At 43.6% G+C, this 574,971-nt stretch overlaps 4 protein-coding genes across 5 annotated transcripts; 3 read left to right on the plus strand and 1 right to left on the minus strand.

Annotated features, from left to right (window-relative positions):
* The first annotated feature begins 121,923 nt into the window (after positions 1 to 121,923).
* Positions 121,924 to 145,988, plus strand: GHITM (growth hormone inducible transmembrane protein). Its single transcript, XM_040320724.1, has 9 exons — positions 121,924 to 122,033; positions 127,586 to 127,714; positions 129,709 to 129,808; positions 134,673 to 134,784; positions 139,214 to 139,355; positions 139,602 to 139,710; positions 142,821 to 143,009; positions 143,343 to 143,514; positions 145,090 to 145,988. Exons 2-9 carry the CDS (start codon positions 127,607 to 127,609, stop codon positions 145,172 to 145,174), a joined length of 1,017 nt encoding a protein of 338 aa, XP_040176658.1. The 5' UTR covers positions 121,924 to 122,033; positions 127,586 to 127,606; the 3' UTR covers positions 145,175 to 145,988.
* Positions 145,989 to 215,850: 69,862 nt separating this feature from the next.
* On the plus strand, positions 215,851 to 442,777 carry CDHR1 (cadherin related family member 1). 2 transcript variants are annotated; one of them, XM_040320726.1, is made up of 17 exons: positions 215,851 to 216,425; positions 222,995 to 223,090; positions 253,764 to 253,909; positions 265,521 to 265,571; positions 268,879 to 268,968; positions 269,237 to 269,323; positions 305,227 to 305,343; positions 314,433 to 314,576; positions 316,275 to 316,353; positions 329,061 to 329,161; positions 347,695 to 347,898; positions 348,039 to 348,191; positions 351,624 to 351,788; positions 383,241 to 383,308; positions 397,312 to 397,540; positions 428,680 to 428,934; positions 440,000 to 440,570. In XM_040320726.1, exons 1-17 carry the CDS (start codon positions 216,374 to 216,376, stop codon positions 440,210 to 440,212), a joined length of 2,250 nt encoding a protein of 749 aa, XP_040176660.1. In that variant the 5' UTR covers positions 215,851 to 216,373; the 3' UTR covers positions 440,213 to 440,570. The 2 variants fall into 2 exon arrangements, with proteins under 2 accessions (XP_040176660.1, XP_040176659.1); XM_040320725.1 differs by lacking the exon at positions 440,000 to 440,570 and adding an exon at positions 441,972 to 442,777 and having other exon boundaries at positions 215,860 to 216,425.
* A 64,570-nt stretch (positions 442,778 to 507,347) lies between these two features.
* LRIT2 (leucine rich repeat, Ig-like and transmembrane domains 2) lies at positions 507,348 to 520,831 on the minus strand. Its single transcript, XM_040320727.1, has 3 exons — positions 520,693 to 520,831; positions 511,928 to 512,709; positions 507,348 to 508,409 (listed from the first exon to the last, which is right to left on the minus strand). The coding sequence occupies exons 1-3, from the start codon at positions 520,800 to 520,802 to the stop codon at positions 507,589 to 507,591; spliced, it is 1,713 nt and encodes a 570-aa protein (XP_040176661.1). The 5' UTR covers positions 520,803 to 520,831; the 3' UTR covers positions 507,348 to 507,588.
* LOC120909085 (meteorin-like protein) lies at positions 520,689 to 556,081 on the plus strand. Its single transcript, XM_040320728.1, has 5 exons — positions 520,689 to 520,814; positions 542,859 to 543,102; positions 552,244 to 552,644; positions 555,358 to 555,417; positions 555,516 to 556,081. The coding sequence occupies exons 2-5, from the start codon at positions 543,002 to 543,004 to the stop codon at positions 555,827 to 555,829; spliced, it is 876 nt and encodes a 291-aa protein (XP_040176662.1). The 5' UTR covers positions 520,689 to 520,814; positions 542,859 to 543,001; the 3' UTR covers positions 555,830 to 556,081.
* Positions 556,082 to 574,971: the final 18,890 nt, after the last annotated feature.

The raw sequence follows: 574,971 nt of genomic DNA on the forward strand, positions 1-574,971 counted from the left end.
GTATTTTGCTCTCCAGCGGAGGGACTCGCCAAAGATGGAGGCCTTATGGGAAAAATGGAGGGAGGATTTGCCCAATTTGGATAGAGAAACCTGGGAGGAGTGTTTTGAGGCCAGTTCTAGTGTAGTTATTTCCTCTAGGGACAAGCTGATACAAACGAAATTTCTGCACAGAGTGTATTTTACGCCTCAGAGGTTGCACAGAATCTATCTGCTCCACTCACCGAACTGCCCCCATTGTCAATCTCCTGATAGCACCTTCTTACACATGTTCTGGACCTGCCCAAGGCTGGCGAGGTTCTGGGTGGCGGTGGGTAAAACTATCAATTTCCGTCTTCAACTGGATTTGCCCTTGTCGGTGGAATTGGCCCTGTTGGGTGTTCAGGATGAGGAGCAGCGGCCTAGGTATACCAAGAAGCTGATCTCCTTGTTGTTCTTTTATGCAAAAAAGGAGATCCTGTTGAAATGGATCTCGCCCCTCCCCCCACTGTCGGCTCCTGGGAGAGTGCGGTTAATGCAGTGCTTCCAATGTACAAATTGACTTACATAAGTAGAGGGTGTCCTCTAAAGTACGAGAGGGTTTGGCGGCCCTGGACGGATCCCACATATGTTGCTAACACCTGAGTTGTTTTATGCGGAAGTGTTATCCTTGGCACACTGGACGGCCCCCCCCTCTTTCCCCCCCCCCTTCCTCCCCCTCCCCTTCCCTCCTTAACCTCCATGTAGGTTAAGGAGATATTGCAAGCACCTACAGGTAAGCCTTAATGTAGAATCAAGTCGAATCAAAGGGTATACAACCGCTTTAAATAATTTTCCTGTACTACTGGCCAGCACTGTACCCCCAATGTTGTACTCTGTCAAAGGACTCTTTTTCCCTAGGTGCGATATTTTACCTTTATGAATGAATACCTGGGGGAAAAATAGCATAGAATTTTTTTTTTCAAAATTGTATATAAGCAAATAAGACAAAACTGTTTCATAAGGTACAGAATACTGATAACAGAAACATAATGTCATAAAAAAAGACTCTACGAAAGAGAAAAACAGAAACAAATGACAGGTACACAGTATCCAGAAACACAGAGCACAGGGGTGATCTGCATAGCTTTTCAGAATAATACAAAGAAAACAACTCATAGGTAAATAGTAGAATTCTAAATCAGAGAGCAATAAAAAATAAAAAAAGGAACAACGTTAATACAATACAATTTAAGGTGAGGCTGTTGGCACAGGGGTCCCATATTCCGATCGATCCCAAGGTTCCCAAACTTTATCAAATTGTGGGATGGATTTGTGAACAGAGGCCGTTAAATATTCCATCCTCCGAATCTCAGCAACCAGGTGAAGGAATCTGGACCACGGAGGAGGAGTGTTAGACAACCAGCACAACGGAATGAGCCTTTTGGCAGCTAGCAAAATATAGGCGGTTAATCGATTGACATTTTTGGTTTGGCCTGGAAATGGAAGGCCCAATAGAAAATTCAAGGGATCAAACGGAAGGGACACATCCATCACCTTCTGGATTAGTAGCCTCACCAATTGACAAAAGGACTGAATCAAAGAAAATTGCCAGAAAATATGAAATAAAGAACCAGTATCGTTTCCGCAACGCCAGTAGTGCGGTGAGACTGAGGAATCATATTTGTGAATGACATCAGGGGTTTTATACCAAAACATGAGAATTTTTATGGACGTTTCCCATTGGGTTACACATTTGGAGGACCTAAAGGAACACTAAAGGTTCGTTTTTTATTAGATCAATTGATTGCTGTAAGCTAGAGCATTTAAATATCACTTACCTCGTTTTTCCTTTTGACCTCCAAAATACAGTAATCCAGGTTTGAAAATGCCATTTCCTGTCTCTCCTCTTCTTGCTTTCCACCAGCATCTGAGCCGTTTTGCATGGTGGAAAGCAGAATGTGCTCACCCCCTCCCTATGACTATAGCCCTGCGTGAAGATGCTCTCTTATCCCTCACAGGCATGGAGGCTAAGCCTAATGGGAACTGTAGTTCCCATTTAGGCCGTGATGTAGCAAGAATGAATGCGCACCGCAAACCAGGAAGTCAGTGAGAATACTGATTCAGATCCCCAATCACATTATTGGAATTACAACAGGCAGTCAAAGGACTCTCCAATCAAAAGTCCCCAGGGCCAGATGGCCTGCCAGCGGAGATTTACAAACAATATGGTGAGGTACTGCTCCCGGAATTACTAAAAACGCTGAACTGGGCGATAGAAGGAGGAAGGCTACCCCCCTCAATGATGGAAGCAATTATTATAGTGCTCCAGAAGGAAGGGAAGGATCAACTAGATACATCATCTTATAGACCTATATCTTTGCTTTGCTCAGATGTAAAAATATTGTCTAAGGTATTGGTGACGAGAATAAACAAATATATTCAGAAATTAATACACCCAGATCAATCTGGATTTATTCCAAATCGGTCCACGAGTATAAACATAAGAAGGCTGTATCTAAACTTACAGACTCCAACGGAGAATATGGGAGATAGATCTATTCTATCATTGGACGCCACCAAGGCCTTTGATAGCTTGGAGTGGGACTATCTCTGGCATGCTCTGGAGAAGTTTGGGTTTGGTCCATCTCTTATTAAATGGATAAAGCTATTGTATAATTCCCCAAGGGCCAAAATAAAAATAAACAACGAAGTTTCACAGTCATTTGAATTGGAAAGGGGAACGAGACAGGGATGTCCATTGTCCCCCCTCCTCTTCGCCCTGGCAATTGAGCCCTTGGCGATTGCTATTAGAGCAAGACAGGAAATACAGGGGTTTCAGAGAGGAGTACAGGAGGAAAAAGTCGCACTTTATGCGGACGATATCCTTCTTTTTTTGGGCAACTCTACAACCTCCCTTAAAACGGCAGTCCAAACAGTAGAAGCGTTCGGACGATTTTCGGGCCTAGTAATAAATTGGGAAAAGTCAACACTCTTATTAGTGGACCCGGTAAGCAATATGGATGGAATGGGAATCCCTCAATTAAAAATTGGGGAGAAGATGGAGTATCTAGGCATTGTGGTAACATGTAACCCAGAACAATTTATAAACAACAACCTAGTGCCACTTCTGGGTAAATTTAAACGCAAAGCGGAGATATGGGGACATTTGCCACTATCGGTGGCCGGCCGCAGCAATTTAATCAAAATGATATGGATGCCACAATTGCTCTATATACTCCACAACTCCCCAGTATGGATTGATAACAGATGGTTTAAAAAGATAGAGACCCTCTTTAGGACCCTAATCTGGAAAAAGGGTAAAGCAAGGATCAGTCTCCGAACGTTGCAATTACCAACAAATAGAGGAGGATTAGCGGTCCCACACCCTTATAGTTATTTTTTGGCGGCACAGTTGCAGCACTTGGGGGGGTGTAGTATAGAGGGGGGTGGAAACGCAAGCGGGAAAATGAAATTAAGAGGATCTCCTCATAGATCTGTAATAGAGACCTTGGAGGCTAACTCCTTCTCGGTGAAAAATCCTACAGTAAAGATGGTGGTAAGAATATGGCAAGCAGCAAAATTAGCTTTGGGCTATAAAGGATTAACAGAATATTCCCCACTATGGGACAATAATAATTTAAAAGAAATTCTTGCCATGGGGAAACTAAAAGAATGGGATAAAAGGGGGATAACCAGAGTGGTACAATTGTACACAGGTTGCACATTAAAACCTTTCTCAGAGCTAAGTAGTAAATATAGCATCCCAAACTCCATGTTTTTTACTTATTTACAGGTGAGACACGCACTAAAAGCCCAATTTAAATTACAGCCGATAAGATGGCAAAAGCTCACGCATCTCCAAAGACTAATCAAGACGGGGGTTCTGAAAGGTCTTATCTCAGAATTATATGAACAGATCAGTGATCAGTTAATAGGAAAAGAGAAGTTGAGCAGGAACAAACAGAGATGGGAGGAGGATATTGGACCTTTAACGAACAACCAATGGGACAGGATATTGGAACTAGGGACAAGGGTCTCATTAGCCCCGTCACAACGGGTCTCCCATTTATTCCTCATACACAGGGTCTATTATACCCCAAAGAAACTATATGGATTTGGATGGAAGCTGGATGATAAATCTCCCAGATGTCAAAATACAGGGGACCTCATCCACATGATGTGGAAATGTCCAAAATTGCATAGATATTGGGTAAAAATGTTGGATATTATAAATGCAACCTTCAGTGTTACATTGGAACTTGAAGCCAGGGTCTGCCTTTTAGGATGCATTGAGGAGAAAATGGGGCAGAGGGATACATTAGAAGCAGTTATAAGATGCCTGTTTCAGGCGAGGAAATTAATAGCACTAAAATGGCAAGCACAAAATCCACCCACAGTAGAGGAATGGGTCAATGTAATGAATAGCACAATTGGGAAGGAAAGGGGAACATGGATTAGAAGGGGTAACCTCAAAAAATTTAAGGCAATATGGGAGCACTGGTTACGTAAAATTGTCCGCTCACTTTAAATCAGGGAAAATGGGCAAAGAAAAATCTAAGGAAAAGAATGGAATTAAAAACGTGTATGCACTTTAAAAGCAAGATAGGAGGGAGGGAGGGAGGCGAGGGGAGGGGTGGGAATGGGATGTATGGTCATTTTTAATTTTTGCAATAATTTTTTTTTGTATGCACATAAAATGCACTAAGTATATAAAAAGAATGGATCTGTAAATTTTTACTTGCATTTGTATGGAAACAATAAAAAAAAGTATTGAAGTTAAAAAAAAGAGAATACTGATTCAGGAGTGACGGAGGTGAATAAAACAGCTCGATTTCAACAGGTATCAAACTAGTTATAATGCAAAACATTACTTTTTACTTTATCAGCTACTGTCAGAGTTTAATTTAAGAGGAAAATATTTTTGTCTTTACAACCCCTTTAAAGATGGAAGACCAAATCTTATCCCAAACTTGAACTGAGATAGGTCTACCTAATAAGTGAGACCACTTTCTCATGTAAAGGTGTGTGGTTTCAGAAAGAGGGGTCGAATCATGGAGGATACGGTGGACAGAGGATATTATGTGTAATTGGTGAGGGCCCTGGGCACACAAAAGTTCAAAAGCTGTTGGTTTATCGAGAGTCAGGCCCCATACACACGAGAGGATTTATCCGCAGATACGGTCCAGCGGACCGTATCCGCGGATAAATCCTCTCGAGGATTTCAGAGGATTTCTATGCGATGGCGTGTACACACCATCGCATTGAAATCCGCGCTGAAATCCTCTGCCGATGACGTGTCGCGCCGTCGCCGCTATTATGACGCGGCGACGGGCGCGACGCTGTCATATAAGGAATTCCACGCATGCGTCAAATCATTACGACGCGTGCGGGGAATCCCTTTAGACGGATGGATCCGGTAAGTCTGTACAGACGAGCGGATCCATCCGTTGGAATGGATTCCAGCAGATGGATTTGTTGAGCATGTCAGCAAATATCCATCTGCTGGAAATCCATCCCAGGGGAGATTTATCCGCGGATAAATATCCGTTGGCGTGTACACACCATAGGATCTATCCGCAGAAACCCATTTGATGGGATTTATCTGCGGATAGATTCTATGGTGTGTATGGGGCCTCAGGGTAGGAGATTTGGAGTGAACGGACTCCCGTGAATTTTAATTCAGTACCCCTGGTGTTGAGTATGGACTTCTTGCACTGTATATTAATGAGGGCAGATATGGGAAAGGATCACTCTAACATTGTTACCATAGTAAACATTGCTAACATTGTAAAAAAATAAAAATATTGCAGTCAGCCATAGAAACATCTAAAAGGTAATACATATTTAAATAAAATGTCTAGGCATGATGTGTGAATGGAAACACATAACAAACAGAGTGGGGGTTTCTCAAATTTGACTGCAAAAGTAGAAATACACTTTAAGCAATGGAAAGGCTCACTTTAATTACTTCACTAATTCAGTAGAAAATATAATAACATGGCTTTGAAGTTTTGATGGTGGGTGCCCAAATGACAATCCAGAGTCAACTCTATCTATTTTAGTTCAATCTAATTTTATTAGATTATACAAGAGGTGTGTACAAAGAGTATACATACAAAGGGGCAGATTCACATACAGTTGGACAGGCGCAGCGTATCAGAGATACGCTACGCCGCCGTATCTTACCTGGCGTAAATTTGAATCCAGGAAGAATTTGCACCGTAAGTTACGGTGGCGTAGTGTTTTTCTGGCGGCGTATTTGAAATTGGGCGGGTTGGGGCGGGTTTCATTTAAATGAAGCGCGTCCCCGCGCCGAATGAAATGCACATGCGTCATTCCTAAATTTCCCGCCTTGCATTGCACTAAATGACGTCGCAACAACGTCATTTTTTTTACTTAGACGTGACTTACGTCCATCCCTATTCACGGACGACTTACGCAAAAAAAAAAAATCTAATTTCGACGCGGGGACGACGGCCATACTTTAACATGGCAAGTCTATCTATACGCCACAAAATAGCAGCTTTAACTATACGCCGGAAAAAGCCGACTACAGACGACGTAAGAGAATGCGACGACCGCGCGTACGTTCGTGGATCGTCGGAAAAAGCTCATTTGCATACCCGACGCTGAAAATGACGCAAACTCCACCCAGCGGACGCCGAAGTATTGCATCTGCGATCCGAAGGCGTACGAAGCCGTACGCCTGTCGGATCTTACCCAGATGCCGTCTTATCTTGGTTTGAGGATTCAAACTAAAGACCCGACACGGGAAATTTGAAGGTACGCCGGCGTATCAGTAGATACGCCGGCGTACTTGGTCTGTGAATCTGCCCCAAAGTGTGGTAAATAGGCACAATATGAGATTAGTGTACACCGGTACATATAATGTGACAAAGAGCCATAGCAATGCATAACAACAAAAATGAATTAATGAATTCAGCTATAATGTAATAGATATTTAAATGGGATCCAAAAAATTTCCATATTTAACTTTGTAATAGACACCCCATTTAAACTGTGTCCAATGCCTACCCCTTTTTCAGGTTGAGATGTGTATTTTGTGGGGGTAGTTCAGAGGAATTGTTCAAGAACAAAGTTAGTTCTATGTATTTTAATCTTGCAAAATGGATTGTTAGAACTTTTTTAGATAAATGTCAGGGAATCTCATCTCTGATGCATAAATATAACCGCATACAATTATTAATTTAATATATCGAAAGCCTTAAATGTATTTTTCTACAGATAGAGTGGGGAATGGTAAAAACCCTGTCCAGGAAATTTACCACACACACCTATCTGATTCTGTGTTCAAAGGTAGAAATGGAAAGGACTCATTTATACCTAATGCCCCGTACACACCATCACTTTATGTGATGAAAAAAAATGACGTTTTTAAAAACGTCACTTTAAATGACCGTGTGTGGGGGAAAACGTCGTTTTATGTCTTGTAAAAAAACGACAAAAAAAATTGAAGCATGCTTCAATTTTATGTGTCGTTTTTCAAAACGTCATTTTTTACTTCACAGAAATTGACCGTGTGTAGCAAAAAACGTCGTTTAAAATGACGTTTTTTCACCCGCGCATGCCCAGAAGCTACTAATGAAGCAAGCTTCAATGGAAAAACGTGGTGAACGTAACCTCGCTTTGCTAGAACATTGTGAGAAAAACGATGGTGTGTAGGCAACTTCAACTTTGAAAATTTAAGTTTCAAAAACGGAATTTTTTACTTCACAGAAAATGTCGGGTTTTTTTCATCACATAGTGATGGTGTGTACGGGGCATTAGTGTTAAGTTGCATTGAGTTACCTGCACATATTCCATTTAATTTTGAATGGGCTACCAATGCCTCCAAAAAAGACTTGAGCCATTTTTATAAACACAGCGCACCACAAGGCCAAGTTACATGGTGTCGATTTTCATGAACTGCAGTGTGGGTGCTTTGCTTGCTTTGTCTTAGTGTGTTGGAGTGTTAGGCCTCGTACACACGATAGGTTAAACAGAGGACAACGGTCTGATGGACCGTTTTCATTGGTCAAAACCGATCGTGTGTGGGCCCCATAGGTTATTTAACCAACGGTTAAAAAAAAGCCAACTTGCTTTAAATTTAACCGATGGATTCCTAACCGATAGGTCAAAACCGATCGTTAGTAGGCACAACCATCGGTTAAAAATCCACGCATGCTCAGAATCAAGTCGACGCATGCTTGGAAGCATTGAACTTCATTTTTTTCAGCATGTCGTTGTGTTTTACGTCACCGCGTTCTGACACGATCATTTTTTTAACCGATGGTGTGTAGGCGCGACGGACCATCAGTCAGCTTCATCGGTTAACCGATGAAATTGGTCCATCAGACCGTTCTCATCGGATGGACTGATCGCATGCAACATATATGCTTTTCATATTGTTCTTGGTTATTGTTTGCTGGCCTTGGCCTGCAATATACAGTAATAATTCGAAAAAAAAAGTTCCAGAATAATGTGTAGAAATTAGATTTTTGATGGTTAAATCATAGTCTTAATACATAAATTCACATGATTTTGTTAGGATATTGTCTGTGGTATAGCTCATTGTGGGAGAAGCTGTAGGATTTGCATATGCATATGTATGTAAATACAATTATCAATAAAGAAAAGCTGTGATTAGAGAAATATATAGGTTTTCTCTTCTCCTTTTGCAAATTCTAGTTGTCTGACTGTTATACATATCCAGTGGCTTCCATACTTTTTTTTTTCTCAAAAAGAATGTTTATTGACACATATGGCAACAATCACAGGTACAGGGTACTTGTACAAAACTAGATCAGTCATTCCAGAAAATATTAGTATAGTATATAACAAACCAAAAAGGTCCCTCCCGCATTCAATACAGTTGGCATCATTATACACATCTCCCACCAGGCCCTAGCTGAGCTCCATCCACCACCCCGGTACTGTGCTTCCGCCGCCCACGTCTGTGTCTAAACTAATAGTTTTTCCAGAACCAGTTCAAGAGGAGCCAACCCAGGGGTATCCAACCATGGAGCCCACAGGAGATCAAACTTCCCCCGCCGGCCCCTGTGCTGATAAATATATTTCTCCATGCGCAGCGTAACTCCCATCTGTGTTATCCATTCGTTGATCTTGGGAGGCTCAGACGCCTTCCAATGATGAAGAATGAGTTTACGGGCCTGAAAGAGGGCCCTGTTTAGGATTGTCCTCAAGCGGTATATCGTCCAAGACGCCCAGGACACAGACCTTTGGGTCCCGAGGGACCGTGGCCGAAAACACAGTGGACAGAGTGTTAAGAACCCCACTCCAGTACAGGTGTAACTTGGGGCACCTCCACATCAAATGAATGAGGTCCCCACGGTCTCGTGCACACCTGGGACAGATATCATCTTCCCCCAAGCCCATTCTAAACAATCTTGCAGGCGTGTAATGTACCCTCATCAGAATAAACAATTGTGATAGACGTTGTGCAGTGTTAAGTGAGCACCCCTGTACTGCCTGTAAAGCTCCCTCCCACTGATCGTCCTCAAAGGTCCCCACGTCCCTCTCCCAGGAAGACAGTACTTTTGCAGGAAACCCCGGCTGGAACGAGGAGAGCAACATGGAGTACGAATCTGAAATGAAGCCCCTAAAACATTTCACTCCCAACATGTATTGGAAGATCGGGGCGGAGGAGAGAATCCATGGGTTGTCTCCCACTTGGGCCCTGACAGCATGCCTCAGCTGCAAATAATAGAAGTACATGGACTGAGGGAGTCCAAATCTCTCTTGTAGTTCTGTGAAGGGGTGCAGCTTGCCGCCCGAAAAAATGTGAACCAAATGTGTCACCCCAAACCTTCTCCATCTCTCCTCACACGTCAACTGAGCCAATTCCCCATAATACTGATTTTTCCATATTGGGCTATGTCTTGTAAAACCCTCAACATCCAGGAGCTGCCGCACCTTGTTCCAAATTTCCAAATCCCATAGGTGGGAAAGCGTTTGTTGGATTTGGCAAATTGTAACGCTTCGAGGCCCATAATTACTGTGTCTGCGCCTGAGGTGTGTCTTAACAAAGCATTCATAGGATCCCCTCTAAGTCCTCCCGACACCCACCGGGCAATATGTTGTAATTGGGCTGCTAGATAGTAAAGCCACGGATTAGGAAGGGCAAGCCCCCCCAGCTCCTTGGGCTTTTGTAACTGTTCTAATTTGATTCTAGGGGACTTGTTAAGCCAAATAAAGGCCCTGAATAGGGAATTCATTATCCTAAAGTACTTCAATGGGATTACCATCGGGGTATTATGAAGGATATACAGGAGCTGCGGCATAAATATCATTTTTATAAGGTTTGTGGCTTCCATACTAAATTAGTTAAGAATTCCAAGCTAATAGGCAGATCCAAATTTCTGACTTCACTATGGTTTCTCTTGCTACATATTTGGCATGGGTTATTGGCTCCAAAATAGCCAGGAAAATTCTGTTTTCACAAGGAGGTCATCAAACACAATCTACGGTACTTATTTCTCTCAGTATAGGTCTTCTATAAGAAGCTAACTTATAAAGAATGTGGCGCTTTTCTATGTTGCATATTATTTATTGTAATTTACTTGCAATTTGTAACTTACTTAACAATAAAAACATTTTTATTTGGTAATGCTTTTTCATTCGTGAATTAAATCTCTTAGAAACTGTGTGAGCGCCTAGAGCTTTCAAACACTTTCCATGCCCCAGGTCATTTACTTGCTACAAAGAATTAGTTGTATGGCCTGAAGACAGGTACTCCTCTCGATGATCATAATGGCTCGCTAATTCTAATAACGTTCTTTCAGCCTTAAGCGTTTCAGTAGTATGACACCCCAGAGGTTAACAAGGCCACTTAGCAGAAATTTTTAGTCATTTAAAATAATGTAACCTATTTTGTTTTACATGCCAACTGTCTATTCCTGGGAAAAGGACATTTGCAGCTGCAAAAAAAAAAAAAAGAACCGTGTTACGACTCTGTAAAATATCTTCTGCTTCTCTTTTACTGTGCTCTATGTTTACCATAATGCATCACAGCTGTATACACACCAAAGTTTAAAGCTTAAACAAACAGCACAATAGACAGATGAAATGCATATAATGCCTCGTACACACGACCATTTTTCTCGGCAGGAAAAAAAAATGTTTTTCCCAACGGGATTCTTCTCAAGCCTGCCTTGCATACACATGTTCAGGCCAAATACCGCCTGTCCAAAGCATGGTGACGTACACCACGTACGACAGGACTATAAAGGGGAAGTTTCATTCAAACGTCGCCACCCTTTGGGCTGCTTTTGTTGATCCTTGTGTTAGTAAAAGTTTGGTGAGAGACGATTCGCGCTTTTCAGTCTTCGTGCTTTTCAGTCCGTTACAGCGTGACGAATGTGCTATCTCCATTACGAACGCTAGTTTTACCAGAAAGAGCGCTCCCATCTCATACTTGATTCTGAGCATGCGCAGTTTTTTTTCCCCTCGGGAAAGCATACACACAACCATTTTTCCCGACGGGGAAGAAGTGCGCCGGGAATCCCGATGGGAAAAAAGAAAACATGTTCTCTTTTTTTTCCCCTGCAGTTTTCCTGTTGGGAAAACTACGATGGAGCATACACACGGCCGGGATTCATGGCCAAAAGCTGTCATGGCAGTTTTCCTGCCGGGAAAACCGGTCGTGTGTACGAGGCATAAGAGAGCTATTTTACCTGCCTAAGAATTTTTTATGTTTCTCTATCCACTCCTTCTATACCCCCAGCCTTTCTCGCTGGACAGTGAAGGAGAATCCGCATACTGATTACATCATCTGTCTACTCACTTTGCTCTCTCCTCTTTGTCAACATTCCTTGCTGTTTAATTACTGGGCTCCCCTACGCTGCAGCACAAAGCAACTGTGAATAAAACATTGTTTAAGAAGGGATCTTGGTAACAGAAAACAGAACTGTGTAGTTCACCTTCCCTTGTCTTATCAAATATTCTGACAGTCCCACTGCTCTGAATACCCAGACAGGTTGCAACAAAAAAAAAGAAGCATTGCTAAATATTAGGGGATTGAAAGTGAAATATAAGACTGTAGATCAGACATCAGGTGAACACTGCTTATAAACTAAAAAAACCTCAATGGGAATGGGATTTTTAAGGCAACAAATATAGGTCATAAAAGTCCCGCCCTCCTCCTAGATCTGTCTATTAGTGTTGCTCACGAATATTCGTATTGCGAATATTCGTTACGAATATTGCATATTCGATTATTCGCGAATAACTCGAATATCGCGGCCAAAATTCGCTATTACGAATATTCACATTTTTTCAAATTTATTTTTAAAACAGATCACATCCTAGTGATCTCCATCGACGTCTAAATGCATTGCTGGTATGATTAGAGACCCTGGGCCGAGTAGCTAAGCTGAGGCGATCCTTTTATGTTGACGAATATTCGTGAATACTTTCTCCGCCCTTCTTTTGCATCAGAGCCAATCAGAGTTCTCCTACCACAGTTGTCAGAGGTTAGCAACCTCCATAGCAACCAATAGGAACCTGCCTGCACGACCAGTATATAAGATCACTCCCAGCAGTATTTCAGTGCAGATTCACAAGGTGGCTAGAGAGAGTGGAGTGTTTCTGTGCGTTTTTCCAGTGTATCACATCTTCAAAGAATTTTCCATCTTTTGTCCCGTGTCATCATTTGCATTTCACCTCTTTAATGAGAATAATAACTGTTTAACATAAAGACATTTAAGAGATGTCAACGTAAACGGTTTACTTGGCTTTTTTTTAACTCAACAGAATCAGGGGCCCCAGTGTGCGGTTGATCTTTACCTAACTCAATACAGGTCAGTCTAGAGGAGAGATCTGTATTTTCCAAATCTATGGTTATTCAATATTTATTAAACTAATCAATATACAAATTGGTCAAAGTAAACCCTCAAATCTATATAATAATGTATTTATTTTATTAATACCTTGTTGTTAGTTGCAGGGTCCATTACGTAAAACCACACTTTTTCCAAAGGGCAGGTGAAATTGAATGTTTCAGAATTTCGCGATCAATTTCGCATTCGCATTAGCGAAATTTCGCAAAAATGTTTTTTTGATAAAATATCACGAATATTCGATTTTAGCGAATATTTCACGAATATTCGTCTATATATTCGTGATATATCGCGAAATCGAATATGGCGTATTCCGCTCAACACTACTGTCTATCACACAAGCTGGTCTAGGAGGAGGGTGGGACTTTTATCACAGCTCGCCCAAACTTTTCACAGTGAGCTCCGTGACGCAGCAGGAGCAGGAGATGTGCATAATGCAAACACTGACTGGTGAGGCTACATTGTTTGGCACAGTAAGGCTGCAATGATGGTGAGGGGGGCTGCAATGATGGTGAGGGGGGCTGCAATTATGGTGAGGGGGGCTGTAATGATGGTAAGGGGGGCTGCCATGAGTGCACAGTAAGGCAGCAATGATGGCGAGGGAGGCTGCAATGAGGGCACAGTAAGGCAGCAGTGATGGTGAGGCTGCAATGATGGTGAGGTGGCAATGATGGGCACGGTGAGGCGGTAATGATGGGCATGGGTTAGGGGACTTTCATGTTTTTTTTGCCGGGGGGCGGCATTGAAGGACCCAGCCTTAGGGCGGCAAAGGGAGTAAATCTGGGCCTGAACAGGGGCCACTGATATTAATGGGATTTGACTTGCTTAGGTGTGAATGAGGCCTTAAGGTTGAATAATGACATCAGTCCAATCAGTTCAAGCTGTGTGTGTGTGTGTGTGTGTGTGTGTGTGTTTCTGTCACTATCATATTCACTATCCTTGTACATTGTGTTTGCTAAGAAACACATATAAAGCCCTGTACACACAATCGGATATCTGATAGAATCTAATCCGATGAATTTTTTCGTCGGATATCTGATGAAGCTGACATTCATTAGTCTTGCATACACACTATCAGATTTTTCTATTGTTTTTTTATCCATAGGAAAAATGTAAAACATGTTCTATTTTTTAACGCCGATGGAAAAAAGACCGATGGGGCCCACCCATGATCGGTTTGTCCGATGAAAATAGTCTGTTTTCATTGGACAAACCGATCATGTGTACACGGCTTAAATGATTTTTTTTTCAATGTATCCATACTCCTCACCAACTGTGGAAGAGATTTCCAAATACTCTCTAATAGTAAAAAAAAAACACTTACGCAGTTTAAGATTGAACTTATTGGTTGAACTAGATGGACTTTCCCAAGAAGAATTTGTTTAACCACTACAATACAGGCCATTTTTACCCCCAGGCCAATTTTCAGCTTTCAGCTTTCATCACTGTCATGCTCCCAAACAAAATTGACGTCCTTTTTTCCCACAAAAAGAGCTTTATTTTGGTGGTATTTGATCATCTCTGTGGTTTTTATTTGTTTGCGCTATAGACAAAAAAAGACTAACAATTTTGAAAAAAAAAACACAATGGGCCAGATCCTCAAACAAATTACGCCAGCGTATCTATGAATACGCCGCGTAATTTCAAAGTTCCCCCGTTGTATCTCTGTTTTGTAACTACAAAACAAGATACAACGGAATCTGGGCTCGATCCGACAGGTGTACGTCTTAGTACGCCGTCAGATCGTAGGTGCATATATACGCTGGCCGATAGGTGGCGTTTCCATCGAATTCCGCGTTGAGTATGCAAATTAGCTAGATACGGCGATCCACAAACCTACGTCCGGCCGGCGCATTTTTTTTACGTTGTTTGCGTTCGGCTTTTTCCGGCGTATAGTCACCCCTGCTATATGAGGCGTATCCTATGTTAAGTATGGCCGTCGTTCCCGCGTTAAATTTCGAATTTTTTTATGTCGTTTGCGTAAGTCGTTCGCGAATAGGGCTTTGCGTAGAATGACGTCACCGTCGTAAGCATTGGCTTGTTCCGGTTTAATTTCGAGCATGCGCACTGGGACACCCCCACGGACGGCGCATGCGCCGTTAAAAAAAACACCATTTACGTCGGGTCACGACGTATTAACATAAAACACGCCCCCATCACATACATTTGAATTGCGCACCCTTACGCCGCCTAAATTACACTACGGCGCCGTAACTTACAGCGGGAAATCTTTGAGGATACAAAAAAAAGTTACGGCAGCGTAGTGTATCTGAGATACACTACGCCGGACGGAGAGAAGTGCCGCGCTTCGTGGATCTGGCCCAATATTTTTTTTCTCAGTTTAGGCCGATATGCATTCTTCTACATATACATATATTTTTCGTAAAAAATATCGCAATAAGCGTATAGTGATTGGTTTGCGCAAAAGCTATCGCCTACAAAATAGGGGATATATTTATTAATTTTTTTTATTTATTTTTTTACTAGTAATGGCGGTTATCTGCATTTTTTGTCAGGACTGTGATATTGGGGCGGACAGATCGTACACTTTTGACACTATTTTGGGGCCATTCACATTTATACAGCGAACAGTGCTTTAAATATGCTCTGATTATGGTATAAATGTGACTGGCAGGGAAGGGGTTCACACTAGGGGGCAATCACAGGGTTAAATGTGTTCCCTAGGGAGTGATTCTAACCATGGGGGGAGGGAACTGACTGGGGGAGGTGACTGATCTGTGTCCCTATGTACAAGGGACACACCATCGGTCCCTGGCTCTGCAACTGCCAATCGAGGGTACCTGGCAGACATCACGGCCGCCAGGCACGTGCATCGGCAACCGAGTGACGTGGCGGCCACGCGCCCCTTAGCGGCAGAGCCACCTTGTGGACGTCATATGATAATAGGCGGGATGGGAAGTGGTTAATTTTTGTGCAACTTAGACATTCTTCATACAGTAACTGAGGTCCTCCAGCCCCTTATTAGGTTTGTTGCCCTTCTCTGGACTCTCTCAAGTTCCAGCACATCCTTCCTGAGGTTTGGTGACCAGAACTGGATAGCAATCTCAAGTACATTACATTTTTCACTATTAACCACTTGACCTCTGGAAGATTTACCTCCCTTCATGACTAGGCCAATTTTTTGGGATACAGCACTGCGTTGCTTTAACTGATAATTGCACGGTCATGCAACACTGTATCCAAATAAAATTGATATCATGCTTTTCCCACAATTAATGATCACAACTGCATCTTTTATTTTATTTTGTGCGCTGGAAAAATAAATGCTGATGATTTTGAAATAAAAGCAATATTATTTACTTTCTGCTTTTACAACATGTTTAATAAAAAAAAAATCAAATGTCTTCATAGATTTAGGCCAATATGTATTCTGCTACAAATCCCGATAAGCGTATATTGATTGGTTTGCACAAAAGTTATAGCGTCTACAAATTATGATATATAAACTGGATATACTGGAATATTTATTTATTTATTTATTATACTAGTAATGACGATGATCAGTGACTTATAGCCTGCTGGGAAGAGGTTAAACATCTAGGGCGATCAAAGGGTTAACTCTGTGCCTAGCCAGTGTTTTACTGTACTATGTGTATTGCTTTTACTCAGGGAAGTGATGGATTTTATTCCCTGCTTTTGGAAACAAAATCCACCCCCCTCCCCCTTGTCAGAAAGGAGATCTGCCATGTTTTCCTCCACTTGCAAGATGAGTCAGTTCCTGTTCCTGTGATGCCTCCCGATCGTATTCTGGCCACTGTTCAAACTAGTTTCACTTCACCTGGTGACAGAATTCTTACCACTTAGATCCATCCGCCTCCTCAGAAGCCTGGTGACCGCTGCTTTGTCCCTGACAATCTCTGCCCTGCTTTGCTCCAGACTTACCATGCGCCCAAGGCAGCTGGCCACCCAGGGTACAATCTACTCATTTGGGCTATTTCTCAACAATTTTGGTGACCTAGTCTCCACCCTGATGTGACCGCCTTCATAGATGCTTTTTCCATGTGTGCTCAGTGTAAGACACCACAAAACCTTCCAGTGGGCCTCCTACAACCCATACCCAATGGAGAGAGGCCTTGCACCCACCATGAATTTTATTGTGAAGTTTCCCAACCCCCAGGGCACCACAGTTATTCTTATGGTAGTTGACCGGTTGTCAAAAATGTCTCATTGTATTCCACTGAAGAAGTTGCCCACATCCAAAGAACTGGCTTCCTTTTTTGCTCGGGCGATCTTTCGGTTCAATGGGCTAATCAAGGTTATCATCTCAGACAGGGGAAGTCAGTTTCTTTCCAGGTATAAGCAAGCCTTTTGTGCACAGTTAGGAATTCAGCTTTCCCTCTCCTCTGCGTATCACCCACAGTCTAATCGGGGTGCAAAACAAGCCAACCAAGCAGTTTTTAGGTTGCTATAGTGATGACCACCATAACAACTGGTCAGACCTCTTACCTTGGGCGGACTTTGCTCACAATAGTGCCATCAATACCGATTCCCGATTGTCTCAGTTTATGGCAAATTATGGTTTCCAGCCATCTATGTTGCCTGACTCTTTTATTCCTTAAAGAATTCCTGCGTTAGAGGAGCATCTCTGTGATCTTCGTTCCACTTGGGTAAAGGGCCAAGAGTCCTTGTGACATGCCAGTGAGAGTAGACTCCATGCTGACCGCAGACACCTATCTGCACCTTCCTACCTACCCCACTATTTTATAGAGGTCTTCTTGTAAAGTTGCTATATATAGTTACAAGTGTTAGAATATTTAAGTAAATTCCATTTTGAATGTAAGTTAGTAGTCGGCTGGCCTGACTTGCTGCAGCTTGGCATTGCATATTACAGAGTCTTTCATCTACCCAGACTCCCAGATCTCCCAGATCTTTTTCTATCTTCGATTCCCCCAGAGGTTCACCCCCTAGTGCAGTGATGGCAAAAAGAATAGGCATGCAGAGCAGTCTCAGTGGGCATGTGAGCTATACTCGAAATAACTTGACAAAGAGGCGCACACTGATCGTCCAGTGCACTTGCTTGGAAACAAATCACGGCTCATCCAGTAATGTCATCGTGCCTGACGCCGCGCTCCAAGAGAATTCCATCCCTCTCCCTCATGCACGCCAGTAGCCACTATCCGAGGCCCCTTGTAAGGGGCATACCAGTTGGACAGTTCCTTAGGATTCATAGGAACTGCTCCATTGATGGTGATTATAGGGATGAAGTGGGTGAGCTCTATGAAAGATTCAGGGAGAGAGGATATCCTGCCACACCCTTAGGGGGACCAGGAAAAAGGCAACCAGTAAGGTGGGAACTGACCTTCTTAAACCTAAATGTACCCAAGCTAACGATACCAATGGCCCAATGAAGATTATAACACAATAGGAGGAGGTGGGTTAAATCCTGAAATGATTTTAGTGCCTTATGTGCCTCCCTAGCCCTGTATAGGGCAGGTCAGATGTGATCCACCTTTATGGGTGTATGTAGTATTGTTTTGTAACCATCTTTGGCTATGTTGTATGTGTTTGACAGTGGAACTTAAGTGTATGGTGCCTGGGTCCTTTTTAGGGTGACAACATTGTCTATCCTTTTTATATGGTGTTTGGAGGATTTATGGCCTTTGGGAGGTCAATCTGTGACTTCCTGATGTCTATAGTGCTGCTTGGCTAGTTGAGATGCCCCACCTCATAATGAGTCGGTGACTGGACCATTATAAGTAGAGTTGAGCAGACACCTGGATGTTCGGGTTCGACGGGTTCGGCCGAACTTTGGAAAAAAGTCTGGGTTTGGGACCCGAACTTGACCCGAACCCAAACCCCATTGAAGTCAATGGGGACCCAGACTTTTGACTACTAAAATGGCTCTAAAAAACGAATGGAAAAGGGCTAGAGGGCTGCAAATGGCAGCAAAATGTTTGTAAGAGCATGGCAAGTACTCTGCAAATAAATTTGCATAGGGAAATAACTTAAAATAACATAAAAAATAAAAAATAAAATGATCTTGACCTAGGAGGACGAGGTTAGGGTTAGGGTTTATCTCACACGTACAGATATGGAGGAAACACTGCAAAATATATTTTTTTGCCCTAAATGGGTGTTTTTTTTTTAATAGAACAATAGAAAAACAGTAGCTAACGTGTTTATCTCACACGTACAGATATGGAGGAAACACTGAGAAACACTGGAGGAAACACTTCAAAATATATATTTTTGCCCTAAATGGGTGTTTTTTTAATAGAACAGGGTATATAGGTATAAGGGTATATCTCACAGTAACATATGCAGTGCTGGTGTAATATGCAGAGTATCTCACAGGAACATATGCAATGCTGGTGTAATATGCATAGTATCTCACAGGAACATATGCAATGCTGCTGCAATTTGATTTGTGAAGCAGGACTGACTCCTATATATTTCTCTCACTATAAGAACAATCAGGAACCTTTCCCTAAAGTATCTAATGCAGAGTATCTCACAGGAACATATGAAATGCTGCTGCAATTTGATTTGTGAAGCAGGACTGACTCCTATATATTTCTCTCCCTATAAGAACAATCAGGAACCTTTCCCTAAAGTATCTAATGCAGAGTATCTCACAGGAACATATGCAGTGCTGCTGCAATATGCAGAGTATCTCACAGGAACATATGCAGTGCTGGTGCAATATGCAGAGTATCTCACAGGAACAAATGCAGTGCTGGTGTAATATGCAGAGTTTCTCACAGGAACATATGCAGTGCTGGTGTAATATGCAGAGTATCTCACAGGAACATATGCAATGCTGGTGTAATATGCAGTGTATCTCACAGGAACATATGCAGTGCTGGTGTAATATGCAGAGTATCTCACAGGAACATATGCAATGCTGGTGTAATATGCAGAGTATCTCACAGGAACATATGCAGAGTATCTCACAGGAACATATGCAGTGCTGGTGTAATATGCAGAGTATCTCACAGGAACATATGCAGTGCTGCTGCAATTTGATTTGTGAAGCAGGACTGACTCCTATATATTTCTCTCCCTTTAAGAACAATCTGGAACCTTTCCCTAAAGTATCTAATGCAGAGTATCTCACATATGCAGCGCTGGTGTAATATGATTTCTGTAGCAGGACAGTCTGACTCCTATCTAATTCTCTCCCTCAGATCAGATCAGCAGCAGCCTTTCCCTACCCTATCTAAAGTGACGAGCTGTGCTATGTCCCTCTAGCTTATATAGAGGCTGGGTCACATGCTGGGTCACATGCTGCACTGGCTAATCACAGCCATGCCATTAGTAGGCATGGCTGTGATGGCTTCTTAGTCACAGGAGTAAAACAAATGGTGATTGGCTGCCCTGCAGCCCGCCATTACATTGCCGAACACCGGACCCGAACCCGAACTTACAGCAAATTGTCCGGGTTCGGGTCCGGGTACAAAAAAAAAAAAAAGTCTATACCAACCCTAGTCATAAGCTGCATTATTGTTTTTTGTTGCTTTATTGCAGTGTTGGCACTTTGGAATAAATAAGTTGGTTTTGTGTTGCAGTTTGGGCACTCTGGCTCAAAGTTTTGCCATCACTGCCCTAGTGTGTAACTTGCATTCCGATTTCTAGCTCCCACATGCATTTAATTTTTTCCACAAAATATGCCATTATTCATGACCCTCTGGATATGCTCCTGCAACCAGTTTTCTACCCAGGTGCATACACTATCATCAGTGCCATAAGACTTTTTGTAAATTAAGCGTTTATGGGGTACTGTATCTAATGCCTTATCAAAATCCAAATATGATACATCCACAGGCCTTCTTATATCCAAATTACATCTTTTCTCCTCTGGGAATGTTAAAAGGTTGGTCTGTCAAGAACAGTCTCTCAAAAATCTGTGTTAGTTACTACTAATTATACTATTTTAATTAGCAAATTCTGGCATATGGAATCTTATGATTACTTCTAACAGTTTGCATAATATTGATGTTAGGCTGACTGGTCTGTAATTTCCAGGTATATATCTCACCCGTTTGCTTCACTAACCAGCCAGTACCCTTGCAGTAAGTAAGCTGTCATTAAAAATGAAAAATAATGGTCTGGCTATAACCTGTCTAAGTTTTTTGAAAACTTTTGGGCGTAAGCCATCTAGTCCTGTTGATTTGTTCACAAGTTTTTTTAGTCTTTTGTTAGAAAATGATTGCCCTGCTTATCATCGTATCATCAGCAAACACTGAGATTTAACTTTTTATGCCCGCCTCTATATCATGTTAAACAGAATTGGTCCAAAAACAGAGCCCTGGGACACAACGCTTACAACTCCAGACCATTCAGAAAACATGCCATTAGATGCATGGCATTAAAGATGCACTAGAATCCAAGAAACACATTTTAAGATTCTCACCAGATGGTATAAAACACCGGAAAAGTTAAATAACATTTCCCCAGACGTCCCAGATATATGCTGGAGATGTCAGAAAGACAAAGGTACAATGCTGCATATCTTCTGGGACTGTCCCGAGCTGTAAAACTTCTGGAGAGAGATCATGCGAATCATACAACGGCTTGCAGATTTAGATTTAAAAGAAGACCCAGCACTGTGCCTCTTACACATAAATGACATACCAGAGAAAAGACACAAAGAATCTCTCGCCTGCCATTTACTAGACGCGGCAAAGACCTGCATACCATTGAAATGGAAATCGACAGTAGCTCCTACAATACAAATGTGGGCTCGTAAAGTGAAGGAGATAAGTAGGCTGGAAGACATAGTTTTCTCATCACGCCAACAACAAGAGAATTACTTAGAGACCTGGGCGCCCTGGAACTCTTTTTTGGCTTCAGAGGAGGGAGGACCCCTCCTCGAAGTGGTAAATTAATCCACAAGAGATATGAATAGGGCACAGGAATATGGAAATGGGGTCGACATGCCGACGGGTTGGTCTGGGGGAAGGAGAGGTGAAGGAGGGGACTTTGGGGGGGGGGCTTCCCTTTTTTTTTTTTGGGGTAGGGGGAATTAAGGGGGAATTAGGAGGGATAAGATAGTTTGTAGTCGATACATGTTGAGGGGTAGCTAATGTAAGGAACCCGGATTAATCACTATTCTCTGCATGTATCCAGTTTTCTACTTGGATACACACAATATCCTAAATGCCAAAAGACCTTAATTTTCAAATTAAGTATTTATGGGGTACTGTATCGAAAGCCTTGGAAAAAATCTAGATACACTACACCTACTACTTTAAAAAGCCTTCTTATATTCAAATTATAGCTCACCTGTTCATAAAATGTTAAAAGGTTTGGCTGGCAAGAATGGCCCTTCATGAATCCATGTTGGTTACTATTAATGATACTATTCTCACAGAAAATGAAAATATGTTTCTGCTTTTAAGGGTTAAAATAATCTCATGATAAATGCAAGTGATATAATATACTCAAGCATCACTTGAGCATCGCTTGATGATGGACAGTGCATGGATCTAATTAAACACTAATAATAAACCCTTCACAAACATGATGGAATACTTGGGTGGACAATGTATATGAAAAATTAATGTTATCAAGATTATATAGCAGTGGAATTTAGATTAGATTTTTTTCTACAAAACATAGAGAATTTCTCTCATCCTCAGCATATATAAAACTACAGTAAGCTTACGGAAAATCCTAATCCATATGGTTAGAAACACAGATAATGAAATTGTTAGGTCATGTTCTGGTGGGGACCACAGCTAAACTTCACTAATCCATCCTTAAAATCTATCCTCCACCCCTTTTCCCCCCTTCCTCTCATCCCTCTGCCTTTTTTTTTCTTGCTACCGTTCCACCATTCACTATAATATCCCTTCTATCTTACATGTTATTCTTTCTATCAGAATTCCCACTTTATCCTCAGAAATTCTCCCCCTAAACCTCTACTATAAAAAAATTACAATCAGGTAAGATAAACAAAAGAAAAGCTTCAAACATAAAATTAACAATGCTTTTTTTTCAGTCTCAACTGGAATATTGTCATTTTTATTATTAAATATTGAAATTATACACTCACCAACATTTAAAGTCTTTCTTTTCTTATTAAACATATTGATGAAACACAACACAGGAAGCTTCCTTGGTGCATTAATATTTTCTTGTAGTTATCACAAAAAGAATGCCAAGCAAAAAATTTACCTAAGCCTTCTGTACCCTTGACATTTACATTTTTTATTAAGAATGTATTATAAAAATAAAGGGCCAGATTCAGGTACATATGCGGCGGCGTAACGTATCGCATTTACGTTACACCGCCGCGAGTTTTACAGGCAAGTGCTTGATTCACAAAGCACTTGCCTGTAAAGTTGCGGCGGCGTAGCGTAAATCCCTCCGGCGCAAGTCCACCTAATTCAAATGATCCGGGTAGGGGGCGTGGATCATTTAAATTAGGCGCGTTCCCGCGCCGAACGTACTGCGCATGCTCCGTTTTGAAATTTCCCGCCGTGCTTTGCGCGAAATGACGTCGCACCGACGTCATTTTTTGAACGTCGACGTGAGTTACGTCCTTTCCTATTCACGGACGACTTACGCAAAAAAAAATTAAAAATTTGATGCAGGAACGACGGCCATACTTTAACATGGAAGGTCTATCTATACGCCACGAAATAGCAGCTTTAACTATACGGAAAAGCCGACTAGCGATGACGTAAGAGAATGCGACGGCCGCACGTACCTTCGTGAATCGCCGGAAAAAGCTAATTAGCATACCCGACGCGGAAAACTACGCGAACTCCACCCAGCGGCAAATTTGAAAGTACGCAGGCGTATCAGTAGATACTCCGGCGTACTTGTACTGTGAATCTGGCCCAAAGTTTTTAATCATCAGTTTAGTAATCCACTGCAACCAACCATTAATGTTGATCTGGTCTGACTTAAATGAGTGATTGTTGACTATTTGCAAATGGCTTCTGATCTTAAAGGAGTTGTAAAGTCAGAAGGTTTTGCCTCATTCTATGCATTAAGATAGAAAGCCTTCTGTGTGCAGAACCCCCCCTCAGAGCCCCATTCTCTGTCCAGCTATGTCCACCACAGTGGAAGCTCATCCATAGGGGGTGCACAGGTGCCGCACCCCCCCCCCCAAGGTGTCCCACGATCGTGTCACAGAGCTGCAGAACGGGGAGATGCCTCTGTAAACAAGGCATTTCCCTGTTCTGCCTTGTAATAGGACAGTGATCTACTGCTCCCTGTCATCGGGAGCAGTGATCAATGTTGTGTTACTGGTAGCCCAGCCCCACACAGTTAGAATCACTCCCTAGGACACACTTAACCTCTTCCGCGCCCCCAAGCGGTTAACCCCTTCCCTGCCAGTGTCATTTACATAGTAATTATACAATGACGATGATGGGTGTATTATACAATGATGAGGATGATGATGACAGGTGTATTATGCAATGATGAGGATGATGATGATGGGTGTATTATATTAGATGAGGATAGTGATGATAGGTGTATTATACAATGATGATGATGGGTGTATTATACAATGATGAGGATGACGATGACGAGTGTATTGTACAATGATGAGGAGGATGGGTGTATTATACAATGATGATAATGGGTGTATTAAACAAAGATTATGATAATGGGTGTATTATACAATGATGAGGATTAGGATGACGGGTGTATTATGCAATGTTGAGGATGATGATGACGGGTGTATTATGCAATGATGAGGATGATGATGACAGGTATATTATGCAATGATGAGGATGATGATGACAAGTGTATTATGCAATGATGAGGATCATGATGATGACAGGTGTATTATGCAATGATGAGGATGATGATGACGGGTGTATTATACAATGATGAGGATAGCTATGACAGGTTTATTATAGAATTATGAGGGTGGGTGTATTATACAAGGATGAGGATGACGGGTGTATTATACAAGGATGATGGGTGTATTATACAAGGATGATGATGATGGGTGTATTATACAAGGATGATGGGTGTATTATACAAGGATGATGATGATGGGTGTATTATACAAGGATGAGGATAATGGGTGTATTATACAAGGATGAGGATGATGAGGATGGGTGTATTATACAATGATGAGGATAGCAATGACGGGTGTATTATACAATGATGACAGGTTTATATTATGGGGATAAGGATAGTGATGATGGGTGTATAAAATGGGGATGACTGGAGCATCAGGGAGCCAGACAGTGTCAGTGAGGCCTCGTACACACGGCCGAGGAACTCGACGTGCCAAACACGTCGAGTTCCTCTGCGAGTTCAGCCCTGAAGCCGCCGAGGAGCTCGGCGGGCCGAGAGCTCCCATAGAACAACGAGAAAATAGAGAACATGTTCTCTATTTTCTCGACGAGTTTCTCGGCGGCTCCATCGGGCCGAAAGTGTACACACGACAGAGTTTCTCGGCAGAATCAGGCTCTGACCGAGTTTCTCGCCGAATTCTGCCGAGAAACTCTGTCGTGTGTACGAGGCCTCAGTGTGCCACATCATGTCTTGCTGGCTGCTTTGCAATACATGATTTTGGGGATTTCTCGCATGCTTTGTACTGACTATGTTATACTACATAATACTCACAAATTGTGAGTACATCTGTCCTGTAATGTATACAGCAATATACACCCACCTTCTTCTTTCCTGTATATAGAGACCAATATAAATGTAAATAGTATCTCAATATATAAATACAGTTACATGTAAACTGTAGCTAAATTGAGCAGATTTTCAAAAAAGTATGTTAGGGGAGCTCAATGGAAGTTGGCTGATACTGAGGATAAGGGACCCCGTCACAATTTTAATACTAAGTCCCATGATTGAAGCCACTGATTAAATAAAAGAGAAATCCTCTAGAATACAATTAATTTTCTACATAATTTTGTCACTGTGAGAAAAAATAAAAAAGCTTTTTTTTAGGGCTGCAGTACAATGGCTTTCAAGTATTCAATTGTACTAATATTGGCTTAATAAAGATGTGTCTTCTGAGGCAGCAGAGTGGTAGTGTTAAAGCTGTCAAGATGCACAATTTAATGAAAAGGATTTAATTAAAAAAAAAAAAACATTTTACTTTATCCCAGTAATTTTCCTATTAGCACTCATCAGTATTACAAGTGGCTGAAAAATAAATTGTGGATGTTAGAAATTAGTGACATTGTCAGAGAGAGTGCAAATCTTACCATCTCAATTCTTTGAGAGAAAAAAAACTTTTTACCTCTCTGGTGAACATACAGGGCCGAATTCAGAAAGAGATATGACGGTGTATCTCCTGATACGCCGTTGTATCTCTGAGTGCGCTCGGTGGTATCTATGCGACTGATTCATAGAATCAGTTACGCATAGATATTCCTAAGATCCGACAGGTGTAAGTGTCTTACACCGTCGGATCTTAGGCTGCAATTTCAGGCTGGCCGCTAGGTGGCGCTTCCGTATGTTTTACGCAAGGAATATGCAAATTTAGGATTTACGCCGATTCAGAAACGAACGACCGCCCGGCGCTTTTTTTTTACGTCATTTGCGTTTGGCTTTTTTCGTCGTAAAGTTACACCTGCTATATGAGGGGTATGTGCGGCGTATCCTATGTTAAGTATGGCCGTCGTTCCCGCGTCAAATTTTGAAAATTTAACGTCGTTTGCGTAAGTCGTTCGCGAATACGGCTGGACTTAATTTACGTTCACGTCGAAACCAATTACGTCCTTGCGACGTCATTTAGAGCAATGCACACTGGGATATTTTACGGACGGCGCATGTGCCGATCAATAAAAACTTAAAAAAATACTACACGCCCCCAACATCCCCATTTGAATTACGCGGCCTTACGCCGCAACACATACGTTACGCCAGCTGTAAATATGGGCGCAAGTTCTTTCTGAATACAGAACTAAGCGCCCAATGTTACAGCGGCGTAACGTATCAGAGATACGTTACGCCGGCCAGACAGATACGCTCAGGTATCTATATCTGGCCCACAGTGATTTCCAGTGTGAGAATGTAATTTTGTTTTAATATATATTTCATTTAACACACACATCATAGCTTGAAAAAATATACAGTGGAACCTCAGATTACAAGCATAATCAGTTCCAGGAGAATGCTCGTAATTCAAAGTACTTGCATATCAAAGCGAGTTCCCCATTGAAGTCAATGGAAATTTGTTTTTTTTTCCGCATTGACTTTAATGGCACGCAATACCACATGCGGCCAGAGGTGGGGGGCGCCAGAGAGCCTCGGAAATGGACGGAAAGGCCAGAGGACACATCGGCTGACCTTGGCTGACCTCGGCAAGCCTCGCAAAGTTTCAAAAATGTAGTATTTTTTTGTGTCTTTCCGTGTCTTTCCGAGCATTTCTGAACGGCGCTGATCGGCGCCGTTCGGCTCCACTAGGCTCTAGTGGCCCCCCTCAGGCCAAACGCGGTACTGCACACCGCTTTGGCCTGAATCCTGCTCATTTTGCCAGACAACACTCGCAAACCGAGTTAGGATTTTTTCAAATACAGTGCTCATATTGTGAAACGCTCATTAACCGCCTTACTCGCAATCCGAGGTTCCACTGTATTTAAAATGTATTCTCTCAGAATCAAACACTGCAAAGTTTCTTCACAACATTGATTGATTGACCTTACCAAAGGTCTATTGTCTTTACTAAAGGTAAATAGACTGTTCACTTTGCAAAGAAACTTCCCACAGAGCTTAGTGAATTAGGCAAAGCTCTGTTGACTTCCATCATCCAATGAAGTTTAGCGCCTGGTTACTTCCAAGTACTGGTGCTATTGAAATTTAGAGGGTGATCAGAGTACTAATGACTCTGATCCAAATTACAATGTTTAAATAGGGTCTCTGGGCATGCTGGGAGAGGGTACTTATGAGACAGATGCCAGTGAGTCTGGGTCTTCTTCTTCGATTGTGGCACCCACCTTTAGGGTGGCCACATCACGGTGCCCTGGCGTTATGGCCTACCTGGCCGGGGTGTGCGTGTCACGCAGTGTTCCTGGTTCCAGGACCATGTTGGTGGCGGGGACCCAGTGATCGACTGGGTTCCCACTTTAGAAGATCCAAAGCGGTATAACTGTTCGGTGGGGAGTATGCCTGAGGAGCGCCAATGAGAGGCTGGCGGTCCAAAAGGATTTCAACAAACCACCGGGGATCAAGGTAGCCGGACACTGAAGGATTGATCACCTGTCAGTCGGGACCTGGGCGACGTTAAAGCGGTTCTCCACCCTAAAGTGGAGTCCCGCTGATCGGAACCCTCCCCCCCTCCGGTGTCACATTTGACACCTTTCAGGGGGGAGGGGGGTGCAGATACCTGTCTAAAGACAGGTATTTGCACCCACTTCGGGCCACACGATACGGGCAAAAGACGGGCATTCCGTCACATCCCGTCTGTCGCCCGTTGTGTGCTGGGAACACTCGGCTCCCAGCACACAGCGGGAGCCAATCGGCTGGCGCGGCGCGACTCGCGCATGCGCCGTAGGGAACCGGGCAGTGAAGCCGCAGCGCTTCACTTCCTGGTTCCCTGAGCGTGGATGGCGGGGGGAGCAGCAGAGAGACGAGCGATCGGTCGTGCTCTGCTGCGATCGGCGCTGGACTCCAGGACAGGTAAGTGTCCTAATATTAAAAGTCAGGAGCTGCAGTATTTGTAGCTGCTGGCTTTTAATATTATTTTCCCGTGGCACATCCGCTTTAAGAAGGAGATCCAGGCATAATTCTTCAAGGAGGATTGCCTCCGTATTTGCAAATCAGAGAGGGCCTGTGGCAGTGGTGTCTCCCTAAAGTTCATTCCAAGGAGGGTCTGTGGCAGAGACTTTGTCCTAAAAAGGTTTGAGCGATACTCCGGCTGCCAGGTTACTGAGAGAGGCCTGTCCGGGTACGCTAAGCCCACTCGGGCAGGAGTGGTACGGAAAGTGTTACGTATGGGAGCAGGACTGTTCCAATTGCTACGCCTGAATCTGTTGTTCTCCTTCTTCTTACAAACTCTATCCTTTCATCACCAGTTCATTGTTTTTACCCGGCTGGGTAATAAAGAGCACAGAAAAGACACTTGTTGCGGACATTCCTTTACTACTGCGATATGCACCATTCACCCCTAGGAATTCGGAAGAGCCACGAGGTAAATGTGCCACCCAAAACAAGCCACCAGCTTCTCCGGGGGTAGTGCTACAGAAGCATAAGCAAAAATGCTGTTTTTTTTATTTTCCTTGCATTTCATTGCTATTCCTTGAAATTTCACCACGTCTACCAAGCTCTGGGGAAAATTCCATTGCAAAGTGAATAGCCTATTTATTTTTAGTAAATCAACCCCAACATATTGTAGGCTACTACAGCAACATTTAAATGATTAGTAATGCATATGCATCTACTGTAGTAAAGCTAAGTTTACACTTAATAAAATCTTGAACAAGCCAAAGATACTGGTGAAATGTCAGCAGGGAATGGAATAATTGTAGTTTTAAAATTGTAAGGATAACTTTTACTACCTTTATGATACTCTTTTCCCAGTCTTTTGTCTCCAACAAGGGTTTGGGAAATGCAAAAGAGAGATTTGTCCACAATAATATTTAAAACATGATTGTTCATAAACAGGGTGTTTGTTGGATCTTTGCAAAGGGTATTTTCAGAGCATGATAACCCCAAAAGAAATGAAGTTACCATTTGAAAGAAGTGCTATAAAAACAGATACAAATGTAAAATAAATAAATAACAGAGGTAACATGATTGTGAATGAAATGTGCCACAGAAAGAACACACATGTTATGTCTAAAGGTTAAGTTCACCTTTTTTTTCTTTGCAGAAAAACACAAGCTTTTGTTTATTTTTAGAACAAGGCCTTACCTTAGCCCTTGCTATATTTCTTAGAAGTTGTATTTTACCGTCCATGCCAGAAGTGACATGTAAGAAATTCAAGCTTGGCGCGTTTCGTCATCTGAGTGCAACATTATCAAAAGCAGGTGTTTTTGATATTGTCGCACTCAGATAATGAATGCATCAAAATTGAATCCCTTACACATCACTTCTGGCTCGGATGGTGGAATACACGCTGATCTGCAGACAGGAGTAGCCTACATTAGCCATCAGAGGCAAGGGGGACGTTCAGTCGGGTTACCTTTCTTAAAGTAATTTTAACCACTTGAGACGTCCACAGCGCAGCTCTCAACTACTGGGTGGACGTCCCTGGACGTTCTTTTATTTGCATTCCCCGCGCGCACCACTGGGGGCGCGCAGACGGGAAAAACTGTGCCCATCGCATTGCTGAGATGCCGATGCGCGTGCCTGGTGGCCGCGATGTCCGCCAGGTCCTCGGGATCGGCAGTGACAGAGCAGGGACGTGGAGCTCTGTGTGTAAACACAGAGCTCCACGTCCTGTCAGGGAGAGAGGAGACCGATGCTGTGTCCCTTGTACATAGGGACACAGATCGGTCACCTCCCCCAGTCAGTCCCCTCCCCCCACAGTAAGAATCACTCCCAGGGAATACATTTAACCCCTTCCTCACCCCCTAGTGTTAGCCCCTTCCCTGCCAGTCACATTTATACAGAAATCAGTACATTTCTATAGCACTGTTCGCTGTGTAAATGTGAATGGTTTCAAAATAGTGTCAAAAGTGTCCGATGTGTCCGCCGCAATATCGCAGGCCTGACAAAAATCGCAGGTCGCCGCCATTACTAGTAAAAAAAAAATCATAAATCTATCCCCTATTTTGTAGGCGCTATAACTTTTGCGCAAACCAATCAATAAACGCTTATTGCGAAATTCTTTTAACCAAAAATATGTAGAAGAATAAGTATCGGCCTAAACTGAGGAAAAATTATTATTTTTTTTTTTAAATTGGGATATTTTTATAACAAAAAGTAAAAAATATTGTGTTTTTTGTTTATAGCGCAAAAAATAAAAACCGCAGAGGTGATCAAATACCACCAAAATAAATCTCTATTTGTAGGAGAAAAAATAATAAAAAGATCATTTGGGTACAGTGTTGTATGACCGCGCAATTGTCATTAAAAATGCGTCAGCACTGAAAGCTGAAAATTGGTCTGGGCAGGAAAGGGGTTTAGTGACCAATAATGAAGTGGTTAAGACGGACATTTTATTTGTAAGACGTTCATGTCTAAACGTCTAAACATTTTTTAAGAATCTTACACTATGAGGAGTTTTCTATTTTCATATTATAAGCCTGCACACCAGGGCTCAAGTCCTACGGGAACGCGTGGGAACGGAGTTCCTGCACTTTTTTTACAGCAGGAACTCTACCTAAGTGCCCGATCCACAAAGCACTTACCTAGAAATTTTGAGCGGTGTAACTTAAATCCGGCCGGCGCAAGGCGTTTCTCTTCTCCAGGGGGCGATTCCCATTTAAATGAGGCGCGCTCCCGCGCCGGCCGTACTGCGCATGCTCGTGACGTCATTTTCCCGACGTGCATAGCGTGAAAATTACGTTACGCCGGGCTTTGTGGATCGCGACGGGACAATAAAGTTGCGTCGGGTAAAAAAAAAGATACGGCGCCAAAAAAAAATTTTAAATTAAAAAAAAATCGCGTCGCTAGCAAGAAAGGTCTGTTTTTACAAGGTGTAAACAGTTTACACCTTGCAAAAGCAGCCCTAATTTTGCGTTTGCAAAATAAAACTTACGGAGAAAAAACGAAGCTGAAAAGCTTTGTGGATCTCCGTAAGTCCTAATTTGCATACCCGAGGCGGCATTTCGACGCAAAATGCCCCCAGCGGCGGATGCGGTACTGCATCCTAAGATCCGACAGTGTAATTCAATTACACATGTCGGCTCTTCGTCCTAACTATGGAAAACTGATTCTGTGGATCAGTTCCATAGTTAGGACCAGGGATACGACGGAGTAACAGTAGTTACTCCGTCGTATCTCTTTTGAGGATTTGGCCCTCAGTTCCCTTTGCAGGACTAGAGCAGCCGAGAGCAGCCGACCCGCCCGAGCCAATCCTTCACTAAGCGGCGATGCCCAGCTCGAGTCACTGTTAGGGCCAGGCGAACCTTAGTAATCCTTTATGTTACTGGCCGCTTCCTGTATATGGATTCATCAGGTAGTGTGCGGGTATTCCGTCACTTCCTCGATGCCGCAATGTCTCCTGGGAGCTTTTGTCATTGTTCACAGGAGACATTGCGGAGGTCTGCCGCGAGTTATCGCGGGATTTAGAAAGAACTTGCTTCTTTCTAAATCCTGTGATAACTCACGGCAGACCTCCGCAATGTCTCCTGGGAACAATGACAAAAGCTCCTAGGAGACATTGCGGTATCAAGGAAGTGATGGAAAATCTGCACACTACCCGATGAATCCATATACAGGAAGCGGCCAGTAACATAAAGGATTACTAAGGTACAGTGGATCAAAAAAAAAAAACATGCGGTTTAGTAATTATGCATATGAGCGTATCATTTTTATTTATTTTTTGGTGGGGGGGTGGATCTTGGGTGGGAGTTCCCAAACTTTTTTTCCCAGGACTTGACCCCTGCTGCACACCCTGGTACAGGAGCGCTAATATAGCGAGGCGAGTTAACACAGTGGGAGCACCCAGTGGGTACCGTGGTGGGATAAGAGACCTAAAAGCACATTTGACTCCTTTAACCATAAGGTAAAGGAATCCAACTTATCTGGTGAGTGGGGAACCATATAGCCTCGGAAGAGGCTGTTGGAAATTCACCGTTGGAGCACAGAGCACAAGAGCACTTTAACAGACTGGTTGTACATGTATTGGCCCATGTCACTTTATTATATTTTCAAGTCACAAACTTATTCATAATTCACTTGTTTTCACCAATGAAAAGATCTATTTATTTAATTATTATATAATTCATTTGTTTATTATAATTTATATTAGGACTGCATGAGAAAAATAAATAAAGGTCTGGTGTCACCAGAGACACACCTCCATCCCTGCATATAGCGTCAAAAAAGAAAAATCCGCCCTTGGGACTTTGAGTGAGGTGAGCACTATGGAGCCAATAAAATAACAGGAGTAATTACAGTATATGTTTAATTCAAGTAAAAAACGGTACATACATTAATGTCATGAACATGAGCCAATTCATACAGAATACAGAAAATAGGTAAAATTATATTACAAGTAACTGTCCATATTAAAAAACACACAAGCATCAAGTGTATACCGACGCATTTCGCGAGGCTAAGCTCGCTGTGACGTGAAAGCATGCGCCTGCTCACAAACACGTCGGAACAACTGCCTAAGATACGCCGGATCACTGCGTACGCCGTGAACGTAACCTACGCCCAGCCAGACACGCGTCCGACGTACAATACGCCGGCTTGTGTTCCCTGGTGCAGACCTTTGCATGTCTGGTGCTGGGTTGCACCTCCTTTATGGGGCATAACTTTACGCCGGACGTACAACTTACACGCATCTCATGTAGCATGCGCCGGGCAAACGCAGGCGTAAGTCTCTTAGTCGCATAGATAGAAACAGAGATACGACGGTGTATCAGGAGATACGCCGTCGTATCTCTTTGGTGAATCTGGCCCTATGCTCTCACCACTTTTGGCTCAGGTCCCTAATGTACATATAGATATACATGCGTTTTTGTACGCTTACCTACCTTATTACTAACTATCCAACATACATATTTATGTTTAGAGCCAATATTCCTTATGGATCCATTGAGACTCTCTTGGGGATACACAAATTTCATCCATGCTGTGCCCTCCTTCCGTTTGGCCCCGGTTGGGACTTTGTTTGGCCCCGCCTCCTCTGCTCCATGGCGAGACACTCGCTGCCGCCATATTGGGAGCCTCACATGCGCTGCCCCCCCCCCAACCCCCTTCCCCAGAAGCACTATGAAACAAAATATAAAAAATATGCATATGAGCTGCTGGGCTGGGCTGTCCTGCATCCAGCATGCTTTCAGAACAGGCATTTCGGTGCTGCTGGAGGTTTTGTGACAGATAAAAGATCATGTCTGTCCACAGACTCCATGGACCGGTTGACATTTTTCAAAATGAATCCTGGATTAGCAGAAACTATGAAGCCCCTGATGCCAATGTCGCTGATTAGGGGTTTCTGGATCTGGAATCTCTGCAAGACTGTCTAGCTTTGTGGGTGTTGATTTAATCTGGAAGAAGTTTATTTGTGTAGGCTTCATGGACATAATTAACACCCAAGGACCAATTTTTCCATCCAACAGGTGCATATCATTGCAATCATTGCATGAGTACCTCTTTAGGGTTACAGTGTGAAGGCACCACTGACACCCAAAGATCAATTATTCCTCACCTGTTACTTTGCTGCCCCAGTGTTTTAAGCGCTCAGACACCTCTTTGTTTGTACACAATGTTGAGGGCGGAGCATTTGACCCCTCCCCACCTCAGGGGTATAATTGGAGCCTGACATGGCAGTCTTTTTCACTTCACATCATGAGTCTATACACACCAGCTGCACCTCCAGGAGGAGAAGGTTTCACATTACACTCATGTCATTTATGTTGCTTTTTAGCTTAGTTGACATTTTAGAACAATTGCTTGCCTTTTCCTTTAACCCCCACTCTTCTAACCAAATTCTGCGAAAGAGACACCAGAATTTATCCATAAAAATCTCTAATCTTGTTCCGAGTGCACAAAATTGTGGCCTCATCATACATCATTACCCCAAAATTCATATGCCACCTCTTGCATATGCCACCATGCAGAGAGTAGGCTATACAGTGTTGGGATACAGAAGGTTGGAAGTACAGCATCAGAGCACAGGTTCATTTTCTCAATCTATTCATGCTGCCTTGTGACACCAGCAAGGCTTTTGGTTAAGGTCCTCAGCAGAAAATGTAATAAAATGTACAATAACCGCTTTATATAATACTATGAATGTGTTCTTTCTATATTATTTCACTACCTGATATCTCATGCAATACCATGCAAACCAAAGTCAGTTGCCAGCTATTTCCCTTTGAAACACATTTATTCAAATATCTCAATATGTCTATATGCCTTGGCTTCATATATTTGAAAAACAAACCAACATCAACCAGTCCATGTGAATGTGCAATCCCAGTTCCAGTGTTTTTTTTTGTTTTGTTTTTTGCACACAGTCCAATTATATCTTTTTATCTGAGACACAGATTGACTTATGCATTGACTCTGTACATAGCGAACTCCTAAACGTTGCACTCTGTACATAGCGGACTCCTGAATGCTGCACTCTGTACATTGCATACTCTTGAATGCTGCACTCTGTACATGGCGCAAAAAGTAGGCACTTGGTTTCCACTTTTAATGTGGAGAGAGAAAGAGATGGAGCACCAAGAGGAAAAAGTGGAGGCTAAAGAGGAAGGGGTGTGGTTTACAGGTGACAGGGTGAGTCTTAATCAGGAATGGGTGTGGCCTTAACAGGAATAGGTGGGTCATATTTAAATTAGGGGGTGCGCAAGCTTAGTCAGGCCTAGGGCAGCAGAAAACCTAAATACACCACTGGTTTACCCATTCCCTATTATGTCAAAACATTTGGATTTAAAGGGATACCAAAGGTTCCCATTTTTAAAAAAAAATAACATACTTACCTCCACTGTGCAGCTCGTTTTGCATAGCGTGGCCCCAATCCTGGTCTTCTGGAGTCCCTTGTCTCGGCTCCTCCCTGCATCAGCTAACCCCCTTTATGAGAAGCTCTCTCCCAAGGGGGTTAGCTTGCGGACGCGTTCCCATGATACAGCTGACTGTATTACTATGCCCAGCCCTCCAGCGCACCGCATCATTGATTTGATTGAGAGCAGCGGGAGCCAAAGGCTGCGCTGCTATCAATCAACTAATGAATGAGCCGAGAAGCCAGCGCATTCATGGCGGGGGACTTTTGAGGGGTCAGGTAAGTAAACGGGGGGGGGGGGCTGGGGGGCTGCTAATCCTCGGGGCTGGGGGGCTGCTAATGTTTTTTCACCTTGATGCATAGCACTTTGTTTAATTTGCAACGCACACAAGTGGGGAAGAGGTGTGATTATTGAACACAGATTGCATTTGGAGTATAATCCTTTGATGAACTTGTTATAGTTGCCACCTTAAAGTTGCACTTTATGTACTATTTGCACTTTACCTATGAGTTGGAAACTGTATTGAAATCTGATATTGAATGGGGCTATTATATAATTTAGCACAAAAAAAATTCTTATATATTTACAAGATAAAAGACACAGAGGGCCATATTCTCGTAGATCGGCGCATATTTACTCAGGTGTAGCGCATCATAGATGCGCTACGCTGGCTTAACTTGGAGAGAGCTCTCCCATATTCCCGTACCACATGCGTCCTACGTTGCGCTCGCGGAGCTGAAATGTGTTGGCGTAAGTAGGCGCAAGTGACGGTAGGAGGGATGTGGGCGTGAAGAATGCTAATGAACCGTGACCCCATGCAAATGATGTCCAGACCGAACGGAGCATGCGCCGGACGTGCCCCGCCCTCTGCGCATGCGCAAAACAACAGTAGGCGTAAATCCCTGCTGAGTTGGGCCGGCCCAGTGCATAAAAACGTCACCACATGCGCCCAACAAGTGCAAAGTGACTCCATTTTCATTCTGTTGGTGGTGTGATATATTGGAGTGTGAACTTTGCAATGCCTGGACCCAGGAAGGAAAGGAGGAAGAACATTTTCTCCCAAGATGAGAGGGCCATCATAGTCTCTGCCATGGAGAAATATGATTCTAGACTCCTGACAGTGGCAGCACAAGTAAAACAAAAAAGGAGGAGATCCTTAAGAAAGTGACTGCCCAGGTCAATGCCTTAGGCCATGAGGCCAGGACCCCCCAGGACATTGTTAAAAAAATGAATGACCTGCGTGGTGTGGTCAGGAACAAGATGGCCATCATTGCGAAGCATGCCAGGGGCACAGGAGGGGGGCCACCCTGTTCTACCGGCTCACTGAAGAGGAGGAAGTGATTGCCCGCTGCCTTCGGAGGGAGCAGGTGGAGGGCCTGGAGGGCCATGACTCAAGTGAGCCACCCATGAGGACAGGTAAGTGTGTTTTATCTTCTATCTGGTGTGTTGCATGTGTGGTGGGGGTGGTGGGTTATGTGACAAGTGTGTGGATCCACCAACATGTGAATGTTTTGTGTCATCCACAGGTGAGCAGGATGAAGCAGGGCCATCCAATGCTGCCAGTGGCCGTCACATACCATCATCCACTGAGCAGTCTGCTTCTGTGACTGACCTCCTGGGAAGCCAACAGGCCTTGGTGGAGGGGAGTGGTCAGTCCTCCGCGCAGGAGGTTGTTGAGGAGGAGGTCCATGAAGAGGTGGTCCAAGAAGAGGTGGTCCAGGAAGAGGTGGTCCAGGAAGAGGTGGTCTACAGCGAGCAGGAGGTCTTCCTTTTTTTGGAGGAGTCGCATGTGGTGGCAGGACCATCACAAAGCCACCGCATCTCTAGCCCCTCAGGGTCCTCCAACACCCTCTCCAGTCCCTCCCGTCCCATCCCCCTTATCTCCAGCCCCTCAAGGTCCTCACCCTATGCAAGGGGCCCAGCCACTCCTGTCCCCAGGAGGGCAACCCACAGGACAAGGGGTGCGGCAGAAATGCTGCATGAGAATCTGGCCAGGCAGCAGGACCAGCAAAGCCGCCATATGGGGGAAATGGTGGTGGAGTTGAGGCGCCTGTCCGACAGCCTGGCCTCCTCGGGAGCAGTACCAGATGCTCTCCAAGATGTGGCTGGAAACAGCGCAGCCACAATCACCAGCCTGGGTGAGCTGCAGACTACAACTGCAGAACTTGTGGGGGAGGTCAGGTGCCTGCGAATGGCTGTTCAGGCCCAGACAGCTACCCAGGAGTCATTGCTCACCCGCATAGCACTGGCTTTGGAGGGCAGACAGGCAGGCAGGGAGGCACCTGTGGATGTTCCTCCACCTGGAGATGCTCCTCCACCTGATGCCCCAGCTCCCCCCAGGCAAGTGAGGGCCAGGAACCTGGGCATCAGGCGTAGCCCGCGCCGGGGCAAGTGATTGTTTATTCTTTATTTGCTCTGGTTAAGAGCTTTTTTTATTATTTGCTCTGGTTAAGAGCTTTTTGTATTATTTGCTCTGGTTAAGAGCTTTTTGTATTATTTGCTCTGGTTAAGAGCTTTTTTTATTATTTGCTCTGGTTAAGAGCTTTTTGTATTATTTGCTCTGGTTAAGAGCTTTTTGTATTATTTGCTCTGGTTAAGAGCTTTTTTTATTATTTTCTCTGGTTAAGAGCTTTTTGTATTATTTGCTCTGGTTAAGAGCTTTTTGTATTATTTGCTCTGGTTAAGAGCTTTTTGTATTATTTGCTCTGGTTAAGAGCTTTTTGTATTATTTGCTATGGTTAAGAGCTTTTTTTTATTTTTGGGTGCTGCACACAGGCAGTGTTGCAGAGTACAGTGTGAATGGTGTGTGAATGTGGGGTGGTGACATTCCTGCCAGTAAGGGGTGTCACCCTCGGGCGCTGGTGATAAGTTCTCCCCAGGTCCGTATGAATGACGTATGAATGGACAGCAACATCATTGGGGCCTTGACGCTGCGTTGCTGCTCCTTAGTACCGTGCGGTGTACTTTGGTCTAATCCAATGTTCTGTGCATGTGGGGTGTGTGTTAGGGACCACAGTGGTGTGCATGCGTGCATTTTCTGTGTGCCATGTTTAATGTGTGTGTTTAACGTTCAAAGATTCGCTCCACGAGACATCTCCTGACTGCTGTACCATCAGCAGACGGGGTAGCCACGGTTAGGGGGGGACATGGTGGTTGGGGGGTCAGGTCCTCACGTAGGTCAATCTGCAGGCCCTTTCTCACTGCAAAGTTGTGCAGCACGCAACATGCAGCGATGATTTGGCACACGAAGTTGGGGGAATACAGCAGGGTACCCCCAGTCTTATCCAGGCATCGAAAGCGTGACTTAAGGATGCCAAATGTTCGCTCAACCACTGCACGGGTGCGTGCGTGTGCTTCGTTATATCTTCTCTCTCCTGGTGTTTGCGGATTGCAGAATGGAGTCATCATGTGAGGTCCCAGGGCATATGCAGAGTCACCTGGAAGGGAAAAGACAGGAGGATGTTAGTCATGCATGTGCCCCTCGTGATGTCTGCATCATGGGGGGGGACAGTCATACCTGACACCCATGTCACTTACCAACCAGCCAACTGTCCCCATACACATTCTGCTCAAATTGTCTTGGGATGTCACTTTGCCGGAATATAAAGCTGTCATGGCTGGCTCCGGGGTGTTTTGCACGGACGTGCCATATGAGGCCATGTGCATCCACGATCACTTGGACATTGATGGAATGCCAATGTTTTCTGTTGCGGTATATGTGCTCGGTCTCGTGGGGGGGCTGTATTGCCACATGGGTACAATCAATTGCACCCACAGTGCGTGGGAAACCATCAATTAGGCAGAAATCTCTCATTGCCTTCAGCCGCATGTCCTCCTGGGTGGGTCTGATTATGTGGTGCGACATGCGTCGGAGTATTGCGGGGACAACTTGGTGCACGCATCTACTCATGCTGGTTTGGGATATCCCAGCCACGTCTCCACTGGTTCTTTGAAAAGAGCCTGTGGCAAGAAAATGCAATGTTGACAGGACCTTCACCAGTGGCTGCACTGCATGGGATCGTTGTGTTGGGCTGCTGATGTCATTCTGCAGGGCTCTGGTAATTTCAAGGATGGCATCAGGGTTGAATCTATAACGGTGATACACATCCAAATCAGCCATGCCAAAGAGGCTAATGCGCTGTGGGTAGATCCTCTCATGTGCCCTCCTACGTGCCCTCCTCCTTCTACGTGCCTCTTCCTCTTCACACACTAGCAGTGCTAAGACCACGCCTGCCCCTGGCATGTTGGCATACGAATGTGTTGTCCGATAAATTTGGTTGCTCAGCTCGTCCGGGATGGTGCTGCTGTATTTGCTTTTTTCAAGCTAACTTACTCAGGTCTGGAGCAAAGTTAACCAAGCTTTTATAAGGGGTAACTTTCAGCCGGACAATCGCCTAAGCCGATCGCGCGTAGGTTCGGGAATCAGCGCATCTACATCATTTGCATATTTGAATACTAATTCTATGGCAGCCTAGGATGCCATCAGCTGAAATATACGCCTACGCTGCGTAAACTTAAACTAGTTAAGACGGACGGGAGTAGCCTGATTTCTGGCGGATCTGGTTCTGTGACTACGGCGCATAGATAGGACGGCGCATCTTTACACTTACGCCGCGCATCTCCATATACGCCGGTGTAACTTGTTTGAGAATATGGCCCAGACTGTTTGTTTTATCACGTGTTTATTTGGTTAGTAATACTTAATTTAATGTATGGTTATATTGAAAAACAAGCTGCCTTCCTTTAAATTATCCTAAGTGGCGCAACCACAGCAGTTGGTAGATGGATATGTTACTCGGTCCCAATCTGGACTGTGGTCCGTTATTTAGTGATGCCTCCCTATAAGGTAATGTCAGCTCATGTCACTGACAACTGTTCCTATACATTTGAGATAGCACTTAGTAGCCATCCTTTGCATTTTCCCACACTTCTCTCAGCATGGACACTAATATGAAACATGCCAATTCTGTATCTGCAATGTTTCTTTCCATGTTAAATGCAGCACCCAGAGAACGCCACCTGAGACAAATGTCTGCAAACACTTTGTCAGAACCATTGACGTATCTCGGCATAGAGCCTACATATACCGTCAAAATGTTTATTCTGAACTATAAAATATTATTGTATTTATGAAAATATGTAAATCTGTGCTTTGGGAGATATACAATTTTCCTACCATACAAGATATCAAAATTCTTTTATCCGTGCTATTTTGAGGACAAGCAATACAAATGAATATTTAAAATATATATATTTATTAACCAAAGATATAGTGCAAAAACTAAAACCAGGTACAATTCGTATTACAATAAATAATTGATATGCTTCTATAATCAGAAATAAGCGATGGTTGAATGTTTAGATAATATTTACATTATATGACAAGGTATATTCATAGCTCTTATTTAAATCATCTTGGCATATTTAATTTTTTTTTAGCTTTTAGTGACTTAACCTTGACCTTGTATTATCTCTTCTCAATGACAAACAGATCTCTTGCTACTACTTATTATATATGTGTACAGAACAAATGTCATATTTGTACACAAGCTCTGCAATGCAAACAAGCTTAATTTTAAATTTAGGAAGAATTTATTTTCACATACCTCACTCCAAAACCTGTCTACCATCGTTGGCACTTACCTTTTCAAAGACAAACGTAATATGTATGTCTTTAATATTTGGAATACAATTACGTCATACTGCAGTTAGACATAACCAACTCCCAAATTATATTTGCCAAGTATATTTAAACGGTCTTGGTTGTGTGTATGTGGAAACCTTCAAATTACCAAAAGGTAAATAATCAAGATTATACATTACCAGTATGTAAGAGATCTTGCTGTTTGAGAAGTGAGAAAGTCCTACTGAACGACTTCTGTGAGCCCCCTACATGTTTGCGGTCAATCTCTGCCTTCCAGCTTCCTTCAGAGATCAGAGATCAGATCAGGCTCCAGCCATCAGGCCTCCAGCGATCAGCTCCCATCAGCCTTGCCATCTCTCTCTTACCGAGCTTTTTCAGATATCCCCTTCCTGTCTTGTGTAATCACTTTTATCTCTCCAAGAAGTGGGTGTGCATTTCCCTATTACATGACTGGTGATGTCACATGACAATATGTTTTGGTGGGTGACTATCTTGAACCATGCCGATATTAACTTGTAGGGGGCAGTAGCGTATAAGGAATTATTCCTAATGATAAGGTCATTCAGAGTTAATCAGGATTTATGACCCCTCTGACTTGGGCCTATAAAAACCGCCATAAGTTGGCCTGTATGTCAAACAATTGTCAGACATCCTGGCAACTTCTAGTGAATTGTGTGGACTCGGAATGTTTACATATCATTAGCTCATACATCCATTTAATTCTTAAGACTAGTGAAAACCTTTGAAGTACCTTTATAGGAGAACCCTTGCTCTCCAAATATAGGTTTTCAATGCCAAGTGATCTCACATTTGAAGGGAAAATAATATGTATGTGCTTAACGAGTTATACTATATGAACTACTAATAAACATATATTGTTAAGGCATTACAAACACACAATACTATTTTAGATGTATAATATATAAACCCATGCTGTGCAGGGCCTTTCATCTCACAAGTGAAACCAGAATTCCTCATCGTTCTCTTATCTTATAAGTGTCAAACCCCCAAGATATATGATCTGGGAGATGGCACACAAAAGGTTTCTACACTCCCCTGTAAGACATAAAGTCCTTCTGGTAACACAGCCTTATTTACAGGTTTTGAGCTGTGACTCAACTTAAGACACAAAATGGTGTCGCCTCTGCTAAACATATATGAGAATATGGAACACTATGAAACATAAAATGTGTGATCTTATATGTATTCTTTTAACCCCAAATGTTCTGACAACTTCATAGCAGATTTTTGTCAATGAGTAAATTAAGGCAAATGAAAAAATATCCACTGTACTTACCTTGACGGAAAATTTTAAAACTGGCCAACAATGTATTTCCAGGTCTAGTAGCTTACTACCATAAGTACCTTACTACCATATTAGTACCATATTAGTTTAATAGTTGTTTAAATAGTGATGCACCATTGTCTAAAGACATTTACAGCTGCAGGAACACAATGTTCAGCTGCAGGAACACAATGTTAAGCCTATCGTGTCTTTGAGATGGCTAGAAAAAAGTGGTCTCAAAATTATCTCTCAGAATTGTCTTGGCTTGTTGATTATAATTGTTTCTACATTTAGCACATTCTGTGTTTATCTGTTTTTCCACTTACCAAATAGCTTTAAATTCAGTTATTAGGACCTTCAAGCACCAAAGGGAAGTTATATGATTATTGAATTCAGTCCAACCTGCAATTTTACAAATAATTTGATTAAATATATTGGAACCCAGAAGGCTTCATTTGAGCCTCTTTAACAATATTAAACAAAAACCTACTCGTACACATATGTAGAAATAAGACACTTTTCTTGCTAGTTAAAATGTAATTTCCATATGAAGCAATTCTTTTAATGAGAGCATACTGTTCAAGACAATAATAGTGAACAATCACATTACTGAAATCATGTGCAATGTAATTTAAAACTGGCCACCACAATGTATTGTAGAATTAGTGGAAGTAAAGAAACTTTTATTGATTTACATTTACACATTTTCTCTGTTTTAATGGGTACCTTAATAAACAATTTACATATGTTTACTGGTTTAGAGCTTCACTTATTGTAAATAAACATTTGGGTTACCCAATAGGTAAGATTCCAAGGCCTGTATTTGAACACCTAAACAAATTTGCCAAGTTGATTGAAGACTGGGGTGGCAAACTCAGGTGATGTTACTGCTCCCCCTAACAGTTTGGAGTGCAGCCCCTCTAGTAGAAGAGTAAAGGTAATGCAGGTAGGCATAGATATTTGTGGCAATAGGGGATTCTATCATAAGGAGGACTGGTAGAATGATTTGTTGCCTGGATTGTCTCAATCCAGTGGCAGCTGGTGAAGTTTTACGATGGGGGGGCCAGACCCGCCCTTCCTTTTTGACCCATCCCACTTTTCATAAGCCACAGGAGTATACAGCCCCAGAATCACAGGACAGAGTATATAGCTGGGCCTGGGCGGGGAGCAGTCGTCTCAGCGACTCAGGGCAGCTGGCGGATCCTGACTTGGAAGCTGTGATGATGCGCTGCCCCGACTGACTGCAGTGATGCCAGAGAAGAGTGGACTTCAGACTGCTCTCCGCTGAAAACAGGTCACAGGATTGAAAAACAAATTGCACTCCTGTGACCCGTAGGAAAAGCCCAGCCTAAAAGGTTCAGGCAGGACTTCTCCTTTAAAATTGTGTGTGACCAGGAAATGGCAGCAAACTTCAGTACTCTATATTTTTCATAGGTAACATGTTTAAAGCCCACTATAGTTTTAGCGCTTTTAAAGGAGGTCTGGTGCTAGAAATATTGCACTGACTCCAGCATGCGTGACGATATGCAACATGTATCGCAATTGGTGTTTTAATGCGTAGGCACCCCCAATGTGTGTTTTTTTTTGTGTATGTGCATATATGTGGGGGTGGGGGGCCTAAAACATTTGAGGGGGGATTTTATGTGCTTGGGTGTAACTTTAAGTTTTTTCAATTGAAAACTTTTTTTTTTACTTAATTTTTTTCAGCATATGTGATGATTAAGGATATTTTGTTAATAAGGTCTGGACACAGTTAACGCTTCCAAATTAGATACTTTTAAGTGGTTGTAAACCTCCCCTCCAAAAAATTGAAGTCAGCAGCTACAAATCATGTACTTGCTGACTTTCAATATTAGGACACTTACCTGTCCAGAGATCCCGCGATGTCGGCACCCCAGCAGATTTTTCAATCGGCTCTCGGGTGCTGCTGCCACCATTCCTTCTAAGGGAAACTGGCAGAACTTCTGTGGAACCTAGCCGCGATGAGGTCTCCTGGAAATGGGGAAGGATACCTGTCAAAAAAAGGTACCCACACCCCCTCCAAGTGGAGGGGGAGCTACTCCTTTTTCCACTAAAATAAAAAAGATGTTATATTTACCTGCTTGGGCAATGGTGTCCCCTTAACTTTCTGGGGTCCCCCACAGGTTCTATCTAACCTCCTCTTCTCTGAGCACCTCCATAGTAAGATGCTTGCTATGGGGTCACTCGCGCAGAAGCGCTCCTGAGCCGGGGCTATTACAACCATAGACATACAATGGCTCTTGCTGCCGTCACAAGCCAAAATTAAAACTGGCATGCTTTGTCTCTTCTGCATTAATGTTACTTTCCTGCCTGTCCGCCCATGTACAGCGAACAGCGTACGCGCAGCTCACTGTAAATACTGGGCAATGCTGAATATTACTGAACTCCTGCACATGCATGGGAGTGACGTCATACCTGCCCAGCCAATGCAAGTGGGCAACGATCGAGACAATGTCAGAAACGGAGCAGGGCAGGCAGGGAGCTTGGGGATGCTGCATCGTTGGAGCTGAGGTAAGTATAGCTCCATTTTAAGATAATAAACTTTGGCATTTAGAATCACTTTAAGACAAATCCGATTTGTTTTCTAGTTTCAGTAACCCACGGGTCACTAAAACTGAAAGCTTACCAATAGTATGCATGTGCCTGTAGAGCTTGGGTGGGGGGAGATGAAAACACATTACAATGATTAGATCAGCAGAAATATGCAAGTGTGATAAAATCACAATAATTTTAATTAAATGGACTCAATATGCAAATTAAGGTGGTTACACCACTTTTACCTACAGGTAAGCCTATAATAAGGCTTACCTGTAGGTACCATAAATATCTCCTAAACGTGTACAGTTTAGGAGATATTCACTGTATCTGTATCTGCTGATGTCATCGGCACATGTGCACCGAAGAATGGGCCCGCTCGTGCCATTTCGTCAGTAGCATTCCATGACCAACGGCTCCACCAATCGCATCGGAGAAAACTCTGGTAAACATGTCACTGGTCACATCGGTGAGCAGAGCCCGTTGCAATAACTTTGATCTAAGGTAAAAATTTCATAATGAGCTAGTATGCGATGCATAATATCTCCCTATGTCTTAATCGTGCAGGTATTTTTTTTATGAGTTTGCAACCACTTTTACCTCTTCTCGACTAGCCGCCATAACTGCGGCAGGTTGGCTCCCCTGGGTGAACCGAAGTAGCTGTATGTTGGTTCACCTTTTGACCACTAGGGGGCGCGACACCGGAGACAATGCGAATGCCCGGCGGTTGAGATGACCACCGGGCATCCATGATCACTCGTCAAAGAGCGAGAACCAGGATGTGTGTGTGTAAACACAGAGATCATGTGTTCTTTTAGGGGAGAGGAGACAGATTGTGTGTTCATACTAAGTATGAACACCAATCCCTCTCCTCCCCTAGTCAGTCCCATCCCCCCACAGTTAGAACACACCTAGGGAACACAGGTAACCCCTTGATCGCCCCCTAGTGTTAACCCCTTCCCTGCCAGTGACATTTATACAGTAATTAGTGCATTTTTATAGCACTGATCGCTGTATAGTTGTCATTGGTCCCAAAAATTTGTCAAAAGTGTCCAATTTGTCTGTCGCAATATCGCAGTTCTGATAAAAATTGCAGATCACCGCCATAGTAAGTGCAGCACTACTCCCGGAGGAGCTGCTGGTTGTTTTGGGTCTATGCTCTGTGATTAACCCCTTAAAGTGTCTCAAAACCCTCCCTTGACACACCTGGTACTATGGGGGTAGTGGACCCGGGTAGCTTGTGGAGAAGCACAATGTCCTGTTACACTTCAACAAATTATACAAATAAAAGGGGTTACCTTAGATGAAGGGGATCTTGCAATATGAAAGATAGTGACACTCTGTTACTAATACTGCAGGAATCTACAAATAATGTTTAAGTGTGAGCTAAACTGCAATGTCAAGTAGATCTGTGTGAGCACACAGCAAGGGGGTCCCCCTTAAACAAAACATGTACATTGAAACGCCCTCCTGCCAAACCTCACCCAGCTCTCTTCCTCTCTACAATAACATATAAAGTAATAGAGCTGATTACTCGGTCAACGAGCAATGCAATGAATATAGTGAATATACAACTCTAAATAGATAACCCTTATGTACTATAACCCTTATGTACTATAACTAATCAGGATGGCCTGGCGTCCCAGACCAAACTTCAATACAGTCTCCTGCTAAAAGTTTGTGCACTTGTACGTTGGCATGCGTTGGTGCGTAAAGAGCAATTTATAATCCAAAAGGGTAATAGTAAACTGTTTAAAGTTTCCTGAATAGGCAAACCGCAAAGATGGATATAAACGATCCGCCCTCCCGTAAGACTATCAGTACTTTAAGGCAAGTGCCCGTCTCACCCAACTCGTTCAGGCCTTGTCCCTCTACGGCACACCGTTCAGTCGGTCAGCAGTCTCCGGTCCTCAGACAGGTCGCAGGGTTACTGGGATGTCGTCCGATGACTCCGGCAGAAGCTCTGTCCCTCCGTCTCAAAGCCGATCCGCCTGGGCGTATGTAGGCATCAACTGTGGCCTACTTCCTGTGGAGACACTCCTGACAGTGTCCTCCTGGGTTGAAGAGGCGGTCCCCAAGAAAGTGCGCCAAACATGTCCTCTCCCTTAAATTACCTCCCTCAACAGGCGGTGCGGAAGGCAAAGCACCTTGGGGTTGTACAGCTGCTCTCTGGGTAATGTAGTGGGCAAATGGAGTCTCTTCTCCTTCTGAACTCAATCCCCCAACATTCACTGCGGTACCAGAATAAAGTGTAAACAAGTGGCTATAATCCAACTTGGCCACCAAAGGGAGCTGAGATACTTCAGGATCAGCAATGGTAGTCTTTTATATCACATCAGAAGGGCGATACACCGCTACACTAGTAAAAACATAATAATAATAATAATAATAATATTAATGCCGTAAATCTATCCCCTATTTTGTAGATGCTATAACTTTTGCATAAAACAATCAATATACGTTTATTGTGATTTTTTTTACCAAAAATATGTAGAAGAATACATATCGGTCTAAACTGAGAAAAACAATTGTGTTTTTTTTTTTTTTTTTTTAAATGGGATATTTATTATAGCAAACTAGTAAAAGATATTGGGGGTTATTTATGAAAGGCAAATCCACTTTGCACTACAAATGCAAAATAGCATTTTAGCTTGCACATGATTGGACAATAAAATCAGCAGAGCTTCCCCTCATTTCAGATCTACCACTCAGATTTACAGCGACTGCACTTCTGAGGCCCTGTACACACGAGAGGATCGATCCGCTGAAATTGATCCGCGGATCGGTTTCAGCGGATAGATCCGCTGATGTGTACGATCCAGCGGATATTTATCCGCGGATATATTTCGGGCCGACCGATTTCCAGCGGATAAAAATTTCTTAGCATGCTAAGAAATCTATCCGCTGGAATCGGCTCCAGCGGATCGATCCGGTGGTCTGTACAGACTCACCGGATCGATCCGTCCGAACCCATCCCTCGCATGCGTCGTAATGATTCGACGCATGCGTGGAATTCCTTATATGACAGCGTCGCGCACGTCGCCGCGTCATCATCGCGGCGACGGTGCGACACGTCATCGCGATGGGAATTCGGCGCGGATTTCGATCCGATGGTGTGTACACTCCATCGGATCAAAATCCTCAGAGGATTTATCCGCGGAAACGGTCCGGAGGACCGTATCCGCGGATAAATCCTATCGTGTGTACTAGGCATAAGTGTACTTTCAGTGCAATTTCAAGTGTACTTTGCTTTTGTAGCACAAAGTCAATTTGCCTTTCAGAAATAACCCCCATTGTGTTTTTTTTTTTTTTTTTAATTGTCGCTCTTTTGTTTGAGGCACAAAAAATAAAAACCACAGAGGTGATCAAATACCACCAAAATAAAGCTCTATTTGTGGGGGGGCAAAGGACGTGTCTGGGTACAGCGTCGCACGACTGCGCAATTGTCAGTTAAAGCGACGCAGTGCCGTATCGTAAAAAATCACCTTGTCATTGAGCAGCCAAATCTTCCGGGGCTGAAGTGGTTAATTACTTGCACCAAGGTTACCCAGCAGAAATGCCCAGCAAAATGCCAATTATCAGCAATACACCATTATTAACAGATTTCTTAAATAATGCTTACTATAGTCTCCACCACTAATAGCTGTATTTGGGAAGATGCACATCATTGGCGGTAACACCAATTTGTATTAGCACATCAACAATAATGTCAGTTAAGAGGCCAATTCGGCAGAAAATCCAATGCAGTATAGCAATGATGATGCTTAATATTGTGCACATCATTAGCAGTAATGGTCAATAAGATGTAATAAAATAGCCTTGTTACATCTGTGGCAATGCCAAGTAAGATGCCTGCTGCCAAGTAAAATTAACATAGGGTGCCGCCTCAGTCCTGTGGTTATGTAAAGGATTTTTGGCAGTCAGAGCTTGGTCTATAATATCAGATTTCAGAAGTAGGTTATAATGATGAAACCTGCAATTATACATTTTAACCCAATTAGAAAAGGATCTGGGGACATACAGTATACTGACGGGTCATTACATGAATGGGGTCTGAACAACAGTAGACTTTTCAGCCGTCCTAAAAATTTCCTCAAGCTATTTTAGGTTATACTTGCAGTACTGAGGAATCCTATTAAGTATTACTGTACATCCAATATGGGTTTAGTGCCTGTCAGGATGATGTGTGACGTCCTACAAATGACATTATCTTAATAAAGTGAGACTCAGACATGGTAACAATGTACAAGGAAAAGGCACATTAGTACATAAAGGTCACAACACACCCATGTTTCTTTCATTTTATATTGTGCATCTGTTAACCACTTCAGCCCCGGACCATTTCGCTGGTCAGAGACTGGGCCACTTTTTGCGATTCTGCACTGCGTCGCTTTAACTGACAATTGCGTGGTCATACAACGTTGTTCCTCGAACAAAATTGGCATTCTTTTTTTCCCACATATAGAGCTTACTTTTGGTGGTATTTGATCACCTCTGTGTTTTTAATTTTTTGCGCTATAAACAAAAATAGAGCGACAATTTTGAAAACAATTCAATATTTTTTACTTTTTGCTATAATAAATATCCCCAAAAAATATATATTAAAAAAAACGTTTTTTTTCCTCAGTTTAGGCCGATACATATTCTTCTACATATTTTTGGTAAAAAAAAAATGCAATAAGCGTTTATTGATTGGTTTGCACAAAAGTTAGAGCGTCTACAAAATAGGGGATAGTCTTATGGCATTTTTATTAATATTTTTTTTACTAGTAATGGGGGCGATCAGCGTTTTTTTTATCGTGACTGCGACATTATGGCGGACACATTGGACACTTTTGACACCATTTTGGGACCATTCATATTTATACAGCGAGCAGTGCTATAAAAATGCACTGATTACTGTAAAAATGACACAGGCAGAGAAAGGGGTTAACCACTAGGTGGCGCTGTAGGGGTTAAGTGTGACCTAGTGAGCGATTCTTACTGTAGGGGGGGTGGGCTGTGTGTGACATGACACTGATCTCCGCTCTGCGCAATTGGAGTAGAGAGAAGTGTCATGGTCACTAGTTTTTACATTAGCATCTCCCCGCTCTATCTCTCCGTGAGACCATCACGGGTATTCCCGCTCCGATCGAGTCCGAGGGACCCACAGTCGGGCTCGCGGCAGGGTCACGAGCGCGCCGGCAGCGGCATCTTAAAGGGGACGTACCTGTACGCCCATATACCTGTCTGTGCCATTCTGCCGACGTAAATAGGCGTGCTGCGGTCCTTAAAGCGGGGGTTCACCCTAAAAAAAAATTCTAACATTACATTCAGCTCACTACCGACATTGACAGTATGCAGATCGTTTTTTTTTTTTTTTTTGCTGTACATACCTTGTATAGCTATTTTCTTAGCCAGCTTCCGGGTAGTAAATCCCGGGGGAGTGGGCGTTCCTATGCAGCAGTTAGTAATTGACGTGATGATAAAAACTACCCCCCCCCCCCGTCGCATAAGGAGCGTCACGAGTTGCCGAAAGAAGCCGAACGTCGAGGCGGCGCTATACGGCGCCTGCGCACCGATGTTCGGCTTCTTTTGGAAACTTTTTCGGTAGTGAGCTGAATGTTAGAATTTTTTTTAAGGGTGATCCCCCGCTTTAAGCAGTTAAGCAGGAAGAAATGTAGATGCTCAAATGCAATATAAATCCTGAAATATTTTTTATCAGAGACAGGTATTCCTTCATGAGTTACGAGTAACACAGAACAATTTAACATACAATAAATTGGCATTTTCTGTGTGTCTGTTACTTTCACATAAGCCAGATAACTAGAGCTGTGAGCTATTTCAGACAGGCAATAGATGCTTGTCATACATAAACGCATTGCTCTTCTGTGATTTTTTCCAGGAAACTTAAAAGGCTCACATTGCCTTCTAGTGGTCTTTGTCTGTATATGCACTTGCTTCTTTTCTCACTGGGAAATTCTAATGTTTCTTTGATTCTATAGAGAGCAGCATGTTTAAATGGCATAAGACTATCACTTAAACTAACCCGATCTAATAACTGGTATTTGTACATTACTGTACACTAAAACATATTTAATTTTATCTTTTTTCAGATTTGGGGTTTTTAACCATATCCATGCAAGCCACTTTGCATCCTGCTGCCCTAGAAGCACACAACGATTATGGTAAATGTGTCCTTATGTATGTGCACAATGCATACTGCTCTATATTGTTCTGCCATGTTCTGTAATACATGCTTTTCATATAATAAAGTCATGATTTGGTGGTGATTTTTTTTTCAATATAGAAATGAATGAATTACCTACCAGCAGCCAGGAGGACTCAGAGATCATCTTGCTAACCAGTGAAAGCATTGCATGAAACAAATATACAGTAAACCAAATCTACTTGTCAAAACCTGGGGAACAAAAACAACAGAACTTTAACTATGGAGCAAACTGGAGCTAATTGCTATACTAGACATGTTTCCCCTTTTTTGGGATGTTTTGCTGAAGATATATGCACTATATCAGGGGTCCTGAAACTACGGCCCGCCAGTGTGATTTACCCGACCAACGAACTGCCTCTTTAACATTGTAGCAATCCCCCTCCCCTCTACTACATTCATCACGCAAGACGAAAAACATGACAGGTCCGGACAAAGGGGAGGACCTTTTGAGTTAAGAAGCGGGTGATTGGTTACTAGGCAGTGGGACATTCCCAGCAATCAATCACTTGCCTTCACTTTGTCTGGACCTGCCCTGCTTCACGTCTTGTGTGATTAAGGTAGCAGTGGGGAGGGGGGGTGCTGTGATATTATAGAAGTGTAATATCGATGAAGGGGATCTGTGATTGGGTGGGTCTGTTATGGGGGGGTCATGTTATGGGGGAGTCTGTGATGGGGGGTCTGTTATGGGGGGAGTCTGTGATGGGGGAGTCTGTGATGGGGGGCTTGGGGGTGATGGGGTTTCAGGGGGGCTTTGTGATTGAGAGATTTGTGATGGGAGTTTGTGATGGGGGGGTCTTTAATGGGGGCTTTGTGATGGATGACCTGATATGGGGGCTTTTTGATGGGGGGAATCTGTGATGGGGGATCTGTGATGGAGAGGTTCTGTGATGAGGGGGTTCTGTGATGCAGAGGGGGTTCTGTGATGGGGGTGAGGGGTGTCTGTGATGGGGAGGGGATCTGTGATGAGGGGAGTCTGTGAAATACTAATAAGTTTATCTTGATTAAAATTGATTTTTTTATTTGAAATATTAAATAGTTTTTTCCATTTTTTTGCACTACAAATAAGATGTGTGCATAGTCATTTGTTCATATTTTTTAAAACTATAGTCTAGCCCCCCAACAGTCTGAGGGACCGTGAACTGGCCCCCTGTTTAAAAAGTTTGAGGGCCCTTGCACTATATTGTCAAAAGTATTGGGATGTCTGCCTTTACACACACATGAAATTTATTGGCATCCCAGCCTCAGTCCATAGGGTTCAATATTGAGCTGGCCCACCCTTTGCAGCTATAACAGTCTCTTCTGAGAAAGCTTTCCACAAGGTTTAGGAGTGTGTCTACTGATCATTCTTCTAGAAGCACATTTGTGAGGTCAGGCACTGAACAAGAAGGCTCTAATTCTAGTTCTATCGGGTTGAGGTCAGGACTCTGTGCAGGCCAGTCAAGTTCTGTCACCCCAAACTTGCTTATCCATGTCTTTATGGACCTTGCTTTGTTCCACTGGTCCAAACCATTTGGTGGAGGGGGGGGGGGGTTATTGTGTGGGGTTGCCTTTCAGGGGTTGGCCTTGGCCCCTTAGTTCCAGTAAAGGTAACTCCTAAGGTGTCGGCATACCAAGACATTTTGGACAATTTCATGCTACCAATTTTGTGGAAACAGTTTGGGGATGGCCCCTTCCTGTTCAAATATTAAATGTGCACCAGTGCAAAAAGTAAGGTCCATAAAGACATGGATGAGTGAGTTTGGGGTGGAGGAACTTGACCTCAACCTGATAGAACATCTTTGGAATGAATTAGAGCGGAGCCTGCAAGCCAAACCTTCTCGTCCAACATCAGTGCCTGACCTTACAAATGTACTTCTGAAAGAATGGTCAAACATTCCCATAGACACACTCCTAAACCTTGAAAGCCTTCCCAGAAGAGTTGAAGCTGCAAAGGGCTAACTCAATATTGAATCCTACAGACTAAGACTGGGATGCCATTAAAGTTCATGTGCATGTAAAGGCAGGTGTCCCAATACTTTTGATAATAACGTGTGTATATTGTACATTCACATCAGTCCCTGCCCTCAAGGAACTTACAATCTAAGGTCCCTAATTCACATACTAGGGCCAATTTAGACAGGAGCCAATTGACCTACCAGCATGTCTTTGGAGTGTAGGAGGGAACCCACACAAGCACAGGTAGAACATGCAAACTCCAAGCAGGTCATTCCAGGCAGAAGTGCTAGCCACTTAGCCACTGTACTGCCTGGTGGCCTTTTGTCAGCCCAAACAGCTCTAACCATTTGAGGCATGGAAGCCACTAAACTTCTAAAGGTATGCTGTGGTATCTGGCACCAAACAGATCCTTTAGGTCCTGTAAGTTGCGAGGTGGGGCCTCCATTTATTGGACTTGTTTTCCCAGCACATCGCACAGATGGTTAATTGGACTAAGATCTGAAGAATTTGAAGGCCATGTCAACATCTCAAACTCAGTGTTGTGTTCCTCAAACAATTCTTGAACCATTTTTGCAGTGTAGCGGAGCACTATATCCTGTTAAAGAGGTCACTGCCATCAGGGATTACCATTTCTAAGAAGGAGTGTACTTGGTCAGCAACAATGTTTAGGTAGGTTGTGTAGCGCCGGGTTACTTCCAAGTACCGGTGCTTGTCAAAATGTAAGGGATAATCAGATTGTAAGTGACTCTGATTTCAATTTCAATTCTAGAAAGGGTCTCTGTTTCAGCTTGGCTGTACTGTGGGCTCATTCTGTTGCTTGGGTGTTATCCCACCCCGGGGCGACAGGTGGCACCAGTGGAGTCGAGGCTTGGGTGCCTCTTACCAGCAGCCAATCAGGAGGGAGTTTCTCTCACGGGCATGCTGGGAGAGGGTACTTCTGGAACAGACACCATTGAGGCGGGGTATTCTTCCAGTGTGGCACCCACCATCAGGGTGACCACATTTCACGGCCCCCGGCAAAATGGCCTACCAGGCCAGGGTGCACGTGCTACGCGGTGCTCCTGGTTCTGGGACCACGTTGGTTCGGAACGTCTAAGTTGTGTCAGGGCCCCAGTAATCGACTGGGTCCCCAATCCTGAGAAGATCCCAAGCGTTGTTCCTTTGAGAGGAAGCTGTTCGGTGAGGAGTTCGCCTGAGGAGAGCCAAGAGAGGCTGGCAATCTAATAGGGCCTCAACAATCCATCAGGGATCAAGGTAACCGGACACTAAAAGGCTGGATGTTAGTCACCTGTCAGTCGGTACCTAACTGCACACTACCTGAAGGAGATCCAGGCACAAAGTCTATTGAGGAGAATTGTCTCCGTGATCTAAATTCTAGGGAGGGGCTGTGGCAGAGACTTTCTTCCCTTAACCACTTGACCACTGGGCACTTAAACCCCCTTCCTGACCAGACCAATTTTCAGCTTTCGGTGCTCTCACAATTTGAATGACAATTACTCAGTCATACAACATTGTACCCATTTGAAATTTTTGTCCTTTTTTTCACACAAATAGAGCTTTCATTTGGTGGTAGTTGATCACCTCTGGGTTTTTTATTTTTTGCGCTATAAAAGAAAAACGACAGAAAATTAATATAATATAATGAGATAATTAATATTATTCACTCTAAGCGGAGTTCCACCCGAAAATGGAACTTCCGCTTTTCGGAACCTTCCCCCCCTCCGGTGTCACATTTGGCACCTTTCAGGGGGGAGGGGGTGCAGATACCTGTCTAAGACAGGTATCTGCACCCACTTCCGGAAATACTCTTGTGCGGCAGCCACGCCCCTACCCGCAACCCCGGCTGTCTTCTAGGAAACACACTGTTCCCCGGAGAGAGCGGGGATCAGTGACGGCACGCCGCGCTACTCGCGCATGCGCAGTAGGGAACCGGGCAGTGAAGCCGCAACGCTTCACTTCCCGATTCCCTCATCGAGGATGGCGGCGACCTCGGCTGCCGACATCTCGGGCGCGCTGGACAGGTAAGTGTCCATATTTTAAAAGTCAGCAGTTGCAGTATTTGTAGCTGCTGACTTTCAAAAAACTAATTTCGGCGGAACCTCTGCTTTAACCTGTTATGCCGCGTACACACAATCGGGCTTTTGCCTGGCCAAATCACATCAGAATTCCGACGGCATTCCATCAGAGAAAAATAGAACATGTTCTATATCTAAACTCCGATGGAAATCATCGGAATTTCCGATGAAAAAACTCTGATAGGGCTACACACGATCGGAATATCTGATGGAAAAAGTCCATCTGACTTTTTCCATCGGAAATTCTGATCGTGTGTATGGGGCATAAGTGATTATAAAGTTTTGGCTGATCGGTGTATATTTCGTTTATTTTTATTTTTTTGTGTGTTTTTTTTTTTATCTAAACACATACGGCACTGTGGGTACAAAATGTGCCATGGTGCAAAAAAAAAAAAGGCTTTACAGAAGAATCGGACAGATTTAGTATTCACAATATGGTCCTGCGTTTGAGAGTTTTGATAGTTAAGCTCAAGCATAGTTAGCATTGATTGAGGTGAGATGATATTTTTTACTAGTAATGTCACTATTTTGCATTTTATTATAGGTGTTAAGCTGTTGTTATGTGCAAAAAAGTCCCCCCCCCCCTTCCCATCCAAACTCAACTGCTTTGGAAATGCTAAAAGGTGTTTGGTTCTGCCTTTAAAGCTTATTTGAATTGATTTGGAGTGAATTGAATTGAATTGTATGGTGACTGTTGAATTGTAAAAAAAAAAATCTGCAGTATGCTTGCTCAGAATCTAGGCTTGCATGTAATGGCTTGTTCTGTACGGTAAACTAAACAGGTTGTTGCAGTTTATATTATATAATAAGCGTTTCTTGCTCTGTTGGTTGCTCTATTGGCACCTTGTCCTTTAATTTTATTTGGATATAAAGTGCAGCGCCTTAAACTAAAAAGTGTGACGCACTCCCCTTTGGTAAGAATGCTGACACCAGTGAAAACAAATAATGTCAAATCATTGAAATGCACAACAAATGTAATGGCAAAAACAATTAGTGACGTGTATTACACACTAGTGACTGTGATAATGAATCAACGTGTATCTCCATAATGGTCACCAGTCCTAGTAAACACATACTGGAGCTAAATAAATTATAATGTCCATTTAGATACAGCAAACACAACAAGATCTATGCTGGAGATGGAGCTTATTCTTTCCAAAGACACCGCGTCCAGAATCCCCTTGAGGTGAAACCAACATCAGAATATAGGAAGAAGGTTTAAATACCCTTACCAGCTGTGGTGGACCCGAAACACCATACAGTGGTGGGTCAAATGCGCATGGTCAACCCAAACAGCTGGGGTGCAGATCCTCCTGATGGTGCTGGGGCACCGTTCTCCACGTGCTGGATCCAATTCGACTCAAATCCCTTGTCGTGGTGCAATACGATCAATTGCTGTGTTGTCTGTATTCTATGGTGGACTCACCATGTGAAAAAGAAAAAAGCAAGAAAAAAGAAAGAGGACGCCTCCTCACAGTGTTAAAAATGCCAAAAAATGTATTCACAAAAATTCCATCCATCAAACTTTAAAAATTCCATCAAACTTTAAAAATTCCATCAAACTTTAAAAATTCTATAAATGTCCATATCAAAGTACAAAAAAATATTCATAAAAAGAGAGATAGCACAGTATGGGAATGGCTGGGGCCAGTGTTTGTACCCGACCGGTTTCGTCTGCTAAGACTTCAACTACAGTCACCCCCCAGTCCCCTATGCTTATATAACAATGGTTATCAATAACAATTAGCTATCAATTTGAAAAACCAGATATTAGGAAGCTTACGTGAGACCCTGTTCCATGTGGGGATGGTGTGCGCTCCAAGCGAAACAAGGTGCACGCCAATGACGTCATCTGATGCGTTCCAACTGGCCGGAAATGCGTTCCACCAACCCGGAAATGGTGACGTATAGACGGTCATCATAAGCCCCAAAATGATGAAGGAAAGCCATCATTGTTAAAGTAACAAACGATGGATCCATCATCGATCAACATCTCCAGGTGCTCATCACTGCGGCCACTGAATCCCGCACTCCGTACACTCGGAAGGTACGTCAGGTGACCCTGACTCATGCCGGAGTCATGTGACCTCACGGGGAGCCGGAAGCCGAAACCAATCCAATGAGACCCAAACGCCCATAGGTTGCTGAGATCATGTGGCCACTCAAATGTCCATGATTGTTGCCTAGCAACTCAATGGATTGTGAACCTATGGGTTGAGGCTCCATATATGCCCAACATATGGAGGTATAAAGGCCCAATAGGAAAAAATTGGACCCATCTGTCCCCACAAAGAAAACATAGATTGCGGTCTACATATGAAAGTGGGTGTAAGTCCATGACCTCCAAATATGGGGGAGGGGGATAGGAAGGAATGGAAGTATCAGGGTCTCACGGCCACTCCTAAATAGCAATACATCAATATTGTTCATATAAACATCACCCTGGAAGGGTGAAAAGAAAAAAAACAAGAAAAAAATTAAAAAGAAAAACTACTGAATCTAAAACATAAAAGGGGGGGGGAGAAATATGTACCACAACCCCACAATGCTCTGATTCACAGGAGGTACAATAAGGACTTATGATTGGTTAATAAAGGCATTTATGTCCCATGAGCTGGTATATCCAGAATGTTTCCAACCTGGACACAGACTAGGCTCCCCCCTCCAATGGGGGACAAACCTATCAATGATTTGGAAACTCGTACCTAGAGGATTCTTATTATGTTGTTTTAGGTAATGCCTGGGTACTGTGTGTTTGGTACGTCCTTTTATAATACTTGTGATGTTTTCACCTACCCTTGTGGAAAAGGATCGTATGGTACGACCCACATATTGTTTCCCACCAGGGCAGGTGATAAGATACAGAATGTACGTGGTGGTACATGTGGAAAATTGTTTCATGGGGTGCTCCAAAGAGGTTGTAGTAGACCTAAAAACAGTGGACTTCTTTCTTGCACTCACATTATGGGCACAAACCCTGCATCTCCAGCATGGGTGGTAACCTTTAGAAAGTGGAAAAAAACTAGTAGGTACCGGAGGGTCTGTTATGTTGGGCGCAATTTGCCCTTTCAAGGACATGGTGCCCCTGTAAATTACTCCTGCATTGGGAGGGAGTAAGGGGCCTAACACCTGGTCGCTTTTTAGAACTTTCCAGTGTTTCCGTATGATGTCCTTGATCTGTTTATGTTGGATAGAGAAGGTGGTGACAAAAGAATGTCTAAACTTGGATTCTGATGAAACTTTGGGCTGTTCAACTGTTAACGTGTTTCTATCTAGTAGGGCAATTTTCCCAACCTCCAAATCAATGGCCTGGCCTAGGTATCCCTTATCAAGGAATCTGTTTTTTAATACCTCTGCTTGGATATGAAAGTCCGAAAGGTTAGAACAGTTCCGCCTAATCCTCAGTAGTTGGCTGCGGGGCACTGATTTCAACCATGAGGAATGGTGACAGCTATCGACCGGAATGTAACCATTCCGGTCAGTAGCCTTGAAGAAAGTTTTAGTTCTCAACTGACCCTCCTGCACCATGATTTCCAAATCTAAAAAATGGATACTGGAATAACTAGCCTCATATGTGAGGTAGATACCCACTTGATTGTCATTGAGGGAGGTCATAAAATTATCGAGGGATGGACGATCACCCCTCCAGAGGAGGAGGATGTCGTCTATATATCTAGCCCAGAGAACAATCTCGGGCTGATTTAAGGCATAGACGACATCCTCCTCCCATTTGGCCATAAAGATATTGGCCAAACTGGGGGCAAGCTTAGTCCCCATGGCCACCCCTTTTAATTGGAGATGAAACTCCTTGTTATACCAAAAGTAATTATGAGGCGTGGTGAACTCCAGCAAATCCATGATAAACTCCTGTTGGGTATTGGAGATTTCGGATGATCTAGACAAAAAAGTCCTGACCACCAAAAAGCCCAATTCATGTAATATGCAAGTATATAGAGAGGCCACGTCTGCCGTGACCATCAGTATATCGCTATCATACTCCACTCCCTGTAACAAGGAGATAGTATGTCGCGTGTCTTTTAGGTATGATGGTATCGATCTCACTATGGGTTGTAAGTGAAAATCAATGTCCACTGTTTTTAGGTCTACTACAACCTCTTTGGAGTACACCATGAAACAATTTTTCACATGTGCCACCACGTACATTGTGTACCTTATCACCTGCCCTTGTGGGAAACAATATGTGGGTTGTACCATACGATCCTTTTCCACAAGGGTAGGTGAACACATCACGAGTATTATAAAAGGACGTACCAAACACACGGTACCCAGGCATTACCTGGAACAACATAATAAGAATCCTCTAGGTACGAGTTTCCAAATCATTGATAGGTTTTATTTAACCATTATAACCTAAAATTTAGGGAAAAAAACATTTTTACTAATTCTGTTACCCATAAAAAAAGTAATGTTCTCATTTATTTTTCACTCTGTATTTAAAGTATAAATAATTGCAGGTCTAATTTTTCTGCATGCAATGGAATGAACATAATAATGTTAGAACAGGGTATGCAGATTGCTAAGGAAGGAGGAATATCAGTGCTCCTGCTATAAGTAATTGTAAATGTAAAATTACCTTACATTGCTTTTGAAATACTGTGGGTTTCCAAATATTAATCTTAGTTACATAGTCATAGGTTTTTTTTTTTAACAGAAAAGTTTTTATTAAGAAAATAAAGAAAATAAAACAAAAGGTAAATCAACAAACTGTGGTACAGCAATGTTCGATATCTTAAGGGGTATTACATACAGACATATAGCATGGTAGGTACAGAGTAACACACTGGAGGTAGATCTGAGCGGGTCTGGGTTGGGTCGTCGGACAGGGTGAGGGTCAGCTAGTTAGGCTGCAGGGCGATAAGCATTGTCCCTAACCACCAAGGGGGGGAAGTGCACCCCCACCACATGACTAAAGGAGAAGTACCCTGGATCCCTGGGGCACACAAGAACAGGTATTAGACAGAGAGTGCCCTAGCCGTTACCCACGATCCCCAGACTTTGTCAAATTTCTGAGGGCACTTGCGGCCCATATATGTCAACTTGTAGAGAGGTAGAACGGAGTCCACCAGTGTGAGCCACTGAGCCACTGTGGGAGGGGTCGCCAGCTTCCATTGCCGTAACAGTGTTTTCCTGGCATAGACACAAAGAAAGAATAGTAGCAAACCGGTGTGAGTAGACTGTGTCACACCCTCCGTGATACCGAGAAGGAGGATCTTAGGATCTAGTGGCACCTGGAGTCCAGTAGCAGCATTAATTTTTTCCACCACCCCCTCCCAGTATCTTCGGATGACCAGGCAATCCCATACAACATGGTAAAACGTTCCTGTCTCTCTCTGACATTTAGGGCACTGGTCTGACTGGGTACTGAATATCCTGGCAAGGCGCTGGGGGGTGTAATAGGCCCTGTGTAAGAACTTCAATTGAATAAACCTGTCTCTAGCAGATATGACCGTCGGTATGTAATGGGCCAGCGCAGTCTCCCAGTCCTCTTCCGAGAGGTCAGGGATGTCCATTTTCCAGATTCGATGGAGGGGAGAGTCCCCCCTCGAGTCGTCGCACGTGAGTCGGAGGTAGGTGGAGGATACTAGTCTATCGATTCCGCGGGATATAAGGAACCTCTCTATTCTATGCGGTTCGACTACCGATGTCCTCGAGAACTGTGCCTGCGCCGCATGTTTCAGCTGTAAGTACCTGAAGAGCATCCAAGAGGGGAGCCCAAACGTTGCGCGTAGCGCCGGGAAGGGGAGCAGCACCCTGGCAGGCATAATGTGCTGGATTTTCACTATTCCATATCTGGCCCAGACACTAGGATCCGGGATGGACCTGAAATGTGAAAGTCGTGGGTTGCCCCATAGCGGGGCGTGAGGTGAGATGGAGTCAGGGCTCGCGACCGCTGCGGTGACCTTCTCCCAAACCTGAACCGTGGTGCGCATCGGGAGAGTAACCTGCGGGGCGGCTCTGGGTCCCCTGTAAACCAGGTTGGTGAGGGCCGAGTAGGAGCCCATAACCGCGGCCTCCAGGTTCACTGCTGGGTTGGTCCTAGTCTGCTTGAACCACCATCGGACCGTTACTAGTACTGCTGCCCAATAGTATTTTTTGAAGGAGGGTAGAGCCAGTCCCCCTGAGGACAGAGGATGCTGAAGTTTGTGTTGTGCTATTCTGGGGGCCCCCCCACCCCAAATAAATGAGGAGACTACGCCATCTAATTTAGCAAAGAAAGAGGCAGGGATAGGGACCGGGGTGTTACGGAACACATAGAGTAGCTTGGGGAGAAACACCATTTTTAACAAGTTCACCCGCCCCACCGGAGTAAGGGGTAGTGTCTTCCAGGCCTGGCATTTTGCAATTAGTGTTTGTAGGACCGGGTACAGGTTGTCTTGTAAGTAATGACCTAGGTCGTTATCAATGTCTATTCCCAGATAGCGGAATTTTGAAACCCTGCTTAGCGGCGTCAGGTCCGCCGTGGGGGGTGCCAGGTCGGACAGGCGAAATAAACTAGATTTGCCCCAATTAACACGTATCCCGGAGAACCCGCCGAACCTATCGACAATCTTGAGGGCTGCCACTAGGGACTGAGAGTCATCACCGAGGTACAATAGGGTGTCATCCGCGTACAGCGACACCCTTTAGGTCAGCGGTCCCACCTCCAGGCCCCTCACCTCATGCGTCGAGCGAAGCATGATAGCCATGGGCTCGATGGCCAAGGCAAAGAGCCCTGGAGACAGTGGACAGCCCTGCCGCGTTCCCCTGCATAGTTGGAATGGGGCTGAGATACTACCCCCCGTGCGCACCCTGGCTATGGGCGACCCATACAGCAATTTGATCCAGTCTATGAACTTAGGGCCAAACCCAAATTTAGTCAACACTTGCCACAGGAAGGCCCACCCAACTGAGTCAAAGGCCTTGTCTGCGTCGAGCGAGGCCACCGCCCCAGTAGTATTCTGTTCGCGGAAGATTGCAATATTGGTGTGGAGCCTGCGGATATTTATATCCGTGCCCTTTCCTGGCATGAATCCCGTCTGGTCACCATGTACCAGCGTGAGAATCACTGTGTTCAGCCTATTGGCCAGGATCTTGGTCAGGATTTTGGCATCCACATTGAGCAGAGATATAGGCCGATAGGATTAACACAGCTCCGGGTCTTTCCCAGGTTTAGGTATTACAACGATCACTGCCTCCATCATGGAGGTCGGGAGGCTATGGCGCTCTAGCGCTGCATTAAGCGTGGAGTGGAAATCGGGGCCTATTACCTCAAGGTTAGACATGTAGAACTCTGTGGGGAGTCCGTCGGGACCAGGGGTCTTGCCTGCCTGCAGAGACTTAATAGCTCCCTGAACCTCCTTCAATGTGATGGGGGCCTCAAGCGCCTGGCTAGCCGCCGAGGTCAGGGAAGGGAAGTCCAGGGAGAGCAAGAAAGTGTCCAGCTCGTCTGGGGTATACGACGCCCTGGATGCGTAGAGTTCTTGGTAATATCTTTCAAATCTGGCATTAATCAATAGTGGGTCCGAAATTAAGACACCGTCCTCATCTCTAATATTGGCTATGCATGAACTACCCAACCTCTCGGTTGCCAGCCATGCCAGCAGTTTACCTGCTCGTTCCCCCTGTTCAAAAATTTGCTGTGTCTGAGCGAGGAGGAAGCGGCGGCATGAGGCAGCACGGATGAGTGCCAACTCCCTATAGGCAGTAAGCATGTCAGCGTGCAAGCTTTGGTCGGGTGAGTTTGTGTATCTATTTTCCAATCGTGCAGCCCGCCTCTCAGCCTTTGAAAGTTCCAATTTAGACTCTTTCCGTATGCTAGCTATATTAAATTGATACCTGCCCCTGGCGTACGCTTTAAAAGCATCCCATGTCACCTCAGGGGGGGCCGAGTTGTCATTGTGGACCCAATATTCCCCAAGCTCCGCGAGCATTAAAGGTTCCAGTCTGTCGTCAGTGATCCAGTATCTGGATAGTCTCCACAGGCCCTGCGTGGCAGCAGAATCGGTGGAGAGGTCCAACATAACCGGTGCATGGTCCGATATTCCTCGTGGCAAATGGGACACCGCCACCACCCTGGACAAGACAGGGTCGGTAGCATAGATCAGGTCTATCCGAGACATGGTCGCATGGGTCGCAGAGTGACACGTATAGTATTTGTCATACGGGTATTTCCATCTCCACACATCTCTCAAGCCATATATCTCTGCCCAACGAGAGAGCGCCGAGTCGGTCATCTGGTCGGGGTTCAGCCTGTCAATGCTAGGATTGGGGGCCATGTTAAAGTCACCAGCCCAGAGCACAGTTGCCGAGGGGAAGTCGGCAACTACAGCTTGTGCCTTGCGTAGTACTGACATACCTGTCGAGGGGGGTAGATATAAGCCTACAATCACCATTTCTAGTCTGTCGCACAGAGCATGAATAATAACATTAGCAAATTTAAAACTTACATGGATGTTCATAAGTTTGTACGCAAACTTAACATCCAACGTTATGTCTCTTCCAATCCCTTTAATCCCTCAAAAACTTTGGCCGCCAATTACGTCCATTCTGATCTCAGAAATGCCTCTACTTATAACCCTCCTGGTCATATGCCCGCCTCATTGAGGGTATTTAAAGACCTGGTTCTCAGTGATTTAGAGAATCTAAGGGTTAAAAAAGTTAGATGCAAACAGCAATTGGAGGAAGGCATCAAGTCATTAAGTGAAAATAAGAGCCTTGTTATACGCCCCGCTGACAAAGGGGGGGGGGGGTATCGTTGTTCTGAATAAGACTGATTATTTGGCAGAAATGCAACGTATCCTTAGTGACAGTAATACTTATACTCGCCTCCCTTTAGATCCAGGAGACAAGTATAGGAAATCTTTAGTCAAATTGATCAACAGGGGCTTCAGTTTGAATGTTCTCAATAAGAAAGAGAAGGCCTTTTTAGTCCCAAAAGCACCTCGAGTTCCCATCATGTATTATTTGCCCAAGGTGCATAAGGACCCTATTTGCCCCCCGGGACGACCTATTGTTAGCGGTATTGATTCCGTCACATCCCGGGTGGGCAAATACATTGATTTTTTCTTGCAGCCCTTGGTCAGAAATATGCCTTCTTTTTTGAAGGACACCAGACAGGTTATTAATATTTTGACTGACCTTCAACCTCCTCCAGGCCTATGGCTTGTGACAGCGGATGTCACCTCTTTATATACGGTGATTCCACATGATCTGGGCCTGGAGGCAGTAGGTTATTTTTTGGAGAGGGATTCTGGTCTCCCTGAAGTCCAGATTTCATTTATTATGGAACTGCTCCAGTTTGCAGCTTCTCATAATTTTTTTTGGCATAATGGGCAATTCTATCGCCAGGATAGGGGAGTTGCCATGGGGGCCAAATATGCCCCCAGCTTGGCAAATTTGTTTATGGCCAAGTGGGAGGAGGATGTCGTCGATGTTGTCTCTAGGCCCCAGATTTTGCTGTGGGCCAGATATATCGACGACATCCTCCTCCTCTGGAGGGGTTCAGAGGAGGAGCTGACAGGCTTCATGTCTTTCCTGAATCATAACGAGAGGGGTATAGTTCTCAAGTATGAGGCCAGTAGAGAAGCTATCAACTTCCTAGATTTGACCATCTCAGTTAAGGATGAGAGGTTTGCCACCTCTACCTTTTTCAAGTCCTCCGATAGGAATTCTTACATTCCTAATGATAGCTGCCATCATGCCACATGGCTTCGAGCGGTACCCAAAGGCCAGTTCCTTCGCCTTAAACGGAATTGTAGTGAAAAAGAAATTTTCACACAGCAGGCTAGTGTTCTAATGGAACGCTTTGTGGATAAGGGTTACCATCACAATACCCTAGTTCAAACGTTGGATTTGGTCAATAACACCAGGCGTCAAGATCTACTTAGGGAAAAATCTGATGTTGATCAGCTGGCCAGCTATAAAGCGTCTTTCCTTACAGATTACTCATGCCAACATGCCAGTGTCAAACACATCATTTCTAGACACTGGCATGTTTTGAAAAGTGACAAAACCCTGAATGCCATTCTCCCTGACAAGCCGAGAGTGATATTCAGGGATACCACTTCCCTTAAAGATAAGCTGGCCCCCAATGTTCTGGATCCTCCCAAGATTCCGTCCATGTTTTTATCAGGGTTAGTGGGTTTTTTCAAGTGTGGGAGGTGTAAAGTCTGTGTTGTGAATACCAGAATTCCCAAAAGGACCACGAGTTTTTGTTCCAGACATCTGCCCAAACAATTCCCTATAGAGTCCTTCATCACTTGTTCAAGTATAGGAGTCATCTACTTGTTGCAATGCCCTTGCGGGCTTCAATACATAGGTAGGACTAAGCGCCCCCTCCATATTCGTCTGAACGAACACTTAACGAATATCATGAGTGGTTATTTTGACCACTCAGTGTCAAAACATTTTTTGCTATGTCACAACAAGGACCCTAAGGGCATTATATGTGTTGGCATAGACAAATACCAGGCACATTGGAGGGGAAGTGACCTGGTAAGGAGCATCTCAAGGACCGAGATGTTGTGGGTACACACTTTAAAATGCTATGAGCCTCACGGTTTAAACATCGAGGTTGATGTCAATTGTTTTATAGACAACTCCTAGCTTTTATTTTTGTGTACCTCTGCTGTAGGCCTTATTCAATTTTCGGGGTGTTTTAGTATCCGTTATGATATTTTTAATAATGGTTTAATCACTGCAATTTATTTACATGTGCAACTGTTTGCCAATTTTTTATTTATTTTTTATTTGAGCAGTGTATAGGTTTGTAATGGTGAACCATGTATATCTTGATGGACATGTGTCTCCAATGTTTGCTTTTTACTTGAGAAAGTGTTTGCTGTACTGTTTTGTACATGCTTGCAATATATTTCTCATCTATGGTGGCATAATTTTATTTTTCTGTATTTTTCTTTGTTTTTAATAATTAATATTTTTTAATATTTTTTAATTTTGTGGCCAATATGATATTTAAGTAACTCTTTATGACTAATTTTTGGCACATATTGGGCTGCATCATTTATACCACCATCTATGGTGGTTATGAAATCACCATCATGATGGTTTTTAATAGATTTTGTACACCATGCAAAATAATTGACTGTCCGTGACAGAGGATATTTCCCTAGTCTGGCAGACGATATTTTATTAATTAACCTAGGTTCCTGTAGCTCTTGCGGCTTCTGTTCCGACGGATGCTAATGATATGCCAAATCATTGGTGTCCGCAGCGCTTAGGGGACTTCCTTTCTGTTTTGATCGTTTCCCTTAAGTTTTCCCTTAATTAAGATGGCGGACGGTTTGTCATTTGGGACATGTGTCCATCATTTGCTCCGCCCGCTGTTGTGTATATAACGCGGTGACGCGGGACGCCTCCTCATACCCCGTGAACAAGTCTGATTGGACGAAACGTTGGGAGGAGGCGTGCTGACGTCACCGCGAGAGAGGAATTCGTTCCATTACCGGCCGGAATTGTTTTATGCTGTTTTATCTCAACTATGCTGTAAGTGCATTACCTTTTTACCTAATAAATCCTTAAATGATGTCACACTATTGTGAGTTCTCTTCCACATGTGTATACACCATCTGAACATTCGTTTGAGGATCGATCTGACCATTCCCTATCCTGCTGCACACATCTCTTGTACTGTTTGCGCTAGCCATCCCTAGGGCTCTGCTGGAGAACCTATTGTGAGGATCCTAAAGATTCCGATCCCCTGTGCAGTCCAGGTGTGTGGCTGCTTGCTTGGCCTGATCCTTAAGGATCAATCTATCTGGTAAGGGTCATCAATACCAGATATTTGGGATCCATGTTCACCGTCTGATTTCTTTCCAGATTTTTCCACCATCTTTGAACAAATCACCTATGTTCTTGTTTACTTACACGAATGACTTATGATTTTTTGATCACAGTTATCACATTTTTTGTTAAGACTTTCACAATTGAGAAAAATAATTTTTTCTTTTTTATCATTGGATATTTTTTTGATTTATTCCCTTGAATACGGGATACACACCACTATTTTATTTGTTAGCGCAACTCCACCTTTTTTCTATTCAATAATAACATATTGCCCATCCGGGTCCAGGCGGAGGTCCAGGAGAACAAACGGGAGCGCCTTGTGGATTAAAACACTAACCCCACGAGAGTGGGAAGAGTGGGTGGAGTGGAAATAGGATCCCACCCAGGGTTTCTTGAGCGCGAGGACTCTGGACCCAGTGAGGTGGGTCTCCTGGAGTATACAAATGTGCGGGTGGTATCTCTTCAAGTAAGAGAACACCAGGGATCTTTTAAATTTAGAGTTCAACCCGCGCACATTCCAAGATAACACTCTCAAGGGGGCCATGATAACAAGGTGAAAATAGGCATTGCTCCATCGCCATCCGGACCCCCGCCCAGCCCCGCAGTCAGGGAGCACAGGGTCACCCCCCCCAGCAGCCCCCCCACACCCACCGGCAATAGTAGGAAAGGGTAGTGCATGTGTCCGTACCTAACACTGAGTAGTCCATAGCCGTACCAAAAACAGAAAAAAAAATCAACATAAAAATTAACATTCCCTCCCCCCACCCCACGCAACCCCCAAAACTTAGGTGCGTTTTGTTACCCAAACAGTGCATGACTATTAGTCTCTGGGAAGCAGTGCACCAACAGGGCGCCTAGGAGGCCAAGCAGAGGATGCTCGCCAGACGAACCAGCATCCTTGCCACCCGCTTTAGTAACCAAATGTAAGAAGAAAGAACGGAGAAACAGTTATTATTATCGTATTCCCTGCGGAGGAAGTCAATCACCCAGATAACACTGGGGGCGCATTCTTATAACAGTAAGCCGCGTGGCAGTTCAGTAACGGTACAAAATAATGCCACAACAAAGTTAGGTCCCCAAATAGATGAAGGAAACTGTCCCTGATCCTCGGCACAGGGGATAGTTGGTGCCGGAGCTTCCACCCCCCCGGGTTCCCCCATACTCACAGGAGAGTCCTCGGTCAGTAGTCCTAGCGTCGGTAGGCCACTCCACACGAAGGGGAACATCCAGGCATAATCATGAGGAGTGTCATGGGGAGTGCCCCATCCGCAGCCAACAACAGGAACAGAGGCTGCAGCTTTCGTCCTTCGAGAAGGGAGGGAGGGGGGTCACCCAAACATGGCACCAGGCGTGCACGAGGCAGGCAAAGGGGACAGCCAGTGAAGGGGGCCCGAGTTGGCACAGAAACAAGAGGAACCAAAAGAAAAACCAGCGGTTTCAGCTGAAGGGGTTCAGTGGCGCGGGAGAGTTTCCAGCCACGCGGCCGCCTCGTCCGGTACCGTGAAAAACCGATGGGTCTCTCCATCCTGGACCCGTAAGCGGGCGGGAAATAGCATGCTGTATTTCATACCTCGCTGGCGCAGGGCTTGCTTCACGTGGTCAAATGATTTTCGTTGCCTCTGCGTCTCCACGGAGAAGTCGGGGAAAATCATCAGACGGGCCCCCTCGAAGCGCAGTATCTCGGTCTTCCTGCTCTCCCGCAGTATCGCGTCTCTGTCCCTGAAGTTCAGGAGGCGAAGGATGAATGTGCGTGGGGGGGCTCCGGGGGGACCGCGAGCCGCCGGCATCCTGTGGGCCCGTTCCACGGCGAAGTATGGGGAGAAGGCAGCCTGGGGGAGCAGCTGGCGGAGAAGGCATTCAGTGAAAGCGGTGGGGTCAGGATCTTCCGCTCGCTCGGGGAGGCCGATAACCCGGAGATTATTTCTCCTATTGCGGTTCTCCGCGTCCTCTGCACGATGTTCCAGGGCTCTGACCTTGGTGGTGAGGGTGCGGAGAGAGGAAGCATGGTCTCCTAATACCTCGTCAACGTCCCCCACCCGGCGCTCAGCCTCCGTCAGCCGGGTCCTAACCTTGTCCATGTCCTTCCGAATAAAGCCCATCTCCAGCTGCATGGTGTCAATTTTTTCGGTCAGCGTGGACTGGCAGGTCGAGATGGCTTGCATCAGGGCATCAAAGTGGTCCTGGCCCTGAATCGCCGGATCAGCATCCTCGGTCTGCGACGCCATGTTAGATAGCACAAGGAGTGCGGCCCTCCCGCCGCCGGAACTATCACGGGGTGTAGACGGCTTTTGGTAAGCGTTTTTTTCCGCTTATAGGGCATACCAGTCTAGGGGGTAACCAGCTTGCAATTCAGGGCATCGGAGACAGGATAATCCGCAGGGAATCAGGATTTTTAGCAGGTATGGCAGCGGAGCTCCTTCACTAAGCGTCCAGTCCTGTCGCCATCTTGGACACGCCCCCTACATAGTCATAGTTACATAGTCAGTCAGGTTGAAATAAGACACAAGTCCTTCACCCGCAGTTGGTCCAGGGGAAAGCAAAAAACCCCAGCAAAACATGCTCAAATTTGCTGCAACAGGGGAAAAAACTCCTTCCTGATCCCCCGAGAGGCAATCCGATTTTCTCTGGATCAACTTTACCTATAAATGTCAGTAACCAGTTATATTATGTGCATTTAGGAAAGAATCCAGGTGTTTTTTAAAGCAATCTACTGAGCTGGCCGGAACCTCCTCTGGAGGGAGTCTGTTCCACATTTTCACAGTTCTTACTATGAAGAAGCCTTTCCGCATTTGGAGATGAATTCTTTTTTCCCTCTAGATGTAAAGAGTGCCCCCTTGACCTTTGTGATGACCTTAACCACTTGCCCACTGCCGCACACACTTTTACATCAGCAGAATGGCATGGGCAGGCAAATGGGCGGGACCCGCAGTCTTGATGTTTACCATGGTCCCACAATCGTGTCACAGAGCTGCAGAACAGGGGGATGCCTGTGTAAACAAGGCATCTCTCTGTTCTGCCTTGTGACAGGACACTGATTTTCTCCCTGTCATAGGGAGAAGTGATCAGTGTTATGTCACAGGTAGCCCAGGCCCCACACAGTTAGAATCACTCCCTATGACACACTTTCTTGCCCCTAGTGGTTAACCCCTTCCCTGCCAGTGTCATTTACACAGTTATCCGTGCATTTTTATAGCACTGATCGCTGTATAAATGACAATGGTCCCAAAATAGCATCAAAAGAGTCCGATGTGTCCGCCATAATGTCACAGTCACGATAAAAATCGCTGATTGCCGCCATTACTAGTAAACAATTTATTTTTTATAAAAATGCCATAAAACTATCCCCTGTTTTGTAGACTCTATAACTTTTGTGCAAAACAATCAATAAGCGCTCATTGCGATTTTATTTTTTACCAAAAATATGTCGAAGAATAAGTATCGGCCTAAACTGAGGAAAACTTTTTTTATATATATTTTTTGGGGATATTTGTGTAGCGCCCACCCCAATTCTGGGGGATGCTATTTCAAATTTAGGCCCAGATCTGTTTGATTAACCCAAATTTGCCTCTGTTCTGGCTGTGGTACTACTTGGTAGTTTCCCTTGTTGCCTGCAGGTGGTGCTGCCACCCTGGCCTTATGTTGGAACGCAGGTGTACCATGGTGTACAGCGGTGCAGTGGGAGTGGTGACCCCGCTGTGCATGCTGGGGAGGGGTACTTAAGGGACAGACGCCCTTGATCGAGGTTCTTCCTCGCCTTGCGGCCCTCCTGGCGCGAGGGGTGTGTGTGAGTCCGACTTCGGGGCCACGTTGGACCGGAGTGATGCTACTGTGGAGTGGGCCTGGCTATGCTGACTGGGGCCTACAATCCTAAGGGGATCCCAAGCTGTCTGTCTACAAGGGAGGAAGCTATCTTGATGAAGGAAACTGGGGGAGGACCTGCCCTGGAGGAGACCGGAAAAGTGCTAGCATCTCGGGTGAGGCCTGGTGACCCAATCAAGGAGGGATCCACTACATTGAAAGCCCTGCAGTCTTCCGGTTCCGGCTTAAAGGCTCTCTTACTGCTCGGCTGGAGGTTCAGGACTTTGAAATCCTATGGCAGAGGATTCCTGGACACATCCAAATGTATTCTGTGGCAGAGACCAAGCTCATCTAAAGGACTATCTGGGTGAGCAATACCCACTCGATAGCTAAGTGTGAAGACTGATTTATTCTGTACCGTGTGCCTGAACCTTCCCCTGCTCTTCTCCTCCCTCCTGCTTTCTCTGTTTCAAGTTACCCTGCAGTAAAAATAAATAAAACCTAACTTTTGGAGGTTTTACATTGGTCTGGACATTGCATTTGTTGTGGACTTTCCCACCCTGACAACGAAGCTACAAAGGTGACGTGCAAACCCAAAATTTAACTAGCAGCTCCTCCGGGGGTAGTGCTACATTTATTATAGCAAAAAGTAAAAAATATTTTTTTATTTTTTTCAAAATTGTCGCTCTATTTTTGTTTATAGTGCAAAAAATACACACCGCAGATGTTGTCAAATACCACCAAAGGAAAAACGCTATTTGTGGGAAAAAAAGGATGTCAATTTTGTTTGGGAACTACGTCGCACAATTGTCAGTTAACCCCCTTGGCGGTATTCCTGACTCAGGGCCACCTCGCAGCATCCACAGGCACAAGTTACTTACCTTGTCCCTGGATCCTGCGATGCATCCCCGCTGTGTGAGCGATCGGCATCCTCGCTCAATTCACACAGTGCCTGTGTGCCGCCGATCTCCGTTGCCTGCGACGTTACGACGCACGGGGCGGAGAATGGCGCCAAATTAAAAAAAGTAAATAAACACAAAACATACAGTATACTGTAATCTTACAGCATACAGTACTGTATGTAAAAAATACACACCCCCTTTGTCCCTAGTAGGGATAAGCTTTGTATTCGAGTCGAACTCATGTTCGACTCGAACATCGTATGTTCGATCGTTCGTCGAAATATGAACAAAATGCGGCATCGCTGGCTAATGATTGGCCAAGCATGCACTATGACCAGCATGCTTGGCCAATCACAGCTTGCAAAAAACGGAGGGCCATAATTGGCCAAAGCCAGGGTGGCTTTGGCCAATTATGGCTCAGGGGGTTTAGTACACACCCCACACTATAAAAGGCCACCTGCAGGTCGGCCTTGTGTAGTGTGTTGCGGTGGTTAAGAGAGGACAGAGAGAGAGTCATTTTTTGCAGGTAGATAGAGCAGGCAGGCAGGCAGGCTAGTCAGTTAATGTTACAGTGTGTAGAGGATATATATACATCCCAGGTGTTGTACATATATTTATACACTGTATAGTTTAGCTACATCAGTTCTTCCTAATTTACTGGCAGGCAGGTGATTGTGCTAGCTGCAGTATTCTTACGTGGTTTATTGCCTGTGTTCTCTGTAGTTTGCACCTAAAGCTACTTGGTGTGTACTGGCCGTGTGCTCTGTAGTTTGCACCTAAAGATTCAGGAGCAGTGGTTTTAATGATGCTTAAATAAAAAAATAAAAAAAATGAAAAATTCCTTTAAATATTGTACCTGCTGGGTGTCTATAGTATGCCTGTAAAAACGTCTTTGAGAACCCGGGTCTTGCCTGAGGGAACATGTATCAATGGAAAAAAAGTTTTAAAAAGGTCCTGAAAAAAAAGACCTTTTTTAAAACTTTTTTTCCATTGATACATGTTAGACTTAATTAATCTGTGAAAATGTAGCCAAAATCACATAACATATGAAAAGTGTAATTTAAACAAGGGACTATGAGAATTATGGAAAGAAATAATTCGCTCAGCATGGAAGCAATGCTGTTTAGAGTCCATACATATGTTTCCAAACAGGTGGGTGGGAGCACTAATCAAGTGCAGTGAACAATGTGAATAGTTCATAGGTATGCTTCCCAATGAATAAATGAAAACACTTCACGGATGGTGTCAGTTCAGATAAATGAAGACAACAATCATAGCTTGTCTGTAGCAATCTTCAAAAAATCATATCAAGAGAATGGGTACTCTTACCAGCTGTGGTGGACTTGTATGTTAATCTAACACCAAGTCAGATAAGGAATAGTGGTCACAGCGGACCCTGGGCTCTGTGTGGATGGCTCTGTAAGGATGGTCACTCCGGCTTGGATGGTGGAACAAATCTGGTCAGATACCTCACTTCAGGAACAGGAACCCGGATGGAAAAGGCCAATGGTGGAATGGCCAGGCTCGCGAATCAACACAGCATGTGTGGTGTATAGAAACAAAAAAAGAAAGAAATGCTCCCAATGGTGCAGATCAAAAGTAAAACCGTGAAGGCTTTATTTAAAATATTCGATAAAATCATGTGAAAAAAATTATAAAAAGCAGTATGGGGTACTAGGCATGTTACCCGACGCGTTTCGGCTCAAAGCCATCAACAGGGGCATGTATACATGCCCCTGTTGATGGCTTTGAGCCTAAATGCGTCGGGTATACATGCCCCTGTTGACAGACAAGCTATGATTGTTGTCTTCATTTATCTGAACTGGCACCATCTGTGAAGTGTTTTCATTTATTCATTGTGAAGCATACCTATGAACAATTCACATTGTTCACTGCACTTGATCAGTGCTCCCACCCACCTGTTTAGAAACATATGTATGGACTCTAAACAGCATTGCTTCCATGCTGAGCGAATTATTTCTTTCCATAATTCTCACAGTCCCTTGTTTGATTACACTTTTCGTATGTTAAGTGATTTTGGCTACATTTTCACAGATTAATTAAGTCTAGCGCTGCAGTTTTTGTTCCTTGTTCACATTTGACTTTGTTTGTGTGCTGGCTGCTACATTGTTTTTTTGTTTGTTAGCGCAGTTGTATCCCCACATTTCTTTCCATTGATACATGTTCCCTGGGGCAAGACCCAGGTTCTCAAAGACGTTTTCACAGGCATACTATAGACACCCAGCAGGTACAATATTTAAAGGAATTTTTCATTTTTATTTTTATTTTTTTATTTAAGCATCATTAAAATCACTGCTCCTGAATCTTTAGGTGCAAACTACAGAGCACACGGCCAGTACACACCAAGTAGCTTTAGGTGCAAACTACAGAGCACATGGCCAGTACACACCAAGTAGCTTTAGGTGCAAACTACAGAGCACACGGCCAGTACACACCAAGTAGCTTTAGGTGCAAACTACAGAGCACACGGCCAGTACACACCAAGTAGCTTTAGGTGCAAACTACAGAGGACACAGGCAATAAACCACGTAAGAATACTGCAGCTAGCACAATCACCTGCCTGACAGTAAATTTTACGACAATAACATGCATATTAGGCTTTTAGCACTTTTGAATTTGAACGTTCGAGTCCCATAGACGTCAATGGGTCCTAAATGTTTGCGCGAACATTCGGTCCGTTCGAATGTTCTGGTGCGAACCGAGGGGGGGTGTTTGGCTCATCCCTAGTCCCAGTGTTCTGCATGTACTTTTATAAAAATAAAAACTGTTCTTTCTGCCTGCAAACTGTAGATTGTCCATAGCAACCAATAGTGTCCCAAAAGTGTCCCTTTATGTCAAAAGTGATTTTAGAGCAGCTAGAAAACAGCGATAATAAATTATAATCACTTGCAGAATTGAGCGATAGCGATTTGTGGGGAAATTCGTCATAAAAAAATAAGAGTAATGACAGCGAAAATTCTGCAAATTAGCAAATTTTCTATGTTTTTGATTTGATTACATTATTGAATAATTTTTATTATAATTACATTATTATTTTTTATAATTATTTATAGTTATTTATTATATTATAATTTATGATTTTGTGTTTCAAACATTATCATACTCGGGATGTCTACTAGACTCTTGTTTGGATAGATTTAAGTGAGTTATTCCTAAGAATTGCAGGCCTACAGTATAAAACACCAAATTTCCATGCAAAATAATTGTACCGCTTTTGGTACAAAATTCCAGACATAATCATACCGCCAGGGAGGTTAAAGCAACGCAGTGCCGAATTCGCAAAAAGTGCTCCGGTCATTTGGCAGCCAAATCCTCCGGGTCGAAGTGGTTAACCACTTAAGCCCCCGGACCAATATGCAGCTAAAGGACCAAAGGTGATTTTACAATTTGGCACTGCGCTGCTTTAACTGGTAATTGCGCGGTCATGCAATGTTGTACCGAAACAAAATTTGCGCCCTTTTCTTCCCACATATAGATCTTTCTTTTGATGATATTTGATTGCCTCTGCGATTTTTAATTTTTTGTGATATAAACGGAAAAAGACCATAAATTTTGAAAAAAAAATATATTTTTCTTATAACAAAAGGTAAAAAATATCGAATAAACTAAATTTTAGTCAAACATTTAGGGCAAAATGTATTCAGCCACATGTCTTTAGTAAAAAAAAATCGCAATAAGCGTATATTTATTGGTTTTCGCAAAAGTTATAGCGTCTACAAACTAGGGTACATTTTCTGGAATTTACACAGCTTTTATTTTATGACTGCCTATCTCATTTCTTGAGGTGCTAAAATGGCAGGGCAGTACAAAACCCCCCCAAATGACCCCATTTTGGAAAGTAGACACCCCAAGGAAACTGCTGAGAGGCATGTTGAGTCCATTGAATATTTTTTTTTTGTCCCAAGTGATTGAGTAATGACAAAAAAATTTTTTGCACAAAAAGTTGTCACTAAATGATATATTGCTCACACATGCCATGGTTATATGTGGAATTGCACCCCAAAATACATTCTACTGCTTCTCCCGAGTACGGGGATACCACATGTTTGAGACTTTTTTGGGAGCCTAGCCGCATATGGGGCCTCAAAAACCAAGCACCGCCTTCAGCATTTCTAAGGGCGCAAATTTTTGATTTCACTCCTCACTACCTATCACAGTTTCGAAGGCCATAAAATGCCAAAATAGCACAAACCCCCCCCCCCCCCACCCAAATGACCCCATTTTGGAAAGTAGACACCCCAAGCTATTTTCTAAGAGGCATTTCGAGTCCATGGAATATTTTTTTATTTTGACACAAGTTGCGGGAATATGACAAACTGATTTTTTTTTTGCACAAAGTTGTCACTAAATGATATATTGCTCACACATGCCATGGTTATATGTGGAATTGCACCCCAAAATACATTCTGCTGCTTCTCCTGAGTACGGGGATACCACATGTGTGGGATTTTTTGGGAGCCTAGCCGCGTACGGGACCCCGAAAACCAAGCACCGCCTTCAAGATTTCTAAGGGCATACATTTTTGATTTCACTCCTCACTACCTATCACTACCTATCACAGTTTTGAAGGCCATAAAATGCCAAGATGGCACACAACCCCCCCAAATGACCCCATTTTGGAAAGAAGACACCCCAAGCTATTTGCTGAGAGGCATGTTGAGTCCATGGAATATTTAATTTTTTTGCCCCAAGTGATTGAATAATGACCAAAAAAAAATACAAAATGTTGCCACTAAATGATATATTTCTCACACATGTCATGGGCATATGTGGAAGCAGCAGAATGTATTTTGGGGTGCAATTCCACATATAACCATGGCATGTGTGAGCAATATATCATTTAGTGACAACTTTGTGCAAAAAAAATCAGTTTGTCATATTCCCGCAACTTGTGTCAAAATATAAAATATTCCATTGACTCCACATGCCTCTCAGCAAATAGCTTGGGGTGTCTTCTTTACAAAATTTGGTCATTTGGGGGGTTTTTGTGCTATTTTGGCATTTTATGGCCTTCGAAACTGTGATAGGTAGTGAGGAGTGAAATCAAAAATGTACAACCTTAGAAAGCCTGAAGGTGGTGATTGGTTTTTAGGGTCCCGTACGCGGCTAGGCTCCCAAAAAATCTCACACATGTGGTATCCCCATACTCAGGATAAGCAGCAGAATGTATTTTGGGGTGTAATTCTACATATGCCAATGGCATGTTTGAGCAATATATCATTTGGTGACAACTATATTTTTCCCGCAACTTGGGTCAAAATATAAAATATTCCATGGACTTGAGATGCCTCAAACGCTTTTTTTAGGGAATAAAATACACTTTTTTTATTTTAAAGCACTAAAACACACTATATTGCCCAAATTATTAATGAAATAAAAAAGATGATCTTAGGCCGAGTACATGGATACCAAACACGGCATACTTTAAAATTGCACACAAATGCGCAGTGGCGACAAACTAAATACATTTTTAAAAGCCTTTAAAAGCCTTTACAGGTTACCACATTAGATTTACAGAGGAGGTCTACTGCTAAAATGACTGCCCTCGATCTGCCCTTCACGGTGATACCTCACAAGCATGGTGCAATTGCTGTTTACATATGACTCCAGACCGACGCTTGTGTTCGCCTTTGCGCAAGAGCAGGGGTGGACAGGGATGCTTTTTTTTTTATATTTATTTAGCTTTTTTTTATTTTATTTGTAAACTGTTCCTTTCATTTAATTTATTTTTTACCATTTTTATTGTTATCTCAGGGAATGTAAATATCCCTTATGATAACAATAGTTAGTGACAGGTACTCTTTTTTAAAAAAATGGGGTCTATTAGACCCTAGATCTTTCCTCTGCCCTCAAAGCATCTGATCACACCAAGATCGGTGTGATAAAATGCTTTCCCAATTTCCCAATGGCGCTGTTTATATCCGGGGGGGGGGGGCATTCCCTCCCACTGAATGTAAAAGCAGTCTAGAGGCTAATTAGCCGCTAGGACTGCTTTTACATGAAAGTTGACCGCTGGCTGAAAAGAATGATACCAAGATGATAGCTAAACCCGCAGGCATCATTCTGGTATAACTATTCAAAGTCAAGCAACATACCAGTACGTTGATGGTTCTTGTTGGACATGTATTGTAATCTTTTTTTTTTCATGCAGCCTGTTGGCTGAACGAAAAAAAGATTGATCAGTGGGTATGCCCCACATTAGAATACCTCCGTTCATCCATACACTTCTAATGATGGGCATACATGCACCATTTATATATGCCGAAGCATGGGGGCATCCTCCCGCAAAAAAGTCATGCCTCGTACATACGGTCAGACTTTTCTATGCTGTGTACACATGGTCAGACTTTTCCACAGGAAAGCCTCCGTAGGAATGTCAACCGTATGTACGCGGCATTAGGAGCAAAATCGCTCCTCCGCCCTTAAGGCCCCCATGCTTCGGCATATATGCTCTTTTTTTAACTGTGGTGGTGAAATCACCTCCTACAGCGTTGGAGTCGCAGCTTTATATATCGTGGGAGCAAACACTGTTGCTGTCACGCTAAATAAATCCGCGCTGCAACTGAATGGCGTACCTGCTAAGCAAATGATGGTTAACATTAAAACAAAGTAACATTACAGTATAACAGTAAGATCATACCATACCTGCAAAGCAAATACCAAAAAAAACCATAGTAAAAAATAAAACATTTTTTTAACGCAAACTGTGCCTAAAATATGTATATGACGAAGCATGGGGGAATCCTACCGCAAAAAAGTTATGCCGCGTACAAACGGTCGGACTTTTCCACGGGCAAGCCTCGGTAGGAATGTCGACCGTATATACGCGGCATTAGGGGCAAAATCGCTCCTCCGCCCCTAATGCCCCCATGCTTCGACATATATGCTCTTTTTTTAACTGTGGTGGTGAAATCGCCTCCTACAGCACTGGAGTCACAGCTTTATATATCGTGGGAGCAAACGTTGTTGCTGTCAAGATAAATAAGTCCGCGCAACAGCTGAATGGCGTACCTGAAAACAGTAAAGTAAATTTACATACCTGAAAAGCAAGCATGAAAAAACATAACAATAAAACTTTACAGAATAGAATGCAGTAAAAAAGAGCAGAACAATAGAGAATAGAGAGGGAGAGAACAATAAAACGACAACTATTTTTTTTTTTTTTATATATATATATATATATTTTTGTAACTGTAACTGTTCAACTTTTCGGTTCCAGGTTTGGGTCTCTCAAAATGCGATGGCATCTAGGGAGACCCTGTGTAAGTGTGCCTAGCCTGTGAAATGTTTTACCCTACGCTAATACTTCACTCGTGTGTGGAAGCGTTCAAAACATTCACCAATACAAAGACCAGGATCGGCAGGACATTGGGGACAAAAATAATGGGTGTCACGCCTAAATCCGCGCTTGCTACAGACACGACATTTTCTTTGGGGGGTTCGTTGGGTAGGGGTACTCTCAAGGGCATATGATAAATGCCTCTCATGCAGTCGGCTTACTGCATTTGGTAGGGGATGGTGAGGTGCAGAACCGCCTGGATACAGGAGTTCTGTGATGATCTCCTCCTGGAAGTCAAGGAAGGATCCATTCCGTCCTGAAGCTTTGTATAAGACAAAAGCATTCAGTAAAGTCAATTGAAATAAATATAGAGAGACTTTTTTGTACCAGCGTCTCGCCTTACGGGCAATATGATACAACGCCATCAACTGGTCGTTGAGGTCCGTACGAATTTGTACCGTCGTGTCTGCGTGAAGGGTGGTAAGAACGAAAACATTCTTATTGTCCCGCCACTTCACAGCGAGCAAATTATTACACCTGCAGCAGGCTCTCGCCCCCAGCCTAAGAGGGAAATCTACAAGCCGCTGGGGAAAGCCCCGGCGATAAGGTTGCGCGGTGCCACATGCTCCAATCTGACGATCAAACAAGTGACTAAAAAGTGGCACGCTGCTGTAATAATTGTCCACATACAAGTGGTACCCCTTTCCGAATAAGGGTGACACCAAGTCCCACACGATCTTGCCAGCACTCCCTATGTAATCTGGGCAGTCCTCCGGCTCTATCTGACTATCTTTGCCCTCATAAACCCTAAAGCTTTATGTGTAGCCTGTTGCCCTGTCATAAAGCATATAGAGCTTGACCCCGTATCTGGCACGCTTGCTGGGAACGTACTGCTTAAAAGACAAGCGGCCAGAAAATGTAACCAGGGACTCATCAACGCATACAACTTGCTGGGGAATAAACAAGGCTGCATAACGTTCATTGAAATGGTTTATGAGGGGCCGAATTTTATAGAGCCGGTCAAATTCAGGGTCTCCACGTGGACGACAAAGTGCATTGTCACTGAAATGCAAGAACCGCAGGATCGCCTCGTATCGATTCCTGCCCATGTGAGCAGAGAATATGGGCATATGGTGAAGTGGATGTGTGGACCAATACATCCGCAACTTCGTAAATTGGTGTATGCCCATGTTGAGGGTAAGGCCCAGAAAGGTCTTAAATTCGGAAACCGTAAGTGGTTTCCATTCTCTGGCAAGGAGAGACTGGGGATTAGCGGCGATGTAGGTACCAGCATATAAATTACTCTGGTCCACAATAGATCTATAGAGATCTTCTGTTAAATACAGCGAATAAAAATCAAGTGACATAAAATTAGCTGTATCCACCTGAATACCGGGTTGGCCAGTGAATGGGGGAAGTACGGGTGCTGCAGAAGTGGTGGGGACCCAATCAGGATAGGCGAATTCTGCAGGAAGGGCACTATGGGCATGACTGGCCTGTCTTTGTCTTCTTTTTCTTGGTGGCAGCGGGACACTACTTGTGCTTGCCCCCTCGCCAGCTTGAACTGCACTTATGGGACTCGCCACGTCACCACGTGATACTGCAGTGCTGGATGAACGACCAGGGTGTACTAGGCCGCTGGTGCTTGCCAGTTCACCAGAAGGAATAGCGGCGCTAGTACTTCTCTGATCCATACAAGGGTCCTGCGGTTCTTGCTGCTCAACAACATCAGAATGGGGTCGGGTACGCCTGGCCTTAGCAGGGACCACAACTTCGTCGTCAGAGCTATCTGGCATGGAGCCGCTGTCGTAAATAGGATCGAATTCTGAGCCAGAATCTGACAGATGCGTGACCTCCTCTTCACTATCTGTCATGCTCATAAACTCGTAGGCCTGCTTACTAGTGTACATTCGCTTTGCCATTTTGGGCTCTAAATTTAGTGGTACACTTGTAAGGATTCACAGGTAAAAAAGCACCTGATCTGTCAGCAAATAAAGAAAACGATACAAAAAAAACTGTTAGTGATCGCAGGGATCAGGCCTGTCTCTGCGAATGCTGCAGTTATGTGTGTTGTGTTTTGTAAGTGACAGTGATCGATCGATACTGCACTTGGGTGGGCTGGGCTGGGCTGGGCGGAGGGGCAAAACGCAGGTGCTAGCGGGTATCTGGGCTGATCCCGCTAACAATGCGTTTTTGGGAACCCTAAACTGCTGGGTACGCTAGTATAGATCTGATCAGATCAGATATTGATCTGTTCAGATACTATACCACCAAGGGGGGTGTATTCTTTGCGAGTGGGTGTAAGCGTTACTGGCACTAACCTAACGCTGCCTGGGGCGACGCAGACCCTGACTGACGCTAAAATTTAATTGATATCACCCGCTGAGCGATCAGGGGGTTAAACCTTTATTGGGTTATATACGGCGGGTGCCCTGATGCTATAAATAGCAAACTAACTAACCAGCATCAACCGTAACACTTATACGATGATCACTGGTGAAAGGGTTAACTAGGGGGCAATCAGGGGGTTAAAACCTTTATTAGGTAATATATGGGGGTACCTGACACTTTCTAAAAACCTGGCGGCGAACCTAAAAAAACTAAATAACTAACTGGCTAACCTGCGTCACCAGTGACACTTATACGGTGATCACTGGTGAAAGGGTTAACTCTAGGGGCAATCAGGGGTTAAAACCTTTATTTATAGGGGTACCTAACGCTATAGAAACCTGGCGGCGAACCTCAAAAAAAACTAGCTACCTAGCGGCAACAGTGACACTAATACATCAGAAAACTTAGTGACACTGGGGGTGAAAGAGTTAACTAGGGCGGTGATCAAGGGGTTAAACCTTTATTAGGGGGGGTAGGGGGCTACCCTGGACCTAAAGGGGCCTAAAGCTAACTGCCCTAACACTTTTTTCTGTCACAAATGACACTAAATGCAGTGATCAGAAAACAAATGATCACTGCAATCAGTGACACTGTGACAGGGGGCTGGGGGGGGGGTGATCGGGGGGTGACTGGGGGAGGTTTTGTGCCTATGTGTGACTGTGTCAGTGTACTGTTAAGTGCAACTCACAGTTCTGATGTCTTCTCTCCTCAAGTGTCGGTCGAAAAGACCGCCACGAGGAGAGATGACATCACTTCCCCCTGCCTGTGTTTACACTTACACTGGCAGGGCGGGCAGAGGCGGCAGATGATTTGCTGGGAGCGATCGCAAGGGAGTGGCTAGAAACGAATAGCCGCCCCCTCATCCCGGATTGCTTCCAGACAATTACCGACTGCCGCATGTACCGGGGGGGTCCCGATCGGACCCCCGACCCACGTCTAGACAGGGACGTACCGGCACGTCCATCTGCCTGTACGTGCCATTCTGCCGACGTATATTTACATGCGGCGGTCGTTAAGTGGTTAAAGTGAATAACTCAACACCACATGGACCACTTATGTATTTTCACATGTTGATCATATCCCCTCTTAATCTCCTATTCTCAAGTTCACTTGCTCTAATCTTTCCTCATAGCTGAGCTCCTCCATGCCTCTTATCAGTTTGGTTGTCCTTCTTTGCACTTTCTCCAGTATCCCGATATTCTTTTTGAGAACTGGTGCCCCAAATTGAACTTCATATGGGGTCTTACTAATGATTTGTACGAGGGCATAATGATATCTCCCTCTCTGAAGTCCATACCTCTTTTAATACAAGAATATGTAAAAATTGCTTCTGCCAACTTTATTGTACTGTAGATTATGTAACAGCTGCCGCCAGATTAAATTTGTGTAACATGAACAAGAGTATAGCAAAACGTGGGTACCACTCAGGTAAGAGGAAAAGTCCAGGCCAAACCATTATAAATGCTGGCTGTAAAGGATGCTCATTCAGGCTCCAAGCTGCAATAATGTCAAGAAGTAAGATTGGGATCCATAAGCCACACATCAGATAGCAGACCTGTGTGGAGAGGTAAATGGCAGCCTCAGCCTAGGCTCAGGCCAGGCCACGCTCACAAAACATTTTTCTCTGCTTCTCAGATGTTAATCATGGGGTTGGGAGTTCTGAGAAATGGGGGTGGGGGGGTTGAAAGCATCATTGGCTGTTAGGTGATTAAAAGATAGATGACACAAATGAATATGTGACAAGACAAATGAATATGTGGGTGGATCAGTCAGAATGTCCAAAGTTGAAAAGCCTCTACTTATGGTGAACATAGAGAATGAATAAACTTGAAGCTGTAAAAAAAATCAATGTGACCAATCAAAATGTCCATATAGTGGAAATTTACCTATGTGTGTCAATCTAGTGAAGCAAATTAAAACCATTTTAATTCGTAGAGACCCTACTTCTCTCTACAAGGAACAACTAAATTTAGTTGTTAGTGAGGCTGTATCCATAGGGATTTCAACAGTTTCTGAGGCCAATAAAATGCTACCCCTCCACCCAGTAGTTCCTACCTTCCATCATTTTCCAAGGACACATAAAACTGATGTTTCACCCTTAAGTAGAGTTTTGGTTCTTTGGGTGAACCACTTGGAAACCTGATAAATGCACTGACCTGCCTGACCTACATACACTGACCAGTGACCTGCCTGACCTACATACACTGACCACTGACCTGCCTGACCTACATACACTGACCAGTGACCTGCCTGACCTACATACACTGACCAGTGACCTGCCTGACCTACATACACTGACCACTGACCTGCCTGACCTACATACACTGACCAGTGACCTGTCTGACCTACACACACTGTGACCTACATACAATGACATACATACACACACTGGGGGTTATTTACGAAAGGCAAATCCACTTTGCCCTACAAGTGCAAAGCGCACTTGAAATTGCACTGAAAGTGCACTTGGAAGTGGAGTAACTGTAAATCCGAGGGGGACATGCAAGGAAAATAAAAAACTGCATTTTAGCTTGCACGTGATTTGATGATAAAATCAGCAGAGCTTCCCATCATTTCAGCCCTTCCCCTCAAATTTACAGCGACTGCACTTCCAAGTGTACTTTCAGTGCAATTTCAAGTGTGCTTTCACCTTGTAGTTTGCACTTGTAGTGCAAAGCGGATTTGCCTTTCGTTAATAACCCCCACTGTGTGTCTGACCTACCTCAGCTGTGGTGTGCGGTCAAAGCAGGCAGTCAGTCACTGTCAGAGAGGAGAGGAGCCGAGCCGAGGAGGAGAGCCGCCCGCCTGAGCGGGGATGTAGCGTTCCCGCCTTCTGGAGTCTGCAGGCTAAGATGGACGTCAAGTTACATGTCCCGCGGTCCTGGCATTGGTGATGCAGGCTCCAAAAGGCGGGACCTGTGGCACTCAGCCGCACTCGGAACACTTTCGGGTGCACTCGGCCACTTTCGACCCCTATGGCACTCGGACACTTTCGGCCACTATGGCATCCGGACACTTTCGGCCACTATGGCACTCGGCCACTTTCAACCGCACTCGGCCACTTTTGGCCGCTACAGCACTAGGCCATTTTCGGCCACACTCGGACACTTTTGGCCACACTCGTGTCCAGATCGGTCCAGGCAGCCGGCGCTCGGGGCTAACAATGGAATGCAGCATTCCAGAGACTCTGGGCTTTTTGGGGTCACATTCTGAGCTTAAACCTCCCCCCCCCCCAACCACCCCCTCCCGATGCCCCTGGTACAGTATTTGAAGGCTTACACTGGAACTAGAACATGAAATGTTTAATTTGTGATGTTCAATCCCTATACTCTAGCATACCTCATGATTTGAGTCTCTGTTCACTCAAACACAATTTGGATCTTTACACCAAATATTCTCCCAAATAAAATGGTTTATTTTACCATGTTTCCTTTCCTTTTACATCATAATTATTTTATTTCTGAGTAGTCAGCCTCTTTTCTTAGCTCTTCCTTTTTTCCCCTATGATGTTTTAGATTGTTTCCTTATAATTCACTCCTCTTTCATTACTGTATCTTTCCATTTATATATATATACTAGTGATAACTATCATAGTATATGATTGAGTACTTTATCCATCAGTACATAATGACAGATGTATACATTATCCATAATAGATTAAACTGAGTGATTTTCTTATCTTTTGTTCTATTGAGCTATTGGGTTATTTACAAAAAGGCAAATCAACTTTGCACGACAAGTGCACTAAAAGTGCTTAATTTTGTATACATAAATTGGCCAATATATCTCCTAACAGCTGAGTTCTGGTAAATTAGGATTTAATAGTTATCAATGGTAAAGGCTCAAGGTTTTTTCTTTTTCTTTTTTTTTTCTTTGCTGAGTATTGCTAACTTTTCTGTTATTCCAAAGTTGTTAAAATAGCCTCTGTATCCAAAAGCAATAACTGGGGGGGTCAAGATTAATTTGTTCTTTCTGCTGTTATAGTCTCTGTATAGTTCTATTGTCCCACAATTCTTCATAATGTCCTTGTACACTGTAAATAATTGATATTAGTAGCCATTTATAAATTATGTAAAAAGTACAAAAGAAACAGAACAAATGTAGTCAGCATTTTAGGGTTTTCACATCTGCCATATTTTTAGATAGGAACAAAAATGTAATTCTAATATAGAAATCTAGTTAAATCAGTATTGCTTAGATTTTAGCACTGAAGTTCATTGGTCCTTGGGGAACCTCCGGTATGCAGTGAAGAATAAAATAGTGTCTGTTAGAAGCGTCTGGCTTTGGTTCACAAAAGACAGACATTTTGTAAAAACTGTGACTTTATCGTTATGCTTGACTTGGCGGCTCAACCAACTGCTTCATCTATCCAGTACTTTTATTTTACCCGATTTCTCTGTAAAGGTTCTCAGCCATTAGTACAAGTTTTTCTTTTATCTGATTTGTTTTCATGTTAAACTGAAAGTATTGCAATCTGTCTTATTTGAGTCTTAAAGGAAAACTATATAGAAGAAAAACAAGGTATGGTGCTGATTAGCCGATCCTTCATTCATCTGTCCTCCGAGCTCCAACCTGAAATTTCATTGAAAATCTGTAAAAAAGATTTTGTGTAAATACATTGGGGCCAATGTGTTAGATGTTTTTCAAGTTTCCTGGACCTGTTTTTGTGCAATAATGGTGCCCCGTTGGCCTCACAGTTTTCTTATTTTCATAGTTAAACAGACAGCGCAAAAATAAAAAAAAGCCTGTACTTTTACTACAGATCAATAGAAATAATGATACAAAGAACCCTTAATAAAAAAATAACCAAACTACACTAAAATAGACACGCTTAAATACACCCTCAAACAATAAGAGAAAAAAAGGAAATAGGAGGTTTTTTTGGAACCATATTACACCTAAGCAGCTTAAGTAGCAAAATTCAGTTTTTATGATTTGGTTAAAATTTCCTAGTTGGTGAAATTCATAATTTTGCATCTAAATCAACCTCAAAAATCACGCAACTTATCCTTATCCTCCATAAATACCTATTACTTCCTGGTATGGGGCACACGTGTACAGCCTCCCACAAGGAAGTGCCTGAGCAGCTAATTACCAGGTCTGAATGCTGTCATGTGGAGGAGGTGGAGGTGGAGAAGGCTATATGTAAGTTTTGATCTTTAGTTAGCAATGTCAGCTTCCATATTTGTATCCCTACATGTTCACTCTAAAGTTATGGGAATGGAAGCTATTTGTCCCATGCTAACACTGAAGCCTCGTACACACGGTCAGTTTTCCTGATGGAAAAACTGTGAGGAGAGCTTTTGGCCATGAATGCCAGCCGTGTGTATGCTCCTCGCAGTTTTTCCGATTGGAAAACTGCCCAAAATCTGCCGAACCAGTTCTCTTTTTTCCTGCCAGGAAACCCGTCGGACCTTTGTCCGGTGGTTTTTGGCAGTTTTCCTATGGGAAAAACTGCGATGGAATATACACATGGCTGGGATTCCCGACCAAAGCTTCATTGAAGTTTTTCTGTCGGGAAAACTGTCCGTTTGTAGGGGAAAGACTGAACCGAGCAGGTTCTCGGCTTTCCCCTCGGGTTTCCCGGCGGTAGAAACCCTGATCGCGTGTACGAGGCTTCACTCATTCTAATTATAATGCTTAAGACAACCCAACTACCTCAAATACATTTCAATAATGTTCATAATGTTAGATGGCGTGGTGGGAGAAGAACTAGGCTGGGTTTGGAAGATTTCAGTTAGTTGTGCCCCAATTGCGAATGGGGAGTCTTTGTGGAGTAAATTGGCCTGCTAATCCTGCCCATGGTGGCTGGATAGATGAGGAAAAGTCGACAGATTTCTCTCACAGCCACGGAGCTTCAGGTTCAGGCAGCCATTTCCATGCAGTGCCACGCCTCCAAACTTGTGAATTTAATGTCTATAAGGTAAATGGTTACTCTGCAAAGAGGAACTCTAAGCGCCCATTCACATTGGTGTCAATTGACAGGCCAAATCGCATGTCAAATCTGAGCCTATTACCGGCAAAAGGAGGATCCCAATCAGTGCAACTCCGACTTTGCGGCACCGCACCAATTTCCAAAAGTAGTTCCTACACTACTTTTGGCGACTTCGGGGGCGATTTCCATAGACATCTGTGCATGACCCACACAGATGTCTTTGAAGTTCAAATGAACACGCACGATTTCAAAGCTGTGTTCAGTGTGAATGAGGGCTTAAGGTGCCCATTGATTTGAGAGGTAAGTTAGATTTGCAATTCAAATATGACAATCCTAAGATACTGTTTCTGATCACTGGATGGAAAAATATGGCTAAATTATTTAGCAGAATATTATTGTTTACTGCTTTGGACAAAATAGAATGTTTCTGGTAACAAATGGGATCTGCTTACACAAGGGGTTATTGTGACAGGTATAGGCTACTGTTCAATCTGAAAAACTCTAATAACTAATCTAATAACAGCTTTAGATTAGCGAGATATAAAATACAGCTGTTTAATATTTATATTATTGCAGTTTAAAGGCTAAATTCACATTTTCAGGCAGAATTTCACTATTCATAATAAATAGAAGCCATTTCTAAAGTCCTTTCTGCCCAAGTCATCCCAATGTGCTTATCTCTCACTTATCTTGCCCATGGCACCCTTGAGTCTGCACCTCTCTGTTCAAAATCTTAAAAAATGCATTCTGAGCCCTGACTTCCTGTTTGGTCATGTGATCATTAGTGTTGGGTGAATGGTTCAGCCTGAGCATGAGTTTGGGCCGAACATTGACTGTTCACCCCGTTCGGGGAACACCCGAATTTGCAAGGTGTTCGGCAGTTATTCGCCCCACCGAGCGCCTTGCAATGCACAGTAAAAGCTGGTTGTCAATGGGTAACTCCACTTTTGTGGGGAAAAAATAGCAACATATACATGTACTGACCACCCCCAGAAACATAATTTCCTGCTTGTGTGATTGGCTCACCAATTTTCCCAGAAGTCTGTCTAAGATACAAATCAGATTTCAGGCATCCCCTTCAGAAAAAAACATTTTTTTGGTGAGAAACTCCCAGTAGGAACACATCTAAAGGCAAGCAGACCCAGCAGCTTTCCTCACCGGAGCTCTGCAGGTGCACAGCTGACTGATAATTATGAAACCACTGCCATTAGACCAACTCGGAACAGAGGCACAGAGGAACAAACATTTCTTCAGAATAACAAAAGGTAGGAATCTGCAAAAAAGTTGTTATAATCCCTGTAATGTACAAAGAGCACCCAGAGGGGAATGCTTTTTTTCTCAACAAAAGTGGAGTTACGCTTTAAGGAGCGGGGCCTGGAAGCTGGCTGCAGTGTCCTTACCAACCGATGAGTCATCAGCTGTCAATTGGCTTCCCCACTGACAGCTGAATACAAAAAAAACATTTGTCGGTAAAAAAAATGAAAAAAAATAACTGGTGTGGGCCCCCCCCCCCCAAATCCATACCATACCCTTATCTGAGCATGCAGTCTGGCTGGTCAGGAAAGGGGGGAACAAGCGAGCATCCCCCTCCTGAATACCAGGCCACATTCCCTTAACATGGGGGGGTACCTTGATGCATTGGGGGGCTTTAACAAGGGGGCCCCAGATCCCGCCCCCATATGTGAATTAGTATGGGGTAATATGTACCCCTACCCATTCACCAAAAAGTAATAAAAACACAGAGACTGTCTTTGACAATTCCTTTATTAAAAAAATAGAGTTACGCTTACCGGTAACGTCTTTTCCAGTAGTCTTTCAGGACAGCCCACAATTGAGAGATAGACTCCTCCTCTTCCTTTAGGAAACACTGCGCCAGCCCATAAATTTCTTACTTCCCCTGCCAGACCTCAGTTTTTATACGAGCACCTCCGGTCAGCTGGGGAGACACAAGAACATGTTAATAACATACTATTACATATCAATATCATGTCCTGGTCTTAAAATGAGACTTCCTCTATTCGGGTGGGTACCCAGGGCTGTCCTGAAAGACTACTGGAAAAGACGTTCCCGGTAAGCGTAACTTTATTTTTCCCCTTACGTCTTTCAGGACAGCCCACAATTGAGAGAATAATCGAGAACTTACCAACTAGGGTGGGACTATAGCTTGCAAAACATTTCGCCCAAAGGCTTGCTCACCTGCCGACACTAGGTCCACCCTATAGTGTTTAACAAAGGTGGTGTAGCTGGACCATGTTGCTGCCTTGCAAATCTGTTCCGGCGTTGCTCCAGCCCTTTCTGCCTGAGAAGCTGCCAACGCTCGAGTAGAGTGTGCCTTTATTCCTGTAGGGATCTCCCTACCAGCCAAAGTGTATGCTTGCCCAATGCTTAGCCTTAGCCACCTGGCAATAGTGCGCCGAGACGCTTTGCATCCCTTCCTGGTTCCAGAAAATAAAATAAATAGTGAGTCTGACCTTCTGAACGACTTTGTCAACTCTAAGTAATGTAGGATACTTCTCCTAACATCTAACGTACTGAAACGACGTTCCCTTTCCCCAGAGGGACTGGAACAAAAAGAGGGCAATACTATTTCTTGACTTCTGTGAAACCTCAAAGTCACTTTAGGAAGAAAGGCTGTATCGGTCTTAAAGACGACCCGATCCGGAAAAATAACACAAAAAGGGGGTCTGATCGATAGGGCTTCTAACTCGCTGACCCTCCTAGCAGTGGTCACTGCAACCAAAAATACTGTTTTTGGGGTTAAATCCCTTAGGCCTTGTACTCACGGCAGGACATGTCCGATGAAAACGGTCTGCAGACCGTTTCCATCGGACATGTCTGGCCGGGGACTGCCCGGGGACTTCTGTTCGATGGCTATACACACCATCGAACAGAAGCCCGCGCGTAAACATTACGCGGGGCGTGTCCGCGGTGTCGCCGCGTCGATGACGCGGTGTCGCCGCGACAATGACGCGGCGACGTGGGCGGGCCGCCTTAAAAATGCTTCCACGCATGCGTCAAAGTCATTCGACGCATGCGAGGGATGCGGGCGGCAGGACATGTACGGTAGGTCTGTACAGACGACCGTACATGTCCGGGCGGACAGGTTTCCAGCGGACTGTTTTAAAACAAGTCCGGGAAACAGTTGTCCGCTGGAAACCTGTCCGATCCGTCCAAAAATGGTCCGCTCGGGCCAACACACGGCCAAACATGTCTGCTGAAACTGGTCTGCGGACCAGTTTCAGCAGACATGTTTGGTCGTGAGTACGGGGCCTTAGAGAACAATTGTCTAAGGGCTCAAAGGGAGTACCCGTCAGGGTTTGTAATACCAGGGAGAGGTCCCAACTGGGGAAGGGTGGACCTTGAGCCGGTCTCTGTCTGGTTAGCGCTCTAAAGAACCTGACTACCCAGGGATTGGTGGCCAGAGGTTTTTCTAAATATGCACTAAGTGCCGAAACCTGCCCTTTGAGGGTGCTAACTGAAAGTCCCTTATCTGCCCCACACTGAAGAAATTCTAGGACAGCCATGGGGCTCAGTACAGAACAGGGGCAATTTACACACCATTTGTTGAAACAAAGCCAAACCTTCTTGTAGATTTTGCGGGTCTCCTTTCTACTATTAAGGAGGGTGGCAATTAAACCTTCGGAAAACCCCTTGGATTTCAGTATGGCTTCTTCAGTAGCCACGCCGCTAACCTCCACCTGTGAACTTGTAGGCAGAGGACTGGGCCCTGTGATAGGAGATCCTCTCGTTGAGGTAGAAATAAGGGTTGTTCTGCAGCTAACTGTTTGAGGACTGAGAACCATGCCCTCTTGGGCCAGTAAGGTGCTACAAGGACTAGAGAGGTGTGTTCTGATTGGCATTTTCTCAGAACTGCTAGCAACAGTACCGGCGGTGGGATTGCATAGCATCTTCCGAACTTCCAGCTTTGTGACAGGGCATCCACCCCCCAAGCTCCTTCTCCCCTGTTTAGAGAGAAAAAACAGGGGGTTTTCACGTTTTCTCTTGACGCGATGAGGTCTACCTCCAGAGTTACCCATCTCTTGTTCAAGAGATGGAAGACCTCCTGGTTGAGGGCCCACTCGCCCTCCCTCAGTTGCCTTCGACTGAGGAAGTCTGCCGTTATGTTTCATTCCCCCCTCAGAAATACTGCTGAAAGGGAAAGGGTGTGGATCTTGGCCCAGCCCAGAATCTCTGCTGCCAGGGCCGACAAACTTTCGCTTCTCGTGCCGCCCTGCTTGTTTAAGTAGGCCATAGCCGATGATTTGTCCGACCTCACCTGAGTGTGGTGCCCCTGGAGTTCTTCCTGAAAGAACCTGAGGGCTAGGCCCACTGCTCTCAGCTCCTTCCAATTGGAAGATCTTTTCAGATCCTGGTGACCCCAGGTACCCTGTGCTGGAAGGGATCCCAGGTGTGCCCCCCAGCCTTTGCCGCTTGCGTCTGTGGTTACCACCCGAGACACCGGGATAATCCACAAACGTCCCTGCGTTATGTTGGTGGCCTTCCTCCACCACCAGAGGGATCTTTTTACCTGAACTGGTACCTGGACTAAGAAGCCTAGGGCTTCTAGGCTGTGATCCCAGACCCTTAGCAGGAAGGCCTGAAGGGGGCGAAAGTGAAGACCTGCCCACTGCACAGCTGGGAGGGCAGATGTCAACAGACCTAGAGTTGACATCAGAACCCTTAGTGAGACTTGCTGATTGTCTTGGAGGGAAGCCACTGCTCTGTCCAATTTCCTGACTTTCTCTACCGGGAGGAACACTCTTGAGAGAGTGGAGTCCAGCAGGTACCCCAGGTAAGTGATACGTTGTGATGGATTTAAGCTGGACTTTTCCAAGTTCAGCAACCACCCTAGGTCTGTTAGGACCTTCTTGGTCACTTCCAGGTCCCTGGATAGCTGCTCTGGGGAGGCTGCAAAAAGAAGCAGGTCGTCCAGGTAAGCTATGATGGACACCCCCTGAAGCCGCAGAAATGCTATGGGTTCTGCCAAGATCTTGGTAAAAATCTGGGGCGAAGAGGATAGCCAGAATGGCAGAGCCTGGAACTGTAGATGTACAACTGTTCCCTCTAGGTCCACGGCCAATCGCAGAAATTTTTGAGAACTCTCTGCGATCGAAACGTGCAAGTATGCATCTCTGAGGTCCAGAGATACCATGAAACAGTTGTGGGGAAGGAGGGCTCTGACTGTGTAAATCGATTCCATGCGAAACTTCTTGTATGAAATGGATTTGTTCAGAGGCTTTAGGTTTAGGATTAACCTGTATTTCCCTGAGGGCTTTTTTACCACAAAGATATGTGAATAAAATCCCCTTCCTTCCTCTGCCCTTGGAACTCTGAGGATTACATTCTGATCCTCTAGCTCCCTTAGAGCCCCCAACAAGGCTTCGGACTTCTCCTTGTCTCTGGGTAGTTGGGTGATTAGGTATCTCTGGGGGGGAGGAGACGAAAATTCCAGTCGGTATCCCCCTCTTATGACCGCCAGGACAAACTGGTATGGGGAGATTGATTCCCATTGCGGGAGAAAGGTCCCCAGTCTTCCTCCCACCCTGACTAGAGAGTCATGGGTTCTTAGGGGGCTGGACAGGAGGGTGAAAAATCGCTCCACCTCTGCCTTTGCCCTTGGGGGTGCAAACCCTCTTTTGGCCTGCCGGTTTGGACGCCCCCTTACGTTATTGCGGACAAAATCCCTTTCCTGTCTGTACCGAGGCTTTCCGTTTAGGAGGAAAGGCCTTCTTTTTGTCCGCCATGCGGTCTAGAACTGCTTCAAGGTCTGGGCCAAAAAGCAGGTCACCTGTGAAAGGAATACCACACAACTTGGATTTAGAGGCGCTATCGCCAGACCAAGTCTTGAGCCAGAGGGCCCTTCTGGCCGAGTTAGCTAGAGCAGCCGATCTGGCTGACATGCGGACTGATTCCCCCGAAGCATCCGCTCTATAAGCGACTCCTTGCAGGATAGTAGGGAAGGAAGATAGAATAGTTTCCTTCGCTGTTCCTGCTTCAATATGCTCTTGAATCTTAGAGAGCCAATGTTCCAGGTTGCGGGCTATTACCGTAACGGCTAGTTCTGGTTTTAGATTCCCGATAGTAGAGTCCCAAGTTTTCTTCAATAGGGAATCCATTCTCCTGTCCATGATATCAGACAGAACCCCCATGTCCTCAAATGCCAGATCTGTGTTTCTGGACACCTGGGAGAAGGCTGCGTCTAATTTGTGGTTTTTGTTCCAGATAGACGAAGGATCCTCTGAGAAGGGGAATCTCCTCTTTAGGGATCTGGAAAAAAAGGGTTTCCTTTCAGGATCCTGCCACTCCTTCTTAATGATCTCAACCAGTATATCATGTACTGGAAAGACCCTTTTCTCTTGTTCCTCCAGACCCCTGTACATGTGATCATGGAGGGTAAGAGTTTTTTTGTCGGTTTGAATACCAAGGGTTGTGTAAACTGCCCCTAAGAGGTCCTCTACCTCATCCAGTGACAACTTATACCTGGAGGGCTTCCTGGACTCCCCGTCCCGGTCCTCTCCATCTGAACCCTCTTGGGAATCAGAGGTGGCACTATCGGGAAGAACCGGTTCCACCTGGGAAGGGCCTGCAGAAACATCTGCCATAGCTGCTGCGGGTATGACAGGTGCAGGGCCCTGAGCCTGTGGCTGGGTTGTAACCTGGGTGGGAACAACCGGAGGCTGTAATCTTTCAAACAGGGATTTAAATGAGGAGAAGGTGGACGACAGCTCTTTTACTGAGGCTGCGAGCCCTGATTCCTGCTCTAACTCACTCTCCCTGACTAAGGATTGTATACAATCCTTACACAGGACCTTAGTCCATGATTCTGGGAGGACATCCCTACATGAGGCACATTTCTTCCTTGAGCTATGCCTTCCACCACCCGTTTTTTCAATGGCCATCTGAAATACAGGAAAGGGCAGAAAACAACATTCTTAGAAAAACATAAAATTGGTTACAACCCTGGGAGTGCACCTAGCCCCCTATAATCACTGGGACTAAGGACTCCCCCTCCCCTGGCCACCCAGATGGCTTGCCTCCCCATGCATTGAACCCTACATGGAGAGGCAAACCTAAGCTAGAGAGTGCCCCTCCCCAGGGTACTCTTACCTTAGGCTCGCTGGAGGTAGCGTCAGTTGTCAGGGCTGGCTCCGGAGATGCTGCTGACATGACTGCAGGTGGCTGCTTGCTGAAGAGCCTCACTTCGCTTGTGCGAGATCCGACTCACTCCAGTGTCTGCCCGGACCTCCTATCAGCACCGTGACCCGGAACCAGAAGTCGCGGTTCAAAGGGGAGACATCCGCTCCACGCCGGAAATGACGTCACCCGCTGTCCGGCCCACCACGGTTCAAAAAATTTGCGGCCTGTATTAACAGGGCAAGCCTCGATGCCTCCCTCGCTGCGCCCCAGTGGACGCGATAGGGGTCCCCCGCAACCAACCGCCGCGCTTGGCGAGGATGGGGTGGCTAATGGTGGGCATTCACTGCACCTAAGATTCACCTGAAAGCCTCTGCTTTCTTTAAGGTAAGACAAACGGCCTCAGTCCCCTGACTGATTCGGCCTAGGTTCCTAAGCACAGTGTCTCCCCACAGGAGGAAACACTAATACGAGGTCTGGCAGGGGAAGTAAGAAATTTATGGGCTGGCGCAGTGTTTCCTAAAGGAAGAGGAGGAGTCTATCTCTCAATTGTGGGCTGTCCTGAAAGACGTAAGGGGAAAATTGTGTCCCCCAATGTAAATCCATTGTCAGTCACGCCACCCACAGCACCTGAAAAAGAACAAAATGCACCAGTCTGTGACATCACAAGGGGGCGTGCCACCAGGTGATGTCGCCAGATGGCCCCGCCCTTATCTATATAAGAACTGTCAAACAGCGCAGGAGGCATTCAGCAGTTGGCCATCAATGGGCAACCATGTGGCAATGAGGTTTAATGTTGATGAATGTAAAGTTATGCACTTGGGGGCTAAGAATATGTATGCATCATACATACTAGGAGGAGAACAGCTGGGGGAGTCAATGGAGGATCTGGGTGTTCTGATATATCATAAGCTTAATAATGACATGCAATGCCAACTTGCGGTTTCCAAAGCAAGCAAAATCCTTTATATTAATCTCCCTGGCGGTATTTTTATTTCAGATTTTAGGTGCTGAAAGCGGTACCATTATTTTGCAAGGAATTTTGGCATTTTACATTGTAGGCCTATAATTCTTAGGATTAACTCACTTAAATCTGTCCAAACAAGAGTCTAGTAGACATCTCCGGTATGATAAAGTTTGAAAAATCATAAATTATAATACAATAAATAACTATAAATAATTATAACAAATAATAATATAATTATAATAAAAATTATTCAATAATGTAATCAAATCAAAAACACTGAAATTTGCAGTTGCAGAATTGACGCTGTCATTAATTTTTTTTTATTTTATGACAAATTTCCCCACAAATCACTATTGCTCAATTTTGCAAGTAATTATAGATTATTATCGCTGTTTTCTAGCTGATCTAAAACCACTTTTGACATAAAGGGACAGTTTTTGGTTGCTATGGACAATCTACAGTTTGCAGGCAGAAAGAACAGTTTTTATTATATAAAAGTACATGCAGAACACTGGGCAGACCACTAGAGACAAAGGGGGTGTGTATTTTTTACATACATTACTGTAATCTATAAGATATTGTATTGTGTTTATTTACTTTTTGGAATTGGGCGCCGTTCTCCGTCCCCGTGCGTCGTAACGTCGCAGGGAACAGAGCTCGGCGGCACACAGGCACTGTGTGAATCGAGCGAGGAGACAGCTCGATCACACAGCGGAGAGGCATCGCAGGATCCAGGGACAAGGTAAGTAAACCATGCCTGTGGATGCTGCGAGGGGATCCTGAGTCTGGCTCAGGGTTACCGCTCTTGGTTCTGAAATTCCACCCCAGCTTGGGAGCAAGCTTGCATGTGTGCCTCCATAGCAAGCTGGGCTGTGGGTGTCCAAAGACACACACACAGCATTGCTCAGCTCAGCCCACGCCCCCTGCTCTCTGCTTACAGGATTAGATTGACAGCAGTAGGCGTCAATGGCTCTGTCCTGTGAATGCAGGGAGAGAGGCAAAATCCACTAGATATGGGCACTGGATTGTGGACTCAAGTAAGTATTTAGGGGGGTGAGAGGGCAATACATTAATGTAAAAAGTGCATTGGCTTTAGAACCAATTTGTAAATCACAGAATGACAGGTGAGAAGCTGCCCTCCAGAGGCACAGAAAAAGGCACATACAAAATGTAACCACAACATTAAATGAGAAGTATGGCCAAAGGTTTTTTTAGTTCTGTCCCCCCGACCCAATAATGTTGGGATCTGCCCAGATGTCTGATTGGCAGCTCCGTGCGCAACTGAGGGCCTGAACCAGCAGTTCCCATCTCCTCCACAGCCTGGCACTCCAGTGAGCCCTGGAGAGGCTTTACACAGAGCGGTGTCTGACAGTCACCACCCTGTGCTCAGAGAGGACTTGATAACCAAGTGATCAGCAGTCTTTGACTGCTCAGTTCCTGGTGTGAAGTTGGCGGAGGTCAGCTGCAGCATCGGATTGATGCTGTAACCATAGATGAATGTTTTTTTTTTTGGGGGGGGGGGATTCCTGTACTTGTTTTATAATGCATACTTAAAACCAAAAGCAAAAATGTAATAAATTGCAGCTTATCAATCCATAAAGTAGAACTAAATGCAACACTTTTTTTTTACATTTTGAATAGAAAGTGTATATCCTCTTTGAACATAAAAATTCATTTAAAGTACAATTGGTCGTACCATCATCCAGAAGTTTTAGTATAGAGGGATCGGAAGATTTGTCCCCAGATCAAATGCTCCGAAAAGCAAGGGAAAAAGCGGGCAATTTGGACTATCGCGGTACAGGTATATAAATAAGATATAGTATAAGACACAAATATAAAAAAGTAATTAAATTTTATTAATAAAAAATCAATAACAAACAATGACATTCATGCATAATTAAAATCATTTGATGGCAGATCACATGGATCACCATAAGAAAAGTCCCCACATGGGGGGAAGTATCCCAATGGGGAGGGCATCTCTACTAGTTTTGCGGTTAAACCGCTTCATCAGGAGAATATCTAGGGCCCCCTGCCAGACCGGGGACATCAAAGTGCCACAAGGGGAGGCCCCACCACTGCGGACATAGTGGAGGGAGCATGCCATGGATGGGCTAACTGCTGTGTGACAATGCAGTGTAGTGAGTTGGGACCCAGGGAGATATACCAAAGATAGGACGATAACCTGATAAAAACGGACACTAGAGTCAGCACCATGTAGCAGCGCATAGATGGTGCACTGCATGAGCCCAGCAAGGTATACTGGGTAGCTGGCTAGGTAGATTGCTCCCTGGGTCCACAATCCATGTCAGAGTAAAGGACGGATTTTTTTTGCCATCTATGTCCCATTAGGGAGATTTCCCTTCACGTACTCAGCTGTTGGAGAGCACAAGAACACTATATGAAAATTAAAATATAATAAACTTCGGAAGTGGAATAATATTGGCATGCTGAATGTTTTCGCCACCAGCTAGGAGTTTTTCTATAAATGAATTCCACCATATAAAAATCATACCACTCCATCAATTATAAAAGTACAATCACGTCCTGTGTACCATAGCACTTAACCTTGCTACACTTTTTAATAAGACGGCGAAGCTGCTCTAATTGTTGACAAGTGAGTAGGATCTAAGACATTTGTATTGCTTAAACACAGGGAAGGAGTGCACAGCCAGGTATCTGTACTTGTACATTAATATTTTATTTGTGTAATTGCTCCCAGGAGAATGCACCAAAAGGGGATGAGAATATATTTGCATGAGTAAACATGGTAATAAACCTCAGAACATTTCCCTTTTAACCAGGTGGAAACCAATCACTCTAAGTGAAAGTGAAATGAATATCAAAGTGCTCATTAAAATAAAGCACCATGTTCAGAACATTGCAGTTTAAAAGTGAGGAAATGATCAGTTACAATAACGCCACTGACACCAGCCAAGTAAATCAATGGTATGAAATAGAGCTGATCGGCCCTGACAAAGAGCTCCAACTTTATTGTGCTTATTAGACACTGACCCATGCATTCCACCACTGCTCTCCCATTAATACTATATGATGTTGATAGAACAAATATTGCTGTGATGAACACCCAGACAAACATTGCCCCTCCCTGATGTTTCAGCCTTACAGGAACTAATGTTCTCTGCAATGAAGCCTTTTGTCGCTAAACACACTGAGAAGATACAGGTCACAATTACAGGTCTACCAGCCTAGCGTTTTTAAGAAGCGAATGTCATGGGTCAGCTCCTCAAACACTTTTGGCTTCATAACAGAAACATTCATAACAAAGAAAGCACAGAAATCATCTCCCTGCAGTTATTTTTTTTTTTTTTTATTGTACATTATTTCTACTGAGAATTTCATTTAGAGTACAATCTGTCATAGGTCACCTCAGGCTACAAAAATAATACTTGCATCTTTAAGGAAACCAAGAACCAAGTAGGATATTCATTTTCCAAACATTTTCAGTCATTCTTTTGCACAGAGGTTATCTGTGATTTCATGTGGCTAAGCTGTGTCTACATTGTAATTCGTTAGGACATTCAACAAAGGATTGTTGTGAAAGAAATTACTGGCTACAACCTACCTGTGCCAGCAATCCTTCAGTTAGCATCTACTTCCTGACCAAATATACAATTTTCTGGAACAAAAAGAGCATTATACAAGGCAGTGGTGGCTCGTCTATTAGGGGCGCACGGGCGCCGCCAAGCCCCCCCCCCATCCATGCGTCTGACTCCCTAATCTACATGCATGGCACCAGAGGCATGGATTCCAATGAGGTTTTCCTTTCTTTTTTTTTTACGCACATGATTAGAGCCAGAGGCTTCAAAAAAGGATGAGCTTGGGGTGCAGAGCACTGCGCCCTGAGCCCACCCAGTTGTGTGACAATAGCGAATTAATATTTGCTATTGTCTCACTGATCCTCTTCCCGGCCAATCAGGAAGCAGGTCCTTAGACCCGTCACTTAATTAACTGAAAGGACAGGTGATCCTATTGGATGCCTAGTAGGTGGAGAGGAGAAAAAACGATGAAAGCTGCCGCCTATAGGATCGTTGCTCTCCCTCGTCCCAGTCCGGGGCTGAATGACGACAGCCGGCCTGCCCGCCCGTGGTGCTGCCGGCCGACATGGTTGTTTGCTGTCCCCCCCCCCCCCCAGCCGCCACTGATTCAAGGGTTTTAAACTCTGTTGTGACCATTACTGGCACCAAAATGTTTAAACGTGTCTGATCAATAAGGCTTTGGTTATTGTTCAGTCATTTGGTGCTGCAGTTGATAAATTGGTTATGTCCCTTGTTTGTTCCAGTCATAATCGTCCCTACACAAGTCGAATTTAAAAATACATTTTAAGAATGTCTGTTTGATTTGTTTAATGGTTAGTGGGGTCAAATTGATGTTTGCTTTCGACTACAATGATGAGAAAAAGGAGCGGGATGGAAAAACAATTCTTGAACTAACACATTTCTAACAGTGTTATGCCGCATACACACCATCACTTTATGTGATGAAAAAAAACGACCCTTTCTGTGAAGTAAAAAATGACGTTTTTGAAACTTCAATTTTCAAAGACGAAGTTGCCTACACACCATCGTTTTTCTCACAATGTTCTTGCAAAGTGAGGTTACGTTCCACCACGTTTTACCATTGAAGCTTGCTTCATAAGTAGCTTCTGGGCATGCGTGGATGAAAAAACGTCTTAGAAAACGACGTTTTTTGCTACACACGGTCAATTTCTGTGAAGTAAAAAGTGCACTTTTGAAAAACGACACATAAAATTGAAGCATGCTTCAATTTTTTTTGGTCGTTTTTTACAAGACATAAAACAACGTTTTCCCCCACACACAGTCAATTAAAGTGACGTTTTTAAAAACGTCATATTTTTTCATCACATAAAGTGATGGTGTGTACGCGGCATTATTGTATTTCTTTCAGGAAAGTCCATTCACAGCAAAATTTAATGTTAAAGCCTAAGTGCAGTCACAAACAGAAAAATCAGCACAAGGGACATAATTTACAGTCAGATGGATGTGCCCATTGCGCTCATTCCTCTCCTGTGAAAATCTTCCTTTGTCCAGACTCATCACCACCCACATAATCTTCTGGTGCAGCAGGGGTTAATACAACACCTTGTGCCAACACACTTTCCACCTAGCTGCTCCATTCATAGAAGGGATACTACAGTTTTTATGAATGGAAAACAATCCTTAAATGTAGGACAGCCAAATGATTGATAGCTCAGCTATTCATAGATCCTATTTGGCGGGCATTGTCAGGTTCTCTTGATGGGAGTCTGTAACAGTCCATTAGTTGTATTAACCACCTCAAGACCAGAAAATGATGGTAGGGGTCGTGGGGGGTTGGCAGACAAATTTCACCAACAGAAGAGGAATCAGCACAAAGGATACATCCTACCGACTACCGATAAGTTTTGTCCTTTGTCTTTTGTGTTTGTGATTCTGTCTGCTAAAAGCCTAATGCCACGTATACACAACCGTTTTTAATGTCATGGAAAAAACTGTTTTTCTCGATGTGATACTTGTCAAGCCGGCCTTGCATACACACGATCGTGAAAAAGAAATGCTCGAGCAAAGCAACAGCACTATAAAGGGGAAGTTCCATTCAAATGGCGCCACCTTTTGGGCTTGATTATGCAAATGTTCCTTCTCATAACTTGCTTCTGAGCATGCGTGTTTTTTCCCCCATCGTTAAAGCCTACACACAACGTGAAAAACGTTGAGAAAAAAAAGAGTATGTTCTAAATTTTTAATGCCCATTTTTCACGTAGAGAAAAATGCTCTGTAGCCTACACACTACCGTTTTTAATGACCATTTAAAAAAAAAAATATTTCACGTCATGAAAAATGGTCGTGTGTACGCGGCATAAGAAAAAGGTTTGTATATTAGACACTACTACAAAGTTGTACTTTCTGTAATGGCTAACAGGGGAAGATACAGAAGATTCGAAACGTAGAAGTCACACATTGCCCCATTGCAGTTATATGTGGATGAATGCAGACAAAACAAAGTCAAAGGTGTTAAGGAAAAATAACACAAGTGGCCTTTATGCCTTGTGCACACGGTCGGACTTTTGACCGTGCAAAAGTCTGCCGTGAGTCCGTCGGAAGTCCAACGGAAAGAAAGAGAACAAGTTCTCTATCTAAGGTCCGTCGGACTTCTGACCAAAAAAGTCAGATGGAGGCTACTCACGGCCAGACTTTCTGAGAAAAAAAGCCCGTCTGACTTTTTTTCTCGGAAAGTCTGTCCGTGTGTACGGGGCATTAGGATCCCTTTGGTTTTTAACTATTCTTGTAGCTGACTGACAAGCCTAATGTTTAATGTCAAGTCACAAATATCGACTTCATGTATACTAATTGCCATGATTAAAGCAGGGGTAGGCAACCTCAGCCCTCCACCTGTGGTGAAACGACAAGTCCCATGAGACATTGCAAGACCCTGGTACGTTAATATTAAAAAAAAAATTCTATACTTTTAGTTGGTACCTTTGTGGGTTTTTTTTGTTACTATTCTGGACTTTTTGTGAGAACTTTTAAAATGTGATTGTTTTAATGTAGCATGTGAAGGAAAAGTAATGGCATATAAAAGTTTAAAAAAGTGCTCTTTGGAAGTTACTTATTTATATGCTATATTGGTAGTCGCCCAGCTACTAAATTTGCTATTTTATGTCTACATGCATGCACCATGAAGAGTATTAACAGCACAGCGAGGAACTGTACTATGAAAGTAAAATAATGTCTGATATTACTACACTAAGGCACACGATCAGTCCAAACCGATGAAAACAGACTGAAATTCTGTTTCATCGGTCCAAACCGACCGTGTGTACGCCCCATCGGTCTGTAGTCCTTCAGTCCAGAAACAGAGAACTTGCTTTAAAATTGGACCGATGGATGCCTGACCGATAGGTCAAAACCGATGGTTAGTACGCAAAAGCATCGGTTCCAAACCCGGGCATGCTCAGAATCAAGTCGACACATGCTTGGAAGCATTGAACTTAATTTTTTTCAGCACGTCGTTGTGTTTTATGTCACCGCGTTGGACTAGATCGGTTTTTGAACTGATGGTGTGTAGGCACATCAGACCATTAGTCTGCTTCATCGCTGAACCGATGAAACTGAACTTCAGTCTGTTTTCATCAGTTTGGACTGATCGTGTGTACAGGGCCTAAAACTGTGATGAACATTTTCAGTGCTTGATAGAGGTAATGACACTTAGAATATTATCAGGTATTTTTAATTAGGCTCAAAAGTATATCTGAAACCATTTTTTATATAGACTAGGGAGTGTACCATTGAGAAAATTTCATGTCACTTCCTGTCCTCTAGACACAACAGGAAATGAGAGTAAATATCTCCAAAAGTGAGGAGAACCCTCAAAAAGAAAAACTAAAAGATTCTTTAATCCACACAAATGAGGTGGACGAAGAAATTTCCACCACTGGGGCACTGTATTCTGACAGCAGCACCCCAGGAGAATCGAGGAAAAGTTTCCAACATGTCCGTACCGATGAGGGTGGATTACTACACACTTTAAAAATTCAGGGGCAGATCCACATACATCTGCGTGGGCGCAGCGTATGTGAGATACACTATGCCGTTGTAACTTACTTTTCTTTTCTTTGAATCCTGAAAGAATTTGCGCCGTAAGTTACAGCGGCGTAGTGTATCTCTCGCGGCGTAAGGGCGGGGAATTCAAATTGGGCGGGTAGGGGGCGTGTTTCATTTAAATGAAGCGCGTCCCCGCGCCGAACGAACTGCGCATGCCCCGTCCGTCAAAACTCCCAGGGTGCATTGCTCCAAATGACGTCACTGGGACGTCATTGTTTTCGACGTGTACGTAAATGGCGTCCAGCCCCATTCACGGACGACTTACACAAACGACGTAAAATTTTCAAAATTATACGCTGGAACAACGGCCATACTTAACATTGAGTACGCCACCAGATAGCAGCTTTAACTATACGCCGGAAAAAGCCGAACGGAAACGACGCAAAAAATGCGACGGCCAGTCGTACGTTCGTGGATCGTCGGAAATAGCTAATTTGCATACTTGACACGGATTACGACGGGAACGCCACCTAGCGGACGCCCAAAAATTGCATCTAAGATCCGAAGGCGTACGAAGACGCACGCCTGTCGGATCTAAAACAAAGATACGACGCGGGAATTTTGAAATTACGCCGGCGTATCAATAGATACGCCGGCGTACTTTCTTTGTGGATCTACCCCACAGTATATGGACAGCTTTAAACAGTTGTTCTCTTACTTTCTGTCCTGGTGAAATGGTCATTAGGACCAACAGAAAGGGTGAGTGTGCCCAAAGGGGATACAGACAGTGAATAAAAAAAAAAAAATATATATATATATATAGAAAAATATGTAAGTGTATCTGGATACAATATGTACAGATAGTTAATAAAGGGATTTTGTATTAACTATCTAACTTAACAATTACCTTGAAATTATTATTATAATATTTCAGCTCATCATCATCTTGAATTTAAACTGTTTTTCTAAGTAAATGACACAGCTCAGGGGTAACAACAACAGGAGAATCATAGCACGGCATCATTACAGGAGAAAATATGAGATTTATCTTTAGGGAAAGAGTTGTGATTATACAAAAAAAACACCCTGAAGCAGCAATAGATATTTTGCAAAATGTTACATCTAAATGTAATTAGTAATCTGCAAATGAATACCTCATGTAAAGAATGAATTCTTCATTTTATTTGGCAATGTAGCTATTTATGTGTTTTTTTTTAAGGCTTGTTTAGACAATTGTCAGTGAGTGTCTAATTTTCAAAAAGTTGAAATTCAAACAGTGGGCTTTGCAAAGACCTTCAAGACATACATAATTTTAGATATTGAACATTTTCTGTATATTGACTTAGTAAAATTTGAATACTCTTGGTATAATATATTTCAGATCATGTTATACGTTGAGTTTCATACTACAGAAATGTGTACAACGAAATGATCTTGATACTAAGTTGTAGCAAATTTCAAAAACAATATTTTATTTATATATTAAACTTTATCTATCTTTGCACTTTTGCACTGTATATGAATGAATACATTCTTTCAATGATTTAGTTGAATAAGTGTAAAAAATCTTTATAACTGAATTTGTAACATTCAAGCTCCATCCAATTTAAGACTAAAGCAATCTGTCCTAATATGGCATAAAATAAATTATTCATATGAGGCTTAAATAAAATCAGCTGCTGTTGAAGGATTTCCCTGAAGGATTTTAGTTTTACAGTGCAGATGTGGCCATGGTTTGCAGAGAGTGATTAAAAAAAAAAAAATGTTGTGACCTCATATTGAAAGTTACATATCGGAAAATGGAATATAAAGGAATCTTCAAAATATTCTATGTATCACAGGACATCGTAAAGACCACTATTAAGTGAAAAACAGTACAAATAAGATGCAAAAATAAATTCAAATTGTGAATGAGAGTATGTGTATGTGTCTTTTACATAGTTACCTCCAACAATTAGCATAAACTGAGGTTGCTCATATTAACACTTGGTAAATAGGACAGAGAGGCAGATTATGAATCACACATGTGAATTATACCTCAGACAGGAGGCTCATATCTTACGCATTATCTTTCTTTAATAATGCCCATAGCAGAAATACAGTAAACATTTATTGTAACTTAAAAGAAAAAATTCAAAGAACTACCCTTCCCAGCAGTCCCTGGGCCAGCGTAGCCCCTCCCAGACCGTAATCTATATAAGGGACTGTCTGAGGTAACCTATTCCTCTTTCTTTCTGCTCATGGCAGAGCACACAAGATAAGTATTTCATGTACCTTTATTATTTACAAGATAGGTATTTCATGTACCTTTATTATTTACAGGATAGGTACTTCTTGTATCTTTATTATTTACAAGATAGGTGTTTCATGTACCTTTATTGTTTGATTGTGTATATGGTCTCTGATACCGAGTGCCCCGGTGTCGGGTGATTTTGTTCAGTCTTGACTGATATGTTTGAGGTATTGTGGAACATGGGGAGTTTCCCTGGAATTCCTCCCTGATACCGAATGCCCCGGTGTCAGGTATTTTGTCGGAATTGATTGTTCTGTAGTTTTTGGAAGATGTGGAATACTGGGGGTTCTCCCTGCTATCCCCCGTTTCTGCGCTTTATTTCTGTCTGCCTGACACCGGAGCGGTGTCAGGCAGATATGTTTGAGAGGCCACGTTTGTTTGTTTCCAATTCTTTGATTCTTTGCTCGGGTTTTTTCCCTTTCTTTGACGCCGGAGCACTGCGGCGTCCGTGCGGGATCCGCGCTGTTTTTCATTCGCTCCCTCGGCGGGCGCCATGCCTGGGCAACTGTCCCCCCCCCTCCCTCCCCACGCTCCCCTTCGCGCGCTCAGGTGGGGGGCGGGGTCTCCGCCGCTGCCGCTCCTCTCTTTCGGTGCCTCTCTCGGTATCGAGAGCGAGACGGGGAGAACGGTTCTCATCGACCGTTCCGTCCCTCACAACCTCGGGCCAATAAGAACTCCAGAGGCCGTAGTCTCGCGAGACTTCGCCTCTGGAGTTAGAATCTCGTCAGGCTCCCCTCACACCGCAGGATGTCCTTCCCAGCGGTGTCGTAGCCAGGAACCTGCTGCTGTTTCATCCGGGGATGCGTGGACACTACGGGTCCGACTGGACACCGCAGCTCGAATCTTAACGTGGCTTGTTCCCCAGCTGTCTCACCTAGCCGAATCAGACCCCGGTCCGACCACCGAGGGCAGGCTAGTCGGGATCACGCTGATTAAGATATTCCAAGACGGTAGGGCTCTATTCCATCCCGGATGAGCCCAAACGTCATCAAAGTCTAAAACGGTACAGTGCCGGTCTATCAGGAATATAGGACCGGAGATGGACCTAGTCCCTCTTTCCTCGGTCTTCAGACCTGAACACCGCCCTAATAGACAACGAATTGCAGGGCCTCTGGTTCACCCAAATGATAGTGGAGACGGACCCGCTCTCCCCGGTTTTCCCCAACAACGTCTTCCTGGTCAGGAAAGGAGGGCGGTTATCGCCCGGTAGTAACTTGAGATACCGTATAGTGACGACATTCTGCGACACAAAGGGTGAGGTTGATTATCTACTTGAACGACCTACTCTTAATGGCTCGTACCCCTCGCCTGGCGAACGAACACGCCTCCGGGACAGTCCCCCATAGATCACGGGGAATCTATCCTCTCCCCATCTCAGGAGGTAGAGTTTTAGGGTTCTTGGTGGACACCAACCTAGTGCTCCTTCGGCTACCCATGACCACTTGGCCGCCGTCTGCACGAGGTCAGTATCGTGCTGGGCTAACGACGGGTATCCTTACACGGACTGGCTCGCCTGGTCGGCCTGTTTCCAGCGTTAATCCAGGCCATTTGTCCAGCTTCTTTTCACTATCGAGACCTTCAGAGTCTCAGTTCCTACGTCTTTGCCAGGGGCTTCACTGTGCAGACGTCGTCACTCTGGACACGGAAGCCATAATTGAACTACGGTGGTGGCTACGTCAGGTCGACAGACGGCACGGCAGGCCCACCTGCAACTCCACGACGGATTCATCTTGGAATAGGTTGCCAACCACCTCAGTTGGGGTACTCGATGCGGTCCCTCGTCCACAGGAGGGGCGTGGCCCACAGCGGAGTCTCTGCTGCACATTCACACGTGGAAATCCTGACGACCGTCTTGCCATCAGGACTCTAATGCCACACACGTCCACCTACGGTGTGTTCTTGCGTATGGACACCGTATCCGCGGTCCAGTACGACCTTCGCTTGGGGGGTCCTTGACCCAAAATCCTAACGGATCTAGCAAGATCTCTGACATTTCTGCCTGGAACGCGACATCGTTCCAGCTGCGAAATGTACCCCAGGCACTTCCGCTATGGTGTTAGATTGGAATTCTCGTTACCCGCCCAATTCCATCGACTGACGACTGCAACGGTCAGTGTTCCTGGCCCTTGCTCCCTTATGGGATCCTTTCTCTCCCCAGTCTGTACGGGGATCTGCACCCTCTATTCACGACGCACGTCCTACTTCTGTTCGCATGGTTGGGTTTTCGGGGTGTCGGTCACGGACAGCGACCTTTTCTTTTATAACGGGGGTTCCACTTGCCTTGATCTAGGCCTTGGGACTAGATATACATTTCGATCATCCGGAGGACTCTGGGTTAGTTGGTGATCAACGACAAGTTAACCTCATGAAGGCGTTCGTCTGAGATGACCAACTACCTGGTGGACTCATTTGAGTCCGGGAGGTCCTATAGCTCCCCTGCGCCTTCCGCGCTGCGAACTCGGACTACCACTCCCTTGTAGACTTACTACCGGTGGGATAACACCCATGGTTTGCCGACTTAGTAAGCGCTAAGTTTCAACGCCCATCACACCCAGGGTATCAACGCTCTTGGGAGGTGATCAGTGGTCCTGACCACGCGCCAGGACTGGGGGGACAATCTCACTCTGTCGGAGGTTATTGTCGTTTGAGCTACTGCCCCCTCGTGTCTGATTCCGTCAGACGCATATCGGGTGTCACGACGTTGGCCATTCCAGGCGTCAGATCCCGCCTCGGTGAGTCAGGGTTTTTCCGTCGTGCGTAGGACAGTGGCGGGACTTCATCGGTTTTTTCTACCCGTTCTTCCCCGCACATCGTACTCCGTTGTCTACGGATTTCTTAGTCCTTCACGGTCCCACTGCGATCTTCGCATCTCTTCCTACTCCTCATTCCTACGCTAAACCTCAGTTTCCGGTTTCCTCAGCTACGCTAGCCAGAGGGGTAGATCAATCATGGAAATGGCAGGGTCTTACGTAACCCCGTTGGGCGCCCACCCCTCCAGAGGAGCGGTGGCTCCTAGGTCATCACCCCGGGCGGCTCCCTATAGGATTTACGGCTAGCGGCGGACTGGTAACCACGATTGCTTTCCGCCAATTCTCCTTGGATCAGAGGAACACATATCTATATCAATTTTGTAGTTGTTTCATTTGTTATCATCTATATATGCAATGTTATAGCTTTGAACTTGCGTAAGATATGAGCCTCCTGTCTGAGGTATAATTCGAGATTTTCCTAGCTTGTGACGGAAAATATTGATTATATGAAGACAGGAGGCGAGTATCTTCCCTCCCGACCCAACCCTGTCACGAGGTTGTCTCTCTCTCGTTCTAGACTGTTGAACCACACACCCTGCAAGTCGGAGGCTGGTATGCCCCGGCAGTTCGTTTTCACTAACCCCGTCGGGATTGCTGTTCCGTTTCGATCCATGGGTTTAGTTCACCGCAGATGGAGGCTCCTACTACGTTCCAGATCCGGAGTCGGGATGCCGTTGACTGAATCCGTTGGTCCATGTTCCTGAAGACGACTGACCGGTCGGCTCCAAATGGTTTTGGTTTTCCTATAGTCCCCGTTGGGATGAAGTTGGTCTGGATGAAGTTGGTCCGTGTTGGCCTTGTCCTTTCGTTTCCTCCAGATTCAGATGTTGTGTTCCGGTCGGAAGGTTCCCGGCAGCCGCGGAGATGTCTAATTGGACTTTCGGTTCCTGTTTACACTAATTCGCATGAAGAAAGAGGAATAGGTTACCTCAGACAGTCCCTTATATAGATTACGGTCTGGGAGGGGCTACGCTGGCCCAGGGACTGCTGGGAAGGGTAGTTCTTTGAATTTTTTCTTTTAAGTTACAATAAATGTTTACTGTATTTCTGCTATGGGCATTATTAAAGAAAGATAATGCGTAAGATACTCGCCTCCTGTCTTCATATAATCAATATTTTCCGTCACAAGCTAGGAAAATCTCGAATTATGTGTGCTTGTTCTCTAATGTCTGCAGTATATTAAAGTGGTTGTATACCCAACAATAAATAAAAAAAACTGCAAAGGCATAATGAGCTAGTATGACTAGCATACTAGCTCATTATCAATTACTTACCTTAGAACAAAGAACACGCACCGATCCTCGTTCCTCTCCTCCGCCGCCGCCATGATACCCGGAGTGAAATCCGAGTATCGCTGCTCCGGTGCTGTGACTGGCCGGAGCGGTGATGACGTCACTCCCGTGCATGCGCGGGGAACCGGCACAATCCCCGCATGCATGCCTTTCTGGCACTTTCTGACAGGCTCCCATTCAAGACCCGGCACGCTCAGTGAGCCTGCGCCGTTGTCTACGGCGCACATGTGCCGTAGCCATCGGTGCCCGATTTTCTGCAAATATCTCCTTAACCAAGTAGGTTAAAGGGGTTGTAAAGGTAACATCCCCCCCCCCCCCCAAATAGCTTCCTTTACCTTAGTGCAGCTTTTTATTGAAATCACTTGTAACAAAGTACATTTCTAGACTTAATATATGCATCTGGCACTTTACTTACATAGTTACATAGTAGGTTGGATTAAATAAAGACAATAGTCCATCCAGTTCAACCTGTGTTGGTGTACCAATCACCAAACACAGTCTACATAATGACCCCCAAACAATACTCTGTGGAGAGCTGTCTTAGGAAAATAACCCTCTTTTCTGATTCTTACAAATGCTAAAAAAAGATTCAGTGCCCCATGCCTTCTACCTCCTGAAATTTGTATCCCTGCCTGACATTTTTGGGGAAACTCCCCTCATTTCCTAACCTTAAAGGGGTTTCACCTTAATGCATCCTATGTGTAGCGCCCATGTACTTTGCAGCACTGCTACTAGTCAAATTTAAATGTAGATCAGAGTATAGTTAGACTCTCATCCTGATTGTTAGTGGCAAATTGCGGTCTCTGTCTCAGCTTGGCTGTGCTGTGAGCCCATTCTGCTGTGATGGGGTGTTCTTCCAACCCCAGTGCTGCAGGTGGCAGCAGTGGAGTCGAGGTTCCCCTTTGAAGATCCCAAGCTGTGTGCTGTTCGGTGGGGAGTCTGTCTGAGGAGTGCCATTGAGAGACTGGCGGTCCAATAGGGCTTGGACGAAACCACCGGGGATCACAGGTAGCCTAACACTGCAGGACTAATCACCTGTCAGTCGGTACCTGGGCGACAAGTTAAAGGAGATCCAGACATAACTCATCCAAGGAGGCATATCTTCAAGAATTCTACCCAGAGGGGACCTGTGGCAGAGATATCTTCTGAGGCTCTTTGAGAGGGGTCTATGGCAGAGACTTTCTCCCAAGTTCAAGTTCACCAAGGAGGGTCTGTGGCAGAGACTTATTCCTATAATTGTCCCTACCGACACTCCGGCTACCAGGTCAGTGAGAGAGGCCTGTCCGGGTACACTAAACCCACTCCGGCGGGAGTGGTGAAGAAAAGTGTTCCGTTTGGGAGCAGGACTGTTTCCTATCATTACGCCTGAATCTGCTAATATTCCTCCTTTCAACTTTCCTTTCCTCACCGCAAGTTTATTGTTTTTACCCGGCGGGGTAATAAAGAGCACAGCAAAGAGCACCTGTCGTGGACATTCCTTTACTTCTGTTTATGCACATACGCATCACTCAACCCTAGAAAATTCGGAGGAGCCACGAGGTAACATGCCGCCCAAAAATCCAGCAGCTCCAATGGGGGTAATGCTACATATGCATTAAGGTAAAAAAAACTTCTGACACTGGCCGAACCCCCCCCAGCCCCCCCGTTTTACTCACCTGACCTCGTTCGTTCCCTCTGCAGAGACCTGCTCTTCCTCTCTGTCCAGGGTTCTAGGCTCTTGATTGGATAGATTGATAGAAGTGCAGTCACTGGCTCCCGCTGCTGTCAATCAAATCCAATGACACAGGCGCCGGGGGCGGGGCCGAGTCCGGCATTTTGTGTCTATGCACGAAATTGCTGGACTTGGGAGCACGCCCGCAAGGTAGCCCCCAGGGAGAGCGCTTTTCCTAGGGGGTTTACCGATGCAAGGAGGAGCCATGAGTGCCGCCGGGGGACCCCAGAAAACGAGGTTTGGGGCCACACTGTGCAAAACGAACTGCACAGTGGAGGTACTGTAAGTATGATATGTTTGTAATTTAAAAAATACATTAAAAAACAATGGTTTACAATTACTTTAACTTTTAACCTGTCCCCACGCTACAAAAAGAAAAAAGAAAACAGCTGGCTGTGTCTCCCCTGATGATATTTAACTGGTACCAGTAATCACTCTGGGACTGAGGGAAAAGCTTCCTAATGAAGACTCACATTCAGTAAATAGGTTAAAAAAATGTACTGGAATTTCTCAAAGGATAAGTAAACACTCAGGAGATTGCCCCATTGAATCCTATGGAAAACTTCTGCACAGGTATGGACAGTGCACAGAAGACCTTTCCGGTGCAGGATGTAAACAAAAGAGTGTAGATTGCAGGAATAAATTGTGAGCTGAATATGCACCTATGGAGGGAGTAGCCAGATTAATTCATGAGTAAGGGGGTGCCAAAAAGGATAAAAGCTAAAAGCATATCCAGAGGTACATGTAAGGACCTTGCTTCTAATGCTGCGTACACATGATAGGTTAGTCTGATGAAAACGGTCTGATGGACCGTTTTCATCAGACCAAACCGATCGTGTGTGGGCCCCATCGGTTATTTATCCATAGGTTAAAAAAACTAGGAACTTGTTTTAAAATTATCTGATGGATAAAAAACCTATAGAAAAAAACGATCGTCTGTGGGTATGTCCATCGGTTAAAAATCCACGTATGCTCAGAATCAAGTCGACGCATGCTTGGAAGCATTGAACGTTTTTTTCAGCACGTCGTTGTGTTTTACGTCACCGCGTTCTGACACGATCGGTTTTTTAACTGATGGTGTGTGGGCACGACTGATCATCAGTCAGCTTCATCGGATAACTGATGGAAAAATCCATCAGAACGTTTTCATCAGACTAACCTATCGTGTGTACAGGGCATAAGTGTGGTGGTCAAACGGGGTCCAAAGGAAACGGTCCTAACTAAAGAGCTGGCCAAAGACCTCTGGTATGGCTTAGAGTGTTAACTGGCAAATAAAAGATTAAAATGGCTGTACAATCACTTTTACCTACAGATAAGCCTATTGTAAGGCTTACCTGTAGGTGCTGGAAATATCTCCTAAACCTCCACGGTTTAAGAGATATTTACAATAAAGTTGCGTGCCAATGTGTACGGTGCAGGCGCACTTTCGAAAAGGGCAGACCGTGCTGTTTCTCAACCTGGGGGTCGGGACCCCCTCAGGGGTCAAATGATAATTTGCCAGGGGTCACTGAATCCTGGGCTATTCCTGAAGCCCGCATCACTCTCCCAGCCTTTTTACGGCTACCCAGCAGGGCTATCTCTGGAGCCTGTGGCTGCCCAGCTGGGCTGTTCCTGGAACCCACTCAGCCTTTTTGCAGGCGCCCATTCAGTTCACAGCATGGCTGGGGGCAGAGACTAGAGGTCAGCTGACTGGTGAGGAATGTGAAGTGGGATGGGCTGGAGGAGACCCCATCTCCTGATTTCGGGCATAGGTGTCACTGCTGCGAGACACCACAAAGTCAGAAACACAGTGAAGCCGGAGACACAGTGAGTGTGATTATAGTTGCCATTAACCACTTAAGGAACGCCTCCTGCACATATACGTCGGCAGAATGGCACGACTGGGCACATGTATGTACAGGTACGTCCTGTACTAGTACCCAGCCTTGCATTTTAAATGCATTTTTTACTGTGAAAATGACAATGGTCCAAAAAATGTGCCGGCGTGGTCATGGTAGGAAGAGGATTACTTTCACCTCTTCCACTGTTAGATTCCCGTTGTGCTGTGACATCACCCGTGTATGCTGTGTAAAGCATACTTTTTAATTTATTTTGGAACTGCTGCATCCTTTCCGACTTCCGGTAATTTGGTAACATTTCAGGCACTTTCTGCTTATACCGGGGGTCTAGTAGCGTGGCCACCCAGTACAGGTCGTTCTCCTTCAGCCTTTTTATACGAGGGTCCTTCAAAAGGCACGACAGCATGAAAGACCCCATTTGCACAAGGTTGGATGCCGAGCTACTCATGTCCCGTTCCTCGTCCTCACTGATCTCACTGAAGGTCTGTTCTTCCTCCCAGCCACGTACAACACCACGGGTACCAGATAGGTGACAACGAGCTCCCTGGGATGCCTGCTGTGGTTGGTCTTCCTCCTCCTCAAAGCCACATTCCTCCTCTGACTCCTCTTCCTCACACTCCTCTTCCAGCGTTTCTGCAGGTCCAGCAAGTGATGCTGATAAGGCTGTTTCTGGTGGTGATGGTGACCACAGCTCTTCCTCTTCCTCTCGCTCATCTACGGCCTGATCCAGCACTCTTCGCAGGGCACGTTCCAGGAAGAAAACAAATGGGATGATGTCGCTGATGCTGCCTTCAGTGCGACTGACTAGGTTTGTCACCTCCTCAAAAGAACGCATGAGCCTACAGGCATTGCGCATGAGCGTCCAGTAACGTGGCAAAAAAATTCCCAGCTGCGCAGAGGCTGTCCTAGCACCCCGGTCATACAAATACTCGTTGGCGGCTTTTTCTTGTTGGAGCAGGCGGTCGAACTTTAGGAGTGTTGAATTTCAACGTGTCGGGCTGTCGCAAATCAAGCGCCTCACTGGCATGTTGTTTCGCCGCTGGATATCTGAAAAGTGCGCCATGGCCGTGTAGGAATGCCTGAAATGGCCACACACCTTCCTGGCCTGCTTGAGGACGTCCTGTAAGTTTGGGTACTTATGCACAAAGCGTTGTACAATCAGATTCATCACATGTGCCATGCACGGGACATGTGTCAACTTGCCCAAATTCAATGCCGCCAACAAATTGCTTCCGTTGTCACACACCACTTTGCCGATCTCCAGTTGGTGCGGAGTCAGCCACTGATCCACCTGTGTGTTCAGGGCGGACAGGAGTGCTGGTCCAGTGTGATTCTCTGCTTTCAGGCAAGTCAACCCCAAGAAGGCGTGACACTGTCGTATCCGGGATGTGGAATAGCCCCTGGGGAGCTGCAGTTGATGTGGAGCAAGACGCAGCAGCAGAAGAGGACTCAGCCGAGGAGGTTATCGAAGAGGATGGAGTAGGAGGAGTAGAGGAGGTGGCAGCAGACCTGCCTGCAAGTCGTGGCGGTGTCACCAACTCCTCTGCAGAGCCACACATTACATGCTTGGCAGCCGTCAGCAGGTTTACCCAATGAGCAGTGTAGGTGATATACCTGCCCTGACCGTGCTTTGCAGACCAGGTATCAATGGTCAGATGGACCCTTGCCCAAACACTGTGTGCCAGGGATGCCATGACTTCCTTTTGCACAATAGAGTACAGGTTGGGGATTGCCTTTTGTGAAAAGAAATTTCGGCCGGGTACCTTCCACTGCGGAATAGCTACAAATTTTTTGAAGGCCTCAGACTCCACCAGCTTGTATGGTAAAAGCTTGCGGGCTAAGAGTTCCAGCAAGCCAGCTGTCAGACGCCGGGCAAGGGGGTGACTCTGTGACATTGGCTTCTTATGCTCAAACAGGTCCTTGACAGACACCTGACTGTGGGCAGATGAGCAGGAACTGCTCAAGGTGAGAGATGGAGTGGCGGATGGTTGAGAGGGGGCAAGGAGGACAACAGTGGTTGACGTGACTGAAGATGTTGCACCAGGAGGAGGATGGTAGCTTTGAGCTTGTGTGCTGCTTGTACTCGTCATCATGTGTTGATCCCATAGGCGTTTGTGATGTGCGATCATGTGCCTTCGCAAAGCAGTTGTACCTAGGTGGGTGTTGGATTTGCCACGACTCAGTTTCTTTTGGCACAGGTTGCAAATGGCATCACTGTTATCAGAGGCAGACACACAAAAAAATGCCACACTGCTGAGCTTTGCAATGACGGCATTCTGGTGGTGGCAATAGCATGCGTTGATTGGCGTTCTGTCTGGCTGACCCCGGGTGCCGATACATGCTGTCTGACTGTGCCACTAGCTCATTGTGACGACCTCCCCCTGCTTCCAACTCGTCTCCTCCTCCTCTCTGTCTCCCCATCTGAACCCTGTTCTTCTTCTCTTCGAGCGGGCACCCACGTGACATCCCCGGACACTTTATCATCATCAACCGCTTCACTTGTATCTGACAACTCAGAAAAGGAAGCAGCAGCGGATACATCATCATCACACCATACATCCATGTGTGTAATGCTGCCTGACTGAGTCATATCCCTTTTATCTACAACCTCTGACAATAATGGTTGCGCATCACTCATTTCTTCCAACTCATGTGTAAATAACTCCTCGGACAGATCAAGTGAAGCAGCTGTGATGCTAGTGTTGGTGGTGGCGGCGGCATGCAGGTGAGTGGTAACTTGAGAGGTGCCCGAAGCTGAGCTGGAGGAGGATGGTGCATCAAGGTTCCGAGCGGAAGCTGTAGAAGATTGGGTGTCCTGTGTTAGCCAGTCAACTATGTCCTCAGAACTTTTCGAGTTCAGGGTACGTGGCCTCTGAACACTGGGCATTATTCTAGGGCCAAAGGGAATCACAGCACCACGACCACGATGGCCCCTGCGGGGTGGCCTGCCTCTGCCAGTCATTTTTTTTTTATTTGTTTAGTTGTACTATGCGTGCAAGCTACTGTGACAATAGATATGAGTGGCACTGTGCACTGGCAGAAGTTGGCAGAGTAGACGCTGTAGGCCTGAGACACGCCTGCAGACAACTAACTGCTATTCTATTGCAGTCAAAATTGTTTTTTTTTTTTTTATTTAATCTACTATGCCACCAGTTATATGAGTGGTGGCACTGGGCAAGTGGGCACAGTATACACTATGAGCCTGACACACGCTGGCAGCCAGGCAACTGACTATTCTATTGCAGTCAATTTTGTGTTTGTTTTTAAATGTTATCTACTGTGCCACCAAGATAGATGAGTGGTGGGTGGCACTGGGCACAGTGTACGCTGTACCCCTGACACACGCTGGTAGCCAGGCAACTGACTACTATTCTATTGCAGTCAAATATATATATTTTTTTAAATGTTATGTACTGTGCCACCAAGATAGATGAGTGTTGGGTAGCACTGGGCATAGTGTATGCTGTGATCCTGACACACACACACACTGCCTAGCAGGCAACTGCAATTAGATTACAGAGAAAAAAAAAAAGCAGACTGATATACTAGCCCTAAAAATGGCTTTTTGGGGTGCTGTCCTTACAGCAGAGATCAGATGAGTCTTTCAGGACTGGAGTGGACACTGAAAACACTAGCCTAGCTATGGATTTCCCTATAAATTTAGCAGCAGCAACACTCTTCCTCCTCTCACTAAGAATGCAGGTTTAGAATGAATCTAAAATGGATGCTGCCCGAGAGGTGGGAGGGTCAGGGAGGGAGGGTATGCTGCTGATTGGCTGGAATGTGTCTGCTGACTGTGAGGTAGAGGGTCAAAGTTTGCTCAATGTTAATTAATAGGAGGTGGATCGAACATCGCATATGTTCGCCCGCGGCAGCGAACGCGCAAAAATCGCCGCAAATTATTCGCCGGTGAACAGTTCTGTACATCTCTATATATAGTATTATTATATATTATGTTGCTGAAACTTCCCAGCAATACTAAGCAGAAGAGGGCAGGACTGGTTGGTGAAACACACATCATAATAGTGCCGTGCCCTTCACAGAGCAGGTGGGTGTCTGTGTCTAGGGATGAGCCGAACACCCCCCTGTTCGGTTCGCATCAGAACCTTCGAACGGACCGACCGTTTGCGTGAACATTTAGAACCCTATTGATGTCTATGGGACTCGAATGTTCAAATTCAAAAGTGCTCATTTTAAAGCCTAATATGCAAGTTATTGTCGGAAAACGGGTTTGAGAACCCGGGTCTTGCCCCAGGGAACATGTATCAGTGGAAAAAAAGTTTTAAAAACGGTAGTTTTTTCTGGAGCAGTAATTTTAATGATGCTTAAAGAAATGAAAAATTCCTTTAAATATCGTACCTGCTGGGTGTCTATAGTATGCCTGTGAAGTGGGACGTGTTTAGAACTGTCCCTGCACAAAATGAGATTACTATAAGAAAAAAGTAATTTAAAACTGCTTGCGGCTTTAATGTAATGTCTGGTCCCTGCAATATGGATGAAAATCATTGAGAAAAATAGCACAGACACAGACAGTACACACACCACGTAGCTTTATGTGCACAATGTGCAGAGGAAACAGAAAGTACACACACCATGTAGCTTTAGGTGCACACTGCAGAGGACACAGGCAGTACACACACCATGTAGCTTTAGGTGCACACTGCAGAGGACACAGACAGTACACCATGTGAAAGTACTTGCAGCAATATGCTCTGCCTGTAGTATTAATATGAGCAGATCCCTGACTCTAGGAATAAATATGAGAAACACCAGCTTTACGTTAGGTGCACAATGTGCAGAGGACACGGACAGTACACACACCACGTAGCTTTAGGTGCACACTGCAGAGGACACAGGCAGTACACACCATGTAGCTTTAGGTGCACACTACAGAGGACACAGACAGTACACACACCACGTAACTTTAGGTGCACACTGCAGAGGACACAGGCAGTACACACCATGTAGCTTTAGGTGCACACTACAGAGGACACAGACAGTACACACACCACGTAACTTTAGGTGCACACTGCAGAGGACACAGGCAGTACACACACCATGTAGCTTTAGGTGCACACTGCAGAGGACACAGGCAGTACACCACGTGAGAATACTGCAGCTAGCACAATCACCTGCCTGCCAGTAAATTAGGAAGAGCGGATCTAGCTAAACTATACAGTGTAAAAATATATATACAACACATGGGATGCATATATATCCTGTACACACTGTAACTTTAACTGACTAGCCTGCCTGCCTGCTCTATCTACCTACAAAAAATTATTCTCTCTCTCTGTGTCTTCCACCGCAACACACTACACAAGGCCGACCTGCAGGGGGCCTTTTATAGTGTGGGACGTGTACTAAACCCCCTGAGCCTCTGGCCAATTATGGCTCTCCGTTTTTGGCAAACTGTGATTGGCCAAGCATGCAGGTCATAGTGCATGCTTGGCCAATCATCAGCCAGCAATGCACTGCAATGCCGCAGTGAATTATGGGCCATGAAACGCCACTCGATTAGGTGCGAACGGCCTAAAACGTTCGTAATTCGACGAACGATCGAACATACGATGTTCGAGTTGAACGTGAGTTCGACTCGAATACGAAGCTCATCCCTATCTGTGTCCCCATTTGAGAGATTCACCCTCTCTATTTGACCTGTTTACTGTTATCATCAAGAGTGAAAGTAAGCAAAAATCCCAAATTATGAGGTGACCACGGTGACCCGGATTGCCCGGGACATTTTGCAGGTCTGTCCTGGGCACATAAATTCCAGGACAATACAGTGTCCCGGAATAAAACTGACACAGCCACCCCCCCCCCCCCCACCCTGGGCCAATCTGATGCCCCTAAAAAAAGCCACCACATCACCGCTTTTCTCACTGACAGTACTTGTCCTGGCCGGGAATGCCTGGGAGAGCACAATCCCACCCCCTGCTTGTGATTGGAGAAATCATAAATCCCGCCTCTTGTGTCCAATCACTGTGATGTGATTTTTTACAGCACAAGCTAATTTTTGGGAAGGGAGGCTGTCCTGGAAAGGTAGTTTGGAAATGTGGTCACCCTAGGCGTCACCAGAAAAGGAATAGAGGGGAAATCTTCCAAAAAGGAAAGCTCGTTCTGATGACAACAAACGATTCCCTCACTTTGGAGGAATTTTCTCTCACTTCCTGTTTTTGGTTTATGGGACAGTAAGTGAAGGGAAAAATCCCTAATGGGACACAGATGGTAAAGGAAAAAAACAAAACTGACAGGGGCTATAACCATCCCTTATGGTATCCAAAATGGACAAATTATATATACCGTATTTTCCGGCGCATAAGATGACTTTTCAACCCCTGAAATTCTTCTTAAAAATCAGGGGTCGTCTTATACACGGGTAACCTAACATGCAGACCACGACCGTCCATTTTTTTAAAAGCCGCGCCTCCTCCTTCTGCTGTTCCGTGATAGGCGGAACACTCAGCTTCCCAGCAGAGCCTCTGTTCAGTGTTCCACCTATCACGGATGCCCTCTTGTCCTCGGTCTCGGACTGAACACAGTGTCTCCTGGGAAGCTGAGTGTTCCGCCTATCACGGAACAGCACGAGGAGGAGGCACGGCTTTTGAAAAATGGACGGCCGCGGTCTGACAGATTCTGCATGTCAGGGATAAGGTAAGGGATCATCGAGACATGCAATGGCACAGTGGGGTATGCAATGGCACAGTGGGGTATGCAGTGACACAGTGAGGCATGTAATGGTGCAAAGTGAGGCATGTAATGGAGGCACAGTGAGGCATGTAATGGTGACACAGTCTGGCATTTAATGGTGGCACAGTCTGGCATGTAATGGTGGCACAGTCTGGCATGTAATTGCACAGTGAGGCATGTAATGGTGGCACAGTCTGGCATGTAATGGTGGCACCGTCTGGCATGTAATGTTGGCACAGTCTGGCATGTAATTGCACAGTGGGGCATGTAATGGCACAGTGAGGTGAGGCGAGGCATGACTAGTAGGAAGGGGGTCGTCTTATAAGGTGAGTATATCCCAAAACCAACATTTTAGCTGAAAAATTAGGGGGTCGTCTTATACGCTGGCAAATACGGTATATATATATATATATGTGTGTATGTATATATACAGTATATATACAGTATATACATATATAATATATGTGTAGCACTACCCCCGAAGGAGCTGCTGGTTTGTTTTGGGTGGCATGTTACCTCGTGGCTCCTCCGCCGTCTAGGGGTGTATGGTGAAAGTAGTAGTAACGGAATGTCTTTTTCTGTGCACTTCATTACCCAGCCGGGTAAAAACAGTAAAACTTGAGGTGAAGAGTAGAGATTTAGCAGAAGGAGAAATAGCAGATTCAGGCGTAATAATAAGGAAACAGTCCTGCTTCCACATGTAACGTTTCTTTCACCACTCCGGCCTGAGTGGACTTAGTGTACCTGGACAGGCCTCTCTCACTGACCTGGCAGCCAAAGTATCACTCGGAACTTAAGGGAAAAGTCTCTGCCACAGACCCTCCTAAGCATTGAGATAGCGGAGATAATCCTCCTCAATATACTTGCATCTGGATCTCCTTCAGGTAGTTTGCAGTTAGGTTACCGACTGATAGGTGACCAATGTCCAGCCTCTCAGTACCCGGTTACCTTGATCCCCGGTGGATGGTCAAGACCCTATTGGATTGCCAGCCCCTCTTGGCTCTCCTCAAGCTTGACTCCCCGCCGAACAGCTTCCTCTCAAAGGAACAACGCTTGGGATCTTCTCAAGATTGGGGACCCAGTCGATCACTGGGGCCCGGCCACAGCTCTAACGTTCCGGATCAACGTGGTCCCGGAACCAGGAACACCGCGTGGCACGCGCACCCTGGCCTGGAAGGCCGTTTCGCCAGGGTGCCGTCACTGGTGTGGTCACCCTAAAGGTGGGCGCCACACTGGAAGAAGACCCAGACCAATGGCGTCTGTCTCATAAATACCCTCCCCCAGCATGCACAGCGAGGAAAACTCCTCCTGATTGGCTGCTGGGGAAAAGCACCCAAACCTCGACTCCACTGCTGCCACCTGTCGTCCTGGGGTGCGATTAGCACCCCAGAAGCGACAGAATGAGCCCACAGCACAGCCAAGCTGAGACAGAGACCCACATTTGAACAAATTAGCCTGGTCAGAGCTAACTAATTCTCTGACCCCCTCTAAATTTAAACTAGCACTGTTCTTAGAAGTAACCAGGCGCTACATATGTGTTAGGGTGACCACGTGTCCCGGATTGCCCGGAACAGGTCTGTCCCGACACCTTCATTCCAGTACAATACAGTGTCCCGGAATGAAACTGACACAGCCACCCTCCCTGTGCCAATCTGATACTCTCCAAAAAGGCCGCCACATCACCGCTGTACTCACTGACAGTACTTGTCCTGGCCAGGAATGCCTGGAGGAGCACAATCCCGCCCCCTGCTTGTGATTGGAGAAATCATAAATCCCGCCTCTTGTGTCCAATCACTGTGCTGTGATTCGTTACAGCACACACTGATTTTTGGGAAGGGAGGGGTGTCCCTGAATGGTAGTATGGAAATGTGGTCACCCTAATATGTTTGTTTGTGTGTGTGTGTGTATATATATATATATATATATATATATATATATATATATACACACACACACACACACACACACACACACACACACACACACACATATATATATATATATATATGTATATATATATATTTGCCTATTTTGGATAGCGTGAGGGATGGTTATAGCCCCTGTCAGTTTTTTTTTTATATAGATATATATCTAGATAGATATAGCTATATATAGATATATAATATATATGTGTGTATTCATATATTTATCATTTTTATTATTGTAAATGTTATGTTTTTTTTATATAGATATAGAGATGTATATCTCTATATCTATATATAGTATTACAGTATTACATATTATGTTGCTGAAACGTCCCAGCAATACTAAGCAGAAGAGGGCGGGACTGGTTGTGTAACACACATCATAACACAGCGCAGTGACCTTCACAAAGCAGGCGGGTGTTAGTGCCGCAAGGCATCGCGGGAGTTGTAGTTTGTAGTTTGTCCCTTCTCTCTCACTCCAGGCCGCTGGTTAGTAAATTAAAACTACGTTTCCCGTCATGCCCTGTGCGGCGGAACTTGTGCTTTGGGAAAGTTCGGGAAGGTTGCAGGGTAGTTACGTCAGGGCAGTGCGGCGAAGTGGCGTGCGTTTGTGTATTCCTGTAGATCGGGTCCCGTGTAGAATAAGAGGTAATTGTATAGATTGCGGGCTGTGTTTGATAGTCCCATGTTATACTGCTGTGTGTCCATTATATACCTTGTAGTGTGATTACAGTGTGGGGGCTTTATCACAGCTAACATTCAGGAGGATTCTAATAGCACTTCCCTGAAAGTGTAACTAAAGACAAGTGTTCTCCTGGTATTGGACAGAGGGGAGAGGGATTAGATCCCCGGTCATTGCTGTCTGTGTCTTTTATATTTGTCCTGTTTACTATTATCACCAGAAGTGACAGAAAACCCCAAATGATGGCTTGTCACCAGAACAGGAATTGAGCTGAAGTCCTTTAAAGCGGGGGTTCACCCTTAGAGAGCACTTTTCCCCCTTAGATTCCTGCTCGTTTTCTCTAGGGGAATCGGCTATTTGTATTAAAATATGTGCAGTACTTACCCGTTTACGAGATGCATCCTCTCCGTCGCTTCGGGAATGGGCGTTCCTTCTTGATTGACAGTCTTCCGAGAGGCTTCCGACGGTCGCATCCATCGCGTCACGATTTTCCGAAAGAAGCCGAACGTCGGTGCGCAGGCGCAGTATAGAGCCGCACCGACGTCCGGCTTCTTTCGGCTACGAGTGACGCGATGGATGCGACCGTCGGAAGCCTCTCGGAAGACTGTCAATCAAGAAGGAACGCCCGCTCCCGAAGACCCATACCCGGAAGCGACGGAAGAAGATGCATCTCGAAAACGGGTAAGTACTGCTCATATTTTAATACAAATAGCCGATTCCCCTAGAGAAAACGAGCAGGAAGCTAAGGGGAGAAAAAAAAAAAAATAATAAATGGGTGAACTCCCGCTTTTAACCACTTACGCACCTTCCCGCCCAAGCCAATTTTCAGCTTTCAGCACTGTCGCACTTTGAATGGCAATTGCACGGTCATGCTACACTGTACCCAAACAAAATTGGCGTCCTTTTTTCCCCACAAATAGAGCTTTCTTTTGGTGGTATTTGATCACCTCTGCGATTTATTTTTTTTATTTTTTTTGCGCAACAACTAAAAAAAGACATTTTGAACAAAAATTAAGTTTTTATTTTTTTCTGTTAATTTTTTTGTAAATAAGTAAGTTTTCTCTTTCAATTATGGGCACTGATATGGTGGCACTGATGGGCACCGATGAGGTAGTACTGACGGGCACAGATGAGGTGGCACTGATTGACGGCGCTGGTATGCGGCACTGATGGGCACTGATGGGCACTCATGGGCGGCACTGATGGGCACTCATGGGCGGCACTGATGGATACTTATGGGTGGCACAGATGGGCACTGGGCATGGATGGACACTGTGGGGTGGCACTGATGGACACTGTGGGGCGGCACTGATTTACCCATGTGTGCCAATCAGTGCCCATTTGTGGGCACTGATTGGCATCATTTTTTTTATGCTTTTATTTTTTGCCCCCTTTTTTTTTCCCCTTCCCTGTGCTTCCCTGGTGGTCCAGTCTGGCGATCTGAGGGGGGGCTGCGCTGATAAACAATCAGCGTGAACCCCCCCTGTCAGGAGAGCCGCAGATCGGCTCTCCTCTACTCGCGTCTGTCAGACGCGAGTGAGGAAGAGCCATCAACGGCTCTTCCTGTTTACATCGTGATCAGCCGTGATTGGACACGGCTGATCACGTGGTAAAAAGCCTCCGCCGAAGGCTCTTTACCGAGATCGGAGATGCAGGGTGTCAGACTGACACCCCGTATCACCGATCGCTGCGCGCCCCGAAATCCTGCAGGACGTCCATGGACGTCCAGTCAGGATTTCAAAACCACTTCCCGGACGTAAATCGGCCATAGGCTGGACGGGAAGAGGTTAAACAAGAAACTCATTCAGGGGACTCTGGTGACATTGAGGGTTTCCCTCACTTTTGAGAGATTTCCTCTCACTTCCTGTTTCAGCTGTGGGAAAGGAAGTGAAGGGAAATCTCCCCAATAAGACACAGATGGCAAATAACGGGTTATAACCCTCTACTATAGTTCTACTTTAACCACTTAAAGACGGCCCACCACATATATACCTGTATGTCACTTCGTCCAATAGATACTGTGGACGCTAATTGGCCAGAGGGGGAGCCAATCGGCAGGTCCGGCGGATGCAATTGCTCCCCAGAGAGATAGAACTGCGGTCTGCCGATGTAAACAAGGCAGATTGTTGTTTTGTCAGAGATGAACAGAGTGATTTTGCGTTCCAGCTAATATGTTTGTTTTTTTTTGCCTTTCTCTGGATCAAATGTGGGTGAAGGATTGCGTATATGGGATTGTATGAGTTTTTTATTTTATTTAAAGCGGGGGGCCAGCTTTAAAAAAATGTATTTAAAAGTCAGCAGCTACAAACACTGTAGCTGCTGACTTTTAAGAAGCACACTTACCTGTCCAGGTTGCCTGCAATGCCAGCCGCCCGAGGTCGATCGTGGCTGGTCCCGGCGCCACCATCCTCACTAAGGATGAGCTCCAGTGTGTTCGCACAGTCCACGTGCAGAGCCTGCCAGGAGGTGGGCACCGCGCTGTGCTAATCACGGGCAGGGAGACATTGTCCCGATGCTCGGCTGCAGAGATCGTCTCACTGCCTGTGATTAGCGCAGCGCTGACTTCCTGGCAGGCTCTGCACATGGACTTTGCCTTGCGACTTCACTGCCCATTTCCTACTGCGCATGAGTGAGTCGCGCGTCGCTTTGTGAATGGCGGCAGACTTCTGGGAGACGCACAGTTCCTACAAGTCAGCGCGCCCCATTCCCCAGAAGACAACGCGAGGAGGACAAGACCGAGGAGTAAGGATGAGCTCCGGCGTGTTCGCATAGAACACATGCAGAGCCCGCCAGGAAGTTGGCACCCGGCGCTGCGCTAATCACAGTTCCCGATCTCTGCAGCCGAGCAATGGACAATGTCTGCCTGGCTTTGATTAGAGCAGCGCGGGTGCCAACTTCCTGGCGAGCTCTGCACGTGTTCTATGCAAACACGCAGGAGTTCATCCTTACCGAGGAGCACCCCAGACAAGGAAGGGGCAGATTAGGAAGATCTGCCTAGTAACAGCCATTTCTGGTAAGTATAGTGTTTTTTTTTTTTTTTTTGTTTTTTTTTATAGCCTTTTTGGCTGTTTATTATTTTTTATGGTGGACCTCCACTTAAACCACTTTAGCCCAGAAAGATTTGGCTGCTCAATGACCAGGCCATTTTTTTGCGATACAGCACTGCGTCGCTTTAACTGACAATTGCGCGATCATGCGACGCTGTACCCAAACAAAATTGATGCCCTTTTTTTCCCCACAAGTAGAGCTTTCTTTTGGTGGTATTTGATTATCTCTGCGGTTTTAATTTTTACTATATAAACAAAAAAATTGCGACAATTATGAAAAAAAACAAAACAATAATACATTTAAATATAAATCTATCCCCTATTTTGTAGCCGCTATAACTTTTGTGCAAACCAATCAATATACGGTTATTGGAATTTGTTTTACCAAAAATATGTAGCAGAATACATATTGGCCTAAACTGAGGAAAAAATATGATATTTTTTTTTTTTTTTTTTTATTATTGGTTATGTTTTATAGCAGTAAGTAAAAATTATTTTTTATTTTTTTAATTGTCAGCTTTTTTTTTGTTTCTAGTGCAAAAAATAAAAACCGCAGAGGGGGAAAAAATACCAATTGTAATTGTATTTGGGTACAGTGTTGCACCACTGCGCAATTGTCAGTTAAAGTAACACCTGCCTGCCGTATTGCAAAAAAGGCCTGGTCATTAGGGGGGTAAAACCTTCTGGGGTTGAAGTGGGTAAAGGAGAATTGTGGCCAAAGCTCTTTTGGCCATGTTTATGCTATCGATTACAGGAGTGCAGTTCGTTCTGCACTCCTGTGACCCGTATTCAGCAGGCATAAATTAACCATTCTATGCATGAAGATGAGAAAACCTGTGTGCAGGATTCCTCCTGTATTGTAATTGTTCTGTCTTCCCCAATCTTGTAAAGCGCTGCGCAAACTGTTGGCGCTATATAAATCCTGTATAATAATATAGCAATAAAGACTTAACAGGCTGTCTAATCCTCCTCCACTCTATCCCAAATGAAATAACACTGGGCCAGATTCTCGTAGATATCCGGCGGCGTAACGTATCTCCTTTAGGTTACTCCGCCGCAAGTTTAACGGGCAAGTGCCTGATTCCCAAACCACTTACCTGTAAACTTGTGGCGGCGTAGCGTAAAGTCCACCCGCGCAAGCACTCCTAATTCAAATGATCCTGGTAGGGGGCGTGGATCATTTCAATTTGGCGCGCTCCCGCGCCGATCGTACTGCCCATGCTCCGTCGGGGAAATTACCCGACGTGCATTGCGCTAAATGATGTCGCACGGACGTCATTTGTTTTGACGGTAACGTAAATGGCGTCCAGCGTCATTCACGGACGACTTATGCAAACGACGTTAAATTTTCAAATTGCGACGCGGGAACGACGGCCATACTTAACATTGAGTACGCCACCTAGGGGGCATGTTTATCTTTACGCCGCGTATCGCTTACGGAAACTACGTAAAAACACTACGACGGGCAAGCGTACGTTTGTGAATCGGCGTGACTAGTAATTTGCATATTCTACGCTGACCGCAAAGGAAACGCCACCTAGCGGTCAGCGTAGATATTGCAGCCTAAGATACAACGGCGCTGGCCGTCGTATCTTAGGCATGTTTAAGTGTATCTCAGTTTGAGAATACACTTAAACATACGACGGCCTTAGATTCGGACTTACGTCGGCGTATCTGCTGATACGCCGGCGTAATTCTTTGAGAATATGGCCCACTTTGCCTAAAGTTACACCTTTAAAGGGTCACTAAAGGAAAAAATTTTTTTAGCTGAAATGACTGTTTACAGGGCATAGAGACATAATAGTTAACTGATTCCTTTTAAAAATGATTAAAAATAGATAAAAAAAACAATCATATAATGTGCCTGCAGTGTAGTTTCGTTTTTGCTGTTGTTTGCTGGTTCTCTGATGTACAGAGAGCCACTAGAGGGCAGTCAGCCAATAGAGAGCAGTGATACTTTGTCTAAAACTCCTCAGCACCAATCCAGTTTCATTTTACACACAGCTCCTTGATTAGTGACCACCGTGAGAAATCTCCCAGTACTGTGGTTATCAGGAAACAGGCAACCAGGAAGTGTCCAAAACAGAGAGGATTTACAGCAACATGAAAGCAAAAACGAACAATGAGAACATGAAACCAGGACTGCAGCAAGGTAAAGGAAGCTATTTAGCTGAAAAAAAAAATTCCTTTAGTGACCCTTTAATCTCCTGTCCCAGAGATGCAGTAAGAAGTGAGGGGAGCATCCCATTTACACTTTCCATTGGACGCAGTCTGGTATTGTTCTTCTGGTGACAGTGACAAACATTTTGAATTTCCCATCACTTTCTGACCCAGTAACAATGGTCACTGGGACAGACTGGGCAAATCTCTCTGTGGGCTCATGTAAACAAATATCAATAAAACATTCTACCAGACATCCATACAAACCTACTCTATCCAAAAACAAACACGTTTATCTTTTCTTGCTTTAGATCTTCATTGACTGATACAAGATGCTTGCTGCAAGGCTGGCATGCCTTAGGGGCCTTCCTACCCTTGTCCGCCCAGCTCTTAGGAGTTCTCCTTTGAAAACAAGCCAATGGCTCATACAACCTAACCAGGTAAGAGTGTGTCTTATCGTGTATAATTTGTTCTTTACATCTAAGAAGTTCACTTTATCATTCATTGGCTGGTAATCTGCCATATTAAAGTTCAACCACTTTTTTTAGTACAGCTGTTGTGAGAAGAGTATGTGTACCGCCATCACTGGCTTTTGTCTGAAAATACTGGATGCCTGGCTGTGTCTGGCTTTAATAGTAAATGCAGGTTCTAGGTTTAGTAACACTTTAAAGCAGTTGTAAAGTCAGGAAGTTTATCTTCATGCAATAAGATAAAAAGCCTTCTGTGTGCAGCAGCCACCCTCCGCCTCCCTAATACCTGGCTGAGGTTTTTCTAGCTCCAGCAGTATTGTAGGAATGTCTCCCCCATCCAGGACTCCCCTCCTTATTGGCTGATACAGCAGCGTGGCGCCATTGGCTTCCGCTGCTGTCAAAGTCAGTCAGCCAATGAGAAATGAAAGGGGGTGTGGCTGGGCCACAGCTCCCTGTTTGAATGGATGCACGGAGCTGTGACTCGGCTTGGGTGCCCGACAGGAGGAAGTAGCCTGGAGAGCTGAAGGGACCCGAGAAGAGAAGGATCCGGGCTGCTCTGTGCAAATCCACTGCACAGAGGAGGTACGTTTAACATGTTTTTTTTTTTAATAATAGGGAGGTGTGCAGCGGATAGCATAGTCTAATCCGCGTCGGAAACAATATTCTGCGGTATTGTGTGTCGTCAAATGTGGAAGTGTGCATTGGTGTGGTGCTGGTCAAAACAATCTCATAAGAACACTGCAAAACTGTCAGTACTTCCCTTGGCAAGGGGATGGAGGTGTAAGACCCTAGCTGCAGATTTATAGTGGGGAGATGGATCCAGTACCAGGGGCTTTTCAGGAATACTGTGTGTATAATTAGCATATAGACAAAAAAACAAATGTTTTGTTTCCTTAAAAGATTGTGAACTCATAGAGCCGGTTCACACTGCGGCGACCTGGTATACGACTTAAAGGCCCAAGGTGCCCCAAGTCACGCGGTCGAGAAAATGAATGGAAGCCGTCTTAATGTACACTACTGAAGTCGCTTCCACTTCAGAAAAGGTTCCTGTACTACTTCAATCCGACTTCTAGGCAACTTGTACCCATTGATTTCAATGGAAGTCGCCTCAGAAGTCTGGTCACTGTCTTAACTGAAGCAACAATACAGGAAGAGAACATACATTTCTCAGGCAAACCCCTCCCTCCCACAGAGCTGATTGTTGTTTGATTGGCCACTGGAAAGCCTCCTGTCCTGGAGGCGACTTGAAGTTGCCTTGTACTGTCCTGGAGGCGACTTGAAGTTGCCTTGTGCTGTCCTGGAGGCGACTTGAAGTTGCCTTGTACTGTCCTGGAGGCGACTTGAAGTTGCCTTGTACTGTCCTGGAGGCGACTTGAAGTTGCCTGATGATTCATACTGAAGTCGTGTCCAAGTTTCCTCCCAAAGTCGTGCTGGAAGTCGTGTTGCCCCTTTGTGAATGGGCTCTTACCCTGTAAAACAACCAATTCAGTTTAAAATAGAGATGGAAGTCAAAACATTTGTGTATACATACAAAAAAAAAAAAAAGTGTATTTATTTTTAATAAGTGATCACATTCCCTCTGTTTTCAGCTTCACAAGGAGCTCGGAGAGGTGGGGGAAGATATACAGCAGCAAACAGTTTTTCCAGTAAATGTCTGGGAGGGAGGGGGGGGGGGGGTCGTGTCTGCTGAAATCTAATCATTGGGGAAGAGCAAGCTTAATTCCCAGAACAACAAGAAAACTGACCACACTAAACATGAGAGCACAATGTGGTCAGTTTTCATGAGGAAAGCAGAGTGACTTGCAGGAACACCAGGTATTTCACACAAAGGAAGTATTACTCAGAGAACATGATACATTTTCATTTAAGAACATGGTACAGCAAGCACATATCAGGAATATGAAATGTTGAGGTAACACATTCCTTAATGATTACGCATTAATGACTTGCTTCTGTTTCTTTAGGGTTATGCAACTAAAGCTAGATTTGGAATACGTGGTAAATCTGCACGTCAAGAGATCAAGGAGGCTGCTTTTGAGCCATCGATGAAAACAGCAGCTCGTAGTGAGTAATGTCTGCAAAGTCGCATCGTGTCAAAGAGAACCTGTCACTAGACCCCCCATTTTATCTTTAAACGCTTGCAGCAGTAGAGAATAACAATTAGTTGCTGGTTCACAAATGGTTTGTTTTACAGTGTTCTGAGGCATGCAAGGTCTTCCAGGATCCAACTGTTTCAGCAGTATTGTCTGATTTTCTGCTCTCTGCCCTTCACTCTGTCACTTGTGTCTCTGTACATAATTCTGGCACTTATCATAGCTATTCAGTGTTCTGTGTGGCCTCTCTTGCTGTCAGCCTCAGCTCTTTCATGCAAGAAACTGCGAGGGTGAGCTGGAAAACGCACACAGAGAAAGCCAGCATCTACAGTAAGAGCCAGAATTCTGTACACAGACACAGGTGACAGAGGTACAACCTGGGCAGAGAGAAGCTGGTATAGACAGGTATCCAACACTCATGAAAATGTTGGGGCAAAATGTTCATCCGTCAGAACAATTAAAGTTTTTAAGGAACCATTGAAAAACTTTTAAGTAGTTAGTCTCTTACTTGCAAGTGTCTAAAAAGTGTCGGCTGGTGCTTTGTTTAACTAGTTGAAGACCAAGCCTTTTCCGGCACTTTTTGTTTACAAGTAAATTTTGTATTTCTTACTTATAACCCCCAAGTGTGTGTGTGTGTATGTATGCGCTGGGGTTTTTCAAACGCAATTTAAAAAAAATACACTTTTACTTAAGGACCGGAAGGATTTACCCCTTAATGACAGGCCATTTTTTGCGATGCAGCACTGCGTTAAAAGCAGTCCTGCTGCTCCCGGCGAACTGGCTGTAGTGGTGTCTGAAATCAAGCACACCCATGCAATGAAAATCAAGAGTTTTTTATTGGCAAAAACAGGCAATAAGCATATTGGCGGGGGGGAAAAAAGGTTGACTCGTTTCACACGTTAATGCGTGCTTTGTCAAACCATACTGGGCATAACCACCATACACGCATACATTCAACATTTTCACCTGATTAAACAGGTGTAAATGATGAGGCGGACAAGTCCAGGGACATCAATCGGCTGTTTCCATTTGAAAGTAAACGGCAAACCATTTCTGGTAAACCCAATCCTCCACAAAATAAACAAACACAAACAAAAAAATCTGGAAAAATGAGAATATGCAACATATGCTACAAAAAAAACTTAATAAAAAAACGCAAGGGTCTGTAAGCTCTGCACAAAGTGAAAAAAAGCTCACCCTGCAAAAATATATATAATTATACCTATAAAGATTTAAAACTAAATAAAGGTAAGAAATACAATTGTGTCTCACCTCCTGGGAACCTGCACACAACTAAAGCAAATGATGATAGACAATGCCCCCTACATGTTCAATACAGCGAAAAATGTATGCAAGTGTATATATAATAAAAATCCCTATATTCAGGATATATACAAGGATCTTGAGGATCTGCAGGGGGAATCTGACAGCAGTCAGGAGGGGGTGATATACTCTACCAGTGGGGGCCTCTTTTTAGGGTGCAGTCAGATTTCTACCCTGTGAACTCAAGGGGAAAATCCTTGGTTTTATTTCCGAAGTGTTGAAAAGGAGCTTGCTAGATTAGCATCTCGTGTTAATAAGGGATTCATTTATAATGACAATCTTGCTATTGATGTATGCAATGCACTAAAGGCTCTGAGTCAGGACTTTTCCATTGTCATTACAAAGGGTTAACCCCCCCCCCCCCTCACTGGTCGACCTATATTGGTAGAAATAGGCTTTTTAAATGGAAATCTTGGTCTTTGGGTTGATTGCCAACTACAGCCGTTAGTTAAGAGATTGCCTAGTCATTTGAAGGACACTAAACACCTCTTGAATTTATGCGATCAGCTGAGGTGGGAGGAGAGGGATTTATGGATTACCTGTGATGTGTCCAGTCTGTACTCCTCCATACCACATGCCTTGGGCGGGTGGTAAAAAACTATCTGGACCATGACAGTGGATACTCCCCCTTACACAGAGAATATATTCTTGAGTATTTTTTTTTTTTTTTTTTCATTTTATCTCCAGAGATGTGGGGCAGCCATGGGTGCCTGGTTTTCACCCTCTTGCCAACTTGTACATGGGTTGATGGGAGAGGGTGCACATTTTTGGAGATAACAATCCTTTTCGGTCTAGAATCAGGTTTTTCCATTGAAGATCTGTTCATCTGCTTCAAATCCGTAGGTACATTTTAGATGATTTATTTTTAAATAATTTAAACCTCTAATTTATGGGAAATTTGAGTGACACATCGTTCTCTTTTTGGATGTAGTTTTGTCTAGCAGGGAGGGACGCATTGTATCAAGTTTAGAAAGCAAACCCCTCACCTCTCCCTAAAAAATTGTTCAACTGGTATGACCTGGGTGCTCAGAGTCCACATGTTTGGAGGGTTCCTACGTGTGGACTCCCAGGTCATGGGACACGAGGTATACCATTTGAACAATGTTTTTAAGGTGCACGGAATCTGCAGTGAGGAGACTGATTTCCAACAAGAGATAGTATGTGTTCTAGGTTTCTTGCCAGGGGTAACCAGCCCAATACTATAAATGGGGCAATTGAGATAGCAGAATCTACCCCTAAGGAGAAGTTGCTATGAGACGAGATGTGAGCTTACATAAATTAGAACCCCAATCTTTTTAACCTCATACAGTTTGGAATACAATATAATCAGAAAATTGTGGAATATTATGTGCCAATTCTGCATGAGGATGTATGTTATGCTAAAATGTCTGGGGGGGGGGGGGGATAAATTCTGTGTCACAGCGAGCATCGGCAAATTCCTTGTCCCCAAGTGAATTTAGTTCCAGCAAACAAAGCAGAACAAGGCTTGTTTGTTGGCACGCATAAGTGTGGTGCCAATCGTTGTCCATGCTGCTGGTAGTTTTTTTTTTTCTCCAGAGCATAAATTGCAATACTAGGAAAGTGATCTATTTGATCACATGTAAAATGTGTGCAATACAGTATGTGGTTCGCACAACTAGAAGGCTATGGGATCGCCTACACAATCATGTCTATGACATAAAGAAAGAATATGGTACTAGTGTTGCTAGACATTTCAATGAGTTTCATGGGGGTGACACCACCCTAGTACAAATAGAGGGAATTGAAAAAGGTTGTGACCCCTAGAAGAGGCTGAGATGACTTTAGAAGGGAAGTCTTTTGGATATTTTTGCTCCAAACAAGGACTCCAGGAGATACTTGACTCGCTTTTTTTGAATAGGATATTAAATTATAATTTTTTTTTTTGTCTCGACTGTATATGAACGTGCGGTGACTTTTGCCTTTCCTCCTTTTTTTTTCTCGTGTGTTTTTAGACCGCAAAGGTAAAATGGCAATGTAGAGGTTGTCTATATAATTAATATAGGGATTTTTATTTTTTATACTTGGCAGAAATGAGATGCATAGCAGAAAAAAAATATCTCAGTGTAATTTCGTCAGAACGGAGATCTGCCTTGTTGCAAATCCCCGGGGAAAAGGTGCCGGGCTGCCAGCAGACATTGGATCCGCCAGGCACGCCGATTAGCTCCCACACTGATCGGCACGCGCATGCCCACAAAAGCTAGTGCACAAATTCACGCAGCCAAGCCAGCTTGCCGCAGTATAACTGCAGCGGCTGGTCGGCCAACGGTTAATTAATTTTATATAAAAAAACACTATATATAACACAATTTTTGGTAAAAGATGATGTTACGCCGAGTAAATAGATACCTAACATGTCGCACTTAAAAATTGCGCACGCTTGTGGAATGGCAACAAACTAAGATACTTAAAAATTTCCATAGGCAACGCATACATTTTTTTTTTTTTTTACTGTTTAGAATTACATAGGAAGTCGAGCACTATAATTATTGCTCTCCCTCTAACATTTGTTGCAATACCTCACAGGTTTGGTGCGAACACAATTTACATATGCTTGGGCAACCTGCATATGCTTTTGTTTCTGCGCGTGAGCATGGAGGGATACCACTAATCTACAAGGTAGAGCTGTCATATAGACCGCTCCGTCCTGCAAAGTGCAGAACATGCAGAGATAGGAGAGAGGGTCTGCACAGCTGTGCCTCTAACAGCCCCAACAATGCAAGCCCCCTACTGACTAAACACGATAGAAGGCAGAGTGGTTGTGGTTCTGGTGTGTTGAACATAGAGCAGAAGGGATGGTTTTTGTGCACATCTGTCCTGGATGCCCATTGGTGACAGAAATGTTAAAGTGGAGGTTCACCCAAAAAAATCAATTTTTAACATTAGATTGAGGCTAATTGTGGGAAGCACAATCGGGTGTTTTTTTTTTTTTTTTTTTAAATCAAATCAATGCAGTACTTACCGTTTTAGAGATAGATGTTCTCCGTGGCATCCGGGTATGGGCTGCGGGACTGGGCGTTCCTATTTGATTGACAGCCTTCCGACCGTCGCATACAGCGCGTCACGAGTTTCCGAAAGTAGCCGAACGTCGGTGCGCAGGCGCCGTATAGAGCCGCACCGACGTTCGGCAACTCGTGACGCGCTGTATGCGACCGTCGGAAGGCTGTCAATCAAATAGGAACACCCAGTCCCAAAGATCATACCCGGAAGCCACTGAGAACATCCATCTCTAAAACGGTAAGTACTGCATTGTTTTAAAAAAAACACCCGATTGTGCTTCCCACAATTGGCCTCAATCTGTTAAAAAAATAAAAATTGGGTGAACCCCCGCTTTAAGTGAGCTTACTATATGCTCAGTTCTAGAATTGCTAGGGAAAATCCATCCTGTTAAAATCTGCCTTTTTTTATTTTTTTTTATTCCCTTTGTCTGCATTTATAACTTGGGAGACATCTTTTAACACTGAGTTCAGATATATTTCTTTCTTGTCTTTCAGTTGACGCAACAGGTAAACTAATTGTCGCTGGAGGTGCTGCTGTTGGTCTTGGAGCATTGTGTTACTATGGGCTTGGGATGTCCAATGAAGTTGGTGCAATTGAGAGAGCAGTGTAAGTCTTTTTTAGCAAAGTTGACCTGATATTTCACAATAATGTTTTATCAAGCTGATAGAGAAACGATAGATTGGATGCAAAGAGTTAGGTGCACTAATCCCATGCAGTCTGATTACTTTTTCCCTTTGGCTACTAAAGATGTGTACCACATGTCATTGCAGTGGGAATATAGCCATTACAAATTTGATCTCCTGGCTCTTTAATGTAGAAGTTGTCTGATCACTTTTACATACCAGAGGGTGTGTAACAATAACATGGATTGTATTGTGTTTGCCTGAATGAACTGTAATACAAATATTGGTTAGATAAAGAGTTGTGCAGTACAAATTATAATTTTTAGGCCAGAAATGCTAATACTAATTTAACACGTACAAATTTTGGTGGTGACAGGGATAAAATCTAGCTGAACACAAACGCGTTCTCTTTAGAAGACAAACCTCTGCAGGGATCTTTCTCCCATTTTATTTCTAGTTCTAGTGACCAAACACAAATGAAAAGTGTGCAAAGCCACCCTAGTGTAACTCTGCTTTAATATGGTAAAGTTAAAAATGCTACAATGGTCAAACTCGCATTGTGTGAAGATAGATGCAGTATAAGGATTGCACTGTGGCCACACTCCTATAACCACTTCAGGATCCCGATGGAAGGGAGAGCCGTGGATGTTCAACCTAGCTGCCAGGATGCTGGCAGCACATCCGAGGCTATCCACCACCACGCTCGATGTGGAGATCCTAATGCGCTTGAGTCCGGTCCAGCCGGCGCTGCTCTTCGAAGACACACGAGCAGGGATTTGGGGGGGGGGGGGTGAGGACGTCACACAATACGTTTTGGAGGCATGGCCTCCTTCCTCAGGTCATGTCCACTAACTCGCTAGTAACTTGCCAATTTATTGTGGGAAGAGAGACGTGATCATGGTGATGCCTTCCCTGTCTCTTGAGGGAACATGGGTAGGGAAGGCAAAAGGTACTTGTAGGCATTGGTTACAGCGATGGGACTATAGCAACTTAATAGATAAAACATCATAATAGATTCCTTAACAGATTGTAATAAAAACCGTTTTATAAAGATGTATCTGCTTCCAGCGAACACTAATATGTTAAAAAGAAGTTAATAATTTTGAATATGCTTAATTATGCTAATTAAGGGATCGACCATGAGACAGAGAGCATAATACTCCCAATAAGAAAGGGAATTATTATTTTGGTTTAATATAATATATACAATATGCGCACATTTACTTTCCTCTCCCATAAATTACAGTTGTATAATTGCATTATAGTTGCATAAAGATTTGCTTTACATATGTGTTTCATATGGAGATATTTAGACAAATATAAACTTTAAATATAACAGGAGGAGGGAGGGGAAAATAATTTTGATTGGGAACTACCTCTTGTATAATGAACTACTTGCATCTCTATCTCTCTGTGTAACCATCTTCCCTCCTCTAATGGAGGCATAATGGATGACAAAAAGATTTTGTGAGAACATATATACACAAGATTAGTATTCATACACATACATAAACATATATATTTATATACATACACCTATACATTTCCCAAGAACTTAAGCTGAACCCCGGAAGAGCAGTATTCATATAAGGGTGTTTAATTCCAATTCCACATTTAGCCCATTGGGTGACATGGAGTTTAAAGTAAAAATCCAGGTGGTTTCCCGTAAGCATAATCTGGAAAACCTTTCACTTTCTGGAATGATCATAGGTATAGCTTCTCAATTTTTTGTGATATACCAAAAAACAATACTAACCAATTTGGGATCCTCAACCGTTTTCCCACTCTGCAGTTAAAAAAATAGTTTATTATGGCCTGTCACTCTGTTGGATAGCTTTTGTTCACTCTATCCGTGACCCCACATGAAGTGAAGGAGGATCTCTGCAATGGATGAAAATGGATCTACACCCTCAAACAGGGCTGTGGAGTCGGAGGAAATTTTGGGTACCTGGAGTCGGCAAACAATGCACCGACTCCTACTAAATTTAGATTGGAATAAAAATAAAAAAAAGCAAGTTTAAATGTCCCAATTCACAAAAAGTTATAATTAATGACTTCTCTACTGTAAGAATAAAGACCAATGCATGAAGTGCCTCACGTAACCGCAAAACGAACACGTTAAGTGACCGTGAAGAAGCATGCTTTTCATGTGCTTCACTATATGGCACGCAACGCACAATTAGGAGCTGCAATACTTATACTTTCCATAGTGTTGTGTTCTGCTGTTACAGGGAACGCAGCGCCCATGTGTAACCTAGCCTCTCACTGATAAGGGATTAAATAAATATGTTTTTTGCAGGACTAGAGAGTGAGACACTTGTATAAGTGAAGGGAATGGAGGGCCAATAGTTCAAGACTGAAGCTGTAAACCATTGGAAAAACGACAAGTTTTTATAGCCTTAGCTAAATGACAGCAAACTCTGATTGTTAGCTTAAACTTTAAACATGACTATGGGATTCTCCTAGGAAAATCATGTTTTAGAATAAAAAACGTTGTTTTCATTGTGTTTGTCTTTTGCTTAAACTGTGCAATACAGTAGACTGTTGGCTTCCCAGCCAGTAGTCCTGTGGTAGGTTGCGTTTCTTTCCCTCAAGGAATGTATAAAATACATTCTCATATTAATACAGAGGAGTCGGAAGTACAAAAAACTGAGGAGTCGGAACATTTATCTACCGACTCCACTGCCCTGCCCTCAAATACAAGTTGCCTCCTCTCCATCACTTCATACACACTTTTTTTTATTAGCTTTTTTTTGTTAAAATAACTCCCAAGGCAGTCTAAAGAGCATGGAAAAGATTCCAGGAGACAGGCAGTCACTCCTAGGAGAGATGGACAGGGCTGTAGAAGGTGCTTAACCCATCGGCAGGACTGGTATCTGCTCATTTGTGCAAGGAGGAAAAGGATGAGCACTGCCAGAGCCCTACAAAATGTTCTCCAACAGGCCACTGGTGTGAATGTCTGACTAAATAATCAGAAAACGACTTCAGTGTGGCATGACCGCCTGCCGTCCTCTAGTGGGTCAGTAATGATCTGGGGAGACAAATGGTCTGGGGACGCACAGACCCCTTACAGGGTAGACAATGGCACCCTGACTGCCATTAGGTATCTGGATGAAATCTCCGGAGATATCAGATACCTGCTGACCCTTGATACCAGGACCTGTGTTATTGCATACCACACTTTGTGACCTCCTGGAGGTCGAAGTAAGGAGGTGAGAGGCCATCCTTATATTCTGGTGGAGGATCTTTACTCTGGTCACTTTTCTGGATTCGCACTTGTATATGAAATGATTGGATTTCTCTCTCACTTATTCACTTATGGACTTTATTTACTTATTTCATATTATTATTATTATTAATTTTTTGTGCTGCACTTTTTATATCACGTTTCTTTGGGATGTTTTATTTGAATTTATTCTAAGTGCTGGCAAGCATTCTTATTGTATATTTTGTATTTCACTTTGTTTCAGCGCTGAATACTTTCTTTATTTTATCCTTTCATTCCTAACACATTACCCAGTTCATATCAGTATAGATATCCAGCATATCTTTCTCCATTGAGATCTGATGTGTTTTCAAAGTATTCTTTTAAGCAGTGTATGTTTAAACTGTAAGTTAATAATCGTAAAGTGCTCAGTGAATACGTCAAACAAAAAATCGTTTTCATATAGTCCATCAAAATTGCTTCATTGAAGACGTGAAACAACCATTGTGTCCACTGATAAACTTGATCCAATCTGTGTTTTAGATCGCACAGACAATTCCAGAAAGCATATGTAGAAAATGGTGCAGCGCTTATATGGGTACTAAATCACTCATAACATTAAATGTAATTGAACAATAATAAAGTCCATATAAAAATGTGTGTGGAGATGACTGGTTCGGACACCGCCACCAACACCCAAACACACTGCTTCTTGCCAAAAGAAAGATAAAAACTTGCAAGACAAATATATCAATAGCGGCTCTTCAACAGAAAAGGGTGTAGAGAAAAGCTGGATGCCTTCCAAGATAGGATCCTCAGCAGCATGAGCATAATCAGGCCCTTAATCGACCTTGTTAGTGGGGAACCACTCCTTTCCAGAATGGAGTTGAAGCAATCGTATTTGTATAGTAATCACTATGGTAATCGGCTCGCCTTTTCATAATATGGACCCCTTGATTGACTAAAAGTCAAAAATGCATAAATCATTCAATCTTCCCCCATATGAATCCTGTGACCTCTATACTGCGTCTAAATCAAGTCATCCCAGGCCTCATGAAAGAAGGGAACAAGATATGCAAACAACTGTTGCACCACAGGCTTAATTACAAAGCCCTAAATACATAAATGCACAACTACATATTTGTATGTAACAACCTGGTTGACAAAGCATAAACTCATTGTTTCTGTACCAATATGTGTTTTTCAGAATTTGGCCTCAGTATGTGAAAGATAGAATCCGGTCTACTTACATGTACTTTGCTGGCAGCATCGGTCTCACAGCTTTGTCTGCTGTTGCTGTTAGTAGGACCCCAGCTTTGATGAATCTCATGATGAGAGGATCCTGGATGGTAAGTGCACAGAAAAAGATATGGAAATTACTTTGTATTTCTTACTTAAATAATGTGTAGTCCTTTTAACCAGAATTTATTTGGCAAACTTACAAATACAATTGTCCAAAAATTATTCTAGTGTTGAATGTACTTGTAGTTGGTCACTCTCCACCAGGCACAAACATTTTAGGAAATGTCTTGGCTTGCTTTTATTACTTTGTTCTTGAATAGCTGAATTTATGTTGGCATGTCCTTGCCTTACAGGCCATTGGGGCAACATTTGCAGCGATGATTGGAGCTGGTATGCTGGTTAGATCAATATCTTATGACCAAAGTCCTGGTTCCAAGCATCTAGCCTGGATGTTATATGCAGGTATGTTGTCATTTGATGAAATCAAAGCTTTGTATGCAGCTTGTTGAATATGTACATACAATAACAAAAATGCTTTTCCCTGGCGATGGGAATTTTTTTTTTTTCTGTGCAAAATAAATTGAAAAATAAACCATTTGAAAAGATTTGAGATCTGGTAGAGCTTTCAGATTAGGAGCATTTTATACCTGTTGCCACAACACTTTTAGGCGACAGGGGGGCGACGGGGGTCCAGAGGTAGAGATAGTCAGCGCGGAACATATTCCAGACGGTAGTATTGGGGGCATTAGTGGTAGGGTGACCAAAGCACATAAACCCAAGGTAAGTATGGTAGTAAGTCCTAGTTGCAATCTCGGAACACCCAATAAGAGGATAGTATGCAAGCGTAGTCTAAACTACGTAGCATGTTCACCAATGCCAGGAGCCTGGTGGACAAGATGGGTGAACTAGAGATACTGTTGTAGGAGGAGGATTTGGATTTTGTGGGATTGTTAGAGACCTGGTTCAACAGCTTTCATGATTGGCTTGCAACCTTTTAGGGGTATACCCTTTATCGCAAGGATAGAGATGGTTAAAAAGGGGGAGGGGTATGCCTATATATCAACAATGATGTACAAGTGAATGTGAGATGACATCACTAAGGGAGCTAGGGAGGAGGTGGAATGGGTAAAGCTCCAAAGGGATGAAGCTAAGGGGAAAATAATACTGGGAGTATGCTATAGGCCCCCTAACCTGAGGGAGGAGGGGGAGACAGATCTCCTATTACAATTTGGATTAGCAACAAAGATGGGAAGTGTTCTAATGGGGGATTTTAATTATCCAGACATAGACTGGGTGGAGGGAACCACGCATTTATGTAAGGCTCGCCAGTTCCTAAATGTCTTGCAGGACAATTTTATGGGTCAGATGGTAGATGCACCAACTAGAAATAAAGCGTTACTGGATCTACTGATTACAAACAATACAGACCTGATCATGAATGTGGAAATACAGGGCAACTTGGGTAACAGCGATCACAGGTCAATTGGCTTCAGTATAAATCGCACAAATATGAAACATAATAGGAATACAAAGGCACTGAATTTCAAAAGAGCCAACTTCCCTAAACTACGATCCTTGCTAGAAGGCATAAATTGGGATAAAATCTTAAGAACAAAACACGGAGGAGAGCTGGGTTTGCATTAAGAGCATATTACATAAGGGCATTAGCCAGTGCATCCCATTGGGTAATACATTTAAAAGAGCGAACAAAAGTCCTGTATGGCTTAACTGCAATATAAAAATGCATATAAAAGCAAAGGAAAAGGCCTTCAAAAAATACAAGAATCCTCATCAGAATTCAGACTTTATAAAGAATGCAACAAGAAATGTAAGGGTGCTGTTAGGGCGACTAAGATAGAACATGAAAGACACATAGCGGAGGAGAGAAAAAAAAATCAAAACATTTTTTAAGTATGTAAACGGTAAAAAAGGGAGGACAGACCATATTGGCCCCATAAAAAAATGAGAAAGAACATCTGGTTGCAAAGGATGGGGAGATAGCGAAGGTATTGAATTTATTCTCCTCAGTCTTCAAAAATGAATCGGGATGCTTCAGTAACCACAACTGCAGTATCTATCCTCATGACACATCACAGGAAGTGCCTCCATGGTTGACAGAGGACAGAATTAAAATTAAACCTCGGAAACTTAACATTAATAAATCACCGGACCAGATGGCTTGCACCAGAGGGTACTTTAGGAACTCAGTCAAGTAATTGCTAGACCATTGTTCCTAATTTTTACTGACAGTCTACTGACTGGAATGGTACCAGCTGATTGGAGAAAAGCCAATGTAGCACCAATATTTAAAAAGGGCCCAAAATACATCCCTGGGAATTAGATCTAGTTAGCCTAACATTTAATAGTATGTAAACTCTTGGAGGGGATGATAAGGGACCATATACAAGATTTAAGTAATGAGCATGGTATCATTAGCAGTAATCAAGGAAAGCCTGTAAACGTGGTGTATCTGGATTTTGCAAAAGCATTTGACACAGTTCCCCATAAACGTTTACTGTAAAAAATAAGGTCTGTTGGCATGGAACATAGGGTGAGTACATGGATTGAAAACTGGCTACAAGGGCGAGTTCAGAGGGTGGTGATAAATGGGGAGTACTCGGAATAGTCAGGGGTGGGTAGTGGAGTCCCCCAGGGTTCTGTGCTGGGACCAATCCTGTTTAATTCATTAATACACGACCTGGAGGATGGGGTTAGCAGTGCAATCCCTGTATTTGCAGATGATACTAATCTAAGCAGGGCAATAACTTCTTCACAGGTGAAAAGATCTGAACACGTTAATGGGGTGGGCAACTACATGGCAAATAAGGTTCTAAGTAGAAACATTTAAAATAATGCATTTGGGAGGCAAAAATGCATATTTAATCTATACACTGGGGGGGGGGGAGAACCTCTGGGCAATCTAGGATGGCAAAGGACCTGAGGGTCCTTGTAGTAGATGGGCTCAGCAATGGCAGAATATTGGCATGCATTAAAAACGGGATTAACTCCAAAGATGAAACGATAATTCTCCCACTCTACAAGACTCTGGTCCGGCCACACTTAGAGTATGCTGTCCAGTTCTGGGCACCAGTCCTCAGGAAGGATGTACTGGAAATGGAGCGAGTACAAAGAAGGGCAACAAAGCCAATAAAGGGTCTGGAGGATATTAGTTATGAGGAAAGTTTGCGAGCACTGAACTTATTCTCTCTGGAGAAAAGATGCTTGAGAGGGGATATGATTTCAATTTACACATACCATACTGGTGACCCCACAATAGGGATAAAACTTTTTCGCAGAGACACATGGCCACTTGCTAAAATTAGAAGAAAAGAGGTTTAACCCTAAACTACGTAGAGGGTTCTTTACTATAAGAGCGGCAAGGATGTGGAATTCTCTTCCACAGGCGGTGGGTTTCAGACACTATTAGATAAGCATCTGAACGACCACAACATACAGGGATATACAAGGTGATACTGACATATAATCACACATAAGTTGGACGTGTGTCTTTTTTCAACCTTGCTTACTATGTACAGTAACTATATGTAACAATATGGTGTGTCTTTCTGCAGGTGTAATGGGAGCTGTGGTTGCGCCATTAACATTACTTGGTGGCCCTCTACTTATCAGAGCTGCATGGTATACAGCTGGTATTGTAGGTGGATTGTCAACAGTAGCCATGTGTGCACCAAGTGAAAAATTCCTAAACATGGGTGGACCGCTTGGCATCGGTTTGGGTTTTGTTTTGGCATCCTCTATTGGTACGTACATAATTTATTTTGCATTTTGCTGCATTCTTATTTTACAATAGGAATATGTTCAGTAATATAAAGAATAATGGTATGTTATAGGTTCATCAGCTAGTTGCCTTCTGTGTGCAATACCTATAATGCTTTTTTTTTTAAGAAATATCTTGTACAGATATCTGAACGCTATGGTTATCAAGTTAATGTAAAACAACTGTATAGTTTTAAAGCAGAAAAAACTATTTGTGTAATTTGTTTTCCCCGAACACTTATTTGCTCGTACCAAAAGCTTTCAACTTCCTTTTTTAATAAACCACATCTTGATTTTGTCATTTGTTTTTATGCTAGGAAGTGCATTCCTTCCACCAACATCTCTATTTGGTGCTGGACTGTACTCTGTTGCTGTTTATGGAGGCCTTGTTCTCTTTGGCATGTTTCTATTGTATGACACACAGAAAGTTGTCAAGCGAGCTGAAGCTACACCCATGTATGGAATGGTGAAATATGACCCGATCAATTCGTAAGTATCCAGAAAACTGTGTTTTCCACTTCGAATCTAGTATTGACATTGAGTGACTGGTGTAGAAATGTGCTGGGTAGTAAATGGGGTCTGCTGACTTATGATAATGTGAAATACTGATCTACAATGTTTTCTTGTTCAGTGAGATATCATTTTAGAACACTAAATACTTTAGACCAGGGGTGTCCAACCTTTTTTTTTAAAGAGGGCCAGATTTGATGAAGTGAACATGCGTGAGGGCCGACCATTTTGCCTGACATTCTTTTAACCATTAAAATTCGGTCTAAGTGTGTGTGTTCGAGCACTAATACACTGCCCAACAAGAATTCTCTTGCCTTTGTCGCACTTGTTCCCGACACACAGATAAATTCTCCCAGAGAGCCCTCCCTTACATCAGGGTCCCCAGAGAGGCTCCCCCTATACATCAGGGTCCCCAAAGAGCCCCCCCCCCCATACAGCAAGGTCCCCAGAGGCCCCCCATGATTGCAGGTAATAAATTCCCACCATGTATGGACAGCCCTAGACTTTGCCAAGTTAATGTTCTGTTTTCTTTTTTTGTAATTATTCATGTGATCTCATCTGTGTGGTTGAGCATTTTGGTTGTATGTTCATAGCAACAGCAAAGAGGTCTGACGTCTGCTATTGCTGACTTTTATTTTGAAGTTGGCTTGGGTATTCACTTGAAATAAATGTGTTTGGATAAATGAAATACACGTTTGTCCTATGATATTGAATCACAGAATAGTCGATCAGGATGGCAGACCCAGAGCATACACCCATATCCTTCTGCAGTCTGTTTTTTAACCACTTCCAGACCAGGCCTTTTCTGGCACCTTTTGTTTACATGTAACAATCAGTATTTCTTGCTAGAAAACCGATTAGAACCCCCCAAAAACGATATATTTATTTTTAAAGCACAGGCCCTAGAGAATAAATTGGTGGGTTTTGCAAATTTTTACACAGTATTTGCACAGCTGTTTTTCAGATACCATTTTTGGGGAAAACATTGAATTTTAATGCAAATAAAAAAAAAAAAAATACAAGACAAGCTAATTTATTTGGTAAAATATAAAAGATGTTACGCCGAGTACATAGATACCAAACATGTTACACTTTAAGTTTGCGCATCCCCATGCTACAGTGACAGATGACGCTTTAAAAGCCTTTGTTACCAATTTAGATTTACAGAAGAGGTCAAGTACTATAATTACTGCCCTTGATCTAACGTATGCATTGATACCTCACATATGTGAGATGATTACGTGCATTCGCAAACAGCAATCACTGGTGGGGACAATTTATTTTTACACTGTTGCTTACGTTTTTTTTTATTTAATACTTTAATTTCTGTCGCAACGATAAATATCCTTACAAAGGCAATGTGACAGGTACTTCTTTATAGAGGGCGCCTCCAGGTTAAGTGATATAAAGCTTTAATAGCATACAGATTACAGTGTGAACTTATTTAAAATAATAGAATCCAGCATGTAGATTCAATGTGTTTTATAACCATATATTTTTGCACTTTAAAATCTCATAACGTAACTCATCCTGTCATTGGATTTTCATTTGCAGATGCATGGGAATTTATATGGACACCTTGAACATCTTCATTCGTGTAGCCATGATACTGTCTGGAGGTGGGAGCAGGAGGAAATGAATCACCACAACAGTCATAATCGCCTATTGATTGCCTGTAGCACTTTATGCAACTCCTGGACCATAAACACGTTAATAATAAACATCATCAACAAGTTTGTTTATATTGTTCTGTATAACCAGTCTTGTTGATTGAAGCTTTCTGAGATGCCTTTACTTTGAAAAAACGCACAATTCGTGTTTATAATTTAGGCAAGCACTAAGAAATATTCATCTCCTCCACTCTAAAAAGCACCCGAGAATAAAAGGTGCAGTGGAAAATGATTTTACATCCTGAAATGAAATTGCACGGGTAAACAGTGTATCTTCAGAAAAATGCCTTTTACTCTGTGTGGGATGTTGAGCTTCAGATGATTTGTTTGCAATTTTCTGTTAGCAATAAAAAGTAATTTATAGCCACGCAATACATTTAAAGCATATTTGCAGAGGCAGTAGCTGAGCATTCATGCCAATCTTACAATAAATTGTATCCCTTTCAATCTTATGAAACTGCTTTGAAAGTAAAAAAATGCAGATAGAGATCTCACTGCAGTGGTGGAGCGGTCTTTCATGCAGATACAGTGTAAAATTTAGGATACCAGGAGACTCATTCCTTGGTGTTCACTAAAGCTGTTAAAAATATTCCAAACATCTGCTTTGGTGCAGACTTTTTAAATCCTTCACTGGGTGTCTGTAAAAAAAAAATGACTATACTTTATGAAAGAAAAGTAGGCATATTACCATGATTCAGCTTACCAAATTGCGTGTTGAAAATGTTCTGTTTATTATTTAAATTTATTATACTTGGGAAAAACAAATAAAGGTTTGTTTCTTCAGAATGGTATATTTTTTAAGTAGCATTGATACTGAAAATGTTTAAAAATATGGGACTTGTTTTTAATGGCAAGAAACTCCTTCTTAACTATGCACACTGTGACCCATCCATTGATGAAATTTGCACCCATGATTAGCAGATCATGGGTGCAATGCCTAGACCCTGCACACTCTTAGTACAGCTGTCTGCCCCTACCTCTGACATGGGGTGGACAGTTTCTGAATAGCAGGAGGATTCGCTGGAATATGAGATCGCTCACCAGCACCTTCGCAGTTCATTGAGAACTACAAGCCTTCAGCCGCAAAGGCCGACGGTACTTGTAGTTCATTCATTCACAGAACTTTTGTGAATGAATGTTGTGACCACGTGGGCGGAACCCTGCACGGTCGCGTTTTTCAATTCTGACAGCAGGTGTGACAGAGCTGGAACATCTTTCAACCTAAAATACAGGTGGAATGTGTAACCTGTTCCAAAGATGAACTTGCCTTTTAAAGCTTATATTTTCATAAGGCTGGTCATGGTGAGAAGCAATAGAAACCTAGGATTACACTGGTATGACTTTAAAGTAGACGGTATGCTATAAAATCTTTTGCTTGTTGGTGTCCTATTTTTGCCCATCCTATTCATCAAGTTATTTTACAGGCAGTCTAGAATCCACTAGATGTAGTCTTGTGATAATATTCAAGACAAATATATCTTATTTATATTGTGTGTGTGGTTGATCTCATTTAATTGATGCTATCTCACAATAAAAGTAGCACTTCACACAGATAATATATGGGATTGCTTCAAAAGAAGGTATTTTGAATAACTCCAAATGTAATAATTTGGCTTTATCTACGGATTTCTTTCTGTTGGATGTTATCTTCAAATGATAGATGTTGCAGTAATGTTGTGAATAGGTGTCACCAGTTGTTGTTGCTATATAGCACCATAAACCTTTACTATATTCTTGCTTAAAGAATACATTTATTCTTATTGTTCCTAATATTTTATTAGTGCTTTCTTTATTGTACATCCCAGAGTATGGGGTGTTAAACCATTCCAGGTCAGTGATCATCAGCTGGGGAGTCAAGTCCTTGAAGGCTTTTAGTGGTTTGGACCTACAACATGAATTTGTGAGTGCCCTGGGGTAGTCTATGTTGGTACCCTATACCAGTGGTCATCAACCCTGTCCTCGGAGCCCAATAACAGGCCAGGTTTGCAAGATAACTGAAATACATCACAGGTGATATCATTTGCTGCTCAGTGATTTTCCAAAGTAATACATAAAACCTAGCCTGTTGGTGGGCCCTGAGGCCAGGGTTGATGACCACTGCCCTATACTATTGGCCCCCTACTCCCCCTGGATGCAATTGGTACACTCAAAGCCACATGTGCAGTACAGCTGTGATGTCACATCACGACAGGGAGGACAGCTTTACTGCACAGATTGACAATACAGAAAGGGGAAAAGCTGTGTGGCTGCTTATTGGAGGACTGCATGTGACTGCTATTCACATGCTGATAGCTTCTCAATGGATACATGTAATCCTTTCACTGCCACTACTGTAAGGCTTATGGGGGTGGCAGCAGCAGGTTTTACACACACACACACACACCCCTCCACAAGGCGACTCACAAGCTGACAAATGAAAGCGATCCAGTGATTGTACTACTGCTGGATCACTTTTTTCCCCTGTGATATAAATACAATTTTAGTGAAATTGAAAAAAATAGTCACACCCAAGCACCTACACTTACTAGCCCCCCCCCCCCCATGTTCACGTGAACATAAACGTGTCCGTTGGGTGTGCCTACATAAAAAAAGCGGAGGTCCACACAAAGTGAACCTCCACTTTTCAACACACACCCCATGGTGTCACATTTGGCACCTTTCAGGGGGAGGGGCTGCAGATACCTGTATAATACAGGTATTTGCACCCACTTCCGGGAATAGACTTCCGTGGGAGTCGGGCCCCTTCGTGTCACCCCCCGCTGTCTTCTGGGAAACACACTGGTCCCAGGAGACAGTGGGGACCAGTGACGGCACGGCTGGCACATGCACAGTAGGGAAAGGGGCAGTGAAGCTGCAACGCTTCACTTCCTGAATTGCCCTCCAAGAAACATTTAGCTTTTCAAGGAGAATGTTTATTTGGTCCTGCTTTAGATGATTACATCCAGAAGGTGACTATTGGTAAGAGTACCCTGTTTCCACTTAAAAGGAAAGCAAGGCCTACAGTTCAAAAATCTGATGCTCCTACTTACAAAAAGCATTCCTTTAGCCAATCTCAGGCCTCTGGTTTTAAGCCCAAAACTCAGTCCCAGTTCCACAAAAAAACATAGACTCCAAACCTGTCTAAGCCAGGGGACAAGTCCTCTTGGCAATGAATGGATACCCCCACTCATTTGGATGGAGGGATGTTTGCAGGCCTTCACAGAGGTTTAGCAGGGGGAGATTGTGGAATTCCAGAGCCTTACCCCTCTGTGCTTAATGTTTTCAATTGTTCCTTTAAATCCACAAAACAGTTTTGTGCTTTTGTAAGCTCATGATCAGCTATCTCAATAAGTGACCATTCCATTTCCAAAGGGCGAAAAGTTTTTTGCAGTTTCTACTCAAACCTCTTAACTCTTCTAAAATTGAATGGTGATGTTCATTCCAACTACGACGGACTCAACAAGTTTCTGCGGGTGTAGAAATTTGATGGAATCTGTAGTGGCATCTGTCTGTCTTTATCGTACATCACGGGACACAGAGCAGCATAGTAATCACTATGTGGGTTATACAGCTTACCTTCAGGTGATGGACACTGGCACTCCCAAGACAGGAATTCCCCTCCCATATTGGGAGTACCTCAGTTTTGTAGCAAGCAATACAAATCCCAATGTCCCCAAACAAGAGGGGCGGGAGCTCTGTGTCCCGTGATGTACTCCAAGAAAAGGATTTTACAGGTAAGCTGTTACAAAAATCCTATTTTCTTTATCGTACATCACGGGACACAGAGCAGCATAGTAATCACTATGTGGGATATCCTAAATCAATGTCAAATGAGGGGAAAGAGACATCAAGAAAAAAAAACTGGTGCCACCTGACGTGAGGACCTATACTGTAGCCTGCAGTACACCGCGCCCAAAGGCCATATCCTCATGCCTCTTAATATTCAATAGGTAAAATTTTGTAAATGTGAACTGACGACCAAGTCGCCGCCTTACAGACTTGAGCCATGGAGAGCTGATGATGCGCCGCCCAAGAAGCGCCAACCGCTCTAGTGGAGTGCGCCTTAACCTAAATTGGAGGAACCTTCCCTTTCAAGTCATAGGCTTGAGAAATTTCCTGCCAAATCCACCTATAAATTGTAGATTTCTCAAATCGTCTTCCAGGACGACACACTGAGAGATGACTGGCTCCACCTGACAGGAAACACAATCAAAAAGGTTAAAAACCCTGCCCCCTCCCTGTGCTCCTCAGTTCTTGATTGTGTTTCCCCACAGCGAAACAATTTCTTATTTTTCCTGGCCTGGGGCTGGTGGCCCCCCCCCTGGGAGCTGGACCGCAGGCACTGGGTAGCCTCTGGATCTAGGTGGTTATCCCTTGTAGGGGGTCCCTTCCTACTCAGGGGGCCTCACTGGATGCTGGAAGAACCCCTCTGAGCGCTTGTGTCTCCTAGGATAGTGGCTATCCCGGAGCTCCAGGGGCTAGATTCCTCTCTCCCCGGGCCTCCCCCCCCACCTTGGAGGTTGTGGTTTAGGCTTTCTCCGGTGTTTTTTCTTGGCGTCCTGTGCGTTCTGAAGGTGGTTCGCAAATTCCCTGTTTGAATTTGGCGTCTATACAGGAGCCGGCCGGCGCACGGCGATGACGTCACGCGCGTGTCACTTCCGGATCCGGCCCAGGCAAGATGGCGACCGCCAGCAGCTCAGCACGCCAGGAACGACTCAGATCAGAGTCAGATCACTGGAGACACACAAGCACACGCAGCAGCCGAGAGAGAGAGTCGTCCTCCCTCAACATGGAGCGGGAGGACCGACCATCCATGGCTGCAGAGGAGGCCACTGGGGGTGAGTCTACCTAAGTGTGCAGGGGATATGGTGGGCTGGGACCTGCTTTTCTTACCCTGTTATTTATGTGCCTTTTATGTGTATCCCTTCTTTTATCAGGGGAGGACATCATTGGCCAGGGGGGTGCTTGTCGCAAAGACACTAGCCGTTTTGAAAGATGTGGCTATTGCAATAGTAAACTGCCCTCAGATCATTCTAAGCCTTTGTACTAAGTGCATTCAGAAATTGACTGGGAAGGAGACCTCTCAGATCATGAAAGAATTTATTGAGGTCCAGTCTCAGATGCTCTCTATGCTTAAGGAATTTCAAACATCCTGTAAAAGTAAAGCGCCTGAACCACCCACTGTACGGCCCTCCTCTCAGGAAAGTTCCTTGTCTCCCCTTTTTTATAGGGTCTGCCAGGAGTCCCTATGGCCTCTGGTGTCTGACTCCAAGGAATCTGAGTTCCCCCCTCAGGAGGAGGGTTTGGCAGACAGTCATGCGGAGGTAGAAGATGAGGATGCCAGAACAGGCAGATATATTTTTTCAGCCGACGAGATGGAGGGCCTCCTTGGGGCAATTTATGCCTCCGAGGAGATTCTGCAGCCAGCAGAGCAGGTGTCCACACAGGACAGATTATACCAGGGCTTAGTGAATTCTCAGTCTAAACCCATTCCGGTACACCAGTGCCTCAAGGACATCATCCTCAGGGAGTGGGCCGAACCAGAGAAGAAGCTTCTAAGGTACAAAACTTGGAAGCGTTGGTGCCCCTTTAAAGAAGAGGAGCACAATAAGTTCTTCAAGGTTCCTAGGTTAGACGCTTCCCTTTGTGCAGGTTTCCAAGCAGTCGGACCTCTCCTTTGAGGATACGGGCAACTTGAAAGACTCTATAGATAGGCGGGCTGAGACCTCCTTGCGTAGGGCTTGGGAGGCTAATGCAGCAGCTTTGAGCCCCGCATTGGCTTCAGCCTGCGTTGCGAGGAATGCAGATTCATGGATCTCCAAGTTAATGGAATATGTTTCCCAGGTTCCAGATCCCAAGGAGATTCTGGACTCCCTACAGGTCATAGGTAGTGCAGTGGCTTACCTAGCGGACGCTGCGGTAGAGACTGTGCGTTCTACTGCAAAGACAGGAGCCCTCATTAACTCTGCTAGGAGAGCAGTATGGGTCAAGACATGGAGTGGTGATCTTGCGTCCAAGAACCGCTTTTGTGGTCTTCCCTTCGAGGGCTCCCTCCTTTTCGGTACCGGCCTAGATCAAGCTCTGAAGGTCGGTCTTTGTTTAGACCAAGTCTAAACAAAACAGGAAAATAACTTTTCGGGCCTTTCAGAGTGGAATTGGGGGTAAAAACCGCCCTTCAGAAAGGAGACCCTAAAACAATAAGCATTGGGAAGGACAAACAGAAAGGGAGCATCCTTTTTTCCAACACTAAGCCCAACGATAAAGATTTCAAATGACGGGAAAGTCTGGGGGAGACTCTCCCATTTCCTTCCCAGGTGGGAGAGTATTACTCAGAGTCCCCATATTCTCCAGATTATAATAGGGTTACAGGCTAGAGTTCCGCCACTTTCCCCCTCCGAAATTTATTCTGACTCATTTGCCAAGGATCCCCTCAAGTCAGCAGGCCTTCTGCAGAACGTTGCAGAGCAGCGGGTCATAGTCCCAGTTCCTCTGGACCAAAGGGATTTGGGGGTTTACTCCCATATATTTGAGGTCCCAAAGCCGTCAGGGAAGTTTCGGCTGATAATCAATCTGAGACCCCTGAATGCCTCTCTTTCACAAGAAGTTTCATATAGAGAGTGTTTACAGCCTCAGGAGGCTTCTGCCGAGGGAGGCTTTCATGGTGACCATCGATTTAAGGGACGCTTATCTCCACGTCCCTATTTTCTCTAGTCGTCTTCCAGGACAGCCTCTTGAGACCTTGGGCTCCTCCCTCCGGGACAGGAAACACGTACACCCTTTTCTTTAAAGGGCGGTCCTCCAGGTCTCCTCAGTTATTGTGTTTCCTGCCAGAAGGGAAGGAGCACATTTTGGGACTTAAAAAATGCTGGACTCCCTCTCTGCCTTGGTACCCCTCAGTTCCTACAGCGGAAGAGGTGGTCACCGATTCCCACTGCTGTCCGACGCTCGGGGAGAGCGGGAACCCTTGACTGGCGGCACCCCCCCCCCCTAATTCCCTGGTACCTGAGAGCGTTAGCCTTCCCAAGTCCTTGTGGAAGCTGGCGGAGGGTACAGCAGTGATGGTGGCGAGAGACGCTAGCTTTGCTATGCCGCTCTGCACTGCAGACTTCCTCCTTCCGGAGCGGAGCTGAGGGGCGGGGCGGATGCGTTCCACAGGGCGGAAGTGCGTCATCGGAACGGCGTCATCAAGGGGCGCCATCGAATGTGGTCCCGTTCGAGTTAAGCGAGGCAGGGGAAGGAAGGCACACGGAGCGGTGTGTTACAACGCAGCCGGGCTGCACAAGGACACCAGGACTAATGGAGGAAGCGAGGGCGGCCACAGACTCCGGGTCCACTGGCTCCGGCGTCTCCCAGGTAAGGTGGTGAGGCTGTCTTTCCTTACTTCTGGGGGACCAGGTCTGAAGATCTCAGGACCATTTTATTTTCCCTCCCTGGGTGGGGGAACCTGTGGTGGAGGGATCCCCCACACTTTTTTCTGACATAAGCACAGTGGTGTATGGTCAGGGGGTATTTCTTTCTAACGGACTGTTTTCTTGGTGTTTTTTCTGTTTACTTTCAGATCAAAGCTCAGGACAAAACACCAGTCCAGGCCCCTAAGAGAAAGTGTGCTGTATGTGGGGAAAAATTAAGTTCCAACTGGAAAAAGCCTTTGTGCAGAGTGCATCGCCAGTTTGGTTAAGGATGACTCCGCGGCGGAATGCCACAAAGTCTTGGCATCCGTTAAGTATGAACTAGCATCCACATTTAGGTCCTTCAGAGGTATGATGGACAGGGTGCAGATGCCGTCCCCTGTCTACAGGGCCTCTAGTGCTCCATCCTTGGCGGCTCCTGCAGGAGGGGATGAGCTAGAGGAGGAGGAAGCAGGCGGGTCTACGCGATCCCAAGCTTCCTCCCAGGTAGATTCTGAGTCTGGCTCAGAGGTAGAGGAAGACTCCTCCAGGGGGGCTAAGTACAAGCTGTCTCTGGAAGATGTGGGAGACTTGCTTAAAGCCATTTATGAAACCCTAGAGATCAGAGAGGAACCGGTCCAGTTGTCTAAGCATGACCAGCTATATTAGGGGTGCGGTGCTCAAAAGACCAGGATTTTTCCTGTTCACAAGTCGCTGGTGGAAGCGATCTTGCTGGAGTGGAAGCAACCAGAAAAGAGGCCTTTTTTTGCTGGAAATTTGAAACGAAGATTTCCTTTTGACGATGACGCATCGCAGCCCTGGAATAAGGCTCCAAAACTGGACGCGCCCTTAGCCAGAGTTTTTTTAAAAGAACCGATCTGGCCTTTGATGACTTGGGGTCCCTTAAGGACCCTATGGATAAAAGGGGTGATATCCTACTCAAAAGGGCATGGGATGCTTCCACTATAGCGCTGAAACCAGCACTAGCGGCTACATGCGTAGCCAGAAACTTGGAATGTTGGCTCAACCAGCTTCAAGCCCATATCACAGCCGGTACTTCCAGGCAACAGATTTTAAAATAATTTCCGTTGCTCATGAAGGCGGTAGGCTTCCTAGCAGATGCTTCTTCGAAGTCAGTAAAGCTGGCAGCTAGATCAGCGGCGTTAGTTAACGCAGCCAGAAGGTCGGTCTGGTTGAAGACCTGGACCGGGGACGCTGCATCTAAATTAAAGCTCTGTGGCTTGCCCTTTTCAGGAGACCATTTGTTTGGTCCTGGCCTCCAAGAAGCGTTGGAAAGAACGCAGGACAAGAAAAAAGCCTTTCCCGAAAGAAAGAAAAAAGATGGGAACAAGAGGTTTTTTCGAGGGTTTAAGCAAAACCAGAAAGATAAGGAGACCCGTCCTAAAAAACACTGGTCCAACCAGAAAGGATATGGAAGAGGAGGTATCTTGTTTAACCCTCCTCAGGCTACCCCCAAATCCCAGTGACGCTCAGGTCCCGGTGGGAGGAAGGTTGGGGGAGTTCCTCTTACAATGGACAGAATCAACTGTCAGTCCGTTTGTGCAAGATCTCATAAAAAACGGCTACAGGCTGGAGTTCTCTCCCCCCCTCCGATATTTTTGGTCACCCAACTCCCAAATGATCGGGAAAAAGCGGAGGCCTTAGGCCTCCTTCTGGGAGACCTTTTAGACCAGAGGGTCTTAACGGAAGTTCCCCAGACCGAAGAAGGTCAGGGGGTGTATTCCCACGTCTTAGTGGTGAAAAGCCCTCCGGGAAGTACAGGCTGATCTTAAACCTTCGTCCCCTCAACAGATGGGTCAGGTACAAATGCTTCAGAATGGAGTCGATATTTTCAGTGACCAATCTGATTGTTTTATGGCCACGGTGGACCTCAGAGATGCATATTTACACATCCCGATTCGCCCGGAATGCCAAAAATTCCTGAGGCTAGCGGTGAGGCTGGGTTCAGCCATCAAGCATCTTCAGTTCAGGGCCCTTCCCTTTGGTAAATATCCTTGGTGAGGATGAAAGCCCAAAGTCCTAGCAGAGGCCTTGGCGCCCTTGAGACTCCAGGGCATCACGATAATTCCATACCTAAGATGACCTCTTGTTCGTAGCCCCGTCAGGTCCTCAACTAGAGAGCGACCTGAAGGTAGCCCTGTCCTTCCTGCGCTCCCTAGGTTGGCTGGTCAACAAAGACAAGTCACAGCTGTTACCAGCCCAAGAGGTCACGTATCTGGGATACAGGATTTCCTCGGTGGAGAAAAAGATTTTCCTTCCCCAGGAAAAAATTCTCAAGCTAGAACAAGCTATTGCACAGCTTCAGACAAATCAGGGGACCAGCATAAGGGAAGTGATGAGAGTTTTGGGCCTGATGTCGGCCTGTTTCCTGGCAGTGCCCAGGTTTCATATACGCCCCTTACAGGGACTTATGCTCAAACATTGGAATGGCAGGAAGGAGGGGTTGGACCTTCCAATGCCTATTCCAAACAGTATCAAGAGAGATCTGTGGTGGTGGCGGTCCCGAAGGAACCTAGAGAGCGGTCTTTCATGGGATCCTCCAGCAGCCTTGGTGCTGACCACCGACGCCAGCAGGGAGGGGTGGGGAGTCCACCTAGAAGAAGTTTGGACCCAAGGGCTATGGTCATCCTCAGAGGCCCTTCGGTCGTCAAATCAGAAGGAGCTGTTGGCTGTTCTAAGGGCCATTCAGGTCTTCGAGTCCCGTTTAGTGGGGCAGCACCTACAAGTAAGAACAGACAATGCTGCCACAGTAGCATATATAAACAAACAAGGGGGCACAAGGAGTCCCGTCCTTCAGGCCACAGCTACACAAATTCTGAATTGGGCAGAGAAGAATCTAGTGTGCCTTTCGGCAGTCCACTTGAAGGGTTCTCTAAATACCCTGGCCGATTTTCTCAGCAGACAAACCATAAGTCAAGACGAATGGTCTCTAGACAAGGAAGTATTCTATCAGATAGTGTCTCTCTGGGGATTACCAGAGGTGGACCTGTTTGCAGCAGAAGGGAACAGGAAGACTACAGTGTACTTCTCCATTCACCCACAGGACAGAGCGAAGGGAATAGATGCCTTCGCCCATCCCTGGCATTTCAGCCTGGCATATGCATTCCCCCCTGTGAGGTTAATTCCCAGGGTGATTCAGAAATTCCTAGAAGAACCGACAGACCTGATTTTGGTCACACCTTTTTGGCCCAAGCGGCCATGGTTTGCCAGCCTGAAGAGGCTGGCCCTGTATCCACCATGGAGGCTTCCGGAAAGAGAGGACCTGTTATTCATAGGTCCAGTCCTTCATCCTCAGATAAAGAGTCTGAGACAGACCGCCTGGTTTCTGAAGAGCAACAATTAAAGGCCCATGGTTTTCCAGATAGGGTGGTTAAAACCCTCCTGGAAGGTCGCAAACCGATAACAAGTGCAAACTACTCCAAAATTTGTAAGAAGTTTAATTCCTGGAAGATGCAGCAGGGGTTGGACCAACCTGACATTCCAGTAGTGCTAGATTTTCTGCAGGCGGGGGTGGAGTTAGGGTTGTCTGTCAGCACCCTTAAGGTACAGGCGGCTGCATTAAGTATTTTTTTGGAAACTCCTCTTCAGCAAGATCGCTTCGTTAGAATTTTTTTTCAAAGGCTTGACAAGGTCCAAGCCGGCAAGGGGAAGAGCCTGCCCCTCTTGGGATCTGTCACTGGTACTGAAGGCCCTCACCAATAAACCATTTGAACCACTGGAGGAGTCTTCACTGAAGCATGTTATGTTAAAAACAGCCTTTCTAGTGGCCATAACCTCAGCCAGGAGAGTTAGCGACCTACAGGCCCTGTCTATTAGAGAGCCTTTCCTAACAGTTTTTTGAGGACAGGATCATACTTAGGACGGATCCTATTTTTTTGCCGAAAGTGGCACCTGCCTTTCATAGAACTCAGGATATCATCCTGACAACCTTTTTTTCCTCTTCAGACGATGATGAGGGGGATTTACCGTCCTTATTGGATGTGAAAAGAAACCTTTTATTTTATTTAGAAATCACAATGGAATTCAGGCTTTGTGATTCTCTTTTTGTTAATTTTTCGGGTGCCCGCAAAGGCCACAGAACCTCAAAGTCTTCCATTGCCAGGTGGCTTAGGATGTTGATTAGTGAGGCATATCAGATAGGGGGTAGAGAACCACCTACAGTTAAGGCCCATTCTACCCGAGCAGTTTCTTGGGCAAGAGCCGGAGCTTCCCCGGAAGAGATCTGTAAGGCGGCAGCCTGGACATCTTACTCAACCTTTGCAAGACATTACCGGTTGGACCTGCTGTCAAACAAGGATCAGGCCTTCGGACGGAGGGTCCTCCAGACAGTGGTCCCACCCTAAAACGAGTAAGTTTCTTGTATGTCATCTTAAGAGGCTGTCCTCCGGAGTTAGGCTTACCGGTAACTCTGTTTCTAGGAGTCTTCCAGGACAGCCGGAGTTTTTCCCACCCGGTGTCTATTTAGGAACTGGTATTTGTGGTAATGATCTAACGATGTGTTAGTAGATTGTGTCTTTCAGGATCTTCTGGTATTTCTCGGGCTAACTGAGGAGGAGACCTGGAGAACCGCCCTTTAAAGAAAAGGGTGTACGTGTTTCCTGTCCCGGAGGGAGGAGCCCAAGGTCTCAAGAGGCTGTCCTGGAAGACTCCTAGAAACAGAGTTACCGGTAAGCCTAACTCCGTTTTTTTCCGGGTCATCAAAGGTTCCTCAGGTTTGCGATCGCCTCCGCCCAGGGAGTGCAGCATTGGCAATTTGCTGCCCTCCCTTTCGGACTGGCCTCCAGTCCAAGTGTCTTTACAAAGGTCCTGTCGGAGGCAGTCGCTTTCCTGCACTTGCAAGGGATAGCACTAGTCCCCTATCTCGACTACCTGTTACTGTACAACCAGAGTCGGGATCTCCTTCTTGCGGATCTGACCACTGTCATGACTACCTTGGAATCCCTGGGTTGGATTATCAACAAGGAAAAATCCTCGCTTCTTCCGGAGCAGAGGAAGCTCTATCTAGGGTTTCTGATAGACTCCCTGGAAAGAAAGCTCTTTTTGTCCGAGGACAAGATCCAGGGTCTCATGGCAGCAGTCGGGTCAGCAGTGGGAAGAGCGGAATCCTCTTTCAGGGACATCATGAGGCTGCTAGGCCTAATGACCTCTTGTATCCCTGTGGTCCCGTGGGCGCAGCTCCACTCCAGACCCCTCCAATTCTTTCTCCTTTCCTCCTGGGATGGAAAAAGAGAATCCCTAGATGTCAGGGTCAGTGTCCCAGATCCAGTGAAGCTCACACTAAGCTGGTGGCTTCTTCCGCAGAACCTTCAGATAGGTCTTCTGTGGAGTCAGACCGAACCCGTCAGGATCACCACAGATGCCAGCGCCTGGGGGTGGGGGGCTCACTTGGACGAGCTCCGTGCCCAGGGTTCCTGGAGCCAACATCAGAAGGAAGCCTCTTCAAATTACCGTGAGCTATTAGCAGTCAGAGAAGCTCTAAAGGCATTCGAGGAAAGAATTCGGGACCGAGAGGTTCAGATTCTTTCCGACAATGCGACAGCGGTGGCCTTCCTCAACCATCAGGGAGGCACCAGATCCTGTACCCTTCTGGAATTCTCTCTATAGATCCTGGGCTGGGCAGAACTGAGGATTCCCTCTCTTTAAGCAGTCCACCTAAAAAGGGCCCTCAATTTGGAGGCAGACTATTTGAGTCGCCATCCCATTCTCCAGGGAGAATGGGAACTGAATCCAGAGGTCTTTTCCCTGATCTGTCAGCACTTTGGCAGCCCAGAGGTGGATCTCTTCGCCCGTAGGGCGAACAGGAAGGTGAAGAGATTCTTCTCCCTCTCCCGAGAACACGGGTCGGAGGGGGTGGACGCATTGGCTCAGGTATGGAAGTTTCACCTGGCCTATGCTTTTCCTCCTCTGAACCTGATTCCGAGAATCCTGCAGAGGTTAAGTCTAGCAGTAGGCAGACTAATTCTGGTCGCACCCTGGTGGCCCAAGAGGACCTGGTTTCCTGCTCTAGAGCTCAGGTCGGAGGCTCCTCCCCTCCTTCTCCCTGTCCGGGTGGACCTTCTTCGGCGGGGTCCGGTCTATCACCCAGACCCCGGCTTCTTCAAGCTGACGGCCTGGTGCTTCGAGAGGTGGAGCCTGAGGGAGAAGGGCTGCTCCGAGAAGGTTATTGACACCCTTCTGACCAGTAGGAAGGAAGTCACTAGGCATATTTATGCCAAGATCTGGGGTGTCTTTTCTCGCTGGTGCTTAGCGAGACGAGTATCCCAGCAGGAGACTTCGGTCATCCTAGATTTTTTCCAAGATGGGGTGGACCAGGGGCTTGCCACTAGGACTCTGAGATTTCAGGTGGCAGCCTTGTCTTATTTTTTAGATAGGCGCCTATCCCTGGATCCCCTAATTAAAAGGTTCCTAACAGCCAGAGATAGGATGTCCCAGTACGTATTTCTAGGGTTTCACCCTGGGATCTTGCGATTGTTTTGGATCAATTGACCAAGGCTCCGTTTGAGCCAATTGACGGTATCCCTATTAGGTTACTTACCTACTTACCTTTAAGTTTTCCTTCCTTTTGGCGGTGACGACTGCCAAGAGGATAAGTGATATGCAGGCGCTCTCTATTAAAGAGCCATTTTTTCATTTATTTGAGGACAGGGTTGTCCTAAGTCAGGACCCCCTGTACCTTCCTAAAGTAGTGACCAAGTTTCACAGGTCACAGGAGATAGTTCTCTCTTCTTTTTGTTCAAATCCCCAGAATGAGAAGGAAGCTTCCTTTCATTGGCTGGATGTGAGATGGTGTTTATTAGTTTATTTAGAGAGGGTTAGTGAGTTTAGACACTCTACCCATCCATTAGTTAATTTTTCGGGCCAGAGAAGAGGCCATCTGGCTTCCAAGGCCTTCATTTCTAGGTGGATAAGGCAGACGATCTCCCTAGCCTATATCCAAGCCGGTAAAGCAGTTCCAAAAATTAAGGCACACTCCACACGGTCACTGGCAACCTCCTGGGCAGAAAGGGCCGGAGCTTCCATGGAGCAGATCTGCAGAGCGGTGACGTGGTCAAGCCAGAACACATTCCTAAGACATTATAGAGTTGAACTACTGTCACCTCAGGACTTGGTATTTGGTAGAAAGGTCCTGCAAGCAGTGGTCCCGCCCTAAGGTAGGCCTGAAGCTACTTGCTTCTCTCTCAGGGTGCCATCCTGGAAGACGATTTGAGAAAGTACCAGTTATACTTACCGGTAGCTGGATTTCTAGGAGTCTTACAGGACGGCAGGCCTACTTCCCATCCTTGTGATACATGATTGGTTTGTATTTTTTGTGTTTTTTTTCCTGTGCACTGGTGGGTTCATACTTTATCTAAAACTGAGGAGCACGGGGAGGGGCGGGGTTTTTAACCTCTTTTTGATTGTGTTTCCTGTCAGGTGGAGCCAGTCATCTCTCAGGGTGCCGTCCTGTAAGACTCCTAGAAATCCTGCTACCGGTAAGTGTAACTGGTACTTTCGTCGCCACCTGAACCTTCTTGGGTCCATCTGGCAGAATGAACAAGACATCAGTCTTCCGAATCTTGGCAGTAGCCCTAAGATAGACCTTAACTGCCCTTACTACATCAAATGGAAAAAGAAAATATGGACACTGGCACTCCCAAGACAGGAAGTCCCCTCCCTATATAACGCCCTCCCATACCGGTAGCACCTCAGTTTTTTCACCAGTGTCTTAGGTGTTGGTCACGTTTAAGGAAAGCTTCGCTCATGGTTCATTTGCGGCCTAAGTAAGCTGAAAGAAAACCGGATCCGTCCAAGGTGCTTCAGAGCCAAAGTGGACGGTACCCAGGCCTCGGTGGTGAAGAACGAGGTTTTGCCTGTAATGCCTCTTTAGAGGGCTGGATCCTGGGTTCCAGTACTTTTGGTAAGCTTCAAGTACCAAATGTTTTTCTGGCAGGGTGCTATACAGGTCCAGGGGAGTGGTGATCCCAGTCCCTGAAGGCCTTAGACAATACCCACGGTGAAGGGTGAAGATTGGGTCTTTTGCTTTTTAGCAGGACCCTGCGGTGTGGAAGGTAAGGGGAAGTACCTGTGGAACTTGGTTCGACAGGAGGTCTTCCATAGGGGCTACTGTGTCTTGCCTGCGTGTGATGTGATGGATGTGTGCCTGTGTAAAACCACTATGTCTGTATTTAGACAGGATGGCTGCTGTACCCATGTGTTTTCCTATGTTTCCATTACTAAAGGAATGATGCCTCTATTGTGCTGAAGTTTGTTTGCTTACCATCTTGTGTATGGTGCATCTTCAAGGCTGGAGTCTGTGCGGCATTACCCAGCAGCGATCCAAGCGCTTCATCCCCCTTTGGCTGTAGAGCAGCCCTCCTTCTCCCGCCGACGACGTGTACGCCTCAGAAATACATTCTTGGAAGGGGGTGGGCAGCGTGCCGACGTTCCCTGCCTTGTCTGCGCAGCTGCAGAACAGCCTTGGCTATAAAAATTATCAGTGTGATCACACAGGCTGCCGGTGGGACACAGGAGCGCTATGGGAATAGTAGAGCATACAAAGTTTTTTTTTTTTTCTAAACTAATCTGCTTGAGGTGACAGTAGTGTTATACAGGCACCCTTTTGGACACATTAGCCCAGCATTAACAGCTCAGCGTTAGCTCAGCATTTTGCCTGGCTTGGTTGTAGCAGCATCCTGCTGATATATAATCTCAGTAGTGGAGTACCTCTGCATTGTATTATGCCTTCCAAGGGAGCTGGTTTTTAAAAAAATTTAAAAAACCAAAGGGTTCCCCATCGGGCTCTGAGGATCTTGGCCAGGCTTCTGCGGTCCCGTCCTCCCCTGATAAGTCAGAGTTTGTCGCCCGGGACGAGCCATCGGGGTTGCTGGGTGCTGCGGTTGCCCCTAGCCCGCCTGCTCCTGTCTGTAACAGAGGAGGTATTTGCCTCTGCCCTAGGAGGGTTGAAGCAGAGATTGGCAGCATTAATTGCTTCTTCCTTACCAGAAAGAAAGCTGGCCAGGTCTCCCTCTCCTATGCTGGAGTCCCTGACAGCGGAGAATTTTTGCCCGGAGGAAATTGAGTTACCATCGGGAGACCAAGCGGAGGGTAACTGAGGTTTTGGATTCCGAGGAGTCGACCCTGGAGGAGCCTTTTTCAGCCTCCTATTAATCCAGTCCCTAGCGGATATGGTGCGTTTGGCTTTTAAATTGCCTCTGCCAGAGTCGGCAGCTAGCGCAGTGTCCTCTTTGGGTTCCTTAAAAGCCCCGCAGACTAGCTACTCCTTCCCGGTCCACCCTCTATTAGAGAGTCTTATTTATCAGGATTGGGAGCGTCCAAATAGAATCTTTGTTCCTCCTAAAAGATTTTCAATTCTCTATCCGATGGAAGAAAAGTTCAGTAAAACGTGGACTATTCCTGCAGTAGATGCGGCCATCTCATGTGTTAATAAAACTCTGACTTGTCCGGTAGACAATATACAGATGTTTAAGGATCCTACGGATAAGAGATTGGAAACGTTACTAAAAACTTCCTTTGCTACGGCTGGGGCGGTGGTGCAGCCTGCAATAGCATCTATAGGTATCTGCAAAGCTTTGAAGGACGAAACAAAGCAGGTCTTGAAGGATATCCCTGCTCAACAGGCTCCAGAGTTAGCCGACCTGCCTAGAGCTTTATGCTTCGCGGTAGATGCCATCAAGGTTTATATCCATCAGGCCTCCCGACTTTCGCTCCTTTTGGTGCATATGTGGAGACTCTTGTGGTTAAAGAACTGGTCAGCTGAGACACCTTGTAAAAGGCTCCTGGCTGGCTTCCCCTTTCATGGAGAAAGACTGTTTGGAAAGGATCAAGATGGATATATCCAAAAAATCTCCAGTGGGAAAAGTACTCTTTTGCCAGTTAAAAAAGGGGTCCCTCTTTTAAACGGCCAGCCTCTCCGGTCCCGGGAACCTCGGCCTCTAGGCAGTATCGACAGCCTCCCGGACGGTCAGGTATGGGGGGGAAAGGCACAGGGTCAGCCCCAGAGTAACAAGAGACCCTGGAACCGTAAGCCTGTCAAACCAGCCCCTAAGTCAGCTTTATGAATGGACGCCCCCACTCACTCGGGTGGGGGGGAGACTTCAGTTTTTCTCAGGGACTTGGGAGGAGAGGGTCCTCGACAGGTGGGTCCTCTCCACGTTCTCTCTGGGTTACAAGCTGGAGTTACGAGAGTTCCCTCCTCCTCGCTTTCTCACATCAAATCTGCCAAAGGATCCGCAAAAAAGAGGATCTCTCCTGTCGGCCTTAGATCGCCTCTTGTTCCAGGGGGTATTCGTGGAGGTGCCAGTACAGGAGCAAAGTCTGGGGTTCTATTCGAATCTCTTCATAATCCCAAAGCCGAACGGAGACGTCAGGCCGATTACTAGATATAAAGGGTCTAAATCAGTATCTAAATTTCCGATCCTTTCGAATGGAGTTGATTCGTTCAGGAGCCGCCGCCTTACAAGGGGAGGACTTTTTGGCGTCAATCAACATCATGGACGCGTATCTCCACATCCCTATTTTTCCCGGGCATCAGAAACTCCTACGCTTCTGGTTGGCCACAGTGCCTCGAGTTTTCACAAAGGTCTTGGCGCCTTTGTTGGCCAATTTAAGAGCCCAGGGAATCTCGATAATGGCCTATTTGGACGATCTCTTGTTAATAGATCATTCAGCCACCAGCCTGAGTCGGGCAGTACACACCACGGTAAAGTATCTAGGATCTCTGGGTTGGATCATAAACCTGGACAAGTCAGCCTTACAACCAGTAAGGAGGCTGGAATATCTGGGGATGCTCCTGGATACAGAGCAGAGGAAGATTTTCTTGCCTCAGGCAAAGATCGCTTCCATAAGAGAATTGATTCAGTCGGTAAAGAGGAAAAAATAACCATCCATTCGCCTCTGCATGCGGTTGTTGGGAAAATTTGTGGCCTTGTTCGAGGCCATACCGAATGCCCAATTCTACTCAAGGAAGTTGCAAAGTGCCATTCTGTATGCCTGGAACAAGGAGGTTCAAGCGTTAGACTTCCCCATGGCTCTGTCTCCGGCAGTTCGACAGAGTCTCTGGTGGTTAACACCCCAAAATATGCTAAAAAGTAAGTCCTTCAGTCCAATCTCTTGGAGGGTAGTAACAACGGATACCAGCCTTGTGGGCTGGGGAGCAGTCCTGGGCGGATTATCCCTGCAAGGAAGGTGGTCAGCTCCGGAGAAATCTACCGGAGATTCAAGCAGCACGTTTAGCCCTGAGAGCTTGGACAGCCGAGTTACAGGGTTCCCCAGTCAGGATACAGTCCGACAATGCCACGGCGGTGGCATACATAAATCACCAGGGCAGGACCAGAAGCCAGGCAGCCCAAAGGGAAGTGGATCAGATCCTGACTTGGGAGGAAAATAATGTCCCGTGCATATCAGCGATATTTATCCTGGGGATAGAAAATTGGCAGGCAGACTTCCTCAGTCGTCAGCAGCTATCTCCAGGGGAATGGTCTCTTCACCCCGATATCTTACTGGCTATATGCCAAAAGTGGGGATCACCAGATGTGGACCTCATGGCATCCAGGTTCAACACAAAGCTAAACAATTTTGTGTCCCGGACAAGGGACCCGTTGGCTTGCGGAACGGATGCGCTTGTGTGCCTGTGGGATCGGTTCTTTCTAATTTTTGCCTTTCCTCCGTTACAACTGTTACCCCGGCTCCTTCACAGAATCAGGGTAGAGGGGAAGCCAGTGATTCTTGTGGCCCTGAAGGTTCTGGTACACACTAATTGTGAGGATGTTGGTAGGGGATCCATGGACCCTTCCGCTCTGTCCAGACTTGCTCTCACAAGGGCCGATATTCCAACCTTTCTTACGGTCGCTAAGTTTAACGGTCTGGCTCCCACATCCTAAAAAAGAGAGGGCTTTCAAGCTCTGTGGTGTCCACCCTAATTAATGCTAGAAAGCCAGTATCCAGGCTGATATATTACAGGGTGTGGAAAGCATACGTGGCCTGGTGTGAGGCCAAAGGATGGCATCCTCGTAAATATGCCATAGGAAAGATTCTTGAGTTTCTACAACGGGGTGTAGACATCAATTTAGCCTTGAGCACCATCAAAGGGCATGTCTCGGCTTTGTCGATCCTTTTTCAGAGGCCATTAGCTACTCATTCTCTGGTCAAATCCTTTTTACAGAGAGTGATACGTGTCAATCCACCTATCAAGGCTCCCTTGTGTCCCTGGGACCTGAATCTGGTTCTGTCGGCTCTGCAAAAGCAGCCCTTTGAACCCTTGTCCCAGATTCCTTTAGTCTTGCTGACTAGAAAGCTGGTATTCTTGGTTGCCATCTCCTCTGCCAGGAGGGTATCAGAAATGGCAGCCCTTTCCTGTAAGGAGCCATATTTGGTCCTTCATAAAGATAGTCGTTTTACGGCCTCACCCAGATTTCCTTTCTAAGGTTGTGTCAAGCTTTCATTTGAACCAGGATCTGGTTCTCCCTTCTTTTTTCCCAGATCCTAGTTCTGCGAAAGAAAAATTATTACATTCTTTGGATGTAGTAAGGGCTATGATCAGGGCTTTTTTTCAGGGGGAACTTGGGGGAACTCAGTTCCACCACCTTTGGCTCAGACCCTTTGGTGCCTGTTCACCACAATCACTTGTAACCACAGAAGTCTGGTTTCTGTGTTTACAAGTGACAGCTTTGTAACCCCATGAACTCTGCACTCTGTATGTAATGCAATTCTGGTATTTAATGCCTCTTTAAGACCCTTCTACTGTTTGTGAAATCTGAACAGGTCGTGGTTGAGTTCCTGCACCTTTTTTCTGAGAAAAAAAGCTCTGGCTATGATTAAGCACTAATTTATAGTGCGAAACGCGTTAGCTGTTTTACTCCCGTGTAGTGTGATGTGACTTGTAGTGCATTTTCCTTTTTTTAAATAAAGACAACCATCAAGGTTTTTTTTAGAGTGCGGCTGTCCATATTTTATTTTTCCATTTGATGTAGTAAGGGCAGTTAAAGGGTCACTAAAGGAATTTTTTTTTTTAGCTAAATAGCTTCCTTTACCTTACTGCAGTACTGGTTTCATGTCCTCATTGTTCGTTTTTGCTTTGAAGTAGTTGTAATTCTGCTGTGATCTTCACACTTCCTGGTTGCCTGTTTCCTTATAACCATCGTACTGGGAGATTTTCACGGTGGTCTAAGCTGTCATTACTGTTTTGCAATAAAGTACCACTACTTTCAGTTTGTGGCACTGCTGTGCAGCCTGTCCACTGCCCCCAAAATATTCACAAAGGGTTTTGGTTTTGGGGCTTTTGCACACCCAGGGTAAGGGTCTCTCTTCTATAGGGTACTTGGACAACTTAATTCTAAGCGAGCAATCCACTTTTCTTCTGGAGACCAATGTGTCCCACGGTGCACACTCAGAAAAGGTTTGCATGGGTTCAGGATTTACAGAAGTCTTTCTTAAAGGGGTTGTAAAGGTAAAAGTTTTTTCACCTTTATGCATTAAGGTGAAAAAACATCTGTGTATTAGTGACCCCCCTTTACTTACCTGACCCTTCGAAAGTCCCGTTCCGTGAACGTGTAGGCTTCTGAGCCGTCTTCCCAGCTCATTCATTAGTTCGTTGAAAGCAGTGCAGCCATTGGCTTGCGCAGCTGTCAATCACATCCAATGACGTGAGGGATGGGGCTGAGTGATACAGTGAGCGGCTATGGCTGCCAGATGTATCAAGGGAGCGCGCCCGCAAACAGTCAACACCATGCAGGCTCGCTCGCATTAGGTGTTGAGTCCTTGTGGGGGGAGCCGAGACAGCCGCCGAGAGACCCCTAGAAGACGTGGATCGGGGCCACTTTGTGCAAAATGAGCTGCACAGTGTAGGTTAGTATAACATGTTTGTTATTTAAAAAAAATACCTTTAGTGACTGTTTAATTCCAGGCAAGGGTGATTCTCTGCCTTTGTATGAGAGTTCTGGGAAAGATAGTTGCATTCTTTGAAGCAGTTCCTTTTGCCCAGTTTCATTCAAGGCCCCTCCAACAGGGTAAACAGACCCCAACAGTGCCAATGTCTTGGTTAGTATGGAACAGTAGGACATAGTCATTGGATTCAGTGACGGCCTGTCCATAGGGGGCGCCCAGGCGACGCCCCCCCCCTCCCCCAGTCAGTAAAAAATAAAATTATAAAAAAAAATAAAAAATTATTTAAACATGTCCCTTTAATAAAAAAATCCAAAAAAGGTCCTTATGTGCACTATGTCCGGGCGCCGGGCGTAGTGCAGTATGGGTAGCGCCACGTCTGTGCAATCACAAGATTGCAGACGAGGCGCTACATTGGCAGCCAAAAAATACCTTTGTGGCGCTGTCCATCGCGCCACAGCTTCCGGCGCGATGGACTGGTGCACACACTGTAGTGTTCCGACGTCACTCGAAGTACAGGAAGTGACGTCGGGGACTCTGCAGCTCAGTGGAACCAGCGCCTGTGCGGATCATGAAGCAGCCAGGTAAGCGAAGCCCTCCTTGCATTGCTGCTGATCATCAACTTCTTCATGTCAGCAGCAGCAGTGTCCATCCACCCCCCCTTAAACACTTAAAGTTCGGTGAAATTAGCGGCCGGTGCACCCCCGGTTATTAAAACTTTTTTTGTGCCGCGAAAATAGCGGCCATTAGGTTGGTTGGCGGCCGCTATTTTCGCGGCACATTAGGTATAAAAAAATGTTTTAATAACCAGGGGGAGGGGGGTTCGACGACCGCTATTTCCACCGAACGTTAAACTTTGAATAAGCGGGGGGGGGGGGTGTTGCGCCGGCCGCTAATTATTTCACCAAACTTTAAGGGTTTAAGAGGGGGATGGATGCTGCTGCCATGAAAAAGTTCATGATCAGCAGCAGTGTCCATCCACCCCCCTCTTTTAAACTATGGCAGCATTACTGACAGGTCCTGTCATTTTTTGGTATATTAATGTCAGTGTTAGCTGTCATTAGAAAGTAATGCATGCTTCCTAGGCTAGCGGAAGAGTGCTGCCAATCACCAGAAGAGATGGATTAGTGATTAAAGCTTGAACCTTTAGCAACACATGCTTCAGAATTTCTGTTGACCTTGATTTGAAGCATTCATTAGTTTGTTTATTAATGTATTACTAATTGCTTTAACAAAGGCTGCAAGTAGTGCAGTATGCAGTATCTTGTGCAGTATGTCCGCAGTATCTGGTAATCTAATGCAGTATGTCCGCAGTATCAGGTAATCTTGTGCAGTATGTCTTTAGTCTCTGGTAATCTTGTGCAGTATGTTCCGCAGTCTCTGGTAATCTTGTGCAGTATGTCCGCAGTATCTGGTAATCTAATGCAGTATGTCCGCAGTATCTGGTAATCTCGTGCAGTATGTCCGCAGTCTCTGGTAATCTAATGCAGTATGTCCGCAGTCTCTGGTAATCTTGTCCAGTATGTCCGCAGTCTCTGGTAATCTTGTGCAGTATGTCCGCAGTCTCTGGTAATCTTGTGCAGTATGTCCGCAGTCTCTGGTAATCTCCTGCCCATTTAGAGTCCTTCATTACTAACAGTGTAATTTTTTAGTTTGTTTGCGCCGATCTGTAAGGCTGCGCTATACACCATAATTTGTGATGCTGGGGATATATACTCTGTCCTGTGATGCTGAGCTGTATACTCCTGACACTATGAGTGGAAGAAAGTGGAATACAGGGGATGGAGTGGGTGGATTCTATAAGGGGTGTGTCTCATGAGAAGAATTCATGAATCCGAAGGTGCCCCGTGTCCGATAATGTAATTAGCATTTTTGGTTTACCTTTAAAATCCTTACTACAACACTGATGCTTAGCTAAGCTGGGAAAAAAATCTGCCTGATTCAGGGAAACCTGTTTTATATTTGGCCAGTATTCACTCACCTAAAGGTGATTATGAAGGAGTCCTGTAATGTACTCAAAGAAATTATGTTTATGGCATGATGAGTGTAGCCAAGTAACCATGGGCCAAAAAAACCTAAGGTACATAAACTTGCTGAATCCTTCCTGTAAAGAATTTTGACTGTATTGGTTATTCTTAAGGAACTACTGTGGACATGTTATGGCGAGGAGGGCTTAAAGGAACAAAAATCATTCCAATTAAAGCAAGGTCTAAGGTTAAAAGGTCCTCCAAGTTTAAAATCCATTTTATTTTATTTTTACTAAATACAGTACTTACCTGCTCTGTGCAAGGGTATTGTACATAGCAGCTCTAAACCTCCTCTTCTGGCTCCTTCTCTTCTCTGTGTGCCACCAAAGGAAGCTGCATCCTATGGTGGAATGCTTGCGGGCCAATCCCAAGCCAGGCTGTGTGCACCCATTGCGCTCTGCTCACTGGATTTGACTAACAACAGCACGAGCCGATGCCTTCCGCTGCTCTTAGCCAAGTCTGTGAGAGAGGGGAGAGAAGACCTGCAGACGAGCACATTGTTGGATCGATACAGGACTTGGGTAACTATTTAGGTATGGGGGAGCTGAGAACTAGTTTATAACCACTTTAATTTGTGAGAAACATAGAGACTTTTTTTTAAAGAAAAGGAAATATTCGCAAGTCCCACTCCTCCCACAGATCCAAAAAAGTAAAGATTCTTTAATTATTTAATTTAGAATATTGGGCAGAGCTATGCAAGTTATGTCTTTATGGTATTCATACCATTTGAAATGTTCCACATTTTGACATGTTACAACCAAAAACATAAATGTATTTTATTGGGATTTTATGTGATAGACCAACACAAAGTGGCACATAGTTGTGAAGTGGAAGGAAAATTATAAATGTTTTTCTCAATTTTTTTACAAATATGTGAAAAGTGTGGTGTGCATTTGTATTCAGCCCCCCTGAGTCAATACTTTGATGAACCACCTTTTTGCTGCAGTTATAGCTGCAAGTCTTTTTTGGTTTGTCCCTACCAGCTTTGCACATCAAGAGAGTGATATTTTTGCCCATTCTTCTTTGGAAAATAGCTCAAGATCTGACCAGTTTCCCTGTCCCTGCTGACATAAAGCATCCCCACCACATGATGCTACCACCACCATGTTTCACGGTGAGGATTGTGTGTTTAGGATGATGTGCAGTGTTAGTTTTCCGTCACACATAGCGTTTTGCTTTTAAGCCAAAAAGTTCAATTTTGGTCTCATCTGACAGAGCACCTTCTTACACAATACTAAAAAAAAAAAAAAAAACTGTCATTGCCCCTACCTATGACTGGTCTTCACATCAAGGAGCATTGGAAGGACGGACGCATGTCAACACAATACTGCTGTGTCCCCCATATGGCTTCTCACAAACTGCAAACGGAACTTCTTATGGCTTTCTTTCAACAATGGCTTTTTCCTTGCCACTCTTCCATAAAGGCCAGATTTGTAGAGTGTACGACTGATAGTTGTCCTGTGGACAGATTCTCCCACCTAAGCTGTGGGTTCTGCAACTCCTCCAGAGTTACACAAAAGTTACCCAACACTTCCAGCGCTAAGATGCCCTCTGTGGTGCAATGCAGCAAGGCAACAGCAATTCCAAAAAACTAGGTAGCCCTCCTCAGATGGGGTAATCCAAAGTAATACTAAAAAGACAAACAAACAAAAAGGCGCTACCGATAGAAATTTATTCAAGAAAAAATGAATACTTACAAAATAGCAACTAAAAATTAGCAATAGGAAATACTTATGCTGTTAACATCAAGGGGTGTTACTGACGCGTTTTGGGGGCGCACCCCCATCCTCAGAGCTAGGCTGCCTCCAGAGTTACCATGGGCCTCTTGGCTGCTTCTCTGATTAATGCTCTTCTTGCCCAGTTTGTCAGTTTAGGTAGACAGCCATGTCTTGGTAGGTTTGCAGTTGTGCCCTTTCCAATATCGGATGGTGGATTGAACAGTGCTCTGTGAGATGTTTAAAGCTTGGGGTATTTTTTTTATTACTTAACCCTGTTTTAAACTTCTCTACTACTTTATCCCTGACCTGTCTGGTGTGTTCCTCGGCCTTCGTGATGCTGTTTGTTCACTAAGGTTCTCTAACAAACCTCTAACAAACTAATATTAAATTACACACAGGTGGACTCTATTTACTAATAAGATGACTTCTGAAGGCAATTGGTTCTACTAGATCCTAATTAGTGGTATCAGAGTTAAGGTGGCTGAATACAATTGCACGCCCAGCACTTTTCAGATATTTAGTTGGGAAAAAAAAAGAAAACCATTTATCATAATCCTTCCACTTCACATTTATGTGCCACTTTGTGTTGGTCTATCACATAAAATCCTAATAAAATACATTTACGTTTTTGGTTGTAACGTGAAAAAATTTGGAAAATTTAAAGGGGTATGAATACTTTTTCAAGACACTGTATGTGGCCAAATGCACATGCAGAACTGCTGGTCTAGATACAGCAGTATATACAGGTTAATATTATAGAGCCATTTATATGGGGTTAATAATAGGAAGTATGGTTTTCATTTTTTTTCCTATCATACTTACCTCGGTGGATGGAGCATCAGACCGATGCTGCATCTGTGCCCCAGGGTCTCTGCACTGATCTCTCTGCAATCGAGCTACTGAACACCACAGATGGCTGTCTCAGCGGCTCAATGAGACTGCCATCAATCAAGGCAGCTGGCAGATCCAGACTTGGAAGTCGGGATGATGCGCTGCCATGACTGATGGCAGTGACGTCATAGGAGAGCGGACTCCGCTGAAAACGGGTCACAGGAGTGCAAAGCGATTGGACTCCTGTGACCCAGAGGAGAAGCCCAGCCTAAAAAGCTCAGGCTGGACTTCTCCTTTAAGAAGGAAAAATAGGTTCCTATGCGATATTAGTTTGCCTGTTCACTGATACAACGCTGCAGTTTAGGATTTATATGAACTGACCACATGTACAGTACAATGATATTGTTTATCTGGAATGTTAAAGTTTATCATACATTGAAATGTCAGGTTTCTAAATCATACCAGTGAGTCCTAATGGCTTACCTAGTAGTGGCCAACTAAACAAAATGTCGACTGCTGCTTCCAGCCATTTGCCAAGTGCTTGACTGATGGAACTAATTATTCTTTTATTTATTTTTTAATGCTCAACACGGATGGTCTTGAAGGTAATCTAACACTACTTACTAGATTACCTTTGCATAGGTGTTTGCTTGTAATCTTGTTGGTAACTGTGTATGTTTTTACATGCTTAAAGGGGTTGTAAACTCTCGCCGTTTTTCACCTTAATGCATTTTATGCATTAAGGTGAAAACCTTTCTTTACTGTAGCAGCACCCCCTTATACTTACCCCGAAATTTGTGCGATGGAACGGCCACACCAGCCCGGTCGGTGTCGTGTCCTGATTGGATAGATTGATAGCAGCGCAGTCATTGGCTCCCACTGCTGTCAATCAAATCCAGTAATGCGGGACTCGGGAGCAGGCCCGCACGAGTGTCCCATCGGAGAGCGCTTCTCCATTGGGACACTTGAGAAGAGGAGGAGCCAGGAGCGACACAGAGGGACCCCAAAAGTACAGAATAGTGGTCACTCAGTGCATGACCAACTGCACAGCGGAGGTATGTATGAAATAGTTGAACTAGATGGACTAGATGGTGTCTTTTTTCAAACTATGTAACATTTTTGTTTTTTGTTTTGTTTTTTAAACTGAACCTTTACAATCACTTTAAGGTACATACTGTATTGTACTGTCATCTAAAAATATGTTTATGGATGAAAAGATGGGAATGATTACATAGGAATACATTTTAGTAGCACACAAAAATGAATGCCAGCAATGATTATTTGTGGTAAAGATGTAGCTAGGAGACCAAGGTTACAGGTCTATTTCCCACAAGCGCTTTGTTTGCTTCATTTCTTTTCAGTCCATTCTATGTTTGATTGTGTGAGATGCCACAAGGTCAGAGCTGGACGTTATTTATAGCAATACAAACCGCTTCCACCAAGGCTGACAGCACAGTAAATGATGTGTCTGTGTCCTTCAATCATTTGCGTCTCTTAATACAAGACTTTTTTTTTTTAAACTATGGATGCAGTATGAGCATAGCTTTACCATAAATCACACAGGTTAAAATATGATTGTGGTGGCATGTGGTTTGCAGTGCGTAAATCTTCATTTGACCATTTGTCTCTTGAAGGGATAATGGACCTAGACATCATAAAATTTTATTAGACGCCAAAATACATTCATTGAATAAATGCACTTTTCATGTTAATCAGGTAGGACTGCAGAACACCTGTTGTCACATTATTTCTGTATGTAATGATACAGTAGATAAGTTAGTGACAACATTCTGGTAGCCCTTGTTAGTCAAAAGTATTATACATTTTTTTCTGGAACATACTCCTGCCTTAAGGTAAATGGTCACTTTTTGGTCTGCCCTTCATTTTTAATGAGAAGTGTGATGTTTTTGCTTCTGTTTCCCTTCTTAACGGATTTCTAGGCATGGGTGTCAGACAGACATGTCTGATGTTCATAATCCTAGCAGGTCATTTATCAGGGTGGAATGGTGTATTGAATATAGTTCGCTAAGAAAACACATTTTTGCTGTACATGTTCACAACACATAACGGTACACTAGAAACACGGCTAATGTTTAAGGAAAGCTAAGGGTGAGGCAAATTATGCCTTACATAAGGAAAATAGCTTAAAGGGGCTGTAAAGGTACAATTTATTTTCCTATATAGCTTCCTTTACCTTACTGCAGTCCTCCTTCACTTACCTCATCCTTCCATTTTGCTATTAAATGTCCTTATTTCTTCTGAGAAATCCTCACTTCCAGTTCTGTCTGTAACTCCACACAGTAATGCAAGGTTTTCTCCCTGGTGTGGAGTGTGGTGCTTGCCCCCTCCCTTGGACTACAGGAGAGTCAGAACGCTCTCTACATTGCAGATAGAGAAAGGAGCTGTGTGTTAGTGGGCGTCCTGACAGAAGGTCCTTTCACATTTGCAGTCGCCAAGGAACATCCGCCACCAGGCGTACAAAGTCGGCATACCAGGGACGCCAAGGCCAATCTGGGGCAATTAGAATAATCAGAATTCCCTCAGTCTCCACTCTACGGAGCAGACGAGAAAGGAGTTTCAGTGGGGGAAAGGCATAGATTAGCTGATACTGTCCCCACGGAGCCACCAAACGTGTCTGTAGAGTCCGCCCAGGGATCTTTGGACCTGGCCACAAACCTCAATACCTTCCGATTGAGTCGAGAAGCCAGAAGATCCACATCTGGCGTGCCCCATCTCCAGCAAAGTAGTCGAAACACATCCGGGTGTGGCGACCATTCTCCTTGGTCCAGCATCTGGCGACTTAGGTAGTCCGCTTGCCAGTTTTCTATGCCCGGAATGTACACGCTCTGCTCTGCCCACTGCAGGATGTGAGCGACCTCCAATGCTGCAGCCAAGCTTCTTGTTCCTCCTTGATGGTTGACATATGCCACCGCCGTGGCGTTGTCCGACTGGATCCTGACCGGACGTCCCTGAAGCCTCTGTGACCATGTGGAGAGGCACAGCCTAATTGCCTGAAGTTCCAGCACATTGATCGGCAGGCGGGATTCTTCCTGAGTCCAGCGACCCTGTGTCGACTGTACGTCCCAAACACCCCCCCAGCCAGTCAGGCTGGCCTCCATCGTGATCACCGTCCAGCGAAAGGAAAGAAACAACTTCCTGGACTGAAGGGCCGGAGATCTCAGCCACCAGACCAGAGAAACCCGGGTGAGTTAGCTAGTCAGGATTTGACAATCAAGGGACAACAGAGACTTGACCCATTTGGACAGGATCTCCCTTTGCAAGACTCAAGTGTGGAATTGGGAATACGGTACTGCCTCGAAGGTGGCCACCATGAGACCCAGGACTCACATGCAGAAGCGCAGAGACGACCACCTGCGGGATGCCAACAGCTTCACTGCAGTCCGAAGAGTCTGCAACCTTTCCAAGGGGAGAAAAACTCTCACCTCTGAGGAGTCCAGAATTAAGCTCAGGTATTCCAGGCACTGATTCGGTGTCAGGAATGCTGGTAGATCAGACTGTGTGACCGCACAGAGGAACCAAACAAGGTGAGTAGTGGAATAAAAGGTGTTTATTTACAAATGAGTGAACCACCAGTGCACAATAAAACGACAAACAGTATGTACAAATAAAGTGGAATACCGTATTCATAAACGAGCCAAGCCAAGGTCATACACATGGGAGGTCAGTAGATGGGTAAGGATGGGGACAGGAATCAGGACACAGGGAGGACAAGTCCAGGCAGGGATCAAGGATCAGGATCAGGTCCAGGGATCAGGTCCAGAAATCAGGGTCAAATACAAGCTCAGGTCCAGGAGGTATGACGATACCAGGGCGAGGAGTGATTACACACGCCGGGTATTTATAGAGGCGTGCTGATTGCATTCAGGTCACACCTGAACGCAGGAAGGGCTGTATGCTCCATACTGCCAAGAACGCCCCGCTGGTGGACGCCAGTACTGCAGCCCAAGGATAACATAGCAGTAACACCAGCAGGGGGAACCTTCCCTGACATTCGGCACCAACACTGACTTCTGGAGGTTCAGTACCCAAATTCTTGAAGGGTCTGACTGGCAATCGCCTCATCCTCCTCTAATATTGAGTCTGAAGCGGCTCTGAGAAGGAGGTCGTCCAGGTAGCCCACGATAGCGATTCCTTGCTGTCTCAGCAGAGCCAGAATCGGGGTGAGCACCTTTTTGAAAACCCTTTGTGCCGATGCCAGGCCAAAGGGGAGAGCCACAAATTGGTAGTGGTCATCCCCGACTGCACAGCGCAGAAATCCCCTGGATGGAGAGCAGCCACTACAGAGCGGACTGACTCCATCCTGAACATTTGTGCTTTTACAAAGGTGTTGAGGGCCTTGAGATCCAGAATCGGACGGACTTGTCCTTCTTTAGGACTACAAACAGATTGGAGTAAAATCCCTGAGACCTTTCTGGCAGCGGCACATGTACTATCACCCCGCGCCTTAGCTGGTCCTGCACTGCCCCAAACAGGGCGTTTTGGCGAGCCAGAAGAAGATGAAGGTTTGAGGGAAAAAATCAGTTTGGTGGGCAAGAAAGAAATTCTATCTTGTACCCTCATGAAACCACTTCGCAAACCCACCGGTCAGAATGCAGGGAGGTCCATCAAGCTGCAAACTCGCGAAGGCGACCCTACACCCAAGAGTCGGGCGGGGGCAAACCTTCATGCTGTCACGGATTTGTTTGCAGGCTTGTTTAGCTTGCGAACCCAGGGACACTTTTGTCCCTCAGCTGGCCCTTTGTCAGCCTGGGAACGCTTACCTGTGGGCCCAGACTGACTAAAAAAAATGCTTCTGAGTGGAAAAGGAGGGCCCTGGCCTACGGCGCGGCTCCTTACCCCTTCTAGATTGTGGGAGCAGCGTGATCTTACCGCCAGTGACATTCTTAATAATGTTGTCCAGGGAAGCTCCAATTAGCCTCCCTCCCTGGAAGGGCAAATCCGCCAGAGCCTTCTTGGAAGTCTGGCCCATGGACCAGCATTTTAGCCAAATCAGGCAATGTAGCACCACAGCAGATACTGAGGCTCTGGAAAGCAAGGGAGCTGTATCCAAGGCTGCATCGCAGACATACTTAAGGCCATGCACCAACTGGTCGGCCAGTTCCACACAGACCGGGGAAGCCTCTTGCTTCTCCAACTCATAGTGCAACAACTTTGCCCATTCTGTAAGTGTCTGACACCAGGGCCGCGACCTCAATACTGACCCCAGCACCATGAACATATCTGCAGGGTCCTTAAAGGCAGGGGTCCCCTCTACCAGAATCGTGGTTACCTTGTTTAACCTGGATACCGGGGGGGTCCACAATGGGGGAAGATGTCCAAGACTCTCCTCAAAGGGGTAACAGACCACCATGCGTTTTGCGACCGAAAAGGCCCTCTGCGGTCGTTCCCATTCTTTGTCTATAAACTTATCAAAATAAGTTATGTAAGGAAACACCTTAGCAGTGCGGGCCAGCTTGTGGGACCCAAAAGGGACTGACACCTCAGTAGATGCCCCTGCTGTATCCTCCAGTTTGAGGGTTTCCCACACTGTGGTGATAAGCGCTCAAACAAGCGCCTTTTCCTGCGCTGACCCAGACACAGAGTCTTCCTCACTGTCCAAAAGGTCCTGGTCCGCATCCTCTGGCACATCGGAACAGTGGCCCTGTGTCACAGCAAGGCCAAATCTGAATCAGAGCTTTCCCCAGAAGATGGTGGAGGTGTTTTTTTACCCCCTCTTGCACCCACACACCGCTTCCACCCTGGCAAAAAAGGATTCCAGGACCGCCGACAAAGCGTCCACAGGTACCGCAGGTGCTGGGGCATCAGTTGCTATCACAGGAATGTCTGGGAAAGAAGCGCCAGCTGACCCACGCTTACCTGACAGCCACTTAAGGACTAAAAGCAAGGTACACAAAAGGCCCACCCTCCTAGCTGCTACAAACCTGACCCAGGTACTGCTTAGCGCTGTGGTCCACTCTCTCTCCTGCACAGACTGTGCCTGAGGTGTTCTGTTCTTTTTGCGCCGTTCAAAAAGACATTTCCATCGCTAGAGGCCAAATCCAAGCTAGGGCTACAAGAAGATGGTCATCGGCCGCCTCAGGAAAAAAGAGCGCGAGCTACAAGAAAATGGCCGCCAGCTGCATTAGCATTAGAACCAGCGCAGCTACAAGAAAATGGCGCCGGCTCATCCAAAATGGTCGGCGAAACGTTTCTGAGGTAAAATAAAAGACCGTGAACATGCTGGGCTTCCGAGCAGAGGCCCCCCACATGGCAGACCACCCACACTAAGAGCACACCCAGAACACACCGTGCAGCCCCCAGCCAGGACCCGGAGCCCCTCCAGGAGGATCCCTGGTCAGGTACACAGCAGGCCCAGATGCATGGGGAGGAGGGAAGGGACAGGGAGAGAAGAAAGGGAGAGTGAAAGACCCCCTAATAGACCACCCCACGAATGCCCAGCTGTTCCATCCTGCCGAGGGAGGAACCCTATATACCTGTCCTGCGGGGACTGCTGGACACATTCCTGACAGACCCATCACCGAGCAGTACGGAGTGGCTGTCGGCCACGGCCCACTGTGACTCGGACAGCAGTAGCCCGGTCATATGTGTGTCCCGAAGCATAGCTTACCGGCCACCCCTGGAGCAATGGGGTATGTCGTGGCTGACCCAGTGCGTAGCTAAAGGTCTGATCACGCTCGATGACTGGACTGGGGAGACTACAATGATCTATATTATCCAGCCTGTCACCCAGCCGGCAGTTGATAGTAGATCTCAGGATCAAAAAAGTGGAAAAAAGCAAAAAATCTCCAGGACCAATGGTCCCAACCAGGAGCCAGGTCCTTCTCCTATGCTAGCTGCTATATGCAGAGTGAGGGGTTATAGCCAGAGGGACCGCCCCCTGGGTGGTACTGTTCAGCTTTGCTGTTACATGTTTTTAACGGTTTAACATGTCTGCCTAGTTCACTCCTGATAGACCCTACTGTCAAGAATAAAGGAGCTGTGTCCGTCCGTGAACGAAAGAGAAAGTGTGGCATGCATTTGTATTCATCCCCCCTGAATAAATACTTTGTAGAACCACCTTTCGCTGCAATTACAGCTGCAAGTCTTTTTGGGGATGTCTCTACCAGATTTTCACATCTAGAGAGTGACATTTTTGCCCATTCTTCTTTGCAAACTAGCTCAAGCTCTGTCAGATTGGATGGAGAGTATCTGTGAACAGCAATTTTAAATTCTTGCCACAGATTCTCAATTGGATATAGGTCTAGACTTTGACTGGGCCATTCTAACACATGGATATGCTTTGATCTAAACAATTCCATTGTAGCTCTGGCTGTACGTTTAGGGTCATTGTCCTGCTTGAAGGTGATCCTCTGCTATAGTCTCAAGTCTTTTGCAGACTATAACAGGTTTTCTTTTAAGATTGCCCTGTATTTGGCTCCATCCATCTTCCCATTAACTCTAACCAGCTTCCCTGCCCCTGCTGAAGAAACGCATCCACCCAAAACATAATGTTGCCACCACCATGTTTCACAGTGGGGATGGTGTGTTCAGGGTGATGTGCAGTGTTAGATTTCTGCCACACATATCGTTTTGCTTTTAGGCCAAAAAGTTCAATATTGGTCTCATCTGACCAGAGCACCTTTCTCCACATGTTTGCTGTGTCCCCCACATGGCTTCTCGCAAACTGCAAACGGGACTTCTTATGAATTTCTTTCAACAATGACTTTCTTCTTGCAACTCTTCCATAAAGGCCAGATTTGTGGAGTGCACGACTAAGTTGTCCCATGGACAGATTCTCCCACCTGAGCTGTGGATCTCTACAGCTCCTCCAGAGTTTCCTTGGCTGCTTCTCTGATTAATGCTCTCATTGCCTGGCCTGTCAGTTTAGGTGGACGGCTATGTCATGGTAGATTTGCAGTTGTGCCATACTCAATTTTTGGATGATTAATTGATCAGTGCTCTGTGAGATGTTCAAAGCTTGTGATATTTTTTATAACCTGACCCTGCTTTAAACTTCTCCACAACTTTATCCCTGACCTGTCTGGAGTGTTCATTGGCCTTCATAATGCTGTTTGTTCACTAAGGTCCTCTAGCAAAACCTGTGAGGGCTTCACAGAACAGCTGTATTTATACTGAGGTTAAATTACACACAGGTGGACTCTATTTACTAATTAGGGGACTTCTGAAGGCAATTGGTTCCACTAGATTTTAGTTAGGTATATCAGAGTAAAGGGGGCTTAAAACAAATGCACGCCACACTTTTCACATATTTATCTGTATCATTTTTCTTCCACTTCACAGTTATGTGCCACTTTGTGTTGGTCTATCACATAAACTCCCCAAAAAAATACATTTACGTTTTTTGGTTGTAACATGACAAAATGTGGAAAAATTCAAGGGGTATGGATACTTTTTCAAGCCACTGTAGGATGTCACCAGCTGACCCAAGGTAGAGGAGAGTAGACGTACCATGCAGTGATGAAAAAAAGAAAAACATTAAACAAGGTATACAAAACAAGGTATACAATTTAACTAACACATGCCAAATCTACACATCAGAAAAAAAAATTAAAAAGATATAAACAAGGTATACAATTTAACTAACACATGCCAAATCTACACATCAAAAAAAATAAAAAATATATATAAACAAGGTATACAATTTAACTAACACATGCCAAATCTACACATCTGTCCAAAAAAAAAAAAATAGAGGGACAGCCCCTCCTAATGAATGACAGTTGGGATGTATGCATATACCCTGCCAAGAATTGTCTGTTTGTAAGATGACTTCTTTGTCTTTATGGAGCAATAAATCAGCAATAGAAAAAGTATTTTTTAATGACAGCTTGCTCAGACTGGGAGGTGCTCTCTAATATGATCTGAACACTCAGCTCAACTAAGCATGACAGTCCGCAGAGTGAAAATTGTAGGGCAGTGTAACATGAATTGGACACTGACAGGCCTGTGAGTTTTTCTCATTGGTACATTGTTGCATGTCCAAGTAGCATTTGCTTGGCTACTCATTCCCAACACCTGTCTGACCGAGATACAGTGGCCAGTAACAGGCATATATGCATTACCTGGCTTATTTGATAACGTTCCTTTATGCATGTGTTTATTTTGTTACTTATTCAAAGCATTCACTCTAGGTGCCAGTCTAGTTGCTTTGAAGAATTCTTTTAGTATACTCTGCAATGAGATAACAGAAGGATTAACTGAGGCTAATCATCTTTTAGCTAGATTTACCATCTGTACTGTGCTAAATTTGTAACTGTAACCCTACTCAGGTTTATTCCGGTAGCGTATTTCTATTTAAAGTAAAAGTTGGCATAATTATTTAATTGAAATCTCATTTAAAAAAAAAAAAAAATCGCATTTTAGATGTGACAACAACAAAAAAAGCATAGTGAATTTATTTTTTTAACATTTTCCTCTGTTTACGGCCTACAGTTCATCTTTTAAAGTACTGGTCCATTCGTTCAGAATGCAGCATAGAATGCTCTTTTTATGTCAAATGCCATCAAGATTTGAGAAACCGATCAAAAACCTTTCTGTTAGAAATAGAGGCCGGGATTCACGTAGCTCGGCGTATCTTTGAGCAGGCGTAGCGCATCTCATATGCGCTACGCCGACGTAACATAGAGAGGCAAGGCCAGTATTCACAAAGTACTTGCTCCCTAAGTTACGGCGGCGTAGCGTAAATGGGCCGGCGTAAGCCCGCCTAATTCAAAGTAGGCAGGTAGTGGGCGTGTTGTATTAAAATGATTCGTGACCCCATGTAAATAAATGGCCATACGAACGGCGCATGCACGGAATCACGTTGCATATACTCCCTAAGATACGACGGCTCAATGCGTACTACGTGAACGTAACCTACACCCAGCCCCATTCACGTACCACTTACGTAAAAGACGTAAAATACGACGCTGTTCCCGCGCCCATACCTTAACATGACTTACCCCTGCTTTATGAGGGGTAAACTTACGCCGGACGTACGCCTTACGTAAACGACGTAGATTACTGCGACGGGCATAAGTACGTTCGTGAATCGGCGTATCTTGCTCATTTACATATTCGATGCGTAAAACAATGGAAGCGCCCCTTGCGGCCAGCATAAATATGCGCCACAGATACGACGGCGTAGGAGACTTACGTCAGTCGGATGGAGACAGAATTCAGGCGTATCTGGTTTCAAGAATACGGTGCTTAGATACGACGGCGCATCCGTGGACTTACGAGGCGTATCAATAGATACGTTGGCGTAAGTCCTTTATGAATCCCGGCCAAAGTAATTAAAAACATAGTAATAACCAGATGAAATGTAAGTTGTTCTATAGCCATATATAAATGTATAAATGAATACAAAATGTGTATAATATGTTTCCTTTTTTATATATATATATAAAAAGATGTGCTTGTCATTCTAATCGCTGGACAGGAGAGGGTGCTAAAATCAAGTGTATAGGAAACTCTAGCGTCATGCCGGGAGATGCTGCTGCACATGCACAGACTTGTGTTTTCATTTATTCAATTTTTCCCTGCATGTTCTGTATAGTTTTACACAGTTTAAATCAGCATGCCCAGGCTGCTAGTATGACAATTTCTTACTGTAATTATTCTGTGAGAAGGATATCTTTAGCTGTTTTTGCTTGCAAGTTGCACATGCAAAGTGGCTTGATACAGAGCCTGTATACTGTATGCAAACCTTCCATTTTTCTCAATTTAAAAAAATAACTTATTAAGCCCAAATACACCAAATTCCATTTGGTTTAATTATATTAAAATAAATCTTGCTCACATAAGAAGTGTTTTACTGTAAGGAAGTGTGTAAAGGGTTATTTTATTCATTATAGAGAAATTTAGAATATGTACATAATCCTTTGTCCAGGGACAGTTTGAATCTAATATCAGCTCTACAGTCATTTAAAGGGATTGTAAAGGTACAATTTTTTTCCCCTCCCTTGGACTACAGGAGAGTCAGGACGCTCTCTACGTTGCAGCTGCTGGTCACTAAGAAGTTCTTTTTAATCTAGCATAAAAAGAAGGACCTGTTCTGTGCTATATATACCGTATATACTCGAATATAAGCCAACCCGAATATAAGCACCTACTTTTACCACAAAAAAATGGGAAAAATAATTGACTCAAATATAAGCCTAGGGTGAGAATGCAGCAGCTACTGTAAGACTGGCCATAAAAAAGCAAAGATAAAGGGCCAGATTCAGGTAGCTCGGCGTATCGTTGAGCGGGCGTAGCGCATCTCATATGCGCTACGCCGACGTAACTCTGAGAGGCAAGAGCAGTATTCACAAAGCACTTGCTCCCTAAGTTACGGCTGCGTAGCGTAAATGGGCCGGCGTAAGCCCGCCTAGTTCAAATTTGGAAGGTAGTGGGCGTGTTGTATTAAAATTAACCGTGACCCCATGTAAATGAATGGCCGAACGAACGGCGCATGCTCAGAATCACGTCGCATATACTCCCTAAGAAACTACGGCTCAATGCGTACAACGTGAACGTAACCTACGCCCAGCCCCATTCACGTACGACTTACGCAAACAGCGTAAAATCCGACGGCTGTTCTGACGTCCATACCCTAACATGACTTACCCCTGCTTTATGAGGGATAACTATACGCTGGACGTACGCCTTACGTAAATGGCGTAGCTTACTGCGATGGGCGCAAGTACGTTCGTGAATCGGCGTATCTAGGTCATTTACATATTCGACTCGTAAATTAATGGAAAAGCGCCTAGCGGCCAGCGTAAATATGCACCCAAGATACGACGGCGTAGGAGACTTACGTCGGTCGGATGGAGCCAGAATTCAGGCGTATCTGGTTTCAAGAATATGGGGCATAGATACGAAGGCGCATCCTAGAACTTACGCGGCGTATCAACAGATACGTTGGCGTAAGTTCTCCCTGAATCTGGCCCAATGTACACAGTGTAGGAGAGATTAAAAGATGGAGGAGCTGGTTGTATCTTGTTCTTTCCCTTTACAACCACTTTAAAGCGGATGTTCGCTGAAAAAAAAAATATTAAAAGCCAGCAGCTACAAATACTGCAGCTGCTGACTTTTAATATTCCAGCGCCGTCCGCAGCAGAGGACGAGCGATCACTTGTCACTCTGCTGCCCCCCCCCCCCGCCATCCTCGGTGAGGGAACCAGGAAGTGAAACGCTCCGGCTTCACTGCCCGGTTTCCTACGGAGCATGCGCGAGTTGCGCTACGCCTGCTGATTGGCTCCAGCTGTGTACTGGAGAACACAACAGGGGGAGACGGGGACGGGAGTTGACATCATGCCTGCAGTCTGTCCGAGACTGTGTGGCCGGAAGTGGGTGCAAATACCTGTCTTTAGACAGGTATCTGCACCCCCTCCCCCTGAAAGGTGTCAAATGTGACACCGGAGGGTTCCGATCAGCAGGAGTTCCACTTTAGGGTGGAGTTCCGCTTTAAGTTTAATCTTCTGTTCTGTTCTTTTAGGATAGCCTCACACTTTTGCTGCAAGTTGATTTACATTTCGGTCAGCTGGTGCTAAACTCGAGGAAACCCCACCTACAACCCAGGATGATTGAACGAGATGCTTCTCTTGCTCGATTTTACTCCCCCCCACCTAACGGCCTCCAATGAGCCTCCGAGCTGCAGTGGTTGAGGGGGCCTAGTCCAAGGAAACACTGTGGTGCAAGCCGTCTGGAGAGACATTGAGGACGGGCGATGATTGCAGAGGTGAGGAACAGTGAGAGCGGGGCGTGCCGTCAATCACCAGCCAGGTAGAGAAGAGCGAGTGTGCGGCGTGCACTGAGGCGTGGAGCCAGGGGAGAGAGGGGGCAAGTGAGAGGAGGGAGTCTCTGGCTTTAGCGGGGAGACTGAAAACAACTTTGTGAGAGAGCCAACTTTGACCACCATCTTCCGGATCAAGGCATTAGACCTATGCCTAGTCTCAGACTCTATCACTGCTGCAGATGGGCACAGCGCTGGACGGACTTGAGTATAAGCATAGGGGGGCATTTTCAGCACAAAAAAAATGTGCTGAAAAACTCGGCTTATACTCGAGTATATATGGTAATTTCTGTCTCTCTCATTTACTGTAGATCTACTGCTCTGACTTCTCTCTTATTTTACAGTTTAACAAAGCATGTTCACAGGAAAGATGAAAAAGGCCAAAATTACACAAGCAATGTGCTATAAATTTAAGGCATCCCCTACTACTGCATACATTAAAAGTAGCAAAAAGGAATGTGTTAGTTTATTTTTTTAATACAAGCCTGGTTTTAGTAAACAGTGTTAACATTAAAGAACGGTAAGTTCTTTAAAGTGGATATAAACCCACTCTCATCCTTTCTAAACTATTGCCATAGTGCTGATCTATAAGGATGTAGATGCCTCCTGCATGTATCCTTACCTGTCAAATGTCTCCCCTCTGTCTGTTATAAGAACTGAAAAACAACAGATCCTGTGGGTGGATCTGTTGTCTGGAGCTTGGTGGGTTGAGTCATGAAGTCAGTAGACTCCCCACCCACCTAGACACTCCCCTTGTCAACATGCATTTTGTCCTATGTATTTCTTACACTGAATTCTGCTATGATCACTAACATCCAGTCAAAATCCAGAAAAGTAACCACATGACTTCAGAAAATGAGTGGGGGTGGGAATTAAAAAATAATGCCGATCTCCGGGCTAGTGCATGAGATATGTAAATAACCTGTCACTCACAGAAAGGGGGCGGAACAGACCAAGGTTTTTCTCTGTTAGTCTGTTTTATCTCACTGAACAATAAAAGAGGATTACTTAGTGCTGGAATAACTCTTCGTGGCAAGACTGGGCACGGGTGATAGGAAATCTTTTACTCTACATTGTGACAGCAAAAAAAAATAATTTATATATATATATATATATATATATATATATATATATATATATAAATATATATATATATATATATATATATATATATATATATATAAATTTCGGGTTTACATCCACGTTAATGTTAACACTGTTTACTAAAACTTGACAGCAATTTCAAACAAAGCTTACTTGTATGTTGGCCTTCCGCACACACTTACAGTGCCTTGCAAACTTATTCACCCCCCTTGGAATTTTTCGTGTTTTGTTGCCTCACAACCTGGAATTGATGGTTTGAGGATTTGCATCATTTAATTTACAGAACATGCCCACAACTTTGAAGATTTCATTTTTTTTTTATTGTGAAGCAAACAACAAATAGAACAAAATAACAGAAAAAGTCAATGTGCATAACTATTCACCCCCCTGAAGTCAATACTTTGTAGAGCCACCTTTTGCGGCTATCACAACTCCAAGTCACTTTGGATCTTGCCACATCTTACCACTGGGATTTTTGCCCATTACCTCCGTCCTAGCCTCAAATCACACACAGAGTGGTACAGGTTTTGCTCAAGAATATCCCTGTATTTAGCACCATGTATCTTTCCCTCAACTCTGACCAGTTTTCCAGACCGACTGCTGAAAAATGGGGATGGTGTTCTTTGGGTGATGTGATGTGTTGGGTTTGCGGTAGACATAGTGGGCTAGATTCACAAAGAGATACGACAGTGTATCTCGAGATGCACCGGTGTAAGTGAAAATGTGTGTCGTCGTATCTATGCGCCGTACCCACAGAAGCAGATACGCCCGAAAATAGGCTTCATCCATCCGACGTAACTGTCCTCCGCCGGTGGAACTTAGGCGCATATTTAGGCTGGGCGCATCTTTCGTTACCATTGATTTCCTATTCAATTATGCAAATGAGGGAGATATGCCGATTCACATGCGTACGTTTGGCCGGAGTAGGCTACGCGCGGTGCGCGTAAGCTGTACGCCCGGTCTAAAGTTACCCCTCATAAAAGCAGGGGTAACTTTGCACCAGACTTGCACAGGTCAGCTGGAGAGCAGCAACAGCAGCAGCGTTACAGACGACCTGAGCAACAATACTTGCAGGACAACACATCTGTGTGCCAACATGCCAGGGGCAGCCGTGGTCATAGCACTACTGCGTCTACGGGCACGTAGGAGGAGGAGGAGGGCACAGGAGAGGATATACCGAAGGCGCCTGGACCTCTTTGGCATTGTGGAATCGGAGGTGTATGGCATGTTCAGATTTGACACTGATGCCATCCTGGAAATAGCCAGAACCCTGCAGGATGACATCACCAGCACGACACATCGTGCACAAGCAGTGCAGCCACTGGTCAAGGTCATGGCAACACTCCATTTCCTGGCCAGTGGATCTTTTCAAAGAACAAGTGGAGCTGTGGCTGGGATGTCACAATCCACCATGGTGCAGATGTGTGCACCAGGTTGTCCCCGCAATCCTCAGACGCATGTCCCACCACATCTTCAGACCCACCCAGGAGCATCAGCGGATTAAGGCAAGGGCAGATTTCTACAAAATTGCCCGATTCCCACGCACCGTGGGGGCCATTGATTGCACACATGTGGCACTACAGCCCCCCCATGAGACAGAGCACATGTACCACAATCGGAAGCATTGGCATTCAATCAATGTACAGGTGATAGCCGATGCCCAATGCCTCATATGGCACGTCCGTGCCAAACACCCAGGGTCCAGCCATGACAGCTTCATATACCGCCAAAGCGACATTCCAAGAGAATTTGAACAGAACGTGTATGGGGACAGCTGGCTGGTTGGTGAGTGACATGGGTGTCGGGTATGACTGTCCCCCCCATGATGCACACATCACGAGGGGCACATGCATGACTAACATCCTCCTGTCTTTTCCCTTCCAGGTGACTCTGCATATGCACTTGGACCCCATCTCATGACTCCATACCGGAATCCTGAAACCCCAGGAGAGATAAGATACAATGAAGCACACGCACGTACCCGTGCAGTGGTGGAACGCACCTTTGGCCTCCTGAAGTCCCGTTTCCGATGCCTGGATAAGTCTGGGGGTACCCTGTTGTATTCCCCAAACTTTGTGTGCCAGATCATCGGTGCATGTTGCATTCTGCACAACTTCGCAGTGAGAAGGGGCCTGCAGATTGACCTACGTGATGACCTGACCCCTGAACCACACAATCCCCCCCTAACCGAGGATACTCCGTCTGCTGAGGGAAGAGCAGTCAGGAGATGCCTCACAGAAGGCTTATTTTCACGTTAAACACACACATTAATCATGGCACAATGAGAATGCATGCATGCACACCACTGTGGTCCCTAGCACACACCCCACAACCCCATTAAATTGGATTAGACCGAAGTAGACCGCACGGTACTAGGGAGCAGCAACGCCACGTCAAGGCTCCAATTATGTTGCTGTATATTATTTCCCCCCCTCCCAAAAAAATAGCGAGTATAATATAAAATAAATAACACTCATATCGAGTATAATATAAAAAAAATAACACTCGTATCGAGTATAATAATACAATTATATAACTGGCACTCATTTGGCCTGACGTGGACTACGCCTAGTGCCAAGGCTCCTGACCCTCTGTTGCCTGGGGGCAGCCGCGGGTGGGGGGGGTGGGTCATTGGGAGGAGGATCATCCCCCAGTCTCTCCCTGGCTGCCTGGATTCCCTCCAAAGCAACGGCTATGCGTGTGAGGACTGCATTTGTTTGAGCCCTCACCGCCTCAATGGCTGCTGTATTGGCCTGTATGGCCACTGCCAGGCTCCTCACCTCTGCCACAAGGCCTGAATTTGTGGCCTCCAGGTCACTCACGCAGGTCACTAGTGCAGTGCTGTTTACACTGACCTCCTCCACACTTTCTATGATGGCGGCAGTGTAAGCAGCCTGGGTCTGCTGCAAGGAGGCCAGGCTGTCTGCCACCCGGTGCATGTCAGACGCCACACAACCAACATGGTGGGTCTGCCTGGCCTGGTCCCTCGATAAAGTGACTTCTAAGGTGTCTGGATCACCCCTTGTCTTGCTAGTAGCCTTCCTGGGTGCAGGTGTGGCTTGGGGACGACTGTATGGGGATGCCCTTGAGGGTACTTCCCTTATGGAGGAGGGGCTTCCCAAAATGGTGGAGGCCCTTGGGGGGTTTCCCCTGAAGTTGGAGGCCCTTGGGGGGCTAACCCCTATGGAGGTGGAGGTATGGGAGGGTCCTGGGATGGTGGTCTCGTCCCCCAGGTAAATTCCATCCTCAAGGTCCCCGTGCTCCTCCTCTACTTCCTCTAAAGGAGAGGTATGGACACTGTCCTCATGGGATGGGGTTGGTTGCCCAGCCGCCAAGGATGGGCCCGCTTCATCCTGCACATCTGTGAATGACACAAAACATTCACATGTTGGTGGACCCACACACTTGTCACATGTACCCCCCCCCCCCACACATGCTACACACCAGATAAGAGATAAAACACACTCACCTGTCCTCAAGGGCTGATCAACAGACTCAAATCCCTCCAGGCCCTCCACCTGCTCCCTCTCCAAGCACCTGGCTATGACCTGCTCATCAGGTGTCAGTGTAATATTCAGGGCTGGTCCACCTTCTGTGCCTGTTCATCTTGGCCACCTTCTCCTTCACGAGATGCCGCAGGTCATTTATTTTCTTGGCGATCTTGTCTGGGGTCCGTTCCGCATGGCCAAGGGCACTGACCTGCGCTGCAATCTCTGACAAGATCTCCTCCTTACGGACCTTGCTGGTCGTGCCACTCTCCGATCCGTGGAGGTACTTGTTGTGCCTTGCCATGGCATCAATTATGATCGCCTTCTCCTCCTTAGTAAAATTTTTAAGCCTCTTTTCCTTAGGCACAGCTTCAGACATGTTTTTAGAAAATTACAAGACAAAAGTACTCACACCAAACCAAACAAAACTGCTGGTGTACTTTTGCGTTTGACGGGCGCATGTCTGGGCGTATTTATACCCTGGGGCGTAAACGGTGGGCCGGCTTATCTCGGGAGATACGATAGGCGGAGTTGTGCGCATGCGCACTGGGAGGCGGGACATGCAATCACGTGACGGCGCATGCGCCGTTCGTTCGACCCTTCATTTGCATGGGGGTCACGATTCATTTAAATGGATCACGCCCACTTCCTTCCCTCTCCGAATTACATCGGCTTACGCCGTCTAATTTAAGTTACGCCGGCGCATCGCAGCGTGCATTTGCTTTCTGAATACGCTGTTTGCCTCTCAAAGTTTCGCCAGCGTAGTGTATCTTTGATGCGCTACGCCCGCATAAAGATGCGCCGAGGTACGTGAATCTAGCCCAGTGTTTTCTTTGATGGTCAAAAAGTTCAATTTTAGTCTCATCAGACCAGAGCACCTTCCTCCATACATTTTGGGAGTCTCCCACATGCCTTTTCACAAACTCAAAATGTGCCATTTTGTTTTGTGCTGAAAGTAATGGCTTTCTTCTGGCCACTCTGCCATAAAGCCCAACTCTATGGAGCGTACGGCTTATTGTCGTCCTATGTACAGATACTCCAGTCTCTGCTGTGAAACTCTGCAGCTCCTCCAGGATTACCTTAGGTCTCTGTGCTGCCTCTCTTATTAAAGCTCTCCTTGCCAGGTCCATGAGTTTTGAGGTGCGGCCGTCTCTTGGCAGGTTTGCTGTTGTGCCATGCTCTTTCAATTTGGTTATGATAAATTTGATGGTGCTCCTAGGGATCATCAAAGATTTGGATATTTTTTTTATAACCTAACCCTGAATTGTACTTCTCAACAACATGTCCCTTACTTGTTTGGTGAGTTCCTTGGTCTTCTTGGCAGTGTTTGGTTAGTGGTGCCTCTTGCTTAGATGTTGCAGCTTCTGGGGCCTTTTAAAAAGGCGTGTATATGTAATGACAGATCATGTGACACTTAGATTGCACACAGGTGGGCATCATTTCACTAATTATGTGACTTCTGAAGGTATTTGGTTGCACCGGAGCTTTTTATGGGCTTCATAACAAAGGGGGTGAATACATACGCACATGCTAATTATAATTTTTTTTATTTCTGAAAAATAGTTTTATGTATATATTTTTCTAATTTTAATTCACCAACTTAGACTATTGTGTTCTGATTCTACCTATCTATATACCCCTGTTTCAGCTCAAATCCATACAAAACTTTATAAAATGTTATTTGGCAAAACAAAGCCCACCATATTGCTAGATCTGTAGTGTTCTCCCCTTGTACAAAAGGAGGTCTAGGAGCTCCCGATATCATAAAGTATTGTTATATCACACACCTATGTACCATTGCCTCTTGGTCCAGTCAATATCGAAATGGGCACTCTCTACCCTGTCCATCCGTGTTCTTGGATGTGGTCGCCATTTCTTCAGAATGGTAGGGCTTTGAAACATAGATGTCCAGTGTCTATGTTATTCAAATTGCAGATTTGGTGTGCTGCCTCTTTCTCCTCACCATGCCCATCCCTTTCTAATGTCCTTTTCCACCCTCTAATTCCCAACAGTACTTCCTTTGGACATATGGCTCCATGGGCCCAAGCAACCTTGTTTCAACTTTGTCACTTTATTCATCCCATCACCCATAAGATATTTTCTTTTGCAAAATTACAGGCTAAACCCCAGATGCCTAAACATCTACTTTATTCCTATCTTCAAATTAGACATTTTTTTCATCCCTATCTTAATCCCTCAACCTGGCTAGGCCAATCAATTTGAGCTTACCTGATCTCAGGGCCCAAACCAACTCCATTTAATTTCCACCATTTACAAATTATTACATGAGGCTTCCAGAAATTTTGCACTGCTATGATGCTACAGTTCCCGCACTATGTTAGCGATGTGGCACCTCCGCTGGCTCACACTTCCACATTTTCTGGCAATGCCAACCGATACAACCTTTCTGGGCCATTGTGAGGTCCATCCTCGAAACCCTGTTCAGTATCTCTCTACCATTAGATATATTGTATTACTTACTGGGTCTCCCCTTCCCAGGTCTCAATAAAATTACTAAACGATTGCTTTCCTACCTTTTACTAGCCGCAAGGAGAGCTATCCCTGTATGTTGGTTATTAAGAGACCCATCCAACCTATCCCTGCTATTAAATACCATCACTGAAATACATAGAATAGAATATCTCACTGCCTCTGCCAATGTCTCTATACCGCATTTTAACAAAATATGGGAACTATGGGATCTTTCTGTATATGGAACTGTTACTTCCTGATGTTTTATCTTCCTATCCCTCCTTCTTGGACAATCCCTAGCCCTATGCTATCACATAGTATTATAGTTATCTGTTTACTATTCCCCACTTCCTCATGTTTTAGTAATCTATTCATCTTTTACTGTTATGGTAATCGATATTTTAACTATGCTTGGTCTGACATTGTATGTCAACTATGCTTTCTATGTTTTGGAAAATCTCCGAATAAAAAAACAAAATTATGAAAAAAAAATATCTTGGTCTTTTTGCAATCAGGCCTGAATGCGCCGAGTACCATCAAATGCCATAGCTATGCTCTTGTGATCCTATTTCAAAGACTACTAGCCTCCCATTCTTTGGTCAAAACCTTCATACTGGCTGTCACTCATCTAGCACAGCCTCCCGTGACCCTGTGGTATCTAATGTTTTTTCTACCTGTTCTTAAAGCCACCTTTTGAACCTATTATTCTGCATACACACTACCGTTTTTAATGTCATGGAAAAAACAATGTTTTTTCTCAACGTGATTCTTGTCAAGTCTGCCTTGCATACACACAATCGTGAAAACAAAATGCTCGAGCAAAGCGTGGTGACGTACAACGGCACTATACTGTAAATGGGGAAGTTCCATTCGATTGGCCATACCCTTTGGGCTGATTATGCAAATTTCCCTTCTCATAACCTGCTTCTGAGCATGCAAGTTTTTTCCCCCGTCGTTAAAGCCTACACACAACCGTTTTTCAAGACGTGAAAAAAGACTGGTAGTTGGTATTGAGGCCTAGTTCCCTCATTGTTTTCTAAAGGTTGTTTTAGTTTTTCACCTCAACCAGGGCATTGTTCTTCCAGGTCTTTATTCATCTCAAGTTCCTCAAAGTAGATTTTCTATAACTGTCTGGATGTAGTTGGTGGTGTTTGAGTATACCTTTTAACTACTATTTATGTTAGAAAGGCTGACATGCTCTTTGTTACTCCTGATGTTCCTTATAAGGAGAAAATGGCTGCTTATTCTACCATTTCTCAGTGACTAAGACAGCTCATTGTCCAAGGGTTTGGGCTCTTTTCCTGTTAGGGCACATCCTACTACATCAGTAAGTGCCGCTTGGGCTTACATTTTTTCCCACAAGATTTGCAAGGCTACCACCTGTTTTTTTTGTTTATATGTTTTCTAGGTTTTACCAGATGGATGTTAAGGCCTTCTCTAATGACAGCTTCAAGCTTAAGGTATTTAAAGTGTTTATTAACCCCCCCCCAAAAAAAAAATGATATCCTGGTCCTTTAAAGCAGATTAAACAGCACAGTGCTGCCCCTATCTAAACTGTAAAAAAAACCTGCCTGAACCTGCCACTTCCTGTATCCTCTCTCTGTACTGACCACGATAACCAGGGCGGCTGAGCCCTGACCACCATGGTCAGTTTGCGTCCCTGGCCACTGGCAGCCACCCTATGATACTCAGGCATAGCACACTGTATATGTGTTTTCTATATGAGTGCTATACCTGAGTATCATAGAGGGGCTGACATAGACTTATACTTGTGCCTTAACAAACACTTTAAGGCAGTTCTTTGAGCTGCAGGCCTGCCCACTTTTCTTCTATTTGTTTTGGGGGCATGTTAGCAGTTATTTTGCTGTGTTGCCCACCCTTCAGTGTGTTTACTGCTTCTCCACCGCTCCTTCCCATTGAAAACAATGGGACACTGCGGTAATACCACCCGCAATGCGCCTCTGCATTAACCCTTTTTCGGCCGCTAGCGGGGGTTAAAACCGCACCGCTAGAGGCCGAATACTGCCGCAATTCCGCGGCAATTACAACAGTATAGCGCCACTAAAAATAGCGCCGCTATACCGTCAGCGCACCTCCTGCCCCAGTTTGAAAGGGGCCTAATTGTCTCAAATTAACTGAATCATGTGGCCCTTAACGAACGTTAAATAAAGCAGGATTTTTGTACTTTATAAAAAAAAGCCATTTATTGAAGTTCATTAACCACTTAAGACCCGGACCAAAATGCAGCTAAAGAACCTTGCCCCTTTTTGCGATTCGGCACTGCGTTGCTTTAACTGACAATTGCACGGCCGTGCGATGTGGCTCCCAAACAAAATTGGCGTCCTTTTTTTCCCACAAATAGAGCTTTCTTTTGGTGGTATTTGATCCCCTCTGCGGTTTTTATTTTTTGCGCTATAAACAAAAATAGAGTGCCAATTTTGAAAAAAATTCAATATTTTTTACTTTTTGCTATAATATAATAAATATCCCCCAAAAATATATAATTTTTTTTTTTTTTTTTACTCAGTTTAGGCAGATACGTATTCTTCTACCTATTTTTGGTAAAAAAATATCGCAATAAGCGTTTATCGGTTGGTTTGCGCAAAATTTATAGCGTTTACAAAATAGAGGATAGTTTTATTGCATTTTTATACATTTTTTTTTTTTTACTACCAATGGCGGCGATCAGCGATTTTTTTTCGTGACTGCGACATTATGGCGGACACTTCGGACAATTTTGACACATTTTTGGAACCATTGTCATTTTCACAGCAAAAAATGCATTTAAAATGCATTGTTTTTGTTAAAATGACAGTTGCAGTTTGGGAGTCAACCATAAGGGGGCGCTGATGGGGTTATGTGTTCCCTGAAGTGTGTTTACAACTGTAGGGAGGTGTGGCTGTAGGTATGATGTCATCGATTGTGTCCCCCTATAAAAGGGATGACACGATCGATGCAGCCGCCACAGTGAAGAACGGGGAAGTCGTGTTTACACACGGCTCTCCCCGTTATTCAGCTCCGGGGACCGATCGCGGGACTCCAGCGTCAATCGTGTCCGCGGGTTCTGCGGTCCCGGAGCTTCGGACCGGGTCGCGAGGGCGCGCCCGCGACCCACGGCTGGGTACTAGTACAGGACGTACCTATACGTACATGTGCCCAGCCGTGCCATTCTGCCAACGTATATGTGCAGGAGGCGGTCCTTAAGTGGTTAAAGGAACACTAAAGGCAAGATTTTTTTTGTTTAAAAATAACAAACATGTTATACTTACCTCCGCTGTGCAGTTCATTTTGCACAGAGTGGCCCCGATCCGTGTCTTCCGGGTCTCTCGGCGGCTGTCTCTGCTCCTCCTCGCAAAAGCTTTCCACATTCATGCGAGCTTCCTCGCATAGTGGAAAGCTTTTGCGAGCGTGCTCCCGTCATACAGTGGTGGCCATAGCCGCCGACTGTATCACTCGGCCCCGCCCCCGGCACGCCGCGTCATCTGCTGTGATTGACAGCAGCGCCAGCCAATGGCTGCGCTGCTATCAATCCGCCCAGCCTAGCCAATCAACTGCCAAAACTTTTACCTTTACAACCCCTTTAAGAGACATTAAGGTCCCACTGCTGAGTTTGTGATTTCCTTCAATGTACTGTTTTTTTGTTTTTTTTTAAACAAAACTGAAGTGTATTGGGAGTGGTTCATATCTGGCTAGCCAATGGCTTTTTTTATTTACCATTGTCCTGATCCTCTCCTATAGGTGGCAGTATAGCTCAAATATCTCAGATTAACTGTATCCTTAATCCCTAATGAACTTCAAAAAATGGGTTTTACCTAAGTACAAAAGTTCTGTTTTTAGATCTTTGTCTCCTTGACAACATGTACCATCCAGGTAGGGAACCAATCAAAATTTTTCCTGCTGGAAGATAAAACTAAAAAATGCAGAGTTTCTTCCTGTTCTCCTCAGTCTTTCACACTTTCCAGAAATGAATAAATTAACAGTCCTCTAGTCATCCAATTAATTTTGTATAATGAGCAATTACACATGACTGCTGAGTAATCCACTTGAATGTTTGAAAAATGCACATCCTGTCACTTTGTGACTGTCATGCTGGCATTTTTCATGCAAGTAATCAAAATAGACTTGGCTTATTTAACTCAAGGTTTGTAGAAAAAAATAAACTCGGGGCAAACTCGAACAGTGTTGTAATAGCAATAGCAATAAATCAGCAGTCATTTTCTACCAACCTAACACCTTTACAAGTAACTTAAAGTAGCTGCTATGGGTGACCTCTTAGGAGCCTGCCTATCCACACCTGTTGAACTTAACAGGCCACTTGTGTCGCTAGTTGCCAGTGCGGCTTGTAATACCGTAAGCAGTCCCTTCATTTTGGTTTATTAGTGGCACAATCATATGGACAACTTTGAAGTTGAAGCCAGGTCCAAATGATACTTTCTGGTTTTAAAATTGCATGCAGAAACATATCGGACTTTTTTTTTTTTGAAGAAATTGACAGGCTATAATTGAATTTTCTTTGAAACTTGATGTTCTTTTTGTAATTTTGATTTTATTAGCTAATGTTTTACAATTTACACTTGTTACTAGGGATGAGCCGAACACCCCCCTGTTTGGTTCGCACCAGAACTTGCAAACACACCAAATGTTCGTGTGAAATTTAGAACCCCGTTAAAGTCTATGGGACTCGAACATTTGAAATCTAAAGTGCTAATTTTAAAGGCTAATAAGCAAGTTATTGTCCTAAAACGTGTTTGGGGACCTGGGTCCTGTCCCAGGGGACATGTATCAATGCAAAAAAAAGTTTTAAAAACGGACGTTTTTTCGGGAGCAGTGAATTTAACCACTTGCCGCCCGCCAATGACAAATTGACGTTGGCAAAGTGGTTGTAGAATCCTGACTGGACGTCATATGACGTCCTCAGGATTCTGAGCCGATGCACGCCCCCGGGGGCGCTCATCGCGGCGATCGTTGTTGCAGGGTGTCAGTCTGACACCCCGCAACACCGATCAAGGTTTAGAGTCTCTCACGGAGACACTTTACCACGTGATCAGCCGTGTCCAATCACGGCTGATCACGATGTAAACAGGAAAAGCCGGTAATCGGCTTTTCCTCACTCGCGTCTGTCAGACGTGAGTAGAGGAGAGCCGATCGGCTGATCCTGTGACAGGGGTGGGGTTTGTGCTGATCGATTATCAGCACAGCCCCCCTGAGGATGCCCACTGGACCACCAGGGATGCCCACTAGACCACCAGGGATTAAATAAAAATAAAGGTATGCCACTCTAGACCACCAGGGATGAGGACACAAAAAATGGATGCCAATCAGTGCCGCAATGGATGCCAATCAGTGCCCACAATGGGCATCACTGATTGGCAGGCATTGTTTGGCACTGATTGGCATCCATTAGTACAACACATACAATAGTGCCCATCTGTGCCGCCTATCAGTGCCCATCCATGCCACCTATCAGTGCCCATCCATGCCACCTATCCGTGCCCATCCGTGCCAAGCTGTGCTGCCTATCCGTGCCCAGCCGTGCCGCCTATCTGTGCCCATCTGTGCCCATCTGTGCCGCCTATCCAAGCCCATCCATGCCGCCTATCAGTGCCCATCAATGCCACCACATCAGTGCCACCTCATCGGTACCCATCAGTGCTGCCTTATCAGTGCCCGTCAGTGCAGTACCATCAGTGCCCATCAGTGAAGGAGAGAACGTACTTATTTACAATGTTTTATAACAGAAACAAAAAAAAAACGTTTTTTTCCTAAATTTTCGGTCATTTTTTTTTTTGCAGAAAATAAATATCCCAGAGGTGATCAAATACCACCAAAAGAAAGCTCTATTTGTGGGTACAAAATAATAAAAATTTAGTTTGGGTACAGTGTAGCATGACCGCGCAATTGTCATTCAAAGTGCAACAGCGCTGAAAGCTAAAAATTGGTCTGGGCGGGAAGGTGTATAAGTGACCTGTATGGAAGTGGTTAATAATGCTAAAAGTGAAACAATAAAAGTGAAATATTCCTTTAAATTTCGTACCTAGGGGGGGGTTTAAGTTAGCATGTGAAATAGCGCATGTTTCCCGTACTTAGAACTGTCCCTGCACAAAATGTCATTTCTGAAAGGAAAAAAAGTATTTTAAAATCGGACTTGCGGCTATAATGAATTGTCGGCTCTGGCAATTCAGAGCGAATTCATTCATAAAAAAATAAAATAGCGTGGGGGTCCCCCCAAATTCCATTACCAGGCCCTTCAGGTCTGGAATGGATATTAAGGGGAACCCGCCATCAATTTTAAAAAGAAATGACGTGGGGTTTCCCCCAAATATCCATTCCAGACCCTTCAGGTCTGGTGTGGATTTTAAGGGGAACTCCACCCCAAATTTTAAAAAAAATGGCGTGGAGTTACCCCAAAAATTCACACCACACCCCTTATCCGAGCACATTAACCTGGCCGGCCGCAGAAAAGAGGGGGGACAGAGTGTGGCCCCCCCTCTCCTGAACCGTACCAGGCCACATGCCCTCAACATGGAAAGGATGTCCCCATGTTGATGGGGACAAGGGCCTCATCCCCACAACCCTTGCCCGGTGGTTGTGGGGGTCTGCGAGTGGGGGGCTTATCAGAATCTGGAAGACCCCTTTAACAGCACACGTGCAGTAAGAGCGACTGCGTTTATGTGCAATTAAATAGCCCACGTGCAGTAACAGCAACTGTGTTTATGTGCAATTAAATAGCCCACGTGCAGTAACAGCAACTGTGTTTATGTGCAATTAAATAGCCCACGTGCAGTAACAGCAACTGTGTTTATGTGCAATTAAATAGCCCACGTGCAGTAACAGCAACTGTGTTTATGTGCAATTAAATAGCCCACGTGCAGTAAGAGCAAATGCGTTTATGGGCAAAAAAACAGCAAATGTGCAGTAAGAGCGACTGCGTTTATGTGCAATTAAATAGCCCACGTGCAGTAACAGCAACTGTGTTTATGTGCAATTAAATAGCACACGTGCAGTAACAGCTAATGCGTTTATGGGCAAAAAACAGCACACGTGCAGCAAGAGTGACTGCGTTTATGGGCAAAAAACAGCAAATGTGCAGTAAGAGCGACTGCGTTTATGGCCAAAAAACAGCACACGTGCAGTAAGAGCGACTGCGTTTATGTGCAATTAAATAGCCCACGTGCAGTAACAGCTAATGCGTTTATGTGAAATTAAATAGCACACGTGCAGTAACAGCAACTGCGTTTATGTGCAATTAAATAGCCCACGTGCAATAACAGCAACTGTGTTTATGTGCAATTAAATAGCCCACGTGCAGTAAGAGCAAATGCGTTTATGGGCAAAAAACAGCAAACGTGCAGTAAGAGCGACTGCGTTTATGTGCAATTAAATAGCCCACGTGCAGTAACAGCAACTGTGTTTATGTGCAATTAAATAGCACACGTGCAGTAACAGCTAATGCGTTTATGGGCAAAAAAACAGCACACGTGCAGTAAGAGCGACTGCGTTTATGGCCAAAAAACAGCACACGTGCAGTAAGAGCGACTGCGTTTATGTGCAATTAAATAGTCCACGTGCAGTAACAGCTAATGCGTTTATGTGAAATTAAATAGCACACGTGCAGTAACAGCAACTGCGTTTATGTGCAATTCAATAGCACACGTCCACTAACACTGAGTACTATGTTTAGGTGTAAACTAAGCATGCAGGCAATACAACACGTTAGAGCACTGCAGCTAGCACAATCTACTGCCTAACAAATAGGAATAGCTGATCTAGCTAAGCTATACCGTGTATAAATATATGTACAACGCTAGGATGTATATATATATCCTCTACACACTGTAAATTTAACTAAACTGACTAGCCTGCCTGCTCTATCTATCTATCTATCTATCTGGTAGAAAAGACACTGTGTCTCTCTCTATCTCTCTCTCTCTAACTGACTGACTGGCTTCTTCTCTTTAACAACGCCGGAACACACTACACGCGGCCGCCTTGCAGGCTGCCTTATATAGTGTGGGGCGTGTACTAAACCCCCTGAGCCATAATTGGCCAAAGCCACCCTGGCTTTGGCCAATTATGGTTCTTCGTTTTTTTCGCGCTGTGATTGGCCAAGCATGCAGGGTCATGGTGCATGCTTGACCAATCATCAGCGTGCAATGCCACAGTGAATTATGGGCCGTTGCGCGTCACTCGAATTTGGCGCGAACGACCCGTTTTGTTCGAAATTTGTCGAACGTACGAACAGACAATGTTCGAGTCGAACATACGTTCGAATCGAACACAAAGCTCATTCCTAGAGGCAAACATAGCTCAGGTAATTTTGAGAGTAGATGTCCCTTTAAGATGTTCCTCTGCAAACAGCCATGAGCACAACAGTTAGCCCCACGTAGTATGTTAAAGTGGAGCTCCGGCCGAAATTACACTTTTTAAATAAAAATACCCTTATAATACACAAGCTTAATGTATTCTAGTAAAGTTAGTCTGTAAACTAAGGTCTGTTTTGTTAGGTTATTACAGCATTTTGAAAGTTTATAAACTAGCATTAGACCGTGGCTATCTTAAGTGTGGGCATATGAAGCCAGACGGTATTACTTCCTGGATTTCAGCTTTGCAGATCTCGCACATGCTCAGTGCTGCACAAGCAGTGTAATAGGTTTCAGGTCAGGTTTCGACAGCAAGGACAGTGTCAGACGAGGTTGCCGCCCCTTCTGCAAACCTCTCCTGAAATAACCCATTAAAAGTTGATATGCAGAGGGGATAGGGATTGCCGGTCGCTGAAAGTAAATGACATTAAAAGTTGATAATAAAAAACAATGACATCGCCCACTAAAAGTTGATGAGCAGGTATGGGGGGGGGGGGGAGATTGTCGATCGACGAAGTTGATAACCCGGGGGGAGGGGTTGCCGATCGCTGAAAGCAAATGGAGAGAAATGACAATCAACCACTGATCGCCGAAAATAAATTAAAAGACATTAAAAGTTGATAAGCGGGGGGGTTCTGCCGCCGATCGCTGAAAGTAAATGACAATCAATGACATCGCGCATTGCCCATTAAAAGGTTCACAAGCAAGGGGGGAGGGGGGGTGCCTTTGATCGCATATATATGACAATGACCTCGCAATGACAACTTATAAAACATCATGCCGCTGATCGCTGAAAGTAAATTACATTCAATGACATTGCCCAGTCAAAGGCGATGAAGGGGGGGGGGGGCAGGCTTGCCGCCGATCACCGAATATAAATGACACTGACATCGCACATTAAAAATTGCTAAAGGGGGGATGGGTGCCACTGATCGCTGAAAGTAAATGAAAATCAATATAAATCAATCAATATGACAGCGCTCATTAAAAGTAGATAAGCGGGGGGTGCCGCCGATCGCTGAATATAAAAGACACTGACATCGAACAATATAGGTTGAGAAGCGTGGGGGTGCTGCCGATCGCCCAATATAAAATACAATGAGAGGTGGGGGGGGGCCACCGATCGCACACTATAACTTGAGAAGCGGGGGGCGGCGATTGCCCAACATAAAAGTAAAAGACAATAGACATGATGGTTGCCGCCGATCGCCCAACATACACTGCCCTCGGACATGAACACTGAGAAGCGGGGGGGGGGGGTTCTGCCGATCGGCCATCATAGAAGACACTGAGAAGAAGGGGGGTGCTGCCAGTCGCCCATCATAGCGGAATAGAAGACACTGAGAAGCGGGGGGGTGCCACCGATATCAGCCATCATAGAAGAATAGAAGACACTGTGAAGCGGTGGGGGGTGCTGCCGATCAGCCATCATAGAAGACACTGAGAAGGGGGGTGTTTGTCGCCGATCGCCCATTATAGAAGACACTGAGAAGGGGGGATGCTGTCGATCGCAGGTCATGACAAAAAAATATGAGCGGGGGGGTATACGGCTGATCGCGGGTCATGACAAAAAAATATGAGAAGCGGGGAGAGGCGGTGTTTCACAGGACACTAAAATAAATCATGAGGAGCGGGGGGGGGTGGGTGCCGCCGGTCGCGGATCATGACAAAAACATTTGAGAAACAGGGGGGGGCGCCGATTGAGGGACATTAAAAAAAAATCATGGGGGGGCGCCATGTTGCCACTGATCGCGGGGGGGGGGGGGGCGCCGATCGCGGGGGGTGCCAATCGCGGGACATAAACAAGTACTGAGATGATGAGAAGTGGAGAAGATGTTGGTTTCCTACCACTTCTTTCTTTCTCCCTCTACATAGGCGTCCTGCTCCATGGTAACAGGGAGGACATCATCCGCCACTCTAGGCATGACTGGCCAATAAGAACAATGGGAGGGCGTGGCTTAGGGAAATCTGTACCTAGCAAACTACTGCCTTCTGGGATTCATGCCAAACATCTCCCAGGAGGCTTTGCAGATGGGGATGAAGTGCTCAGGGCTCTGGCCGCGGCTGGAGGAGATCTAATTAACTGGTAAAACTGTGAGTTTTTAAAAAAAAAATATATATATATGCCAAATTCGTTTAAAGCGGGGGTTCACCCTAAAAACAACGACATTGACAGTATGCCAATTTTTTGCTATACATACCTCGTATAGCTATTTTCTTACCCGGCTTCCAGGTAGTGCCTCCCGCGGGAGTGGGCGTTCCTATGCAGCAGTTTGTAATGGACATGATGACAAACACTACCCCCCCATCGCATAAGGAGAGCCACGAGTTGCCGAAAGAAGTCGAACGTCGGTGTGCAGGTGCCGTATAGTGCCGACTCGATGTTCGGCTTTTTTTGGCAACTAAAATGCATTGTTTACTGTGAAAATGACAGTTTCAGTTTGGGAGTTAACCACAGGGGGCGCTGATGGGGTTATGTGTGACCACAACTGTAGGGGGGTGTGGCTGTAGGTGTGACGTCATCGGTTGTGAACCCCTATAAAAGGGATCACACGATCGATGACAGCGCCACAGTGAAGAACAGGGAAACTGTGTTTACATACAGCTCTCCCCGGTCTTCATCTCCGGGAAACGATAGCGGGACTACAGCGGTGATTGTGTCTGCGGGTCCCGCGGCTTCAGACGGGGACGCCGGCGCACCACCCGCGACCCACGGCTGGACAATAGCACAGCGCGTACCTGTAGTGTGCCCAGCCGTGCCATTTTGCCGACGTATATGTGCAGGAGGCGGTCCTTAAGTGGTTAAATTGCTGTATGGTCTTGGCCACCATGCTGCAGCTCAGTTTGGGGGTCTTGGCAATCTTCGCATAGCCTAGGCCGTCTTTATGTAGAGCAACAATTCTTTTTTAGTACTTTGCCATAAAGTGCCAAATTGAACTTCCAGTCACCAGTATGAGAGAGTGAGAGCAATAACACCAAATTTAACACACCTGCTCCCCAATCACACCTGAGACCTTGTAACACTAACGAGTCACATGACACCAGGGAGGGAAAGTGGCTAATTGGCCCCAATTTGGACATTTCCCTTAGCGGGGGAAATCACTTTTGTTTCAAGCGGTTTCGACATTAATGGCTGTGTGTTGAGTTATTTTGAGGGGACAGTAAATGTACACTGTTATACAAGCTGTACACTCAGCAGAATAAAGTGAGGGTTCTGGAGTGGCCATCTCAGTCTCCTGACCTCAGTATCATTGAGCCACGCTGGGGAGATCTCAAACGTGCAGTTCATGCAAGACATCCCACGAATTTCCAGGAACTGGAGGTATTTTGCCAAGAGGAATAGGCAGCTTTACCATCTGAGAAGATAATGAGCCTCATCCACAAATACCACAGAAGACTTCAACCTGTAATTTATGTTAAAGGGGGCAATACACAGTATGGGGTATGTAAACTTTTGATCCGGGTCATTTGGGTAGTTTCTGTTGCCATTATGATTTAAAAAGAGTAAACACAGTTGATTGATAATAAATGGCTTCAGCCAAACACTAACCATGCGTGAAAGAAAAGTTTTTGTGTTATCATTCATATTCTCTGAAAAATGGCCAAGAAATCATAAATTCTGCCAGGGTATGTAAACTTATGTCATCATTTATTCATTCTTTGGCTTCACCATATATTCCCACCTTTTTCTGATTTCTGCATCAATTACCTCCTCTTTGATTGTTTCATATACGTTTTTACTATGGCCACACATTTTTTCTCTGTCCTAAGACTAATTATCTAATTGTGCCAGTCCTACATCGGGCCCTTTTGGGTTAGCTGCAGAGACCTCTTTCTGAGGATCTTTGTGTGGGACTTCGTGAGCCTTGGGGGCTTGCCACCCATCTGGCCATTGCTTAACAGGGAGATATGCCTCCTTGTTTGCTCAACTCCATTCGAATCTTTTAAGAAATATTGGATTTTTATGACATAATATTGTTATGTGCATGCTTTCATGGCTGTTTTGTTCAACATGTTGACGCATTGTCTGTTCTGTCCATGTTTTGAACTGTATTTTGCTTTTCTTGTTTCAGAGTACCTCTACACCAATTACCTTTCTCTTCTCAATACCCGAAGAAGGAATATATACTAAGTTTCCTGAAATGCGTCGGGCTATAGGAGAAGCATTCTTGAAAGTGGTGATGTTCTGCACCACTATGGGGGTAATCCACAAAGATCCCAATTTTTCCCATTTAAGTTACACTGCCTTAAAATTTCTACCTAAGTGCCCGATCCACAAAGCACTTACCTAGAAATTTTTGGCTGTGTAACTTAAATTCCGCCGGCGCAAGGCGTTCCTCTTTTCATGGGGGCGATTCCCATTTAAATTAGGCGCGCTCCCGCACCGGCCGTACTGCGCATGCTCGTGATGTCATTTTCCCGACGTGCATAGCGCAAAATTACGTTACGCCGAGCTTTGTGGATTGCGACGGGTCAATAAAGTTGCGTCGGGAAAAAAAAAAGATACGGCGCGATAGCGTCGCTGGACAGAAGGGTCTGCTTTTACATGGTGTAAACAGTTTACACTTTGTAAGAGCAGCCCTAATTTTGCGTTTGCAAACTAAAACTTACGGAGAAAAAACGAAGCTGAAAAACTTCGTGGATCTCCGTAAGTGCTAATTTGCATACCCGAGGCGGCATTTCGACACAAAATGCCCCCAGCGGCGGATGCGGTAATGCATCCTAAGATCCGGCAGTGTAAGTCTCTTACACATGCCGGATCTTCTGTCTAACTATGGAAAACTGATTCTGTGGATCAGTTCCATAGTTAGAAACAGGGATACGACGGCGTAACAGCAGTTATGCCGGCGTATCCCTTTTGAGGATCTGGCCCTATGTTTTTTAATCTTTAAATATTAAAAACTTTTTTTTTTACTATACACTGTCTCCAAGAGTTTGCCCTTAAAGTGCTGCAGTACCGGGGGGTACGTTTCCTTTGGTTTCTGTCCCTCACTAATATGTGAGCCCGGTGAATGTGCTGTATAAATAGAATGTAGCTGAGGCTACATAAAGCATACCCCACTGTGTTGCGGGTTCGAGCAGAGACTTCTTGTCTCCAGTAATGAACAAAAAGCTTCCTCTGATTGGCTGTGTCATCACAACCTCTGACTCAGCCAATCAGAGGAAACTTTGTATCCATTGCTAGATGATTGGTTAAGGGCTTACGTGCAGTGATGAGCATTTGACACATTTTTTACATGCTTTTGCATGCATCTGCAGTGCATTTTTATTAAGCCGTTTCCTTTGAGGTCACTTACATCTTCTTTCTTCCTTGGGGTTCCATGTGCAAAACACTGCATTGCAATGCATTTTTGTGCATTTACTTGCATTTGCACTCGTTTCTGTGCATTTGCAGTGCAGAAAAATGCAGCTTGCTGTATAAAAATGTATTTCAGTTTAAAAAAAATTGCGTTTAAAAAACCGCTGCGCAAATATGTGACAATAAAATATGCAACGCCCATCATTTTATTTTCTAGGGCTTCTGCTAAAAAAAATATATAATGTTTGGGGGTTCTATGTTTTTTACATGTAGGAGAGGAATGCCAGAATTGGCCCAGTCTGGAAGTGATTTAATTAAGTTAGTGTTGAGATTAGGTTAGTGTTGAGGTTCAGTGCATTAGGTACTTAAGCTGGATACACACTATCAACCATGGGTTTGGAAAACAACAACCCTCACATATTCCTGCATCCATACAAGCGAGGTTGATGAGGAATCTCCCTCGCTGCATTATTGTATTCTGATAGCGGACAAACCTCCCCCCGTCAGAATAAACTGATCAGGGCTGTAGCCAGTGGGTACATTGGCTGATCGCATGCTGGTTTTCCAGGGCTACACATGGATTGAAATTCGATGTACCAAGCTTAGGTGTTAGGTGCTCAATTTAGAGTTTGGGGGTAAATGTTAAGAGTGTAGTGGGGGTTAAACATTAAGGGCCAGATCCTCAAAGAAGTTACGCTGGCGTATCTATTAATACGCCGCGTAACTTCTAGTTTGCTCCGGCGTATCTTTGTTTTGTATCCACAAAACAAGATACGCCTGAATCTGGGCTAGATCCGACTGGCGTACGTCTTAGTACGCCGTCGGATCTAAGGTGCATATTTACGCTGGCCGCTAGGTGGCGTTTCCGTCGATTTCCGCGTCAAGTATGCAAATTAGCTTGATACGGCGATCCACGAATGTACGTCTGGCCTGCGCATTTTTTCATGTTGTTTCGGTAAGGCTTTTTTCGGCGTATAGTTACCCCTGCTATATGAGGCGTATCCTATGTTAAGTATGGACGTCGTTCCCGCGTCAAATTTTGAAGATTTTACGTTGTTTGCGTAAGTCATTCGCGAATAGGGCTTTGCGTAGAATGACGTTCACGTCGTAAGCATTGGCTTGTTGCGGGTTAATTTCGAGCATGCGCACTGGGATACCCCCACGGACGGCGCATGCGCCGTTAAAAAAATACGTAATTTACGTCGGGTCAAGACGTATTAACATAAAACACGCCCCCATAACATCCATTTGAATTGCGCGCCCTTACGCCGACAAAGTTACACTATGCCGCCATAACTTACGGCGCAAATTCTTTCAGGATAAGGAAAATACGATGTAAGTTACGGCGGCATAGTGTAAGTTACGGCGGCGTAGTGTATCAGAGATACGCTACGCCGGACGGAACAATGCGCCCAGGGGAGGGCTGGCAGCCTTAGGACTGGGGGGGCAAGTCCAGTCAAGTTGCCCATAGAGCGTGATAAAAGTGATGGATCAAGGAAAACAGTCTAAGATTTTTCATGATCACAAGAATCCGCACAGAACCCCCTTACATCAGAGACCGCACAAAGGCCCCCCTTATATCAGAGTCCACACAGAGGCCCCCCTTACATCAGAGTCCACACAGAGGCCCCCCTTACATCAGAGTCCACACAGAGGCCCCCCTTACATCAGAGTCCACACAGAGGCCCCCCTTACATCAGAGTCCACACAGAGGCCCCCCTTACATCAGAGTCCACACAGAGGCCCCCTTACATCAGAGTCCACACAGAGGCCCCCTTACATCAGAGTCCGCACAGAGGCCCCCCTTACATCAGAGTCCGCACAGAGGCCCCCCTTACATCAGAGTCCACACAGAGGCCCCCTTACATCAGAGTCCTCGTGTCTGTGCAGAGAGAGAAGGGGATGTCAGCGCTGGTGTGCGCTGAGGCTGAGCTATGTGTGAGACGAGACAAAGCTCAGCTCTGCAGCCATCTACCTTGGAGCTGACACAGGCACGGCTGCACAGTGGGAGGTGAACAGCGGCCGTGACCTGTGTTAACAGAGCTCCAGCAGGCATATTCCTGCTCTGCAAAAACAGCATTTGGTAGTGGCGGCCGGTGGCTGTGCATAGTGTCACCAGCCCGGGGGGAGATTTCAACCCTGCCCTCCCTGCCAGCCCTCCCCTGAATGCGCCACGCTACGAGGATCTGGCCCTAAGTGTGTAGTGTTGGGGAGGAGGCTGTATTTTCAGGGGTTAGGCTAAGGACCAGGGCCCAGATTCTCAAAGGGCTTACAACGGCGCAACGCCATGTACGCCGTCGTAAGTCCTAATCTGGGCCGTCGTATCTATGCGACTGATTCTAAGGCCTCATACACACGACCGGATCTATCCGCTGGGATTTATCCGCAGATCAGTTCCAGCGGATAGATCCGGTGGTGTGTACGTCCGAGCGGACATTTATCGGCGGAAAAAATTCCAGCCGACGGATTTCCAGCGGATAAAAATTTCTTAGCATGCTAAGAAATCTATCCGCTGGAATCCTGTCCAGCGAATTGATCCGGTGGTCTGTACAGACTCACCGGATCAATCCGTCCGCTCCTCTCCCTCGCATGCGTCGTAATGATTCGACGCATGCGTGGAAGTCTTTATCTTTCAGCGTTGCGCACGTCGCCGCGTCATCATCGCGGCGACGGCGCGACACGTCACCGCGGATGGATTCCGCGCGGATTTCGATCTGATGGTTAGTACAACCATCAGATCAAAATCTGCCAGAGGATTTATCCTTAGAATCAGTTACGCATAGATATCCATTAGATCCGACAGGCGTAAGGCTCTTACGCTGTCCGATCTTAAATGCAATTTTTTTTCCCCGCTAGGTGTCGCCTCGTTTTCCCCGTCGAGTATGCAAATTAGCTAAATACGCGAATTCCCGAATGTACGCGCGGTCGACGCAGTGAAGTTACGACGTTTACGTTAGGTTTGCGCGGCGTAAAGTTGCCCCTGCTATATGAGGGGCAACCAATGTTAAGTATGGCCGTCGTTCCCGGCCAGCCTGGAATTGCAGCCTAAGATCCGACGGTGTAAGTCACTTACACCTGCCGGATCGTAGGGAGATCTATGCGGAACCTGATTCTATGAATCAGGCACATATATACGACGGACGGAACTCAGAGATACGCCGTTGTATCTCTATCTGAATCCGGGCCAGTGACTCTCCACTCTACTCACTTTACAGCTAAATACTGTGAATGGATTTGTTAACACACAAATCTATTCATAAATGTTAAAGAAAAGAAAATATAAAATAGATATAAATAAATTATTTTCCATTGTTTTTCCTAATTGTTGGTGCATTTTATTATTAGAGGTATTTTATGTTATTATAAAAAAAGATGTCCAAACAGCAACTATATAATTTTAAAGGCAAACCAACACAAGCTTGCACCCAATGTTGACATTGCTATTTTCAACCCTTTTCCCCACATGTATTAAAGTTATTTTATTAATAACAAAATATACCAGCATCCTAATGCTGTATCCTGGCCTAGGCCAGCACTTTGCAGGGGGGCGGCACGAAAAGAGTCCCCACTGGCTTGCGATACACTATTAGTGTAGTGCCAGTCTTATAGGGCGGACTGGGCTGAGAGGCAAATTAGTCGAGCGCTCCCATAGTCTAGCGCTGTTTCTAATTTTGACTTTCCTATCATCCTGGACTAGGGAGGGTTAAAGCCCCTGTCAGCTTATTTTTTACCATTCCTGTACCATTGCAGAGATTTCCTTTCACTTCCTGCCCCATAGCCACACAGGAAGTGAGAGGAAATCTATGCAAATTAGGGCAATTCATTCTCACCCCCCCCCAGGCCCTCAACTAGTGTCCCCCCTCGAAAAATTTCAGGGGTGTTGTCTTGACAGAAAGGGGTGGGTCATATTTAAATTAGGGGGTGCACAAGTTTAGTCAGGCCTAGGTCAGCACAAAACCTAAATATCCTACTGCAGCATCCTTAGCAACTGTCACTGTTACTAGCATATTGCTTACATGGCCTGGAATTCCTGACTATGTAAGCAAAGGGGCTAGGATGGCAGTGACATCATTGCCCAAATATGGTCACTGGTAATATTTGGGCAATGATGTCACTATTATCCCTGCCCTTTGCCTTAAAGTGGAGTTCCACCCATTTTTTTATGTTTGTCTGTGCTGCATGCCCTAATCTCATAGTGTTCAGAATGGACAATTTTTATTTATTTTGTTGATTGTAAATACCTTTATTTTGTAGTCCTTCATTACTTCCTCCTCCTTATTAGCCTAGGCCAGTGATGGCGAACCTTTTTGAGCCCGAGTGCCCAAACCGCGACAAAACCAACTTATTTCTTTCAAAGTGCCAACACAGAATTAAACCTGCCAGCGTCTCTGTACAGAGGATGGGACTGATCATCCCTCTTAATTCACCCCAAAAGGACCAAAAATTTACGTTTCAGCCAAATTTGTTCAGAATGTAGGTTTCAGAATTACATTCGGTTACTGCACAATGAAAACATACTGCACACTGAAAAATGACTGCACACTGAAAACATACTGCATAATGAAAACATACTGCATAATGAAAACATACTGCATAATGAAAACATACTGCATAATGAAAACATACTGCATAATGAAAACATACTGCATAATGAAAACATACTGCATAATGAAAACTGACTGCATAATAAAACATACTGCACACTGAAAAATGACTGCACACTGAAAAATGACTGCACACTGAAAAATTACTGCACACTGAAAAATTACTGCACACTGAAAACTGACTGCATAATAAAACATACTGCACACTGAAAAATGACTGCACACTGAAAAATTACTGCATAATAAAACATACTGCACACTGAAAAATGACTGCACACTGAAAACATACTGCACACTGAAAAATGACTGCACACTGAAAAATTACTGCACACTGAAAACTGACTGCATAATAAAACATACTGCACACTGAAAAATGACTGCACACTGAAAAATAGCTGCATAATGAAAAGTTACTGAACAATGATTACCTGTAATTCAGTCCCCTTCTGCAAACCACTCAGTCCTGCCGAGGAAGGTCTCTCTGCTGGTGCTGCTGACCGGAGAAGGGGGGGCCATCACAGAAAGCCTGCTCTGTGATGGCTCTTGTCAGAGTCACAGCAGCTCTGGTCCTGACTAGTGTTGAGCAGAATATGCCATATTCGATTTCGCGATATATCTCGAATATATATTCGAATATTCGAGATATATTCGCTAAATTCGAATATTCGTGATATTTTATCGAAAGTAAATGATTGCGATTTTTCGCTATTGCGAATGCGAAAATAATTGCGATTTTTTGATAACTGCGGTAGGAGCACTCTGATTGGCTCAGAATATTCGTGATATTTTATCGAAATATCGCAACATGCGAATGCGATATTTATTGCGCAATTTCGAGAAATGCTGGAGGAGCGCTCTGATTGGCTCAGAATATTCGTGATATTTTATCGAAATATCGCAACATGCGAATGCGATATTTATTGCGCAATTTCGAGAAATGCTGTAGGAGCACTCTGATTGGCTCAGAATATTCGTGATATTTTACAATACAAAATAATTGCGAATATTCGGCAAATGCGGAAGGAGCACTCTGATTGGCTCAGAATATTCTTGATATTTTACAATACAAAATAATTGCGAATATTCGGCAAATGCAGAAGGAGCACTCTGATTGGCTCAGAATATTCTTGATATTTTACAATACAAAATAATTGCGAATATTCGGCAAATGCAGAAGGAGCACTCTGATTGGCTCAGAATATTCTTGATATTTTACAATACAAAATAATTGCGAATATTCGGCAAATGCGGAAGGAGCACTCTGATTGGCTCAGAATATTCTTGATATTTTACAATAGAAAATAAAAAGTGTTTTGCATTGGTGGTGATTCTTTACTCTATCCATCTGTCACAGCCGTTTGTCAATCAAACACCTTGAAGATTGAACACGTTCATGCTGCATGCTTTGGACTTTTTTTCACTTCACATATCAAAGACATTTTTATGAAAGATTATTTTTCTATTATTGGGACTATATTTCTTTATATATTTGTTTCACTGTGTATTTCACAAGTTATTTGCGCTTGCTTATTTTATAATTTGCCCACATGTCTTGTCACTAGACATATTTTTTATTCTTGTAGAGCGACTCCATTTTCTGTCTTGTATTAATTTATGTTGTATAACATTTTTGAGTTGCTGCTGTATTCTCCCCTTTTTTAAGGTATGCGCAATTTTTTCCTTCTTACAAAAAATAATAATATCAAACATACAAATATTCATAACATACACATACACATACACAAAGCCCCCCCCTTTTGCATCAGAGACAATCAGAGTTCTCCTACCACAGTTATCGAAAATTCGCAATCATTTTCGCATTCGCAATAGCGAAAAATCGCAATTTTTTTTTTTTCAATTTGGCAACATAATAGGATCGCCTCAGCTTAGCTACTCGGCCCAGGGTCTCTAATCATACCAGCAATGCTTTTAGACGTCGATAGGATGTGATCTGTTTTAAAAATCAAATTGAAAAAATGCGAATATTCGGAATTGCGAATATTCACCGCGAAATTCGAAATATAGCGCGATTTCTCGAATATGCTATATTCGAGTCGAATATTCGCAATGCGAATATTCGTGAGCAACACTAGTCCTGACAGAGGAGAAGCAGGCTCTCTACAACACGGCAAGTGCAGGGAACAGAGCCGAGCAGAGCACACTCCCGCCCACCTCAATACAGCACAGCCACGCTTTCATCTCTGCCTGCATCTTCTTGTCAAATGTGGCGGGCTGCTGGAGGAGGGCGGGTAACAGCAATACTGATTGGCTGGTGGGTGAAGCAAATATTAGAAGCGCAGATCTGATTATTTCGGCAGCTAGCCGCTGATTGGTGGGTGCAGTGTGGATTGGATTAGCGTGCGTACGTCACCCCCCCCCGTCGCTTATTCTTTGTCACTCCCACTCAGGTACGTCACCGCTAGCCAATAGATAGAACTATGGGGGATGTAGTTTGCAGTGCGGTGTGGACAATTAGATTTTCCACTGTATGCTTTCATTTCATGGCGTGCCCACCGAAACAGCTTGCCGTGCCGGGAGCGGCACGCGTGCCACGCGTTCGCCATCACTGGCCTAGGCTATTAAGTCACAAGGCTATTTGCAAGGGTTTCTAGGATAGGCATCATGTATCCCAGTAGTCCTTGCAAATAGCCTATTTGCATAGAGAAGGGGCGGCAACTTCCTCTGACACTCCCGTTGCTATGGAAACCTGACTGAAACCTATTACATCGCTTGTGCAGCACTGAGCATGTGCGAGATCTGCAAGGCTGAAATCCAGGAAGTCATACAGTCTGGCTTCATGATGCCCACACTTAAGATGGCCACGGTCTATTTCTAGATTATAAACTAACTAAATGCTCTAACAACCTAACAAAACGGACCTTAGTTTACAGACTTACTTTACTAGACTACATTAAGCTTGTGTATTACAGGGGTATTTATATTTAAAAAGTGAAATTGTGGGTGGAACTCCCCTTTAACCAGTTCCCGACCCCCGCATGTACATATACGTCCACAATATGGCACGTACAGGCACATGGGCGTACATGTACGTCCTCGCCTATTAGCGGGTGGGGGGTCCGATCGGGACCCCCCCCGCTACATGCGGAGGTCGGGTCCGCTCGGGGAGCGATCCGGGACCACGGCGCGGCTATTTGTTTATAGCCGCTCCGTCGCGATCGCTCCCCGGAGCTGAAGAACGGGGAGAGCCGTGTGTAAACACGGCTTCCCCGTGCTTCACTGTGTCGGCGCATCGATCGCGTCATTCCCTTTATAGGGAAGACACGATCGATGACGTCATTCCTACAGCCACACCCCCCTACAGTTGTAAACACATACTAGGTGCACCCTAACTCCTACAGCGCCACCTGTGGTTAACTCCCAAACTGCAACTGTCATTTTCACAATAAAGAATGCAATTTAAATGCATTTTTTGCTGTGAAAATGACAATGGTCCCAAAAATGTGTCAAAATTGTCCGAAGTGTCCGCCATAATGTCGCAGTCACGAAAAAAATTGCTGATCGCCGCCATTAGTAGTAAAAAAAAAAAAATTCATAAAAATGCAATAAAACTATCCCCTATTTTGTAAACGCTATAAATTTTGCGCAAACCAATCGATAAACGCTTATTGTGATTTTTTTTACTAAAAATATGTAGAAGAATACGTATCGGCCTAAACTGAGGAAAAAAAAATTTTTTATATATGTTTTTGGGGGATATTTATTATAGCAAAAAGTAAAAAATATTGCATTTTTTTCAAAATTTTCGCTCTATTTTTGTTTATAGCGCAAAAACTAAAAACCACAGATGTGATCAAATACCACCAAAAGAAAGCTCTATTTGTGGGGAAAAAAGGACGCCAATTTTGTTTGGGAGCCACGTCGCACGACCGCGCAATTGTCTGTTAAAGCGACGCAGTCCCGAACTGTAAAAACACCTTGGGTCTTTAGGCTGCATATTGGTCCGGGGCTTAAGTGGTTAAATAGCCAATGACAGCTCAGGGAGTTGTCATATTGGCAAGCAGTACCACCAGTATATGCTGGGCTGGGTGTGTCAAATTGTTTATTTCAGCGAGTTGGCAGGCGGCAACATGATTAATGGTGGATTTACAACTATGTATAACTATATAACACTGTTAACATGGGATTGTACACTCCATTAACACCAATCATGCCATAAGAACATACCTAAAATATAAAATAAAACACACAAGGATTGTTGAAAAGTATAGGACCAACATGCTTAGTCACTAAGACTCAAACAGTAATATCTTATACCAACCAAATACCAGTTTACCAACCACTGTCCACCCACAAAGTGGGCGACGTTACTCACATAAAGAGGGGCCGCGACAAGGGAAAATAAAGGGGAGGGAGGGTGGGAGAGCAGGTCAATAGATCCAGAAGGAAGGCTGAGGAGAATCCAGAGGTGAGTCCAACTGACAGACCTGAGGTAAATGCTGACTCCGCCCAGTGACAGGAGAGGATATAAGTAAAAGGTTACACTCATTGGCTAGATGTTTCCCGCCAAAGTATTTGTCACCAATCCAGTGCTCTGCAGCTGAGGTAAATCTTCCTAGCAACAGCAGGCAGCTTGTCACCTGAAACACAAAACAGAAAGAACCAGCAAAGCAGCCATAGAGAGACATGTACTTAACAATTATCATAGCCCTCTATTAAGAGTACAATGTATTTATTAAACAAATGGGTGTTAGGGGTGACAATCCCATGGGGCCACTTTTTTATTCTTTTGTGGCCCTGACATTCTATGTGGAAGTGAGCTGCCATCTATATGAAGGAATATATACTAAAAGATAGAAGATTGACAGTGTGTGTATGGCCTGGTCTAGCCAATCCAATGAACGAAAAAACAAACCTAGTGCTCATAGGCACAGCATAACCCCTCAGGATTTTTAGGACAGACAAGGTGAGTATTTAAAAAATATTGTTTATTAGAAACATTTGATAATCTATACAGTAGGAAAAAGGTAAGATCAATTACAGTACAAAAATACAGGCATGAATGTAAATGCCCTCTGGTATGAAGGGCTATTGCACTTAGCTGTAGAAGATGACGCCTGACATGTTTCAGACCCCTAGATCCTTCTTCATAGGCTGAATGTCATCTAAAGCATACACGCGTCTATAAAATTAACATATTTAGACATTAGTATAATAGTACAATTTTAACATTGATAAACCTGTTGCATGGAATAGAACATCCATGCAAGTACAAAAAATAGGCATGGAAAACTGATACTCACTTGCATGAGCCGATCACCAATGAACCATGAGGGGGACCTGGCAGGGATGGAATTGCTCAGAGCTGGATTAACTCTTTGTGGCAAGACTGAGCACCAGGGGCGGACTGACAACTCATGGGGCCCCCGGGCGATAGGAGATTATGGGGCCCCCGGCAGGGCTCAAGTCCTGCGGGAACGTGTGGGAACGGAGTTCCTGCACTTTTTTCACAGCAGGAACTCAGTTCCCTTTGCAGGACTAGAGCAGCCGAGAGCAGCCGAGCTGCCCGAGCCAATCCTTCACTAAGCGGCAATGCCCAGCTCGAGTCACTGTCAGGGGCAGGTGAACCTTAGTAATCCTTTATGTAACTGGCCGCTTCCTGTATATGGATTCATCGGGTAGTGTGCAGGTATTCCGTCACTTCCTCGATGCCGCAATGTCTCCTGGGAGCTTTTGTCATTGTTCCCAGGAGACATTGCTGAGGTCTGCCGCGAGTTATCGCAGGATTTAGAAAGAAGCAAGTTCTTTCTAAATCACGCAATAACTGCAGAACTCCGCAATGTCTCCTGGGAACATATACAGGAAGCGGCCAGTAACATAAAATAATTTCTAAGGTACAGTGGATCGAAAAAAAAAATGCGGTTTAGTAATTATGCATATGAGCGTATCATTTTTTTTTTTTTTGGTGGGGGAGTGGATCTTGGGTGGGAGTTCCCACACTTTTTTCCCCAGGACTTGCCCCCGGGCAATAGGAGATTATGGGGCCACACAGTATACACACATACAGTATACACACACACACATACAGTATACATACACACACTGAAAAGGTACTGGAGAGGCAGGGCAGCTATAATCTTGGGATTTTTTAAAAAAACACAGATTTTTACACGCTGTCCCTAGTTTTACTGAGGCTGGCAACCCTGATGGAGCCCCTAGTGTCATGGGGCCCTCGGGCAGTGCCCGAGTGACCAAATGGTCAGTCCGCCCCTGCTGAGCTGATCATAGGAAATCTTATACTCTACATTGTGACAGCAAAAAATAAATAAATCGGGTTTACATCCACTTTAACATCACCAACTATGTAACTATATGTAACAAAGAAAATGAATGATACAGTTTAAATTGCCAGCAAATTACAATTCACTGCTGGCTACTTTTAGAAATAAAGGCACACATAAAAATATAAACATATAGATTTAGTGCCACCTAGCACACATACCAATAACTGAATTCGGAAGGAAGTCAGAAATGTATGTATGAACCTGTTGCCCATTGGCACTCCCACTGGGCTGTGTGGCCTTAAATAAGAACATTTAGATCATATGACTGTTTGTGCAAAATGTTGAGGAGAGGGAGATCAGGAGAAAAACACATTCCGACCCTGCTGGTGTGCGTGTAACACTGAGAGAAGCATGAGCAGTCAGGTCAGGCTTCCTAACCTGCCAAATAAACCCTCTCCCCTGAGAGCTGCTGAATCTGGCAAATGTCATCCCATGTCTGTGGGTTACTTAAGCCTGCCCATCTTACCCATTTAACCCTACTCTCCAATCCTTTTCTTAAAGTCATTTCTCATCTGTGTATTTTTCAGCTCCTGAATAGTGTTAATGAACCAAGCCCCTAGCTGCATACATCACATTTAATTTCTTCACGTGAATATTGAATCATAATAACCATACTGTAGGTACTACATAAGTCTGTCTATTTAAAGCTGGAGTTTACATAAAAATAATATCCCACTTGTGAATTCAACATTTTCTTTAATAAAAGAAAAAAAAATCCCTCAGCTACTTGCTCGTTAATTGGTCTAATTAGATAGTAGGAAGGAGAGAAATAAGACGTGTCATCGGATTAGCATCTTAACATCTGTTACCTCCCCTTGCATAGAGAGCCCTTACATTGTCCTGAATGGCACCAACAACTACAGATCTGTAAAGTGAAATTATTACACGAGAAAGAGTGACAAGTCTGCTTCTGGCAATGAAGAATGCCTGGCAACTTATACCTTCTTTTCTTCATCTATGCCTAGCGGGTAAGTACAATTTTTATTTGTATTTTACCTGTGTACGACAGAGAGAAACAGACAGGCTCTGATGGCAAGAAAACTAATCCATCTTTGTTAAGCCTGTGTTTTGTAATGGGTTTTAACGTCTTCAGTTTAAAGGGCCTGTAGCAGAGGAAAACCTTATTGCCCGAACCCTACCCTACTTGTCATATTAATACTTAGGCAAATCCATGTGCAAGGCATCACTTTTTAAGAATGGGGTGTTTTAAAGTTAAAGTAAAAACTTAGTAAAGCAGGTAATTTTAAATAGCTATCAATTTCATAACCTAATAAACATTCTTATTCCTAACAGATACTAAAATAGTCAGTTTAAATTGCTATATTGTACTAATGTGTTTTTTTTTTAACTGTATTTCGTTTTTAATCTCTTAATGTAACTGTTTAAAAGGACAATACCCAAGAGTTGTTTTATTTTAAAACAAAGTGTTAAGGGATACATGCCTTCTGTTGTGCATTCAGTTGTTAAATATGTGTATTTTTTTTTTTTTTTTGATTAAGTTGCTGAAAATGAATAGATCGTGGTCAAAAAAACACTTCATGATTGATTATGATTTTATGCTTTTTCTGGCATGTTTAACTGTCTATAGTTTACAGGATATTATTATTTTACTATACAGTATATTAAACTGAATTCTAATAGACAAACACACTATAAATTATAAATTACGAGAACCAAATGTACCTTCTGTGCCCTATACAGTATTTTAAAATGATTTGGCTGTATTATGTAAAATCAAGAAAAAAAATATATTTTTATCCTTGTTCACTATGGCTTTTGAAGATTAATTTAAGTTTTAGGTACAGATAATAATTGGCACCACGATAATTCCCTACCCTCCCAATCCCTCTATTCAATTTAACCAGGGATGAGGTGCCGTATACTTAGGAGGACCTTCGATCACTAACTTTTCAGGTACAGATGTAAACTGGTGGCACACAAATGTCTTACCACTTACAGAAGCACAGATCCATTCATTTTTGAGTTAATGGGCAAAACAGTTATATTCGATGTATCACATACATTAAATTACATGAGCCTGCTTGTAAAGTATAATGTCATATGCCTATTACTGAAACAGAATATTACTATGAAACATAATGATAGAGCTAGCAATAAAGAAAGAGAAAAAGTAGTGTGCAGAACAGGGAAACAAATCTTCAGATATGGGTGTGGCCTGTGTTTTTACTTTAGTCTTGCCAACATAATTCCAGAAGCTTATGTTCTGTATGTGCTTGCTCGATGGTTATAGTACAATTTCAGCAGACCTCTCGAGAAAAACTGGGGTGATTGAAAGCCTCCTAAGGCTTGGTGCACTGGACATGTTGATGGAACATTTGGCAGACCTCAGTGTTGCATACATGTCCTAAAAATCGACTTCTTCCAGATTAGGTCACTCACTGTATGTCACAGAGAGTGGGGATTTTCACCCTATAATCCCAGTGGCTACAAAAGTTTTCCCTTTTATCCCACCAGTTAACCAGAGGCCACATACAGTAGATGGTGGTGAGTTTGTATTCACTGATATCACTAAAGTGGTTCTAAAGCCAAAAGGCCAGGGGTGTAACTACAGGGGTCACATGGTCACATTTTCTACCCAGCCCCATCCTCTAGAGGTGTCTGTGCAGCTTTTCTGTTCTACAACTGGATAGAAGGGGCAGCAGGAGTGGCAAATGGAAGAACTGATGCCCTCCATCTTTTTCCTGCAGCTGCTGCAAAGCAACCTCAAAGTCTGGAAAATGGTGGGCCCTCCCCTCTGGCTATTGTTAATCTTTTTACTCCTACTTTTACATCTGCCTGGCCCCCATGTTCTTCCTTTGTCCCCTCCCCTCTCCTGCCAACTGCTGCAGAGGATCTAATCAGAATGGAGAGTGGGTAAGGGGCTTGTAAATATGTAATTTACTGGCCCCTTTTTTTCTGAATGGACACAGTGAGTGATCAGTACCAATTGCTCCTGTGTCCATTCATAACTTCAGCATAGTAAACAGTGCTTACTATGCTTCCATTTGTGAATAAAGAGAAAGCTCTGTACATAGTTATTTATGCCCATTCATTCTGTAAAGCTGAGGCTGCAGAGATGGAGATTGTCTCAAAGTCTCAAAGATTAAACATCAGAGGTCTGTTTAGACCCCTGATATTTCACCAAAGCTTCCCAATGGGGCTCCTAAAATAAAAAAAAAAATTGTAAAAAAAATAAAATGGTAAAGGATAATAAAAAATAAAATAACAAAAATAAAATAAAACTAATACAAGTGGTGGAACTACCAGGGTCACAAAGGTTGCACTTGCAAACAGGCCCTGGTGTTCTGCCACCATATGGGGGGGGGCAAGACAGCAGTCAGCAGGGCCTCTACAGAATATGTGAAAGGGTCTCCCCGCAAGATCATAATAAAGGGCCCTGCAATGGGTGTAAAGGGCCCTCCCTGGGTTGGGAGTAAAGGGCCCGAGCTGGCAGTCAGACGGACCCTTCATGGTTTCTTGTCCTGGGGCCCTGAAGGTTCTAGTTATACCCTTGGGCTTTTTACCTTTAAGAAAACCTCCATCTTTCCACACTTTACACGAAATATGTCCCTCACTAACCTGTGAGGCTGCTGGATGTGCAGTATAAACTGTATGTAGCTACGGCTACATACAGCACGGCGTTCCGGGTGCGAGCTGAGACTTCCTAGCTCATACCCAGAACACAGAGTCTACCGCATCAATGCTCAAGTCCTCAGATCAAGCAATATATTCTATCAATGAATAAAAGTATTCCCCTGATTGGCTGAGTCAGAGAGGCGGGCTCACAACCTCTGACTCAGCCAGAGGAAGATTTCTATTCATTGATAAAAATATATTGCTCGATCTGAGTGGCTGAGCACCACTGCGGTAGACTCGTCTGTGTTCCGGATATGAGACAGGAAGTGACGTCTAGCACCCGAAACACAGTGCGGTTTACTGTATGTAGCCACTGCTACAGTTTATACTGCACATCTAGCCATGTAACCATCAGGTTGGTGAGGGGCATCTTTCATTTTGGCCAGCTTGTAAAGTGTGTGGAAAGATGGAGTTTTTTTCCTTTTTCTCTCTGCATTAAGGTAAAAAACATTGTGTGCTGCACGAGTACCCCTCCCTGCCCCCCCATATACATACCCGTGTCTGATCTTGATCCAGTGCTGAGCCCAAGCAGCTGCTCTTTCTTATAGCTCCCTCCTCACAAGGCAGATTGATAGCAGTGGGAGCCATGGGCATAGGACATAGCACAGCTTGGGATCGAGCCCACAGATATGCCATAAAAGAAAATGGCTTCCTACAGTGGCACACTGAGAATAGGAGGAGTCAGGAGCCCTAGTGGGGGACCTGATAAAAGGGGGTTCAGGGCTGCTCTGTGCAATTTTACACCATGTTTGCTATTTTAAAAATGCAATTTTTTTTTTACAATCACTTCATTGTCATAGCTAATATGGGTTAAGATCCTATGGCGTTTAGTGTTTTCCCAATTTTTTTTCACATATGGGTTGTGGTGTCTGTTAACATAAGGGTAGTGGAGAAGTTGGGTGCATATGCTATTTTTTTCAGTGTTAGGTCCTTGATACCTAACTATTTCTCTTCCAAAGGTACCAAAAAGTATTTGTTTTACATTTTTGTATTGACAAATGTTTATCCCAAACATTTGAAGGTACTGTCGCCAACCTAAGAGCTAGCCCAGCATCTGTACACCTCCCTGTGACTTGCTATATAACCTTTTATGTGTGACTTGTGTTTGCTGAGGCTTCTGACATCACATTCAAAATGTAGCAGCACCCAATAAGTAGCCTCAGGGCTTTTGGATGTCTACACAAGACCGGATTATACTGGAAAATCACATGCCTTTAATACATTACATACAAGTGTAATTGTATGAAAAGATTGTTGTTGAAATGAATGGTCTGGCTACAGGGTCTCTCTTCACCTTACTATTGATTGACTCACTACCTCTGCTGGATGTCTGCTCTGAAGCATTACCAGTGTCCACCAGCGGGTGTCTTCCTACACTCAGGACCTGTAATGAGAGGACTCACCTTCTGGTGGCACTGTTGGATCCTTGGGCCGTAGTACCCGTGTCCACCAGAGCGTGTATCCCGGCAGTGTGGAGCAGACAGCACTTCCTGTGCTCAGGTGTTACTTGAGGCCAATTACAGACATGCACATAAATACCCAGCTGATGATGGCTCTCATCGCCTTGGTATATTCCTTGTGCCCTGATTAGTACCTGCTGCCTGATAATCTGAACCTGTTCCTGTTACCTGATCCTGTCTCCCTGTCCTTATACCTATCCTGTCCCACCTGTTACCTTGCATCCCTGCCCTGCAGTCTGATCCATTCATCCTCTCCCTGTTCTGTTGTTTCTTACCCCATCTGCTGATCTCTCGTTGATGACCCTGGCCTGGCTTACGTTTGTGCTTCTGGTACTGCCCTTTGTTTATCTGCTGATCCTTTGTGTATGATCTTGGCCTGGCTATTGTTTATGATTCTGGTATTTCCCATTTATTGTACATATCTGTCTATTGTTTTTTGTGGGTCTCTGTCTGTTGGTTGGTTTATTGCACTGTGTCATATTGGAGGTGGTTGCATTTATATTATTCACTTACCTTAATAAATCATTATATTTTCACTTACATGTGTTTGGTGGTCCCAGGCCCCTTACCACATGATCAGCTGTCAGCCAATGACAGCTGATCACGTGATGTAAACAAAGCTCGGTAATCTTTATTTTTTTTCTCCTCACGCTAAAAGCGTGAGGAGAATAAAAAGCTGATCACCGGCTTTTGTGTAAGGGACATTGGTCCCCAGTGGAAGAGGCACATCCGCCTCATCAGTGCCGCCTGTCAGTGCCCACAGTGACCACTAGTGCAAAACAGTGCCACCTATGAATGCCCACCAGTAGTGCCAATCAGTGCCACCTAGCAGTGCTGCATATCAGTCTCACCTACCAGTGTTAATCAGTGCCCATCACTGCCACCTATCAGTGCCCATCACTGCCACCTATCAGTGCCACCTATTAGTGCCAATTCTCAGTGCCCACCAGTGCCACCTATCAATGCACTTCAGTGTCACCTCTCAGTGCCCACCAATGCCACCTCTTAGTGCCCACCAGTGCAGTTCATCGGTGCCTATCAGTGCCCATCAGTGCAGCCTATTGGTGACCATCAGTGCAGCCTCATCAGCGTACATCAATGAATGAGAATAATTACCCGTTTGCAACATTTTATAACAAAATATAAAACGGTTTTGTACCTTTTTTTTTTTTATTCTGTCTTTTTACTTTTTTTTTAACTAAAAATAAAAACCACAGAGGTGATCAAATACCACCAAAAGAAAACTCTATTTGTGGGAAAAAATTATAACATTTTGGGTACAGTGTTGTATGACTGCGCAATTGTCATTCAAAGAGTGAGAGCGCTGAAAGTTGAAAATTGGTCTGGGCAGGAGGGGGGTTTAAGTGCCCAGTAAGCAAGTGGTTAAACTCTTTTGCCCTGTACACACGGTCGGAATTTCCGATGGAAAAAGTCCGATGGGAGCTTTTCATCGGATTTTCCGACCGTGTGTATGCCCCATCAGACTTTTTCCGTCGGAATTAGATAGAGAGCAGGTTCTCAATTTTTTAGACAGAAAAAAATCCTATCGGAAAATCCGTTTGTGTGTATAGGGCATTTCAGGTTTCAGTCATGCCCCCTTTTCACCATTTGTGTTGTCCGTCTCGGCACTTATTCTGTCTTATCAATAATTTTTTTGAAAGTGAGGCCTTCAGAACTGGACACAGTATTCTAAATGAAGTCAAACTAAATTCTACATAGTAAAGATTCATTTAGTGATGCCCCCCACAATTCTTGCCTTGCCTGGCTATACTGTTTATTTTGCAATTATCTAAAATATGCACCCCCCCAAGTTCCCCCCCCCTGTAGTTTCAGCCAAACCTGTAGTCCTGATTTTGTACTCTAATGCCGCGTACACACGGTCGTCTTTTGTGATGAAGAAAAACTTCATTTTTTCTCATGAAAAAAAACAATGTTTTTCAAACTTCATTTTAAAAAACGACGTTGCCTACACACCATCGTTTTTTCAAAATGCTCTAGCAAAGCACGGTTACGTTCAGCACGTATGGCGGCACTCTGTTCCATTCAAGCTCGCGTCATAACTTGCTTCTGAGCATGTGCGGGTTTAAAAACGTTGTTTTAGCCTACACATGGTCATTTTTTATGACACAAAAAACGACGTTTTGAAAAACGACATAAAAAATTGATGCATGTTCGAATTTTTTTTTTCGTATTTCAGAAGACATAAAACTGCGTTTTCCCCACACACGGTCATTTTAAATGACGTTTTTTTTCATCACAAATAACGACCGTGTGTACGCGGCATTAGAGGATTCTTTTTCTCTAAGTGCATTCTTTGGATTAAAGTGCTGGAAGAACTGAGCATTTGTTAGCTTCTGACAGCTCCATAGATGTACTTATTTGAATTTATTTTTCTAGTAGGTGTGAGAGTTAAAATTGGTGTTAATTTTTATGTATTGCAGTGCAAACCAATTATGCTCCTTCTTTTTATGACAACGGATCTGGAAGCACCAATGGGAACATGGCCCTTCTGAGCCTCTCTGAAGACACTCCAGTAGGTCAGTGCAGTTATTATTTTTTGCATTCCAGATCACATAAGGTAAAACTGGATGAAAATGGCTCATTCTAGGGTGTGAATCTGTTAGCCTGTCATCGTTTTGTGCAGTGCTCAGGAACAGCATATCCTTTAACGTGCACGAAACACATAAATATTTATGAACATAACAGCAACGCTAAAGCTGTGATTTTCCAAAGGTCTGCTGCAATTAGAATTTTTAAAGGTTTCTATTATTGTCTGTTGCTTAGCAGAAAATTGTTTTAAGTATACATTTTTACAAATTCAAACAGCTTTTTGCAAAAAAATAAAAAAAAAAGGTTTTAAAAAAGATCTGCATTTTATGTAAGTAGAGTACTGATTTGAAAGAAAATCAAAGCACAAAAGTACTCAATGCTGACAAGGTTATGCGACCAGCTAGCTACTGATAAACATTGGCTATATTGACTGTCAAAATTGTTTTAATGACTTCCTACACCTCGAGCAAATTGTACAAACTGTTCTGCCACAGTTTGCTTAGCCTATGTTTACAAGCAACCCCTGAAGACGTCAGACGTAGGCTGACGAAAAACGGCATTCGGTGGTGTTTGAGATATGTAATTTCCGGTCAGCTGGAATGCAGGTGGAGCGCTAACCGGCGACTTATTATACAATACATGCTGATCCCTGTCTTCTTTTATTTAATTGTCTTTGGTAAAAAAAATAAACGTATATTGATTGGTTTGCGCAAAAGTTTTAGGCCAGGATTCACATACATTGGCGCATATTTATGCCGGCTTAGCGTATCTAATATACGCTACGCCGACGTAGCGCAGAGAGGCAAGCACCGAATTTACAAAGCACTTGCCTCCCAAACTGCACTGGGTTCCCTCGCCGTAAGCTGTCGTAGGTGGAAGTGGGCGTGAGCCATGCTAATGAGGCGTAACCCCATGCAATTGATGGGCTGAGTGCCATACAAGTACTTAAAACGAACGGCGCATGCGCTGTCCCGTGGCCGCATCCCAGTGCGCATGCTCAGACTCACGTCGGAACTACTCCCTAAGATACTTCGAATCACTGCCTACGATGTGAATGTAACCTACGCCCAGCCCTATTCACGTACTACGTAAACGACGTAAAATACGACGGCTGTGTTCCCTGGTCCATACCTTAGCATGAGTTGCACCTCATATATGGGGAATAACTTTACGCCCGACTTACGCAAACCGCGTATATTATGCGCCGGGCACAAGTACGTTCGTGAATCGACGTATCTCCCTCATTTCCATATTTGAATAGGAAATCAATGGGAGCGCCACTTGCGGCCAGCGTAAATATGCGCCCACGATATGCCGGCGTAGGAAAGTTACGTCGGTCGGATAAGGCCTATTTTCAGGCGTATATCAGTTTATGGGCACGGCGCATAGATACGACTGCGCATACTTACACTTACGCGGCTCGAGATACGTCGGCGTAAGTGCTTTGTGAATCCGGGCCTTAGTGTCTACAAACTATGGTACTGTGTTTCCACGAAAATAAACATGTGTCTTATAGTAATTTTGGCAACAAAAGACCCAGTAGGGCTTATTTTTGGGGCATTTCTTACCATATAATGTGCTGTTTTCTCCCCCCCCCCCCCCCCCTGCCTGTCATTAATCCCCAGTTTGAACAAAGTTAAAATGCTTGTAAGAGAGGATTATAAGAGTACACAAACACCTCAGACTAGGGCTTATTTTTGGGGTGGGGCTTATATTGCCGCCCTCCTGGAAAATAGCGTTAGGTCTTGTTTTTGGGGTAGGTCTTATTTTCGGGCATACACAGTATGTATAATAGAATTTAGACAGCTTTTACTTTCTGACTGCATATCACATTTCTTGAGGTGCTAAAATGCCAGGGCAGTACAAAACCTGACATCACATGTGTGAGACTTTTTGGGAGCCTAGCCGCGTATGGGTGGCCAAAACCGCCTTCAATGGGCATAAATTGCTAATTTCCCTTCCTCACTACCTATCACAGTTTTGGAAGCCCTGAAATGCCAGGATAGTACCCCCCCACCCCATGACCTCTTTTGGAAAAGTGGACCCCCCAAGTATGTGTATAAGTATGTTGCAGATCTAATTTTTTTGTCACAAGGTTTTAAAAAGCAAAGAAGAAATACATTTTTATTTTCCTTTTTTTCATTTTCCAAAAAATTATGGAAACAATTGACATCTGGAAAATACTCACAATGCCTCTTAGAAAATACATTGGGGTCATTTGGGAGGTTTTTGTGCTATCTTGGCATTTCAGGGCCTCTGAAGCTGTTATGGGTAGTCAGGAAGTGTAATAGGGAAATACTGTATATCATTTAAGTGACAACTTTGTGTAATTTTTTTTTTAATTTTCCAGAAACTTGTGGCAAAAACCTCTCTCAGCAAATAGCTTGGGGTGTCTACTTTGCAAAAAGGGGTCATTTGGGGGGTGTTTGAACTGTCCTGTCATTTTATGCCTAGCATTAGAAGGTTATACCACCATTGATCACGCTCTTTTCTAACCACTTGAAGACCAAACTTTTTCTGACACTTATTTCTTGCTAGAAAATTACTTTGAACCACCAAACATTATATATATTTTTAAAGCAGAGGCCCTAAAGAATAAAATGGCGGGTGTTTTTTTTTTTTTTTTTTGTCACACAGTGTTTGCACAGCAGTTTTCCAAACCCAATATTTTTTGGGAATTAAATACACTTTTTTAAATTTTAATGCACAAAAACACAATATATTCCCCAATTGTTTGATAAAATATAAAATATAATCTAACGGCGGGTAAAAAGATACCAAACATGACATGCTTTTAAAATTGCGCATGCTTGTGCAGCAGCGACAAACAACATACATTTTTAAAAGCTTTAAAAACCTTTAAAGGTTATCACTTTAGATTTACACAGAAGATCTAGTGCTAGATTACTACCCTTGATCTGAAATTCGCGGTGATACCTCACATGCATGGTGCAATTGCAATTTACATATGACACAAGACGGATGCTTGATGCTTTGCGCACGAGGGATCAGGGGTGCTTTAATTAAATTTTTTTTTTTTTTTTTATCTTGCTTTTATTTATTTATTTTTACACTGACCCTTTCATTTTTTTCAGTTTTTTTTACCACCTTTATTGTTATCACAGCCAATGTAAATATCCCCTGTGATAGAAATTGGCAGTGACAGGTACTCTTTTAAAAAACAAAATCTTTGGGGACACTATACTATTGGGGACGCTAGTATAATTCTGATCTGATCAAAGATATTGATCTGTTCAGACACTATACTAGTAATAGTGGTTTGTAGTGGGTGTTTTTTGTGAGTGTGTGCAACTGGCAATCAAAGGGTTAAATGTAACAATGAATATGTGGCAGGCAATCTGACGCTATCTGGGATTGATGCTAACTGACGCTAGCGCTATCTGGCGTCACCCCTGAAACTAATACAGTGAGGAGAAAAAAGTCTGTACACTGTGCTAATGATACTGTCACAGGGCAATGAAAAGGTTAACTGGCGGGGCAATCATGAGAGTAAATGTGCCTAAACTAGGTTTTTGTTTGTTGCTTTTACTCACTGTGTGATGTGATCTCCTCTCACATTGGAACCGAAAAGGGCTCCAGGAGAGAAGATCACATACTGTATTTATTGGCATATAACACTCATTTTTTTTACCCTGAAAATAGAGGGTAAACTGTGCCTGTGTGTTATATGCAGGGGACTGTGGAAAGTTATTTTTTTCCTGAAACTTCCCTCTTAAAGTTAGGGTGCGTTTTATACCCCTGTGCGTGTTATACGCCGATAAATACTGTAATTTCCTGTGCCTGTGTTTTGTAAATACAGTCACATGCTGATCTAGAATTTGTCAGAACTGGTCAGCAGGTCCAAGCTCAAAATCATTGGCCTGGACATGAAAACTGATCGATGCTGGATCAAATTACAGCACCACTGGGCCGGTGGTCACGTGCGCCCCCCTGCCCCGGAGCACAGATCACGTACCTATTATTATAAGGAAAGGCTTGGGACTTTAAATGAGGCGTGCAAATACACGCGTCGCCATCGCTGTGACGCAGCTAAAAATAGGAAAAAAGTTGGGACTTTAAATGAGGTGTGTGTCCAAAGATTGGTGCAGTGAACGTGACCGATGTATGAATACATTGATCCATAAACAAAAGGTAAATGCACATTTTAAGATAAACTGTATTAAAACATCTATCATCAGTTGTGATTATGTTGCAGCAGGATCAAAGCGTTACATTGAAACAGATGATTCAGCAACAATACAGCAATTAAGCATAAAACAATCAAGACAAAAATTATATAGTACATAATACTGGATGTTAAAAAAGCAATAATGTGGTTGCCGCACAGCATGCTTGACGCGTTTCGTGAACCATCACTCATCAGGAGCAACCTTGCTGTCGTATATGTAAGTTATAAAGTTGGCAAGCAGTTAAATAACAAAGGGGTGGGGTCACCTGCTGATGTCACTGGGTGGCCATGCCACTTGTGAAGTCATCGGCCAAGCATGCCCCTGGCCAACAACAGCCCAAACTTGCCCAGACAAACTCACTAACCTGTGACGCCAATGGATGTGTGGTATAAACTGTATGTAGCTGGAGCTACATACAACATACCGCACTGTGTTCTGGGTGCGAGCCAATGTAGTCTATCAATGAATACAAAGCTTCCTCTGATTGGTGGAGTCAGAGAGGCAGGCTGATGATGTCACAACCACTGACTCAACCAATCTGAGCTTGAATGATTAACAGAGCTCTGTGTTGTTTATTAAAACAGAGCTCTGGGCTGTGATTGTACACTGCCGATCAGCAGGTTTCAGCTGTGACTCACTGACAGGCTCCCGCTGTGTGCATACCCAGTGGGTACGGGCCGGGGGGGCATGTATGCATGCACCCTAGACCTGGAAGAAGGCAGCGGCGTACTAGAGCATGTCACTTTGTCTACACTGGCCACTTAACCACAGTGCATTGCGGACAGGCGGGCGAGAAGTGGTTATTAAATTGCTGCTCCCCAAATAGAATTGTTTAAAATTGTTTTACTTTTGATACATCTTCCCCAGGGCAGTGCCAGGCCCCCCATGCCATTTGTTTGCCAATACCTTGCCTAAAAGCCTAGGAAATAGACATTATTTTTTTTATATATTCAGCTCCCATTGACTTCAGTGGGTTTCAGAAGGGGCACCATTTTCTGGAAACCCATCTCAAAGTGAACCCAAAAAAATTCTGCTCATTCCTATGGTGTCCACAGCACAGCACCCTAGAAAAACTGTGCTACTGACAGTCTTCTGCTTTTTTGATCCAAGTTTAAAAATAAGTCTGCCACTTTTTTTGCTGCCAAACAACAATATCCAAAAATAAAATGATGTCAAGTAGTAGTAAAAATGTGCTTTGGTTTAGATGTTGTTAGATATTTAACTTCTATTATGTGACAACATCCACTACAAGTATAAAGGTATAGCAATTCTTAAATGTGGTACACAGTAAAGCCTATGCCATCTATTTGATGTATGTGCTGTTGTGGGTGCAGAGAAAGTAGTGCAAAGGAAACATGTAGCAGTCAAGCAGCTTGATAGAACACTTGTTTAGAAAATAGTGTTCTTTTTTAAATGCAGATTCCCAGTATAGCCACTTACTGACTTGGCAAAATCCACAAGCCAATTCATTCTTCAATAAGACACAGAAATGTAATACAACATAGATTTTTGCCGCGTACACACGACCGTTTTTAATGTCGTGGAAAAAACTAAGTTTTTCTCGACGTGATTCTTGTCAGGCCTGCCTTGCACACACACGATCGTGAAAAAAAAATGCTTGAGCAAAGCGCGGTGACGTACAACACGTACAATGGCACTATAAAGGGGAAGTTCTATTCGGATGGCGCAAACCCTTTGGGCTGCTATTGTTAATTTTGTGTTAGTAAAAGTTTTGTGAGAGACGATTCGCGCTTTTCAGTCTTCATGCTTTTCGATCTGTTACAGCGTGACGAATGTGCTATATCCATTACAAACGCTAGTTTTACCAGACCGAGTGTTCCCGCCTCATAACTTGCTTCTGAGCATGCACGTTTTTTCCCCGTCTTTAAAGCCTAAACACGACCGTTTTTCATGATGTGAAAAACGACAACATGAAAAACTTAGAGAAAAATTAGAGCATGTTCTAAATTTTTAATGCCCATTTTCACGATGAGAAAAATGCTCTGGAGCCTACACACAATCGTTTTTAATGACCAATTTAGCCACTTCAGACCCGGACCATATTGCTGGTCAATGACTGGGCCACTTTTTGTGATTCGGCACTGCGTCGCTTTAACTGACAATTGCGCGGTCATGCGATGTTGCTCCCAAACAAAATTGGCGTCCTTTTTTCCCCACAAATAAAGATTTCTTTTGGTGGTATTTGATCACCTTCGCGGTTTTTAGTTTTTACGCTATAAACAAAAATAGAGCGACAATTTTGAAAAAAAATAATATTTTTTACTTTTTGCTATAATTAATATCCCCCAAAAATATATAAAAAACAATTGTATTCTTCTACATATTTTTTGTAAAAAAAAATTGCAATAAGCGTTTATTGATTGGTTTGCGCAAAAGTTATAGCGTTTACAAAATAGGGGAAAGTTTTATGGCATTTTTATTAATATTATTTTTTTACTAGTAATGGCAGCGATCAGCGATTTTTATCGGTACTGCGACATTATGGCGGACACTTCGGACACTTTTGACACATTTTTGGGACCATTGGCATTTTTATAGCGATCATTCTTATAAAAATGCATTGATTACTAAAAAATGCCACTGGCAGGGAAGGGGTTAACACTAGGGGGCGAGGAAGGGGTTAATCATGTTCCCTGGGTGTGTTCTAACTGAAGGGGGGGGGTGGGACTGACATGGGGAAATGACAGATCGCTGTTCATACATTGTATGAGCAGACGATAGGTAATTTCTCCCCCTGACAGGACCGGGAGCTGTGTGTTTACACACACAGCTCCCGGTTTTCGCTCTGTAACGAGCTATCGCGGGTGCCCGGCGGTGATCGCGCCCGCCGGGCACGCTCGTCAGGATCAGGGGCGAGCGAGCGCCCCTATTGGCTGACCGCCGAGATGACGTATAGCTACGCGATCTCGCCCATGCGAGCCGACCTGCCACTGTATAACTACGGCGGCTGGTCGGCAAGTAGTTAAAAAATTGCATTTTTCTGGTCATCAAAAACGATCGTGTGTATGCGGCATAACTTTAGATAAGTGCTGTACCGAGGACGTGTAAAAAGTGTAAGAAGACAATGCCTTTTGATAGCCCTGCCTCTGCTGTGTTAAAGTGAAAATAGCCATAGAGTATGAGGAAGAATGGAGTGTATATCTAAGGACTGTATTAACTATAGGAGGGAAGACAGAGGAACTTGGCAAATGCACAATGACAATACAAATTAAATGCTGCTGTGGTAGCACAGATCAAACATTGTTTTATTTTTCCAAGGTAAGTGTATTAAGATGGGGCCTCAAAATTTTCAAAAATCTTTTAATGCACAAATTTAAGATTCGTAGCATTTTTAGACAAGTTGACAAATGTAGGGTAAATTGTAGATATTTTCAATAATGACCAGGAATGGCATTTTGAGGTGGTTTAATATGCTAATTGCTGATATCTTATCTGGATGTCTTTGAGCATTTGTTCACCTGTTATAAAAGCTATGATTCTAAAAAGCTTTGAATGTTGACTGTTACTAGTTACATGAAAAGCTTAATCACTTTCCATCAGTGCTCACTGACGTCTATCACAGATCATATTTGCACATTCTGGCTTAAAATGGAAACATATGGGGTGCTAACATACAGCTGTGATCTTTGTGTTTACATTGACAACTGCAAACTGTGATTTTGTACTTGCCAGTCCAGTCTTGAAAGCATATGTTATATGTAAGCCAAGAACAGCAAATTCTGGATTTGATAATCTGTTACAAGTGTATCATATGTAGAACAGCACAGTTAGTAGAGTGAATATCCAGACACTGAATTATTCTTTATTTTGTGGTGCTTTCATTTTTTTGTTTAATAATTTTCTGCCTTTACTGTCATTTGGATTAATAAATCATCAGTAATATTGACTAAAGCCCTGTACACACGGCCAGGAATCACGTCAGTTTGAAACTGTCAGTTTTCCAGAAGGGATTCCTGCCAAGCTTGCCTTGAAAAGCCATGTATACACATGGCCACTCAAAAGACCCGCCGTTCTTTTGAATGGCAAGAACGCAGTGACGTCAAAGACTACGACGAACCGGCTAAATTACGTTCTATGCTTACTGCGCATGCGTCAAATTGTTATCAACCATGTACGGTTTATTTCACCTTCAGGTAAGCATACAGACGACTGTTTTTCCTCGGCAGGAAACACTCTGTCGGGAATCATGACGGGAAAATAGAGAGCAGGTTCTCTATTTTTTTTTCTGGTAGTTTTCCTGTCAGGAAAACTGCTAGGAAGCATACACACGGTCGGGATTCCCGGCCAAAAGCTCTCCTGCCAGTTTTCCTGCTGGGAAAACTGGTCGTGTGTACAAGGTTTAAGTATTAGGTCTAGAATTCATTACAGTTGCCTATTTTTGGTAAGATTACCATACTTGATTTGTCTAAAACTTGTATGGCTTCATTTTTGGCCAAAGTTTAGTTTGTGGATTGTCAGGGGTAAATGTGGTCATGCAATTCTTGAATACAGAGTTAGATAACATCCTTATGTATATTTTCAGATGAATTAATCTACTCCTCCTAGTCTGCCAGATTATTAAAAAAGCGCTGCACATCAGTGCTTGGTGGTCCAGTTTTATTGAGTCTTAGGCCTCGTACACACGATAGGTTAACCAGAGGACAACGGTCTGTTGGATCAGTTTCATCGGTCCAAACCGATCGTGTGTAGGCCCCATAGGTTATTTAACCATAGGTTAAAAAAAGCCAACTTGCTTTAAAATTAACCTATGGATTCCTAACCGATGGGGAAAAAACGATCGTTAGTAGGCACGACCATCGGTTAAAAATCCACGCATGCTCAGAATCAAGTCGACGCATGCTTGGAAGCATTGAACTTCGTTTTTTTCAGCACGTCGTTGTGTTTTACGTCACCGCGTTCTGACACGATCGTTTTTTTAACTGATGGTGTGTACGCACGATGGACCATCAGTCAGCTTCATCGGTTAACCTTTGACAACGGTCCTTCAGACCGTTGTCCTCTGGTTAACCTATCGTGTGTACAAGGCCTTAAGGTTCCTGGTTTGAAGTGGGCTGTTTGTTGTGGGGCTCTCACTGTCTACAGATCTACTCCAGTGGTGTATAATTGGGAGTGGGGTGAATGTTCAGCTCCCTGGGTATTGCAGGCTGGATCTATAGTGGGTATAGAAAAGAATAAACCCACCTTTAAAATAATCACATTTTGTGGTTTTGCAGCCTGAAACGAAGATGACACAGTTTTTGTTTTATCCAGTTGTATTTACTCAACTTATAACATCCAAGTGAAAGCTATAACACCAACATGTCAGATAAAACGAATTCAAAAACAGAATCACTGAGTTGGAAAAAGGATCACCTCCTTGTGTCCGTATTGTGTTGTACCACCTTTTGCTTTAGATACAGCTTTTATTCTGTTGGGATATGCCTCTACTAACTTTGCACATCTAGGCTTTGCAATATTTGCCCATTCTTCTTTGCAGAACTGCTCAAGTTCAGTTAAATTTAATGGTGAGCGTTTGTGGACTGTGCATGGTCTTCAAGTCATTCTACAGATTTTCAATGGGTTTTAAGTCTGGGCTCTGACAATGCCATGCAAGGACATTAATCTTTTTCTCCTTCGACCACTGTGTGTGGTCATTAAACCTTCTTCCCATTTATAACTTTTTGGCAGAGGGCAGCAGATTTTCTTCAAGAATTTGATGGTATGTTGCCCCATCCGTATTTTCCTTCTATCCTGACAAGTGCTCCAGTCCCTGCTGCAGAGCAACACCCCCATAACAGGATATTACCCCCTCCATGCTTTACTGTAGAAATGGTGTTTTTTGGATGGTAAGCTGTATTTGATTTCCGCCAGACATATTGTTTAGTGTTAAGGCCAAATAATACAATTTTGGTCTCATCTGACCATAACACCTTTTTTCATGTGGCCTCAAAATCTTCAAGGTGCATTTAGCAAAGCTCAGTCTTGACTGCATGTGGCCTTTCTTGAGGAGTGGCTTTTTTCATGCAAAACTCCTATACAAGCCACATTTGTGCTATTATTGTTACATGCACATAATGACCACTCTCTCTAAATTCCTGCAACTGCTTCAGAGTTTCTGTAAGCCTCTTGGTAGCCTCTCGGACCAGTTTCCTCATGGCTCTTTCATCCAGTTTGGAGTGACATCCTAATCCAAGGAATTATACCAAATACCTTCCACATCTGTAAAATAGACTTCATTGTGCTTATAGGCATTGGTAAAGCCTTGGATTTTTTTTGTATCCATCTGCAGACTTGTGCCTGTCAACAACATTATCCCGGAGATCTTTTGACAGTGCCTTGCCACTCATAGTTGATTGTCTGCTTCAGTTGCACTACCAGGGACTGAAATGCTCCGGGAAAGCTTTTTTCATTATTGAGCTAATCAAAATGGCCACAGCTGATCACAGTTGAAAGTCAATTGGCTTTGTGAGCCTTTGAGAAGGTGATTAGCTGCACCTGATTACGTTTACAAGTAATTTTTTAGGAGGGGGGTAATCCTTTTTCCAACTCAGTGATTCTGTTTTTGATTCTGTTTGCTTTTTTTCTGACATGTTGATGTCATATCTTTCACTTGGATGTTATAAGTTGCACTGAGTAAATACAGCTGGATAAAACAAAAAATGGTGTTTGTCTTCACTTTAGGCTGCAAAGCAACAAAATATGATTATTTTAATGGGGGGGGGGGGGGTATTTTCTATACCCACTGTATATTGCTACTTATGTGGATGTGCACAGGATGTATTGATGAATATAGGTGGCAGCTTGTTGGATGCTGAAAGCATGCACAGGGAGAAATTGGTCTCAGCCCTGGTTCACACTGGGTACGATTTGGAACGATTTGAGATGCGATTTGACATGTCAAATCGCATCTCAAATCGGCGGCAATTGTCGGCAATGGCACTGTCCTAATCAGTGCGACGCCGCATCTGCGATTTCAAAAAGTAGTTCCTGTACTACTTTTTGCGATTTCGGGCCGCGATTTACATTAATTTGCGGCCGAAATCGCGGCAAAATCGCAGCCGCGAAATCGCGGTAAAATCGCGCATGAATTCGCAGCAGTGTGAACCTAGGCTCAAGCATGAAGTGTTCTCATTGAGAAAAGAAAAGTATACAGAAGTGCACCACCAGTTTACTAGTTGTATCCAGATTCTCAAGCAACTTTACAAGACTTTTGCTTTTACTGTTGGATTTGCTCTTTTCAGATTGGGCAGTATGAATCCTTAAAAAATGTACATTAAAAATTGCGTGGAAGATATTCAAGCAGATTGGAGTAGTAGGGGTTAATATATCTAGAAATAGTTGCAGAATATGTTTTATAATGTTGGTTTTGATGATGTAAATAAGTTATTTTGTTATGAAAGTGGGGGGTTATGGAAAGGTGTTGGGTAAATATGTTATCCTATGTTCTGTCCTATGCATGAATTTATATTGAGGGATAGTAATTATGTAAATAATATATTATGTAGCAAGCACTGTTTTGTTTTATGTGGGGGGGGGGGGGGGGTGGGCAAAAAATTAAAAGGTTACCTGCTGTGCATATTTTTTTGTGCTTTAATGGAGTGGCAAAAGATGGCAGTTGGGCAGAGAATAATAATGCAAATTTAAACGGTAAACATAAGCCAAGAAAGAGTCAAGCGACACTTAGCGGTTGCCGATATATCAGTGGCAGGGCGAATTTTCTTTCATTTCTTTCAATGGGAATTCATAAATTTGGACAAGGGAGAGGGCTGTATAGTAAATGTAAATGTTATTTTTTATCTGACCCTCACCAACCCCCTGAAACGTATCCATGGACTATTTAGGTGTCCATGGCCCCCAGGTTAAGAACCCCTGATCTAGGCATATACAATATCTCTCGAAAGTGAGTACACTCCTCACATTATGGAAAATATTTTATCTTTACATGTGACAACCCTGAAGAAATTACACTTTGCTACAATGTAGTGAGTGTAAAGCTTGTATAACAGTGTAAATTTGTCCCCTCAAAATAACTAAAAAATACAGCAATTAATGTCTAAAACATTGGTAACAAAAGTCACTACACCCTAAGTGAAAATGTCCAAATTGGGTCCAAAGTGTCAATATTTTGTGTGGCCACCATTATTTTCCAGCACTGCCTTAATCCTCTTGTGCATTGAGTTCACCAGAGCTTCACAGGTTGCCACTGGAGTCCTCTTCCACTCCTCCATGATGACATCACGATGTTAGAGACCTCGCACTCCTCCACCTTGAGGATTCCCCACAGATGCTCAATAGATTTAGTTCTGGAGACATGCTTGGCCAGTCCATCACCTTTACCCTCAGCTTCTTTAGCTGACCTGGTTGTCGCCACACACGCTTGCCCCCATCAGAACCAAATAAGTTTATCTTGGTCTCATGAGACACAGGACATGGTTCTAGTAATCCATGTCCTTAATCTGTTTCTCTTCAGCAAACTGTTTACAGGCTTTCTTGTGCATCATCTTTAGAAGAGGCTTTCTTCTGGAAAGGCAGCCATGCAGACAAATTTGATGCAGTGTGCGGTGTATGGTTTGAACACTGACAGGCTGACCCCCCCACCCCTTAACCTCTGCAGCAATGCTGGCAGCACTCATATGTCTATTTCCCAAAGACAACCTCTGGATATGGCGCTGAGCACGTGCACTCAACTTCTTTGGTTGACCATCTTTGGTTGACCATGGCGAGGCCTGTTTTGAGTGGAGCCTGTCCTGTTAAACCGCTGTATGCTGCAGCTCAGTTTCAGGGTCTTGGCCACCTTTTAATAGCCTGGCCATCTTTTTCAGCTCCTCAGAGAGTTCTTTGCCATGAGGTGCCATGTTGAACTTCCAGTGACCAGTATGAGAGATTGAGAGCGATAACACCAAATTTAACACACCTGCTCCCCATTCACACCTGAGACATAGTAACACTAATGAGTCAAATGACACCAGTGAGGGAAAATAGCTAATTGGGCCCAATTTAGACGTTTTCACTTAGGGGTTGTCAGAAACCATGAATCAGACCGAGACAGAGGTACAGTTAAATCACACTTGTTTAATAATAGAAATAAACAGAGTAAGCGTAGTCAAAACATAGCCAGAGTTCAGTAACCGGATTGGGTAGTTGGCCAAGCCAATGTTTAAGAGCCAGCGATGAAGGTAATAGTACAGCAAGCAGGATCTCTAGCCAGAGGGAACGTCAGTCAAGCAGGTCTTCAACAGGAACACAGGAGAAAGTCTCTTGTGATGTTAACACAGGTGAAGGCAAAGAGCAAATGAACTGGAAGGCTTTAAGTAGGCAGAGCTGACGAGCAGGATCATCAACATGTGGAAGCAGAATTCAGAGTGCTATAGTGAGCAAACTCCGCCCAAGGTAAGAAGTCTGACCAGTTGTTGTGATGGTCAGAAATATAGCAACGCAGGAATTGCTCCAAGGACTGATTGGCTCGTTCTGCAGCCCCATTAGACTGCGGGTGATACGTAGAGGAAAAGGCAAGCTGAATTCCCAACTGTGCACAAAAGGCTCGCCAGAACCGGGACACAAACTGACTTCCCCTCTCAGAGACAATGACCTTGGGTAGACCATGTAAGTGAAAGATCTCCCAAGCAAAAATGAAAGCCAGTTCCTTAGACATAGGCAACTTCTTAAAGGTACATTGAGAGTACATATAGTATTAGTAGTAACAAGTATTAATTGCATATGAGAGGCAATATAGCTCAGGTACTTTGAGAGTACATATAGTATTTGTAGTAACAAGTATTATTTGCGTATGAGAGGCAATATAGCTCAGGTACTTTCAGAGTACATATAGTATTAGCCCACAGCCACAGGCGTTCACCTGACAGCAAACAACTTTGTATTCCATGGCTGGTGGTACAATAGGCATTCACCAGATACAGAAGTAAGTGCCACCCATTACATGCCCCAAAAATTAGCCCACAGGCGTTCACCGGACAGCAAATAACTTTGTATTCTGTGGCTGGTGGTACATTAGGCATTCACCGGATACAGAAGTAAGTGTCGGCCATTACAGGCCTCAAAAATTAGCCCACGGCCACAGGTGTTCACCTGACAGCAAACAACCTTGTATTCAGTGGCTGGTGGTACATTAGGCATTCACCGGATACAGAAGTAAGCGTCGGCCAGTACAGGCCCAAAAAATTAGCCCACAGGCGTTCACCTGAATTTGAATGAAACATGGTCTACTGGTCACATGTGTTGAATTCCTCCGAGATCCATGCTTCATTCATTTTTATAAATGTGAGGTAGTCAACACTGTTGTGAGCTAGGCGAGTGTGTTTATCGATCACAACCCCCCCTGCTGCGCTGAATGTCCTTTCGGACATGCCACTGGATGAGGGGCAAGCCAACAGTTCCATTGAAAATTGTGCAAGCTCTGGCTAGAGGTCAAGCCTGCCCACCCAGTAGTCCAGGGGTTCATCACTTTTCAGTGCGTCCACATCGGCCGTTAACCCGATGTAGTTGGACACCTATCGGTCTAGGCGTTCCCTGATGCTGGATCTGGGGGACAGCTGTTGATGGGTCGGCTGAAAGAATGATCCCATATCATTAGTGACCAAGACATCTTCAAACCGCCCTATTTTTGGTACCCAAAACTCTTTCTCCATGAGTGGAAATTCCTCTGCCAGCGGACGCAAAAGCAGAATGCAGCATTTCTCGAAGCAAGGCCTGGAAGTGCTGCATTCTGATAGCCCTCTGTGATGGTGGTAACATTTCCGCCATGTTTTGTTTGTACCGGGGGTCTAAGTACGTTGCCACCCAGTACTGGTCTTTGCCCTTTATGCTTTTTATACGGGGGTCCCTCTTAAAACACTGGAGCATGAAGGCCACCATTTGCACTAAACTGGAAGCGCTGTACTGGCCTGGCTCCTGCTCATCATCCAGGATAATGTCGTCCTTGTTCTCCTCCCCCCATCCACGGACAACACCAGGGATCCCAGAAAGGTTTAAAGCATGCTCTTCTTGCTCCTCCTCCTCCTCCCCGGCACCATCCTCCTCTGACTCCTCTTCAGACTCCCGTTGTTGACTTGTCTCAGGTGGAGTAGCCCCCCTGGGAATTAAACCAGCATTGCGACTTCCTCATCTTCATGCTCCTGCTCCTCGACTGCTTGATTAATGACACGACGCAATGCACGCTACAGAAAGAAGGCGTAAGGTACGATGTCACTGATGGCGCCCTGGCTGCGACTGACCAGTTTGGTGATCTCAAATGGCCGCAGAAGTCTGCATGAGTCGCGCATGAGCAGCCACTAGCTCGGTGCAAAAAACCAAGCTCCCAGAACCTGTCCTGCCGCAGAGTTCATACAGTTAGGCTGCTCCAGCAGAAGCGTGCAGTTAACAACTATCAAGCATATACAATGTTGAGTTCCATTGCGTCGGGGCAGTCACAAATAAGACATCTGTCATGCAGGTTGTGTCGCCGCTGAATGTCAGCAAGGCGAGCCATGGCCGTGTAAGATCTTCTGAAATGGGCCAAGATTTTCCTGGCCTGCCACAAGACGTCCTGGAGCCCAGGGTATTTGGCAACGAATCGATGCACAACCAAGTTCAGGACGTGTGCCATGCATGGCACGTGTGTAATTTTGCCCTGTTTCAGAGTGCACAGCAGATTGGCACCGTTGTCACAGACCACTTTACCAACTGTCAAATTGAGCGGTGATAGTCACTGATCTGCCTGTGAATGCAAAGCTGAAAGGAGTGCAGGACCAGTGTGGCTCTTGATCTTCCAAGCACAACAGACGCAGCACAGCATGGCAACGTCTCACCTGGCATGTCGAATAGGTTCTGGGGATCTTGGGCAGAGCAGCGGAAGAGACGGTAGCATCGGAAAATGAGGAGTCAGCCGAGGAGGAGAGGGAGGATGGAGGAAGAGGAGAAGAAGAGGCAGGCCTGCATGCAATCCGTGGCGGTAAAACCAAATCTACATGGGTGCCACGGGTTACATGCTTGACGGCCGTTAGAAGGTTCACCCAGTGGGCAGTGAAAGTTATATACCTTCCCTGCCCATGTTTGCTAGACAATGGGCCATATTCTTAAACAAGTTACGTAGGCGTATCAACAGATACGCCTACGTAAGTCCCTTTCCTATGTTTAAGTGTATTCTCAAACTGAGATACACTTAAACATGCCTAAGATACACCAGCCTGCGCCGTTGTATCTTAGGCTGCAATATTTACGCTGACCGCTAGGTGGCGGTCAGCGTAGAATATGCAAATGACTACTCACGCCGATTCTCGAACGTACGCTTGCCCGCCGTAGTGTTTTAACGTCGTTTCCGTAAGCGATACGCGGCGTAAAGATAAAGATGCCCCCTAGGTGGCGTACTCAATGTTAAGTATGGCCGTCGATCCCGCGTCGAAATTTCAAAATTGAACGTCGTTTACGTAAGTCGTCCGTGAATGGCGCTGGACGCCATTTACGTTACAGTCAAAACAAATGACGTCCGTGAGACGTCATTTAGCGCAATGCAAGTCGGGTAATTTACCCGACGGAGCATGCGCATTACGATCGGCGCGGGAGCGCGCCTAATTTAAATGATCCACGCCCCCTGCCTGGATCATTTGAATTAGGATGGCTTACACGGGTGGACTTTACGCGATGCCGCCGCAAGTTCACAGGTAAGTGGTTTGGGAATCCGGCACTTGCCACTTAAACTTGCGGCGGCGTAACGTAATGTACATACGTTCCGCCGCCTGAAATGTATGAGAATATGGCCCAATGTGTCTGTGGTCAGATATATTTTGGCACCAACACTGTTTGCCAAAGATACATTCACTTGCCGCTGAACATGGCCATATAGCTCTGGGATGCCCTTCTGTGAAAATGTTTTCCTTCCTGGGACCTTCCATTGTGGTGTTCCAATGGCCACAAATTTTCGAAAGGCCTCCGAGTCCACCAGTTTATATGGCAGTAGTTGGCGGGCTATCAGTTCCGACAAGCCAGCGGTCAACTGTTGGGCAAGAGGGTTATCCGGAGTCATTGTTTTTTTACGATTGAACATTTGGGCCACGGAAGCCTGCCTTTTTGCAGAAAAACGTGAGGAAGGCATGATGGAAGGTGAAGTGGAGGACAATTGTGAGCATAGAAGGGAAGGAGAAGGAGAAGAGGCTGGACGGTGAGAGCCTGGTAGTGTGGCTTTGTGGGTTCTGATGGCGTTGCTCCCACTGGGCTCAATAATGGGAGGCCAGGTGCCTTCTTAAGGCGGTCGTCCCTAGGTGAGTGTTGGGCTTACTGAGACTTATGCGTTGACTGCAAAGGCAGATGGCAACACTATTGTCTGCAGCGGACACGTTAAAAAAAGCCCACACTGCGGAGCCATGGGCCGGCGCCCTGGGAGCATCAGATGTGACCGTACATGGTTGATGGCTCGCTTCTGATACATTAGGAGTCTGGTTTGTCCCTCCTCTGCAATGTAAGTTTGGCCTGCTTCTCCTCCCTATCTGCTGGTCCATCTCTCCCTCTGAACTCCCCTCCTCTTCCTCTCTTGTGGGCACCCATGTGATGTCTGTAGACACGTCATCGACGTCACCTTCCCCATCACTAACAATAGAGATCTCGGAGTAGGCAGCAACAGTGGGCACCAACCTCCTTGGCCTGATCTGAGTACTGTCGTCAGACTGCTGAGTGCCGGTTGTTGCTACCTCCTCTTCCTGGTCCAATGCCAAGATTTGGCTGCGCATCTAAAATGTCTTCTGATTGATCGGAAAATAATTCCTGTGACTCAAGTGGAGGGTATATGGTGGTGGTGTTGGTGGCGAGCCACTCAACCAAGTCTGGTGCGTCCTTTGACATAATCGAACGAACATTGTGCCACTTCCCACTTTGGCTCCGGCCTGGTGCTCCTGCCCTACCCCTACCACCCCTGCAGAATGGCCTGCCTCTGCCTCTTCCTCTGCCTGTCATTTTTTAAATGACACTGTGACAAAAGTCTCTAGAGAAGCACAGTATATATGGAAGAAGGTATATAACAAAATTTGTCGTTTTGGGGAGCCACTGGTTTATCGCACCAGTTGTGAAACTTTTTTTTCAGGAAATTTTGTTAATGTGTGTAGCAGAGGTAACACATTGTAAGAGGCAAAAATTCAGCAGTAAACAAATACACCACCAGTCACAATGCTGCACAATACAAATCCACTATAATATGCTTTCTATATTTGAAAGTATATTATAAGTGTATATTACACCTATATAGTGCAGAGAAAGTAGTACACCTATACCAAGCACCAAAGCACTTTTGTGGACCTTTTAGGTAACGATTTGTGTCACTATAGTCTGTCCCTGCTCGAAACAGCAAACTGTCCCTACACTGAGAAAAAGTATATGAATGTATTACACACCTATGTACTGCAGAGCAAGTAGTACACCTATACCAGTGCTTGAAAGGACTTTTGTGGACCTGTTAGGTAACGATTTGTGCCACTACAGTCTGTCCCTGCTCGAAACAGCAAACTGTCCCTACACTGAGAAAAAGTATATGAATGTATTACACAACTATGTACTGCACAGCAAGTAGCACACCTATACCAGTCCTTAAAAGGACTTTTGTGGATCTTTTAGATAGATATTTGATTGAATACAGCCTGTCCCTGCTCCAAACACCAACCTCTTCCTACACTGACAAAAAGCAGAATGTAAGATGGCCGCCAGATCAGGTCTATTTGTAAGGTAGGGGGTATGTCCATGTGCTCAAATGTCTCAATTGTAGAAAGAAATGTTTGCACAGCCGCACTCTGGAAAAACCTTCTCGGTTGCCTTTTACTGATAAAAGTTATCAAACACCACACATCACAGCAAAGACAGGGGCATACAGCTCAAATGTCTCAATTGGCTGTCCTGCACCACCTGATGGATGTGTCATAGTTCAAAGTTCTTACCCATGTAACATTGCGGACCGGTTTGGCGGACTGCGAACACGCAAAGTTCGCCGCGAAACGACCGCCGGGCGAACCGGCAGGCCATCTCTAATAATGACCTGTTGTGGTATTAAAGGCAGTTTTCCACTCGTCGCCCTCCTTAATCCTCACAAGATTGTATGCCCCTCTCAAATCAAGCTTCATGAAAACCGTTGCTGCCTTGAGACGGTCAAATAATTTCCGTAATTAACGGAATCGGATAAGCATTCTTAATGGTGAGACGATTGCGACCCCTATAGTCAATGCAAGGTCTCAGTTCACCACTCTTCTTCTTCACAAAAAAAAAACATCACCAGCAGGAGGATTTGTGAATGAAACCTCGAGAGGTTTTTATTATCTCAGGGAATGTAAATATCCCCTATGATAGCAATAGGTAGTGACATGTACTCTTTTTTTGAAAAAAATGGGGTCTATTAAACCCTCGATCTCTCCTCTGCCCTCAAAGCATCTGACCACACCAAGATCGGTGTGATAAAATGCTTTCCCAACCCTCGATCTCTCCTCTGCCCTCAAAGCATCTGACCACACCAAGATCGGTGTGATAAAATGCTTTCCCAATTTCCCAATGGCGCTGTTTATATGCAGCAAAATCGACCGTAAGTCATGAAATGCTCGTAACTTCCGGTTTCTTAGGCCATTGGAGCCATTCTGGTCTCTTATCAGCTCTTTGGTCAGCTGGCGGAACCACCGGCTGCATTCTCAGGTTTCCTGTTGGGACAAGAGAGCCAGAGAAAACCATGGAAGACGGTGGGAGGGGGGGCATTCCATCCCACTGCTTGTAAAAGCAGTCTAGAGGCTAATTAGCCACTAGGATTGCTTTTAAATGAAAGCCGACCGCTGGCTGAAAAGAATGATACCAAGATTATACCTAAACCCGCAGGCATCATTCTGGTATAACCATTCAAAGTCCAGCAACATACCAGTATGTTGCTGGTCCTTGTTGGGCATATATTGTAATATTATTTTTTATGCAGCCTGTTGGCTGAACGAATCCACCATTAGAATACCTCCCTTCATCCACCCACTTCTAATTATGGGCATACATGCACCATTTATATATGCCGAAGCATGAGGGCATCCTCCCGCAAAAGTTATGCCGTGTACACACGGTCAGACTTTTCAACGGGCAAGCCTCTGTCGTGATTTCGACCGTATGTACGCCGCATTAGAAGCAAATCGTTCCTCCACCCCTGCTGCCCCCATGCTTTGGCATATATGCTCTTTTTTTTTAACTGTGGTGGTGAAATCACCTCCTACAGCACTGAAGTCAGGTTAACAATAAAACACAGTAAACAGTAAAGTATAAAAATAAAAAAAATACATACATGAAAAGCAAGCATGATAACAATACAACATTGCAGAATAGAATACAGTAAAAAAAGAGCAGAACAATAGAGAGAGAATAGAGAGGGAGAGAACAATAAAACAACAACTTTTTTTTTTTTTTTATATTTTTTTTGTGTTTTTTATTTTTTTACTTTTTTTTTAACACTTTTTTTTGTAACTGTATCTGTAACAGTTCAACTATTTGGTTCCAGGTTTGGGTCTCTCAAAATGCGACGGCATCTAGGGAGACCCTGTGTAAGTGTGTCCTAGTCTGTGAAATAGTGTACACTACGCTTTCTTTAGGGGGCTCGTTGGGTAGGGGTACTCTGGAGGACATACGGAAAATGCCTTTCATGCAGCCGGCTTACTGCATTTGGTTGGGGATGGTGAGGTGCAGCACCACTTGGATACAGGAGGGCTAGGACAATATCTCCCTGGAATTTACGAAAATGATCCAGTCCGTCCTGAAGCTTTGTATAGCACAAAAGCATTCAGCAAAGCCAATTGAAATAAATATACAGACACTTTTTTGTATCAGCATCTGGCCTTATGGGCAACTAGATACGGCGCCAACAACTGGTCGTTGAGGTCCACCCCTCCCATGTTAAGTTTATTTTGTGGACACAAAGAGGTTTCTCCACAACACCAGTCACCAAACAAATTTGGACTGTTTTGTCTGGGAGGAAAGAACGAAAACATTCTTATTATCCCTCTACTTCACAGCGAGCAAATTATTACACCTTGAGCAGGCTCTCTCCCCCAGCCTAAGATGGGAATCTACAAGCCACTGGGGTAAGCCCTGGTGATTAGGTCGCACAGTGACACATGCGCCAATTTGATGATCAAACAAGTGACTAAAAAGTGTCACGCTCGTGTAATTATCCACATATAAGCGGTACCCCTTTCTGAATAAGGGTGACACCAATTCTTACAGACTGCAGGGTTGGCCTGTTCGGATTCAGTCCGACAATGCTACAGTCATGGCCTATATCAATCACCAAGGAGGCACCAGAAGTCTGGATGCTCAAAGAGAGGTGAATTACATTCTGGCCTAGGCAGAAAATCATATTCCTTGCCAGTGCCGGCCCAAGACATTGTGCTGCCTGGGACCAAGAATGAAATGCTGCCCCCCCCCCCCCCAGAAAAAAAATCACGACAACCAAAAGGCCTCCACATTCATTATTTTATATCATGATAACTAAAGGGGACCCGTCATGGCTCTATACATGTAAAAAGGAGTATAAAGAGGACCTGTCATTGCTCTATACATGTAAAGGAATATCAAGAGGACCTGTCATGGCTCTATAAATGTATATAGGACTATAAAGAGTATTTGACATGGCTCTATACATGTATAAAGGAGTATAACGAGGGCCTGTCATGGTTCTATACATGTATAAAAAAGTATAAAGAGGACCTGTCATGGCTCTATACATGTATATAGAGGACCTGTCAAGACTTTTTACATGTAAAGGAATATAAAGAGGACCTGCCATGGCTCTATAAATGTATAAAGAGGACCCAACATGACTCTATACATGTATAAAGGAGGGCCTGTCATGGCTCTATAGATGTATAAAGAGGGCCTGTCATGGCTCTATACATGCATATAGGCGTATAAAAGGACCTGCCATGGGCTCTATACATGTATCCAGGAGTATAAAGGGGCCTGTGAATTGCCAGCGGCCACAGTGTCTTTTGCGCAAACTAATCAATGTACGCTAATTGTGTTGTTTTTTTTTGGTACCAAAAATATGTAGAAGAATACATATTGGCCTAAACTGAAGAAAATAGTTTATTTTTGTAAATTTTGGGGATATTTATTATAGCAAAAAGTTAAAAAATATATATATTTATAGCACAAAAAATAAAAACCGCATAGGTGATCAAATATCACCAAAAGAAAGCTCTATTTGTGGGAAAAAAAGGACATCAATTTTATTTGGGTAGCAGAGCTGGCGGAACGGGCTGGCGGGCATCAGTATGCTTCCCCCCTAAAAGTGCTGCCTGGTACCCATGGTACCACCCGTTCCCATCATAGGCTGGCTTTGTTCCTTGCCTATCTGCGGTCTTCATTCCAGGGGTAGGAAATTGGCAGGCCGATTTTTTGAGTCCAGGAGAATGGTCTCTACTCCCCAACATATTTCAGATCATATGTAAAAAATGGGATACCCCAGATGTGGACCTGTTGGCTTCCAGGTTCAACGCAAGCTGGACAACTTGGTGTCAAGAACAAGAGATCCCTGTGCGCAAGGGTCAGATGCCCTGACAATCTCATGGGATCGTTTTTCTCTGATTTATGCATTCCCTCCAGTTCCGCTACTCCCACGATTCCTTCAGAGGGACAAGAGGGAAGGAAAGCCAGTGATTTTGGTCACCCCGGCTTGGCCCAGGGGACCCAGATAAGCAGAAATCGTAAGGATGGCAGTGGGAAGACCTTGGGTTCTCCCACTACGCTTGGACCTACTATCGCAGAGGACAATATTCTATCCTGCCTTACAAAGTCAAAGCTCCCGCCCCTCTTTGGAGTTAAACGTGGGACACTTATTGCTTTGCTACAAAATTGAGACACTCTCCATTTGGGAGATTTTATATAGGGGAGGAACTCAATTCTAATTGGGTTAACCAGTGTCCAATCACCTGTGGTGACTACATAACCCATTAAGTAATTAAGGCTCTGTGTCCCGTGATGTATTTCCAAGAAAACTGAAAATTGTATACTCACCTTTCCATAATTTTCCTTCCCTGACGCATCTTCATGGCAGCACACACTAGGTTGTGACTCCGCCCCCACAACCTGACAGGATTGGTTAGCTATAAATTTGAAGGGGAGACGCCCCGCACCATTCTCTGTATATATCATCATTAAACAGCGGGGTGGGCATTTGTGTGCTGCCATGAAGATGTGTCAGGAAAGGAAAATTACGGAAAGGTGAGTATACAATTTTCCATTTTCCTGATGCATTCATGGCAGCACACACTGGGAAATAACTCACCCCAGGAACAACTCAACCCAGGAGGGTGCAAGAAAACAATAATATTTATTCTATAGCGCTGAGGAATTGGCTCTAACAACAGATCTGCCGAAGTCGGCAGTAGTCAAGTGGGCAGAATCCACTCTGTAGTGTGAAATAAAGGTATGTCGGGAAGACCATGTTGCTGCTCTGCTTATGGTCTCCGGTGAAATCCCGTAAAATGCTGCCCACGAGGTAGCCACTGCCCTGGTCAAGTGAGCCCTGATGCCCTCTGGAACCGTAAGTTGTTGAATGGAATAGGCTTCTTTGATAGCTTTTACTAGCCAGGAGGCGATGGTACGAGAGGTAGCTGCTTGGCCTCGCCTGCTTCTGTGTGGGATAATCAAGAGAGAATCAGTCTTCCTCAAGAGAGATGTAGCTGAAAGGTAACTGGAGATGGTTGATTTGATATCCAAGGCATGGGGCTCGCCCCTGTCATTAGTGAAAGATGGAAGGGCGATATCCTGGTTATAGTGAAAGGAGGAAGCTACCTTAGGTCTAAATCGGTCTGAAGGTTTTAGTACCACTCTGTCAGGGAAGAAAAATAAATAGGGTTCCGTAGCCATAAGTGCTTGTATCTCTGATACCCTTCTAGCTGATGTAATTGCAATAAGGAAAGCCAGCTTTAGAGTTAGGTTCTACAGCAAAACTGAGTTAAACGGAAAAAAGGGTGAATTGGACAAGGCCTCGAACTACTGAGAGATCCCATGCTTTAAAGGCTGGCTTCCTAGGTGGTCTGATCTTCATACAGGCCTTCAGAAATTGAGTGACCAGAGGATGAAGAGCCCATCTAGTACCCATCTTGGCAGAAAGGGCGGATACTTGAACCTTCAGGGTACCCAAGCTTAGGCTTAGGCTTAAGCCCTGACTGAAGAAATTCTAAAATTTGAGATGGTTCTGGAGAGATAGGGTTCCAATCTCTTAGTTGTGACATCGCAACAGACCTCTCCCAGATTCTAGTGTAGGTGGTATTAGTGGAGCTCTTTCTAGCTTGCATTAAATATGAGTAAAAGGGTTAGGAATACTGATGCCTAAACATTTTTTACCTTAAGGCCGGGTTCACACCTATGCGAATTGGTTGTGGCTTAAACTACATTGATTTCAATGAGGCTGGTTCACATATGTGCGATGCATTCGCACTGTGCATTGCCGAAAAAACGTGTGCGTTTTCTAGGCATTGCGGTGCGGCTCAGGTGCGAATTTAGGCCCAATATCTTCTATGGGCACGTATCTAATTCTCAGATGTGTTCATTTCTCTTAAAGTGGAGGTTCACCCTATAAAAAAATTCTAACACTACATCCAGCACCGTGCTGCATATAAAATGACACTGACCTTTATTTTTTTTGCTGTAGATATCGTTTAGCTGTGGAATTCACCGCGGCTTCCGGGTAGGGAATCCCGCGGGAGTGGGCGTTCCTATTGTCATGCCAATTGATTGACATGCTAAACGACGGCGCACACAGTGCGTCACGACTTCCCGAAGGAAGCTCGGGTCGGCCCGGCTCTATTCGGCGCCTGCGCACCGGCGCTGAATAGAGCCGAGCCGACCCGAGCTTGGCTCTATTATGTATGGTGTAGCAAGCATTTGAAGGATCCCCGCGCTCCACCGAAGCAGGACGAGGCAGCTGTAACTCTGCCTGGTATCCTGTCAGTGGTGCGAGGAGGAGACACTGACGCCAATCGCATGAGGATCTGGTGATATTTTCAAATGCCTATTACTGTTTGAATGAATGTACGTTGAATATATAAGGGGAGCCTGATGTACTGGGACTTGAGGGTTTTACATATTAAAAGCTGAATTACGCTATGGTGGCTTTTTCTGTTCTTGCTTGTTTTACCTGAGTGTCCTTAACCACTTGACAACTGGGCACTTAAACCCACTTAATAACCAGACCAATTTTCAGCTTTCGGTGCTCTCACATTTTGAATGACAATAACTCAGTCATACAACACTGTAACCAAATGACATTTTTGTCCTTTTTTCCCCACAAATAGAGCTTTCTTTTGGTGGTATTTGATCACCTCTGCGGTTTTTATTTTTTTCGCTATAAATGAAAAAAGAACGAAAATTTTGTAAAAAAAATGAATTTTTCTTCATTTCTATTATAAAATTTTGCAAAAAATGAATTTTTCTTCATAAATTTGGCCTAAAATGTATACTGCTACATATCTTTGGTTAAAAAAAAAAAAAAATTGGGATATTATTTAGTCTGGGTGAAAGTTATAGGGTCTACAAGCTATGGTACCAATTTCTGAAAATTGATCAATTTGATCACATCTGATGTACTGACAGCCTCTCTCATTTCTTGAGACCCTAACATGCCAGAAAAGTACAAATACCCCCTAAATGACCCCTTTTTGGAAAGAAGACATTCCAAGGTATTTAGAAAGAGGCATGGTGAGTTTTTTGAAGTTGTCATTTTTTCCCACAATTCTTTGCAAAATCAAGGTTTTTTTTATTTTTATTTTTTTTCCACAAAAGTTTCATATTAGCAGGTTATTTCTCACACACAGCATATGCATACCACAAATTACACCCCAAAACACATTCTGCTATTCCTCCCGAGTATGGCGATACCACATGTGTGAGACTTTTACACAGCGTGGCCACATACAGAGGCCCAACATGCAGGGAGCACCATCAGGCGTTCTGGAACACCCAGGCCAATTCTGACATTCCTCTCCTACATGGAAAAATCATAATTTATTTGCTAGAAAATTACATAGAACCCCAAAACATTATATATGCTTTTTTAGCAAAGACCCTAGAGAATACAATGGCGGTCGTTGCAACTTTTTATCGCGCATGGTATTTGCACAGCAATTTTTCGAACGCATTTTTTTGGGAAATAAAACAGTTTTGTGCTTTTTAAAAAAAAAAACATTAAAGTTAGCCCAATGTTTTTGCATAATATGAAAGACGAAGTTACGCCGAGTAAATAGATACCCAACATGTCACCCTTCAATATTGCACACGCTTGTGGAATGGCGCCAAACTTTGCTACTTAAAAATCCCTATCGGTGACGTTTTAAATGTTTTTACTGGTTACATGTTTTTAGTTACAGAGGAGGTCTGGGGCCAAAATGATTGCTCTCGCTCTAACGTTCGCAGCGATACCCCACATGTGTGGTTTGAACACCGTTTTCATATGTGGGCGGGACTTACGTACACATTCGCTTCTGTATACGAGCACGCGGGAACAGGGGCGCTTTAAATATTTTTTTTTTATTTGTATTGTTCATTTTACTTAATTTATTTTAGTTTGACACGTTTTTCCCCAAAAATAAATGTTTTGATCACTTTTATTCCAATTACAAGGAATGGAAACATCCCTTGTAATAGGAATATAGCATGACAGGTCCTCTTTACAGTGAGATATGGGGTCAATAAGACCCCACATCTCACCTCTAGGCTGGGAAGCCTGAAAAAAAACAAGAAAAAAACGATCCTGGCTTTGATCGCAGCGGTGAGTCAGAAGAAGCACCGGAGGGCGAAGGGAGTGGGGACGTCCCTTTTTGCCTCCCATAAGAACGATCAAGAGGCAGAACAGCCGCCATGATCATTCTTATGGTGTAGAGAATCGCCGGCTGAAAAAAATGATATCTGAATGATGCCTGTAGCTGCAGGCATTATTTAGATATCCCTGCACAAAGTCAAGGACCTCATATGACGTGGGCGGGAAGTGGTTAAAACACATTTTTTTCCCCAGAGTATTTTCTGGGTATTGCAGAGTATTGGCCGGGGTATTGCAAAGTATTGGCCGGGGTATTGCAAAGTATTGGTGCGGGGGTATTGCAGAGTATTGGTGCGGGGGTATTGCAGAGTATGGTGCGGGGGTATTGCAGAGTATTGGTGCGGGGGTATTGCAGAGTATTGGTGCGGGGGTATTGCAGAGTATTGGTGCGGGGGTATTGCAGAGTATTGGTGCAGGGGTATTGCAGAGTATTGGTGCAGGGGTATTGCAGAGTATTGTGTGGGGGGTATTGCAGAGTATTGTGTGGGGGGTATTGCAGAGTATTGTGTGGGGGGTATTGCAGAGTATTGTGTGGGGGTATTGCAGAGTATTGTGTGGGGGGTATTGCAGAGTATTGTGTGGGGGGTATTGCAGAGTATTGTGCGTGGGGTATTGCAGAGTATTGTGCGTGGGGTATTGCAGAGTATTGTGCGTGGGGTATTGCAGAGTATTGTGCGTGGGGTATTGCAGAGTATTGTGCGTGGGGTATTGCAGAGTATTGTGCGTGGGGTATTGCAGAGTATTGCGCGGGGGGTATTGCAGAGTATTGCGCGGGGGGTATTGCAGAGTATTGCGCGGGGGGTATTGCAGAGTACTGGCAGGGGGTACTGCAGAGTATTGCGCGGGGGGTATTGCAGAGTATTGCGCGGGGGGTATTGCAGAGTATTGTGCGGGGGGTATTGCAGAGTACTGGCAGGGGGTACTGCAGAGTATTGCGCGGGGGTATTGCAGAGTATTGCGCGGAGGTACTGCAGAGTATTGCGCAAGGGGTACTGCAGAGTATTGCGCAAGGGGTACTGCAGAGTATTGCGCGGGGGTACTGCAGAGTATTGCGCGGGGGTACTGCAGAGTATTGGTGCGGGGGTATTGCAGTGTATTGTGTGGGGGGTATTGCAGAGTATTGTGCGGGGGTATTGCAGAGTATTGAGCGGGGGTATTGCAGAGTATTGCGCTGGGGTATTTCAGAGTATTGCGCGGGGGTTTTGCAGAGTATTGCGCGGGGGTTTTGCAGAGTATTGCGCGGGGGTTTTGCAGAGTATTGCGCGGGGGTTTTGCAGAGTATTGCGCGGGGGTTTTGCAGAGTATTGCGCGGGGGTTTTGCAGAGTATTGCGCGGGGGTTTTGCAGAGTATTGCGCGGGGGTTTTGCAGAGTATTGCGCGGGGGTTTTGCAGAGTATTGCGCAGGGGGTATTGCAGAGTAATTGCGCAGGGAAGGCAGAGCATTGCAGAGTATTGCGCATGGAAGGCAGAGTATTGCAGGGGTTAATGCAGGGATGGCTGAGCAGGGATGGATGGATCTGTGACTGCAATAGTCACAGATCCATCCCACACTGCTGCTGCCATCCGCGCTCTCCTCTCACACTGTACCGATCGGTACAGCGAGAGGAGGGAGGAACCGGCGTCATCAAATGACGCCGGTTTGTTTACCTGTGATCGCGCCGTCATTGGACGGCGCGATCACATGGTAAAAGACCGCTGTTGCCGGTCAGTTACCGTGATCTGTGTAGCGCCGGGTCTCATAGACCCGGCGCGCACAGAATTTTCTGTGTGCGCGCCCGAGGCGGCGCGCATTACAGCTTCTGCGGGGCGCTGTTTCAGAACGGCGACCCCCAGTTAAGCAACCACCTTGCCGCCGTTTTTGGACGGCGGCTGGTGGTTAAGTGGTTAAAGCATCTGGTTCCATGATAGAAGCTGTCCGCTGAGATCCATGGTTAATGAAGTGTTATTCACTGAAAGGCATATTATATATTTCGTTGCGGTGAGTTTGAACCCCCGACGGGGCGTGTGATCACAACTGGTGAATTAAGAAGAATTTTGGTGGATGGTGCACGCTGCTATTTTTCTTTCTTTTTCAACACTCCTTCTGAGACATTTCTCATCTGCTTCTCAGCATTGATTTTTGGACTGCTTGGTGGGAGTGATAACACCACCTATAGAGTAGCGCTGTTGTGCTTTATTTTTGTTGAATGGACTTACCTTTTCAATAAGAGTTAGAGTACTTGTTTATATATGCTTTTCTTTTTAAACAGCTGCTTTTGTTTAGGTTGTCTGCTATTCATTTAGCAGTTAACCTAAGATTTAGATCTTTTTTCTTTTACTCTAGGTTTTGTATAGGTATTCATCTAAGTGGCGCTAAGCAGTGTATTATAGGCCTTTTTTACTCTACTTTATTAAAGTCAGGTGTCTGCCGAGCCTTCAGCCGAGAATCCCCTGTGCGCATGCAGCGGCTCATTGTGAGGGGAATAACTCCTAAATCGTAAAGGTTTAGGAGATTTTTTTTTACCTACAGGTAAGCCTTATTATAGTCAAAAACAAATTTTTAATAGAGTATGGAACGGTTAGAACTTCTTACTAGGGTTTTATAAGTGAAAAGTGGTAGTTAAGGGCACAATAGAACATGTAAACAGATACAATAAATAAATAATGTGCACAATCAATTATTTCATGAAAAATAAATAAGATTAAAAGTCCATAACAACAGATAGACCAGATCTCAATCCAATCGGTAATGGCATGAAATTGTAAAACATCTTCAATCAACTGTATCCTTGAATGGATACCAACAGCTCCCTTCCAATTTCTTTGCAAAGGTTGGTTCCACCATAAATGAGCCACAGAAATGCATTTCACGCCCATGCGTGCTCCATCATGACGCGCGCATGAGCGTGAAATGCATTGAAAGTGAGGCTTGACACGCTTGTAACAGGAGCTCTCCACTTCCACTGAAACTGCTGAGACGCAAGCCGTGTATCGCGTATCACACACCGGTGATGGACCGGCCTCTGCTTCCCCTCTGCTGTGTTGTAACCTGTTGTATCTTACACAAGATATGTAAGTGCTGCTTTTAAAGAAATTTAAAACTTTATTACACTATCTATGCCGTTCTGTGGCTCGTTTATGGTGGAGCCAACCTTTGCACAATAGCCAGTGCGGCTCTTCTGCTTTATTCTGAGCATGCAGGGAATTGTGTGCGTCAGAATTGTGTACCCACAAGCTTTGTTGTCGGACAATTTGAGAACCAGCTCTCAAATTTCAGCAAATGTCCTATGGAGCCTACACACGGTCGGAATTTCCGACAATTTCCGACAAACATTGAACATTTGTTGTCTAAAATTCCGACTATGTGTACGCGGCATTACAGTCGCAAATTTTTTTTTCTGAATACTGACAATTACCTTAATGATGCATGTCTTTTTCAGTAGGAGAGTCATTTTGCTAGGTATAATAACTCTTGGATTCAACAGTCATTACCTAGATGGATGATTCTTTGATGTTTCTAAGACAAACATACTACCTATGTCTGGTATAAGTAACAGTTCTATGTGAACCTTCAAGGGTGGGTTGCACCAGTTTTCATTACTGTAGTTTGTTAAATGCCAACTGTGTGAAATTGTAAAAATTATCCTTATAAATGTTTTTCTTCTCTTCATCTCCCCACCATAGGAACATACATATATACACTGAATGGCAGCGATCCAGAAGGGTATCCAGTGATATATGGCCTCACCTTTCCACCAGGATCAAAAAGTTATTTTTTAGTTGACCCTCTCCTTGGAAATGTTACATTAATGGAAGAACTTGACAGAGAGGTAACTATATATGTAATAAAGTGGGGATCAGGGTAAAGTTATGAATAAACAGTGCTTTGGTAAGATTTATGTCAGAGTTGCATTGTTATTGAAACATGATTGTACTATTTTTATGCATTCAGTCATGCACTGATAAGCTCAGTAAGCTTGAAATAGTGCAGTTGAAGAATGCAGTTTGAAGACATTTTTACACCGAAGCCTGTAAAGCATTGTATCCACGATGGCCGTGGTCCTGCAGACTCTCAAACACTGTCTGCCAGTATCTTCATTACGGACAGGCAGTTACTAAATTTCAGGAAGAATCAATTAAATACAAGGAGGCTCACCAGATCCCTTGCAGTTCATTGAGAAGACAAGCCTCAAGTTTAAGTTCATTAATTCATAGAGCTCTGTGAACAAAAGGCTTGGCTGTGTAAGGCTCCCCTGTTTTTAAATTGTGACAGTGGGTGCTGGGAGAGAATCCCATGTTCACTGTCACAGGGAAGGAGGGAATTAGGGGGAGAGGATGCAGGAGCTGGAACATGTTATATACTCCACCCTAAATACAGGTGGAACATGTAACATGTTCCAAAAGTGTACTTTAATAGATGCCGTATTCTTTGGATTTGTGCTGGAAGTGATAACACACCCACTCTCCATCCAAAGCCTTACCCCCTACCTGCCATCCCCAATCAATAAAATCTCCAACATACATACCTTAAAGTGGAACCTAACCCTCCTATCCTTTACAGCTGAGGAAGCTGCCATCTTAGCCTCTATTTGATTTGCAGTTGTCGTGATGTTGCATATTTAATGGGTGAACGTTTGATTAAAAGCTAGTGCTAGCGGCTCGGCTTGGGTTCCCCCATAGCAAGCTGCTTGCTGTGGGAGCACTCGGCAGGAGGGAGGGGCCAGGATCACCAGTGAGGGACCCAAGAAGAGGAGGATCTGGACTGCTCTGTGCAAAACCATGTCACAGAGCAGGTAAATATTACATGTTTATTATTTTTAAACAAAAAAAAGTTTAAAGTGGTTGTAAAGACAGAAGTTTTTTTTTTTTTAAATCTTAAAGGGGTTGTAAAGGTTTGTTTTTTATTTTCTAAATAGGTTACTTTAAGCTAGTGCATTGTTGGTTCACTTACCTTTTCCTTCCATTTCCTTTCTAAATGTTTTTTTTTCTTTGTTTTCTTTGTCTGAATTTCTCACTTCCTGTTCCTCCTCAGTAAGGTGTTCAGTAAGCTGTTCTAAATGACTTTCCACCGCTCAGATGATGGTAGAAAGCTTACTGAGGAGCTTACTGAGGATAAACAGGAAGTGAGAAATTCAAACAAAGAAAAACAACATTTAGAAGGAAAATCTAAGGAAAAGGTAAGTGAACCAACAATGCACTAGCTTGAATGAACCTATTTAGAAAATACAAGACGAACCTTTACAACCTTTTAATGCATTAAGATAAAAAAAACTTCTGTGTGCAGCAACCCCCCTCAGCCCCCCTAGTACTTATCTGAGCTCCCTCTCTATCCAACGATATTGCACTAGAGACTCGGCTGTCTGGAACTCCCCTCCTCATTGGCTGAGACAGCAGCGAAGCCCCATTGGCTCCAGCTGCTGTCAATCAAAGTCAGTAAGCCAATGAAGGGGGGGGGGGGCAGGGTTGGGCCAGGCCACAGGCCACTTGGAGCTGTGGCTTGGCTCCTGTGCCCCCATAACAAGCTGCTTGCTGTGGGGGCACTCAACAGGAGGGAGGGCTCCAGGTAAGTATAACATATTTATTATTAAAAACAAGACTTTAGTATCCCTTTAATATCACTTTAAAGAGACTCTGTCAGCACCTGTAATATGTCACAGTCTGTTTGTGTGGTTACATGACTGTACAACTATGAACAAATATATAGATGCTGTGAAAGAGCATTTGTCACAGATCCCAGTTCAATGTCTCTTACCAGTGATTTGTGGCTGCTGAAATTGTAGATAACAGGGCAGTACCCAACAGCCAATGAAATTAACTAAATGAACAATAGAAGGCTACATAATTCATAGACAGCATCCAACACTGATGCCACGTACATCATTTTTCGGCATGAAAAAAAACGTTGTTTTAAAAAAATGTCATTTTAAATGATCGTGTGTGGGCTTCACATAATTTTTCAGGTTCTGAAAAACGACAAAAAAAAAATTTGAACATGCTGCCTTTTTTAACGTTGTTTAAACAATGTCGTTTTTCGGGTTGTAAAAAATGATCGTGCGTGGGCTAAAACGATGTTAAAAACCCGCGCATGCTCAGAAGCAAGTTATGATACGGGAGCGCTCGTTCTGGTAAAACTACCGTTTATAATGGAGAAAGCCCATTCATCACGCTGTAACAGACAAAAAAGCGCAAATCGTCTTTTACTAACACGGAATCAGCTAAAGCAGCCCAAAGGCGAATGGAGCCTTCCTACATGTTGTACGTCACCGCGCTTTGCTAGATAATTTTTTTAAAACGATGGTGTGTGGGCAACGTCGTTTTAATGATGAAGTTGGAAAAACTTCGTTTTTTCAACATGCTGAAAAATTATGTTTTTTTTCATGCTGAAAAATAAGTATTTCCCCTAAGGAATCACTTAGAAAACACATTTAAATAAAAATGTTTTTTGGCAAAGGGCAACACAATTAATAAGGGGGGTGGATGGCCTAGACTATGAGGATCAATTGCATAGATTATATTTTATTAACTCTGAAGAAAAGGCGCTTAGGAGGGGATATGATTACAATGTAGAAATATATCTAATACAGTTATTGATACAGTCACCTTTAACTGTTTACTTAACTTTAGCTTGAGAAAAGTTTTTTTTTTTTGCTGTTAGAGCAATACAAATTTGAAATTCCTTTCCCCAGAAAGTGGTATTAGCTGAGAGTTTTGGCAACTTCAAAAAACTTTTAGATGTCTTTCTCAGGAAGCAGAAATTACAGGGCTATGGGAATTGTTAGATAATAAAAATCACGAATGAATACACACATATAGATTGAACTGGATGGACCTGTTTCTTTGTTCAACCTTATACATTATGTAACTATGTCACATTCAGAAAAGCAGGAGGAGAGGGTCCTTTTAAATATGACTTACACCTGTTTTACTGTTTTACCGAATGACCCCCAGTTCGGTTCGCACCAGAACTTTAGAACATCGCAAAAGTTTGAAACCAAATAATGAACCCCATTGAAGTCTATGGGACCAGAACTATAAAAATCAAAAGTGCCCATTTTGAAGGCTTATATGCAAATAATTGGACATACAATGATTAAGAGGGTTTCGGGTACTGCCCTGGGGGACATGTATCAATTTTTAAATGAGCAGTGATTTACTCATGCTCAAAATGAAAGCATAAAAAAAAGAAATAACAATAAAAATGAAAAATTCCTTTCAATACAGTGTCTGAGGGGTCCCCTTAGTCTACATGTAAAGTGTAAAATCTGTACCGTGTATAGAACCTGCTGCAGCAATAATTGTATTTATAAAGTAAAAAAAAATGAAATTTTCCCTGCAAGCTTTCTCTATTTTGTAAACACTGGCTTGGGGAGCCAGTCTGTATGATGAGGCCACAATGTACTGCACTGGGAACAAGATTAGAGATTTTTTGGATACATTCTGGTGTCTCCTCCACAAACTTTGGATAGAAGTAACAAGTGCAGAAAAATTGGTCTTTGGGTCTCAGAGGTGTCTTCACACTGTAATCCTATAGAGGTACTTTTGATGAAAGCAAGAATTGCTTTGCTGTCAAAAATTGAAATGATATGCACCTGTCAAACATGTGCAGAAAAATTGGTCTTTGGGTGTTAATTGTGCTCATGAAACCTACACCAAATAAATTCTTCCAGATGAAATCAACACTCACAACACTAGGCAGCCTAGAAGTCTTGCAGAGATTCCACATCCCAAAAACGCATTATCAGCAACATCGCCATCAGGGGCTTCATAGCTGCTGGTAATCAAGGATTGATTCATTTTGATAAATGTCAGACGGTCCATGGAGTCTGTGGACAGATATACTCTATTATCAGTAATAAAACATTCAACAGAACTGAATGCCAGTTCGGAAAGCACACTGGATGCAGGGCAGCCCAGCAGCTCAATTGCATACTGGGAAAGTGCTGGCTAGTGGTTTATTCTCGTAACCCAGTATATCGTCAACTGGAAAGTTCTTCATCTCTGTTTTTACCCATAGGTAAACGTCCACCATATGATGCAGATGCTGCGGATGGGATGTGGAAGCTGACAGCATTGTGAAATGTATTACTTAGGCGGCCCACTCCACCACTCCTCTCCTTACCAACAGAAGCCTCAAAACGATGTTTTCCACAACACTGTAGTGTTAGATATATCCCTCTTTAAGGTGTCCCCAAGAGATTTCATCTTCTACACACTCTGTGGGGACAGGATGAGTTCCGAGATTTTCCTTTGTAACGGTAGTCAAGGAGGGTTGCCAACCAATAGTGATCCTTCTCCTTGATGCCATATATTCTTGGGTCCTTTCACAGGCTTTGAAGCATGAGGGAGCCCGCGCACCACAAGTTTGCAGAGGCATGAAAAGCAGACTCCTCTAAGGTCACTGAGGATTACAGTATCTGCCTCCTCCCAGCCACTTACTACTTCCAAGGATTCCAGGGATGGAAAACCATTTCTTAAGGTTTGACATATGTCTTCCTCTGCTTCAATGCCTCCAAAACTGCCAGAATCCTCCTTATCCTCCTCCTACCTCTCCTCTTGTGTGTTCTGTGGCGTAGGAAGAATGGTGTCTGCATAAAGCAGACCTTGAGAGGAAAGGAAGTCCTCCTTTTCCTCCGGCTGCTCTACCTCCAGTGTGCTGTTCAGAATGCCACGCAGAGTCTGCTCCAGCAGACAACAGGAATTGTGTCACTGATGCATGAATAATTACAGCTCACCATCCTTGTGGCCTCCTCAAATTGTTACAGTACAGTGCATGCATCTTTTACCAGAAACCAATGGCTTGGGAAAAAAAGCCGAAGTGGCCTGAGCATGTTGTTGTGCCATACACACACAGGTACTAGTTGATGGCCCTCTGCTGCATGTGCAGCTGTTTCAGCATTGCCAAAGTCGAGTTCCACCTTGCGGGAATGTCACAAAACAGGTGGTTTATGGGCAGGTGGAGTTCCCTCTGACTTTCAGCCAATCGAGCACTGGCTGTGTATGACTGCCTTTTTTGGCCTGCTTTAGCAGATCTTACAAACATGGGTACCTATTTAAGAAATGCTGCACCACCAAATTGAGGACATGTGCCAAGCATGGCACATGTGTCAACTTTCCCTGTCTAAGGGCGGACAGGAGGTTTGTGCCATTATCGCACACCACCATTCCTGGCTCCAGCTGGCATGGCGTGAACCACTTCTGGGCCTGCCCTTGCAGAGCTGCAAGAATCTCTGCTCCGGTACGGTTCCTGTCCCCTAGACACACCAGCTTATGCACTGCATGGCACCTTTTTGCCTGACTCATTGAATAGCCCCTTGAATGCTTATGTTTATAAAACAATTCAGCAGAGGAGGGCATTGAAGAGGAGGTGGGGGTAGAGCTGACAAATATTGCATTATCACCACTAGCTGTATGGAGACATGGTGGCACAACAAGCTGCAGCACTGAACCCTGTCCTGCATCCTTCCGAGTTGCAAGCAGGGTTACCCAATGTGCTGTAAACTAAATATATCGTCCCTGACCATGCTTGCTGGACCACGTGTCAGTAGTAATGTGGACTTTGCGGCTGACTGCCTTGCCCAACAATGCCTTCCACGTGATGGTACAGAGCTGGAGTGGACTTGTGTGAAAAGAAATAGCCACTGGGAACCTGCCATTGTGTTACATCACATTCTGCAAATTTATAGAAGGGGCAGAATCCACCAGACGGAAAAGCCAAAGGTTGTAAAGCCAGCAGCTTTGACAAGCTTGCATTTAACATGTGGGTGGCAGTGACTGTATTTTTTTTGCTGCAGCAGATAGGGCAGAGAAATGTGCTGGCTATACTCTACAGCTGGTGGTTTGCTACTGGCAGATGTGCTACAAGGACCTGGGACATCCTGCGTTATACCATCATCTTTGTCAGTGGAGGCTGCTGAGAGGTCATAAGGAACATAATTGCATCTATTTTGTGTGGCTTTCAGGTGCTCTTGCCAATGGGCTGAGTGGTTGGAGGTTAAATGCCTTGTCAAGCATGTGGTATCCAGATGGCTGGTGTTTTTCCACACTTGAAGAGCTTGAGACAAAGTTTGCAAACTGCAACAGTGCAATCGGCTGCATATGTGCTAAAAAAGGCCCAGACAGCTCTATGAAGTCCATGTTCCTACCTTCCTCAACCTCAGAACCAACATCTGAATCAAGTAATGGCTGTGCATCGTCAAGGAGCAAATGGCTGATGCTATGTTCAAATAACTCAGCTGACTTCTCCATGCCTGATGCTGGGGCTATGGCAGGAATAACTGTGGACAAAGAGGCTGAATAAGCCACTCTGGCAGCTGCAGTGGACTGCTCACTAGTTTCTGCTTGGTTGACGGAGGATGAGGATGGTTTTAATAATCCAGTCCACCACCTCCTCTGCATACTGTGGCTGGATAGCACGGGCAACATCACTAAACAGAGGAAATGATGCCCTGCTTGAGGACTGACCACGTCCACCTTTGCCCCTCACAGTGCCATGGGAATCTCTGCCTCTCTTTGTTGGCCTCCCAGACATGATGGGGGGTGCTTTTTAACAAAATGTAATAAATATGTGGATATGTGTACATGGATGCACTTTAATTAAATGAAAGTGGTGTTTTGTGCCCTTTAACCTAAGTGCTCACTACACACTGCACTGACACACTACAATATACTACACTAAAACTGCACTGACGCACTGCAATATACTGCCTTAAACATGCAGTAACGCACAGAGATATACTGCGTTAAATGTGCAGTAACACACTAAAATAGACTGCGTTAAACGGCATATAACGCATTGAAACATACAGCAATACACGTGTAGTAATGCACAGAAATATTTTTAATAGTTTTAATAATAATACGTTTTTATTTTTTGCGCTATAAACAAAAATAGAGCGTCAATTTTAAAGAAAAAAATCAATATTTTTGACTTTTTGCTATAATAAATATCCCCCAAAAATATATTAAAAAACAAATTTCTTTCTCAGTTTAGGCCAATATGTATTCTTCTACATATTTTTTGTAAAAAAAAAATGCAATAAGTGTATATTGATTGGTTTGCACAAAAGTTATAGGCCCAGATTTACGTACAGCGGCATATTTTTGTGCGGCCATAGCGCGCATCTCATATGCGCTACGCCGACGTAACATTGAGAGGCAAGCTGAGTATTCACAAAGCACTCGCTTCCATATTTGCGCCGGCGTAACGTAAATTGGCCGGCGTAAGCCCGCCTAATTCAAAGTAGGGAGGTAGTGGGCGTGATCTATTAAAATTAAGCATGACCCCATGTAAATGAATGGCAGAACGAACAGAATCACGTCAAATTTACTCCCTAAGATACGCCGGCTCAATGCCTACGACGTGAACGTAACCTACGCCCAGCCCCATTCACGTACGACTTACGTAAATGGCGTAAAATACGACGGCTGTTCCGTCGTCCATACCCTAACATGACTTACCCCTGCTTTAGGTGGAATAACTTTACGCCGGACGTATGCCTTACGTAAATGGGGTAGATTACAGCAACGGGCACAAGTACGTTCGTGAATCGGCGTATCTCGGTCATTTGCATATTCTACGCGTAAATCAATGGAAGCGCCCCTTGAGGCCAGCGTAAATATGCGCCCAAGATACGACGGCGTAGAAGAATTACGTCGGTCGTAAGAAGCCAAAATTCAGGCGTATCTTGTTTGCTGAATAAGGCGCATAGATACGACGGCGCATCTGTAGACTTACGCAGCGTATCAGAAGATATGTCGGCGTAAGTCCTTTCTGAATCCGGGCCATAGAGTCTACTAAATAGGGGATAGATTTATGGCATTTTTTAGTTAATTTTTTATTATTATTAATGGCGGCGATCTGCCTTTTTCTATCGTGACTGCGACATTATGGCAGACACATTGTACACTTTTGACACTATTTTGGGACCATTGTCATTTATACAGTGACCAGTGCTATCAAAATGCACTGATTACTGTGTAAATGACACTGTCAGGGAAGGGGTTAAACACTAGGGGACGATCAAGGGGTTAAGTGTGTCCTAAACAAATTGAGAGAAAGAGGGATCACCGCTCCAGGTCGGTCAACTATGTAGTAATAGACTAACTCAGGATACCGTGGGTGCTGGCAGTGCACTAGACATGCATAGGATATGAAGAGAAGAATGGATAGCCACACTCCGATGATCATTAAGGTTGTCTTTTATTCAAATGAACAGCAGATACATCACATCACAGGGGTACAGCAATGGAACAGCCGACGCGTTTCGCACTGAACTAGTGCTTATTCATGGCAAAAAATAAATGTTTCATAGTTTGTTATAACATTTTGCACACAAGTAATTTTTTTCCTTCACTGATGCATGCTGTTGAGGCTGCACTGATGGGAACTAAGAGGTGGCACTGATGGGCACTAAGAGGTGGCACTGATGGGCACTGATGAGGTGGCACTGGTGGGCACTGATGAGGAGGCACTGGTGCGGCTGCACTGATAAGAGGCACTTATAGGTGGCACTGACGGGCTCTAAAAGGTGGCACTGACGGGCTCTAAAAGGTGGCACTGATGGGCTCTTAAAGGTGGCACTGATGGGCTCTTAAAGGTGGCACTGATAGGCACTGGTAGGTGGCACTGATGGGCACTGATTGGCTCTGATTGGCAGCACTGGTGGACACTGATTAGCAGCACTGGTGGGCACCGATTGGCAGCACTGGTGGGCACTGTTGGGACTGCACTGATAATCAGGACACTGATATTCAGTGCCCTGGTTATCAGTGTCAGTGTCCCTTTAACAGAAGCCAGTTATCGTCTTTCTTCTTCTCTCCTCGTGTTGTCAGCTTGAGGAAAGAAAAGCTGATGAACAGCTTGTGTTTACATCCTGTGATCAGCTGTCATTGGCTGACATCTGATCACATGGTAAAGGGCCGCTATAATTTGCCTTTTACCCAAATTTGTGATCAGCTGAGCCCGAAGTGCGATCATAGAGTAGTCCACCACTCGCGCAGACAGCACGATCAAAAGAAGGCTATACTGTAGCTTTCAGCTATAGCGTGGGCGTGGTGTCTTTAAAGTAGTTCAACGATGTGCGCAAGAGTAGAGGCTCTTTCCACTCTCTGCCTTCTCAGTGGCTCAGCTGATCAATCACAGCTAGTGGGGAGGGAGTGGGGCTGAGCCACATTCTGTGTGTATTTAGACACTCAGATAAGGGCTCGGGAGTGAGTCAGCACAAGTGCCCCCATAGCAAACAGCTTGCTATGGGGGCACACAGCAGGGGAGAAGTTGATGGGGAGTTCCGGTGGGGGACCCGAGAAATGGGGGATCAGGACTGCTCTGTGCAAAACCATTGCACAAAGCAGGTAAGTATAACATACTTGGGCTGAGTATCCGTCTTCATTTCATGGGGAGAGAAAAATTGGGAGTTTACAGAATGTAATTTGAAAAGACGACATTGTAAGATGTCTATGCTTTCAGTTCTGCTCTTAGGAAGTGAAGAGGGCATTGCATTTCTGGCTAGAATAAAACAAAATTAGTATGCACCTAAATGGTGTGAGTAGCTCTAAAATCACGTCCATAAATAAGTCCAATAATGTACAGACAAGGGCAGCTGGTCCAAGAGTAGAAGCAGGCTCTGTTATGGCTAGAAAGAACAGAAGAAGGGACAAGCATCTCTCAGGCCGCGTACACACGATCAGTCCATCCGATGAGAATGGTCCGAAGGTGTGTAGGCACATCAGACTGATGGTCTGATGTGCCTACACACCATCAGTTAAAAAAACAATCGAGTCCAACGCGGTGACGTAAAACACAACGACGTGCTGAGAAAAATGAAGTTCAATGCTTCCAAGCATGCGTCGACTTGATTCTGAGCATGCGCGGGTTTTTAACCAATGCTTTTGCATACTAACCGCCGGTTTTGACCTATCGGTTAGGCGTCCATCGGTTAAATTTTAAAGCAAGTTCTAAAATTTTTGACCGAAGGATAACTGACCGATAGGGCCCACACACCATCGGTTTGGACCGATGAAACGGTCCTTCAGTCCGTTTCCATCGGTTTTGACCGACCGTGTGTATGCGGCCTAAGTGTATTTTCTTAGATGCATTTATTAAAAGGCAATAAAATATTCACTCACATGAAATTGAATAGTAACAAGCATGTCAGAAGTATGAAGGATGATCGTGAGGCACGCCTCCACTGGGATGCAAGCAGCACTCTTGGCTTTTCAGGGGAGACAAGATAACATTCTGCACACTAGTAGCTAGATTCAGAAAGAGTTAAGCCGGCGTATCAGTAGATACGCCGTCGTAACTCTGAATCTAAGCCGTTGTACATTTAAGTGTATTCTCAAATTGAGATACACTTAAATGTAGCTAAGATACGACGGCCTGCGGCGTCATATCTTAGCTGTCTAGTTCCGCCGGCCACTAGGGGCGTGAACGCTGATTTACGCCTAGAATGCGTAAATCAGTGAGATACGCCTATTCACGAACGTACGCTTGCCCGTCACAGTAAAGATACGCCGTTTACGTAAGGCGTTTTCAGGCGTAAAGTTATTCCAACAAAAAGCTGGCCTAGTCAATGTTAAGTATGGACGTCATTCCCGCGTCGAATTTTGAAAATGTTACGTTGTTTGCGTAAGTCGTCCGTGAATGGGGCTGGACGTAATTTACGTTCACGTCAAAACCAATAAGTCCTTGCGGCGTACTTTGGAGCAATGCACACTGGGATATGTCCATGGACGGCGAATGCGCCGTTCGTTAAAAACGTCAATCACGTCGGGTCACGATTCATTAACATAAAACACGTCCCCCTGTTCCTCATTTAAATTAGGTGCGCTTAGGCCGGCACATTTACGCTACGACAACGTAACTTAGGACACAAGTACTTTGTGAATACAGCACTTGCCTCTCTAACTTATGGCGGCGTAGCGTAAATACGATACGCTACGTCGGCTGAAATACACCGCCCTACGTGAATCCAGCTATAGGACTGTGTCTGTAGATAGCAGGTACAAAGAGGCAGATTCTCCCTGAATTGTACAGTTATTGGACAACCATTTTTTCTCCATCATCAATAAATATTCTTTAAGATTTTTTTTTTTACACACTGTCATAATATTCAAAGCCAAGTAAGAACCAAAGAATACATTCTTTGTAAGCTGGTAGTTTGTTATCTATGGCAATAGTTGGAACTGCCTGGTTCCAATTGAGGTCTATTATAGAATGTGAAGGTCCTATTTTCTTATTTTCTATGTTTCTCTATAGCCAATAATTTGATATCCAACAGTTTTTCCTGCATCTTGTGTCCTGTAATTATATTTAAGTGAAAAAATACAAACCCATAAAACTGTTTACTGTAACCTAACAGTATCCATGAATCTTGATTATTTCTTTATTTATTTCAATTCAGATAAATTATTACAAATTGTTCATTTTTTTTTTCTTAATAGAAACAAGATGAAATAGAAGCTATTGTCAGTATATCGGATGGACTAAATAAGGTAAAATGGAAAAAATATTAGTACTGTAATGAATGCATTGTTTGATAAAATATAAGGAATAAAATGTTGCTTTGTCAAGAGGAACTTCACCCATTTTCTAAAAAGTACAAAAGTCAACAGCTACAACTACTGTAGCTGCTGAATTTTACAAATTAGGTACTTAAAAGCCCATGCTGTCTTTTATAGCCGGTTCTTCTCATTGCTGATGCTGCCATCTTGGATTTGGGAGTTGGCTGTAACTTCCTGATAACTTGCAGCTGGCTCCATGTTTGAGATTGTGCAGCTCAGGGCAACAAGACTGGTTCTGCAGCCTCTTGGAATGTGTTGTGTCCTAGGAGGCTGTGGGCAGTGAGGGGAGAAGAATGTGAAAATTTCATTCTAGCCTAGATGTCATTTCAGAAAGTGGGAGTGGGTACTTGTCAAAAAGGTAACCTATCCCCCCAAAAATACAAATAAACCCACCTCTGATATTTTTTGGGGAGGAGGGATGAGTGGTACTTTAATTTTAACTTGATCTCTGTTAAACTTTGAGCTTTTTTTTGTTTTTTAAATATTTTTGTTTTACTTTATTGCATACTTGTTGGCTACATTGTCATAAACAATGTACTTGTATGAGCATATGCATAGCCTCATCCTGTGAAAATGTTTTAAAATGAGGCATCAAATACAGTGAACAGGAACCAATCACCACAGTTCCCAATCACGTTGCGTTAACCAGTAGCCATCAGTTGTTTAATGCACTACAGCTCATGTCCGTTATTTTTAAAGCTGAACTTCAAAAAGTTATTAAAAACACAAATTATTGTAGTTTTTTTTTCCCATGTTTTTGTGTATATAAAACTAAAAATAGTTTCTTTATTGAGAAACACATGATTCCAAGACATTTCAATTTTACTGCAGCCTAGGAGGTTTTGGACATGGCAAATGAAATAATAGTGACTAGCTTGGTGTAACCACTCTGGGGCCGCGTACACACTACCGGTCAAAAACCGACCGTGTGTACCACTGACTGATCGGGCCAAACCGATGTTTAGTACACAAAAGCATCGGTTCAAAACCCGTGCATGCTCAGAATCAAGTCGACGCATGCCTGGAAGCATTGAACTTCGTTTTTTTTCAGCACGTCGTGTGTTTTACGTCACCGCGTTTTGACCCGATCGGTTTTTGAACTGATGGTGTGTACACACATCAGACCATCAGGCCACTTCAGCGGTGGACCAATGAAAACGATCCGTCAGACCATTCTCATCGGATGAACCGGTCGTGTGTACAGGGCCTGGGTCCCAGCATGCTTAAGTTTTATTGCTCAATCAAGGTCTCTTATGCAGCTATCTGGATTGGATTAGATATTGTCAGCCATATTTTTGGAGGCTGTACCCAGACCCCACTTGACTAGAGGATTGTGGGACCTGCATGGAATGTAACCTTTAAGCACTGTCCTCTGCTTGTGGTGCTTTGTATTAGAACTAAGTTGACCCTGTTTGAGGAGCAACATGTCAGATCCCACACACAAGAGGAGCAGTCCTGTTGCATTGGGTGCCTCTAGTTCAAGATCCATTAACAATCTGATACAGCCTGCAGTGTACCCTCTTAAAGACCATGCTGCATTCTTTGAAGTTCTCTTTGGCTCCGTTGGGTGGGCTTCCCCCTCTCAGTTTCAACCTGGGCGGATTTCACAACAGTTATTCAGGATTTTATGAGCCAAGAGGCAGTTATTTTTTTATTGTTGCAGGGGACATAACACCTTCGCCTGCAGAATTTTTATCTTACCTGATTGCAGCCTTAGCGATCTCTGAGCTTTCTGTTGCCAAAGCTCTATCTGATGAAGACTCCCACCGACTCTTTCAGGATGAGATTGTCCCTAAAGAGTCAAAGGCAGCCATCATAACTCCCAGTCTGAGAGAGACCATATCAGCTCTTACTGATGCAATGCATGCTAACTTAAACATGGTGAAGAACCCTTTAGATTCCACTATTGCTGCTACTAGTCTGGAATGCCCAAATTGCATTTCAACCTGCCCTGTCTGTTATGTTAGTTTCTCCACTTCACATCACAGCACACAGCAAAGATGTCATTCACTGACACTCAAACGGCCAGCTTATGAAGGTGCATTCTGAGCACCCAACTGGCCATCGGTGTAAAATACAGTATCTCCTTCCCTTCTTCTCTACCTCAGAGGTTGAGTTAAGAGGGAGAGAGGAGAGAAACTGCTGCAATGTTAGGATGAAGACGTCTATCAGCACCAGCCCCTCCCAAAAGTGAAAGTCATTTACTTGCCTGATCCCACTCCCATCATTCTGCAAGACCAGCACCTGCAGCCTCTTCTCCACTACCACAATTCGGTGGTCACAGGTCCTCTGATGTCATCAAGTACTATGCTGTCCCTATAGCCTTGCATTGGAAGTGAGTATGCTGAGGGACACTTCACCAATATAATTTATTGGAGTGATTATCAGGTAAGTAAAGCTGCTTGTTCTAGTCTGTTAGGAGTGAACAAGCAAATACCCCTAAATGTTCATAATAAAATAAATATATAAATAAATAAGACACACCCACTGCTTGGAAGAGTTTTTTTTCCCTGGAGACGGCTTTAAAAGGCTTTAAAACTGCATGTCAGATTTATATAAATCCTGATTTTGATTTCCGTTAAAAAATCTACTACTGTGTTTAATGTAGCACAGCATAGGCAGATGAAGGGCTGTGTTACCAAAAAAATCAAAAATCGAAAACTATCTGGATCAAATTAACTTTACCTTATGACTGTGGGCATATTAAAGGCACATCACAATGGTTTTGAGTTGATTTAATTTTTTCTCTTACTATGTATCTGTGTGTGTATCTTTCAGACAATGTGAGACTGAACCGCAGCTGAAATCTCCCAGGAGCCTAATGGTAGAGGATCTGGGAGGAAACAAGGCTTTCATATAAATGTTTTATGTATCTGTTGACAACATTTTGCATATTAAAGCATGAGCTATGGCTAGCAAGTCTCCTAATGTTTATTGAAGAGATGTTATATGTACCATAACTAAAATCAAACTCATGCATGGCCAACTTACAGGTTCCATTACTACCTGCCCACTATTTATACTTGCCTACTGTTTGCTCCTCCACCACTCTGTTTGCCTGCTGAAGTGAATTGAATTGCCCTTTATTTAGTGGTATAGGGGAGCATGCTTCTCTTCATTACCTGCCAATGTATGGCTTTGGGTGCCTGAGTATTTAGTTTTTACACATGATCACTGTTGCTTTGTTTGACATTGGTTGAATTCTATTTAAGACTTGGGGCTTTCATTTGCTTGACAGGTTTCTGAGAGAGTACGTATTTTGGTGACAGATGCCAATGATGAGAGTCCAGAGTTCCAGAAAACACCATACATTGTGAATGTCCCGGAGGTACGTGTAATTATACTAATAGCTTGGCAATTCTCAAATACTATTCATGATAGCTGAGAGATCTGGCCATATTAACTGTTATCCCCTATTTAGCTCATTATAATAAGATTGTCTCATATTTTCCTTGGGCATCTTTTTTAATCATACACGCATGAATGTGTAAACTGTGTGTTTTGACTGTAATATAAAAGACAAGGCAGAAAGTAAAAAATTAAAAAATAAAGCAGTAATCTGAAACATTGTCTAAATACAAATAATTTTTCCTTAGGATACATCTCCAGGAAGCAGTATTTTTCAGGTGGAGGCACTGGACAAAGACATGGGATCTGGTGGAAGCATCACATATTTAATGCAGGTAGGTTTTATTCTTGAAATCTAAAATAAATGTATCCTTGATCATACATTAACTAGAAAGTGATATTTGGTGTACATTTAGTACTAGGGTTAATTTTGGGCTGCTCTTTGGCTATTTGTCTAGTACTCTTCAGGGAAGAGATTTCCCTGGGGAAAGCAATCAGTGGACATGCTGTGTCATGCCATGTTAAATTTGATGGTACAGAGTACATTGAAGAGATTTATTAGCTGCAAATGTGTTTTGAGCTATTTTGTAGTTGCAAAAGTAGATTGAAGTTATTAGTTTACATGTAGGAATCCCAACATCACAGGGGGCTGTGTTAGGAACTGTGCTAGGGCTGTGCTACCCCCTGGGTAGTCAAATTTGCTCCTACATTCAAATGCCCAAGTAAATAAAAAGATTTTATGGAAAGGAAACATGTTAAAAGTAAACATTTAATATGCATCAGCTATATGAAACACAGCTGATACTATAATATTTTAATAAATATTGAAGTAGAGCTATAGACAAAATGTTATTTTCATTTTGGATACAGTAAGGGAGGCTCATACCCCTGACAGTTTATTTGTTGCCATCTGTATCCATTTGGGAGATATCCCTTTATTACAGTTCATTACTACACTAAAAAGGGGTCCCTGGCCCCTGCCTGCAAAAGACAGTTGCTGAGGCCTGGCTGAGCCAATGTCAGGCCTAACCATGCATTGCTAGCTGTGCTTGGTAGAATTAGAACAACTTATATACACTCCGGTATATACAGATCTCTCTTTCTCCAGCACAAGTCTTACTGCAGACCATTACTACTCAGCTCCTCCAGCTCTATACTTGCTTGAGCAATTCTTTGTTCTAAAAGTCATCCAAATTGATTGTTCTAAAATCCACTGTTTGTCGGCATCTGCGGGAGGAGGAATTATGGGAAATCTGGAAGCCCCCTTTAGCAAGTGAATGGGTATCTGGTACATTGTACACCTAGAATGGTGCAGCACAATATAAATAAGTCCATACACTTTGCAATCAAAATGTAGTAAAGCGATGTAAGATGAAAACACCACATGATAATGGAAGGATCTTCAGCTGACACTGAGTATTCAAAGTGACAAATCCTCCATCGTCAAAAGTATACACTCTTACCAGATGGGAATGAACAGGTGGTCAAACACACTTGTTACCACACATGAGGTAGAAACGATGAGTCAATCCGGCAGTATAGCAGGCAGAATACAATCATGTAGATAAAAGGCATCTGATCCGTCTTGGTATCAGCCTTCTGTCATCTGTGCAGTAGCTCTCTCAGACTAGGAGTGGAAGGGGCAGCACTAGACAGACATTCTCTGCTCCATACACATTTGCTGAGAGGAACCTGCTCACTCCTTCCCACCACGGCTTCGAGACCCAATAATTTTAATAAAGGATCCTATCCCCATTGAGAACGTCTGTTAATGACGAAACATTGTCTGGGAAGGCGCACACTGAGGTCACCGCGTTCCATCTGAAGGAGGAAGGGCTCCTATTGCCGGCCGGCATACATACATGCTTTTAATCATGAGATGTTTGTAAGTACATGTCTTATGCATTTTTATTAAATATTTCGTACGGTATCACGCTATGGTCCGTTTTTATTTATATACCGAGGATATGTTCAATCATCGATGTGGTGCAATTTGAGATCTGCTCCCTGGATCCCTCCCCAGTCTGATGCTAATCTGATGTGGAGCCCATTGAATAGAATCTGTCTACATGCCTAATGTTTGGGTGGTTCTGGTAAGCGGCTTTCAGTTTGGTGGTGTGTTCACACTGAAGTTTTGCTGACACATGGTGGTGCTGCTACAAACTTTTCTATTGGACTGAATGTGCTTTTATTCATATTATCTATTATCATTGCTTTTTACCAGCCTGATATCTGGTTTCCTACTTGGCGCAGTTTACTTTTATATTGAATTTTAATAAAGGAATTGTCAAAAACTGTCTGTTGTGGTTGTTACCCAGACCCTGACAACCACAGCCCACATCAACATGGGGACAAGATGCTTTGGGGTGGGAGGACACAGTGCCCCCCGCTCCAAAGCACCCACCTCCACGGGGCATGTTGTCTGGTATGGTTCAGGGGGGTGCTCGCTCATCTCCCTATCTTGACTCCCAGGCTGCATGCTCAGATAAGGATCTGTTATGGATTTTGGGGGGGCCCCACACCAATTTTTTTTAACATTTTGACTTGGAGTTCCCCTTCATATTCATACCAGATCCGAAGGGCCTGGTATGGACTGGGGGGACCCTACGTTGTTTTTTTCCTTGATTTTTTATCTATATTGCAAGAAGTCGGCAATACATTACACCCACAAGCAAGTTTAAATTACATTTTTTCCTTTAGAAATGTCATTATTGTAGTGATATAGATGTATAGTATGATGACTTATAAATTACGTTGTTTTGCAGCAACACAGGTTCTCCAGAGAACGCAATTTTAATTTAACTTCCAATAACAAACAAAGTCCAAATTCCACAGATGATACAAAAGTCCAACAGAGTAATGTAGTGTCAAAGTCTCATCTTAGAGAATACGTGTTCTGATCACATCCAGACCAACATACGTCCATGCAGAGAATACATAGGGGGATATTCTCTCTGTGACAACCAGAACTCCCAGATTATATCTCCCATTCACTGAATAGCTGAGCAATTTGATTGGTCGTCTTTAATCTAACATCCTGTCATTCAGAGTGGCAGGTAGACAGAGTCACTAATTAGTATGCATCCTCGCATACTAATAAGCCCCCTCTAATAAGTAATTAGATTGCATGTGACCTGAGTAATTGTTTGATGTGTAAAAACGACTCCATCCTGTCTCTGCCTATTTGACAATGGACAAGTATCTTTTGACTTGTAACATGTAACTACAGGTCTGATGTGTAAACTAGACTTATCATTGAATTTAATTCAACTGATTGAGTAATGGTTTGATGTGTAGAAATAGACCCTTCCTGTCTCCCCATCCATTGACAATGGACAAGATTATTTTGCCTTGTAACATGTAATTACAGGTCTGATGTGCAAAATAGACTTCGTCCTGTCTCTTTGAATTACAAGTTTGAAATCTGGCCTGGTCAATTTTGGACACACACATGTGTGTATATATATATATATATATATATATATATATAACACCCAACATTTTACTACATATACTACATATACTACAACAATTATCACTGCGGCATGTTCTACACATGGCACAGATGTGCCACTTTACAGGCAGACTAAAGCCCTGTACACACGATGGGATATCTGATGGAATCTAATCCGATGGATTTTTTCGTCAGATATCCGATGAAGCTGACATTCATCAGTCTTGCCCACACACCATCAGTCAAAAATTTGACCATGTAAAAACACGGTAACGAAAAACACTACGACGTGCTGAGAAAAATTAAGTTCAATGCTACTGAGCATGCGTCGACTTGATTCTGCGCATGCATGGATTTTTGACCGATGGACTTCCACACAGACGATCGTTTTTTTTTCTATCGTCTTTTTTTTATCCTTACGAAAAATTTAAAACATGTTCTATTTTTTTTACTGATGGAAAACAAACCAATGAGGTCCACACACGATCAGTTTGTCCAATGAAAACAGTCCATCGGTCTGTTTTCATCAGACAAACCCATCGTGTGTACAGGGCTTTAGGAGACCCCCTAGGCACGATATTTAAGGCAATATTTCATTTTTATTGTTTCACTTTAAGCATTATTAAAATCACTGAAAAAAATATACTTTTAAAAACTTTTTTTTGCATTGATACATGTCCCCTAGGGTAGTACCTGGGTCCCCATACACTTTGTAGGGCAATAACTTGCATATAAGCTTTTAAAATTTGCATGTTCATGTCCCATTAACTTTAATAGGGTTCGCATGTTGGCTAGAACTTTTTGCCTGTTCGCGGTGTTCTGGTGCAAACCAAACCGGGGGGGGGGGTGTTCGATGCTCGGCCCATCCATACTTACCAATATCATCTAATATGCAATGTAAATTAGAATGATACTGTGTATGAGTTTCTGTAAGTGTCAATAGTATGTCATCTGTAAATAAAGATAATCCCATGAATATTAGTTTCTGTGCAAATGGCTTTGGCCAAAGGTTCTAGGCATAGTAAAAATGACAGAGAAGATAATAGACAACCCTGTACCGTACAATTGTCTAAAGGTAAGCTAGTGGACCTGGCATGTGGAAATTTGACCTGTGAAGTTGATGTGGAGTAGAGTGCTAAGATAGTTTTTAAAAAGGTCCTATGAATGATCTGCATTGCAAAACTGAAAACGTATATGGCCAACCCAATCTGTCATATGCTTTCTGGGTGTCTAGACTCAGCAACAAAGTATGTGCAGGGGTATTGCTCACAGTGTCTATAAGATCTATAGTTTGTCTAGTATTGTTCGCTGCCTGTGAGCAAGTGAGTACAAAGCCATCCTAGTCTCTATTAATGAGTCTGGGTAAAAGGGAAAATAAACTAGTAGCTTGTATTTTAGTAAAAATATTGTAGTCTGAATTTATTAAAGTGATTTGCCTATAGTTAGCCATGGGGGCTGGGTCTTTTCCTGGTTTAGGTATGACTGTTATATATGGATGCAGAAATTGTGTTGGGGGATCTCCTTTTTTAGGTAAAGACTGATATAGTTGAATAAGGGACCAAGACGGTGAGAAAATGTTTATAATATGAATAAGGCAGGCCATCTGGCCCTGGAGTTTCATTTAGGGGGTAATTGGTTTACTCTAGTGATAAGTTCTTCCATACTAATATACCCATTTAAAGAAAGAAGTTCAGTGGCAGATAGTAGGTCATTTTGAGAGAGAATATGACATTTTCAAAATTTTCTTTGTGAAAAGGAGGATGTAGGTTACATAATTTGCTGTAATATTTTTCAAAACATTTGCAAATCTAATTGGGCAGTAAGTATGAATGCCATAAGATTAAAGAAATAATTCAGGTGTGGATTGAGTGGCCATGTCCTCATCCTGTTAGTTAACATCCTATGTGTTTTATTTGCATACTCATAACATTTTTGTTTTGTCTAGGGAAGAAATCTTTCATTTATTTAAAGGCAAGATCTTTAAGACCATTAAGGGGCGGAGTTGGGTTACTGTGGGTCCAGACAGCAAAATTTCTTCTTTTTTCTTCAAAGTGTTAGGCCGCGTACACACGGTCGGTCAAAACCGATGAAAACGGACTGAGGGACCGTTTCATCGGTCCAAAACGATGGTGTGTGTGGGCCCCATCAGTCAGTTATCCTTCGGTCAAAAATTTTAGAACTTGCATTAAAATTGAACCGATGGACGCCTAACCGATAGGTCAAAACCGACGGTTAGTATGCAAAGGCATTGGTTAAAAACCTGTGCATGCTCAGAATCAAGTCGACGCATGCTTGGAAGCATTGAACTTCATTTTTCTCAGCGCGTCGTTGTGTTTTACGTCACTGCGTTGGACTTGATAGTTTTTTTAACTGATGGTGTGTAGGCACATCAGACCATCTATCAGCTTCATGGACTGATCGTGTGTACGCGGCCTTAAAGGTCTGGGTTCAGACAAGGCTAGGTTCAGAGTAATGAAAGCATGATCTGACCTAAGGATAGAGTTCATTTCAGAAGAGACCATGTCATGGAGTAAAGGTGCTGTTATTAAAAAGTAATCTAGTATAGAATGTGTTTTATGTGCCATAGAATAAACAATGAATTGATTATGTAGGATTTTTTTAACAGCTTACCTGTAAAATCCTTTTCTTGAAGGTACATCACAGGACACAGAGGTCCCTAACCTCTTTTGGGATTATTATATATTGCTGTGCTACAAAACTGAGACACTGCCCATTTGGGGGGGGGGGGGGTTATAAAGGAGAGGGGACTTCCTGTCTTGATTATGCCAGTGTCCATCACCTGAAGGTGGCCTATAACCTATGTAGTAATTACTGTCTCTGTGTCCATGATGTACCTTCAAGAAAAGGATTTTACAGTTAAGCTGTTATAAAAATCATATTTTTTGCAGCTCCAGATGGCACTCTAATTTCTATTTCAAAATAAATCCTGTTTCATCTCTACCACTTATATTGCAGCCTAACCAAGCTGCCTACATACTATCTCGCCAGTGAATAACATTTGTGGCTATTGTCTCTCTCTCTGTAAACTATACCTGAAGTCTGTCTTTTGAATATTTTGTGAAAAATTGGGAATAATGGGGGATATGGAGATGGAGATGAGATGGGGTTCAGGGAATATGGGGATGTGGATTTAAAGTATTTGTATGCACTCTTTATAATTTAACAAAATCTCAAAAAAGACACTGCAGTATGGTATTATGAAAAAAGAAGCTTGCAAATGATACTATTAGATTGTTTCACTGCTGGCTGTCTTGTAGAACGTTTAGGGCTTTAAAATAATTTTTTTAAGAGTAATCTTTCCTTTAGCATTTAGATCTGTTGTGACTGCAACTTCTGCTGTTCAATTCAGGCCTGTTAATGTTGCTTAAAAGTGTGGTGTCACAGCCAAATCTACCTAGAAATGCCTTTTTTTTCCCAAGTTGAAACCAATTGGATTGGGGTACTGCTGCTACATGTGAGCTATGCTAAATGTAACAATCTAAAAATCTATAGCAATCAAGCCATAACACCACATACATCATAAAGGCATCTCCCAAGAATTGAATTTAATGGACTGGTGTTTTTTCCATGTTGCCCCTAAAGTTTCAGTAAAAGGGACCCTCTCACTCTTCTTGCTGCACACATTTTTTTTAAAGATTTCTTTGCTTTCTTAAATGTTCCCATGACAATGCTCAGCTCCCTGTACCTTGTTTGACAGTAGCTTGCCTGTTAGCCTTTAAAATGGTCAGAATACGCATAAACTACAGAGCTAATAAACATCCACAGAACTTAGGTACTTCACAGGTCTTTCCAAGAACAAGAATATAATGTGATATTAGCTAAACAACTTATAAATCCTATGAACTATATAATGTAAAATGAACAAGTAAGAATGGAAAGATTGGAGCTGCCTCTGATGAATTATATTAACCCTCCTGGCGGTATTCCCGAGTCTGGCTCGGGGTAAGATTTTTATACCAAGAGCGGTATCCCCGAGCCTGACTCGGGCTCGCGTCGCTGCAGCCAGAGATAAAGTTACTTACCTTGTCCCTGGATCCTGCGAAGCCCTTCGCGCTGTGTGAGCGAGGGGGTCCTCGCTCGATGTCCCCCTGTGCCGCCAACCTCCATTCCCTGCGACGTTACGACGCACGGGGCGGAGAACGGCGCCAAATTCAAAAAAGTAAACAAATACATTACATACAGTAGTCTTATAGATTACAGTACTGTATGTAAAAAATACACACCCCTTTGTCCCTAGTGGTCTGCCCAGTGCCCTACATGTACTTTTGTATAATAACTGTTCTTTCTGCCTGCAAACTGTAGATTGTCCATAGCAACCAAAAATTGTCCCTTTATGTCAAAAGTGGTTTAGAAAACTAGAAAACAGCTATAATAAATTATAATCACTTGCAGAATTGAGCGATAGCGATTTGTGGGGAAATTCGTCATAAAAAAATAAAAGTAATGACCGCGACAATTCTGCAACTGAGCAAATTTCAGTGATTTTGATTTGATTACATTATTGAATAATTTTTATTATAATTACATTATTATTTGTTATAATTATTTATAGTTATTTATTATATTATAATTTATGATTTTGTTTTTCAAACTTTATCATACCCGATATGTCTACTAGACTCTTGTTTGGACATATTTAAGTGAGTTATTCCTAAGAATTACAGGCCTACAATATAAAACACCAAATTTTCAAGCAAAATAATTGTACCGTTTTCAGCACCTAAAACCAGAAAGAATCATACCGCCAGGGAGGTTAAGGTGTAAGTTCCAAGTATGTCATCTGAATCTTGGCTTTACTACAATGTTACATAGATACATAGTAGACGAGGTTGAAAAAAGACACAAGTCCAACTGATGATCCCTGCTGAAACCACTGTCTGTGGAAGGGAATTTCACATACTAACCGCTCTTACAGTAAAGAACCCTCTACGCAGTTTAAGGTTAAATCAATTGTGAGTCAGTAAGTCAGTAAAGTCTAAAAAGTTTGCACTTGGATGCCTGTTTTAAGTGCCTAAAAGGTAGTAAAGCTAGGCTCATTGGCAGTTTCCCATCAGGTTACTCTTCAAAAACATGCCAAAATAGCCAGGCCATGATGGTATGTACTGTATGCACAAAATATTTTATTTTGTAATGCCCTTATATGCTGTATATTATGCAGAGCATACGTTTAAGGCCTTGTACAGACGAGCAAACATGTACGATGAAACCAGTCTGCCGGACCGTTTTCACCGTACATGTCTGCCCGGGGATTTCTGTATGGTGGCTGTACTCACCATCATACAGAAATCCGCGCGTAAACAATACGTGGGGCGTGGCCACGCCGTCGCCGCGACTATGACGCGGCCCTGCCAGTTCAATGCTTCCACGCATGCGTCAAAGTCATTCGACGCATGCGAGGGATGGCGGGCGCTCGGACATGTACGGTAGGTCTGTACAGACAACCGAACATGTCCGAGCGGACAGGATTCCAGCGGGCTGTTTTAAAACAAGTTGGGAAATATTTGCCCGCTGGAAAAAGGCCCGGGGGGCAAATGTACGCTGGAATCCTGTCCGCTCGGGCCTACACACGACCGAACATGTCTGCTGAAACTGGTCCGCGGACCAGTTTCAGCAGACATGTTCGGTCGTGTGTACGGGGCCTAAAAGTTTTAAACAGCTGAACAGTAGCAGACTGGGTATCTAAATGTGGAATCGGATTTTAGTATTACTTTTGGTGGTGATGTGTCAGATCATGTTTTATCAGTTAATGAACACAATAAGAGAAATTTATCAAAACTGGAGCAGACAGAATCTGGAGCAGCTGTGCATGGCAACCGATCATCTTCTATCTTTAGATTGTTCAGATTATACAGGCTATAGATTGTGCAATTTTCTGCCTTCCAGAATGAGCCTTCCCTGCCAACAGAACATAATAAGTGTTACCGGCTATAGCCTGCTGCACTAATAATTTAGCAAAAACCCAACAGACTGGTTGTACACAAGTTAATTGATAGATCGTCTTGTGTACAACCAGGGTGCCCATGCATGGATTGAAATTTGGCTAGTTCCTGCTGAACTAGACAAATTTCGATCCATGTATGGCTGGCTTTAGGTTTAAAATTAAAGATAGAAGCTGATTGATTGCCATGCATGGCTTCTTCAGATTATAGCTTCTCCAGTTTTGATAAATTCCCCTTAATGTTTACTGTTACATCTAAAATGTTGTGCTAATAATTTCATATGCTTCAAGAGGAAAGTGCTACAAACTCCATGAACAGGCGATAATCTCCTTCAAGAATGTATAACAATAAATTGTCATCTACAATTATAATTGGTCTTCAGTAGGAGAATATGATTACAAGAGTTTTATGGTTGTTATAAATGTCTGATCCTTTTCCACACTACCAGATATATTGGCATGAAGCTTCTCTAATTGTTATGATTAAAGTACGAAACAAGTTGAATTTTACAAACGTGCCATGAGTAGCTTGGCTTTTATTTAACTCTAATGTATATGAATGTTAACAAAAGATAGATCCATATTAGGTATGAGAGAATAGGTTTGTATGAACTCAGTTTTACAGCAAATCAGTTTGATACAAAAATAATTGCTGCAGATGATAAATTGTTCCATCAAAGGTTCTGACTTACCCGAGGGGGCGTGGCTTGCGCGCGCACGTGAATGGACGCCTGAGCTGTGAGCTCCGCACACCGGACCGGACAACTAGCGACTAACGGGTGCACACGCCGCTCTAACCGGCACCACGGACACCACCCCAGCTCCCCCGGGTCCCACCGACACGATGACCCGCAAGAGGCCGCAGGATCGCGGTCCAAAGAAGCTGGAAACCTTCTCCTTCCAGCCCCGCCGGAAAAACCAAGATGGCGCCGACGGAGGTATAGCGAGGCAGATGCTGGATTACACAGCTCTCCCCACAGCACAGCCACAGGATCTGAAACTCGCTCAGCACTCCTTTCCTCCTGACACATCGCCTGCTACACCGGGAACGCAGAGCCCAGCAAAATCTAAGATGAGGATGGACCACCCCGGGCAGGCCTCGGTCGCAGTGAGTACAGGCCTACATAATGACTCTGCCATATCCTCCCTACAGTCCTCCATTGCCCAGTTCCCAACCACGGGACAACCAGTCCTAGACACCACAATGAAGGACATGTTAATGACCTTGCAGTCCTCCCTCATGACTAATTTGTCATCTCTGATCAACACGTTCTCATTAGAGATGAAACATATGGATAACAGAATGCAGTTCATAGAGAACAAAATGGTGGACTGTACTGACACAGTAAACGAGTTAGTAGACGCTTATGCTGAGCAAAAGGAGGACACCTCATGGATCAAAGCGAAACTCGCGGACCTCGAGGACAGATCCAGGCGCAATAATCTTAAGATCCGTGGGGTCCCTGAGTCAGTCCAACCGAAAGAGCTGCATGCCTATGCCACTGCCCTGTTCTCTAGCATGCTTCCTGAGCTCACCCCTATTGAACTCACTGTAGACCGGATCCACAGAATCCCTAAACCCCGCCATCTTGAGGCCGATGTCCCACGAGATGTTCTGCTAAGGGTTCATTTCTTCCAGGCTAAAGAGCAGATTCTAATGAAAGCAAGGGAAATCTCCCCACTCCCGGATCCTTATGCAAACATTCAGCTGTACGCAGACCTGTCACAGTACACGCTCCAGATGAGGAGACCGCTCAAAACCATCACAAAGGCCTTCCACAATCAAAAGATCATATACAAATGGCGTCACCCGGCGACCATCTTGGTCACGTATAACGGCATACCCCATACCATTTCTACCATGGAAGGGGGCATGAAGCTTCTGCACTCCTGGGGCATCCTGCCAGAACCCTCCCGCAACGCACCAGACCATAGCGGGCTGCCTAACCCATTCACCTTTGGAGCTGATAAAGGGAAGTTTAAAATGCATCACCCAAGACAACCACGCTGAGCAACGGTATTGTCCGGTTCGGTCATGCGACCCACCACCTGCTAACTAGACTCTCCCCCGTACTCAGTCAGCCGCTCACATAGAGCAGTTAGTAGCTGACCTCTGCTGGTCCCTTCTAATAAGGGAATAATTCTCAGCTTGTTTTCTACTGTTTGTACCTTCATTGGTATTTGTTTTCACGTTTTAATCTCATTTTTTGCTTTCTTTTGAGTTTACCCACCTGTGCTTGACTCTTCCACCATTGGAACTGTGTATCCCTCACCTGCACCAACGGCACGGACTGCTCCCATCGAACCACTGAGGGAACTCACATCTACTGCTCTCTTCTACACTCTAGTACACCGAAACGGTCCTGATACCTGCCCGACTTGAGGACTCACCTCTTCGTCCTCCCTGCCCATTTTCCTGGGTCCTGAGCGGCTACCACAAACAACTGTAAGTACTTTTCATATTGTCACATTAGCCCACACAAGGTCATGGGATTTAAAATACTCTCCGTGCCTAAACCACCCCGCAAAAAGATCATCCTTCTGGTCATCAGCTCTTGCCCACAATTGTGACGTATTATGCGTCCAGGAGACCCATTTTGCCCAGCACGCTGCTCCTAAGTGCTCCCACAAACAGTTCCCGCATGTGTTCCAAGCCCAATTCAACAAGAAACAGCGTGGAGTGATGATAGCTGTCAGAGACTCGGTCACCTTTCTTCTGCACCAATGTGTAACTGACCCGGACGGTCGATACATTTTTTTAGACTGTGAAATCAACAAAGTGCACTACACTTTAGTATCTATCTACGTGCCGAATCAAGGCCAAATGTCGTTTCTTAGGAAAAAGATGAAAGCAATCCTAAAATTCCAAACAGGACACCTGCTTATCTGTGGGGATTTCAATAAGGTCCCTAATAATGCATTGGACTCCACCGCTGGGCCGCCACGTCGTGCTTCCTCTTTGGACTCATTTATCTCTTCCCATAGCATGTATGATGTGTGGAGGTGTTGTCATGCGAGCGAGAGGGACTTTACATTCCTGTCGCCCCGTCACAACACCTACTGAAGGATCGACCTGTTTTTAGCCGATAGCTGGTTATTGCAAAGGGTTCTAGGAGCTGACATACACACCACCACCTGGTCAGATCATGCCCCCATAAGTCTTACCCTCTCTGATGATTCCTCCCACTCCACTCCCTACATATGGAGGGTCAATAACTACCTCCTTAATACTCCCAGCTATTCAGACACCATCAAACAACGTTTAGAAGAGTACTTTGCACTCAACCAGGCCTCTGTCTCTGACCCGCTGGTGGTGTGGACTGCCCACAAGGCAGTGATCCGGGGGGTCTTCATCCAAATGGGAGCTAGAGCAAAGAGAAATAGAACCAAACGGTTAGACGACCTCACACAGACCCTGACCGCAACAGAGGCCCTTAACAAATCCAACCCTTCCCCTGACTTACAGGCGAAAATTTTTACCTTAAGACACGACCTACGGGCAATACTTCTTGAAAAACACCAGAAGTCCTATAAACTACTCAAAGCACAATCTTACTCCACAGGGAACAAAGCGAGTAAAGCAATGTCCCTCAGAGTCAAGGGGCATAGGACCAAGACGAAAATCCCTTACTTACTCCACCCCCTCTCCGGTGAAAAACTCCTTAAACCCCAACTGATCGCGAATGCGTTTAGTACATACTATGAGGGATTATATAACCTCAAAAATGACCCCTCCACTGTCCAACCCTCCCCCACCATGATCCGACAGTTCCTGGACAGTGTTAATCTCCCATCGGTTACCCCCATGCAACTATCTACGCTGAATAGCCCCTTCACAACTGAAGAACTCCTCAGGGTGATCAACGATCTCCCATCCTCCAAATCCCGGGGCCCAGACGGGTTCACGGGGGAATATTATCAAAAATTTCAACGCATCCTAGCCCCCACAATGCAGCACACGTTCAATCTAGCCGCTGGAGCAGCCTCTTTCCCGGCCGAAATGATTGCCGCTACAGTAGTGACCTTACCCAAGCCAGGCAAAGACCCCGTCTCCCCGAAAAACTTCCGCCCCATTTCCCTACTAAATGTGGACCTAAAAATATATGCCAAACTGATAGCCAAAAGATTAGAAAATATTCTCCCTTCTCTCATTTCCCCAAACCAATCAGGATTCACCAAAGGGCGTCAAGCATCAGACGCCACTCGGCGAATGGTAAATATAATACACACTGTTGAGACCGCTGGAACGCCTTCTCTGCTCCTTTCCCTGGATGCAGAGAAGGCGTTCGACAGGGTCCACTGGGGATACGTGTCAGCAACACTGACCAAATTTGGTCTTGTGGGTGGCATCCATGATGCCATTATGGCTCTGTACTCCAACCCCTCAGCTCGTGTGCTATCAGCGGATGCCCTTTCCACGCCATTTCAGATCACCAACGGGACGAGACAGGGATGTCCCCTGTCACCCCTAATATTTAACCTTGTAATGGAACCCCTAGCAGAAACTATAAGATCCAACAAAAACATCTCAGGCGTGAAAATTGCAGAATTAGAACACAAAATCAGTCTATTTGAGGACGATGTGATCCTTATGGTCACTGACCCTGATCGTTCCCTGCCCGAGATCCAGAGGATGCTTGCCTGGTTTAGCGATGTTTCCTTCTACAAAGCGAACAAAGCCAAATCTTACATGCTTGGCCTGGGCCTAGACGAAGCTACTAAGAACCACATATCAATTAAATTTCCGTACGTCTAGGCAGACAATAGCATTACATATATAGGGATCCAGCTCACTCCCTCTACTAAGGCCTTGTTCGCCTCCAATTATCTACCGATTCGACCTAAATGGCAGGCGGATCTCGCCAGGCTGGCATCCTTTGAGTTCTCGTGGTCGGGCCGCCTGGCGGCATTTAAAATGTTCTACCTTCCGCAAATACTATATCTGTTTAGGACACTTCCCATCCCTATCCCCCGTAAATACTTTACATCACTGCAATCGATACTGTCAAGATATGTCTGGAAAGACAAGAAAGCTAGATGTAGTCATGCCCGAATGGTGAAACACCGCTCGGCAGGAGGCATGGGTTATGTCGACTTCAGAGACTATTACATGGCCTCTGTATTAACACAGACTAAAGAATGGCTTGCACCCTGCCCTCCCCTCACACCATGGGGTAAAATAGAAGAAGCCTCGGTCCCGCATCATAGCCTATCAGCCTGGCTATGTGCCACCGCACTGGGGGCGAAAACTCCTCCCCATCTGTCCCCGACCATCTATGCGACCCTATCGGTCTGGTCCCAATTCACACGCTCGCTTACGACCCACGACATACGCTCTACACTACCTGTCCCTCTAGAGACACTGCAAATTTTCATGGTATCCACATCATACTCCCGCTGGAAGGCTATGGGGATAATCCACATCTCCGATCTGATAACGGGTAACGACCTTAAGCCCTTTCCAGACCTTCAAACACAATTCCACATCCCAGACTCTGACCTGTTCCTTTTATCTCTGTACCTGACATTGTCTCCTTTCATTAGCTACGTGGACTTGCTCTCTCCCTCAAAAAGCGTGGATATATTACAGATCCCCTACATTACAGGTCCACAATAAGGGGATTTCGACGTTATACACTCTGCTTGGCTCCAAAACTACATTCACTAGCTGCAATGCATTGACTAAATGGGAAAAAGACTTAGGACAAGAATTCTCCTTGACACAATGGGAAAAAGCCGGCCAATCCACGTATAAAGCCACGTGCTGTTCCACCTTGTGGGAACTGGCATTTAAACTGACTTATCGCTGGTATATTACGCCTGACAGACTCTCCAAATTTGACCCCTCACTTGACAACACATGTTGGAGGAACTGCGGTTCGAAGGGTGACCTACTACATACACTTTGGGGCTGCCCGAAGCTGGACCACTATTGGACCTTAGTGTTTAAACTACTACGGGACGTCACAAAGGTGACTGTGGACAGACAACCGGCTGTGGCGCTTCTTTCACTGACTGTAGACCGCGTCCCTGCTCCATCGAGGATGATCACAATGCATATCCTCTTGGCTGCACGCCTTAATATCACCAGGAAATGGAAGGATCCAGAACCTCCCACGCTCCGAGACGTGGTTCACACCACACATACCCACTTTATCTATGAAACTACTCTGGCACTCCGCCACGGTAATAAAACGCAAAACCTCAAGAAATGGCAGTTATGGACTGACTGGGTAGGATCATCAGGATTAAATGACACACTCTCTCCCTCTCTTTGAATAACTTGACGTAGTGACCTGCAACACAGTACTGGGTAATACTCTTAGTTCCCCCTGGAGGAGGGGGGGGTGCCTCACCAGGGCACAGTATAGTTCCCGAAAGGGGTGCCCCGGGGGAGGGACCCCCTCCCTGTCCTCAGACAAAACTCTTGCAATACTCTCTAAATTCCTTGTATGTTTTGTTTAAGATGTTGAATGTTTGATCCATGAGCGCAGGGCATAGACATTGCCTTATTTTGTACGTCACTCCATGTACGTTATTCCATGTACTTCTTGAGCAAGGCCAAAGCGGACAGAGGTAATACTTTGCTCTACTATTAAAAGCATTTACTGTTCCTCCTCCAAAAGGAAAATATGAAAAAATTGTTTTGTACATGCACTGTTGACTTTGTATGACATATCTCTTATCAATAAAAATCTATTGAGTCAAAGGTTCTGACTTACCCAGACAACTGGTACATGAGTTCTAAGGACTTCTTACCAGTTTGTTTCTGCACTGGAGATCATACAGTTGAATCCTTCTTTGTAGGAAGCCTGCATTCTTCCCTGCTGCTTATTGAGACCTACATTGATCAGGATCCAGTCAGGACAATGCTTTTGCTTACTTTCAGAAGGTGCAGGTAATATTTTAGTTGGATCTCCTGCTCTTTTTGGTGTTGTTGCCCTAATAAAATTAAGAACTCCATTAGAACTTGCATACATTTTTTACTCTGATCAGGATATGGAGCTGTACACTTCACTGTTAAATTAAACTAGTAACTATGCTGTTAGCCAGTGGCGGTTGGTGCTCAAAAAAACATCAATTGCAGCCTCACTGTGCCCATCAATTTTCGCCATTGTGCCATCAATTGTTGCCACTGTGCCATTAATCGCAGCCACTGTGCCCATCAATTGTCGCCACTGTGCCATCAAACGCAGCCACTGTGCCCATCAATTGTTGCAACTGTGTCATCAATTGTCGCCACTGTGCCCATCAATTGCCGCCAGTTTGCCCCCTCAAATGCCGCCAGTTTGCCCCCTCAAATGCCGCCAGATTGCCCCCCCGCCCGGCACTTTCTTTTTTTGGGTCAGCCATCCTCCTCCACATTCCCTCAAAGTCTTCTCCCATCCTCGATGTCGCCTCAGCCAATCAGGTGACCGGTAACCAGACCTGGTGAACCTGATTGGCTGAGACGCATGTTAGTGTTAACCATAATCTATGTATTGTTGAGTGACGGTGCAGGAGAGAGGGGGCGGCGCTTCTGCGCCCACTATGGACGCACCGCCACTACTGTTAGCCTTTATACTGGTTAATCATATGTTGGGAAGTTGGGAATATAAGTCTAGCAAAGTCAACTCTGCATCTATTTTACCAAATTGTTGGCAAAAGGAATATTCTAAATTTGATTATCTATGTAATTCATATAATAACTGCATGAATATAGAGTGTTAAAATTGATGTAAACCCTCACATATACCCAGTGAAGTGAACAGGGATGAAACAAATATTTCTACATAACTTTTACATGTACAGTATCTCACAAAAGTGAGTAGACCCCTCACATATTTTGTAAATATATTATTATATATTTTCGTGTGACAACACTGAAGAAATTACACTTTGCTACAATGTAAAGTAGTGAGTTTACAGCTTGTATAACAGTGTAAATTTGCTGTCCCCTCAAAATAATACACAGCCATTAATGTATAAACCACTGGCAACAAAAGTAAATACACCCCTAAGTGAAAATGTCCACATTTGGCCCAAAGGGTCAATATTTTGTGTGGCCACCATTTTTTTCCAACACTGCCTTAACCCTGTTGGGCATGGCGTTCCACTCCTCCATGACGACATCACAAAGCTGGTGGATGTTAGAGACCTTGTGCTCCTCCACCTTCCATTTGAGGATGCCCCACAGATGCTCAATAGGGTTTAGGTCTTGAGACATGCTTGGCCAGTCCATCAGCTTTACCCTCAGCTTCTTTAGCAAGCCAGTGGTCATCTTGGAGGTGTGTTTGGGGCCATTATCATGTTGCAATACTGCCCTGCGACCCAGTCTCCAAAGGGAGGGGATCATGCTCTGCTTCCTTATGTCACAGTACATGTTGGCATTCATGGTTCCCCAGTGCCGGCAGCACTCATGCAGCCCCAGACCATGACACTCCCCCCACCATGCTTGACTGTAGGCAAGACACACTTGTCTTTGTACTCCTTACCTGATTACCGCCACACACACTTGACACCTTCTGAACCAAATAAGCTTATCTTGGCCTCATTAGACCACAGGACATGGTTCCAGTAATCCATGTCCTTAGTCTGCTTTTCTTCAGCAAACTGTTTGCGGTCTTTCTTGTGCATCATCTTTAAAAAAGACTTCCTTCTGGGATGACAGCCATGCAGACCAATTTGATGCAGTGTATGGCATATGATCTGTGCACTAACAGGCTGACCCACCCCTTCAACCTCTGCAGCAATGCTGGCAGCACTAATACGTCTATTTCCCAATGGAAACCTCAGCATATGACGCTGAGCATGTGCACTCAACTCCTTTGGTCAACTCACAGAACTCTGTGTACAGAGAACAGTGATCTGGCTGTTTCTTCTCCCTAAAAAGCAGGGAGATAAAACAGCCAGATCAGTAAGTAAAAGCAGCACACATTTTTTACGGGTAGGGAGGCCATTGATATGCCAGCTCATTTCTGAATATTTTAAAAAGAAAAAATCTTGAATTGTATTTACTGCTTGTGTTTCTTTTAACTGTCTCCTAGGTTCTCCTAGTGCACTTGTAGTGCCAAGTGGTTGCCAAGTGGGTTTTCCTTTAGTAAATAACTGTAAACACCAACTTAATACAAAAACTGGTATTGAGCATTGAAAGAAGAAGCCACACATTGTTGATTAGAAAAAAAAAATACTTTGTGCACATTCCCATGTGCATTTGAAACATTTTGGGTAAAAAAGCAACATCTTTAAATAAAGTTTTACATTGACATTTTTTTTTTGGCATAAACAGCCAGTTTCAAACAATGACATACACAACTATGGGACTTACAAAGTTCTACGTAGAAAAAGTGAAGGCAATATCAAACATTATAGTATGTCCAAAATGTGTTGATCTTGCCTTCCTCAGATGGGGTGATGTCACCCCTGTAATAGCCAAATTTTGAAGATGCAGACAAATTGCATGTCAAAATGGGGATTTCCCTCCTGATCCCATGCCTAATGTCAACATGTGCTATATCCCATCATGGGGGATCAATGGACGTGTTTTGGGGGTGCAACCCCCTCCTCCTACTTGAGTTGCAAGGAAGGGGTTGCACCCACAAAACGCGTACATTGATATCCCGTGATTGCAGATAGCACATGTTGACACAGCAAAAAAGTTGAATTTTTGTGTATTTTTAGATTCTGCCTAAAAAATCAATCGTGTTCTTCATTTTTTGTTCAACATCATTGATATTTTGCTTTATCATGTCTAAATCCTGTTTTCACACCATTATGTCCTAGATGAGGATTTGTGCACTTGCACTGGTGAAACAAGATTCTTCATCCATATCACCTAAAATAAAAAACACACCATGTATTATAAATATGCAGGCATGCATCTATTACCTGAAGCTGTGGTCTCAGACCTCAGACACTGACCTGTTGTGGTCACTATTTCGCCCACTTCTTCTACCTCTCCTCCCTCCACATCCTCAGGTTGGGGTGTGCCGAGTTCCCCTTCTTCATGAGGTGTGGGGTTTCTGGTGTCCTCATATTTCCCAAGTCTTTTCTCCCCTATGAGAATGAAACAAAAGGTATACCTGGCACACAGATATTTGAGGCCAGAAATAGGAATATGAAGCAATGCTTGGAAGTGTTGTACAATTGTCTGTTTTGGCAGAGTTCTCGCTTAAGACATGATTTTACCAAAGCTGAAATACTTACATTTTTGGGACAAGTTTTACACATGGAGACACCCCAAGTATCCATTGGAGCACCTGTGTGGGACACCCTAAAAAGGTTGTTCTGGTGTCAAACACTAGTGCTCCTGAGTCCAGATGTGTAAACAGCTGCTGAGTGTCCTCTCCTTCCACTGAATCAAGTTTGCATTTCATTCTAGTTACAAACACATCTAGACAACAATGTACTAAACTTCTTTTAATACAAATAGACATGACCAAATGTAGGTAACCTGTATCTGCCAAAAACATTGTATTTAGTGGGCGAACAATATTTACTATGACCGATTACTGTGCCCATGAACAAGAAAGTTGCCATTTTAAACTGTCCAACAGGAAAGAAAAGCACATGGAGCAACATGCAAGTAATAATAATAATAAGAACACAGGACAAATACCGTATTTACCGGGGTATAGAGTGCTCCCGCGTATAGCGCGCACCCCTAAACTTGACCCGGATTCCTGTGAAAAAATGATTTTTTGTACTAGTTTTGGTGTCTTCCATCGGCGGCCTCGTCGGGTCCGGCGTCCGTCTGCGGCTTCGGGTGTCCTCTTCGTCGGGTCCGGCGTCCTTCTGCGGCGTCCTCACGTCCTCCCCGCTCGTTTCCCGAGCCGAGTTTGAATACTGCGCCGACATATACCGAGCGCAGTACACTCGTGTATCGTCGGGCAGGCTCGGCTACTCTCGTGGTGACGTCCTGTACGTCCAGGACGTCAGCGCGAGAGGCGCCGGAACTGCCCGAAGATACACAAGTGTACTGCGCTCGATATATGCCGGCGCAGTATTCAAATTCAGCGCGGGAAAGCAGGTATCGGCATATACCGCGCATCCACCATTTTGCCCTGATTTTCAGGGCAAAATAATTTGCGGTATACGCCGATAAATACGGTACTTACTTTTTAAAAGCAGTTTCCTGATCCTTCTGTACTGATCGTGCTCCCACAATTTCAGGTTTGACCAGCATTTCCTCAATTGCTCCATGGTTCGTTGTACTCCAAAATTCCTGTGCAGACTTCTCACTACTTTAGACATGATCTTGGCCTTTCTCAAATGTGGGTTGGGGTACGGTCCATACTCCCCATCAGTCAGTCCTCTTCAAGATGTCCACCATCTCTACAAAGGACATATTTGAGGCCTTATATCTCCTCCTGAATCAGGATGTTTCTGGCTAAGGGCTTTCCTCCTTTATTAGTGCTATTATCATGCACCTGCTGTGTCTCCGCCATGTTCCTCTCCCACTGCGACGAAAGAGAAGGGGCGTGGAATATAATAGAAAGAACGTCAGGGGCAGGAGACGTGTGCAGTTTCACGCATGCACAGTGTATATAAAGCTAACACGCGTGTGTCGTACCTACGATCTGTGAGCGGAGGAAGGAGTAACAGAAGTTCCAATCGACCGAAGGTAACATTTTTACTTGGGACATCAGTGGCCTATACTGATTCTAGATTGAGGCCTATATTGGGATGAGATTAGGAGAGTTTAGCCTGACAGTGTTTTTGTCTTGTGTTTTGTCTTGCAGTAAAAAGTTCAAGGACCAGTTCATAGACAAGGACAGAGAGCTGACCTGAGATTAAAAACCCCTTACATAAAAATAAACCAGCTAGGAAGGCAATGATGGAGAAACTGCTGCAATTTGTGAAGATGCAGGTCCCGGACGCAGACATCGACTTTTTGGAAAAGATAATTGGTAGCTTGAGAAGCACATATAAGAAGGAGCGTAATAAGGTCCTGGCATCCCAGAGATCAGGAGCAGCAGCAGAAGACGTGTATGTACCCAGTCTTTGGTACTACAACAGAATGCATTTTCTGGATCACCAGACTGAAATGAGGCCATCACTTCCCACACTTTCTTTCACCCTTCCTTCCACCCTTCCCTCAACCCCAGCTGAGGCTTCCAATGACTAACCTGGGCCTTTCATCCAGGAAGAAGTGGAGGAGCCCAGCTTGAGCCAGGTATAGTATTTTCTACATATTTATTGTCTTAAAATTATTGATGTTAACTAGATGTTATTATTGATAACAAATTAATGATTAAACAAAAAGTTTTTTTTTTTACCTATCAATAGACAGTAGTGGCCAAAAATCATTGGGACAACAATGAAAACTGCTGGGGTCAGAATGAGAGTCTTTTCTGTTTATTAACATTCAATTTGCAACAGTCATGAGCTGAAATTGTTTGTGATTGATGAGCCAAAAACGAAAACTATGTCCCTTTTTTATACACAGGAAGACCTCAGCCAGGACGAGTCTCTGGAATGTGGCAGCCAGGAGGAGGGGAGGGTAAGTGGCAGCCAGAGGTGACCGGGCCAAGTAGCCTCACCCAATCCCAGGTGCCTCCCCTCCGCCTTCAAAACAAAAGGGCCAGGAAGGGGAGGAACGTGGAGGAGGCAGCACTGGGCCTCATTAAGGAGGCTAATGTGGCCCTGAGAATCCCCCCAACGTTGAAGAGTCCTATGGCTGCTTGGTAGCAGCAAAAATGCAGAAAATGGAGGAGGGCCAACGCCTCTTCTGTGAGGAATTTATTTTTTGGCCCTTAATAAGGGGATGAGAGGCCAACTGACAGCAACAACCCACTTATGTGACCCCGCTCATCCTCCTCCTCCTCCTCTTGCCACAAGTCCACCACCAGAGCCATAGCCTGGAAGGAGGCATGGAGGGAAGACAAGAAAGTGATGGACTGGGTTCAGTCTGGTCTGACAGAAGACGCAGGCTGTTGTAGTACCACAGACTGGGGACATATAGGTCATCTGCTGCTGTTCCTGATATCTCGGAGTCCTGGACCAGATTGTGCTCCCTAAATGGACTTCTCAAGCTACCAATTTTGTTTTGAAAATAGTTGATGTGTGCCCTGGGGTCCAAAGGCTTCGCAAATTCCAGCTGTTTCCCCATCATTGCCTTCCTCTTTATTTTGTTATGAGCCAGAATAAATGGACATTTTTTTCTGCAAATACAGTACATGTGTTTTCTTAAAAAGGACAGTTTGTTTGTGAGTAGGCAGGTACATTTCAAAAATACAATATCAATTTACCAAGGGACACCAACCAACCTCTTCTAGGTTAAAAATACAAGATAATAATGTTGTTGTAGTAAATAATTTTAAAATACAAAAAAAAGGAGATCTTGATTAAAATAAAAAAAGGGGAAAAAAAATACTATAAAAAAATTCTAAACATTATTATGAAGATCTGGCTTTAAAAAAAAAAAGATTAATTATGAGATCACGAGGAATAATACAGAAATACGTTTGTCAGAGCTCTGCATGAATATCAGCGTGACAAATGTGCTATCTCCATTACGAACGCTAGTTTTACCAGACCGAGCGCTTCCATCTCGTACTTGATTCTGAGCATGCATGTTTTTTTGCACGTCAAAATTGCATACAGACGATCAGAATTTCACATCAGACTTACACTGAGAACTGAGCAATCAAACACTGCCGATCGCTCTGTTCTCACAGCTCCATGAGCAGAGAACTGGTGACTGTCAGTCGCTGGCTCTCTGCTCTGCCCCTACAACACTCTCTGCAGTGGAGGGAGTGGACATCTCAGGCTCTCAGCGGCTCACTGAGCTTCTGAGCCTGGTGCTGATTCAGGCATGTGGGTGGATCCCAACCATAAGGGTGCTATCTTTACAGAGCCTGGACCGGCTTTGTGATGTCAGCCCTAGGGATGAGCTTCGCGTTTGATACGAACGTATGTCGTTCGATCGTTCGTCGAAACTCGAACAAAACGGGTCGTTCGCGCCAAATTCGAGTGACGCAAAACGTCCCATAATTCACTGCGGCGTTGAGCGCTGATGATTGGCCAAGCATGCTGTATGTCCCGCATGCTTGGCCAATCACAGCACGCAAAAAAAACGAAGAGCCATAATTGGCCAAAGCCAGGCTGGCTTTGGCCAATTATGGCTCAGGGGGGTTTAGTACACGCCCCACACTATAAAAGGCAGCCTGCAAGGCGGTCTCGTGTAGTGTGTTCCGGCTTTGTTACAGAGAGGAGCAGTCAGACAGTTAGAGAGAGAGAGATAGATGGAGACACAGTGGGCCAGATTCATGTGCAATGGCGCATCTTTGGACCGGCGTAGTGCATCTTTTTTACACTACGCCGGACCAGCGTGGAGAGGCAGGTAGGCTATTCACAAAGCACTTGTGCCTAACTTTGCACCGGCCTAACTTAATTTCCTCGGCGTAAGTGGAAGTGGGTGTGACCTTATGCAAATGATGTTCTGAACGTGGAGCAGTGATTTACGCCCGGCGTATCTTGAACGGAGCATGCTCAGTACGTTCGTTCCCTTCTGAGCATGCTCACAACTATGCCGGCCCAACTTACAGAGATACGCCGGCCCAACTTACGCCCAGCCGATGCAAATGTACATCCAGTTTTATTCCCCCCCCAGGGAAGGTACATTTGCTGTGAGATGGCTACTCCCGTTCCCCACAGGCAGAGGAGGAAAAAAAACTTTAACACCCAGGAGATGTCAGCCCTCATAACAGCAATGGAGACTTATGACCAGGGCCACCATCAGGGGGGTACAGGCAGTACACCTGTAAGGGGCCCGGGGGTCCCCAGGGGCCCAGATGGGAACCCCCCTTTTTTAAAAAAAAAAAAAAAATGTTTTTAATATATTTGTAATTATATTTTTTTGATGGACAAGAAGGCAAGTCTTGCAGTCTCTGCTCTAATTCATTTCAAAGGTGTTCTATCGAGTTGAGGTCAGGACTCTGTGCAGGCCAGTCAAGTTCCTCCACCCCAAACTTGCTCATCCATGTCTTTATGGACCTTGCTTTGTGCACTGGTGAGCAGTCATGTTGGAACAGGAAGGGGCCCTCCCCAAACTGTTCCCACAAAGTTGGGAGCATGAAATTGTCCAAAATGTCTTGGTATGCTGACGCCTTAAGAGTTCCCTTCAATGGAACTAAGGGGCCAACCCAACCCCTGAAAAACAACCCCCCACCATAATCCCCCCTTTCATCAAATGATTTGGACCAGTCCACAAAGCAAGGACCATAAAGACATAAATGAGTGAGTTTGGGGTGGAGGAACTGGACTGGCCTGCACAGAGTCCTGACCTCAACACCTTTGGGATCGAATATTCCGATGGACATGTTGTGTCGTATAATCAAACCATCTGTACACTCCATCGGACAAAAGAGCAGAAAAACTATGTAGTTTCGTGAATGTTGGCTGAAAAAGTTCTGCCGTCTGTATGCAGAACAAGTTCACGGCCAGTGCCTTTCGGACAAAAATATATATATATAATTATTATTATCATTATTATTATTATTATTAAAGGGCCCAGAGGTCCCGGATGGAAAGCCCCCTTTATTTGGTAATTTATTTTTATAAAAAAAAGGGGGGTTGCCATCTGGGGCCCTGGTGGCCTCCGGACCTTTAAGGGGGTTCCCATCCGGGCCCTCTCCAGCTGACTTGAGCAAGTCTGGTGCAAAGTTACCCCTGCTTTATAAAGGGTAACTTTCCGCTGCAAACCAGAGTTACACGCACCGGGAGTAGCCTGCGCCGGCAATTCGTAATTTGCTGAATCGGACCAACTCCCTCATTTGCATATTTAAAATAGAAAAACCAGGGCCGCGCTAGTTCAGACCAGCGTAAATGGGCGCCCACGCCGCACCGGCGTGGAAAGGTCCAAACGAAAAAAAAAAATCTACGTTACGGCGTAATATTGTTTGCTGAATACGGCGCGGAGATACGCCGGCGCAAATTGGCATTTACGCCGGGCATCTCAGTCTACACCGGCGGAAATTGTTCCTGAATCTACCCCAGTGTCTTTTCTACCAGATAGATAGATAGATAGATAGATAGAGCAGGAAGGCTAGTCAGTATAGTTAAATCTACAATTTGTAGAGAATATATTCACATCCCTAGGAGTTGTCAATATATTTATAAACTGTATAGCTCAGCTAGATCTGCTATTAGTATCTGCCAGGCAGGAGATTGTGCTTGATGCAGTGCTCTAACGTGTTGTATTGCCTGCATTAGGGTTTATCTTAAACATAGTACTCCGTGTTATTCAACGTGTGCTAGTTAATTGCACATACATGCATTACCTGTTACTGCACGTGTGCTATTTATTTGCACAGAAACGCAGTCGCTGTTAATGCAAGTGGGCTATTGAATTGCACAGAAACGCAGTCGCTCTTACTGCGCGTGTGCAGTTTAATACCACCTAAACGCAGTTGGTGTCACTGTGTGTGTGCTGTTACATAGCACCTGAACGCAGTCGCTCTTACTGCGCGTGTGCAGTTTAATACCACCTAAACGCAGTTGGTGTGACTGCGTGTGTGCTGTTACATAGCACCTGAACGCAGTCGAGTTTAATACCACCTAAACGCAGTTGGTGTGACTGCGTGTGTGCTGTTACATAGCACCTGAAAGCAGTCGCTCTTACTGCGCGTGTGTAGTTTAATACCACCTAAACGCAGTTGGTGTGACTGCGTGTGTGCTGTTACATAGCACCTGACCGCAGTCGCTCTTACTTCGCGTGTGCATTTTAATACCACCTAAACGCAGTTGGTGTCACTGCGTGTGTGCTGTTACATAGCACCTGAACGCAGTCGCTCTTACTGCGCGTGTGCAGTTTAATACCACCTAAACGCAGTTGGTGTGACTGCGTGTGTGCTGTTACATAGCACCTGACTGCAGTCGCTCTTACTGCGCGTGTGCATTTTAATACCACCTAAACGCAGTTGGTGTCACTGCGTGTGTGCTGTTACATAGCACCTGAATGCAGTCGCTCTTACTGCGCGTGTGCAGTTTAATGCCACCTAAACGCAGTTGGTGTCACTGCGCGTGTGCTGTTACATACCACCTGAACGCAGTTGGTGTCACTGCGCGTGTGCTGTTACATAGCACCTGAACGCATAAATATGTCTGGAAAGACAAAGCGAGGCAGAGAGTCATGAGGGCAAGCAGGCTCTGCATCTAGAGGTAACGCTGGTGGTGGATGTGGTGCATCCTCTTCAGCACGTGGCCGTGGCCGCTCGTCCTTCTTTTCGGGAGCTGGCTGTGTTGAGCCTCAACATGCAGAGAAATTAGTGGAGTGGATGACCAAGCCGTCCTCATCCTCCTAATCCTCTCTCACACAGACTGATCATAGTTTGTCTGGCAAAGCAGCTGCCAAGGCGTCCTCTTCCCTCTGCACAATGGCTTCACACAATCCTTCCCTAGTCCCACCATGTCCTCCTGAGGAGTCCCCCGAACTGTTTCAACACTGTGTTGGGTACATGCTGCATGAAGATGCGCAGCGTTTTGAAGACTCCGATGACGGAACACAGATAGAGGAAGGCATTGATGTGAGCCCAGGGAGAGGGGGTGGCCGAGAGGAACAACAATCTGGGAGTGATGTTCCCCCAGCTGGAGCATACTGCCAGGTTGTCGACAGTGATGATGAGGAGGGAGGGGATGATAAGGTCACTGACTCTACCTGGGTGCCTGATAGGAGAGAGGAGGAGGAAGAGGAGGAGGAGGAGGACGAGGCACAGGCACATCTCCAAAGAGGCAGGATGCCCTCCAGGGGTCAGCTTAAGGGCAGCACACCAACTGCATTACGTGGCACTGCTGTGTCTCAACGGTACAGCAAAAGTTCTTTGGTGTGGGCCTTTTTTGAAACATGTCCATCAGATCGTACCTTTGCTGTTTGCAACATATGTCTCAAGCGTATCTTGCGTGGCCAAAACATCACCCGCTTGGGCACCACATGCTTGTCCAGACATATGTCGACCTGCCATGCAGCTCGTTGGCAAGCATACCAGAAAGACCCACACCAAAGCAGACCTCCCCTTGCCCTTCTGTGACCTCCAACCCCACTAGACCCCCAGTCCTCTCTGAAGCCTGCACTGAAGTTGTAGAAATAGGTGTGTCACAACCTAGTAGTGGTAGTACATGCGGGCAATCTACTGATAGTACCAGACAAATTTCCCTGCCCCAGCTGCTGCAGCACCGAAAGAAGTACACTCCCAGCCATCCTCATGCCCAGCGGTTGAATGCTAGCTTAGCAAAATTGCTAGCACTTCAACTGTTACCTTTTCAGTTGGTAGATTCTGCCCCCTTCCGTGAGTTTGTGGAATGTGCAGTACCTCAGTGGCAAGTACCCAAACGCCACTTTTTCTCCCAGAAGGCGATTCCGGCTCTCTACCCGCATGTGGAAGGCAATGTCCATGCCTCGCTGGACAGGGCGGTCAGTGGTAAGGTGCATCTTACCGCTGACTCATGGTCCAGCAGGCATGGACAGGGACATTACCTGTCTTTTACGGCCCATTGGGTGACTCTGCTGGCAGCTGGGAAGGGCGCAGGGCAAGGTACAGTAGTTTTGGAGGTTGTTCCGCCATCACGCCTCCAAAACACTACTACTGCTTGTGACACACCTCTCTCCTCCACCCCCTCCTCTTCTTCTTCCTCCGTGGCCTCTTCCTGTGGTGATGTTTCCTCAGAACCAGCCGTGCTTCGTAGGCGTACGAGGGGCTACGCAGGAATGCAGGCCAAGAGATGCCATGTGGTGCTAGAGCTGGTGTGCTTGGGAGACAGGAGCCACACTGGGGAAGAGGTTCTTTCAGCTCTGCATGGGCAGGCTCAGAGGTGGTTGACGCCACGCCAGCTGAAGCCTGGAATGGTGGTCAGCGATAATGGCACCAACCTCCTCTCTGCCCTGCGACAGGGAAAACTCACCCATGTGCCCTGTTTTGTGCATGTTCTCAATTTGGTGGTGCAGCGGTTCGTGGGCAGGTTCCCGGGCTTACAGGATGTCCTGAAGCAGGCCAGGAAAGTCTGTGTGCATTTCCGGAGGTCATATAATGCCACTGCTCGGCTGACAGACCTCCAGAGGGAATACAACCTGCCCAAGAACTGCCTAATCTGTGACATGCCCACCAGATGGAACTCTACGCTGGCCATGCTGCAGCGGCTGCACACGCAGCAGAGGGCCATCAATGAGTACCTGTGCCAATATGGCAGCAGAACTGGGTCAGGGGAGCTTGGTTTTTTTTCACCACGCCAGTGGGCCTTTATCAGGGATGCATGCACTGTCCTGTCACCATTTGAGGAGGCCACGAGGATGGTGAGCAGTGACAGTGCATGCATCAGTGAGACTGTCCAGCTTATTCACATGTTGGAGCACACCCTACGTGGAATAATGGACAGGGCCCTTGAGGCAGAACAGAGGGAGGAAGAGGGAAGAGGAGGACTTCCTTACCTCTCAAGGCCCCCTTTATCCAGACACTGTTCCTGCTTGCCCACCTAGCACACAGGAAGAGGAGGAGGAGAATGAGGAGGAGGAGGATGATTGTATCAGCAGCATGGAGGTGGAGCCTAGCACTCAGCATCAACAGCAGCAGTCTTCAAGGGATCATTTACAGTCCCAAGGAACACGTGGACTTTTACGTGGCTGGGATGAGGTGGCTGTGGATCCTGTCGTCCTCAGTGACCCAGAGGACTGTGCCCCGAATGCCTCTGCAAACCTACGATGCATGGCCTCCCTGATCCTGCAAAGCCTGCGTACGGATCCTCGTGTACGTGCTATCAAGGAGAGGGATCATTACTGGCTGGCAACTCTCCTTGATCCACGTTACAAGAGTAAGGTAGCGGACCTTATGTTGCCATCGCAGAGAGAGCAGAAGATGAAACTTCTGCGGGAGGCCTTGCAGAATGGTCTGTGCAATGCGTTCCCAGAACCGGGGGGATTACCAAAACCTGGCGCTGGACAACGTCTTGCTGAGGCTTCGGTGAGTCAGAGAAGGTGGCCGTCTGACCGATGCTTTCAGACAATTTTTTAGTCCACAGCCCCAAGGTCTGAGCGGTTCCAGCAACCATCGCCAGCGTCTGGTTTACATGATCCGGGAATACCTAGCGGCAAGATCCGACTTGGACAGCTTCCCCACCGAAAATCCTCTGGCTTACTGGGTCTTGAGGATGGATCACTGGCCAGAGCTTGCACAGTACGCAATTGAGCTACTGGCTTGCCCTGCATCCAGTGTTCTTTCAGAACGCACATTCAGTGCTGCTGGAGGCTTTGTGACCGATCACAGGGTGCGCCTCTCCACCGACTCTGTTGATCGACTGACCTTCATCAAAATGAATCAGGCTTGGATCAACACCAGCTACCAATCACCTGATGCTGATGTTACTGAATAAGATTTTTTTGTTGAAATGTCAGATCCCTTTGAGACTGCGTATGCTGATGCTGAGTGACTGTCCTGTTATGCTGCTGATGGAATATCCTTCTCCTCACTTTTCTTGCTGATAGCTAGTAAGAAATGTTGTTTTTCTGTGCTCCGCCACCAGTGCCTAAGGCCTAATTGTTCTGCCCCTGTTTAACAGGGGCGCCTAATAACAATTTTTGATGCAATACTTTGCACATGGCTCCTTGTTGCACTCCAATTACAGATATTGGGAGGGGTTGCAGTGTTGTGTTGTGCCTACGGACACATTTTTCTGCCCCTGTATAACAGGGGCGCCTAATAACAATTTATGATGCAATACTTTGCACGTGGCTCCTTGTTGCGCTCCAATTACAGATATTGGGAGGGGTTGCAGTGTTGTGTTGTGCCTACGGACACATTTTTCTTTCCCTGTGTAACAGGGGCGTCTAATAACAATTTTTGATGCAATACTTTGCACGTGGCTCTTTGTTGCGCTCCAATTACAGTATGTTTGAGGGGTGCCCTTTTTTCTACAATTTTGCTTTCACAAAAAAATAATGGCCCCCCCACCACCCCTAAAATAATCGAGATATTGTTGCCACACAGCACGTGCGCAAGCAGTATTAAATTACTTTGTTCTTATAATAATTTCATGTTGTGCAGGGACATTTCTAAACACGTGCCACTACGATAGACACACAGCAGGTGTGATATTTAAAGGAATTTTTCTTTTTTCTTTTTCACTTTAAGCATCATTAACCACTTCCCGCCCGGCCTATGGCCGATTTACGTCCGGGAAGTGGTTATGAAATCCTGACAGGACGTTCTAGAACGTCCTGCAGGATTTCATGCCGCGCGCGCCCGTGGGGGCGCGCATCGCGGCGATCGGTGATGCGGGGTGTCAGTCTGACACCCTGCATCTCCGATCTCGGTAAAGAGCCTCCGGCGGAGACTCTTTACCACGTGATCAGCCGTGTCCAACCACGGCTGATCACGATGTAAACAGGAAGAGCCGCCGATGGCTCTTCCTCACTCGCGTCTGACAGACGCGAGTAGAGGATAGCCGATCGGCGGCTCTCCTGACAGGGGGGGTTCGCGCTGATTGTTTATCAGCGCAGCCCCCCCTCGGATCGCCACACTGGACCACCAGGGATGCCCACCCTGGAGCACCAGGGTGGGCAAAAAAAAAAAAAAAAAGCCAGAAAAAAAAAAAAGTCTAATAAATAAATAAAAAAAAAAACAAAGAAAAAAGATGCCAGTCAGTGCCCACAAATGGGCACTGACTGGCAATCAGTGCTGCCACCCCTGTGTCCATCAGCGCCACCCCAGTGTCCATCAGCGCCACCCCAGTGTCCATCAGCGCCACCCCAGTGTCCATCAGTGCCACCCCACAGTGCCCATCCATGCCCAGTGCCCACCTATGCCACCCATAAGTATCCATCAGTGCCGCCCATGAGTGCCCATCTGTGCCGCCTATGAGTGCCCAGTGCCGCCCATGAGTGCCCATCAGTGCCGCCTATGTGTGCCCATCAGTGCCGCCTATGTGTGCCCATCAGTGCCGCCTATGTGTGCCCATCAGTGTCGCATACCAGCGCCGCCAATCAGTGCCACCTCATCTGTGCCCGTCAGTACTACCTCATCGATGTCCATCAGTGCCATCTCATCGGTGCCCATTAGTGCCGCCATATCAGTGCCCGTAATTGAAAGAGAAAACTTATTTACAAAAAAATTAACAGAAAAAAATAAAAACGTAATTTTTTTTCCAAATTTTCAGCCTTTTTTTAGTTGTTGCGCAAAAAAAAAAATCGCAGAGGTGATCAAATACCACCAAAAGAAAGCTCTATTTGTGGGGAAAAAAGGACGCCAATTTTGTTTGGGTACAGTGTAGCATGACCGCGCAATTGCCATTCAAAGTGCGACAGTGCTGAAAGCTGAAAATTGGCTTGGGCGGGAAGCTGCGTAAGTACCTGGTATGGAAGTGGTTAAAATCGCTGCTCCGGAAAAAACGGTAGTTTTTTAAAAAACTTTTTTTTCCATTGATACATGTCCCCTGGGGCAAGACCCGGGTTCTGAAAGACTTTTTCCAACATTAAATTGAATATTGGTCTTTAAAATGAGTGTTTTTGAATTCGAACGTTCGAGTCCCATAGACTTCAATGGGGTTCTAAATGTTCGCGCGAACCCGCGGTCTGTTTGAACGTTCTGATGCGAACCGAACCCGGGTATGTTCGGCTCATCCCTAGTCAGCCCACAGCGGGGCTTCAGCCTGCTGTCTTCTGAAAACAGGTCACAGGAGTGCAAAACGAACTGTGACCTGGTCAAAAGTTTGTTCAAGTTTTTAGTGCTGCACTTTTCCGAGTTGTATTATTCAATATTAGGTTGGTCACCTTTTGTGTTAGTGGCTCCGCCTCCCAAGTGAGGTGAGTCCCTCCAAAATCTATATCAGACCATTAATCGCATGCCAGGAAAGAGGGGACGAGCAAGCACCTTCTGAAAACAGGTCACAGGAGTGCAAAACGAACTGCACTCCTGTGATGTACAGGAGAAGTACAGCCAAACAAATTTTGGCTGTACTTTGCCTTTAATTACATGCATGATGTTTCACCATTAATTATTTTATTCATTAAATATTTTTTATGTTTATTTCACATTGGTCAAAAGTTTGTTCAAGTTTTTAGTGCTGCACTTTTCCGAGTTGTATTATTCAATATTAAGTTGGTCACATTTTGTGTTAGTGGCTCCGCCTCCCAAGTGAGGTGAGTCCCTCCAAAATCTATATCAGACCCTTAATCGCATGCCAGGAAAGAGAATGAGCAAGCACCCCCCTTCTGAACCATACCAGGCCACATGCTCTCAACATGGGGGGGTGCTATGGGGTAGGGCCCCCCCCCCCCCCAATGCACTTTGTCCCCATGTTGATGGATAACCAGTTTTTGTTAGATAACCAGTTTACTGTGTTTGACACATTGACAGGTGTCTTTGAAAACAAGCAATCAAACTCATGTGGAACTACACCATTTACTAAATGAAGGTGGCAAAGCATTGATTTATATTCAGTGTGTGAATCTTAGTAGGAGAGGATGTGTGCTGAATCCTTGGCACTATCCATTTAGGCGCTGTGAGGGGCAGTCCAAACCATGCTTGTAGGTTAACTAAGGGAGATTGAATATCTTCAGATTGGGAATGTCCAGCAGGCCATCAAGCGTTCTAAAGCTGACACCTTTACCATCTCTTAAATAGGGAAATGGATATTATGACCTCTAGTGTACATGTTCCTGTAATGTCCTCTATTTGTAAATGTTGGCATGGCAACAAAATATGGGTTTTAAGAAGTTATGATTTATGGAGCCATATCCACAGCATATGGCCTGTCAGTTAGCTCATAGGGTTATACTTTGCTGCCCAAAAAAAAAGCATGACAAAAGGAAATTAATGCAGCGACCTCCACATCTAAGGACTGGTAAGAGTGCAATGTATTACATTTTTGTTCTTGGGTTTAGGCACACTTTAATGATACACTGTTTTAGAAAATGTAAACATTTTATTTTATTTCACTAATGTGAAGCTCCCCAGTATGTTTGCATTGCTGTAACCTACTGTACCTTAAAACACACATATACTAATGTGATGCATTATGGTGCTATTCATTGTGCTATTCATAGCACACAACAATTCATATTTTGCACACTGTGGTGTGTAGCAGTGGAAGAAATGTCATTGAAAGTTTTCTGGTTCATTGTGGTGCATTGATTATCAATTCAAAATAAGTGTACTGCCTTGTTTCTTTTTTTTTTCTGGAGCCTGCAAAGCATTGCACCCATGATCTGCTGCAATCTCAGTCTCATGTAGACTCTCAGCATAGCTGTTTGCCCATACCTTGTCCAGGTAGGCAGTTACCTGAGAACTGGAAGAATCAATAGACTACCAGAGCTCTCACCAGCACCCTGGTAGCTCTTTAAAACTACCAGCTGTCCTATGCTGTATTTATTATGCTTGTTTCTATTGTATATCTTTTATGTATTCTATAGACCCTCCTGAATAAGCGGTATTACCGAGAAACCGGTCGAGGTTGCTGGCTGGCTCCACCCATTAGACATTTATGGTTTTGTTTTACCACATTACCTTTCTGATCTGTGGGGCTTGTCCATAATGTTTTCAAATTTGTATTTTGTTTTATGTTAATAAATACCTTTTATACTATTCTATGGTCATGTTATCAGTGCCTTGAAAATCCTAGCCAACACCTTTTTGACCTGTGACTATTGATGATTAATAGGCCCCAAGCAACCTTTTCCCTATACTCACGTGGTCCCCCTTTTTTCAATCATATATTCTGGATGATGGCACATTGATTTACTATTTATCAGTCTTAATTGAGGATATACTCTCCCTTTTTGGTTAACAGAGTTTGTAGGCATTCTTTCACAGAAAACTGTGAATAAATGACAAGGCCGTGTGGGTGGGGCCCCTCACGGCCACACTCTTATCAATTTGTGACAGCGGCCGTGGGGACGACGACACCTGCCTGCCATCATAGGGAGAGGGAGGTGAAAGGGAAGAGCTGCAGGCGCTGAAACATGTTACATGTTTCACCCTAAAAACATGTTCTGAAAGTGAACTTATCCTTTAATGCAATGTATTTTAACAAGTGACATAACATGCTGTAATGCCTGTGTGTTGAACTGAATACGTCTGAATGGGCTCTGATAGAAACAATCATGAAAATTTATTATTTTATCTTAAAGGTATAACAGATACAATTGCACACTTATACAAGTTTTTATTTATTTTTTACTTCCTTTTAAAGAGAGTTGTAATAAGATATTCAAGTAATAACTGGCTTTTACCATCATGGGAATAGTGCGTGTCTCTGTGGCACTTCCTTGGTTAATGCTCCTGAGGTTTTATCAGCTGATAAGAACTCACACCTTTTCTTTTTCACATATAAATTTACACTCTAGCTGTATCTGATGTTGCTATAGTAACAAAATCCATTATGGAAATAAAATATCAAGAATGTATGACAAGATTTTTTATTAAATGCTGTAAATGCAGTTTAGTGGAAGCTGCTGAAAAAAATGTTGTGTGTTTAAATAGCCTTTGTAATAAATATAGAAGGTTTATGTTGTGATATAGACATGCTTGCGTCAGTGTAGGCTGATTTACAATCATATGTTCATTGACTTCCATGCTGGACCACTTTGATATGACCTTGAGTCATAGTTACACCTTATTTATGTCCAGTCCTTATTTGAATTTCAGAATCGTAAATCTGTTTTATTTCCATCATCCTTTCTTTCATTTTGCAGTATTTGAGGGCTGAATTTACCATTTTGTATTCATTAGTTGTGTATGCGTAGAATCATTTCCTTTAGTTAAAAAAAAAAAATCACTACATTGCCGAGGCTATGAGTCAGCGGCAAATAATTTGTATTGCAATATTACCACGGCTTAAAATATTACATTTGTTATAGTTCCCTAATTTTGCTTGCAGGTCTTTTAAAAATCATATGCAGTTACGGAATGCGCAAAATACCAACCCACAAAAGGCATTTACCAAATGATGGAGTTATAGTCATATATATGGGACTATAGACATAAATAAAAAAAGTGGCAGAGGATTTCAGTGTTTTTTACTTTATCCCAAAATTTAAAAAGTACCGTAATCAGTATAATAGACATGTGTACAGTATCTCTCTAAGGTAATTCATCTACCTAGATCTGTTTAGGCATCTTCTTTTTTTAGGTTTAACGGCTTTACCTAATAGCAGGTTACATGGCCCTCTGATGATTAACTAATGATTGACATGGTTTATTGATTGTGTGGTGAGTATGAAGTTCATTTTGCAAGGTAGAAAACCATGCCTAAAATCTATTTTTAATTTAATTTATTTGTGTCTAATGCCCTGTACACACGATCAGATATCTGATGGAATCTAATCCAATGGATTAGCTGGCTTTCATCAGTCTTGCCTACACACCATCAGTCAAAAATCTGTTTGTGTCAGAATGTGGTGAGGTAAAACACTGCGATGTGCTGAGAAAAATGAAGTTCAATGCTTCCGAGCATGCGTTGACTTGATTCTGAGCATGCGTGGATTTTTGACCGATGGATTTCCCCACAGACGATCATTTTTTTTCTGTCGGTTTTTTAACCATAAGAAAAATTTAAAACAGTTTCTATTTTTTTTCACCGATGGGAAAAAAAACGATGGAGCCCACACACGATCAGTTCGTCCAATGAAAACGGTCCATCGGTCCGTTTTCATCAGACGAACCGACCGTGTGTACAGGACATTAGAGTGAATAAAACCATACTTCATAAGGGCTTTGCTTTTTGCCTTCCTGTAGATTAACTTTAAGTTTAGGGTTTTAACGATATAAGGTGTTTTTGGTTATACCTGATGGACATTTGTTGTTTTTCGACCTGGTTTACTATGTAACAAATATTTTGTAACATTATTTTATTTTTTGCAGAACTTACACAGTTCCAAATTCACAGTAGATCGTCATAGTGGAGTTCTCCGTGTTAAAAATGGGGTGTCTTTAGACTTTGAAAAATCAAGAACTCATTTTGTCACAGTATTAGCTAAGGTTTGTATTTTGATTGTTTTTAATTGCTTATTGATTTATTCATGTTTAACAATTACAAAGAAATCAATAGTGGTAGAAAAAGTTGACAGTGTGATACCCTGAGTCATCTGAGTGAAAAACATAGGAAGGGAGAAGCATATTATGTATATTCTCTCATCAAAGGCTAAAGTTGATGCTTCTTTCCAGTGTTTGCATTGCGACTTGGAATTGTATTTAATTCAAAATCAGCTTAGTTTGATGCTTAATATTCTCTCATAAATTATTTATCAGGGAAATATGGAAGGAGGTCTAGAGCTAAAATTATTGCTCTCGCTATAACGTTTGCGATGATCCCTCACATGTGTGGTGCAAACACTGTTTACATAAGAGGGCGTTCGCTTCTGCGTGCGAGCATGAGGGGATGGGGGTGCTTTCATTGTTTTTTATTATTATTTTTTATTTTATTTTTACACTGTCCCTATCATTTTTTTTAGCACTTTTATTCCTATCACAAGAAATGTAAGCATTTCTTGTGAAAGAAATAAGGCATGACATGTCCTCTTTATGGAGACATCCTTGGCCAGCTCTGTGGATTTTCTGGTGGTGCCACCGGATCAGATCTCTGGCTCTTTAATTGCACAGGAGAGCCTGTGCACAGGAGAGCCTGGAAAGGCGCCAATGGGTGGCAGGAGCAATCCAGTGGCTAATCAGCTGCTAGAATGGCTTTTACACTAAAGGAAATTGCTGGTTAAAAACAGATATCTGGATGATGCCTGTACCTGCCACTTCAAGCCCACAATATCATATGACATAATGAGGGCGGGAAGTGGTTAAATTATTCCTATTAATGTTCTCCACCATCACAGCATAATGTTTCCCTACAGTCTGGTCAGGGAAACATTAACACATTTTTCCTCCTCTAAAATGGTGAAACCAACATCCAGAGTTCAGAAACATTTCCACAGTGCAATTTCTGCTGAGAGCAAAGCTGCAATTTGCAAATATTGTGAGAAGAAATATTCTTTTCCAAATGCTACAAGGATGACAAAACACATCCAGACGCACAAAAATACTTTATAGAATGAAATGATGAGGATGTGAGTAGCTTTTCCATCCAGAGTTCCCATTCCAGAAACACTCTTTCTGCTGCCTCTGGATCATCACAAAGTGGTTCTTCACCAGCAACATCTTCAAGTAAGAAAGTGTTACAAACCACTGCCTCCCAAAAATACAAAATCCCTTTATGTATAGAGAAAATATTACCTGAAAATCAGCAGTACATTCATAAAGCTTTTCATATACCATATTTATCGTCATGTAACACGCACTTTCCCCCCTGAAAATAGGGGGCAAATCACGGGTGCGTGTTATACGCCGATAGTGTACCTCGGAGGGGAAGGAGGGGGACGAGCATCTGCCGGAATTCAATGAGCCGTTATCTCTTGTTTACTTGGCTCTCACTCTGCTCTGACTTCACACACAGTCCCGCCTCCGCCATTGGCATTGGACCAGTGTTCTGTCAATAACAGGAGCTGGTCCAATGCAATGGTGGAGGTGGGACTGTGTGTGACTGCCAACTGAGAGCCAAGTAAACATGAGATGATGGCTTTGTGATTTCCTGCACTGCATGAGAGATGGTGAGGCTGCAGATGGGCATCAGGCTGCATTGATGGGAGATAAGGCTGCAGATGGGCACAGATCAGGCTGCATTGAGGCTGCAGATAGGCACTAATCAGGCTGCATTGAGGCTGCAGATGGGCACTAATCAGGCTGCATTGATGGGCACTGACCATTATTTTGCTTCAAAGTGATTTATTTAAAAAAAAAACGTTTTCCTGAAACTTCCTTCTTAAATTGAAGGTGCGTGTTATACGCCTGTATGTGTTATATATCGATAAATACATTATATATTCAATATACTGTATAATTCAGGATCAGCATTGTCAATAACTAAATATGCATATTGGCAGGAAGCTTTTACATTATTATGAGGGGGGGTTGCCTGTTCTCATATATAGTTAGAATGTTCTTAACATATACAGTCCTTATTATTCCATTTATAATTAAAAAAATAATAATTAAAAAGCAAGTTTACTTTATTTACTGAATAAGCTATACTCCTATTTCAAGCATATTACTTTTACATGCACTGCATTTCACCTTCCCAGGGTAACAAAATTACTTTCAATTTGTAAAGCTACCCCACACAAATTGTTTTACATTTTTCCTAAAATTAAAATTTTTACCGAAAAAAAAAACAGGGCCATTTTTTTTCCCCCCTTGACTTCAAAAATTTACATCTCTAATCATAGGTCAGCATTCTTGTGGAGTCATGGGTAGCTAGAGGGGAAGATGATATGTATCTCAGAATTTGTCAGCTAATTAGGAACAGGCAGTCCATGTGTTACAAACAAGATAGGGACTAGGCTTGTTCCTAAGTTGAATCTGAGCTTGCTGATAATTGCCTTGAGCCTACCAAGGAAGGGAGGTTGGAAGACTGGCCCTGTATGTTCTCAAAAATATTGCTGGAGGATCTGTGTATGTTGGAATTTGGAGGGTTCATACTTAAAGGGCGTGTAAAGGTACATGTTTGACGATTAGCGGCCCCCCAGCCCCCCCGTTTACATACCTGAGCCCTGGAAAGTCCTGTGTCACAAACGTGCTCGATTGTTGCCCAGACTTCTCGGCTCTTTATTGGATAGATTGATAGCAGTGCAGACATTGGCTCACGCTGCTGCCAATCAAATACAATGATGTGGCAGATCGGGGGGCGGGGGCCGAGTCATCTGTTACATGGGAGCGTGCCCACAAGGTAACCCCCTCGGGATAGAGCTTCCCAGAGGGGGTTAGCTCTTGCAGGGAGGAGCCCCGAGAGCAGCCGCGGGACCCCAGAAGAAGACGTTAGGGGCCACTCTGTGCAAAACAAAGTGCACAGTGGAGGTAAGTATGATATGTTTTGTTATTTCATTTTTTTTAAAACACAAAGCTTTAGTACCACTTTAAGGAGTTATTCATTGAGCTGCCAGTTGCATCTTCTTGTCTTAAGGTAATCTAGTATGATTGGAGCAATTAATTATGGTTCCTCTTAAAGTCTCTTCAACCCGGGTCTCTTAAAATGAAAAGTACTGCTAGATGCTTTCTATGAGGAAAGCTATTAAAACCTGTTGTGGGCACTTGTAAATACTTCTTAGAGTATCTGTTCCCAGGCTGTTACTCAACCATCCTTGTAATCTGTCTGCCCTGGACCTTTTATTTTTCAAATTTTTATTTATTTTTGTATTTGTTATGTTTTATTTTCTATTATTATTTTGTTTAATGATTTTAAATACCTGCATTCAAGCATTACGTACAGCCCAGTTTAATCACTTTGATAGTCAGTCAGCTGATTATGGGCATACTTCTTGTTGGGTGCACCCTTAAATAGCAGATGTCTGACAAATAAATCTGACCGTGTCCATGTTGTGCCATAATTTCCTTTCTTCTTTCATTTGTATCCACGGCCGTCAATTATCTCACTAATTACTTGAGCGGTGTACATTATGTGTCTGGACTTTTAAGTTCTCGCTTCACGCTTGCTCGGTAACATTGGATTTTTTTCTATCTACTCTATAGTATGTCGAACAGCTAGACTACACAGGATGTCAGGCGGACTTTCAGGCAACCTGCAGATAATCCATATAAAGCCAATGCCCAGGTGGGGGTACTTTAAGTAATAGTGCGGAGGGCAATATAGGTTTGATTAGGCTTTTATTCAGGAAATTGGAAAAATCCATGAGCAAAGAGATCAGAGCCTATTGGGAATCTTGCACGTTGTCTGAATACATAGCATTGGAACAGATTCCGAGGGGACTATGTTTGAAAAATTTCCCAACTTTTGAAGAAATGAACTGATACACTTTCCACATTTTCCATTACGCCTATCAATATTATTATTTCATCTAAAACCGTGGAGATTGAGGAACTACAAAGTGAAATTTCTGCTTTACAAGAGGACAGCTGAGTTTGCTGACTTGGATAGACTTTTAAATGAAAGACTTTACCGTTTGGAAAAATTAATTATAGAGACTAAGAAAGAAATGATGTTGAGAGACAAATTTGACTATGACACCAGCTCGGTCTATGTATGGAGGCATACAGGAGGTCTGAGTTTTTTCCTCTGGTAAACTTGTGAGCTGCTCGGACACTAGAGCAGAATATATTGAAGAGTCAATGTGTACATCTGACTCCAATCACCCATTGGGGCCTTACAAGAAGACAAGGAATTGGGACCCAAAAATATATGAATGGGGACAGAACCTAGGACGGTACAGGAGGTGGCAATCGCTATCCTACACTAACTCAGACATGCAGGACTTAAAGTGGATGTAACCCTCACATATACTCAGTGAAGTGAACAGTTTCAGATGATACACGGATGAAACTAATTCTCCTACATAAATTTTACACATATATCCTCTATCTTCGGCTTTATATACTGTTTAGAAAATTCAGATCGTGTTAAGAGATTTTCTCTTCCTGTTCAACACTCCAATGAAATCTGGGCAGAAAGCCAAGACAGCTGATTGGAGGAAAGGCACACACCCCCTCTCCTCAAAGGTAGAGACTTTCAGAGATGATCGTTGAATAGTTCAGGGCTCTGCTAATCTATTTATAGCATCCTCACCAACACAAAACTATGGCTGCTTTTATCATATATGACGGAGCACTTGTCAGGAGTTATCAGGCTGATGACAGAAGAATGGAGCAGGAGACAGCTATGGGACATGCTTTGAAGATAACAAAACACTGCAGCTATATGCACCCAGCTCAAATTTCATGAATCATGCTTACATCCAGTTTAACAGGTATCCAGAATGTGTTGAATCTTTTCAAAATGTTTGCTCTCCCTCGCTAACCTCTACATGGGGTGGTGGGAGCGGTCCCATAGAAGCTTGTCTTTAACTTTTTATAAATTTAGGGAAATTCTAATTCAGAGGAACAAAACAAATATCGTAACAATTTCTGACTACATATGGGTATTCTTTTTTGTGAACATAGTGTAGTGCGTAGATATGATCCAATGGAACTCTTAAGGAAGCCACCTACCTATACATGAAGGAATTTGGCTCATGTATGGAGGCATGAGGTTGCCAACATCTCTGTATCAATTGAAAAAGATGAATACCTCTGAGTGAGGTGAGATTTTTCGGGCAACCAAAAAATGATTGTGACAACTAGGTCATAAAAATATAAATTTTAATACATTAGTTCAAAACATAAACATTTCATAATGACAACATTATTTAAAAAAATGAAATGAAAAATTTCCGGATTGAAAAAATTGTTACTGCTAGAGGATCACCACACACCCCAGGACTGGGCTAAGGGTATAGGTGATCATTTATCCGACGCGTTTCAGATGTCTCAGTAATACATCTTTCTTCAGGGAACAGAAAGCAGTAAGGGTTTTTCCTAAAACAAAAGAAGGGTATATAATAACATACATATAAAATATACCTGTGACCAAAGATTTGTTTTTTGACATTTGCAGCATGTGGAGAACAAAAGGGGAGAGATGGAAAGCTCAATATGTAAAAGGAAGTGGAACTCACCCCTTTCCAGACATAGAGCGCCTAAATCATCCCCATGGAGCTTGTAGGTGACCCGCAATCAGGGCGACCAAACCAGATGGTGTGCTTAATGTCCATGACGATCCCCCAATCCAGGGGGCTCCATAACCATGGGGGGGGTGGAATAACATAAGTCTCCACAACAGAGTCAGCAGTCATAGAACAATAAGAGGTGTCGTGGCTGAGGAGAGATTTAGGTAGATATGTACAGGGAGGGTATTAGATTCTTCACTAAAAGGTGAGGCTAAAAATAGAAAAAATCTCCCTAAAGTGTACTTACCACTCCAAGTGCATCAGCTCAAATAGAGATGAACAGACATTCCAGTCATGAAAATCAAACTTGACCAGAAACCAAAGTAACCTCCAACTCCAACAGGGGAGAGGAGGAAAATGAGTGCTGACAGGAACCCCCCTGACTTCCCTTTATACTTACTTTAAGGATGATGGGCCTCAGGTGTAAATGATCTACTCACTTCAGCGATATAACAGCTGTTCCTTGGATTGAGTGGGATAATTGCTTATAGGTGGAGCGATGGATAAACATTAGAAGTCAACAAGCGTGACTCCTATCCACCAAATCCACCGTGTTTGGCGTGCAAACAGCGCGCCCACTACTGACGTCAGCGTCAGGTGACCGAGCTCTAATCAATCAGGGCACAACACCGTGGCCATGCCGCTGGTGACGCACATCCTGTGCGTCACACAGCACATGACCCACGACGTCTAGTGTAGTCACAGAATCCCAAGGGTCATGTGACAGCAGCGCACCCAATCAGGTGCACAAGATGTCAGATGACTGGACCGGAACGCAATGCACACATTGGAGCCGCCCATTGTGCGCGTCACAACGACGCGAATGGGGTGCGCTCAGCAACCGGACAGGGGAAGGCAAAAGAGTGTCCGCACAAGAGGAGCGGACATTGCTGCCCACTCAAAAGAGCCGAGTGGTCCATGAGTTTAAACGACAACAATAAAATTGCAATTTCGGGACATCATTGGACCAGGCACCAGGGGAGATGGGGAGGTCAAAGGATAAATGCAGGGCAAAAAAAAAAAAAAAAAATTATTATATTAGGACCATTGGAGGAACGCTTCATGAAATGAGGGCGAACTCCTAAAGACAGGGCAAAGATGTTAACTATGCCTAAATACTTGAAAACTGGCAGATGAAGGGTCTGACAGTTGAAAAAAGGGGGATAAAGTCACCACTGCCGGGTAAGAGAGTGCCCCTAGGGCATAAAATGCCCCTGGGGCAGGCACCAAGGTGCTACTCTCCTCCGGCAGTGGATGGAGGAGCCCTCTTGTGATTGGTTGGAGTGGGATCATCACGGACACCAAAAAACATCCAGAAAAGGCCGATTGAGAGAAGGTACCTATCACATATGGCTCCTAGTTGGAGAACCACAAGGTGCACTGTCAGCAAATCATCAATAGTTGATCTCAGGTTTACAATCAAAAATTTCATGTATAAATTTTTGATTGTAAACCTGAGATCAACTATTGATGATTTGCTGACAGTGCACCTTGTGGTTCTCCAACTAGGAGCCATATGTGATAGGTACCTTCTCTCAATCGGCCTTTTCTGGATGTTTTTTGGTGTCTGTGATGATCCCACTCCAACCAATCACAAGAGGGCTCCTCCATCCACTGCCGGAGGAGAGTAGCACCTTGGTGCCTGCCCCAGGGGCATTTTATGCCCTAGGGGCACTCTCTTACCCGGCAGTGGTGACTTTATCCCCCTTTTTTCAACTGTCAGACCCTTCATCTGCCAGTTTTCAAGTATTTAGGCATAGTTAACATCTTTGCCCTGTCTTTAGGAGTTCGCCCTCATTTCATGAAGCGTTCCTCCAATGGTCCTAATATAATAATTTTTTTTTTTTTTTTTTTTTTTTGCCCTGCATTTATCCTTTGACCTCCCCATCTCCCCTGGTGCCTGGTCCAATGATGTCCCGAAATTGCAATTTTATTGTTGTCGTTTAAACTCATGGACCACTCGGCTCTTTTGAGTGGGCAGCAATGTCCGCTCCTCTTGTGCGGACACTCTTTTGCCTTCCCCTGTCCGGTTGCTGAGCGCACCCCATTCGCGTCGTTGTGACGCGCACAATGGGCGGCTCCAATGTGTGCATTGCGTTCCGGTCCAGTCATCTGACATCTTGTGCACCTGATTGGGTGCGCTGCTGTCACATGACCCTTGGGATTCTGTGACTACACTAGACGTCGTGGGTCATGTGCTGTGTGACGCACAGGATGTGTGTCACCAGCGGCATGGCCACGGTGTTGTGCCCTGATTGATTAGAGCTCGGTCACCTGACGCTGACGTCAGTAGTGGGCGCGCTGTTTGCACGCCAAACACGGTGGATTTGGTGGATAGGAGTCACGCTTGTTGACTTCTAATGTTTATCCATCGCTCCACCTATAAGCAATTATCCCACTCAATCCAAGGAACAGCTGTTATATCGCTGAAGTGAGTAGATCATTTACACCTGAGGCCCATCATCCTTAAAGTAAGTATAAAGGGAAGTCAGGGGGGTTCCTGTCAGCACTCATTTTCCTCCTCTCCCCTGTTGGAGTTGGAGGTTACTTTGGTTTCTGGTCAAGTTTGATTTTCATGACTGGAATGTCTGTTCATCTCTATTTGAGCTGATGCACTTGGAGTGGTAAGTACACTTTAGGGAGATTTTTTCTATTTTTAGCCTCACCTTTTAGTGAAGAATCTAATACCCTCCCTGTACATATCTACCTAAATCTCTCCTCAGCCACGACACCTCTTATTGTTCTATGACTGCTGACTCTGTTGTGGAGACTTATGTTATTCCACCCCCCATGGTTATGGAGCCCCCTGGATTGGGGGATCGTCATGGACATTAAGCACACCATCTGGTTTGGTCGCCCTGATTGCGGGTCACCTACAAGCTCCATGGGGATGATTTAGGCGCTCTATGTCTGGAAAGGGGTGAGTTCCACTTCCTTTTACATATTGAGCTTTCCATCTCTCCCCTTTTGTTCTCCACATGCTGCAAATGTCAAAAAACAAATCTTTGGTCACAGGTATATTTTATATGTATGTTATTATATACCCTTCTTTTGTTTTAGGAAAAACCCTTACTGCTTTCTGTTCCCTGAAGAAAGATGTATTACTGAGACATCTGAAACGCGTCGGATAAATGATCACCTATACCCTTAGCCCAGTCCTGGGGTGTGTGGTGATCCTCTAGCAGTAACAATTTTTTCAATCCGGAAATTTTTCATTTCATTTTTTTAAATAATGTTGTCATTATGAAATGTTTATGTTTTGAACTAATGTATTAAAATTTATATTTTTATGACCTAGTTGTCACAATCATTTTTTGGTTGCCCGAAAAATCTCACCTCACTCAGAGGTATTCATCTTTTTCAACCTACCTATACATAAGAAAAGCACACAGGCTCTTACTTAGTCACATATCTTTTGGCTGTTACACTGTACTGGTCTGATACCATTGACTGTGTTTTAATTTAAAGGATGGAGGTGGGAAGCTTCGTGGAAAGTACCAGGTCTTTACATCAACTACTACAGTTACCATTAATGTTGAAGATGTACAAGACTCCCCACCAGTATTTGTTGGTACACCTTATTATGGATATGTCTATGAAGATACCACTCTGGTAAGCAAAATGTTGTTAATTTTATGTTTATAAAATACGCTGTCAGGTTACACCAGTATATACTCTTATGTTTGTATAACCACCTAAGGACTTTTGAGGAATAGAAGAGGAAGGGATCACCACTCCAGGTGGATGTGTGGAAATGGCACTCTCCTCAAGGTGGAAGGTGCAGGCTAAGCATATAGCAGTTAGAAGAGGGAATGTCTGGACAGCCACACTCCAATAAAAATGCATTTATTGTGCAAAACAACAAAAGTACAAACCACAGCCGGGTACAGGATTAAAAACTGACGCATTTCACACTGTTGAGAGTGTGAAACACGTCACCTTTTTTTATCCTGTACCCGGCTGTGGTTTGTACTTTTGTCATTTTGCACAATAAAGGCGTTTTTATTGGAGTGCGGCTGTCCAGACCTTCCCTCTTCTAACGACCTTAAGGAATAGACGTAAGAGATACACCTTAAAAAACACAGCAAAGTTTCAATGGCGTATCTTCTATGCCCCACTTCTAGCATCCTGCAGCTGCTGCCCACTGCTAGTTTTGATCCTTTCCAGTTATCTCAATGACAGCTGGGAATTGCTATTTAATACATAGCAGCAGATTTCAAAATGCAACTGCACCCCCCCCCCCTGTAAAATGACACTTTGAGTCAATGCGTCATTGAGTAATATACTGTAGAGTAATACTATTGAGTAATATACTGTAGAGTATTGTCATATTGGTTTAAAGGGTCACTAAAGGATTTTTTTTTTTAGCTAAATAGCTTCCTTTACCTTACTGCAGTCCTGGTTTCATGTCCTCATTGCTCGTTTTTGCTTTGATGTTGCTGTAATACTTCTCTGTTCTGGACACTTCCTGGTTGTCTGGCTCCTTGTGAAAAAAGTGATGGGAGACTTTAGTTTCGTTTTCCTAGCCATGACTCTCTATGGCACTGTCCAGCACAGAGGCATGAAATAACTTGCAAAGACTAAACTAGTTTCACTTTTGTTTTTGCATCTAGAGGCACATTATATGATTGATTTTTATCTATTTTTAATCGTTTTTAAAAGGAATCAGTTAACTATTATGTCTCTATACCCTGTAAACAGTCATTTCAGCAAAAAAAAAAATTCCTTTAGTGATCCTTTAATTTACAAGTTTTTATAACTTTTCAAAAAAAAAATCAATCTTTTTTGAATAAAGACTACATCATAAATAAAATAATCTTTGCAAGGCAATATTGGCAAGTTCAATTTTAATATAAATTAAATGTATGTATGTATTTGTTATCTTAAGTAAATTATTACCAAATGAACACGCAGTAAATGTAAAAAAAAGTTCAAATCCATAAGGGGTATACAAGGACAAGAACTAAAGTGGCCTTAAGATAAAATTGATGGCATTATTATGTAAAATTAAGAAGCTGTGATAATAGCATTCACTCTTATAATTCCTAAATATGAATAGGCTTTTAACATTTAGTTTGGTTGCCTGTATAAATCACTCTAATGCATGCTTACATTTGTCAATCTGCACTGAATCTGGAGGATTACAAATAATTGTGCATCTTTTCTCAGTATATTATGTTGTATATACACGTTTAGGGTACTTGTACTACAGATATCTTCCCATCTAAAAGCTATCATTCATTCAGTAATGGAGTTAAAATAAACCTGTGACTGATTTAAAATATTTTAAGTTATTTTTTCATTTTTCAGGGAGCGGAAATACTTACAGTAATGGCTTTTGATGGAGATAGAGGAAACCCCAATGCAGTGCAGTATTATCTTATAGATGGTAAGTGGGTGTTCACTGAGCAGTTGGTTGTTATCATGTCTGTTTTTCCCATAGTTTGCTCTGCAAAAGTCCTACTGAAATTGTTATTTTTTCTTCTGTCACGCCCATGTGCATTCTGTGACAGCCATATCATATTTCTTATCTTTTCACTGTCATTGATAAGCAAATGATAACGAGACTAAAAATTCCCAGCTACTGCACAAAATGCAGAGTCTAGTAGAGTAGGATTACAGGGTGATAAAGAAATCCATAACATTATGACCCATTCACAATTACAGCGTTTTAAAATACACGCATTAATGCATGTTGCATGTTTTTAACAGAGCACCGCAAAGCATGGTAAGCTTTGTGGTGTGCTGTGGTACTTTGGGCATTGAGCTCTGCTGTATACCATTCACATTTAATAACACTGCAATGTACTCTACATTGAACAGAATTCTTATGAATTGTGGTAACATGTTAACACTCATTGCTACAATGCACAAATGTAAATGGTCCCCTATACATCTACTCTCCCAGTCAAATGGTTACATTGTTACATAGTATACTTAAGTAGATATGTGTTGCCATTATGAGGGTAAGCTGAAACAAAATGTTTACTATATTCATATAAGAGTCTGTAGCAGTGTTCAGAAGGGTAATTGTGTTTGTTTTACACAATTTGCTTGCTGAACAGCCCTCCGGTATTGAGACTGGGGTAGTTTGCTGTTTTGCTGAATAAAAGTGCAGGACAAATGTGCTTGACCTGTTCCTGGGTGTCCCTGCCTTGTGCATTGTTTACCACTGCCAATACAATTAGAGCCTGTCCCTCTTACAATACTTTATGGACTGGCTGTCAATCCAACTTTACAAATGGAACGTAGAACTGCTTGGACCCTTTATAAGTGGCAAACCAAGTCAAGACTAAAATTTACAACATCCTCTAGATACAGGTAAGCTTTCGAGAGCTTAGGAATATGGTCCATCATTATTTTGAATGAAGTCAAAGTCCCATGTAAACAAAAGGGCACAGCCACATACTGGGCCACATACTGGGGCAGCCCAAAGGGTGTGTCAGTAGCTGTTTCCTTTGCCCTGGATGTTAAGGGAGCCAATCAATACCCTTTAGTAATATCGAGGGGGTAATGTTCCTGGCAGGTCACCCACCCGGGTAAGTATCAAATGTGGATATTACATTTTGTTTCCTGAAGTTGTTGCAGAAGCTCAGGCTGACATCCAGCTTGGGGATGAGCACTTAGAAACTTGATCAAGGGTTGCTTCCTTTTGTGAGGTGTGACCCCTTGCTCCTATGTTTCAGGCAGCATGTGCTGCACAAAAGTGAAAATGGTGAAAACCATGTGGACACCAGTTGCTTGGTAAATAGTGACATATGCTTCCCGGAGGTTCCATTCCATAGGCTCATGTTAGAGTTACATAGTTATTTAGGTTGAAAAAAGACACAAATCCATCCAGTTCAACAAAAAAAAAAACACAATCCCATATACACATTCCTTCACCCACAGTTTATCCAGAGCAAGGCAAAAAAAAACAGCAAAGCATGCTCCAATTTTCTACAGCAGGGGAAAAATTTCCTTCCTGATCCCCCGAGAGGCAATCAGATTTTCCCTGGATCAACGTTACCTATAAATGTCAGTACTCAGTTATATTATGTACATTTATGAAAGAATTTAGGCCTTTTTTTAAAAATCTACTGAGCTGGGCAGAACCACCTCAGGAGCGAGTCTATTTCATATTTTCACAGCTCTTATGCACACAACCGTTTTTCAGGATGTAAAAAATGAAATTTTTAATGGTCTAGAAAAAACGTTTTTTTCAACCCTATCGTTAAACCGGCCTTGCCTACACACGATCATGGAAAAAAAATGCTCTAGCAAAGCGCCGTGACATACAACACGTACAACGGCACTATAAAGGGGAAGTTCCATTCAGATGGCGCCACCCTTGAGGCTGCTTTTGCTGATTTTGTGTTAGTAAAAGACGATTCGCGCTTTTCAGTCTGTTACAGCGTGATGAATGTGCCATCTCCATTACGAACGCTAGTTCTGAGCATGCACGTTTTTTTCACGTCGTTAAAGCCCACACACGACCATTTTTACGATGTTAAAAACGACTTGAAAAATTAGAGCATATTCTAAATTTTTAATGCCCATTTTTTACGTCATGAAAAATGCTCTGGAGTCCACACACGATCGTTTTTAATGACATTAAAAAAAACATAATTTTTTCAAACCCGAAAAACGGTCATGTGTACGTGGCATTACTGTGAAGAAACCTTTCTGAATTTGGAGATGAAACCTTTTTTCTGCTCTAGATGTAAAGAGTGCCCCCTTGTCCTCTGTGATGACCTTAAAGTGAATAACTCAACACCAAGTTCACTATATGGACCCCTTATGTATTTGTAAATGTTGATCATATACCCCCTTAATCTCATCTTCTCAAGAGAGAATCAATTCAATTCCTCTAATCTTTCCTCCAGATCTCCTCCATCCCTCATAACAGTATGGTTGCTCTTCTCTGCACTTTCTCCAGTTTCCCGAAATCTTTTTTTTGAACTGGCCCAAAACTGATCTGCATATTCCAGATGAGGTCTTATTAATGATTTGAACAGGGGCAAAATGATATCTCACTTTCTGGAGTCCATACCTCTCTTAATACAAGAAAGGACTTTGCTCGCTTTGGAAACTGCAGCTTGCCATTATTGAGCTTATGATCTACCAAAACACCCAGATCCTCCTCCACTATGGATTCCCCCACTTGTACTCCCCCTAGTATGTATGATGTATGCATATTCTTAGCCCCCAAAGTACATAACTTTACAATAGCATTAAACCTCATTAGCCACTTAGTTGCCCAATTGCTTTGAGGTCAGCTTGTAAATTGGAGGCATCCTGTAAGGACATTATTCCACGCATAGCTTGGTGTCATCTGCAAAGACAGAAATAGTACTTTTAATCCCAGACCCTATATCATTTATAAAGATATTAAAAAGTAAGGGTCCCAGCACTGAACCTTGGGGTACACCACTGATAACCTTAGACCAGTGGTTCTCAACCTACTAGTGCCGTGACCCCTTGATAAAATTTCAAGTTGTGGGGACCCCTAACAGTAAATTTATTTTCGTAGCATGTCAGCACCCATGGCAAGACAAGTAATTTGCGCCCCTAACCCACAGACGTTTAGCGCTCCCTGAGTCTCTTCCACTCGTACAGTATTAAAACCCCTTATAGTACATTTTAGGATGTACCACTATTTCTCTTTGTTCTCCTTTCTTTCTCTTTCATCTCTCTCTCTCCTAGTTCCTTGTTTTTTTTATTTCCCATCCCTCCCTCTAACTGTCTTTCTTGCTCTCTCTTTTTTTCCTTTCTCTCCCTTTTTCTTTGTTCCTCTCCCTCTTATCTCCCTTCCTGGGAGAACAGTGCGGGCTTCAGGAACAGCCCAGGATTTGGTGACCCCTTGGCAAATCATCATTTGACCCCCGAGGAGGTTCCAACCCCCAGGTTGAGAACCACTGCCTTAGACCTTTCAGAGAAAGAATCATTTTACCACTACTCTCTGAATAAATTTTTTTAGCCAGTTTTCTATCCATTTACAAATTGATCTTTCCAAGCCTGTAGACTACCTTACACATGAGCGTTTTCAAACGCTTTTGAAAAATCCAAATAAACCACGTCCACAGCCACCCCTCTGTCCAAAGTTTTACTTACCTCCTCATAAAAATAAATCAGGTTTGTTTGACAACTTCTGTCTTTCATGAATCCATGCTTTCTGTTGCTTAAAATATCAGCGACATTCAGGAGTCCCATTGCACTAGTGACAACCCTCCTAAATTCTCCCATCATAAATTTACACATATATTCTTCTCTAACTATTCTAAGAAAAAAAGAGGGTTATTATAATTATCAAAGGCTCGTCGCCAATAATAACATAATATTAACCATTGCTAATTTATATGCTCCTATGCAATTTCTCAAGAACATTATTAAGAAGATAAGACGAATGCAAAAGGTAACCTTGTAATCTGCAAGGATTTTAATGCCACAATGGACCCAAATACAGACACCTCTAAAAGAATTCATTCTGTAAAAAATGTTTTTTGTAATTTTTTTTTCACAGGAGTACCTTTATGATCCCTAGAGATGTCTTCACTCATCTGAAAAAGATTTTTACTTTTGTTTCCAATGTACATAAGTCCTACACTTGTATTGACTTATTTACCACGTGCATAGCACTCCTGCTTCTGATGAACTGATGAACAAATTTATAATATCTCTTGGTCAGATCATGCACCGATCTCGATCAATATAATGAACCACTTACCAGCCAATACTTCACTCTGGAGAAATAACACATTCATTATTTTGCAGGAGAAACATCTGTCTGTGTTAAAGCAAAGATTAAAATAATTATTTACAATTAACAATATATCTTCTACCACCACTACTAACCTTTGGTGAACACATATAGTCACATTAGGGAAATTTTTGTACAATTAGCTTCTAAAGAGAAAAAAACTAAAATGACGGGGCATTAATGACCTACTGCATACAATATCAAAACTTGAGAAAAATCACAAAACCTCCCCTAATAACACACACCTACTACAACATTTAAACACTGCAAGAAGTGAAGTGAAGTGAAGAGCAATCCTAATTTCTAAGCATGATAATTACCTTAAAAAAACTCAAACTGAACCATTACTCTCAAGGCAATGGAGCAGGGAAACTATTAGCATTCCAATTACGCCAAAGATAAAATAGACATAAAATACAAAAATTGATCCACCCTAAATCAGGCAAGATATTCTATAACCCACAAGAAATACTGAATACTTTTGCAGAACATTACGAACTCCTTTATAACTTAGAAAATGATAAAGACACTCATCAACCCCTTCCATCTGAAATAACACAGTTTCCAAATAAGATCTGTCTACCTTCGGTAGATCATAACACATTACAAACACTTAATGTACCAATTTCTGTTGAAGAGACAAGTAAAGTTATCTGCTCTTCACAAGACCCCAGGAGCAGATGGTTTATCGAGTGAATACTAAAAAGCTTTAATTGATATACTAGCTCCTTATCTAACAGATGTATTTAATCAAGTAACTAAAAATAACAACTTCCCATAAAGAAATGCTAGAAGCAATCATTATTACGATCCCAAAAACTGGCAAAGATCCTGTATCACCCAAAAATTATAGACCCAAATCCTTATTAAATTCTGACCTAAAAATGTTCTCTAAAATAATTGCTAACCTTTTTCTTAATGTGATACCATGCCTTATAGAGCCTGACCAGGCAGGGTTTATAAAAGGCTATCAAGACCCAGATGGTACCAGACGTATGATCGATCTGAAGAATTATGTTGAAAACAGTCGGATCCCTCTCTGCTTCTAGATGCAGAGAAGGCTTTCAATAAGGTTCACTGGGAAATATTCTCTGAAACCCTAAACAGGTTTAGTCTTACAGGCTTTATACATGATATAAATTATAAATGTCCTTATACACAATACCTTCAGCTGAAGTGTTCACCTCAGGCTCCATCTGCAAGAGTTTTAACTTATCAAATGGAACTAGATAGCGGTAAGTAAGCTTGTTTTTTTTCTTTGGATTTATCCTTGGACCTGTTTATACTAGACAGGGATGCCCACTTTCACCTATAATATTCTCTCTAGAACTTGAACCTTTGGCTATAGCCATGAGATCAAATCCTAACATCATAGGCATTAAGATAGGACATAACGAACATACACTGGGACTGTACACTGACAATGTAATCTTATCTCCAGTTGAACCTGAAACACTCTTTACTTGAGTTACAGCAAGTGTTGGATAACTTTGGTAGAATTTAAAATAAGATCAACAGTAATAAATGTTTTGCCTTACCAATGAACATACCTACGGAAATGCTTGATAATTTACACATTAGCCACAAGTACAACTGGGATGAACCCTCTATTTCATATCCGGAGATCGAACTTTCCTTTCCAACCTCTTAACTATTTGAAGTACATTACCCAAAACTTTTAAACCAAATCCAAGATGATTTTCGAACTATACAAAAGTGCCCAGATTTCCTGGATTGGAACAATGGCAGCATTTAAAATGATCACCTTGCCAAAAATTCTTTATTAATTTAGGGCCCTCCCCATTCCAGTATCCCTAGCTTGAAATAGTTTGTGCCCGATATCGATAATAATGGTGAATTATGGTACCAATGGTGCATTTTTCCTGAACCATCACAAATTTTGAAGGTGTTTCTAGTTAGTGGATTTGTACTGTTGGATAATTTTCTGTGCTGCCTTGGTATCCAAACATCTTCCCCAAATCTACCTTACGTTGTGAAATCTCCACGTTTACCCAGCTTCTCCCTCTTTATTATAAATCCATTCTTCTATCTGAGAAATACAAATTGCCTGATAGTATTTCTCAAAGTCCGGGGCTGCTAATCCTCCTCACCTTTTCGCCAATGTTGCATATGCAATTCTGGGCCGTTTATGTGCCCAGATGTATTTTAATGTCATTGATATTAGTTTCTTAAAATAGTCCTGGGGTACTTGTCAGGTCACCTGTGGCCAGATGACAAGTGCACCCCGTTGGAGTCACCCGTAGTGAACCCTATAGCAGACTGCTGCAGACGAACCACAGAGTGGATACGGAGGAGAGGTTCACTGGGGCACAAACAGGGATCCTACAGGAAGCTTGAGCCAAAAGATTACCCATGGCGCAGAGTCTAAGATCCAGCTGGTATTCACCAGAGCCTCTAGTGGTGAGGATGGCCTTCGCTGCAACTGGATCCAGGTCGCGGCCCCCGGAGTCCCCTAGGTCACGCTCCGTAGGGAGAGAGGGGAAGCAGCCACTCAGGACACAAGAGATAGTGAAGGGTAAGCCAAGGTCGGGGCAACAAGCCAATGAGGATAATCAAGGGACAGGCCAAGGGTCACAGACAAACATGAGTAGTCGGAGACAAGCCAAAATCGGTACACAGAGATAACGTAGCACACGGCAAGCAGGAACACAATACTAACAAACAACGTTGATCAGCAATGCAGACCTGCAGTGCACTGGTTAATATAGAGTTCCTGGAATGGCCTGGGGTTGAGCCATACAGGGAGGAGAGATGATAAATGCAGCCAGGTGAGAGGGTCTGGCCTCTAGGATGAATACATGGAGAGCAAGGTAAGCTGCCAGACATTACTGCATATCCATGACAGTACTGTTATTGGGATCATTTGGAAAATGTAGGTCAACCTTGGTAGGATATTCATTTTTAAAGCATTCATTTTTCCTACCCATGAAATGGGCTTATGTACCTACAGATGCAGTCAGTTTTATTCCCAGATACCCCAGTCCCCCTTTACACCATACAAAGGGGAATAGTGATTTTCAAAATCTCCGATTTAGACATATTTATTTTGAAGTTAGTCAATTTTCTGTATATGGTTAGGTCATCTAATATAACTGGGATTGTTATTCTAGGGTTAGACATATAGAAAAGCAGGTCATCTGCATATGCAGCTACCTTAAACTCCCTTTCCCCTAATTTTACCCCTCCAATATCTGGGTTTTTACCCCCCCTATACATTTTCTAAAATCTTCCCTTCTTCTTCCTCTCCTATCTATTGGAGATGCAGTGATCAAATAGGAACATTACTGTATATCATACACTTTGGAACTGAAAAACCCTCTCCAGCTTCTGGAGGACTGTATCTTTTTTTATTGCATCCCTTACAGGTAATCTATTTCCTCTTAACCCTGCAACAGCTGTACTAGGTTTAATCCCTGATATATACCATATTTATCGGGGTATAGCGCGCTCCCGCGTATAGCGCGCACCCCTAAAGTTGCCCGAATTCCTGTGGAAAAAAGATTTTTTGTACTTACAGTTTTGGTGTCTTGCGCGGCGTCCATTGGTGGCCTCGTCAGGTCCGGCGTTCATCTGCGGCTTCGGGTGTCCTCTTCGTTGAGTCCGGCGTCCTTCTGCGGCGTCCTCGCGTCCTCCCTGCTTGTTTCCCGCGCCGAGTTTGAATACTGCGCTGACATATACCGAGCGCTGTATACTCGTTTATCGTCGGGCAGGCTCGGCAACTCTCGCGCTGACGTCCTGTACGCTCAGGAAGTCAGCGCGAGAGGCGCCGAGACTGCCCGAAGATACACGAGTGTACTGCGCTCGGTATATGTCGGCGCAGTATTCAAACTCGGCGCGGGAAAGCGGGTATCGACGTATACCGCGCACCTACAATTTTGCCCTGATTTTCAGGGCAAAATAGTGCGCGGTATACGCCGATAAATACGGTACTCATTAAACTACAGAACTATTGTGGCCAATATATTAATAGCAGCAAGGCTCACCATAGCTGTGGAAATCCATCACTGCTCCCAATCTATCTGATGTGGTATTAGGACTAAACACACAGGTCCACTATGAACTAATGTTAGCATACAAAAACTTTAACATTGCAAAATTTAAAAGAATTTGGCAAGCCTGGTTGGTACATCCTAAAGCTTCAAAATATCTGAAGGACTTTAAAAACCATTGAGACTCCTCTTTACATGTTGAATTATAAAGTGACTTCCATATACCTCCCCTTTGGCTTCCCCCTTCCCTTCAGGTTAGGAACATTCCCTGTTGACCATATGGTCCCAATGGGGTCGATAGGGTATGTATTTCTTACAACAGTATTGTAACTCATTGACTATGCTTAATTGTAGATTGGATTGATAACACCTTTGTTTATTTATCCGGTTTATATGTATTTTTCCTTTCTGTATCTATATGTAAATGTACCAAGAAGCATTTGTAATGTATCTGAGAAACTAATAAAAATTGAAAGAACACCAGAACTTCTCAGACACCCTGGTTCCACACTTAGTTAAAGTATTCAATACAGCGGGATCCTCTGGTGCATTACCAGCATAAATGCTTAGAGCTCTAGTAGTCAGGTTGCTCAAACCAGGGAAGGATCCCACTAAACCACAAAACATTAGACCAATAGCTCTCCTTAACGCAAACCTCAAGGTTTACACAAAGCTTACTGCTAACAGAGTGGCTGAAGTAACACCATCCTTAATAGTCCCTGTTCAAGTAGGATTTGTAAAAGGACATCAAGCACCTGATGGCACCCGCAGAATACTCAATCTGCTCTTTATAGCTGAGAGCCACAAACTGCCTTTATAGCTCTAGACACCAAAAAGGCTTTTAACAGGGTACATTGGGAATATTTACAAGCTACCCTAACAAAATTTGGTTTTGCAGGTTTTATCCTCTCAGCCATTTTAGCGTTAAATACAAACCTATCGGCACAAGTTTTTACCTCCTCTGTACTCTCCGACGCCTTTAACATCACAAATGGCACAAGGCAGGGTTTCCCCTTTTCGCCTATTTACATTAGTTCTGGAACCCTTTGCAGCTGCCATCAGGAGCTCCCTGACTATAAAAGGCATTTCAGTAGCTGGCAAATGCCATAAAATAGGATTATTCGCAGACAACATCGTATTGACACTTTCGGATGTGGATTCTTCCTTACCTGAGGAATGCACGATGATTGGAACTTTCAGCGCCATATCTAACTATAAAATTAACGTATCCAAATGCCATGTCCTTACAAAAAAAAAAATGTTGTCACAAAATACAGACAAAAATGAAATCTTTATTTCCTTGCAATTGGGATAACAGTAAGAACCAATATCTAGGGATTTATCTAACCGCCAAATCTAGCCACCTTTACAATGCCAATCACAATCATTCAGTTTAGACTTACAACTGGGCAACTTTGAAATCTCTTGGATGGGAAGGATAGCAACTTTTAAAATGGTTATTTTACCAAAAATTCTTTATATCTTCAGGACTGTACCAATACCCTTACCAGCCCTTTTCTTTAATAAACTCGATACCTCACTTTGGTCCTTTATTTGGAAGGGGACTAGAGCAAGAATAGCCTTCTCTACCCTCATAAAGCATAGATCAAATGGAGGTATGGGAGTCCCAGTAATTAAAGACTATTACAGAGCAAAACTTTTAGACCAACTTAAACCATGGTTTGACCCGTCTCCAGTAAAGCAATGGGCACTATTAGAACACAACTTGGTGCAGAACAATAACCTCAGAGCCTTATTAATAGCAGCGGCCACCAATAGACTCTAGGTTTTAAATAATGGTTAGACGCAGGTAACTCTACCCTACAGGAAATTCCAGAAGTAATCAAACACAAAGATACATTCAAGATGTTCCAAATCCAACATACCTTCAACACTAACACCATAGCTCTGGACAAAAAATATGGGAATTTTTTAATAGAGATTCTATCCAAAAGAGAGGCAAATTCACTTCTTTATTCCTTGCTTCAACCCAATACTCCAATAAAACAAACACCAGTGATACTAGATCAAATTCGGAACAAGAATGGTCCCGACTCCCAAGCAATCAGATCAAGCCTAGGAGATTCACACTGTGTATTATATTGGAAAAGTATTTATAAGATACTCTATAGATGGTACTTGACACCAGTTTGATCATCTAAAATCCATTGAACACTCCCCGGACTGCTGGCGTAACTGTGGGCAACCTGGGAGCTTGTTACATATACTCTGGTACTGCAAATCAATAACCAGCTTTTGGAAGTCTGTTTTCCAAATGATCTCATTTATTACAGGGATCATAACTCATCCCTCACCAGCTTTGGCACTGCTAGGATTCTCCATAGGAAACTTCCCTGCTAACGTTAGAAAAGTAGTTCTGCGTATTTTAATAGCAGCTAAATTGTCCATAATATGTCAGTGAAAAAAAAATAAAGCACCTACACTTACAGAAGTTATCTCTAGGGTAAACTTACATTAATACTCTTATGCCAGCATCAATGGCAATAGGGATAGCTTCAACCGGAAATGGGAAGTATGGATTAAAACCTACAACTTAACCAATTTTGAGAAACTGGCAGTTAATTGAGCAGCAATTAACCTATAAGTAGCAGGTGAGGACTAGTAGTAGTTGATGGCTGAAGTACCATTGCTACTTGTTTTCTTCTCAAAGTTATGTTTTTTGGTTTACTCTTTTGTTTTATATCTGATGGGGTCAAGATTAGTATCTCTAGGTAAGACTGATAACCTCTAAAAAAACAGGTTTATGTAAAAGAGAGTCACATATAATTCACATCTAGGTTATAACATCTATGAATATAAGGGTCAAAAGGAATACCACTACTATTGCAAGCAGCTTATGATTATTTACCCATGATAAGATACTAAGGTGAAATTTGGAACAAAACCTGTAAGAAAACCAACTTAATATGGACATGCAAATATGTAAATGTTTGACCCTGTAACTGATCATAATTAATAAACATCTCAATTATTAAAAAACATTTGGAAAGATTAAAAAAAATCACATCCACCCACTGCTTCTCGAGTAGCATTTTACTTTCAGCAACTCTCTCAGCTGAGAGTCAAGGACAATCTTTGTAATGTGCTCTACACCAGCTGTTGAGGTGTAGAAGTTGGCCCCTCCACCATCATCTGCCTCTCTACCAGGGCATGTATCTGCTGCTGTAAAGAAAGGTTCAGTTGCTTCTGTCCCTCCAAGAAGGCCATGTGGACTACAGTCAACTGTTGCATCTGCCGTGCTTAGCAGTTAAACAGTTTACTGCTTGCTAGTTAGCCAATGTGATCTATTTTTCATGTTTCTCTATTTTGTTCAACAAAAGTTAGCTGTCTCTTTCAGGTGTTGCCAAGTTGTAAGGGGGACAGCTTTGAAGGGTTCTGGCTGTGGTAAACCATGCACAAGACAGGGACACACAGGGACTAGCCAAGCAGGTTTTTCCTGCACTTTTATTCAGCAGGCAGCAGACAAAATACATCTTTAGGCCGGGTTCACACCTAGGCAAATTGAATGCCTCGCATTCAATTTTCATAGCAGGAGAATGTGACCGGCTCTCTATAGAGCCAGTTCACATATCTCTGCAGTGGGTCCGGTGCAGTGTGCTGGAAAAATGCGTGCCTTTTTTGGTGCATTTCAGGTTCGATTTCAGTCCAAAATTTGAGCTGAAATCAGACCTGAACTGGTGAACTAGCACGCACTGGACCCCTGCTGTGCGCCGCATGCTGTGACAGTGTGAACCCGGCCTAAGTGTTAGAGGGCTTTGTACAGCAAATGTTTAACATAAAACAAAGAAAACATCTTCTTGTCCAAGCTACTACCTAAACTCAGGTCAGTTTTTGACAAACAGGATGACCCCTAATAGGTTCCCCATAACAAATAGTTATAATTTTTACATTTTTAGTGTTCTGCTAGCAATCAGACTTTTTACACAGCAACTAGCTGCCAGGAAGTGTTCTGAACATCAGTCAACTTGCATATATAAAGGCATTTGCAAAGCTTAGACCAATCACAGGGACCCTAAACAGAACTACTAATCTGAGAAAACAAAAATGTTTGTCTTCCCCACATCAGTCATAAACACTGGAGCTCCTTACCATGAGTGAGAAACCTAGGTCCACAATCCTACCACATAATGATTAACAATATATATAGTTATATATATGTATCGGTGAATGCACATTTATTTTCCTGTACCAGCATCATTGGGACAAGAAGTGATTGAAAACTGGCAGGAATTTTTTAACTCTTCCCTATTTTTAACTCTGCATCCACTCTACAGTTTTTGCTTGACTGTTACAATATAGTGATCATAGCTCTTCCTTTTTTTACAGGAGATGACGGAGCTTTTGGTATAAACAGCATTACTGGAGCTGTTACTGTGATTAAAAATCCTGATGAACTAAAGAAAGAAGTCTATGAGCTGAAGATAAAGGTAGGCATGTGTTTTCTCTTGCACACTGATCATGATTAACAAAAACATTTTGATGGCACATGATTTAATTGACAGTCTAATACCTCAAACCCAGACTGTTATTTCTAACACACATAGTTAGGTGGACACCTAAGTCCACAAGAAATGATGTCTTTTGTCAAAATGTAAATGTAGCGGTTACCCCACAGGAAGCTACTTGGTATGGTGTGACGCGACTCTGGAAACTCTCTGACAATCCTGGTTATAATTTAAATTTTGGTATACCACATACTGTATTCCACACAAGCTACTTGACATGAGATAAAGTGAATATATTGTTGCAAGGCAGGTAAATGCAAACTTAATAGAGAAGCACTATAACTGAATACGTTTGAATGCATTAGACTAAGTAACGTGAATCCTAAACTATAATATGGCAATTTACCTAGTCCACAATAACAGTAAATCAAGTTAATCTGGTATACACAGCATAAGCAGTAAAGGGTATACAAGGCAATGAAAAGTCTTACAGTTAATCTCTGCAGTAAGTGTCCCTGAACTCTGTGATTATATTCATGGATGTGGGTATATGTAGGTGTTTCTAAACAGGGTACTCCTGAAAGGTGGTTAGATACCCGATGCCTAATTTACAGTCTTAAGCCAGTTAATATTGGGACCCGATCTGTATGGTGGTGCACTTGCTGTCTCTTTAGAGCTGCATGCAATGAATGACTGTTGGGCTGTTAAGCAATAATATTAAAATATAAAGATAATCAACTGCAGTGCCACACAAGTAGAGTACAATAACTAACCACAAAGTGCAATGAAAAGTCTCACAGGCCGCGTACACACGGTCGATCCATCCGATGAGAATGGTCCAACGGACCGTTTTCATCGGTTCACCGCTGAAGCAGACTGATGGTCTGATGTGCGTACACACCATCGTTTCCAAAACCGATCGGGTCAGAACGCTGTGACGTTAAACACACGACGTGCTAAAAAAAATGAAGTTCAATGCTTCCAAGCATGCGTCGACTTGATTCTGAGCATCCCAAGGACAACAAGTAGGTTCAACTATGATAGCATCCGACCTGTAGCTACCAATAAGTAAGGAGCCATTGGCTGGTAAGAGTCACGAAATATGTCCACAATTTTGTCAAAGTCATATGATAATTCCGCAATAGCAGTAGAGATGTGTAAAATGTTAGTGTTATTCTTAGGGGCACATAAAGTGTAGGCTAGTAGACATCTGCATTTATTTACATATTCATAGTATGGGATCATGGTTCATATAGTTTCATTAGGAGGGCTGCACCATGAGCAGGAATGGAGCTGGTGACTACTAGGGACAGGAGGCACCTTGTGATCAGAGGAGAATAATTCATTTTCCCAGGCTCTGAGGGGGAAAACGCTCTCTCGTGTGCTGGGAACATGAAAGTACAGTCTTGTGCCACTGAGAGGAAACAGTCTTGTGTGCGAAGACCAGGGAGAGAGTAGACCAGTTGCTCTTTTCTGCATACATAGAGAGTTGAGAGACTGAGCCACTTATAGTCTGTGTACTGGGCCTGGAGCTGTGCAGACCTGGGGGCTGTGTGTGGCTACACCAGAAGGAGGAGCAGAGGAGTGAACTGAGCCTTGTGGAGACTTGATCATGAGGACTGAGCCACAGAGGACCGTATTCCTGGGGACAGCAGACTGGCAAGCATTCTGGACATGATGATTCGCTGTGTGCCAGATTGAACAAAATTAACTGTGCTTATCCCATCACAGTTAGCAGTTTAATGCTAATTAAATACTGTATATAATATTATTCTAAGAACTGTTGCATTTTGTGGTTAATTGTTGCATTCTAATTGTGTAGTGATGCAGGTGATTATGTTTAAAGTTTAATACTATTGCTTAACAGCCCAACAGTCACTCAATGCATGCAGCTTTAAAGAGACAACAAATGCACCACCATACAGATCGGGCCCCAATGTTAACTGGCTTAGGATCGCAGCAAATTAGGCATCAGGTATCAAACAACCACCTTTCAGGGGTACCCTGTTTAGAAACACCTACATATACCCACATCCCGGTATATAATCACAGCGTGCATCCAGGGACACTAATTGCAGAGATTAAGGCCGCGTACACACGGTCGGTCCAAACCGATGAAAACGGACTCAAAAAATTGGTCTGGGCAGGAAGGGGGTGAAAATGCCCTGTATTGAATTGGTTAAATGCAAGCTAATGTTCTGCTTGCCTTGCTTGCTGCAGCTTGACATTGCATATTATTGCTGAGTCTTTCATCAACCAGGACCCCCCAGATAATTTTCCATTCTTGATTTACCCAAAGGTTCTTCCTCTAGGGTATAACTTTCATTTATATTTTTAGCCTCTAAATACATTACTTTACATTTCCCTACATTGAACCTCATTTGCCATGTGTTTGCCCTCTCCTCCAATTTATTGAGGTCTTTCTGTAGAGTTTATATATCCTGTTGCGAAGTTATTACCCTGCTTTACTTTGTATCACCAGCAAACACTGAGATTGAATTATTTATACCAACCTCCATATCATTTATGAACAAGTTAAACATAATTAGTCCCTGGACAGAGCACTAGGGTAACCCACTTGCAACTTCAGATCATTCAGAAACATTATTTACCACCACTCTTTGGGCATGTCCCTGAGACCAGTGTTTTATCCACGACATATTGTCGCTGCCAACAGACCTCAATTTGTGGATTAGGCATTTTTGAGGTACTGTGCCAAATGCTTTAAAAAAATGTAGATACACTACATACATAGTCCTTCCCTTATCCATATTACCACTGCCTTCCTCATAGAATGTTAACCACCTCAATACCAGACACTTTTACCTCCTTCCTGCCCAGGCCAATTTTCAGCTTTCAGTGCTCTCACACTTTGAATGACAATTACTCAGTCATGCAACACTACCCAAAGACAATTGTTTATAATTGTTTTAGACACATATAGCTTTATTTTGGTAGTATTTAATCCCCACTGGGGTTTTTATTGTTTTATGATATTAGCACGAAAAGCCCAAAAAAAAATATTTTTTTTTTTTAGTTTCTATTATAAAATTTAGCAAATAAGTAATATTTCTTTAGAAATTTAGGCCATAATTTATACTGCTACATATCTTTGGCAAAGGTATCCCAAATACATTTTATCAAATTATTCATGAAGCCCAGAGATTTCAATAAATGCACCACTTCCTATAGAGTACTTTGAAGAGACATGTATACCAAAAAGCAGTCTTAGCAAAGAGCATTTTATTATACCTTGTGAGATCATGTACAGCATACAGAATGACAAAAAATGCATACACAAAATTGCATGAACGCAGAGCATGCTAAAAAACACATATACATATTGTTGCCATAGTACTTGGCAGGTCCTGCACAATATGACCCACTGAAGGGGCTAGATGGTATTAGAAAATGTTGGAGTAAAACAATATAAAAGACATACAATCATCTGTATGGACATCATGCATCTATGTTAAACTGACGTGTTTCGTTTGGGTGTACCAACTCTTCAGGGGTGAATGCAATGATGATCTATAAAGAGACATAACCATATGGTATAATATTGTAGCTGAATAATAGGAATACAAAATGGGTGTAAGGGACAAGATGGACATCCCTATAAATACTCACGTCAACTGCATAGATGTGAACAGAGGATCAGAGCTGTTAGAGATGTCTGGCATGGGAGCTGAGGTAGAGAAACGTGGACAAGCAGGGAGCACTGTGGATTCCCCAAGGCCAATGTGCAAATGTAGATGACAGTGAGCCAACACTTCTGTGGATTGAGATCAGTAGTATATATTGAATGTATAATATTATTGAAAAGTGTGAAAAGCTCATACACCAGGTCAGATGAAGGGAAGAACTGAGCAACCACCAAGTATGAAAGTGGATGGAAAAAAAGAAGAAAAAAGAAAAATATATCCTAGGTGAGATACTAAAGGAACCAAAGGGAAAAAAAGGACAAGGTGCTAAAAGTATAGGTGAAACCTTTGGTGATTTACCTTGTTGGTTCCCATGGAAAATGGGAACCAAAATCACAAGTGAATGCTTGCATATAAAGGTGTAACCAGAGAGACACATAGACACCAAGTGAGACCCTGCCTTGCCACCATTTATAACTGTAAAAGAAAAACAGTCTCCTCTTCATCGTTCAGACTAGGGGGCATGTAGCATACACCCACTATTAACCACTTTCGCCCTGGAAGGATTTGCCCCCTTAATGACCAGGCCATTTTTTGCGATATGGCGCTGCGTCACTTTGACTGACAAGTGCGTGGGCACGCTTTACCCCAACAGAATTAACGTCCTTTTTTCCCCACAAATAGAGATTTCTTTTGGTGGTATTTGAAAAGCGACAATTTTGAAAGAAATAAAAAAATTTTTTTTACTTTTTGCTATTATACATATCCAAAAAACTAAAAATATAAAAAAAACATTTATTCATCAGTTTAGACCGATATATATTTGTATACATATTTTTGGTAAAAAAAATTGCAATAAGCATATATATTGATTGGTTTGTGCAGAAGTTATCGCGTCTACAGACTATGGGATACATTTTATATTTTTTTATTGTTTTTAATAGTAATGGCGGCGATTTGCGATTTTTAGTGGGACTGCGACATCGCGGCGGACAAATTTCACTCTAGGTGACACTTTTTGGGGACCAGTGACATTATTACATTGATCAGTGCTATAAAAATGCACTGATCAATGTAAAAATGACAGGGAAGGGGTTAACACTAGGGGGCAATCAAGGTGTTAAGTGTGTTCCTTAGGTGTGTTCTAACTGTAGGGGGGATAGGCTCAGTGGGATATGACAGAGATCACTGTTCCCGATCACTGGGAACAGTAGATCTCTGTCATCCTGGCAGAACGGGGATCCACTTGTTTACACTGGCAGATCCCATTTTGCCTCTGTACTAGGCGTTCGCGGGTTGCCGGCAAACATCCGTTCGCGGGTTGTCCACCCTAACCTTGGGCATGCTCCCACAGCATGCAGCTGGAGTGAGAGCACACTGCCCGCAACTGTGCCTGCACGAGTGTACAGGTATGATGATTCGCACAGAAGAGCTCACCTGCCGCTGGTCGGCAAGTGGTTAATTTCCCTTTTGTTTCTTCCTTTTGAAATTTCATCCACAAGGATTCTACCCCTTCCAATTCTCTGTTAGAAATGGCATCCCTCATTTTCACCAGCACCAACAAATTTATATACATGTGTAGCGCCCCCTTACTTTCAGTATGGGCACTACGCTAAAGTTAGTGGGGAATGGGAGAGTTATTTTGCTCCCATTCACAATTTGCTAAATTCTGGGCTGCTGTCATTCCTGAACTGTCCTGTAGGTCAGTCTGCGCTCCAGGGGTGCTGATTTCACCCCTGGGCAACAGGTGGCGCTAGAGGGGTTCTGGCAGAGCCACTTTTCCCCAGCAGCCAATTAGAGGAGTTTTCCCTCGCGGGGCATGCTGGGGGAGAGTATATCTGTGGCAGACGCCATTTTGTGAGGTTCTTCGCGGGTTCCAGGTGCGGCACCCACCTTTAGGGTGTGCGCATCCAATGGACCCTGGCGATGGCCTCCCAGTCCGGGGTCGCATGCTATGCGGAGCTCCATGTTGCTGAAAGGGGCCCCAGTGATTTACTGGGTCCCCAGCTCTATTGAGGAGATCCCAGGCTGAATGCCGTTCGATGGGGGGTCGGCTTGAGGAGAACCCAGAAGCAGGTTGTCCAACAGGGCTTAAACGAACCATCGGGGATCTGGTGACCGGGACATTGACAGGTACACTTCAACTGTAACCCGGTGACCCTTACTTAATCTACTGGGAGGATTCACTCAAATTGTTCAGCTCATTTAAGTACTAGGCCTGTGGCAGAGGCCTGTTCCTCCCAGCAATCTAAAGTGACACTTCGGCTGCCAGGCTCGTGGCAGGAGTCTGTCCGGGGGCGCTTCACCCACTCTGGCTGGAGTGGCGACGAACTGTAACTACTACTACTGTGCTGTTGAGAGCAGGATTGCTCCTTTCATATCCAGGCCTGATACTGTAAAGTTCTCTATCGCTTCATCAACCTTTTCTCCCTACCTCATGTTGATGTTGGCTATGTTGGGCCGAAAATAAAGCATTTGAAAACCTTCTTTGATTGACTGGACAATCGCTCACTACTCTACTCATCAACTACACCCCTAGACAACACTGAGAGGTAACTTAATAGGCTGATCCCAACAACAACCAGCGGCTCCTGAGGGGGTAGCGCTACACATGCACACCCCTCACCCTCTTTTATCTACTCAGTCCCTTTGATACAGTGAGTATCCCTGGACAGTCACAAGCCAGTCATGTGTGCTGTCAAACCAGGTCTCTGTTACTCCCATGAAGTCTAAATTCTCCCCATGTATTAGTAGTTCAAGTTCCTAATTTTATTTACCAAACTTCAAGCATTCATGAACATGCTTTTTAGTTTTGTTTGACCACAAGCCGTTTGTTCCCTATTTGTTCCCAAGCTGCAGTATGTTTCTGTCAGCCCACATGTATTTAACTTATGTATTTCAGCTGCATTGACCACCATACTACTTTCTGTCCTTTGTTCAGTAGCTGGACAAGCTTCTGCTCCCTCCCCTCCATCACCTGGTTTAAAAGCCCCTCAAACTTTTTGACCATCTTCTCCCCTTACAAAGCTGCACCCTACCCATTTAGGTGTAGTCTGTCCTTGCTAAAGAGCCTGTAACCAACTGGAAAGTCAGCCCAGTTCTCCAGGAATCCAAAATCCTCTTTCCTGCACCAATTCCTCAGCCACTTGTTATTTTCTCTAAGTTCCTGCTGCCTCTCTGGAATGGATCGGAGTACAAGCAATATTGCTGAGAATGCCACCTTGGAGGTCCTTCTCTTTAATATAAAGCCTATGGGCCATATTCTCAAAGAATCTCCGCCTGCTTCGCTTAGGGCACTTACACTCCGCTGTCCCAACTTACTGGAGCAGGTGTTGTATTCCCCAACCACTTGCTCCATAACTTGGGACAGCGGAGTGTAAGTGTCCCGGCGTAGCCTGGCGGATCTCCAAGGGGGCGGCTTCTATTCAAATGAAGCGCGCCCCCGATGCAAAAGAACTGGGCATGCGCCGGGCTGCAAAAAGCCCAGTGCGCATGCTCCAGTTCTCGGCGGAAAACGTCAATGACGCCGACGTGTGCGTCATTGACGTAAAGTCGTATTCAAGAACGACTTACGTAAACGACGTATCCGACGAAAAAACACGACGGGGACCCGACGCCATCCGTAACATGGCCTACGCGAGACTTGCGGAAACTTACCCCTCATATAGCAGGGGTAAGTTTCCGCTTACGCAAACGACGTTAGCGACGGTTACGCGACGCGAACTCGTTCGGGAATCGGCGTAGAAGGATCATTTGCATATGCAAATGACTCCTTCACGTAAATGCCATCTAGCGGCGGCCGGCGTCATTGCATTTAAGATTCGCCAGTGTAAGTGACTTACAGATGGCGGATCTTAAGTGTATCTATGCAAAAATGATTCTGAGAATCAGGAGCATAGATACACTGGCCAAAAAAGGGAGTTACGATGGAGTATCCTGAGATACTCCATCGTAACTTCTCTGAGAATATGGCCCTATGTCCCTAAAATATTTTCTAACTTTGTCATTGGCACCAACATGCACCATGACAGCTGGCTCCTCATTCTGTCCATCCGATCCACGATATACCGAACTTAGCACCTGGTAAACCACATACCGTTTGGTGATTGTCCTATCTGTCCTTCTAATAATTGAGTCCCCTACCATCAGCCTAACCTTACCTGTATACCTGCCCCCCACATTCTTACCGGATCAGTTGTTCCCCTGGCAGCTGGGGGAGGAAGTCTGCTCCAGCAATGTCACCCCTGAGCTGATATCCTCAACATTATGCAACTTGGCATATTTATTGGGATGTATTAAATCAGTACTAGGTTCTCTAAAGCTCTTCCCTCTGCCCCTTCTTCTAACTGTCACCCAGCTCCCTACCCTCTATATTGGTCCTCTCCAGCACCTGCTGGGTAATGTCCAAATTCCTTTCCAGGTTGTTGATGGTTCATGGTGTTGACACCTGATTCTTTAGGTCCAAGATCTGGGCTTTCAGATAAACAACTAGCTCACATCGTGCACAACAGTATTCTCCATTGAACTGCTCTTCAAGGGATGTATACATGGAGCAAGACGTGCACTGGGTTGCCTCACCAAACCTGTTGGACAATTTACCCCCAATGGGGATATCGCTATACTCACAGTACCCCTAGTTACTTCAAAAATACTCAGAGACCACAAGTTATATTTTAAGTTACTCCCAGAACTTCAATTTAATCCCAATACTCTAAGTTACTCCAATTTACCCCCAGTACTCCAAGTTACTCTAAATTACTTCCGACACTCTAAGTTACTCCCATTTTCTCCCAGTAACCCAAGTTACTCCCAAATACTCCTAGTAATCTAAATTACTTCCGGTTATTCCCAGTAATCCAAGTTACTCCCAATTACTCCCAGAAATCCAAGTTACTTCCAATTACTCTCAGTACTCCAAGTTAGTCCAAAATTACTCCCATTATTCTAATTTACTCCTAGTGCCCCAACTTACTCCAAATTACTCCCGGTCCTCTAAGTTACTGCCAGAGTGACCCACAGATCCTCCTCCTGTCAGAGTGCCCAGAAAATCTTCTGTCTGTTAGTGTGCACTGACTCCTACTCCCTTACTCAAAGTTATCTAGCCACTCCACCTGTCAGTGTGCCCTTGTGGCTCCTCCTGTTCCAGTGTGTCCACCTCTGTGCCTGTTTCTTCCCACAGTGGTCCTTGTTTCACAGGTGACATCTCCCAGCATGACTGTGCCTCCCCACTCATGCCTTGCTCAGTGTGCCTCTTCTCACTGTGCCTGAGTTTGATCTGGAAATATAAGATACACATTTTCTTCAAATCAGACAGACTTGAAACATTTAAGACAAGGTTGTACTGTTGAAAATATTTCACTTTCTCCCAGGTTTATAAGAATTTAATGTCTTGACAAAATACATCCATTACACCATCCATTATTAGGACAAATTTTCTATTTGCTTGAACAAATTAAGTGAGGCAATCCAGATATCATTTCCTGATTTCCCTCCCTTATCCCCTTGTTTTTACCTTGTGTCTCTATCTACTTACCTTGATTATTTGCTGCTCTACTTTCCCTCACCTCTTCCTTCTTCTCTACCTGGTTCCTACATGCTGACCTAGAACCCCAGGGCCCACACTGGAACCTACAACTGATGCTCTGGAATCTACATGATCTACCAACTACCCAACACCTTTTATCAGACCACTTGTATACAGCCAATGGTTGAAACAAAGCTTTTACCTCTTTCCACCATATTTCACTGATTGCTTTCTGAAAATTGCTGTAACTGCCTCAATGTCAGAAACCATTTTAATAAAGGAGAATGTACAATGGACTGGATAATGTGGCATTATGATGATACATGTTCTTTCCTTCAGTACTGTTAAAATTCCAATAAAGAATGGAAGATAAAATAAAATCTCCATATTACTGGAACTAATGTATGCTGTTCAGGTGTCCATGTTAAGTTGTCACCTGGATAGTCAACATAGTCAAGCTCAGTAAAATTCCTTTAGCACCAGAGCACAATGGTTGTGTTACTCTGTGTCATAATTTTATACTGTCACTAAAAATATTGTTTAGGTTGAAGAATTACAAAATGCAAAATCACGCAGCTAATAACACTTGGATCTAAACTTTTTATGCATAAAATATTTTTTACTCTAGGAGCTGTGACAAGAAAAATATGAATGTGTACAAACAATAACACTTTTAAACTATTTGTATTTGGGTATCAGGAAGAAAGGATTTCTGTTTACAGCAAATTGGACCAAGAATTATAATGCTATCACAATGAGGTCCACTTTCGAGGTGTAAGGCCAGCATACTGGGCCTGAGACCATCTTGAAATAAAAGACCTTACAAAAGTGTGTCCAAATGTTATGGATCCTGACCATGCCTAAGGGCGATAGTGTGCTATGGATCTTTTAGACATTATGGGGCAGATCCTCGTACAGTGGTGCATTTATGCGCCGGGCATAGCGTATCTAAGATACACTACGCCGCCGTAACATACTTTTTTTTTTTCAAATCCTGAAAGAATCCGCGCCGTAGGTTACGGTGGCGTAGTGTATCTTTGCCGGCGAAATGGCGCCTAATTCAAATGGATGTAATGGGGGCGTGTTTTATGTTAATACGTCTTGACCCAACATAAACAACGTTTTTTTTAACTGCGCATGCGCCGTCCGTGGGGGTATCTCAGTGCGCATGCTCGAAATGAACTTGGAACAAGCCAATGCTTCCGACGGTGATGTCATTCTACGCAAATCCCTATTCGCGAACGACTTACGCAAACGACGTAAAAATTTCCAAATTGTCCGCGGGAACAACGGCCATACTTAACATTGAGTACGCCTCATAACAGCAGCTTTAACTATACCCTGGAAAAAGCTGTACGTTCATGGATCACCGTAAATAGGTAATTTGCATACTCAACGCGGATTTCGATGGAAACGCCACCTAGCGGCCGCCGAAAAGTTGCATCTAAGATCCGACGGCGTACTAAGACGTACGCCTGTCGGATCGATCCCAGATGCCGTCGTATCTTGTTTTGTGGATACAAAACAAAGATACGACGCGGGAAATTTAAAATTACGCTGGCGTATCAAGAGATACGCCGGCGTAATGCTTTTGTGGATCTGCCCCCATGGAGATAGTAGCAGGTAAATGGCTCCACTGCTTCCCTTATAAAAAAAAAGTTACTCAGGTGATTACTCCATGAACTGGCCCTATTGTCACCATTGTACACATGCAGAAGTTCTCCCTACTGTAATTTTGACTGGGAGTAGTGGCCAAGACCGCTGGCTGCTAGTTTCAATAAAAGCATATTTTTATTTTTTTAAATATGCCAGGGATTGAGCTTTCCTTTTTTTCTTCAAGCTGGACCTGGACTTTATATATATTGCTTGGGGATTGTACATTTTTAGGCCATGACTTGGGTAGCAGTGCCAAAAATGAAACACAATGACCCTCAGCTAACATTGCTTCCAGAAATACGTTCCTGTGTATAATACAAGATTCCACCCCAACTGACAAATCAGTAGGGCTGGGTCCTCATTATTGCTGTCCTGCAAAGTTTGTGTATATTTTTTACAACAGTGTCTTGTGTTCCTTCAGTTTATTCAGTTTGTGTTTGTACATCGAGAATGGTACTGCTGTCACAGTAGGGTGACATTTTGCCACTGACACTTCTCAGTTGTCTACCATTCTACATGATGCAGCTGTGACAAGCTTAATTTTTTTTTTTAAAAGGCCAGAGTCGGGCCAGAAAGCATATCGTGGAAAGTAAATCTAGATAAAAATATTGCAGATGTAATTTTATATACTTATATACTGTATATACTGTGTATATATTTTATGGCAGAGTGATGGATGTACTTAAATCTTTCCATCCAATTTATAAGTATCCATCCAATACTATAAGTACTCCTGAGTAAAAATAAGATGCATCCATTGGATATACTAAAATAATTAAACTTTGCAACTGATACATCACGTAATCTTTTTTTCTCAACCTGTTGTTAAACTGTGTCAGGTGTGTAAAGCTGACGGCACATTGTTTTTCTGGAAATAGGCATATTTATTTTTAGAGTTGAAATTGCAGCTCAAAGATTATCAACTTTGGCCCGGATTCTCAGTGGAGATACGCCGTCGTATCTCTGCGTTGTGCCGTCGTATCTATGCGCCTGAATCTTATGCCCCGTACACACCATCACTTTATGTGATGAAAAAAAACGACATTTTCTGTGAAGTAAAAAATGACGTTTTTGAAACTTCAATTTTCAAAGACGAAGTTGCCTACACACCATCATTTTTCTCACAATGTTCTAGCAAAGCGAGGTTATGTTCACCACTTTTTTTCATTGAAGCTTGCTTCATAAGTAGCTTCTGGGCATGCGCGGGTGAAAAAACTTAGTTTTAAACGACGTTTTTTGCTACACACAGTCAATTTATGTGAAGTAAAAAATGACGTTTTGAAAAACGACACATAAAATTGAAGCATGCTTCAATTTTTTTTTTGTCGTTTTTTTACAAGACATAAAACGACGTTTTCCCCCCCACACGGTCATTTAAAGTGACGTTTTTAAAAACGTCATTTTTTTTCATCACATAAAGTGATGGTGTGTACGGGGCATTAGAATCAGTTACGCATAGATATCTGTTAGATCCGACAGGCGTAAGTCTCTTACGCCGTCGGATCGTAACTGCATTTTTACGCTGGCCGCTAGGGGCGTGTACGCTGATTTACGCATCGAAATATGTAAATCAGCTAGATACGCGAATTCCCGAATGTACGCCCGGCCGACGCAGTAAAGTTACGCCGTTTACCTTAGGCTTTTCCCGGCGTATAGTTACCCCTGCTATATGGTGGCGTAAGTGCGGCGTAACAATGTTAAGTATGGCTGTGGTTCCCGCGGCAAAATTTGAAAAAGTTACGTTGTTTGCGTAAGTTGTCCGTGAATGGGGCTGGACGTCATTTACGTTCACGTCGAAACCAATGACGTCCTTGCGGCGTACTTTGGAGCAATGCACACTGGGAAATTCCACGGACGGCACATGCGCCGTTCAGGAAAAACGTCAATCACGTCGAGTCACAGAAGATTTACATAAAACATGCCCCCCTGATCCAAATTTGAATTAGGCAGGCTTACGCCGGCAGATTTACACTACGCCACCTCAACTTACGGAGCAAGTGCTTTGAGAATACAGCACTTGCCCATCTAAGTTGCAGAGGCGTAACGTAAATCAGATATGTTACGCCCACACAAAGTTACGCGATCGTACGAGAATCTGGCCCTTACAGTTTATAGGAAACTGAGCATGGGTTAAAACTGGGCAATGAAATGAATAAAAGATTGGAATAACAGGGCTTAGTTGTGAAAAAGCTTATTGCTTAGTTGGGAACATGAAGTCAAGAAACCCCTGTAGATAATAAAAAACTGTAAAGCTTTGTAAAATATTAATTAATATTATTGTCATACTTGTAGGCAATTTAAATGCCCCCCAGAAGTCTTTCTGAAAAACTTCCAGTTAGCAAGCCATCCTGGCTTGTTCCTAGGGAGGCTGAGGGCTTGATTTATTAAAAGCTAATAGACTGTTTACTTTGCAAGGGAATTACCTGTGCAAGACAATATTCCCTAAGCTTAGTGAGTGTGGATGAACATTTACTTTGGAAGGAATACCCAATCACGTGCAAGTAAAAAAATATATATTTTTGATTGCACATGGCTGGATGGTAGAAGTGAGCAGAGATTTGCCTCATTCTCTAGACAGGGGCTGGGTAAAGGTAATTTTGTTTGTCAGTGTCCGAAACTCCTGAAGTTGGCAGTATAAACTGAATGTTCATGAATTACTAAATTCCTGGGTCCCTTGATGCAGTGGTCATCAACTCTGTCCTCAGGGCCCACTAACAGGCCAGATTTTATGTATTACCTTGGGGAGATGCAGACTAGAATACTGCAATCACTGAGCAGCAAATTATATCACCTGTGATGTATTTCAATTATCTTGCTAACCTGGCCTGTTAGTGGGCCCTGAAGACAGGGTTGATGACCACTGGCTTAATGGACCACAAAGAAAAACAAAACTGTGGCAGCTTCCATAATTTTGTCTTTACAGGTTTCCATAATACTAGAATGACTTGTACAATATGCCAGTGACAATGACAACCTCAGTGTTCCAGAACTAGCAATAATATGCGTTATAGTGATATCTTCTTGGTCAGAGGGTCCACATGTATTTCCAAAATCAAAAATGTGTTTCAGGAATGTTTCAATGGCAAGGAACTGAACAAGAGCTTCAATCCGGGTGAGGCTGTGGCCTTTGGTGCAGCTGTTTAGGCTGTTATCCTGTCTGGAGACAAATCAGAAAATGTTCAGGACCTCCTGCTTCTTGATGTCACCTCTCTGTCACTGGGTATCAAGATTGCCAATTGAGTTATGACAACCTTGCTCAAGTGTAACACAACTATCCACAGACACAGATCTTCAAACCCTACTACCCAAGTTGTTATCCTTGCTGAGCAAATTTGAAATGACTGGTATCCCACAACCCCATGGAGTGACGTTTGACATTCGGTTCAATACATTTTTATTGAGTTTTGTGACAATACAAGATATGGAAGGGAATATTACTGTATCTATACCAATATTTAGTAAGGCTAGAGCATGGTTGGGTTTCACAAGCATGCCAGTTACTTCTGATATCAGTTGTAATTTTTTTTCCAGAAACCAAGATTTTTACAGTACCCATGAATGTGTGATAATGTACCAACGGAACCACAGTTTCGCCAAGAATGTGGGGAGTTAGTAGGGCTGAATTTGGCAGGGCAGAATTGGGTGTAATATCAGTGTGTGATTATTTTTAGGGACAGTTGCCAGTTGTCTATACAGCTTAAAGGGACACTAAAGGTTAGTTTTTTATTGCCCAAATTCATTGGTGTAAGCTAGTGCATTACAGTGTCACTTACCTCGTCCTTCCATTTGCAATCCAAATGTGAGTAATCCAGCTTTCAAAAAGTAATTTCCTGTCTCTCCTCATATTGCTTTCCACCAGCATCTGAGCCGTTTTGCATGGTGGAAAGCTGAACGTGCTCGCCCCCTCCCTATGACTACAGCTCTGCGTGAGCTGCGTGAAGACTGTCTACAATTCACAGGCAGGGCATAAGTGGGCGTCTCTATAATGTGGCTTAGTCTGCTGGGGATTTGGGAATGTGTGTAGACTGGGCAGACATGAATGTGTGTAGGTTGGGGAGGCGGGAATGGGTGTATACTAGGGGCGGAGTGTGGCAGTGTGTGTCCACAAGAACTTTACTCATTCTCGTTCGGCGATTAAAGGCTCTGTGCATGCGTGATGCCGCTAAGCCTAATGGGAAGTGTAGTTTCCATTAGGCTGTGATGTAGCTATTATGCACACGCACCACAAAGCAGGAAATGAGTGGCAATAAAGATTCAGGAATGACGGAGGATGAGAAACAGGTATATAAGGATTTATAATGGCAATCATTAGTTTTTTCTTTATCAGCACCTCTCAGACGTTAGTTTAAGTGGAAAATATTTTTAAATTTACAACCCCTTTAAAGCTCTATAAAGGGATCTTAGGACTGATTTTCATTGTGAATCAGAATATTGTGATGCTAGATTGGTTTCCCATTGGAGCAAGGCTAAATTCTTGACAAAGGTCAGATTATCATAGAGTAAGTTGTAAAAAAAAGATGTTGACCAAGCAGGGACCTTGTTAGACAACAGGGCAGACCATTCCTCATCTGGAAGGCAACAGAGAATTGTAGGTAGAGAGTGTAAAGCATGCGATATCTACTGGTAATGATACCTCTCATTCATTTAACAAAGCATTTTTGAATTCCATTGTGAGGGCTTAGAAAATAAATGGGCAGTGTGTGTGCAGTTTTCTATGGGGAGGTCATACCTGGACTTTGAAGTGGCAACAAGTACTAATAGGCTCTTCATACAGAATAATCTCAATGCTATCACTGTGCTTAGATTTTCAAACCTGCACTGGACTCAAAGCCTCTGAGGTTTGCAACAACCTGCTATTTTATGTGGAAGAAGTGTAGCTGCAAAATCACATCTCTCGGAATGTTGTTAGAAAGGTGGTATGGCCTAGGAAGGCAGTGTACTTTATCCACAACAAGTTCCATGGGAGATGTGTTAGGAAGAACAGAGCGTAGAATGGATTGGATTAAGGCGGGCAGTTAATTAGAGGCATTTCTGAATCAGTTCTACCTGATTTTTAAGTTGTTTCTTGGGGATCAGTCTTCCAAATCCACAAGTTTGGCCTTCATCCAAACATTGTCATCGCCCTTTTCAGATTGAGAGTCAACCATGGTATTGAAGGATGAGGCCAATTCTTCCATTTTAGTCTCCACATAGTCGATTATATTCTCTAGGTCATCAATGTCACTTCTAACTTGTCTCAGAAAAGCATTAATGTCCACACAGAGGGACACCAGCATGTTCTTCATTGTAGAATTGAGAATAGGTGCATTGATTGCAGGAAAGTTGCTATGGTTTCTTCCTGTGGAATGGATTCTTCCATGTGTTGACATCCTCGGGCAAGATTTAACTAGGCTCCTCTTAGAAGGGGTAGAGGATGCAGAGCTGGTAGGAGAAGGTGTCCCTATATCCCCTTGGCCCTGTTGCGACACAGCCCCGGCCGCCGGAATGCCTAGGATGGGCATGTGGCCACTGCCATTTTGCCATGGTCAATGGCCAGTCAGCTGGAAGAACACGACCATGTTTGTGGCTGGGCCCAGTCCTTTATCTTGTGGAGGATGAGAAGCTCCAGGGCAAGATCAGTGATGAAGGCAAAAAGAAGATCTTGGACAAGTGCAATTAAGTCATCTTTTGGCTGGACAAAAGCCAAACTGCTGAGAAAGACAGTATGCAACCCCATGATTACCAAGCTGTAACAGAGTGCAGGTGGCATGCCAAGAGGAATACCTTCCCAGATGCCGGTGGTGTTTCCTTCGGACCTACTATATAAAAGGTTAACTAAAGTCCCAACTAAAACTGCATTAAATCATGTTTGTCTTGCTAGGACACACATTTGTATTAATGGCTTTTCCAAGTTAAATTTGCCATTTTCCCTCACAGGAGCAGGTCCCACAGCCATTAGCCTCCACAGTCCCCAGATCTTAAAGCCGCGTACACACGACCATTTTTCATGTCATGGAAAAAAAGCAAAGTTTTTCTCGACCTGATTCTTATCAAGCCCGCTTTGCATACACACGATCGTGGAAAAAAAATGCTCGAGCAAAGTGCGGTGACATACAACACGTACGACGGCACTATAAAGGGGAAGTTCCATTTGAATGGCGCCACCCTTTGGGCTGATTATGCAAATTTTCCCTTCTCATAATTTGCCTCTGAGCATGCACGTTTTTTCCTCGTCATCAAAGCGTACACACAACCGTTTTTCACGACGAGAAAAACGATGACGTGAAAAACGACAAGAAAAAATAGAGCATGTTCTAAATTTTAAATGCCCATTTTTCACATCGAGAAAAATGCTCTGGAGCCTACACACGACCGTTTTTAACGACCAATTAAAAAATTTCATTTTTCTCGTGTGTGTACGCGGCATTAGATATGTTTCCCGGGGCTCTAAAATCTTACAACTAAGTTGTGAAATGTACAGGCTTCTTATCTTAATACCTAGCTGTCTGCATCATGGACCTACTTGTACTAATAAACTTTGGTCTAGCAGTGAGCAGCATGAACATTACTCTTTGGAATTCTTTGCACGTGATGTAACATTATTATTATAAACTGAGCACATTTAAACAGCTGGTGTAAGCAACTGTTAGGTATTGTGCTGCTTATTCAGTGCTCACTATTGCTTTACTGAGATATTACACAGTAAAAGGCAAATAGCCTAGTGTGGCTAGTACTTGACCATGCTACTTGCTCCAATGCTGTGTTTGTAAAAGAAAATAACATGTAAAGAACCAAGGGCCAGATCCACAAAAGGGATGCGCCGGCGTATCTACTGATACTCCGTCGTATCCCCGTTTCTATCTATGCGACTGATTCACAGAATCAGTTACGCATAGATATTCCTAAGATCCGGCAGGTGTAATAGTTTTACACTGTCGGATCTTAGGATGCAGTACCTCGGCCGCCGCTGGGGGCATTTCTCGTCGAAATTCCGCGTCGGGTATGCAAATTAGCACTTACGGAGATCCACAAAGCGGTTTCCCTTCGTGAAGTCTCCGTAAGTTGTTAGTTTGCAAACGCAAAATTAGGGCTACTTTTACAAAGTATAAAGTTAGTACACCATGTAAAAGTAGACCTTTCTTTCCCGCGACGCTGTCAAATCTTTTTTGAAATTTTTTTTTTCCCGCTGCATCTCTTTTTTTTCCCGACGCAACTTTTTTTACCCGGCACGATTCACAAAACTCGGCGTAACGTAACTTTGCGCAAAGCACGTCGGGAAAATCGCGTCGGGAGCATGCGCAGTACGTCCGGCGCGGGAGCGCGCCTAATTTAAATGGGACTCGCCCCATTAGATTGGGCACGCCTTGCGCCGGACAGATTTAAGTTACACAGCCGAAAATTTCTAGGTAAGTGCTTTGTGGATCGGGCACTTAGGTAGAAATTTTGCGGCGGTGTAACTTAAATAGGAAGATTTAAGTTAAGCCCGCTGGCTGTGGATCTGGCACAAGTATTTTAGTAAAGCTGTTGTTTATGCAGTGGAATTCATAAATGCCTATTGCCTGAAAGTCCCTTTATGAATTCCCACTTCATTTAAAATTGTATTCATATGGCAAATTTACCTGGTTTGCAAGTTGATGTGCTCATTTCTACTTGGTATGCATCAAAAATTATGTATGTTTTTTTTTTTTATCCTTTTAATTTTAATTTTACAGGCATCTGAACTAACATCTAATGGAGATGTGGTAGGTCATGCTCTTACAGTAGTGACCATCCGAGTTGTTGATCTAAATAATCACCCTCCAACTTTCTATGGGGAAAATGGACCCCAGAACCATTTTGAACTAACCATGTATGAGCATCCACCAGAGGGAGAGATACTACGTGGACTTAAAATCACTGTCAATGATTCAGATCAGGTTGGTAGCTTATTATGTATTATCCGGTGTTCTGTCAGTAGCTTATTCTGTAATCTGTACCAAATATAAAGCATTGTTAAAAATTACTGATGTTCTGCAATACAATGTAATAAATGTAATTTTAATAACACTTTTAACAGGGAGCAAACGCAAAATTCAACTTGCGTTTGGTTGGACCAGGAGGAATTTTCCGTGTAGTGCCACAGACTGTATTAAATGAGGCTCAAGTAACGATAATTGTGGAGAACTCTGCAGGAATAGACTATGAAAAATTTCATTTGTTAACTTTTAAGGTATATATTTTTCATTCCTATGTTACTCGGTAACATCTGAAAAGTAATTTCTTTAAATTGGTGATTTAGGGGATATAATTCCTTTGTATACATCTTCCTTGTTGCTGTAGTATGTTATTATTTTCTCAGCTTTTTCATTATTTTTATCAAAGTATCCAAGGCTAACACCTTAATTTACTTTTAAAATTCTAAATTTGAAGTAAAAAACAACCATCCTTATTTTTTTTTAATAATTGTAACACCATAAATGTTTATGATGTTAACCATAAGTAGGAAATGCCAAGGTTGTTTTACCACTTACCTACTGAGCACTCTCACGCCCTTCCTGCCCAGGCCAGTTTTCCGCTTTCAGCGATGTCAACACTGTACCCAAATGACATTTTTATATTTTATTTCGCACAAAAAGAGCTTTTTTTGTGGTATTTAATCACCACTGGCTTTTAATTTTTTTGCTAAACAAACCAAATAAAGACCAAAAATGTTGAAAAAACAAAACAAAGCATTTTTCTTAATTTGTTATAAAATTTTGCAAACAGGTAATTTTTCTCCTTCACTGATCTGCGCTTATGAGGCTGCACTGATAAGCAATGATAGCCTGCAGTAATGGGCACTTATGGGCACTGGTGAGGTGGCGCTGGTGGGCACTGATAGATGGAACTAATGGGCACTGAGGAGGCGGCACTGGTGGGCACTGGTGAGGAGGCACTAATGAGGTAGCACTGATATGAGGCAATGATGGGCCCTGATAGGTCACACTGAAGGGCACTGATAGGTGGCACTGATGGGCAATGATCGGCACTGGTAGGCAGCACTGATAGACACTGATAGGCAGTACTGATACAGTAGGTGACACTGATGAGGAAGCACTGATGGGCACTGATTGACAGCACTGATGGGCACTGATTAGTAGCACTAATGGGCACTGATTGGCAGCACTGGTGAGCAGTGATGGGACTGCACTGATAATCAGTGTAGATATCTCTTTAACACAAGTTGGTTATCAGCTCTCTTCTTTCCTCCTCACACTGTCAGGCTGAGGAAAGGCTTGTGACTTGTGTTTACATCCGTGATCAGCTGTCATTGGACACAGCTGATCACATGGTAAAGAGCCACTGTGATTGGCCCTTTACCTCAGTCTGTGATCAGCTGAGTCCAAGGGACTCAGCGATCACAGAGCAGCATGATCACAGGAGGCCATATGACGGCCTCCAGGCAAATTAAGCCCATGCTGTAGCTGTCATTTAGCTATATTGCAGGTGGGAAGTAGTTAAACCATGTCTGGCATCATGTCTGCCAACAGAATAAATGGCATACGAAATTATTTAGCTTGCCTATTTACATGTTTCATAATTTTGGGTGTATTTCAGTAATCTGCTACTTCCTAAAAGGTACACACACTTGACAATCCCACAGTAAAATTTATTTACCAAACTTAATTCAATGTAGTAATTTAATAATTACAGGATATGTGATGGTGTTTCCAAAAGATGTTATGGAAAATGATAATTGAATTTGATGGATTATCTATTGGTCAATGTGAATTTTTTGTGTTTTTGTTTTGTTAAAGTATAATTTATGTACAAAATGTATTTTGTTTTTGTGGTCATAATGTGTGTGGGAAAAATGTTTATATCCTTAGGGCCAGATTCACAGAAGAAGTACGCCGGAGTATCTACTGATACTCCGGCGTACTTTCAAATTTGCTGCGTCGTATTTTTAGTTTGAATCCTCAAACCAAGATACATGAGCTTTTGGCTTCGATCCGACAGGCGTACGCCTTCGGATCGTAGGTGTAATACTTCAGCGCCCGCTGGGTGGAGTTTGCGTCGTTTTCCGCGTCGGGTATGCTAATTAGCTTTTTCCGGCGATTCACGAAGGTACGCGCGGCCGTCGCATTCTCTTACGTCGTCGCTAGTCGGCTTTTCCCGGCGTATAGTTAGAGCTGCTATTTTGTGGCCTATATTTAGACCTGCCATGTTAAAGTATGGCTGTCGTGCCCACGTCGAATTTTGAATTTTGAATTTTTTTTGCTTAAGTCGTCCGTGAATAGGAAAGGACGTAACTCACGTCGACGTTCAAAAAATGACGTCGGTGCAACGTCATTTTGCGCAAAGCACGGCGGGAAATTTCAAAACGGAGCATGCGCAGTACCCCCTCTGACGCCACGGAAAACCCATGTTGAGTCAGAGGGGGCGGGCTCACCCGCGCACGTGATGGGTGGCCCCGCCCTCAGCTATTTAAGAGCTGTCACGGCGGGTGTAGTGTCATTCGACGGGAACCACCAGTTGAGGAGGATCATGTCTGCGTTTTTTCTCTGTATTCTCCGTTCGAGAATGGATGTACATTGCTGGATTTTTTTTACCCTGTTATCAATTCACATAAGGGGGCCGGGATCTGGGGGTCTAATTTGTTAAAGGGGCTTCCAGATTCTGATAAACCCCCCACCCGCAGACCCCCACAACCACCGGAAAAGGGTTGTGGAGATGAGGTCCTTGTCCCCATCAAGATGGGGACATGGTGCTTTGGGTCCAGACCCCAAAGCATCCTTCCCATGTTGAGGGAATATGGCCCGGTACAGTTCAGGGGGGCGCTCTCTTGTCCCCCCTCTTTTCCTGCCAGGTTGCGTGCTCGGATAAGGGTCTGGTATGGATTTTTGGGTGGAACCCCACGCCTTTTTTTTTATTTTGGTGTGGGGTTCCCCTTAAAATCCATACCAGACCTGAAGGGTCTGGTTGGATTTTGAGTGAGACCCCTACGCCGTTTTTTTTAAAGTTTTCTCATACGGGAAAAAGTCCACCGGAAATCCCGGTGGGAAAAAAGAAAACATGTTCTCTTTTTTCCCTGCAGTTTTCTCGTCGGGAAAACTGCGATGAAGCATACACATGACCGGTTTTCCCGGCCAAAAGCTGTCATGGAAGTTTTCCCGACGGGAAAACCGGTCATGTTGAGCCATTACAGGAATAATGTAGTGACAGCAATATTTCCTTTGCCCATTACTTTTTATAGGGATAGACTCTTCAAACAATGGAGTCCTTTTTAAATATTCTCCATTGCGCCAACAAAGAACTTAATTCAGAATTCAGTGTATGCTGTGGTGACAATGATTAGTTAAACATATTCTGTCACTATACTACCTTTGTCTCACGTTGAAACAAATGTGGAAATACACTTAAAATACTATGTGCTCTGTCCATGCAAAGAGAGACACATTCAGCAAGAGTATGTATCTGTATTTGTTATGGTTCTATTGCTGACAGAAGCTCATTACACTTCTTTAAAGAGCAGACTTCTGTCATTTACACAAAGCAAGTCAAGATTTTTTTTTTCTGCCCCCTTCTGGGCAAAATAGGAAACAAAAAAAATACTTTCTATAGGCACTATGAGCTCCACAGGTTAATGTGTTTCTAACAGTTTTTTTTTTCCCATCTTTAGCTTCTCGCTATTGAAGTCAACACTCCAGAAAAATTCAGCTCAACAGCAGATATAACTATCCATCTTTTGGATATTAATGATAATGTGCCCAAGTTTTCCTCCGAATATTATGTTGCTAGAATCCCAGAAAATTCCCCAGGAGGCTCCAACGTTGTAGCTGTGACGGTGAGTGTACTTTATGAGCTACAGTGTTATATGTTACTGTCTCAAATCTGTGCATTGTGGAGGAATGTACCATAGTTATTAACAAGTTCATTTTAGTTTTGTTTTGCAATTGCAATTAAAACAGTTACAATTTTAAAACATATTTATCTCTGACTGCATATCACAAGGGGTTGTCATCACTGCTCTTCAACTTCAACTCGTTGTATTTAATGTGATAGATCTTCATAGCAATTTTTTCCCCTAAAATGTACACTTTAAAATGTTCCTTCCATATTTAACATAGGAATATTCGATGAAAGTTGTGGGTTGACAACCTGTAGTTGTTAGGTTTAGATCTACCTGACCAAGACGGAGGAAATCAAAGATCCCTGGGGGGGGCGGGGCACCCTTTAATAAAACAATATTAACTATCAAGTTCCCTGTGCCCTGCTATGAAAGAGGTAGGAATCTGCAAAAACGTTTGTCAAAATCCTTGCATCACCCAAGAGGAAATGTTTTTCTCGCAATAAAAGTGGAGTTGCTCTTTAGGTAATATTGCAATATTATATTATATAAAAGAAAACTTTTATGGAAACACTTGCATACATTATGTACTATGGAAAAGAGAAATGTTCCTGGACTGCCGCACTCTGATAGGCGAATTTTTGAAACAAAATGAACAAAGGATAAAATCCAAAGCTGTATACCATCCAAAAATTCATGCAACACTGCAATCAATTTTTGGATGTTATACAGCTTTGGATTTTATCCTTTGTTCATTTTGTTTCAATAAATCGCCTATCAGAGTGCGGCAGTCCAGGAACATTTCTTTTTTCCACAGATCAGCCAAGAGTCTGCACCTGTCAGTACTACAGGGCGGGAGCACAGCATAGATCGCAGGGCTTGGAGCGGTACTCTTTTCCATACATTATGTACTACTTTGAATAATCCAATTAAATAATATATGAAAAATGAATTAATACAAATGTAATACTACTGACATTTTCAACAAATCTTTGTCTTTCATCCATTAATTTTTTTATTTCTTTGATAGACACAACAATGTGTACATGTTGATCGAGTACACTGAGCACCAGCCTGTAATACACTTTAATTACCAGGTCACTTTTCAGTGCTGTGATAGTTTCATATGCAACATTGTACCCAAATAAACTTTAAAGGGGTTTTCCACCCATTTTTTAAGTTTATTAAAAGTCAGCAGCTACAAAAAGTGTAGCTGCTGGCTTTTAATAAACTGACACTTACCTGCTCCAGCGTTCCAGCGACTTGCCGGCCGGGGGTCCGCTCCTCTCCCCCCCTCCCCGGCCGGCGTCTTCATTGTCACTGTGGGCACCCGGCCGTGACAGCTTTCGGCTTCACGGCCGGGCACCCACTGCGCATGCGCGAGCGGCACTGCGCGAGCGGCACTGCGCATGCGGCGCGGCCCGGCGCTGCGCTGTTTGATTGGACAGGCGATCGCCTGGGACCTGTCATGTGTCCCAGTCGATTGCCTACAGGGAGGGGCAGCCCCTCGGCGGAAGGAGGAAGTGGGACAGGAAGTCCCCTTCTCCTGAAGCCCCCACTCCCCCCCCCAAAAAAAATTACATGCCAAATGTGGCATGTAAGGGGGAGAGGAGTGGGTTAAGAGGAAGTTACATTTTTGGGTGGAACTCCTATTTAATGTTTAAGAGCTTTCTTTTGGAGGTATTTAATAACCACTGGGTTTTAATTTTTTTTGCTATAAAATAAAAACAAATAGCAAAAATGTTGTCAAAAAATTTCCCTTACTTTACTAATTTTTTTAGACAAACTTTCTTTTGGTGGTACTTAATCAAAGTTTTTTTTTTTGATAAACAAATGAAAAAGAACAACATTTTTGAAGAAAATAGTTTTTCTTATTTTTTTTAAAAAAAAAATTCAAATAAGTAATTTTTTGATAAGCTGCACTAATTGTCACTGATGAGGCTGCACTGCTGGGCACTGATGAAGCTGTACTAATGAGGTTGCACTGATGAGGCGGCACTGATAAGGCAACACTGATGGCCACTAATAAGCTACACTGATGGTCACTGATGGGTGGCACTGATAGACACTGATAAGCTGTACTGATTGACACTGATCGAGCTGCACTGTTCATCAGTGCCCGTATTATCAGTGTAAACAATCTACAGACACAGCATGTGAGGAAACAACTGCTGATAACCTGCTATAGCATGGTATTAAAGGGGTTGAACATGGAGCTTGGGAATGGTGTGCTAGATACATTAAATGTGAAGGTCATGCACAGTGGCAGGATGGAAATTAAGGCGTTAATGTTCAGTGTGCAGTATAAGGGAGGGGAAGCATCATGGCCGATCCACCCTATAGGCTCACTATGCAAGCCGCTTAGGGCCCCCGCAAAGCTGCAGAGGGCACCCCAAATTATTAGAGGCCCCGTCTGGTGAGAAGTAATTTTCGACCCCTTAACTCGCTGGCTGCATGGGAGAAGAGGTAAGAAGTCAGCACCCCCCGCTTCTCAATTACATGTAAGATGTAATTTCCGACAGCAGAACACCTCCCCCCACACACACACTTCTCAACTTTAATCTTTAATGTGACATGTCAATGTTGGCAGCGACCCCCCCCCCCCCTGACATGTCATTTTGCTTAGGGCCCCAGAGAGGTCAGGATCGGCACTGGGAAGCATTAATATACAGGTCAGGGGAAGGACAGCATGGAAAAAGTATGGTAAAGAAAAGTGGAGGGTGACGGTATTACAATGATATCCCCGTCAACGTTCCCTTCTTCCCATAACGAAAATCACCCCAATATTCCACGAGGAGGAATATTCCTGGAGTCGCCCCAAAAAGCCATACATGAGACAAGCTTACTGCTGGAACAACACACTTTAATGACACAACTCTCAGCTTATATGTGGTTACAACCTGTTAGGAACAATGAAATCTCCACCCCCCCTCACACAGTGGGGGTTCCCATACAGATTATAGGAGACACGTCAGAGCCGACTATGCAGACACATTTCTTTAGATAATGACATCAGTGGAGGTAATTACTACACTGAAGCAATCAGAATAATTAACATACCACTTATCTAATCATTGTAAACAGTAAGGCTGGTCTCCTTCACACACACTATAAATGAATTACCATTTGAACTAGGGAGCTGGCTGAAGAAGGGTCATTAACATCTCAATCAGCCTGTAACACATGAACCCTTTTTACCTCTAACACACACAATATAACTAAAACAAGCAGGGAGAATTACACTGAAGCATATGCTTCACAATGGCCCCCCTTTTTCTCCCTGCTCCGGCAAACCCGGTTGGACCTTCCCTGGTCCAGTAGGGTTGACGGGTTCAGAGCTTTTAGTCCGATGTTAACTCCGTTTGGCGTGACTGACCTCCCTTGGCAACTGTTTCAGACTCAGGTATGCCACCGGGTCGTCAGATCACACGCCGTTCAGTCCCCAAGTCTTTGTGCAATCTGCAGAGTCACCAGAAGTCAGTGTGAAGACGGCAAATGGGTCTGTGCGCCGCCATCTAGGTGTCCCGCTATGGGAGGGGGCAGGTTATGGCTCTGAAGTGACAATCACAGGAGATTCATAAAAAGAAAAAGTTATATTTGTTGAAATGCTGTAGCACTGGTGCTCAGAGTCCGGGGGGGGGAATCAGTGCCCCATTGGGTCAGCCACCCTCTGCTCCCTCCGCAGCCACCGGTTCTCCTCTTTGAGCTTCTCCAGCTCCATCTCCAGTTCATGGAGCCTGGGGGGGTCAGCCTGCTGTGACCTCAGGTGGTTGTTCTCCTCCTCCATGCGGCTTATGCACTCCTCCAGCTCTATGTACTCACGGTTCAGATCCTGCTTGCTCATTTCCTGCAGGCTCTCCACGTGGTCCTTCATCATCAGGAACTGGGTGGTGGTGTAAGGGGCCACCGGTGGGCCCTTGGTGAACATCTCGGCCCGCATCTGGGACGCCCGCTGCGACTCCCTCTCCTCCAGTCGCTTCTTCTCCTCCCAGGTCAGCTTGTTATACGGCTTCCAGGACCTCTTCTTCTTGGGGGGTAGCCGGCGGTGCCTCTTTCTGCCCAGCTCCCTCCAGGGCCCCTTCGGCTCATGGCTGTCGCCCATGACTAGCTGACAATGGTGTTCCCTGTTGTCCGTAATAACAGATTGTACCGTGAGGACTTCGTAAAGGGTGTCCAATGGTTCTTCCTGACCCAGCTCCTGGAGATCCCAAGCCGAGACTACACAATGGGCTGCTGCTGGTGGGCGGTACCCAGGTTGAGACCAATTTGACCTGGTGTTGTCATTCATGGGGCAATTCTGCTTGAAGTGACCCAGCTGTTTGCACCGGAAGCAGCGTTGTTCGTTGTCCTCCTGGCGTGGATAGCGAGGGCTAGATGTCATCGGTCTGTTAGGAGGTTGGTATCTAGCAGCTGGTGGGTGTGAGGGCGCCGTTGGTCGTGGAGGTTGTACCTGTGGTGTGACCTGGTTTGTCTTGCGAGTATCCGCATATTCATCTGCCAACTTCGCGGCCTCTGGTAGAGTCATGGGCCTGCGATCTCTCACCCAATCTTTGACATCCGTCTGGATGTGATTGTAAAATTGCTCCAGGAGCATTAGTTGCAAAATGTCCTCTGCGGTGGTGGCCTGGCTGCTGTTAACCCAGTTAGAGGCCAACAGGGATAACTGGCATGCCCATTCCGCGTAAGAGTCTTCCGTGGTTTTGCGTGAGTCCCTGAACTTCTGTCGGTGGGACTCTGGGGTTACTGCATAACGAGCCAGGATCACTTCTTTAACCCGGGCGTAGCTATGGCTATCCTGATCTGGCACGGTCCGGAAAGCATCAGAAGCTTTGCCTGACAGTTTGCCTGACAATATTGCAACCCACTCTCTTCTAGCTATTCGGTGCAGGTTACATTGTCGCTCAAAATCTGCCAGGTAGTTATCAATCTCACAGTCCTTTTCATCAAAAGCTTTAAAAGCGCTAAACGGAATCTTCCTTGCGTCTGATGTGCTGTACTCACTGTTTGGAGAATGTGCGGCTGCTTGTTGGACTGCTGCCAGTTTTAACTGTAGTTCTGTGTCTCTTATTTCTTTAGCCTCCTGTAGCTCCATCACTCTCAGCACTACATCCGCCGTTGGGTTCGGACCGAACCATGCTAGCTTCTCTCTCATTAGCTTGTTGGCTGGCGATTCCTCTTCCTGAATCACTGGTGTCTCCATCTCTTGTACTGCTGGCGTTGCTGCAATCCCGTCCTCCTGGTCTATCTCCATTAATTCTGCTATGATGACCCGCTTGGTTTTGTTGCTAGCAATCCTTCCACGAACTTCCAGTAGTTCTTCCAGTGTCTGCTTGGAATGCGGGTGTAAAGGAGAGTAGAAGGGAAAATCCCGCTGCTGCCAACCAATTGTGACGGTATTACAATGATATCCCCGTCAACGTTCCCTTCTTCCCATAACGAAAATCACCCCAATATTCCATGAGGAGGAATATTCCTGGAGTCGCCCCAAAAAGCCATACATGAGACAAGCTTACTGCTGGAACAACACACTTTAATGACACAACTCTCAGCTTATATGTGGTTACAACCTGTTAGGAACAATGAAATCTCCGCCCCCCCCTCACACAGTGGGGGTTCCCATACAGATTATAGGAGACACATCGGAGCCGACTATGCAGACACATTTCTTTAGATAATGACATCAGTGGAGGTAATTACTACACTGAAGCAATCAGAATAATTAACATACCACTTATCTAATCATTGTAAACAGTAAGGCCGGTCTCCTTCACACACACTATAAATGAATTACCATTTGAACTAGGGAGCTGGCTGAAGAAGGGTCATTAACATCTCAATCAGCCTGTAACACATGAACCCTTTTTACCTCTAACACACACAATATAACTAAAACAAGCAGGGAGAATTACACTGAAGCATATGCTTCACATGGAGCATCAAAGATTTAAAAAGATCCTTGTGTCATTGAAAAACAATGAATTAATCTTCATCTGCTGTTCCAACAATTTTTTCCACCATCTGCTCAATCTCTCTCCTTACCCTGTTGTAAGGGAAAAGGGAAGGGATTAACACTGTAAATATTAGTATTTAATTGCTGTGATGACGAATCACAGCAATCACATGATACCCCAGCCCCTTCCATTGGCTTGGTACAGTGTCTGTGTGCCGAGCCATCATACAGCAATTACTGTGTGGATTGTCCATCCGGTGGCTATTTAGCCAGTGCTGTTGAAAAAAACTATGTAGAAAGTGCATTGCTTTGTTTTGTATGGAGTGGGGAAGGGTTACAACCCGTTTCAGGCTTTATTACTGTCTCTTTTGAGAACCATACACATATAACAATAAAGAACAAAAAAACAAAAACAAAAAAGGCAAAAACATTCATTGAGTGGGGAAAGGGTTTGTTGTTGTGTCCCTGGCTGAAGATATCTCATTTAACTTCTTGGATAGGGTTGATGTACCATAGGCAAGTAGGCTGTTTACTATGGGTAAAGAAAAATCGCGCTAACCACACCAATTGTGATCAAAATAAATAAATATGTGAAAAGGCAGCAAAAAGCGTGACAAAGCACAAGCATATATGGAAAAGAGAAAAATTTTGCGCCAATCTAGTTGATGACATTCAAGTCCATTGTGAACAACACAAATAAATAAAAGAAAATCTGTGCCAGTCTAATTAGTGACCTTGAAGTCTATTATGAGCAACACAAATAATAATAATAATAATGAGTCCAAAAATTGTCTCACTCTCAAAATCGAATCACTGGGTGGTGTTTGTCTCAAGATTATCATCAATCAATTTTTGGACTCATTATTATTAATATTATTTGTGTTGCTCATAATAGACTTCAAGGTCACTAATTAGACTGGCACAGATTTTCTTTTATTTATTTGTGTTGTTCACAATGGACTTGAATGTCATCAACTAGATTGGCGCAAATTTTTTCTCTTTTCCAGGCTGTTTACTATGCATAGCATAGCATAGCAATGTGGTGAAAATTCACTTTGCAAAGAATACCCAATTACGTGCAGGGGAAATAAAAAACTGTATTTTTGCTTGTGCGTGATTGGATGATGGAAATTAGCAGAGGTTCACCACATTGAACAGCCTGTTTGCCTTGAAAGTGAGGGGAAATCTCTTTTTGAATACTCAGAAGAAAGTAGAAAAAGGAAATACGGTCTAGACCTTCCCATCTCTTTACTAATATAAAAACTGCTTAGTGTTCTGCTTTAATGAAATTAACAAACAGTGCACTTGTAAAATAGAGAGAAACTGAGATTTATAACTGGAGGCAAAAGGCAAATTAAAAGAGGAAGTTAACTTTGAAAAAATTACATTTATGTGTGCAATTCCCAAGACTGCTGTAGTTATTTAGCCAAAGTACATTACTGCGCTCTGAACAAAAAATAACCCATATTACTATAGATAATCATATGCATGCAAATTGCTTTTGCAATAAAATACCAATAACATAATATTTTTAAGCTTTTCTTACTGCTAAGAGATGAGACTGCCATATGTATTACTGAGCGGAGGCATTAACTCTTGGATAGGCAAACAAATGACCACTCCAGCACTCAAATGACTATCACCCGATCAAGTAACTGTGTGGAGTCTATACTTCAAGGATGCAGCATACATCTATGCTTCAATGATGCTGCCCTCTTCAGATTGGGGATTCTAAAATAAAAATGCAATAAAACATACACAAGAAGGCGCAAACGGCTAGTGCATTACCCAAGATGTATTACTACAAATAAACCAAAAAGCCAAATGGATACTAACAGAAGATAGAAGTAGCAAGCATGACAACAAATTCAATCAGCAACCAGTGTGGCATTGAGTGACCTGACTGTACATAATAATGTGAGCTGACGAGCAATGTGAGCTGAAACATTTCAGGGACATTCCCCCTTCCTCAGAGCTGAGAGCACTAGGTGTTTGCGTCCTCCTGTGCGTGCATTTTACCTGGATAGTCAAAACTGAGATATGCTTGTCTTCGAGACTTTGCATACATTAGAATTAAAGTGGTTGTTCACCAATGTCTGACAAGCAAAATAGGTTAGTTGGAAGCTCTGGTGCACAAAGAGAACTATGATTTAATTGGTAATGCTGAATCTCGGCTTCATTCTTTGCACAACTGGGCTATAAATATTCCTGGCTATACTCTCTTTTGGAGAGACGGGGTAAAACAGAAAGGTATTGGTGTCTGTCTCTATGTGAGAAGTGATATCAAAGTGAGTCTGAAAGAGGACCTAGTTGATGGAGAGTGTGATGATGCTGAAGCATTATGGGTGGAACTGCACATTGGTGTGCGTACTACAAAAGTAATCATTTAAGTTTGTTATAGACAAATTACATTGTTATGACAATATAGACAGTATTAATGGAAAGGTGGAGACTCAGATCTTTGCACAGATAGAAAGGATTGCAAGGGCTGGAACATTGATAATAAATGATAATGGGATTTTAACTACCCAGAAATTGACTGGAGTAATGACACTGGAGGAACATTTAACCACTTGACAACCGAGGACGTCATATGACGTCTTCGACTTTGTGCGGTGATATCTGAATGATGCCTGCAGCTACAGGCATCATTCAGATATCACCGTCTTCAGCAGGCGATTCTTTGCACGATAAGAACAATCAAAGCGGCAGTTCCACCGCTTGATTATTCTTATAGGCAGCGCCATCCGGTGCTTTTCCGGGCTCTTCCGTGCCATCGGGGGCCCGGAGAAAGAATCGGCGGGGGCTGGCTGGGAAGCAAAGAGATGACTGGTGACCAGATGGTCACCAGTCATCTCTATGACCAATGGAGGCCCGAGCGCGACGTTATGATGTCACGCCCGGGTACCCGAAAGTAACCAAAGCCGCAATCGCGGCTGTCGCCATGAGATCAGTGAATATTTTTTTACGATCTCATGCTTGTAAGCCTGGAGGAGAGACCCCACATCTCTCCATAAAGAGGACCTGTCACAGTGATTCCTATTACAAGGGATGTTTACATTCCTTGCAATAGGAATAAAAGTGATCACATTTTTTTTAAAATAAAAGTGTAAAAATAAAAAAAATGAAGTAAATTAAAAAAAAAAATGTAATTTTATTTTTATAACGCCCCTGTCCCTGGTAGCTTGCACTCAGAAGCGTATACGCATGTAAGTCCCGCCCACATATGTAAACGTCATTCAAACCCCACATGTGAGGTATTGTCACGTGCGTTAGAGCGTGTGCAACAATTCTAGCACTAGACCTCCTCTGTAACTCGAAAGTAGTAACCTGTAAAAAAAATTAAAGCGTCGCCTATGGAGATTTTTAAGTACCGAAGTTTGGCGCCATTCCATGAGTATGCACAATTTTAAAGCGTGACATGTTAGGTATCTATTTTACTCGGCGTAATATAAACCTTTACATTATACAAAAAAATTGGGCTAACTTTACTGTTTTGTTATTTTTTAATTCATGGAACCCAAAAAAAGGCGTTTGAAAATTATTGCTCAAATACCGTGCGAGAAAAAAAGTTGCAATGATCGCCATTTTATTCCCTAGAGTGTCTGCTAAAAAAAAAATATATATAATGTTTGGGGGTTCTGATTAATTTTCTAGCAAAAAAAATGTGATTTTTACATGAAGGAGAGAAGTGCCAAAATAGGCCCGGTGGACAAGTGGTTAAAGGGCAAAAATGTATAAACCATTACAAGCCAATTTTATGGTACAGTTCATAGAGGTCCCAACTAGGAATGATCCCTGCTGGACCTGGTAATCTCACACCATGCATAGCTTATTTAATGCTCATATAAAAGAACATCTGGGTAGCAGTGATTAAAGCATGATTTTGTTTAATGTTAGTTGTAAACAACAAACACATACTGGAAAAATAAAAACACTTAACTTTAGGAGAGTACATTTTCCAAGGATGAGGGCTGCTCTCCAAGACTTATGCCGCGTACACACGATAATTTTTCGGCATGAAAAAAAAGCGACATTTTTCGGCATGTAGAAAAAACGAAGTTTTTCCAACTTATAAAAACGACGTTGCCCACACACCATCGGTTTTTAAAAATGCTCTAGCAAAGCGCGGTGACGTACAACACGTACGACGGCACTATAAAGGGGAAGTTCCATGCGGATGAAGCCACCCTTTGGGCTGCTTTAGCTGATTCCGTGTTAGTAAAAGACGATTTGCGCTTTTCTGTCTGTTACAGCGTGATGAATGTGCTTACTCCATTATGAACGGTAGTTTTACCAGAACGAGCGCTCCCTTCTCATAACTTGCTTCTGAGCATGCGCGGGTTTTTAACGTAGTTTTAGCGCACACACGATCATTTTTTACAACCCGAAAAATTACATTGTTTAAAACGTTGTTAAAAAATGTAGCATGCTCGAAAAAAAAAGTTGTCTTTTTTAGAAGTCGAAAAATTATGTGAAGCCCACACATGATCATTTTAAATGACATTTTTTTAAAACAACGTTTTTTTCATGCCAAAAAATTATCGTGTGTTACACTTGGAGGGAATATTGGCATTGAAGAAAGCAGACAACAAAAATAAAATAAAAAAGAAACAGATTGCTGCACACCCTAAAGAGTTAACTACAACATTTATTTAAAGCTATAAGCTATATCAAAAAACAAATATAAGGCATAAAAACATGGTCCCCTAAAAGTAGGTGGACCTACCCAGATAATTCCTCATAAACAGAACCCCAATAGCGGCATATACTGGAACTGAAAACAAAATCGATTCTCCCGCAGGAGGACCGAAGTATATGGATGGCGCACCCACCCTCCACAAAAACACAGACACCCCCCCTCAATGAAGAGCCCAATTGCTAACTAAAATTACTCCTGATGGTTCCCACACAGGACAGTGGTTCCCTGTAATTACAGGTGATAATGTCCACTGTCTATGTGAGGAAACGCAGCATGGAATGGCACCTGAAAAGGGACATGAACAGACCACATAAATGTGGTAAAAGTATACCACCACTCAACTCTGATGGATAGCTAATAGCAGACACAATAGTAAATGAGAGTACCAGAGGGACAAGGAACCTGTTTGGTAGTTTGAAAGTCCTTCCAGGTTCCTTGTCCCTTGTTTAGGGATTGCCAGGATCAACCAGGTACTTCAAATGGAAGAATTTAAAATGACTATTATGATTTATAAAATACATATACCTGTATGTGGACACACACATAGAAAAATTTGAATATTTAGGGTGACACTAATGCCGTGTACACACAACGGTTTTTCATGTCATGCCAAAAAATGAAGTTTTTCTCGATGTGATTCCTCTCAAGCCTGCCTTGCATATACACGTTCGTGAAAAAATGGTGTTCTGCGTAGTCAGAACACGACAAGAAAAAATAGAGCAGGTTCTAAATTTTTAACGGGCATTTTTCTTGTCGAGAAAAATGCTCAGGAGCATACACACAACCTTTTTTTCACGTCCAAATAAAAAAATTTAATTTTCTCATCATTAAAAATGGTTGTGTGTACGCGGCATTAGTCCTCATTCACACTTGAGCATTTTTTTGCTTGCTTCCCTACACCTGACTATGCCTTATTATGTCTGACTATGCATAACACCATTCTTTCTAATTGTCTCTGTTCACACTTGTACAATCCATCTACCTACAATCAAAAAAGTAAATAGCTTTTTTTAGCATATTCAAGTGTTTTTGGTCCCACAGACTTCAATGGGAGCGCCTGTAAATGTGCGATATGCTCACATTTTTATGCCTGAAGATTTCCTCTCCTCCCCTTGCCCAGCCCACGAAACAAACTCCTGAAGCTTCATACACATGAAAAAACACCTGAAAAATAACTGAAAAAAGTCTTCAAGATTGCCAGGAATATGCTCTGCCCAGGTATGAATGCGGACAAAATTGTAACTATAGCCAACACTTTTTTAGTTTTAGGTAAAGTGGAGAATGGTTGACCATTAGCATGTTTGTTGTTGGCATTGGCTAGAACGCTCTTTTTGTTGGGACAGAAACGAGAATTTGTACACCCTCCAGTGATGTCTTATATCCTGGAACAGGATCTTCTGGTGTTAAAACGAAACTTTGTGCACATTTATAAAACACAAATCTAAAGAAGTAGGGCCAAAGCTTTTTTGGCCCTACATCTCCTATGGATCGCCGGAATGTTGTTCATTCTGCACTCCTGTGATTTGTTTTCAGCTGAAAACATCCAGGCTGGGAAAGACCCTGACTTTACAATTGGGTTCCACCCAGATGCCTGGCAGCTGGGTCAGCCTAAAATAAAATAGAGGTGGGTGTGGCACTGCCAAACAGATTATAATATGGGTTCAAGTACCGTGATATATAATGCCCTTAGCTGGTAAGTCACACTTGTTTACAGTGCCCTATGGTGGGAGTATAAAGTAAATACTGATCCAATAACTACAAGACACCTCCAACGTTACATGTTACTCTTACAGTATGTGCAAATCATTTGTGTGGTGGATATGGCTCTTTTACCAATGGGTTAAACATATCTGGATATGTGGTATCATTTGTGAGATTGTTCCCCTTATAATTCTCCTCCCCAGGTGGGTGGTCAAATAAATCATAGAACACCCCTAATACAATCTTAAAATTATGTGGTGCAAAGAACATAATTGTATTTATAAACCAAATTTGATTTTCACTTTCATGAAGACAGATGGTTCATAATAGTAAGTAACATAAAAAATAATAACAATTCATAAGTGCATATAAAAATTCCTCAAAAATAGTGAAACTGGTGCTCTTATACTGGTGCATGTTACACACGTGGTGGGAAAGTGCTTCCACTTTTTTTTATATCCAATACTTCTCTTTTAGTGCAGCTCTGTAATCATTAATATAAAATTAAATAGATTTTGTAAATGGAAACCAAGAACGTGAATCTGATTTGGTATCAGCCTCTTGTAGTCTCTGTATAGAAAGGGTTGGAGTGTGAGAGAAGGAAGTAGCGCAAGGAGCCAATAAGTTCATGTACTGATAAGAAGTATGTCATAGGAAGAGAAGGCAGAGTGACAGAGAGATGAGCTCATCACTGTGCTGCTTCTCCTTTTACTATCCAGTCATAAGCTGGGGTTGTCCAAGATGAAAGAATACTGTTGGGGAATCTCTTGCTTGAAGGTGAATATTGCTATGAAAGTTGGTTTTGTTTCTTTTGACTTTGTTTTTAGTTTGAGAGAATTCTGTTAAAAAATAACTACACTTTTGTTGAGAGAAGCACTATACCCTCTGGGTGATTTAAAAAATGTTTGAGGGGTGGTGTCCAAGATGGAGACCGGAGCGGCAGCACATTAAGGGAGCTCCGACCGAATCGAACAAATTTCACCCGTTTTACTGACATATACCGGGGGTGCTGCCTTCTGTGCTTCTGCTTGGGATGCACAGGGGGAAGAACTCCTCGTACTCCCGCGGCACCGCTAAATGCCCTAAAACCTCCGAGGTCACATGCTCCTGTCCAGACTTCCAGCATGGCGTCGCAGACGGAGGAGAGCGATCAGGATCCTGCCCTGCTGGAGCAAAGCAATTTCACCGCTCTCATGCACACTATTACAGACTGCAAGTCTACGCTGACATGGTGCTTAGGGAGGCCAGCAAACTTGATGCCTTGCGCTATGAAGCCACTAAACTCATGATCTTTCCGGACTACTCTGTGGACACCCAGCGACAGAGGAGATTGTTCGATCATGTCAAGCTTAATCTTCGAAACAGGAAAATCAAGTATAGCATGCTTTTTCCAGCGAGGCTATGTGTGCAAGATGGCGAGATGGTGCATTTTTTCACGTCCCCGGATGATGCCTCCAACTGGCTGGATAGCCTTGCCAGGGCCTGATGTCCCTCTTTATGCACCTCTTTTGATTTTTGTTTTCTCCTGATGCTGGGCCTTTTAACCCTGATACCACATGTACTCCAGATGTCTTTACCCTGCTAGTGTGGGCAGATGTGATTTTTGCAATGGTTGTCCAAAAATGTGTTCGTAGCGAGCAGGACCAGAAGACATGGAGAAGTGTCCCCTTGTCACCTCCAGCACTTATCTGATGTAGCAGGGAAGAATAGATGCGGCAATTGAGGTGTATAATACCACCTAGTCAGAATCTTGTAAATTGTCTATTGAATTTTTGTGCAGATGGACGATTTCAGGGAGAATCTAAGAATGTTTTGTGTTTGTAGGGCTGTGAAATTACATTGCAGGTCATTTTCCCACTTCCGCAGGAACAACAAATCTGGCTGTTCCGCCGGTGTGTTGAGTAAAGGATATGTTTTGGAGAGTATCTGGGGGAGTGTACCTTTGTCCCTGCAAAAGTCTTCCAGGATTGTCGGGTCGCGTTTGAAATGTGCAGGGTCTGGTATTGAGTGAACGAAATGGTGCAGTCTGATCGCTTTCCAGAAAGGTAGTTGAAAACCCCCCGTCTCACTTGTCAGTGATTGGATCGAGGTCCAATGGTCCTCTTCTTTGTAATGTACTGCATAGTCTTTGCCCGCCGTCCATAGTGCGTCATACTCCGAGTGGTCCAGTCCCGGCTCAAATGCCAGATTGCCAAAAATGGGGAAAAGAGGGGACTGTCTGGAGGTTAGGGGGGTGTTTTTTACTACTACCGAGCCCAACAGGTAGCATGGCTCCTATAATCGGATGCGTAGTCATGACTGGGGGGAGTCTATCAAAACACCAGATTGCTTCCTTCAACGGGACCCCTACCTGGGAGCGTTCTGCACTAACCCAAAGTTTGGTTTGTTCATATCTGTTCCAGTCAATGATCCTTCCTAGGTGTACTGCTTGGTAACAGTGTTTCACGTCCGGGAGGGCCAGACCCCATAATGTTTCGGTAGCGTCAGGTAACGCTGGCTTAGTCTGGGTTTCATCCGTGACATATACATTTTGTGAACATTGAGTGTACTTGTTTAAAATATATGGAAGGTATCTTAATTGGTAGTGCTTGGAACAGATACAAACATTTTGGGAGAATGCACATTTTGATGAGGTTGCACCTTCCAAACCAAGAGTGGAGGCCTTTTCCCCACGCTTCAAACAGCCCTGTTGCTTTGGACAACATTGGTGGGAAATTTAATTTAATATAAATGCGTGTGTTTCAGGTGGCTAGGTATACTGGTTCCTAAGTATGTAAGATGGCTGTCGGACCATTTAAAGTTAAATTTAGATTTCAGGGGCGTCAAAATGTCAGCCGTCATATTAACGCCCATAGCTGCAGATTTGTCAAAGTTAATTTTTAGATTAGATATATTCCAATATCTCTGGAATTCTTTAATTAGGTTAGGAGGGCACACGACCGGGTTAGTCAGAGAGAATAAGAGATCATCTGCATATGCAGAAATCTTATATTGTGTCTGATCTATGGTAATTCCTGAAACATCCGGGTTCTGGTGTATCCTACATAAGAAGGGCTCCAGTACTAAGGCAAAGAGAAGGAGCGATAGAGGGCAGCCCTGCCTGGTACCATTAGAGATGGTGAAGGGGTCAGAGAGGACCCCATTAGCTTTGACCCGGGCTGTTGGTATGGAGTAAATGTTAGAGATCCAATGTAGCATGTGTCTACTGAGTCCGATGTTTTTAAGAGGACATAAATTCCCAACTCACCCGGTCAAAGGCTTTCTCAGCGTGTCTTAGTCACAGTGGCCCTATGTATCAGGTTAAGCACCTTGGTGGTGTTGTCCCTAGCCTCTCGTGAGGGGACAAAACCAACTTGGTCCAAATATATAAGACTTGTCATATGCTGGGATAGTCTGTTGGCCAAAAATTTAGTAACTAGTTTAAGGTCTATATTTAAGAGGGATACGGGACTGTAGCTGCCGCAGGCAGACGGGTCCTTCTCCTCCTTGGGTATGAGAGAGATGTGGGCACTCAGAGTATCCCTCTGGAGCCGGCCATCTTCTTTGATGTTGTTAAAGAGCTTAAGCAAGTATGGACCAAGAATCGGCAGGAGAGTTTGATAATACTGAAGGGTGAACCCATCCGGGCCCGGTGCTTTACCCGGTTTCATATTTTTAATTGCGCCTTGTAATTCTGTCAACGTGATGGGTTCTTCCAATGCTGCCCCACTCTCCTCAGAGAGTTTGGGAATATTGGACAAAGTAAGATAGTCCCTAACAGTATCATCACTGATATGCTGTTTCGGGAGGTTGTATAAGGAGGAATAATAGGCTCGGAATTTGTTGGCAGTCTGAGTGGGTAGGACTTTCCTGTGACCCGAAGAGGAGATGATTTGGGGAATGTACACACGGAGTCTCTGCTGCCTAACCGCCCTGGCGAGAAGTTTCCCGCACTTGTTCCCTGATTCGTAGGATAGTTTCCTGAAAGATTGTAGCGCAGCTTTTGCCTTATACTGTAAGAGGTCTTCTGTCTGTCTGCGGAGGGTCAATAGTTCAGTTTCTAAGGATGGCGTTGGATTACTCTTGTGTGCTTTTTCCAAGTCGTGTATTTTATGTAGTAGGAGCAGTAATTGCTTCTCTCATTCCCTTTTGATATGTGCCCCATGCCTGATCAGAACCCCTCTAATCAGTTTTTTGGGCTTCCCATAGTATCCCAGGGTCGCAGTTATGGGTATTGTTGGTCAAAAAGTATTGCTTCAGTTCTTTAGTGATGTCAGCCAGTACCGTGGGAGTCTGTAGTAAACTTTTGTTCAGTCTCCAAAACTTTGCTTTAGTCATTGCGGTCCGCGAGAGAGTGTAGCGCATAGTAATGGGCGCGTGGTCTGACCAGCGTGGTGGAGCTTCCAAACGTCTATCAGATGGGCCTCATGGAGCACACGAGTGATGCGCCTATGCAAGCTGGTGCGCAGGGAAGAGGCACCGGAGGATGTGTCCAGCGTTGGGCTCATGGGGACGTTAAAATCACCGCCCAGAATCAGATGGCCTTCAGCAAAGTCCATCAGGTTGGTCAGTGTATTGTGTATAAAGGTATCTTGTCTGTCATTTGGTGCATAGACCATAGCCAGCATCACCAACACGTCCCCTAAAAGCCCCTTAATGAACACATACTGCCCCTCCGCGTCAATTCTAGAGTCCCGACATGTCCAGGCTATCCTCCCTGCAAGAAGAATGGACACTCCCTTGGATTTGGCCAATGGGTTTGTGGCATGGTAAGTAAGCGGAAAGTATCGGTTTTTCAAGCATGGTGGTGCCCCGGTCCTGAAATGGGTTTCCTGAATGAACGCAATGTCTGCTCTAGCTCTTTCGAGATCATTCAACAGCATAAAGTGTTTATCAGGTACATTTAACCCCTTGGCGTTCAGTGAGAAAATGCCTGTGTCAAAAAACACCTGTGTCAAAAAACAAAAACAAAATAACAAATATAATAGGGGGGAGGGTTCGGGGTGGGGGAATAGAAACAGAGGGTTATAGAGGAGGAGGAAGGTAGAAAAGGAAGAGTTAGAAGAGCACAAGAAAGAGTAGAGTGGACAATCCGTACCACATATTGTCCCATCTAGAGTCTATTGTCAACAAACAATTGTATGCAAGATTTTGCAAAGAAACACACTCCATTTATCACCGGGAAGGTGTTTCGGCCTACTGGAGATGAGGTTGGACTATGACTCGGAGAGCATACCCATGCCCGCTCAGCCCCCCGCCCCATAGTAAAACATAGGCATGTAACATGTTAAAATACAAAACAAATCATATCAAACAGTTGGTCAAGCAAGCAGACAACAACATATATAAGTCACTTATGTAGTCAAACATAGCCCCAGTGCTAAAACATAAAACATGTACGTATTATCTGTAAACCTTAAGCTGTGCCATCTGTACTCAAAATGGGTAGTGCCCCTGTCTTCCCCGAAACCCCACTGACCGAGACGGCGGCACCGCTGGTAATCTATCTATGCCCCTTGGCAGTGTGCCGCGGGGTAAGCAAACCCCCACTCCCCCGGGTAAAACCCGAGAGGAGAGCGGGAGGCCGCCGCCCCGTCCCCCAATGTGTGGGGGAGCCACCCCATCGCCCAAAACCCCGCCAGGAGTGCCCCCTGGGTGACACGGACAACGGCAACCATCACCCCCAGCACCCAGGAGCCCATCCCCATCCTCCACAATGAAGTCAATAGTACGTTACCTGTAGACAAGGAGCACAGTACAAAATTAACTGAGTGGCCTATCGTGGGAGGAGGCCCACCAGCTCCAAAAGCACTCTATAGACCAAGCTACCAGCTGCTATAAGTGTATTCCCCCGGGCTTCCCACGCTACCATACAAGGGGGGAGAGGGCAGCCTGTCCATATAAAAGTAAGTAGAGTCATACGGCTCTGGCCAAGGAAAACCGGTGGATCGTGGAGCCCCTCTCCCCCTCGGAAACCGGGTCTCTTTCAAACAACACAGCCCCCCCCCCTGTATACTCGAGAAATTGCATGGTGGAAGCATCATTGTGCTTGTTCATAAAGTGTCCATATGTGTCTACACACTTACGGGACATGTGACCATGGTGTCTCTGTCTCATCAGGGAGAATGTGTCCCCCACCAATGCAACAGTCACTCACCCCAGCATCACCAACTAGTGCAGTATTCTAAAAAAAAAAACATTGTCAGGCCCTGTGTGCTGTCAGGCAGTCCGCAGTGCGGTCTCAGAAGAGAAGCAGACCAAGGCGCCCCCAGTCGACTTAAGGAGGGCATATGTGTGGTTATGGTGGGTACCCAAGGAAGCCATAGCAGTGGCCTAATTCAGGGGTTCATCACACCTGATAAAGAAGTCCACACGGGGGATAGGATCCATAACAGGCACCCAAATTCTCCCCATCTCAAATCCCCAATGATTAGCCACCATCCAGAGTCTACCACCCACCCCAGGTGCCATGCCAATGGTGTAACGGAGATCAAGGAATAAGGGGGAGGGTGAGCAATTGTCCAGCGGGGACCGTATGTTGCAGAAAAAGTTGCCATGGGACGTCAGGAAGGCTCAAAAGGGGGACAAAAAAGGGGTGCACTGGGGTACTAAGATGTGCAAGTAAAGATAACAAATATCACCACCGCAGCTAGGCCTCCCTGGTCTCTTCCAGAGAGGTGATGCGGGATCTGCGCCGGCTCCTCTGTGGTCTCAGGGAACGAGGCCTCCTTTGATTTGCCCCGCTTGAGCGGGGGGCAAACCGTGGAATCAAGTGAAGCCAGTCTGGAACGTCCACTGAATCAGCTTCCAGAAAGTCGAACAGTGCAGGAAACTCAGATGGCGATCGTAGGGAAAAGAATTGAGAATGGTTCTTAAAAGTCACCGCTATGGGGAAGTACTGGTACATTGCTCCGGTTTTCTGCTGCGTGGGAGCTGGCTTCTTAGTTTGCTTGCTGGTCTTTCCTCTGCGTTTCCCAGCAGAGTACATGCCAGTATTAACTGGATATATCACTGAAAATAGGGCAGGAAAGGCCGGAGCAGGACAGGAACTCCTTAACGTGTCTTTACACGGCCATGTCCAGACCACGTCCCTTGGTGTATAATTTTATGTCCACATTAAGCAATGAGATGGGTCTGCAGTTGGAAATTTGTCCTTCTTGATGACAGCTATATGGGCTTCTATCAGTCTACCTGGGGAGATTTTGAGGTTGGGCAAGGGCGTTGAAAATCATTATCTCATAGGGATAAGACATCTAGGAAGCTTTTATAATATTGAAGTGGGAGTCCATCAGGTCCGGGACTTTTCCCTACTTTTATTTGGGATATATCTGTGTTTAGCTCCTCCGCAGCGAGAGGGCTTTCCAAATCTTCAGCCTGTTGTAAGGGGATTGGCTTGGGGCAATATCGGGCTAGAAAACTGTAACTGAGTGGTACGGGATTCTGGGGGACTGGAGTGTGGTTGGTCTCCTAGTAGGTTATAAAGTTTTGAATACTACGTTTCGATTGCTTGGCTATATCCCCATTTTTGGAGAATTATGTGGTGGATCATGGTCGAGGATTTGACCGCCTGTATTGTGTGTGCCAATAGCCTTCCGCTTTTGCTGCCGTCTCCTATAACATTTCACTAATCCATCTAGCAGTGTGGCGCGCATGTGCATGAAGTCCTGCAGTGTATCATGTGAGGATGATTGTTTATGGGAGATTTCTAACCTTTTAATTTTATTATTCAATGATTTGATCCGTTCCTGTTGAGTCTTTTTTGCTTTCGTTGCTAGGGATATAAGTTCCCCCTTATGACACACTTGTGGGCTTCCCATACCATGATGGGTGTAATGTCTTGGGTGGAGTTTTCCGTGAAATGTAATTGGAGTTGGGAGCGTATCTGCTGCCATGTGGCTTGATCTTTTAGTAGAGAATATTTGGTCATACAGTATGTGTCGATTTAGGAAGTGTCAGGGTTTCCATAATGGGGTGGTGATCGGGGAGGAACATCGGTTCTATTGAGGCATGTGTGAGGAGCGATAGGTCTGTTTGAGTGAGGAAAAAAAAATCTATTCTCAAGTATTTTTGGTGTGGTGGTAAGTAAAAGGTATAATTTTTGTCGGTTGGGAACATGGTACACCAGGTATCGTGTAGTGATAGGTTCTGTAGTTGCAATTTTACCTGGCGGAGTGCCGAAAGCGTAGTTGTGCCTGAGGAAGAAAGGAGGGTAGTATCCATGGTCGGATTAAGAGGGATGTTGAAGTCTCCACCCAACAAAACCATACCCTCCTTGAATGAGGACAGTATATCACATGCCTTCCTAAAGAAGGAGACTTGGTGTGTATTAGGGCAGTACACTTTAGCTAATGTGATAGGTTTGGATGCAAAGATGCCTTTGATAAAGATGTATATGCCTTCTGGGTCCACCAGAGAGTCTGATAGTTGGAAGTCAGCGTGTTTGGATATAAGAATGGATATCCCTTTGGTATAGGGAGGTAGGGTTTGTGGCATGTATTTCCGTTCAATATATATGGTTAGTTAGTTTAGGTATTGCGTCCGATTGGAAATGTGTTTTCAGAGGAGGAAGTGTGCCTTGTGCTTAGTCAGTGCCGAAAGTACCTTTTTTCTGGGAAGTTCAATCCTTTTACGTTAATGGAAACACTTTTCAAGGTTAGTTGTTTTTTGAGTGTCGGGTCTGTCCGCATACTGTATTATATTAAAGAACACTGCCGTAGTATCTGGATATTCTAGCTTCAGTAAGATCGCCTTAATAGCATTTAGGAGTGTTATATCCATATCAGATGGGTGATCAAGAGGGAGAGCGGCCCCTAGGTGTTTCAGGGGTGGGCGGGATGGGGGGAAGAGGGGGAGGGAGTGTGCGAGGGGAGTGAGAAGTTAAGAGATTCACTGTTTTTTTTTAAAGGGCATGGAAGCAATAGTGTTGGGGTACACAACTTTTATGTATAGGAAAATACCAAAGGTGGATGTAGATAGTCTATTACACCTGATGGGGAGTATCTGGAGTGTCAGCTAGTGCCCAAAACGGACTGCTAAGTGGGGACAATGGAATGAAAGGTAATCAAGTGTCCCTGAATGGAAGAGGACAAGAGGGATAAACAGATAGGGAGTGGGATATAAAGGGGGGGGTTCAAGTTTCTGGGTGACCCTGAGAGTTAGAAACTTGCTGGGGTACAAAAACGTCAGTCAGTCTATTTTTAATATAGTTTCCTAACCAGTGTTACATCGGGTTAAACAAGAGTGAATCAGTATAGTAACAGACAAGTAAAATATAAAAAATCAAAAACAGAATCATCCCTTTAACTCTACACAGCCTCATGGGCTGGACGTAAACCTTTGGGAGCATGCCAGTGAATAGATCATACAGCCCCATGGTGTTGCACAGGGACTGTGGTGGTGCATTAGGTTTGTGCTGATGGGTACAAGGGTAAGTATGTTTCTAGTGTGCGGTCACCGAGTAGGATGGTGGTCCCTAAAACGCGGTTTAGTAACACTATGGTTTAGCCCTAACTTGCTCTTGCTCAGTGGTTCCCGCATTAGAGATGAGGACCATAGAGCAAGGGTTGCAATGATACCTAGTGTCTAAGGTTTATGTTTATCAGACAGGACATGGATAAGTGTGTTACTGGAGTTGGCAAAGACAAGCTCAATCTTCAACATTTTGGAGCTGTTGAGACTGAGTAGTGGGGGGGAGCAGCCTTGGCTCACACTGGGAAGACTTACGCATCCAGCTAAAGGAATGTTAGATGAGAACCAGGTTATTACTAATTTGAGTACTGGATGTAATCAGTGGTAATTATTGAAATGTAGATAGGTGAACATATATGTCAGTCCTCTGACCGGTTAAGGCCCAGGCCCCTCCCCATATGCTTACATAGGTTAGTCAATGAACACGAGTATAATGCACGTAAAATAGAATTATATTTTAAAAAAAGTGAGTGGGAAAGCCTCACGCACTGGTTGACGATGTCGGTCTGAAAACAAACTCAGTGCCGTGTGGATTGTTGGTAGCTTATATGGCCAATGTCTCTTTATCAGAGGTGGTCGCCTGGGGCTTTGACCTGAAGCTGACAGTTCACATAACCTGTGGGTTGGATGTTGCAATTCGACAGTCCCCTTTTGATGTCTTACGAGGTTGTATTCTTCGCAGAGCAGGGGGATTCCGGCAGGAATAGGCACTTTAGGAGAGTTATAAGGGTATATAAACAGTCAGTGATAGGAACAGTCATTGTAACAGGTAACCTGATGTACAGAGGATCAGAGATGTTTAGGCATCACGTTGGTCCCGTCATGGAGAGGGGCAGATCTCGGCGTGAGAGATGGTCTTCAGGAGACATTGGGTCCAATCTGCGTATTTGGAACGGTGTCTTTGGGCCTTCGGTGAGGGATTGTGGGAGACCGGTTCCACGGCTCTGTCGGGAAGTAGAAGGTAAACCATTCAGGGAGATCAATCTGAGCTATATCGAGCTGTTCGACTTTTATCTTAGTGCACACTTCTAATGCCACGTACACACGCTCGGAATTTCCGACAACAAGTGATCGATGGGAGCTTGTTGTCGGAAATTCCAACCATGTGTTGGCTCCATCGGACATATACTGTCGAAATTTCCAACAACAAAAATTTGAGAACTGGTTGTCAGAAAATTTGAGAGCAAAATCCGTTCTCGTAAATTCTGATCGTGTGTAGACAATTCCGAAGCCAAAATTTTCAATGTATGCTCTGAATCAAGTATGAGACAGAATCACTCGGTCTAGTAAAACTAGCATTCGTAATGGAGATAGCACATTCGTCACGCTGAACGGGCTGAAAAGCAAGAGGCTGAAAAGCGCGAATCGTCTTTCACCAAGCTAACACGAGATTAGCAGAAGGGTGGCGCAATTGGTATTGAACTTCCCTTTTATAGTGCCGTCCTACGTGTTGTACATGACCGCGTTCTTGGCGATTGGAATTTCGACAACATTTGTGCGACCGTGTGTATGCAAGACAAGTTTGAGCCAACATCCGTCGGATCCACGGTTTTGTTGTTGGAATGTCCGATCGTGTGTACGCGGCATTAGAAAATCAGTGAGCCAATCACTCAAGGAAAAAATTACATTTCTGGAGGCATTCTATACACCAATTGTATACAGAGAACCTCCTAATTGCCATATTGCATTGAATTTGATATAAAGTTACAGCACTTCAGATTAAAAAAGAAAGGTAATTTTAGTCATATTAAATTACAACATGGATTGTGTAGCAAATGTACAGTATTTTCTATATTTTTTAAACAAAACTGATGTTACCATTTAAATCAATTTAAATCAAATGTGAAATATTACCGAAAGACTAATAAAAATCTATGGCAGGCTATGGGTTATGAGTCATATAGTGCAAAGACTGAAATCTGTGGAATAATGATTTTGCATGGAATTTCCATCTACATGTGTGATCATTTTCATAGCATAAATTTTCCTTTTATGTTTCTTTATTTGTTGACATTATTAATCACTACTGACTTCAATAAAAAAAAAAGCCAATGTGTTCTTCAATAAGCATTGTGTGACCTAGTTTCCACTCACTGCACTCACCTGACAAATTTTGTTGTATTTCCGTATTAAACTATGTAATTTAAATGCATTACAATGCCATTGCATTGTGTTTTGTGTATTGCATGGATTACTGGCTATTTCAGGTCTCAGACATGATTTTTACTGGGGTATGGGATAACAGTCATTTTGGTCTTCCATTTTTAAATATACTTATAGGGTAATAATTATTTAGATATCAGTGAGCTTGTAGCCAAAGTTTTTCTCTGAAATTAGGTAATAAAGCTTGATCCTCAAAGAACAAGACAGTAATTCTTGAAATGCTACTGTCTAGACAGGTGCATTAGATCTTCTTATGTGCTTTTCAATCTCTTCTTGTTGGACAGCTCCTTCAGGTTGCTTTGTGTTTAATTAAATGTGTGAATTGCTTGGAATATCTATTTTCATGCTTCACACCTTGTAAAATCAATATGACTTATAAATAGAATAGTTTCTACTACAGCACACTATTTTATATCACAGGAGAGCGCTAACTGACTTAAACTGACGCACATGTCATCTTTAAATGAATGTCATATTTCGTTTTATATTATGTTAGCTTCTATTACAGATACAGTGCCTTGAAAAAGTATTCACACCCCTTGAAATTTTCTGTATTTTGTCATGTTACAACCAAAAACGTAAATATATTTAATTGAGATTTTATGTGATAGACAAACAGAAAGTGGCACATAATTGTCAAGTGGAAGAAAAATGATAAATGGTTTTAAACATTTTTGACAAATAAATATGTGAAAAGTGTGGTGTGCATTTGTATTCAGCCCCCTTTACTTTGATACCCCTAACTAAAATCTAGTGGAACAAATTGCCTTCAGAAGTCACCTAATTAGTAAATACAGGCAGAGTCCACCTGTGTGTAATTTTAATCATAGTATTATTACAGCTGGTATGTGAAGCCCTTAGTAAACAAACAGCATCATGAACGCCAAGGAACACAACAGACAGGTCAGGAATGATGTTTTGGAGAAGTTTATAACAGGGTAACATAGTTACATAGTTGCATAGTAGGCGAGGTTACAAAAAGACCATCAAGTCCAACCTATGTGTGTGATTTTATGTCAGTATTACATTGTATATCCATGTATGTTGTGGTCATTCAGGTGCCTATCTAATAGTTTTTTGAAATTATCGATGCTCCCTGCTAAAAAACACTTTTAGGCCTCGTACACACGGCCGTTTTCCTCGACAGAATCCATCAAGAAACTTGGTGGCAGAGCTTTTTTGCAGAGGAAAACGGTCGTGTGTATGTTTTTCATCGAGGAAACTGTCAAGGAATTTGACGAGAAAAAAAGAGAACAAGTTCTCTTATTCCTCGACAGGAGTCTCAATTTCCTCGTCGTGTTCCTCGTTGGGCTGGTTTTCGAAGAAGAAACACGTTCGTGTGTATGCTAAGAAACCCGTGCATGCTCAGAATAAAGTATGAGACGGGAGCGCACCTTCGGTAAAAGTAGCGTTTGTAATGGAGATAGCACATTTTTCACACTGTAACAGACTGAAAAGTGCAAACTTTTACTTAACACGCAGTAACATGAGATTAGCAAAAGCAGACCCAAGGGTTGTGCCAGTGGAATCGGACTTCCCCTGCCGTTGTATATGTTGTACGTCACCGCGTTTGAGAAGGAGGAGATTTGGTCTGGACAGTGTGTACGCAAAGAAAGCTTGTCAAGTTTCTCCACAAGCCTGACAAGGAACTCGTCAAGGAAAACAATGTTTCATTTATGACGAGTTCCTCGGTCGTGTGTACGAGGCCTCACAGTAAAGAACTCTCTACACAGTTTAAGGTTAAACCGCTTTTCTTCTAAATTTAGTCAATAGCCACATCTTATTACATTCCCTTTCACGGAAAAGCTTTATCCCTATTGTGGGGTCACCAGTAAAGAATTAGTTCATTAAAATCATTTCCCCTCTCAAGCGTTCTACTCTCCAGAGAGAATAAGTTCAGTGCTCGTAAACCTTTCCTCATAACTAAGGTTTCCCAGTCCCTTTATTAGTTTTGTTGCCCTTCTCTGGATTAGATTATAGAACAATATCCCAAGCTTTGAATATCTCACAGAGCACTGTTCAATCCATCATCCAAAAATGGAAAGAGTATAGCACAACTGCAAACCTACCAAGACATGGCTGTCTACCTAAACTGACAGGCCGGGCAAGGAAAGCAATAATCAGAGAAGCAGCCAAGAGGCCCATGGTAACTCTGGAGGAGCTGCAGAGATCCACAACTCAGGTGCGAGAATCTGTCCACAGGACAACTAATGCCGCATACACACGATCGGACATTCTGACAACAAAACCTTGTTTTTTTTTTCCTGACGGACGTTGGCTCAAACTTGTCTTGCATACACACGGTCACACAAATGTTGTCGGAAATTCCGAACGTCAAGAACGCGTTGACGTACAACACGTACGACGAGCCAAGAAAAATTAAGTTCAATAGGCAGTGCGGCTCTTCTTGATTCCGAGCATGTGTGGATTTTTGTGCGTCGGAATTGGCTACACACAATCAATATTTCCGACAAGAACTTTTGTTGTTGGAAAAATTGAGAACCAGCTCTCAAACATTTGTTGTCAGAAATTCCATTTAATTAAATTTAGATTTTTATCACTTTTTTCACACAAATAGAGCTTTCTTTTGGTACTACTTAATCACCACTGGGGTTTTTATTTTTGCTAAACAAACAAAACTAGACCGAAAATTCTGAACAAACAAAACAAAACGTTTTTCATATTTTGTTCTAACATTTTGCGAACAGGTATTTTTTCTTCTTCACTGATGTGCGCTGATGAGGCTGCACTGATGAGCACTGATAGACGACAATGATGGGCACTTATAGGTTGCACTGATGGGCACTGATGAGGCGGCACTGGTGGACACTGATGAAGCGGCGCTGATAGGTGGCATTGATGGTCACCTAGAGGTGGCACTGATAGACGGCACTGATGGGTGGCATTGGTAGACAGCACTGATAGGCAGCACTGATGATGAGGCACTGATTGGCAGCACTGATGGGCACTAATAGATGGCACTGGTGGGCATTGATAGGTGGCACTGGTGGGCACTGATATGTGGCACTGATAGGTGGAACTGATAGATGGCACTGATTTGCAGCAGAATCAGGCGCTAAGGGGACCGATGTCCCTCTAACAGCAGCCGCAGCTTCGTTAAAAAATGATAACCAGAATTTGTTTATTTCCATGATCAGTTGTCAAGTGGTACAGGTCCTGCTGTTATTGGCCCTTTACCCGATCTATGATCAGTCGAGGCTGAAGGTGTCTAAAGTGGGAGAATGGGAGGACGTTTATGGACGCCTTCCTGGCAATTTAAACCCAGGCTGTAGTCGTCTTTCGGCTATAGAGCAGGCGTCAAGTGGTTAAATTGCAATTAGTGTCTGTGTATAAATGAGTTTCTTAGCTCTCACATGGATGCACTTAGCAGGCTAGATACTGAGCCATGGGGAGCAGAAAAAAACTGTCAAAAGACCTGTCAAAGGACCTGCTTAAGAAGGCAATGGATCTTTAAAAAAGGATATGAAAATATATCCAAAGCCTTGAATATGCCAGTCAGTACTGTTCAATCACTTATTAAGAAGTGGAACATTTGGGGATCTCTTGATGCCAAGGTCAGGTACACCAAGAAAGATTGCAGCCACAACTGCCAGAAGAATTGTTTAGGATACAAATAAAAAACCCACAGGTAACCTCAAGAGAAATACAGGCTTAATATCAAGCCACTCTAATGAGATGTGCGATTCATTAAAAATGATCAAAGACTTTGCTTCACCTGGGGGCATTTTGTCAAGACAAAAGGGCTTCTATAACACCTGCAAGAATTCAAGGCCTCATAGATAAATATTATAACGAAGAGCACTAGATCTTGCCATTCTGTTTTTAGACATATGCTGATCGTTGCACACTTATAGAGCTTTTCAACCACTTAGAGGTAGGGATGAGCCGAAAACCCCCCCAGTTCGGTTCGCACCAGAACATGCGAACAGCCCAAAAATGTGTTCGAACACATAAACACCGTTAAAGTCTATGGGGCACGAACATGAAAAATAAAAAGTGCTAATTTTAAAGGTTAATATGCAAGTTATTGTCATAAAAAGTGTTTGGTGACCTGGGTGACCCCAGTTGACATGTATCAATGCAAAACAAAAGTTTTAAAAATGGCCAGTGATTTTAATAATGCTTAAAGTGAAACAACAAAAGTGGAATATTCCTTTAAATTTTGTACTGGGGGGGGGGGGTATAGTATGCCTGTAAATAGCACATGTCATTTCTAAAGGGAAAAAAGTAATTTAAAACTACTCGCGGCTATTAATGAATTGTCGGTCCCGGCAATACAGATCAAAGTCATTGAAAAAAACGGCCAACCAAAAAAAAAAGCGTGGGGGTCCCCCCAAATTCCATATCAGGCACTTCAGGTCTGGTATGGATATTAAGGGGAACCCCACGCCATTTAAAAAAAATGGCGTGGGGTTCCCCCCAAAAATACATACCAGACCATTCAGGTCTGGTATGGATTTTAAGGGGAACTCCACACCAAAATAAAAAAAATGGCGTGGGGTCCCCCCAAAAATCCATAACAGACCCTTATCTGAGCACGCAACCTGGCAGGCCACAGGAAAAGAGGGGGGACCCTGTCGTTTTTTTCAATGACTTTGATCTGTATTGCTGAGACCCAACAATTCATTATAGCTGCGAGTAGTTTTAAATTTATTTTTTTCCTTTAGAAATGCCATTTTGTGCAGGGACAGTTCTAAACACGGGAATATGCACTAATTTACAGGCATATTATATACACCCCGCAGGTACGAAATTTAAAGGAATATTTCACTTTTATTGTTTTACTTTAAGCATTATTAAAATCACTGCTCCCGAAAAAAATGCAGTTTTTAAAACTTTTTTTGCATTGATACATGTCCCCTGGGGCAGGACTCGGGTCCCCAAACACTTTTGATGACAATAACTTGCATATAGACTTTTAAAGGGTGTTCCGCTGCTTTTCGAATTCGCCGCGAACACCCCAAATTGTTCGCTGTTCGCCGAACAGCCAATGTTCGAGTCGAACTCATGTTTGACTCGAACATAAAGCTCATCCCTACTAAGGCCCCGTACACACACGACCAGATCGATCCGCTGGGATTGATCCGCGGATCAGTTCCAGCAGATAGATCCGGTTGTGTGTACGGCCTAGCGGACATTTTCAGGCGGACATTTGTCCAGCCGACGGTTTTCAAGCGGATAAAATTTTCTTAGCATGCTAAGAAATCTATCCGCTTGAAACCTGTCCAGCGGACTTATCCGGTCGTCTGTACAGACTCACTGGATAAGTCCGTCCGATCCCATCCCTCACATGCGTCGTAATGATTCGACGCATGCGTGGAAGTATTAACCTTCCAGGGTCGCCGCGTCATCGTCGCGGCGACGCCGCGGCCACGTCACAGCGGATGTATTCCGCGGGGATTTTGATCTGATGGTGTGTACAGCCATCAGATCAAAATCCGCCAGAGGATTTATCCGCTGGAAACGGACCGGCGGACCGTTTCCAGCGGAAATCCTCTCGTGTGTACAAGGCCTTAGAGGAAGTGTATGGAATTGAGGACTTCTGGTGTCAGCTTTACGCCAGTCCCTTGTGATATCCCCAGAGGGGAACTGCTTTATTTGACCCGCTGGTGATACACAGGTGGAGGAGAGCACGAGCACAGTTTATTTGGATCATCTTACAAATGGTGGATTGTTTTCAGTCATCTGTTTTACTCATCCTTTTTTATGGACTGGAAAATTTAGTCCATGTCTTCATTGTATTGTTTATACACATTTAGAGCCAGATTCACAAAAGAGATACAATGGCGTATCTCCTGATACGCCGTTGTATCTCTGTGTTCTGGCCGTCCTAACTATGCGACTGATTCATAGAATCAGTTACGCATAGCTAGCCCTAAGATCCGACAGGTGTAATCGAATTACACTGTCAGATCTTAAGGATGCAATTCTAGGCCGGCCGCTAGGCGGCGAGGCCATTGCGGTCGGCGTAGAATATGCAAATGAATAGTTACGGCGATCCACGAACGTCCGCGCTGCCCGTCGATCTAACTTTACGTCGTTTCCGTCGAGTTACGCCACGTAAAATTAGGGCTGAGCCCTAGTTGTCCTAAGCCATGTTAAGTATGGCTGTCGTTCCCGCGTCGAAATTTAAAAACAACGTCGTTTGCGTAAGTCGTCCGTGAATGGCGCTGGACGCCATTTACGTTCACGTCTAAACAAATGACGTCCATGCTTGTCCGTCCGTGCGTGTAAATTCACGATTCATTACCATATATGTAAATGAAGCGCCGATCATACGGCGCATGCGCGCTCATGCTCAGTATCACGTCGCAAATACTCCTTGCTTTCGACGTGAACATAACCTACGCCCAGCCCCATTCTGAATCGGCTTATGCAAACAACGTAAACGACGTGAAATTCGACGGCTGTCTGACGTCCATACTTAACATCTTTTTGGTGGTTTATCTTTATGCCTGAAAACGCCTTACGTAAATGGCGTATCTTACATGCGACGGCCGTGCGTACATTCGTGAATAGGCGTATCTTGATCATTTGCATATTCTCGGCGTAAATCGACGTACACGCCCCTAGCGGCCAGCGTAAATATGCAGCTAAGATATGACGGTGTAGGAGACTTACGCCGGTCGTATCTTAGCAACAGATAAGCGTATCTCAAATTGAGAATACGCTTATAGATACGACAGTGCAGCATTCGGACTTACGACAGTGTATCTACTGATACGCCGTCGTAAGTCTATGTGAATCTAGCTAACTGTGTGTATACTGTGTATATATATATATATATATATATATATATATATAAAATTATATATATTATAAAGCTGTGTCTAGCAGACCACCTTGCACCCCCCCTCCTTATCAGACTAGCACAGCAAAGAGGGCACCGCACCAGACACCTCAGGCTCGGGGATGTGATGGACACCTCCTCGCATGCTATCGGGGTGCCTGTACTGTACTCATATTTCCGGGCGGCAACTGTAGAGGAGACGTGGGCGGAAATAGGGTGACATCATTGTCTGTGAGATGTGACAGGCTCACTGGCTCAGCAGGGAAGTAGGAGGAGGAAGAACTTGGAGAATGAAGGACACACACCAGGAGCGAACACGACTCTGGAGGTGTTGTTCCAGCGGGGTCAGCTGCAAAAAAAATTACAGAGCTTTCCTCACCCTCTGGAGAGTCGGGATGGTGTCACCCTTCCAGCAGATGTCACCCGTGTGTGGACCGCACCACCCGCACCCCCCTAACAACGCCACTGACTGCGCCCCCCTTCCTACAATTAATTGCTCTGCCCAGAGAATTCGTCCCTTCCGCCCAGCCCTGGTTGCAACCATGCCCCCACCCCCTTTATTTTATTATGCCAATTCCCATGTCATAGAGCATTTCAGAGTGGTACTATTATTGCATTTATTGACTTATAAACTCTAGTTTAATTTGATTATTTACTGTATTTTTACATATTTAGGCAACCGACTTGGATTCTGGACTTTGGGGTGAAATCAAGTATTCCATATATGGTGCCGGTTCTGATCCGTAAGTATTTGCACATGAAATTAAAGAAACAGTGTGAAAATATAAATAAATTGTGTGAAATTAGTATGTCATTCAATGTAAACAATGCATGTTTCATGTTTTTTGTCAGCTATTTAACAAAATATATTGCAAGCTACAGTATGCATGTTACTTATATTGACCTAATGTGAAAAGGCTTCAGAAATATAAATGAGTAATACAGCTGCACAAACCTGGATTTGCAGCAAATCAGGCTGATCTGACACAATAAGATATTTCATGAAAAATGCATATGGTATATACTCCACTTGGTGCTCTAGTTCACTCAGACTCCCAAACAAATTCACTTCCAGTTTTGAAATCCTGCACCCTCCTGTCCTGGACCCTATGGCAAAGATTATGAGCGCTAATAATGTGCTATTATTTTTTTTGTTAATTTTTAAACTTTGCCTAAAAATGTATTAGATATAATTCATACATACTTTATTTATCAACACATTTATATTACCTAAAGGTAACCTTGCATATACTAAACATATTACATAATAGGTTGTTATATAATCATTATATTTCTATATATACTGTATTTATTGGCATATAACACACACTTTTTTTCCCTGAAAAAAGAGGGTAAACTGTGCCTGCGTGTTATACGCCAATATTCTTTTTTTATTACCAACAGGGGGCGGTCAGCCCCCGGTGCCACCCATTGAGATGTGTCAGGCCAGCTGCCCGCCTCTCCTGGTCCTGGGACAGCACTGCCAGCATAACTTTAAGTGAAGAAAACTTTACTGCTAGTCCTTTCTCATACACTGCTCCTCCGTGCCACCCTCAAGGTAAATGGAAGCCTCTAAATACCTTAAATAACGCCACCCTTTTTGGACGCTCTCCTCCTCCAGCTCTGCCTACTCAAGTGTAGCTTTTGATTGACTGCACAGGACACAGACTCCCTGACAGGGACACAGGAGAAGCGGTGTATGAGAAGAGACTGACAGTGATGTTTTCTCAACTTTAGAGTATGCTGGCAATGCTGATCCAGGAGACTGTGGTCCTCTTGGGAGTGCAGGGGGGCTTTAAAATGAATGGGAGTCTGTGTCCCGTGCAGGGAGTCTGTGTCCCGTGCAGGGAGTCTGTGTCCAGTGCAGGGAGTCTGTGTCCAGTGCAGGGAGTCTGTGTCCAGTGCAGGGAGTCTGTGTCCAGTGCAGGGAATCTGTGTCCTGTGCAGGGAGTCTGTGTACTGTGCAGGGGGGATGTGGAATTTTTTTCCCTGAAACTTCCCTCTTAAAGTTATGGGGCCGGATTCAGATACCTGAGCGTATCTTATCTCCGATACGTTACGCCGCTGTAAATTTGGGCGCAAGTTCTGTATTCAGAAAGAACTTGCGCCCTTATTTACGGCGGCGTAATGTATGCGTTGCGGCGTAAGGCCGCGTAATTCAAATGGGGATGTTGGGGGCGTGTAGTATTTAAATTTGTCTTGACCCCGCGTTTTTTACATTTTTTTTGAACGGCGCATGCGCCGTCCGTAAAATATCCCAGTGTGCATTGCGCCAAAGTACGCCGCAAGGACGTATTGGAATCGACGTGAACGTAAATGACGTCCAGCCCTATTCGCGAACGACTTACGCAAACGACGTAAAAATTTAAAAACTCAGCGTGGGAACGACGGCCATACTTAACATTAGCTACGCCTCATATAGCAGGGGTAACTATACGCTGAAAAAAGCCGAACGTAAACGACCTTAAAAAAATGCGCCGGCGGAACGTACGTTTCTGAATTTGCGTACCTAGCTCATTTGCATATTCCTCGCTTAACTATACGGAAGCGCCACCTAGCGGCCAGCGTGATTATGTAGCCTAAGATACGACGGTGTAAGACACTTACACCAGTCGGATCTTAGGGATATCTATGCGTAACTCATTCTCTAAATCAGGCGCATAGATACGACCGACCGCACTCAGAGATACGACAGCATTTTAGGAGATACGCCATCGTATCTCTTTTCTGAATCCGGCCCCTTGTGCGTGGTATACACCTGTGCGTGTTATATGCCGATAAATACGGTGTATAAAATCTTATATGACCAAAAGTCGGCTTGCTTTATCACCTGTACAAATCTAAAATCTGGCTTGGAGGTCAAACATCTAGCCTTTGAAAGTTTGGTATATATGTATATAACTAAATCTTTGAATTTGCCTAATTTTGTTTATGGCAAAATTAAGTGTAGAAACATTTCCAGATCTATACGTATAATAATAATAATAATAATAATAATAATAATAATAATAATAGTGGATTATAGGAGATCAAGAAAGATCAATCATTGCCCAGTTTATATGCAGGGCGGAGGATAAGAAGTGCCTGTCTCGTGTGGTGAAAACAACACAGCGGATCATTGGAACAGAGCTACCAAATTTGGACACGGCATATGATAGCTGATTAAAAAAGTGGGCAAAAGCTATTAGTATTGATCCAACCCACCCGGGTTACAGTGTGTTTGTCCCATTGCCATCAGGGAAAAGATATAGGACACTTAAAACGCACATTTATCTCTTAAAGCATAGATTTTTCCCTAGGGCTGTATTGTCTATCATCCCATCAGGTAAAGTGTTTTGGGAATGTTATGTGGAATTCTAAATATATATATATATATATATATATATATATATATATATATATATATATATATATATATATATATATATATTTTATTTTTTATTTTTATTTTATTACATTTTATGTTTTGATATATTAAAATAGATATGTGTGCATCTGCTAGAAGTATGTATGTGTGGTTTTGTTGAGAAGTATTTTATTGATGCTGTAAAGAGTACCCAGAAATTTGTTGTTGTATGTCTATCTATCTATCTATCTATCTATAATGTAGCTACACATAATATACCATTATCAACATTGGTGCCTTTGCTAATAAGATATTGTGTAAACCAGGAGTGTCAGGCTCAATTTTATTGTGGGCCGCATCAGCATCATTATTGCCCTCAAAGGACCGCTTGTATCTGTTTCATATAAAAGCCTAGACTCTATGGCCCGGATTCTCGTACGAGTTACGCCGGCGTATCTCCAGATACGCCGTCGTAACTCTGAGGCCCCGTACACACGACCAAACATGTATGCTGAAACTGGTCCGCGGGCCAGTTTCAGCATACATGTTCGGTCGTGTGTGGGCGCGAGCGGGCCGAATTCCAGCAAACATTTGCCCGCCGGGCCTTTTCCCAGCGGGCAAATATTCCTGGACGTGTTTTAAAACCGTCCGCTGGAATCCTGCCCGCTCGGACATGTACGGTCGTCAGTACAGACCTACCGTACATGTCCAGGCACCCGCCGTCCCTCGCATGCGTCGAATGACTTCGACGCATGCGTGGAAGCATTTTAAAGGCGGGCCGCCCACGTCGCTGCGTCATTGTCGCGGCGACACCGCGGACACGCCCCGCGTATTGTTTACGCGCGGACTTCTGTACGATGGTGTGTACAACCATCGTACAGAAGCCCTCTGGCAGACATGTATGGTGAAAACGGTCCGACGGACGGGCGTGTACGCTGATTTATGCCTAGAAATATGTAAATCAGCTAGATACGCAAATTCACGAACGTACGCCCGGCCGACGCAGTACAGATACGCCGTTTACATTAGGCTTTTCCCGGCGTAAAGTTACCCCTGCTATATGAGGCGTACATGCGGCGTACCAATGTTAAGTATGGACGTCGTTCCCGCGTCTAATTGTAATTTTTTTTACGTTGTTTGCGTAAGTCGTTCGCGAATAGGGCTGGGCGTCATTTACGTTCACGTCAAAAGCATTGGCTTTTTGCGGGTTAATTTGGAGCATGCGCACTGGTATACTTTTACGGACGCCACATGCGCCGTTCGTAAAAAGCGTTATTTACGTGGGGTCACATTAAATTTAAATAACACACGCCCATATCTACCACATTTGAATTAGGCGGGCTTATGCCGGCCTATTTACGCTACGCCGCCGCAACTTTGGTTTGAGAATACGGCACTTGCCTGTAAAAGTTGCGGAGGCGTAACGTAAATAGGATACGTTACGCCCGCACAAAGATACGCGATTCTACGTGAATCCGGGCCTATCTGTTTTAATTTTGTGCATGTTTCAAACAGTTCTAGTGACACTACTTGGTACAATGATAGTATCTGAAAAGCTTCAATATTTTAGACTTTGGTAAATAGTGTGTTCAGTGTGTTTTGTTTTTCCTTTTTAAGTGTGGTGCTGAAGGAAATAGGTTGACCCTGCATTATGCATTTTTGGGCTTTCCAGATAATAGGGATCAAATGTTAAGTTATTTTAGAAAAAAATGTAAAGTTACAGTGGACCTGATTTTGTTTAGATTGCTAAGTAGGCCTGGGTTCAGGTCTGGGTTTGGCAAACTGGAGTTGGAGAATAGAAAGCTACACATTGTGCATTGCTGAATAAGAAAATAGGTGTGTGACCCATACAATCTGAAAGTGGTGTGTAAATTAGAAGATTAGTTAAAGTAAATTATAAATCTTTTGACAAATAAAAGTTGACCTGTAAATATTTAAACTTCAGCTGTTTGCACTTTTCTTGTTTAATATTTTTATTGAGTTTTGCATAAGAAAACAAGTTACAAATGCAGTATAAAGAATGCAAATATGGGATAAAGATCATAACAATAATGACTGAAATATTGGTAGAGTTTGGTGCTCAAATGCATGTTCATATTTATCAGATAAATACTGAAAAAACGCAAATGACAGGTATAAGGAACTAAAGAAAATAATAAAAAAAAAAGGACTATACCTTATATCAGGCTTAGCGTGCCTCCGGACCACCCATCCACCCCTAATGGGTTCAAACTGTGGATGGGAGAGGGCACGTGAGAGGAAAGATAAATAAATAAAATATGAGAAAGCTAAAGTCCCAAGAAGATAAATATAGTTATCGATACAAGAAAAGGAGCATACATCTCCTGTGCGTTGTTTCTGAAATACCTGAACTGACCCTAAAAAAATGGGTCGTATTAATAAAGAAATCTATTAGGTAAATAGTCCAAACTCTAAATTATATATGCAGACAATTGTAGAAAAAACAAGAGAGAAAAAATCCCAAATTTACTTGTTGATGAATAATAAGCAGAAAAAAAAAGGAAAGAGAAAAAAAGTGAGAAAGAAGAAGAGGAAAGAAGAAGGGAAGAGTAGGATTCTCTCCCGAAGGGGGCCCGACCCCAGCCCCCAAAAAAAAAACAAAAAAAAAACACACTAAGAAAAAATAAAATAAATGGCGCAAAAAAAAAGGAAAGATTAAGAAATTATTAGCAAGGCATCAACAAAGATTGATCAAAATCGGAAGGTAGGTAATGATTAACCCACGGTTGCCAAATTTTATAGAAATTTTTAATAGTATCTTTCCTAATAGCCGACATTTTGTGAAAGACAAGGGTTCTATTCATTCGGTGTTTAGCCTCAGCCACAACGAGCGTTTGAGATTTCCATGCCTTAGCTTTGGTTTGTTTAGCCAAAGTTGTCAGATATACAAGTAGCTGGAATTGAGTCCGAGTGAGTTCAGGGGTCTTAAGGTTTAACAGTGCTACGGCAGGGTCAGGCGATAGAGATTTCCAGGGAAGTAGAGGCCATATTGAATATTTTGATCCAAAACGTTTGAGCTATTCTACATTCCCACCAGATGTGTAAGTGAGTACCTGGAGATGTGCAGCCACGAAAACAAGTATCTGGATAAGTAGGGAGAAATGTTGCTATTTTTGCTGGTACCATATACCAGCGTGTTAAGACTTTGAAGTTAGTTTCCAGTGCATAGCAATTTGGGGATGAGTGCATAGTGGTCAACCAAATATTATCCTAGTCCTCTTTGCAGAATATTTTATCTAAGTCCTGTGACCATTTATTAGTATATAAGGGTAAAGTATCTGTGAGAGGGGAATTAAGATGTTTATAAAGAAGTGAGATCAGACCTCTAGTATGAGGGTCGCTTTTGCAGATTCGTTCGAACTGTGATAATTGGTTGAGTATTGAATCCCTCTCAATGATTGGCGTATTGAAATTTTTAATCTGTAGATACTGAAAAAGTTCATTACTGGGTAAACCATGAATATAACGCAGAGCAGGGAATGTAAGGATGTTATTAGTAGAAGCTATATCATATAGGCAAACTAATTTCTTAGTGGTCCAGGCTGCAAAGGATCTTGGAAACTTCCATGCAGGATAAAAAGCTGGGTGTCTAATAAATGATAGTAAGGGGTTATGTGAGAATTGTAATTTATGGGAATTCCTAAACTTGTCCCAGATGTTGTTCATGGAATACTTCGTAATAGGATTAGATATATGAGCTCTGTCGCATGGGGATAACCATAGCAAATTGGCCACTGATATTGGATCTATGTCTATGGATTCTATTGCAACCCATAGAGGAGATTCAAATGTCGCATTGTACTTGGACAATTGTGCTATTTGCGCTGCATGATAATATAAAGTAAAGTTAGGAAGGCCTAGTCCACCTTTAGATTTATCGAGAAAAAGTGAAGCTTTGGAAATACGTGGTTTTGTATTACCCCATATAAAGGACATAACTCTTTGTTGAAGAAGTCTCAAAAAATAAGATGAAATTTGGATGGGAAGTACCCTAACAAGATAAAGGAATTTCGATAAAATAGACATTTTCACAGCATTAATTCTACCAAACCAAGATAGAGGAAGTGAAGACCAATTTTTCATTAAACTTGTGACTTGTTTCAATAGTTTCGGTTTGCGATAAGGATATGTTAAATGCATTGTATTTAGAGTGGTTGATATATAGCCCTGAAATATGAGAGAATTTTCCTTAAATGTCTAGTAGGTTTGGGGCTGAGACGTGGGGATGAGTTAGAAAAATAAGTTTATCGTCCGCAAAGACAGAGACAGATTTTATGGTGATGACCACCTAATTCTAAACCTTTAATATTAGGGTTAGTCCTAATCAGTATTGCCAATGGTTCTATGAGAAGAGCGAAAATCAAAGGGGATAAGGGGCAACCCTGTCTTGTACCTCATTTTATATCAATTGTAGATGATCTGTAGCCCATATACTTAATATACGCTTTCGGATTGTTGTATAAAGCAGAAATACATAATAGAAAGTTATTTCCAAAACCCCATTTTTTGTAGGAATATTTCTAGTTTTGGCTTCATGTGTTAGTAAAAGCGCTCTTCTGATATTGTCACCCGCCTGACGTTTGGGCATAAAACCCGTTTGGTCAGGGTGTATTAGTTTACTGATAATGATATTCAGTCTATTTGCCAAAATTTTTGCTAACAATTTGATATCCAGGTTCAAAAGGGATATTGGACGATAGTTGGTCCAAGAGGTGTGGTCAGAATGGGGTTTAGGAAGCATAGCCATGATGGATGTCAAAGATTGATTTCTAAATGAATGTTCAGCTAGTAAAGGATTGAAGGCTCTGGTAAGAATAGGTGCTAACGTTTGTTGAAACTGTTTGAAATATAAAGCTGAAAAACCATCAGGGCCCGGTCTTTTGTGAGGCTTCAATGCTTTAATAGCCGTTTAAACCTCAAATAAAGTAATAGGTTTCTCAAGGGAGTCAAGTTGATCAAGTTCCAGGGTCGGAAATGTAATATCAGAGAATAAATCATCAGCTTTAAGTTTGTCAAAATTCTGAGTCGGGGAGTATAGATCAGCTAATTTTGACCGAAAAATCTCTAATATTCTTACTGGGTTGCTAATGAATGAATCTCAGGGTGTTTTGAGTTCAATGGATGTTTGTGAGTGTTGTACTGTTTTAAGGCAACGTGCCATAGGAATGTCTGGTTTGTTGGCTTTGAGATAGTGAAAATGCTGTCTTCTAAGTACGGTTTTGTCTGCAGAATCTGTCAAGAAAAGGTCAAGGTCAAGTTTAGCTCTCTCATATTTAGTATTATTTGTGGCATTAGGAACAGATTGAAAAGCTGCCTGGCAGTTATGAAAGTTATGTTCTAGTTCATTAAATAAGAGTTTGCGTTCTCTTTTAAGAGCTGCAGCTTGTTGCATCAATTTTCCATCCACGAATGACACCTTTATGGGCTTCCCATAGTGTACGAGCTGAAATATCTCCATTGTCATTAAATGTAAGATACTGTATTCAGTAAGAGCTGTCTCGATTTCTAAACGATGTGATGGGTGCGACAACATAGAATCATTGATACACCAGGTCGTATCGTGTGACCTAGGTACGGGAGAGGCCAGAGTGATGAAAACCGCACAATGATCTGTCCATGAATAAGGAATAATTGTAGAGGAAATGATCTCAGGTAGCATGCTGGATGGGATAAAAATATGGTCTATCCGGGAAAAAGATTTGTGGGGATAAGAATAATGGGCCAAATCCTCAAAAAACGGGCTTAACTTAACTTTTCCGAGTTAAGTTACACTGCCGCAAATCTCCCAAGTTAGGTGCCGATCCTCAAAGCACTTACCTGGAAATTTTCGGCAGTGCAACTTAACTCCGTCCGGAGGCGTTTCTAATACAAATGGGCGATTCCCATTTAAATTAGGCGCGCTCCCGCGCCGGACGTACTGCGCATGCCCGTGACGTCATTTTTCCCGACGTGCATCGCGTGTTTTTACGATACGCCGAGTTTTGAGGATCGCGCCGGGTAAAAAAGTTGCGTCGGGAAAAAAAAAAGATACGGCGGGAAAAAAAAATCGAATTTAAAAAAAAATCGCGGACTTGTAATGAACGGACGAGCGGAGCAGACGTCTGAAAGGGGCCGAAGGGAAAAAAGTTAAAATAAAAAACAAACAAACAAAGAAAAAAATAACTTATGAGTATAACTACTCCAAGAATGATAATATTATTAACAGTATTCATATCATGGCCTAAGTTATACAAAATAAAGAAAAATACCTCATGAGTATAACTACTCCAAAAATGATAATATTATTAACATTATTCATATCATGGCTGAGTTTTAAAAAATAAATAAATATAAAAAAAAAAATACCTCATGAGTATAACTACTCCAAAAATGATGATATTATTAACAGTATTTATATCATGGCCTGAGTTATATAAAAAAAAACACACACACACGCACACACTCATATATACTGCTGCAGATTCTTGTTAACCAAAATTACCATTGTTGCTCTTTTATTTAGTAGAATACATGTCATGTTGTAAAAGATTCATAGTGATTAAGACATGCATATCTTACAAGAATTGTGTACCACACTGCTATTCATTGGTGATTTAAATTTGGTTTCTCACTTAATCCTCGGAACAAGCTGTTAATTGGATCAGAGTGGGGGAAGGCTGTCTGCGCAGTTGGAACACTGATAACTGAATATGACAGCTGCACTCACAGAATATAAGGTGGAGAGGAGCAGATAATGCTGGCAATTTATTCTGATTTTCTCACTTTTTAGAGGTGGCAAAACTAAATATAGGCATGTTGATTTTTTTTCCTTTGACATTGAACATTGTGTTAATGTCATTTAGAAAGTTCAGGAAATCAGCAGGGGGATATGAGGGATTTGCAGACTTTGTTTTGAGATTTCCAATCATTGTTTAACTACCAAATAATTTTTTTTTTTTTCATGAATTAGCAGAGAGGGAATGTTTTGTGACACTTTTCTCCTCCTCCAGCTTGGCTACACACTCTGGAGAATGCCACAGATTCGGAATAAACAGACTTATTTAATAATATAATGCAGATAAGAGTTGAAGTATAACTAAAGGCAAAATCTTTTGTTTGTTGTTTTGGATAGGGTGGAGATGGAATAGAACACTTGTCAGGTTTTACTGCTTTCTGTGCCCCCGTTCAGGAAATTCACCCTCTCTATTTGTTCTGTTTACTATTATTATTGAAAGTGAAAGTAAAATAAAATCCCATATTTTGGACTTTCTCCAGAGAATAGAGGGGAGATTCCAATGGACTCAGGGGTCCCCATGAGATTCCCTTATAGCAGAGTTCCACACGTTTTTTCGTTTATTAAGTCAGCAGCTACAAAAAGCATAGCTGCTGACTTTTAATAAACCAACACTTACCTGCCCCGCGATCCAACGATGCGACCACCCGGAGGCTCACTCCTCTCCCCCTTCTCTCCTCGGGCCGTCATGGTAACTGTGGGCACCCGGCCGTGACAGCATACGGCTTCACGGCCGGGTGTGCACTGCGCATACACGAGTCACGCTGTGCTCTCCTATTGACAGCCGATCTTCTGGGACCTGAGTTGTGCCCCAGAAGATTGCTGGAAGGGAGGGGTAGCCTAAGCCAAGAGGAGGCCAAAGATAGGAAGCAGGAAGTGGGACAGGAAGTCCCACAAAAAAGGGGTACACACTCCCCTCCCAAAAAATGACATGCCAAATGTGGCATGTCAGGGGGCGAGGAGTGCTTAAAGCGGAAATTCCACTTTTTCAGAAATTTTCTCTCACTTTCTGTTTGGCTATGGTACAGGAAGTGAAGGTAAATCTCTCCAATGGGACAAATATGGAAACAAATAAACCTTACAAGGGTTATAACCCACCCTTACACTATCCAAAATGAAAAAAAAAACACATTGGCCCAGATTCAGGTAGATCGGTGCAAAAATGTGCGAGTGTAACGTATCTTATTTACGTTACGCCGCCGCAAGTTTTTCTGTCAAGTGCTTTATTCACAAAGCACTTGCCTGTAAAGTTGCAACGGCGTAGCGTAAATCACCCGGCGGAATTCAAATTCGGCGGGTAGGGGGCGTGTTTCATTTAAATGAAGCGCGTCCCCGCGACGAACGAACGGCGCATGCACCGTCCGTAAAATATCCCAGTGTGCATTGCTCTAAATGACGTCGCAAGGACGTCATTGGTTTTGACGTGGACGTAAATTATGTCCAGCTCCATTCACGGACGAGTTACGCAAATGACGTAACTTTTATACATTTTGACACGGGAACGACGGCCATACTTAACATTGGCTGCGCCTCATATAGCAGGGGCAACTATATGCCGGGAAAAGCCTAACGTAAACCTCATAACTTTACTGCCTCGGCAGCGCGTACGTTCAGGAATTCGCGTATCTAGCTAATTTGCATACTCAATGCAGATTTCGACGGAAGCGCCACCTAGCGGGCCAAAAAAAATGCACTTAAGATCCGACGACGTAAGAGACTTACGCCTGTCGGTTCTAATGGATATCTATGCGTAACTGATTCTAAGAATCAGTCGCATAGATACGACGGGCCAGATTAGGACTTACGACGGCGTACATGGCGCTGCGCCGTCGTAAGTCCTTTAAGAATCTGGGCCATTATGCCTATAGTTCTACTGCAAACTAAGTCCTAACTGCAATACTCATAGCAACCAATCAAAATCCATCTTGTACTGGTCTGACTCCAAGCACATTCTTATTGGTTGTTCTTGTGCTTCTGACAATATTTATTAAATAAACCTGTAAGTGTAAATTTCCTTTTTCACACCCATGGAATATTTCTGGATCATGGAGATCTAATGGAAAAATAAAGGATATTATAATATTTTTGAAGTTCACCAGTATCCTATAGTTAGAGATATTTTTATATTAGCTAATGTCTAACAAGTACACTTGTCAATTATCTTGCAACTGAGTGAGTGGCGCTTAGCTTATGCAACCATAGAGGTTTAGAGGTTCTGAACTCAAGTAAGCGTGACAACTGAACTACAAAATGAGCACCTGCTAGGGCAGTTTTTCACAACCATGATGTTAGAGGATTTGTCCCCTAAATGACCAATGCTTGAAGTGGAATATAAGATAACTGAGGGAAATGCACTAATTCCACAATGTATAAAAAACACAGTTTAAGCATATACAAACCCAAAGTAGAACTTTAATATATTACCTATCCTTACATGTGGTGGCTATATTCATTGGCGTCACTCAAAGTGAGCAACACTATAGACACTAGCCACTGTCAGTTTGGCCAGTTCAGTGAAGTCTCATCTCTAATGCCTTGTACACACGATCAGAATTTCCATCAGGATTAACTCAGATGGAATTCCCGTCAAGCTGTCTTGCATACACACTGTCACACCAAATTCCAACCGTCAAGAATGCGGTGATGTACAACACTACGACAAGCTGAGAAAAATTAAGTTCAATGCTTTCGAGCATGCGTCGACTTGATTCTGAGCATGCGTGTTTTTTTCTCCAGACGAAAAAAAAAAGGGGGAACATGTTCTCTTTCTAAGTCCATCGGAATTTCCGAAGGAAAAAACTCAGATAGGGCACACACACGGTCGGAATATCCGATGAAAAAATTCCATCAGACTTTTTTCATCGGAAATTCCGATCGTGTGTACAAGGCATTAGGTGCTCTCAGCTTTTTCTGCACTCCCGTATCCTCCACATACAATGCAGAGTTAACCTGCAGAGAACTTCTGTCCTTTGACTATACTCTTAGCCAAGAGTTGGAAAAATAATGTGGAAATTAGTCGCTCATCAGTCCAATTTGAGACCAGTAAATGCTTTTTGGGTAATGCAAACATGCCTTTCCAGTGACCACAGTAGACAATACTCAATCACATTAGACTCTGATGCCTAGTACACACGATAATTTTTCCCGACAGGAAAACTGCGGTTTAAAAAATGAGAACATGTTCCCTTTTTTCTCGCCGCGAATTGCAGCTTTTTTTCCCCCCGCAGTTTTCCTATAGGAAACACTGTGAGGGAGCATACACATGGCCGGTTTTCAAGACCAAAGTTCTCCTGGCAGTTTTCCTGTCGGGAAAACCGGCCGTGTGTACAGGGGAAAAGAGACCGAGACTGTTCTCGGTTTTCCCCTTGGTTTTCCGATAGTGTGTACTAGGCATAACTATTTTTTTAAGCTACTTAGGCTACCTGTTTTGTTGGACTCTTGTTCAGCTGTAAACAATTGCTGTGAGGCTGAATCTATGCTACCATAGCCAAACCCCACACAATTTTGCCAATGGAGCCTTGTTTCTAGAATCTCTGAAATTCTGCCAGAAGGGCATTAATTTGTGTTATGTTGTCAGAGGGATCGTACTACAAAAACAGTGCCTGTTGTTGGAGGATTTATTTCATTTTTTACTCTTACACAACATGCAGTTCTAGCACAGAACACATACAGTACCGCTGTGTTCTTCACAGCATTTCACACCCTTTCTACAAAGCAGTGCTATGTATTCCTGAATAAACAAAGGGGCAGATCCACAAAGCGAGTACGCCGTCGTATATACTGATACGCCGGCGTACTTTCAAATTTCCTGCATCGTATCTTTGTTTTGAATCCTCAAAACAAGATACAACGGCATCTGGGTTAGATCCGACAGGCGTACGTCTTTGTACGCCTTTGGATCCAAGATGCAATTCTTCGGCGTCCGCTGGGTGGCGTTCCCGTCGTTTTCCGCGTCGGGTATGCAAATTAGCTATTTCCGACGATCCACGAACGTATGTCCGGCCGTCGCATTCTTTTACGTCGTCTCTAGTCGGCTTTTTCCTGCGTATAGTTAAAGCTGCTGTTTGGTGGCGTACTCAATGTTAAGTATGGCCGTCGTTCCCGCATATCATTTTAATTTTTTTTTCGTTTGCGCAAGTCGTCCGTGAATCGGGCTGGACGTAATTTACGTCCACGTCAAAACAATGACGTCCTTGCTACGTCATTTAGCGCAATGCACGGCGGGAGAAATTTAGGGACGGTGCATGCGCAGTTCGTTCGGCGCGGGGACGCGCTTCATTTAAATTAAACATGCCCCCCTACTCGCCGATTTGAATTAGGCGCCGTTACGCCGCGAGAGATACACTACGCCGCCGTAACTTACGGCGTGAATTCTTCCAGGATTTAAACCAAAGAAGTAAGTTACGGCGGCATAGCGTATCTCAGATACGCTGCGCCGGGGCAGATCTTTGTGAATCTGCCCCAAAATGTGTACTTCCAACCGCTTTACAAATTCTGATAGATAACGGGTTTTACAGGTACAGTTTGTCATATGAATGTACAAGACTTGTTTTGTTGCCCAGGTCCTTTTATTTAAAATTCACACAATTTTGTACTTTGCCTTTCAGCTTTCTGATTCACCCTTCAACTGGTATTATTTATACGCAACCATGGGCCTCACTTGATGCTGAAGATACCTCTAAATATAACTTCTATGTCAAAGCTGAGGATACTGAAGGGAAGTATAGCTTAGCTGAAGTGTTTGTAACTGTACTAGACATCAATGATCATTGCCCAGAGTTCAGTGAGAACATTCAGCAGAAGACCATGGTCATTGGATCCCCAGTAAAAATAGAGGTATGTCATAGCTCAGTATAAATAATACATTTTTCTAGCTCCATTACTACAATAAATAACATGCACAGAGTTTTGATGCTTCTAGGCAGCAGATGCTAAGAACTTCACATCTGTTAATGAAAATGGGTTTCTGACCTGTTTAGCTTGTTCAACCCACTGTGTACTAGAACATACACTGGTCAGGTATAACTTTATTTCATTACATAGACTTTGGAAAGTTGGTGGGGTATACAGTATAAGGCAGCAAGTAAACATGTTGTCCATTAAGTTGATGTGTGGAAAGCAGAAAAAAATGGGCATCACAGTTTGTTGTGTATGGAGCTGTGTAGCTAAAGACCCATTAGGGTGCATATGCTGACCTGTCTCCACAGCCAAAAGTGCCTACAATGAGCATGTGAGCATCAGAAGTGGACGAAGGAGCAATGGAAGAAGGTGACCTGGTCTGATGAATCACATTTACTTTTACATCATGTGGATGGTCTGGTGTTTGTATGTCATTTACCTGGGGAACAGATGCATTATGGACAGAAGGCAAGCTGGCTGATGTGGTGTGATGCTTTGGGCAATGTACTGCTGGGAAACCTTGGTTCCTGGCATTCATGTGGACTAGGCACTACCTACCTAAATATTGTTGCCAACCAAGTACACCCCTTAATGAAAACGGTAATTCCCTGATGGCAGTGGCCCCATTCAGCAGGATAACGTGCCCTGCCACACTGAAAAAATGGTTTAAGAATGGTTTGGGGGACACAACAATGCAAGGCCTCCAAATTGTCCAGATCTCAATCCAGTTGAACATCTGTGTCTTATGATAGAACAAGTCCAATCCATGGAGGCTCCACCTTGCAACTTACAGGGCTTAAAGGATCTGCTACTTACAGTATGTCTTGGTGCTAAATACTACCTTCAGAGATCTAGTGGTGTTAGGGCTGTTTTGGTGGTCATAAAATTGGCTAATTAGGGTATATTGTTTTAATATTCTTCAATGCACAAGCAATTGTATTTCCCTAACAAAATCACTAATTAATGGTAGGGTAGTATACTAGTAAATATTTTGTCTTCGGGATGAGACAATCATCGAGAAAATCAACTGATGCTTGGCTTAGTGATACTCTTGAAACACGAATGGATTATCATTCAAAAATCTCAAGTGTATGTGGTCTTTTTCAAATAAATTCTGATGTCAGAAACTATAAACAAAGGAAGGTAACTGCTTGAGGCAATTGACAGAAATACCCAGTAAAATAAAATCTTATTTGGATTTACATCAATTACATGTTAAAGTTTGGCATTCAGCCTAGTGGTAAGAGTGAATATTTTACTAAATATGAATTGGACTAAGCCTAGGTTCACATTTGTGAGGGTTTGGAAACCATGCAAAATCACAACCATTAATTGTAAATGGCACCTCCATGGTTCACTAAAGCACCATGTAGTTCTGTGCAGCTGCATTTTTAAAAAAAGGGTCAGGGAATTCTATGCTTCTGTGCTTGTGCAAAAGCGGCATATAGGACCCAAATAGTGAAAACTATTATAAGATATAAATTGTAGTATTATATAATATATATACTAGGGTTGTCCCGATACTAGTATCGGTATCGGGACCGATTCCGAGTTTTTTCGGCGGTACTCAGACGCCGATACCCCGCCCCGATACACAAATAGAATACTTAACCCCCCCCGCGCGCCGCCACCGGAGCCGCAATCCACCGCCGCGATCCGCCGCCGTTACGCCGCTGACTGTGTAATACGGGCGGGAACATTACAGCTTTGAATAGCTGTAATGATTTGCGCCACGCATAGACACTCCCCCTTGCTCGGGTGAACTGTCCAATCCCGAGCGAGGGGGAGTGTCTATACACGCAGCGTGGCGCCAATCATTACAAAGCTATTCAAAGCTGTAATGTTCCTGGCCGGCCGTAGTACTTTACACAGTCGGCGGTAGCAGGTAAGCGGGCCATGGCTGCATATGGGGGGGACACATGGCTGGATGGGGGGAGACACATGGCTGGATGGGGGGAGACACACATGGCTGGATGGGGGGAGACACACATGGCTGGATGGGGGGGAGACACACATGGCTGGATGGGGGGAGACACACATGGCTGGATGGGGGGAGACATGGCTGCATGGGGGGTGACAATGGCTGCATGGGGGGAGACAATGGCTGGATGGGGGGATACATTGCTGGATGGGGGGTGACAATGGCTGGATGGGGGGAGACAATGGCTGGATGGGGGGAGACAATGGCTGCATGGGGGGTGACAATGGCTGGATGGGGGGGATACATTGCTGGATGGGGGGTGACAATGGCTGCATGGGGGGTGACAATGGCTGCATGGGGGGTGACAATGGCTGGATGGGGGGAGACAATGGCTGGATGGGGGGTGACAATGGCTGGATGGGGGGAGACAATGGCTGGATGGGGGGTGACAATGGCTGGATGGGGGGATACATTGCTGCATGGGGGGTGACAATGGCTGCATGGGGGGTGACAATGGCTGGATGGGGGGTGACAATGGCTGGATGGGGGGAGACAATGGCTGGATGGGGGGATACCTTGCTGGATGGGGGGTGACAATGGCTGGATGGGGGAATACATTGCTGCATGGGGGGGAGACAATGGCTGGATGGGGGGGATACATGGCTGCATGGGGGGATACATTGCTGCATGGGGGGAGACAATGGCTGGATGGGGGGATACATTGCTGCATGGGGGGACAATGGCTGGATGGGGGGAGACAATGGCTGGATGGGGGGAGACAATGGCTGGATGGGGGGATACATGGCTGCATGGGGGGAGACAATGGCTGGATGGGGGGATACATGGCTGCATGGGGGGAGACAATGGCTGGATGGGGGGATACATTGCTGCATGGGGGGAGACAATGGCTGCATGGGGGGAGACAATGGCTGGATGGGGGGGAGACAATGGCTGGATGGGGGGAGACAATGGCTGGATAGGGGGGAGACAATGGCTGGATGGGGGGGAGACAATGGCTGGATGGGGGGGAGACAATGGCTACATGGGGGGAGACAATGGCTGGATGGGGGGATACATGGCTGCATCTGTGGGGGGACATCGCTGCATTTGGGGACACATTTTAAAAAAAGTATCGGTATTCGGTATCGGCGACTACTTGAAAAAAAGTATCGGTACTTGTACTCAGTCCTAAAAAAGTGGTATCGGGACAACCCTAGTATATACTATATTACATAATATTGGTCCAGTGCAATTTAAGAAGCATAGTATAGTAATGTCATTGAAAACACATAGGGATCATGAGGAGGTTCTGCATGCCATCAAGTTCATGAAAACAAACAAGTGACCTGGACCAGTTACAAAAAGTTTGTGTACTTCCTGGCACCTCTCCTAGCAAATTCCTTTAATGCGTTACTTAACCACTTAACAATCAGGCCAATTCTGACATTTCTCTCCTACATTTTTTTGCCCGAAAATTACATGGAACGCCCAAACATTATATATGTAAATTGGAAAAAACTCAAAAAGATTGGGATTTTTAGAGGCAACAAATAGTAAACTCCAAAATTTACAAAAATATATAAATTTATTACAAATATAAATATATTACAAAATTAACAATGCAAAAAAAATAACGATTATATGATAAGAATAGATTAGAAATGTGACATAGATACTGTCCGTCATGGAATATCATCACCAGAAGACTGATGGCAAATTGGGCCGGATAAACCGACGCGTTTCAAATGAAAACATTCTTCTTCAAGGTATTTAACAGTATCACATCTAAAACAAATCAAGTTACAAATAAATATTAGGCATATATAGAACAGAGAAATAAATCCCCATCCCGCATTACACAGACAATGTGAACAGCAAAACTCATATACACTCTATGCGTATCTGCAATTTGTATCTTCCTCTTGGTAGACATGTAGCCAGATGCCATAATTATTAGTGTTGCTCACGAATATTCGCATTGCGAATATTCGACTCGAATATAGCATATTCGAGAAATCGCGCTATATTTCGAATTTCGCGGTGAATATTCGCAATTCCGAATATTCGCATTTTTTCAATTTGATTTTTAAAACAGATCACATCCTATCGACGTCTAAAAGCATTGCTGGTATGATTAGAGACCCTGGGCCGAGTAGCTAAGCTGAGGCGATCCTTTTATATTGCCATATTGAAAAAAAAAAAATTGCGATTTTTCGCTATTGCGAATGCGAAAATGATTGCGAATTTTCGATAACTGTGGTAGGAGAACTCTGATTGTCTCTGATGCAAAAGGGGGGGGCTTTGTGTATGTTATGAATATTTGTATGTTTGATATTATTATTTTTTGTAAGAAGGAAAAAATTGCGCATACCTTAAAAAAGGGGAGAATACAGCAGCAACTCAAAAATGTTATACAACATAAATTAATACAAGACAGAAAATGGAGTCGCTCTACAAGAATAAAAAATATGTCTAGTGACAAGACATGTGGGCAAATTATAAAATAAGCAAGCGCAAATAACTTGTGAAATACACAGTGAAACAAATATATAAAGAAATATAGTCCCAATAATAGAAAAATAATCTTTCATAAAAATGTCTTTGATATGTGAAGTGAAAAAAAGTCCAAAGCATGCAGCATGAACGTGTTCAATCTTCAAGGTGTTTGATTGACAAATGGCTGTGACAGATGGATAGAGTAAAGAATCACCACCAATGCAAAACACTTTTTATTTTCTATTGTAAAATATCACGAATATTCTGAGCCAATCAGAGTGCTCCTTCCGCATTTGCCGAATATTCGCAATTATTTTGTATTGTAAAATATCAAGAATATTCTGAGCCAATCAGAGTGCTCCTTCCGCATTTGCCGAATATTCGCAATTATTTTGTATTGTAAAATATCAAGAATATTCTGAGCCAATCAGAGTGCTCCTTCCGCATTTGCCGAATATTCGCAATTATTTTGTATTGTAAAATATCAAGAATATTCTGAGCCAATCAGAGTGCTCCTTCCGCATTTGCCGAATATTCGCAATTATTTTGTATTGTAAAATATCAAGAATATTCTGAGCCAATCAGAGTGCTCCTTCCGCATTTGCCGAATATTCGCAATTATTTTGTATTGTAAAATATCACGAATATTCTGAGCCAATCAGAGTGCTCCTACAGCATTTGTCGAAATTGCGCAATAAATATCGCATTCGCATGTTGCGATATTTCGATAAAATATCACGAATATTCTGAGCCAATCAGAGCGCTCCTCCAGCATTTCTCGAAATTGCGCAATAAATATCGCATTCGCATGTTGCGATATTTCGATAAAATATCACGAATATTCTGAGCCAATCAGAGTGCTCCTACCGCAGTTATCAAAAAATCGCAATTATTTTCGCATTCGCAATAGCGAAAAATCGCAATCATTTAATTTCGATAAAATATCACGAATATTCGAATTTAGCGAATATATCTCGAATATTCGAATATATATTCGAGATATATCGCGAAATCGAATATGGCATATTCTGCTCAACACTAATAATTATCACATGCCGGTAGTTAATTTCACTGTATTAGACTGAGTTCACATTCCACTTAGAGGGGTCGACTGGAATAAAGTCCTGCTCCAGCGCGAAATGCGCTGGATCAGGTACCTAAGGGCCACGACACCCCCCAGCCTAAATGAGAGTGAGAGCTATAGACACTTTTTGGAGGGTTTCAGCTCTGGTAAAACGGACTGATTAGCTAATTCCCCTTTTCCCCTTCCTTCTCCCCCTTTTTTGGTTGACTCAGAAATTGTACATCTCTTGGACTTACCCTCTCATATGTCAATTTATTTTCCTCCCCTATGAAGTGAACACCCCTCTGGCCGGTCATTCATGGTTTCGGACACTCTGGTGTTCCACTCTTTAACCACATCGGGTCTATACCCCCTGGACAGGGTCGAACAAGGGGAATCCTTTTTAAATTTGATTAAACTTTGGAGACACATAGATGTTTTATTTTTTGTTCTTCTGTATATTACTGTACACTTTATAATTGTTAAGATGAATTATTTTCTGTTTAAATACAGATTCTCTCAAGTGAATACTATGAGAGTACATTTTGTTATTATTGAGCAATTCATGAATATGGCTTGTTCTCTATGTTGTTTATTAATCTGTGCCAGGAGATTGTTGGGTGTCATGCTACTTGCATGATGATCCAGATATGGCAGGTGATTCCACTGTGTGCACTATCTCCTTTCATCCCTTTTCCCATCCGCTGCCGGGGGAGACTTTTGAGGCTTTTTGCCCAATTGTCTTTATGCCCATTGGGATGTAGTTTACATCCGTCAGGGAAATACCCTGGCAGCGGTGGTTTTTGTTCTTTTCTTTATTAATTTTTTATTTTGCCCTGTTAATTGTTTCCACCAGGGGTCATTATAATAATATATTTGTTTTTTTTTTAGAGGTTTTCCAACTCCTCTCTAAAGGTTCCTCCAGTTCCCAGCTCATTAGGATTTTCCATCCATCTTAATTGTGCCTTCATGGCACCCCCCCCCCCCTGGACAGGCTCTCCGTTCAATCTACATGCTATCCCGGCGATCTACCCTGGTTTATTACCGGAGGATTATCGCCAGGTCTTCAGTGTTGTTGAAGCCCTTCAGCACGATGGCCGCGGCGGAATTTCCGGTAATGACATGCGCGCCCAACCGCCCAATGACGGTGTTTCATCTACGTCGCGTCTGGATGACGCTGCGTCTTACTGATTCCAGCGTGTTGTGCACCTTGTTGCGCATACACCTGTACCCCGCTGTACTTGATGACAGCAAGGGGAAGGAGGGGTTTACAATCTGGAACGAGGACAGGTGAGTATAAAAAGAACGCCAAGGAGGACGTTTGGCGTTATTCCATTTCCATGCTCTGGAGACAGAGGAGGCATCCTTGGGTGTCACAGTGAATGCACCTTTGGCCAAATGTTTTTTTTAAGATAACAAACCCGAAGGTCCTGGAGATATGGGGGTTTTCTTCCTATCTTTTCGATGGTGAGTTTAACTCTGGAAAATCTATCCACTTTATCCTTGGATATTCTTCCTTCCGGTTCATCTATCCCATTTACCCAGCTATTGTTGGGGGTTTCTTCTTCTCTCCCGATATAGTGATATGGTGAGGACTTTCAACGCCATTCCTTGAATCTATTGATTCTGTCCCCCTATGGGTTATAGGGATGAGGAGCGCTCTACACAAACGGGGAAGCACCTGCATCTTGAGACATCGGGAGAGGCATACCCCTGTATTTTTTGGCACAGGTTTTTAAAGGAGAAGTGAGTTTTGCTGTTCACATTGTCTGTGTAATGTGGGATGGTGATTTATTTCTCTGTTCTATATATGCTTAATATTTATTTGTATTTTGATTTGTTTTAGATGTGATACTGTTAAATACCTTGAAGAAGAATGTTTTCATTCGAAACGCATCGGTTTTACACCCCAATTTGCCATCAGTCTTCTGGTGATGGTATTCCATGACAGACAGTATCTGTCACATTTCTAATCTATTCTTATAATATAATTGTTATTTATTTTGCATTGTTAATTTTGTAATATATTTATATTTGTAATAAATTTATATATTTTTTGTACATTTTTGAGTTTACTATTTGTTGCCTTTAAAATCCCAATCTTTTTTGAGGTTTTTCCTATTTTCATTAATCAAGGGATGATGGCAACCACATGCCGCCCCGCATGAGTTGACTTTTTTCAACATTATATATGTTTTTTTTTAGCAGAGAACCTAAAGAATAAAAAGGGCGGTCATGATTAAAAAAAAAAAACAGTAAAGTTAGCCCAATTTTTTTGCATAATGTGAAACGAAGTTACACCGAGTAAATAGATACCTAACATGACACGCTTCAAAATTGCACACGCTCGTGGCGCTAAACTTCGGTACTTAAAAATCCCCATAGGTGACGCTTTACATTTTTTCTGGTTACAGAGGAGGTCCAGGGCTAGATATATTGCTCTTGCTCTAACGTTCGCGGCAACACCTCACATGTGTGGTTTGAATACCGTTTTAATAAGTGGGCGGGACTTGCATATGCATTCGCTTCTGCGTGCGAGCACACGGGGACAGATGCACTTTAATTTTTTTTTAATTATTATTTATTAATTTTACCTAAGAAAAAATATTTTGACACTTTTAAAAAAAAATATTTAAATTTTTGATCACTTTTATTCCTATTACAAAGAATGTAAAAATCCCTTGTAATAGGAATATGGCATGACAGGACCTCTTTACAGTGAGATATGGGGTCAACAAGACCCCACATCTCACCTCTAGGCTGGGAAGCCTGAAAAAAAAGAGAAACAATCTCCGCTTCACAGACGAAGCAGCGCCGATTTTTTTGAATGCAGAGGCCGGGCGTGACATCATAACATCACGCCCAGCCCCTGACAATCATAGAGACTCCAGAAACCATCTGGTCTGCCGGAAATCTCTATGATCAACATCCAGGGCCTGGTGGATCCTGTCACTGACTCACCGATCGCACAGGTGAGTCTGTAGAAGCACCGGAGGGGTCAGAAGTACTGCTGGGGGGTGTGGCTGAGCATGGCGGTGTGAGGCGCTGCGTGCGGAGCTAGGCGTCCTGACATGGCTCCTGTGAGAAGCTTGTGAGGCTCATGGGCTCCTGGGCTAAATCGGGACTAGGATCTGACCTGAATCCGACCTGAACCGACCGGTGCAGAGGAAAGCGAGAGAGTGGTGGGGGGACCAAGCCGCTCTGACTCGGCTGGAAGCGATCCGATGGTGAATACTCAAGTGGTCCCTGTCCCTGCACCAGGTATCTATGAGTTACACTGCACACACCGTACAGAGTGTGAGCGTGGGTGCCGTGCATCTGAGCTGTACCCGAGGTGAGGGATTGAAGCGGCTCATGTGGAGACGGGAGAAGCAGGCAGGCATTTATACGCCACCCGCCTACAATCCCAAGATGTGAGTGGAAACGGCTGCCTTGGAGGGACGGTGGAGAAACAGTCAGGACAAGCGTGGCAGTCACGAGAGGAGAAGCAGCTGAAGCCGCAGCACTCCATATCAGGTGAGAACAGTGCTGTGCATAGAGACATGTCAGTTCCATCTGCATTTAACCCGGATAGAGATATTATACAATGCATAATACAAGATACTGGTGGTGATATTGCTGACATGGCAGATACAGGTGCTCAAACTCCTCTGGCTGATAAAATACATTTAAAGAGAGCAGAGGGAGCAAAGACAGATCGGGAGGTTTTGGTCAGTAAATCTAGCTGGACAGATAGATCTGATGGGGGTGACCAGGACATTAGAAATTAGGACATTTGGAGGAAGTAGTTAGACTAAAACACCAGAGACTGCCAACATTACAACTACAGGTAGAAGAAAATGAGAATAGAAACAGAAGGAATAATATACGGATCAAAGGCATATCAGAGGCAGTTACTACAACTGTTTTAAGAGGGAGAGTGTCGGACATTTTTAATGAGATACTGGGCAATCCTTCTGACAATCAAATTAAGCTTGACCGGGTGCATAGGATCCCTACAGGTCCCAATCCGACACAAGAATCCCCAAGGGATGTCCTTTGCAGGGTGCATTTCTTTAGGATAAAAGAGGAGATAATGAGGGCGGCTTGGCAGAAAGGATCGATGGAAATATACAAAGATATAATTCAAGTGTTCCCCCACCTAATTCGCCAGACGAGAGATAGAAGACGGAGACTAAAACCCTTATTAGAACATATCCGCTTAAAAGGAGGGTCATATAGATGGGGACACCCGCTCTCCCTGACCATTAAGAGAGACGGTGAAATATTTCACTTATATGACCCAGATCACCTACCCAAGCTATTTAAGTTTCTGGGATCGGAAGCTATTGATGTACCAAACTGGAGAGAAATACAGAGTACTTCATCTAGAGATGCGACTCTACAGAGAGGACTGAGCTCAGTAAGCCATTGAATAAATCCAAAGGACCAGATAATGAGTAGCACAGAATTTCTCTCTTTATAGTATACACCTATAGTATACATATCCTAGACATTGACTCTTGCTCTTTTTTTTTTTTGTTTGCCTTTTTTCCTCCCCTTAGAAGGGTCTCATGGAATCCTGTTTTTGGATATCTCTTTTTTTCCCCTTAGGGGTACCAGCCCGGGGTACCACCCCGGGCTGGAAAAGCCCCTCCATGGACCGAATGGGGTGTGGGGGGGGGGAGATTTTCTGTGGGGGAATGGTTTTACACTGTGTGGGGTGTTGATATTCTTAGGTATGCCATTTGTCACTAATTAATCGTTGTTTTTTTTTTTTTTTTTTTTTTTAGTGTGGCAGCAGAGGTGGGTGGGACAATTAAAGGGCGAGGGATAGCAAAAGAGAGGGTCAGCTGCTGGAGAGGGGAAGATGAAGGGGGGAGGGAGGGGAGTTTGAGGGAAAAGGAACAGAGGAGGGGGAGGAAAGGAAGGGAAACCTATAGGGGTGTAGGGTGTTAGGGGTGAAGGTTAACAAGGGGGGGGGGGATTAATGAAACACAGTTAAAAACACTGACTGCTAGTCCTGCCAAATCACAGGGAGAGAATGGGCAATATTTATGAGGCAACAGAATTCAGATCATAGATCACGGTCTATAGATGGGATAAGGGGTATGGTGTACACGGATGACAAAGAACACAAAAGGTATTAATAGGGATAAGGGGATAAGGTTAAGGGTAATGGGAAGAGCATGGGGGGCACTCGAGCAGCTGTGCCTCCTTTAGAAGGTGAGGAAGGGGAAGGGGCAGAGGGGGATGAGGACAGTACAAATAAGATAAATAATATAACACCAGGGAGGGTGGGAGGGAGGGAGGGAGGGAGGGAAGGGAGTGGAGGTATGGAAGGGGAAGGGGGAAAAGGGGAATGGTGGAAGGTGGTGATATAGGCGGGGTAGGAGATAGATAGAGAGGCGGTTTAAATGATGAGAACATGGAGGGAATGAGGGATTAAAGAGGAGGGAATTTGAATTATAAGTAGAGTATATAGGGCCAAATCCATAAAGCAGATGCGCCGACTTAACTCGAGATTTCTAATTTTACTCCGCGCGTATCTTTGCGCCCGATCCTCAAAACGAAAAATCCGGTTTTTCCGTCCTTCCTAAAATAATTACTCCGGCGCATCCTCTGTCGCAAATTACGCTAGTCACGCCGCTTTATTTGATAGGCAAAGATGCAAATGAGGGAGATAGGGCGATCCTCAAAATTAAGTGTGTGCGCCGTAGATTACGCCCTGTGCGCACCTGTTAGTTTCCTGGAGCAAAATTAGACTTTATAAAAGCAGCCCTAATTTTACACCGGCCCTGTAAAGGTCTGCTGAAGCAACACCATTGAGGAAGAGCTCACAACACATCTTTCTTGGACTTCAATCTGACTGCCAAAATGCCCGGCCCATCCATGATTATAACGGCATTCGCCACTTTACAGGCGCAGAGAAGGAGGAGGGCACAGAGGAGGAGGAGGAGGAGGGCACAGGAGAGGGTATACCGCCCACGCCAAGATCTCTTTGGCATGACTGCTTCTGAGGTCTTTGGCAACTTCCGATTTAACCAGGAAGCCATCCTGGAATTAACCAGGATCCTGCAGGATGATCTCAACACCCCAACCCAACGATCCCATGCCCTGCCACCTCACATCAAAGTAATGGCAACCCTGCATTTTCTTGCCACTAGGTCTTTCCAAAGAACATGTGGAGGTCTGGCTGGGATGGTACAGTCCTCGATGAGCAGGTGTGTGCACCAGGTTGTCCCTGCAATACTGAGACGCATGGGCAGTCAATTTGAAAAGCCCACCCAGGAGGACCAGCGAATGAAGATCATGGCGGACTTTTATCAGATTGCCCGATTCCCACGGACCATCGGGGCCATTGACTGTACCCATGTGGCACTACAGCCCCCCCATGATACAGAGCACCTGTTCAGGAATCGCAAAAACTGGCATTCCATAAATGTCCAGGTAATCGTAGATGCCCATGGCCTCATCTGGCATGTCTGTGCCAAATTTCCGGGTTCGTGCCATGACAGCTATATATTCCGGCAGACCAACATATCACGTGAATTGGAGCTGAACCTGTATGGAGACAGCTGGCTGGTTGGTGAGTGACATGGGTGTCAGGTATGACTGTCCCCCCCCATGATGCAGACATCACAAGTGGCACATGCATGACTAATATACTCCTGTCTTTTCCCTTCCAGGTGACTCTGGATATGCCCTGGGACCTCACATGATGACCCCCTTCAGGAACCCCCAAACCCCAGGAGAGCAACGCTACAACGAGGCTCATATTCGCACCCGGGCAGTGGTGGAACGCACATTTGGGCTGCTGAAGTCCCGCTTCAGATGCCTGGATAAGTCTGGGGGTACACTGTTGTATTCCCCAGACTTTGTGTGCCAAATAATCGGGGCTTGTTGTATTCTTCACAACTTTGCCATGAGAAGGGGACTGGAGATTAACTTACGTGCTGACCTGACCCCCCACCCAGGCAATCCCCCCCTAGCCCACTCTACCCGGTCTACTGAGGGCACAGTAGCCAGGAGACGCCTCGCAGAAGGCATCTTTTCACAGTAAATGCCCATAAATCATGTCACAATGATATTTGTTTTCACTGGAAACGCACATGAATTATGTCACAATGAGAATGTTGCTTTGCACAGTAAACGCACATGAATAATGACACATTGAGAATGTTTTTGGCTCTGGAAACGCACATGAATTATGTCACAATGAGAATGCATGAATGCACACCACTGTGGTCCCTAGCACAGACACATCACATGCACATCGAATTGGATTAGATCCAAGTACCCACCCCCCCCCCCTTTGGTACTTGGGAGCAGTAACGCCACGGCTCCAATTATGTCACTGTGCATTCATACACCATTCAGGAACCTGGGATCACTTCTCCCTGGTCCTGGGGATCCCTTCTCCACCAAAACTGAGGGTGACACCCTTATTTTGTCAGGAATGCCACCCCCCCACATTCACACATCATTCACACACATAAATCAAATCATAAGTACAGTATAATAAACAAAATTATAAAAACAAAAAAAATTAAAACAAAAGTACCCCTGCAATTTAAGTCCGGCGGCGAGTGCTCCGTCTGGGCTGCCCACGGGCAGGGGCACGGCCACGGGCACCTGGAGGATCTTCACGGGGGGGAGCAGGGGAGGGAGTATCTTCATGGGGGGGAGCAGGGGAGGGAGTATCTTCATGGGGGGGGGAGCAGGGGAGGGAGGAGCCTCCCCTGGTGTCTGACCTCCGGCTGGCCTGCCCTCCAAGGCCAATGCTATCCTGTTCAGGCAGACAGTGATGGCAGCCGTATTGGCCTGGCCAGCCCGGGTGTTGTCCTGCACAGCCCGGGTGTTGTCCTGCACAGCCCGGGTGAGGGCAGTCTCTTTCTGGGCCACGCCTGTTGTGGCGGTATGCAGGGACCACAAACAGGTGATGACACCCAATGAATTGGTGGCCACATCACTGAGTGACTCCCTCATTACATCCAGGCTGTGCTCCATCTTGGCCATAGTTTTTTTGATGTCACCCAGACTGCGGGTCTGCTGGGCATTGTCCCTCAGCAGACTGGCCGGCATATGCTCCGCCCCCCCCCCCCCCCCTGGTCTCCTGGGTCGCCATCCTGCCTGCCCCTGAGGCTTGTGGCCAGGGAGGAGGGGATAGAGTGACCCTTGTGGGTTGCGGCATGTTGGAGGAGGAGTGGGAGGGGCTACCCCTAATGGTGGCCTGACTGGTGGCAGCCTCTGGGGTAGCCTCTGGGGGAGCCTCAAGGGGAGCCTCAAGGCTAGCCTCAAGTGTATCGTCAAATGTCATGAGATCAGTGGCAATAATGATTTCCCGGCCAATCTGGAGATCTTCTTCCTCCTCCCCCTCATCCTCCTCCCCCTCATCCTCCTCCCCCTCAGCCTCCTCATGAGGGGAGGTTTGGCCACTCCCCTCCCCTGGGGACTCCTCAGCAGCCTCCTGTCTTTGGGGTGGTGCAGCAGCCTGGCCTGATGGCCCAGCAATCTCCTGGTCATCTGTGGAAGACACCAAACAATCACAGGTTTGAGGATCCACACACTTGGCACATGTTCCCTTCCCCCACCCACACATGCTAATCACCAAATAGAAAAAGAAAAACCTTACCTGGCCTCACAGGAACATCAGACTGATAACCAGGCAGGCCCATCACCTGCTCTGGCTCGAAACACCGGGCCACTGCCCATTCCTCCTCAATCAGCCGGATGGGGCATGGTCCCCCTCCTCCAGTGCCCCTCCTATGCGCAGTGAGCTTGGCCACCTTATTGCGGACCACGCTCCTCAGATCATTGATCTTTTTCTTAATGCCAGCGGGGGTCCTCGTCTCCCCTCCCCCCGCCGCATTTATGTGATCTGTAATTTTGGCATAGATCCTCTTCCTTTGGGACGGGGAGGTGTTCCGGCTATCAGGCCCATGTAAATATATTCCATATTGGATGATATACCTGGCAAGGATTTGCTTTTCAACATGCGAAAAATTCAGCTTTCTGCGTTTGGGAGCCATCACAAACACCACACAGCAACAAGAAAACAAACAGGACAAACACACAAAAATACACACCAAACAAATACACAAAAATACACACACAAGCAGACAGCTACTACAAAGTCAAAAACAAACACACAAAAACCAAACACAAAATCCAAGCAGAAAAAAAAATATATAAACTTAGCAGAAACAATCAAACAAAAAATACACTTATCAGAAACAAACAACAACTACTATCTACTACTCCTCCAACACTTCTCTATCACACACAACTTACCAACAAACACTGACAAACTAAGAGCAGAAGCAAATTGCTCATGGAAGGGAACACAGGGAAATACTTTTGCAAGTGAAGTGTGTTTGACTGGGGCTAGTTAAGCACAGGGCGATCCTCAAACTAAGTACACTTGGCCTTTTACCTATCTCACTGATTGCGCCCAGCAAAGTTCTGCACATGCGCAGTGAGCAGCAGATTCGTGCGCGCATGCGCAGTACGGCCGGGCCTTCATTTGCATGGGGTCACGGCTCATTACAATGAAGCACGCCCACTTCCTTCCCACTTGCCATAACCCCGCCTTACGCCTCCGAATTTAGGTTACGGCTGGCGCAATTTTGAGCGCAAATGCGCTGTGGATACGGCACTTACGACACCAACTTAGGGCGCCGTAACTTAAATGACATAAGTTTAAAAAAACTTAATTTGCGCGGCTGGCTGTGGATTTGGCCCATAATGTACATATAAGCATGGGAAGTGTTATAATTTGAAATACATGAATACGTTTGTGTAATGTTGTAGACATGTTTGTACATACGTATAGTATTGCTTTGTTATTTAGGAGGTATAGGAATATAATGGTTAAGGTGAAGACATGAGGGAAGGGGGGGGGAACTGAAAGGAGATATATTAAGATGTACTGAAGAGTTAAGTATGTATATAAAGGGGAGGAAGGGAGGAGGGGGGATAGGAAGAGATCAAGATGTAGATAATATGTAAAAATAGATAAAGAGAGCAAGATGTAGATAATATGTAAAAATAGATAAAAATATGACATATAAAGAAGAGAGAAATACAATTAAATATATGGTGAAGAAGAGAGAGGGCCATGTTAAAGGACGCCAGCCACTAGCCCTGTCCTGCTCTACAGCACCCCCACGTTAAACGCCTCTCCTCCGGGTTTTTTTTTCTGTGGTGGCTCGGTCTCTGAAGGGACACTGGGCGACTACAGACGTGGGGAGGCAATCCTCACGCAGGGGGAGAAAAAAAGAAAAAGGGGGGTGGGTTGTTTTTTTTTTTTCTTTTTTTTTTCTGTTGGCATCCCTCACTCCCCCCTCCTGATAGGTAATCCCAGTATAAAAAATGTCGAACATAACATTTACCTCGTATAAGGTTAAGGGCTAAACATCCCGGAAAAAAAAGTACGATTGTTATCGGAATTATATAGGCCTAAATCACAGGTCGCCTTTATATAAGAAACTAATTTCAAGGGAGAAAAAACCCTGAACCTGAAAAACCACAAATTCCCGACAGTATACCATGGTACATCACAGAATTAGAAATCATGCGGGGTATCTATTCTGAAATCTAAGCAAATGGCGTGGAAGGAATCTGCGGTGATCAGGGACGAAGTGGGACGTTTGTTAATAGTTAAAGGAACACTGAACCAACAGAAAACTACGTTAGTAAATATATATTAACCGAATGTCAATCAGATAAACTATTTAGAAACATGTCTACAAACGGTCCATCAACACAGGGAGGGAATTTTGGTGATAGGGGGCGATCTGAATTTAGCCCTGGACCCTATAAAAGACACGTCGAAAGGTATCTCTCACCTATCATATATTAAATTAAGGAAAGCTAAAAAACTCCTACAAGAATTACAATTGATTGATAGCTGGAGGATGGCTCATGCACAGGAGAGGGATTACACATCTTTGCGGCCAGACATGAGACATACACTAGAATCGATTATGTTCTAATTCCTCAAAATTTAGCGACATCCCTAGTGGATGCCACTATTGGAACTTTCACGCTCTCAGACCACGCTTCAACAGACTGTACAATAAAATGGGGAGCGGAAGATAAGAAAGAGTGGCATTGGAAAATAAACAAAACCCTATTGAAAGACAGGAAGTACGAAGAGAAAATAAGGGAAGAATTATAATTATTTTTTGCGACAAACGATACAGACGAAACAACTCCTTTTTGCCTGTGGGAAAAGCACAAATGCGTAATGAGAGGTAACCTTATCGTAATGGAAGCACATAGAAAAAATACGTTAAACGAACAGATAGACACAATGTTTAAACGTATTGGGGCGCTAGATGCTGTACATAAAAAATCCCAGGCTCAATCAATAGAACAAGAATTAGATGATAAGGAAAAAATAGTTGCGCTAAACCATAAGTGAGTATAAATTATTAAAGTGAATAATAATGAATACATTGATATAAATAGTGTCCATAAGGTCCAACGGACAAAAAATCGTAGTGAAAGTTCAAATCAGGTGAGTGAATTGATAAGTAAAAATATACAAAAAAATATATAAAATCGCCAGTCCTGGAGTCTCATAAATGTTCTATTTGGCGTCCTGTTTTCCCTTTGCAGCCTGGGGCACTGGTGTGATCTTACAGGGATCCAGGAGTAAGATCACACCAGTGCCCCAGGCTGCAAAGGGAAAACAGGACGCCAAATAGAACATTTATGAGACTCCAGGACTGGCGATTTTCACCACATACTGAACTCATCTAATTTAACCTAGTCCTTGTTGCTCTGGCTGGTGAATTGGAGGCAATCTTTTAAAGGCCCTGGCTGGGTTTGGCCACAAGCGTTCTGTTTTTATAAGTCTGGTAAGAGTCCCCCTTATTTGGTGATACCTATCGGTGGTGGCTTTCCTTGGTGTGCTACTATAATTCGATTTGTTTGCGGTACATCACCATATGATATATTTCTTTCATGCACCTTGGATTTTGAACCTATCCACCTAATTGGAGGAATACCATCTAGAGTGTCAGTGGCAGTTCCTGATAAAGACCCTAGCTGGGGGTTCCAGCTGCAAGCCTTGTTTGCTTGCCCTTCTGGTAAGCGCATAATCATATATTCATCTATTGCACCGGTGGAGGATTTATGTTTGCCAGTCACGCTGTATATTTTTACTTATCAATTCACTCACCTGATTTGAACTTTCACTACGATTTTTTGTCCGTTGGACCTTATGGACACTATTTATATCAATTTATTCATTATTATTCACTTTAATAATTTATACTCACTTATGGTTTAGCGCAACAATTTTTTCCTTTTTGTCTGTATATTGTGTGTATATCACAATTTTTGTTGCAGCTTATTTATTCCTTGTTTACATAGTTAGTTAGCGCAGTATCACACATTTTTCTCTTGTCTAAGAATTAGATGATGCCCGAGAAAAATTGAATCTTCTGCTGATAGATAAAGCCAAAGCTAAATTAACAAGGGGGAGGCGAACATTTTATGAGTTTGGGAAAAAAACAGGTAGAACACTAGCAAATGCCTTGAAAGAAGCTCATATACAGTAGGTGTTTGTGATATTGTGTTTTTAGCACGACAGCATCGCGCTGATTCTCGGCGACATGGTGCCGAGATCTCGCCGACATCTCGCACTCACTGGAATAGTGACAGCACATCCCAGCAAGCGCGTCATAGAAGCGACGGGAGATCCGACTTGGATTCCCGCCAATTCTACACGTGTGCGGCGTTTGTTATGAATCCTGAGGGGGAAGTCCCCGCCGGATTTTAAATAAAAATCCGGCATGGGTTCCCCCCTCAGGAGCATACCGGGCCCTTAGGTCTGTAATGGGTTGTAAGGAGAGCCCCCCTACGCCGAAAAAAAACGGCGTAGGGGGTCCCCCTACAATCCATACCAGACCCGTATCCAAAGCACGCTACCCGGCCAGCCAGGAAGGGAGTGGGGACGAGCGAGCGCCCCCCCCCTCCTGAGCCGTACCAGGCTGCATGCCCTCAACATGGGGGGGTTGGGTGCTCTGGGGCAGGGGGGCGCACTGCGGCCCCCCCACCTCAGAGCACCCTGTCCCCATGTTGATGAGGACAGGGCCCCTTCCCGACAACCCTGGCCGTTGGTTGTCGGGTTATGCGGGCGGGAGGCTTATCGGAATCTGGGAGCCCCCTTTAATAAGGGGGCCCCCAGATACCGGCCCCCCACCCTAAGTGAATGAGTATGGGGTACATCGTACCCCTACCCATTCACCTGCAAGAAAAGTGGTAAAAACACAAATAAACCACACAGGGTATTAAAATATTTTATTAGTCTGCTCCGGAGGCCCCCCTGTCTTCTTTATTAGCTCTTTTACCAGGGGGAGCTTCTTCTTTGACGTCTTCGGGTGGGTGGGGGCCGCCGTCTGGTTCTCTTCCACTGCCGGGGGGGGGGTCGCTTTTAAAAAAGCCCCCACCCCCCGGCGGGTTTCCTCCGGCGTCTTCGGCGGGGGGGCTTCTTCTTCCGCTATCCCGACGGGTCTTCTCCTCTATCCGGGGGGTCTCCTTCTATGTTCGCCGCTCTCCGCTGTTGACTCGGCGCACCCCGGTTCTTCATCTCGCTGTCCGGTGCCTTCTTCCGTGCTGTACGTCTTCTTCTCCTTCCGTGCTGTGAGTTCTTCTTCCGTGCTGTGACGTCATGTTCTTCACTTCTCTTCTTCTCCCGATGTTGACACGCCGGTTCTTCTCGCTTAAATGACCTACCACGTGGTAGGTATCACATGGGTAGGTACAGAGCATGATGGGACTGTGAGGCCTATATAGGTCCGATGCAAGGCGCGCATCCGTCATTTCAGCGAGAAGAACCAGCGTGTCAACATCGGGAGAAGAAGAGAAGTGAAGAACATGACGTCACAGCACGGAAGAAGAACTCACAGCACGGAAGGAGAAGAAGACGTACAGCACGGAAGAAGGCACCGGACAGCGAGACGAAGAACCGGGGTGCGCCGAGTCAACAGCGGAGAGCCGCGAACATAGAAGGAGACCCCCCGGATAGCGGAGAAGACCCGTCGGGATAGCGACCCCCCCGGCGGTGGAAGAGAACCAGACGGCGGCCCCCACCCACCCGAAGACGTCAAAGAAGAAGCTCCCCCTGGTAAAAGAGCTAATAAAGAAGAAAGGGGGGCCTCCGGAGCAGACTAATAAAATATTTTAATACCCTGTGTGGTTTATTTGTGTTTTTACCACTTTTCTTGCAGGTGAATGGGTAGGGGTACGATGTACCCCATACTCATTCACTTAGGGTGGGGGGCCGGTATCTGGGGGCCCCCTTATTAAAGGGGGCTCCCAGATTCCGATAAGCCTCCCGCCCGCATACCCCGACAACCAACGGCCAGGGTTGTCGGGAAGGGGCCCTGTCCTCATCAACATGGGGACAGGGTGCTCTGAGGTGGGGGGGGCCGCAGTGCGCCCCCCTGCCCCAGAGCACCCAACCCCCCCATGTTGAGGGCATGCAGCCTGGTACGGCTCAGGAGGGGGGGGGGGGGGCGCTCGCTCGTCCCCACTCCCTTCCTGGCTGGCCGGGTAGCGTGCTTTGGATACGGGTCTGGTATGGATTGTAGGGGGACCCCCTACGCCATTTTTTTTCGGCGTAGGGGGGGCTCTCCTTACAACCCATAACAGACCTAAGGGCCCGGTATGCTCCTGAGGGGGGAACCAATGCCGGATTTTTATTTAAAATCCGGCGGGGACTTCCCCCTCAGGATTCATAACAAATGCCGCACACGTGTAGACTTGGCGGGAATCCAAGTCGGATCTCCCGTCGCTTCTATGACGGCTCTGTCTCCATCGCGGCAAGCCAGCTCGGCGCTGGCTCCCGCGATGGGGCTCGTAGGTGCTCAATCTCGCCGAGAAAGAGAGCGAGATTGACACAATATCGGGTTCACCTACTGTATGTAATCATATTACACAAATTAAGACATCTAATGATGAAATGGTTAATACACCGCAAGAGATTGTGAAGTGCTTTAAGAAATATTACGAGAAATTATATCAGTTGGAGGATAAACCTTCTCTGGAGAAGGAACAGGAGAAACTAGAAAAAGCTAGGGAATATATCAAAGACACCCAGATGCCAAAAATATCAGAGGATATAGCAAGAAAATTAGATGAGCCAATTACAACAGGGGAGTTCATGGAAGCTTTAAAAATACTAAAACTGGGCAAGGCACCAGGCCCAGTTGGGTGTACCCTAACATATTACAGGATGTTCGCCAAGAAATTAGCACAAAGATTTACAGCAGCTTTCAACTCATTGCGGGAAGAAGAAAAAAATACCAAACGAAACGTTGATGGCACACACAGTAGTTATGCCAAAAGAAGGGAAAGATCTTTCGCAATGTGCCAGCTACCATCCCATATCACTGCTGAATGTGGACTTAAAAGTATTTACCAAGATTCTCGCTACAAGGTTAGTAGAATATATTCCAGATTTGATACACCCAGATCAAGTGGGATTTATACCAGGGAGAGAGGGGAGAGAAAATACACAGCGAGTGGTAAACGTGATATATCTATCACAAAAACAAAATAAGCCAATGATATTAGTAGCTAGTGATGCAGAAAAAGCGATCGATCGAGTGGAGTGGTCGTTTCTAAAAGCAACGCTGCAACACATAGGATTAAGAGAAGGGATGATGAGCTGGTTTATGAACTTATACTCACAACCAAGTGCTAAAGTTAAAATGGAGGGTAAGATATCCGACCCATTCGTTATTCAAAATGGGACAAGACAAGGCTGCCCACTATTGCCTATAATTTTCATTTTGACTATGGAGCCTTTTCTACTGAAAATACGAGCAAATTTGAACATTAGGGGGCTAGCAACGAAAGGAGAGGAACAGAAAGTAGCGGCATACGTGGATGATTTTTTTTTTTATAACATCCCCAGTTATTTCCCTACCGTCTTTACTGGTAGAAATAAGAGAGTATGGAAAGCTGTCCAATTTTAAAGTCAATTATGGGAAAACAGAAGCATTAGGAATAGAAGTAAAAGCGGAAATATTGGAGCAGATTACAACACACATTGACTTTAGGTGGACAGACTCCCATATAAACTATCTAGGAACAAAGATAACAAGGAGCTTAAATAGACTATTTGAATTTAACTATGTAACGATGGCTAGGCGAATAAAATCAAACCTAGAGAGATGGAATAAAGGAATTTTTACATGGTTTGGGCTTACAAACATATTAAAAATGAATGTGCTCCCAAAAATTCTATAATTAGTACAGGCCCTACCAATCAAGATCCCACAAAGCTTCTTAAGAGAACTGAGATCAAGATTCTTTAAATTTATATGGGCAGGGAAACCAGCAATAAGTAGGGCTATTACCCAAGGGGGAAGGAGGGATCGGATTCCCAGACCTGATAAAATATCAGGAAGCATCTCACCTAGCCAAAGTGGTGGAGTGGTGTGGGCCTAATAAAAAACCCTGGATAAGAATGGAACAAGCGACGGTAGAAGTACCATTAGAAGGCCTGGCATGGACCCCAGATAGTGAAATAACAGCAGAGGTAAAGAAACATCCAATGGTAGGAGCCACTATACGAATCACTAAAAAGACTTTCGAAAAAATGAGCATGTCAAAATATCCAAGTCCGCTAACACCGATCTTGGGCACTAAGGCTTTCCAAGTAGGTATGACAGATTCAAGGTTTAATGCCTTGCGACAGAAGGGTATTAGTAGGATCATTCACTTCTCAAAGACAATCGATTAATGACAAGGAGAGAGATTGAAAAAGCTATGCCAGAATTAGACTTTCTTAGGCTGCTGCAATTAGAAGCATTCCTCCAGACAAAGGCAAACATCTACACAGCAGTTAGAACTCCGTCTAAATTCGAGCAGATATGCCTAGAGGGAAATCCAATAAGACACTCCCTGTCTTATTTTTACGCAACATTAATTAACCGAGACATACCACAAGAATTTACATTCATACAAGCATGGGAGAGAGATCTGGGATTAACATTTACTCAAGAACAAAAAGATAGGATCCTGCGGTTTACATATAAGGCATCAGTAGCAAGTAAATATGAGGAGGGAGGATATAAAATACCAACGAGATGGTACAGAACACCAACAGTACTACATCGAATATACCCACAAATGTCAGATGTCTGTTGGAGATGTCATGAAGCGGAAGACACATTAGTGCACATGTGGTGGGAATGAATGTGGAAAAATACAGGATTTCTGGAAAATGGTTACCGGAGACAATCAATAAAATCACAGGAATTAACTTAGAAGACAGACCATCGGCTCTTTTATTACTAGATATTCCATTGTCAATGGAAGAATACAAAAACTCGCTGATAAGACATCTCATTATAGCCGTGAGGGCGTGCATCCCTGCCATGTGGAAACAGGAGACTTCTTCATCTAGAGCACAATGGCTCGCAAGAGTGGCTGAGATACAACAAATGGAGAATTTAACAATGGCAATGAAAGATCAGGATGAGAGATATCGGTCGACATGGACTCCCTACGTGAAGTATAGGGAGGGGTGAAGAGGAGGAGGGGGGGAGGGATGTCCGACATGAACTTTTTTGAAAAATGTTATATATTTTTTTTTCTGTGTGGGTTTGGGAGGGGGGGAGAGGGTAACAAGGTATAGAAAGAGAGGAAGACGAGAAGTTTTACAAAATCAGGATTGAGGAGGGGGGTGGTGAGGTCCCTTTTTCATCGCTCTCTTGACTCTTTGGTATAGTTTATTTAAGCGGAAGAGATGAAATGTAACATCCTGTAACGTAATTCTTGAAATAAATAAAGAATTGAAAAAAAAAGAAGCACGGGAGGGCGGCGGGAGAGGGGACGTCCCCTCTTGCCGCCTGTAAGAAAGATCAAGTGGCAGAACAGCGGCTATGATCATTCTTGGGTGTAGGGAATCGCTGGCTGAAAATGCCGATATCTGAATGATGCCTGTAGCTGCAGGCATCATTCAGATATACCACCACAAATCCGAGGACGTTGTATAACGCCCAGCGGTCGGCAAGTGGTTAAACAACATCCATTACTCCAATAATTGCCATGATACCTAAACTACACCCGATACTTCCACCTAAATCAAACTATAGGCCTATATCATTGCTCAACTTAGATTTTGGGATCCTAGTCAAAATTCTCACTCTTTGTCTGAACCCCCTCTTTAGTCCAAAAAGACCAGGCAGGTTTAATACCTCAAAGGCAGGCAGCTGATAACATGCAAATGGCCTCTCTACTGGGTTATATAGCACACCATCGTCGTATCCCTGTGTTCTTCTTATGCTTGGATGTTCAAAAAGCATTCAACACATTGTCCTAGTCCTACTTACGTTATATCCTCGAGAGATGGGGCTTTAATTCAAATATTCTAGCGTGGGTCTGGTCTCTCTAAGCACATCTACAGGCTGTTAAGTATGTGGGATATAAATCAGACCGCTTTGCTATATCATGTAGGACAAGGCAAGGTTGTACCACATGCAGCGTTAATTTGCTTCAACCTGACACCAGAGGTGTTGAGGTGGCTGGTTATCTTCGCAGGCCACATTCTCGTACTCCTTACCTCCCCTCTTACAACAACTCCCAATTATTTTGGTATTTTGGAGCGCTTTACATCAATATCTGGCTTGGAGGTGGATCAGCAAAAATTGCAGGCACTTAACATCAAACTTTCTGAATCTGTCCTTTCCCAACTACAATCCTCTTTCTGTTTTAAATGGGCCTTACATACCCTCACGTATTTAGGTATCAAACTGACTTCATATATGTCCTTATTATTTCAGGCAAACTACCCCCCGATGCCAACTCACTTAACATCATTAATGACTCATTGGCCGCCGACTCGCCGTTGAGGGTTTCCTTGCTTGGCATTTTTACTGTGGTCAAAATGACCTTGCTCCCTAAGATATTATATCTCTTTCAAGTATTACCAGTTACAGTCCCACATATTATCTATGGATTCTACAATGCTGGGTCAATACCTATATCTGGGGTCAAGTTAGACCAAGATTACCTAGGGTGGTTCTTATCTGATCCAAGCTGAATGGTGTTTCCAACTTTCTCAAATATTATCAGACAGCTGAACTGGCTCACCTGCTCAATACTACACCATTAGGGAGCCTCCTTTATGGCTCACCTTGGAAGTGGACTGTAACCCTTTGGTTATTGAAAATTGTTAGTGCCTTATGTGTTATATTTAATAAACTCTTTAAACAACAAAACACATAGGGATCCATTTATCAAGCAAATTAGTGATAGAATTAAACTGACCATACACCTATAGATTATCTGCAGATTTTCTATGGTTAGATGGAAAAAGTGCAACAGATTTCTTCATGTACGCTAAACTGTGTGGATGGAGGAACCTCCCACTGGGCCAAGCTTCCGTATCTTGCTAGTCGGATCCGCAACTTGCAACAATTTCCATTGGTCATTCTGTTTTTCCATTGATCTTTACATATTAAATCCCCTCCCAACTTTATAGACATGATTACAATATTACATTCAGAGATCTAAATGTCATTGTCAGATGGTAACATTTTTGTTTAAATATCATTTTTAATTGAAGGGTGCATCAGGCTCCAGGTTTGTTTTAATTTTAAGCCCCGTACACACGATCGGACCTTTGTCCGACCAAAATCACATCGGAATTCCGACGGAATTCCATCAAAGTAAAAGAGAACATGTTCTCTATCTAAACTCTGACGGAATTCCTCAGAATTTCTGATGGAAATAATCCGATGGGGCATAAACACGGTCTGAATTTCCGATGGAAAAAGTCCATCTGACTTTTTTCATTGGAAATTCCGATCGTGTGTATGGGGTTCACCGCTGAAGTGGCCTGATGGTCTGATGTGCGTACACACCATCAGTTCAAAAACCGATCGGGTCAGAACGCGGTGACGTAAAACACACAACGTGCTGAAAAAAATGAAGTTCAATGCTTCCAAGCATGCATCGACTTGATTCTGAGTATGCGCGGGTTTTGAACCGATGCTTTTGTGTACTAACTATTGGTTTGGACCTATCGGGCTGCGGTCCATCGGTTCGATTGTAAAGCAAGTTCTAAAAATTTTGACCGAAGGACAAAGGACCGATGGGCCGTACACACGGACGGTTTGGACCGATGAAACTGGACTTCAGGCCGTTTTCATCGGTTTGGATCGACCATGTGTACGCGGTCTAACAGTGCTGTTACTGTACAGCAAGCATGAGGAAAATCTCCAACAGGGACAGACAAACATTATAGGGGTTTTAGTCTTTTCCTATCCATTTAAAAATAAAAATTAATCTTTGTTGGTCTCTTTTTAGCAGAGCCTCCATTTGCAGTAAATAACCCACAGGGGTTTCAACTCTTCCCTATTAAGAAGGTTTTAGCGGGACATAGATTTTTAGGAACTGATTATAGATATTTGCTGGTAGAGTTTCCGGTAGTACGGCTCGGTTCACACTGCTGCGCTGCAAATTTGTTCCATTATTTGTCCTGTGTAAAATGCAAATTTACCGTAAATTTACCGCGATTTTACCGCAAATTTCAGGAGTTCGACATTCTGCGATTGATGTTCTAGCCGATGGAATCATAATGTAAAAAAAACTGTGTTAACTTCCTGTGTATTTTCATTTTTTTGTGGAGAGTAGTTTGGTGGAATTCGCACATATGTGAACCATCAATGCGATTCCAGAACGATTTACATTGATGTCTATGGAGACAAAATTCGCAACCCAGCGCTGTGAACTCGCACAAGACCTTTTTTTTATCGTATCGCGTTCGTAGAGGAATCGCAACGCATGTATGTTAACGACTGTCATTGAAAACAATGACTTTATCGATGACATGCGAATTTAGAATGTTTTTGACGCATCACATTCATTATGAACTTGCATCAGTGTGAACCGGGCCTTAGTAGATGATGTTTGTCTTTATTTTTTCAAGACTGCAAGCAAAACATAATCCTACGCTGTAACATCTGTGACATACTAGCACTACCAGGTAGGATGCATCTCCTAACAGAATTTCTAGCCTAGTTGAAGCATATGAATTAACTAGGGGCCTTCATAGTGTATATAGGATGTGGGTTGCCAAGTATGAGATACTGCAAATTTGAAATTCATTACTGTAAAGTCCATTGATATTACCACGTGTTCTTTATCCTGAACTTTAATATCGAGTGTTAAGATAAATGCATTAAGTGAACAGCCTTACTTTTTGATGTAGATGGGGTGTATTTCCGCGCCAAACTGAGGTAAGTATATAAAATTAATCACTAGTGAGAATTAATAAAATACTTAGTGACAAGCTGCTCCTCTGTGACAAAACATATACAAAAATATATTGTGCAATACAATCAATAGTGGGGGAAGAGGGCGCTAGTATGAAAATAATAATACCTGAATTGGGGCGTCCTTGGGCAGGAGGCCACAATGGTATAAGTGGGAAATTAGAAAAAATATATATTGTTAAACACTCAAGTGACTAAGCAATTTGTACATAAATTGTGACTCAGCTAAATCGTGTGCAATACCAAATATTACAACACTGTACTATATGCAACAAAGTCGCTGGTGCAACCAGTGAGTGGTGCAAAAACACTTAAGCGATAGTGCGTCTCATAGGTGATAGCCCAAAAACATAAGTAACAGAAATAAACAGAAAAAAACAGAAAAAAAAACACACTCCAGGTGTAGTTGGTTGACCACTCCAGAAGATAATTAGATCATGCAAAAAATCTTGAGTGCTGCTGCAGCCACCACCAATATAACATTTGCACCCAAAGTGATCTTGCCAAAGAAAAGGCTTACCAAAGGTAGTGGACCCCTTTTGTAAGAATTGGGTCTAATGAGCTGAGCAGGTATTAGTGCCTGCACACTGTTCACCAACGCTCAGACTGCGGATATTATGCCAGTGGTATCAGGAATCCATCCAAAAAAATATCAACAGAGAAATATGCTATAGTGCATTAACTTTTATTTTTAAAACACATAGATAAAAAACGCTGATTGGCCCCTTACTTGGAGAGTGCCTGCCCGGCACTAGGACTGCATGCCTCTAACAGGACGCATGCAGCAGGAATGTGAACCTTAAAAAAGGTATTAAATCCTTGGAAAAAAACAAGCAAATTGTAGTGAGACCTGCGGATAAAGGAGGAGGACTGGTCATCCTTGATCGCAGGTACTACTACAGTGAGATGCAATCACAATTGGAAGATACGAAAACATATAAATGCATGAAAGGAGATCCAACCCCAAGACTTAAGGACGAACTCTCCGCTTGGGTGAATATAGGACTTACCAAAGAAATACTCACTTCCCAAGAAGCAAAGTATTTAGTTCCTCATGCACCTCGAGTACCAGTACTATATACGGTACCCAAAATTCACAAGAACCTAGAGAAACCCCCCGGAAGACCCATTATTAGTGGGATCGGGTCATTATTCTCCAGAGTAGGAGAGTATCTAGATACTTTCTTAAAACTGCTAGTATGAATGAGCCCCTCGTACCTTAAAGACAGTCGAGATTTGATAGTGGACATCCAAAAGGTAGAAATCCAAGAATCGACCATTATGGCTACAGTAGACATTGAGTCCCTTTATACAAACATCCAACATCAAGATGCCATTGAAGCACTTAGATGGGCCTTAAATGATGATGGGAAACTAAAAATAGATCAAATTAATTATATCCTACAAGGTTTGGAGCTAGCCATGACGAATAATTATTTTTGGGCCAACGAACATTATTATACCCAAGTGGGCGGAGTAGCCATGGGTGCTCGCTATGCACCTAGCGTAGCCAATATTGTCCTGAACAAATGGGAATATGAGAACATTTTCCACCAGAGACACAAGGCACTCAAATTCTACAAAAGGTACATAGATGACGTGGTCATCTTTTGGGAGGGCTCTGAGTTAGACCTACGCCAATATGTCATCTATATGAACCAAAACAGATATGGGCTCAAATTTGCAGCTGAAATCAGCGATTCGTCAATCAACTATCTTGATCTAACCATTAAGAAAAGGGGAAATAGTTTAAAGAACCTCACATATTTCAAACCAACAGATCGCAATGGCTTTGTATCAACATCAAGCTGCCACCATCCGCGATGGCTAGGAGCTATCCCCAAAGGCCAATATATGAGACTCAAAAGAAACTGCACCACGGATCAAGACTATCAAGTACAAGGAGAACTACTTACGGCCAAATTCATAGAAAAAGGCTACACTAAGAAAACATTAAAGAAAGTTCAAAAACAAGTCTCCCAGATAGAAAGACAGTCTCTTCTACAAACCAGAGAAAAAAAGGAAGAACACAGAGAAGTGGCACTCATCTCAGGGTACAATAAACAGTATAGACAAGTTGAAAATATATACAAAAAATACTGGTCCATCCTGTTAAAAGATCAAGATCTCCAAGGTTGCATCTCTGACACTCCACAATTTATTTATCGGAGAGCCCCAGGTTTGAGAAACAAAGTGGCATGTAATGTGCCCGATCCGCCTAAAAAAACACTTACCTTTCTCGATATATCAGGGTTCCATTATTGCACCAGATGTAAGGCCTGCAAAACGACACGGAAAGCCAGCGCCCCAAGGAAACGTACACAATTTAAATCGCATGTGACAGGGGAACATTTCAAAATTAAACCCCTCATAACATGCGACTCAGACCATGTAACTTATGTGGTTGAATGCTCTTGCCCACTACAATATGTGGGGAGAACGACACGCAAATTGCGAACACGAATTAATGAGCACTTAGCTAATATTCGCAACGATTTCCCAAACCACAGTGTGTCAAGGCATTTCACCAGTCACCACAATAGTGATCCCACTTTATGTACTTTTTATGGTATTGACAAAGTATCCAAACATTGGAGGGGAACACATATGACCCGGAGCATATCCCAAAACGAGACCATGTGGATACACAGAATGAGGATCATGCACCCCACAGGGTTGAATATCGAATTGGATCTGAATTGCTTTTTAGCCAACGATTGATGTTTTCTATGACCATATAGTTTCAGATCCTATTCCGATATTCATATAAAAATTCAACTAATGTCCTAATTCTTTGGGGTGCCCATTGATACATCCCTCAATAGGAGGACCTGCATTACACATGCATAGGATCACCTTCTTACCATAGGATGGCTAATCTACAATGTATAAATCATTTTGTAATTATTTTTGAACAATTTATTTTTAATCCACAAGATGGCAGTAATATCCCCAATGTCAAATATTCTTCATAATGGATGCCATCCTTTTCCTTTTTAATTGTCCAACATCGTATAATCATATATTGAATGGAATTCCAAATATTGGCTAGATGTCCAGATATAAAGAATTTATAATATGTTAGATGTCTAACTTATTTTATAAAATTATGCTTTTTATCGTTAGTATTACAGCAGTCTGATATGGCCAGCAACACAACATAAGAACTTTATATAGTGTGTGTGAATAATAATCCAATAGGCTGGTTGAATCTAGAGACCGTAATATATATTTTTAATATTTTTAAGTATTGCAAGTATTCTGATGTGCGCTGGAATGATGTATCCAATTGAACCACTAGATGTGGAGCTTGATGCGCGCCAGTAGGAGTGCATGCGTCAGCCGTACACGCCCACCACGAGTCCGGATTGGCTCTCCTTTGCCTACATAAACCAGAATCCCCGGCGGTCAGACACGCCCCCCTGATGACGTGGTAATTCCACGAAAAAATTGTCGGAGGCTAGTCTGACTTTCTAGCACAACAACTGATCCCGCACGCCACTGCATACAACCTACGCGCCTCTCCACACAGCAACCCACGAGATTGAGTCGGGGTCCTGTTAGACGCATGCAGTCCTAGTGCCGGGCAGGCACTCTCCAAGTAAGGGGCCAATCAGCGTTTTTTATCTATGTGTTTTAAAATAAAAGTTAATGCACTATAGCATCTTTCTCTGTTGATATTTTTTTGGATGGATTCCTGATACCACTGGCATAAGATCCGCAGTCTGAGCGTTGGTGAACAGTGTGCAGGCACTAATACCTGCTCAGCTCATTAGACCCAATTCTTACGAAAGGGGTCCACTACCTTTGGTAAGCCTTTTCTTTGGCAAGATCACTTCGGGTGCAAATTTTATATTGGTGGTGGCTGCAGCAGCACTCAAGATTTTTTGCATGATCTAATTATCTTCTGGAGTGGTCAACCAACTACACCTGGACTGTGTTTTTTTCTGTTTATTTCTGTTACTTATGTTTTTGAGCTATCACCTATGAGACGCACTATCGCTTAAGTGTTTTTGCACCACTCACTGGTTGCACCAGCGACTTTGTTGCATATAGTACAGTGTTGTAATATTTGGTATTGCACACGATTTAGCTGAGTCACAATTTATGTACAAATTGCTTAGTCACTCGAGTGTTTAACAATATATATTTTTTCTAATTTCCCACTTATACATTTGGGGCCTCCTGCCCAAGGACGCCCCAATTCAGGTATTTTTATTTTCATACTAGCGCCCTCTTCCCCCACTATTACTTTTTGATGAGCATACTTTGTCTTGACATTTGTTTTCTGTTGTTTTAAATGCATGATTAGGCAACTGATGAGGATGCAGAAGAGCCAAACAATGTAGTAAATTATTCCATCATGCAAGCTGATCCAGATAATGTCTTTGATATAGACCAGCATACTGGAGAGATAAAACTCAAATCCTATATCAGGTCACTGGATGTAATTCAGAACATCAGCCGTAACAAAAACTGCAAATGGTCTGTGGTTGTACAGGCAAAAGACGGAGGTTCCCCATCATTCAGCACCACTGCAGTGGTCAAGATTGATGTAACTGAGGAGGTAAGATTTTGATTGCCTCTTTTTCAAGCATAAATACTTGATCAGCTCACACCCAACATAAAATGTTGTTAAGGATAGAGTGAAGAAGGTTAATAATACATTTTTATTGCTGTTTGTGTTCATGTTGGGGAAATTTCACTTTTTGTTCTGGGGAATCCCTGACAGAATGTCACTCAGGTTATATACAGCAATGAAACAAGTCCTCCTATATAGGTTGTACCTGTTTATCTGCACCTATTTCTTCTGTACAGTAGATTGTTCCAAAAACACACATATACAAAAATATTTTTTCAGCTCTCCCTGCAGGGGATGGAGATCTGACATCACACATACTGTAGAGCATAGCGCAATGAGTTCCCTGGTATCTATCAGCTTATGGGGACAAGAAACACCCCCCCCCCACACACACACACACACACACACACACACACACACACACAGGTTCATAGAAAAATACACAGAGCTGAGGCTATGAGTTAAGCCTCGTACACACGACCGAGGAACTCGACGGGCGAAACACATCGTTTTCCTCGAGTCCCTTGTTAGGCTGTCGAGGAACTCGACAAGGCAAGTTTCTCCATTCCCATTGAGGAAAAAGAAGACATGCTCTCTTTTTGGCTCGGCGGGATCCTCGACAGTTTCCTCATCGAAAAATGTACACACGACCGGTTTCCTCGTCAAAAAAAAAATATCAGAGAGGAGCCTCACTTGCTTTGGATTTAGGCTAGTACGTACAATATAGTGGGATGTGATTTGTTCATTTTGTATGCCTACGGTTCACAACCACTTTAAGATTCAACATTCAAAAATGTTACTAGGCCATAAAATTATAAAAAAAAAACACATAATATGCCTGTTAATAACTAAGTTAGTAAAAGTAGAAAGTGTTAAGCAATTTGGAGGGGAAGGTGGGGGTAAAGGAGAGTGACTGGGACTATATATTCCTGTGGGTGCTGGGAGGCTCATCCACACTGACAGGCATGAGCGACATGCAAGGATGGCTTAATAGGATCCTTTGAGGGAAAAATAGCAACCCTGAAACTAAAAGTTGGGCTAAGCTGAGCTAAGCACTGAGGTGATCAGCTGGATCCAGGGGAAAGGACAAGCAACATATGCAGTACCATGCCACCATACCACAGTTGGTGCCAGCGAGGAGTGTAGATACATTTAAAAAACATTAATATGTGTTTCTCAGCAAACAATCTATATGGAAATTGGTACACAATTTAGGTTGAACTGGATAGGCCAGTGTCTTTCTTCAACCTTACCAACTATGTATCCATATAATGTTTAGATCAACAGGTAGAAATAAGGGGAAAAGCCCCAAAAAATAAATTAAATACAACCACCACATTTAGAAAGTGGCAACCTTTAATACATTTTGGTCTTTGGGTTTAATAGCACTTTGACGGTACTCCTTTAAATATTGCCCAATATTCAGCCATGCTACATTTTCATCATTGCATGCTGGGCATTCCACATCCTTATCCATGCTTTATGAAAGTCTAAAGTTCAAAGGTTATTGTAGTCACTGAAATTAATGCTGGGGGTAATTTTGCAGTCATTGACACTAATGCTGCAGACACTGACACCAGTGTTGGGGGTAATTTTTGAAGACACTGACACCAATGATGGGTGGGTTTATTGCAGACAGTGGGGATCATTTACTATAGCGCCAATATATGATCCTGCAGTCCCGGAAAATAGCGCCCAATTAAGGCCAATTAGGACTTCAACTCTCAGAAACTGGACATACATGCAAATGGAAAGTAGCGCAATTGCCGGCGAACGTGCCTGTCAGATCGGCATATGCGGGAATAGTGGAAGTCAATGGGGCTCGAACCTGCAAAATCCAAAGTTCTCACTGAAGGCTTGTAAGTTGTCTGCCATACAAAGTGTAACAATAAAAATGAAAAATTCCTTTAAATATCATGCCTGGGGGGTCGCCTTAGTCTGCCTGTAAAGTAGTGCATATTTCTCGTGTTTATTACTGTCCCGCAGCAAAATGACATTTCTAAAGGAAAACATGTAATTTAAAATTGCTTGCGGCTGTAATGTATTGTTGGATCCCGGCAATATAGATAAAAAAATCATTGAAAAAATGGCGTGAGTCCCCCCAGTCCATTACCAGCCCCTTCAGGTCTGGTATGGATTTTAAGGGTAACTCCGCACCCTATTTTTAAAAAAATTACGTGGGGGTCCCCCCAAAAGCCATACCAGACCTTTATCCCGAGCACACAACCTGGCAGGCCACAGGAAAAGGGGGAGATGAGAGAGCACCCATCCTGAACAATACCATGCCACATACCCTTAACATGGTGCTTTGGGGTCCCCCCCAAAACACCTTGTCCCCATGTTGATAGGGACAAGGGCCCCATCCCCATAACCCTTTCCCAGTGGTTGTGGGGGTCTTATCGGAATCTGGAATTTCCCTTTAACAAGAGGGCCCCCAGATCCCGCCCCACGTTTCTATGTGAATGGGTATCGGTACATTGTAGCAAAAAGCAGTTAAATGTGACAAAAAAACAATACCCAGTTTTTTGACAATTCCATTATTGTAAAATAGCTCTGAGCCATCTTCTTCAGCGAGCCGTGTCTCCTGGTGTGGTTGTCTGTTGCCATGGTCTCCTGCTGCCATCTCTCCCACCACGATTACTACTTCTGTGCTCCTCCTTGCCGCCGTCTTCCTCTATTGTGTTGTCACCAGCTGTCTGGTGTCTCTTACATAGCCATGGGGTGTGACCATCCGTTGACATCACACAGAGAGCTTGCTCCCTTTATAAAAAAAGGGGGCGGGCTCTCCTGTGATCTCATGGATGGTCACGCCCAATTGCTGTCTAAGAGACGCCAGACAGTGGCTAACGACTCAACAGAGGCAGACGGCGGCGAGGAAGAACACGTCAGTGAGGAAGAACACAGCAGCAGAAGAAGTAGGCGGTGGTGAGAGAGAAGGCAGAAGGAGAAGAATACAGTTTTAGCGCTAATTAATGATTTTATATATCTGGCATGTTTCTTACAAAAAAAAATTCAACACATTATGCTCAGAAGGTTGTTTACCGCTGACCTGTAGCCATGGTTTTATCCTCTAATCATACCGACAGTTTGACAGTTTTATAAAAGAATGTAATTTATTGTAATTATTTGTATATTTATTAGGCCGGGTTCACACCTATGCGAATTGAGTGCAGCTTAAACTGCATCCAATACGCAGAACATTTCTAAATACATTGTTTTCAATGAGGCTGGTTCACATATGTGCGATGCATTTGCACTGCGCATTGCCGAAAAAACGTGTGCGTATTTTAGGCCTTGCGGTGCGGCTCAGGTGCGAATTCAGGCCTATTATCTTCTATGGGTACGCAGCTGATTCGCAGATGTGTTCATTTCTCTTCAGGATTTCTCTCATTCAGGTCTCCAAATTCACAGCTAATCTGTAGCTAAAACGCAGTGGATCTGCTGAACAGTTCTCTTATCTCTCTGCAGAGATAAGAGAGCTGAAATTCGCACCGCACTATTGTGAATCCGGCCTTAAGGTTCTCTTAACCACGTAAGACCTGGACCAATATGCAGGTAAAGGACCTGGCCAGTTTTTGCGATTCGGCACTGCGTCGCTTTAACTGACAATTGCGCGGTCGTGCGATGTGGCTTCCAAACAAAATTGGCGTCCTTTTTTTCCCACAAATAGAGCTTTCTTTTGGTGGCATTTTATCACCTCTGCGGTTTTTATTTTTTGCGATATAAACAAAAATAGAAATAGAGAGAAATAGAGCGACAATTTTGAAAATACATCTATATTTTTTACTTTTTGCTATAATAAATACCCCCAAAAAAGATAAACATTTTTTTTTTTCTCAGTTAAGGTCATTACGTATTCTTCGACATATTTATGGTAAAAAAAAAAATTGCAATAAGCGTTTAACGATTGGTTTGCGCAAAATTTATAGCGTTTACAAAATAGGGTATAGTTTTATGGCATTTTTATACATTTTTATTTTTTTACTACTAATAGCGGCGATCAGCGTTTTTTTTTTCATGACTGCGACATTATGGCGGACACATCGGACAATTTTGACAATTTTTTTTGGGACCATTGTCATTTTCACAGCAAACAATGCTATAAAAATGCATTGTTTACTGTGAAAATGACCGTGCAGTTTAGGAGTTAACCACTAGGGGGCGCTGTAGAGGTTATGTGTGACCTCATATGTGTTTCTAACTGTAGGGGGCGGGGCTGGACGTGTGACATCATTGATTGCCTTTCCCTATATCAGGGAACAGATGATCAGCGACATTGCCACTGTGAAGAACGTTCTTCAGCTCCTGTGACCGATCACAGGACACCGGCAGCGATCGGGTCTGCGGGTCCCGCGGCCGTGAAGCTTCGGACCGGGTCGCGGGCGCGCTCCCCTGACCCACGGTTGGGCACTTAAAGAGGACGTACAGTTACGTGCCTGTGCCCAGACGTAAAAATGGCTAAACAAGTCATACACGATTGCATTATTTCACTATTGCATTATTTCATCACATTTATAGTAAAATAATAAACAAAATAATTTATTTTGAAAAATGTGATGTTAGTTTGCTAAGGGACATGTCAATTGGATGTTTTAAGAATCTCAATTTAAAGCCCAACTCTGAACAAAACAAGAATTTGTCTACTATTTCATTTTTTGGGTTTAGGTGTTTTGGTTCTTACAATCAGTCCCAACAAAAAAGAATACACTTTTACTGTTGCAGTTTTAGTATACTCAGGGTATTGCTCCTAGTTAGGAGCTGATTAATTTGCTGAGGAAAAAAAACTGTATAATCCAAACCAGTCTGGATAATCCCTTGGTAATCCTTAATCTGGGCTTCTTCATACTTAGTATCTCTCCCTTCAGAAAAAGGGAACAATAGCCTGTACTGCAATTACATATGTATGCTGGGATAACTACAGTCAGAAGACCTGCAAGTATGTGGACTTTGTGTTGTGTTGATGCTATCCCATATGCTAGCCAGTGTGCTGGTCATTGAAGTGCACCATGGGCTTGCATCAAAAAAAATACCTCCACCTATATTATCACCATACTTAATAGATTTGATTACTGAAGAATGGATACTCCCTCTTAATATACTCCCCCATATATATTGGCTTCTAAAGGAGTTCATCTAATCATTCTACCCTTTCACCAAAAACATCACTACTCCATAAATCCTAGTTTATTAAACCAGAAAACAAAAGTATTCAAATACATCTAAGACCAGCTCCACATAATTCCAAAACAAAAATGCAGCTAAGGTTAAATTGGGTGATAGTACAAAAGTCCCAAAGGATAGTTTAGAATATTTGGTTTATGTCTTTGTCTTTCTGTCCTGGTGTCCTTCACATTTCAATGTATCTCTCCTTTCTTTATTTGCGTTTTACAGTACCTTTTGTATCGCTTTATGTTAGTGTCCTATTGTAGTGAACCTTATGTTGTGTCTATTCATGCTACAGTTTATTGTTGCATGGGTAGTTCAAAGTGTAGATAAATTATATCAATGGGCAACATATGTGACTGAAAGAAACATGGTTATGTCTCACACATATGCTGTAAATGGTATATAAATTATAAAGTATTGTATATCGCGGTATAACGCGCTCCCGCGTATACCGCGCACCCCAAAAGTGGCCCCCTAACCTGTGGAAAAAAAGTTTTTTTGTTTTTTTTGTACTTACAGTTTTGGTGTCTTGCGCGGCGGCCTCCTCGGGTCCGGCGTCCTTCTGGCTTCGGGTGTCCTCTTCGGCGGGTCCGGCGTCCATCTTCGGCGGGTCGGGTGTCCTCTTCGGCGGGTCGGGTGTCCTCTTCAGTGGGTCGGGTGTCCTCTTCGGCGGGTCCGGCGTCCTTCTGCGTCATCCTCGCGGCGTCCTCGCGTCCTCCCCGCTCGTTTCCCGCGCCAAGTTTGAATACTGCGCCGACATATACCAAGCGCAGTACACTCGGGTATCTTCGGGCAGGCTCGGCAACTTTCGAGCTGACGTCCTGTACGCTCAGGACGTCAGTGCGAGAGGCGCCGAGACTGCCCGAAGATACCTGAGTGTACTGCGCTCGGTATATGCCGGCGCAGTATTCAAACTCGTGGCGGGTATCGGCGTATATCGCGCACCCACAATTTTGCCCTGATTTTCAGGGCAAAAAAGTGCGCGGTATACGCCGATAAATATGGTAAATACTGTTTTGTAAAAACAAAATGTAAATGGCTTATAAAAAAAAAAGAACCAGAAAAACAAAGCTCAGAATTGTGTAGGCTTTTCAGGATCTTTTGACTGTCATCTAGTAAGAATTTTAAACAGTAAGGCCCCGTACACACGGTCGGACCGAACCGATGAGAATGAACCGAAGTTCAGTTTCATCGGACCAAACCGACCGTGTGTATAGGCCATCGGTCTGTTTTCCTTCGGTCCAAAATTTTAAAACATGCTTCAAAACCGATGGACCGCTGCCCGATCGGGCCAAACCTATGGTTAGTACAGAAAAGCATCGGTTCAAAACCCGCGCATGCTCAGAATCAAGTCGACGCATGCTTGGAAGCATTTAACTTCATTTTTTTCAGCACGTCGTGTGTTTTACGTCACCGCGTTCTGACCCGATCGGATTTTGAACTGATGGTGTGTACACACATCAGACCATCAGGCCACTTCTGCGGTAAACCGATGAAAACGGTCCGTTGGACCATTCTCATCGGTTCGGTCCGACCGTGTGTACGGGGCCTAAGTCGCTTTATTTTTTTGGTAATAAAATGTAATATTGAAGGATGAAGTTCCAGTGCAATCCCATGCTGACCCATTTGGGTTTCAGTTGTCACACACCTTAAGGATCTGTTATGTAGTATCAGATTAAAGGAAACATGTTTCGTAATTTGCTAAAAATAGTTAAACTGGAAATACAGTAAAACCTTGGATTGCAAGCATAATTTTTTCCGGAAGCATGCTTGTAATCCAAAGCACTTGTATTTCAAAGCAAATTTTCCCATAAGAAATAATGGCAACTCAAATAATTTGTTCCACAGCCATTTATTTATAAGTCCTTCAGTCTATAGTCCATATAAAAAGATTATAGCAATGTGATAAGTTGTGTAACCATAAAATGTCCATCCACAAATGGAAGCCACCACAAGAGGGTTAGAAGCAAAATCCAGCAGGAGCTACAGAGTATAAAAGAGAAGAGAGGAGCCTCTAAGTGTAGCAATATGGTTACATTTAATGAAGGTACTGTACAACATTTAGCAACTCACATGGTTGATGATTAAAAGAGACACATCTAAGTATGCAGGGATCCGGGGTAAAGCTGTCCACATAGACCGTCCTCCTCACCACCGGCTCTCACCGCTGTCAGTCGGCAATCATGACCAGGAAGACTACCCAGCAGTAGAGTAACCTGAAAGCGAGGCTTGAACCGTTTGTGGAAGGGATGACATCAATGGTGGTGAGGAGGAGGGTCTATGTGGACAGCTTTACCCCGGATGCCTGCATACTTAGACGTGTCAGTTTTAATCATCAACCATGTGAGTTTCTAAATGTTGTACCTTCATTAAATGTAACCATATTGCTACACTCAGGCCCCGTACACACGACCAAGTTTCTCAGCAGAATTCAGCCAGAAACTCGATCGGAGCTGGATTCTGCCGAGAAACTCGGTCGTGTGTACACTTTTCACCGAGGAAGCCGACGAGGAACTCGTCGGGCCAAATAGAGAACATGTTCTCTATTTCCTCATTGTTCAATGAGGAAAGTTGGCTCGCCGACATCCTCAGCAGCTTCAACACAGAACTCGACGAGGAACTCGATGTGTTTGGCACGTCGAGTTCCTCGGACGTGTGTACGGGGCCTTAGAGGCGCCTCTCTTCTATTTTATACTCAGTTGTGAAATGATGCTACTCTTATATCAAGACATCGCTTGTATATCAAGTCAAGATTTATAAAAAAAATTAGCTCGTCTTGCAAAACGCTCTCAAACCAAGGTTTTACTGTATTGCTGAATTGTAGGTACCTAAATGTTCCTGATTATACTTGTAACTTCATACTGAGAGCTTTGAAACCTGAAATTCTCAGTTATGCAGCTACTGACTTAATATAGGAGATTAGTTCTTTGGTCCCTTCCTTCCTACACCTCCCAATTAGGCTTTGTGACAGTCATGGTCTTCCACCCTTGTATATAAAAAGAAAAAAACTACATGTATAATTGGGTACTCTCAGATACAAGTTTATTTTAAACCTAATCTACAGATAACTGGAAGGTATTTGGAGAATAGTCCTATTATCCGAAGCTGATTGTGAATTTTAGTTGCATAGTTGTACAATGTGTTTTAGCAGTACATGGAGGCTGCCATAACTGACCCCATTCTGAAAATGCTAGTTGTCTGGTTATTATACTGATCTACAAACTTCAGGAAAGTTTGAATCATTGACCCAGAACATGTTAGCAGATAAAAAGCTCTGACTTTATTCAAAGTTTTGATTCTTAGATCAGCATATCACTTATGTCCCGTACACACAATCGGAATTTCCGAAGTCCTAAAATCCGATGGAATTTTTTGGTCGGAATTCTGTTCAAGCTGTCTTGCATACACACTGTCAGACCAAATTCCGACCGTCCAAAATGTGGTGACGTAAAACACTACGACGAGCCGAGAAAAATTAAGTTCAATGCTTCCGAGTATGCGCTGACTTGATTCTGAGCATGTGTGGGTTTTTTCTCCGTAGGAGTTGCACACAGATGATAGGAATTTCATATTGTTTTTTTTTCCATCGGAAAAATAAAACATGTTCTATTTCTAAACACAGACGGAAAAAATGTTTTTCATCGGAAATTCCGATCGTGTGTACACGGCATTAGACCAGTGGTTCTCAACCTCAGTCCTTAAGTACCCATAACAGGCCACGTTTGCAGGTTTTCCTTTATCTTGCACAGTTGCTTTAAATCAGAGTCAATGGCTTGGTATTTTGGACAGCTATTTTAGCTAAGAGAAATTCCAAAAACATGGCCTGTTGGGAGTACTTCAGGACCGAAGTTGAGAACCACTGATTTAGACAATCAACATTTGTAGAGGAGAAGAAAATGGCAACTTCCATGTTTCTCACAGTAAAGGTTTTTTTACTGCTGGTATTAACCAGAATTATTCACCTGTTTGGATAAAAATTATTATTGAATCATATTTATCCATACTTAAAGTGGTTGTAAACCCCAGGCCTGGATTTTGAACTAAGCACATATATCTGCAGTGTTTTACGTATCTCTCTCCAAAGCTCTAAGTTTAGTTTCTCTCTGGTACTTTGTTCCCCTGTTATCAGCATGAGTCACTTCTGAGAAGTTTCCCCGACACATGAGAAAAGAGGGGGGTGCTCAGAACGGAACTTGTCTATTCACAACAAAGTTCTTCTGCTATGTGGAGGGACATGTGTTTCTTTCCTCCAATCAGCTCTCACACAGTGTAACTGAAGTCTCTCCACCATCTGCTCAGTGCTGAGACAGATGAACGATTTTTAACATGATCTGCACTACTGAAAAGGATGTAGAGAGGGGAAGACTGCAGATAAACTAATAAAGCCTATTTAGGAGGATTTGTTTCATCTCTGTCTATCACCTGAGGCTGTTCACGTCACTTGGTATATGTGAGGGTTTACAACCACTTTAAGTATGAATGATTGTCATATTAATATTATCAATACAGTATGACTTTGTGTATGTTTATTTTGGTAATACTGATCAAGCATCAGTATTACAAAAAGGAGAACTTTAATACAGATCATATTTTTAGCAAATGAAGGCCTGCTAATTTTCTAAGAATGCTGATTTTGGCTATTTGCAGACCTTTTGTCATGCATTAACCTAATGGTTTAAAGCTTTACTCAAATCCAACAGCTAAATAAACACATAACATGCATTTATGGGAACTGTTTTACCTACAAAAGCATTTGTGTTTCTATTTGGTCACATCTTAGATTTTCCTAGCCATATGCACAGCCAGGTGAATACCATTACTTTCCCTTTTACAGTTAGCATGTTACTTTGTCAGCACATCTGCACGAACTGTGCTATATAGGTCCTGTATAATAATAATAATAATAATAATCAATCATTTGCCTGCAACACACCTGATTTACTCTCAGGCCGTGTACACACGATCGGTCCATCCAATGAGAATGGTCTGATGGACCGTTTTCATCGGTTAATCAATGAAGCTAACTGATGGTCCGTCGTGCCTACACACCATCGGTTAAAAAAAAACTATCGCGTCAGAACACTGTGACGTAAAACACAACGACGTGCTGAAAAAAACGAAGTTCAATGCTTCCAAGCATGCGTCGACTTGATTCTGAGCATGCGTGGATTTTTAACCGATGGTCGTGCCTACTAACGATCGTTTTTTTTTCTATCAGTTAGGTATCCATCGGTTAAATTTAAAACAAGATTGCTTTTTTTTAACCTATGGATAAATAACCGATGGGGCCCCCATATGATCGGTTTGGTCCGATGAAAATGGTCCATCAGACCGTTCTCATCGGTTTGACCGATCGTGTGTACGCGGCATAAGTCTTGCACCATCTCTCCTGGGGATTGCAAGGCTTATACCAAGTGACATTTCAGGTACCTGCACTATTTCCATTCATAAAAATATGACTGATTAGTTAATGCATACATAGTTGGCTTAGCTTTGTCTGTTATATCTGCCTGGATTTCAGATAGAGTTGGATTGTTTATAGACATCATACCAATGCCCACGCATCTGCTTTATGTAAACAGTGATACGCTACTGTTGCTGTCAACCTTTAGACCCCATGACAAACAGAACAACATTTTCATTTATGGCATGTTTAGTAGAACAAATAGGAGCCAGGAAAAGACTCTTGCACATTAGCTCTTTCATCCTGTAACTTTTTTTCTTACATCAAGATCCACTGCTTAGTAGATGTCAACATCACAATTGTGTCTGTGTGTAGGGAAAACTAGTAATTATTAATCACCATACGCTTTGCATTTCATAATCATATTTTCCTCCACTTTTCCATTCCCGCATTACCTGTTTTCATGTTTACCATTTCCAGATCAGATCGAGGGTAAAGTCCTATGTTTTGAGTCTCAGGAGGCGGCCATGGATGATATTTGTAATTTGCATGAGTACAGTCCTCTCCAGCATTTCTGTTACTATAGTGATTTCCACCATCATGTACTGGAAAAGTGTGAAAAGATCCAAAATTCATCCCAGAGGCAGAGTCAAAAAGATTGTTAGGGGTCCACCAAGAGAAGCCTTTCATTAACTGAGCAAGCATTTCTAAATGTACTCCACACTATGCCAAATGACCCAACTAACTTTAATGCATGAAACCTATATATTATAATAAGAAAATATAGTCTGTAAAAGAGTACAAGAATACAAAATATAAATGTCTGTGAGTGACATAATTCAAAGTATGCATGTTCCATGATCCCTCTGAAAACCCTCTTCTCTCCTGGAAACTGTTTTGCTTTTCATCACTGTTTACGTTCCCATAGGCCCTGGGCACTTCCAGATTTCACCTTCAACTACACTTGCTGGTGATGTTTGATACAGGCCCCCACCAGTAATATATAATGTTATTTTTTGAGTGCCTTGTATTAGAAGTCTTCATCATTGGGGTGTTAAGTGCATTATTTATTAATATAAAGTGGGCTTAGAGGAAGGAGAGAAAATCTAATTTGCATGAAAATTCCCAGTCCTTGCAGTGTTCTGAAAAGGTTATTTTGAGTTTCGGTATGTTTGTTTTATTTTATGTGTAACTGATGTCATACATAATAAATTATTTTTAGTTTAAATTCATCTTCTTGTTGTTAAAGTACCATTTTTCTGAAAAACATTGTATTCTAATAACTGGATGCAGTAAATACATGATATGACAGTGTTCTGTATCTGCTTTCCTTATTGGTTTAATGTATCATGCATGTATTAACATTTTATCCACATTAACATTTAGACTACGTTTTCCAGCAAATATGACAGTGACACCCCTGAGTTATTTTTTATTTGTATAATTTAAAGGGCCACTCTCAAGAACACCCAGTCCTCGTCACTCACAATGCTCCCAGTTACTCCCAGTCCTTAGAACTCACAATGCTCCCAGTTACTCCCAGTCCTCAGCACTGACAATGTTCCCAGTTAATCCCACTCCTTAGTACTCACAATGCTCCCAGTTACTCCCACTCATTAGTACTCACAATGCTCCCAGTCACTTCCAGTCCTTAGAACTCACAATGCTCCCAGTCACTTCCAGTCCTTAGAACTCACAATGCTCCCAGTCACTTCCAGTCCTTAGAACTCACAATGCTCCCAGTTACTCCCAGTCCTTAGAACTCACAATGCTCCCAATTACTCCCAGTATTTAGTACTCACAAGCGCGATATTGCTTTCTGATAACATACACTTTTTTGAATCAGCAGATAGTAATATAATTTTTTTTTTTCAGTGTTGATATTTATATTTTTATCAACATTTACATGCAGGCAAAGCTGTCCAGAAAAAGTGACAGACAGAGGCTGTAAAGAACCATTACATTGCCAATATTACTTACAGCAGTTACCTTTTTATTCACAGGGTTTAAATCTTTGTAAAAAAATATAAATACATATTGCAAAAAGTAATCACATACAGTTTTCAGTATATACTATTATTTATGATAGTGGTAGTGGTTTATATAAACACATTTTTAGAAGGATTGTTGCTCATAAAATATATTTTTTATATATATTGGATCAGGTTTGTATTCTCCAAATCAGTTTAGGTACCGTTATTGATCTTTCAGAAAATCATAACTTGAAGTGGATGAGAGGATAAGGTTATGTAAGCACAAGTATATTTAAAACTATATGATCAGAAAAGCCGTGATGTCATTAAGCTGTGGACTGTAGCAATACAATTTGAGTTTTAGAGTTGACTACTCATTAGTGTGATGCCTTATTGCATAGCTATAATATGTTGCAGAAAATGGCACACATATGGCATGGGTAGAATCTGTCACATGTTATCTTTGTACTCTTTTACAGACCCTTCTACACAAGGGGCCTGTGGCTGCCTTTTTGATGCAAAGTAAAGATAACCCCATGAAAGCCTTGGGGGTGCTAGCTGGTGTCATGGCAATTATGGTGGTCATTACAGTCTTAATTTCTACTGCCATGTTTTGGCGCAACAAAAAATCTAATAAAGTCATGCCCCTAAGGAAAATAATTAGAAGAAGAAGACCAGACCACCCCTCCAGGACAATTAGGACAGAATGGTTGAAGTTCAAGAAGTCTTCAAGTTCTTCCGAAAAGTTTGCCATGCAAGATGTGGAAGTCAGTCTTCAAAATGAGAATGGTAATAACAACAGTCAATGTATCTCATTCCCACCACATGCCCCCTGCCCACCTCCACTTCCACGCCTAATACCAAGACAGATTAAGACCGAATGGAGCGTGCCCACAGTCTCTGGATCTTTGACACCCAAGATTATTGATCAGCATATGAAAGAGAAAGTTCCAAGTGCCAGTGCTGCTCTCGTATCTGAACTGAAACAAATGCTGGAGAAGAAAAATGCTGGGAGCTCAGTGTCTTTTTACTAGTTTTCCATATGTATATGTCAAGGAAACATTTTATTAAAAATGCACCAAGGTTCATTGTATATTGTGTAATGTCTAAAAGCAAACTATGTTAATAAGAAACACATCACCTGTAATGAGAAAAAAATGCGCTGTATTTGCTTTAACAATATGCAGAGAAATAAGGACATGCACATCCTTATAATAATATGTTGTTTGTAATGTTGTTTATAACACAGCACAATCTTTATTACAGTTTTCTGTTAAATCTTAAAGTGTATGCAAAGGCAACTCTTTTTTTTTTTTTTTAGTTTTGAGTGGAGTCTAAGAAATTTTTTAAATAGATTACATTATAATGTGTTTAATTTTTAATTTTGTTTTACTACCCCAATATGTTTATTTGTTATAATACCCCAAAAATCTTCCTGGATTTTATAATTGGAGCGGCACCCTTATTGCATTCTTACATAGTTACATAGTAGGTGAGATTGGAAAAAGACACAAGTCCCTTCTTTACTTTTTTTTTGTTGAATATTCACTTTTTATTGTTTTATTATATAGCCATAAAAAACACAGTCACATATTAAAAGGCATCCTATTCCTTCATCCATACCCTCCACCCTTATTGCCCCTACCCCTACACGACCCTCCCCAAAGACAAACCCCATCTCTCCAATGAGTCTTCCTCTACATGAATATTTTTTTCTATAACTCTTATCATTTCAACCCTTGCAGCCCAATCCTTCATACTGGGGACTTCATGAGACCTCCAGAGACTCGGGATCAGGCTTTTGGCCGCATTTAAGAGAAATGGAGCTAAGGTGTTCTTATATTGGGGGGCCGTTTTCCTTATATCATAAAATAGGCAGTTCCAGAGGTTCTTCTGGATCTGTTCTCCTGTAATTTGGTAGATTGCTGCCAGGACTCCATCCCAGTAGAGTTGGATCTTTATGCATTCCCACCAGAGGTGTGCAAAGCTTCCCGGGGCATCACATCCCCTCAAACAAGTTGAGGGCCCCTCTGCTCCAATTCTATATGCCCTCTGGGGTGTTACATACCATCTCGCCAGGAGTTTGTAGCACATTTCAGCTGTCTTTATGTCTCCTAAGGAATAGCACACCATTCTCAGAATTTTCCTTCTGTGTTCCTCTTCTGTAAGTAGGCCTATCTCCTCTTCCCATTTCCCCAGGTATGGAGGGAGTTCTGGTTCTATTTCATTCATTAGTATCCTATAGATTTTGGATATACTTTGCTTTAAGCTAAGGGGAGAGTGAAAAAATGTCTCTATTGCCCTCATGTGTCCTTTTCCCCGTAACGGTTGTGGCAGTGCTCATGTGAAATGCTGTAATTGAGTATACCTCCATTTATCTAGTGGCATATGTCCCAATTTCTGTGTAATTTCCTCATACGTGTAAATCCTATTTCCTTTGATTACATCTTGTAATAATATTTCTTCTTTCTTTGCCCATCTGGTGAAATATATGTGTTCCTCTTTCCCTGGCTTAAAGTAATTTGTGCCTATTATCGATAATAATGGTGAATTATGGTCCCAATGGTGTATCTTTCATAAACCATCCCAAATTTTAAAAATGTTTCTAGTTAATGGATTTGTGATATTGGCCAATTCTCGATACTGCCGTGGTATCCAGACCATCTTCCTTAGATCTACCTTACTTTGTGAAATCTCCATATTCACCCAGCGTCTCCCCTCTTTATTGTGAATCCACTCTAACATCCGAGAAATACAAATCGCCTGATAATATTTCTCGTCTGGGGCTGCTAATCCTCCTGACCTTTTAGTTTTCGTCAATGTTGCATATGCAATTTTGGGCCTTTTATGTGCCCAGATATATTTTAATGTAATTGATCTTAATTTCTTAAAATAGTCCTGGGATACTGTTATTGGAATAATTTGGAAAATATAAGTCAGCCTTGGTAGAATATTCATTTTTACAGCATTTATTCTTCCTATCCTTGAAAGAGGCTTATGTCTTAGATTCTCCAAATGTTCTTTAATTTTTTTGAGCACTTGTATACTGGTATATAATTGGCCTTGAACATGGTCCTACAGAAGCAGTCAATTTTATTCCCAGATATCCCAATCCCTCCTTACACCATACAAAGGGGAATTTAGGTTGGATCGCCTGCTGTTCCTCCCTTGAGACAGTAATATTTAAGATCTCTGATTTAGACATATTTATTTTGAAGTTAGTGAGTTTTCCATACCTGGTTAGCTCATCTAATGTGACTGGGATTGTTACTCTAGGGTTAGACATATAGAAAAGCAGATCATCGGCATATGCGGCTATTTTAAATTCCTTTTCCCCTACTTTTACCCCTCCAATGTCTGGGTTTTTACGGATCGTCACTAGCAGTGGTTCCAATGCTATTATGAACAGCATTGGGAACAGGGGGCACCCCTGCCTTGTTCCATTAAATAAGTCCAAAGGGGGGGGGGGGTAGTGTCCCATGTATTCTGATTTTGGCCGTTAGGTGGTGATAAAAGGCCAATATCCATTTCATCATTTTAATCATCATTTAATTCCCAAATGTCTTAATGTTAGAAACATGAAGCCACAGTCCACCCTGTCAAAGGCCTTTTCGGCATCAATCGTCAGGAATGTGATTGGGATCTTCCCCCCTCTACTTCATGGATCAAACACAGTGACTTCAGACGTTTATCTTTCCCCTCTCTCCCTGATACTAACCCTACCTGATCGCTATTTACACAACTTGATAGTAGGGGCTTTAGTCTTTTTTTGCTATTACTTTCGTATAAATCTTTATATCTGTGTTTAACAGAGATATTGGGCAGTAACTCGCTGGGACTGTTGGATCCTTCCCTTCTTTTAGAATGAGGGTTATATGGGCCAATAATGATTCCTCCCGCAGGTTCTCTCCTTCGGCCAGGGAATTTAAATATTTGCGTTTAGGGGTCAAAAACTTTTGAAATCTCTTATAATATAGAGTTGAGTACCCATCGGGGCCTGGAGACTTTCCAGGGCCATACTATTTATTGCTCTACTTACTTCTTCTGGAGTGATTATGGCTTCAAGTTGCTCCAGTTCCTCCCTAGGCAACATTGTCAATGCCTCTCAGGTACTCATAGACTTCTCCTCCCTACATACCTCCTTCTGATTCACATTATATAATGAGCTATAGTATTCATGAAAAAAAACCTCTGCTATTTCCGGGCATGAGTGAACCATCTCTCCCTGGTGGTTCTTAATTTTAAGGATTAAGGAGCTTTTTCTTTCCCTTATTGCCATAGCCAGCCACTTCCCAGATTTATTTCCCCATTGGTATCTCTTCTTATTTACCATATGGGAGGCACGTTTCTTCTCCTGTTCTAAGAGGTCTGCTAATTGCGCTCCTTTTTATTACCAACTCCTGTGTCTCCGGGGTACCTTGGGGGTCTTGTCATTCGTTCTAAATCCTGTATCTCTCTATATAGAAAATTAAGTTTCTCTCCTCTTTCTCTTTTTCCCTGCGCCTGCCCCTATCAGTATCCCCCTTAAAACAGCTTTGTGTGTTTCCCACAGGGCTGTGCGTGAGATTTCTGGTGTATTGTTTACCGCCAAAAAAAATTCAAGCTCCTGCTCGATAATCCCCAGGTCCTGAATAAGGAGTCATTCAGTCTCGAGTTCCTCCCCGGCCTGATATTTTATATTTTTAGCTTAATCGCTACTGGGGCACGATCAGATGAAGTAATTGCTTTAATCTCTGTGCTTTTAAAGGATGGTAATAATTGATGTTCTACAACGATATAATCAATCCGTGAAAATGACCCGTGGACTGGGGAATAAAACGTGTATTCTCTGTTTCCTGGGTGCCTGACCCTCCGTATATCTATCAGCTGATGTTCCAATAGTAATTTTGTTATGGCCTTCTGTCTTTTAGCTGTGAAACGAGAGGGGCCCCCTGTTGTATCTATCTGCGGGTCTATACTCAAGTTTAAATCTCCCACCATTATAAGTTGACCTTCTTTAAATACTTCAAGTTTTTTTAAGGCTTTTTTTAAAAATAAGTCTGGATCCCTATTTGGAGAGTATATATTTGCCAACATTCATTCTATATTAAACAAGGTCCCCCTTTACAAAGAGAAATCTTCCTTCAGGGTCTGCCAATTGCTCTCTTACTATAAAGGCTATAGTCTTGCCAAAGCCTATAGCCACACCCCTTGATTGGCTAGATTTTGAATCCCCATTAAACCACATAGGGAATGAATTTGAAGCTAGTCCATGCCCCGAAGTGTGAGCAATATGCATTTCTTGGAGATAGACCACATTCGCCCCCAGAAAAAGGAGCACTTTATTTACTTTATACCTTTTACTTATGTAGCGCCCCCTTACTTTCAGTATGGGCACTACGCTAAAGTTAGTGGGGAATGGGAGTTATTTTGCTCCCATTCACAATTTGTTAAATTGCAGGGCTGCTGTCCTTTCAGAACTGTCTTGTAGGTCAGTCTGCGTTTCAGGGGTGCGTTTCCACCTCTGGGCAGCAGTTGGCGCTAAAGGGGTTCTGGCAGAGTCACTCTTGCCCAGCAGCCAATTAGAGGAGTTTTTCCCTCGCTGGGCATGCTGGGGAGGGATATATCTGGGGCAGACGCCATTGATTCTGGGTCTGTTTCACTGGGGCCGAGTTCCAGGTGCCGCATCCACCTTCAGGGTGCGCGCATCCATGGACCCCGCCACCATGGCCTACCTGGCCAGAGTTGCGCACCATGCGGAGCTTCATCATGATGATGAGAGGGGCCCCATCGACTTGCTGGGTCCCAACCTTTGCTAAGAGGATCCTAAGCTGAGAGCTGTGCGGTGGGGAATGAGGTTATCCAGGAGGCCTGAACGAACCATCGGGGATCTGGTCACCGCGACACTGACAGGTATATTGCAGCTGTCAACCGGTGACCTTAACTGAATTTACTGGGAGGATTCGCTCAATCCAATTATTGCACCTTGAATCGCTAGGCCTGTGGCAGAAGTCCCAACCAGGCCTGTGGCAGAGGTCTGTTCCTCCCAGCGATTTGCAAGTGACACTTCGGCTGCCAGGCTTGTGACAGAAGTCTGTCCGGGGGCACTTTACCCACTCTGGCTAGAGTGGCGACGAACTGATCTTATTATCACTAAGAGCAGGACTGCTCTTTTCATATCCAAGGCCTGATACTAAAGTTGTCCTTACGCTTCATCAACCTTTCCTATCTTGTCTTACGTTGATGTTGACCATGTTGGGCCTTGGAATAAAGCATTGAAGAAAACCCAATTGATGACTGGACTTTCGCTCATTGCCTCAACTCACTAGTATCACCCCTAGACACCCTGCAAGGTAACTCAATACGCCGATCCCATAAACAACCAGCGGCTCCTCCGGGGGTAGCGCTACACTTGGGGTATTCATCCCCCTTACATTATAAGTAATTACATTTATTGTGGCCATGGTCAAATCCAGAGAGAAGGAAGAGGAAAAGGGAAAAAAAAACAACACCCCCAAAAAAAGGTCCTCCATCCCTCCTTTTTTTTCCAACAGATGTTGTCATAAATTTACTCTGGCCCCCCAAATCCTCTTAGGTTGACAGTAACTGTCGGGGCTAGCATTCAGTTCAAATTACTTTTGAGAGCTGTCAGATGGAGGAGATTTTGTTCTAGATACATTTATTATGCAGTATACAAGTCCATCCAGATAAATCGGACATAAGTATTTTTTTTTGTAAATACAGTCCTACCGCCTCCTTGTATACTCTTCTCCCTGCACAGCAGTCCACAGCTCTCATAGAGCATACGTGTCCGGCTCCAGGTCAGCTCACCACCTCCAACTCTTTCACAGGTGCTCAAAGGAAGGGGGGTAAGACAGCGACCGATCCCTCACAGGCAGCCAAGCACATCCACGGGATCCGGAAAAATGGGGGGATGCGGAAGGGAGAAGGAGGAGGCAGCAAGAAAGACAGCTTGAACACCGGTAAAGGTGTCAGAATACCAGAACTATAAGGCGGGAGCCGCGAGCATCGCGAGCAGTGATATCTCCCTCCATACCTCTCGTGCTAAGGCTCGCTCACTATCCCCCGGTATCGTTGGGAGTTTCAGATGGGCGGGGGATGACGAGGCTCTGACCTCTGCCTTGGGCTGCTACATGTCTGAGTTCCTCCCCATTCTTTACTTCTGATTTCACTCGGGGTGTCCCTAAAGGTCCCCTGGTTTATGAGAGCTGCCTAACTGGATCCAGTGAGCTTCTGAAATCAGACTGGGATTTGAGAATTAAGCACCTTGTATCTTTTTCTTTCAAGTATTTATTTATGTCTATGTACCTGCTTAGGAGTGTAAATCCCTATTTGTCTTGGTGACCATTTTCATCGATACATAAAATGTGGGTACATCCAAAATTGTCATTAGCGCAAGAGGTCTCCCAATTTTCCAACAGGGACAAATGTTCTGATGATAAATAGGATAAGAATTAACTGTATTTCCTCAAATCCTCAAAACAGGCAGTAAATAAAACTCTCCCCAGCAAGACTATAAATTTTGACTATACATACACTTTAAAGCAACTTTGTCACTAAAGTAAAATGTCACAATAATGGGCTCCCTGCAAAGAAAATATTGATTGCTCACCTCTTCTGTTGCCCACTTTGCTGATCTCTGCAGTAATGAACACTGGACACTTGAAGAACCCTCTTCACTCTGGGATTCACCCTGCTGGCCTTTATGTCATTATACAGTAGAGATCTAAGGGCTTGTAAAGTGAACCGCCAGGTAAAACAAGGAACTAGAAATTGGACCCTCTGAGAAGTGTAAAGCCCCGATGGAAATAATCCGATGGAGCATACACACGGTCTGAATTTCCGATGGATAAAGTCAGACTTTTTCCATCAGAAATTCTGATCGTGTGTACGGGGCATTAGAGTCAGCATTAGAGTTGAATATTCCATGTCTCCTTTACAGGAAAGACTTTGAGTAGAGTTTTATTTTTTTACATAAATGCACAGAAGGGTGCAAAAACGCCTAGTGCATTACCACCATAAATATTTATTGAATCAAGACAAAAGCATACTTACAAACATAAAATGAAACAGGTGTTTAAAAAAAACTCCAGCAGTAGGGCAATATCATCTAACCACGCACACCACAGTTTGAGGACTGACGCATTTCAGGGAAAATGCCCTTAAAAAGGGGCATATAATCATAATCATATAATAAAACAAGTCTAGGGAGAAAGTGGCAGAAGTAATTTGGGGTAGAGTAGGTTTGGTCAGAGCCATGTCAATTCTTACATAAAACTGATGTTAACACAAGTTGTTAAAGTGTATCTCTATAAAAACTTTTTTTTATTGTATTATAGTTTTGGATAGAGTAGGGAAGGGTTGGACTCTCTGTCAATTTTGTATTGCTGCCTGTGTTCACCTTGGGGAGATTCACCCCACAGAAAGTGATAGGAAATCACACATTTTGTCTCCAGAACAAGAGATATGGGGACATTTTGCAATGGGGACATCTTTGTTGGAGGCAGCTGTCTAAGACATTGGTTCTCAACTCCTGTCCTCAGGACCCACTAGCAGACCAGGTTTGCAAGATAACTGAAATACATCACAGGTGATATAATTTACTGCTCAGTGATTGCAGTATTCTAGTCTGTATATCCCCATAGTAAGGCCCCTTTCACATGTGCGGACCGTATGTCCGTATTTTCAATCCATGCGTTTGCGGATGAAAACGGGACATACATTGGTCCCTATGTGATTGCCCGCCTCCGCAAAGCTCCGATTTTTTGCGGACGGAAGAAAATCCTATTTTTTCTTCCGTCTGTGGATCGGTCCGTGTTCATCCGATCCCCCCATAGGGGGAGAGCGGAGAAAAGACAGGGCGGTCCCTGCACAGTGTGCGGGGACCACCCTGTCAGCCAACGGCTCAGCTGGGATTTTACGGAGGATCCCTGCTGAGCTGACGGACTCACGGAGGCGGATCATTACTAATTCGCCATGTGTAAAAGGGCCCTAATACTTAAAATCTGGGCTGTTAGTGGGTCCTGAGGACAGGAGTTGAGAACCACTGGTCTTAAGCCTTGTACACACGACCGAGGAACTCGGCGGGCGAAACACATAGTTTTCCTCGTCGAGTTCCTTGTTAGGCTGTCGAGGAACTCGACAAGGCAAGTTTCTCCATTCCCGTCGAGGAAATAGAGAACTTGCTCTCTTTTTGGCTCGTCGAGTTTCTCGACAGTTTCCTCGACAAAAATGTACACACGACCGGTTTCCTCTGCAAAAAAATATCTCCCAGCAAGTTTCTTGCTGGTTTTTGCCGAGAAACTTGGTCGTGTGTACGAGGCCTAAGAGATAATTCCCCCTAGATTGAGACATATCCTCTAATTTCCTGTTGCCTCTCTGGGACAGGCTGTGAAGAGAAATGTCCCTAATGGTACAGAAACAGCAGAAAAAAACTCTTTAATATTTCCAAAAGAAAACAAAAACATAAAATAATGAACAAAGTAAAACAATGCAGATGTACTATAAGAGAAATAGCAAAAAACACAGTTATAATATGGCATGGCATGTGAGATATGCAGAGGAGCAGCAGGCAGTCAGATAACATGGAAACAATTATACATTAACATATCAAAGTGAATAAAAACTTAATGTTGTCTCAATAACAAGTACAACATGAACTTTGATGCCTTTATGGATAAATAGGCTAATAACTGCAAGCGCTATCTTTGAATGTGGCTGTTTCGGTTCAATAGTTGTGAAGAAAGTAGAAGGTTTCAGCTTTATTTATTTATTTGTTTACATGTTAGCGGGAACTTTGTGTTAATCCCTGTTTTGTACACTTTCTTAAAAAAAAAAATAATCGTAATGATTGAAATGAGAAGGTAGAAAATGAAAGCACACAGTGTAACAGCAATATTGAAGAGTTGCAGTAATAAAAAGTCCCAAATGGAAAAAAAAAAACAATCATGTTTCCAGAAATATAGACCACAACAGGGTAAAGCATATAGCATTGTTGTGCTACAAGAAAATGCTACACGAAAAACAGGGGCCATCAAATGAGGATAAGAAACCACAAGAAGGAAGTAAAGTGGTGTCTTGACTGCTGTGGAACAGGGATATAACAAATACTAGAAAGAAAAATAGGATTCCAAATGGCATTAGTAGAAAAAGAATGTAGAACAGTGAGATGTAAAGCAGTAAATGCAAACCACTACAGCCTCACCTCACAGCATCAGCATGGGACTCAATCCTCTTTGGGCGACTGAAAAAAAAAAGGACCTGCCCCATCCTTCACTCAGGGTTTCATAGACCATAAACCATTGCTTATGGGATAATGAGATCCTTATGATTTCATTTAGAAGTGGATAGGGTACTTGAAACTGACCCTCCAGAGTAAAATCAGGGAGAAAGAGATGGAAGTGCTCTTATACCTGAGCAAACCTTTCTCTCACGCTACCCAGAGCACAGCATCTCATTCCTGGAAATTTAGCAACTTGGCAATCAACCTGTGTGACGAAGCCCAAGTGGGAAGCTCTAGGGGAAAAACTTTGCTTGTTGTGGAATAAAATCTTCCAAAACCATGTACAGTCCAAGCAATGCAGTTAGTAGCTTTTCCAGAAATGCTGCAGGTTTCCCCCCCCCCCTGGTTTCTCTGGGAGCCCCAGCACCCAGCTGTTTGATCTCTTGTTTTATCAGTTTTTGCACTTGTTGATGCATTGATGTAGAGCAGTGATTGTGTTCTGAAGCTTGTGCACATCAGAGGTCAATTGCATGGTGGCAGTCCATTTAAAATGTGGTAATACGCATCTCAGCCTCTAACACATGGGAATGGAGAGTCTGCATGTCCTGGCACAACAAAGAAACATGAATCGTCATCCTAATTTTCATAGTCAAGGTGGTTAGCAAGTCTCGACAATGAAAGCAAAGAGAATCTTTTACGCTATGGCTCGTGTAACCCTAAAAAAAGCTACCAACACAAGACTCAAGTATAGAGTATAACAACGTGAAAAGACAAATATGTGGTGCACTACAAATTATATTACAGTGAAAAAAGTAAAAATTAATACTAAAAGATGAGCATATGCAAAATAAATCATATATAAAAAACGTCAAAACACATGTAATAAATAGAAAAAAGAAAAAATCGCGCCAACATAAGTGCCAATAAAGTCCTTAGTGAATAAACATAAGCAGAAAATAATGATAAAAATGTCCAAACGATGAAATCCAGGACAAACAACACCCAGTGCACTGATGATAATGTGAGCCGCCACCACATGGACTGAGGCTTACCAGAGGGTAATTAAATAACAGCGTTATTTAAAATCCACAACAGGATACTCCAGAGTGTAGGATCACAGCATAGGATGGAACAGGGATATACCACAGACCACAGCTGATAGGGAATCCACGGCGGGATATAACCAGATCTAATGTGAAGTACTCCTCCTTAAACCGTCTCATGCAGCCCAACGATATGTAACATGTAGGGAAGGAGACCGCAACATGGTGTAGTAGGTACAAACTTCACAGCGATGATAGGTCCGGTCTTCTTAAACCTCATCTTCCACACTTGTCCACAAGTTCCACTGCCTATTTCTCCTAAATTCTCCAGGTCATTTATATCCGCCTGGTATTTCTGTCCATCAATTAACAGATACCCAGTCTGCTTAATGATTTCTTGCAGCTTCTGGTCAATTTCAGTGCTCTCCAAGCTCCGCTGCGTCACGTAGTTGGTTTGTGGTATGTTCAACATGTGCCGTGGTCGGACGGGCAGCGACGGGTGATGATGTGTGGAGCTGTCGGAGCGACTGTGTCCATCATTGGCCAGAGGAAGTTGTAAGGTAGGCCGTGGACATGTAATAAACTATAAAAACTTAAATGCACATTAATGATTAAATTATAATACACATACAAAACTTAAAACCCAAGTTAATGGCAAATTTCAAGGTACAGTTGAAAAATCCTGTAGGATATAGGTGTCAGTTCCAAATAGAAAATGGGAATGGTTCACAATCATAAAGAAGAAGTCCTTCAAAAATTCAATTAGGGGTGTCAACAGAAGAAAAGTTATCCAAAAGCCCAAGAGAGGATCATGCCACCCGGGTGTAATAAACAGGAGGCTTAACTTACCAGGAATATATGACTGCTATTAAATAGTCAACACATGCTTTTGATTGATAATACAATACTCCAGACCCTTTGCCATATATTCCAAACATCAGTCATATAGTCAAAGGGGCAGATCCGCGTAGAGCGGCGCTTCTCTCCTCCGGGCGCAGCGTATCTAAGATACACTACGCCGCCGTAACTTATTTTTTTTTATTCGAATCCTCAAAGAATTTGCGCCGTAAGTTTTGGCGGTGTAGTGTATCTTTGGCAGCGTAAGGGCGCGGGATTCAAATGGATGTAATGGGGGCGTGTTTTATGTAAATACGTCGTGACCCGACGTAAACAACGTTTTTTTTTAACTGCGCATATGCCATGTCCGTGGGGGTTTCCCTGTGCGCATTCTCGAAATTAAACCGGAACAAGCCAATGCTCATGACGGTGATGTCATTCTACGCAAATCTCTATTCTCGAACGACTTATGCAAACGACGTTAAAAATTCAAAATGCGAGGCGGGAACGCTGACCATACTTAACATTGAGTACGCCTCATAACAGTAGCTTTACCTATACGCCGGAAAAAGCCGAATGCAAACGACGTAAAAAAAATGCGCCGGCTAGACGTACGTTCGTGGATCGCCGTAACTAGCTAATTTGCATACTCAACGCGGATTTCAACGGAAATGCCACCTAGCGGCCGCCGAAAAATTGCAGCTTAGATCCAACGGCGTATTAAGACGTACGCCTGTCGGATCTAGTCGAGATGCCGTTGTATCTTGTTTTTAAGATACAAAACAAAGATACGACGCGCAAAATTTGAAATTACGTGGCGTATCAAGAGATACGCCGGCGTAATCCTTTCGTGGATCTGCCCCTAAAAGTGTATCTCCTGGACTCCTATTTGTCTAGACATGGCAGTTGTTCCCAGACAGACTATTCAATCTCATCAATCATCAGGAATAAAAGTGGAACAAAAACACTAACCATAGTGAAGTCCCATTTATACAATGAAAACTCTGATCACCGGTCTCCAAAATGGCTGTGAATATATTGTGCATGCGTGGTGAAACATGCATTCTAGCTCTCGACAATGATAAGGATTTTAGTAATGTCATCTTTTGTGTCTTAGGCTGCAAAAACGGCTTTGAATTATGCAGTAGACCTGAGGTTGTTTGAAACCTATCCAGCCATAACTTGTTCATTGTGGCCAGAGTCCCAGCAGTAACTCTCGGTTGTGCCATGTCGTAATGGGGAAGGTTAGCAAGGGCTTGACTAGTAGAAGTGAAAAAGCAGGTGTAGGGAGGATAACTGCAATAGTTAATCACCAAGTGGGAGCTCCCAGGAGTGTGTGCTTCTCTATCAGTGTTTAAGTCACATCCCCCATAAGTGACAGAGTCATATAATAAGGTTTTTAATTGTATATGCACATACCACCATTAATGAAGACATGGAAAGTTTTTCTTACTATTTTTGATCCCAATTAAAACAATGTACTTTATATTTGCAAAAAACAAGTGTTTCTTCTACACATGCCTTGAAGCTGATAAGTACAAAAAATGTCATTTTAAAATTGAATCTTGATTAAACCCAATAGTGACCTATCAATAATCAATTTTGCATGGTTGGTAGCTAGTTGCCTTCTCAAATAGGGATGAGCCGAACATACCCGGGTTCGGTTCGCATCAGAACGTTCGAACAGACCGCGGGTTCGCGCGAACATTTAGAACCCCATTGAAGTCTATGGGACTCGAACGTTCTAATTCAAAAACGATCATTTTAAAGACCAATATTCAATTTAATGTTGGTAAACGTCTTTCAGAACCCGGGTCTTGCCCCAGGGAACATGTATCAATCGAAAAAAATATTTTAAAAACGGACGTTTTTGCGGAGCAGCGATTTTAATGATGTTTAAAGTGAAAAAAAAAAAAATGAAAAATTCCTTCAAATATCACACCTGCTGTGTGTCTCTAGTAGTGGCACATGTTTAGAAATGTCCCTGCACAACATTAAATTATTATAAGAACAAAGTAATTTAATACTGGTTGCGCACGTGCTGTCTGGGAACAATATCTCGATTATTTTAGGGGTGGTGGGGGGGTGGCATTATCTTTTTGGGAAAGCAAAATTGTAGAAAAAAGGGCACCCCTCAAACATACTGTAATTGTAGCGCAACAAAGAGCCACGTGCAAAGTATTGCATCAAAAATTGTTATTAGGCGCCCTTGTTACAAAGGGGCATAAAAATGTGTCCGTAGGCGCAACATAACACTGCAACCCCTCCCAATATCTGTAATTGGAGCGCAACAAGGAGCCACGTGCAAAGTATTGCATCAAAAATTGTTATTAGGCGCCCTTGTTACACAGGGGCATAAAAATGTGTCCGTAGGCGCAACATAACACTGCAACCCCTCCCAATATCTGTAATTGGAGCGCAACAAGGAGCCACGTGCAAAGTATTGCATCAAAAATTGTTATTAGGTGCCCCTGTTACACAGGGGCATAAAAATGTGTCCGTAGGCGCAACATAACACTGCAACCCCTCCCAATATCTGTAATTGGAGCGCAACAAGGAGCCACGTGCAAAGTATTGCATCAAAAATTGTTATTAGGCGCCCTTGTTACACAGGGGCATAAAAATGTGTCCGTAGGCGCAACATAACACTGCAACCCCTCCCAATATCTGTAATTGGAGCGCAACAAGGAGCCACGTGCAAAGTATTGCATCAAAAATTGTTATTAGGCGCCCTTGTTACACAGGGGCATAAAAATGTGTCCGTAGGCGCAACATAACACTGCAACCCCTCCCAATATCTGTAATTGGAGCGCAACAAGGAGCCACGTGCAAAGTATTGCATCAAAAATTGTTATTAGGCGCCCTTGTTACACAGGGGCATAAAAATGTGTCCGTAGGCGCAACATAACACTGCAACCCCTCCCAATATCTGTAATTGGAGCGCAACAAGGAGCCACGTGCAAAGTATTGCATCAAAAATTGTTATTAGGTGCCCCTGTTACACAGGGGCACAAAAATTGTGCCTTAGGCCACGTGCAAAGTATTGCATCAAAAATTGTTATTAGACGCCCCTGTTACACAGGGGCACACAAATTGTGCCTTAGGCCTTAGGCCACATGCAAAGTATTGCATCAAAAATTGTTATTGGACACCCCTGTTACACAGGGGCAGAAAAATTAGGCCTTAGGCCACGTGCAAAGTATTGCATCAAAAATTGTTATTAGGCGCCCCTGTTAAACAGGGGCAGAAAAATTAGGCCTTAGGCACTGGTGGCGGAGCACAGAAAAACAAAATTTCTTACTAGCTAACAGCATGAAAAGTGAGGAGGAGAAGGATATTCCATCAGCAGCACAACAGGACAGTCACTCAGCATCAGCAGTCTCAAAGGGATCTGATATTTCAACACAAAATTCTTATTCAGTAACATCAGCATCAGGTGCTTGGTAGCCGGTGTTGATCCAAGCCCGATTCATTTTGATGAAGGTCAGTCGATCAACAGAGTCGGTGGAGAGGCGTACCCTGTGATCGGTCACAAAGCCTCCAGCAGCACTGAATGTACGTTCTGAAAGAACACTGGATGCAGGGCAAGCCAGTAGCTCAATTGCGTACTGTGCAAGCTCTGGCCAGTGATCCATCCTCAAGACCCAGTAAGCCAGAGGATTTTTCGTGGGGAAGGTGTCCAAGTCGGATCTTGCCGCTAGGTATTCCCGGACCATGTAAACCAGACGCTGGCGATGGTTGCTGGAACCGGTCAGACCTTGGGGCTGCGGACTAAAAAATTGTCTGAACGCATCGCTCAGACGGCCACCTTCTCCACCGCTCCTTCTCTGACTCACCGAAGCCTCAGCAAGACGTTGTCCAGGGCCAGGTTTTGGTAATCCCCCCGGTTCTGGGAACGCATTGCACAGACCCTTCTGCAAGGCCTCCCGCAGTAGTTTCATTTTCTGCTCCCTCTGCGATGGCAACATAAGATCCGTTACCTTACTCTTGTAGCGTGGATCAAGGAGAGTTGCCAGCCAGTAATGATCCCTCTCCTTGATAGCACGTACACGAGGATCCTTACGCAGGCTTTGCAGAATCAGGGAGGCCATGCAGCGTAGGTTTGCAGAGGCATTCGGGGCACAGTCCTCTGGGTCACTGAGGACGACAGGATCCTCAGCCACCTCATCCCAGCCACGTAAAAGTCCACGTGTTCCTTGGGACTGTAAATGATCCCTTGAAGACTGCTGCTGTTGATGCTGAGTGCTAGGCTCCACCTCCATGCTGCTGATACAATCCTCCTCCTCCTCCTCTTCCTGTGTTCCAGGTGGGCAAGCAGGAACAGTGTCTGGATAAAGGGGGCCTTGAGAGGTAAGGAAGTCCTCCTCTTCCTCCCTCTGTTCTGCCTCAAGGGCCCTGTCCATTATTCCACGTAGGGTGTGCTCCAACATGTGAATAAGCGGGACAGTCTCACTGATGCATGCACTGTCACTGCTCACCATCCTCGTGGCCTCCTCAAATGGTGACAGGACAGTGCATGCATCCCTGATCAAGGCCCACTGGCGTGGTGAAAAAAACCCAAGCTCCCCTGAGCCAGTTCTGCTGCCATATTGGCACAGGTACTCATTGATGGCCCTCTGCTGCGTGTGCAGCCGCTGCAGCATGGCCAACGTAGAGTTCCATCTGGTGGGCATGTCACAGATTAGGCGGTTCTTGGGCAGGTTGTATTCCCTCTGGAGGTCTGTCAGCCGAGCAGTGGCATTATATGACCTCCGGAAATGCACACAGACTTTCCTGGCCTGCCTCAGGACATCCTGTAAGCCAGGGTACCTGCCCAAGAACCGCTGCACCACCAAATTGAGAACATGCGCAAAACAGGGCACATGGGTGAGTTTTCCACGTCGCAGGGCAGAGAGGAGGTTGGTGCCATTATCGCTGACCACCATTCCAGGCTTCAGCTGGCGTGGCGTCAACCACCTCTGAGCCTGCCCCTGCAGAGCTGAAAGAACCTCTTCCCCAGTGTGGCTCCTGTCTCCCAAGCACACCAGCTCTAGGACCGCATGGCATCTCTTGGCCTGCATTCCTGCGTAGCCCGTCGTACGCCTACGGAGCACGGCTGGTTCTGAGCCAACATCACCACAGGAAGAGGCCACAGAGGAAGAAGAAGAGGAGGGGGTGGAGGAGAGAGGTGTGTCACAAGCAGTTGTAGTGTTTTGGAGGCGTGGTGGTGGAACAACCTCCAAAACTACTGTGCCTTGACCTGCGTCCTTCCCAGCTGCCAGCAGAGTCACCCAATGGGCCGTAAAAGACAGGTAACGTCCCTGTCCATGCCTGCTGGACCATGAGTCAGCGGTAAGATGCACCTTACCACTGACCGCCCTGTCCAGCGAGGTATGGACATTGCCTTCCACATGCCGGTAGAGAGCCGGAATCGCCTTCCGTGAAAAAAAGTGGCGTTTGGGTACTTGCCACTGAGGTACTGCACATTCCACAAACTCACGGAAGGGGGCAGAATCTACCAACTGAAAAGGTAGCAGTTGAAGTGCTAGCAATTTTGCTAAGCTAGCATTCAACCGCTGGGCATGTGGATGGCTGGGAGCGTACTTCTTTCGGCGCTGCAGCAGCTGGGGCAGGGAAATTTGTCTGGTAATATCAGTAGATTGGCCGGATGTACTACCACTACTACGTTGTGACACACCTATTTCTACACCTTCGGTGCAGGCTGCAGAGAGGACTAGGGGTCTAGTGGGGTTTGAGGTCACAGAAGGGCAAGGGGAGGACCGCTTTGGTCTTTGGTGTGGGTCTTTCTGGTATGCCTGCCAACGAGCTGCATGGCAGGTCGACATATGTCTGGACAAGCATGTGGTGCCCAAGCGGGTGATGTTTTGGCCACGCGAGATACGCTTGAGACATATGTTGCAAACAGCAAAGGTAGCATCTGATGGACAGGTTTCAAAAAAGGCCCACACCAAAGAACTTTTGCTGTACCGTTGAGACACAGCAGCGCCACGTAATGCAGTTGGTGTACTGCCCTTAAGCTGACCCCTGGAGGGCTTCCTGCCTCTTTGAAGATGTGCCTGTGCCTCGTCCTCTTCCTCCTCCTCCTCTCTCCTACCAGGCACCCAGGTAGAGTCAATGACCTCATCATCCCCTCCCTCCTCATCATCACTGGCGACAACCTGGCAGTATGCTCCAGCTGGGGGAACATCACTCCCAGATTGTTGTCCCTCTCGGCCACCCCCTCTCCCTGGGCTCACATCAATGCCTTCCTCTATCAGTGTTCCGTCATCGGAGTCTTCAAAACGCTGTGCATCTTCAGCTAGCATGTACCCAACACTGTGTTGAAACAGTTCGGGGGACTCCTCAGGAGGACACGTGGGACTAGGGAAGGATTGTGTGATCCCATTGTGCAGAGGGTAGAGGACGCCTTGGCAGCTGCTTTGCCAGACAAACTATAATCAGTCTGTGTGAGAGAGGATGAGGAGGATGAGGACGGCTTGGTCATCCACTCAACTAATTTCTCAGCATGTTGAGGCTCAACACGGCCAGCTCCCGAAAAGAAGGACGAGCGGCCACGGCCACGTGCTGAAGAGGATGCACCACATCCATCACCAGCGTTACCTCTAGATGCAGAGCCTGCTTGCCCTCGTGACTCTCTGCCTCTCTTTGTCCTTCCAGCCATAGTTATGCGTTCAGGTGTTATGTAACAAAATAGTCGCTGTCACACCAACTGCTTTCAGATGGTATTAAACAGCAACCACACAGTAAGAGCGACTTGGCTCAAGTGTGAAGTAACAAAATAGTCGCTGTCACACCAACTGCGTTCAGATGGTATTAAACAGCAACCACACAGTAAGAGCGACTTGGCTCAAGTGTGAAGTAACAAAATAGTCGCTGTCACACCAACTGCGTTCAGATGGTATTAAACAGCAACCACACAGTAAGAGCGACTTGGCTCAAGTGTAAAGTAACAAAATAGTCGCTGTCACACCGACTGCGTTCAGATGGTATTAAACAGCAATCACACAGTAAGAGCGACTTGGTTCAAGTGTAAAGTAACAAAATAGTCGCTGTCACACCAACTGCGTTCAGATGGTATTAAACAGCAACCACACAGTAAGAGCGACTTGGCTCAAGTGTAAAGTAACAAAATAGTCGCTGTCACACCGACTGCGTTCAGATGGTATTAAACAGCAATCACACAGTAAGAGCGACTTGGTTCAAGTGTAAAGTAACAAAATAGTCGCTGTCACACCGACTGCGTTCAGATGGTATTAAACAGCAATCACACAGTAAGAGCGACTTGGTTCAAGTGTAAAGTAACAAAATAGTCGCTGTCACACCAACTGCGTTCAGATGGTATTAAACAGCAACCACACAGTAAGAGCGACTTGGCTCAAGTGTAAAGTAACAAAATAGTCGCTGTCACACCGACTGCGTTCAGATGGTATTAAACAGCAATCACACAGTAAGAGCGACTTGGTTCAAGTGTAAAGTAACAAAATAGTCGCTGTCACACCAACTGCGTTCAGATGGTATTAAACGGCAACCACACAGTAAGAGCGACTTGGCTCAAGTGTAAAGTAACAAAATAGTCGCTGTCACACCGACTGCGTTCAGATGGTATTAAACAGCAATCACACAGTAAGAGCGACTTGGTTCAAGTGTAAAGTAACAAAATAGTCGCTGTCACACCGACTGCGTTCAGATGGTATTAAACAGCAATCACACAGTAAGAGCGACTTGGTTCAAGTGTAAAGTAACAAAATAGTCGCTGTCACACCAACTGCGTTCAGATGGTATTAAACAGCAACCACACAGTAAGAGCGACTTGGCTCAAGTGTAAAGTAACAAAATAGTCGCTGTCACACCGACTGCGTTCAGATGGTATTAAACAGCAATCACACAGTAAGAGCGACTTGGTTCAAGTGTAAAGTAACAAAATAGTCGCTGTCACACCAACTGCTTTCAGATGGTATTAAACAGCAACCACACAGTAAGAGCGACTTGGCTCAAGTGTAAAGTAACAAAATAGCCGCAGTGACACCAACTGCCTTTAGTTGCTATTAAACAGCACGCACGCAGTAATAGCGACTGCGGTCAAATGCGATTTAACAGCACGCACGCAGTGACACCAACTGCCTTTAGTTGCTATTAAACAGCACGCACGCAGTAATAGCGACTGCGGTCAAATGCGATTTAACAGCACGCACGCAGTGACACCAACTGCCTTTAGTTGCTATTAAACAGCACGCACGCAGTAATAGCGACTGCGGTCAAATGCGATTTAACAGCACGCACGCAGTGACACCAACTGCCTTTAGTTGCTATTAAACAGCACGCACGCAGTAATAGCGACTGCGGTCAAATGCGATTTAACAGCACGCACGCAGTGACACCAACTGCCTTTAGTTGCTATTAAACAGCACGCACGCAGTAATAGCGACTGCGGTCAAATGCGATTTAACAGCACGCACGCAGTGACACCAACTGCCTTTAGTTGCTATTAAACAGCACGCACGCAGTAATAGCGACTGCGGTCACATGCGATTTAACAGCACGCACGCAGTGACACCAACTGCCTTTAGTTGCTATTAAACAGCACGCACGCAGTAATAGCGACTGCGTTTCTGTGCAATTCAATAGCCCAGTTGCATTAACAGCGACTGCGCTTCTGTGCAAATAAATTGCACACGTGCAGTAACAGGTAATGCGTCTGTGTGTGCAATTAACTAGCACACGTTAAATAACACAGAATAATTATATTTAAAGTAAATCCCTAATGCAGGCAATACAACACGTTAGAGCGCTGCATGTAGAACAATCTCCTGCCTGATAGATAAACTAGCTGAGCTGTACAGTTTATAAATATATTGACAACGCCTAAGGATGTGAATATATTCTCTACAAACTGTACTTTTAACTATACTGACTACACTTCCTACTCTATCTATCTTTCTATCTATCTATCTAGTTAAGACACTGTGGCCCAGATTCACGAAGCTCAGCGCATCAATAGGCGGGCGTATCGCAATGCAGATACACTAGACCGTCGAAACTTAGAGAGGCAAGCAGCCTATTCAGCAAGCAAATGCGCGCTGCGATGCGCCATCGTAATGTAATTTTGATGGCGTAACCCGACGTAATTCAAATTGGGAAGGAGGTGGGCGTGATCCATTTAAATGAATCGTGACCCCATGCAAATTAAGGTCCGAACGAACGGCGCATGCGCCGTCACGTGATCGCATCCCCCGCGTCCCACTGCGCATGCGCCCCAATTCGCCGATCGTAGTCCCCCCCACGATAACCCAGCCCACCGTTTCCGCCCAGGGCATAAATCCGCCCGGACATGCGCCAGTCAAGTGCAAAAGTACACCTGCTGGTTTTGGTCGTTTGGTGTGGCTACTTTTGCTTTGTTCAGATCAAAAAAGATGTCTGAGGCTGGCACGAAAGATAGGAGGGAAAAAAACTTTGTTATTGAGGAGAAGGCGGTGATTATAGATGCCATGAGGAAGTATAACAAGTTCCTCCACGGCAAGGAAAGTGGCTCGACCAGCAAGGTCCGTAAGGATCAAATCTTGGCACAGATTGCAGCGGAGGTGAGTGCCCTTGGCTATGCCAACCGGACCCCAGACAAGATCGCCAAGAAGATCAACGACCTGCGGCGTCTTGTGAAGGAGAAGGTGGCCAAGATCAAAAAACACAGTAGGGGCACCGGAGGTGGACCAGCCCTGAAACTAAGACTGACACCTGATGAGGAGGCCATTGCCAGGTGCCTGGAGAAGGAGCAGGTGGAGGGCCTGGAGGGCTTCGAGTCAGTTGATCAGCCCTTGAGGACAGGTGAGTGTGTTTTTTCTTTTATCTGGTGTATAGCATGTGGGGGGGGGGGGGGAGTGAATATGTGACAAGTGTGTGGGTCCACCAACATGTTACTGTTTTGTGTCATCCACAGATATGCAGGATGAAGCGGGCCCATCCTCGGCTGCTGGCCAACCAAGCCAATCCCAGGATACCAGTGTCCACACCTCTCCATTAGAGGAAGTGGAGGAGGAGCACGGGCACCTGGATGATGGCATATATCTGGGGGATGAGACCACCGTCGCTGGACCCTCCCATACCTCCATAGGGGATACCCCCCCAAGGGACTCCAACTTTATTGTAACCCCCCCAAGGGCCTCCACCCTTTTGGGAAGCCCCCTAAGGGCCTCCGACCTTTTGGGAAGCCCATCCTCCCTAAGGGAAGTTCCCTCAGGGTCCTCCCCATACATTCGTCCCCAAGCCTCACCTGCACCCAGGAAGGCAATTAGGAAGACGAGGGGTGATCCTGATGCCTTAGAAGCCACTTTGGCAATGGACCTGGCCAGGCAGACCCAACATGTGGGTTCTGTTGCATGTGATATGCGCCGGGTGGCAGCCAGCCTGGCCTCCATGCAGCAGACCCAGGCTGCTTTCACTGCCACCATTAGTGAAAATGTGCAGGAGGTCAGTGCCAACAGCACTGCGTTGGTGACCTGCGTTAGGGACCTGGATGACACTAATTCAGGCCTTGTGGCAGAGGTCAGGAGCCTGGGAGTGGCCATACAGGCCAATACAGCAGCCATTGAGGCGGTGGGGAATCAGACCACTGCGGTCCTCACCCGCATAGCCATGGCTTTAGAGGGTATCCAGGCAGCCAGGGAGAGACCGGGGGATGTTCCTCCTCCCAATGACCCACCCCCCCCACCCGCGGCTGCCCCCAGGCAACAGAGGGCACGGAGCCTTGGCACTAGGCGTAGTACACGTCGGGCCAGATGAGTGCCATTTATATTATTTTATTTTTATATTCTATTTGATTTTTGGTTATTAATTGATACTCATGATATGAGTGTTATTTTTTAATTATGATACTCGATTGGAGTTGTATTTATTTTATTTTTATTTGGGATATATATATTGACAAATATTTTCTGAAAAACATACAGCAACATAATTGGAGCCTTGACGTGGCGTTGCTGCTCCCAAGTACCGCACGGTGTACTTCGGTCTAATCCAATTTATTGGTGTTTGGGGGGGGGGTGTGTTAGGGACCACAGTGGGGTGCATGCGTGCATTAGCATTGTGACATGTTTCATGTGCGTGTTGCACGTGAAAATAAGCCTACCACGAGGCATCTCCTGACTGCTCTTCCCTCTGCAGACGGGGGACCCTCGGGTGGGGGGGGAATGTCTGGTTCGGGGGTCAGGTCATGACGGACTTCAATCTGCAGGCCCCTTCTCATTGCGAAATTGTGCAAAATGCAACATGCCCCGATTATCTGGCACACAAAGTCTGGGGCATACAACAGTGTACCCCCAGACCTATCTAGGCATCGGAACCGTGACTTCAGGAGGCCAAACGTGCGCTCCACCACTCCCCGGGTACGTATATGAGCCTCGTTGTAGCTTCTTTCTCCTGGTGTTTGTGGGTTCCGGAATGGAGTCATGAGATGGGGTCCCAGGGCATATCCAGAGTCACCTGGAAGGGAAAAGACAGGAGGATGTTAGTCATGCATGTGCCCCTCGTGATGTCAGCATCATGGGGGGGGGACAGTAATGCCTGACACCCATGTCACTCACCAACCAGCCAGCTGTCCCCATACACGTTCTCTTCAAATTGTCTTGGGATGTCGCTTTGCCGGTAGATAAAGCTGTCATGGGTGGCTCCAGGGTGTTTAGCACATACGTGCCATATGAGGCCTTGAGCATCGGTTATTACTTGTACATTAATGGAATGCCAATTCTTCCTGTTACGGTACATATGCTCAGCGTCACGGGGGGGCTGGAGTGCCACGTGAGAACAATCAATGGCCCCCACAGTGCGTGGAAATCTGGCTATTTTATAGAAATCGGTTCTTGCCTTCATCTGCTGGACCTCCTGGGTGGGTCTCACAATGTGGTGGGACATCCGTCTCAGGATGGCGGGTACAACTTGGTGCACGCACCTACTCATTGTGGATTGGGACATCCCTGCCAAATTTCCACTGGTTCTTTGAAATGATCCACTGGCCAAAAAATGCAGGGTTGCCATGACCTTGAGCAGTGGCGGCACTGCTTGTGATCGATGTATTGGGTTGGTGAGGTCATCCTGCAGGGATCGTACTATTTCCATGATGGCTTCAGTGTCAAATCTCAACAAGCGAAACACCTCCGATTCCACCATGCCAAAGAGGTCCATGCGATCTCGGGGTACCCTCTCCTGTGCCCTCCTCCTCCTGCGTGCTCGTAGACGCCGTAGTACTATGACCACGGCTGCCCCTGACATGTTGGCACACAGATGTGTTGTCCTGCAAGTGTTGTTGCTCAGCTCCTCTGTCACGCTGCTGCTGTTGCTGCTCTCCAGCTGACCTGTGCAAGTCCGTTGCAAAGTTACCCCTGCTTTTATGAAGGGTAACTTTAGATCGGGCTAGCAGCTTACGCGCACCGCGCGTAGCCTACGACGGACAATCGTACGCATGTGAATCGGCATTTCTCCCTCATTTGCATAATTGAATAGCTAATCAATGGGAACGAAGAATACGCCTAGCCTAAATATGCGCCTAAGTTTCGCCGGCGGAGGACAGTTGCGTTGGACGGGTGAAGCCTAAGTTCACGTGTATGTGCTTCTGTGGGTACCGCGCATCGATACGACGGCGCACATCTACACTTACGCCGCGTATCTCGAGATACACCGTCGTATCTGCTTCGTGAATCTGGCCCTGTGTCTCTATCTCTCTATCTCTCTCTGTCTGACTGACTGATCTTCTCTAGAACCGCCAACACACTACACTAGGCAGCCGTGCAGGCTGCCTTTTATAGTGGGGGGCGTGTACTAATCCCCCTGAGCCATAATTGGCCAAAGCCACCCTGGCTTTGGCCAATTATGGCTCTTCGTTTTTTGAGCGCTGTGATTGGCCAAGCATGCGGGACATACAGCATGCTTGGCCAATCATCAGCGCTCAACGCCCCAGTGAATTATGGGACGTTTTGCGTCACTCGAATTTGGCGCGAACGACCCGTTTTGTTCGAGTTTCGACGAACGATCGAACGACCGATGTTCGAGTCGAACATACGTTCGAATCGAACGCGGAGCTCATCCCTATTCTCAAAACTCAAGTCTCAATTATGTTGAGCTACCCCCTCCATATGTTTAAGTCATGCATAATTGCCACACCTTTCATTCATATTCCCCATTAAATTAATTGTAATACAGTGGAACCTTGGATTACGAGCATAATCAGTTCCAGGAGAATGCTCCTAATCCAAAGTACTCGCATATCAAAGGGGTTGCCGTTGGGCTTTCACTCGGCTCCGGCACCCCCCACCTCAGGCCAAACGCGGTACTGCACACCGCTTTGGTCTGAATCCTGCTTATTTTGTGAGACAAAACTTGCAAACCGAGTTAGGATTTTTCAAAATACAGTGCTCGTATTGCGAAACGCAATAACCTCGTTACTCGCAATCCAAGGTTCCATTGTAATGAATATCTTTTATATAAGTTGTCTCTTAGAGCCCTCTTCACTATATAACCCCCAGTGTGAAATAATGAATCTATAACCTTTCTCTTGAGACCTTTCACAGCTGGTGGTGTCAGCCAGGAGTTTAGATAACATTTCTTAGTGAACAGAGTGTACAGGGATATTGAAAAGGGTTGGGACATACCCACAGACATACATGTAACAGCCAGTGGCAAGCATTTACAGTAGATGCCCAGTCATAACTATTTATGAGCGAAAGCTGTGCATTGGCAAGCATAGCTGCATTATGCAGGTTTTCAAAATGGGGGAAAATGTAAATAATTCATCCTGGTGGTTACATTGAGAGAGCCTATATAAGATAACTTCTTTAAAAGTTGTCCTTAAACAGAGTTACACCTTTGTAATGGGAATGATGAGAAGACACAAATTACTAAGGGGAAATCTCACAGAAGATACTGTATCTTCAAGAGTTCTAAGAATCTGATGTCACTAATACTACAGTTTTTTAAGTGTAATTGGTTTTTAGTATTTTTTTATTTTCCTATAAGTTAATCAAAGTATACTTTAATTTTCATGAAGAGGGATGTTTTTGCTTTTGTATTTTACTGTACATTTTGAGAATACATTTCAACATTTTGGAAAAAAAACTATTTTGCATTTTGAACGTCACATATCTTGAATCTTGAACTGCAGCAGTGATGTGGTTACTGTCACCTATGGCAAGAATACAATTGACTGCAAAAATTCAAAAACTGCTGCCCATGCAAACCTCTTAGTGAGGTAAATAGCATAATTTAAGTCTAAGATAATAGAATCATGTATTTGTGGAAAGATGGAGGCAGAGCTCTACACACCTCTAACATAATATAAAAGCAATATATTGCAGATGTATATGTTGTTTAAGCTGTCTTTAAACACATTTAATGTATTATTGTGTGTAGATTTATTTTAACATGCTGCGATGGATACATTGGGCAGACTGTAGAGGTAAAATATATTACATCTGGCATTAGATAAAAATGTAGCTTTTTATGTTTTTATCCATTAAGATTTTTAAGTATACAGTTGTTTCATAGGTAGAAGCTTGAGATGTGGAAGCCATGTTTTACATGGGCCAGGCTAATCCCAAGGGTTGGAAAAGAGTACCGCTCCAAGCCCTGCGACCTATGCTGTGCTCCCACCCTGTAGTACTGACAGGTGCAGACTCTGCGCTGATCCGTGGAAAAAAGAAATGTTCCTGGACTGCCGCACTCTGATAGGCGATTTATTGAAACAAAATGAACAAAGGATAAAATCCAAAGCTGTATAACATCCAAAAATTCATGCAACACTGCAATCAATGGTAGAAAGTGGACAAAAAAGCTAACGTGTTTCACATCATGGATAGATGCTTAGTCGTAGCTGGGTTGTGTGAGGATCTGAATGGATTTAAATAGAAAACTTTGAATGCATCCAAACCAATTAAGACTGGTCTGCACAGCATTAGAAAATTAGATACCTGATTGAAACTGACACAACCCATGGTCAGAACAGCATCTGCACAATCAAAAACAATCAAAAACAAAAACACACATGTGTATGTGATATTCTAACTTAAAACACATTTTATGATATAAACTATAAGGCCCTTTTCACACTACAAAATAAATCCGTTTTAATAATCCGTTTTAAAATCCGTCAGATAATGTTAAAAAACGGAAGTTATACGTCCTTTATAAAATATCATTAAAGTCTATGGGATTTTTTTATGTTCCGTAAAGATCCGTAATAGTCCGTTATAACATACGGACGTTAGTTATAACGGAATATGTGACGGGTCTTGCACTATTTTTTGTAAATTATTTGTCCGTTGCAAGTAACGGATATATTAACGTCCGTTATATTTTAACATTGAAGTCTATTGCACATGGACGTTAGTAAATGTCTCCATAAATGTCCGTTATGTTAACGGACGTTAATTTTACTGAGCATGGATATTCAGGGGAACCCCGCTGTCAATTTAAAACAAAAATGACGTGCGGTTCCCGGTAAATATCCATAACCAGACCCTTCAGGTCTGGTATGGATATTCAGGGGAACCCCGCCGTCAATTTAAAACAAAAATGACGTGCGGTTCCCGGTAAATATCCATAACCAGACCCTTCAGGTCTGGTATGGATATTCAGGGGAACCCCGCCGTCAATGTAAAACAAAAATGACGTGCGGTTCCCCCTAAATATCCATAACCAGACCCATTATCCGAGCACGTTGACCTGGCCGGCCGCAGAAAAGAGGGGGGGACAGAGTGCGGCCCCCCCTCTCTCCTGAACCGCACCAGGCCACATGCCCTCAACATGGGGAGGATGTCCCCATGTTGATGGGGACAAGGGTCTCATCCCCACAACCCTTGCCCGGTGGTTGTGGGGGTATGCGGGCGGGAGGTTTATCAGAATCTGGAAGACCCCTTTAACAAAGGGGACCCCCAGATCCTGACCCCCCCCCCTGTGTGAAATGGTAATGGGGTACACTGTACCTCTACCATTTCACGAAGGAAGTAAAAAGTATTGTAAAAAAACACACTGACACAAAAGAATAAAGTCCTTTATTAAAAAAAAAAAAAAAAAAAACTCCAGCGCTGAAAAATCCACTCGTTCCCGGCTTCCAGCGTTGTCCTGATCCTGCGACGGGTGCGGGTGATCTCCCGCGATGAGAAGATCCAGCGTCGGGTGATCTCCGCTCCGGCGATGTGAAGATCCATCCAGCGCAGCATCCCGGACCTCCTCTCACCGCTGGGCACAGCCCAGCGAATGAGCGGAGGCAGCAGTGACATTTCTTATATAGAGGAGGCAGAGCCACTCGTCACGTGACCCTGCCCCCTCTGACGTACCTCTGCTACGTCACTGGGGAAGACCATGAAGAGGAAAGGTCTTTCCTCTTCATGGTCTTCCCCAGTGACGTAGCAGAGGTACGTCAGAGGGGGCAGGGTCACGTGACGAGTGGCTCTGCCTCCTCTATATAAGAAATGTCACTGCTGCCTCCGCTCATTCGCTGGGCTGTGCCCAGCGGTGAGAGGAGGTCCGGGATGCTGCGCTGGATGGATCTTCACATCGCCGGAGCGGAGATCACCCGACGCTGGATCTTCTCATCGCGGGAGATCACCCGCACCCGTCGCAGGATCAGGACAACGCTGGAAGCCGGGAACGAGTGGATTTTTCAGCGCTGGAGTTTTTTTTTTTTTTTTTTTTAATAAAGGACTTTATTCTTTTGTGTCAGTGTGTTTTTTTACAATACTTTTTACTTCCTTCGTGAAATGGTAGAGGTACAGTGTACCCCATTACCATTTCACACAGGGGGGGGGTCAGGATCTGGGGGTCCCCTTTGTTAAAGGGGTCTTCCAGATTCTGATAAACCTCCCGCCCGCATACCTCCACAACCACCGGGCAAGGGTTGTGGGGATGAGACCCTTGTCCCCATCAACATGGGGACATCCTCCCCATGTTGAGGGCATGTGGCTTGGTGCGGTTCAGGAGAGAGGGGGGGCCGCACTCTGTCCCCCCCTCTTTTCTGCGGCCGGCCAGGTCAACGTGCTCGGATAATGGGTCTGGTTATGGATATTTAGGGGGAACCGCACGTCATTTTTGTTTTACATTGACGGCGGGGTTCCCCTGAATATCCATACCAGACCTGAAGGGTCTGGTTATGGATATTTACCGGGAACCGCACGTCATTTTTGTTTTAAATTGACGGCGGGGTTCCCCTGAATATCCATACCAGACCTGAAGGGTCTGGTTATGGATATTTACCGGGAACCGCACGTCATTTTTGTTTTAAATTGACGGCGGGGTTCCCCTGAATATCCATGCGACTTCTGGAGCTGGACTTCAAGAAAGGGTGAAATGTTTTTTATTAACGGACGTTAGAAAGGAATGATATAACGGATGTATACGGATATATACGGATAAACATTATCCGTTTTCAATAAAGGAAGAATGGTAAAATATTTATCCGTATGTATCCGTTATTAAATCCGTTAATAAACGTCCGTTAATAGGTGTAATACGGATATTATAAAACGGACATACAATCCATAGTGTGAAAGAAGCCTAAGTGTATGTAAAGACATAAAAAGAAATGCAATAAATGAATAAATATATATATATATATATATATATATATATATATATATATATATATATATATATATATATATATAAATATATTGCAAAAATAAAGTGCTATTAAATAATTTTAAATGAAAACCGATATGAATGATATCATGGTAATAAAATGTGGAGACCATGTGTGAATGTGGATCCCAAGGTTTATTACATTTCTGCACACATTTCCCAATTTTCAGTTTTTCTTTTTCTTTCTCTTATTTTTGCACTTAAATGAAAATAAAAATAAATCAGGCACATGACCTAATGTTTACCAATTGATGGCTTCAAATCTGTTTTTAAGTCATGAATAAGCACTCAATTGGATAATTTTATTAACCACTTCAATACCGGGCTTTGAAACCCACCTCCTTCCCGGGCCTATTCTGGCACTTCTTTCCTACATGTACAAATCATCATTCTTTTGCTAGAAAATTACTCAGAACCCCCAAACATTATATATGTTTTTTTAGCAGACACCCTAGGGAATAAAATGGCGGTCATTGCAACTTTTTATCTTGCACCGTATTTGCGCAATAATTTTTTAAACTGCTTTTTTTTGTAAAAAAAATGGTTTCATAAATTAAAAAATAACAAAACAGTAACGTTAGCCCAATTTTTTGGTAAAATATGAAAGATGATGTTACGCCGAGTAACTAGATACCTAACATGTCACGCTTTAAAATTTTGTACACTCATGGAATGGCGCCAAACTTCGTTACTTTAAAATCTCCATAGGCGACACTTTAAAATTTTTACAGGTTGCCAGTTTAGAGTTACAGAGGAGGTCTAGTGCTAGAATTGTTGCACACGCTCTAACGCACGCGGCGACACCTCACATGTGTGGTTTGAACGACGTTTACATACGTGGGCGGGACTTACGTGTGCGTACGCTTCTGAGCGCGAGCTACCGGGGACAGGGGCATTTTAATTTTTTTATTATTATTTTTTTTTTTTTTTTTTACTTATTTCTTTATTTTTTACACTTTTTTTTACACTTTTTTTTTTTTTTCAATCGCTTTTATTCCTATTACAAGGAATGTAAACATCCCTTGTAATAGGAATGTGTGTGACAGGTCCTCTTTAAGGAGAGATGCGGGGTCAATAAGACCCCACATCTCTCCTGCAGGCTGGAAAGAATGAGATTGTGAAAAAAAATTCACAGATCTCATTCAAACTAGCCGCAATTGCGGTTTGTTTACTTACGGGGACCCGGGCGTGACGTCATCACATCGCGCCCGGGCCTCCGACGGTCATAGAGATGACTGGTGACCAGATGGTCACCAGTCTTCTCTATGGCAAACATCCGGCGGACGGCGATCATCTCTCCGGGCCCCCGGTGGGACGGGAGAGCCCGGAGAAGCACCGGATGGCGGCGGGAGGGGGGGGATGTCCCCTCCCGCCGCCTGTAAGAACGATCTAGCGGCGGAACCGCCGCTATGATCGTTCTTACGGTGCGCAGGATCGCCGCCGCTAAAAAATGATATCTCAATGATGCCTCCGGGTGCAGGCATCATTGAGATATCCCCCCCGCAAAGCCCATCACGTCATATGACGTCCACCCAGGATAACAGGTCCCCGTTTTGGACGTCATATGACGGCGTGCGGGTGTCAAGTGGTTAAAGGGGGAGAACATCTGGGCTAAGCTTAGGCCTAGTGCACATGATCTGTACGTCGGGCGGCATCGGCCAGTTCAATAGAAACCAACTGACATTTGGCCTGTGTGTACGGCAGCCAGCCCAACGGAAGCAGGTCGTTCGTCTGGCTTCTGTCAAAAGTGCATGACTGAAAAAGGTCTGCTGATCCGCATCTGATTAGCACTCTTAGCCAATGGCTGGGAGCACTGACTGGTATGTGTGTCCCCTGTCAGAACACAATATTTTTTTATCATTGTCCCATCCCAAAAGGTGCAATGCTGTCATAGCTGAGTTTCCCAATTCTTGGTTTATCCTTCATGACAGGGAATCCAGTGGGAAAAATGGAACCATCATTTGGATTGGAGCACCTTGGCTGTAGTTTTGACCCATTAAAGTTTAGATTAGACTAAGCACTCATGTATAAAAGTATTATATGACTTCTAATCTTTATTTGATTTTAAAATCTTATGCCGCGTACACACGATCATTTTTCGGCATGAAAAAAACGTAGTTTTAAAAAAATGTCATTTAAAATGATCGTGTGTGGACTTCACATAATTTTTCGGGTTCTGAAAAACGACGTTTTAAACAATGTCGTTTTTCGGGTTGTAAAAAATGATCGTGTGTAGGCTAAAATGACGTTAAAATCCCGCGCATGTTCAGAAGCAAGTTATGAGACGGGAGCGCTCGTTCTGGTAAAACTACCATTCATAATGGAGTAAGCACATTCATCACGCTGTAACAGACAGAAAAGCACGAATCGTCTTTTACTAACACGGAATCAGCTAAAGCAGCCCCAAGGGTGGCGTCATCCGCATGGAACTTCCCTTTTATAGTGCCGTCGTAGGTGTTGTACGTCACCGCGCTTTGCTAGAGCATTTTTTTAAAACGATGGTGTGTGGGCAACGTCATTTTAATGATGAAGTTGGAAAAACTTTGTTTTTTCTACATGCCGAAAAACTATCGTGTATACGCGGCATTAGACTCCATCACTTTGAAATCTCTTCTGCAATATGAGCTTCTTTTTGACTAACAGTTGACTTCTGTAATAGGTTCATAAATGGGTTGTTTACCTTTGGATCACCTAAATTTTACAGTGGGGATCGAAAGTTTGGGCATCCCAGGTAAAAATGTGTATTAATGTGCATAACGAAGCCAAGGAAAGATGGAAAAATCTCCAAAAGGCATCAAATTACAGATTAGACATTCTTATAATATGTCAAAAAAGGTAAGATTTTATTTCCATCATTTACACTTTCAAAATGACAGAAAACAAAAAAATGGTGTCTGCAAAAGTTTGGGCACCCTGCAGAATTTATATCTTTGCAAAGCTGAGACCTGCCAGTGTCATGGATTGTTCTCAATCATCGTCTGGGAAGACCAGGTGATGTCAATCTCAAAGGTTTTAAATGCCCAGACTCATCTGACCTTGCCCCAACAATCAGCACCATGGGTCTTCAAACTATGGCCCTCCAGTTGTTCAGGAACTACAATTCCCATCATGCCTAGTCATGTCTGTGAATGTCAGTGTGTTACAATGCCTCATGGGATGTGTAGTTATACAACAGCTGGAGGGCCGTAGTTTGAGGATCCCTGTTCTAAGCAGTTGTCTAGAAAACTGAAACTGAAAATAGTTGACACTCACAAAGCTGGAGAAGGCTATAAGAAGATAGCAAAGCGTTTTCAGATGTCAATATCCTCTGTTCGGAATGTAATTAGGAAATGGCAGTCATCAGGAACCGTGGAAGTTAAAGCAAGATCTGGAAGACCAAGAAAAATATCAGACAGAACAGCTCGCAGGATTGTGAGAAAAGCAATTCAAAACCCACGTTTGACTGCACGATCCCTCCAGAAAGATCTGGCAGACACTGGAGTTGTGGTACACTATTCCACTATAAAGAGATACTTGTACAAATATGGTCTTCATGGAAGAGTCATTAGAAGAAAACCTCTTCTATGTCCTCACCACAAAAATCAGCATATAGACAAGCCTGATGTATTTTGGAAACAAGTTCTGTGGACCGATGAGGTTAAAATATAACTTTTTGGCCGGAATGAGCAAAGGTACGTTTGGAGAAGAAAGGGCACAGAATTTAATGAAAAGAACCTCTGTCCAACTGTTAAGCATGGGGGTGGATCAATCATGCTTTGGGGTTGTATTGCAGCCAGTGGCACAGGGAACATTTCACGAGTAGAAGGAAAAATGGATTCAATAAAATTTCAGCAAATTTTGGATGGTAACTTGATGCCATCTGTGAAAAAGCTGAAGTTAAAGAGAGGATGGCTTCTACAAATGGATAATGATCCTAAACACACCTCAAAATCCACGGGGGATTACATCAAGAGGCGTAAACTGAAGGTTTTGCCATGGCCTTCACAATCTCCTGACCTTCACCATAATTGAAAATCTATGGATAGACCTTAAAAGAGCAGTGCGTGACAGACAGCCCTGAAATCTCAAAGAACTGGAAGACTTTTGTAAGGAAGAATGGGCAAAGATACCTCAAACAAGAATTGAAAGACTCTTGGCTGGCTACAAAAAGCGTTTACAAGCTGTGATACTTGCCAAAGGGGGCAGTACAAGATATTAACTCTGCAGGGTGCCCAAACTTTTGCAGACACCATTTTTTTGTTTTCTGCAATTTTGAAAGTGTAAATGATGGAAACAAAATCTAACTTTTTTTGACATATTATAAGAATGTCTAATCTGTAATTTGATGCCTTTTGGAGATTTTTCCATCTTTCCTTGGCTTTGTTATGCACATTAATACACATTTTGATCTGGGGTGCCCAAACTTTCGATCCCCACTGTATTACAACTTTTACTATAAAATGACATAAAACCACTAACTTCTGTTTACACTTTTACTGTTTTACTTTTATTTCTCTCAATTCTTCCATAATTCCCATAATTCATTGTAGCCTGCATTTGTAGTAACAAAGGACAAAGAAATATAGCATTATGTGATGCTAAAGGACAATAAATATATAGAGAGCAGAATATGTTACAGGCCTGGGGACCATCATGTATGAGTATTAATCAAATATGAAAAGTTTTACAGATGTGTTGTGACATTTTCTGTATAATTATTTTCTACCAATATAACCTAATAAAAATACAAACAAAATATTCAAGTATTTCTCATATTTGCGTCATCCTAAGAAAAAAACATGACTGGTATTTTTATGTTATTTTGTGGTGTCTTAAGCATGAAAAACACCTTTTGTGAAGGTGGTGTGGTGCTTTAGTCAAGTGGGGTCTGGGAGCAATACTAACTGATAACAGTCAGCAGGAAAAGAGCACATGAAGTTCTCTGGCAGGTATATTCAATAGACCAAAGGAAATCAAATTAGACACATTTATTTTGGGGTTTACACTTGTGTTTGGGTTTAGATAAAATTTATGACCAATGGGGTATGTTAATATCTGTGACTAATGTCACAGCTTGGGGTCTTCATGGTTAAAACAAAATAGCAAAACCTACACCTATGTTACATTTAATGGCAGTCACCTCATATAAAAATGATTGTGCTAAAACTTAAATTTATATAGGCAATTTCAAAAGAGACGTTAAAGTTAGTGGTTCCAATATAATCTTTCTGCAAGATGTTCAGATTTGCCTGGGAAAAATAAGGTAATACACTTGGCCCAAATAACAGCTATCACTTTATGTCAAAGGAATAAATATCACGCCATGTAATCCTATTTATTAGACTTTCTTTTAACTAGATCAGTTCCACAAGATAAATCCATTCCATAAGTAAATGTCTGGATTTGAAACTAGTAGGCAAGCAAGTCCCATTATGAATATAGTAAAATATACTATGGCCTAGATTCACTTAGGGTGGCTTTACGTTGTGTGGGCGTAGCGTATCTTATTTACGCTACGCCACCGATACTTAGAGAGGCAAGTGTTGTATTTACAAAGCACTTGCGTCCTAAGTTACGGCGGCGTAGCGCAAATCGGCCGGCGTAAGCGCGCTTAATTCAAAGTAGGCAGGTCGTGGGCGTGTTGTATTTAAATTAAGCGCGACCCCATGTGGATGCATGGCCAAACGAATGGCGCATTGGCGCGCATGCTCAGTATCACGTCGTATTTACGCCCAAAGATACGCCGGCTCAATGCCTGTGACGTGAACGTAACTTACGCACAGCCCTATTTGCGTACGACTTACGCAAACTACGTAAAAAGATATGCTTGTTCCGACGTCCATACTTTGCATGGGCTACGCCACCTAGAGACCTGCTTTATCTTTATGCCGGCGTATGTCTTACGTAAACGGCGTAACTAATTGCGACGGGCGTACGTACGTTTGTGAATCGGCGTATCTTGCTCATTTGCATATTCTATGCGGAAAACAAAGGAAGCGCCACCTAGCGGCCAGCGTAAATATGCACCCTAAGATACGACGGCGTAGGAGACTTACGCCGCTCGTATATTAGCCAAATTTAAGCGTATCTGGTTTCCAGAATACGCTTAAATATACGGCGGCGCAGATTCGGACTTTCGACGACGTATCTACTGATACACCGACGTAAGTCTCTGAGAATCTGGCCCTATATATATATACACTTTATATGTACTTTACATGCACATACATACATACATACACACACACACACACACACACACATAGGCCCAGATTCACAGAGAGCAAGGCGCACATTGCGCAGAGTAACAATTGTTTTTTTCAGATCTTCAGAGAGTTCTTTGCCATGAGGTGTCGTGTTGAACTTCCAGTGACCAGTATGAGAGAGTAAGAGAGATAACACCAACTTTAACACACCTGCTCCCCATTCACACCTGAGACCTTGTAACACTAAACGAGTCACATGACATTGGGGAGGGTAAATGGCTAATTGGGCCCAATATGGACATTTTCACTTAGGGTGTGTATTCACTTTTGTTTCCAGCTGTTTAGACATTAATGGCTGTGTGAGTTATTTTGAGGGGACAGCAAATTGACACTGTTATACAAGCCGTACACTCACTACTTTACATTGTAGCAAAGTGTTATTTCTTCAGTGTTGTCACATGAAAATGTATAATATAATATTTACAAAAATGTGAGGGGGTGTCACTTTTGTGAGATACTGTATACAGTGCATATGATAAAGAGTTATTTTAAATAGCATATAGTATATGCAATCATGTAAACTTAGCAGTCATTTGGTGATGTCAGGGACTTCAGTTGAGGTCTTCTACACATTATATGATGACTGTCCTAGACCAGTGTTTCTCAACTCCAGTCCTCAAGGCGCACCAACAGGTCTTGTTTTCAGGATTTCCATTATTTTGCACAGGTGATTTGATCAGTTTCACTGCCTTAGTAATTACCACAGCAGTTTCATCTGAGGGAAATCCTGAAAACATGACCTGTTGGTGCGCCTTGAGGACTGGAGTTGAGAAACACTGTCCTAGACCATGAATTATCCAACAAACTATACATATGTCCTAGACCATGGTCATATAACTCTCCCTTAGACAATAAAAAGAATGCAGTTGAATGCAGAAAAAAACAAAGCTGGACACAGACCTGATAATATATAGTGGCAAATACCAGAAGTGCAAGAAAAAATTCTTGAATTTTTAGAGGGAATGAAAAAGCTCAATTAAAGTCACAAGAATAGATATGTAGTTGTGTAGAAAATGTACTCAGTGTCCCATTTTTTAAAGTCCTACCTCCACTTTCCTGTTACGTTTATTGTACAGGGTGACTAAATATAACAGTTTAATATACAAAATACACATAATGCTTTCAGCAATCAGTATTCAGCACCCAACGGATCAAACTCACCACTTCTCTTTCTCAGCAATCAAAATCTGTGTGGGGCAAAAGGCATGAGCGGCTTGTGTCAATAAACTCAGCATACATGCCAGCATAGAGCACTGGAGTGTCAGGGCAGGAAGCTGCATTTTTCTGACATAAAAGGGTGTTTTAAAGCATTTCCAAATAAAATGTAGGGGTACAAGACTATAAAGGGATAAACATATGTAAGACTTAAATTGGGCTTTAAAATATAGGATGCAAGTTTAGTATTACCCCAACATATGTATACAATGGCAATTAAAAAAAAAATGAGACACTCTGGAAAAGCTACATAGAAACAGAATACAATGGTTTGCAGATCTCATAAACCCATATATTCACAATAGAAAATAGAAATCAAAATGAATATCAATGTTTAAACTGAGAAAATGTGCCATTAAAAAAAAAAAAAAATGTGGTAATTTTGAAATTGATGGCAGCAACACGTCTCAAAAAAAGCTGCAACAGGGCCATGTTTACCATGATGTAGAATTCCCTCTTCTTTTAACAATACTCTGTAAACATTTGGGAACTAAGCAAACCAGTTGCTTGAGTTTTGGGAGAGGAAAGGTGTCCCATTATTGCCTGATATAGGATTCTAACTGCTCAACAGTATTGGGTCTTTTGTCATATTTTTCATTTTTAGGGTGCTCCAAATGTTTTCAATTGGTGAAAAGACTCGACTGCAGGCAGGTCAGTTAAGTATCCGGACTCGTCTATAAGGCCCCTTTCACATCATGTTTTATGGATGAATAAGGGACATACATTGATCCCTATGAGAAAGTGGGTGTCAGCGCATGAACATCCGCTGACACCCGATCTCATCAGTGTCCGCAATCCTCCGATTCTGCAGACGGAGAAAAATCCTATTTTTCCATCCGTCTGCAGAGCGGATCGGGTGAACACGGAAAGCCGGTCCGTGTTCATCTAATCCCCCGATAGGGGAGAGCGGACATCTGAAAGGGCGGTCCCTGCACAGTGTGCCCCCGCACCCAGGAGCGATCCCCACTGAGCAAGCGGAGGTTCACAGGGCGGATCATCACGGATCCATCCCGTGTGAAAAGGCCCTTACAAAGTCATGCTGAGTCATACATGCAGTATGTGGTGTAGTATTGTCCTGCTGAAATATGCAAGGCCTTCGTTGAAAAAGATGTCATCTAAATGGGAGCATATGTTGCTCTAAAACAGAGGAGGGAGGAGAAGGAGATGCGCCAAGCCACAATTAGTGCAGCACAGCTTTATTAAAAGGACATCCATACATGATAAAAATTCACTCACAAACATTCAAGGTGACAGGAATGTATTGGCTAAAGGTCCACCAGTCCAGTCCACACTGATGTCGTAGGTGTCAAAAGGTAGGAATCCGTTCAGATCACAGAGGAGTCCTCATGAGGAGAAAGCTGTAAGGAGCTGTCAAATGACCTGTCAAAGCCTGGAACTCTGTAGCCAATAGGATGCATTTCAGAAACAAAAAAAACACAACTCCTTTCTCAACATATGCTGTTCTACAACCCACATATATCTTTCAGCTAGGGATGAGCCGAACACCCCCCCGTTCGGTTCGCACCAGAACCTGCGAACAGACCAAAAGTTTGTGTGAACTTTAGAACCCCGTTAAAGTCTATGGGACTCGAACGTTTGAAATCTAAAGAGCTAATTTTAAAGGCTAATATGCAAGTTATTGTCCTAAAAGTGTTTGGGGACCTGGGTCCTGCCCCAGGGGACATGTATCAATGCAAAAAAAAGTTTTAAAAACTGTAGTTTTTCAGGAGCAGTGATTTTAATAATGCTTAAAGTGATGTCACGTGACCCCACCCCCTCTGACGTACCCGTCATATCACTGGGGAAGCCTGGGCTCTCCCTTGCGTCAGAGGGGGACACACCTACATAAGAGCTGTCACTGGCTGAAGCCGTGTCATTCGCCGGGGTGTCTTTTTTATATATATATATATATATATATATATATATATATATATATATATATATATATATATATATATATATATATATATATATATATATATATATATATATATATATATATATATATATATATATATATATATATATATATATATATATATATATATATATATATATATATATATATATATATATATATATATATATATATATATATATATGACTTTCTCCACGGTGTGTGTTTTTTTTTTACAATTCTTTACACTTTTTTAGTGAAATGGTAGAGGTACAATGTACCCCATTACCAATTCACATAGGGGGGACGGGATCTGGGGGTCCCCTTTGTTAAAGGGGTCTTCCAGATTCCGATAAGCCCCCCTCCCGCAGACCCCCACAACCACCCGGCAAGGGTTGTGGGGATGAGGCCCTTGTCCCCATCAACATGGGGACATGGTGCTTTGAGGGGTCACAGACCCCCAAAGCATCCACCCAATGTTGAGGGCATGTGGCCTGGTATGGTTCAGGCGCTCTCATGTCCCCCCTCTTTTTCTGCGGCCTGCCAGGTTGCGTGCTCGGATAAGGGGTCTGGTGTGGATTTTTGGGGGAACTCCATGACATTTTTTTTAATTTGGGGTGGAGTTCCCCTTAAAATCCACACCAGACCTGAAGGGTCTGGAATGGATATTTGGGGGAACCCCATGTATTTTTTTTTAAATTTGACGGCAGGGTTCCCCTTAATATCCATACCAGACCTGAAGGGCCTGGTAATTGAATTTAGGGGGACCCTCACTTTTTTTTTTATGAATTACTTTTCTCTGAATTGCCAGGAGCCGACAATTCATTATAGCCACGACTGATTTTAAATGACTCTTTCCTTCAGAAATGACACTTTGTGCAGGGACAGTTCTAAGCACGGGAAACAAGCGCTACTTCACAGGCATACTATACCCCATCCCCCAGGTATGAAATTTAAAGGAATATTTCACTTTTATTGTTTCACTTTAAGCATTATTAAATTCACTGCTCCTGAAAAAATACCAGTTTTTAAAACTTTTCTTTCCTTTGATACATGTCCCCCGGGGCAGGACCCAGGTCCCCAAACACTTTTTAGGACAATATTAGACTTTAAAATTGGCCAGAGAAGGTCTAAGGGCATTGGAAAACTTCAGCTGTTCAGAATGAGGCAATTAAGGCCTATATAAGTAATCCAGAGGATTACCACTGAATTGCTGCATCCTGAGGCTTTGTGAGTAAGGAGAGCAGTGTACTGAAAGGTGAGGAGAGGATTGATTTTTCTGTGTGATAAAAATCAAAAGACTATTGTTTTTCTGCTGTATGACCAGCAGTGTCTGCCCAGCACTAGGCTGGGCCAGACCTGTGAATATGGCCTTGTTACCAGAATGTTTTTTTATCTTATAGGGAGGTTGTTATAAGCCTTGTATGTCCCATCTCTAGGTCATATATATTTTAGGTTTGACACTTAATGGTAAGGAGCCCTGGTTTCATATGAACTTACAGGAATTGTCCTTTGCATGAACGAAATGAGGGGGGGGGGGGCTCACCCACCAATAAGCTATCATATTATATATCTTAAATAGTAATGTTTCTTTCATAATATTAATAATGTAACTGTATTAGTTATTATAACTCGTTAAGTACACATATATATTACTATGCTTACAAATGTGAGTTTCTAGCTGTATTGACATTGAGAGCCTGTATTTGGGAAGTAACGGGTTTTGCTTAGAAGTACTTTTCAAAAGATCTCACTTTCCTAGGAATTCAACTAATGGTCTAAGCAGGAATTATGGGGCCCCTTACACAGCTTCAGGCATGGGCCCCCTGGAAAAGAGAACCGAGGGGGGGGGTGCTGCCACCTGAAATTGAGAAGCGGGGAGGCTGCCACGAATTGAGAAGCGGGGGGGCCCTTTACAAAAAATAAGAAAAATAAAGAAAAATATATATAAAAGAGGGGGGTAGCCATCCGGGGCCCTGGGGACCTCTGGCTGGGCCCTTTAATAAAAAGAAAAAAAAAACATTCCCAGTCTATAAAGTGGTAAGAAATGCCAGGATGTCAATGACAATTGTTTGGCATATAAGACAATTTATGGTGCTCCACCAAGACTTAGGTCAAAGGGGGTAATAAATTTGATCAACCCTGGATGACCCTAAAATTAGAAATTATTCCTTATACACCACCGCCCCTACAGGTTAAAAGTGGCATTACTCAAAATGTCCGCATCCTTGGTTGCTATGGCAGCCTACCTAACATAGCATCATTTGACATCGTCAATGACGTAGTAATGTGAGATGCACACCCACTTCTTGGGGGTGTTAAAAAGGTGTTGCAGAAGACACAAAAGGATCTTTGGGGTGAATCCTGGAGGGTCGCTGATAGGAGAGCTCTCACTCTTATCTCTGAAGGCTATCTCTGGAAGGAAGCTGACTCTGAAAAGATGTCTGGGGAACTCTCGCTCTCAGAGGATCTCCGAAGGAAGCTGGAAGGGAGAGATTGAACGCAAACATGTAACAATGGTGAAAAAGGTCCCTCTTGGGACTTTGCTTCTCAAACAGAAAGAACTCTTAAATACTGGTAATGTATAATTTTGTTTATTTACCTTTTGGTAATGGAATGTTTTACATACACATAACTAAAGCCATTTAAATATATTTGGCAAAAATAATTTGGGAGGTATATTATTTTTAACTGCAGTATGAAATAATTATATTCCAAATATTAGGAGACATACACAAATTATGTTTGTCTTTAAAAAGCTAAATGCCAACAGTTGTACAATGATTTTAGGGTGATGTCTGTGAAAATAAATTCTCTCTAAATTTAAAATAAGCTTGTCTGTTTTGCCAAGCGTGTGTACAAAATGTTCTTTGATCTGTACACATATAAGAAGTAAAAGAGGAGATCTGTTTGTGTTGAGAAGAGATAACATAGTGTCAATGTAAACACAAGCTATTTACTAAGCCGTATAGTCACGGAAGGTTATTTTACAAGTTACCAGGTTTTAAAGATGCCAGGACGATCAGTAAGAACTGTGAATATACCTTCTCATATAATGAATGTAAATATTATCTGAACATTTAACCATCATGTATCTCTGATTGTAGAAGTATATCAATTATTTGTTTTATCACAAATTGTACCTGATTTTAATTTTGCACTATATCTTTAGTTAATAAATATATATATATTTTAAATATTTATTTGTGTTACTTGTCTTGATAACACAAGAACTTTGGATTTCTTATTTTGATATTGTAGGAAAATTGTAACTCTCCCAAAGCACAGATTTACATATTTCCATAAATACAATAATATTTTATATTTCAGTATAAACATCCTGACAGTATATTAGGCACTTTGCCGCGATACGTCAATGGTTCTGACAATATATATATATATATATACACACACACATACATAAATGTGTGTGTACTTATATAAAAAAATAAAAAACCTTTTTACAATTTACTATTTAATACTGGGTCATGATTGAGGCAATGCTCATTAGCACTTGTGCAATAACAAACCCCAGTGGACTGCTTCATGTATGAATGGACCCTCAGGGTTTTCTTAAAGTGGTTGTTAAGTCACTTGTATAAAATGCTCCCATCCCCTCTGTGTTAGAACAGTAGAACAACAGTTCTCCTGTGCCTGTGTTATATCATAAATATGCTTATCTGTACAGATAACACACCTTCTTCCTACGATCAGTTGCCTTTTCTCTCCTCTGACAGCTGAGAGTTCCAAGATGGGGGGGCACTGCCACTTATGTCAGCTGGGGAGGAGAGGAGAGAGAATGCCGAAAAGGAAAAGTCTCTAAAATAATTTTTCTTGGCTCGTTGTAGTGTTGTACAACATTTGTGTGACCATGTGTATGCAAGACAAGTTTGAGCCAGCATTCCGTCGGAAAAAATCCATGGTTTTGTTGTCGGAATGTCCGATCGTGTGTATGCGGCATTAGTCTTCTTTTGACTTCTGTTTCCCTGGCCTGCCCTGCAAGGACCTTTACAATGGAGATAGAACCACCTAGAACCCTGTGAGTATTGCAGTAACTCCATGCTGTGTCCTACTATCACCAGGGGTCAAGACCTGGGGAAAAACATGTGGGAACTCCCACCCAGGATCCACTCCCCCACCAAAAAAAAAAAAAAAAAAATGATACGCTCATATGCATAATTACTAAACCGCATGTTTTTTTTTTTTTTTTGATCCACTGTACCTTAGTAATCCTTTAGGTTACTGGCCGCTTCCAGTATATGGATTCATCGGGTAGTGTGCGGATATTCTGTCACTTCCTCGATGCCGCAATGTCTCCTGGGAGCTTTTGTCATTGTTCCCAGGAGACATTGCGGAGGTCTGCCGCGAGTTATCGCAGGATTTAGAAAGAACTTTAAGCAAGGTGATAGAAGTGGCCAGTAACATAAAGGATTACTAAGATTCGCCTGCCCGACAGTGACTCGAGCTGGGCATCGCCGCTTAGTGAAGGATTGGCTCGGACGGCTCGGCAGCTCGAGGCTGCTCAAGTCCTGCAAAGGGAACTGCGTTCCTGCTGTGAAAAAAGTGCAGGGACTCCGTTCCCACGCCTTCCCGCAGGAGTTGAGCCCTGACTATCACCCATGTGATTCTGCTGAATGGTGCCTGCGCTACAGTATTGCTGTCACATCAGTAAGTCAATAATAAACTGGACACATCTGCTGCCATTATAAGCAACAGGCACTGATGTTGGATGAGAAGGCCTAGCTAGCAGTCTCCACTCTAATTCATCCAAAAGGTGTTCTATCGGGTTGAGTTCTGAACTCATGCTTTGTGCACTGGTCCAAATTATTTGGTGGAGGGGGGGGGGGGATTATGGTTTGAGCAGAGGCATAGCTTGAAGCTTGTGGGTCCCGATGCAAACGTTGACCTGCCCCCCCCCCCCCCACTACCACCCACCACTTCCACCGATGCATGCAGATACACCCACTGCACGCCAAGATACTAAAAGTGGCTTAAGAGTTTTGAGTTCCCAGAGTTCCTCCTTACATCAGAGGACAGGGATCGCCGCTGGAGAATCAGAGGACAGGGACCCCTGGCGGGTCACTTGGCAGAGCTCCGTTCCCATCCCAGAACTGCATACAGCTCCCCCCCCCCACACTACACAGGGCTGAAATCACATTCATTTACACACAGTCTGTCATCCTTCACAGGGTGTATCTGGTTTTTGAAATATTGAAATACTTTGAGACAGGATTGATTTGTAGACTATGTACATGCATGCATGGACTGATTCTCAATCTAGTTCCAGGAATTACTTAAAGGAAATGTTTGACAAAGACTACAGCTCCAGTCTATAAGGATTTACTTCACATTTAGTACAATGCAGTCAGTGCACTGCTGAGCGCCTGTACAGTATGTATTTACCCATACACCTCTGGATATACTTCACAATAACGAAGGAGGATGAATTGCTTGACTCACAGCTAGAATACATACTGAGCTCTCAGTTTTCATGTTCATCTGTTCAAGCACACAATTCCAAATCAGCACTGCACCGACCTGTAAAGATAAAGTGTAGCTATCTATTTATTTTGTATTGATTCTTCCAATAACTTGTATATGAATTAGAGATTGTTTGTGAGCCAAGGTGCCATTAGGGTGTCCCTGCAGGCCCATGCCAAATGCTGTTAGAGGACTAACAAGGTTTAAAAAGGGTTTCCACACAAAGAGGGCAATAATAAATAATTCAGCTTCAGCATCAAATGATATTTTTACATTAATAGTGACATGAATGTGTTTACAATGAGGAGCAGTATCTATGTGCTGCACTGAGGTAAAACAAACATGGTCAACAACATCTGACACCACTGATGCTGAAGTACAAAACCTGCTCCTCTGCTTGCCATTAAGGATGAGCCAAACACCCCCTGGTTCGGTTCGCACCAGAACTTGCGAACAGGCAAAAAAATTGTGCAAACACCATTAATGTCTATGGGACATGAAAAACCAAAAGTGCTAATTTTAAAGGAAACTTGGATAGCTGCACTCCAAAAATGTTCTTTTAATTAAAATTGATCACAAAATGAACATGCTACAGCAAAAAAAATGGAACAAAAGCTAACATTTCGCACTGTAGCTTCAGTGCTTAGTCCTAGCTAGTACACACAGCAAATCATTGTTGAAAATATATATACTTCACCTCACTGGTCACATGATCAGCGAGATGATGATTGGAGGCCTAGTGAACGAGCAATGAACTGGTAAACTAGTGTCTCCTGTGAACCCAGGTGAATCAAGACATGTGATTGAAAAACCTTTTCCCCTCCACACACCCATACACTATCTACAAATCCATATGTATTGTTTGTTTGGATGTTGTGATAAAACAAGGTGAAAAATGAAAAAATGTGACAATTAATGTGAATTGTATCTTGATGTGTTGTGTAAGGTGACTTAATGAATAAAGAGATAAATAAATAAAGTAAAAAAATGTATATGTAACGAATATATTAGTGTGTAATGAAAAGAAATTATAAAGATCATAAAGAATAGTGATAAATGCTATTTGTAATGTGTAATGCGGTGAGGTGTGAATGTATGTATTGTGGTATCCATAAACCACTATTTATATGTGTTGTTTGTGGATTAGGTGATGAATATCAAAACGAACCAAAACAGAACAAAACAAACAAAAAAAATAGTAGTGAGAGCCAAGATGTGAACATCATGCATAGGGTGACCAGAAAACGAGTGTTTTCATGTATGCAAATTTTTTTCTTAAACAAGATCCCTGATCTCCAGATCGTGTATATTGTAGTGCTAAAGAATATATGTTAAATACTGTGTGAATAATAATAAAAATACTAATAGTAAATGAGAGTGAAGATTAATTAAAATTAATTTACATATCAATCTTGTTTTTTTGTTTTTTGTTATTATTTGTTATTATTATTTTTCTCTAGTTATTTGTTCTTAGGCCCCTTTCACATTGGGACGTTTTTCATGCGGTACAGCGCTAAAAATAGCGCTGCTATACCGCATGAAAAATCATGCCCTGTACTCTTCAATGTGAAAGCCCGAAGGCTTTCACATTGAAGCGATGCGCTAGCAGGAGCGCTCCAAAAGTCCTGCTAGCCGCATCTTTACCGCGGTATAGGAGCGGTGTGTTCACCGCTCCTATACCGCGCCTTCCCATTGAAATCAATGGGAAAGCGCAGTGATACCGCGGTAATACCGCCGCAACGCGGGCGGTATTAACCCTTTTTCGGCCGCTAGCGGGGGTTAAAACCTCACCACTATCGCGGTAAACACGATGGTACAGCCGCGCTACAAGTAGCGTGGCTATACTGTCACCGCGGGTCCGCGCCTCAGTGTGAAACCGGCCTTATTCTTCTGGCTTATTGTATTCTGATCTTCAGATTTCAAATATTACACCTGAACTTCGAACTTCCTGGTTTGTGAAAGGACTAGAATGATCTGTGGGAGGTCTAGCCCTCTCTGGTTAACCCATTGGTTGCCATATTTGCTTGCATGTTAACATTTCTCAGCACTACAATTATGACAACTATGTAACATTGACAGGAAGTGTAAACCACCTTTTTTTGCAATTAATATTGCTCACGCAATATACCGCACTATTAATACAGTTTAGTATTACTGTTCATTTTATTGAGAAGACATTTGCATTTCCCTCCGTCTAACTACTAAATTTGCTTCTAAATAGCCATATTAATAGTATTTCCATTTCCAATTCCATGTCATCATTAATACATTCTTTATATGAATGAATGAATGAATGAAAAAACTTATATAGCGCGGCACATGCGAACTGAATCGCTTCTGGGCGATATCTGTTTTTATACTAGTTGTTGATACATGTTCACTATCCAGCATTTTGGAAACGATATCACGGCAGTTTCATCACATCAGTATAACACAGCATAGTATAGCATAACATCGCAGCTGCATTAACATCATTATAACCCGTCTTTTAATATGTCCCGGTATATTAGTCATGATTGATTACCTAGATCTATGACGAGACGCCCCACAATTTTGTTGAGATTTATTCCATTGTTAGTTTTAATGTGGGTTTATAATCATGCAGACTTCCCACAGATCATTCGAGTCCTTTCACAAACCAGGAAGTTCGAAGTTCAGGCGTAATATTTGAAATCTGAAGCTCAGAATACAATAAGCCAAAAGAATAAGAACTAAAAACAAATAACTAGTGAAAAATAATAATAACAAAAAAAAAAACAAGATTGATATGTAAATTAATTTTAATTAATCTTCACTCTAGTTTACTATTAGTATTTTTATTATTATTCACACAATATTTAACATATATTATTTAGCACTACAATATACACGATCTGGAGATTAGAGATCTTGTTTAAGATTTTTTTTTTTTCATACATGAAAACACTAGTTTTCTGGTCACCCTATGCATGATGTTCACATCTTGGCTCTCACTACTATTTTTTTTTGTTTTGTTTGTTTTGTTCTGTTTTGGTTCGTTTTGATATTCATCACCTAATCCACAAACAACACATATAAATAGTGGTTTATGGATACCACAATACATACATTCACACCATACCGCATTACACATTGGTGTACGTTTATCAAACAATGATAATTTATATCATTTCAGTTCTCAGAAAAAAATCTTCTCCTCTGGCACCCTGTTTATGAAGTGGGGAACATTTGTTCTCAGAAGGAGATGAGAGGAGTATTTTTTCCTCTGAGAACACCTGAGATCTGAGTAGAAGAGGGAGGGTTGCTGTGATCTCCTGAGATACCTGTGTGATTACAGAGCAGCTGAGTTTTAAAAAAGTGAAACCAAAGTTAAAAAGACTGTGTTATTACATGATAATAATAAGCGCATTTTTAACAGTTTTTTTACACACATTTTGGCACATTGTTTAAATGTGTGTTTTGGCCCTTTTTAATTGCTAATTTTGGCATTATTTATGCATATTTTGGCATTTTTTTTAACATGCCGTATTTTTTTAACACAAATCTGGCCATAGGTTTTTTTTAATTGTGCATTTTGGCGCTTTTTTTAAACACAGATTTTGGCACAGGTAATTTTAACCCTTTCATGCCTAAGCCTATGTATGACATTTGGTGTTTACAAGTTAAAATCCATATTTTTGGCTAGAAAATTACTTAGAACCCCCAAATATTATATATATATTTTTTAGCAGAGAATCTAGAGAATAAAATGTCGATTTTTGCAATATTTTATGTCATACGGTATTTGTGCGGCGGTGTTTTAAACACAACTTTTTGGGAAAAATTTACTTTCATGAATTTTAAAAAAATGAAAAAGTAAAATTAGCCAATTTTTTTGCATAATGTGAAAGATGATGTTACGCCGAGTAAATAGATACCAAGCATGTCACACTTTATAATTGCACGCACTCGTGGAATTGCGACAAACTACGGTACCTAAAAATCTCCATAGGCGACACTTTAAACTTTTTTTACGGTTACCAGGTTAGAGTTACAGAGTAGGCCTAGTGCTAGAATTATTGCTCTCGCTCTGACGATCGCGGCGATACCTCACATGTGTGATTTGAACACCGTTTTCATATGCGGGCGCGACTTCCGTATGCGTTTTCTTTGCTGCGCAAGCTCGCGGGGAGGGGGGCGCTTTAAAAATATTTTTTTTTTGTTTTCTTATTTTTTTTTTTTTTTTTATAATATTAAATTGTGTTTTTTTTTTTTTTACATTTTGATCACTTTGACCCCCGAGCCCTCCTTTGCACTTCAAAGTATTCAGATCGCCGAAAACGGCGATTCTGAATACTGTGTACTTTTTTAAATCCGGCGCCATTGACAGCCGAGAAACCCGGACGTGACGTCATGACGCAGCTTCCGTGGTTTCAATGCGGAGACTGAATCAAAGCCGTTTACGGCTTAGTGTCAGTCTCCGCCTGGACACAGAACGCGGCGGATGGAGGATCGGGTCTCCCGGTGGGACGGGAGGCCCGGTCAGAGCGGCGAGAGGCGGCGGGAGGGGGGGATGTCCCCTCCCGCTCCTCCGGCATAACAACCGAGCGGCTTTTAGCCGCATCGGTTGTTATGTTTAGATAGCCGATCGCCGGCTCTAAACAACGGTACCGGGATAACCCCCGAAAGCTGAGGACGCATATATGCGTTGCGTCGGCGTGAAAGGGTTTAAGATGCATTTTGGTGTGGTTTGTAATGCACACTTTTGCGCTTCTTTTAGCATATAGTTTTTAACGTGCATTTTGATTTGCTTTTTATGCGTATTTTGGCAAACCGCACATTTGCTAGCCACTTTTGGGATGCCTTTAACAATTAATGACACTGAAAGCATATCATGCATTTTGCATGCGTTTCTGGAGCGCACTCCAAAACGCAGGTAAAGAAATGAGCCAAAATACATGTTAAAAAAGCACCAAAATGTACATAAAAATTTGCTAAAATGCATTTTAAAAAACACGCCAAAATGTTTGTTGAAAAAAGCAGCAAAAAGTGTATCAAACACAGTACCAAAATGCACATAAAAAAGGCCCAAAAAGACAAATTTTATTTTTTTGGAGCATTGTGCATTTTGGCAAGTTGCTAGAGTAGTTGTCAAATGACAAAATGTGTGGCAAAATGCATGCCATTAACAATGAATGGCACCCAAAAACGCATTGCGTATTTTGACAGAATTTTAGAGCAATTTGGAATCGTGGAAAGAATTGCACAATTCTGCATTGCTCAGATGTGAAAGAGTCGTAAAAGAAAATACATTATAACTATTCTGTGTATGTATATAAAATCACCTATATACATACATAAACATATATAGTTATTATTTATATCAATCTTTAAGCTTGCTTTTGCTGATATTACAAGGAAAGAAACCTCCTTCTTCACATCACAGCAGCTTCTCACCCATATTCTTCACATCTGAGATGGAGAATCTGGGACGGAGATATTTTACAGAAAAAGACAGTGAGATCGTCAGATCTCACCTTCATAAACTGGTCATCTGTGTAAAAGTGAATGACAGAAGGGTGTGTCGTGTGATGAGAGGTGAAAAACGTGTTCTCCACTCCTCACCTCAGCTTCATAAACTGGCACACCTGAGAGATCAGCCATGGTCATCAGGATCTCAGCTCTTCTCTGTTTGATAAACGTACACCATTACGTATAGCATTTATCAACATATCACTATTCTTTATGATTTTTATAATTTATTTTCATTACACACTAATATATTCGTTATATACATTTTTTGACTTTATTTATTTATTTATTTATTTATTAAGTCACCTTACACAACATATTAAGATACAATTCACATTAATTGTCAATTTTTTTCATTTTTCACCTTGTTTTATCACAACATCCAAACAAACAATACATATGGATTTGTAGATAGTGTATGGGTGTGTGGAGGGGAAAAGGTTTTTCAATCACATGTCTTGATTCACCTGGGTTCACAGGAGACACTAGTTTACCAGTTCATTGCTCGTTCACTAGGCCTCCAATCATCATCTCGCTGACCATGTGACCAGTGAGGTGAAGTATATATATTTTCAACAATCATTTGATGTGTGTACCAGCTATGACTAAGCACTGAAGCTACAGTGCGAAACGTTAGATTTGTTCCATTTTTTTTGCTGTGGCATGTTCATTTTGTGATCGATTTTAATTAAAAGAACATTTTTGGAGTGCGGCTGTCCAAGTTTCCTTTGTATTTTTGCATCACCTTTGCATTGCCGGCACCCATTGTTTGGTTCCAGTGAGAAGGTTCTTTGAAGACTACTGAGCAGTTATTTTCTCTCTCTGCTAATCTTAAAGGCTTATATGCATGGTATTGTCAGAAAAAGTGTTTGGGGGCCCGGGTCCTGCCCCAGGGGACATGTATTAATGCAAAAAAGAGTTTTAAATATGAAACTTTTTTCAGGAGCAGTGATTTTAATAATGCTAAAAGTGAAAAATGAAATATTCCTTTAAATTTAGGACCTGGGGGGTGTCTATAATATGCCTGTAAATTGGCACATTTTTCCTCTGCTTAGAACAGTCCCACAGCAAAATGTTATTTTGAAAGGAAAAAAAGTAATTTATAACTGATCGCGGCTGTAATGAATTGTCAGGTCTCTGCAATACAGAAAAAAGTCATTGAAAAAAATGACATGGGTTCCCCCCCAGTCCATTACTAGGCCCTTCAGGTCTGGTATGGATATTAAGAGAAACCCTGCACCAGATGGAATTACATCGCTGGAAATTTTTTGTCCCAAGCTGTCTCTTGTCTTTTTTATCATTTTTGACACTTTTTTTGGTGAAATGGTAGGGGGTACAATGTACCCCGTTACCAATTCACATAGGGGGGCCCGGGATCTGAGGGGTCCCCTTGTTAAAGCGGGCTTCCAGATTGCGATAAGCCTCCCACCCGCAGACCCCCACAACCACCGGCCAAGGGTTGTGGGGATGAGGCCCTTGTCCCCATCAACATGGGGACAAGGTGCTTTGGGGTCACAGACCCCCAAAGCATCCTCCCCATGTTGAGGGCATGTGGCCTGGTACGGTTCAGGTGGGGGGCGCTCTCTCATCCCCCCCTCTTTTCCTGCTGCCTGCCAGGTTGCATGCTCGGATAAGGGGTCTGGTGTGGATTTTGGGGGGGAACTCCACACCATTTTTTTTTTATTTGACGCGGGGTTCCCCTTAAAATCCACACCAGACCTGAAGGGCCTGGTAATTGAATTTGGGGGGACCCCCACGCTTTTTTTTTTTTTTTTTTAATGACTTTTCCCTGAATTGCCGGGAGCCGACAATTCATTATAGCCGCTAGTGATTTTAAATTACTTTTGTGCAGGGACAGTTCTAAGCACGGGAAACAAGCGCTACTTCACAGGCATACTATACACCCCCCTAGGTATGAAATTTAAAGGAATATTTTACTTTTATTATTTCACTTTAAGCATTATTAAAATCACTGCTCCCGAAAAAAACATCAGTTTAACTTTTTTTGCATTGATACATGTCCCCTGGGGCAGGATCCAGGACAATAACTTGCATATTAGCCTTTAAAATTAGCACTTTAGATTTCTCCCATCGACTTTTACAGGGTGTTTCGCGTCTTTTCAAATTTGCCGCGTACACACCAAATTGTTCGCTGTTCGTCCCTACTTTCAGCATTGATGGTGCAGTTCTAGATGTGCAAGCTGCCCATTTCACATGCACTATCAGAGATGCAGGCTTTTGAACTGAGCACTGATAACAAGGTCGCTCTCGTCTTTAGTCTGGAGGACATTGTGCCTATGAGAACGTCAAATTTAAATTTGTCTGACCACAGCACAGTTCTCCACTTTGCAACAGACCATTTTAAAGTAGCTTTGGCCCAGAGAAGTCTTTCTTGATCATGTTCAGATATAGCATTTTTTTTGCTTGATAGAGCTTTAGCTTAGCACGATAGCACTAGCCGTGTTTACATATAATGATTTTTGGAAGGTCCTGAGTAGAGTTGGGCAAACGTTCGGGCCAAGCAAAAGTTCAGTTCAAACGTTGCCTGCTTATTCGGCGAACACCCAAATTCGGAGGGGCACTGCACAGTGCATTCTTACCCATGATTGGGCAAAGCTTTGCCCAATCAGGGCGCAGCGAATGGCTGGCTGGTAAGGAGTTGGGAATCTTGGTTTCCAGGGATCAGGACTTGTATATATGTGTGTATATATATATGTGTGTATATATATATATATATATATATATATATATATATATATATATGTATATTGGATTGGAGCGGAGCATGCCTCGGGGGAACTTGAATATATAAACACACACACACACACATACATATATATGTGTATCTATCTATCTATCTATCTATCTATCTATCTATCTCTATCTATCTATCCCCATAAAATCCATACTAGACCCTTATTCGAGCATGCAGCGTGACAGACAAGGAAAGGGGGGAACAAGCAAGCGGTCCCCTTCCTGAACCATACCAGGCCACATGCCTTCAACATAGGGGGGTTGGTGCTTTGGGGTGCGGGGGCTCTGCATCTTGTCCCCAAGTTAAAGGGAACAAAGGCCAAATCCCCACAACCCTGGTCTGTGGTTGTGGGAGTCTGTGGGCAGGGGGATAAATAGAATTGGGATCTTATCAAATCTCGGCCCCCCATGTGAATGTTTATAGGGTACATAGTACCCCTACCTATTCGCCCACAATTTTCAAAAAGTAATACAAACACATAGACAGTCTTTTACAGTTCCTTTATAAAAAAAAAACAGGTTCCCCAATGTAGATCCATTGTCAATCACGACGCAGCCTCCACCGCCGCACCCGGAAAAAAATTGCTCTGCCATCAACTAAGGCAAACCACTGAATGCCTGGCTTGCCATTTTACAGTTCTTATATAAGGGATGGAGACACCTGGCAACATCACCTGGTAGACCGCCCCCATGTGACATCACCAACAGGTGCATGCTGGGTTGGTGATGTCACAAGGGGGTGGCACACCTAGGTAATGTTGCTAGGTGGTCCCTTATCTTACCTATATAAGAACTGTCAAATGGCAAGCCAGGCATTAAGTGGTTTATAATGCCGCGTACAGACGGTCGTTTTTTGTGATAAAAAAAAAAACGACGTTTGAATCATGAAATAAAACAACGTTTTTGAAACTTCATTTTCAAAAACGACGTTGCCTACACACCATCATTTTTTAAAATGCTCTAGCAAAGCGCGGTTACGTTCAGCACGTACGACGGCACTCTTTTCCATTGAAGCTAGCTTCATAACTTGCTTCTGAGCATGCGCGGGTTTAAAAACTTTGTTTTGAAACGTTGTTTTGCCCACACACTATCATTTTCATTGACACAAAAAACGACGTTTTGAAAAACGACACAAAAAATTTGAGCATGTTCGAATTTTTTTTTGGTCGTTTTTCAGAAGACATAAAACTACGTTTTCCCCACACACGGTCATTTTAAATGACGTTTTCAAAAACGTCGTTTTTTTTAACACAAAAAACGACCGTCTGTACGTGGCATTAGAGATTCTTTCCCTAGGGAAAAAACACTGTGCTAACACGTGAATAAATATATATTAACCTAATTAAAGAAGCCGCCAGTACCTATTACTCAAGATACCCAAAGTAAAAAAGACATAAAATACAAAAAAGGTACAGCGCTAAAAATATTGAGTGATAATAACCAAATAAGTGAAAAATAGTGACAAATTCAAAAGAATGTGAATAAGATGATAAAAAATAAACGTTTGAAACCAATATTATATCAATGTAAAAATCCCAAGTAGTGAAGTGGTTAATAATTTGAAAAAAGAAGGAAGGTGCACTGAAAAAATCTTCTTCCACCAAAAAGGGACACTCAGGTAGTGAGATATAGGGGGTTATTTACGAAAGGCAAATCCACTTTCCACTGGAAGTGCACCTGAAAGTGCACTTGAAAGTGCAGTCGCTGTGGACCTGAGGGGAAGATCTGAAATGAGGGGAAGCTCTGCTGATTTTATCATCCAATCATGTGCAAGCTAAAATTATGTTTTTTATTTTCCTTGCATGTCTCCCTCAGATCTACAGCGACTGCACTTCCAAGTGCACTTTCAGGTGCACTTCCAGTGCAAAGTGGATTTGCCTTTCGTAAATAACCCCCATAGTCTCCTTACCGAATCCACTGACCGCTATATCAGCGGTCAGTAAGGCACAGGGATAATTAAAATCTTCCCAATCAAACTTTCTCTGGCAGGTAAATGGAAAGGGCAGATCCTCAGCAACAGTCCCCAACACATGGAATAATATGGCTATATATAATATTGGAAAAATTAACAAAAACACTCCATAGTGAAGTACTGCAAAGACCGCGGGTTTAATAAAGGTTGGGTTGCACTTACAGTTAAGATGAATTAAAACAGCATGTGATAGACAGAAAGTGACATTTTGATCCGATCTAGTCCTGTCAGCTGGTCTCCGTGTGTCCTCGTGAGTGTGATGACGTTCCACGCAAAATCCGGCCGTTCCTACGCACGTTTCGTCATAAATGACATCGTTGGGGATAGGCCAAGGTTCAGATATAGCATTTTCTTTGCTTGATAGAGCTTTAGCTTAGCACTTAGCATTAAGTGGTTTGCCTTAGTTGATCGCAGAGCAATTTTTTTTCTTTTTCGGGTCTGGCGGTGGAGGTGGAGGTGGCGTTGTGATTGATGATGGATCTACATTGGGGGACCCTGTTTTTTTATTTTTTAATAAAGGAACTATCAAAGATATTTCTCCAGATTTTCAGAATGTTTTGATGATATTATACATTGTAGATGATTATATACTAAAAGTCTTTACAGTTTTCAGGGAAATTTTTCTGAAATTGTATGACAATTTTTAGACTCAGCTTTTAACAGCTTGGTGAAATTGATGCTTATTTTCTACCCTTATTTTCTGACCTATTGCCAGTTAACCTAATTAATTGCAGAATGTGCTTCCATGTTAGTACTACTTACTTTGACAGCTTTTTGTTGTCCTGTCCCAACTTTTTTGAGACGTGTCACAGTTTTAAAATTACCTTATTTTTATCTTTTAATTTAAATTTTTTTGGTTTAAATATTTAATCTGTTTAAAAGAGAAGTATGGGTTTGTGGGTTATTGCACTTTCATACTGGCCTAGGTGGATGAAGCATCTGTCCTCCGGCATCTCTGCACTGAAAACCGAGAGATCGAACATCGCTGATGGCTCAGTTCTCTCGGCTCCCCTAGCAGAGAGCTGCTGCCTGTCAATCAGCAGCTTTCCTGCTCTGTTCCTCCATGCTCACTGGAGAATTGAGCTGTGGAGGGGTGGGGACCGGCCGTCTCAGCCTTTCAGCGTCTCGCTGAGGCTGAGATGGGCATCAGTCCAGGTACCTGGCGGATCCAGACTCGCAGAGTTGGGATGACGCGGGGACTGGACTGATATTGGTGACATCAGCAGAGAGTGGACTTCAGTCTGCTCTTTGCTAAAAACGGGTCACAGGAGTGCAAAAAATATTGCACTCCTCCTTTGACCCATAGAAGAAGCCCAGCCAAACGAGCTCAGGCTGGACTTCACCGTTAATATTTTCTATTGTGAATACAATTGTGAATAAGTACAGCCAAAGACTAACTAACTCTAATGCCCTGTACACACGATCAGTTCATCTGGTGAAAACGGTCTGATGAATATCCGATGAAGCTGACTGATGATCAGTCGTGCCTACACACCATCGGTTAAAAGTCCGATCGTGTCCAACGCGGTGACGTAAAACACAACGACGTGCTGAGAAAAATTAAGTTTAATGCTTCTGAGCATGTGTTGACTTGATTCTGAGAATGCGTGGATTTTTATCCGATGGACGTACCCACAGACGATCGTTTTTTTTCTATAGGTTTTTTAACTATCAGATAATTTTAAAATAAGTTCTTAGTTTTTTGACTGATGTATAAAAAACCAATGGGGCCCACACACGATCGGTTCGTCTGATGAAAATGGTCCATCAGACCGTGTGTACGTGGCATAAATCTACTCACAGGCACATTCTAAAACGTATCCATCTAACCCTGTAAAGCAAAAATCGATATACATAAGTTTTCTGAAGCCTGTGCGGTCTCCAGAGATGAATAGTGAATTTCCTGACAGACTCCATGGCAGCCTACGTGTGGGTTAACCCCGCCTCTCATACCTCATAGGACCCTACTCCCATAAAGCTTTGCTTCCTGGCCATGGACAGTGTTCCTTTTTTGTCCTCCTCCTAGGACCTATATATTTATATGTTAAAGTTCAGTCCTGGTGATATTTATGGGAGAGTATGTGTACTGAAGTCCAACAAGTCCCAGCTATTAGCAGGGTGGAGTGTGCGGTACAAATTGATTCCTGGTGGAGCTTATTATCCAGCCATTGGCTGGCAAGCAACTTTGGTCATTCATCCTGGCTATTAGCAGGAGGCCCTTTTTCCCTACAAACGATGCCCTGGTGATGTATCTTTGCTCCCTATCCCAGGCTGGACCGGATGGATTGGTAATGTATTGTCTTTCTTTTGCTACACATGGCAGCTGTTTATGTGTGTTTGTGTGTCTGCGCCGTTTAGCCTTACCGTTTTGGTTAATGGCTTCTGGAACACATGCTGCGTTCCACTCCTTCCTCCTTCAGCTTCCTTGTGGTTGTGTGCGCGCGCACGCGAGTCTCCGGCTCGCGCATGCGCAGTAGCGCCTATTTGCCGGTTCGCGCATGCGCACATGGCATTCAGGGTCACGCCGCACACAGCGCAGGCGCGTGGCGTGTGCGTGGGGCGCGGTGACATCATCAAGGGCGGCAATTTTAAAAAGCTGCCAGTGACAGCTGATTTTGGGGAAACTCCTAGATGCACCTTGGATTTCCAGGCACAGGTCTTGACTGGACAAGGTAAGGTGCCCTGTGGCACTCTGTCCTGTGTACTGTCAGTTTCCTCTGCTGTTGTATTGCCTATGCCTTACTCTTATGGTTATCTTAATGGTTATTGCAGTGTATTCCTCACCACTATGGATGTATCACCGCCCCCCGGTGGCCAACCCTTACGCCGCAGGTAGGATGGAAATTTTCTTTCCTCTGCCTGTCTGTTTGGGGTTTTTTTATATCATGTTTTTTTTTTTTTTCCTGATTTCTTTTTTTTTTTTCACCATCAGTCCTTCTAGGTCTGATCATCAGCCCTCAGTCCACGAAGACATTGATATCACTAGATCACATCGCCATCATTCCAGGTCAAGCTCTAAGCGACCAAAGAGCAGGTCACCCTCCAAACATCATGGGGAAAAATATAGATCCACTTCTGACCGCCATTCCCACCGTCATTCCAGCAATTCCGGAAGAAGATCTTGCTGGGGGTGCAAGGCCCAGGTCCCGGAAGGGAAATCTCTTTGTGATCCCTGCTATTCTCGTGCTGCAAGAGAAAGGGTGGATAGTGACCAACAAGTTGAAGCTCTGGTCAGGAAGGTGGTCCAGGAGTCCCTGAATAAACCTGATCCCACTGGTGACATTCTCTCACCTGTAGTTCCAGCTCCAGTCCTTCTACAGGATGACTCTGAGGTTCCGGGCCCATCTCAGCGCAATCGTTCCTCAAGTATGTCCTCCTTTAGTGAGGTGGAGAGTGTTGTCAATTCCACAGGATTTGACTTTTCTCTAGTCCCAAATCTGGTAAGGGCAGTCAAAGTCGCTTTAAAATGGGAAGACCCGGTGGAATCTCCTAACAAACAGAGAAAATATTTTAAACACCTCAAGAAGGAGCGTCCTAGCTTTCCCCTTTTGGGTGAACTCAGTGAAATGATTACTGATGAGTGGACCACCACTGAAAGGAAAAATTCTTTAATCTCCAAAGTATCAAAGATGTACCCGTTTAAACGAGAAGAAGTGAAACACCTGGAGTCTGCTCCCTTGGTAGACGCCGCTCTAATGAGACTGGTTAAACATGTTACCCTTCCTTTGGAAGACACAGTTTCTTTTAAGGATGCTCTGGATAGGAAAATTGATACAGATTTAAAACGCATATATATCACAGCAGGTATGGCGTGTAAACCAGCACTGGCCCTTGCGGCCCTCTCCAAGGCAATGGAGACTTGGACGGATGAAGTAGATTCTACTCTGTCAAACATGCCTGGTCTTCTGGTCAGAGACCTACCAGTTCACGAACTAAGAATGGCTGCTGCCTTCCTGGGTGAGGCCTCCCTTGACATTATCCGCCTAGTGGCGCGGGTCATGCTCTCATCTGTTACAGCTAAACGCGCCCTATGGCTCCGTCCTTGGGTAGCCGACCCAGCCTCTAAACAGGCATGGTGCCGTATTCCCTTTCAAGGGTCTCCCTGTTCGGGAACAAACTTGACAGCGCTATCTCCCGTGCCACAGGGGGTAAATCGGGGTTCCTTCCCCAGGACCGTCGTCCCTTCAACCAAAGGAAATTTTTTCCTAGGCAAGACCAAGATCGTGCTAGAGAGGCTCGTCGATACAAGCCGGGAAGAGAGTTCAGGAAAAATTGGAGAAGAAACCAACCTTCGGGTCAAAAACCCACAAAAGGGGCAACTTCGGGTAACCGTGACACCCCTAAGTCCTTTTGATATTGGGATCGCTCAGACGCAGCGGGTTGGAGCTCGGCTTCTGCAATTCCGGCACGTTTGGGCAGCCTCAATAAAAGACTTTTGGACGGTCAAGACAGTATCCCTAGGTCACACCTGGTCCTTTGTCAACCCTCCTATACTTCAGTTTGTCCCCACAACTCTGCCTCACTCAGAAGAAAAGAGAAATATCCTTCTAACATACACAGACACTCTCTTGTCCCAGGGCGCCGCTATACAAGTGCCAGCGGCAGAAAGATTTCAGGGAATGTACTCACCTCTGTTCATGGTTTTGAAGAAGTCCGGCTCTTGGAGGCCAGTGATAGACCTGACGCATCTGAACACCTTTATAAAAAAGGAAAAATTCAAGATGGAGTCACTTCTCACAATTCGTCAGACCATTCTGCCAGGCGACTGGCTTGTGTCAATCGACTTGAAAGATGCCTACTTCCACGTGCCCATAGCGGCAGAATTTCAGAAATACCTTCGGTTTGCAGTGGGCAGTGTTCACCTACAGTTCACGTGTCTCCCATTCGGGCTTACAACATCGCCGCGAGTGTTTTCAAAGCTCTTACTGGCTGTCGTGGCCTTAATCAGAATGAAAGGCATCCGTCTACACCACTATCTAGACGACCTGCTGTTACTTTCACAGAACAGGGAACAGCTATTGATACATCGGGCTCAAGTTATTCTCACTTTGACCGAGTTCGGCTGGCTTTTGAACAGGGAAAAGAGTCATCTAGAACCCACACAGTCTCTAGTCTTCCTCGGTGCCCAGTTCGATACGATCCAGAGTACAATTTCTCTACCCTTAGAAAAAATCCCAGTCATCCGGGAAAGAGTTCGTCTTGCATTGGAGTCCCCTTTTCTCAAAGCTTCACTATGTCTCAAAATTATAGGCACCATGGTGTCCACGACTCCCATGGTCAGATGGGCACAATGGCGAATGCGTCCTTTCCAGAGGGGTTTTCTCCAACAATGGGATCCGAGGCCCCAGGACCAATTAATCCGGATAACTCAGTCAATGAGGGACAGCCTCCTCTGGTGGCTTCTGCGGAAAAATCTCCTCAATTTTCTCTCAATAGCCCCTGTCTCCTGGATCACAGTTACATCCGACGCCAGCAGCAACGGCTGGGGTGCCCTTTGCCTGAAAGAAGTAGCCCAAGGGAAGTGGGATTTCCCATCTCGAAAGGTAGTATCCAATATCCTGGAACTCCGTGCAGCCTTCTGTGCCCTTCAAGCCTTCACCCATCTGGTAAAGGGGTCGTCAGTCCTTCTGAGGATGGACAATACGACAGCCGTGTCTTACATAAAGAGACAAGGAGGCACTCGCAGTCTGTCCCTTCTGAGGGAGGTGGAGCCGATTATGACATGGGCTCAGACACATCTGACAGATCTAACAGCAGTTTATCTCCCCGGAACTCAGAATATTCAAGCAGATTTCCTATCGAGGACGACACTCGACAACGAGTGGTCTCTCCACAGCGAGGTTTTCGTCTGGATCCTGTCACTAGGATTCACACCGGAAGTGGACCTATTTGCATCCCCGTGCAACTACAAACTGGAGAAATTTTACACAAGAAATCGCTGTCCCCAAGCGTTCGGGGTGGATGCTCTAACAGATCAATGGATGTTCCACAAAGCCTATGCTTTTCCCCCAACTCCAGTTATTCTCCGGTTCCTGTCGAGACTCAGATGGGAGGAAGTCGAAGTGGTCGCAATAATTCCTTACTGGCCCAACAGACCATGGTTTCCACTGTTGTTTCAGTTGAGCTTCCGGGATCCAGTTCAGCTCCCATCCAGACCAGATCTCTTGCTCCAGGGGTCGACCCCTCACCCTTGTCCATCACATCTGCACCTGATGGCCTGGTTTTTGAGAGGGAAAGATTGGAAGCGCTAGGTTGCCCAAGCCAAGCAATCTCTACATTACTAAATGCCAGGAAAGTGAGCACCAACAAAGTCTATCAGAGGATATGGTCTAAGTTCTCGGATTACACCTCCTCCATGAACAGTTCAGCCAAAGTCCCCAGAGTGCAAGACATTTTGGGCTTCCTCCAAACTGGGCTTGACCTACCCTTATCAGTCAGCTCCTTGAGGGTCCAAGTATCAGCAATCTCTGCCTTCACAGGTATTTCGTGGGCCAGACATTCCCTTGTCCGTCAATTCTTCAAAGGAGCCATGAGGTTAAGACCTCTAAGAAAACCAAGATTTTCCAAGTGGGATCTCCCATTAGTCTTGGACTTTTTTTCAGGAGATCAAGATTCAACTAATCAATCTATCAAAGATCTTTCCCTCAAGATTGTCTTCCTTGTGGCTATAACATTTGCCAAAAGGGTCTCCGAAATTGGCTCTCTAGGCTCCAAAGAACCGCTCCTCACTTTTTTCCCGGACCGTGTAGTGTTAATTCCAATGCTGGGTTCCAAGCCTAAAGTCACGTCAATCTTTCATGAAAACCAGGAAATTGTACTTCCCACGTTTCATTCTTCTGAGGGCTCTATGGTTCATCCTCTGGATGTCGGCGAAATCCTTAAACAATATCTGGAAGCCACAGCGTCCTTCCGTAAATCTGATCATTTGTTTGTGTCATTCCATGGGAAAAACAAAGGCATGCGTGCTTCCTCCAGAACCATCGCCGCATGGATCGTCCAAGCTATCCAAAGGGCTTACAAGGCTAAAGGGTTGGCTCCTCCTGAAGCGGTAACCGCTCATTCCACGCGGAGCGTCTCTACATCATGGGCGGCTGCCCGACATGTTTCCCCTGAAGTTATTTGCAAAGCGGCCTCTTGGTCGTCCTTAAATACATTTATGACGCACTATTGCGTAGAACCGGCCTCCTTGTCGTCGGTTAATTTTGGTTTGAATATATTATCTGTTGACAATGTCAATTAAAAAATTTTTTCTTTAACCAGCAATTGCCCACCCGGGTGTGTTTGGCTAGTCATTTCCCACACGTAGGCTGCCATGGAGTCTGTCAGGAAAAAGGAAAATTTATATGAAATACTTACCGTAATTTTCCTTTCCTGATGGACTCCATGGCAGCCGGAGTTCCCTCCCTTTGCTGGAGTAGGCTATATTACGGAACACTGTCCATGGCCAGGAAGCAAAGCTTTATGGGAGTAGGGTCCTATGAGGTATGAGAGGCGGGGTTAACCCACACGTAGGCTGCCATGGAGTCCATCAGGAAAGGAAAATTACGGTAAGTATTTCATATAAATTTTCCTTTTTCTATGAAGCTCCTGTTATCGGCTTCCTCTTCTGTATCTGAAGATTTCACAAAAAATGTCTGGCCATGGTTTGCAGTTGTTTCTTCTTGGATTACATGTATCACAGAGGCAAGCCGGGGCAGGCACCCATGTGGGGAGTCCATTAGGCTGATCCTACTCGCCTGGAGTGGTGTGCTTTCCTATTTTTCCTGCCTCTCCTGCACATGTCTACAAACAGAAGCTGCCGCTGACAGCTCAGCATGGAACTGGATCGGAGCGGGTGCAGAAAAGGGTAGTGATTTTCGCTTTACAGGGCTAGATACATTAGCTTTAGAATGTGGCTGTGAGTAGATTTAGAATTAGTTTGTTTTTGGCTGAACTTTAAGCCAACCCTGTTCTTAAACATCTTGCCTCAGATTTTTTATTAATACTTTCCTACTATTTTTCTTTACAATTAAGATATTTGTTACACTGTGGATATTTTTTCTTCCAAGAAGACCTTAAATACGCTACTTGAACAGGTCTCTTCACAGAAGACATCCAGATCAACATATCCTTAGCTTTGAGGCCATACCCATCCCTACTTGACTGAAGATTGGGGTCTTCCCTGGATTATGAACTATGTTTTGCCAGTAGTGCTATCCAGACAATCTCCAGGTCCAGAGACATGGCACAGCATTTACTGTGACCCAGTCTCTGAAGATTTACTTTGTGAGCGAGTCTAAGGTTGTGGCGATTGTAAACCTGTTACATTCAGGCACTGAGCTCTGCATTGTGGCATTTTCCATATCTTGTGTACTGTGTCAATTAACTGCATTGTCCCCAAATCCAGACCCAATGTATGACCTCTGATGTAACCCAGTCTTTAAAAACTCACTTTGTGAGAAAGCTGTTAAGGCTGACACATAGAGGAATTTCTCAGAATCACTTTGAAATCCCTATCTGGACCTCATTAAATTGGTATTTTGTGGGTTTCTCTGGTACAGTACCTTCACTCAGGCTCTTGAGACAGTTTACTTGCAACCAGCACAATTAGTTTACATCCCTTATATCGTATGTTCCCGTTCTACCTCTTCAAAGCAACCCCAAACCATTAAATCCCAAGTTTCAAACCACAGAACTTAAAACCAATAGGAGGTCACAATGCTGAAATGCTACTAGTGTTCTCAAGTCACTCAAAGTATTGACACTTTTTTGAATAATGTCTAGACTTGGACTCTTGTAAAATGAATGAGTTGGCTCTGATGAAAGGGGGGGGGGGGGGTATTTTAGGTGGACAGCAAAAAAATCCTTGAAAACTTCAATAATTGTAACAACAAACTTGCCATAATATGTTTCTTGTGATATGAGATGAAAAAATCTCTGATCATGGTATAAAGATTTTTCACTATAACAAGTCTTTCTATTATGGGCATTTCTATACTGCAAGTTCATATGCTAGATATTCCACCAGATGACCCTTTTAACCTTGTATAAGCTATTCACAGCTTTTTTATTTTTGGACAAACTAGCAACACCATTGTTTTTTCCAAATCATTATATTTTGTTAATCATATCAAATGTTTGCACAACATTTTTTTTATTATTATTTGTAACAAAATATATAGAAAAATTGTAACAAAAATACATTTACATTTACAGGTTTACACAATTTGACACAGATTTATGTACAAAAGAAATTATACTTCTCTAGTCATTATTATTTTAATCTAATCTGATTAATTGCTTGGTAATTCTATTTTATAAACCTATGCCATTGGTCTAAGATAGATTGAATAATTTGTGTGCGTTCCTATTTTTAAACACTATGGGGGTTATTTACTAAAGGGCAAATCCACTTTGCACTACAAGTACAAACTACAAGTGCAAAGTGCATCTGATATTGCACTGAAAGTGCACTTGGAAGTGCAGTCGCTGTAGATCCGAGTGGGACATGCAAGGATTGCATGCAGCATTTTAGCTTGCACATTCTTGGATGATAAAATCAGCAGAGCTTCCCCTCATTTCAGATCTACCACTCAGATTTACAGCGACTGAACTCCCAAGTGCACATTCAGTGCAATTTCAAATGCACTTTGTACTTGTAGTGCAAAGTGGATTTGCCTTTCGTAACTAACCCCCTATAGCTACTACAGATTATGACTATGAGGACTTTTGAAGGTAATTTCTTGTATAGGAATTGAATATGTTGCTTTGCCTTTCTGGTTGCCTTCTGTTTTTTACTTTCATTGTTTGGATTGCAATAAAAAGATGTATATTTTTCACACAAGTTGGTCTGCTCAAAGGATGTGTATTTGTGCACCAGGGCCTCCTCCCATTTAAAGATGACCTGAACTCAAACAGTGAAAGTTTGCTACCTGGTAATTTATACACATGGAAATTGTGCCAAAGCAAGTAACAAATTCTCTATTTATTCTTCATGCATTATTTGCTTCCTACACCGCTTCAATCAGTAATTAGATATCCAGTCATCAAGAGAGCAGCTCTGCAATCAGGAAGCAGAGTCCTGCTTTCACCAACCTTCTTTCACCAAGATGGCTGTCTCCACACAAAATGCAGAACAAAGCATTGTTAGGCCTCGTACACACAAACAAGTTTCTCGGCAAAAAGCAGCAAGAAACTTGCTGGGATTTTTTTTTTGCAGAGGAAACCGGTCGTGTGTACATTTTTCAACGAGGAAACTGTTGAGGATCCCGTCGAGCCAAAAAGAGAGCATGTCTTCTTTTTCCTCGACGGGAATGGAGAAACTTGCCTTGTTGAGTTCCTCGACAGCCTAACAAGGAACTCGATGAGGAAAACTATGTATTTCGCCCGTCAAGCTCCCTTGTCGTGTGTACGAGGCTTCAGTCAATACTGGGAAAATTATCAGCTGCAAGGAGACCACAGGCAATACTGGTGACTAGTATTTTGCCTTCTGCTTGCTTTTTTGGCACGACTTTCAGAGTTCAGGACATCTTTAAGTTCAGCAGAAATGCACAACTTAGGGATAAACTATTTTTTTAAGAAAAAAAGAACAAAAAAACTGAAGAATACAGTAACAAGCAAACGTGTAAATTAAGCCATTCCAGTTGCTGTATTTGAAGAGACGCAAAAAAAAAGTACTTGTAGCCAAGACATTACAGCAGCAGATGTGTAGTTACCTATATCAGACTGTCAGCAATTAGCATCTACTAATGTATTACATGTTATGCCGCGTACAGACGGTCGTTTTTTGTGATGAAAAAAAAACGACGTTTTAAATCATGAAATAAAACGACATTTTTGAAACATCATTTTCAAAGACGAAGTTGCCTACACACCATCGTTTTTTCACAATGCTCTAGCAAAGCGAGGTTACGTTTCACCACTTTTTTCCATTGAAGCTTGCTTCATAACTAGCTTCTGGGCATGCGCGGGTGTAAAAACGTCGTTTTAAACGTTGTTTTTTGCTACACACGGTCAATTTCTGTGAAGTAAAAAACGACGTTTTGAAAAACGACACAAAAAATTCAAGCATGTTCGAATTTTTTTTGTCGTTTTTTTTCATCACAAAAAACGACCGTCTGTATGCGGCATTAGTCAATGAAATGTTTTATTTGTTGCTGTAGTAATTTTTTTTTGCGTTAATGTTTTTGGGCAGAATGCTGCACTGAATCTTTCACAATAGTTGCAGCTTTATTTTTCATGTGTGTATGTGTGTATGATTAGCATTGCCTCAACAATATGTTTGACATTGCTTTTCTTCATATTCCAAAAAGCCCACAGGCAGCATAAAAAAAAAAAACATTGCTTTAGTACAGTTCTGCAGGGTTTTTATTTTCCAATTTAGCTTTATTAATCTTTTCTTCTGAATATCGTCTCCTCCGATTTTCTTCTGTGCCTTCTCGTTGACAAAGTCCTTCATCACTACTGGCTTGCAAGCTATCAAAAGTGCTATCCTTGGCATTATCTTTCTTCAGATTTTTCTGGGCCTTATGCTTCTGACGACAAAGTCCCAAGCATTTTTCAACACAGTTAAACCTTGTCTCTGTTGTGCAGGCATACATGCCAGCAGGCACTGCAAGAACCATGGCGCACACAATGACGATTATGTGGATGAGTTTTTCTCTTTGTTCTAACTCACTGATGTCACTACCTGTCATAAAGACAATGCATTGTCCCTTACGGGGAAGTTGACTCTTTAGTGTAATACACACCTCATACTTTGTTGTTGGAAGTAAATCATTAACAGAATAAGTATATATTCCAGGGCCAATATTAATGACTTCCTTCTCCTTGTTGTCATATTTTCCAAAATAGATTGTATACCATGTTTCACTCGGATTTTCTGTTGCTGCAAACCATTCCAAGGAGATGCCATAAACAGTCTGTTTGGAAATTCTCACATCTATGAATACATTTTCGTCTGATGATGAGGATGGACTTAGAGAATATGAAGTATATATGGAGGGATCCCCTGAGCTTGGAGACTCAACATTTAAATTAACCAATGAAGATGAGTTCCCCAAGAAGTTTGTTGCAATGCAATTGTATTTTCCAGCATCTGTAAGATGTACCACTGGAATAAATAATTCAGATTTCACATTCTCTTCATCAATCAAAACTGTAGATACTGTAGGATCAAAATAAAAATAAATTAGACAAAATATCTGAAATCACATGCACTAATGGATATTATAGATATTATTGTAATGTGAGGCTTGATTATTTACATTTTTATTATTCTTTGGTGCGTAAAACCAGTCACTGAAGTTATTTTCTCAATAACATATACCAGGGGTAGGCAACAGAGATCTGCGGCGGCGTAACGTATCGTCTTTACGTTACACCGCCGCAAGTTTTCAGCGCAAGTGCCTGATTCACCAAGCACCTGCGTGTAAACTTACGGCGGTGTAACGTAAAGCCGTCCGGCGCAAGCCCGCCTAATTCAAATGGGGCGTGTACCATTTAAATTAGGCGCGCTCCCGCGCCGAACGTTCTGCACATGCTCCGTGTGAAAATTTCCCGCCGTGCTTTGCGCGAAATTACGGCGCCCCAACGTATTTTTTGAACGGCGACGTGCGTTACGTCGTTTCCTATTCCCGGACGTCTTACGCAAAAAAATTGAAATTCGACGCGGGAACGATGGCCATACTTTAACATGGCTGTTCTAAATGTAAGCCATGAAAAAGCAGGCTTATGTTTGCGACGGGAAAAACCGACTAGCGACGACGTAAGAGAATGCGACGAACGCGCGTACCTTTGTGGATCACCGTAAACAGCCAATTTTGTATACCCGACACTGGAAAACAACGCAAACTCCACCTAGCGGCCGCCGGAAAATTACACCTGAGATCCGAAGGCGTACGAAGCCGTACGCCTGTCGGTTCTTAGCCAAAAGCCGTCGTATCTTTGTTTGTGAATTACAAATAAAGATACGACGCGACAAATTTAAAAGTACGCCAGAGTATCAGCAGATACTCCGGCGTACTTTTTCTGTGAATCTGGCCCAGTGTTTTTAGAGGAGCAGCAAAGCCTGCTGCACTTGTGAATGAGCCCTTAGTTGCAATCGGCAGCTGCACTCTTAGGGCTTGTTCACACATAAAACCCTGTGGTTGAATTGTGGTTTTACTGCCCCTATCTCTACCCCCTTTAGCTGCTAAGGCAGCAGCCAAAGGTGTACACATGGTGCAGCAGGAATTAAGCCCCCTGTTGCTTTTGGTGTATGCTACCGCCTGCCAAACGCGACCCATTCAAGCGAATGAGGCCACTCTTCATAAGACAGGAGCCCTACTGCAGCTTCAAGTAGTCCCTCTGCATTGCATTCTGTTTGATGCTCTGGGATGGTGAGTCAGCAAGCCTAGACCGCGATCTACCAGTCATCTATCCGCGATCTACTGGAAAATCACGATCTACAGGTTGCTGACCCCAGACATATACCAACCTCTATAAAACAAACATATTAGTATAAAAATACATAGTAAATGTTGGTGAAAGCATAGGTCTTTGGGCGTGCATTGACTTATACAGAATTAGCTATACTAACATCCACCCATATCATCAGTAATACCATACGCCGCAAGAAAAATTTAAACCTAAAAGTTAAAAGTATTTCTGGTGTTCCCAGGGTACAAAGGAGAAAGATCAACATATGACAAAGAGGAGGTACCATACCACCAGATGGCCTCTTTTTCATAACACACTGAACAACCTAGCTGAAAGCCAAAGGCCCCTAACCAGCAAAGCTGCTGTGACACACACAAAACTGACCAACTTCTAGACTTTAAAAATGAAATAGAGCTGGCAGGAGGGATTCCTATGAAATGCCTGGTTGACCCACCCACAGATCCTGTGGATCCTTATAACTCGTTTAATAGCCAACCCCCAATAAGGTAGAGGCTCAGCCACTGACATTACTCCACTCTACTAAGAAACACTTTCCTGACCAGTTAATTTCACTAGCCACAAAGTCCTCTATCTTTGTTTCCTCTAACTGTTTATAATTAAAACATGTAATGTTGGATTTTGTTATAAATATTTGCTACAAAATGATTAAAGGAGAAGTAGGGCCAAAGCTTTTTTGTCCTTACTTCTCCTATGAATCACAGTTCGTTTTGCACTCCTGTGACTCCTGTGGCCTCTCATTGAGCCACTGGGAGATTATGCAAGCTACTCCTGCCCCCTGAACAGCACAGCACTCCAGTGAATACTGGAGGGGTACAGCTGAGAGAAAGTGACTGACAGTTACTGATCTTTGCTCAGAGCGAAGGGAAGAACTCAGTTCTCTGTGTAGAGGTGATGGGGAAAGATCCAGCATCGAATATATGCTGCATCCACTTTGGTGAGTATAATTTGTTTTCTGGAAAACCACACTTCTTTTTTAAAGGATAGCAATGCAGGAGAAAAATGTAATCCCATACTAGGAAGTGCTTGAACAAGGACCATTCTGGCAAGATCACAGGTATTCTTTTAATAAAAGCTAAAAATATTATTGCAATATTATGGCAATGTTTATTAAAGATATTAGCAATATGTATATAAAACTACTGTATATACTCGAGTATAAGCTGAGTTTTTCAGCACATTTTTTGTGCTGAAAATCCCCCCCCCCCAGCTTATACTCGAGTCACATTTTGCGCCTGATCTCCCGGACCCGGTACCGGCCAAACTTGGTACACATGTAGCCCCACTCTTCCTCTACAAGTGTGAAAAGTTTGTTGGCCGGGGAGCACCGATTTTTTTTAAACCCGGGCACCCCTTCCATAGACTCCCATGTTAAACTGTAATTTCTCCGGTGACTTTGGGGACCCGGTACCAGCCGGTCGTAGGTCCCCTGGATCCATAGACTCCCATGTTAAACATCAGTCTAGTCATGGACACAGTGAGGCATGGGCATAATGAGGCATGGGCACAGTGAGGCATGGACACAGTGAGGCATGGACACAGTGAGGAATGGACACAGTGAGACATGGACACAGTGAGACATGGGCATATTGAGGCATGGACACAGTGAGGCATGGACACAGTGAGGCAAAGTGAGGCACAGTGAGGCATGAAGATGGGCATCGATCATTCGCTGATGGCGGGCGGTGCTGCAATATTTAAATCTGGATTAGTGTGTGTGAGAGTCACGCCCTCAGTTGAAGTCCGGAAGTGACGAAACGCGTCAGGGCGTGACTCTCCAAGCACAGAAACCGGAAGTGACGTTTGCGCTCCACGGGGAAGGAACCAGGAAGTCGCCGAGAGGAAACCATCTGGTAAGTGTATCCCCTGAAGGGGTTTTCTTATCCCCCACGTGGTGAACAACAGTGGTGATTGGAGCTCATCTTTCTTACCTCAACACTGTCTAGGATTACAGCAAGCGTAGAGTTTGCAGCGCTGCTGCAGGACTGTATTGGACTCTGTGGGAGTCATTTATTACATTTTCTGCTATTTTTTCTATGAAGATGGACACCCTAGGCTTATACTCGAGTCAATAACTTTTCCTTTTTTTTGTGATAAAATTACGTGCCTCGGCTTATATTCGGGTCGGCTTATACTCGAGTATATACGGTATGTAGAAAATAATTGGTGCTGTATATTTAAAAAATTATTTAAATCTTTAAACCTTTAAGACCCTCTCATATATTTGGACTGAACCATTAAACTTACCATTATGGGATTTAATAGATTTGAATCCATAAGTCCAGTGTATGGAAGGTGTAGGGCTTGCTGTTATCATACATACCAATGTCACATTCAGGCCCACCTGGATTGTAACATTAGACATAAGTGTGTTAGTGGTTGGCTTCATGCAGTTGTTCAGCTCCAGCTCATGAAAGTACTTTCCAATGCGAAAATCTGGGCTTGCACATGTCAGATAGGAATTCATTAATATAATAGGTGGACTGACTGTCTTTACAAAATGGACAAAACCTTTGAGGCGGCAGTCACATATCCACGGGTTATCATTTAATGCCAAGACTGCATTGGATGCTGCTTCTGTTCTTCCATCTGATGCTTGCGCTCTTTGGTACATGGGCCAGGTTGTAAATACGTCTTTAGAGATAATGGTAAGCTGATTGAAGGATAAGTCTAAGTAGGTCAAGTTGGGAAGAAACTTCATTGCATGGTTTGGAAGAACATCTAATCTGTTGTGTTTTAGGTCCAATATTCTTATATCTGGGGTATCTTGAAACGCTGTCCATGGTACTGATCTCAGTTTGTTTCCTTGTAATCTTAGTTCCTTTAGATGCTTCAGGTTCTCCAGGCTTTTCAGATGCATTAGCGTGATGTTGTTGAAATTAAGCCATAGGTATTCCAGAAAGCGGACACCACTAAATGAGCCCTGCGACAATTCAGTCAAGTGGCTTTTTTCTATTCTAACTTTTCGAATCTCTGACGGAATGTCATCTGGTATTCTCCTGAGTGATGAGGACATGCAAAGGAGACTCCTTAAATAAAATAAAATACATTATTTTTTAGAAAATGTTAACTGTAATTTAAAAATTAAAAAGTGCTATATGAATCCCAGAGATCTGCTCAGGGTTGGATAATAACCATAGCGAAAATACTCAAAAAAAATGCTCCATGTGGCAAGTTACAGGTGAGAGTGGAGATTAAAAACATCTTGATACTGCACTATATTGCCTTTTGCACAATGTCTCAATAAATCAATCGTTATAATAATATTATAGAAATAATGCAAGCCAAAATAATGTTCACTTGGTGTGCTCTTCAACCTGTTTACTGTGTTTAGCTAAACCTAGATTTGGTAAGATTTTGTGTCTGTGAGTGCTGGTGCTGGGTGAAATCCTCTGCTGCAACCAACCACAAACAATACGGCCCGGATTCACAGACAGCGGCGCACATTTATGTCGCCGTAGCGTGTCTCCTTTACGCTACGCCGACGCAGCGCAGAGAGGCAAGCATAGAATTCACAAAGCACTTCCTCCCAAAACTAAGCTGGGTTTCCTAGGCGTAAGCCGGCATAAGTGGAAGTGGGCGTGAGCCATGCAAATGAGGCGTTACCCCATGCAAATGACAGGGCATTACAGGGACTTTTCCCTCACTTTGGGGAGATTTCCAATTGCTCCCTGTTGTTTCTCCGATGACAAGACATGCCAGGAATCTCCCTGGCACTTCTTCAACTTCTCCCACAAGAGAACACACATTCTGGTGACAGATCCTGTTACAACCAGGAATTTTCCTCACTTTGGAGAGATTTCCTTTCACTTCTTGTTCTTGTTTTAGGGAAATCCCCCCAAAGAGAGGCAAAAAAATTAATAAAGTGTTAGACCTCGTACACACGACCGAGTTTCTCGGCAAAAAACAGCAAGAAACTTGCTGGGAGATATTTTTTTGCCGAGGAAACCGGTCGTGTGTACATTTTCGTCTAGGAAACTGTCGAGAAACTCGACGAGCCAAAAAGAGAGCATGTTCTCTATTTCCTTGACGGGAATGGAGAAAATTGCCTAACAAGGAACTCGACGAGGAAAACGATGTGTTTTGCCCGTCGAGTTTCTCGGTCGTGTGTACGAGGCCTTATACTCATCCCTCACTCCATCCAAACTTTTTTTAATTCTACTTTAAAGTTGAACTCCATGCACACCAATAAATAAACAGGTGAAATATATGGAGACTGTTTTTGTGTTTGTTTGTTTGTTTCTGTGCATCCAGTCCTGAGATTTACACCTGGTTGGGAAGCCGACTTGATCTTTCTAAGCTTCATTCTTAGTTTAATTTACAGGTCTCCTCCCCACTCTCTCAGCCTGTGATTAGTCAGTGAAAGGAGATGCAGTACACTGATGAGCTGATCTCTCTGTTGTTCTGGTTTATCCTCCTATCAGCATGCACTTGCACTGCAAAAAACCTAATTGGCTTCTTGAGCTGCTTCTTTCACCCCTCTCTGAGCTCTGCTGTACAGGGATTGGAAAAAGGCTAATACCAAGTCGAATTCAGGTGCTTGAAATAAATGCCATTTGCAGGACTTTTGTACTTAATATGCAGCCTGCTGGCCGAACTGCGATTTGATTGATTATACCTAATCTGCTTGTAATGGTCTGAATAATGGCAGTGATTGGACAAAAGAAAAGGGGCTGCTGATATATTTGGTAGAATGAGAGTTTTACTGTCTGATATTTATTTCAGTCACATTTGGAACTTTTAGAGAAATGACTATATTATCAGAGCAATAGCTTTCTGATTGACAAAACCCAAATAAATGTTTTAGTAGCCCAACTAAAAGTTGGTAGAAGAGAGCAGTCTAGGAAAAAGTGGCGTATGTCCTTTGCATGGAACAAATGTCGCCCTTATTTGAGGTTATCTGTGGTTTGTGGCTGAGGGAATAGCTGGTCCAACTGATGGGCATGATATATAAGATTCTCAAAAATATTTTGTTACTGGTGCCATAGGAATACATTCATGCCATTTGCCACTTGTACAAAACAAAAATAGTACATGCTGTCTTAATTAGATACAGTCCTAACTATTTAAACTAGATGTACAAATTGCACAGGACAAGGTTAAAACACCTGGTTTGACAGGCCAAAGCCCCCTACTATGTATTTATTGCTTTTCTGTAGGAAATCTCTTTTTCACTTACTGATATCATGGCCCCATCTGTCTGTCTAGTACTAAACATAAAGGGCCAGATTCACAGAAAAAGTACGCCGGAGTCTGCTGATACTCTGGCGTACTTTTAAATTTTCCACGTCGTATCTTTATTTTGAATTCACAAACAAAGATACGACGGCATTTGGCTAAGATCCGACAGGCGTAGAGCTTCGTACGCCTTCGAATCTTAGGATGCAATACTTCGGCGCCCGCTGGGTGGAGTTTGCGTTGTTTTCCGCGTCGGGTATGCAAATTAGCTGTTTACGGCGATCCACAAAGGTACGCGCGTTCGTCGCATTCTCTAACGTCGTCGCTAGTCGGCTTTTCCCGTCGCAAAGTTACGGCTGCGATTTAGGTGGTGTAAAAATAGACAGCCCATGTTAAAGTATGGCCGTCGTTCCCGCGTCAATTTTCAAATTTTTTTTTTGCGTAAGTCGTCTGGGAATACGAAAGTATGTAACGCACGTCGCCGTTCAAAACATTACATTGGGGCGACGTCATTTCGCGCAAAGCACGGCAGGAAATTTCAAAACGGAGCATGCGCAGTACGTTCGGCGCGGGAACGCACCTAATTTAAATGATACACGCCCCATTTGAATTAGGCGGGCTTGCGCCAGACGGCTTTACGCTACGCCGCCGCAAGTTTACAGACAAGTGCTTTGTGAATCAAGCACTTACGCTGAAAACTTGCGGCGGTGTAACATAAATGGGATACGTTACGCCGCCGGATTTCTACATGAATCTGGCCCAAAGACAGTACCAATAGTATACCAAATTGGACCACTTTCACCTCTTAAAATAAACTGTAAAGGACTATAGATTGTGGGAACCCCAAACTCACAAGCTTGCCTCTTCCAAGCTTCTGAATAGGGACCGGTTTTAGAAAAAAACTCATTGCCGTAAAGAGTTCATCCCCTTCTTCTGTAGTGGACCATTAATCCCACACAGTCTATCTGTTGGTCCCCAATTAACCACTTCAGCCCCCGAAGATTTTACCCCCTTCCTGACCAGAGCACGTTTTACAATTTGGCACTGCGCTGCTTTAACCGACAATTGCGTGGTCATGCAATGCTGTATCCAAACAACATTTGCCTCCTTTTTTTCTCACAAATAGAGCTTTCTTTTGGTGTAATTTAATTACCTCTGTGGTTTTAATTTTTTGCGCTATAAACAAAAAAATTGCGAAAATTTTGAAAAAAATAAATATTTTTAATTTTGTTATGATAAATATACCCAAAAATGTTTTTAAAAAACAAATTTCTTCATCAGTTTAGACCAATATGTATTCTACATATTTTTGGTTGAAATAAATCGCAATAAGCGCATATTATTTGCTTTGCGCAAAAGTTATATTGTCTGCAAACTATGGGAAATATTTATGGCATTTTTTATATTTTTACTAGTGATGACGGTGATCTGCGTTCGGACACTTTTGAGACATTTTTGGAACCAATGACACATATACAGTGATCAGTGCTATGAATATGCACTGTTACTGTGTAAATTTGACTGTCAGGGAAGGGGTTAACACTAGGGGGCGATCAAGGTGTTAAATGTGTGTTACCTTAGTATGTTATAACTGTATGGAGATAGGACTGACTAGGCGAGGAGACATGTTGTTGTTCCTACTTAGAAGGAACAAACAACATGTCTCCTCTCCCCTGACAGTACAGGGATTTCTGCACACGTTCGCGTGTGGTCGTGGCGATCGTGACCGTTGGCCACGCGCATCAGGTCCCCCGCCGTGCAGCGACGCATGCATGCCCTCTGGCAGCTCTTAAAGGGAACCCAATATATGTACAGGATTTTGCACAGTGGTGCCATTGTACTGCAGTAAATGTGTGTGAGCCGGTAGGCAACCGGTTAAACTACGCACGCTGGAATGACTGTTGGTCATTTATGTGACAAACATACCATTGTAGCATAGTGGTGTTTTCTCATATTTTATTTGTATATATTTCATATTTCACAAACTTAATTTGATTAACATAACTGAATTGTAGTCATCTTTAGCTTTTTTTGCCAGGTATTCATCAATAGATTGTGATACGTTTTGAGGCCTAGTTTTGCTAAACAGTTGCTTCCAGGACCACATCATAGGAATGGTAAGCAATCTATTAAAGAGTTCATAATTACAATAGGGAGGGTTAGTATTAGGCCTCGTACACACGACCGAGGAACTCGACGGGCGAAACACATAGTTTTGCTCGTCGAGTTCCTTGTTAGGCTGTCGAGGAACTTGACAAGGCAAGTTTCTCCATTCCCGTTGAGGAAATAGAGAACTTGCTCTCTTTTTGGCTCGTCGAGTTTCTCGACGGTTTCCTCGATGGAAATGTACACACGACCTGTTTCCTCGGCAAAAAAATATCTCCCAGCAAGTTTCTTGCTGGTTTTTGCCGAGAAACTCGGTCGTGTGTACGAGGCTTTAGAGTTTAGGGGACAAGAAGGATTTATGTAAAGGGTAGGGTTAACATTACATAGAGGGTTAGTGTAACGGAGAAACTACTTCTATGCATCTTTTCCTGATTTGTTTGCAATAACACTAGCCTTAAAATGTCTAGCAGGGTAACAGTTTATACACTGCTTTCTGTGCTCTCATTGTAACTGGTAACATGAAATTATGATTTGCCATTGGTCTCTGAACCTTCTGCCGCGTACACACGATCGGTCAATCCGATGAGAACAGTCTAATGGACCGTTTTCTTCAGACCAATCCGATCGTGTGTGGGCCCCATCGGTTATTTATCCATCGGTTAAAACATTTGAAACTTGTTTTAAAACAAACCGATGGATACCTAACCGATAGAAAAAAAAAAAGATCGTTTGTAGGCACGTCCATCAGGTAAAAATCCACGCATGCTCAGAATCAAGTCGACGCATGCTTGGAAGCATTGAACTTTGTTTTTTTCAGCATGTCGTCATGTTTTACGTCACCGCGTTCTGGCACGATCGTTTTTTTAACTGATGGTGTGTAGCACGACTGACCATCAGTCAGCTTCATCAGTTAACTGATGAAAAAATCCATCAGACCGTTCTCATCGGATTGACCGATCGTGTGTACAGGGCATTCTCCGCTATCACAGACCAACAGTGTAAACCTTACCCGCATTAAGAAATTAGAGAGCCTTTTTAACATAAAAAAACCTCCCAGAATACACCAGACTAAAAATATCTTGTTAATGTAACAGCTGGTCACACAAGCCTTTTAATTCATTTGCTGTAACCTAGAAAATTAAATGCATTCATTTACATAGTCTAATCATAGCCTAGCTAGATGGACGGTAGTAGATGGAATTATGCATACAGTAGAAAAAATGTAATGACTTTATTTTAAAAATGTATTATTTTTAGACACTGATGCCGCGTACACACAATCATTTTTCGGCATGGAACAAAACAAAGTTTTTAAAAACGTAATTAAAAATGATCGTGTGTGGGCTTCACATCGTTTTTCATCTTCTGAAAAACGACAAAAAAAAAATCGAGCATGCTGCATTTTTTAACGTCGTTTTAAAAAATTTACTTTTTCGGGTTGTAAAAAATGATCGTGTGTGGGCTAAAACGACGTTTTAAACCCGCGCATGATCAGAAACAAGTTATGAGACGGGAGCTTGAATGGAACTTCCCCTTTAGAGTGCCGTCGTACGTGTTGCACGTCACCGCCTTTTGCTCATCATTTTTTAAAAACGATGGTGTGTGGGCAACATCGTTTTTAATGATGAAGTTGGAAAAATTTCGTTTTTTGGACATGCTGAAAAATGACTATTTTTTTCATGCCGAAAAATGACCGTGTGTACGCGGCATGAAACTTTATCATTTTATTTCACATTGTAACACTCTTTCTTTGCATAGCTGAACATATTCTAAAGAGCATAGAGACAAAGCCATAGCACTAGGCACATAGATTGCAGACAAACCTTTTAGTGATCTTGGTGATCACATGTTTAGGAACCGCAGTGAATGGTCAGTCTGATGCCTCGTACACGCGATCGGAATTTCCGTTGGAAAAAGTCAGACGGACCATGTGTATGCCCATCTGAGTTTTTCCATCGGATATTCAGAGGAATTCTGTCAGAGTTTATATAGAGAACATGTTCTTTTTTTCCTCCGATGGAATTCCTTTGGAATCCCCATATGAGTTTAGTCAGGCTAAAGCCTGATTGTGTGTACGGCGCATTATTTAGAAACTGCAGTTGTACGTTTCACAAACACACTGCTTGTTCAAATTAATTAACATTTGCAAGATATGAGTAACTCTGCCTTTAAATGTTAACCTACAAATTACAGTAATTTTAGGGTTTATTTTTTTTTTAATATTGTACTATTGGTAGAAACAAATATACCTTTTATTGAGATCATTAATATGAGTTACTGTGAGGAAAACATTTGGTGGTTTTAGCAACTTTAGGGAATTTTAACTTCAACAGTTTAAGAATGCATGGATATCTTGCAATAAAACACAAGTCTGAGTTACTGTAACTGAGACACGCTGGTCTATCAAAAAAGTGCAAGAAGAATACCCTGGATATTTATATTAATATATATATATATATATATATATATATATATATATATATATATATATATATATATAATTAGGGCTGTGTAAATTAACTATTAATTCATCGGTTAATCTTTAATTTTTTTGATCGTTCAAAATTCTTTTGATTGGTATTCACCTCTCTGCCGGCTTCCGGGCCTTTAGGGAGTTCCGCCGGAGATTCGGTGATGTCATGGACACCGGTGGGGCTTGCTGTGTCCATCTGAAGGGCTCCTTTGCTGTGCCTTCACATCTGCATGCCGGCGGGACCTCACTATCTGCCACACGCAAGGGCTGTTACACTTCCCTCTATCACTTCCCTCCATCAACCTGGGATTCTACAGCCATCCACTGGGAGTTGTGATCGTTCCCTTCACAGGACATCTACATGCTAACAGACTGATTTTAACCCCTCCTCATCTGGATTCAGCAGTGGTATCGTTGTACACATTTTTATACCAGTATCATACTTAGCTACATGTTTTCATGACTGCTAATGCTACCGTTTGGTATTGCTCGCACCATTTTTACAGTTTATGTAGCTACATCGATTTTATCTCCATTGCAATTTATTTTGTTACCTACTTGAAGACTATAAAAGTTGTAATGCTATTCCCATTGAGCGCTGCCTTTGTGTGTTTTTTGTATCCTGCTATCCATTTTTCCAGTGGTTGGAAGCTGCACTGGGAATCAGCCTGCAAGGAGATCAGCTAAAAGTAGTTGGATCTGTATGTGCGTTATAATTAATCGAAATTAGTCGATTAAAAAATATCGATTAATCGAACACAAAAATTTGGATCAGTAACAGCCCTAATATATATATACACACACACACACACACACACACACACACACACACTTTTCATCTGTAACACACATGGAAGAGAAAACATGACAAGTGGTCATTGCATAGATTATTTGGAGACAACTATCTAAGAAATTGGTCCTGGGGTTATATATATATATATATATATATATATATATATATATATATATATATATATATATATATACGCACACACATACACAATATATAATTGGTTTTCAGCCATGTCCTTGATTATCTGTGTATGTGACTTTCATTCACATAAGGTTTCTGTGTCTAGAATATCCTTTATACCATCTCCAAAAATATGTCAACATTTACTTAATATGTACATTAATTCATCAGCTAAATCTCCCGTGCAATGCATTTACAATAAGACATACAAGCTATTTCCAATATTAGGATCTAGATTAGGAAACAAACATTGTCAGTTCACAATTAGAATTTGCCTCTTACCGCCCAAATGTGTCATTTGAACAGGAGCATCCGACAATACAAGATGGAGACACCAAGCCAAACTTGAAGGAAAAGAACAGCAAGAGAAAAGCATGCCAAGCTGCATCCATATTCTTTCTTAGGTAAATACTCTTCTTTTATTCTGAGAGACATGCAGCCAGGTTCCAAGTAGTAAATCCTATTAGCGGTAATCTTCTTTGAATCAGTGCTAGTGGATGTTGAAGACAGTAAGACAAATTGTTTAAAGTGTTTATGCAGTATGCTAGTCATATTGCTGCATAAGTGGTCTATTGAAAAAAAAAAGTTTGCTTTTTGATCCATTGTTTGTTTTATGAACTTTAACAAATGAGAAGAATTTCCTTTTCCACTCTATGTAAACCAACCCAGATGGTGTATAATCTTAAATTTAGCTGCTTGGCCTTTAAACTCTTTGTTTCTTTTGCATTATTCCAAATTTGAAAGATGCGGGTATAGCTCATCGTGCAGTGTTAGGCCGGCCATATAGATGAGCCGAAAAGCAAACGTTCTGTTGATCAAAAAATGAAAATGATGCACACGATTGTGCCATCATTTGTTTTGTTTTTTCAAACGAAAATCAAGCATTCTGGATTAGGCACTTTTAATTGCGGCATGAAAATCGTCTGTCGCAGCTGGCACACTAATAATGCGAAAAACAAATGCCCTGATTGACACAAATTTTCATTCAGTTCGCGACTAAGGCCTGCTTTAGATCCTTCTTAATAAACTTGATGCATTTATGTTATAGAAATTGATACTTAAAGCGGAGGTTCACCCATAGCGAACACATTTTCCCCTTAGCTTCATCGGCTATTTGTTTTAAAATATGATCCGTACTTACCCGTTTACGAGATGCATCTTCTCCGCCGCTTCCGGGTATGGGACTGGGCATTCCTTCTTTATTGACAGTCTTCCGATGGTCGCATCCATCGCGTCACGATTTTCCGAAAGAAGCCGAACGTCAGTGCGCAGGCGCAGTATAGAGCCGCACCGACGTTCGGCTTTTTTCGGCTACGAGTGACGCGATGGATGCGACCGTCGGAAGCCTCTCGGAAGACTGTCAATCAAGAAGGAACGCCCGCTCCCGAAGACCCATACCCGGAAGCGACGGATCATACCCATACCCGAAAACGGGTAAGTACGGATCATATTTTAAAACAAATAGCCGATTCCCCTAGACAAAACGAGCATGAAGCTAAGGGGAAAATAGGAAAAAAAACGAATTGGGTGAACTCCCGCTTTAAACCAATTGCTCGGTTGTCAGAAGGTTTTTTTGTCTTACTGCATTGTATGCATTAGGATAAAACAACTTTCTGTGTGCAGCAGAACCCCCCCAATATTTACTTGAGCCCATCTTGACCCAGCGATGTTGCAGTTGAGTCTCCACTGCCTTTGACTCTCCCTGCTCATTGGCTGGGACAGCAGCGCAGCACCATTGGCTCCCACTGTTGTCAATAAAAGTCAGTGAGCCATTCAGGGAGATAGAGGGGGCCGGGCCCAACCACAGCTCTGTGTCTGAATGGGCACACAGAGCAGTGACTCGGCTTGCGTTCCCCATAGCAAGCCATATAAGTATATAATTTGCTCATTTGTTATAATTCGTTACTTTTAACCACTTGTTGACCAGCCACCGTCATTATAATGCAGCAGGTCGGCTCGTTCTCGCAAATCGCCGCAGCCGTACAGTACGTTGACTCTTTTAAGAGCTATAGCAGGCTTGATCGCTCAGCAGAGATCCAGAACGGGGTTCTGTCAATGTAAACAAACAGATCCCTGTTCTGACAGGAAAGTAGATAGTGATTGTCTGTTCCTAGTGATCAGGAACAGTGATCTCTTTCCTCCCGCAGTCAGTCCCCTCCCACCAAAGTAAGAAACACTTCCCAGGGAACACATTTATCCCCTTGATCACCACTAGTGTTAACCCCTTCCCTGCCAGTGTCATTTATACAGTAATCAGTGCATGTTTAAGCTTTTTATATGTTTCACATAAATGTACGCGTTTGGGAGGGGGGTGTTTACAGAAATGAATGCCCTGTTTATGAAAACTGCAATGCTTGTAAAGCAAAATCAAAAATAATCATCTGTTTTTCTGAAACACTCATTACTCCCCACTCCTGTTCCATTCCGATATGCTCACCTAAACCGTGTAATAGCAATTTAATTGTCAAAATACAGATTGCATTGCTGTGACACCTAATGAGCTCGGAAGTAACCGTGTTTGACAGGAAAGTAGCATTTGCAGATAAACAAGATGTGTTCTGACAGTTTTGGAATGATGCATTCTAGTTAAATACAAGTAGAGGTGCCAGATTGTTTTAGCCATTAACTGCAAAATCGACATGCTTCATGTTTTAAAGCAGCGGCCACCAACCTTTTTGGCACCATGGATTGGATTCACGGCAGACAATTTTCCCATTGACGGGGGGTTAGGTTGAGGAAGGGGTGATTCACAAAGTCTGGACACAGCCCCCCTTTACACTACAATACCCCTTTACAGTGCAGTCCCCTTTGCATCCATGTATCGGGGACTGCTCTCTAAAGGGGGCACTGTGATATAAAGGGTACTGTACTGTCATTTAAAGGGGGACTGCACTGTGCAGTTCACCCCTTTACTCTGCCCCCGCAGATCACCCCTGTACCCCTCTCCAAATCTCACCTCTGTACCTTGCCCACAGCTTACCCCTGTACCCTGCCCCCGCAGGTCACCCCTGTACCCTGCCCCTGCAGCCCACACCTGTACCCCTCTCCAAAGCTCACCCCTGTACCCTGCCTTCAGTTCACCTCTGCACCCCTGTCCAAAGCTCATCCCTGTACCCCACCATCAACAGAGAAAAAAAACTTTTATACTAAAATAAATATTATGTGTACCAGTGCTCACATCTGCCCCCCACTCTTTTTTATCATAAATTCTTGATTCTGCACCCCCCCCACCCACCAGTTCTGATCTTGAAAACTAACCCCCCCCCCCCCTCACCACTGCACCTCAGCTATTCTTGCTCTTCTGTTGTGGCACTGGCAAGGTTTAGTGCAGGACATTGGTTCTCCTTTGAGCTGATGCAGTTAAAAGGAGAGCATCACTGACTGTCATGAACGGTGTGAATGCTGTGCATTCCTTCACTCGGCACAGAACGCAAGGGCAGGGAGAACTGTGGAGAGACACTGGGTTAGCTCAGCTCCACTGTCACAGGGAACCTGGGAAGTAGACAGATGTGAGAGCCTTTTATAAATCCCTGCACTTCCCAATTCCAATGTCCGCCTCCCCTGCAGTGCACAGGACTCGTACCTAAGCAGGACAGAGGCAGTGATCAGTCAATGTGTCCTCTCATGGCTCCCCAGCCCACCCGAGGATGTCATCCTATCAACAGGGCAGAGGGCAGGAGGAGCTCTCCATTCCGATTTGCAGCTCCTCCTGCCCCCTGCCTTGCTGATAGGATGACATTGTCAGCCGGGTGGGTGGAGGAACCGGGATAGGACACATGGCATGGCCAAACATGAGCGGAGATTGCGGTCTGTGATAGCTCTGCGTGGACCATGGTCGCCGCTCATCTCCTGCTGTGTGGCCTGGTCTACAACAGGCCACGGACAGCCGGGTTGGGGACCCTTGTTTTAAAGCATATATTTGTATCTCTCCCCTCTCTTTTTTGCCTCCTAAAACAATTGTTATCAGAACAAGTTGTCTTTTTGGACAATTTCATTTTGCCTCCTGTTCCTGTGACAAATAAAAAACATTGGACTTCCTATCAGTTTTTGTAATATAAACAGATCATTAAGAGGGTCTAACAAATAATAATCATATGTTTTCTGGATACAAGGATGGTATATGATCACAATATACAAATGGTAATTGCATAATTGGGAGAAAACTATTTAAAACTAATGCCGCGTACACACGAGCGTATTTTTTTAATTGAAAAAAATGACGTTTTTCTCGACGTGATTCTTGTCAAACCTGCCTTGCATACACACGATCGTGAAAAAAAAATGCTTAAGCAAAGCACAGTGACGTACAACACGTACAACAGCACTATAAAGGGGAAGATCCATTTGGATGGCGCAACCCTTTGGGCTGAATTTGCTGATTTTGTGTTAGTAAAAGTTTGGTGAGAGACGATTTGCGCTTTTCAGTCTTCGTGCTGTTTAGTCTGTTACAGCGTGACGAGTGTGCTATCACCATTGAAAATATGTGGGGGATGGGTGCACTAACACTAATAATACATATTTGGATCTATAAAATAAACAAATATATATATATCACTAAAACACCTTTCGATACTAGATGATCTAGTAAAAAAGTCTGTGAGTACTGAGCTATGTGATGGTAGTGATTGCTCTGATTGCTGGACCAAACAAATGGTACAATTGAGCCTATATGAACCAGTCCAATTAATGCTTAAACCATAAAATAAAGAAGAGTCCTCATAAGTAGTCCTCAAATGTGAAGAGAATTGTGTGCTTCCAAACAGATATGATGATGTTCCACCTTCACCAGTTAGACAATCACCCGATGTGAGTAAATGAGATGGCTCCTTACCAGATAAATGTTCCCCTTAGTTTGATACCAAAGAAGAGGACATTTAAAGCTTTTGACAGGATCACCTGTGCAGTTAAATGCGTCCTGGCAGTGATGGTTGTTGCAGTCATGGATAGCCCGATAAATGCATGTAAAATAGAACGGTGCCAAACATAGTGTAATACGTTTATTTGAAGTTAAAAAATATAAACAGAGGGAGCCAAGTGGCCGCCTACCATATGTGGTGCCTTGAACCCGGCACTGAGGCTTGGTCACCTTGGAACAAGTGTCGAAACCTGGGTGCTGTGTACCGCTCTCGTCTATAGAGCTGCGTTCCTCGGCGGTGATGACAGCCAGCGTTGCCTATAGGGGCGGCACCCAACCACGCACGCAACTTTCGTCACTTCCTGCAACGCTGGCTCTCATCACCGCCGAGGTGGAACGCACGCTCTATAGACGAGAGCGGTACACAGCACCCAGGTTTCGACACTTGTTCCAATGTGACCAAGCCTCAGTGCCGGGTTCAAGGCACCACATATGGTAGGCGGCCACTTGGCTCCCTCTGTTTATATTTTTTAACTTCAAATAAACGTATTACACTATGTTTGGCACCGTTCTATTTTACATGCATTTATCGGGCTATCCATGACTGCAACAACCATCACTGCCAGGACGCATTTAACTGCACAGGTGATCCTGTCAAAAGCTTTAAATGTCCCCTTCTTTGGTATCAAACTAAGGGGCACATTTATCTGGTAAGGAGCCATCTCATTTACTCACATCGGGTGATTGTCTAACTGGTGAAGGTGGAACATCATCATATCTGTTTGGAAGCACACAATTCTCTTCACATTTGAGGACTACTTATGAGGACTCTTCTTTATTTTATGGTTTAAGCATTAATTGGACTGGTTCATATAGGCTCAATTGTACCATTTGTTTGGTCCAGCAATCAGAGCAATGACTACCATCACATAGCTCAGTACTCACTGACTTTTTTTACTAGATCATCTAGTATCAAAAGGTGTTTCAGTGATATATACTGTATATTTGTTTATTTTATAGAACCAAATATGTATTATTAGTGTTAGCGCACCCATCCCCCACATATTTTCACTGTTATAATCTTCTGATTATTTTTTGGGTAGCAGCTTTTCTATCTTAGTTTAATTTATCTACTTATTTTTGGCGCAAGATACCACACACACAGTGCTATCACCATTACAAACGCTAGTTTTACCAGAACGAGTGCTCCCGTCTCATAGCTTGCTTCTGAGCAAGCGCCTTTTTTTCACGTCGTTAAAGCCTACACACAACCGTTTTTCACGACGTGAAAAACTTCAAAAAAAATTAGAGCATGTTCTAAATTTTTAATGCCCATTTTTCACGTCGAGAAAAATGCTCTGGAGCCTACACACGATCGTTTTTAATGACCAATTTAAAAAATTGCATTTTTCTCGTCATGAAAAAGGGTCATGTGTACACGGCATAAGTCTTTAAAGAAGACATGCGGCCACACAATGAAATTGAACAAGAAGCAGTTTAATCTTAAACAGTTTGCGTTCCGGGGATGCAGTTTCATCTCTGGGCGGCAGGTGGCGCCAGCGGGGTCCAGGCAGAGCCGCTTCTTCTCAGCAGCCAATTGGAGGAGTTTTCCTTCGCGGGGCATGTTGGGGATGAGTATTTCTGTGGCGGAGGCCGTTGTTCTGAGTTCTTCGCGGGTTCCTGGTTCCAGGTCCGGCACCCACCTTTAGGGTGTGCGCACATCACGGGCCCCACCACTATGGCCTACCTGGCCTGGGGTCGCGCGATACGCAGAGTTCCTGACTCTGGGCCCTCCTGGCCTGGAGCAACTGATGCTACCAAGGGGCCCCAGTGACTTACTGGGTCCCCACTTTTATTGAGAGGATCCCAGGCTGTATGCCGTTTGGTGGGGGATCGGCTTGAGGAGAACCCCGGAGGCAGGTTATCCAAGAGGGCTTAAACGAACCATCGGGGATCTGGTGACCAGAACATTGACAGGTACACCTGTACTGTCAACCGCTGTCCCTTACTCTACTAAACAAGCATGTTTTATTTTGTCTGGGATGTCATTGGACAGTTCCCCTCACTTCCTAACCAATAAAACGTTGTCATAAAGACAAGAAGTTAGGAGTAAAGATCAGGTTTTAGTCTGAACGGGCAGTTTTTCCATACTGCTCATTTTCTGTTCTAATTTTTGCTGTTTGGAGGTTTGGTGAAGGGCCAAACAGTGGCGGCTGGTGCTCAAAAATTTGGGGGGGGGCGCAAACGAAAAAGAAAAAAGAAAAAAATTGCAGCCCCACTGTGCCCTTCAAATGCAGCCACTGTGCCATCAATTGTCACCACTGTGCCATGCCATCAAACGCAGCCACTGTGCCATCAATTGTCACCACTGTGCCATGCCATCAAATATAGTCACTGTGCCATGCCATCAAACGCAGCCACTGTGCCATCAATTCGTGCCATGCCATCAAACGCAGCCACTGTGCCATCAATTCGCAGCACTGTGCCATGCCATCAAACGCAGCCACTGTGCCATCAATTCGCACCACTGTGCCATGCCATCAAACGCAGTCACTGTGCCATGCCATCAAACGCAGTCACTGTGCCATGCCATCAAACGCAGTCACTGTGCCATGCCATCAAACGCAGCCACTGTGCCTCAATTGTCACCACTGTGCCATGCCATCAAACGCAGTCACTGTGCCATCAATTGTCGCCACTGTGCCAATTGTCACCACTGTGCCCTTTAATTGTCGCCACTGTGCCCATTGTCGCCACTGTGCCCATTCATGTCGCTGTTCCAATTGTCCCCACTGTGCCCATTCATGTCGCTGTTCCGATTGTCCCCACTGTGCCCATTGATGTCACTGTGCCCTTTAATTGTCGCCACTGTGCCCATTGTCACCACTGTGCCCATTCACGCTGCTGTGCCAATTGTCCCCACTGTGCCTATTGTCGCCATTGTGGCCTTTGATGTCACTGTGCCCTTTGTCGCCGCTGTGCCCTGTAAAATGCCCCTAACCCTCCCCCCCACCCCACCCGGATTGCATGAATCTATGTTGTTTTCAGTGGCGGTGCGAGAGCCAGGGGGGGCGGCGCTCCAGCGCTCTCTATAGACGCACCGCCACTGGAGGTAATACATTTAGCAATGGTAATACCACTGCTGCTAAATGTAATAACTACTTGCACACTTCCAGCAGCTGCATGTTAGGTAATGTAACTGACAGCTGCTGGCATCCTAACAACCAGTGACTCATTCCCACTGACAGCTGAATGTAAACAAAGAGGCAGGGATAGCTAGTGTAAAAAATTGGGGGTCCCCCAATGCAGAACAAAAAACAAACAAAGAAAACAACATGGGATTAACCATAGCAGGCCACACACCCTCATCATGGGAAGGGTACCTTTATCCTATGTCCCATTTTGAAGAGTTCTTGCCCACAACTTTGACCCAGTAGTTGTGGGGGTCTGTAGATCGAGGGCCTATTGGAATCTGGAAGCCCCCCTCAATGTAAATAAGTACGAGGTACATAGTACCCCTACTTATTCATGAAAAAAAATATTAAATAGAGACACCCTCCTTTTGACAAGTCATAGAGAAGCACAGATATGAGGAAATATTTGAGGAACTGAATTTATTCTCTGTTTCAGTGCAATTTCAAGAGCACTTTGCATTTGTGGTTTGCACTTGCAGTGCAAAGTGGATTTGCCTTTAGTAAATAACCCCCATTGTCTCGTACTTATTGCTTGTTTATGGAAAAATAATAAAAACGTATTGCAATTAAAATCAAAATCTACTTATTGGGGTTATATCTCTCAAATAGAGCCTTGGATAGCAGAACATGTGACAGGAGTTCTAATCTTCCCCCTACTCCACCCAAGACTAAAAGAAAAAAATGTTTTTGCTTGACATACACTTTAATAATAACTACTCAAACCCATAATCAAGTGCCAGATTCATTTTACAATTAGATTAAGAGGCTACTGCATTTGCATGCAAACCTATATTCTCCCTGTGAAGTCAATATTGACCCCCCCACACCACAAGCCTACCTGTTGGTCAGTAAGGCCAGTGGCCACTCATAATATTATCAAGGACCGGTAGGAATGCTCCGAAGGTGGGAGGGACTGTAACAGCCCAAATTTTACAGAAAATAAAGGTTTGCATATAAGTTAAAGGATCACTAAAGGAATTTTTTTTTAGCTAAATAGCTTCCTTTACCTTACTGCAGTACTGGTTTCATGTCCTCATTGTTCGTTTTTGCTTGGAAGTTGCTGTAATTCTGCTGTGATCTCCACACTTCCTGCTCGTCTGGCTCCTTATGAAAAATTTCATGGCAGCTTTTCACTGTGGTCTAAGCTGTGTGTCTAAAACACCTCAGAACCAATCAGATTCATTTTAAAAACAAAACACTGCCCTGGATTTGTTTGTTTTTGTTCTGTGGGTCTCTTTACTTCACAGAAACATGAAACCAGTTTAAAAACGAAAGTGAAACTGCAGGCACATTATATGATTGAATTTAATCTATTTTTAATCATTTTTAAAAGGAATCAGTTAACTTTTATGTCTCTATACCCTGTAAACAGTCATTTCAGCAAAACATTTTTTTTCCTTTAGTGACCCTTTAAGCTTCTCTTATTTCTGTATCTAGAGATTTTACATATGATATGTGAATAACCCTATAATTTTCCATCCTCCACTACAGGGAGAATATAGAGACTGGCACTACTTAGCTCCTAAAAATGTTTCTTATCTCATAGTCATGCTGTTTAACCCCTTCCCTACCAAGTCATTGTAAAATGACGTAGGCGGGAACCCTCCCTCCCTCCGGGTGGACGTCATATGATTATGGGCGTCCGCTCCATAGGGCAAAGGGGGTCGTTTCCCCCCCCCTGGAATCGCCAGGGAGAGCCAGGAGCAGGGCCGAACTGGCCAGAGGACAGAGGGAGGGGAGCGCCGTTTTATATAGTTTACCAGGCCTGTGCTTTTTTTGTTCCAACATCTGTTGCCACAGGTAACACTAGACTATTTTCTGAGGTGTTTTTAGCAAGTCTGGAAACACAGAGCAAGCACAACACAGAGTTGTCGCCTACCGCATAGTTTCTAGTTGTCCCTTATTTAGAGTGCCTGTCCCTCTTCTAGAATGAAATCCATTTGTCCCTCATTCCAAAGGGTTCCTCTTTTAGACCTGAAATATATATACTGTCAATATAGTGTAGTGTTTCAGTCAAGGGAAAGGGGTGCTGTGTAATGTAAAGGGGTCCAGTGATACAGGGTGATGTGTAATGTAAAGGGGTCCAGTGGTGCAGGGTGCTGTGTAATGTAAAGGGGGCCAGTGATGCAGGGTGCTGTGTAATGTAAAGGGGGCCAGTGATGCAGGGTGCTGTGTAATGTAAAGGGGGCCAGTGATGTAGGGTGCTGTGTAATGTAAAGAGGACCAGAGCTGTGGGGTGCTGTGTAATGTAAAGGGGTCCAGTGATGCAGGGTGCTGTGTAATGTAAAGGGATCCAGAGCTGTGAGGTGCTGTGTAATGTAAAGGGGCCCAGAGCTGTGAGGTGCTGTGTAATGTAAAGGGGTCCAGAGCTGTGAGGTGCTGTGTAATGTAAAGGGGTCCAGAGGTGCCATTGTGGAGAGGGGGTACACAGTAGTGACAAAGAGATATTAAAAGATGCAGGGGGCACGGTGGGGTGTTTTTACATTTTAACCTGGGGGGGAGCACTTTTAACCCCCGCTAGCAGTCAAAGAAAGGGTAAAATGTGACTGTGTATCACCGCTGCCAAAGCGCGCCCCACCCCTGAAAAAATTTCAGCGGACGCCCATGCATATGATGTCCTGGCCTTTCCGGGCGGCTAGGGGGCGCGCGCGCCTCATCGCTCGGGACGCAGTGCGCGTGCCTGGTGGCCGCAACGTCCGCCGGGCACTCGCGATTACCCACAATCACGGCAGGACTATGGATCTGTGTGTGTAAACACACAGATCCATGTCCTGTCAGAGGAGAGGAGACCGATGTGTGTTCCCAGTACAGAGGAACACAGATTGGTCTCCTCCCCTTGTGAATCCCCTCCCCCTACAGTTAGAATCACTCACTAGGGAACATATAAACCCCTTGATCACCCCCTAGTGTTAACCCTGTCTCTGTCAGTCACATTTACACAGTAATTAGTGCAGTTTTATAGCACTAATCGCTGTATGAATTTGAATAGTCCCAAAAAAACGTGTCAAAAGTGTCCGATGTGTCTGTCGCAATGTCACGGTCACAATAAAAATCGCAGATCGCCGCCATTACTAGTAAAAAAAAAAAAAAATTCCATAAATCTATGCCTTATTTTGTAGATGCTATAACTTTTGCGCAAACCAATCAATAAACGCTTATTGTAAAAAAATTTTACCAAAAATATGTAGAAGTATACATATCGGTCTAAACCGAGGAAAAAAAATTTTGTTTTTAAAAAAAATTGTGATAATTTATTAAATCAAAAAGTAAAAAATATTGTGTTTTTTTCTTCAAAATTGTCGCTCTTCTTTTGTTTATAGCGCAAAAAATAAAAATTGCAGAGGTGATCAAATACCACCAAATGAAAGCTCTTTTTGTGGGGGAAGAAAGCATAAAGACAACATTCATTTGTGTACAGTGTTGCATGACCACACAATTGTCATTTAAAGTGCAACAGCACTGAAAACTAAAAATTGGTCTGGGCAGGAAGGGGGTGAAAATGCCCAGTATTGAAGCTGTTAAACAGCTTTCATTCTTTTTTCACTACTCGATATAAGTATTCAGATCAGTTTTTGTGGACATGTTTGTTATTATCTGTGTCTTCAGATATTGCATCTAGAGACAGCCAGGCAACTAGTATTTTCCTACTTTCTTAATACAATCTTCGAAGCATTGTAATTCACAACAATAATTACAATAGCCAAGATAATGCACGCAACCCCCTCTAAAATACGTAATCCGCTATGTAAAAATAACATCTCCCAAACAAAATACTACAAAAGATGCATACTTTCACTGTGATTAATCCACATAAAAAAAATACTTTAACCACTTAACCCCCGGACCATATTGCTGGTCAAATACCAGAGCACTTTTTGCGATTCGGCACTGCGTCGCTTTAACTGACAATTGCGCGGTCGTGCGATGTGGCTCCCAAACAAAATTGGTGTCCTTTTTTCCCTACAAATAGAGCTTTCTTTTGGTGGTATTTGATCACCTCTGCGGTTTTTAGTTTTTGCGCTATAAACAAAAATAGAGCGACAATTTTGAAAAAAATTAATATTTTTTACTTTTTGCTATAATAAATATCCCCTAAAAATATATAAAAAAAAATTTTTTTTCCTCAGTTTAGGCCGATACGTATTCTTCTACATATTTTTTGCAGAAAAAAAATCGCAATAAGCGTTTATTGATTGGTTTGCGCAAAAGTTATAGCGTTTACAAAATAGGGGGTATTTTTATGGCATTTTTATTAATATTTTTTTTTTACTAGTAATGTTTTTTTGGTACCGCGACATTATGGCGGACACTTCGGACACATTTTTGGGACCATTGGCATTTTTATAGCGATCAGTGCTATAAAAATGCATTGGATTACTATAAAAATGCCACTGGCAGTGAAGGGGTTAACACTGGGGGGTGGGGAAGGGGTTAAGTATGTTCCCTGGGTGTGTTCTAACTGTAGGGGGGTGGACTGACATGAGAAAATGACTGATCATCTGTTCATACATTGTATGAACAGAAGATTAGCATTTCTCTCCCTGACAGGACCGGGAGCTGTGTGTTTACACACACAGCTCCCGGTCCCCGCTCTGTAACGAGCGATCGCGTGTGCCCGGCGGCGATCGCGCCCGCCAGGCACGCACACGGGAGTCGGGGGCGAGCGCGCCCCTATTGGTTGCTGGGAGAGGTGACGTATAGCTACGTGCTCTCGCCCAGCAGAGCCGGCCTGCCGCCGTATAACTGCGGCGGCTGGTCGGCAAGCAGTTAAAAGAAAAAAAAAACTTGAAAAATTCAATGCAAAGATATCAAAACAATTCATAAATAACATTGTGACATATTTAAAGTGCCAAAATGTAACAGAAGTCCAACTCTGAAAATGTGAATAAATATAATATAGTTCATCAGTGATGCAGTCTCCTTCCACATGACATAATAGAAGCCCTCTATATTCGCCCTTCGGTCTTGTGCAGTTCAGTACTCATCCACCAGACAACACAATTTTAGAGGGGATAGCAATCATGATTATAACATTATTTGAAAGTGGAGTGAAACACTATTTTAGTGCTAGCTTGCTTATGTAATAATCACAATAATTACAATAGCTCTTAATTTGTATGATCTGTGTAATTCTCTTGGGTTTACACACTGTATAGGCCATATGGAAAATAGTGATCTTTGGCTCCCTCATGTGTACATTAATAGGAATACACAAACATAATACAATGTACAGTATTGCAGTTTACATACAGTATACCATTTTCAGAAATGTGGTTTACATTTATATTTAGATTTGGTAAAGGCACATGTATCACATGCTTCCTAGTGAGAGTCTAAACAAATCTGTTTTAAGTTAAAAGAGGTAAGGAAGGATTTTGATTTTTTGTTTCAGTCTGGGTTTTGCTTTGGTTTTTTTTTTCAGTTATTGTCGCAGCTACAAAAAATATATATATATTTTTTCATTTGCACAAATCCTAGGTATGGGAGGTGGAGGAAGGAAATAGTGATAGGTTAATGTATTTATATTTGAAGCTAAACTCCTGCCAGTTGACAAAGACCCAATTTAATGCAATTCTGTATTCACTAATACATTGGAGTTGATTTAAAGTGGAGTTCCACTCATAAATATACCATTACATCAGTAGTTTAAAAAAAATGTCATTAGTCCTTTAAAAAAAAAAAACATTTTTAGATGCCTTCAAAGTGTTGTTGCTAGGCAGAATAGTTAATCTTCCCTCTTCCTGCACCTAGGTGCTTAAGCTTCCTAACCTACACCGCACAGACTCCTGGGAATGTAGTGGGTGTAACTTTCCAGGAGTTTGTGCACTCCCCAGTCTCGAAGAATCATGTGACTTGGACAGTACAGGTGCTGAAACCTGATCTGAAACCTATTACACTGCTTGTGCAGCACTGAGCATGTGCGAGATCTGCAAGGCTGAAATCCAGGAAGTCATACAGTCTGGCTTCATGATGCCCACACTTAAGATGGCCCCAGTCAATTTCTATTTTTCAAAGTCTCTAAATGCTGTAACAACCTAACAAAACGGACCTTAGTTTACAGACTAGAATACATTAAGCTTGTGTATTACAGGGGTATTTATATTTAAAAAGTGAAATTGTGGCCGGAACTCTGCTTTAATAAACTGGAGGGGGGAAAGTTTGTTCAGCTTACAGGTTTATTTATATTTTTTGTCAAAGCTTAATTGAACAAGCTGAAATTAGAAGCTGATTGGGTACAATGCATTTTGCAATGATTTTGCTTTTAAATGTCCTTATTTCTTCTGAAAAATGCTCACTTCCTGTTCTTCTGTCTGTAACTACACACCGTAATGCAAGGCTTTCTCCCTGGTGTGGAGAAAGCCTCTTGAGGGGGGAGGGGGCGAGCAGGCAAGTCAGGACACTCTCTTTTTTGCAGATAGAGAAAGGAGCTGTGTGTTAGTGGGCGTCCTGACACTCCTGCTTGCCCCCTCCCCCCTCAAGAGGCTTTCTCCACACCAGGAATAAAGCCTTGCATTACGGTGTGTAGTTACAGACAGAAGAACAGGAAGTGAGAATTTCTCAGAAGAAATAAGGACATTTAAAAGCAAAATCGAAAGATGAGGCAAGTGAGGGAGGACTGCACTAAGGTAAAGGAAGCTATTTAGGGGGAAAAAAATCCTTTACAACCCCTTTAAGGACCGCCTAACGCCGATATACGTCGGCAGAACGGCACGGCACGTACGTCACCTATAAGAGCCCTGCCGTGGGTCACACGCGCCACCGGCGGCGCGCTCCCCACCCGGTCCTGAGCTCCGTGACCGCGCACGCAGGACACGCGGACCCTATTGCCACCGGTGTCCCGTGATCGGGTCACAGAGCTGAAGAATGGGGAGAGGTAAGTGTAAACAAACCTTTCCCCGTTCTTCCTAGTGGCAATGTCAGTGATTGTCTGTTCCCTGTCATAGGGAATGATGATCAGTGATGTGTCACGCCACGCCCCCCCCTACAGTAAGAATCACTCACTAGGGCACATGTAAACTCTACAGCGCCACCTAGTGGTTAACCCCTTCACTGCTAGTGTCATTTTCACAGTAATCAGTGCATTGTTATAGCACTGATCGCTGTAAAACTTACAATGGTCCCAAAAATGTGTCAAAAGTGTCTGATGTGTCCGCCATAATGTCGCAGTCATGATAAAAATCGCTGATCGCCGCCATTACTAGTAAAAACAAAAATATTAATAAAAATGTCATAAAACTACCCCCTATTTTGTAGATGCTACCTCTTTTGTGCAACTCGATCAATAAACGCTTATTGCATTTTTTTTACCAAAAATATGTAGAAGAATATGTATCGGCCTAAACTGAGGAAAAAAACATGTTTTTATATTTTTTGGGGATATTTATTATAGCAAAAAGTAAAAAATATAGTTTTTTTTTTTTCAAAATTGTCACTCTATTTTTGTTTGTAGCGCAAAACATAAAAAACGCAGAGGTGATCAAATACCACCAAAAGAAAGCTCTATTTGTAGGGAAAAAAAGGACGCCAATTTTGTTTAGGAGCCACATCGAACGACCGCGCAATTGTCAGTTAAAGCGACGCAGTGCCGAATCTCAAAAAGTGGCTGGGTTCTTTAGCTACAAACCTTTAGCTACAAAATGGTCTGGGGCTGAAGCGGTTAATTAGCTTTGCCCCTAAATCAGACTTGAAATCACTATTTTGCATTACCTGTACGGGGCTTGGAGAGGGAGAAGCAGCACTTAGAACCTATCGGTTAGGCTACAATGTAAGGCGCATACTGCTTGGAGGAGAGAGTAGAGTAGAGAGGTGAGTTTGGAAGTTTGTCTCTTTCCTTTCACTGTCCAATTTCTTAGGGGTGGGAGGTGCAAGACCTGTACATGTTAACAGCATCAGAGAAAAACTAAGTCTTGTTCCCTGCCAGACAAAGCTGTGTTGTGTGGTGGAGCTCTGTAAATATTAGAACTGGCTGAGCAGAACTAGATATTATTTGCCAGGTAAAATGTCTCCCCTTTGTTTATTTATTTGAGTATCTATTTCTACTTCAACATTTAAACTTCAAGGAGTTTAGTATTTAATGTGTAAATCCACTTTGTTTCCCTTGAGATACTTAAAATTCTTGTCCCAACACTTTCTGTAAGATTCCACAGAATTAGTACCTTTTCAACAAACATTTGATACTGTATGAAATGCAAATGAGTATGTTTATTAAACCCTTAATTATCAAAATGAATCACAACGCTCTTGGACACATTCCTTGTAAAACAATTAAAGGGTCCAGTAAACAAACTATAAAGGCAAAAACACAGCTCTGAGGCCTCGTACACACAACCGTTTTCCTCGACAGAATCCATCAAGAAACTTGGTGGCAGAGCTTTTTTGCAGAGGAAAACGGTCGTGTGTATGTTTTTCATCAAAGAACTGTCGAGGTACTCGACGAGAAAAAAAAGAACAAGTTCTCTTTTTCCTCGATGGGAGTCTTAATTTCTTCGTCGTGTTCCTCGTCGGGCTGGTTTTCGACGAGAAACACGTTCATGTGTATGCTAAGAAACCCGCGCATGCTCAGAATAAAGTATGATACGGGAGCGCACCTTCGGTAAAAGTCACGTTTGTAATGGAGATAGCACATTTGTCACGCTGTAACAGTCTGAAAAGTGCAAATCGACTCTTACCAAACTTTTACTTAACATGCAGTAACATATGATTAGCAAAAGCAGCCCCAAGGGTTGTGCCAGTGGAATCGAACTTCCCCTGCCATTGTATGTGTTGTACGTCACCGCGTTTGAGAACGAGGAGATTTGGTCTTGACAGTGTGTACGCAATGAAAGCTTGTCAAGTTTCTCCACAAGCCTGACAAGGAACTCGTCAAGGAAAACGAGGTTTCATTTACGACAAGTTCCTCGGTCGTGTGTACGAGGCCTAACAAGGCACCATTTTTACTGGTGTGAACCACTGGCTTGATCACTGACGCCTTTTTCAAACAATCATGCAGCCTTTACATATAACATTGGCCAGATGTCATAAGAACTTAACTTTTTTTGGGGTTACTTACAAGTAGACGTAGGCCGAACGACCCCCGGTTAGGTTCACGGCAGAACTTTTGAACGCCGCAAAAGTTTGGAATTGAATAACAAACCCAATTGAAGTCTATGGGGAAAAAAGTGCCTATTTTAAAGACTTACATGCAAGTACTTGGGCATACAATGGTTTTTGGGGTCCGGGTACTGCCCCAGGGGACATGTATCAATGAAAAAATGTTTTAAAAAACATTATTTTGAAATGAGCATTTATTTTCTGATGCTTAAATTGAAACCATAAAAATGAAAAATAACAATAAAAATTAAGAATTCCTTTAAATATAGTGCCTGGGGGTTCCCACTAGTCTGCCTTCAAAGTGGCCCATCTGTAACGTGTATACAACCTGCTGCAACAATAATGACATTTGTAAAGCCAAAGAATTTTTGTGCAAGCTTTCTTTAATTTGTAAAAAATGGTTCGGGGAGCCAGTCTGTATGATGAGGCCACAATGCACTCGGAACAAGATTTGCGATTTTTTGGATAAATTCTGATGTCTGTTTCGCAGACTTTGTATAGAAGTCAGGCCCCATACACATGACCGAGTTTCTCGGCAGAATTCAGCCAGAAACTCGATCGGTGCTGGATTCTGCCAAGAAACTCGGTCGTGTGTACACTTTTCAGCGAGGAAGCCGACGAGGAACTCGTCGGGCCGAATAGAGAACATGTTCTCTATTTCCTCGTTGTTCAATGAGGAAAGTCGGCCCGCCGAGATCTCGGCGGGTTCCACACTGAACTCGACGAGGAACTCGATGTGTTTGGCACGTCGAGTTCCTCGGACGTGTGTACAGGGCCTAACAGCTGCGGATGTGGGTGTTGGTGGTTCCTTCACACCATAACCCTACAGAGGTACTCTTGATGAAAGCAAGAATTGGCCTAGCTGTCAAAAATTGAAATAATATGCACCTGTCAAACAGGTGCGAAAAAAATGATCTTTGGGTGTCAGTGGTGCCTTCACAACGTAACCCTATAGAGGTACTCTTAATGAAAGCAAGAATTGGCCTTGCTGTCAAAAATTGAAATGATATGCACCCTTCAAACAGATGCGGAAAAATTGTGCCCATTAAACCTACACCAAAACAATTCTTCCAGATGAAATCAACACCCAAAAAGCTAGACAGTCTAGAACAGGGGTCTTAAACTGGTCTTAAACTGGTGCCTCCTCCACCTGTTGCAAAACTACAAGTCCCACTGTAAGGTTGACAGTTACAAGCATGACTCCCTCAGGCAGAGGCATGATGGGACTTGTAGTTCCGCAACAGCTGGAGGGCCACCAGTTTGAGACCCTTGGTCTAGAGTTTCAAGATCCAGAAAGCACTTAATCAATGACATTGGCATCAGAGGCTTGATAACTGCTGCTATCCAGGACTGATTCATTTCGATAAATGTCAGCAGGTCCATGAAGTCTGTGGACAGACACACTCTCTAATCTGTCACAAAACTTCCAGCAGCACTGAATGATCATTCGGAAACCGCACTGGATGCAGGGCTGCCAAGAAGCTCAATTGCATACTGGGTAAGTTCTGGCCAGTGGTCTAGTCCAGTGTTTTTTCAGCTCCAGTCCTCAAGGCGCACCCAACAGGTCATGTTTTCAGGATTTCCCTCAAATGAAACGGCTGTTGTAATCACCTGTAAAAAATAATTGAAAGCCTGCAAACATGACCTGTTTGGGTGCCTTGAGGATTGGAGTTGAGAAACACTGGTCTATTCTCATAACCCAGTAACCCAGTGGATCATCAACTGGAAAGCTCTCCATGTCTGTTTTCGCCCCTGGATAATCTCCCACAATAGGATGTGCAAATGTGAAAGCTGACAGCCCTGGGTGCCAAGGACTAAAAAAAATTGAAAACCATTACTGAGGTGGCCCCCTTCTCCACTGCTCCTCTCATGACCAACAGAACTTTTAAAACAAAATTTTCCACGAGACTAACCTACCAGTTTCTGGAAAGGTGTTTCATAAACTACTCTTTAAGGTGTCCTCAAGAGATTTCATTTTCTGCTTCCTCTGTGAGGAAGGGATGTATTCTCAGGTCCTTTCGCAGGCTTTAAAAAATGGGGGAGCCCATGCACCGCAAGTTTGTGGAAGCATGAGAAACGGACGCCTCGGGGTCACTGAGAATTACTGTATCTGGAACTGCCACGTACTACTTCCAAGGGTTCTGGGGATGGAAAATTATCTGTTAAGGGTTGATGTTTGTCTTCTTCTTCAATGCCTCCAAAACTGACCGAAATCCTGCCCCTCCACCTCCTCCTCCCTCTCCTCTTGTGTGTTGTGTGGCATCGCAAGAATGGTGTCTGCATAAATTGGGCCTTGAGAGGAAAGGAGGTCCACATCTTCCTTCTGCTGCTCTGCATTGAGTGCCCTGTCCATAATGCCATGCAGAGTCTGCTCCTGCAGGAACACAATGGGTATTGTGTCACTGATGCATGCATTGTCACGGCTCACCATCCTTGTGGCCTCCTCAGATGGTGACAGTACAGTGTATGCATATTTTTTCAACAGCCCCTAGCATTAAGAAAAAAAGCTGTGCCGGCCTGAGCCTGTCATTCTTAATTGGAAGTATGCATATGCTGTGTGTGAGAAATAACTTGTTATAGCTTGTTATTATGAACATTTTGTGTTAAAAAAAAAAAAAAAGGATTTCTTAATTTTCCCAAGGATTTGTGGGAAAAAATTACAATTTCAAAAAACTCCCCATGCTTTTTACTAAATACCGTGGATTGTCTACTTTCCAAAAAGGGGTAATTTGGGGTATTTGTACTGTCCTGACATTTTAGGGCCTCAAGATATTAGATAGGCCATAGCTTGTAGACTCTATAACTTTCACACAGACTAAATAATATCCACTAATTTGGTTTAATGTTTAGCAAAGATATGTAGAAGTATAAATCCTAGCAAAATGTATGAACAAAATGTACTTATTTGAAAAAAAAATTATTAGAAACAAAAAAAAAGTATTTTTCTTTTTTTACTTATATTGCAACAAAAAAAAAACCCCAGTGGTGATTAAATAACACCAAAAGAAAACTCTATTTGTGTGAAAAAAATATATAAAGATTTTGTTTGGGTACAGTGTTGCATGACTGAGTAATTGTCATTCATATTGTGAGAACACTGAAAGTTAAAAATTGGTTTGGGCAGGAAGGGGGTGAAATTGCCCTGTTTTAGGTGGTTAAGGGGAACCTTATGACAGAATTAAGAAAAACAAGTCATGGGGCTCCCCAAAATCCATACCAGGCCCTTCTGGCCTGCTGTAGCAGATCTTCTAACCCTGGATACCTGTTTAAGAAACGCTGCACCCCCAAACTGAGGACATGTGCCAAGCATGGCACTTGCACACTTCAATCATTGTACGTCGGTATCTTGACGCCAAATACCGCTGTTATGGCAGCAGCTAGCTACCATAACCCTGGTATTGTCAACAATGGCAAGCGGCTGGCTTTCAGGTAAAAGTGGTCTCCGCGGTGGATTCGTCACAAGATCACTTTTATTGGGGCGGGATAGGCCCCCCTGCCACGTTCCAGTCATCTCCGCAGCTTACCGGAGCCATCGGTAGCGACGGAGACGATCGCGTCCTTTTTCCTCTTAGACACGGAGCAGAGTGAGGGAAAGATGGCCTCCGCTCGGCTCCATAACAATGAATGGCGGAAGCCGACGTCAAACGTCACTTCCGCCCAATGGTCTTAAAGGAGAAATATTTTTTTTGCATTTTACATTTCATTTTTTGTTTTATTGCATTTTAGTGTTAATGTTAGATCTGAGGTCTTTTTGACCTCAGATCTCACATTTAAGAGGTCCTATCATGCTTTTTTTTCTATTACAAGGGAAGTAAAACAAATAAGAAAAAAAAAGAAATTTTTTTTAAGCGCCCCGTCCCGCCAAGCTCGCACGCAGAAGTGAACTCATATGTAATTTTGCGCCAGCATATGAGAACGGCATTCAAACTACACATGTGCGGTATCAACGCAATCGTTAGAGCGAAAGCAATAATTCTTGCACTAGTCCTCTTTCCTTAACTCTAAACATGTAACCTGTAGACATTTTTAAACGTTGCCTATGGATATTTTTAAGCGTCACAGTTTGTCGCCATTCTATGAGCAGGCAAAATTTTGAAGAATGACATGTTGGGTATAAATAATATCTTTGCGTAACATTATCTTTCACAATATAAAAAAATTGGACTACTGTAACTTTACTGTTTTGTCTTATTTTTTAAGTCCAAAAAAATTGCGCTTGTAAGACCGCTGCGCAAATACAGTGTGATATAAATTATTGCAATTCTCTAGTGTGTCTGAAAAAAATGTATAATGTTTGGGGTTCTAATAAATTTTCTAGCAAAAAAAATGATTTTAACTTGTAAACTACAAGTGTCAAAAATGGACAAGGCTTCACTTCCTGATTCCCTTACTAGCACTGCCGGTGCCTCCAGGGCTGAGGGATGGGTCGGCTTTGGGGGCAGGTAAGAGTCTTTATTTAAAAAAAAATTTTTTTTAGGTGAAACTTCGCTTTAAGTGGTTGTTTTAATACTGCATTTAGTGGTGCCCCCTTGTGTTTTTCTACTGTATTCCAAAGAACAATTCCTATCTCTCTCTGAAGCTGCCTATCTTTATTCTGTGATTAGTTTCATTATGGACTGATTAAGTGATGTGGGGAGAGTTTTTTTGTTTTTTTTATGCCTGGGATTGCACCATATATCTGTATTTTTCTTTAACTTGGCATAACATCATCTTTTTAATATTACCAAAAATTGGGTTTTATATAGTGTTTGTGTGCACTAAAATGCATCAAAGTGGATATTTTCCTGAAATGTTGTGTTTGATAAACTGCTCGCAAATATTTTGTGACATTAAAAACAGCCACCATTTTATTCATCGACACCATTACTTTCAGAAAATATATAATATTTGGGGGTTCTAAGTAACTTTTGAGTGGAAAAAATGAAAAAATGCATATTTGCATCCTTATACATGTTGCAAAACAAAAATCAGATTATTATTTTCCTGCTAACTATGCAAATAATTTATTATTTTACTCTTACTAACTTTACAGTACTCACAAGATGTGTGCTATACATTGTGAAAGATATTTAGCACTAATGTTTTTTTTTTTTTTTAACTCATCTGTCAGTTAAAGAAGCACCAGTTATAAATATGATTGTAAGCGGGGGGAAAACATCAGTGCAGCTGAAAAGAACTTCAAAGCTAAATAAGGCACATCAATCACAATCTATAAACCTCTAATAATTGATTGCAATTGGTTTTGTCACTTACTACATACAACAGAGATCACTCAATCTTTTGCTTTTTTTTTTTCCGCCTTTCTTTAGGAATTGAAATGAACTGTGCAAGATCTGTGGATGGAGTCAGAGTTGAAATGGGGATGCTGATAGAGAGGTTTGGCTTTCCTACTATAGACCACACTCAGCTTGTCTTGACCTCTTAGTAGGTTAGAAGACAAAGACATCATAATATGAAGAGTTTTGGGCTGCTGGATCTTCTCCAAATATGCATCATGCTGCTAAGCAGAGGAATTGTTTTCATTTCCGGGGACTTTTGCAGCTGGAAAGGAAGGTATGGTATACTGACATGAGTGGAAATAGTGGAGCCAGTATTTTCCAGGCACATTTTATACTGTTATTGTCCTTATTTCTTATTTAAAAGATGCTCTCTTGTGTGACATGAAATTGTGCTGTCCTGGACTTTTTTTCTGATAGGAGAAATTCCTCCCAACAGTTTTGCTAGTAAAACTGCCTGATTTTTTTTTTCTTAATTATTTGTCACCATGCCGTAAAATAGTTAGGAAGAATATATTTTTAATACAAAGACATATCGTTTTTTTTTGTTTTTTTTTATCACATTTTGTCATATTTTACTGTTATCTCTTCTACTCTCCCAACCTTTTTTCTCTCTCTCCCAGCCCCCCCCCCCCCCCACTTTCTCTCTTTCTTTCTCTCTCCTTTCCCTTTCCTTATTTTTCAAATTCAAATAAGCTTTATTGCCAGTACCAAATACATTTTAGCATTGCCAGTGTTTTATTAGTTTGAATATGGGGAATGGAATTAAATAAACAACTCCTAGGTTGTTATAATTAGGGATAATGGAGACGTTGAATGGAATAGGAGGTGAGTGCAGGGATGTTATTAGGTTAAAGGATAACAACAAGGGGTAGGGGGTGAGTGCAGGTTTGGGAATTATTAAAGGGGAGGTTCACCCTAAAAACATGTATATAACATTACATTCTGCATACTTCCAACATTTACAGTATGCTGTTTTTTTTTTTTTTGCTGTACATACCGTACTATTGCTATTTTCCACCCGGCATCCGGGTACACACTCCCGCGGGAGTAGGCGTTCCTATGCAGAGGCGCAGTGTCTATCCCCTCAGCGGATTAGGCGCGTCACGAGTTTCCGAAAGTAGCCAAACTCGCAGTTCTTTCTTAAAGCGGATGTGCCACGGGAAAATAATATTAAAAGCCAGCAGCTACAAATACTGCAGCTGCTGACTTTTAATATTAGGACACTTACCTGTCCTGGAGTCCAGCGCTGATCGCAGCAGAGCACGAGCGATCGCTCGTCTCTCTGCTGCTCCCCCCGCCATCCACGCTCAGGGAACCAGGAAGTGAAGCGCTGCGGCTTCACTGCCCGGTTCCCTACGGCGCATGCGCGAGTCGCGCTGCACCCGCCGATTGGCTCACACGCTGTGTGCTGGGAGCCGAGTGTTCCCAGCACACAACGGGACAGGTGTCTGCACCCCCCTCCCCCTGAAAGGTGTCAAATGTGACACCGGAGGGGGGGAGGGTTCCGATCAGCGGGACTCCACTTTAGGGTGGAGAACCGCTTTAAGACGTCAATCATCTGGGCGAAGTCCCACGTGACACTGCGCCTCTGCATAGGAACGCCTACTCCCGCGGGAGTGAGCACCCGGAAGTCGGGTGGAAAATAGCAATAATACGGTATGTACAGCAAAAAAAAAAAAAAAAACAGCATACTGTAAATGTTGGAAGTATGCAGAATGTAATGTTATATACATGTTTTTAGGGTGAACCTCCACTTTAAGTTAAAGGGGTTGTAAACCTACGTGTGTTTTCACCTTAAAGCGGATGTTCCACCCCAAAAATATATTAAAAGCCAGCAGCTACAAATACTGCAGCTGCTGACTTTTAATATAAGGACACTTACCTGTCCTGGAGTCCAGCGCCGTCCGCAGCAGGGCACGAGCGATCGCTCGTCACCCTGCTGCTCCCCCCTCCATCCACGGTGAGGGAACCAGGAAGTGAAGCACTGCGGCTTCACTGCCCGGTTCCCTACGGCGCATGCGCGAGTCGCGCCGCGCCCGCCGATTGGCTCCCGCTGTGTGCTGGGAGCCGAGTGTTCCCAGCACACAACGGGGGGGGGGGCGACGGGATGTGACGGAATGCCCGTCTTTTGCCCGTGAATGCCGGGCCGGAAGTGGGTGCAAATACCTGTCTTTAGACAGGTATCTGCACCCCCCTCCCCCCTGAAAGGTGTCAAATGTGACACCGGAGGGGGGGAGGGTTCCGATCAGCGGGACTCCACTTTAGGGTGGAGAACCGCTTTAATGCATCCTATGCATTAAGGTAAAAAAACACCTTGCAGTGTTTGGCCCCCCGCTTTACCTACCTGAGCCCCGAATTTCTGTGGGCGCGATCCTACGTCGCTCTCTCCACAGTTTCTCGGCTCTCCATTGGATAGCAGCCCAGTCATTGGCTCCCACTGCTGTCAATCAAATTCTAAGTCTATGGATGCTGAGTGTATGACACGCAAGGCAGGGGCGTACCAATAGGGTGGCGGCGGGGGCGGTCCGCCCCAGGTACCACACATTGAAGGGGTGTCAGTGGCCGAGTGACTTCGCTATGTGGGGTGCACTCCATACCCAAGTCGGGTGATACTGTCTAATCATCCCAAGGCATCCCTGCTGGGTCTGGCTGCTCCATTTCCCTTTAGGTGTTTTTTAGAACACCCCCATCGCCGCGGCCGCAATGGACTAGTCCAGATTGTCCACTCGTTTTATTCACTGAATTCCCTCCTGCTAGCTCCGCCTCCACCCACCACTGCGGCCTCAGCCTGTGTCTGTCATCTCTCTCCGCTGGGGCGGCTCGGCTACTGCTTTCACATACAGACACAGGCAGTGAGGCAGGATCAGGAATCGAATCCATCTGGACCTCCCAAGTTATTCCCTAGCAGAGGCTGAGTCTGAGAGCCTGAGGCTGGACAACAGTGGTGAGGGGGGGGTTGGGGGGTGTTGCATGAAGAAGAGCCTGGAGGAGTGTGTCTGCCTGCTCTGCCACTCTGTGTGTGCTGACCTGATTTGGGGGGAGGAGGACCCCCCTGCCATGTGCACAACTAGCACTGTATGTAGTAGCTGACTTGATTTAGGGGGGTGATTGATGTGCCTACCACCCCCTGCCATGTGTACAACTAGCACTGTATGTAGCTGACTTGATTTGTGGGGGGGGGGGGGGGTGATTGCTGTGTCCACCACCCCCTGCCATGTGTACTAGCACAGTATGTAGCTGACCTGATTTGGGGGGGGGGGGGTGATTGCTGTGTCTGCCACCCCCTGCCATGTGTACTAGCACAGTATGTAGCTGACCTGATTTGGGGGGGGGGGGTGATTGCTGTGTCTGCCACCCCCTGCCATGTGTACTAGCACTGTATGTAGCTGACCTGATTGGGGGGGGGGGTGATTACTGTTTCTGCCACCCCCTGCCATGTGTACTATCACAGTATGTAGCTGACCTGATTTGGGGGGGGGGGGTGATTACTGTGTCCGCCACCCCCTGCCATGTGTACTAGCACTGTATGTAGCTGACCTGATTGGGGGGGGGGGGGTGATTGCTGTGTCTGCCACCCCCTGCCATGTGTACTAGCACAGTATGTAGCTGACCTGATTTGGGGGGGTGATTGCTGTGTCCGCCACCCCCTGCCATGTGTACTAGCACAGTATGTAGCTGACCTGATTTGGGGGGGGGGGGTGATTGCTGTGTCTGCCACCCCCTGCCATGTGTACTAGCACAGTATGTAGCTGACCTGATTTGGGGGGGGGGGTGATTGCTGTGTCTGCCACCCCCTGCCATGTGTACTAGCACTGTATGTAGCTGACCTGATTGGGGGGGGGGTGATTACTGTTTCTGCCACCCCCTGCCATGTGTACTATCACAGTATGTAGCTGACCTGATTTGGGGGGGGGGGTGATTACTGTGTCCGCCACCCCCTGCCATGTGTACTAGCACTGTATGTAGCTGACCTGATTGGGGGGGGGGGGTGATTGCTGTGTCTGCCACCCCCTGCCATGTGTACTAGCACAGTATGTAGCTGACCTGATTTGGGGGGGTGATTGCTGTGTCCGCCACCCCCTGCCATGTGTACTAGCACAGTATGTAGCTGACCTGATTTGGGGGGGGTGATTGCTGTGTCCGCCACCCCCTGCCATGTGTACTAGCACAGTATGTAGCTGACCTGATTTGGGGGGGGGGGGGGTGATTGCTGTGTCCACCACCCCCTGCCATGTGTACTAGCACTGTATGTAGCTGACCTGATTTGGGGGGGTGATTGCTGTGTCCGTCACCCCCTGCCATGTGTACTAGCACAGTATGTAGCTGACCTGATTTGGGGGGGTGATTGCTGTGTCCACCACCCCCTGCCATGTGTACTAGCACAGTATGTAGCTGACCTGATTTGGGGGGGGGGGTGATTACTGTGTCCGCCACCCCCTGCCATGTGTACTAGCACTGTATGTAGCTGACCTGATTTGGGGGGGGGGGGTGATTACTGTGTCCACCACCCCCTGCCATGTGTACTAGCACTGTATGTAGCTGCCCCAGGGCTGTCTTAATGAGAGGGCACACTGAGCACTGCCCAGGGGCCCCAGTTGCATGGGGGCCCCTGCTCTTTCCCCAAAGCAGCTGTTCCTTGGGCCCCGGGCTGCCCCTCTACATCCCAGATATCCCTCCAGCACTCTGACCCCTCTACACCCTAGATATCCCCTACCTCCTACCTACTTGATGTCTGTTTACCTGCACTGTCTCCATTGTAGGGGCCCCAGAGCATTGCTTTGCCCAGGGGCCCATGATGCTATTAAGACGGCCCTGATTTGGGGGGGGGGTGATTACTGTGCCCGCCACCCCCTGCCATGTGTATAGTGTAACACTGTAGCTGACCTGATTGGGAGGGTTGCAGAATGTAGGCATATGCGATTTACAGTGTGCAGAATGTAGACATGTGCGATTTACAGTGTGCAGAATCCAGGCGTTTGCTATGCTATGGTTTTGTTAAAAAAAAAAAAAAGCAGTATTATCTGTTGAGTAAATGTTATAAATAATTGAAATTGGAAAATAAGTTATTAACTTACTTAAACCTATGTTTTTTTTTTTTTTTTTTTTTAAGTTGATGTAAAGTTTACAAATTCGTGCAATACATGTTCTTGAAAACATGAAAAAAAATTGTGGGTGTTTTTCCAGGTAAACGTGGGGGGGGGGGGGGGTGCCAGATGTAGGATCCGCCCCGGGTGCCAAATGCTCTAGGTACGCCCCTGACGCAAGGTAACCCCCTCGGGAGAGAGCTTACCAGAGGGGGTTATCTAATGTGGAGAGGAGCCGCGAGAGACGCAGTAGGACTCCGGAACAGGTGGATCGGGGCCACTCTGTGCAAAACTAACTGCACCGTGGAGGTAAGTATGGCATGTTTGTTATTTAAAAAAATAATGGGTACCTTTAATATCACTTTAACAGTTTTCTGTCTTTCAGTCAGTCTTATGCGCTGCTACAAATCTTCTATAAAAGTGAAATGAAAACTCCTCTCTCCCCCACTCAATTCAGTTTAGTGAAGTCTAGGATGAGAGCTGAGAGTCTCTGGAAGTGAGTGTTCCTCACCATTGAGTACTTGGGGCACTGTTTCATCCTTCAGGAAAACCCTGGCACGGTCAACTTTCTTTGGGATTGTACATCTGTCTGTGCCATTTCAGTTTCCAGGCTGCACACGCTCAGTATTTTACATTCTAGGGGTCTGTCTGTCTTTGGGATTTTGTAGCATCTCCAAGTATGTGGCGAGTTTGTAGTCTCTCTGTAGTGACTGGCAAATAGTTTGTTTCTGGGCGTTTATTTTATTTCTTCATTCTCCAACATATTTTTCTTTGGTATCATCCATTATGAAGAAAAAACAAGATGCGCTATACAAAAAAAAAATAAAAAATTATTCTAAAGGTCATGACATAGATCAGTGTCCATAGATGATCTAAAACGTGAAAAAGTCCTGATCCCCAGTGCAGTGAAGGAAACAGAAAAAACAGTCCATAAGTGTTGATCAAAGGCTGTGGTGACGATCCAATAGACAGAAAAACCTCCACCATAAATTAATATATCTGCTTACCAGATATCCAGCGGTCTCTTAATTAAAAGACGACCCCAGAAGGCGTGTGGGTAAACACTATGGTAGTTGGAATGTAGAAAGGCTGAATATCATGTACACCTCCGTCTCAAGCCATGGATGGAAAATTGGGATCCCGATTACCATGGAAGACACATAAGGGCCACAATAGTGTAATAACGTAGGTAACATTTATTAAAAAGAAGAAAAAAACGCACTTACATATAAACGGTATAAATAGGCATGTCAAATTTGGAGCTCCGGCCGGAAGCCAACCAAAAAGACCCGTCCAAGTAGGTAGGGAAAGGTGCAATCAACGGGGGGTGATCCGATGCGACACTCGTTCCGCCCGACCGGTTTCGCGAAAACTCGCTTCCTCATGGGGCACGGGTGACACACCGAATCACCCCCCTTAAATAACAAAAAATAATGGCCACTGGGCGTCATCACGCGCACGTGCACGCGCATGCGTGCGCACAGGAAGCCATACAGGTCAGACCAAGCCTAGCTCTGGTCTGTCCTAGGCGCCAATGCGCATGCGCCCGCGCTCCGCGGGACCCAGGGCTACATAAACACGGGATAATACCCGATCCGGACATCCAAGCCTTGGATAGGAAAATCGCCAGCCGGATGCCACGAAAACGGGGCCCGTGACTGAAGTAAACATGACCCCAAGGCCGCACCGTAACAATCGAGGTGACTTCCACATCACATGACCGAGACGAGCGCCTGTCCAATCGGACGGCGCCGCACCGCTCGCGCATGCGCAGTGCCGCTTGCGCATGCGCAGTGGGTGCCCGGCCGTGAAGCCTAATCATCCATTATGTCTTTTGTTTAAGATTTTGTAAGGACACATTGTTGGAAGTTTTGAATAGACAAGGTGCTGATAAGATGTTGCAGACCACACTCTATAGAATGGTCTTTGTTGGTCAGTAAGGGTTTATGGTGATATGAGTTGGGGCTGCTGTTTTATAAGTGGTCCTTGTTTACCACCATGTTTAGCATTTTAAACAGTCTATACAGTAGCTGTCTGTAAATCCCACTCCCCAACCCCTATGCACTCTTTATTGCTCAGTCATATCCTATTTTTCGTATAGCATTATCCTGATAGTTTTGCATTCTGATAATAACATTCTGACAGCCAGCCCAAATTTGGACATACCAGGGACATGTTATCACTCCTGGTGAAGAAGGTATCCTGTAAGACAGTATGTCAATGCGGACTGGTTATTGGTCACATGAAGATAGAAAGACAGATTTTTATTTTCCAATCATTTTTATTGAAAATTGTACATATGAAATTTTCAAGGCAAAATATTGTTTACATGAGATAAGCATTACCGTATACAAAATAGTGTCTTACGGTCAGATTTTTTATAGTTATTGCAGTAAGGAGTAAACTCATCTCACTGTTTTTTTGTATGTTTAGCTATACTATTGAAGCCTGGTTTTGCATAGATGGTTTGCTTGTTATTACCCTGTGTTTGGACTAGTTATTTTTTATCTAAATAGGACAATCTAGTAGAAAATATTTGTGAGGGTGTCAGATTGTAAGATTTTGTGTTGTGACCTAGAAGAAAAGCTTTCACAATTAATTAGGTTTTTGGTACTAAATTGAATTATCTAAACACAACTATTTAATGAGAAGGCAAAAGTTTTTGGTGTTGATGATAATGTGTGGCACCATTTGATTTACTTTTGGAATTTATTTGCAGTTTATTTATTTTTTGTTTTAATTGTCCTCACTTCTTGTAAAAGTGACTACACAAGAAGTGATCGTAAATCTCCCTGTAACACTGTACTACTCTGGGGAAGCTATCAGGATTTTTTTTTACATAATGTGATTGCTTAAACCAGGTTAATTCAGTGTATTTTATTGTGATTAGCTGTGATTGGCCACAGCTAATCACATTATAGAGATGGGCTGTGATTGACCCTGTATGTACCATGTGATCACTGTGACCAATCACAGCTAGCAACACAAATGTATGCAATGGCCATCCATTGGTTAAAACTGTCATGTGATCTGCTGTGATTGGATACAGAGATGAGATCCCATGTTCCTTGCAGTGGGCCAGTACAGTGATCAGACAGAGGACACAGCTGGTGACAGATCGTGCTTCTGCGCTGCCCTGCGAGAGGCAAGTTTTGCGACAACGTCATGTGACGTCCTCCAGGAACAACAGTGCTCCCGTCCAGCCGCCATTGTACTACAGGCTCGGTGTTGAGAAGACGTGGCCCCCAGAGCCCACCCCCTATGTTGAATGAGTAATCGGTACATAGTACCCCTACTTATTCACAAGTTCAGTAAATATAAAAGCAAAACACAAAGGGGCAGGTCACCTAGTTACCTTGACAGTATATGGCATGTAGGGGGGGGCTGCATGCTATTTTTTGTATGTATTTTCGGCTCTTTTGTTTACATTCTGCTTTCAGCAGGGAGGAATCATGGTTGTTAGGATGCAAATGCTTGTTTCTTAAAGCAGAGTTCCACCTAAAAATGGAACTTCCGCTTAACCCACTCCTCGCCCCCTTACATGCCACATTTGGCATGTAATTTTTTTGGGGGGGGGGAGTGGGGGCTTCAGGAGAAGGGGACTTCCTGTCCCACTTCCTCTTTCCACCGAGGGGCTGGAAAGGCGATTAGCTTAATCGCCTTTTCACAGCCCCTCCCTGTAGACGAGCGCCTGTCCAATCGGACGGCGCCGCACCGCTCGCGCATGCGCAGTGCCGCTCGCGCATGCGCAGTGGGTGCCCGGCCGTGAAGCCTAAAGCTGTCACTGCCGGGTGTCCACACTAGGAATTAAGAGGGGGGGCGAGGAGCGGAGCCCCGGCCGGCGCGTCGCTGGAGCCGTGGAGCAGGTAAGTGTCTGTTTATTAAAAGCCAGCAGCTACACTTTTTGTAGCTGCTGACTTTTAATAAACTCAAAAAAAGGCTGGAACACCCCTTTAACAACTAACCACTCATCCCTGCTGCTGATAGCAGGGATGTGTCACTGGTTGTCAGGGTGCCATTGAGTGCCCGCTCCTAACAACCAATGCAAAAATGAATGTCATCCATTTACATCCATTCAACTCCAGTTCAGCAGATCTGGATGGAGCCTTGTTCAATAATAAAAAAAAAAAAAAAAGCGGACCTGTACTGACATGGATGTAACAGATGTAAACAGATGATTGATAATCTGTTTAAAACCATTTTCCTATAGAAATGTATTTCTGTCTGTTTTTCATTCGTCAATGAATGGCTGAAAAATAGACAGATGATGGATCCTAAGCTTTACAAATTATTTGATAGATTAATATGAACAATTTTCTTTTTTTCTCCAGTGGTCTTACCTGGGACTTTCGCTCACGGGCTGTGGAACAAATTCACCTACGTTGTGCAGAAGGCTCATTAGAATGGCTTTACCCAACCAGAGCCTTGCGTATAATTCTTGAGCCCAGCTTGGTCAACAGCAGGAATACAAATGTCTGTATAAAGCCTTCTTTGGAGTTTAGAGGTGCTAATATGTATGTCGAAAAGAACGAAGAGCTTCACTTATTGGTTAGTGAAGCAGCTGAAGTACGGGGAACTTACTGCTTTGGGATGGATGTTACACAGAGAGTGGCCTTCTTCTTACAGGCCAGTCCCCAAAAGGACTTAAGCAGGAGAACAGCAGGATTTCAGTATGAAGTGATCAGTAACCAACATTCTGGACCCTTACTCCAAAATTTTGCTTCTGCTGATAGTACGTTACCTTGTGTCTTTTATGTACATGCTTTTTGTTTTCCTTTGTTGGTTTAAAACCTTTAACCGCTTAAGGACCAGCCGCCAGTTATACTGCGGCAGGTTGGCTCCACTGCGCGAACTGACGTATATGTACATTGGCCGCTTTAAGTTGGCTGTTCTGTTCTGTGAGGAAAGCCAGATCGTGAGTTCCTAATAGCTAGGAACCACGATCTGTAATTTCCTCTAGGTCAATCCCCTCCCCCTACAGTTAGAACACACATTAGGGAACGCAATTAACCCCTTGATCACCCCCCAGTGTTAACTCCTTTCCTGCCAGTGACATTTTTACAGTAATCAGTGCATTTTTATAGCACTGATCGCTGGATAAATGCCAATGGTTCCAAAAATTTGTCAAAAGTGTCCAACGTGTCCTCCATAATGTTGCAGTCCCAATAAAAACCGCAGATCGCCATGTTTACTAGTACAAAAAATAATAATAAAAATGCTATAAATCTATCACCTATTTTGTAGACACTATGGGGTAGATCCACATACAACGGCGCATTATTGCGCCGGGCGTAGCGTATCTAAGATACACTACGCCGCTGTAACTTACTTTTTTTTTATTCGAATCCTCAACGAATTTGCGCCATAAGTTACGGCGCCGTAGTGTATCTTTTGTGGCGTAATGGCGCAGAATTCAAATGGATGTAATGGGGGCATGTTTTTTGTAAATACGTCGTGACCCGACGTAAACTAAGTTTTTTTTTACTGCGCATGCACCGTCCCTGGGGGTATCCCAGTGCGCATGCTCAAAATTTGACCGGAAGAAGCCAATGCTTACGACGGTGACGTCATTCTACGCAAATTCCTATTCGCGATCGACTTACGCAAACAACGTAAAAAATTCAAAATTGTACGCGGGAACGTACATATGCCACCATATAACAGCTTTAACTATACGCCGGAAAAAGCCGAACGAAAACGACGTAAAAAAATGCGGCGGGCCGGCGTACGTTCGTGGATCGCCGTAACTAGCTAATTTGCATACTCGACACGGATTTCGACGGGAACGCCACCTAGCGGCCGCCGAAAAATTGCAGCTTAGATCCGACGGCGTACTAAGACGTATGCCTGTCAGATTGAGCCCAGAGGCCGTCGTATCTTGTTTTGTGGATACAAAACAAAGATACGACACGGGAAATTAAAAATTACGCCGGCGTATCAGTAGATACGCCAGCGTAATCCTTTTGTGGATCTGCCCCTATAACTTTTGCGCAAACCAATCAATATACGCTTATTGCAATTTTTATTACCAAAAATATGTAGAAGAATAAATATTGGCCTAAACTGAGAAAAAAAAAGGGCTTGTTTAAAAAAAAAAAAAGGGCTTGTTTAAAAAAAAAAAAAATGTGGATATTTATTATAGCAAAAAGTAAAAAATATTGTGTTTTTTTTCAAAATTGTCGCTATTTTTTTGTTTATAGCGCAAAAAAAAAAAAATCACAGAGGTGATCAAATACCCACAAAAGAAGGCCCTATTTGTGGGCAAAAAAAGGACGTCAATTTTGTTTGGGTACAGCGATGCAATTGTCAGTTAAAGCGACGCAGTGTCCGATCGCATTGAGCAGCCAATTTTTCACGGGGCTGAATTGGTTAATTATAATAGTAATAAAAAAACTTAAAGATATAATGATATAAATGTGATTTGAATGTTATTTACTGTGAAAAAAAATCTAAAAGTGCTAACATCTTGTTAGTGCCATGCATTTTGTGCTTTGCTCCATAATCTATTTGCTGAGAAGATCTCAGGCATCTCTCTATTGGTTTCTTTCTAAATGAATCCAAACATACAGTTTATACAGTTATATACAGTTTTCATTTCTGAAGAGAGGTGATCTTACTTCATATTTTATAATGGTGTGAGCCACTATATTTAGGGCATATAATCTGTTCAAACTGTCACTATGGGCCAGATCCACAAAAACGGGCATAAATGTAGGCAGGCGTAGCGCATCTCATATGCGCTACGTCGCTGTAAAGAAGAGTGGCTCCTAGGGTATCCACAAAGAACTTGCTCCCATATGCGGGCTGGCGTAACGTAAATCTGCCGGCATGTTGTATGGTAATCTGGTATGACCCCACGTAAATGAAGTTTTTTTTGAACGGCGCATGCGCTGTCCGTGGGGGTATCCCAGTGCGCATGCTCGAAATCATGTCGCAAAAAGTCAATGCTTTCGACGTGATTGTAATTTATGCAAAGCCCTATTTGCGACCGTTTTACGCAAACGACGGAAACGACAGAAAATTCAACACTGTCCCGACGTCCATACCTAACATTGCGTACGCCTCATAGAGGCAGGGGTAACGTTACGCCGAAAAAAGCCTTACGTAAACGACGTAAAAAAATGCGCCGGGCGGACGTACGTTTGAGGATCGGCGTATCTAGCTAATTTGCATACTCTACGCGGAAATCAACGGAAGCGCTACCTAACGGCCAGCATAAATATGCACCTAAGATCCGACGGCATACTAAGACGTATGTCAGTCTGATCTAGCCCACATTCAGTCGTATCTTGTTTTGTGGATACAAAACAAAGATACGACGGCGCATCGTAGAACTTACGCGGCATATCAATAGATACGCCGCCGTAAGTTCTTTGTGGATCTGGCCCTATGTGTTTAAACCTATTAAAAAATATTTATATATTTTTCTGTTACCTAAATTCTAGATGTGTGCCAACCTTGTGATAGCAAAGACCTTCTTATGGCCATTTGCAAGAATGATTATGGTGAGTGAGTTTGTTAGAAATTGTTTCCTCATTTGTTTTAGATTAAACAAAATCTAACAGTTGCTATTGCACTTATTATCTAACATTTTCTTTTCAAGTCGTAAGTGGATCCATTCAGAGTGTCTCACATGATGTGGAAGCCTATATATCCCAAGTGCACATCAAGGCTATAAAAGTATACAGACAGCGAAACAGTATATTTCAGCATGATGTATCCACTGTTACATGGACCAGACCTATCAGGACATTGTTGAAATGTGGAGTCAAGAAAGGGGAGGGAGATTTCTTGTTCACCGGTAATGAACATTTTGGAGATGCTTGGTTGGGATGTGCTCCTCGCCTTAAAGACTTTCTTGAAATCTACCAAAACGCTAAACATCTTCGGAATAACCCGTGTGAATTTCAGATGTAAACATAAACTTATGGACTATAAACATATTCTATAACCATCATGATCTAACATGTAATTTATTTCATCTGTGCATTCCTGTGTGTTGGTAATAAGCTTTATCCAGATGTTTGGGTGGAATGTGCACCTCCAGTTGAAGACATTCTAGAAACCACCATCATCTTTGGACATCTGTGCCAATTTCAGATGTAAACATATATTTGAATTGACTATAAAGCCCCGTACACACGATCGGACCTTTGTCCGACCAAAATCACATCGAAATTCCAACGGAATTCCATTGGAGAAAAAGAGAACATGTTCTCTATCTAAACTCCGATGGAAATCATCAGAATTTCCGATGGAATTACTCCGATGGGGCATACACACGGTTGGAATTTCCGATGGATAAAGTCCGTCTGACTTTTTCCATCGGAGATTCTGATAGTGTGTACAGGGCTAAAAACAAGCCATTGTGATCTGCAATATGTTATACAAGAGATGCTTTTCTGTATTATCTAGTTACTGATGTTTGATGTGGCTTTTATTTCCCCTCTCTGTTCATATGACTGTGAAAGTAATTTTGATGACCAAAAAAATGTAAAAGTTGTTGAATTAGACAAAAATTCTTAACAATGCTGAAAGAATTAGACATATTGAACTGTGTCTACATTTGAGTTCTGGTCACCAATTTTACAAGACAAATATGAATAAAGTGTTCTTATGCCACTCACTGACTGAGTTTTTAACTTCTACAAAATATTTGTTTCCCAATGAGTGACTTTGTTGTTGCTCATTTGTGCACCTGAGATGGGCTTAGCTACCCTTTTAAGACTAAGGGCACTATGACCCCTCTGAGGATTCCTTTGTCTGGGATGAAACACGTCAGATGATGCATGGCAACTGTGACACCAACTGGAAGCCCCTATTCTATACAGTGCGTGTGTTGCTGATGTTCTGAGATTTGTATACAACTTGTATACATTTCACATTTATAGGTGGATTCAGAGAGAGTTAGGCCGGCGTATCAGTAGATACGCCGACCTATGTTTAAGTGTATTCTCAAACAGAGATACGCTTAAACATATCTAAGATACGACGGCTTGCGCCGTCCTATCTTAGGTTGCAATATTTCTGCTGGCCGCTAGGTGGCGCTTCCATTGCGGTCTGCGTAGAATATGCAAATCACTAGATACGCCTATTCACGAACGTACGCCCGGCCGCCGCAGTACATTTACGCCATTTACGTAAGAGATAGGCCGCCTAAAGTTAAAGCTAGGCCCTAGGTGGCGTAGCCAATGTTAAGTATGGCCGCCGTTCCCGCGTCGAAATTCGTAATTTTTACGTCGTTTGCGTAAGTCGTCCGTGAATAGGGATGTACGTTGTTTACGTCCACGTCGAAATCAATAGGCCTGTGCGGCGTACTTAGTCGCAATTCACACTGGGAAATGTAGGCGCCCGGCGCATGCGCAGTTTAAGAAAAACGTCAGGTCAAGCCCCATTAACATAAAACATGCCCCCTTAGACAAATTTGAATTAGGCGCCCTTACGCCCGCCCGCTTTAGGCTACGCCGCCATAACTTAGCAGGCAAGTACTTTGAGAATCAAGTACTTGCCTCGCTAACTTACGGCGGCGTAGCCTAAACACGCTAAGCTACGCCGCCACAAAGTTGGGCCAATGTCTCTGAATCTACCTATTAGCCTCTAATGGGACATTTCAATTTCTCCCTTTATTGTGCACTGCCCTACATCAGGAATTTTGTCGATAGAAGACGTTTTAAGCCTGTGACCGTGGTTGTTATAATGGTGTAATACTCACAGATAGGAGCACAAGTTCAGACTGAGCACTGTCTGTTCAGACATTTTTCTGAATGCTGAACATTTAGGGAATGCAGCGTGGATGAACATGGCAGCTTTCAGCTGTCAATGGCTGCGAAAGGAAGCAACAGCTGCTCAACCACTGATGTCACCTGGCTCATTCAATTACATGGCCAGGAATCCCTGGATACCTCAGCAAGTGGATGGAGAAGGGAGCCTTACATGTTTGCCAAATATGGCCACATGATCATATTATTTGGGCAATGATGTCATCACTTTGCCCTCCCCTTCCTTTATATAGCCAATAACATCTTGTAGATCTGTCATTCAGCTGGTATCATCACCATCAGGGATTTGTCATAAGCGGCAGATTGTCTTTTTTTTAGGGAAGTAGTTGACAGCAGGCATCGTGAGAAATTTGGGGGGGTTTTGATTTTTTTAATTAAAGACTTGTAAAATGTTTGGGTGTTCTTATTTCTAGGCTACGACCTGTTTTTTTTAATCTGTAAGGGGTACTATGTACATTTGGTGGAATACCCTTTTATTAAAGAAGGCGTACTGAAACCCCCCACCTGCAGATCCCCACAACCACTGGACAAGGGTTGAAGGCATGTGGCCTGGTACAGTTTAGGAGGGGCCACGCGCTTGTTTCCCCCCTTTCCTGGCCAGCCAAGCTGCATGCTTGGATTAAGGGTCTGACGTGGATTTTCTGAGGGAACTCATTCGTTTTTTGGGGGTTTGTGTGATGTACTCCCTTAAAATCTATACCAGACTCAAAGGGTCTGGTATGCATTTCGTGGAGGACTCTATGCAATATTTTTCATTCCAGCTGTAGCATGTGGTACAGCAAAAATTACATTTACAAAGAAAAGAAAACAAATTACATTAATTGTCAACTTCTTTTAACCACTTCCCGATGGCCGTACGAATATGTGCGGCCGCAGGGTGGCTCTAATTCTCTGAGAGGACGCATATATGCGTCCTCTCAGAGAATTAGAGCCACCCTGGCCACTCCAGGCCACTAGAGGGCGCGCGCGTGCCCGCCTCATTCCTGAGATACCGATGCGCGTGCCTGGGGGCCGCGATGTCCACCAGGCACTCGCAATCGGCGGTTACAGGGACAAGGACATGGATCTCTGTGTGTAAACACACAGATCCACGTCCTGTCAGGTGAGAGAGGAGACCAATCTGTATCCCTTGTACATAGGGACACAATCGGTCACCTCCCCTAGTCACCCCCCTCCCCCCACAGTTAGAACACAATTCAGGGTACACATTTAACCCCTTCCTCACCCCCAAGTGTTAACCCCTTCAATGCCAGTCACATTTATACAGTAATTAGTGCATATTTATAGCACTGATCGCTGTATAAATTTGAATGGCGCCAAAAATGTGTCAAAAGTGTCCGATGTGTCCGCCATAACGTCGCAGTCCCAATAAAAATCACAGATCGCCGCCATTACTAGTAAAAAAAAATAATAATAAAAATTAATAATAATTTTGTCCCCTATTTTGTAAGCACTATAACTTTTGCGCAAACCAGTCGCCTATTGCGATTTTTTTTTTACCAAAAATATGTAGAAGAATACATATCGGCCTAAACTGAGAAAAAAAAAGTTTTTTTTTCTCTTTAAAATGGGCTATTTATTATAGCATCAAGTAAAAAATATTGACTTTTTTTTCAAAATTGTCGCTCTTTTTTTGTTTATGCGCAAAAAATAAAAACCGCAGAGGTGATAAAATACCACCAAAAGAAAGCTCTATATGTGGGGAAAAAAGGACGCCAATTTTGTTTGGGAGCCACGTCGAACGACTGCGCAATTGTCAGTTTAAGCCAGTGTTTCTCAACTCCAGTCCTCAGGGCGCACCAACAGGTCATGTTTTCAGGATTTCCCTCAGATGAAACTGCTGTGGTAATTACTAAGGCAGTGAAACTGATAAAATCACCTGTGAAAAATAATGGAAAGCCTGAAAACAAGACCTGTTGGTGTGCCTTGAGGACTGGAGTTGAGAAACACTGGTTTAAGTGACGCAGTGCCGGAAGCTGAAATTTCACCTGGTCAGGAAGGGGGTATATGTGCCCAGTAAATAAATAAAAATAAAGCACACAAACCCCTGCTGGCAATGACAGCCAACAAAGTTATTTGTTGAAAAAATTATTGCTTGCATTGGTACATGTCTGTCCCCTATAGCAGTGCACGCCTCCACCCCACCCTCCCCCGTGCTGTTTTTTAACAACCCTTGCATAATAGCACATAACGTTTGACAAATCCCTCTCTAACTAAACCCAGGCTTTTTCGGCTCATAATTTCTTTTTTTTTTTTTTTAAATCAAAGATGTTTATTAAAAGAAACAAAAACATTTTTCTTAAACAGAAAAGAAAATCACAGCAAGTACACAGCTCATAGACACATCACCGAAACATTCTGCCAGTGCAGATGACAGTTTACACATATAGTACAGCAGACTCCCATACAACATACAACCTCAGTCCGAGGCAACTGTTTAAAAGGCACTAGCCCCACTGGAATACCCACATCCTCCAAATGCTATACACAGCAAATTTCCAGAGAATCAACCTCCCCACTTTCTGACTGCCCCCTATGGCTGACTACCCCCCCATCTATCTAAGCAGCCTATCCATGACCAGATCTACTGGAGATAAGCCAGGGGAATCTAACCATGGAGCCCACACTTGCTCAAATTTTCCAGAGCACCCCCTGTGTTGATAAACATACTTCTCCAATCTTATGGTGTCACCCATTTGAGCAATCCATTCCTTCAACGTTGGAGGATCAACCGACTTCCAATGCCGAAGGATTAACCTACGGGCCTGAAACAGAGCTCTCAACAAGGCTTGCCTGCTATTATCGTCCATTAATGTATCATCTATAATTCCAAGAAGACAGGGTTTTGGGTCAACAGGAATGTTAGTCCTATAAACACTGTTAAGGAGAGCCACGACCCCTGACCAGAATAAGTGAAGCTTGGGGCACCGCCATAGTAAATGAATTAGGTCGCCATGGTCCCTTGCGCATCTAGTACAATTGGAGTCTGACCTTACCCCCATTTTAAATAGTCTGACAGGTGTATAATGCACTCTGAGCATAATATACAGTTGGGATAGCCGCTGGGCCACGTTCAGGGAGCACAGCTGCACTGCCTGAAGTGCCTCCTCCCATTGTTCGTCCTCGAAGGTCCCCACGTCCCTCTCCCACTTCGCGGACACCCCAAGAGGAAAGTCATCTAGGTAGATATTGAGGATCATTGAGTAAGCGTCAGAGATAAAGCCCTTAAACTGAGACACCTCAGCCATAAATTTGAATACCGGCGCTTTCGAAAGAACCCATGGGGCCCCCCCTGCCTGCGCCATCACCGCATGTATTAACTGCATGTACTGGAAAAACATAGACTGTGGAAGGCGATACCTCTCCCTCAGTTCAGGGAAGGGGATTAGCTCACCCTCAACAAAAATATGCTTCAGAAGCGTAACACCATGTCTTCTCCACCGCGCCCCACAGTCCAATGAGAGTAACTCCTCGTAGTGCCTATTGTCCCAGATCGGGCTGAAACCCGTGAACCCCTCTACCTCCTGCATCTGTCTAAGTTTGTTCCAAATTTTTTGCAACAGCGCATACGTGGGAAACTTTTTGTTAGATAATGCGTATGCCAGGGCCTCCATACCAGTAGGTACGCTATCGAAGCCAGTGGCATAACACATCAGGGCCCTAATGGGATCCGACCGCCCCTCGCCACCCTCTAGAACCTGACCCTTCGGCATAGCCCTGGCGATGTGTTGCGCCTGAGCCGCCAAATAATATACCCAAGGATTAGGGAGGGCGAGGCCACCCGCCACCTTTGGCTTCTGAAACTGCTCCAGCTTCACCCTAGGGGACTTGGCCTGCCAGATAAAGGTCCTAAAAAGGGAATTAATAATCCTGAACATCTTCAGAGGAATGACCACTGGAGTGTTGTGCAGGATATATAAGAGCTGGGGCATAAAGATCATTTTAATAAGATTGACCCTGCCTACTAGGGACATCTTAAGGCGAGACCAGATCTTAACTTTATCTCTAATTCTGTTCAGCAACGGTGTCAAATTAAGCGCAATAAAATCCCGTGGTTCAGGGGTAATCTGGATACCGAGATACTTAAATCCTGCAGATACCGGTACCCTGTGAATCAACCTCTCCTCGCCCCCCTGGACCCCGTCCAGCAATAAAAGCGAGGACTTGGTCCAGTTGATGACCAGGCCAGAATAGGACCCAAACCTGCCGACCACTTCCATAGCCTCCTCCAGGGAGCCATCAGTGTCACCCAAAAGGAGCATGGTGTCGTCGGCGTACAACATAATCTTCTCCTGGATCTCCCCATATTGTAGACCCCTCACTCTCTGATTCGCTCTTATCAAGGCTGCCATGGGTTCAATGGCCACGGCGAAGAGAAGTGGGGACAGCGGGCATCCCTGTCGGGTACCCCTATGCAGGGTAAACGGTTTAGAGACATGGCCCGCCTCCCTAATCACCGCCCTGGGCGAACAGTATAGTAATTGTACCCACGACATAAACTGTTCACCGAAGCCAAATTTGGCCATGACAGCCCACAAGTAACCCCATTCTATACTGTCAAAAGCCTTGTGGGCATCTAATGACAATAGGGCCCTATTTCCCATATGCTCCGACTTCGTCTGAATGTTCAAATAAAGCCTGCGGAGATTGATGGCTGTGCATTTTTGGGGCATAAAGCCGGACTGATCCGAGTGGATGATGCAGGAGATAACCTTGTTGAGCCTCAAGGCCAGGACTTTCGCTAAAATTTTAATATCGCTCTGCAAGAGCGATATCGGCCTATACGAACCCGGGTCAAGCGGGTCTTTACCCGGTTTTAGAAGGAGAACAATGCAAGCTCTGGTCATGGAGTCTGGTAGATACTGTCGATCTCTGGCAAAATTAAGAACTCTGAGCAAGTGTGGCAAGACTATCCCCCCATATTGTTTGAAAATTTCCATGGGCAGCCCATCATCCCCCGGAGACTTGGAGTTAGGAAAAAGACTGAGAGCCTCTTGCAGTTCCTCCAACCTGATCGGAGAATCCAGAAGTGCCCTCTGGCTAGCCGACAAACTAGGCAGCTCAATTCCCCGCAGGTACTCCTGTAACTCCAAGTCTGAATAAGTCACTCGGGACCTGTATAAATCAGAATAAAACCTAACTAGCTCCTCCATAATTTGTACGGGAGTATTTACAAGCCCACCCCCCTCCTTTTGTAGTGCGCCTATAGATGGGGACGTTTGGGACGCCTTCACTATCTTTGCAAGCAAACGGCCTGTTTGTTCCCCCTCCTCAAAGAAAGCCTGTCTATTGAAAAAACGTTTTCTATCAGCTGACTCCCTAGTAATCCTATCCACTGCCTCCTGTGCAGCTATCCACGCCTCTCTAGCTGCATCTGAAGGATCTGCAATAAATTCTGCCTCCAGCCTGCTCACCAACACTTCAGATTGCTCCCGTACCCCATTCGTCTTGGCCTTGATACCATTGACCTCCTTTATCAAGATTCCCCTGAGAAACGCTTTAAACGTCTCCCAGGTCAATCCCAAATCCGGGTGACCCTCATGACGCCGCCAAAACCCAGCAATCTCCTCCGCTACTTGCACATGGGAAGGGAACAAATTGAGCCAGAAGGCGTTGAGCTTCCAAGGAGCTCTAGGAAGATCCGTAGCGGGCCTAACAACCAGGGATGCCAAAAGAGGGGAATGATCCGACACCCCCCTCACCAGGTATCGAAGATCCTCCAACAGATTGACCGTCTGGGGCGAGCAGATGCATAGGTCAATACGTGACAGGGAAAGGTGAGTCTTAGAGAAACAGGAGAACAACTTTTGCTGTGGGTTCCGGCTGCGCCACGGGTCAACCCACCCCACCTCCTCCGTGAATTTCCGCAGTGCCGTTCGAGCTCTGTTGTGGGAAGCCAACGGAGGTGGATGCTTGTCCATGACAGGATCCATATAACAGTTGAAGTCACCCATGACAACAAACGGTACATCCGGGTGGTCCAACTGGTACATTAACAAAATCCGCAGTACCTCAGAGTTAAAAGGAGGGGGAACATATATAGCAGCTAATATACATTTCAATTGACCAATTTTACACAGTAAGACCACATATCGTCCCTCGTCATCTATCAGTTTGTCCAGCAGAAGAAACTCCAGGGCCTTATGGACCAGCACACTCACCCCCCTCGAATAGGAGGTATGGGTCGAGTGGTAGGCCCAACCCACCCAAGAAAAACCCAGGCAAGAAATCGTGTCCGGCACAAGGTGAGTCTCCTGCAGAACATAGATAGCAGGGGAGTACTTTTTCAAAATAGTAGTAACCATGGTACGTTTCAGGGGGCTCTGAACACCCCTAATGTTCCAAGAAAGCAATGTAACAGTACTCATTCTTAAATCGACCTATAATCCGAAAAAAGTAACAAATCGTGTACCCTAGACGCCATAGGGTGTGCATAGGTCCAGTGCGCCAAGTGTAACAAAAACATAGTACCTGAGATCCGCTTCAAGAGTTTCCTGTGAGCACTTCGGCACTGTTCAGAGCTGTAGCTGTGATAAGAAAGAATTAAAGCATGAAAAATAAAATCGTGCATGCAACCAACAAACGATACTCCCCAGTGACCACCAGGAGAGCCCTCCATAGCATGGGACACCGGGCAGGGGTTGCAAAGGTACCAAACTAAGAAAAAAAAAAAGGGGGGAAAACAAAAATCAAAGAAAATCGAACACCCACCCAAGAAACCCTGTAGGTCAAGTCAAACTCCTTGATCCTACACTTCAGATGCCTCCTGAGAGAAAACTTCCTCAAGGACAAAAATATACAAAATCACTGAAGTACTTGTTAGAAAAAATTCACTTGCTCACAACGCAGTTAGAAAAAGAAGAAAAACCTGTAGGTAGTGGCTTCCCAGCCAATCTGGAATGAATAGACCTGTACCGAACCGGAATCTGCGAAACCCATATATCAGTCTCCCTCTGCCGCTGCTCTCCTGCCCTCTTGACGAACAGCATGTTCATTGGCGTCCAGCCAGGATGATGCATCAGCCGCCGATTCAAAGAAATGGGACTGACCACCCACTATGATCCGGAGCTTCGCTGGGAACAGCATGGCATATGAGGCCCGCAGCCGCTGTAACCTCTTCTTAACATCAATAAATCTTGCTCTTCGCTTTTGCACTTCCGCAGAATAGTCAGGGTAAAACGATACCCGAGCTCCATTAAATAGGATATTGCGGCGCTCCCTCGCTTGTCTGAGCACAATTTCTTTATCCTTATAGTTGAGCAGCCTAGCAATCATGGTGCGTGGCGGGTGTCCTGGCGGTAGGGGCCTAGTTGGTACTCTGTGTGCCCGTTCCACCGAATACAATCGGGTGAAGACCTCCTTTCCGAACACCTGGAGTAACCATTGTTCCACAAACTCAGTGGGATCCCTGCCCTCGGTTTTCTCGGGGAGCCCCACTATACGAACATTGTTTCGTCGTAGACGATTCTCAATGTCGTCAGACTTGAGGTCATTCGCCCTGGCAATCCTGTCAGTGATTTTCACATCCCTTATGAGTGGTGTCAGCTTGTCTTCCAAATCGCTGATGCGTCCTTCAGCAGCAGTAGTGCGTTCCCGCGTCTTCTGCAGGTCATGTCTAATGAACCCCAATTCCTCCTTCAAAGTGCCAAAATTTTCCTGCAATGAGTGTACTGACGCTGTGCATTTATTTACCGCACGCAGTATATCAGCTAGAGAGGGCTGAGCATCACCCTCATCCTCCTCATCCTCCTCCATCATCAACAAGTCCCGCGCTGAGGGGACCTGAGTGTCTACCTCATCCTCTGTCTGCACATGAAAGACTGCAGGGGTGGCTGACATATCTTCCCCGCTCCCATGTGCTGCTGCACTTGTTAATTTCTGGGCATAATAAAGAATATCCTTTGGGGGGTCTTTCCCAGTCCCACGAGGGGTTTTAGGAGGCTTACCCGCGTCCTTTACTTTCTCTGTGCCTCGTGCGCGCTGCGATAGAGGAGCCGCGGCACCATGTTGGATTTCGGGCGCCCCGGTCTCTAGCTGCTTGCGGGTCAGCATGGCTTCCACGATCGCCGTCGATGTCACCCGGGATGTCCAGAGGGGAACCTGCAACAGGTAGGTCGAATTCCGCAAGGATCAGCTGGCTGGGAAGAGGATCAATAGAGGATTAGTGCGGGAGCTCCGTGATGCACGTCCTCTCACATGCCGCTCTCGGCCACGCCCCCGGCTCATAATTTCTTAGAATACAGTACTAGCCTAGGGCAATTGTTTACTAAAGAGAGTTTAAGTTATTTATTGTCATAAACTCTATTTAGTTCAATGAAGTGGTTAAAATAGGGTGCCGGTGATAGTAAACATTTAGAGTTGGATTCTAACATAGAGGGGTTAAATTAGCCCATTGATGCAAACAGAAGATAATGCATGTGTGCAAAAAGCTATAGCATATGGCCACTGAGTAAGTAAACAAATGGTTACTAGGATACTGGAGGGTATATATTGCATTGGGTGAAGTAGAATGGCACTGCTCCTGGTGACGTCACTATGATGAAATGCATTGGGTGTAGCTTCTTACATCACTACGTCCCTTCCAGTTTGCTTATTTCTGGTCTGTGACATGCAGGAATGCCCCGGACACATGTTAGAGGCACAACTTCTTTGTAAGTGTATTTTAATATCTTTTAAAGGGGTTGTAAAGGTTTGTTTTTTATTTTCTAAATAGGTTCCTTTAAGCTAGTGCATTGCTCGTTCACTTTCCTTTTTTTTTTTTTTTGATTTCCCGTCTAAATGTTTTTTTTCTTTGTCTGCATTTCTCACTTCCTGTTTCTCCTCAGTAAGCTTGCCCCCATCATCCGAGCCGTCCTGGTTAGTCAGCCAGAACAGCTTACTGAAGAGGAACAGGAAGTGAGAAATTCAGACAAATAAAATAAAGAAAAAATACATTTAGTAGGGAAATCGAAGGATGAGGTAAGTGAACCTACAATGCACTAGCCTAAAGGAACCTATTTAGAAAATAAAAAACTAACCTTTACAACCCCTGTAACTCAAATAAAAAACAATATAACCCTATTTGGTGCTCCCTCTCTGGTTTGTTCCATATGACATGGTGTGGAGGAAGAGAGGAGTGAGAACAGATAAGGAACCTGGAGGGAACCCTGAGGAATGGAGGCAGATGCTGACTGGAGCAGAAATAGGAGTAATTTATAAAGTGCAGATAGACCCACTTTTTGCAGTAAGATGTCATGCAATACTGGTGAGTGCCTACAAAAGGGGAGCACATGTGGAAATACAGTATCACCTCAATGTTGAGCACGTCCACATCGACTATTTAACAAGAGACTGTTAATGAATGTCTTTGGAATTTCTTAATTTGGATTGTTATAATATTGTAACTAGGAGGTAGGTGTATTAAAGTACTGAAGATTTCCTTTTCATATAGCAAGTTACTATTTTGCTTATGGTTGAACAGCACAAGCATTTTATGAAATTGGCTGTATAGGATGGATATGCACTTTATGGTATTGAAAAAGTGGAAGGTGTATTATAGTATGGGGTAACAAATAATTTTTCACATAGGGCCAGATTCATAAAGAACTGCGGCGGCGTAACGTATCGTCTTTACGTTACACCGCCGCAAGTTTTCAGCGCAAGTGTTTGATTTACCAAGCACTTGCGTGTAAACTTACGGCGGTGTAACGTAAAGCCGTCCGGCGCAAGCCCGCCTAATTCAAATGGGGCGTGTACCATTTAAATTAGGCGCGTTCCCGCACCGAATGTTCTGCACATGCTCCGTGTGAAAATTTCCCGACGTGCATTGCGTGAAATTACGGCGCCCCGACGTGTTTTTTGAAGGGTATTCCCGGACGTCTTACGCAAAAAAAAAAATTTGAAATTCGACGCGGGAACGACGGCCATACTTTAACATGGCTGTTCTAAAGTTAAGCCATGAAAAAGCATGACTAACTTTGCGACGGGAAAAACCGACAAGCGACGACGTAAGAGATTGCGACGAATGCGCGTATCTTCGTGGATCGCCGTAATCAGCTAATTTGCATACCCGATGCTGGAAAACGGCCGCCGGAAAATTACACCTAGGATCCGAAGGCGTACGAAGCCGTACGCCTGTCGGATCTTAGCCAAAAGCCGTCGTATCTTTTTTGTGATTTACAAAAAAAGATACGACGCGGCAAATTTGAATATACGCCGGAGTATCAGTAGATACTCCGGCGTATTTCCTCTGTGAATCTGGCCCATAGTTCTTTATTGTTTTTGGTTTTGTGTTTTACAAGTTTTAAGGATTGTATATTCTTATGTGCACAACAGTGTGGATTGCAGTAGCAATAGTGTGAAGGAGGGAAGTGTTCTGTAGCGCTACACCTAAATAGATGTTTTGTATGTGTTTATATTCCTAACAATCTTTGGTTCCCCATGATATGTCCTTGATATGTCCTCTTTGTGCATGCACAGAGATGTGTGTACAGATGCACCACAGGGTTGTCGACTTGTGGTATATCTGCACACATGCAGAAACCAAGAGGAGAGCAGGGGTTACTATAGATTTTGGTGTCACCTATATATACAGTATATAATTAAGATGACACTTATAGATGTCTCAGAAATACAGTAGTTTGTGTTTTTTAAATGCTTTGAAATATTTGGCTCTTTGGTCTTTTTTTGTGGTTTTTATTTGTATCCTTTTTTTAATTTATTTGGTTTTATGGAAGGCAAAAAATTATGGGGCAGATCCACGTACCTCTGCACCGGGCGCAGCGTATCTAAGATACACTACGTCGCCGTAACTTTGTTCTTTTTTTTCGAATCCTGAAAGAATTTGCGCCGTAAGTTACGGCGGTGTAGTGTATCTTTGGCGGCGTAATGGCGCGTCATTCAAATCTCTGTGATGGGGGCGTGTTTTATGTTAATACGTCGTGACCCGACATAAACAACGTTTTTTTTAACTGCGCATGCGCCGTCCGTGGGGTTATCCCAGTGCGCATGCTCGAAATTAACCCGGAACAAGCCAATGCTCACGACGGTGACGTCATTCTACGCAAATCCCTATTCGCGAACGACTTACGCAAACGGCGTAAAAATTCAAAATTGTACGCGGGAACGACGGCCATACTTAACATTGAGTATGCCTCATAACAGCAGCTTTAACTATACGCCGGAAAAAGCAGAACGCAAACGACGTAAAAAAATGCGCCGGCCGGTCGTACATTCGTGGATCGCCGTAACTAGCTAATTTGCATTCTGCGTCTGCATCCACCTTGGAGCTTCAGGCAGACAGCCTATAGAGAGAGGTATACAGTATGCTCACGCAGTGGCTGCACACACACAGTGGCATGTCAAAATGTGACATGCTTGCAGGATCAGGTGCATGGATCCGAACACACAATAGGGTTGATTTACTATAAACTAGAGAGTGCAAAATCTGGTGTGTCTCTGCATAGAAACCAATCAGCTTCCAGATTTTTGTCTGCATTTGGATCCATGCTCCCGCTCATGCATGCATGTAAAATGTGGCTGCTTCTGCTTCTGTTTACATAGGCTGCCTGCACACAGCTCTAAGGTGGACGACAATGCAGAAAACAGCTGCTCAGAGCGCAGGATGGGTGTCAGTGCCCATCTGATTATAAATTTTTGTAGCTGTCTTCTCAAGCACAACATTTTTTTATTTATCATACATATAGTATATTCTATCAATATTTAGAAGGATTAAAAATAAAAGTATGAAGGGCCAGATTCTCAGACGAGATACGCCGGAGTATCTACTGATACTCCGGCGTATTTTCAAATTTGCCGCGTCGTATCGTTATTTGTGATTCACAAACAAGATACGACGGCTTTTGGCTAAGATCCGACAGGCTTACGGCTTTGTACGCCTTCAGATCTTAGGCTGCAATACTTCGGCCGCCGCTGGGTGGAGTTTGCGTCGTTTTCCTGCGTCGGGTATGCTAATGAGCATTTACGGCAATCCACGACGGTTTTCGCGTTCGTTACGTCATCGCTAGTAATTTTTTCCTGTCGCAAAGTTAAGCCTCATTTTACATGCCTTAACTTTACATGAGCCATGTTACAGTATGGCCATCGTTCCCGCTTCGAATTTCAAAATTTTTTTTGGGCGTAAGACGTCCGAGAATACGAAAGTACGTTACGCACGTCGCCGCTCAAAAAAAATGACGTCACTTCGCGCAAAGCACGGCGGGAATTTCCTAACGGAGCATGCGCAGTACGTCCGGCGCGGGAGTGCGCCTAATTTAAATGGTACACGCCCCATTTGAATTGGGCGGGCTTGCGCCGGACGTGTTTACGATACACCGCCGCAAGTTTACAGGTAAGTGCTTTGTGAATCAGGCACTTACGCTGAAAACTTGCGGCGGTGTAACGTAAACGGGATACGTTACGCCGCCGCTAGTGTACGTGAATCTGGCCCGATGTTTCTATCGCTCATATGGTTATGGTTGTTATTTTCTCCAGGGCAGGAATGTTATTCTCAAACATGTGTATTACTTGCTATTTTTATTTATGATTATTGATCATTTATGATTATTATTCGTTTTTAAATCCTAACATGTACATATGTTTAAACTTCTAGCAAATTAGATGATATTGCATAAGTCCAAAGGTTAAAATTAGAAGTGTAATTCCACATGTGTTCGAGTTGTGTAACAAAAGAACAATTGATATTCATGGTTAATTAAGCATGCAATGACTGGTATTGTCAGGCAGAGAACAACACCAATAGCTTCTAAGGTGGTTTAGGTTTCTGGTGAGCTAAAGAGTATCAGGCATGGTGAGTGGAGTCTATAGCTCTTTCCATGTAACTTTCTCAATATCTGTCTTTTCTTTTAATAGATTGCTTACACAAGCAAATTAGACTGAAACTAGTCTGCTGAGTGTCATTGTGTTTTCCTGACAGTTTAAATGGCATTTGCAACCTTGACACTCCTTGCCATCTGCTTTCTCCAAGGCATCACATATATTTCCATTCAAATAATAGAGATTCATTAACAGTGTTGTTACTACATCATTGACCTCCTCAGAAAGAAAAAAACAACTTCTTTTTGAGGATGATTGGACAATAATGCCCTGTACACACGATCGGTTCATCCGATGAAAACGGTCTGATGAATTCTTTCATCAGATATCCGATGAAGCTGACTTTCATCAGTTGTGCCTACACACCATCGGTTAAAAAACCGATTGTTTCAGAACGTGGTGACGTAAAACATAACGACGTGCTGAGAAAAATTAAGTTCAATGCTTCCAGCATGCGTCGACTTGATTCCGAGCATGCATGGACGTACCCACAGACGATCGTTTTTTTCTATCGTTTTTTTAACCATCAGATCATTTTAAAACAAGCTCCTAGTTTTTTCACCGATGGATTAAAAAACGATGGGGCCCACACACGATCGGTTCATCTGATGAAAACTGTCCATCAGACCGTTCTCATCAGACGAACCGATCGTGTGTACGCGGCATTAGACTACTTATCGCGTCCCATGCCAAAGTGCAGGTCATTTTAATGAGCATGATTATTTGTATGTATATACAGTATATATATATATATATATATATATATATATATATATATATATATATATAGAGGGCCAGATTCTCAAAGAGTTACGCCGACGTAACTCCGAATCTAAGCCCGTCGTATGTCTAAATGTATTCTCAAACTGAGATACACTTAAACATGCCTAAGATACGACAGCCTGCGCCGTCGTATCTTAGGGTGCAATATTTACACTGGCCGCTAGGTGGCGCTTCCATTGTGGTCGGCGTAGAATATGCAAATGAGTCACGAACGTACGCTTGCCCGTCGCAGTAAATTTACGCCGTTTCTGTAAGAGATACGCGGCGTAAAGATAAACATGCCCCCTAGGTGGCGTACTCAATGTTAAGTATGGCCGTCGTTCCCACGTCGAAATTTGAAAATTTTACGTCGTTTGCGTAACTCGTCCGTGAATGTGGCTGGACGCCATTTAGGTTCACGTCGAAACCAATGACGTCCTTGCGACGTCATTAAGCGCAATGCACGTCGGGAAAATTTAGGGACGGCGCATGCGCAGTACGCGGGAACGCGCCTAATTTAAATGATCCACGCCCCCTACCCGGATCATTTGAATTAGGCGGGCTTGCGCCGGGGGATTTACGCTACTCCGCCGCAACTTTACAGGCAAGTGCTTTGTGAATCAAGTACTTGCCCGTAAAACTTGTGGCGGTGTAACATAAATGCGATACGTAACGCCGCCGCAGATATACGTGAATCTGCCCCATAGTGGCCCAGATTCACGTAGGAGATACGACGGCGTATCTCCAGATACGCCGTCGTATCTCTGAGTCTGAGGCATCGTATCTTGGCGCCTGATTCAAAGAATCAGATACGCCAGAATTTTTCTAAGATACGACCAGCATAAGTCGCCTACGCCGTCGTATCTTAACTGCATATTTACGCTGGCCACTAGGGGCATGTACGTTGATTTATGCCTAGAATATGTAAATCAGCTAGATACGCCAATTCACGAACGTACGCCCGTCCGGCCATCGCATTACAGATACGCCGTTTACGTTAGGCTTTTTCTGGCGTAATGAGGCGCAGCCAATGTTAAGTATGGACGTCGGGCCATCGTCGAATTTTCCGTCGATTACGTTGTTTGCATAAATCGTTCGCGAATAGGGCTGTGCGTCATTTACGTTCACGTCGAAAGCATTGGCTTTTTGCGGGTTAATTTGGAGCATGCGCACTGGGATACTTTCACGGACGGCGCATGCGCCGTTCGTAAAAAGCGCCATTTACGTGGGGTCACAATACATTAACATAAAACACGCACACATGTTCCATATTTGAATTAGGCGGACTTAGGCCGGCCTATTTACGCTACGCTGCCGCAACTTTGCTTTGAGAATACTGCACTTGCCTGTCAAAGTTGCGGAGGCGTAGCGTAAATAGGATACGTTACGCCTGCTCACAAAAACACACTCCCTACGAGAATCTGTCCCATTGTTGTTGTTTATACAACACATCTTGTGAACATGTTTATGTTTTTTTTTCTCACCTTCAGTTTCAGTTTAACAAAACCATATGTCTGCCTATTTGAATTAAGGCAGTATTGCTGTCTTAAGCCCTGTACACACGGCCGGGAATCCCTTTAGGAAAAAAACTTTGATTTTCCTGACGGGATTCCTGGCAAGCTTGCCTTGCATACAGACGGCCATTCAAAAGCACTGTCGTTCTTTAGAATGGCAAAAACGCGGTGACATCGTCGACTACAACGCTCGTCACATTCGATGCCGTCGCCGCCATCTTGCTACACCCCACACTAAATTTGTATGCTACTGTGCATGCGTCAAACTCTTATCGAGCATGTGCGGGTTTCCAATGGAACAGGTAAGCATACAGACAACCGGTTTTCTCGGCAGGAAACAATCTGCCAGGAATCCCGATGGGAAAATAGAGAGCCAGGTTCTCTATTTTTCTCTATTTTTCCCGGGCAGTTTTCCTGTCGGGAAAACTGCTAGGGAGCATACACACGGTCGGGATTCCCGGCCAAATGCTCTCCTGGCAGTTTTCCTGCCGGGAAAACCAGTTGTGTGTACGAGGCTTTACAAACCGAGTTTGCATCTTGTGGCACTACTAAGTGGAGAAATGTTCCATAACAAGTATGTACAGCATCATTTTGGTGACCTGAGAAAAGTAATGCAACAGCTTGACATTGATATCAAAATTTATTTCAGTAGCACATATACAGTATTACACAGAGACAAACACAAAAGATGATATAGTTGATCTGTATACAAAACACATAAATAAAAGGATGTCAGGGCATCAAAATGAACCTTCCGTAACAAGTATATTATATAGTTAACATCAAAATATGTGTATTTTATTTGTCAATATAATAATGAACATGGATTACACTGATGAGTAATGGGCTTAAAAAGTATAGACTATAACATTTTCATTGTCTTGGCCTAAAGTTATATATATGTAATATATTGTACCCAGAAAGTAGCAGATATCCAGAACACTGATCAGTGCCCAAACCAATGATTGTTTTGTAAATTGTATATCCCTTTTAATTACTACATTGTGAGAAACACATGAGTAGCCCTGAGTTCTGTTGTACTTTGCTGTATTTATGTGCAGCAATGACCATTGTGTGCTCTTTGTGTTCTGGATGGATCGTACTGGGGGCAATGAGCCAGCGAGGCACCTGGTCAAACTTAAGCGGTTTGACATGGATTGTCGTCAAACTATCTTTGTAATGGAATTATTTTTGACAAAGCTAGCATATCAGGATGAGGATCCTTATTTTGAAAAAAAAAAAAAAAAATCAGCTGATTCTATTGAGCCTTGAAAACTTACAGTCACATGGTTGAAAATAGAGAGCCTTATCTTGTACTAAAGCTTTGTCAATTGAGTGTATTAGATGTAAAAATGTCACATAGCCTGGTTGAAAAAAGACACAAGTCTACCCAGTTCAACCTACAATGTATCTCTGTCAATGTTTGCAGTTCTTAATCCATATACAGTTTGCCTATGGACCCTAGTTATAAAAATAATGTATATGCACCATGGAAAAGTGCACACCATCCTATTTAATTTTCCCTTGCCCTTCTATCATAAATCACTTAGGTAGTATGCATGGTCATTCATTTTCTTTACTGAACAGTTCTTGGGCCAGATTCACGTAGATGGGCGTACTTTTGGGCGGGCGTAACGTATTTGATTTACGTTACGCCGCCGCAAGTTTTTCAGGCAAGTGCTTTATTCACAAAGCACTTGCCTGTAAAGTTGCGGCGGCGTAGCGTAAAACACCCGGCGGAATTCAAATTCGGCGGGTAGGGGGCGTGTTTCATTTAAATGAAGCGCGTCCCCGCGCCAAACGAACTGCACAAGCGCCGTCCCTAAAAAATCCTGGCGTGCATTGCTCTAAATGACGTCGCAAGGACGTCATTGGTTTTGACGTGGACGTAAATGGCGTCCAGCCCCATTCACGGACGAATTATGCAAACGACGTAAAATTTCAAAATTTTGACGCGGGAACGACGGCCATACTTAACATAGGATACGCCACCTAGGTGGCAGCTTTATCTTTACGCCGGCATAGCTCTTACGGAAACAGCGTATCTTTACTGCGACGGGGAAGCGTACGTTCGTGAATCGGCGTATCTACCAATTTGCATATTTTACGCCAAACTCAATGGAAGCGCCACCTAGCGGCTAGCGGAAATTGTGCACCCTAAGATACGATGGCGCAGGCCGTCGTATCTTAG

The sequence above is a fragment of the Rana temporaria genome, chromosome 8 (genome assembly GCF_905171775.1).
Source record: "Rana temporaria chromosome 8, aRanTem1.1, whole genome shotgun sequence".
NCBI classification, from domain to species: domain Eukaryota; kingdom Metazoa; phylum Chordata; class Amphibia; order Anura; family Ranidae; genus Rana; species Rana temporaria.

Coding starts and splice junctions, on each gene's coding strand:
- CDHR1 (XM_040320725.1), top strand. CDS start 216,374: ATGAAGAATGCCTGGCAACTTATACCTTCTTTTCTTCATCTATGCCTA. Junction 216,426..222,994: donor TCTTCATCTATGCCTAGCGG/GTAAGTACAATT, acceptor TATGTATTGCAG/TGCAAACCAATTATGCTCCT. Junction 428,935..441,971: donor AGATTGATGTAACTGAGGAG/GTAAGATTTTGA, acceptor ACTCTTTTACAG/ACCCTTCTACACAAGGGGCC.
- GHITM (XM_040320724.1), top strand. CDS start 127,607: ATGCTTGCTGCAAGGCTGGCATGCCTTAGGGGCCTTCCTACCCTTGTC. Junction 134,785..139,213: donor GGTGCAATTGAGAGAGCAGT/GTAAGTCTTTTT, acceptor TGTGTTTTTCAG/AATTTGGCCTCAGTATGTGA. Junction 139,711..142,820: donor AGCCTGGATGTTATATGCAG/GTATGTTGTCAT, acceptor GTCTTTCTGCAG/GTGTAATGGGAGCTGTGGTT.
- LRIT2 (XM_040320727.1), bottom strand. CDS start 520,802: ATGGATGCAGCTTGGCATGCTTTTCTCTTGCTGTTCTTTTCCTTCAAG. Junction 512,710..520,692: donor TCAAATGACACATTTGGGCG/GTAAGAGGCAAA, acceptor ATTTTATTTAAG/GAGTCTCCTTTGCATGTCCT. Junction 508,410..511,927: donor ATCTATTAAATCCCATAATG/GTAAGTTTAATG, acceptor TTGATCCTACAG/TATCTACAGTTTTGATTGAT.
- LOC120909085 (XM_040320728.1), top strand. CDS start 543,002: ATGAAGAGTTTTGGGCTGCTGGATCTTCTCCAAATATGCATCATGCTG. Junction 552,645..555,357: donor AAATTTTGCTTCTGCTGATA/GTACGTTACCTT, acceptor CCTAAATTCTAG/ATGTGTGCCAACCTTGTGAT. Junction 555,418..555,515: donor CATTTGCAAGAATGATTATG/GTGAGTGAGTTT, acceptor TTTCTTTTCAAG/TCGTAAGTGGATCCATTCAG.